General features: G+C 44.7%; 4 protein-coding genes across 8 annotated transcripts; 3 read left to right on the plus strand and 1 right to left on the minus strand.

The window, feature by feature from the left end:
• The first annotated feature begins 88603 nt into the window (after nucleotides 1-88603).
• ABTB3 (ankyrin repeat and BTB domain containing 3) lies at nucleotides 88604-395948 on the plus strand. Of its 2 annotated transcripts, XM_059936832.1 has the most exons (17): nucleotides 88604-90224; nucleotides 274960-275109; nucleotides 287408-287612; nucleotides 323647-323799; nucleotides 350252-350417; nucleotides 352538-352627; nucleotides 354625-354726; nucleotides 356713-356806; nucleotides 356923-357058; nucleotides 357723-357943; nucleotides 359398-359576; nucleotides 372492-372597; nucleotides 375972-376074; nucleotides 378182-378263; nucleotides 385266-385334; nucleotides 387198-387311; nucleotides 393809-395948. In XM_059936832.1, exons 1-17 carry the CDS (start codon nucleotides 89081-89083, stop codon nucleotides 394016-394018), a joined length of 3324 nt encoding a protein of 1107 aa, XP_059792815.1. In that variant the 5' UTR covers nucleotides 88604-89080; the 3' UTR covers nucleotides 394019-395948. The 2 variants fall into 2 exon arrangements, with proteins under 2 accessions (XP_059792815.1, XP_059792816.1); XM_059936833.1 differs by lacking the exons at nucleotides 356923-357058; nucleotides 357723-357943.
• Nucleotides 395949-415818: 19870 nt separating this feature from the next.
• PWP1 (PWP1 homolog, endonuclein) lies at nucleotides 415819-437740 on the plus strand. The gene is made up of 15 exons (XM_059936838.1): nucleotides 415819-416033; nucleotides 418100-418158; nucleotides 418295-418479; nucleotides 419820-419905; nucleotides 420006-420102; nucleotides 422574-422684; nucleotides 423857-423987; nucleotides 424621-424682; nucleotides 430396-430492; nucleotides 431159-431220; nucleotides 432436-432547; nucleotides 434279-434369; nucleotides 434462-434583; nucleotides 436032-436137; nucleotides 436970-437740. The coding sequence occupies exons 1-15, from the start codon at nucleotides 415962-415964 to the stop codon at nucleotides 437077-437079; spliced, it is 1503 nt and encodes a 500-aa protein (XP_059792821.1). The 5' UTR covers nucleotides 415819-415961; the 3' UTR covers nucleotides 437080-437740.
• On the minus strand, nucleotides 435677-481115 carry PRDM4 (PR/SET domain 4). Of its 4 annotated transcripts, none has more exons than XM_059936837.1 (12): nucleotides 480478-481054; nucleotides 477179-477312; nucleotides 473962-474147; nucleotides 471764-472558; nucleotides 469344-469493; nucleotides 468215-468333; nucleotides 467168-467253; nucleotides 465930-466057; nucleotides 464987-465301; nucleotides 462951-463119; nucleotides 454407-454550; nucleotides 435677-436258 (listed from the first exon to the last, which is right to left on the minus strand). In XM_059936837.1, the coding sequence occupies exons 1-12, from the start codon at nucleotides 480486-480488 to the stop codon at nucleotides 436249-436251; spliced, it is 2247 nt and encodes a 748-aa protein (XP_059792820.1). In that variant the 5' UTR covers nucleotides 480489-481054; the 3' UTR covers nucleotides 435677-436248. The 4 variants fall into 4 exon arrangements, with proteins under 4 accessions (XP_059792820.1, XP_059792819.1, XP_059792818.1 ...); XM_059936836.1 differs by lacking the exons at nucleotides 435677-436258; nucleotides 454407-454550 and adding exons at nucleotides 456163-457874; nucleotides 481066-481115 and having other exon boundaries at nucleotides 480478-480744; XM_059936835.1 differs by lacking the exons at nucleotides 435677-436258; nucleotides 454407-454550 and adding an exon at nucleotides 456163-457874 and having other exon boundaries at nucleotides 480478-480744; nucleotides 480992-481054.
• Nucleotides 481116-492395: 11280 nt separating this feature from the next.
• Nucleotides 492396-493204, plus strand: ASCL4 (achaete-scute family bHLH transcription factor 4). The gene has a single exon (XM_059934819.1). The coding sequence runs from the start codon at nucleotides 492618-492620 to the stop codon at nucleotides 493137-493139; it is 522 nt and encodes a 173-aa protein (XP_059790802.1). The 5' UTR covers nucleotides 492396-492617; the 3' UTR covers nucleotides 493140-493204.
• Nucleotides 493205-513776: the final 20572 nt, after the last annotated feature.

Consider the following 513776-nt stretch of genomic DNA (forward strand, 5'->3'; position numbering starts at 1 on the left):
CTATATGAAGTGCTTTACCTGGATTGTTTTATTTAAGCCTTTATGACATCCTTGTGGGGTAAAATTATTCGCATTTGATAGAAAAAGAAACTGAGGCACAGAGAGGTTAAATAATCTGCCCACACACAGCTAATAAGTATCAGGGCCAGAGTGCAAAACCTGGCAGTGTGAATCCAACCTGTAATTTAAATCAGTCCTGTGCACAAATCACGGGGGGATCCTGTTAAAAACGCAGTCTCTGATTCAGTAGATCTGGGGTGAGTCTGAGATTTTGAATTTCTCACAGTTCCCAGGTGATGCTGCTGGTCCACAGGCCACACTTTGAGTAGCAAGGCTTTCAACCACTCTGCTTGACTGCCCCCCAAGTGAGAGGAGATCGGAGGAACCAAGAGAGTTTAGCCTCCAGGCAGCTCAGTAGGTAGAGTTGAAGAAGGTCATGGCTGTCCTCAAGTATTTAAAGGACCTCTGTGTGAAAAGCAAATCAGACTTGATTTATAGAGCCCCAAGGGACAGAATGACACTGACATATCCCTGACCTTGCCCCTGAGCTTCAGACTTCCATATCTAACTGCCTGCAGGACCAGCTCCCTGGGTGTGTCCCTCAGGCAACTCAAACTCGATGTGTCCATGTACATCCATTGACTTTCCCCTGATTTTCCACCTCAGTCACCCACATCAGGAACTTGAACCATCCTAGACTACACTCAGTCACCCCAAATCCCATCAGCCATCAAGCCCATTTTACCTCCTATTTCTTCTTTTTTAATTTTTAAAATTGAGATATTATTGACATATAACATTATATTCGTTTTAGGTATACAACATAAGGATTTGACATACGTATATGATGATGATGTATGTATATATGTATTACAAAATGATTACTACAAGTTTAGTTAACATCACTACATATAGTTACAATTTTTTCTTCTCATGATGAGATCTTTTCAGATCTACTTTCTTAGCAGCTTTTAAATATAAAATAAAGTTTTGTTAACTACAGTCACCATGTTGTACATGACATCCCTAGGACTTACTTGTCTTAAAATTGGAAGTTTGTACCTTTGGATCCCTTTCACCCATTTTGTCCACCCCCGACCCCTGCCTCTGGTAACCATCAATCTGTTCTCTGTACCTATGAGTCAGAGTTTTCTGGGTTCCACATATACGTGATATCATACAGTGTTTGGCTTATTCACTTAGCACAATGCCTTCAAGGTCCCTCCTACCTTCTATTTCAACACATCCTCCCTCAGTTTCTTTGCCTCTATCTACTGTGTTCCTTGAGTCTCTTAGCATTTTTTACCTGAACTACTATTATAGCTTCTACACTGACCTCCAATCTGATTGCAACTCCTTTCTTCACACTTTGCCAGAATGATCTTTCTGAGGTCCACACCTCACCATAGATGTTCTTGGTTTAACACCTACCCATGGCCCCTCACTGTTCTCAGGATAAAACCCCACCTCCTTGGAATGGCCAAGACTCTTCTCGGCTTGTGCTCTGTGCACTGTTGCAAACTCATTTCCTTCCATGTCCTTGCACACTCACTGCTGTCATACCTGGTGCTTAGTGTTTTCCTCAACACCTCCCTAATTTTCCTGCTTCCAGGCCTCAGCCAGGCTAGTCCCACCCCCTGGAAAGATCTTCACCTGCCAGCCTTACAAATCCAAGCTTCATATAGCTATTTCTCCCTTAGGAAGCCCTTCCTACCCTTTTCCTGGGTTTCTAAGTATATTCATTTTAATATTTAGCCTATTTAATAGTCTTTAATGTTACTGTTTTTTAATCTTGAAAATAGAAACTTTTAAAACTTTTTTTTACAGGGTCTTTAATATATTAGACCCTAATATATAAAAATGATCTGGGAATGTGTCTGTCTCTTTCTGGGGAGTACATAAACCAACTTGTGTTTTATTCATAGGGTATCCCCACCATCTTACACGAATATTTGTTGACGTAAGGTTGCTTGTGGAATTATCTCTGACTCTCCTCTCACTTTCATACCCACATCTAATCCAACAAGTCCTGTTGGTTCCACCTTTGAAATACATTCAGAATCCAACCACTTCTAACCCATTTGCTGCCTGGACAACTAGAGCGACCTCTGCACTGGTCTCCCCTCCCTCCCTCTTCTTCACCCTTCTGTTCCCACACAGCAGCTGGGGCGATGCTTTGAAAACATCAATCAGCTCATGCCATTCCTCTGCTCAAAAGCCTCTGGCAGTTTCCCATGACTCTTAGCATGAAATCCAAAGTCCAAAGCGTGGCCTTCAAGGTCTTCATGCTCTGCCCTCACAATCTTCCCTCACCTCTTTCTCCTGCCTTTCTCTCCCATATTCACTACTGTCCAGTCATCCTGGCCTTCCTGCTTTCACTCAGATAGGCTGAGCAGGCTTCTGCCTCAGAACTTCGCCCTTGATGCTCCTCCATCTGGAATGTTCTTCCCTCAGACATTTATAAGACGCCCTCTCTCACTTCAGTCAGGCCTCCAGGGTCACCTCCCAGGGTGGCCTTCCCTGACCATCTTTTTAAAAATTGTACTGTCCTCACTCTCAATCTCCTTGCCTTGATTTATTTTCCTCATAGTTCTTAGTACTATCTGTTTTTATCTTTATATATAAACTGTGCATCTCTCCCACTAGAATCTAAGCTCCTTGGAAATAAGTCTTTATCTGTCTTGCTCTCTGTTGTGTCCCAGGACTTAGAACAACGCATGGCACATAGTAGGCCTTCGACAAAGACTTCATGAATATTTATTTCATGAATAAGACCAGTGAGTGGAAGACTTTGTGTCATGGGAGGCTGAAGATGGAAAGCACTGGCTCTGGATGGGATAAATCCCCTGTCATGAAGACCTTTCATTCAGAAAAGCTGGGCAACAACTGTCTCATGGGTTTGCATACAGGAGATTTAGAGCAGTTGGGGGGCTGGACGGGACGGTCTCTAGTACCCCTCAAGGCTTTGGCTGTATTCGGTTTCATGCACCAGCAAATGATCCTCAGGAAAGCCTGATGGGCACCCTTGAACTTGACTGAAGGAGCCGGGATGCCAAAAAAGTCACAGTTAAATGCTTTTCAACATAAAATTTATTTTTTCAGTTTTTCAAGGAAATATATGATCATTCAGTAAATTCAGAAGGAAGGGGAAGGAAGAAAACATATACACATAATCCCCCTGGAGATGATCACTGTTAATACTTTGGGGTATCTGCTTCTTGTTTTTCTTAATGTATTTTTTGCTGTTACTTTATATAGTTATATATTTTGTATACTTATATATTAGTTATCTATTGCTGAATAAGAAATCACACCAAAACTCAGTGCCATAAAACAGCAACAGTCATTTATTATCTGTGGGTCAGGAATTCAGGAGCAACTCACCTGGGACTTCTGGCTGGGGTCATTCATGAGGCTGCAGTTTGGCTGGGGCTGGGGTGAGACTCCTGTCAATGGCTTCTACATTCATGAGTCTGGTGCCTGGGCTTGAAGACTCAAGTAGCTGGGATTCTTCAGGCATCTTTCTCTCTTTGTGGTCTGGCCACATAGTCTTTCCAGCATGGGCTTGAGGGACAAGGCGGACATCTAGATGGCAGCTCAGGTTTCCAAAGGTACTTGTCTCAAGAGAGAGAACCAGGCAAAGTTCTTTAATGAGCTAGTTTTGGAAGTCAATAGCATTTCTGTCACTTTTACCGGTAGAGGCAGTTATAAAGTTCCACCAAGGGAGGAGGGTTAATGTAACATTGTGAAAAAAGTATCTATCCATCCATCCATCATCTAACTGTCTATCCATCCATTCTCTCTCTCTCCCTTCCCCCCACCCCAGCTTTGGAAAATCCAATGCCTATAAGTTATAATCATAAAATGTTTCCTATATTTAACAAATTTATTATAACATAAGCCTCCCCTCAAACTATAAACCCTTTTAAACATTTTAATTGCCAATAATATTTTGCTCTAATTAATTGTACCTGGTTTTGGACCTATATTTGGTTTCTAGTTTTTTTCCCTACTATAAACAATCATGCAATGAACATATTTATTAATTATGAAGCTTCTCCTTCTTTATCTCAACAATTGGGGATATGAAACTATTCTATAAAATTACTGGTTTAAAAAGTATGAACATAAAATCTATGTTTCCCTCTTCTAAATAGGATAGAAATGTTTCTTTTAATATTCTCACTACATATTACCAAATTGATTTCCCAAAGTGTTGTGCGGACCAATTTATATTCCTGCTACAATGTATGCAAGTGTCTGTTTCACCTAACCTTAGAAATTACCACTAAAATAAAATGGTTGCTAATTCTACAGGCCAAAAAAGTATCTTTCGTTACATTTCTTGAATTACTAGCAAGAGTGAGCATGTTTGCCTCTGTCTGATAGCCTGCAACATTCAAACATTCTCTTCTTAAAAAACATTTTATAATTGAAAACATAAAGCATTCAGAAAAGTAGAGAGAATATTGTAATGAACCTCCATGTACCCATCATCCAGCTTTATGACATCCAACCCATGGATGGATGGATTTCATCTATTACCTGCTTACTCTGCCTCCTACATTAGATTATTTTTAAGGAAATCCCAGACGTCATATCATTTTCCTTAGAAATATTTCAGAATGTACCTCTAAAAGATAGATATTTTTATAAAATATAACCATAAAACCATTATGACACCTAAAATATTATTATGTTAATACCAAAATATTCTTTAATGTTCAATATCCAGTCAATATTCAAGTTTCCCTGCTTGTCTCAGAATATTTTTTTAAACTGGAATTTGATTGATGTGTATCTTAAGTCTCTTTTAAATTTATAGATTTCTCCCCCTCTCTCTCTCTTTTTTTTTTTTAGTTTTTGCAATTTATTTTTTAAAGAAAACAGGTCACTTGTCCTACAGAATTTCCCATATTCTGAATTTTGCTAATTCCATCCCTCTGCTGTTCAACACGTTGCTCTGTCCTACGTATTTTCTGTGAATTAGTAATTAGATCGAGAGAATTGGTCTGGTTCAGGTTTGAGTTTTGGCAAACAGTAATTTACAGATGACATTGTACACTTCCATTAGGAGCCACGATGTCTAGTTCTCTCTTTTTGTGATGGTAGCTGCTGTTGATGACCATTGCCTGGAACCATTGTTTCCTACAGGGCTTTGCAAAATAGTTATTTAAAAAATGTTTTCATCCCTTCTTGATTTATTATATGGAAAATATCCATATAATATCCATATCCATATAACATAGTTTTCTTCATCAACTATTTGGTTACCTCGAGGTATATAGGAAAGGCAGGTTAAATGCTTGATTCTTTCCCTTTACTTACCAAATTTCAGAATTATGAGTTGATGTATTAGTTTGCTAGGGCTGCCACAACAAGTACCACAGACTGGGTGACTTAAAAAACAGAAATTAATTTTCTCACAGTTCTGGAGGCTGCAAGTCTGATACCAAGGTGTTGGCGGAGTTAGTTTCTTCTAAGCCTCTCTCCTTGGCTTGTAGGTGGCTGTCTTCTTGCTGTGTCTTCACGTGGTCATCCCTCTGTGTGTGTCTATGTCCTAATCTCCTTTTCTCATAAGGACAGCAGCCATATTGGATTAGGATCTACCCCAATGACGTTATTTAACCTTAATTACCTCTTTAAAGGTCCTGTCTCCAAAAACGGTCATGTTCTGAGATACTGTGTGTTAGGACTTCAACATATGGGACACAATTCAGCCCCTAACAGTTGATTCCCTATCATTCTCCAGAGGTGACCAGTGAGAATCCGCCCCCCTAGTATCATTATGAACTCAGGGATTTTAACGTATTTGATATACTTTAATTAACTGTGGTTATTATTCTAATTGGTGCTTAAATTGTCCCATCTTTGACTAGTGGAAGACTCTTAAAGTTGACTCCTGAGTCCTTTAGACATAGCACAATTGTCTTTGATAGATTTATTGTGTTCTGGCATAACAAAATTTTCCAGGTTCATCTATATATTTCTTGCCTCAGACAAAGAATCAGCCATTTCTCTAAGTAGCCTTGTTCCTTTTCGTGGGAAATGGCAATCAGGGCCCACAATACAGGTATAAGGGATGCTCAATACTACTGTGTTGGTTATGAAATATTAATATTTTTACAAGTAAAATGCCAAAATATTGATGGGAGGTGATGGGATTATACAGTAACCACAAAACCCAAACTCCTAGAAGGGTGGGAGACAGTCCTTTACTCACAGCAGATCTGCTTCACCGATTCACACTTTCATTGCTGTCAATGTCATTTGGCTTTACAAGTATGAACTGAGTGATCCCTAAGGGCAGGCCACCTGCAATGTGCTGGGGACCCAAAGATGAGTAAGGCATGGTTCCTCTTGGCAATTTGTTTTCAATCTAGTGGATGCACCCACATACCATTATTTTCTTTGGGTTGCTTCAGTGATGTTCAATTACTTCAATAATAGGTCTAACATTGATCGGGTGCTTCAAACCCTGGTTCTGTGAGTTGCTAACAGGTTTAAATGAATTAATCCATAAAAAGCACTCAGCCCAGTGCCTGGCTTATGGTGAGGGCTCAGTAATGTCAGTATTTGCTGGTTAACTGCCTGTTTGCACTCAGATTCCCCCCTGCCTTTCTCTTGCTCTGCTCTGTATTTCAGGGAACAACATTTTCTCAGTTCTTTGACCCTATAGCTCCCAGGGAGGTTCAGCCATGAAAGGTTTTGGTGGAAAACTGGAAGACAGGATTTGGGGAGAGGCTAGAGTATTTCTCCTCTTTCTGACTGCATCCTGTGGCATCTCCTCCATGGCTCCAGCTCAGACCCTGCTGTGGTTTCAGCCCCTGCAGGACAGCCTCCTACTGTCCCTCCAGCCCTAACAGTGTCCCACTATTTCTAATGTCTGAGTTGCTTTATGGGCATCCGTTTGGTGTCTCAGCTCTGTTGTCTCCTGGATCACTTATTTCCTGTATTAAATTCCGGTTGATTGAAAGACCTAGAGTGGTTCATGTTTCCTTGCTGGAAGAGTGAGATGCTAATGTTAATATTAGTATCTTATTTAACTGTATAATCACTCTATCAGGTGAATGCTATTATTATCCTCATTGTATAGGTGAGGAAACTGAGGCAGAGGGAGGTTAAGTCACTTGTCACTTGTCTAGTCAGATACTTAGTAAGTGGTGGAGCCAGTATATGAATCCAGAAGTATCTGTCTTTAGTCTGGTTTTTGACGTGCATGATTAGGTAAGACAACCATCTTCCCACTCACTGTGCTTTAAGAAACCTCTTCTTATGCTTTCTAGCCAGTTCCTAACCGGAGGAGGGGCACCTCTTGATATCTTGGGGTTATTTCTCTTCCGGGAGTTTTTCCAGGCCATTTTCTCATGAAGCTCCTCTCCCTGGGAACTCATGAATGAATAAAATGTCATGGTTCATTTCTGCATTGTTCTGTTTTAGTGATTTATTGATAATTTAGAAGGCTTTGCTATCTAACGTACAGGCATATAACTGAAAGTTGATTAAGCACAGGGTTTGTGGTTACGTCTATAAAACATGGAGTATCAGCCCTTGGAAGGAACGTAACTCCACATGGTAAGTGTTTCACTCAAGTACCTAGAATCAACTGACAATATCTTTTTCTAAAAATCCATCCATAATAGTCCCAGGAATGCCCGTGTTATTCAAAAAGACACTCAAAATTTAGAACAGCTGCCTTTGAGTGGGATGAAAAGTGAGAGAAAGCTTTACAAAGTGGAAAATTACTATTGTTCCCTAGAGCCCAGTATGAGAAATGGAACATCAGATTAATCTCACACACGACATAAAAAGTATTAAAAATCCCTATCGTCCCAGAAAGGCATTAAACATGGACACTGATGAAAGATTACTTTCTTTCAGAGAACTGGGGCTTTTTCCTTACAACTGATAGCATTGCTATAAGGAGGTATTTTACCACTTTAATCATGAATCTACTCTCAGATTTTGCCAGTTAGGCGGGGACTAAATTTGGGGTGAGCTGATCACTCAGGACTTTACGAGAGCCCATGTCACCTTGGCAAGTCTGGTTGAGCCGGTTGTGTAACAGGGTTGCTGGGTTTGTGGATTCTGCCTTCCTAGGCTCCAGCCATGAAAATCATTTCTACCCAGCACCTTGGGTGATTTGAAGATTGGTTACATCCTCCCTAGTTTGGTGTTTCTACTGTAAACAATGCTGGAATGAGAGTCTTTAATGAGGACTTTTGAAACAGGATCCAGTTACAACGGGATGCTAGAGAGGGTCAGGAGAAAGACACCCCATCTCGTACATCACACACCCCTGCTCCCTGCCCCAGGAAACTAGTGAATCCTTTCTTTATGGTCTTTTCCTGTTTCTCAATTCAAAGTATCCTCTGTTCACAATTATAATAAAGCTGATAGGGCTCAAGGCCACATTTAGATAGTATATTTAGAGAAACCATTCTGCAGTTTTAATTCTTTAGCATTTTCTTTTTCCTGACCACTATTCATGGTTGCCAGACACTGTAGCCAATTAATTTTCACTTTATCACTCACCTGATAATTCTGTTGGATCCTTTTCTGTGGTAATTCCAAAGGACCAAAGTCAGTTCAAGCCCAAGATGAGGCTCATTAAATCCCAAACTCACCAAATTGGAATCATGGGGCCAGGCGTGATGTACAAGCCCCTGCTCGAATGAGGCATTAGAGGCTGGCTCACTGTGCTGACCTTTCAGAGTCTCTGCCATCTTATCAATAATGCAAAGAGCAGCCCTCACAGCTTAGGGCAGGCACAGAACAGATAACGCCTAAGGATCAGAATACATCCCTACTGCTGTTCCAGAGAATAAATATGGAGAAGGGGGACCAGCATGTATTGAGAGAGCAGGCTGCAGTCAGCACCTTGACCAAGGGCCCAGGCTGACCCTGACAGTAGCTAATTAGTGAGGAACAGAAAGAAGTTATTAGCCTATTTGCATGTCACAGTATGACACCATCTCAGTGTTTAGCACAAGGCAGAGAACTTTTCTAACTTATGACCATCAAGCTCAGAAGAGAAGAATCTCCAGGCTTCCTGCTTCCAGTCCCATCACACCCAGTGAGCAGAGCTCTTGAGGCCACTGTGGGGATAAGACTTTGCTGTAATAGTCAGTGATTGCTAACAAATGTAAATCTCCTCCTTTCAAGAGACATTCAGAATGAACTAAAATCTTCTAGTCCCAATCCCAAACACCCAGGATATGGATTCTGATTTGTTCAGCATGAGTCATGTATTCATAATTGGTTCAATCAACTTTGAGTAGGGTGACAGAAGCCTCATAGAACACACATGGCTGCCTGGGCCCATCCCTGTAGGTGAGGGGCAAACTAGGATCCTTGTGAGCTGAGGAGAACATGCAAATAGTATATACTATGATTGTTTTGCAAGAAAGGTCTGGATAGCAATTCCTGTTCTTAGGATAGAACACCACTGCTCTAACACTATATCTTCTTTAAATTCTCCACTTTCTGATTTAATTGTACTTTCAGAATTCAGAGCATCTACTGTTAGATGGACACAATGCTAAGGATTCCAGATCCTAGTTTTTGAATTTTGCAACATGGCTGTACATTTTTCTAGGCTCAGTATTAGCTAGGTCCACCCACACGAGAGCCACATTAGATGAATAGCCAGACTGTAATGCTTAGGTGCCAAGGTATGCCAGATATTTTCAATCTCTCATCCTTTGTTCTTGCTGTCTTCTCAGCCTGGAATAGTCTTAAATAATCCAGCTATTGAAATCCTATTCATTATCCCTCGAGGCACAATTCAAATGCCAATTTCTCTCTGAAGTCTCCCTTGATCCTCCCAAGTTTAGAGTTGACAGATTTAGCAAATAAAAATATAGGATACCCAGTTAAATTTGAGTTTCAGATCCACAATGAATAATTTATAAGTATTTCTCAACTATTTCATAGGACATACATACACTAAAATTTTATTTGCTGTTTATCTGAAAATAAACTTTAACTGGGTATCCTATATTTTTATCTGGTAACTCAACTTCAATTGGATTTAGGTACAATCTCTTCTCACTCCCAACATTTAGCCTACACTCTTTTTTCACATTTATTTTATTCTGCTGTGGATTAGTTGATTGTTCCTGTTTCCTTCTTTCTCACTAAAGAAAGGTACTTGAGGGCAATATTCTTCCTTGTTTTTTAAACACTTTTTTAGAAGGGCAGTTTTAGGTTTACAATAAAATCGAGAGGAATGTACAGAGATTACCCATATAACCCCTTCCTCCCCGCCGTGCATAGTTTCTGCAATGTCAACGTCACTCATCAGATTGGTACTTTTTTTTTTTTTTACCAAGAATGAACCTACATTGACACATCATAACCACCCAAAGTCTATAGTTTACCTTAGGGTTCACTATTGGTGTTGTATACTCTATGACTTTGGACAAACGTATGATGACAATTATCCATCATCATAATATCACAGAGTATTTTTACTTGCCCTAAAAATCCTCTGTGCTCTACCTATTTATCACTACCCTCCCAGAACCACTGATCTTTTTATCATTTCCGTAGTTTTGCCTTCTCCAGAATGCCGTATAGTTGGAATCATGCCGTATAGTTGGAATCATACCGTATGTAGCCTTCTCTGATTGGCTATTTTACTTAGTTGTTAATATGCGTTTAAATTTCCTCCATGTCTTTTCATGGCTTAATAGCTCATTTGTTTTTAGCACTGAATAATATATTCCATTGTCTGGATGTACGACAGTTTACTTATCCATTCACCCACTGAAGGACATTTTGGTTGCTCCCAAATGTTGGCCAGAACTTAGGCACAGAGCCACATCTTGCTGCAAGAGAAGCTGGGGAATGTCGTCTTGTGGTTGTCCACATGCCCAGCTAAAGCTCAAGGGTTCTTTACAGGAGGGAAGAAGTGGAGAATGTGTTTTGGGCGCATCCAGCAGTCTCCGTGATAAGCGTCAGAGTAAAGGAGGCAGAGGAGCTGCTAGAGCATGAGACTATGAATTCAGGGAAATGGAGAGTCAGAGGGGTGAGAATATAGAGAAAATAAGGGAAGTCACAGGTGAATGGCTTAGTCAAAGGCTGTGCTGGATTTTCACATCTCCCTGAGCTCCCTGGAATCTACTGTGAAGGTGGGTGTAGTGGACGTTTGCCATTCTTTATGGCCACCCAATACCTTGAACATCCTTCCTATGCTTGAGAAATTCTATACTTAATGAGTCAACTTCCCCACCTTCATCCTAGGTTGAAGCCAGAAACTTGCTTTTGCAGCCTCCTTGGTAGCCAGGATACAGTCAATGGGAAGCACCTGCTCTAAATAGTAAACTGGAAACTAGTGAAGCAGAAAAGCAGTTTCTGGGGAGAATCCATTCTGATGAGAATGCTGGCAAACACCTCCGTTTACAAGAGGTGGTAGGGATAGAGGTTCCAGGAGTAGCATCTAGGGTCCAGCATTGGTGGTGTAAACTGAAGAGGGTGTGCCCATGGGTGGCAGCAGTGGGAGTATGATAGACCGGAAAACTGTCTCCACTCTTCACTGTCTCCCTATCATAGAATCCGTGCCTTTGGACCGGTAACTTGCAGTGCTTCCCATGACAGTAGACAAAGTCTACATTCCAGACCCATTCGCCTTGAGCTTGGCTGTATGACTTATTTTGAGCCATGGAAAGTAGATGAGAGGGATGGTGCCTTAATTCTATCTAGGCTGAGGGTTTTAGAAGCATGGTGAGTTTCCACTAGCCCACTGGAGCCTCCACCCTCACCATGAGAAAAGCATGCTCCATGTAGCCGTTGTCCCTTCAGCCTGGGTCCTAGGATGAAGATACCTGAAACAAACCTGAACCTGACCCGAAATCTGGACCCAAATCCCAACTAAGCTCAGCTGAGCCCAGCCAAGATGAGCCAAACCACAACTGATCCACTGAAGATAAAATAAAATGCTTGTTGTTGAGATTGGAGAATAATTTGTTATGTTGCATTATCATAGAAGAAACCTGACTAATACAATGTTCCTACTGGAATGTGTTCAAAGTATGATTTGGACAGGGCTGATATCCAGCGATTATGTTCCAGAACAGCTGTAGAGGTTATTTACCATGTTCCACTATTCTGATTAGTTGGAGCCTATGTCAGATGGTTGTCAAATATTTGACAATCATCCCTAGGTTCGGTTGTCCCTGGCTATGTGGCTTCTAAGCCTGGTTCTTTAGCCTTTCTGGACTTCTGTGATGTACCTAATATCCTTGAAGAAATTAAGTTTTCTGCTTAATAAAAGGAGTAAGCATGTGTTGATTTGCAACTTAAAACCTTGACTAAAAGAGATGAGAGTGCCAAGGTCAAGGCCATTGAGGGGGTCTCTCATGTCCCTCAGTGACCACAATACATTTTCAAATTTGTTTCATGAAAGCATTTCAGCACTTTCTATCTTTGGACTTTGGGTAAAAATGTCAACAACCTAAGAACTATGATTCCACATTTTACAAACTTGGCACCAGTACTCAAGACTCTTCTCTTTGGTGCCCCTGGGACAGATTTCCAGTCCAGTGGAAAGAAGACTTGGCCATGACCCAAGAAACCTAGGCTCCAATCCCAGTTGTGCTAGCAAAATCTGTGTGACCTTGAGAAAGTTACTTTACTTCTTTGGGTCATAGTTTCCCTGGATGCAGAATCCCAGGACATGAACATCTGCTTTCCTTTTTATGATGGTGGCCAGAGAAAAAGAAATGATGGGACTATGTCATGGAAAGTCACAAGATCTAAATATATGCAAAGTATATGGCATGCATCTCTGTTTAATATGAAGTCTGGCACTAATTATGTACAAATGTATGTATACGCATACATAAATAACAATCTGGAAGGAAATGTGCCAATATGCTATTTATGGTTTCCTCAGGGCTCTGAGATTATGGGTGATTTAAATATTCTTTCTTAAATGCTCCTGAATTTTCCACATTTTCTATAATGAGCATTTATTACTTTCGTAATGAGGAGATTATTTTTTAAATGAAAAGGAAGGCACTAATATACTATCTTAATGTAGGGCATTTATTATAAGTTCTCTTGAAAGTGCTTTGACTCAAAGTGGGACCTCTTTTCAAGTAAAAGTAAACATAAGGAAAGGCAGGGGAAATGGAAAGAGGGAACAAGAAATGGTAGCAGGGAGGGGCCCCCATTTCAGTCAGGGGACTGGCCCCTTGCAGGAAGGGAGATGAGGAGAGGGAATAAGGATCCCTCTTGTAAGTCCAGGGATCCCCCGCCCCCCTTAATGTGGCACTTTGAGTCGTGGAATCATTCATTAGCAGTTAAGCCATGACCACCAAATGTACAGGAAGTCAAGCAGAAACCTGACCGCCCAGCATTAAGCTATAGTGACTGTTATTCCTGTCCCCCAGCACAGGGCCATAAAGGATCTGGTTACACACATCCTCAGGAAATCCTCAGGAAATAATCTGGGCACATGACCCCCGTGAAGAGGGGCCAAAAACTTTCTCTTGGTCCTGGGTTTTTCGAGATGCCTGCAGCAGCCAACTTCCAAAAAGCTTTCCCATTGTAAATGCAATGGAGATGAGGGGAACTGAGGCTACAGGCTGAGAGTGGGCAGAGGCTGTAGAGTTTGGTTGCCACCTGACCCTTACTTTTTCATCCCAAGAAGACAACTCTGGCCCTACCAAAAAAAAAATGAGAGAGGAAAATCAGTTATGGTCATATTGCTTCTAAGCCTAAGGACAGCCCTCTCCTCCCCTCCCTCAATGCACGCTTCCTGAAAAGTTGCCAGATTCATCCCACAAACCTTTATGGAGCACATCCTGTGTTCCAGGTGCAGGGCAAGGCTAGGAGTACAAGGGGTGTGTCAAGATTACTGTCTGGTGAGAGAGATAAACAGACACACAGGTTTCAATACCAACTGGTGGGTTCTCTAAGAAAGAGTTAGTAATGATAATTGCTAATATTTAGTGAGGGTTCAGTATATACCAGGCGTGTGCTAGGTTCTTCACATGGGTTATCTCATTTAAGCTTCACACCAATACATGAAGTAGGTACTATCATCGACCCCATTTTACAGATGAGAAAACCACAGCTTGGGGAGTTTAAGTAACTGGCTGAGGCCACACAGTTTACTAGTAGAGGAGGAAATGTGTGAATCTAACTCAGCTGACTCCAAGCCCACTTGCCTAATCCCTCTGCTCTACAACACAGAGAGGGAAGACAGAGGAAGAGCAGTCCAACTGGCCTGGGGAAGGTCAGAGAAATCTTCATGGAGGAGGCGACTCTTGAGCTGGGTCTTGAAGGATGAGCAGGAGTTTGCTTGAGGACAAGGAGGCAAGAAGGACATACCAGGCAGGGGAGCAGAATATTGAGGCAAGGGGTGGAGAAGCAACTTGGCTTCTTCTGGAAATACCAAATATTCTGGTACAGCTGGAAGGTAGGGGGCCAGCAAAGGTAAGCTGTGTAGATGAGGAGCTTGCTGAGACCCTTGGCTCAGCCACTCCTTGCACCTGGTGGCTTCTCCTCGGAAGCCTCACCAATATGTGGCGATGCCAACAGGCAGGGTGTGAGCCAGCAGTGGCCCGTAGGGTCTGGCGCTCCCAGCCCAGTTGGGGCTCCTTTCCAAGGAGCTAAATTGGGTGTTTTCCAAGATGTTCCCTGGTGAACCTGAAGGCAGCCTGTCTGAGTGCCAGATACAGCAGTGGTATTGGAATGTGAGAGGGAAAGTTCTGGCAAGGAAAGGCAGGAGAACTCTTTCACCTGACTGCAGGCTTTGCCTACAGAATGGTGGCCTGGAAGCCCAGCTCCTCCATTTACCTACTCTGTGACCTTGAGCACGTCACCCAGCTGCTCTGCCCCTCCCTGTGGGCACCATCACACCAATTTCTTAGGCCATTTGTGAAGATTAAATGAAGCAATTCATATCAAGTACTTAGCCTAATGCCTTGCACAGAGTAAACACTCAGTTTATAGTGGTCTTTATTATAAGCAGTCATGGTTACTCATTCAACATTCATTCGGCAAAGATTTATTGAGTGTTTTCTCAGGGCTGCACTGGATTATGGCCATGAACAAGGAACACTAAGTCCTTGTCTTCCTGGAGCTTATGTTCTAGGGAGGGAGACAGACAATAAGCAATTAATATGTATAATAATTTCAGATAGTGATGAATGCTATGCAGATAGTAAAAGGATAAAGAGTGAAACGTGTATGTGTGTGTGCACGTGTGAGCTTTAGATAAGATAATCAGCTAAGGTCTCCTTGAGGAGGTGACATCTGAGCAAAGACCTGAATCAAAGGAGCTTATCTCATGAAAATGTAGAGCAAAAATGATGCAGGCAGAGGACACAGCAAATGTAAAGGCCCAGAGGCAGATAAGAACTTAACATATTCAAAGAATTACAAGAAAGCCAGTGGCCTGGTAGGGGGGAGAGTGATAGGAAGTGAGGGGGTAATGCTAATAGTAATAACAACAATAACAACAATGGTAATAATTTTATGGAACATTTGCACAGGGTTAGATGATTCATACTCATCTGCACAACCGCTCTGTGAGGACGGGGCTATTAGAGTTCCCGTTTTTAAATTGGGAAATTAAGGTTCATCAAAGCAAAGAAACTTGCCCAAGGTCACACAGCCCACACAGGACTGCAGAGCCAGGATTTGAGCCCAAAAGATGGCTCCAGAACCCATTCACAATCACTGCCCTATTCCACCTCCACTGGGAAGGCACTCAACTATGTATCCAGCCCTGTGTGTAGCAGAGGGATGTGCAAGTGTGTGTGTGTGTGCGTGTGTGTGTGTGTTTGCGCGTGTGAGTGTGTGTGTGCATGCACGTGGGATCAGAGGAGGAGGAGGACAGTGAGAATTACAGATGTGTCTGAGCTCTGAGTTGTGGAGGCGAGACTAACACGCCAGCCAGCATAGTGACTAATTCAAGACGAAATACTATTAGGTGACAAGTTTCCCCTAGTACCTTAGGAACTCTCTAGAGAAGGGGGAATTGATGAAGGGAGCAGAGGGAAGCAGTACAGTTTACTGATAAAAAGAAAGGACTCCAGACTCGATGGATAGGGCTCAAATCTCAAGTGCTCCACCTGTCAGCTTAACCTCTCTGCACCAGTCCTCATCTGTAAATTGGGAATAATAACAATATTGTGAGGATTAAGTGAATTAATGAAGTACTTAACATAGTGCTGAACAGAGAGTGTTTGCCATTAAGATTTTTTTTTTTTTTTGCTATTTGGTTCTAGATTTTTAAAAATCACTTCACCAATAAAACATATATTTTCATTAATAACCTCTTTACTTATAATTTATTAATTTATTTCTACTACCTCTCAGTGCTGCAGTTTCAATACGGATGATCCATCCCCCCTCCCCACCACCTGACACCTTGGTGTTTCAGTTCCTTGAACTTCTTTCCTCCAACAACCTTCTCCTTCACCCTCTGTCCGTCACTCTCATAGCCACATCCTGTAACTGCACTCCATCCCTAATCTTGATTTCTGTGTCTACTCTCTAACCACTATGGTCTTTCTCTAAAGCTCCCCAATGCCAACAACACTTTGTCCCCACTGGGACCTCCAGTTTATTGATCCTACCATGTCACTACCCATGGCCAACCATTATAGTACTATAGTATGTCATGTAGTATATAAATACCATATATATAGTATATACACACATATATGCTATATATTACATACTATTACATGTACTACCACCCTTATAGTATATAGTATATACTATATACAGTATATACTTATAGTATAGTACATATATATAGCATATATAGTATACTATAGTATATACTATATATACTATATAGTATATATAGTATATACTATAGTATACTATATATGCTATATAGTATATACTATAAGTATATACTTATAGTATAGTATATATACTATATATATAGCATATATAGTATAGTATATACTGTATACAGTATAGTATCAACTCCCTTGCCCCCTTTAGCTATGTCCTCCTTTCTGGGCAAAATGAAACCCTGGTTAAATCCAGCACCACTGACTCCATGTCCAAACCCACGCAGCTAAATGTGGCTGGAGAGAATTCACACAGACTTCTTGCTGGTTTCACTTTAAATTCATGACCACAAACTTCACATGATATTTCTCTAGTGAATTCATTCTCTCACCATGTAGATGAACTTTGGCTTCTATTTAAAGCCAGTCCCTCCTCCTGTACACAAAATCTCATCCCCTGTACCGAAGGGCATCATTTCAGCAGTTCTCTCCTTTCTCTCCTAGATTTTTCCCTCTACAAGATCATTTACAACAGCATACAAACCAGTTTTCTTTCTCTCTTCTTAATAAACCTTTATCTAGCCCCACTATATTAGTTATCTATTGCTGCTTACCAAATTACACCCCAAAATTCGCAGCTTAAGACAATAAACACTTATTATTTCACAGTTATTTTGGGTCAGGAATCCAGGCATGGCTTAGTTGGATGTCTCTGGCTCAAGGTCTCCCTCAAGGCTGCAATCAAGATGTCCACGTGGCTACAGTCATCTCAAGGCCGGAGAGGGGATGATCCGCTTCCAAGCACACACACTTGGCTGTTGGCAGGCCTCGGGTGCTTCTTGGCTGTTGGCTGGACCCATTAGTTTCTTGCCATGTGGACCTCTCCATAGGGCAGCTCACAATATGGCAGTTTGCTTCCCTCAGAGTCAGCAGACCAAGAGTGTGCCCAAGACAAGCCTTTTATAACCTAACGTTGGAGGTGACAGCCTGTTATTTCTGCCTTATTCTATTTGTTAGAAGCAAGTCAGTAAGTCAGCCTGGGAAAAATTGTGCACTGGGAATGTAAAATGGTGCAGCCATTGTGGAAAACAGAATGGTGGTTCCTCACAAAATTAAAAATAGAATGACCATATGATCCAGCAATTCCACTTCTGGTTATATACACAAAAGAATTGAAAGCAGGAACTCAAATACATATCTATAAACCCATGTTCAAACAGCATTACTCACAATACCTAAAAGGTACAAACAACCCAAATGCCCATTAATAAATGAACAGATAAACAAAATGTGGTATGTGCATACTACTGAAAATTTTTCAGCTTTAAGAAGGAATGAAATTCTAATATATGTTACAACATGGATGAACCTTGAAGACGTTATGCCAAGTGAAATAAGCCAGTCACAAGAGGACAAATACCGTATGATTCCATTCATATGAGGAATCTGGAATAGTCAAATTCATAAGGACAGAAAGAAAGTAGAACAGTGGTTACCAGGGGCTGGGGGAGAGGTGGGGAATGGTGAATAAGTGTTTAATGGGTACAGAGTTTCAGTTTGGGATGATGAGAAAGTTCTAGAGATGGATAGTGTTGATGGTTGCACAACAATGTGAATATACGTAATGCCACTCAACTGTACACTTAAAATGGTTAAAATGGTAAATTTTATGTTAAGTGTATTTTACCACATTTTTTTAACTGGTAGGGGAAAAAAGTCAGCCCACACTCAAGGGAGGGAATGAATAGGTGAACACAAGGTCATGAACACCAGAGAGCAGCTCTAGTTGGTGGGTGGTAAATGTTGGGGTTTATGTTGGTGGTAAATGTACATTCCCATCTGTTTCATCTGGTTTGGATGCCCCCAACCAGATGAAAGTTGATTCTTGGTGGGAGAGAGAAAAATCTGACTTATTTTTTATGTAAATATAAAGCACAGATATATACATAGTACCTAACCAGATGGACAGTATATCTGTATTATTGACATTTCATGGGAAAGCTATTAGAAAAAAATGTTTTCAAATGCTCCTTTGGGGAGGGCCATAATAACACTGGGTTAAGGCAGAAAGCTGGCCTCTTCCAGCCACAGTTTTGTGAGGTGGGGTTGTGGGAACCCAAAATCAATGATGAGAATCCCTTCTATTGATCTTACTCCATAGAATTTACCAAGGGCTCTTGAGTATGGCAGGTGTTCTTAACTCTAGATCTGTGGACTTTTAAGTGACAGTGGATGGGCTTTGGGTGGATAAATCTGTGACTTTCCTGAATTGTAGGCACAATCTAGGTACCCCTGTATGAGGAGCAGTGAAACATCGTCGTTAAATCACTGAGTTTGAGTCAGATGACCTGGGTTCAGATTCTGGCCTTGCTGCTTACTGTGTGACTTGGACATGTTACTTAAACTCTCTGAGTTAGTAACAAATCATAGGTTTGCTGTGATGATTAAATAACTGAAGCTGCTAGAACATAGTTAAGTATTTAGCAAATGTTAGCTATTATGTCCACACATGCTAATATTTCTGGGAAGAGAGTATACAGATTTCAGAAATTCTGAAAGGGATCCATGACTTCCAAAAGGTTAAGAATCTTGGAAATGCAAGAGTTATTCTCATCAGAAACCCATGAGGTAAATATACAATCCTCACCCTGCTTGTCCATAACCAAAGAACCACCATGTTCTGTCCATTCACCTACTGTATCATCCACTACCTTAGCTCAGTCACTCACCATCTCACTCCTGGACAATTTCAACAGCCACCTCCCCCAGTCCCTCACTCCTACCACCACTTCATCCCTTCATCTCCCATCTTGCCCTCTTTCAATCCTCTGGAATTGTTAATAGTTTATTGGTTGGGTTTTTTAAATCTTTCAAGTCCTAGCCACTCTCTCCCCTGCTGAAAATTCTTTGGTGGCTCACCATGACTTTTAGAATAAAGGCCCAACTCCTTTGCATGACATAGTCATGACCTGGCCCCATCCACTTCTCCCAGCTCATGGTGGCCACTCCCGGCTTCCTACACTATGCTGGAGCTGTCCTGAGCCTACTCCTCTCCACCCTTCATGCCTTTGCAGATGCTCTTCTCTGTCTAGAATGCCCTTATCTCTCTAGAAGCAGGTCTCAAGCTCAAAGCATTGCCTGATATCGCCTGCCAGACAGACTTCTGTGCTTTCTCTATACTCCCCTTGAATTTTAAAACAATTTTTCCATTGTTTTTTGGTCTTTTTATTTCTTTATTTTTTTGTCTCCCAAGAAGACAGGGATCAAATAGTTTCATCTTTCAGCCTCAGTGCCAAGTTCAGTGTCTAGCACTTAGTATATGCTCAATAAATACGTGTTAACTAAGTGAATGAGTGAATAAATGAAAGCATGAATAAAGTTTAATAACTTGCCCAGGCTCATATGTTAGTAAGTGGAACAGCTGAATCTAGAATTCAGTAAATTCAGACTCTTTTGGATCATAAGGGACAGCAAAACCCCAAGTCCGCATAGCTTAATTGAAAAGAGCAACAAGCCCCAAACCATGGGTTTCAGTCCAGGTGCAGCTGGGCCCTGGGGGTCCAGTGACAGCATCAGCATTCTGTCCCTCCCTCTCCACCCCTCAGCTCTGTTTTCTTCTCAGCTCTTCAGTCTTCCATAGGCTCTGTCCACTGCTGATGGCCTCTATCAGCAACAGGCATAGTTCATCCTTAGAGCTCCATGACTCTAGAATAAACAAAGCAATGCCCCCTGCTGGCCACCACAGATTGAATTACAGATCTTCCTTGATTTACAGTGGGGTTACATCCTGATAAACCCATCGTGAGTTGAAAACATTGTAAGTCAAAAATGCATTTAATACACCTCACCTACCGAACATCACGGCTTGGCCTAGCCCACCTTAAACCTTAAACGTGCCAGAACACTTACATTAGCCTATAGTTGGGCAAAATCATCTAACACAAAGCCTATTCTATAATAAAATGTTGACTATCTCATGTAATCTATTGAATATGGTACTGAACGTGAAAAACAGAATGGTTGTCTGGGTACAGAATGGTTCTAAGCGTATCTGGTTGTTTACCATCATGATCGCATGCTGACTCGGAGCTGCATTAGAGTATTGGACCACATATCCCTAGCCCAGGAAAAGATCAAATTCAAAATGTGAAGTATGGTTTCTACTGAATGTGTGTCGCATTAGCACCATCATAAAGTTGAAAAGTCGTTAGTCCAATCACCATAAGTCAGGGATTGTATGCACTTGGAGGAGCTCTGCTTGGGTCTTGTGTCCCCCCACCCCACCCCATTACAATGAATCACTGTAAGAAGGAGCTGGGGTTGGCCAAGCCTGAATCACAAGTCCATCCTTGTGGCCTCTGTCTGATGAGGTGCTCTGTGTAGAGGATATGGGTGGTTATCTAGGGGCAATATTGAGCCTCATCTTGATCCCCACTGCCCTGCTATCTGTAACCATCTCATCCCCTGCCAACGGCCCCTCACCTTGTGGGATATCCTTTCTCTTGACACCCTTGGACAGCCCACGTCTCCTACCCTTTCCTCTAACCCTTGCTGCCTGACAGGGCGTCTTGGGAGTCTCTGACTTCCTCTTTTACACTCTCAGATGGCTGCAGGAAACTGGGCTGGGGTAGAGGATACCCATTCTCTTCCTGTGCTCATTATCCATGGCCCCTTCTCTCTCAGCCATCACGGGCTACTCCAGCAAGCCTCTTTCCCTCAGAGATCTCCAGGCAAGAAACCCCTGGGTGCATGCCAGCCCCCCCGCCCCCCGAGAGCTTCCACTAAATACACACTCTGCCTTATGCAGACCGTAAAAGGGCACCCCATCTGAGTGGACAAATTACCAAAAAGTTTCCCTTTCCAATTGCTCCTCAGCCGCTATTCACTCCTTCAGCCAGGCATCCTAATGCAGGGCAAAAATGCACAATCCTATACTGCGGCCTTCCCAAATTCTGGGGGACACACACCAAGTTGTCCCAAGAATCCCCTCGCCCCTGATGGCAGCCCCCAGTTTGCCTACGGACTGCAGTTCCTCAAGCCTCCAGAGAGGGAGCCAGTCTCTACTTCTTGCATGCACCCCCTGCTCAGTGATTTTCTTGATGTTTCACCTTCTCTCAATTTGCTAGGACAGTGGTTTTTATAGTGTGGTCTGTGGACCCCTGGCGGTCTTCAAGACCCTTTCAAGGGGTCCACAAGGTCAAATTTATTTTAATAATAAAATATTATTGCCTTTTCACTGTGTTGACATTTGCACTAATAGTACAAAAATAATTGGTGTGTAAAACTTCTGGTCCCTTAGCATGAAGTAAGGCAGTGGCACCTGAATGTTCTAGTTGTCATTGGATTCTTCACCATCATGCATGGAGCAGTAGAAAAAATTCCAGTGTCACTTAAGAATGTCTTGATGAAGCAGTAAAAATGATTCAATTTAATCTCAGCCCTTGAGTATGTCTTTATAATAATATTTTGTGTGGCAGAATGGGAAGTACATGAAAAGCATTTCTGCTACATGCTGAAGTATGATGGTTGTCTTAAGAAATGGACACTTTTGCAACTGGGTTGTGGTCTGAACTAGCCTCTTCTTTCATGGAACACTATTTTTTACTTGAAAGAAAGACTGACATATAAACTATTGTTATCCTGACTTGGGTAGTTGGCAGTTATTTTCCTGAAAATGTACAGAGAGACCTTGTCAGTTCCAGAAAAAATAGTTGACAGTATTTGTCACCAGTGATAAAAGTTGAGTTTTCAAGCAGTAATTGGAATTTTGCAAAACTTGCATCTGAAACCATGAACTTGATAGCTTCCTGTACTTAAAAGACTTTTCTGATGTCACTGCTAGTGATGATAATGAATGTGGTTTTTTAACTAGTAGATGTAATGTTTTTATTTGAAAGATCTACATAACTCAATGAACTAATATTTTCAAATGACCAATCAATGAATGATGTTCCAAAAAATTGGTAAAAGCTCCATTCCTAGTAGAAGATAGACCAATGGATTAAAACAATTTTTTAAATTGAGATATAATGACATATAACATTATATTAGTTTCAGATGTGTAACACAATGATTTGATATTTGTATTTATTACACAATGGTCATCACAATATGCCTAGTTAACATCCATTACCACACGTAGTTTCAAAATTCTTTTGAATTTTGAAGATTACTCTGTTAGTGACTTTCAAATATATATTTGCTAAATGACTACCATGATAGGTTTAGTTAACATCCATACCACACATAGTTACAACTTTTTTCTTGTGACGAGAACTTTTAAGATCTTTTCTCTTAGCAACTTTCAAATATACAATACAGTATTGTTAACTATAGTCACCATGCTGTACATTTACATCCCCAGGACTTATTTGTCTTAAAACTGGAAATTTGTATCTTTTAGCCAACTTAACCATTTCACTCAGTGGATTTTAATATAACAAAGTACAAAAAGGATTGAAACGGTTTCAGATTCCACTTAAGAAATGACCACTTGTTGAGTTTTGGTGTAATATCAAAGGAGAATATCCACAGTTATATAGAAGGCTATGAAATATTACTCTTTTCCAACTGCATATCTGTATGAGGCCAGATTTTCTTCATATTCTTTAATCAAAGAAATATATTGCAATAGATCGAATGCAGAAGCAGACATGAAAACCCAGTTGTTTGCTATTAAACTAGACATTAAAGAGATTTTCAAAAATGTAAAACAATGGTACTCTTCTCATTAATTTTTTTCTTTTTTTATTGAAATATAGTTGATTTACAATATCATGTTAGTTTCAGGTATACAGCACCATGATATATATATATATATATATATTCCATATATATATATATATATATTATTTTTCAGATTCTTTTCCCTTATAGGTTATTACAAAATATTGAGTATAGTTCCCTGTGCTATACAGTAGGTCCTTGTTGGTTATCTATTTTATATATAGTAGTGTGTATATGTTAATCCCAAATTCCTTATTTATCCCTCCCCCCTGCTTTCCCCTTTGGTAATCCTAAGTTTGTTTTATATGTCTGTGAGTCTCTTTCTGTTTTGTAAATAAGTTCATTTGTGTCTTTTTTTTTCTTTTTTTAGATTCCACATATAAGCAATATCATTATATTTGTCTTGCTCTGTCTGGTTTACTTCACTTAGTATGATAATCTCTAGGTTCATCCATGTTGCTGCAAATGGCATTATTTCATTCTTTTTTATGGCTGAATAATATTCCATTGTGTGTGTGTATATATATATATATATATATATATATATATATATATATATATACCCCATCTTCTTTATCCATTCCTCTGTTGATGGACATTTAGGTTGCTTCCATGTCTTGGCTATTGTAAATAGTGCTGCAATGAACACTGGGGTGCACATATCTTTTTGAATTATGGTTTTCTCTGGATTTATGCCCAAGAGTGGAATTGCAGTCATTAATTTTTTATTTTTGGAAAATAAAATTATTTTTCACTAAAATGTTATTTATGTTAACATGTAATAGATTTACTATTTTTTTAATGAATTAATAAGTGTATAATTTAAAATTTTCTAGTTTTAATTTCTAATACTGTGAATATTCATAGATAGAATTCATGTAAACAAAAGCTCCTTAGGGTCATCAATCATTTTTAAGAGTATAAAGGAGTCTTTTTTTTTTTTTTCTGGAGCATCAAGTTTATTAACTAGAATTGGAAGAACCAAGGAGTTCTTGGAACAAGAACTATCCCCCTCCCCCACCAACACGGAAGACAGAAGAGTAGGGGAGGGGAGACGTGCCCCAGGAATGACAGTCCAGTCTCTCAAGTTTCACCCAGGTGGGGGTTGAGGGGCAGACCTGCAGCCACGGTGGCCTCGCTTTCGGTCGCCTGGGCTTCTCCGGACCATCCTCTGAGCTGGGCAGGGTCTTGGATACGATGCTTCTGAAGGCCGTGCAGGGAACACACTCCTCTTCCCCTGCACTGGGCCCCAGGGAGCACGGCGGCCTGACCTTCCTGCCTCGGTCATCCATGGGGTTCACATGGGCTCACTTTATTATGACGCCTCATGCTGGGCAGCTTGCAACAAAGATGTTTCAAAATAAAGTTCCAGATTCTCCCAGCCACCCCTTGCTTTTTCTGGCTCTGGCCAGAGAGAGTGGATGAGGACACACTCTCAGGCTGCCCAGCGTGGGAGGACCTTCCAGTGTTGGACACACCCAGGGGGCAGCTGCTTCCCTCTGGGGCTCCAATCCTGCTGCTGCTGGAGGTGGATGTCCCAGTGCCACACTGGGGGGCTGGGCTGGGGGTGGCAGTCCTCGCCTCCAGGCTGGGTGGGGGACAGGCAGACTCACCGGTCTTCTGCCCTGCCTGCTGGTCTTCCTGCAGCTGCACATTTTTTCTGTGGTAGAGCCACCTGGTTTGCAGGGAGGACACCACAGGGCTTGGAGAAGCCTCAAGTTCACTGCCACAGAGGTCCCCGCAAGAGAAGGGCTTCAGAGTTATGATGGAGACCTCCACCTTGGGTTTCTTGGAGCTCACACTGCCTGTCCCAGTGTCCTGGATCTGGTCGCAAGTCAAGCCCGGAGTCCTCACCATTGTCACCTCCAGGTCCTCTTCATAGGGTGGCTGGAGTCGCTCCTTCTGGCCCATGTTGACCCATGGATGACTCATGAGGTCAGGTAAGGTGCCTCTGTCACTGGGGTTGAGGGCAATCATTTTTTGTAACAGATCCCTTATCTTCAAAGACAGATAAGGTGGGATGGGGTATTGCCCTTGTAGGATTTGCTTCCGCAGCTCCTGGGAGTCTTTTCCCACAAAGGGCTGGCACCCAGTTACCATGGTGTACAGCACTACTCCCAAGCTCCACACGTCCACCGCAGGGCTGCTGTAGCTCTGCCCCAGGAAGAGTTCCGGGGCAGCATAAGGGTGTGTGCCACAGATCGTGTCCAGTTGGACAATGTCATCACACTTGTTGCTGAGGCCAAAGTCTGTAAGTTTGATATTCATGTTGGAATCAAAGAGGAGGCTCAGTGGCTTCAGGTCCCGATGCACGATGCCCCTCCGGTGGCAGTGCTGCAGGGCGGAGAGCAGCTGCCGGAACGGGCCTCGGGCCTCCGCCTCTGTCATACGGCCATGGGTCTTCAAATAGCGGTGCATGTCCCCCCCACTGAGGTACTCCATCACCAGGAAAAATGTCTCCTCTGTGTCAATCACCCCCAGCAGTTTTATAATATTGGGGTGATTCAGAGCCTTCAGACTGCACACTTCCTGGAAAAGTGCCTGGACACTTGAGAAGCTCTGACGCCTTTTCTTTATGACTTTCACAGCCACCTGTGTCCCGGTCAGAATGTGCCGGGCCAACTTCACTTTACCGAAGGTGCCTTCACCAATGGTGTGGAGGATCTCGAAATCATCAATATGAGCCGCCTTGCCAGCAGATTTGGCTGTGAGGCCCTGCATCCTGGTGATCTGCTAACTACACTGACTGACAGCACTACCTAGCAACGCTAAGTACGCTAACTAACAATGCTAACTGTACTAACAGGGCTAAGTATGCTGTCTCTACTAACAACGCTAACTACACTAACTGTACCAACAGCGCTAACTAGTACTAACTACACTAACTATGCTAATCAAGTATTAACTATACCAACAATACTCACTATGCTAACTGTAGAAAGAACAATGACACAAATAAAAAAGAGTAGAGAAAAGAGAAACGAAAATCAACAAAATGGCAGAAACAAGGAAAACACAAGCTAACTGTAGGTCCAAGGCCGTCAGGTCACCAAAAGCAGCTTCCTGGGCTCTAAGGACCAAAAACCTGGGCCCACCTTTCTCTTTCATAGGGCTTTGTGAAGTACATCACAATGGTGCACTCTGAGGTCAGAGCAAGAAATGGACCCATCACCGCTGGGGATACACCACAGTGGTTTTCTCACTTTTTGAGTTCAAGGCCCCTTTACACTTAGGAAAAAGGATCCCAAAGAAATTTTTCTTTACGTGTGTTATTAGATATTGGTATTCACTCTGTTATAAATAAAAATCTGCAGGATACTTCAGTGGCCTTTTTATTTCTAGTTTGAAAATGTGTAATAATTTTAGAGACCTCGTAATGTCTACACTTGAAATGTTCAATTCCTTTTCCTTAAATTCTGGTCTCAAAATAACGTTACAACTTAACTGACTTCACGATACTATACAAAATGTTCTGTTGCATAAGACATGATACGGTACATTATGAAAGTCTATGAAGCTGAGAGAAGGTTTGCCAGGAAGGTCATTGAGCAGATTTCTCATCAGGAGCCTCGGAGGCCAGATGGCATGACTCAATGTACTTGAAGTGTTGAAGGAAAGAAACCGTCAACCAAGAATCCTATATCTAGCAAAACTTTCCTTCGAAAATGAGGGAGAAATCAAGACATTCCCAGTTAATCAAGAGTTGAGAGAGTTCTTAACCACCAGACCCGCCTGCCACAGGGAGTTCTTCAGGTTGGAGTCAAGGACCCTGGACAGTAGCTCAAAGCCTTATGAAGAAATAAAGACCTCTGGTAAAAGTAGACAGACGGGCGACGAGAAAAGCTAGTACTGTTGTAACTTTGGTTTGTAGCTCCACTTTTTGTCTTCTTTTTGATTTAAGAGACTAATATATAATAAAACACACACATACAAATCAAAAAAAAAAAAAAGATCACCTCTTCACCTAGAAAAGTTACTTCACCCCCACTTTAGCCTAACTTTGGGAATTCCCATCAACAACATTCTTCTTTCCACTGTAGGAAGCAATGCTGCCAGAAGCTATGGCAAGCAGAGCCTCTTCTAAAATGCCTTTGATGACTGCAGCAACATGGATGCAACTAGAGATTATTAAGTGAAGTAAGTCAGAAAGAGAAAGACAAATACCATGTGATACCACTTACATGTGGAATCTAAAGTATGGCACAAATGAACCTATCTATGAAACAGCAACAGACTCACAGACATAGAGAACAGACTTGTGGTTGCCAAGGAGGAGGGGGGTGGGAGAGGGAAGGGCTGGGAGTGTGGCATTAGCAGATGTAAACTATTATATATAGGAGGGATAAACAACAAGGTCCTACTCTACAGCACAGGGAACTAGAGTCAATATCCTGTGATAAACTGTAATGGAAAAGAATATAAAAAAAGAATGTCTATATGTGTATAACTGAGTCACTTTGCCATACAGCAGATTGGCACAAGATTGTAAATCAACTATACGTCAATAAAAACAATAAAATAAAATAAAAAATGCCTCTGATGATGTACACAGCCCCTGCTCCTGCTGACTACCTCTCTGCAGCACCCAACACTGTGAAACCCCGCCCCCAGCTAAGGTCACTCCAGTCCTGTGTCTCCTTCCTTTGTCCTCTGTCTCCCACCAGTGTTTCTCTAACAGAAACACAAAGAACTGCTGTGTTTTCACTCAGTCTCACTGTTCACGTTCCCACGCTTGATTTGGGCATCAGACCTGCAAGAGTTCAAAACTTACTGGGTGGTAGAACTGCCATTTCTCTGCCTGTCTCTCATTATAAAGAACTTCTCTGAAATTCTGAATTCACTGGTCTGGTCATCCATTCACCAGCAAGTATCTAGGTACTGGGGTTAAGAGCTAGGAATGAGATACAGTTGTTAGTAAAGAAACAACAAACCCCAAATGGAGTCACTTGTGCTAAGTCCCACGTCAGCAAACCAAGACTTAATAGCTAACCTAATTGCAGTTTCAGCCTCTCTCAGGAATGGGACCTTTCACCAATAGATCTGGAATTACCTGGTCAGCACTAGAGGGGTGACCACCCACCTTCCCCCAAAAGGAAGGTGACCCTGCCTGAAACAATCCACTCTTAGCTAGAAACTTCCCTTTTCTGCCCCCTCCTGCCTGTAAAGTTCTTGCATTTTTTACAGCTCTGCAGAGCTCCTTTCTACTTGCTCAATGGGATGCTGCCCGATTCATAAATCATTGAATAAAGCCAATTCGATCTTCAAATTTACTCAGTTAGAATTTTATGTTTTTAATACAGTGATGAGCAAAACAAATAAAAAGAGAGGCATCAAACTCTTCGGAGAGTGTATCCCATTATCCCTCACACTCTTGGAAGCCTGGGTCAGCAGAAATGGAGGAGAGCCAGTGACAAGAAAAAGCCTCTTGAAAACCAAATCAGAGGTCCTGAAATACTACAGACTTACTTGTACAAGTGGGTGGGAACAAGCAGAGAGTAGCAGTTGTTTATTACTGTACACTGTAATCGAGGGAAACATTTGGAGTTCAAGAATAGAGATTTAAAGATGAGATGCTAAAATTCATAACTTGTCCAAAACGGGCCAGAAAACCTTAAGTTTTCGCCTTGTTTAAAAGAAGTCCTAAGTAAAGGGAAAACCAAATATTATGAAAAATTTTGGAGACATCTCACACACCAACCTTCCCTTTATTTGAATTACTTCATCATCATTACTTTAGAGTTATGTACACTCATAAAAGTTCATTTATTCTGAGTTGAGAAGTCCATTTTATCATCATGTGTATTGTGCTTACATTTTAAAATCAGAAACAACTTCCCCAAGATAAAACTGATTCTTCATCTCTTTTGGTTTTACTATTCCAAAATAGATTAGGTGACTTGGGGTATTATTTTTACCCTATGTTGATTTGCCTACCTTGTAAAGGAGCAAGGAACTTTTCCTTCAACCCTTATTTTCCTAGGGATTTGTTTAAAATGAAAGGTAAATATGTGTTTGTGGGCATATAAGTGTGTGTGTGTACAATCATTTTTATATAGAGATTTATTATCTCTCAATTTATTTTGTACAAGAGGTTTGTCTCAGAAAATCAGTGTCTTCTTTTTTTTTTTTTTTCACGATTCATATCTTTAATACTCTCTGAGAGGCAAGTGAAAAGCAACAATGGATTTTTAAAAGGACCATGTCTGACACATGTCTGACAACACTGAGAGTGGGGGAGGAGGGAAGTTAACCAGCTAGCACAGTGCCTTGCATGTAGTAAGCACTGCAACATTTGTTAAATTGCAATGACTTGAAGTTGAAGATCATGATTTTTTTTTTTTTTTTAGATTTTTAGAAATTTCATGTAATGTCTGAAACATTTATATTAACATATTTCCATACAAATAACCCAATGAAAGTTTAGTATTAGTTGTTTTGTTTGTTTGGTTTTTTATACTGCAGGTTCTTATTAGGCATCAATTTTATACACATCAGTGTATACATGTCAATCCCAATTGCCCAATTCAGCACACCACCATCCCCACCCCACCGCAGTTTTCCCCCCTTGGTGTCCATACGTCCATTCTCTACATCTGTGTCTCAACTTCTGCCCTGCAAACCGGCTCATCTGTACCATTTTTCTAGGTTCCACATACATGCATTAATATACGATATTTGTTTTTCTCTTTCTGACTTACTTCACTCTGTATGACAGTCTCTAGATCCCTCCACGTCGCAACAAATGACTCAATTTCGTTCCTTTTTATGGCTGAGTAATATTCCATTGTATATATGTACCACAACTTCTTTATCCATTCGTCTGTTGATGGGCATTTAGGTTGCTTCCATGACCTGGCTATTGTAAATAGTGCTGCAATGAACATTCGGGTGCATGTGTCTTTTTGAATTACGGTTTTCTCTGGGTATATGCCCAGTAGTGGGATTGCTGGGTCATATGGTAATTCTATTTTTAGTTTTTTAAGGAACCTCCATATTGTTCTCCATAGTGGCTGTATCAATTTACATTCCCACCAACAGTGCAAGAGGGTTCCCTTTTCTCCACACCCTCTCCAGCATTTGTTGTTTGTAGATTTTCTGATGATGCCCATTCTAACAGGAGTGAGGTGATCCCTCATTGTAGTTTTGATTTGCATTTCTCTAATAATTAGTGATGTTGAGCATCTTTTCATGTGCTTCGTGGCCGTCTGTATGTCTTCTTTGGAGAAATGTCTATTTAGGTCTTCTGCCCATTTTTGGATTGGGGTGTTTGTTTCTTTAATATTGAGCTGAATGAGCTGTTTATATATTTTGGAGATTAAACCTTTGTCCGTTGATTCGTTTGCAAATATTTTCTCCCATTCTGAGGGTTGTCTTTTCGTCTTGTTTATGGTTTCCTTTGCTGTGCAAAAGCTTTGAAGTTTCATTAGGTCCCATTTGTTTATTTTTGTTTTTATTTCCATTACTCTAGGAGGTGGATCAAAAAAGATCTTGCTGTGATTTATGTCAAAGAGTGTTCTTCCTATGTTTTCCTCTAAGAGTTTTATAGTGTCCAGTCTTATATTTAGGTCTCTAATCCATTTTGAGTTTATTTTTGTGTATGGTGTTAGAGAGTATTCTAATTTCATTCTTTTACATGTAGCTGTCCAGTTTTCCCAGCACCACTTATTGAAGAGACTGTCTTTACTCCACTGTATATCTTTGCCTCCTTTGTCATAGATTAGTTGACCATAGGTGCGTGGGTTAATCTCTGGGCTTTCTATCTTGTTCCATTGATCTATGTTTCTGTTTTTGTGCCAGTACCATATTGTCTTGATTACTGTAGCTTTGTAGTATAGTCTGAAGTCAGGGAGTCTGATTCCTCCAGCTCCATTTTTTTCCCTCAAGACTGCTTTGGCTATTCGGGGTCTTTTGTGTCTCCATACAAATTTTAAGATGATTTGTTCCAGCTCTGTAAAAAATCCCATTGGTAATTTGATAGGGATTGCATTGAATCTGTAGATTGCTTTGGGTAGTATACTCATTTTCACAATGTTGATTCTTCCAATCCAAGAACATGGTATATCTCTCCATCTGTTGGTATCATCTTTAATTTCTTTCATCAGTGTCTTATAGTTTTCTGCATACAGGTCTTTTGTCTCCCTAGGTAGGTTTATTCCTAGGTATTTTATTCTTTTTGTTGCAATGGTAAATGGGAGTGTTTCCATAATTTCTCTTTCAGATTTTTCATCATTAGTGTATAGGAATGCAAGAGATTTCTGTGCATTAATTTTGTATCCTGCAACGTTACCATATTCATTAATTAGCTCTAGCAGTTTTCTGGTGGCAGTTTTAGGATTCTCTATGTATAGTATCATGTCATCCGCAAACAGTGACAGTTTTACTTCTTCTTTTCCAATTTGTATTCCTTTTATTTCTTTTTCTTCTCTGATTGCCGTGGCTAGGACTTCCAGAACTATGTTGAATAATAGTGGTGAGAGTGGACATCCTTGTCTCGTTCCTGATCTTAGAGGAAATGCTTTCAGTTTTTCACCATTGAGAATGATGTTTGCTGTGGGTTTGTCATATATGGCCTTTATTATGTTGAGGTAGGTTCCCTCTATGCCCACTTTCTGGAGAGTTTTTATCAGAAATGGGTGTTGAATTTTGTCAAAAGCTTTTTCTGCATCTATTGAGATGATCATATGATTTTTCTTCTTCAATTTGTTAATATGGTGTATCACATTGATTGATTTGCGTATATTGAAGAATCCTTGCATCCCTGGGATAAATCCCACTTGATCGTGGTGTATGATCCTTTTAATGTGTTGTTGGATTCTGTTTGCTAGTATTTTGTTGAGGATTTTTGCATCTATATTCATCAGTGATATTGGTCTGTAATTTTCTTTTTTTGTAGTGTCTTTGTCTGGTTTTGGTATCAGGGTGATGGTGGCCTCATAGAATGAGTTTGCGAGTGTTCCTTCCTCTGCAATTTTTTGGAAGAGTTTGAGAAGGATAGGTGTTAGCTCTTCTCTAAATGTTTGATAGAATTCACCTGTGAAGCCATCTGGTCCTGGACTTTTGTTTGTTGGAAGATTTTTAATCACAGTTTCAATTTCATGACTTGTGATTGGTCTGTTCATATTTTCTGTTTCTTCCTGGTTCAGTCTTGGAAGGTTATACCTTTCTAAAAATTTGTCCATTTCTTCCAGGTTGTCCATTTTATTGGCATAAAGTTGCTTGTAGTAGTCTCTTAGGATGCTTTGTATTTCTGCGGTGTCTGTTGTAACTTCTCCTTTTTCATTTCTGATTTTATTGATTTGAGTCCTCTCCCTCTTTTTCTTGATGAGTCTGGCTAATGGCTTATCAATTTTGTTTATCGTCTCAAAGAACCAGCTTTTAGTTTTATTGATCTTTGCTATTGTTTTCTTTGTTTCTATTTCATTTATTTCTGCTCTGATCTTTATGATTTCTTTCCTTCTGCTAACTTTGGGTTTTGTTTGTTCTTCTTTCTCTAGTTTCTTTAGGTGTAAGGTTAGATTGTTTACTTGAGATTTTTCTTGTTTCTTTAGGTAGGCTTGTATAGCTATAAACTTCCCACTTAGAACTGCTTTCGCTGCATCCCATAGGTTTTGGGTTGTCGTGTTTTCATTGTCATTTGTCTCTAGGTATTTTTTTATTTCCTCTTTGATTTCTTCAGTGATCTCTTGGTTATTTAGTAACGTATTGTTTAGCCTCCATGTGTTTGTGTTTTTTACGTTTTTTTCCCTGTAATGGATTTCTAATCTCATAGTGTTGTGGTCAGAAAAGATGCTTGATATGATTTCAATTTTCTTAAATTTACTGAGGCTTGATTTGTGACCCAAGATGTGATCTATCCTGGAGAATGTTCCATGCGCACTTGAGAAGAACGTGTAATCTGCTGTTTTTGGATGGAATGTCCTATATATATCAATTAAATCTATCTGGTCTATTGTGTCATTTAAAGCTTCTGTTTCCTTATTTATTTTCATTTTGGATGATCTGTCCATTGGTGTAAGTGAGGTGTTAAAGTCCCCCACTATGATTGTGTTACTGTCAATTTCCTCTTTTATAGCTGTTAGCAGTTGCCTTATGTATTGAGGTGCTCCTATGTTGGGTGCATATATATTTATAATTGTTATATCTTCTTCTTGGATTGATCCCTTGATCATTATGTAGTGTCCTTCCTTGTCTCTTGTAACATTCTTTATTTTAAAGTCTATTTTATCTGATATGAGTATAGCTACTCCAGCTTTCTTTTGATTTCCATTTGCATGGAATATCTTTTTCCATCCCCTCACTTTCAGTCTGTATATGTCCCTAGGTCTAAAGTGGGTCTCTTGTAGACAGCATATATATGGGTCTTGTTTTTGTATGCATTCAGCCAGTCTACGTATTTTGGTTGGGGCATTTAATCCATTCACGTTTAAGGTAATTATCGATATGTATGTTCCTATGACCATTTTCTTAATTGTTTTGGGTTTGTTTTTGTAGGTCCTTTTCTTCTCTTGTGTTTCCCACTTAGAGAAGTTCCTTTAGCATTTGTTGTAGAGCTGGTTTGGTGGTGCTGAATTCTCGTAGCTTTTGCTTGTCTGTAAAGCTTTTGATTTCTCCATCAAATCTAAATGAGATCCTTGCCGGGTAGAGTAATCTTGGTTGTAGGTTCTTCCCTTTCATCACTTTAAATATATCATGCCACTCCCTTCTGGCTTGCAGAGTTTCTGCTGAGAAATCAGCTGTTAACCTTATGGGAGTTCCCTTGTATGTTATTTGTCGTTTTTCCCTTGCTGCTTTCAATAATTTTTCTTTGTCTTTAATTTTTGCCACTTTGATTACTATGTGTCTCGGCGTGTTTCTCCTTGGGTTTATCCTGTATGGGACTCTCTGCGCTTCCTGGACTTGGGTGGCTATTTCCATTCCCATGTTAGGGAAGTTTTCGACTATAATCTCTTCAAATATTTTCTCTGGTCCTTTCTCTCTCTCTTCACCTTCTGGGACCCCTATAATGCGAATGTTGTTGCGTTTAATGTTGTCCCAGAGGTCTCTTAGGCTGTCTTCATTTCTTTTCATTCTTTTTTCTTTAGTCTGTTCCGCAGCAGTGAATTCCACCATTCTGTCTTCCAGGTCACTTATCCGTTCTTCTGCCTCAGTTATTCTGCTATTGATTCCTTCTAGTGTAGTTTTCATTTCAGTTATTGTATTGTTCATCTCTGTTTGTTTGTTCTTTAATTCTTCTAGGTCTTTGTTAATCATTTCTTGCATCTTCTCAATCTTGGCCTCCATTCTTATTCCGAGGTCCTGGATCATCTTCACTATCATTATTCTGAATTCTTTTTCTGGAAGGTTGCCTATCTCCACTTCATTTAGTTGTTTTTCTGGGGTTTTTTCTTGTTCCTTCATCTGGTACATAGCCCTCTGCCTTTTCATCTTGTCTATCTTTCTGTAACTGTGGTTTTTGGTCCACAGGCTGCAGGATTGTAGTTTTTCTTGCTTCTTCTGTCTGCCCTCTGGCGGTTGAGGCTATCTAAGAGGCTTGATGGGAGGCTCTGGTGGTGGGTAGAGCTGACTGTTGCTGTGGCGGTCAGAGCTCAGTAAAACTTTAATCCACTTGACTGTTGATGGGTGGGGCTGGGTTCCCTCCCTGTTGGTTGTTTTGCCTGAGGCAACCCAACACTGGAGCCTACCTGGGCTCTTTGGTGGGGTTAATGGCAGACTCTGGGAGGGCTCACACCAAGGAGCACTTCCCAGAACCTCCGCTGCCAGAGTCCTTGTCCCCACAGTGAAACAGAGCCACCCTCCGCCTCTGCAGGAGACCCCCCAACACCAGCAGGTAGGTCTGGTTCAGTCTCCCCCAGGGTCATTGCTCCTTCCCCTGGGTCCCAATGCGCACACTACTTTGTGTGTGCCCTCCAAGAGCGGGGTCTCTGTTTCCCCCAGTCGTGTCGAAGTCCTGCAATCAATTCCCACTAGGCTTCAAAGTCTGATTCTCTAGGAATTCCTCCTCCTGTTGCCGGACCCCCAGGTTGGGAAGCCTGACGTGGGGCTCAGAACCTTCACTCCAGTGGGTGGACTTCTGTGGTATAAGTGTTCGCCAGTTTGTGAGTCACCCACCCAGCAGTTATGGGATTAGATTTTACTCTGATTGCGCCCCTCCTACCATCTCACTGTGGCTTCTCCTCTGTCCTTGGACGTGGGGTATCCTCCTTGGTGAAGTCCAGGGTCTTCCTGTCAATGATTGTCCAGCAGCCAGTTGTGATTCTGGTGCTCTCGCAAGAGGGAGAGAGAGCACGTCCTTCTACTCCGCCATCTTGGTTAATCCCCCTAAAGGAGTCTTAAGTCTAAAAAACTTGTTAACTTCTGTGCTAGGAAATGAGGAAGCACCCCTCCCATCCACTGTAGAAGAAAAATTCTCTGATCCCAAATCAGTAGGACCCACTAGGCCTGTGACTAACTACCCAAACCCCCCACAACTCCTCTCCTCCAGTATAGAACCAGTCCTTCTGCTGCTCTTATGAAGTCCTGGGTGGATAACTGGCCCAATTATTTGTGGCTCTATTTAGAAGGTTGGGTATGTGGAACCTTCATTCCATCTTAGTTATCAATTCCAGGAACTAAGAAGCTTCCTGCTTAATATCTTATTAAATAATCTTTAATAGTTGGACAGTATTTATTTTTGTTCCTTTGCGGGAGAATAGTTATTCTGTTGTAGTGTAGACTCACTCTCATTTAAAAATATTCATATTATTTGGTATGACAAGAAAGAGAAGTCAGAAGATAGGGTGGTGTTTTGAAAAGAGCATGGGCTTTAATTTAGAATCTCAGCTTCTCCATTTACAGAGTAACTGACCTTTCTAACTATATTTTTTTATCTGTAAAGTTAGGATAAAAATATACCTGCCTTTCAGGTTGCTTAGAGAGAATGCATATAAATTGTCTGACACATAATAGCCAATCAAATGAACTATCATCATCATCATCATTATCCTAGTACAGGAGTTGGGAAAGGGTTTCTGTTGGAATCCTCTGAGACAAGTATGATAAATCCTTTTTGGTGCCCTTGCTAATTTCCTAGTGGCCTGTTATTACTTTCTCACCGGAAACTCAGAGTTTCTCTCTGAATACTGGGGAACAGCAGATCGATTGGACAAGATGAATATCTGCCACCTTCTTCCACATTCTGTCTTGACAAAGAGGGATTGTTTCACCCTGATCGAAGGGTCATTCTCCCTAAGAGCCTTCTTACCTCTAGTGCCCCTCAAGGCAAACACCTTTCTCTGGGCTTCTCCCAAATTCTAGGCCTCGGTGTAAGCTAGAATGAACCAAAAAACCACCACTGAATGCCATGTTTGGCTGATAGTGGAAAAAATAAACAGCTGGGTGGATTTTATGGGGTAAGATTTGCTAAATAAAGAGTTATGTGAAGCTGCAGAGAATGTTCCCTTGAGTATTTTTTTTTTTTTTTTCTTAGATAAGGGCTCCAGGAGGGGAGTTTTTAATGGAATGATGCGTGGGAATGGTATGCTTCCTCATGCTGCTCAAATGGAAGCCCTGGGTTCCTTTCGTGGCTGAGGGAGGCAGATTAATGGGTTGGTGGGTGTGGCTGCTGCCTCCCAGCAGCTGACTCAATCACCTCTCCTGCTCAAGCTGGGCTGTCGGCCTTGGCACACAAGCCTGATGGAATTCTGACCTTGCTGGAGGACTTCGCTCCTTCACTGAAGCTGCCTGCTTCTAGCTTGAATATGTCCTTTACTTCTCATAGATAGGTTTGCTGGAAACATGGGTGTGAGGGAATTGTCCAGTGAGTTTCTTTTTTAAAAACAAGGAGAGTAAATGAGATCACAAGGATGTTAACAAATGAGAAGCTCTGGGAAGAAAAATTATATCTATTTGGGGAAAGGATCTTAGAACATTTTATTCTAATGAAGCATTTTGGTGGGAGAAGTGGCTTGTCCAAAGAGGTTGGTGAGAAATCATTTGATTGCAAGTGACAGAAACACACTCAGATTAACTCAAGTAAAACGTGGCTCTCATGTAAGGCATTAGGTACACCTCACGGATTCCAAATACAGAAAGAAGAACTGAGAATTAAGAGGTTTATAGTTCTATGGCTAAGTGTAGGTTTCTAACTCAAGTTGCCTGGCTTCAAATTCTGGATCTATCACTTACACTATATGGCTTTGAACAAGCTACTTCTCTCTCTATGCATCAGTTCTCTTCTCTGTAAAGTGAAGGAAAATAAGAATTTAAGAAATAAGAATTCTATTTTAGAATTGTGTTGAGGTTTAAATGAGTAGATACCCATGAAGTACATGGAGCAGTGCCTGGCACATGTTAAGCTCTTAATAAATGTTAGATAGAGGATTTCCATAATTGCTATCTTGTTTCACCAAAGACAATGAGAAAAGCTGAGTGAAAATTTCAAAAATCATTCCAACGATATTGGAAAACTACCAAGGCTGAGAGGACTGTAAGAGCCTAAGATCTCAGAAAGAAGGGAAACAGAGAACAATGAGCCTGAAATTCTGTGCTGCTTTTCCTCCAGGGCGTTTGCTAGTTGACAAGCATTACCTAAGATACTGAGATGCTGCACAGAAAAGACTGACAGGTGAAAAGCTGAGCATCACTTCTGGCAGTTTTATGGGGGTGGAGGAGACACCAATGACATTTAGGGCCTACCAAAGGGGAGGAACCATGGTGTTTACCCTATTCTTTCAGTTAGAACTCCCAAGGGTTATAATCCAGAAATATGGATGAACTATAAATACATCAACCCTCATGAAGACTGAAACCTGGTTCTGAATCTGTTCACTGATTTAATTAAAGTGGGCCCATCTTGCCAGAAGCAAAAATAATCTTCTCCAGAGGAAGATAACACCATCCAGAGCCTTATATATTATATCTCATATCCAATCCAAAATTACCAGACTCACCTGGAGGCAAGACAAAATGTCCAAAAACTATGAGGGAAAGAATATACGACAATATAAAGAAACCAACAGGAAATAAAAAATATTGGAGTTAACACAGACACTAAAACAGCTGTCATTAATGTAGTCAAGAAATTAGATGATAAAGTGGTAATTTTCAGCATAGATTAAGAAACTATTAAAAATGGCCAAATTAAAATACTAGAACTGAAAAATACAGTAGCCAAAATTAAAAAAAAAAAAAACTCAATATGTGGAGTTACTAGCAGGTTAGAAAGAGCTGAGGAAAGGTTAGTGAACTGAAGAATTTGACAGAAGAAAACATCTGGACTGAAGCATGGAGAGATGAAAGAATGAAAAATACAGAAATGAACCTAAGAAACATGGGACAGAGTGAAAAGTTGAACAAATAAGTGGTTAGAGTCACAGAAGAACAAGAGGGGTAGAATGGGGGAAAGCAATGTATGAAAAAGGGATAGTGGATGAAAATTTTCCAAAACTGATCAAATACATTGCACCACAGATTCAAGAACTTTTATGAACTCCAAGGAGGATAAGTAGAAAGGAAACCACACATAGGCACATCATAGTAAAACTACTCAGAATCAAGGATAAACATCTTAAAAGCAACCAGAGGAAAAAGGCATATTACCTTTAAAGAAGCAACAATAATCTGATAGATGACTTCTCACAAGAACAATGGAAGCTCCACAGTGGAAGAAGACAAGTGAATGGCATCTTCCAAGTGATGGAAGATAATAGTTGGCATCTAGACTTCTGAACCCACTGATAATAACTTTTAAAATAAAAGTGAAATTAAGGCATTTATAGACAAACAAAAATGAGAGAATTCGTCACCAGCAGACCCTCACTAAAGAAATACTAAAGGGTGTTCTTTAGGCAGAAGGTAAATGATATCACAGGGAAACATGGAAAAACAGGAAAGAATGAAGATTAATGGAAAGCAAAATATGAGTATATATCTAAATGAATGTTGAACATTTAAAACAATATCTTATATGTTTGAAAATAATTATAGAATTAAAGTATATGACAATAATAGCATTAAAGGTGGGAGGGTGGTGAATGGAATTAAAGTGTTCAAGTTCCTTGAATTTTTCAGGAAGGAGTAAAATCACTAATTTATACTGGACTTTGGTAAGTCTTTCTGTATAATTGTCTTCAGGACAAGCAGTGACAGAATAAAGAATAAATGTGTAAAACTATGCTAATGGATAGATGGAAAAATTAAAAATACATAATTTATCCAGAAAGGAAAAAACTGAAAAAGGAACATAAAACAGGTGAAACAGTGAAAACAAACTAATAGTCAAATTTAAAAATTAACCCAAATATGTAGGTAATTCCATGAAATACAAAAGACGTACTACTCTGATTAAAAGCCAAATGTTGTCAAACTAAAAAAGAAAATAAAGCCATATTCTTCTTATAACACACACTTTAAACACTAAGATGCAGAGAACTGAAAGCAAAATGTCAGGAAAAAAAGGTATACCATGTAATGCCAACCAAAAGAGAGCTGACATAGTTATACTAGTAGCAGACTAAGTAAGTAGACTTTAAGGCAAGAAGAATTACTAGAGATAAGAGGAGCACTTCAAAATGATAAAACAGTCCATCCACAGGAAGATGTAAATATTCTGTTTGTATGAACCCATTAACAACACCTCAAAAAATACGAAGCAATAATGACAGAACTAAAAGAAGTAGACAAATCTATAAGCATACTTGGAGATTTTAGCATTCATTTCTCAGTAACTGACAGAACAAGCAGACAAAAAGTTGACATGATTATAAAGCTTGGCTTAGTTGAAATATCTAGAAATCTACATCTAAAAACTGCAGAATACAGACTCTTTCCAAGTACACATGGACATTTACCAAAATTGGCCATGTGCTGAGCCTTAAAGCAATTCTCAACAAGTTTTAAAGGACTGAATTTTTAAAAAAATATATATTGTCTAGCCACAAAGGAATTGAGCTCAAAATAAATAACAATGGGCAACTAGAATATTGCCAAATATTTGGAAATTAAGCAACACACTTCTAAGTCATCCATAAATCAAAGATAAAAATCACACTGGAAATCAGAAAATATTTAGAATTGGATGGTTATGAAAATATGACATATCAAAACTTGTGGGCTACAACTAAAGAAGTGCTTAACAGGAAATATGTAACCTTAAGTGCATATATTGGAAAAGTTGAAAGGTTGAAATTCAATTATATATGTATCCATTTTGAGAAATTTTAAAATATCCAGCAAGTTAAACCCATAGAAAGTAGAAGGAAAGAAGTAATAAGTATAAGAGCAGAAATTAATAAAACTGAAAATAAATGTACAGGGACTTCCCTGGTGGTCCAGTGGTTAAGACTTCGCCTTCCAATGCAGTGAGTGTGGGTTCGATCCCTGGTCAGGGAGCTAAGATCCCACGTGCCTCCCGGCCAGAAAACCAAAACTTAGAACAGAAGCAATATTGTAACAAATTCAATAAAGACTTTAAAAATGGTCCACATCAAAAAAATCTTTAAAAAAAAAAAAAGGAAAGAAATGTAAAATAAAGGAAATCAAGAAAACCAAAAGTTATTTGAGAAGACTCATGAAATCAGTAAATCAGGTGAAGAAAGAAGAAGAAAAGAAAAAGAAAAGAAGAAAATAGGTACAGATTTCAGGAATAGAAAAGGAGATGTTACTACAGATTCTGTGAGTATTAAGAACATACTAAACAACTCAAGACTATTTGAAAACTTGGAGTTTTAAAGGAAATGAACAAATCCCTAGGAAAACAAAGCTTAATAAAATTGACACATAAGGGGCTTTCCTGGTGGCGCAGTGGTTGAGAATCTGCCTGCGAATGCAGAGGACACGGGTTCGAGCCCTGGTCTGGGAAGATCCCACATGTTGCGGAGCAACTGGGCCCATGAGCCACAACTACTGAGCCTGCGCGTCTGGAGCCTGTGCTCCGCAACAAGAGAGGCCGCGAGAATGAGAGGCCCGCGCACCGCGATGAAGAGTGGCCCCCGCTTGCCACAACTAGAGAAAGCCCTCGCACAGAAACGAAGACCCAACACGCCATAAATAAATAAATAAATAATTCTTTAAAAAAAAAAAATTGACATATAAGGAAATGAAAGATATGAACAGTATTATACCTATAAAAGAAATATAATTAATAATTTATAATTTTCCTACACTTTAACCTTCAGGCCCAGACAGTTTAATGTTGAGAGTGGTGGAAGAAATTTTCACATATTGAGGTATAGGGAAGTCATTCTTGCTTATACCTGATTTGGCTTGAACTTTATGCATTGTACATCTGCTTTAACCATTAAAGAAAAGAATGCATTTAAAAATCAAACTGGAGTAATTGTGGTTCAGACATTCAAAATGGAACCAGGTGGCCATTGTAGATGTGGTTTCAGACACGTTCCTGAATCACTGAGAACTTGAATTTTCTGAACTGTATCAAATTCAAGGATACCACCAGACGTTTTCTAAACAATATCTGCTAGCAGCTGCCAGCTGCACCTTTATGGTCTTAAGGTCTCCCCTTGTAACTATGCAACCATTTAGGACCCCAACCAATCCTTGCTTAACAAGCACGCTTACTTCTTGCCAGCTCCAATCCTAATTCTTGACAAACAACTTATGTAGCTTTGAGATTTTTGCATATATAAGCCTCCCTCATTTTGTAGTCTGGTGGAACACAATTCAGGTGCTTCTTCAATCTGTGTCTCTAGGACTATAGTCCTAAGTTTGACTTGAATAAAACTCTCTTCTATTCTTATTATAGATTGATGACTATTTGCATCGACAAGAGAATAGACAAAGTAGGAACACTTCTCAGCTTCTTTGTTACAAAAAAGAAAAATCACCAATGAATTTATCTAATAATTGTAGATCTAAAAAAATCCTAAGCTGGGACATTCCCAGTGGCGCAGTGGATAAGAATCTGCCTGCCAATGCAGGGGACATGGGTTCGATCCCTGGTCCAGGAAGATCCCACATGCCGTGGAGCGACTAAGCCCATGCACCACAACTACTGAGCTTGCGCTCTAGAGCCCACGTGCCGCAACTACCGAGTCCATGTGCCACAACTACTGAAGCCGGCGTGCCTAGAGCCCATGCTCTGCAACAAAAGAAGCCACCACAAGGAGAAGCCCGTGCGCTGCAACGAAGAGTAGCCCCCTCTCGCCGCAACTAGAGAAAGCCTGAGCGCAGCAACGAAAACCCAACACAGACAAAATTAAAAATAATATTAAATCTTTAAAAAAAATCCTAAGCTAAATATTAGCAAATCAAATTTAGCAACATATTAAAAGGATAATACATTACATCTAAGTTAGATTTACTCCAGGAATGCACAGTGGATTTAATAGTAGAGAGTAATCAATGTAATTCATTATATTCACAGAATAAAGGGGAAAAATCGTGAGCATGAAATAGTTACAGAGGAAATTTGCTAAAACATCCAGGAGCACATCAGGCTTTTGTAAGGCCTGAAGCTGGTACAATTTCTAATATTAATAAAAATGATACAAAATTACCAGCAAAAACCAAAAGACATGGAAGTGAAGGTTTATTTAGCATGAGAAAAGAAATCCCAACAAGTTACAAATAGTAAAAAGCTGACAAATGCCACAAGCATCACAGAGCCCGGAAAAATTTAAAAATACTTTGATTATTTAATTGTCTGACGTAACTCTATAATATTTTTCCTTACATTTTTTGGCTAAATAAATCTTTGGTCACTCCTTTTTATGATAATTATTTGTGCAATACTTTCTATAGAGAAAATAAAAAGATAACTTGGTCTTTTTTCTAGCATGATTTATTTTAAAATTTTTATTACTTATTTAGAAAAAATATATTTTATCTTTAAAGCTTGTTATCGGCAATGAAATGCAAATACCTAGGATTGTTGTCAATTTTGGGAAAATCTATCAAATTTCTCTCATATAAAATTTCTAACATTACAGGGCATATGAATTTTTCTTCTGTAGTGGTTATTCTAAAGAACTCTTTGAATTGATGACATTCATTAATCAATAGGCATATTCTCAGAAGTCATTCCTACAGTAGGACAGCAGCAATGACTCAACTATTCACAGATATGACTGAAAACTACATAAATATCCCATTAAACACTAAGTATATTCCAAACTCAATTGCTACCTTCCCTACATCCCCACAAATGCTCATGGCCACTTCAATGCTACCTGACATAAAGGGAAGTATAATGAGAGCAAGCTGGAATGGAAAAACACGGTGATCTTAACTGATTGTAGTGAGTATATCTTTTTCACATTTAACATAGTACATCTTCATGTAAACACATTGCTAGGGCCTTTCTCAGAGCCCTAAGGAAAAGATTAATAAATTGGTCTATATGAAAAAAATGAATTTTTGTTCATCTAAAGACACCATTAAGAGAGTGAAATGCGAGCCAAAGAGCAGGAGAAGATATCTACATTAGATGTAATCAGCAATGGACTTGTATCTGGAATACGTAAAGAACTACAAATCAAAAAGAAAAAAACAGAGAACCCAATTTTTAAAACTGATGGCTTACAAAAGGGGAGGATATTCAAATGTCTACCAAGTATATGAAAACATTATTATTATAACAATTTATTAATAATCATTAACATTATTCACAAAGGAAATGTCAATCAAAACCACAAAAAGATACCCATAAACACCCAACAAAATGCCTAAAATGAAAAAAAAAAAAACAAACCTGACTATATCAAGTAGTTGTTGAGGATATGGAGTATCTGGAACTCTCATACATTGCTGATAGGGATGGAAATTGGTACAACCTCTTGGGGAGACTTCCTGCAGCATCTACTAAAGCTGAATGTATCCATAAACTAAGACATCCGTAAACAACCCCACCCCTAGGAGCATATACTCAACGGAACGGAAATGAGTTTATATGGACACCAAAGGACACAAACAAGAATAGTCACAGCAGCATTACTCTTCGTAGCTCTAAGTAAAAACAATCCAAATGTCCACCAGTGATAGAATGAGTAAATGAGAGGTGGTATTTTCATTCACTGGGATACTAGAGAGAAATGAAATTGAGTGAACTAGTTCTACATGCAGTAACATGGGTGAACATCATAAAGATAATATTGAGGGGAAAAAGCCAGATGTAAAAGAATATATATGATATGATGCCATTTATATAAAGTTCAAAAATGGGCAAAATAAAGAGAATGTTGGCTACCTTTGGAAAGGATGGAGGGGGTAGTCATTGGAAGGGGGCATGGATGGGGTAATGTTCTACGTGTTTAGTTGCTTATTACATGGATGTGTTGATGATTGTGCACTTTTATGTATGTATCTTACACTTCACTAAGAGTTTTATGTATGTATGTTATGTTACAATAAGAATTTTATTTTTAAAAGGTTAGCTATTATCATCATCATTATTATTATAAGGGACTGGTGAGGAAAAGCAGCTTAGGGTTAATTCATACTGTATATGTTTCCTCAGACCCTCCCCTAACATTTGAGGGGCCTGGAATGAGGATACATCTAGAGCATACCCAAATACCATTTATATAAATATTTAAAAGTTATAGATCAGACTGAGACTGTTCACTAAAATATGCTCTATCTTCCTACTTGGAGAAATATGCCTTTATACTGCCCTGGAAGGCTGGGTGAGAATTTAGAATTCTCAGTTTCCTCCAAGTTCAGAGCTGTCAGTAACAGCCCAGGGAGAGGCAGCCCTCAGTCCCCAGCCCCCAGCCCACTCTGCCTCTCTTCCCATCTCTGACTCTCTTCAAGGAACCTCGTGCATTCCCGCGGACATGCCAGCCTGCACAGGCAAGCTCTTTCCACACTCCCAGCAAACAGCTGCCCCATGGCCACCCCTCAGGTCCAGGGATACATAAACCATCAGCGTGGCTCAGCTTTGGGAGGACAGATCTGAAGAAGCCTGCAAGGCCCTGGGGACAGACTCAGGGACATTGTGGCAGAGGATACAGAGTCAGGGATACCAAGAGCATGGTGTAGGAGGATGGCATGCAGCTTTTGAGTGGATGTATGTCCTTGGCCTCATGGACGCCTCTCTCGGTGTGCAGGTGCATGGGCAGAGGAAGGTCAGACAGGACCCTCCAAAATGTGGGCCAAGGGTAGAGTCTCTTGCCCACTTGTAAGGGAAATGGTGCATTTTCTTATAAAAAGCCAACTATGCATTTTCAACCATTAAAGAAATAGAGGGAGACAGAGATAAACACACATATAGAGAGAAACAGTGAGAGAGAGAGAGAGGCAGAAAAAGATTTCTAAGTAGAATGGGGAATATCACTCAATAAGCATATGTCCTGATACAAATCTCCCTTCAGGTTATCAATACCATAATATGGAGATTTGTGTTTCATTTTTCTCACTGCTATGTACACCCAGAGCCTGTGCCTGGTAGGACTCAATAAATATTTGACCAAAAAATGGATCTGCATTGCCCTCAGTTGTTATCAGATGCTTCGTGCTTCTAGCATGAGCATCTTGCTAATGCTAGTGTTTAAAGATACAGCACAAATATTTTGAACAACAGTGAAAAGTGGGTGAAGTCTGCTGGCCCCAGATTGAAGAGTTTGGGATTACAGACCTGAAAGATGGAAAGGCCCTTATTTGGCTTATCTTTAGGCAAGCATCTCAGGGGATCCAAGCACCCCAGAAGCTGGGTGCAAATCTGTGAGTGTGTACAAATGTTCATTCTTCTGGTGAGATGTCCAGAGCTTTCACATAATTTCTAAGGTGTCTGTGACTCCCAAAATGTCAAAAGCAGAGCTCTCAGTGAAAACTCTTGTTTCACAGATGGGAGGTGTGTAGCACAAAGAAGTGAAGTAATTCAAGTTCACTCAGAGCTCTACTTACATCTACTGATTCCTGAAGCTTCTTTTTATTGCCTCATAACAGAACTCACGTCCTCAGGTGGAATGGGGTAAGAGGCATTATTAAGCTCTCCTTTGCAAAGGTTCTCAAATGTAGCCACACATTAGAACCATAGGGATTTCAGGTGGGGAAGGTGCTTCCCACATGCAGCCTGGGTTGCGAATCACTAGGATAGAATATTTCCCTAAGAAGATCATTGTGGACATGGTGGGGTGAGATTTTAGTGCCAAATCCTGTTCCAGGAGTCTCCTCATCCCAGAATTTTGACTGTGAGAATCCAGAGTTTAGATAACAAGGAAAAAGACCTAAATGAAAAATAAAGTTCCACTCTATTAATGGATGAGCAGGTGCCCCATTACCCCACTGTCACTCCTGCAAGCTAGCCGTTTCTCTGGTAAACAGAGCCCAATAGCTGAACTTCCGCTGGGAAACCCAACTAGGACTTCCTATTTCTTTGCCCCTGAAAAGATAACATAGCCTACAGAGCACACCCCACCCAGCTGACCTACGTGGGTACAGGTGAAGAGGCTGGCACAGGGATGGGAGGATGGCGGGGCTGGCAGGGCAGGGCTGCCTGTTCTCTGTCGTACCCAAGGCTGCATATTCTCTTTCTTTACCAACTGTACAGAAGAGAAGAAGTGGAAGAAAAAGAAGGTTGACCAAGTTACCTCCCAGACCCTCTGTTGGTGGCAGGGGAAGCCCAGAAAAGTCCTGACCCTCTTCAGGAAGGATAAAGTTTTCTTGACCATGGCAACCTCACTCACTCATGAAATGTGGCCGAGTCAATATCTCAGGTGCATCAAATTAGCAATTACTTTCCCATTAGGTGGGGGATGGGAAAAGGTGGGAATTAGAAAAGAATGACCTGCATGGGAAGGAGAAGAACATCTCACCTCAACAGCAAAGAGTGATGAGAGTTAACGTCAGGTTTCATTGGGCCGTAGAGCAAAGAGCTACTGACCTGTGTGGGGCGGAGAGTGGAAGGCCAAGGGCGGCTTTATGGATGAAGTGCCTCTCTAGCCGGATTCTGAAGGAAGAATGCAAGTTTTCCAGATGAACAGGTGGCGGTAAATGAATTTTCACATGCATTATGGCATAGAGGGTGAGTAATATGGTATTTGAGAGGGCTGGAAGAGTTGAGTCTGAATAGAATGTAGAATGCGTGAAGGTGTATTTGTAATGGGTTATTAAAACCTAAGAATTAGGCGTGGCAACCACTCCATGAATATTGCTTAGGATGAATGAATTACTTAGCTGAAATTAAAGAGATTCTTTTAATCTTCTTGATTTGGAAAATGTCCACTAATTTTGATCAGCTTCTCTTTTTTCACTAGACTTTGAATAATTCTCTATGGACAAGACTGCTTTGAATTTGACCCAATATGAGTCACAAATAACAGTGCCTGACTTTTCATCAATTCTGAATTAGTGCATTTTAAATACACTTTCTAGGCCTGAACCTCCACAGGAGAATCTCACTCAGAATTACTGAAAGCTCTTGAATTGGCCCATGTATAAACAAAGCGTAATCCCCAGAGCGGAGATGTCTTGTGCAGGTTACAAAGAAAATGTTCTTGCGATCAGCTGTTGATTCCAACACTGACAAGGTCCCCTATGGGGGTGTGTGGTGAGGTAGAAGTCTTTGGAGCCAGACAGGCCTGGGTTTGAATCCCTGATCAACCATTTACTGGCTAAGAGCTTCAGCAGGTCACGTTGCCCCTCTAAGCTTTGGTATCCACATTAATAATGAGAAATAATACTTATCTCATTGAATTGTTGTGAGGATTAAGCTGGAAAAATGTTTGTGAACAGGCCATCCTGGCCAAGGCTCTTTTTATTGCAAGAACAGGAAACCACTGAAACTAGTTCAACTGAAATCAAGGAACAGGAAATAAAATAGTCCTTGGGGAGTAACCAAGAACTGGATTGCTGGAATCCAGTTACATGCTCTGTCTCCCAGGAGCCACAGAGTCTGCCTTATGGGGTCTCCATCTGTTCCTCTTTGCACATTCTCCCCTCTTTACTCTCCACAGACTGGTGTCCTCAGTTTTCCTCAGCTCCTTTCCACCTCTCACTCCTTCCCCCCTCTCTAGACCTTTCTACACCCCAGCCTTTCCACAGAAAGTCCTGTTCAGTTTTCTGGTGACCAATGCTATATTTCTGGGAGAAGAACTGGATCAACTGAGTTTAGGTCCAGTGTCCACCCCTGGTCCAATGATCTGTGACCAGGATGTGAGACTGTCACGTAGTATAAACATGGCCCTGGCTAGCCCACCCCTTCAGCTCTGTATGGGGGTGATTCTAGAGACAGGGCCTGCAGGAGTGCAGACACCAAAACATTTCAGCTGCATCTTGCACAACAAACATTATCCTCCATCTCTTTCCCCTCTCCTTACTCTACCAGAGCAGGTTTCCATAATGAGCCCCATACAAATTCATGATTAGCTTTAGGTTTTCACTTTTACTTGGACTATACCTCTCACTAAGGATATCCTACTCAATCCAACCATCCCTTCATCCGCCCGTCTCTTCATCCATTCATCCCTCCATCCACCCTTCCCTCCACCCACCCCTCCCTCCATCCACCCATCCCTCTATCCATCCATCCCTCTATCCATCCATCCCTCCATCCACCCATCCCTCTATCCATCCATCCCTCCATCCACCCATCCCTCCCTCCATCTATCCTTCCATCCACCCATCCCTCCCTCCATCTATCCTTCCATCCACCCATCCCTCCCTCCATCTATCCTTCCATCCACCCATCCCTCTCTCCATCTATCCTTCCATCCACCTACCCACCATCCCTCCATCCACCCATTCCTCTATCCATCCATACCTCCCTCCACCCATCCCTCTATCTATCCATCCCTCCATCCACCCGTCCCTCCCTCCATCTCTATCTTCCTTTTATCTTCTATGTCCTCTAGGGAATCTTCAATGATATCTTCAACCCCTCTTGATCCTCTTCATTTCTGACAATTCCTTATAGTCTGTAGCATAAACTTTCACACAAAATTATACAATGGTTTGGATTTTTCTCTCAATCACTTTTAAGGTGTTAGTCTTATAGTTTCAACTAGATTATAAATGCATTCAGAACAGAGAGTACCATGGGGCTAAGAACAGAGAGGAACAAAGAATGAATGTTCAATGAAAATTCCAGCACAGTAAAGATTCTATAGCTGGAAGGGATTTCAAAAATAATTTAGTCTAATCTCCTTGATTTCAGAAGAACTGAGATCAAAATAGAAGAAGTACTTTGGGCTGATTGAATATAAAGAATGAAATGGAGACTAAATGTTATATATGTAACAGAAGAATCCTCTGCGATCATACTATGGAGTAGCATCTGAAGAATCACAATACATTTGACCTGGAAGGGAACTTAGAGGTGTTCTAGGATGTGCTGTTCAGATTTATGGATGAGGAAAGTCTCTCCCAGGAAAAGGAAGTGATTTGTCCAAGCTCACCCACATATTCAGTGGCAGAGCTGGGATCAGGCTCTACATCTCCTGCTCACTCCTATGATTTTCCCTTGCCCTCCACTGTCACCAAATCCTTGCCAGTAGCATTAGGTATTCTCATTCCCTCCCTAAACCATGCACCTGACACCACGAAAGAGGTGAGCACCAGACTCATTTGCCCTTCACAGTCATTTTCTGTATTACCTGCCCTGACTCGTTCCTTGCACTATAGTCCTTTTTGGCCTCCTCTTCCTCCTGTCTGTTTTTACCTCCACTCTCTTTGTCACTTTTTGCCTTGCCTTGCCCTGTGGACTAAATGGTTGGTCCTGTCTCCTTGGCTATAACTGATTTTGCTCCTGACCTCTGGCTGGTGTAAATACCCTTCCCAGTTCAGCCTGGCCTCAGGAATGGGTATTGCCCACTATTGGCTAATTTGTGCATTGATTTAATACAAATGTACTGTGCATGTCCTCTGTGAAAGGTTCTGAATTCTGAGGGATTCAGAGATGAAGAACATTTAGTCCCCACCTCCGTAAGCTCACAGTCTGGTGGTGAAAGGTAGATATTTTAAGACAATGTGGCGTGTGTATTCATTTCAGAGCTTTATTCTTAAGGGAGCCCAAAACAGAGCCTGGAGTGGTGGAAAGGTGACCATCATGGAAGACTTCCTGGATGAGGTGTCCCTAAGATGAAGCATTAAGAACAGATAGGTGGATAAATGTTAGCAGATTGGGCAGTAGGGTGGAGGAGAGTGGATATGCAGTCAGAAGGAATAACACAAGCAAAGACATAAAAGTATGAAATAGCAAGGAACATGAAAGAAATTACAAGCATCCTGATGTCCTTGAAGGGTAAAAGGAGGGCAATGGGCAGTGTGAGATGAAGCTGATGAGGTGGGTAAACCAAATCGGAGGGCCTGTCTACAAGTAAGGTAATTCTACTGTTGGGACTTAGGGCACTAATAAATGGCACCCATGTTCCCTGCCCAAGTTCCTAATTAATTGAGAAAAACCCGAAGGAGTCATCGAGATGGAAATTTAAATGTCAGGTTTTTTGCTGATAAACAATAAACATGGCTTAGATCTGGCCAAATTGCTTGCTAACACTTCCCAGTACTGAACTTAATTCCCAAGCACAGGCCTCTCCTACAGGGACAGACCTGCTTAGAGCTGATGAGCATCTGGCCCCCAGAGAAAGAGAGAGATGAAACTGAGCATGCTCACCTCCTTGTCCTAAATTCGCCCATCAGATAAGGCACTCCTCATCTGGGAGAAGAGGGAAGAACTGTTACTTGAATGGTGGTCCCTCTACTTGGAAACAGGAAGCAAGGGGAAAGGAGGTTCCCACTTAAAATATATGCACCGTTTACTGAGCACCTACTGTGTGCTGCCATGGAGAATGCCCTGGTTCCACAAACTGGAACTGGACAGAATCAGAATTAGGTTGGGAAGATTCTCTAACAGAATGGGTAAAAGGACATGGAAATCTCCACCCTAGAATGTCAGGATTGAAAGAAACCCCAAAACTCATTGAATCTTGTTTTCCATCAATGCTTGAAAATATCTATAGCATCTTATCCCTGCAAAATGGCCATTCACCCTCTGCTTGGATGTGTCACTGACAGGAAACTCTCTATCTCCCATAGCACAGACATAGCAGAGTAAATGGCTGGGGTAAGGCTATCTACCTTAGATGGGGTAGGGCTCCGTAGAAGATAATGCTCATAGTCTTTGTTTTCACTTTCTACTTTGCTGAAATTTTCACAGTTTTATTTTACTGTGGAACAAATAGAAAACACTGCTTTATAGTTTCCATTTTTGCTTTTACGGACTTTTGACTGGTCTATGGACTATCCAGTTCTTACCATTTTTTTCCTTCTAGGACAGTCAGACATTATTTTGGGAGGTTGTAGGAAAGGCAGCCCCACCCCCACAGAGCTCCCGCCGCTGGGTTTATGTGGATCTACAACAGTCCATTCTATCAACAAACTGTTCTTGCTTTAAGAAAGTTCCTCCTGACTTTGAATCTCCATGGTCTCTTTGTAGCTCTCACTTTGGCCTTGGTTGCAGAGACTGAAGCATTGTGGGCTAGTTCTGGCATCCCCCTCTCCTCTGGCAGACCAAACTGGTCTTCGACATTCATCAGATGTTGAGAAATACAACGCGAGAGTTTGTCTCCTGAACCCAGCACTGACTGTCCAGTTACAACTCCCTAGAGGTCCACATGGAGACCAGACTAGATATGGATGGCACAGGCCTCTACGCTTGGACAGTGCTACAGCCAGAGTTCTATGACCTTGCATTAGAAACCTCCCTCAAAGGAGGGGCTGCAGCCCATTAATCAATATCCTATGGGCACAGTCATTTGGCCAGTTATACATCCACCTAATCCAACTACCATCCATACTCTACAGCTCTATCTAACCTCTAATACTCAAGGATATATCAAGAGACCCTGACAAATCCCTGTCTTAACTGCTTAAGCACAGCTACAGGAGACTAGGAACCAAATAATCTAGGTTTGGATTCTAATACCAACACTTACTTTCTGTTGTGTTTCATGCAAATGACTTAATGTCTTTCAGTCTCAGATTCCTTATCTGCAGATTGAAGATAAAAATATTTCCTACTTCCTAGGATTATTGTGAGCATTAAGTGTGGTAACATACCTAACTCACAGGGTTAGCAGAGCAGAGTGGTTACGCTTGCTGTTGGCTTCAGAGTCAGGTTACCTGGGCTCACAATCCAGTTCCACTGCTGACTTAATCCTGAGGGACAGAGGTGATGGTGTGCCCTTTTAAATGTATTTTTTTATGTTCGTGTTATGCGAAACCTTCCAAGGAGCAGGGCCCGGGGCAGAGGTCCCATCAGGCCAGATCTAACAGAAGCAGTGGAATCAAGAGTGGAGGGTGACGTGCAAGGGTGTGTAGCAATCTTTTCTTTTGTTTTATCTTGGTGAGAGAGCTTTGGTGTGATGATGTTTAGTACAGTGCCTGCCTGGTGGTAGGTGCTCAGTAGTAATAATAACAACAGCAAGGATAGCAGCCAATGTTTCTTGAGTGCCTACCAAGAGCCTGGCGTTGTTCTAAGTGCTTTATATAAGATTCTATCATTTAACCCTTGCAACAGCCTTATAAGGTAGAGAATATTAATTGCCTAATTTCATTAGAAGTTAAAACACAGAAAGGCTTTAATTTACTCAGAGTCATATATAGCCAGTAACTAGAAAAGATGGGAGACAAACCTATGCAGCTTCATGCTAGAGTCATACTCTTAAGCACTTTACTATTCTGCTCCAATCATTTTTGTGTTCTTATTGAATTACTGAGCAAGAAGAGTACTGGGGTGGGGTAGCTTACTCTGAGGATGGGGGACAGGGTGATGCCAGGATGCATGGGTTCGTTCCAAATTGACAAGTGAAGAAAAGTAGCTCTTTGATTTTCCTATAGAATCAATGTGGGTTGCCATAGGAGGGAAGAAGATGGGAGTACAGAAGAGAATTCTATTTGAGTGGTGCAGACTGTATTTTACTGGAGCTTCCATCTCCCCTATTCCATCGTGGGCATGTCCAATCAACTCTACCTCTGCAATGTTTCCCAAAGCCTTTTCCTCTTTAGTCTCTAGCCGCTGCCCTAGGTCAGGCTTTTATAATTTCTCACTTGGACTTTTGCTTTCATCTCTTAAATGTGATCCTTGCTTCCTGTCTCTGCACCTTCTAATCCATCCTCTGCTCAGCTACATATAAAACCTCTAACGTCTCCCCACTGCCTACAAGACAAGGTCAAATCCTGGCATGAAATTCAAGCTCCTTCGAGGACCTTCCCTAGTCCATCATATTTACCATTTCAGATTCCTCTTTAGATACTACTCGCATCTCCCTTGTAACCTGAAACCCAACCACAGAAACTTACGCTTTGTGCCCCTAATACACCACACTTCTGGGATTTTGCATAAGTCCCTCCCTCTTCTTTCAATGCCCTTTATCTCCCTTCTCTGCCTAGTAAAGTCCTACAGTAGCAGAGATGATTAGCTGGTCAACAGAAATGGCATAACCCTTCCATACTGCAGAGTTGCTGCCCATGGAGATGGGACATGCGACTAGCACCAATGGAATATAAGCAGAAATGTACGGCACTTCAGGCTGATGTGGTCTCTGTTTGGGGTTCACAATCCTTTGCACACTTTCTCTTCACTCAGTGGCCACTGGATTCAGAGTATCTGGAAAGGACTCTGAGGCCTCAGGGGACAGTGGGGCCACTAGATGGAAGAGCCTGCACCCCCTCAGTCACCAGGTGATGGAGAGGTACCCAGGAGAGCCTCCTGACCAGTTATGTCTGTATTCACTTCTGCGTGAGTGTGAAACTTCTGTTGTGCTAGTCCCCTGAGATTTGGGGATTTACTTGTTACCACAGCACAGCACACCCTATCCTGACTTACACTTACTCTCTTTTCGAGGTCCAGGCCAAAGGTCACCTCCTCTCTGAAGCTTCCCCTGACTTACCTGTGCGGGTGGCGTTAGCTACCACTCCCTGGATCATGCTCCTATTGTTCTATGAACCTACAGCTAAAACCCCATTCACCAGATTTATATTGTAACAATTTGTTTTTGTCTATCTTCTTCATTAACCTGAGAACTCCTTCTGTGCAGAAATCATCTCTTAGTATTTCTGTAATCTCACATTGCTTAGCACAATACCTGGCAATTCGTTGACTGGGTAAATGAATGAATAAACAACTTAATTAATGAATTAACTGATTAATTAATTAATATTTGTCTGTAACTAAGAGTTTGATAGGAAATATAAGGTGAGGCCCTTTGGGGTTCAGGTAAGCCTGCCTAATGGAGGTTAGGAGTATAGCAAGCATTGCTAGTTTCCTGTCTAATATTCATTCTCTGTCTTCCTTACTAAAGAACCCTGATTTTCTTCAGGGTAGCAACACACCCAGATGAAAACAGCTACATTCCTAGACTTCCTGCAGCTATATTTGGACATAGAATGTATAAACTTTTATTGGGAAAGCTTTTATATTTCTGATATAGATACCACCTCCTCCTGCTTCCCTCTGCTACTCCCTGGATGGAATGCAGAAGTCATGGCTAGAGTTATAGCAGCCATCTTGTGTCCATGAGAATAAAAGCTAATCATCTATGGATAGCAGAGCAGACAGGAAGATCCAGGATCCCTGATGGCACTGCAGTCTCCACACAGCCGGAATTGCCTTCTTCCAACATTCAGTTGTGCGACAAAGGTAAACCTCGTGTGCTTAAGCTACCACAACTTGGAATTTCTGTTGTTTAAGCTGATGCAAACCAATTGATATTAAAAGGAGAATTCTGAAGCACTGGTAATCCTACCCTCTACTTGGCCAAATTTAAATTAATGACAACCCCTTCAAAATAATGGATGGTGAGCTAGATCTAAATTCTTTGATTCTCTAAGGGAATTTGATAAATCTGAGTAAGGTAAGGATAGATTGAGTCCTTAGATAGCTGGGTAAACTGGAAAATCTTATGTTTCTCTGATGTATAATATATACATTTGGAACTGTCATTTTCTAAGCACCTAGAATACAGCAGGCTAAATGGTAAATGAGTTACAATAGGTTAAGTTGCACAACAACCTGATAATGTAGATATTTTAAACTTCTATTTGAAGGTATGAGGAAATTAGGCCTCAGCAAGTTTACTTACCCAATGCTACAGAGAGGTGAAGCCAGGATTTGAACACACAGTTTTGACTCCTAAACTGTACCCTTAATCATTATTATACTTGCTTGGACTAGTAGGCACTTGATAGATTTTCATTTAATGATCATATGAATAAGCGAATACAACTATCCCCTTCTGTTCTAATATCTGATATTGCTATAGATATGGGGGTCAAGAATATTTGACCAATCTGCGTTGGTCAAGAATATTTCCCTGCAAGTAACAGAAACTCAATTCAAACTAGTTTAAGAAAATTTTTAAAAAGCATGGGGTGAGGGAGGGATATGTAGTTTTTGGCCCTGAATAATCAAGGAGTTGTACAGGCTAGTCTCCAAGACATCTGCCCCAAGGAGGCTCAGATGCTATTATGTCTCTCTGCTTCTTGTTCTGCTGTCTCTCCTTGTATGGGCTCTATTCTCTTCTAGTGGGGCATCAAGCCACCAGCAGCTGCAGGTTCATCCGAATCTATGACCAGAATGAATGAAGCTGAAGGGCGATTGGTTCAGCTGAGGTCACATGCTCATCATTGAACCAATCACTATGACCAGAAGAAACTGGCCTTCTTATTGGTCCATCTTGTGTGACTGTGGCAACCCCAGAGGCCAGAGTATGGAACATGGCTAGTAGCCTCTGTCAAGGGGTGGTCCCTCAAAAAAGGGAGGAACATTTATCAGGTGAAAGAGGGGAACTGTGGAGACCTCCAAACGCCCATTAGTCGCCAACTACAGAACCCAGCCTCCAGTGTCTAAGTGTCTGTCATCCCTTCTAATTCTGAGGGTTCTTTCCTGCCACAGAGGAAATGGTTCAGAAAAGAAAAAGCCAGTGGGAAGCTAATTCTCTGTAGGAGCAGAAGTTGATACAATGCATATTAATACAGACTCAGAGAATATATGCTGGGGCCTGACTCAAAGAATCCAAAGCTGGGTGGAGAATTCTGAAGGAAGGCCATAGCTGAGTCAGCCTTGACAAAAAACCCAAGGAAAATGCCAGAAGGGAAGACAGTGAACCTGTTTAGCAAGAAGTTGGCAAGACCTGGCGGATGTGATTTTGCTTTTATTCACAAAACTCATCAAGTTCCAGTAAATAATCAGCTTGTGAGCAGGTTAAAGGGCAGTGGAGGTGACCTCTGGTTTCGCACCTGTGCAGGTTTTTAAGGTGTGCAAGTCTTTTCCTTGACTGCGTTCACCTCTGTCCAAATAAAAACGAAAGTCCCCTTTCAATCCTCTTTTGTAGTGAAAGTACAATTCCTTTCACTATCCTTTGCTTTTCTTTCATTGTGCTTGGACCAGTTAGGATGCTTTGAACAGAACAATCAGGATGTTCCTAGAACAGTTAGGTTGCAGTGAACAGAACACCTGACTAAATGTAACTTAAATAACAGCATTTTATGAGTCTCATGTAATAAGAGGTTTACAAGCAATGCTAGGGTTGGTGCAGTGGCTCAACTGTGTGGTTGGGATGAGGGACAGGTGCCTTGTGCCCCTTCCTGAAGTTTCCTTCCATTTGAAGGAAGCTTAATCACTGTAACTCTTGTTCTCTTTCTTCCCCTTTATTCTCTCTGTCCCTGGTGGGGAAAAGTGGCTTATCTGTTTGGTAAATTTGGTCAAGCTCCTCTTGGGACGGAACTTACCACACGCAGCCCTTGGTCTCTACTGCTCTGGGTGTGATCTCTAACTTGGTGCTAAGTCTGCCTAACCTGGGGGCTCAGACCCAACTGGTTCTTGCATTAAGTTACATCCTCATAGTTAGCATTTATCAGCAACCAAGGTGATATTTTCCCCTTCATCTCTGCCTCCATTATCCGATTTCTCAATTTGTTCAGAACTCAGAATGGGAAAAAGGGAGCTATTCACTGGGTTCCAACAGATGCTATCAAGAGCCAAGCTATGTTCAGTCTGCCTGCTCTGCCATCATCAGTCTGTCAACAATGTGTCCCCTTGGTGTCACAAGATGACTGCCACAGCTGCAAATATCACATTACCACATGACTGCATCCCAAGCAAGAAGGATAGAGAAAGGGGCAAAAGGGATTTTCTCTTGAAAATATTTCTTAGAAGCCCCCAGTAGACTCTCCTTTATAACCTATTGGTCAGAACTGGGTCATTCCAGACCAATGACTGGCAGAGAGAAATGGAAGTATCATGACAATTTAGTTCAATTCAACTAAATGATGTTGAGTCACTCAGAACTGGGGATATGGCCCTCAAACAAAGCAGGGTTCTGTTAGCAAAAGAAAGAAGGGAGCGATGATCTCAATAGGCAGCTACTAGTGTTTGTTGCATTAACTATTCACAATTTGTGGTTGAGTATTTATCGGTTTGACGATTCATTAATGATCTGACTATCCTTTCCAGCCTAAGTCCCAGGAGGCAAGATGGGTGGCTGTGTTGTTCATTGCTGTGTCCTCAGCACCTGCTATAATGCCTTCCACAAAGTCGGGGCTCAATAAATATTCATGGGAATGTATGAATAATTACATGCTCAGAATTGCTGGGCACTGTAGTGAATACCAAGAGAAATGTCAGACACACTCTTTGTTTCAAAAGACTTTATGGTACAGATGAGGCAAGACTAATATATTTAAATCCTTTTCTATCAACATGAGACAAGGTGTCTCCCTTCCTTCTTCCAAATAATACTTATCAGGTTTCTACTACGTGCAGACACAGTGATAGGTGCTGGGAATGTAAGCAAGACCTGGACCCTGTCCCCGATGGTGAAGGGTTAGTGAGGGAGATGAATGAGGAAACCACCATGATAAAGACAAGTAGGGTGGCTGGGGAAGCATAGGAGGGGAAGTTCTGTATTTCTTCATTGCCCCCAAATCCACAGGATCCAGCCCAGGGCCTGGTACCTCATAAGCACTCAAATAATAGTGGCTATTGATTGTTGCAGGGGAAAAAATACACACACACACACACACACACACACACCCCAACTTATCAAACATTTAGGGCAGGCATTGGTGATACACTTTGCAGATCAGGAAATTGAGACCCAGAGACACTAAATGACCTTCCACAAATAACAAGGGACGTAACCAGGAGGAGATCCCGGCTCTGCTGATGGCTTGCTCCTTGTTTCTGCTCCTCCTCTCTGCTTTCCTGGTGAGGTGACCAGCTGACATCAGATTCTTAGTCTCGGGAGTTGTTCTGTGTCTGGCGTCCTCATCTGACCCATGAACATCTAGACCCATCTTCTCACATGAAGTGCGGAAAGCAGCATTCATTTCCCTCCTGTCATTTCAGCTAGCAGCCCAGCATGAGCAAATGGAAACAGCCAGTGCTGGGAGACCAAGGTCTAAACGTGTAAGATTTATTTTTCTCCTTTTCTTTTAATGACGGTATGTCTTTTGTATTTAAGCACTAATTATAATTAGTCACTTCCTAGAAAGTGTGCAAACATCACAGCAGAGCTGGGAGCCTGCATAATTTAACCATGATTGTTCATTTAACTTCACAATCTGGGATTGTGTGGGTTTTACAAAAGATACCTCCAACCCAACCCTGGAAGGTGAGGAGGAAAGTCCTTTATTTTCTTATCAGCATCTTTCTCCTAGTGCTCTGCACAAGCCTTTGTATGGATTTATAAGATTTCACATGAAAATGCTAGCAATAAAAATATTTAAATACTATTATTACATTAAGCTTTCAAAGAGGCTTGGCTTGCCAATTCCCAGCTATAATTCTTATACTTTAACGGGTATGAATAACTGTTCTCTAACTTGGGTATACAGGAAATAGCATTTTTTAATTTCCTTTAAATCACCTTCATTATGGCACTAGACCCTTATTCCCCTGGGATGTGGAAATTTTAATCTCAGACTTTATTGGAACGCGTTCAAGTTCCAAGGCTTTAACAGGACCTGGGAGACTGAAGTGGTCAGACATCCTTACTGTCCAAGCTCGCGGGGGAGGGGGGGAACCTTGAGGTCCAGAAGTCCCTGTTTCTGGGCCAGTCATGGGGTTTGGGGATTTTTCCTGATGGGACCAGGGTCTCCCTGCCTCAGGCACACTGAACAGTCATCCTCTCTGAAGCTCTTTCATCTTCTCGACTAGGCCACAGAACAGTGCGTGGGGCTGCGTGCATGGAAGATCCACGTCAGTGCTCCCCTCCCTGGCTGGGCAAGTCATCCTCTTTCCAGAGTCTCTCTATCCTCCCTTCTCAGAGTCTCTCTGTCCTCCTTGGCGTTTTCTCTTCAAGTGACTGAGGCTTCAACAAAAGATTGGAAAAGCTCTCAGCTCCAGGTTGCTTCGGCTCTTCCACCCTGTAAGCAGGCACGCAAGTCCACCTGGCTCCCTGCTGTAACTGCAGGGAGGGAAAGGTTTAGGAAGAACAAACACAGATTAATCTCTTAATATATTATCCTGCCACATTAGGTATTCCTCACCAACCAGTAGTTTTTTTCTCAACCTAGAGAGATTAAGTTACTAAGAATACCCTATATATTTATTCAAGCAATATTTATTTAGCATCTCATGTGCAGTGCAGTGTGCTGTCTACTGCAGGCACAGCCATGTAATGCAGTGCATTATTGCTCCCAATTCTTCACCCATCCCTGTACCTGCGCCCTTTGCAATTGTCCCTACTAGAGGCAGAGTACGTTACTCCCCATGTTACTGAGGTCAGGCTTGGCCATGTGGCTCACTTTAGCCCATGGGGTGTGGACAGAAGTGACTGTTTGCCAATTCCAAGACTAGGTCTTGAGAGACATTTTTTGCTTTCACTGCCTCTTGCACTTCTGTCAGTGCCATGAGAAAAACACTCCAGTGGTTCTAAAGAATAAGAAGTACTGTCAGCTTGGAGTTAAGTTCAGTGGAGACCAGCCTAAATGTATCAAACTGCAGCCAACCTGTGGCTATATGAGTGAGAATAAATAATTGTTGTAAGTTACCATGTTAGGGCATTGTTTATTATGCAGCATTAGCTGACTGATACAAGTGGTGAATGAAAAAGATATGATCTCTGCCCTCATGGAATTTATAGTCCAGAGGGAGAGGCAGACATTAAACCAATTATTACAAAAGCAATTTTAAAAATTATAATTGTCATGAGTGTCATGAAGGAAGTACACTAGAATACATAGTGCTGAAAGAGTGTGTGACAGGAACATCTAGCCAAGTTTTTTTTTTTTTTCCCCCAGGGGGAAGATAGTTCTAGAAAGAGTAACACTGAGGTTTCCTATCTGTAGCTAAGTAATTATACTGTCAAATTCCTTCAGATAGTTGACATTGTTGCCTTTGTATGAACCTTTTAAGCTATCTTAACCCTAAGAAATTAAACAACTAAAATACACGAATAGATACTGATGATGTGTACATGTCTATGGCAGAGCTCTGGAGCATTCAGGTAGTATGAGATTTGATGTGCTCTCTAGCTACTGGGGTTGGGGGAAGCAATATGCAAACTTAACAATATGAAGTGGTATACTATTAGTCTCAGAATGTCCCAGGTAAACCTTGATGGACAGGTGAGCTACACATCACTTGTGGCCTGCTTCTTTTCTTTCCCTTTTCTATCCTAGCAGAAAGCAGTGTGTGCGCCCAAAGATTTGGGAGTTGAGAGCCTTTTTAGGCAAAATTCCATGGGGATATGCCAATAACATATTCTGCAGATGCAAGTGGTCTTATGGGCGTGCGTACTGCAAATTCATTAATGCCCACAGTACAAGATGGAATAGGAGATGCAAATAGAGCCAAGAGGGGCAGTGAATAAAACTGGATGTCAGTGCCAGACCAGCCTAGGTTTGAGGTGCCGCTTAGTAGTATATGATCTTAGGGAAGTGATGTAACTTCTCTGAGTCTCATTTTCCTCCTCTGGGAAATGGGAATGACGACTATGGCTGAGGCTGCTAGAGTTTACCAATATCTGCTTCTGCTCCTTCCTGGGCACACAGCCTGACTGTACTTGATTGAGTTCTGGTCACTAGAATATAAGTGGAGGTGATGTGAGCTCTTCCAGGACTGGTTGATAAAACTCTCCCATGTGCTGTCCTCATTCTCTCCCTTTCCCCATCTTTCAGCTGAATAGAGAGGATCCTGATACCCTAAAGGAGAGTCCATCCACAAGGTGGAAGGATCCTGGGTCCCTAAATGACTGCATTGAGCAGAGCTCCCCCTCTTAACCCAAATCACCTAACCCTTGTGAGGTGAGCAAGATATAAACTTTCATCATGTTCAACCACTGGAATTTTAGGGGTTGTCTTGTTATAGCCATAAACTTATCCTGATTAATCCAATCATCTACTTTGCATGATTGATGTGAGAAAGCTTGTGAAATGCCTAGCTTAGGTGTTCAATACATGGTCCCCTTGTTACTGTTAAGATTATTAATAAGTCCTATAAGAATGGTGCCAAACAAAGATCTGGGGCTTCAGGGGAGCATGGTGGTTTCCTGTCTGGCCCTCAGTTCCATGAGTGTGGGCCCTGTCAAGCCACTGAGATTATACGAAGTTTAAGAAGCTGGGAGACCTGGCCTCGGAGTTTTCTGCTACCTGCCCAGAGGCCAGCAGAGTGATTGCTCAGTGCAGGAGACAGAGGAAATGAGAACAGCCTCAGAAATCGATGTACTCAGAAAAAAGCAATGCCACTGTCTCCAGAATACAGGCAAACAGAGGGTTCCCATTCTCAGAAAGCTCTTCCCTCTTTTCCCTGATGATGATTGATGCCGGAAATGGGGAGCCTAGACATGGCAAAGCCACAAAGTGCCTTCTGAATCAACCCCAGAACCAGCCTTAAATGCATTGTAGGATGCTCTAATTCTCGGAGAGCCAGACATCTTTGACTGAGTATAAGTCTTGTATCTGGTAAGTCAATTAACTAGCATTTTTCACTTAAACAGAATACAGTATTCTCCAATCCCACACTTCCAACTTGCAGCCCAACTTTTAAAAATTGAGCTAGTTGCCAATTTTTAAAAACTGGAAGATTTCACATAAATATTTATATTTCTAGTATCGCTCTAATAATCAAATGACCTGGTAAGGCTGGGCCCACATTTCCAGCTGGCAGCATTTGGCTGCCGCTGAGTAGAAGCTGCCTCCATGAGATATGGCAGACATCATAGCATTGGCCACTGTACTTACCCAACCCTGTTTTACCATTTACACTACTTTCTTGGCCTTGATAGTCTCCTGAGTTTGCAACCCCTAGATTAACTTATGATAAACGTGACTTTAGTATGTGGTATAATTGTCGGCGATTATGACTTATGGTTATCATCTTTATGCCAATGGTATTTTAAATACACTCATTTATATGTTCAAGAAATGCTAATCGGGCAGTTATGTGCAATGCACAGTGCTGAGTATTGCAGTGATACAAAGATGCATTGTATTCTCAAGAAGTCCTAGTCCAATATGGGAGATATAATACGTACAAAAACTATACTAAAAGCTACAAAAGTATCCATTTCTAGGGAAGGAGAAGGGAAAGATTGCTTTCTCCTGAAAAGATAAAATAAGGCTTATGGAGGAGGAAGTATTTATGCTGGGCTTTGAAGATTTGGTATGATTTAGGTGTGTAGAAATTGCGGGGATGGACTGCTAGGAAGGGGGAACTGCATAAACAAAGGCACAGAGGTATTCAAGTACTCAGTATGCACAAGGAATAAAGAATAGTTAAGTTTGATGGGAGCATAGGACTCATGAATGAACGTGGTGGGAAATAAACTGGAAAGCAGGATGAGACCAAAGCATGAAGGTCTTCGAGATAATCTAGAGAATTCAAACTATTTCTGTGGACAGTGGGGAGCCACTGAGAGGTTTTGAGCAGGAGAAAGCCAGGCTCAGAACTGTGATTCAGAGAGAAGAGTTCAGAAATGATATGGAATGTAGATTAGTAAAGAAAGAGACCAGAGATTATTGCAACTTTCCAAAAAAAAAAAAAAAAAAGGATCAAAACCAAGGTCATAGACATCCAAACAACAAGACAATGGAAGTGAGAGATATTAAGGATGTAAAGTCTCTGGGCTTTTATAAACAGTTGGTTGTTGGGGACCAAGAAACAACTAGAATTGAATGCTTCTGAGAAGTGAAGGCAAACGTGGAGAGTTAGGAAGAAGTGGGACGTGTAGGCAACTCTCTGAAGAAGTGTTGCAGGAAAGGAAGGAGGGTGAGCGTGGCCCGGTGGAGAGATGGTTTTGTAATAGGGGTGCTTGGGCACATTTGGATGCAGGAAGAGGCAGGGGTTTAAGAGGCAAGAGGGAGGAATCAGTGAGGCAGGGCCTTGGAGGAAGCAGGAGGTGGGATCAGAGAACAGGAGGAGGAACAACCCTCAGATGCTGTCTGGCTGGTGAGAGTGACCCTTATCCAGATCAGCCACTGTTGGTCTCAGGACCATGTCTAACAGGTAGGACACCTTGACCATTTACTTCTGCTGAGTGGAGCACTGCTGGTTGATGCCTCCTTGTGCTGTTGTGGATGATGCCAGCCTGGGAGGCCACCTCTGGGGTGCTCGTAACACTGGCCTGACAGTTTCTTAGCTTCTGGCTATCCTTTTCAATCCATCACCTGAAAAGTGATTTCCAACCAAAGCACGTCATGCCCCATGGAACATGTTATGTTCTCTGGTTCTTCCCTACAACAGATGCAACTTACTAACCACAGCAGACTGTCAACACAAGGCTCTATAAAAGTTCTTATATATCCTCCCCAGGCCATGCTTTCCAGGCTGCTTCTATTTCCTTTTTGCTTTTATTCTCCATTCCCCATATAGGAATATGTTGGTGATTACAACTAAAAGCTGTAGAGAGAGTGTTTAACATCTACGAAGTGTTTTCTCATTTGATTCTTCTAACAACCTATGTGGTGGGTATAATCATTAAACCCATCCTACAGATAAGGAAACTGAGGCTCAGAGAATTGAAATATTTTGTGCAATCATTGACAGGTAATAAATTGCAGAGCTGGGATTTGAATACAAGATACAAGTTTCCAGAGTTCGTGTTGGAAGGAGCTAAACCATCCAGACACTCCATCTGAACAATTGATTTTGAGGTTTCAGGAGTTTAGATTGAAGCAGCTTCAGTTTGAAGTGTATGTCAGTTATCTATTGCCACTATAACGCTGTGTAACAAACAACCACAAAACCTCAATGACATGTGACAATAAACATTTATTAGCTAACAAGTCTGCACGGTCAAACTGTTCTGGGCTGAGCTGATCTTGGCTGGGCTCACTCACGTGCCTGTGATCAGTTGTGTTTTGACTAATCAGTTCTGCTATGCTCACTTCCAGGTATGGGAACTGGCTGGCTGTTGGCTGATCTAGGATGGCCTTAAATGAGATGACTGGGTCCCAGCTCTGATCCATGTCTTTCTCCTTCCAGCTAGGCCAGATATGTTTTATGATGACAGAGGAAGTAGAAACATGAAAGTGCTTTTCCAAGTCTCTGCTTGCATCACATTTGCTAACAGTCCTTTCAAGGTAAGTCATATGTCCAGCCCAGATTCTAGGTGAATCTTTATTGAGAAGAATTGGAAAGTCATATGAAAAGGCACATGGATATAGAGAGGGGTGAAGAATTGGGGTTATTAATTCATTCAGCCTACCATGAGATGAATGTCCAAATTGAGACTTTCACATTTCTACAGATTTACTATAACATCAAAATACAGCTAGAAAGCAATGCATTTCAAGTTCAGTGGCTTCCTGTGGCACTCAGAGTAAAACCCGGCTCCTTCCCATGACTACAAGGCCCTCCGTTAGCTGGCTGACAACCTCTGCAAACTCAGCTCTGACCACTCTCTTCGTCTCTCCCTATGCTCCAGCCACACTGGCCTCCTTAGCTCTCCAAACAGGCCCAACTTTCCTGTCTCAGGGCTTGGCACGTGCTGTTCCCTTTACCTTGGAACCTTCCCCACCCCCACTCCTCACCCTTTGTTTGCTGCCTCCTCTGCATCCTTTAGGACTAAGGCTTAAATGTCACCTCCTCAGAGGGGCCTCCCTGCAACTCCTGAACCAGAGTTACAGTCTCTATCTCAGCTTCCTATTTGGACTCCTACTTAATCCGCATCACCCTTTGCAGTCACGTGTTTTATTTGTATGCGCATCTTTTTGTCTGTCTTCCCCACTGGACTGCAAGGTCTAGGAGGACAGGAACCGCTTCTATCATGTTCACCATTGTATCCCTGCACCCAGCACAGCTCTTGATACATAGCAGACCCTCATCACACACTGGAATGAATGAATGAATGAATGAGTGAAGATCTTGAATAGAGTGTTTTCTTTCTGATAAACTCCTAAAAATAGAGACCAAGCTCTCTGGACTTGGAATTCAAGGTCCTGCATCCTTAGAGACACCCCTATGACCTTAGACAGAATTTCTAGATGCTTGGCTTATCAGGGAGAGCAACATTACAGAATGTCTTTCCTCTTGTGTGGTAGGGGGTAGGTGGTAGGGGTAGAGCAGGACCAGGGAAGCCATCCCAAACCCTTGGCCATGAGCAGGGGGGAGAGCCATGGAATCTGTGATGGGGGAGGTGTGAGTGCCACAGAGCACTAGAGATGGATTCAGGGAATTGGAGCTCTAGCCCTGCTCTGCCCCTGTCCTGCCATGTGTCCTTGGGTAAGTCCCTTGGAACCTGTGTGCCTCAGTTTCCTCATCTGTGAAAAGGGAATAAGAATCTCCAGCTTGCAGGATAGATGCGAGGGTGAAATACTCATGGCATAGGCACCTCTCTCCAAGGATCAAGTTCAGGGCCAGTTCAATGAGGATCAGGTCTCCATTATTTCTTCTTCCCCGCAAAGGTTCAGGGTGTTTCCCTTCCTTTTCATACCTTCTCTGGAGCACTCATCACTCTGGATCTATTTCCTAGCGGCACAGGGTTGCCAGACACTCTCATGTCAGACCAGGGAGCTGCACCTACTGCAGACAATTGAAGTCATTTCTGAGCAAGTGTAGGATGTTACTCAGCACCATCCCTAAGCCCGTGGACAGACTGGGGAAATGGTAGGAACGTTGGCAAACAAGGCCCTTAAAGTTGCCCTGCTGGTCCCTCCATGTTCAACAACTGGGTGTGGGGAAGAGAGTTAAACATATTGAGCACCCACTGGTGGCCTGACCCTCTGCTACACACATTCACACACATTTCCTAGTGCAAGTCTCACAATAATCATATTAGTATCATCCCCATTTTACAGATCAAGAAGCTGAGGCTTGGGGACATCAGGTGTCATAGTCACTGCCCAACTTTTATACAAATGACCTGCTGAAAATGTGTTAAGTTAAATGTCATAAGAGATGAAGGAGGGGAGGCTTCCTCCCAGTTGCAGAAACACAGTGGAAACACAGTCATGCATCATCTTTGATGATATGGCTCCCATACTTTTACGTGTTCTTTCATCTTATTCTTTTCCTTCACCAATGGATATGGTTGGCCAGCTTACATCAGTAAGCTTCAACATGAGGCTGAAAATCCACTGATTTGTCTTCTCCATGTTCTTCCTCTTGGTTCTTAATATTGTGTTACATTTCTGAGAGCCATGTTTCTTAGTACTAATACCAATGTTATCAATTTTCTATTTTCTACTCATTTTTGTAGAACAATGAGGGTAAAATGAAATAAAATAGCTAACATTCATTAAGCGCCTTACTGTTTTGTGCACTACCCGTAAAAAATGTGTAGTGCATTCACAGTCACGTATGCTGCATGATCAAGTATTTTCCTGGAAAGAGAGAAATTCTGGTTTGATTAGACATGGCTGAGAACCCAGTCCTGCACTAAGAAATTGACATGTCTGATGCTTTAAGGAATTTTCCGCAGACAGGGCAATGCCTTCCTACATTGTAAGCCTTGTTTCTCCCTGCCACCCACTTGCTTCCAGTGCCAGGCTCTGTAGGACAATTTCCTGGCACTGTGTCATCTTTAGCCCTACACCTTCAGGTTACGATGATGGACGACGAGTGCCACAGTGGGTCGTAGGAGTGCTCTGGAAGCCATTCCCACACTAGGTGGCAGGCAATAGCCTAACCACACACATATATGACTGTGAACCGCAAAAATATCCTCCTGGAACCAAACTAAATTGTTCCTCTTAGGCCAGACCCCCAAAATGCCCATGACCATTTCAATGCCTCCTGCATGAGGGGAAGTAGGAGGGAAAGGAGGTATTGTTAAAATATCTTTCTTATGCAAATTAAATATATCTATATCTGTATATATCTCCCTTTGCAATTCCACTGCTAGAGACCCACCTAGGGCCTTAGAAGAAGCCTGTACAAGTGCCCCGATGTAGCTGAAGCTTCAATAGCTTCACAGTGATCTTCCTGTGCTGTCACAACTGAACTGGAGTCATCTGGACTCTGTATGCCACCAGGAATGGGCATGGTTGTAGCAGGTGGTAGAAGCAATGGGAGAGCTAATAGGAGAAGCAAGTGAGTGATGACATAGTGCAGAGGTCAGCAGACTATATAACCCACAAACCAAGTCAGGCCCACTGCCTGTTTTTGCAAATAAAGTTTTATTGGAACACAGCTACACTCATTGTCATGGCGAGCTTTGCACTGCAATGGCAGAGCGGAATCATTGTATCAGAGACTTGTCCGTGAAGCTGAAAATATTTACTATCTGGCCTTTTATATTAAAAGTTTGGGGAAAATTAGGAAGGTCTTGAAATAGAAGAAAATGACGCAAGAAAAAGCTAGCGCTAGAGTCAAACTATTGAGATTTGATTCTGGCTCCATCATTTCATAACTATGTGACTTTGGGCAAGTTATTCAACTTTTATGAACCTCAATTTCCTAATCTGTAAAAGGGGATAACAGTTCTTCTATCACAAACTTTCTGTGAGGATTAAGCGAAACCCTGTGTGTAAAGTGCTAGCACAGTGCCTGACATAAACCCGGGGCTCAATACATGTCATTGGCTATTATTAGCTGACAGCCACCAAGATACCAGTTTTTATTGTTGGCCCAAGTAGAGGACTTTATGTGTGCCATGAAGGCCTATGGTTCAATGCCAGTGCTTTTTCCCTTGCAAAGTTCTCATTGCTGCATTCCATGGCGATACAGCAAGGATAGCCCAGAGTAGTTTTGATGTGATTTAAGTGCCATCCTGTTGTCTCTCCACCGATTCATTGCTCCATGTCACAACCAAAGTCTAGGTCATTTTCCTCTTCTTTAGGACCCTCACCATTTTCCCAGAGGCAAGTGAATTCTGCAACTCAATCATTCATTCACTTCATCTTAGAAGAATGGCTGGATTTTACAAGGAAACATCAGCTGTGCAGACCCAATTGTTCTGCAGTTACCACCTTGCCTCTCCTTTCTTTTCTTATCCCAGACCGATCTTCTTCATCTAATGCATAACAGAGAATGGGGTTGGCAGATGAAACCTTTTCAGAAATAAATCTGTATCAGTTAAAACACTTTGGGTTACAAATAAAAGAAAGCCCAACTAAATTTGGCTTACAGAATAAGAACATTTATTAGTTTGTTAGCTCTTATAACCCTAAATGCAGAGATAGGGTACTTCCAGAGTTGGAAACTCAGGTAGCTCAGAAACATCAACAAGCATGTGTTCCTTCCATTGTGTTGGCTCATTCTCTTGGGCTGGCTCCCCTCATGGTCCCAGGATAGCTGCCCCAGCTTCAGTCATCACATGTTGATGGCAACATCAAGAGCAGAGGCAGATTGCCATGAAACTAATGAAACTTAAGCTTCAGTGTCCCTCACTTTCATAGGCCCCTTCAAGGCTTAGCAATGTACTCAAATGGCCATATACTTTTGTGAAATTTTCAAAAATAAAAAGTATATGTATTCTTTTACATAAAGAAGGTGCTTCAAATTATATAAGCTTTATGCTCCACAAAATCTGGACCTATCCCTAGTGCTAAGGCAGAAAAAAAGTTGTCCTACCCTGAGTCCCTTTTCTAAAAACAAAGACAAGCTTCCTGGAAGCCGCTCCTCCCACCCAACTTCCCTTTGCATTGCATTGGCCAAAATTGTATCACATGCCCACACTTTAATTTTTACTTGGTGTGTTGGTTCAGGTTCTCTAAGAAGCAGATGCTGAGATAGGATTAAACAAGCTAGAAATTTATTAGGGAAATGCCTGTGAGAGAAAATGGGGAGGGAGCTGAAGAGTCTGGAAGACCCATCAGATAGCAATGCAGGTCTGACCCTGAGTGAGGAGGGGAGAGAAGCAAGGAAGGTTGGGTGAAAGCATCTTACCCTGCAGTGCAGCCTAAGGAAAGTTCGGCAAAACTTTTGGGGAGCACTCAAGGTGAAGTGACCTGCCGGAGAGTCCTGTGTCTCCCAGGAACAAGCCTGCCTTAATATCCCTGCCACATACTGTCATTGGCTGGGAGCAGCCCATGGGAAGCATGAGTCATGATCAAATCAATGACGGCTTTTCAAGCACAGCAGGTGGGCCGATGTCCAGTTATGCTCCCTGCATTAGGGGATCTAAGAGATGCATTCTCATGGCCACCACACTTACCAAGGAGAACAAGAACCCACAGCTGTCAAAGACCAATAAAGAGTCATCCCTGGGGTAGAGAAGGGCCCGGTCTGCACAGGGACTTGGCCATTCAGAGCAGAGAGGATAAAGGTGAGGATTCCTCTTAGTGGAAGGAAGGGAGGAGTGGTGATGGGAAGGCAACAAGAGTGTCTGCCCAGAGAGATCAGACTTGTGGTTGCCAAGCGGGAGGGGGTCAGGAGAGGGATGGACTGGGAGTTTGGGGTTGGTAGGTGCAAACTGTTACATTTAGAATGGATAAACAACAAGGTCCTACTGTATAGCACAGAGAACTGTATCCGATCTCCTGGGATAAATCATAATGGAAAAGAATATTAAAAAAAGAATGTCTATACATGTATAACTGAATCATTTTGCTGTACAGCAGAGATTGCCACAACATTGTAAATCAACTAGACTTCAATTTAAAAAAAAGAGTGTCTGCCAACCTCTTCCCCCGACTCCACTGCTCAACAAATCTCTGGTACCAATAGATGGCCATTGAGTACGTCTATCTCAGCCAGACCCTATCAGGTATGACTGCCGATTATCAGGAGACTTTCCTGACCCCAGGGCCAGCTTAATATGTGCAGTAGAAGGGGGGAAATATCTTTCCTTTTTGGCTATCCAAATCTCAATATTTGTGATGAACCCCTTCTATCATGAAGTCAACAAAAAGCCTTGGTCCCAGGTCTTCTCTGCAGATCACCTGAGTCTGGGGCTGGGCTGCTTTTGTTTTTGATTTTTGTAGGGGGTGTGAGCCTTGTTGTCCTGTGTCTATTCTAATTTGGCTAATTGCATGTTGTCTATTTAAAATCTCCCCCACTCTTTCAATTAGATAAAGACTTCTTCATATTCTGCTTGACAAGTCAGGTTGCAAAGCACTTGGGGTCCTCCCCTTTGGAGGGGAGGTGGGTATCATTAATTGTGCATGAGGTGTGGTGGGTTGAATAAATCACTTGAGTAACGTTATCATACTCTTGTCGATAATTTAGAAACCAAGGAAACATATTATGTGGCACAAACCTGGATTATTGCAGTTGTCTCCTAACTGGTCTCCAGGCTTTCACTCTTACCCCCCACTCTCTATTTTCTTTTTTTTTTTTTTAATAATCTTTTAATTACAAAAACTCCAACCATGTGCAAAATTAGGGAGAATAATATACCGCCAAACTTCTGTGTACTCATCATCCAGTTTCAGCAATTACCAATTCATGGCCAATCTTTTTAATCTATACTTCTTCCCTATAATAGTGGTCTTTAACCTTTTTTTTTTTTTTTAAAAATGATTTATAGATGTTTATTTTTTATTTTTTATTTTTTTTTTTTGCAGCAAGAATTTAATAAAACCAAACATCTAGGTAAATTTTGGAAGCTTTCTTACTAATCCTAACTGGTAGCAATCCTTATCCAATTTAGCCATCTCCTCTTCTGCCTAGATTTGAGCAAAAGGCTTCTTTCTATTCAGCCAGAACTTATCCTCAGCTTCAACACCCAGCTCAATTCACAACATCTCACCAACTTGGTTCAGATACAAATTTACATGTAACAGACCTTGGTGTCACAATGTACCTGAATGCATTCCACTCTCTATTTTCTATTCTCTACTCAACACCCAGAAGCGATCCTGGTAAGATGCAATTCAGATCATGTCACTCCTATGCTCCTACCAATCGCTAACCAATTACTTCTAGTAAAAGCCAAGGTCCTTATACTGATCTACAAGGCCCTGCATTAGATCAGCAAACTATGACCCTCCAGCCAAATCCAGCTGCCTGCTGCCTGCTTTCGTAAATAAAGTTTGGAAACATGGCCACGCCCATTTGTTTACTTAGTGTCTATGGCTGCTTTCTTGTAGAGTTGAGCTGTTGCAGCAAAGACAACGTGGGCTGCAAAGACTAAAATCAAATGGTCCTTTACAGCAAAGGCTTGCCAACCCCTGCCCTATATGATCGCCTCATCCATACTCCCCACGGTCACCTCTCAGACCCTTGTCCTCCCACCCTGCTCACTTTGCTCCATCCATGCACTCGGGTCTATGCTAGTCCCCTAACTTAGGACATATCTTTCCACCTCAGCCTTGAAAGGCTGGTCCACATCTGTGGGGATATTCTCCCCCTCAGTATCCTCATGACTTGCTCCCTAACTGCCTGCAGGTCTTGATTCAATGAGTCTTCTCACCAAAGACTTTCCCGGTCACCTCATTTAAATTGCAACCCTCCCTCTCCCAACAGCCTCTATCCTCCTTTCATGGTTTACTTTCCTCCTTAGAGCTGTGCACTAACATAATACATATTTCACTGCTTGTCTTGTTTTTACCCTTGATCCCAAAAGTAAGCTCCTTGAAGACAAGTATTTTTGTCTTTTTTGCTCTGCTCTATCCCCAGGGCTTAGAATAGTGCCTGGCACATAGTAGGCGCTCATTAAATGTTTGTCAAATGGATAAATATAACATCAAAGGCTCATAATTCTGCCGCCCAACAGAAGACCCAAACAATAGTGGCTTATTCAGTGATATCATATGACATTTGTCTTGCTCTGTCTGACTTACTTCACTCAGTATGACAATCTCTAGGTCCATCCATGTTGCTGCAAATGGCATTATTTCATTCTTTTTTATGGCTGAGTAATATTCCAATATATGTCTTTAATACAGTGGCTTATTCAGGTCGTAGGGTGGCTTCGCAATGCCATCAGGACCCCTGGCTCCTCCTCCACCTCCCCTCCCTGCCATCTTTGGTGGGTGGCTTTCTTTTCCCTATGGTGTCCTCTTTAACACAGGATGTTCACTCCACTCTGGCCTCCCCTTCATGTTCCAGACTGGTTAAAGTAGGAGGTGACAGGGAGGAGGAGGTGACACTTACATCAGGAAAGAAATCTTTCCCAGAAATGCCTAGCACACTCCTGCTGACATCTCTTAGGCCAGAACCAAGTCCCACAGCCACCCTCAGCTACAGGAGAGGTTAGGAAATGTGGTCTTACAGCAGGACACATGACTACCCTAAAGAACATATCAAGTTTCTAAGAGTAAGGAGAAAAGAGAAATGGATACTGGAGAGGTGACTTATAGCATTTGCTCATCTGCCTTTTGATCTTTTTTTCTCAGCTGGGAGAAATATAGAGGGTGGGACTTGGGAGAACTTCCAGGACTTTGGAAGTTCTGATTGCTGATTTTTATACAAGTTCAGCCCAAACTTTCCCTGTAGTATAGTCTCCTAGCTTGCTGAACGTCCCTTGTCATCCTACTTCTTGTGAGCTTTATGTCATGCTCACCACTAAGCATGTCCTCAGCAGTGTGTGTCACATGAGGTAGATGCTCAGGAACTATTTCTACATGAGTTAATAAATGAAGTGAAATGAATTCTGAGGAGTGTATACACACACATAGGTACATATATGTGGGTGTCTAAATGCCTATATTTCATTTATTGCATGTTTCCTATACACCGTCACATATATTCAATTCTGCCAACATCCTGGGAAACCAATAATAGCATCTCCATTTTTGTGGTGAGGTGTCTCTGTTCCAAGGCTCAGTAACCATCAGGAATGTGTACAGCAGCACACAGCTAATAAGTGTTAGAGGCAAGACTCAAACCCTAAGTCACTGAGTCTAAAGCTTATGTGCCCCTGATCACATTTATTCAGTGAAGGATTCAACAAATATATACTCACTGCTTCCTGCGTGCCAGGTACTGTTGTAATAATCATATTTCCTGTGTCAAGAAAATATTGCTCAAATCAGAAGACAAATTTTGGCAAGTGAAGTGCAGTACAAAGACATTAAAATATACATGCCCTATCTCTTTTTTATCTGTGTGTTTCTTCTGAACATTTCTAGGTAAAGAACCCACCCATGTGCCTTCAGGATCACATGACTTCTTTTAAATTTCTTAACTAGTTCCATTTAATTCTCAACTTGTATGCATATTATTTGTTTAAAGAGATTGTAGGTTACTTGAGATGAGGTGTGTCTTATTCAATACTGAGTTCCAACTTTAAGCTTCCCTGAAGTTAGGACAATGATGGGCACTCTGGGCTCAATAGACTCCTATTGCATGAAACAGAACTAACTAGTATTAGGCAGGGTTTGGGGCTGCAAGCAATGGAAACCTGCCCTGAGTGATTTATGCAGGAAAGGGATTTATTGGAAGGATATAGCTTGCAGGAAGGAAGTGAGTTTAGGTAGAAAAAAATACAGCCAAAATCATGGCTGGTTAAGCTACTACCACTGGCAGCACCACTGCTGGACACTCAATCTACCATTTGCTGGACACTGGATGCTGATGTTCACTGCTGGACTACTGTATCAGTGAGATTATGCTGCAGTGACAAACAGCCCCAACATCTCAATGGCTTAGATGACAAAGGTTCATTTCTCACTCCCATTATATGTCTACAATCATGGGCCCAGACCAGTGGACGCCTCACGCTTCCATGATCCCAGAAACTGGAAAAGGGAAAGGCATGAAGCCAATTGCAGCTAGCCAACTTAACAGCTCTTAAAGCTTCTTTCTGATGTAGCACATGCTACTTTCCCTCACATCTAACTGACCAAAGCAAGGCAGGCCTAATCTTTTACAGGATGAGAAAATTCAATTCTACTAAGCACCCAGAATGAGAATTTTTATATTTGTCATCAGCTTTGATGACTCTGACAGTTCCAATACCACTTCTACCATGAACGCTTGCTCACTAGCTTTGCATTTTATGTGACTCATTTAGAATTCAAAATCCTGGTGGGAGCATCCAAGGTAAGGTCATGTTCAGTGCTCCATCAAGAAGGCACATGAGGGGGAGGGCACATGCTAGTCAGTCAGAAGGCTACAACATGACAGAATCCTTCCCCATCTTTTTCGGTTGGAATTTGTACTGCTGATCAATTAAGCCTGCTTCTTCTAGGATGATGCATTCTCAAAGGGACTCCTCAAATATGAGCTAAACTCTGAGCTCTTCAAGGAGGCAGTGCTACACACTCAAAACATATATATATATATTTAAAAAGAATAAATTTAAAAATGAATTGTCTTATATATTCTTATGCCTTAGGACCTAGCACTCAATACATATTAGTTTTGCATGTTTCCTGAAGTGTTTTTCTAAGTTAAAAGCTATTACTTGAAAAAAGTTAGGAGGTCAAATAAGTATGGAAAATGCTGGGTTCTTTCAGTCATTCTTTGTGGTAGGCAGCCTCTAAGCTGGTCAGTGACCCCCATCTCCCAGTAATCACACCCTGTGTAAGCCTCTCCCCTGGGGTGTAGGTTGGATTTATTGACTCACATCTAACAAACAGAATATGACTGAAGTGATGGATGTCAATTCTGATGTTAGGTTATAAAAAGACTGTGGCTTCCATCCTGGGTACCTTGATCTTTTGCTCAGAGAGAAGCCAGCTGTCCTGTTGTGAGCTGCCCATGTGCAAAGAACTGAAGCCTCCAGCCAGTAGCCAGTTAGGACCTGCAGGCTTTCAACAGCTGTAACTAATCTTGAAAGTGGGTCCTCCCCAAATGAGGCTTGAGATGACTGCAGCCCAGCCAACACATTGATTGCAGCCTGGGAGACCCTGAGCTAAGGACCCATCTAAACTGTGCCTGGGTTCCTGATGCACAACTGTGAGCTAATAACTGTTTGTTGTTTTAAACCACTAAGTTTTGGGGGTAATTCTTTATCAGCAACAGATAAAGAATTCAATAAATATCTAACAACAGTATGTGAAGCTCTTGTGACACATTAATGAGCACAACAGACCTGACTTATGCCCTTATGGAGTTTAAATTAATTTAAATGTGTTTCTATGCTGCGGGAATAGACAGAGCCTTTAATATGCAAGTGTACACCATCAATCTCTAAGAGGGGGAGGATGGGTCTCTTACTTTTAAACTCTTTTTTTTTTGCTCTGCATTTCATAGGGCTAATGTTTTATGGAATACACACTGGAAAATTCTCTCATTAGCTAAATGAGTAAATGAATTAAAGTTGTAATTTTAAAGGTTTAAGCTCCCCTGCAAAAATTTCAGAGTATGCCACCCTTTGTTCATTATAGACTTAATAGCTATTCTTCGTTTCCTGGACCCCATGCACGCTTTCACTAATTTACTTAAGCAAACATTGACTGATTATCTACTGCAGGCACCGGATAGTTACTTGGGCGATGGGGCTGCTGTATTTCTCCTGAAGTGTATTTGGAAATTCACTAATTGTTTCATTTTGTGAGTAATGGTTTCAGCCACAATATTTGGACAAAGAGCCAAGGAGAGAAAGAATGGGATTGGTTAGTGTTAAAATCAAAGCTTTGCTGAAAACTGTAATGTGTATTGAAGCAAAGCATTGCGCTCACGGAGAGAAGACATAGTCGGTATTGAAACAGTGCCTGAAACACTTCATCGGACTGTATTTAAAATGTTTAAAGAACTCTTGGAACAAATAAAGCCCTGAAAAGGTCTTTCAAATTGAAATGAATTCTTGGCATGCTTTCCCCTCAACTACCACCGCTCTCCACACAATAGCCTGCTTCAGAGAAGCCTGTGGAAGCAGGGCTTTTGTCTTAATTGTCAAACATGTGTCAAGTGTTTCATATTTTAGGTGAAAAGCAGGAGGGAAGAAAGGTACCTCATTTATGAAACAGATTGAAATGGCAATCCTATTTTGTCTTTGGTGCACTCCTCCTTGGGATTGCACGTGACATTTCCAGATTTAATGAAGTAGGAGATGTCCCGGGACCAACCCCTCAGCAAACTGTGTCCCATTTCTATCCCTGGTAGGCGTGAGGCAATGCCGGTGTTGGCAAAGACACAGAGAAATGGAATGGGTTGAAGATTTAAAAGTAAAATGTGAAGATATAAGGTAGGATAATATTTATCCTCTTGAGAGGAAGGCAGACTTTTCTAACTTACCAACATTAAATAAAAGAATTGACAGTTTTAACTGTGAGAAAATTAAAATCTTATGCTAAACAAACAAATAAATAAATACAAAGGGCAAATGGCAAGCCATGGAGCATTACCTGCAGGGTATACGACAGAGAAAGAGTTAGTATTTTTATTCTGTAAGTGGTTCTTAAAAGTCATTAGGAAAAAGACAAATGTCTTAGGATGCCCCCTCCCCACTCCAAAAAAGAAATGACATAAACAGGGAATTCTTATGGGCAAAGATATAAAAGACAAGTGAAAAAATTCAACTTCTGGGGTGATTAAGTAAATATTAGACTCTATATTGAAAGGTAAGAGCATAAAGCAAATAATGGCACAGTCTTTGGATTCAGGCTGCCTGGGTTGCTGCCTCAGTTTCCTCATTGATATCATATAATTGTAATAGTGCCTGGCACACCGGGAGTGGTATATAAATGCTAGTTATTATTTCTCTTATTAAATTGATAAATACAAAAATGATAATAGCCAGTGGTATCAAAGGAGTGAGACAGGTACTCTTGTACACTGCTGGGGGGTATAAATTGGTACAATCTTCTTGGAGGGCAATTTAGCACTGTGCATTAAGCTCTTAGAATGCTACATTGCCTTGTGCCAAACTCCATGGTAGGAATTTTCCCCAAGGAAATGAGAGGTCAAATATATAAAGAAAAAGCTGTCAAGACTTTTCTTCAGATCTGGGTATAATTGTGCAATGCTGGAAAGAACTTAAATGTCTAACAATAGATTCATTGAACAAATTACTGGACATCCATTAGGTAGAATTCTATGTAGTCATCAAATGACATAAAGACCCACTAAAAGGGCATTTGGGGAACAATTGAAATATGACTTAGATAATGTTATTGTATCAGTGCCATTTCTTGAGTGTGATAATGGTCCTACAGCTCTTTGTAGGAAAATGTAGGATACATGCTGAAGTGCCATGATGCTTACAGCTTACTTTCAAATGGTTCAGGAAAAAAAGAACATAACACACCACATACACACACACACACACATACACACATTATATATATATCCATAAATATCTCACAGAGAGAGAAAATAATGGTGAATCTGGGTGAAGGGTAGATAGGATGTTTATTTTATCTATCAACCTTTCTGTCTGTTTGAAATTTTTCAAAATAAAAAGTTGGAAAAATGTAAGAAAACATTTAAGGACAGGAAGAAAGGATATATTTTAAGGAAAAAAGTAGTTTACAAATCAGTATATACAATATGATCTCAATTTTTTTTGTTGAAAGGTTAGGATTAGCTGGTATTTATTGGAGCCTTCCCACATGCCAGACACTGTGTTAAGTGTGCATTGTCTCACGTAGCTAAAACCCTATGAAGTTCTGAGACATATGATTTTCCCTACATAAAAGATTAACAGTTAGAAATTCAGAGATTAAAATCTTGCTAAAGAGGATTCCCTGGCAGTCCAGTGGTTAGGACTTGGTGCTTTCACTGCTGTGGCCTGGGTTCAATCCGTGGTCAGGGAACTAAGATCCTGCAAGCTGTGCTGCATAGCCAAAAAAAATTTAAAAAATAAATAAAAACTTACTAAAATCACATGGCCAGCCACTTGTACTCAAACATGGGTCTTTATGACCTCAAGTCTACACTCTTTTTTTTTTTATTGAATGAAAGATTCTTTAAATTCTATAGCGCTTTACAATTTTCAAAAGTTTCACACCCATGATTTCATATAATCCCATAACAACCCTTCTGTTCCCCTTACCCCTATCTTGCCCCTCCCCCCTTCCCTTTCCCCACTGGTAACCACTAGTTTGTTTTCTAAATCTGTGAGTCTGCTTCTTTTTTGTTTTATTCACTAGTTTGTTGTATTGTTTAGATTCCACGTGTAAGTGATATCGTGCAGTATTTGTCCTTCTGTGTCTGGCTTATTTTGCTCAAGCCCACACTCTTAACTACCATGCTATTGCACAAAGAGCAGGAGGCTGCCGTAGCTGCTGACCATGATATTGATAATGGCTAATAATTATTGATAAGGGCTGTAATGGAGGTACATAGTCAATGTTTTAAAGAAGCAAAAGCAAAGGGAGAGGCTAGTTCTATAGGGCAGGAGGACAGGAGGAGTGTAGTACTTACTACAGTAGTACCATTTGAGATGGGCTTTGAAGGATCCATAGGAGTACAATAGGGGGAACAGCATGAGTAAAGACACTGTATTTAAGAAAACCATAATTAGTTTGTAGGGAGTGTAGGGGCAGTTAACCAGGGAAGATGGCAACTAATAAGATTGGACAGGGACCAGCACTCCTCCCTTCTGATGGTGAGGGGAACTGCTTATGAAAAATGACCCAGGCAGCAGAGTAGTCTGGATGGGAAAATGAGACTGTCACTGGGGAGACCAAGTGAGGGGCTTTTGGGAACCGTCCCAATAGGAGGTGATGAACAATTCTACCAGAGTAAGTACAGTGGGAATGAAGAGGGGACAGAATCGAAGCTTCCTCCTCTGAAAGTTTGCAATATTACACGGGGACATGCCATAATAGATACGTGTCTTGAAATATCGTCTTATCTTCCTGAGTTGATCCTTTGCTTGTTTGCGCTCGTATCCATCTAGTCTGTATCACAGGAACTACCTTTCCCGGACTCCCTCACCCTTCAACTTCTTGGTGGGTTTGGCCAGCGGGAGGCCCTGGCAGAGGATGTGGGGCAGGAGGAGGGGTGAGCCCAGGGCTCTTCTGTTCCTCTCTGTCTGCTACGGGTCGTGTTCCTGGCAGCAGCTGTGTCTCATCCATGAGCCCGGATCCTGCTGGGCAGCCCCTCCCAACATGGACCTACCTCTCCTGCTTGGTCTCCACTGTAGCTCTAGATCCTAACAGACGGCTTGGCTTCTGGGCTCTGGTAACACCATCTTCTCTCCATCCCTCCAGCCCTGGGCATGGCAGAGGCCTCTTGCTGATGCTACTTGCCCCTTGTCTCCTTCCTGCCCCATTTAGCTCCTCAGCTCTCCCATCCTCTCTGGAACTGATTCCTTGCATTAGATTCCTTCAGATTGAAACACCTAGAGTATTTCTGTTTCCTGGCTAGACTCCCCACCCAGAGCAGAATTTCCTAATGGACAGGCACTGTATCTCTCCATTTTTATAATTCCACAAGGAGGAAGATAGAATTACTCAAGAAATATTTGACTGATACCTGGCTTTGGACCCCAACAGTAATCCTCATTGGCTCACTTGCGTGGGATCTGAAAAGAGAAGACACGAAAGAAATGAGTTCTAATTCCTTCTTCCAGGTGCTTAGCTTGGATTATGGTGTAGTTTCCACCCATTCATTGATTCTTCCAATCAACAAACATGTACTTGCCTAGCAAGTACTAGGCACTTTCCTGGGTGCCGGGGATATAGCAGTGATCCTTTCCTTGGGGAGTTTACATTTTAGTAGAGGACTTTAATGCACCAATAAGCCACTGGGGAGAAGGGGCTGGCTCATTTTTTCTAGAGTCACTGCCTGGAGATCCCCCATCAGATAATCTGGTTAGGAGCTGGAGACTTTCAGGTAGAAAATAAAAATAAGAGTAATATCATTTGGGGGGCAGATTCTGTGCTAAGACACCTATCCATCCAATCCAATAAGCATTTCTTGAGTACCCACTATGTAATAGGTGATGTGGTTTACAGAAGTGAGCAAGACAAATAGGTCCACACCCTCTTGGATCATATAGTCTAGTTGCGATGAAAGACATTAAGCAAATAGTAAGATGAATATATAATTAAAATTAGGGCACACGCTCTGAAGGAGAAGTAAATGTGCTATGAGAGCTGATAATAGGGGAACTTGACCTAGCCTAGGGGTACTGGTGGTCAGCTAAGGCCTCCCCAGGGAAGTCAAGTTTTGGCTAAGCCTTGAGAGCCCAGTGGGTTGGGTGGTGGAAAGTGTTCTGGAGCAGTTTTCATTTGCCATCTCATTTAACACTGACATCAGAGGGTCCAGAAACTCGAGAAGCAATTTCCTATTTTCTTACTGCTTTCTAAGTGCTTGTCACCAACATTCTCAGACTTTAACGGACCAGCTTGCTTGCAAATAATGAACTTGGAAAGATCAGCATCTCCTCCAGAGTCTGTCAATTAAACTGTCCTCCTATGGAATAACACTCCTAGTAGAGCAGAAGCTGCATTTGTGGTAGCCATTATGATTGTTCACAAATATTCCAGTTTCCTTTCTGGGTATGTGTGAGATTATGCTTTCAAGTTCCTTTGCAATTAGATGCAGTCATATGAATGGTGTTAGTCAATGAAACATGAGCGGAAGTGATGTGTGTGTAACTTCCAGATGAAAACTTTGAAAGTCAAGAGTGTTACTCTTATGTCCTCACCCCTTTTCCTGCCTCATCAATTTTGGAAGCATGTGTTGAGATGGTGCTTCCAGCAGCCTGGGTCCCTAAGTGAACACTATAAGTAGTGTAGCGAACCCTATCGACCCACATTGCACATTGGAGCCTGAGCAAGAAAGAAACCTTTGCTGTTTTAGCCTGCTGAGATTTGGGGACTGTTTGTTATTGAAGCATAATCTAGCATATCCTGACTGATACAGGATTGTTTGTATATTTTCTTTGCCTCTTCTTAGTGATGAGTGACCAGTTGCTCTCAAACAGACAAGCCAGGCACATTACGTACCTTATGTTAATGAACTCTCCTAACTCTAACAGTTTGAGGTAAGCATTATATTTCCCAGTTTTGCAGCTGGAAGTCAAGAGCCATCACAGATAGGGCTGCCACTGGGCTTTGCACACAGGACCCTACAGTGTCACCTGGCTCCTAAGGAAGAAGGGCGAGAGGTTTATGGAGCTGAGAAAAGGGAAAACCTTTGGCTTGGGTAAGGCCATTTACAGCTTTACCTAAAACCTCTGGGCTCTGATGGGCGTAAGGTGTATTGGTTCTGAATGATTGTGGCCCTGCCTTCCTTCTCATAGTTAATCTTGTAGGTCTACTGATTTTTGGATTTCAGGGAGGCAGGGCATATTGGCCAACTGTGGTCTGAAATTGGCTCAGGATTAAGTCCAAACTCCGTAAAATACCCTCTGAGCCTTTACGCTGGCCTGTGCCTTCCTTCTCCGTCTCATTTTACAAATCCCTTTTTCTACCTCTGAGCTCAGCAACACTGACCTTCTGCCAGTTCCTCCAAACGACTGAGTTCTCTTTTGCCCTGGGACCCTTGTATGTGCCATTTCTGCTTTTTGGGAATATTTCCCATACTGGGTAAGTTCCTACTCATCCTTAAAGTCTGACCATCTGTGTCACTTCTTCCAGAAAGCCATCTCTGACTCACCTACTGTGGGTTAGGATCCCCTCCTCAGGACTCCCTTGGCACACAAAATGTCCCCTATCACAGCCCCGTGGTACTGATTCAGGAAGTGGAATGGAGTTGGAATGTCTGGGTTAAAATTCTATGTCCACATTTCGTAGCTCTTTGACTTTGGGTAAGTTTGGGTAAGTTGCTCAGCTTCTTTGCACCTCAACTTTCTCATCTATAAAGTGGGGATTCTGTGGGGAAGGTACATGAACAGTGCGTAGAACAGTTGTCTGGCACAAAGTACATTCTCAATAAGGGTTAGAGTTTATAATGATTATCATATTAATTGACAATTAGGACAATTACAGGTGGAATCTTGGGGGTCAGTGAACCCCAGATATTGTATACCAGTTGAATACAAATAATGTTTATGCACACGCATGCAGCTCTACCCGTTTATCAAAGGATGCATGACCCTAAGACATGAAGACTCACTGCCATGAGGGCCATGCTTGCGCTGGGATCTGCTCTCAGAGCTGCCTTATATTAAGAGGTGCAACTATACCCCTTTCTTAAAAGTTACCTCTTTATATCTCCTTGAGTTGTGTGACCTATCTGCTCTGCAAATGAGCAAGCCATTATGTTGACTCTGCAATTCTTTCTTTCAGGAAAAAGTTCAGAAGAAGTAGGCACATACGTCCCTTTCTGATGCGGAGCAGATTGAAATTGGGTTGGATTCATCAGTAGTCTTCTACCTAGTGATAAAGAGTCTTCCACTCACAAAGACACTCACATGGAAAAGGGCTCATTGCAGAACTTTACACACACTGACTATACATCCAGGAAACAGCTGGTATTTGCCAGGGGCTTGCTCAGAAATGGTGCAGTGAAACATACACAATCTGTTAATTTGTGTGTGTAATTCTTGAACTTCCTCTTCCTGAAACTCATTGCACTTGCAGCTCTTATTAATATCTGTCTTTCAACTAAAAGCTCAACAAGGGCAGGACCCAGAAGGAAAGCTGAGTCCCCATTGCCCCCAACAACCAGCACTGTGCCTGACCCATAATAGAAGTAACCAACCCTAGTTGAGCATTTACAGTGCTGGCCAGACACTGTTCTAATGATCTCATTTAGTCCTCACAGCCAACCGGTCAAGGTATTGTTATTATCCCCAGTTAAAGATGAAGAACGGAGGCATGGAGAGGCACAGAGAGGCTAAGAAACTTGCTCAGGATTACATAGCTAGAAAGTAGTGAAGCCAGGCTTCAAACCCAAGCAGCCTTGTTTGCTCCTGCACAGTAGATGCATAGAAAGCACGTGACGAAGCTCTCAACACGTGTGACCCTAGCTGAATGAGGCTGGTTCACATTATGGTTGTTGGGTTGGTTGCTATGCTTGCTGCTTGGTTTCTAGAATGCTGAAGGACGAAAGATTGTATTAATACTTTGATTGACAGGTAGGCTTCAGAATAATGGGCAGAAAATTATTTAATTTTCTTTGGAAAATAGCTTTCTGGCTCTGGTAAAAAAAGATCCCTATTTATTGTAAAAAGTTCAGAAGTATGAAGAAGAAAGTTAAAAAAAGATCATAAGAAAACAAAAAAAAAAAAAAGGAAGAAAACATCAGGGATACAACTAGAATCAATAAAACTCCTTTAAAAAAAAATCACCAGAAATCCAAAAAACTAGTTATAGCTATTATTTCCACCCTTTCAGGCAAGTTTACATATTTATATATATATTTAGGTCTACATAAAGTATTTTACATAAATGAGATCATATTATATGTGCAATTCCAAAACCTATTTTCAAAAACTTCTTCACTCGCCAATATGCTGTGGAAATAAAGATCACCATCATTATTCTTTGCAACTGCTAAATATTTCCTTGTATGAATTAATATAATTCATTTCATCAGGCCTTATTGAAAGACATTTAGGTTGTTTCCCAATGTCCTGTGTTAAAGCAGCATTACAAAGAACATTCTGTATACTTTTGAAAAATTTACAAGGATCACCTTGGATAATATCAGAAGATATGACTTCCGGGAAGTCACAAGGAGTGCACACTGACATTTTGATGCATATTGACAAACTGCCCTCCCAAAAGATTGCTCCAATTTATGTCCCATCTTGACACACATTCATCACGACTGACTTTATAAATCTTTGCTAATCTGATAGGCAAAATAACCCCAGTAATTTATTTCTGTTTTCAAAAAATCTTTAGTATATGTTTATTTTTGATCTGCATTTCTCCAAGGATAACATAGATAAAACTTCTAGTTTTGAAGAAGAGAGTTATTTATGTACAAAGAGGTTCATCCCAGCATTACTTATACCAGTTAACAACCAAATAGGGAATCAACCTACCAGTTAAGGTATAAACATATGTTGGAATATTTCATAGTCACAAAAAAGAATGTTTTGGATGAATATTTACTAGCATGGGGAAATGATTATAGTATCAAGTTTGAGAAAACTTCTTAAGGAAAAAGTCAAAATGCAAAATGATTTACAGAATAATTCCAACTCTGTTAAAATATATGTGTTAAAAGAAAAAGATGGGAAAAAAATAGAAAGACTTGAAGGAGACACAAGTCATTAATGTTGATCTCTGTAAGATGGAATTTGGGATGATTTGAATTTTCTTCAGACTTTTTTGCAGATGCCAAATTTTCTCATAGTATGGGGCTAATGTTGAACACGTGGTTGGTGTGTTTATTATTCTCAGTGCTTGGGCTCACTCGCCCTCAGTCACATAGCATTATCATTAATGATCTATTTCAGTAAACTAAACAGACATACGCTTTGGTTGATCCATAAGACTAACTAAGAGACATGCTCGTTAGTACTGGAACTGTGTTGGGGGCAAGGCCCGGCTTTCAAGGAGTGTGACTTCTGAAAGGGGAGAGGAGCCATCTGCACATCTGTAGCATAACAGGCAACAGCATGTCTACTAAGATATGGCAAAGCCTCCTAGACAAGGTGGCATTTCAGCCCAGCCCTGAAGGATCGTTTGGATTTTATATGTAACATTTGTCATTTTTTTCTGACTCTATAAGAAATGTGTTTATTACAGAGAATAGGAAAATGTATAAGATAATAACAGACATGTATAGGGTTATTATCATGTGTGGAACACTGTGCTAAATCCTATATACGGAAAAATCTCATTTAACCCCCCAGCAACCCAAAAAGATGGGTGTGATTATTTGTGCATTTCAAAGGCAAAGGAAGAGAGTATAAAAGAGATTGAATGAGTGAACTTGGGATACATGATTGGAAAACTGGCAGAGGCAGTAATGGAACCCAAGTTGACCTGGTGCCATCAAAAAAATAAATCAATCAATGTTAAGCCCATTGCTTTCAGTCTCTTTTCTTCCCTGTGCATGAGCTTTTCTTGGGTTCTCTTGCTGCTTACACTCTGAGAGGTCATCACTCAAGCATCATCGGCACATAGGTGGGAACTGAAGGCATACAAGTGGACGAGATCACCAGGGAAACACACAGAGAAGAGAAAAGGCTCTGGGAACAAATCCCAAACAACAGAGATGGAGACACCCTCCCAGGTCTGGGCTGGGCGGACAGGAGACAACATCAGGGAACACTTCACTGTGGTGGTAATCTTGGAGCTGAATCTTAGAGGATGAGGTTTGCCAGGTTCAGAAGAGGAAGACAAGGTCTTTGAGCAAAGTGAGCAAAGGAAAGAGCATCTGCAAAGACTTATCGGATGCAAGGGACAACATGTTAACTTGGAAAACCAGCAAGTGATTTCAGTATGGCTAGAACATAGGTGTGTGTGTGTGTGTTCATGTGTGTACAGGTATCTGTGTGGGTGTGGGAGTGCATCTGTGTGTTTATGTGACTGTGAATATGTGTTCAGGAGGCTAGGGTGATGACGGAGAGCCTAGAGGGGGAAGCAGGGTTCAGATCATTAAAGACTGTGTATCCTTGTATTCGATGGTATATGAAAAATACATATAGAAAAAGATTTATTATGAGGAATTGGTTCATGTAATTATGGAGAATGAGAAGTCTCACGATCTGATGTCTGCAGGCTGGAGGCCCAGGAAAGCTGCTGGTATAATTCAGTCCAAGTCCAAAGACCTGAGAACCAGGGGAGCAGGTGATGTAAATTCCAGTCTGAGGGCTGGAGAAGATGAGATGTCCCAGCTCAGTCAGTGATGGGGGGTGGGGTGTGATGAATTCTTCCTTCCTCCACCTTTTGTTTTATTCAGTCCCTCAGCAGATTGGATGATGCTCAACCCCACTGGGGAGGGCAATTTACTGAGTCCATTGATTCAAATGCTAATCCCACCTGGAAACACCCTTGCAGACATACCCAGAAACTATGTTTAATCTGGGCACCTGTGGCCCATTCAAGTTGACACATAAAATTAACCATCACAATCCCTTTTAAAAGGTTTGGAATGTTATGGAAAAAGTCTGGGAACAAAGTGTGGCGATCCCTGAAGGCCACTAATCAGTATAAACTTTATTTATGTGGAAGGCAAATGGGAACCTTTGAATTTTTTTCAAGAGAGGAATGACAAGATGAGAATTGGGCTTTTGGAAGATTCTTAGACTGGATGGTTTGGAGAAGGAAGAGGCAGGAGAGGAGACCAGTTGGTAGAATATTATAATAGTCAATAGAGAGAGGTGATGAGCATATGCATTAGGACGATAGCTACAGGGTGACAGTATACTGGGGTGAAGGGATGGGTGATGGTGGATTTGGGCTGACAGATGAGAAACATCAGACAATCTACTGGGTTATCTGGCAAAATCCATTGTTGAACACAAACCAACAGTTCAAAAGCATGTCCTTCCTTCCTTCACCCATTTACAACAGATATTTACTGACTGACTACTCTGTGTCAGGCCTATGCATGGGGAACCCCTAATTCAGTGTGGAATCTAACAAGTAACCAGACTGTAGTAACCTAGTGTTACAAGGGGCCAGAAATCAACAGCCTCAGAAGTGGGGGAGGCAGCTGAAACACCCAAGACAGTATTGAGTGTTAACAAGATACCAGGCCCCAAATGGAGTCACTTATGCTAAGCTCCACTTCACCAAACTGAGACACTTAATTACAGTTTTGGCTCTCCCAGAAATGGAATCTTAAACTAGTCAATCAGGAATCACCTGATCAGCAGTAGTTAGGTAATCTGCCTTATAGACCCCTGCCATCTTCTAGAGGAAAGTAACCTTGCAATAAGCAACCTGCTTTTTCACCTAGTATAAATTCCTTGTTCCTTCTCCATTGTGTCTATGAAAGTCTTTCATTTTGTACAGCTCCTCCAAGCTCCTTTCTATCTTCTAGATTGGATACTGCCAGATTCGTGAATTGTTGAATAAAGCCAATAAGAGCTTTAAAATGTACTCAGTTGAATTTGTTTTTTAACATGAAGGATATGGGCTACCTTCCTGTAGGATGGCACTTCTAAGCTGGAAACTCAGAGGAGAGTCCCCTACAGGCAGAGACAGTGGGAGCTGGTGATCCCCAGGTGAATAAGATATGGTTTCTGCCCTGGTGGATGGGGACAAATAAACAAGACAATGCCACTGGACGTAAATGCAACTAAGTCATGCATATATACCATTCTTTATTCAAAAAAGAAAACTCTCCTCTGTGCAAATTTACCCTTTTTAAAGCTGAGCTCTCTGGACCATTACCCACCAGAACGTCAAAGTGGGACATAAACCTTGCCTCCAGTGTACCCCCAGGCATTTGAAGGATGGGCTCAGCGTCCTCCTTGCTACTGAAGGAATGTAGTTAATGAGTGCGGCTGGCAGACGGCTAACGTCCAGAGACTCAGCCTTCCAGTGATGTCCACTTCCCTGATCCCTCTGCTTGCCTGGTTTCTTATTTCCCTCCGCTCTGGGGCAAACTGGGGCTGAAAGAGGACCGCATTAATTGTTTTGGGGACCCGAAGGTGGGGGAGGCTGGAGAGGGAGAAAACACATGCTTTGTATACTAGAGAAAGAAAAAGGAAAGTGAAATCCGAAACGCAGGGGCAGAAAGCGACCCCAGGCAGACACTTTGTGAACCGCTGGGGGGAGCGCAACTCGGTGGGTGGGTGGGTGGGTCACATGCCCAGCCTACCATTCTCCTGTTCTGGTATCAAAGCCGAAGCCTCAAGGGCAGGGACAGCAGCAGAGGGGTGGGGTAGCATCTGCGTCTCTACACTCCCACAGGTCCCCCAATTCTCAGGCCCTGGCTCCCCACTTCATGGAGCCTCGGTCACGGGCCGGGGGCGTGTATGAGGGGCGGGGCTGCGTGGAGCTGAGGAATAAAAAAAGAGGTAATTAGCATCCTCCAACCCCATTGGCTCTCCGCCGGCCCTGCTTTACATACGCCCGCCCCCTCGGGCTGCCCGGGGCTTGCGGGGTTTTGTAGGGTTTGCAGCTGCTGCGGTCGCTGCTGCGCTTCAGTGCCGGGCGGGCGAGCGCCGAGCGAACCCCGGGCCGGGAACCGGGAGTCGGGGAGCCGAAAGCCGAGAGCCAGCTGCCGGCAGAGGTGCTGCCGCGGGCTTCTGGGTCGATTTCCGTCCTACGAACACCGAGGCCGGCGCCCAGTGGTTTCTGCGCCCAGCCCGGCCCGGCGGGGAGCGGGTCAGTTTTATTTTATTTTGGAAGAAAGGGACGAGTCCGGCGTGAGCTTCTCCCCCGGCCTCGCTCGCTCCTCAGCGTGTCCCAGCTCCGGCCCGGGCTCTGGAAGATGACTGTCTGCTCGGCCCTGCGTATTGCAGCGGCGACGGCTCGGGGAGGCATCCGAAAGTAGTAACAGTAGGTAGTAGCGGCTGGTGGAAAAGTGAGCCGAGGCGGCGCGGACTCGGTTCTTCCCGCGCCCCGGCGCCCGCTTTTCCTCGCTGCTGCTTCCCCTCGGCTCCCCGGCGGCCGCAGCATGAAGTGGCGCAGCGATGGCCAGGAGAGGTAAGAAGCCCGTGGTTCGGACGCTGGAGGATCTGACGCTGGACTCGGGTTATGGTGGCGCGGCGGACTCGGTGCGCTCCTCCAACTTGTCCCTGTGCTGTTCCGACTCGCACCCGGTGTCCCCGTATGGCGGGAGCTGCTGGCCGCCTCTAACTGACTCCATGCACAGCCGGCACAACAGCTTTGACACTGTCAACACTGCCCTGGTGGAAGACTCCGAGGGGCTAGACTGCGCCGGCCAGCATTGCTCGCGGCTGCTGCCGGACCTCGACGAGGTCCCCTGGACCCTCCAGGAGCTGGAGGCGCTGCTACTGCGCTCGCGGGATCCCCGGGCAGGCCCGGTGGCCCCCGGCGGCCTACCCAAAGACGCGCTGGCCAAGCTGTCGACGCTGGTGAGCCGGGCGCTGGTACGCATCGCCAAAGAGGCGCAGCGCCTGAGCCTGCGCTTCGCTAAGTGCACCAAGTACGAGATCCAGAGCGCCATGGAGATCGTGCTGTCCTGGGGCCTAGCGGCGCACTGCACGGCGGCCGCGCTGGCCGCGCTGTCCCTCTACAACATGAGCAGTGCCGGTGGCGACCGCCTGGGCCGCGGCAAATCGCCGCGCTGCGGCCTCACCTTCTCCGTGGGCCGCGTGTACCGCTGGATGGTGGACAGCCGCGTGGCGCTGCGCATCCACGAGCACGCAGCCATCTACCTGACGGCCTGCATGGAGAGCCTTTTCCGGGACATCTACGCGCGGGTCGTGGCCTCCGGGCTGCCCAGGAGCTGCAGCGGCCCGGGCCCGGGCTCCAGCTCCGGCCCGGGTCAGGGCTCGGGCCCCGGAGCAGCCCCCGTGGCGGATAAGGAGCGGGAGGCGCCGGGAGGGGGAGCGGCGAGCGGCGGCGCCTGCAGCGCAGCCAGCAGCGCCAGCGGGGGCAGCAGCTGTTGCGCCCCGCCGGCCGCCGCTGCCGCCGCCGCCGTCGCAGCCCCACCGGCAGCCGCCGCCAACCACCACCATCACCACCACCACGCGCTCCTCGAGGCGCCCAAGTTCACCGTGGAGACGCTGGAGCACACGGTCAACAACGACTCCGAGATCTGGGGCCTGCTGCAGCCCTACCAGCACCTCATCTGCGGGAAGAACGCCAGCGGTAAGTGGCTGCGCGGGTGTTGCCCCCTCCCACCCAACCCGGCCAACTCTCGTCGTAAGTTTGCCTCCCGGCCCCCTCCCTCGTCCTTCCGGCTGCCCGCTGCTGTCTTAAGCCTCCGAGGGAACCGCCGAGCTGGAGGCGCCTAGAAACAACACTGGACCCTCCTGCTTTCGGGATCCGCGTACTTTACGCCGCTGGTAGGGTCCCAAGTCCGAGAGGGCGCGGTTCTGCCCCGGATTCGGGGCGGGGCAGCGGCTGCCTAAGGCAGGCAGTGGGAAGAACCCAGCACCACATTGGAGGGACAGGTGTGCGATCATTTGCGCCTAGTACATCTTTCTGCCAGAGCCCTGTGTTTCGTTGTTATTGTTTTTTCATTTTAAAATTTTTATTTATTTAAATTTATTTTTGACCTTGAAGATGCCAAATACCGGGGCGCAGGAGCTTTGGCTCCCTGGAACTCGGGAGGAGGCGCATTCCGCCCTCCGCCGCCCGGTTAGCATACTTCCCCGCACCCTCGGGGACGCCGTCGGTGCGCGCAGGAAGGCAGGGCCCCGCGGCCGTAAAGGCGGAATGTTTGAGAGCTCGCTCGGCCTAGAAACAGTTGGGGAGAGGTGTGTGTGGGGAGAGGGTGGAGCGGGAAGGCTTATAGGTCCAGAGTTTTTTCCGGGGCAGTTTTTGAGGGCCAGAGCCCACAGCTGGTGGCTGCTGCGCAGTGGGCAGACCCCCCCAGATTCCGACCTCTTGCCGCTGTCCGTTGGCTGGGAGGTGCAGCCGTCACCACTTGGCTTAAGGAGCGCCACAAGGGACCCGGTCAGGATGGGAGTGGGGCGGGGTTCCGAAGGGACTGTCAGTTTAAGAGGTCGTTTCCAGCAGGTTCTGTCATTCCTTCCCGCATCCCCTGTTTTGAAGGCCGGAGCTGGGTGGGTTTGAACCTGCAGTTCTGGTGGCGGAGGGGTGGGGCCCGGGGCGCTTGTTTTGGAGAGCTGCAGCTGGCGGTCCTGCCTGTCTGCGAAAGCCGGAGTTAGACACTTCAAAGCTTCAATTTTCCACAGGAAATGGTAGAAGCGTAACTGGAGACTCCAAAAGCGAAATAAAACTTTGTTACATATTCGGCGGTTTGGCTGGAGGTTGCGTGGTTGGAGCTGAAATGCAGTCTTTCTGGGCAGATTTCATTCATGTTGCTGCCTGTCGTTTCCCCGGGGCTGAAGCAGAGATGCAGCGGGCGCGGCCCGGCCTCTTGGGGGTGCCAAGTGTGTGCATAGGAGTGTGCACGTATTTGGGAGAGACTGTGTGCGCGCGTCCGTGCGTGTGTATGTAAGTGTGCCTCTGAGTGTGCGCAGAAGCAAGCAGCTCCTGCAGAAGCCCTTCGGAAACAGAACCTCCAGTTGTCAATCCCCTCACCTGGCTTTGGTCATCGTTGGGGGAGGGGAACGAAGAAGCAAAGCGTGTGTGTGTGCGCGTGCGTGTGTGCGCGCGCGCGCTCGCTTGTGTGGTGGGAGCAGGATGGCGACTTCCGCGTTGATCGCCAAGACTCCTCCGGCCTCTTTGCCAGAGCCCTTCCCCCTCTGCTGCCAGTAGAGGGCTAAACCTCTAAAGGGAGGGTACCTGTGAGGCTCCCCGTGCCTGCCCACCTCCACCCGTGAACTCCTGATGAGATGGAAAACACCTGGGAGAAGGCATTGGTCTTTGTGTGTGCTTCTTCCGGAGGAGGAGGAGGATTCACCTGCAAAACCCAGGAGCTTTGGACAGGACAGTTCTTTGTTTGAAGCCCTACCCCAATAAAAAGTGCAGAGAGGCGTAATTTTCTTCCCTCCGCATGCGCCCACCACTCCTGTTCTTACCTCCCCATTACAATCTACTGGCCCCCCAGACTGTTACCTGCTGGAATCTCCTCCCACTCCTGTGTGTCCTTTGGGAAGAAGGAGCATTTCCCTTTGGGCTCCAGTTTGGGATGCTGGGTGCCCTGCTCCACCTCTGCCTTGGCCATTCTCTTGAAGTTATGACTGTGGGTCATAACTCACTTTTCTTCTCTGGGTCTCAGTCTCCTCATCTATAAAATAAGGGCCTAGATCTGTAATACACCCCCAGGTCCTCTTGTAGCTCTGTCTGTTTTTGTTAGTAGCCTCTGCATTTTTTCAAATTGGTTTTACTTTTATGATCTTTAACATCTTTTAAAGACAGATTTTGTGTTTATCCTTTTTGGAATAAGTATAATTTGAGGAAGGAGAAGACCGCACAGCTGGTTTGGGGCAGGGTGAATGTGTGGTGGTTAGGGTTTGCTGCCATCACAGCATTTCCCACACCACAGAGCTTAACTCCTAGGTTTCAGGGCCCCTTTGCCATCTCTTAGTATGAGATATACTGTAATTTCATTGTGATCTCTTCATCTCTTTTCCTTGGGCTTGTTAAAAATGGCAGGAAGCGGTAAGAAATGAACAGTTAATTTCTTAGGTATTTGAAACATACATTAAACATCAAACCTATTTCTTCAACTATTTTGCATGACATTCTTTCTGATATGCAAGCTTTATTAAGGAGCCCATGCCTTACATAATCTTTTTCCCCCTTTAACTCAGTAGCCTCACTTATTCATTCGTGAATTCCTTTGTTCGTCAATATTTATTGAGCAGTTACTAAATCTAGGGGCTGCACAAGTACTGAGGTACAAGCTAATAACAGCTAACATGCATCCAACACTGCTCTATATATTGACCCATTTACTCTTCAACATTCCCTTGAAAAAGTACTGCTATTATCCCCTTGATACAGAGGAGGAAACTGAGGCACAGGCAACTTAACTGTTTTGCTCTTTAGTGACAGATCAGTCCCCTGCCTTCAGGCCATCCTCCCTGCCCTTCATTACCTACACAGTTGAACCGAGGCCCTTGATTGCCTGACAGTCCTTCTGTTCTAACACACCATATGTTCCTATTAAAATGAACTGGGCAGTACTGGATTTCACGTTTTTATATCCTCTGTCAAGTCTGAGAGGGCCTGGTACACAGTTGGAGCTTATTAGATGCCTGTTGAGTTCAGCAATCTATTGTGTAATATTGTACAATGATATCCTGAAAGAAACTATTGAATTCTGAGTTCCTTGAATCATCTTTTCAAGTCTTTTTACCTTGGTTGCCCATTCTTACTGCCATCTCTGCACCTGTCCGCCTTTCTAATTTGCTGCTGCTACGGCTCGAGGAATGAGGAAACGGATCACATGGGACTCATGGGGTGATAGCAATGTCCCTTCTATCTATAGGGGTGTGGGTTCAGGGGTACTTGCATTTGTCAAAATGCATTGCATTGTAAATTTAAGATATGTGTGTTTCTCTGTATTGCGAATTACACTTGAGTAAAAAAAGGAAACAAAAAAGCCATAGGCATCCTTGGATGAAATTTTGTTTTAAAAACAGAAAGAATTTGAAGGGAAGACTGCAAGAGGCAGTGTGGTGTGATGAAAGGGAGAAGGGCTTTACACTTAGAAAGATCTAGCCTCAAATTTCGGCTCTGCCACTTTCTAGCAAGTGACTTAATTTTGCTGAATTTGTTTTTCTCATCTGCACAGTAAGGATTACAAAAGAAAAAAAGACATGAAAAAGGAAGAAAACCCAAACCTACCACATAGGGTGATTAAAAGGATTAAATCAGATCAGATATGTGAAAACAACTGTCACATAGTAGGCACTCGATAATAATGGCTCTTCCTTAAAAAACAGATTATTCAGGCTGGTGATAATAATAATAAGGGGATTTGGAATAATCTCTTTCATTGCTGGGATCCCCAATCACTTTATAAACTTTAATTAACATGAGCCCTCGCCTCACCGGCACTGGTTTGGTGGGTAAGTTGGTGTTCAGGTCTTTTGCTTTTCTGTTGTTCATAAACTAAATGCTTACTCAGCAGTTTTGCTGCCTGCCCCCCCGGCCCCGCCCATCACCCCGTCCACATCCCCGGAGCTTGTCGTGCTGTTCCATGGTACAGTGTTGCTGTGCTCGACCAAAGCATCACAGAAGAAACCCAGCTTTTTACAAAGAACTGCAAACTATCTTTTTACAAAGAACTGCAAAGAACTATCTCAGCAGCCAGCCATGTCAGTGTCTGTACTCACAGAGCATGCTTTTAATTAACTAGCTTAATGTAAATTAAAACTTGGAATTCGGGTCAGTGGAGGGTTATTTGGTTTTCTATTCAGATTTGCCAGTTCAGTGCTGGGGCATTTGTAAGTAGAATGTTTCCTGAAACACACCATAAAAATAACAACAAAATAAACAATGGCGGACCAACCTGGACATCTGGGGTCAGGGGTGGGGTGGCTAATGGCCTTTCAATAGAAGAATGACCTCTAATTCTGGGTCTGTTATTATTTGTGACCTTGAGCCAGACACCAAACTTACCTATAAAATGGATCTGATTATCATTTACTGAGAGGTAAATATAAAATAGTAATTGACTTTGGAGTCAGACACACCCATAACTTGCAGTTTCCCTGTCTGTAAAATGGGTATTGTAATAATAATAGCTACACGTGTATAGTGCTTATTATGTGCCAGGCACTGTTCGAAGAGTGCTATATGTTATAATTGTTGTCGTTACATTAGCTATTATAAAAGGCAACCCCCAAATCTTAGGAGCTTAACACAATAGAAAGTCCTTTCTTACTCACTAAAGTCTGATTGGGGGAGGTGTGTGGTGGGAGGGTGCTGGAGGGTCATTTAAGTACCAAGACTGATGGAGAGAGTGCTTTCTTTATCTTCAATATGTGGACTTTAGGGCCTTTCTTGGACATTTATCCAGCCAGTAGGTAGAGAAAGAAGGAGAGTATGGAGGATCTTAAGAAAGGTGTTATGGGCTAAGCCTGAAAGGAGCCTTCATCACTTTGCCCATATATCATTGGCCAGATGTGTCACTGGCCCCCTTGGCCACCAAATATCTATGTGCCTCCTTCTTCTCACACACAAAACATGCTTCCCTTCCCCTAAGGGAGGATATTCATGTTCTAGCCAATCAGTGCTTCCAACTTAAAGTTCAAGATCTTTGGGTGAATTCCTGTCCTATCCATGGGATTGAATATGGCTTCTCATGGTTCAGAGACCCATGAGCTAAAAGAGACTCATTATCTTCCCCTCTGTGCCCATATACCACATTGGAGGATAAAGGAAAAGGCAACAGTGGAAGACACACAGAAGTCACTGGCCCTTAGTAGTTATGAAATCTTGCCAAGCAGACACTGTGTGACCATGCCCTGGAAGTGGGTGAGGTTCCTTGCTTAAGCCCTGATTCTGCTCTCTGGAAGCAGTTTCCTGGTTCATTGTCCTCCATGGTCGTGGCTCTGCCCTGTGGCAGGATTTTCTTTGTCCATTATTCCTCTTGGCCACACTTGAAGTGGGTCTTGGGGAATATGACCTCCTTGAGGCTCTAAATCTTGTGTAACCTAGTTCCTGCCCTTGAACTTTAAGGGGCCCAAGGATTGTTTTAATGCTTTAACAGTAAAAGGTTTTTAAAATCCAAGCTTATAGATTTTGCCAAAGCAATTCCCACAACAACTTAGTAGGATTTTCATCTATGACGTCTAGTGTGCCAGCAGTCAAAGTTATTTCCTAGACCTAATTCTCAAGCCTGGATTATTTCTTGGCTTTCTTAACCCCATACCTCTATTCCTCACTCAACTTAATGACAGCTACCTTGAGGCCATCAGGCTTATGTGGTGGGAAGCTTATACACTTCATCTGATATTTATTTCACTTAGAAGTCTGCTCAGTCTTTACTCTTATTGTTTGGGATCTAGGAATATTGTCTTCTTCATGTCTCCACTATTCCTTTCCAGTTTTATTTGCAAACTGACTAATTCATGCCTGAGATCCTCTCTTTCCCTAATACCTTGCTAAACTCAGCCAGGAACAAGCAGCAAACTCTCTTACCATTATTTTTCAGTCCTTTTTCCTCTAGCGCTTACAGGCTCAGTAGGCATGAGTTCTGCCTTCTAAGTTATCATAGGTGACAGTTTAACCAAACCTTTTATTGCTGTATAACATGGCGCTCCAGTTTTCCAGCCTCAAACATCATAACCCACCATCTGACTTCTAAGCCAATGCCACATATGTAAGGAACCCACTTACGGTGTCAATTTCTTTATTAGTTAGGATAATGCAAGCTGTGGCATCAGAGAAACCCTAACATCTTAGTGGCTAAACACAATAGAAGTTGTTTTCTCATTCATGTTGAGTCTAGTTGAAGGTAGGGGAGGGAGGCGCTGTGTTCCATGGAATCTGATGGAGGGTCTGCCCTCTGGAACACGTGACTCCCAGGAGCTTCCTTGACTGGGGGCAACAGTGTGGAGGATGGGGATTTTTTATAGGAGTGTCTTGGATGTGGGTATATTAATTGCTTCCACATTCCAAACACCAGAATTTAGTCATGTGGCCTCAACTAGATATCAGAGGCTGGGAGTTATGGTCTCTGGCGAGGCAGCCATTCCCAGCCACAATCTGTACTGTTAGAGGGGCATCAATTTTTGGTAGAGTGCTGGACATCTCCACCATCATATATTAACTATTTGAATCCTCACCACAACTATATGAAATAGGTGCTATTATTATTATTGTTCCCATTTTACAGGTTAGGAAGTCAATTAGGAAGTAAAGTCAAGAATTTGACTAAGGTGACCCAGCTAGCAAGTGTTTGGGTCACATTTGAACCGGGGCAGTCTGGCTCTGGACTGCCTTATGGAATGTTTATGAAGATCAAAGTAATATTAAAATAATAATATGGTGGGTGCAAAGTGTTTTTCCCAGTGTCTCGTACGTGGTACATACTTAACTGTTATCCTTTATCTTTATTATTCTTGTTATTATCGTCCTGTTCTGGAAGTGGGATGCTATATGGATTAACAACGAATTGGTGTGAAGCTCTCAGGCATGGTTAAAATATGAATCCAAAAGAGTGGGTGCTCCAGGCAAATTGTACTACATGCCTGTCTTCTCCGCTCTGCCACCCCCTGCATTTCATCCTCTGGGGGAACTAACAGTTGCTGAGCTGGGTACTGTACGGGGCCTTTCACACACATTAGCTCATTTAATCTTCACACTGTTCTTGTGAGGTGAGTGTTTCTTATCCCCATTTTATGGGGGGAGGAAACTGAGCCTCGGACAGGTTCAGTGACCAGTCCGAGATGCCATAGCTACTAAAGGGTAGAGTTGGAATTTGGGGTCCAGAGCCTGTGCTCTGAACAGCTGTGGCACGGTGGTGAAATCCAGTTCAGATGAGACTCTGAGAGCATCCCAGATGGCCTCCAGGGCAGCCTGAGGAGCGTGTGCCGTGGAAGCAGGGCTTGCCCTGGCACTGGTGGTCATGCGTGATGATCCTCCTTCGTATAATACGTGGTCATAGGTCTTCTTTAGCCCCTGCTGGCTTCCTCCTCCCTGGCTGCCCCGTGAGTCACTGCCCAGGTGTCCATGACGTTGCTAAGTAGCCTCCTCAGCCGAGACCCCGGAGCAGCGAGTGGCTTTGTGGCCTCCAGGGGACAGCTCCTTCCATATCCTGTCTAGCTGGGTAGGCTCAGTGCCAGAAGGAGCTCAGGCCTTCTTACCAGAACTGAATGTAGAAATCTGAGGCTTGGTGGGGAATCTGTCCTCCCTGAGAATCACAGACTGGGTTTTCCCAGACTCTGGAATTAGGTGGACCAAGTCTCTACCACCCATAAGCCAGGTGACCATGGGCAAGCCAGTTCATCTTTCTGAGCCTCAGTTTCCTCATCTGTTAAATGAGGATAATGGTAGTGCTCCCCCCTCCACCACCGAGGGTCATTGGGAGCATCAGTTAATTTATGTAAAATCCTCAGAATAATATTGAACGTATCATAAAAACTCACTGTCTGTTAGCAATTATTATTATTATTAAGTGCTTAAGAAGTGCCAGCCTCCTTGCTTAAAGATCTGTTCCCTGCACCCTGCTTCATTTATTGAGTGAAAGGTTTTAAATAGTTTGCCAGTAACCAGACTTACATGATTTGACCACTCACTAGCTGTGTGATATTGGGCAAGTTACCTAACCTCTCTGTTACTCAGTCTTCTCTTTTGTTAAATGAGAAAAATAATAAAACCTAATTCTTAGAGCTTTTGGGAGGTGCCTGGCATGTAGAAATTGCTTAATAAATGTTGGCATTGTTGGATTTTATTATGTTCATTAAGACTTTTTCTACAGGCACTGTGTTAGATGTTAAGTAACATGGTCTCTGTCCTCATGGAGATTGCAGGCCTGTAGTGGACTTAGTTTTGTCATCAAACAATCATGCAGATGTAAATTTACAGCTGTGACAGTAGCTACAAAGGAGAGATGAATGGGGCTGTAAGAGTCTTTACTGAGGCTCTGGATGTAGTCAGGAGTGAGGAAAGGAAGCAAGGAAGAGTGAGGCTTGAGTGAGGTTGAAGAATGGTGTATTTGGTTGAAAAGGTAGAAGAGTACTCCATGAATGCAAACAGAATGTGCAAAGGGCCTGTGGCAGAAGGGAGTTCGTTAAGGAGGAGAGCAGCCAGTGTGGCTGGAATGGGAGAACCAAGTGAGTGGAGCTGGTTAGAGGTTGGACTAAGCATCTGCCAGATTAAGGAGTCTGTCTTTCCCAAGGACACTGGAGAGCCTTAGGAAGCTTTTAAGGAGGGAGATGCTGTGATCAGATTTGTGTTCTAAAAAGCTCATGTTGGCTGCAGTACAGAAAGCAGACAGGAAGGGAAGGGTGAATGTGGGAAAGCCAGTCAGGTATTGTTATCACCTCCATCTTACACAAGAAGAATCTGAAGCTATGAAACATTTAGTAACTTTCCCAGAGTTGCTAAGACAAGAAATGTCAGAGCAGGGATTTGAATTTGAGCCTGAGGGACTTCACATTCCACCTTCCTCCCACCCGAGCCACGCCTCATCCCAACGGAGCTTCTGGTTCAACTCTCACATTTTACAGATGGGAAAACTGAGGCCCAGAGCGAGATACTGCCTTGCCCAAGGTCACAAGGTCACATGGCACATCTGGACCAGTACCCCAGGTTTCTGGATTCTTAGCCCATCTCTTCTCCACTGTGATGCATTGTCTCCTCCAAACCAGATCACTCCTGGGAGGCAGAGTGGGGTGAGAGGCTGCTTTGACGACAGACAGCAGTTTTGGAGATTAATTTGCCACCTGGGTGTAACATTGCGGGTTTTACTATACGTACGTCTCACAGCAGAAGGGAATGCTAGTCTGGAAGCTTGCAGAGGTCTCCATTAGCTTGGGCCAAGGAAAGCAATTACTGTGCAGATCAGGTGTGCTGAAGGTAGAATCAAATTAGTGGTTCCCCAGTGCATTAACATCTGAAAGCAAATCAGAGAGGCAGCTCTACAGGGTGAGTGGAACCTTAAGGAGGCTGAGGTTGCTTGGATTCAGTGGGGGTTCTTGGGTAGCGTGTGCCATTGTTTCTTCCTAATCCCAGCTCACAGTGCCACCCAGGGGCTCAGGATGTGTGTGAGAAACGCGCACACACAGATCACCTCCTGCCTCCCTCTCTCTCTCTCTCTCCGTCTCCCTCTCTCTCTCTGTCTCTCTGTCTCTCTGTCTCTCGATACCTCTAAAATGTCAAGTACTGGGGAGCATACATGGATACATGGTTTTCCCCTCCCTCTGCCTCCTCCCTCAGCCCCTTCAGCCTTTTTCTGGCTGACTTTGAGGGTTAGGGCCTGGGTTCACCCTTGTGAGCAAAACTACACATGGTTCCTGCCCTCATGCAGCTTGCAGGCCTGAGGCACGTTTAGTTTATTCACAAAGAATCACCCAGATATAAAACTGTACCCATGGCAGGACCTACTTAGGAGTGGTTCATGGAGCCCGAGGACAAAGCCCCCTCCGATGCGGGCTGAGTCCAGCTGCCCCTCCCTTGTGCTTCCGGGCTGTCTGTGGCCAGCACGGGGAGACTAGACATTTGGGGCCCGGTGTGGGGTTGGGGTTAAGACTCAAAATTCTCCTCCCATGTTGGAGTTTGCCATCAGGGCCAGCAGGGGAGAAGGGCCAGGCATCTCCTCCGCGTGTCAGCGTCTCCGAATTCTGCATCTGTTCCTCTGTCTTTAGAAGCCTACCCTCACCCCCACTCCTGCTCGCTCCGTCCTGCAGCTGCCATTTTGGGGGCCAGTTTATGAGTCTCTCGATGCTTCATATTCAGATCCCTGGGGCAGGCTGGTGCAGATGTGGGAACAAAGGCTCAGTTCCAGGGGCCAGGGGTGGGGCCCCAGCCTCTCTGCATCCCGACCTCCTCCACGCCTCCCCACCTGCTTCCACTGCTGTTGCTGATTTGGTTGCTGCTCCGAGTCTTCCTTCCTCCCAGCACAAGAGCCGTGGATTAAGGAACAGACCAAGAGCAAGCTGGTGATTTCATGGCCTCTGATGGCCCCATCATGTGGAACCTCTGGGGGCTGCTGGGAGCCTGGTGGGGGAGGAGGGGGTACAGGAGGGGAGACGAGTCCTCCAGTGAGTGGGAAGACCTCGGCACAGGTGTAGCAGGGTGTACCCATGCTGTGCGACCTTGGACAGGCTGCGATCCCTCTGAACCTGTTTTCTCATGTAAGAATGGGAAATCATGATACTACCAGGTTCTGGTATTCATACAACGTTACAAGTGTCAAAAGAGGCACAACACTTTGGAAAACCATTACCAGCACTTAGTAATGGTAAAAGCTAATACTGATTGAGTGTTTACCCCTGTGTTAGGGTTCTTCAAAGAAACAGAGGTATAACAGGAATTGGCTCACGTGGTTATGGAGGCCAAGAAATCCCACAATTTGCCATCTGCGAGTCGGAGAACCAGGGTCCCAGGGGGGACTCTGGTATAGGTCCTGGAGTCTGAAGACCTGAAAACCAGGATTTGCTGCCCTCGGGTTTCCCAGTAGCCTGTGCAAAAAAGCCATCATGAGCAGATACTCAATTCAGTGTGATGGATGAGACAGAAATAAACTAGCTACTGTAGCTGTTCCTGGGGCTCAGGCCCGAAAGAAATTTCTCAGCAGGAGACTAGAAGCAGTTATTAAGTTGTACTTGTGACCTCACATTTCAGCCTCTGATTGGTAAGAAAGAACGAGAAGGACCTCTTCTTGATTTGCAGTGTCTCTCTCCCCTCCCTGCTGCCCACACCTCCTCCCTCATTCCTTACAGAATGTCCAGTTGTGGTGATAATGTGTGTTCACAGAAGGCTGGGGGTGGGCAGCGTATCAGTGTCCCTCCTGTATTTGGGAGGAGGGTCTTGGGGTTAGAATCTGGCCTTGGAAGCTGATGTCTATGTCACATGGTCCCTAGAAACCAGATATGAGTTCATTTGAGTAAAAGTGTACAAATGCTCCTCTGGGGGGTGGAGGGGAAAGCATCCTGTGTGCTGAGCCTGTAAATGCGGTCCCCAGCAAGCCAGGGTATGAGTTTGGGGAGGCAGGAGGGGCCTGGGCCTTGGAGAGATTGGCACCAGTGTGGTCAGATCAGATGCACTTGAGTGTTTAAGGACAGAAGAGGAGGGCATGAGACCCACTGTGGAACAAGCTGTGTGATCTCAGGCTAGCAATTTAGTCTCTCTGGGCTTGTTTTCTTATCTGAAAAAAACCAGTAGAGTTTTGAGGCTCAAATGAGTCCTCAGATGTGAAAGTGATCTGTAAGCTGCAAGATAATCATTCATTCATTCATTCATTCAAAAAATGTTTATTGAGAGCCTATTATGGAAGAGGCATGGTTCTGGGCACTTAGCGTACATCAGTGCACAAACAGACAAAAATTCTTGCCTTCATAGAACTTGCATTCTAGTGGAGGGAGACCCTAAACAGTCAACGTAAGTGAATACTATAGGATGTTAGAAGTTGATATCTACCATGGAAGAAATAAATCAGAGTAAGGGGGATCTGGAGGGCTGGTGATGGTGGGTTGTAATTATAGATAGTGTGATCAGGGTGGTCTCACTGACAATGTGATGTTGGTGCAGGGAGAGGTGAAGGAGGTGAGGGATTTACCATGTGAGTATCTGTGGGAAGAGTGTTCCAGGCAGAGAGAATAGCCAGTATAAAGGCTCTGAGGCAGGAATAGCAAAGAAGCCATTGTGATGGAGAGAAGTGAATGAGCCAAGAGGGATAAGACAGGAAAACAGAGAGTCCCTAGGAGCCAGCTTGGGTAGGTCCTCATAGGCTATTGTAGACTTTGGGTTTTGCTCTCAGTGAACTAGGAAGCCACTGCAGGATTTTGACTCAGGATTTGAAGGTCTGACTTAGGATTTAAAAAGAATCACTTTCGGGACTTCCCTGGTGGCACAGTGGTTAAGGACCCGCCTGCCAATTCAGGGGACACGGGTTTGAGCCTTGGTCCAGGAAGATCCCACATGCCAAGTAGCAACTAAGCCCACGCATCACAACTGCTGAAACCTGTGTGCCTAGATCCCGTGCTCCGCAACAAGAGAAGCCACCGCAATGAGAAGCCCGTGCACCACAATGAAGAGTAGCCCCCGCTCGCCACAACTAGAGAAAGCCCACGCGCAGCAAGGGAGACCAGCACAGGCAAAAATAAATAAATAAATAAAGAAGATACCATTCTTCCTTTAAAAATAAAATAAAATAAAAAGAATCACTTTGGCTGCTGGTCAAAAATAGACTCTAGAAGAGCAGGAGGGAAGGCAGGGAGACCAGTGTGTGGAGGCTCTTACAATAATCCAGACAGGAGATGATGGTGGCCTGGACCAGGGTGGTAGCAGTGCAGGTGTGCTAAGAAGTGATTGGATTTGGGTCATAATGGAAAGGAAGAGTCAGCAAGATATTTCCGCACTGGGTGTGGGGTGTGAGAGAACAAGAGGAGTCAAGGATGCCTCCAGGGACGGTGTGGAGAAAAGGGAACCTCCTACACTGTTGGTGGGAATGTAAATTGGTGCAGCCACTATGGAAAACTGTGGAGGTTCCTTAGAAAACTAAAATCAGAGTTACCATATGATCCATCAATCCCACTCCTGGGTATATATACGGAAAACTCTAATTCGAAAAGATACATGCACCCCAGTGTTCATAGTTGTACTGCTTATAATAGCCAAGACATGGAAGCACCCTAAGTCTCCATCAACAGATGAATGGATAAAGATGTGGTACACATATACAATGGAATATTGCTCAGCCATAAAAAAGAAATAATGCCACTTGCAGCAACATGGATGGACCTAGAGATGATCATACTAAGTGAAGTAAGCCAGACAGAGAAAGACAAATATATGACATCACTTATATGTGGACTCTAAAAAACAGTACAAATGAACTCATTTACCAAACAGAAGCAAACTCTCAGACATAGAAAACAAACTTATGGTTACCAAAGGGAGGGGGGGATAACTTGGAAAAAAAAAAAAGGATGTCTCCAGGGTTCAGTCTGAACAAAGGGAAGGGTGGAGTTGCCATAAACTAAGTGGGAAAGACCTTGGAAAGAGCAGGTTTGGAATAGTGGAAAGATCTGGAGTCCAGATCGGGATGTACTAAGTTTGAGGTGCCTTTCAGACATCCAGGTGGAGATGTCAGGTAGTAGTTGGATAGCCATGGCTGGTGTTCAGGAGAGAGGATGGTTTGGAGATACAAATTTGGGAGTTGGGAGCATGCGAGTTGTTTTTAAAGCCATGAGACAGGACAAGGTCACCTAAGGAGTGAATGTAGAAGAGACTGGAGGACCAAGGATGGAGCCCTTCCTTGACCTGGGCAGATGAGGAGAACCCAGCAAAGGACACTGAGAAGGAGCAGCCAGTAAGACGGAGAGCCAGAAATATCCTAAAAGTCAACAGAAGAAAATATCTAGGAGGAGGAAGTGATCAACTGTGTCATGTGACAAGCGAGGTAGTTCCCACCACTGCTCCCCGAGCTGTGGGAGTATTTCTGCCTGCTACCCCTGGGCACTGTTTGAGGCCCAGTGAACAAACATCATCGATGTGCTTAATGGGAATCACACTAACCATAGTGAACCAGAAGGATATTTGGGATGTTTTCTCAAAGAGATGGCCTCAGTATGTCATCTATAAATTGAGGGAATTAGGCCAAATTGGTGACTTCAGTCTGGGCTTTCTTGAGTCTTAGGTTCCTGTAAAGGGCCTTAGGGAGTCCTATAGGGGTCACATGGGGAGACTCCCCGCACACACACACATTTCGTCAGAGTTGCTACCCTTTCATCTGTTTTTATATCGGACTTTTGCATAAGATGCATTTGAAAAAGGGATTCTGTTGCCAGATCAAGTTTGAAAGGCACTGGCCTGGAGGATTAGCAAGTCCGTGCTGCTCTGACATCCCAGGAGGCTCAGGCTACCCAGGGAGCAGGGATCACACAATGTGCTTTGGCTTTGGCTGTGGAGACGAGCCAGGAGAGCGTGTCCCGCTGAGGCTCGGAGAAGCACTGAGCGAGGTGGGGTGGCGAGAGGGGAGAAAGCTAAGTGCTGTGCTTGGAATCTTGTAGAGCTCCTGGACCCAAAAGAGATGGAAAAGAGAAAAAGGGAATGAGGGGAACCAATACTGGGAAGAGGCAGAACTGGTAGAATGCAGGGTCCAATAACCAGATGTTTCAGAGTCGGACGTGACTCTCCTCTCCCCATCCTCACAATTATTTGCAGTTCTGCTCGCTGCCTGATGCAAAGCTCTTCTTTTTGTTCCTCCTCCGCTGACTGCTGCATCCTCACCTCCCAGGTGGCATTTCTGATGTGAGGGAGAAGAGGTAGAACTCTGCTATCAAAGCTGTCTTGGAACCCAAAATAACCCTGTCCAGCCAGACACATTCCAACTTTCCATGCCAAAGTGCTTGCTTTCATTTGTTGAAGTCGGCACATTCACCTGTGGTTTTCAAAGGTCTGAGGTTCAAACTGGCTTGCCTCTGTATTAAAGAAATATGTCTATTTTTTTCTAAGGGGTTTTGTGGCTAAACCAATTTTACATAAACAGAAAGGATCAGTCCTGAATTCCTAAACCCCAACGTAGAAGATTGTGACTTTAGGATATTGTGACTCACGGGGTATTAAGTTATTTACTCACCAAAATGTCTAATCTGCTTGATGCTTTGGAGAGCAGTCAACATGGTGTATCATGTCATGTAACCAAGGGTCTGAGGCCAGAAGCCTGGGTGCCCATCCCAGTGCCATCGCTTACTGGCTGTGCCACCTTGGACAAGGTCTTCTCTCTCAGCCTCAGTTTCCTCCTCTGTAAGAGTGGCCACCTCGTAGGAGTATTTTGGGGATAAAAAAATGAAGCGACATGACATTTATATGCACTGAGTTTGGGGTAGTGAGTGCTCAATGCACGTCAGCTGTTATTGTTGGGATTATCATTCCCCAGTCATCTGAAACCTCTATTATTATTGCACTCATCAGGTTATACTGAATAGTTCACTCACCTGTTAATCCTTACAAGTCAGACTATGTCTTCTTCATCTTTGCATCTCTGGTACCACATCTGGCACATAGTAGGCACTTAAACATATTTGTTCAATGAATGAAGGAGGCCATAGAATGTAAGCTCCATTCAAGCAGGGGAGCTTGTCTGATTCATTCACCACAATCACTTGGCATATAGTGGGCATAGAATATATATTTGTGGTCTGTGAAATGAACCATGAATCAATGGAACTTCACGGACAGGAAACCCAGTGCTAACCATTGGCTAACTGGCTGGGTGTCTTCCTCTGTTTCTGAATTCTCCGCACTGAAAATCTCTCCTTTTCAAAGCTTGCTTCTCTTTGAAGAACAGAAAAGAAATGATTGCTCATTATTCCTTTATACCCGGTTTCTTCCTGTGAGATGGCACCTTGCTCTAATTCAAAGTTGGAAGCTGTGTCTGCAGAGACTCTTGCATCTTAGAGTTGGAAGGAGCCTGCCCAGCTCTCCTGATGCAGCGTAGTCTGGGTATCAGGCGGATTTTGCAAAGCAGACACCTGAGAACCACAGGGATGAATAGACGTGTGTGAGGCCGCACAGCCACTGGCAGATGAGCGAGCTCAGTGGGTGAGACAAGGTCCCGAGCTTTAGAGGTAGAAAGTTCTGAGTTCATGGTGGGGCCAGCCTCAGCTCCCTGAACCCCCAGGTTGGTGTCTCTCCACGATGCCATGCTGCCCCAGGAACAAAAGAAACATGGCTTTGTTTTCTTTCCTTAGTTTTGATTAACCCCGGGTCCCGTTTATGGAGGTCTGCTGCGCCAGGATTTGTGCTGAGCAGTTTCCCGGTATTCTCTCATTAAGCCCTCCAACCCCGCCGTTGAGGTCAGTGTTGTTAGTTCCACCCCCCAGTCAGGGAAACCGACTCAGACAAGCTCAGGGACTCACTCCAGGCCACACACTGGGGGAGCAGGAACTGGGATTCCCACCCCAGTCACCTGATGCGTTATCCTCAGGCTTTCCCGTTAACCCTGTTGGCTGCTCTTTCTGTGCTTCCCAATACCACTCCATGAGCATTCTTGGCGCTCAAGTATTTTGAGAACTTGGATTGACTATCCCAAGGGGATGTGTGAAGAGTACACAGGGGCCCCATCTGAAGACTCATCAGGATGTAGAGATTACCTTTGGATCCCCCAGCCTTTGGATGTATGGAGTTATTCTCTCCCTCCCCTGCATCCTCTCAGGTCTCAGTGGAACCTTGAGTCTGACCCTGGCTCCCACCTTTCCATTTTCAGCCGTAGGAGGGACCACCCAGACCATTTTGATTTGGGCTTCAGATGCTGCTCCTTGAAGGTCAGTAAGTGTGTGGATTGTCCACTCAGAAAGAAGAGAGAAGGGGCCGTGGGAGGAGGTAACCTCTGGATTATCAGAGCTTCTGTGGGCTCTGCAGACTGCAGATGGACCCTTCACCAACTTCCCACTGGCCCCAAAGGAAGGGGCCTCCATCATGGGCTACTTGAGCCTCCCCCATAGTGGAACTTTCTAGAGAAACAGGTGGCCCAGCCTGAGCTCACTCTTGCTGAAGGAAAACACAAGTGTAGAGGCTCACAAAGCCCAGGGTGCTCAGCTCACCTGTAAAATCCATTCTGTCCCCACACCAAAGAGGTCTTTCCTGGGTACCTGGAAAGATGGGTGTGCCCTGTGGTAGACATGCTGCCGGCTAGGTCTTCAATTTGCCAAAAGTTTTCCATTGCAAGGACTGTCACAGTCAGAAATCCTTATGTATTCCATTCACAGGGTCTCTGTTACGGATCTTAATCACTCATCATGTTTGCCTTAAAGTAAAATGAGTTTTCTATGAAAAGAGAAGAGGGAGGTTATTGATCATGTGTTGTACATCAAGGAAAGTTTCAGTTTGTTTTCATTTGGATACAGTGAAGGGAAGTAGTTGTTACTGCAGCAGAGACCCGGGAAACAGGCAGCCACTGTGTGTGTGTGTGTGTGTGTGTGTGTGTACGCACGCACATGCACAAGTGCCTACATCAGCTCAGCAGAATTGTCAGAAATCAAACATTTGTCATATCTTCTGAGTTTTGATAGCTAAAATTTTGTAGACTGTCATATAGGTGGTTTTAACATCTTCCAAAACTCTAGCCACCCTATCTTTGCAGGGACCATCCCGTGTCACCCTCAAACATACCCCGTTAAGTGTGTGTTATGACTGGAAAAAAATTGTACTGGTTTTGCTTTGGGAATTATTTTGCTCTGTGTGTATCTTACCTGTTTTACTGTGGGCTCTGATTTCTCTCCCATCATCACGTGTCCTCAGGAATTCTCGCAAAATGAGAAAAACCTAGCCAGCTTCCCTACCCTCACCCCAACAGTAATGAGACTGTAATGAATATTGAAGTCAACAATTCATGATGTTGATTTCATGGTACGGATTTTAGCCACTTAATTACAGTTATTAATTATGGCTTTTCAGTTTTCTTTTCATTTTTTATAGCCGATAATTTTAACTTATAAGGCATCAGATATTTTTGTAGACCCAAGAAGAGACCCTAAAACTGAGTTGCCTAGTGGAAAGAAAAGGCCCTGTGTGGTGACATCAAGAAGCTGAGTTGAGATTGGCCTCAGAAAGGTCATTCTGAGAGTTTCACTGCCCAACTGAGGTATCTCACACACACACCCCCCCCGCACACACACACACGCTGTATAGTTGTTGAGGTCATTAGAATCTCATGCAAAGTCAGTAGTGAGTCCTCTCCTGCATCTCCCGCTCCCTGTGGGTGGTGCGGTGTGTCTTCTACAAATCTGGATAGGAAGTCTGGTGCTACAGGTGTTTGGGCTCTGAGACGTAGAATGAAAACACTGTTGGTGCCTGCAATGTGATTCCTTGTTTATGCAGTTCACCGGTCTCTTTTCCTACCACTACATGGAGCATTGATGCTGCCTTCAGGGGTTGATTAACGCCAACCTTCCCATTTTAGAGAGAAGAAGAGAAATGAGCACCAGGCAGGAGAAAAAAAAAAAAAACACTCCTGGGAGATTCACCAGAGATTTCCCAGGATGGAGAATTTTTCTAGCTTAGTCACTTTACCATCTGCACGTTCCCAACTGCATTTTCAAAGACGTGCCAAATGTTTGTAAAAGATCACGAATTTGGTGAAGAGAAGCAGAAAGGCAGTGCTGAGTGCCTGTTCTCAGCCAGGCTGGGTGCTGGAGAGACACGATGGATGTGATGCAGTTGGTGCCCTTGACGAGCTTGAACCATTACTCAAGCATAGGATGCCGTGAGCTGTAATGCAGGTTGGAGACAGTGGCGTGGGAAGGGCTGGGGCACAGACTCCAAGCCCTGCCATAGGTACCTGGGAACTCTGAGCAGAGGAGCCAAGGATGCCCTGTTAACCACATGCCCGAGCTCGGTCGCCTGCAATAACTGGGCGTGGCCCAGGCTTGAGTAACCGTGGCTCTGCCACTGTTGCACTGAAAGCCACCTCCAGCCCCTTTCAGTCATAGTTCTGTTTAGCAGATGCTTATGGAGCACCTACCTTGTGGTGGGTTTTGTGCCAGGAGCTGGGGGTCCAGCAGTGAATGGGAATAGCCTTGCCCCAAACTTGTGAGGCTGTCTAGGAAATGTAAATGTTAGCTGAGTCATTACAAGTTCAATGGGGGTGACAAAAAAGGGAGTGCAGCGTTCAGTGGGCTTCAGTGAGATGAGGGAGGGAGTTGGTTGTCGGTGGCTTTCAGACTTGGTAGTGACCCTTTGGTTTGGAATACAGCTTTTTGGGGAAACTCAGTACATGAAACAGGAAAAAGCAGAGTTGTTTTGCTTTGTGTATAGGGGACCCTACTGCTGTACTGAACCCAGTTTGAAAACTGGTGGGTGAGATGGTCCTTGAGGAGCCTTCCAGGAGCCCATGCTATTCTAGAATTCTGCGACTTCTTGATGACAGGTGAGGTCCCTTCCATTCCAAGTCATCACTATCTTGTGTCTGGAATCCTGAACTGTCAGTTGGAGCAGGGCTAGCATCTTTCTTTCTGTATGGATGCCAGACTCACACTCTTTATTTTTCCTTGGGGGACTGGAGGAGTGTGAATGTCAAAGCTTCCATCCAAGGAGCCTGCCTGCAGGGGAGGAGAAGAGGGGTGATGTGCAGTCAGTTTGCTCTGTCCCTCCAGCTGTCCAGAGTGACCCTCAGCCGGACAGACCGTGGTGGTACTGTTGCTCCTGTCATCCCATCTGCCACACTGGCCCCATCCCCACTCAGAATGTCCCAGGAGCCCACAGACCACAGTCAGCCTCCTTACTGGAGCCTCACCTTAGTCTTGTTTTCCACCTCCTCCTCGTCTCAGTCTATTCTTCCTGACACCCCCGATTAGCCTTGCTCTGATAGTATGGTTTCCCTCTTGGCTGCACGGTCAAGTCCAAGCTCCTCATCCTGACACCCACTAATCCTGCCTCAGTGGAACCTCTGTAGCCTCCAAGGCTACTCTCATCCTCCCCTGAACACTTTCGTTCCTTATTCTAAGCTTCTACTCAGGCTATTTGTCCACCTGGACTGGCTCCTTTCCTCCCCTCCTTTCAGTTACACTGCTCCAAGCCAAGCCCTTCATCTGTCCTGGGGCTGCCCCAGAACAAGCAGCTTTCCATTTCTTTGAAATCCCACAGCATTTGCTTACTGTCTGAAACACTTCGGCTGTGGATCATACAGGTCCTTATGCTGTTGGAAATCTTTTGCTGTGACTGTGACCTGCCTCTCCCATTAGACCATAAACTCGTTGAGGGAAGAGTCTGGATCTTCCAGTTCTTTTGTCCCCTTTTCTGCCCTATACTCAGTGAAGCTATTACTTGATCAGCTCGCCCTGAATCGGAGCACAAACCAATGTATTCAGTTAGAGCATTCTGATTGCTAAAGGTGACCAGAGGTGAAGGTGCCATCCTTGACCAATAAGAACACTTGATTTTAATTGGCCAATCTGATGTCAGATAGTATTTGACTGCTAGTGTCAGAGACCAAACTAACAGTGGCTTAAACAAGACCGCGAGGTGGTTTTCTCTTTTATAACAGTCCAAGGCAGGTAGGCAGTCCAAGATCGGGAAGGTGGTTCTACAACATCTCAGGATCCTTTGTCTTTCTTCTCTGCCATCCTTAGCATGTGGTTTGCATTCTTAAGGTACCCTCGTGGTCCCAAGATGGCTTCTACAGCTCCAGTCATCACTTCTACATCTTAAGCAGGATGAAGAGTGATGAAGGGTGGGGGAAAGGGTGCCTGCCAGTGGAGTCAGCCCTTCTTTTAAGGAACTTCACAGATGCCTCATGCAGTAATCCTGCTTTTATCTTTTTGGCCAACAATTAGCCCCCCAGCCACCATTTTTCCAAGGGAGGCTAATAAATTTAGTTCTTTAGCTGGACATATTTTTCTCAGCACCACTACTCAATCAGAGTTCTCCTAGGAAGGAAGAAGGCAGGGAGGAATATTGATTGGGTTGGCAGCCAGCTGTTGTTGCTGGTTAATGACAATGTTGTGTTTCAGGCTGAGTAGGTGTCTGTCAAAGAAGGCAACAGATTTTTCCAGTCCGTGCTTTGCAATTTTCTGCCAGTGAATCCAAGGACTTCAAAGGTTGGGTTTCTCCACAACCTCATCCACAGATGAGTGTTTCTTGAATGATTCACCCTGAGCCCCCAAAGTCACTGAACTGTAATTGCCCTCATAAAGGGGTGACGGCTGACACCCTTGTCACGGCCAGCTCAGCCTTTAGCACTGAGGAATGGTCCTGGTGTTCTGGATCACTTTAAAGATTTGCTAAAACCAGGCCACACCCTCTACATTAAATTCATTGTCCCTAGTACTTGATTATGAGCATAATCTTGATTACACACAAGTATGAGCTTCAACAAAGATTTACTTTAATATTTCTGTAGATTTTAATTTGACAACCTGATTAATAAGAGTAAATTTTGATTTTTAAAAATGATCGATTTGCTTTTAAAATCACTCTGGTGGGTAAAGGAACTCTAAAAGAAATTAGCATTGGACCAGAAAGCACCCCACCTCATGATTTTATGGTCAGACCTTGTTTATTTCCAAAGGAAGACAGTGATCTTCCAGCCTGTCATTCATCCCAGCTCACCGAATAAGCCTTCAGCTGGATCCCACCCCTGCTTTTACCATTGCTTATTATGTTCTCTGCCTGGAAGGAGAGTCCCTTTTTACCCATCTCTGTTTTCTGTTTGCAGGGCATTTAGTGTTGAGAGATGAGAGTGAAGTATCTTGTTTGTGGATTACCATGGTTTGTCTCAAGGTTGAAAAGATGGGCGAAATCAAGTGTGATGGAGGCAAGAGATCCTTTATAAACAAGCAGACACTTGGGTGGGCCTGAAAAATGTATCTGTGAGGCCACTTGTAAGAGAAGTAGATGCTTCATTCCCTGGTTTTAGAGCTCTCTGTGAAGGAAGAGTTCTATAGGATTTGTCCGGCAAAGAGAATTGGTTTTGTCCTTGGATAAAAAGGGCCTTGTGTCTTCGGATTCTTTAAGATGCGAGTGATGAAATATCCAACCCAAACATCCATGTAGGGGAGATACTGGCTCGTGTAAATGAGAGGTCCAGAGACGGGGCTGGTTCAGGGGCTGATTGAGGCTCCATCATGTCCTCGGGCCTCAGCTGCCCTTGGTACCTTTCAGCGGCACCTTCCTCCCTGTGTGGGTTTATCTTCAGCTCGTCTTCTCATGTGCTAGCCAGATGGCAGTCAATACCCCAGACCTGACTCCCTCATATTATATCAGGAGGAGAGAATGACCTTCCCCTTCCCAGACATCCTGATAAACATCTGGTATTCACTGGTTCTGACCGAGTATTGGTTGGGCCCATCCCTGACCCAGTCAGTGTGGTAGGGGGGTTACCCGTGCTGGAATGAGGTGTCCTCCAAAAGGAGGGTGGCCCCAGAGAGCTGGAGACCAAACAGTTCCAACATCCAGAAATCCCAGAAGATGGAACTGGGATCTAGAATGGCAAAGAAGGGAAGTTTTGTGGGGCCCCTGAGCCTGTAGCAAGAAAGCCGTTCCTTCAGGGTGTCGTGTGCTCTGTTCTCACCAGCGTGTTCATTCATTCAATTGTTTGTTCATTCACCGCCCCGCCCCACACAAATGCTGGGCCCCTGCTCAGGCCAGACCCTGTGCTAGGCTCTGGGACTATGAAGATGAAACATTCATTCCCTGACTCTGAGAACTTACAGCTAAGCGGAGGAGACAGGGCACCTGGGCAAGTGCGATAAGAGACTCGAAAGTATGGATTAGGAGCATGGAAAGGAGGGTTGGGAGGTGGTGGGTCGGGGGATGAAGGAAGTTCTGTATTAGACCAATCAGGCTTTGAGGAGGGAAGCAGAAGGGCAGGGGTGCCTTCTCCCTCCTAATTTGAACTGACATTGGGCAGGTATTGGGGGTGGGCCTCGGGGGGTGGGCAGAGTGCAGAGGGAGCTAAGCAGGAACACTGGGGAGAAGAAAATGAAGGGTGAACCGGAGAGGCTGCCCATAAGCGGGGAGATGGTCTCCCACTGCTGGTCTGTGCCATCTGTTCAGCCAGGGCATCTCCTTTCATGGAACATTTACTACCTTCTAAGCGTTCCACAAGACGTTATCTCACGCAGTCTTCACAGTAGTCCCCTGAGGTATGAGCTGTCCTTGGCCCCCCGTGGACCCAGTGAGGTCATGTGACTTGTCTCAGGTTCCATCGTCTGTAAGTAGCAGAATCGAGACTCACACCTGGGGCTGCTGAGATGGAGATTGTACCTGCTCCTTCTGCCGCCCAGCACACCAGAAGGGTCCGGTTGAAAAAGGCCGGGGCTCCTGAGCAAGGATTTGACCAGGCCCTGGCATAGGTGGCCCCGAGGTCCCTTTTGGTGCTGAGTTTATGATTTGGAGGAAGATGGAAGGTCTGGATTTGGGTGAGGCTGAACTGAGAGGACTTGGGAGGCATCCTGGTGCAGAGCATGGCCTTGTGATGGTCCAACAAAGGCATCCTATAGCCAGATCTCTCAGCTACAGGCGGTATCCCATGACAGGAAGCCCTTCAAATTGAGGCTGCTTCTAAATTTTTACCAATAAAAAGCAAATGCAGTTTTCCTGGAGGCAGACACTCTGACTTGCCAGACTCTGTCTCTGAATGCCTGGGAGTAAATAGCCAAGGCCATAGGACCACATCTCCATTCTGGTCCTGCAGGGAATGAAGAAATTGTCAGGGCTTCCTAGTACCATACACAAAAATGGGGTATTTTTATGAGATGTTTTTATAGTAACTGTCATAACCGGCAATATTCCTAAAACTTACTGGGGGTAATCATGGTTTTACTTCATCCCTACAAAAGTCTTTTGTTTAGAGCAGTGAATAATATCCTGTAAATCTCCATATAAATGCTACCCATTCATTTTTCACATGGGCCAGGTAGTAGCTTCAGCTGATTGCTGAGGACAGTTTAGCTTTATTTACTGAAGCAGTCCTCCTAACTTGGGGAAAATGTAACACTTCTTTACTTGTATTTAATGTTTTATATGTGTGTGGATGTGGATGTGGATGTGGCTATATATAAATACATGTGTATATTTACATAGGTGTATATAAATATATATATACATACACACATACCCATATAAGTCTGTGTGTATATATATATACATATATATATACATAAAATTTTTTTTACACCGAGACCTCCATTCAGTCTTTCACTCAGCAAACATGTCCTGAGCGCCTAATGTATGCCAGCCAGTGTTCTAGATGCTGAGGCTGTGGTGGTGAGGAAAACAAAAGCGGTGAACAAGAGGCTGTTGCTGGAGCTTATATGTTATGCGGGAGACCAGCAGTCAACAAATGGACGTTTCAATCCGTGATGTGATTTCGGGTAGTGCTGAGCCATAAGGTGGAGACCTTATCTGTTTTAGACAGAGCAGCTGGAAAGCCTCTCTTGGGAGGTGACACTTAAGCAAAAGTGGGAATGCTCTTGGGCAGAGAATTCCGGGCAGAGGGAACAACAGGGCCTGTGTGAACTGCTTCGGCACGTATTGTCCATCTCGCTCCCTGGTTCTCTCTGTAAACCTGCCTTGTTGCACCGTGGGCTCTCTGAGGTCACAGGCTAGAGCGAGGGGCGGGGGACCGCTGTCCGGGGCTCTGCTGCTCTGAGCCAGAGGAGGGGGGCAGCTGCAGGTGGCGGATGGTCAGCTTCCAGGCCTCGAGCTCCAGGGCGATGGCTTCCCAAGGTAGTGAGCAGCCTGTTCTGTCCAGACACCCCCGCCCCTACCCTGCCTCCCCCTGCTGTTCTGGCACCAGGAGATTTGTTTTCACTTAGGGAGAACCTGGCCTCATCTACAGCATCAGTGTTGTTCTCGGGAAGCTGGCCCTTTCCCAAGAGGAGGAATGTGGGGCAGGGTCATTGCGGTGAGCAATCTTGCTAATAAGGACGTGTGGCTGGGATTCCGGAGAGGGAGTGATGACTCAGAGCAAGGCACATAACAGGTTCCCTAGCTACTCATCTTCTGCAGGTGTGCATTCATTCATTCATTCATTCTCCAGACGTGTACCGAGCATGTAGATGGAAAGGTAGAGGTTCAAGTTCAGCTCTACCACCTACTAGCTGTGTAATCTCAGCAGGTTATTTAGCCTCTCTAAGCCTTTGTTTCTTTAACTATAAAATGGGTTTTATACCTATTTTTCAGAGCTGTGAGGATTAGATGAGAAGAAGCCCTGGGGATAAGATTGCCAGATTTAGCAAATAGAAAGGATAGGATGCCAATGAAATTTGAATGTCAGATAAACAAGGGGTATTTTTTAGTATAAGTTATGTCCCCAATATTGCATGCTTATCTGACGTTCAGTTTTAACTGTGCATCCAATATTTTAACCAGCAACCCTACCTGGGGATAAAGATGACGGAAAAAAAATGCCTGACTTTGAGGAGCCCGTGGTAGTGGTCGGACAGGCATGAAGAACGTCATTGCCGTGCTGGGTGATGTGAGTCATGTCAGAGGTACAGACAGAGTGCTGTGGAAACAGACATCCCCCTTTGGGCTCTTAAGAAGTCCAGACTCACTCACCCTTGCGGATTGCTACCTTGCTTGTTGAGCGCCCACAGTGACTGTAGGATTGACGCCATGAGAGCACAGGGCGTGAGCAATTAACTGAGACGGACAGTTGAAGTTTGCTTTTCTATCAAGTAATCGGGAAGATGAACTCTTCTTCCCTCTCAAAGCAAAGGGTGATCTTTGTTGATCAGGAAACAGACAATCCGTTACTTATACTCTTTTTCTATAAGCTATTTAGAAATAAAATGAAATTAATTTGGGGGGGTTGTTGCCCGACTTTATGGTCTGTGCATCTCTCAGATAAAATGCTGATAATTCATTATTCTGCGTCCCTGCAGATCTAGAGATAAATTTGCCACGCGCCATCCAGGGATCTAATAGGAGACACACAATTGGAGTCTGGCTCCAAACTACAGTCTACCCAAAGTCTCTCTCTGGGTAAAGCTGCAAGCATCAAAACGCTGGGAGGAGAGTTTGGGAATATTTTGCAGAAGGTGAAGCTGCCAGACACATTCTTGTCTCCCCTTGCAGATGCACCGCCTGGGCTGGAACGTCGTGGTCTGATCAGCATTACTGAAGGCTCCCTCTTCTTTCCCAGACGTGGCAGGGGATATTTTAGGTTTTTTTTTTTAACATCTTTAATGGAGTATAATTGCTTTACAATGGTGTATTAGTTTCTGCTGTATAACAAAGTGAATCAGCTATACATATACATATATCCCCATATCCCCTCCCTCTTGTGTCTCCCTCCCACCCTCCCTATCCCACCCCTCTAGGTGGTCACAAAGCACTGAGCTGATCTCCCTGTGCTATGCGGCTGCTTCCCACTAGCTATCTATTTTACATTTGGTAGTGTATATATGTCCATGCCACTCTCTCACTTCGTCCCAGCTTACCCTTCCCCCTCCCCGTGTCCTCAAGTCCATTTTCTACGTCTGCGTCTGTTTTCCTGTCCAGCAGGGGATATTTTAGATAGAGGGTTTTTTTTTTTTTTTTTTGAAAACCCTGGAATCCTCAAGGCCATTTTGGAGTCCCTCAGTTGCCTGCAGCTGCCCCCAGAAACCGAACCCCCTGTGAGGTTTGAGTTTTCCCCTGTACCACGGTGAGGGATGGGAGGGAGTCAATGGTAGGATTTGTGCTGATGGGATTGGCAAAGGGGAAAAAGCAGGGCCTGGGGTTGAGTCCGGGGTGGAGGGAGGGTGCATCATGGGGTTATAAAAAGCATTGTTCAGTTACAGGATTCACAGATAGTTTTAATTGACTAGTAAGTGCCCGACACTGTGCTAAGTGCTTTTCGTACAGCATCTCTTTGATCCCACTCATACCTGATGCAGTAGGTGCCTGGGTTCCATTTTACAGAGTGGAGACCCAGTGTTCAAATTAGCTGCCCAAGGAAACATGGCTAATAAGTAGCCCCGGGCTTTCTGATTGCAAAGCTCTTGTGCTTAACCACTGTGTTCTACTGCGTTTTGCCATCAGAGTTTCTCTAAAGGAGTGTTCCGTGTGCTTCAGGTACTTCTGCTGTCTCTGCCTGCCGTGGTAGGTGGAGGGTTGGCCTGGCTTCTAATGCCCTCTCCCAATGGACCGCACATGCGTGACCTGAGGAAAGACGTGGAACCTCCCTAAGGCGTCGGCCTCCTTCTCCATAAAATGAAGGGTCAGGCTGGGTTAGTAGGAGTCTTCTGATCCAAAATCCTGGTGTGTCCTACCAATGACAAGCAATTTTGTTTGATTCACTTACCTCTTCATTAGTTGATGAATTCATTTATTCTATAAATATCTCCCTTGTGCCAAGTATGTGCCCCAGATACAATGGTGAATTGGTGAATAAGCAGCTGGTTCCCGCCCTTGCAGAGCAGGGGGTCTGGGGGAGAGACAGCAGAGTAAACAGGCTATCGTGGTACTGGGTGAAAAGAGCTATAGGAGGGAGGTGCCAGGTGTCCTGGGGTCACCCATCTAGGACTTGGTGGGGTGAGGGGAGGCTCTAGTGAAGCGGGGGACATCTAAGGTAAGGGCTGAGGGATGTGCAGGCGTTGGCCGGGCTTGGAGAGAACAGTTTGTGCAAAGGGAGGGCACGCATGGAATGCTTGGGGGATGGAGAACTGTGCTGACTGTCTGGATGGAGGATGGAGTGCAGTGGGGAGGGAACAGACTGGGGGGGGAAGAGCATGCAGAAATAGACAGGGGTCACATTGTGCAGGACCGCAGGGTCCCCTGGGAGGAGTTGGGTGTTTGTTCTCAGACCAGTAGGCAGACACTGTAGGTCAGGGCCGCCCTGAGCGGTTTCCCAGGTTGTCTCCTGCACAAGGGTACCAGCTAAGGGGAGCCCCTCCACCCACCAGGCCATGGGCCCCAGTGTAGGGCCCACGTCTGCCTGGAGGAGGGCACCCGTTTCTCATTCTTATCAAGGAACCAAAAGGGTCGGTGCTTTCCCTGATATCAGGAGAATGTTGTGATCAGATTTGTGTTTTTGAGGCTTTTCTCTGGTTGCAGCATTTGCTGGATGACGGATCAGGAGGGAGGGGGAGAATGGTGGGGTGGGGGGAGGGGTGGGCATGGAAGAGATGGTGGCAGCCTGGGAGGCAGTTAGGATGGAGACAGGTGAATGGATCTGAGATGCAGAATAAGTCGTGGCCTGTACGAACCACCTGGTTCTCATTGCCTCCTATGACTTAACCAGGTGAGGACATTCTTTCTGGAGCAGAAATACTAAATCACGAAGGAACACAGCCTACAGGATTAGTGTTTTGCCCCCTGGCTCCTGAGAGAGCCAGAGTTAGGTGTGGTCCCCTGCTCTCCAGCTCACACTCAGGTATTTGATCCAACGGTAGGAGGCCCATCAGATGGTGACTGTGTGGTCTAGTGGCCAGACTCAAGGCCGAGTGCCAGGAGACCCCGGCATGGAGTTCATCGTAGCTCTTCTACATGTCTGAATGGCATTCTCCCTGCCTGTCTTTCGTTATCCCCTGGTTATACCCAAACATTCGTGCACTGCCTGCTAAGTGCCTGGCTGTGTGCCCAGCGCAGTGGGGGTACAGAGTCCAGAGGCACAGTCTGGGCCCTCAAGGGACTCACCAGTGGGGCACTAATGAGATGTCTGAGAGGTGCTCAAGGAATGTTCCAGATTATCAGTGTGCAGGCGGGCAGAGCACATGGGATCTGGAGTCAGAACTGAGTTCAGAATCTGGCTTTGAAAACATTTCCTAGTTGTGATCCTGGGCCAGTCACACAGCCTCTCTGAGCCTCAGTTTGCCCACCTGTAACATGGGGATAGTAATACTTCAGTGGTTTGAGGATTAAATAATTCGAGGCATATAAAGTACTTAGCAGAGTGTCTACTAGAGGGTAACCATTTTTAATACCGATTAGGTTAGGCTTTTTTTTTTTTGTATCTTTGGTGTACAGTTCTGAATTTTGACAAGTACATAGTCATGTAACCAGTACCACAAATAAGATACACATTATTCTACGACCTCCCTCCAGATTCCCTTGTCTTATCCCTTTGTAGTAAACCCTCCCCCTACTCTTTTTTTCTTTGTGATAATTTATTATCTCTTAGCTTTTGCAACAGCTTTCTTGAGATGTAATTCACACACTGTACAGTTCACTTATTTAAAGTGTACAGTTCTGTGGTTTTGCAGTACCTTCACAGAATTGTACAACCATCACCACAATTTTAGGACAGTTTCATCACTGCCACAAGAAACCCTGGACCCTTTAGCGGTCACAGTCCTTTCCTGTTAACTCCCCTCCTCCCCTGCCCCAGCCCCTGACAAACACTAACCTACTTTCTATGGATTTGCCTATTCTGGACACTTCGTATAAATGGAATCATACACTATCTGGTCTTCTGTGACTGGCTTCTTTCACTGAGCAGAATAGTTGTCAAGGTTCACCCATGTTGTAGCATGTATCAGGACTTCATTCCCTTTTACTGCTGAATAATATTCTATTTTATATGGATATACAGCATTTTGGTTATCTATTTGGGTTGTTTCTGCTTTTTGGCCGTTATAAATAATGCTGCTGTGAACATTAGTGTACAAATTTTTATGTGGACATATGTTTTCCTGTGGAATTGCTGGGTCATAGGGTAACTACGTATAACCTTTTTGAGGAACTGCCAGACTGTTTTCCACAGCAGCTGCAACATTTTACAGTCTCTCGAGCAGCGTATGAGGGCTCCAACCTCTCCACGTCCTTGCCAATACCTGTTGTTATCTGTATTTTTATCCTAGCCATCCTAGTGGTTGTGAAGTGGTGTCTCAGTGTATCATCTCCCCATACATACCCTTCTTCCCTGGCAACCACCGATTTACTCTCTGGCCCTCTCGTTTTGCCTTTTCCAGAAGGTGATAGCTGTAATCATACACGATGTAGCCTTTTGACTCTCCTTCTTCCCCCCAGCATAAGCCACTGGAGATCCATCCATGTGGTTGTGCTGCTTTTCATGGCTGAGTTGCATTCCTTCCCTCGCATGGGTGTACCACCATAGGAGCCCCTGCCCCTGTGCACAGTAGAGTTAGACGGACCCCTGGCCCAGGGAATCAAAGACTAAGCCTCCCTCCTTGCCAGGGCCTTTTATAGCTTGGGAGGCCTTTTCCCAGCCTCCCTGGGCTGTCAGCACTGCAGGACACCCAGGCTGTTCCTCTTAGAGGTCCCTCTGAGCTGCAGAGCTGAGTCCAGTGAGCTGGAGCCGCTAGGGAGCGGAGACCCACCCGGGATTAGAATTTCTGTACCGTGGCTCTGACATGCCATTCTTGGCACGAGGCCTCTGTGTGGGGGCTGCAGCCCAGTGAGACAGGTGGGGCCTCGACCACTGAGGCAGCTGCTGCTGCGGACCCTGGGCCTCCGCTGCCCAGCTGTCTCCCCTCTCATCAGGGAGCCCCGGAAGCTCCTTGGGCTCATAAATAAAGCCATTTTCTTGTTCCCTTATCTGTTTGCATGGCTGGTGCACAACTTGGAGCATTTGCCAGCCCCCTGCCCCAAGTGCCACAGTTTCCCAACTCTCTGCTATAGGCACAGGGAGAATATGATGTAATGATAATAAACTAATAATGAATTTGCACCTACCAGGTTTATTATCTACAGCAGAATCCACAAGGTAGACATAATCACTTTACGCAGGAAGAAATCAAGGTCCCAGGTGGGTGAATAACAAGTTCAAAGTCACCCTGCTGGTAAGCAGCAGGCTTGGGATTTGAACCCGCCATCTGTGCTTTCATCCACTCCCAGTGGGTTTCAGACCTCAGTCATCTGCATCCCACCTTTGTGAGTTCCTTCTACCACCTGCGCTCTAGTTATCTAACATTTTTATTATCATCAACTTCGCAAGAACAGTTTTTGTTCATCAAAAACAAGGCCAGTGCACAAATGCACATAACACAAAGGGTTTGATGTGCTAGTTGTGTTTTGGGGGGATTACGCATGAAAATAAACACATAACTCAAGATTAAAATGTTCATCCGTATATCACCTAAAGCCAGCTCACGTCTACCAGTGCTATGTGGATCACACTTTGGGGAAAGAAACACGTGATGTGCAGTGATTTGCTTACAGGTCTGTCTTTCCCCCTCGATGGGGAGTGACAAGTAGGCTGTGCCTGTGATTTATTCACCTCGGTATCTTCAGCATCCAGCACCGTAACAGACCCATTATAGGCGCTTGCTACATGAATAATGGGTACATCACAGAATGAATGGAGCAATCAAGAGGAAGGGGAAGAGTGAGTGGCGTTTCCCCTTCCTTATGGAGAACACCGGAAGAAAGCCTCTTTCCCTGGCTGATGATGAGATGGGGAGGCTGGCAGGGAGCTGGGACCTTAGCACCAGGGGTACAACAGTGCTTAGAAGCTACGATGCCTGTGGTCACCGTGGAGATGTTGGGAGGCTGACATCCTCCATGTGAAGTCCTTCCTGCTCTCTCAAGCTCTTGGTTTGTGGGACCGTGGATACTGTCATCTTCCTCCAATCCATCCAGCCGCTTTGATCTCTGGATGTGGAAGGATCAGCCTGCTTCTGGCTGTTTCTCTTGCCAAAAGAGTTCCCACCCTGTGTACCACTGGCGGCTTTCCTTCCTCCTCCAGCCTCTTCACAAAGTCTGACACTGCTCCAGGCAGATTCTGCACCATCTCCCCTAGCGGAAAATGCAGCAGCAACTATTTCAAGAGCTGGTGAGACCACAGAGTCCTGTTCGGTATCTGGATGAGTCAGAAGATCTGTCAGTGAACTCACCAGCCAACGTTTATTGAGGACCTACTGTGTGCCAAGCACTGGGCTAAGTGCCCCTAATTCTCTCCTACTTTAGAATCAGACCATCTAGGCATAGACGTTGAAGCCAGAACTTGATTTCTGAGTTTAAAAGGAAAAACTCAGCTCAACAAATATTTATTGAAGCCCAACTGAATGGGGGTGGGAAGGCTGAACTCAGACTTGAGAATACAAAGATAATAAGTACCCGCCCTCAAGGAGCTCAGAGGACCCTGAGGAATCTTGTTGACTTACAGCTTGGGAAGTTGCATGTGTGTTGGGCAGTGTCTTTTGAAATGTCATCATACTTGCACCCTTAGACAGCCAGCATATTATGGGCACATTCAACAGGCAAATGTCATTCATGAGTTCAACCAACACTTATGGGGCATCTTCTGGCAAGTGTATGGCTCACACGTGCTCCCATTGTCACCAACTGCCCCACAGTGGGGGTCCTGGAGGTGGCCTCTGCATCCTTTAGTACCCCAGGCATTCAGAGTTGGTATCTGAAGTGAAATCTACAGCCCTTTCTCTGATACTTGATCTGATCTGATACTTGAAAGGCACTGGGACTAAATGAAATGATGAATTTCTCTGATACTTGAAAGGCACTGGGACTAAATGAAATGATGAATTTCTTTAATGAAATGATGGTGCTTGGAACACTGCGTGTCCCCACACGTGCTGTGTATCGTCCAGTTCCTGGGGCACCATTCACTCAGGCTACCATGTGCCCAGCAGCCTCTGGTCCACCCTGTGGGGTCCTGAAGGGATAGGAGATGGCAATTGATGTTTCTGGGCTTTTAAAGCACTTACTTGGCAAAATAACAAAGTCAGTACCCACATTGTTGATCTGCAGCTATTACAAGAAGATTACTTGTCTGTGAAATTCCTTTCTTCCTTCTTTGCTTCCTTCTTCCCTTCTCACTCTTTTTCCCTCCTTCCTTCTCTTCCCTCTCTTCCTCCCTTCTCTGCATCCCTTTGCCCTTTTCTCTCTCCCTTCCACAAATGCTAGATTATCTACAATATACCAGATACTATTCTGGGATACAGCAGTAAATAAAATAGACAACCCCCCTTGCCCTCATGGAGCCCACATTCTGGTGGGGTGATACAAAAATAAATAAAATCGGGCTTCCCTGGTGGCGCAGTGGTTGAGAATCTGCCTGCCAATGCAGGGGACACGGGTTCGAGCCCTGGTCTGGGAAGATCCCACATGCCACGGAGCAACTGGGCCCGTGAGCCACAATTACTGAGCCTGCGCGTCTGGAGCCTGTGCTCCGCAACAAGAGAGGCCGCTATGGTGAGAGGCCCGCGCACCACGATGAAGAGTGGTCCCCACTTGCCGCAACTAGAGAAAGCCCTCACACAGAAACGAAGACTCAACACAGTCATAAATAAATAAATAAATAAATAAATAAAAGAACGTGAATTTCTAAAAAATAATAATAATAATAAATAAATAAATAAATAAAATCAATGATATAAAATATATAGTATGGGGACTTCTCTGGTGGTCCAGTGGTTAAGACTCCATGCTCCCAATACAGGGGACCTGGGTTCAATCCCTGGTCAGGGAACTAGATCCCGCATGCATGCCGCAACTTAGAGTCTGCATGCTGCAACTAAAGATCCCGCGTGCCACAACTAAGACATGGCACAGCCAAATAAATAAATAAATATAAAATAAAATAAATAGTATGTTATGTGGGGATAAGTGCTACAGAGAAAAACAAAGCAGGGAATGGGGATAGTAAATGTTGGGAGATGGTGATTGTAGATAGGGTGGCAGGGGAAAGCCTCATTGACAGAGTGACACTTTAGTAAAGACCTTTAAAGAGGTTACGGAATGAGCTATACAGGTAACTAAGGAAGGGCCCTCTAGGCAGTGGGACAGCACATGCAAAGGCCCCTGTGCCTGGCATATTTGAAGAATAGTGAGGAGGCTGGCTGGAGTGGGTGGAACAAGGGGAAAGTGTAGGAGACGACTTCACGCAGGTAATGAGGGATGAGGGCCAGACCTTGCAAGGGTTTGGGAATTCTATCCAAAATAATGGTTCTCAAAGTGTAGTCTCTGAACCACCCCAGATCCACTGAATCAGAAACTCTGGGGGTGGGGTCCACAATCTTTGTTTAAACAAACCCTCCAGGGGGTTTCTGATGCCCGCTAAAACATGAGAGCCACTGATAGTGAACATCTGGGCCACTTCTGACCATCCCCGCATGGTCTGCTGTTCCTTCCGGTGTGCGGTATAAAACAGAGGGGGTAATCATCACTGACCTAACCTCACCCCAAGAAATGCCATCATCTTAGTGTCTGGACGTTGACATTTAGACTTATAAAAATAGTCAGACTCTGCGCCTGTGCTCAAACAGGTCAGGCGAGTTCGAGGGACAGAAGGTAGGAAGAGAAGGCAGGGATGGGTGGCCCAGTGCCTCTGGGATGGGATCATTGCTTGTCAGGTTGGAGAGACCCTGAGGACATCCGGTCCTGTCTCCAAATTTGTCAGAAAGGACTGAGGCCTAGAAGGGGGAAAGGACTGCTAATTGGATACACGTTGGGTTCCTGAGGGCCCTCTGGACTTCTAGGCACCTGCTCCGTTTCAGATTGTTCCTGTAGGCTCAGAGCTTTGTGGCACCCAGACACCATTGCTGCTGGGTAGATGTAGGGGATGTCGGCAGTGTAGGTAGCTGTAGGGGGCATTAGTGGGGTAGGTAAGTGTAGGGGATGTGGGTGGTGTAGGATCAGAAAGAGGTGGAGGATCATGAGGAGAAGAAACACTTCATCAGGGGCTTTGAGGGACCGGTGTCTGGACCATTTGAGGGATGGCTAGAGTTTTGTGGAGCTGAGCCAGTGGGGTAAGGATGAGGGCCAGATCCAAAGGCCACGAATGTTGTGCTAAATGGTTGGGACTTTAACCTTTGGCAGTGAAGGCCCCAAAGTCCCAGGTGCCCATTTCCTGATAGTTGTTTCCAGGCTGTTCTAAGTCCCTGGCTTGGGTCACCACCTCCCCTACTTGGCCACTACTGACTATCCCACGGGGCTCCTACGGAACCCTGCCCCGACTTCTATCAGAACAGTCAGAGTAGCCAGACCTCAGCTGATAAGTCAGGGAGGACCCCAGACGATCCGAGCACAGTCCTGTTTACCTAATGGCTCTGTTTCCAAAACGAGGCCAGGTCCATCCGAGGCTGAGAAGTACAGGTTGAGCTCTCTGAAGGAGTTCTTGCCATTAGCCACTGCAAACTTGGCTTTTGAAAAATGAAAAATACGTTCTTTTCTTATTTTGAAGGAAACACATGTCCATTAGGGGAAAATGGAGCATTTACGTAAGCAATAAAAGAAAAAATTTAAATGACCCACCATCTCACCATCTAGAGAGAAAGTGTTAACAGCTTGTTGTATATCCTTTCCAAACGTTTTTACGCATTTCATGTTTTCCTTACAAAATAGAATCATCTTGTACATATTGTTCTGTACTTGCTTTTTTCACTTAGATTATGAACATCTTTACATGCTGTTACATACTGTTTGGTAGCATTGCTTTAAATGGCTGTATGATGTGCTATCTCACAGTCAGTTCCCTAATGTTGGACATTTAGGTTGTTTCCCATTTTTCGATTCTATAATCAGGTCTGTCGTGAATTGCCCTGTAATATAACTTTCACATGGGATTGCTTATATCCTAAGGTTAAATTTCTAAATGTGGGATTGCTGGATCTGACCAGCCAGCTCATAAAAGGCCTTGAATGCCCACCAGAAAGATTGCAGTGACCATAATCGAGGTTGGAGGCAATCCAATAAACAGCACTTCTTTCTCTACGCCAGTTCTCATATAACTGAGGTAGACACGGGAGAGATCAGGTAGACGGAGATGAAAATGTTGCTTTTATTATTAATAAAGACTAGTTAGGAGAACGTGGCTTAGATGTGCAGCTACGATTGGCTTTCTAATACTGGACCCTGCCACTCATCAGAGGTAAGCACCTACTCGTGGGCTGTGCTGGAAAACTGCAGACCTCACCCTGGAAAACTATGGCAGAGCAGGAGCTCAGAGGACCACTCCCTTCCTGTAGGCAGCTGGCTTCCCGGGAGAAGGTAGGAGGAGCTAAGCGAGGCCTGCCTAGCACCTCCTCCCACGCTCACTAACAGGATGAGTCATTCCACCTCCCCAGGGAAGGAGTAAGAGGGTAAAGAAAAGCCAAGACTGTTATACAAATGGATGTCCCTCCACATGGCAGGAAAAGAGCAAGGGAGGGCAATAACCGTTCTCTAGTAATAATTATAAAAATGATAGCTCATTTGTATTGAGTACTGTGCTAGGCTTTGTGCATGCATCTTCTCCTTTGATCCTTCTAACAATGAAATAGCCTTTCTGGCCATGTCTATCTTGTAAATGAGGAAACAGGCTTAGAGAATTAAGTAAGATGTCCCCAGTCTTCTAGCTGAGGGGGAGGAGGAGCTGGGATTTGAACCCGGGCAACGTGACTCCAGAGACCAGTCATTAGGAATCTGCTTCCCACCATCAGCATCACCTGACTTTTGAAAGGCTGACAACCCCTAAACTTAGAGGAAGAGTGAGCTAAGAGCCAGACCTGCCAGCTTGTGAGTGTCCCCAGGTTGAAAAGGCATGCCCCTCACTGACAGACCTTCTGACCAGCCCTGTTCCCATGGAATTCATTAATTGCTTTTGAGAGAACCACTTAACCAAGTGTCCTGAATTACGTACGACGAGCGGTGATTATGATGGACCGCACAGGACAAAGAGGACCTTGACAAGTGTCCTTTTTCACAGAGGACTCAGAGACACATTCAAGTTCACGATGTGAGGTTTCTGATGATTCCATTTTATCTTAAGGATCTCAGCAACTCATTAAGGATTTGCTTGGATTTAGGGAGAAAATAATCTGTTAAAGAAAAAATTTTTTCAATCAGAAAGAAAACATGTAATTTGGGGGGATGGGGTGAGAACACTAATTACACTTTTAATTGTATCTATTGCCCTTTAGGGTAAACTCTAAGGAATTGGGTAAAGAAAGAGAAACTGAATTTTTCTTTAAGTGGCTTACGATCTCTAGGCGATTCCCTAAAGAACAGTCACCTCTGTTGCAACCCATTTTTGGTTTTAATTGCTTTACAAGCAGAAGCTAGGCTTTTCTTCTTCTTCTTCTTTTTTAAAGCAAGCAATTTCGGTGCTTCTTTAATTATATGTTCTTATAATTCCTTTATTCTTTAAACATTGGCTAAGATTTACCAAGAAACTTTTAGACCTTGATCTTTGTGCATTAGTATAGCTGACTGGTAAAAATGTTAGTGAGGAAATGTAGGGTACTGATTAAGAACATAGATTCTGGAGTTTCCATTCTTGAGGTTCACAGTTGCTCTACCTTTTATTAGCTGTGTGAGCTTTGGCAAGTGACCTAACTTCTCTGTGCTTTAGTTTCTTGTCTATAAAATGGGCATAGCAACAGCACCCCCATCATAGTTGTTACAAGGATTCAAGATAGTCAAGATGGGCTAGGTTATGCTGCAGTAACAAATCCCCAATCTCAGAAGTTTGATGCTGCCAAAGTGTATTTCTCACTCCTGCAGAGTCCTCCAAAGATCTGGGTGATTCTCAGTGCAGCTGCTGTCCATGTGTTGGCTCAACATATTCTAGGCCGCTTCAGTTTTACAGCCCCTTCATATCAACATGCTTCCATGCTTGCTACAGCGGAGAAGACAGATGATGGGGAATTACGTACTGGCTCTCAAAGGTTTTGACAGGCAGTGACACAAATCATTTCTGCTTGTGTTTCATTGGGGAAAGCAAACTGCATGGTTATACATAAATTCAAGGTGGCAGAAAGGGCCTAGAAGCAGAGGGAAACCAGGGACGTGGGTGAGCAGCGGTATGTCCACCACCATGTGCATAGTGCTTGTTAGAAATAAGCATGAAATAAGAGTAAGCTATCACTGCTGTTGGCTAGCACTGCCAAAATATAATTTTAATTTTTATTGAGGCTGTTTTTTCTTTTTTTAATAAATAAATAAATAAATAAATTTATTTATTTATTTATTTATTTTCGGCTGCATTGGGTCTTTGTTGCTGCAGGCGGGCTTTCTCTAGTTGCAGTGAGCGGGGGCTACTCTTCGTTGCAGTGCATGGGCTTCTCATCGCGGTGGCTTCTCTTGTTGCGGAGCACGGGCTCTAGGTGTGCAGGCTTCAGTAGTTGTGGCATGCAGGCTCAGTAGTTGTGGCTCGCAGGCTCTAGAGAACAGGCTCAGTAGTTGTGGTGCACGGGCTTAGTTGCTCCGTGGCATGTGGGATCTTCCCAGACCAGGGCTCAAACCCGTGTCCCCTGCATTGGCAGGCAGATTCTTAACCACTGTACCACCAGGGAAGTCCCGAGGCTGTTTTTTCTTTCTTTTTAGATTTGGTCTAAGGAATAAATTCTACATACTCAAAGAGGCCCAAATAGACTCCCCTGGGAGGTAGTGGGTGTAGCTACTGTCACAGTGGTTGCTTTAGTGCCCTGTCATTTAGTAGGTGGCACATATTTGAAAGGTAGCATTAGTTGTGTTTGAGGACGTGGGCTTAGCGTCAGGTGGACTTGCATTTGAATCCCAGAACTAACGCCTACTGAATGTAATCTTGACAAGGTGATTTAACCTTTCCTGGACTCAGTGACTTCCCAGTTAAAATGGGGTCGTCTTTATAATTTTGTTATTCATTTTTCATTATGTCCTTTTTAATATCCCTCTTTTATTTTTCATTGATTTCTCATTGGTTTATTTTTCATTATTTTATCTTTTTTTTTTTTTAATTTTATTATTTATTTATTTATGGCTGTGTTGGGTCTTCGTTTCTGTGCGAGGGCTTTCTCTAGTTGCGGCAAGTGGGGGCCACTCTTCATCGCGGTGCGCGGGCCTCTCACTATCGTGGCCTCTCTTGTTGCGGAGCACAGGCTCCAGACGCGCAGGCTCAGTAGTTGTGGCTCACGGGCTTAGTTGCTCCGCGGCATGTGGGCTCTTCCCAGACCAGGGCTCGAACCCGTGTCCCCTGCATTGGCAGGCAGATTCTCAACCACTGCGCCACCAGGGAAGCCCATTATTTTATCTTTTATGGCAAAATTGCCTTACAGCCAATTAGTTATGCAGTGAAAATGTTGGTGGCAAAATGTTGGCAGCAAAGATGTTTACAGCAAAGAAGTTCACAGAGATAATACAGGACACAGATTAACAATTTCCTGAACCCTCAGCTTGCTCATCTGCAAAATGGGAATAATAACACTAACATTTTAGAGCTTTTTAGATCACATACGTGGACACTTAATACACAAAGTGAACACCAAAAAATGGTTTTTTTCCTCTTCTCTCCACCTGCTTCATAATTATGTCAGACTATGATCCTGATCTAGCTGTAGGAGAGCCATTTGGGACATCTTCAACTCTTCCCTGCCTCTCAAGGTTGCTGAGGGGTAAACGAGCTGATGTAAACATTTATCAGTGTGGGTGCATAGCAGCTGCTCAGTGGTTGTTGTTTTCCATCACTTTCCCCCGTCCCATCATGTCCTCTTACTACAGTGCTCTTCCCACAATGGGATGGAGTTGCAAACATCAGGGAGGGAGATGTTTCATGACACTGGGTGGGTCCAGCTTGGCACTGCACACATCTCACCAGACAACTGCCTGTTCCACCCGCTGCAGTGAATTGACCCAGCACAAAGTGAAAGGTTATATTTCACTCACAAATGGGCGGCATTCATGGAATTCGACTGCCTTTGAAAGAATACTGGCAGCCAGCAACCACCTCACACTAAGACTGACCAGTAGTTGGCTGAGGTGCCCACGGGTACCCATGGGAGCTGATGAAGCCAGAGTGAGGATAATGTATCGTGAGAACACACCACACATCCCTGATAACATTGCTACCACCAGCACCTTTCCATACTGTCTTCTAGAAGGCTTCTGAGAATGTGCCCCCACTTCTCTGAAGCCCTTTCCTCCCCTTCCCAGCCAGTCGGCCACTCCTTGCTTTTTGCCCTACTTGAACATCTGGTGATGTTCAGTGAGCCTTCTGGAGGGGAACTGGTGTTCAGTGAGCCATCAGTGAGCCTTCTGGAGGGGAACTGGATCTCATTCATCTTGGCACCCCAGACACTAGCACACAGTAGGCAGTTAACAGATGATTATTGAATGAATAATTACGAGAGGAAATCAGGGACCTTGAAAACAGCGATTTTCCAGAGAAAACATCTTATATAAGCTCTTTGGATATAATGAGTCTCCGGGGAAGAGAAGAGTGAATATTTTCCTTCTCATCTAATGTTTTTTTAAAAAAAAAGAAAGAAAAGAAAAGTAATAGAGGAAAAACTTACCACCAGGAAACTCTGCAGGGTACCATTTGAGGCTGCGGAAAAGGTTCAGTGATTGATTAGTCATGCCTGCTGGGGAGAGGGCAGGGAGGAGGGCAGCACTCATGCCTGACAGCTGCCATCTCTCTTAAACCTTTAACTAGTGACCAAATTAGTGAAAATGCAGCTTAAACAGTGAAGTATGGCCTTTCCTTCAATGTTTAATTGGGATATTTAACAAATGTGTTTTACTATTAAAACGAAAATGGGGTGGAAAAGAGACTTCATTTTATAATCCATTTTGAGTATATATTGGTACCCTATCAACAGAAAAGATTCTGAGAAGGAATACAGCCCCCTATATCTGAATGACTGATTATTCTTTCTGGCTAGAAAGGGATCTGATGATAGTCCTGGGGACAGGGAGGAGGAATGTTGCTTGTACACCAATAGCCACCTATAGGGGTGGGTCAGTATCCCACGTTATCCTTGGCCTTAAAATCAGAACACCTATGTTTTCCTCCCAACTTTTTTTTAATTGAAAAATTTCAAACCTACAGAAAAGTTGAAGGACTAGTACAGTAAATACCTGTATATCCCTTATCTTTAGCTTGATTCACAAACTGTTAGCATTTTTTCCCATTTGTATGCCCCCCTCACTTTCTCTCTCTTTACACATACACATGCACACACATTTCTCTTTTGCTGAACCATTTAAAAGTAAGTTTGAGGTATCATGACACTTTATCCCTCATCTTCACTGCAGATGCTTCAGCTGCTTTTCCTCACGACATGGATATTCTCCTACATAATTATAAGACCATTACCGCAATCAAGAGATTTAACATTAATACAATATTATCATGCCTCAGAAAATTAATATTCATTCAGTAATGTCATCTGCTATTCAGTCCTTATTTAATTTTCCTGAAATAGCCCAAGAATGATTTTTATAATTTTTAACAAATCTAGGAAGCAACGCATTACATTTGATTGTGAGATCTCTTTAAACCTAAAACAGCTCCCCTGCCATTTTATGTTTTCATGACACATTTTTTTTTTTTACTTTTTGGCCACACCACGCAGCATGTGGGACCTTAGTTCCTCGACCAGGGATTGAACCTGCGCTCCCTGCAGTGGAAGCGCAGAGTCTTAACCTCTGGACCTCCAGGGAAGTCCCTTCATGATGCTGTTTTTGAAGAAGAACAGACCGCGTGTCTTGTAGAAGGTCCCACATTCTGGATTTGTCTGATGGTTTCCTCGTGGTTATAGTAATGTGAAACACGTTTGGCAGGAATACCCACAGGTGTTGCTTTGTATTTGTTAATACATCCCTTTGGGAGCACATAACATCGGGCTGTCCCAGAGTTGGAGACATTAAGTTTGATTTCTTGGCTAAAGGTAGTGACAGCAAGAGCTCGCCACTGTAAAGACACGTTTCCCTTTGTAACTATTAATCTGTGAGTGATATTTTGAGAGCATGTGAATATCCTGTTCTCCAACAGTTTTCCTCCCAGAAGTCTTAGCCTCTGTTGATGATCCTGACCTGAGTCAATGATTATGCTGAAGATTGCAAAAGGGTGATTTTTCTAGTTCTATTATTCCTTCCACATTGATTAGCTTACATTCCAGAGAACTGTGGGTTGATTGCTTACCCTCTTTGAGCTTTACCCTACTTATCTATATAAAAAGCATAATAAAAGTGTTGATGTAAGGATTAATCTTGATAATGAAGAACCTTGTATCACATGTTTGACAATTGAAAGGAATTACTATTATTTACATTCTGTGGGTGGGTGCCTCAAATAAAATGAATGCATTTATCTAAGTTGGTGGTTTCTAAAAGAAAATGAATAAGAAGCATACAAACAGTTCAGTTCAATTCAGCAAATATTTATAAGCTTCTGCTGTGTGCCTGACACAGTGCTTGGCATAGAGATAAATAGCGCAATGTCCTGAGTTAATTGGATGCCTAGGGGGAAAGAAGATGTGTAAACTAGAGATCACTGGAAGAAAAATTAATTTGTTAATCAGTTAACTCATTTGCTCATTCATTACTTTATTCATTCAATAGACATTTGATGAGGTGTTAGGGATATTAAGTCAAATAATCCCTGGTCCCTGCCCCCGGAGAGCCAACAGTCTGGTACAGAGACTCACAGCTTCTTCCTGGGGCACCCCCTGAATTCAGACTCAGGTCTGCCTGACTCCAAGCTCAGTCCCTTTACAGTACTCCAAGGAAAGAAACGATGGCAGGGATCTTCTCCGGGGAACTGTTTGGGCGGAACTGTGTTTGTTGCACAGTCATTGCTGTAATGTGTCTACCTAGTGGATTTCCAAGCCAGCCTACTCCTGAACCCCACTTCCTCCTGGCACCCAGCAAATTCAGGCTGAAAGTCTTGCATCATCTCCTGCCGGTGCGCACCTGAGCATGACTTGCTGGCTCGCCCACTGGCTGACCATTTGTTCTCAGCTGAGATCCTCTCAGGAGCCGGGATCTCTCCCTACATGGGGGGATGGAGCCCATCAAAGCCATCGATTTGTGCCATTCAGGTCTTGCTTCTCCATTCCGCTTGTTTGCTGCTCTGTTCCCTCACAGGGGCGCCTTTCCTTAGATCACGGTGAAATGAGGTATTGGCAGTAGCTGCTGTGGCTGTAATCTTTGTACCAAGGAAGCATAGTAACTGTGGAGGTTGTGAAGTGAAAGTCTGTCTGGGTCAATTAAAACTTGGTGGGGAAAGGGAAACTCTGTGCTTACAGGTCTCATTGGCATGAAGACTGATCGGCATAAAATGCATACCGAAGTCAAATAAGGAAAGTTATGTACACCTCTTCCCCTTGCCTTTTCTCCTTTGATCTCAGATATAATGGAGAGTTGAGTAATTCATACTCATAAGTTTTTGGAAGTTTCATTTTGATCAATGCAAAGTTCTCTCTTGTTTTAGTTCTTAATTTTTTTGTCTTCATCTGTGATCCCCACTCCCCTATAGGTACCCATGTAAGGTGTCTAATATATGCACTCAAATGGGCGTGTGTCCGAAAAAATACAGTATTATTTTGTGTGTGTGTATTGATGATTTATAGAAAGGATATTGTGTCAAGGACCTTGTTTCTGTTCTTACCATTTTCACCCATGTTCTCACTATGGTTTTAAGATCTATCCATGTTGTTGGCTGTACATCTAGTTTATTGCTTCTAACAGCTGCATAGTTGTATCAATCAAGGTAGGCTACGTTATGGTACAGTAACAACACCAAATTCTTAATGGCTTAAAATGATAAAGGTTTACTGCTTGGCCATACTACATGTCCATCAGGTCAGCACGAACTTTGCTTCACATCTCACTCAGGTCATAGGCTGATGGAGCCTCCACCATTCACCATGGCAGGGCGAGGAGAAAGTGGCAAATAACACACTGGCTTGTAAAGGCTCTGTCCAGAAGGTAGCAAATAGCACACTGGTCCACAGGTGGCCAAAACAAGTCACATGGCCATTCCCAGTTTCATAAGGGATGGGAAGTATAATCCTATCATGAACCTAGAAGGAGGAAAACTGGAAATAATTGGTGAAAGGTGCTAATAACTACCACAAAGTAGGTGCCCACCATATTTTGCGTTTATCCATTCTTTAGCCATAGGCAACCAGTTGCTTCCAATTCCCCATCACCACGAGCGGTGCTATCACAAATATCCTTTGCTTGTTCCCTTATAAACCTGTGCAGGTATCTCTCTGAGCTCTATCCCCAAGTGTGTGTTTTTAGCCATAGGGTTTACACGCACTTGGTTTCAGTAATCACTGCCAAATGAGTCTCTAGAATGGCCACACCAATCTAGACCCCCACCAGTGGTGTGTGGGTTCCCATTTACCCATATCCTCTCCAACATTCAGTATTAAACATTCTAATTTTGCCAATCTGTTGGGTGTAATTAGGAATCTCGTCATTGCTTTCATTTTCATTTCTCTCATTACCACGAATCTGAGCATTTTCTATCTATCTGTTGAGCAAGCTAGCATTCTAGTTTCCACTTTTTTGAACTGCCTATTCATATTCACAGACCATTGTTCTGTTGTTTCCTGTTGATTTATTGGTGTTTCTTGGGTAGCTGAATGTTAATCATTTGTTGGGTTTAGATGTTGAAAAATCAATATCTTTTTATACTATGCCACTTCTCTGTTAACTTTGTCCATAGTGCCTTTTGTTGAACAGAAGCCCTTCATTTTGATGTAATCAAATCCATCTTTTTTTTTTTTTTTTTTTTTGCTTTATGGATTGTGCTTTGGGAATCTTATTTAAGAGGTCCCCCCATACCCTAAGTTCATGAATATAGTCTCTCACACTTTCTTCTATTAGCTTATAGATTTCTTTCTCCACATTTATGTTTTTTATTCATTTGGAGTCTACCTTTATATATGTGGGGTATGGGAGCTATCCAAATTCATTTAGTGAGTCAGTTTTCTCAACATTATTAAAGAGTCGGTCCTTTCTCCATTGATATAAGAAACAACCTTTATCATAAATCAGGTTCTTGTGTGCATGGGTTTGTTTCTGAGCTTTTTATTCTCTTCTGAGATCTCTGAACCTTACCATTTGAAAACTAAAGAAGGATGAGGTTTTTGTTTTGCACAATTTGTATGTTGTGTTCTGAGCAAGGGAGCCTTGATGATTTCCTGTAATGCTGAGAGGTGGTGAGGCATAACGAAAGGAGCAGGGTTCTTGGGGTCAGATAAACCTGCCCTCAGCCCTGGCTCCACGACTTCCCAGCTACGTGAACTTGGGCAACCCCTCTGAGCCTCCATTTCTTCATCTGTAAAACAGGGAGGATAATATGCACCTCCTAGGGTTATTGTAAGAATTAAAAGCTATAATGTATACGAATGCATAACACTCAATAAATGTCATTTCCCCTCAGATCATCATCATCAATGACTTAAAAATTTTTTTTTAATTGAAATATAGTTGATTTATAATGTTGTGTTAGTTTCAGGTGTACAGCAAAGTGATTTAGTTATATTATGTGTGTATATATATGTATAATATACATATATATACACATACATATATTCTTTTTCAGATTCTTTTCCATTATAGGTTATTACAAGATATTGAATATAGTTCCCTGTGCTATACAGTAGGTCCTTGTTGTTTATCTTATATACAGTAGTATCTGTTAATCCCAAACTCCTTAATTTATCCCTCCACCTGCTATCCCCTTTGGTAACTGTAAGTTTGTTTTCTATGTCTGTGGGTCTATTTCTGTTTTGTAAATAAGTTCATTTATATCATTTTTTTAGATTCCATGTATAAGCGATATCATATGGTATTTATCTTTCTCTGTAAGTGTTTAACTTACTTCACTTAGTACGATACTGTCTAGGTCCATCCATGTTGCTGCAAATGGCATTATTTCATTCTTTTTCATGGCTGAGTAGTATTCCATTGTATATATGTACTACATCTTCTTTATCCATTCATCTCAGACAATGCCTTTAAGGGTGCTCCGAGCTGTTTCCCCAGGCCTCACCAAGGTGTGGGTATAAATGGGGGAACATGTTACCCTTAATCCCCCCAACGTCATTGCCTCTTGCCCCCACCTGCTAATCCATGACTTCCACTCAATTATTTCTGGTGTCCCCATGTTGTCCCACGTGGACTCGTGAAAGCTTCTGCTGGCCTTTCCACCAGCACGTCTGTGGGCACGGCCGAGGTCTCCACAGAGCACCTGCTCTGTCCAGCCCCATGGGGCTCTGAGACGAGGGCCTGGCACATGGCAGATGCTTAGCTGGGCCTGTGGACTGAATCATCCGAATGCTCGTCTTGCCTGGCCATTTCTGCACGTGGGCTTCAGGAGCACGTAGTATTTCTGCTTGGCTCCCCTGCCCCTCTCAGCCTTTTCTCCTGAAATGAAAATAAAAATAGAAACAAAATAAAGCAGGGTCTCTGGGCCACATGTTTGAGAGCAGCACCTACGGCTTCACAGCCAGGCTCTGGGCTGCTCGGCCTGTGCCTCTGGAAATAGTTTGGTTTAAAGGTGGCACAGAGCTGGCTCTGTGAAGGCACTTTTTTTTGGCTGCCTTTCAAAACAGGACTTTTTGAAAAAACTTTTGTGATTTAAGCTTTTGATCCCTTGGTTGCGGCTCTGTTCTGTCCCCTTCTTTCCTGAGCTTTGGAGGGCTGTCCCTCTAGGTGAGAGGACACGTGGTTCCTCTTCACTTGGCGCACTGGCCAGCAAGGGCGACCGCCTCCTCCCAGCACGGCTGCCCTTGGGGGGCGAAGGGCGTGCCTCTGGGGGATCCCCCGGACCCTTCTCTCCCCTCTCTTCCCTTCCCATTGTGCTTTGAAGTACCGCTGGCACAGCAGAGCCAGAACACTCTCTTTCCCCTTTCACTTTGCGATATTAATAAAGCAATTCCATCTCTCTCTGGATCCTGAGACCTGTGTGCTGCCTTTGGCTCAGTCCCAGCTTGCCTAGCAAGTGGGAATATCATTCTGGAGCTTTGTTGTGTCAGAATCAGACTCAATCCCATCTCTGGGCTGCTGTTCTTGAAACAGCCTGAAAAAAGGGCAGTGGACAGAATCCCAGAGAAAGGAGACCTGGGAAGTTGGCCCCAAACCTGTTGCTGAGCAAGTTTGTGAAGGACCAGGCAGTAGCAGGGTATCTTGCTGTCTGTCCAGGCCCTGGGAGGGAAGGATCTGACTGGCAAATCCAGTTCTCAGAAGAGATTTCACTGCTTTCCTGCCAGACTCCTCAATACGGCCTCCTGTGGAGCTCTGGGGAGAGGAGGTGGGAGGGTGAGGTGTCTGGGGAGGGGTCCTCTGTCCAGAGCTCAGCCCCCTGATTTTAAGTGGTGACACCTTGGCTGAGTCTTAACTTGTAATTAATCATTTAGTAGCAGAGAATTCCTTGCTCTTTCTCTTATTTCTTAAATACTCCTAGAGTTGAAGAGGTAAATAAATGTACACTCAATGTTATGAAATTGAGTTTTTTACTGCTCCTCTATTTCCATTTCAATAGTGTAGCATATTAATTATATTTCTATGTTAATCATTAAAAGGAAGGACATAATTCACTTTTAAAGCTACATTTCCACTTATTTGGTCTCCACTTAAGCTTGGATGACAAAAAATACTTGGAATGTCTGCCACCTGGCTTCCTTATTCATAGCAGACCCAAGTAAATGAGCACAGCACTTTTTCTCACTGAGTTCATATAGGATATCAGAAGTCTTCTTAACACTGTTCTAGGCACCTCTGTTGATCAGTTGGCAAGTGAGATGAAAGCTTATGCTGTCCAGCCTCATATGTAGTCATCTGTTCTTCATAGTTCTTTGTTACTTCTCTTCAACTGGTACTTTGTACCTTATATTATTAATTAGATACACATTTTAACTTTTGTACTACCCCATAAGTTGCTGGAGAGAAGAATCTGTGCTTGATTCATTTTTGCATTACCCTAGCTCTGCCCTGTGGTTATCTCCAATAACTAACTACTTGTTGGATCAGTGAATAGATAAATACGTCTTCTCATTAGGACTAAGAGGACAGTGCAGAAATTCTATTCACAACCAGCTCTAGGGTTTGTGACTCCCTCCTCAGTGATACTTATCATTATATTCTCTCTCCTGAAATGAATGAAAGCCAACCAGCAATCACAAAATGAAAACTAACAGCACATTTAAACTCATTTCCTGCCCAAACCAGAACAAAGTAGGGGCAATTTGTCTTATGCAAATTTCATAATACAGGAAACTGCCTTCCCTGAGCCAAAATATAATTCAGCTTGGCGTCTTCCTCAGCTTGTTTCCAGCAAGTGTGTGGCACTGAGAGGTTGCATACAAGGGCATGACCTCTGTCCTCAAGGAGTGCACCACCCCTGGGGGCCAGAAGATATCCACACAACTAAATAAATTGCCCCAGGCACTTTCTGACCTCATGTCCGACCACTCACTCCCGGCTCACGGGCCTCCTGCTTCACCTGAGGAAGCTCGTGTGTCCTGCCCGGGGCTTTTGCCCATCACATCAGGCAGCTGTTGGTTCACTCCTCATTCCCCTCTGGTCTCTCCTCAATGTCCCCTTTGTCCCTGCTGACCGTGTCACTCTTCCCTCCTGTCCTACTGTGTTTTTCTCCTTAGCACTTTGTACCGACAGACCCCTTCCTGTTAACTTGTTATCTGTCCATTTTCTGTCCACTGTTCTGGGATGTGAGCTCCAGGAACACTGGCCTGTTTGGTGCACCACTGGGTCCCCAGGGCCTGGAGCAGAGTTTCTCAGCCTGGGCACTACTGACAGTTTGGACCAGATAATTCCCTGTTGTCGGGGGGCTGCCCTATGCTTTGTGAGATGTTGAGCAGCATCTCTGGCCTCTACCCACTAGATGCCAGTAGCACCGCCCCCTCCAAGTCATGACTTTGGATCCCAGGTGCCTGGGCTGTACGTCCTTGAGAGAGGGATGATCTTGTAACTCAGCATCCATCACAGCTCCCAGCCCAGCGCCTTATTCACGCTCAATAAATATTTGTGGAAGAATTGAGTGCACAACCCAGCAAATAAAAGGGGCAAAATCACCTCTGGTTGAGAACCACTGGCCTAGAAACATATCGCACATAGTAAACACGAGTATGTGTCTAGAGAATGAATTAATTCAGCGTTTATTCACACTCCTACCATTTACCAGGCACCGTGCAAGATCACTCCCATTTACCATTGCATCTGTGTGCAGGCGGAGCAATTCTCACTTTGTGGGGTGATGGTAAGGTTTAGGAATAATATCCATAAAGCAACTGAAACAGTTCTGGACACTTACTAGTAGGTGCTTAATAAATGGTAATTATGATGTTGTACAATGGCCCTGACCTGACCCCTATTTGCCCTTTAGGCTTACCACTCCATATCCCCATCTCCAAGCCCCTCCATTCTACAGAAAAAGAACTGAAATTGAGACAGCTGGAGGAATTTCTTCAAGGTCACACAGCTAGGAAGTCTTGGAGCTGGACTTTGGATCCCAGGTGCCTGGGCTGTATGTCCTTGAGAGAGGGATGACCTTGTAACTCAGCCTCCTTCACAGCCCCCAGCCCAGAGCCTTATGCATGCTCAGTAAATATTTGTGGAAGAATTGAGTGCACAACTCAGCAAATAAAAGTCAGACAGGATAAATGCTGGAGTGGAGTTCACGCAGGGAGCTCAGGATACGCGGGAGGGAGATATTCTGGCAGAGAGGACTTTTAGTGAATTATTAGTGAGTGTCCTGGGCAGCGGCCTGGCCTCGGGTCTCCGTGTGTCTCCGCGGTAGGAAGGGATGCTCGGCTCCGGTACCACTTAGCCCCGCCCCGGTGTCTGTGGGCGTGGGCAGGGGAGGGGCTGCGGGCAACGCTGCCTCCGCTCAACCTCCCCCCCCAGCACCCCTCCCCCCCCAGCACCCCTCCCCCGGCTTCATCAGAGCGATTCTTTATTCTTCCCCCTCCGCTCCTTTTCCAAATCAGAGGCTTTGAGTCCCGCTTGGTCCTTTGCGCATTCTACTTCCTGTCTCTTACGGCCCCTGCCTGACTTCCTGACAGACGAGCCCCAGCTTCAGAACTGCCCTAGATGCCTAACCTACATTTCCTTCCCCTGCTGCTCGCACCTGTCAGGCCCCTCCTGGAGCTGCGAATGATTTCTGCCCCGTCCTACAGTGCAGGGTAGATTCCGAGGCTTTGCTCACATCCTCACATCATTTCCCTGCTCCCCACCCTCCAGGGCTGGGACCCTCCCCACACTGAGCCCAAGACTGGGCTTTCAAACCTTTGCACGTTGGAGGGCCGGGCGGGGAGAGGCAGGTGTGTTGGCGGGTGGACTTTTCTTCGGTGCTCTCCTTCCTCCTGGCCTTCTCCAAAGGAGCTGCTGTGCTCCTGGTCCCCGACATGGTAGCCCCTCCCATTCTGTTGGGACAGGGATTCTCGGCTGCCCTGCTTGCAAGTGATGCTTGATGTACAGAAAGTGAACCTCAGGGGCGCATTTGCTTTCTGGGCCCTGGCAGAGTAAGATGCACTCAAACTAGCGGCTCCATGGCTTATGGCCTTGAATCTTCTCATGCTTTTTTCTGCAGGCACCACTCAGTTGGAACAGTTAGGAGCAGAGCCCCTCCGTGGTGAATTATCCGATCATTTCATACATTGGAGACTCTCTGGTAGCCACACTCACCTGAGAGTTGGGCTGTTTTCTCTCTTGGGTCCTGGGCTGGACCCACGGATGCAGGAAGCAGGCAGCTCTGGGGAAAGGTTAAGTCTTTTTGGCCTCCTCCCATGTTTGGAACAGAGAGTGTCTGGTCAGAGGCCACAGAGAAACCATTTAACTGGCACCTCAGCTGCTGTGACTGAGGAACCTCCCTGAAATGTTTCTTTTTACAACTTACGTTAGTGTTAGGGCTTGCCTTAGGACAGAACAGCAGCAGCAACAAAAACCAAAACCCGTTCGGTCCTCAGCGTGGGCTGGCTGGCGGAGCACTTCCAGAGGAGAAGAGAGGTCCTGGCCCCCGTTCTGCCTCTCACTGGCCGCAGAACCCTCAGCAGATCTCTTGACGTCTCTGGGCTCAGATTACTCCTCCACGACATGGCGATATTCATCCCTTAGTTGCTAGAAGGCAAGGAGCTGGGCCAGATGCTCTCAGGAGACTTCTTACTACTCTGGGATCTGGGATCCTCTCCTTTCTTCCTCCACTGACGGGCGATTTTTAGTTATGGGACTTCTCTTATGTCTTGGAATCCCATGCACCCCAGCAGGGTTCCTCTCCTGCTCAAAAACTTGCCAGGGTCTTCCTTCCCATCACCCTTGGAGGAGGATTCAGAGTTCTCACCTGGCCTGAGGCTCTGTGTGGTCCAGCCAGGCTGCCTCTTCAGCCCCAGGGCCCTCCCCCTTGTTTATGGTTTTCCAAGCCCCGGGGGCCCTTTTTGACATTCCCCGAATATGACAGGCAGCTCCCAACCACCAGGATGGCGTCTCCCAGACACCCTGCGGCTCCCTTCCTCACTTCCGTCTGGAGTTTGCTCACTGCCTGAGATGCTTCCCTGATCATTCTGTCCAAAACAGCCCTCCCCTTCCCCACCATTCCGCCCCCAGCCAGCCCCCTCTGTCCTCTTGCCTGGCTATGTGTTCCTTCTTAGGGCCTGTGTTACAAACATACAGTAAGTCCCCTACGTATGAACCTTCAAGTTGCGAACGTTCAAAGATGCGAACGTGCGTTCACACGTCCGATCACATTAGTTAGTTCACGTGTCTGGTGTACATTGTCACATGCTTGCATCCTCTACAAGTGGTTGTGCTTTTGTGTACTTTACTGTGCAGTATTGTATAGAGTACAGGAGTACAGTATCTTTATTTCAAGCCCAGGATGTCCAGAAGCAAGCGGAAAAGCAGCGGTGATGTAGCTGGTACTGCTAAGAAGCTCCAAGAGAGACAAGAGGAAGAAGAAGTAACTGAAGAACCGAAGAGTTCACAACGCAGGGAATGGCAAGGGGATTTTCTCTATTTGAGGAGGCACTGTTAGTTTTTGAGGCGCATGATCCGAACATAGAACGGTGCACGAAGGTTGCAGCAGCCGTTCAGAATGCAATCCAGTGCTACTGTGTCATCTATGACGAGAAAAAGAGCTACTACCCAGACATCACTGGGTCAGTTTTTCAAGAAGGTAGATAGAATTGAATCCAGCAAGGAACCAGAACCTGTGCCATCAACGTCAGGCATGAGTGAAACTGCAGCTTGCCCTCCGTCTCCCATTGCTGACGATCCTTCAGCTCTACTATCTCCCACGTCCTCTCCCTCCTCCAGTCAGTCACTCTCCTTGCCTGTTCACTCGATGCCAGCCCCCGTATGTCAGCTGTTGTACAGTACTACTGTACTTTTCAAGGGACTGTACTGTAAGATTAAAAATGTTTTCTTTATTTTTTGTGTTTGCTTGTTTTTTAATGTATTATTTGTGTGAAAGGTATTATTAACCTATTACAGTACAGGACTATATAGCTGTACAGTATACTACTATATAGTTGGGTACCTAGGCTAACATTGTTGGACTTACAAACTTGCTCTCGGAACGGAACTCGTTCACATGTAGGGGACTTACTGTATTGGTTCTTTTGTTCCACTCAACTCCACGAGGGCCAGGCTTTCTCCATGGATCACCACGGTACTCCTGGGACCTAGAATTTTTCCCCGTATATAATTGTAGGCCCTGAATAAATTTCTGATGGATTTGCGCATATGCTGCAGACCCTGTGAGACTAAGAAATACACGGCTGCTGTGCCCTGAAGTAAGCAGTGTCTGCCTCCATTGTGGGTTTGTAACAATGACCAGAGGTGCCTTTTATGGAGTGATTGCTGTATTCAGACACGTGTGTTGTCTTAGCCAGTCCTACAGCAGCTGAATGTGGAGATGTTATTAGTGGCCCCCCTTTTACAGGTGAGGGGCTTAGAGGTGTAAGGGGCAGGTTCTCCACTGGAACCCAAGCCTGTCTGATTCCAGAGCCCAGCATCTCAACCACTGCCCTGTTCTTCTGCTCTTCAATGGGGAAGAAGAGTCAGTGGCTGTCCCTAGGGCTCTCGGACCCAGAGGTGTGCTACTGGGGACCCCTTCAGGACTGAAGGCCACTCCTCGCTGTTTGAAGTGCTGCTGGTACAGCCCTAGGCTTGCAGCCATCTTCGGAAATTGCCTCTGTTCAGAAGAGTATCTGGGCCTGCATGGTATCACTTATATGTGGAATCTAAAAAATACAACAGACTGGTGAATAATACAAAAAAGAAGCAGACTCACAGGCAGAGAGAAAAAACTAGTGGTTACCAGTGGGGAGAGGGAAATGGGGAGGGGAAATATCAGGGTGGGGGAGAAAAGAGTTACTATGGGATTATGTGAAATCAGGCGTGTGAAACTTTCGACAACTGTAAAGCACTAAAGAATTTAAAGAACCTTTCATTCAATTAAAAAAAAAAAAGAAGAGTATCTAGGCCAAAGTCACGTCCCTTCTGTAGGCAGCCCTCACTCAGTGACAGTGAGTCTGCTTCTTTTTTGTTTTATGTCGGGGATATAAAACCTGGGCCGCCACTCACCAGCTCAGGACAGCTCTGAAGGGTCACCCCAGCTTCTGAGCACCCAGTGGGCTGGGCCGAGGCCTCCGCTGAGACTGCGTCGCAGCCCAACTTCTGTCACTGCCAAGTCTTGCTTCTCACCTTCCCTTACGCGGGGGCCGAGCCCAAGAGCACTCCTCTGTCTCTGTGTGCCTGAGCCCTATAGATACACCTCCACATGCTCGACTCCATCTGCTTTTCTGCTTCTCAGGGAACCCACCTTGCCACGTGACTCCCCCCTGCATCCCCTCAGAAGTGTCTTGAGTCTTGGAGGGCCAGCATGTGCTGGTTCAAGGCTTGGGACTGTTCATTGGTAGTGATGACCAGAGGGAGGGGACCGTCAAGTGTCAGACTCAGCATGGTTTCTCCTTGTGGTTCTGAGTTGTGATGGTCCACAGATGAGATGAATAACTCTTTGCTGTGAGCTACTGTGAGCCCATACTGTGGTCTTCTTAGGAAATGCCTGTTAAGAACTGGGAATAAGAGAGGCAGAAATGAAATTGCTCTTTTAAGATTTCACACACAGCCCGCACAGGAGAGGGAAAGACCTTATTTTGGGTGGGCAGTGGGATGTGGCCAAGTGTAATGCATAGGTCACCTTCTGGTTGTTCAATGCTTATGTCCGGTTGCTTCATTTTCAGCCCTGTCCCAGACTCCTTTTAATACTCTTCTAGTTTCCAGCAGGACCACAACATACAATAGATGCTCAAGAAGTGTGGGAAGAAGATCAGTGAATCAGCAGGGAGGGAAGTAATGGGAGACCAAGCCAAGGGAGAAAGTAGGGAATATAATCTCCTCATGGACTTTGGGAGACCCACCACTTGGACATTTCTCAAACCTCGGTGGAGTGCTCACTCTGCAAAGCTGATGTCAGGGGCTGGAATATCAGATGATTCAGCTGCAGTCCCTGCCCAGAAAATGCTGTGACTCAGTCTTGGGCATGTTCTTTAACGACGGTCTTTGCCTTGGCTGTATTCAGACGTGGTCTGTTAACCTCATGTCACTTAAAGCTTGGGGGGTGATGCCACTGCACCTTCTTACATCTCACCTACTCATGCCTTTGCCTCCCCTTACTTTACACACCAGTTACATGACTGGACCACCACCACTATTACTGGTTGAACACTCCCCATATGCCAGCTCCTGTGCTTGAAGCAGTTTATATACACTATTTAATCCTTATAACAACTCTGTAAGGTAGGTACTATTATTATCCCCATTTTATAGATGAGAGCCTGAAGCTCTGGGAGGTCCAAGGTCTCACAGCAAGTGAGTGGCCAATGGATGTAGCCCATTCTCTTGGTGCTTCTTCATCTGTTGAACCTTCTGGTTCCAGCTCCACACACTGGCTTGTCTTCCCTGTTTTTCCTTTCTCATCTGTGTCCTGACTGTTCATGCCCAAATCTACAACTGCGCTGGCTCCTTTTGCCTTTGGGAATGAGAGTGGATCTTCTGTCACTTGTGAAAATGTCCCCTGACAGGGCTTTGGCTGCACGCCCCACCCTGTAGACAGACATTGGGGTTTCCCAGGAGTATCCCAGGAGTCACCGAGATGCTGCCTCCACCTGATGTGAGAGCTGCTCCCACCCTTACAGCACAGAGTAGCAGAGGGTGCTGGAAAGAACTCAAGAAGCACGGTTTCTGCTCCCAGTGGCAGGCAGGGTGGGGTGGTGGTTAAGCATCGGAGCTGTCAGAGCTGACGTTCTGGGTTGACCACCTACCTGCTGAGTGACCTTGGGCAAGTTACTGAACCTCTCTGTGCCTCCATTTCCCCTTCCCCTTCTAAACAATGGGGATTGCAACAGTACCCTCCCCAGAGACTGCTGGAAAGAGTAGCAGAGACATTGCTTTTAAAGCACTGGTTGCTCCAGCTGATGTGAGGTGAGGGCTCTGTGAACAATTGTTTTTAGCACTGTTCTTAGTATCGGCAGACAAGACATAAATTGAATTTCCCTCTCTCATCTCCCTCCATCCCTTCCTCAATGTTAGTCACCTTCTCCTACCAGCAAAGCCTTGTGCTGGGGAGTGAGAGGCAGAGATGACAAAGACCAACCCAGCCTTGAGCTTACAGAGCCTTCCAAGGAGAATGAAGATTTGTGGGTCAGGCTGCCGGGAAGCCTTGGCCTTGAGTCTCGCCTCCACTCCTCGCTGTGTAACTCTGGGACAAGTTGATTTCTTGGAGCCCCAGGTTCCTGAACCTCACAATGGGCTTTACTCGCATCCACCCTAACCCCTCACAGTACTGTCTGGCCACAGTCCAGGGATCCAGCAAACCTCCACCATCTACATACTTTGCAGCAACAGAATTCCCAGGCCCCTGGCATCCCTGGCGTTGACGATGCTGAGATTCACCTGTGACACTTAAAGGACCTGCCCTTAACCCCAGCGGGTGTGCAGAACAACAGAACGGGTTCTCAGCGCCAGCAAATGTGCTCCGAACTCAGCGCCAATAAACGGACCTGGGATTTCTGAATGGGCGTCACTGGCCTGCTGTTTTGCGTTTTATCACCAAAGATTATGGAAGATTGGGAGCTCTTATTTCAGCGGATGCTTTATGGTTTTCATTACTCTCTTGAATCTCTGCATAATTCGCTGGGGTTAGAGATGGAGTGCCTTTGTTTCTTTGTTTGCATTTTTTTTGCTTTCTGTGTAAACCAGTAAAAATCAATAAAAGGCCAGCAAATGAAAGCCCCTCCCACACCAGAGCTTGGTTGAGTGTTGCTTCAGGACCAAGTGGGCCCCCTTCTAGGTCGGGGAACAGTGGTGTGGTTCAGGCTGAGGGAACCTGAGCCTGGGTCTCTGGGCCCTTGGGGATTTAGACCACACCCTGCGTTTACAGATGGGGAAACTGAGACCAAGAATTAGGAAATGACTGTCTGGGGCTGTCTTACCTAGCGTCTACTGAACCCCATTTCCTGAGTCACCTGACAGATTATTTTTGGGTGTCTGCTACGTGTAACTAGCCAGGATCAGGGAGTGGCCTTGTTACTTTGTTTGCAGTTTTCCTTTTTAACATTAAGCCGAGCTGACATTCTGGCACGGTGGTCTCTAAATCATGGTACACGCGTGCGTGTGCAGGATGATGCACCAGGAGGAAGGAGGAACGTTCCAGAACGCCTCTTCCTCGTCATTTTTTTCTCATCCTTGTGGTATTTCTGTATTTTATGTCTATTTTGTAATGAACTGTAGAACAGAGTAGTACAGCAGTGATTAGGATAGTCTATGATTAAATATGTATTCATATACTGGAGAGGTACCCTCAAGAATTATAGGGTAGATTCCATATGGACTTGAGGACGTGGGGAGGGGGAAGGGTAAGCTGGGAGGAAGTGAGAGAGTGGCACGGACATATATACACTACCAAACGTAAAATAGATTGCTAGTGGGAAGCAGCCGCATAACACAGGGAGATCAGCTCGGTGCTTTGTGTCCACCTGGAGGGGTGGGATACGGAGGGTGGGAGGGAGACATAAGAGGGAGGGGATATGGGGATATATGTGTACTTATAGCTGATTCACTTTGTTATACAGCAGAAATTAACACACCATTGTAAAGCAATTATACTCCAATAAAGGTGTTTAAAAAAAAGAAGAATTATAGGGTATATGATCAAAAAAATTTGGAGACCACTGGTTTAGTGAATGGATGGCCGTTCCCAACCATGCTAATATAGCCTCACCCCATTACTCTCTTTCCCTCTCCTCTGCCTTTGTCTCCATCATTCTCCCTGACATTATATTATATTTTTGTTTCTTTCTTATGCGTCTCCTGCATTAGAACGTCAGGTCTGCATGGTTGGAGATTTTGGTTTGCACGCTGCTGTCTCCCCAGCACCTGCAAGGCTGGGCATGTAGTAGGCATGCAGTAAATATCTGCTGAAACAGATGAATGGTTGGGGAGCCACTGCAGATGGGTGAACACACATGCCCACTAGAGTGGGCTACACACAGGGTTTGGGGGAGTGCAGGGTCCTAGGAGGACGCCAAGGGAACACCTGACCCAAGCCTTTGGGGAAGCTTGCTAAGCTGGAACCCTGAGCTGGAACCTGCAGCATAAGAAAGGAGTTGGTCAAGAAAGATGAGAGCTCCAGGTAGAGAACGGCAAAGGCAAATGGCAGAAACAACAAAGGACAGGGTCTTCCAGAAGTTTCCTCGGGACTGGAACTTAGTGTGTGCATCAGGGAATGGCCAGAATGAGGCTGGAAAGGAGATTAGATCTGATCACCAAAGGCTTCCTCATTGTGTCAAGGAGTTGAGGCTGCATCCTGAGGGCAAGTGAGAACTATTCGGACCTCTGTGTGGTGTGGAGCAAGGACTTAGCAGGCAGACTGCCTGGATTCTCATCCTGGCTCTGTCATTTAGGCAAGATATTTAACCCCTTCTGCCTCCACTCCCTCATCTGTAAAATGGGGATGATAATTAGGACCAGCTGCAGCAGGGTGATGTGAGGACTAAATGAGCTAATTCATGTTAATCACAGAGCTTGTTCCTGGCGTGGAATAACTGCTCTGCAAGTCTTACTTATTATAATTCATTCAACAAATATTAACTGCATATCCTACTGTTCTCCAGGCTGGGGTTACATCGTGACCAAATTATACATAAACCATCCTGGCATGGAGCTTGCATTCTAATTAGGGGAGAAAAATAATAAATGAATAAATAAACTAACAGGAACAAATCAGCCAGCAATAAGACTAAGGGGAGAATTAGAGCAGGGATATACAGAGGTGCAGGGGGCTCCCTTGGGTTTGGTGTCGAGGAAGGGCCTCCCGGAGGAGGTGACTTATCTGCAGTGAGATTGGGTATATGCGAGGGCCCAGAAGAATCAGTGTTGGAGATGAAGCAGGGGAGGGGGAGGGAGGCCAGGACCTGGTCTGTGAAGGTAAGGGGTTCGGGTAGAAATGTACTGGAGGGCTTAGGAGGTGATGGAATTTGGCTCCTTTTATTTTTTTTCCATTTTAGAAGTTATTTAATGAATAATTTGCATATGTATTCTCATGTAGAAATGAGTACAGGTTTCACATTTGACTTTATCAATTAATAGAGTCTAATATTAACATTGTCAGACTCTTCAGTACATTTTAAAATCACTAATCATGTCTTAAGTTGAAATTTAGCTGTAAAATAATATATATATTTTTTAAGTATGAAAACTTTACTACAAGGAAAATAGCACATATATTTTACAATAGCTATTAAATATCTCAGTTTAGTCAGTCCTCCCTACCCCCTTTTTTTTAAACATCTTTATTGGAGTATAATTGCTTTACAATGGTGTATTAGTTTCTGCTGTATAACAAAGTGAATTAGCTATACGTATACACATATCCCCATATCTCCTCCCTTTTGCGTCTCCCTCCCACCCTCCCTAACCCACCCCTCTAGGTGGTCACAAAGCACCGAGCTGATCTCCCTGTGTTATGCGGCTGCTTCCCACTAGCTATCTATTTTACATTTGGTAGTGTATATATGTCCATGCTCTCTCACTTCCTCCCAGCTTACCCTTTCCCCTCCCCGTGTCCTCAAGTCCATTCTCTACATCTGATTCTTTATTCCTGTCCTTTTGGCTCCTTTTAAAAAGACGCTTGTGGCTACTGCCTGAACTCATTGCAGAATGGGAAGCAAAGATGAGATGGAGGGAAAGATGTGTTTATCTGTGTCACTCTTGCGATGGCACTTGGCCTGCCATTGCTACCAGTGCCCGTGTGTTGTCTCCCTGACCCCGTGTCATGCTCTGATGCTCATTCAGGCAAAGATCTGAATGTCGGCAATAGCCTACTTAGTGGCTCTTGGTTTGGGGCAAGATGAGCCAGCAAGTGAAAGCCACATTTGGGGCACAGACCCACTCCTGAAGCTGGGGTCTGTAGGACTTTCCTGCTCCTGCATGTATAGTTGGTGTGAGACTGTCACCCTCTCTGGCATGTCTTCTATCCACAGCTCTGACTTTTGCATTTGTCCCTGGTGACACTTTGCATTTGTCCCTGGTGACACTTTGTCTCTTGGGTTTTGGGAGGCCACCAGCTGCAGGGAGTAAATGAGCAGTCCCCCGGGTCAGGGCCTGCTTCCACTCCTGCTGGCTGGGTGACCTCGGCAAATTCCTTAACCTCTCTAGACCTTAGTTGCCTCTGTAAAATGAGGATAACAATAGAAGTAACCACTTCACAGAGTTATCAGTGAGTTACAATTTATAAAGCCCTTGAAACAGGGCCCAGCGCAGAATAAGTGGTCGGTGAGTATTGTATTTGCTATTACTATCAGTATTATTTTCCTACCTATTCAAGGGGAGAAGTGCCTGTTCTCTGCCTACCGTTCAGAGATGGCTATAGGATTAATGAGATAATGATTGTTGACTGTCTGGAGTTTTGCAGAACAAAGGCACTGCATAAATACACATGATTATCATTGTCATCTTTATGCTTTGTGGGCAGGCCGATTGTGTGGTTCGTTGATTTATGGAAATGGCATGTCCCTAGTTGATCTGAATCAGTGAAAAGCAAATTTCAGACAGTTCAAATAACAGTATCTTCCATGTGCTCCGGGTCTTTCATTCTGAAAGCTTCTAGAAGGCTGGTGAAGAGGAACAGCAAGAGGACACCCATGCAAGCGTCGCTGCTAGCATTTAGGCGTCACTCCCAGCATCCAGGCATGCACACATCCGTTTACCATCGACCCAGTGATTAGCGTCAGGCTCAGGCTGTGGTGGGCTTGTTGGGCTGCACCCCTGCACACCTGCAGTCCCTCTAGGAGAGAAAAGACAAACATACACCTTGTAGAATTGGCCATAGCTAAGAGCTAATGTGTCTGGGGTGCTTGCAGTGTGACGGGCTGTGTCCTGAAGACTTCCTATGTATGGATGTGTGTGATCTTCAATGTCCCATGACAGAGGATTTCGTTTTACGAAGGAGAAGACAGAAAGGACTTAGGCGTAGGCTCATGTAGCCAGGAAGGGTGAAGCTGGGTTTTGAACTCAGGCAGCCTGGCTCAGAGGCAACTATGTCCTTAACTAGCCCGAGGCCACTTCTAGCCAAAAACAAAAAGCCCCCAGGTCTCAGTGGGCGGAGGAACAGAGTGCCTGGGAACCATGGCACTGACCCAAAATTGAGGTCCTGGTCGGGTTTCCTTGTTTTCCAAAGTGCATCTTGGGAGGTGTCTTAGGTTGGGTTTCCTGGAAAGGAGACTCTCGGATTTGCCTTCAGGAGGATGGGTGGAGCGTGCTCCTGGGATCATCAGGGGAAGCAGAAATGGACAGATGGGGAGGTGGAACTGCAATAGAGGTCTCTGCTGGTGCCCTGGGGAGCTCCAAAGCTGGAATGTCCCTTCAGGGCTGTCCCCAATTCAGGGAAGGGGACCAGGCCATTGTACCTCCACGTGGACCAATCATTAGACACAGCTGTCCTGTGCTGGGACATGATCGTGGGCGAGGCCCTTCCTTATGCTGAGCAGTTCCTGGAAAGGGTTTCAGCAGCTGTGGGCAGGGTGCCTTGAATCTGAAAAGGGTGCCTTGGGAGGAAGCCCTACAGACTCCATCTACTACATGAGGAATTACTGACTCTGACCAATTTTGTATCTTTTATTCACTATAGAGTCACTGCGGAATCAGGAGTCATAACCAGAAACCAAGAGAATAGCTTGGACTTTGTGTCTTTCTCAGCCCTGTGCTGCATCACCACGTCATGCCATTTCTCCTCGGGCACTTCCTTCCTTGCCTCCACTGCTCCCCATCACCATCCTTGGGCTGGGCTCAGCACTTCTCCCTGGACTGGATGTAGGCTCTGAAGCTTACTGGGCATTGGGAATAAGCCCAGCCTTTCAGGGGGTGATGCGCATTAGTGGGATAATGTATAAAGCTCTCCCAGCCCGGGGTCTGGCACGTGTACAAACTCCACACTAGTTATCTTCCTTCCTTGAAGGCAACCTTCCTTCCTTCCTCCCTCCCACCCTCCCTCCCTCCTTCCTTCCTTCCTTCCCTCCTTCCTTCCTTCCTTCCTTCCTTTCTCTTTCTTTTTATTGTTCACTCATTCCACAGCTATTTACAGAGTAAGTGCCAGGTTCTGGGATACAGCAGTGAGAAGGCAGGCAATATGGGCTGTCTTCATGGCGTTTACCTTCTCCTGGCAGACAAGTTAACACGTGGGATAATTTCCAGCCGTGATGAGAGCGGTGATGAAAATAAAGCAAGGTGTTGGGGGTAGTGACTGGACGGCCTCTCGGTGACAGAGACAAGTTTGTGGCTTACACATCTTTGCATTCCCTGCTGCCTAATGCAGTCTCCCCTTACATGATAAATATTCATTATCTGAGTGTAGCTGAATGACAGGCTGGCTTAACTGTCATTGTCAAGGTTGGGAAGCCTGTCTTCCCTTCCTGCTGGCTAGGGTGGGGTTCCACAGAGCTGCTCCGGGGGTGGGGTGCCTGCTGACTCGGCTGTCCTCTGCCTGGCAGGGCTGAGATGGTCCTTGGAAAACCTCCCACCTTGGTCCTTGCCCGAATACCCTAGAAGTGAGGATCAGAGCAGCTCTGCCGTGAAGACAGCTCCTGGGGCCTGATGGCTGCACATACCCTCCCTACCACCCTCCCCAAGGCCAAACACAAGTTGGGCAATCTTGTGAGAATGGGCGTTCTCTGCTGTTTCCTGCTTCTCCCTGGCCTGGAATGCCTTGTGAGAACAGCCCTGCCCCTACCCTCCTGCCATCCCCACCAGCACGCCCAACCTAGCCTGAGCCAGGACCATGGCAGACCCGGAAAAGGGATCCTGGGGGCTTTGAAGATTTCATGGAGTTTCACAAAACCAGGTTTTGAGTCAGAACTCTGAGTTCTGATTCTGATTCTGCTGTGTGGTTCTCTGGGTTTTAGCCCCTCATCTGTAAAATGGGGATAAGGTGAATACAGCCTTACCTGCCTCCCAAGGTGTTCTTTGCTGCCTCAGTGCCTTTGCACAGGCTCTTCTCTCTGCTAGAATGCCCTTCTTCACCCCTTTCCCTTTTACCTAATGGAGCCCATTCCTCCTTCAGGTCTCAGTCAATCATCACACCTGCCTAACCGGGTCAGTTCTCCATTGTCCACTCTCATGGGCCTACACAGAGCTGCATTCCTTCTCTTGGTCACTGATCAGTTGTCAGCTGGCATTTGTTTGTGGGATTCTTGGATCAGTGACATCCTTATTTGCCCCAGTGAAGGCAGGCACCTTGTTGTCTTGTCCGTGGCTATATCCCCAGCATGCAGCAGAGTGCTTGGCGTATAGTAGATGCCCAATAAATGTTTGTTGCCGAATGCCTCTTCAGATGAGATTATGTAGCTGACGACCTTTGTAAATGAAAAACACTAAACAAAAGGGAGGTGTGTTATCAACAGGATCGTAACATCGACCTGGGGGAAGCATCTCAGTATCTTCAGGGGTTTGGGTAATTCTTCTAGAACCTAAAAGAACACTTGTCCAACTCTGTCTTGTGTCAGCCTGTGCTCAGTGAGCTGACAGTACTGACCAATCATTCCTTGGCCCTTGTTGCAGACCAGGCGAGGGGAGGTGTTCCGAGGCCCTGGCAGATCGGCTTGCTCAGCCTCTCCCTGCTCCATCCTTTGACTGCAGCCGCCACACACAGTTTTCTAATTGTATCATGTCACAGTGATATCCTTGGTATGTCGCAGCAGCCTGGGCCTCCCGGGGTGGGAGGCTGAGAAGTCAAAGGAAATGGAAAGTGTGTGTGTGTGTGTGGTGTGGTGTGGTGTGGTGTGGATAAGACAGGCAGCTGCATTCCAAACCCACGTTAAACCTTCACATCTTCGCAAGCCCGATCCTGCAGACAGGGCTCTTCTGCCCCTCTTGATATTAGGCAGTCTCTGTCCCTAAGTCAGTGAGTATCAGTGAGTACTGTGTGTCAGGTGCCTGACTAGGTGTGGAGGACTCCCTGGTGACAACATAGGCAGGATTCTTGCCAGCTTGCAGGGGACTATTCAGTGAGAAGACAGATGTTAAAGGAATCACCAGATGTAGTTGTGATTCGGTATCAAGGTATCAAGCGTTCCAGGTGCTGCAAAGAAAGACGACAGGGTGGGTGCGTTGTTTTTAAGTTCATCCATTCATTTGTTCAACAGTCTCTTGAAGCACCCACTCTGCCAGGAAGTGTGTTAGATTAATAAGCACATTTCCTTCTGGAAGCTTCTAGACCACAAGGCCAGAGTAATAACTCCCTTTCCTCTGAATAGCCCACATCACCTGCATCTCCCATTTGAGACTTGGGAATTTTTGACTTATGCCAATTAGCACTGATTTAGCACTGATATAAGCATGCATATATATTGAGAACAGTCAACATATCAGGCCCTAAGTTCTGGGAGATGAAGATGTGTAAGAGCCTTTCCTGTCCTCCAGCATCTTGTACAAGAGCTTTGTTGCCTTTTTCGTGGGTTTGGTTTTTATTCCACCAAAGAGTTTGAGGATCCCTTCTTCCTTCTCTTCTTCTTCCCCCTTCTCCTCTTCCTCCCTCCTCCCCCTCTTTTTCTCCCCCTCCTCCTCCCTTCTGCTGGAGGCCTGGCCCAGCTGTTCTTGAGCCCTTGGAGGCCTCTGCTGGGGGCTGGGTGAGTGTCATCTGTGTAGCACCGAAGGATCTCCTTTGCTGAGTGTCCCTTATCTTCCCAACGTCCATTTCCTGGATGGCCCCAGGGCTCTATTAATAGATATAAAGTGCTTTGCTCAGTGTCTGGTGCATAGTCAGTACTGATCATGTTGGTGACTAGGGTGATGGTTATTAGGAACCAAGGTTTCCTCTTCAGTTCTTTCATGGATACGTTCATTTAACAAAGATCAAATAGGCTTCTCAGATCTTGTGTTCCTTGGGGGAAAAGCATTCAGTGTTTATGGTTTCCATGCTGGAGTGAATCAACATTAAACATCAGAGTTCAACTTTTTGGATTTCCTTTTTTGAAGAAACAGGCATGGGCTGCAGATGAGTATTAACCCATGGTAATTGGGGCTACACCTCTGTACCTTGGACATCACAAGCCAGCTCTGTTTGCATGCTTGGGGATGGAAAATGGAGCCAGAGGGTAATGGAATTGACCTCAATAAATTTGCAACAGCATTTGGGAAAATTTTTTAAATTAAACAAAGACTCTTCAAAGAAGCTGTATCATTCAAGCTGTAACTCCCTACTTCCTCCAGTCTTTTCCCCATAATAGCTAACAATTTTTATTTCTTAAGTACCAGGCATTTTACATCTTTTATCTCATTTACACTTCCAACAACCCTATTTTTCTGTTTTACAGGTAAGAAAACTGAGATATAAGCAGGAATTCTTCCCAAGGGTCACATAGCGTATAGATGACAGAGCCCAGACTCACACCCAGGCAGTCTGACACCTGAGTCTCCACACTTCCCCACAGTGACATTCTGCCCCCCAACAAGAACCTGTTAGCTTACAAATTCTGAAACTGGCATGGCAGTTGTCTCTCCTCAACTGGCAGTTGAGTTGGATCTCCTCCCATGGTCCTGTCCAGAGTGAATATTTTGGTTATCAATTGCTACATAACAAACTACGCAAACTATAGTGACTTAACAGTGTCTTATCTCTGGGAGTTCTCGGTGTTGGCTGGGCTCAACTGGGTGGATATTCTGCTTCAGTGATGTCAGCTGGGGCTGTGGTCAGCTGGGGGCTCTGCTGGACTGGCACCTCTAGGACAGCTCACTGATGTGTCCAGTATCTTAAATCTGAGGTCAAGTGGGATGCTGGGACACCTGGGGTGTGTGTCTGTCTGTTCCCCTCCCCTCATAGAGGCCTCTTCATGTGGCCTTTCCACATGGGCCCTCCACATGGTCTTTCTAGTACAGTAACTGACCTTCTTACATGGTGGTTCAAGGCTCCCAAAAGCTCAAAAGCAGAAGCTGCCAAGCCTTAGTCTATGGCCAAAGTCCTGTCTAATTCATTGTGGGAGGAGACTAAACAAGGGCATGACATTGGGAGGGATGGTCTTTTCGGGGCCACCTTTGGAGCCCAGCTAGCATGGTCAGGCTGGTTAGTGCTGACATGGTACTTCTGAGGATGGAGAGAGAGTCCAAGGACTGATGACCTCAGATGATGCTTCTTGGAGGCAGTGGGACTTACACTGGACCTTAAAAAGTGATCGGGATTTGGAAAGAAGTCTGAGTCCAGGGTGGTGATCATTGAACTTACATAACATGTGCTACATAGGGCACTCGTGGCTTTATATGAATTAATTCATTTAACCCTCAAACAACCCAAAGGACTGAGTGCCACCATTACTGCCACTTCTCAGATGAGGAAATTGGGGCACAGAGAAGTTGTAGCTTGGCCAAGTACATACAGCTCCTAACGTCATGGAGCTGGATTCAAACCCATTCAGGCACCCAAATCGGGATCCTAATCATCAGGCTTTACCGCCTTTCATAAGGGAGGCTGGCTTTAGAGGGAGGTCCTTGGGGGGGCAGGTCGTGGGTAAACCAGCTTGACCAAAATATTAAGTGCTTATAGGGGAGGAATGGGCAGAACCATACTCAGCACTTAAATAGTGTCCGATTAATTCCTGATTAATGCCTGTCTCCTCTGCAAGACTGTACACTCCCTGAGGGCAGGAGTCACATCCATTGATGAGCCAAGTCCAGCGTTGGTCACACAACAATAGGCACTTAATACATGTTTACTAGAGTGAATGGAAGTGTAAAGTATAGGTTGTGTTCACAGGGAAAAGGTCAGTCCTTTTTTCGGGTATCAGAAAGAGTTTCTCTGCTCCGGGGGAGGTCTTCCTCCCGGTAGGATCCCTATTACAGACTCACTGTGGACAGGTCACCAAAAGGCCCAAGGAAGATGGCAGATGGAAAACTGTGAGGTGGTTGGCTCTTTCTGGATTTGGCCTTCAGAACAAGAACCGTTGGTGAGGTGAAAGAGGAGGCAGGTGTGCAGGACGTGCCCATCCCAGGTCCCCGGTGGTGCCTCTGCAGCAGCCGTTGAGGAAGCTGGTGATTGGCATGTAGGTGACTCAGGAAATGCTTTCTTGAGGGACGCTGGGGGCAATTGGGCAGCCATGGGAGCTCCTGCTCTGCAGAATGCGATCATTATTCCTCGTCTTAAAAATAAATCTTCTGTGGTTTTCTAATGAGGTCACAGGAAGAATGCTCTGCACTTTCTAGTAGGAAGGGTGAGCAGGGCAGGGAAGACGATCTCTGAGTCTCATCTCACATCTCAGGCAGAGGCGCACAGGGGTGTGTAGGTGCCGGGGAGATGGAAATCCAGAGGCATCTAGAGCCTCCCCTCAACTCGTGCACTATGGAGCAACAGGGGCAGGAGACAAAGAGCTCTGAGTGATGACGGGGACCCTAGGCTCTAGCATTTACAGTAGTTTCCCCAACGGCACTGACTGTGGCCAGGCAAGGTGGGATGCCCTCCACGGAGGTGATGTCATTTAATCTTCGCTGCAGTCCACCCCACTTTACAAAGTCACACCTGTCGTGTGTCTGGGTCATAGTAGGTGCTCGGTAAATGCAGATGAATGAATGATAAAACCAAGGCGCAGAGAGGTGAATTCACTTCCTCAAGGTTGCACAGCCAGCAGGGTTCATATTCTCACCCAGGGCCGCCTGACTCCAAAGCCAGGGTTCTTAACCATGGCTCCATCACGCCCTTTATTGCAAAGAACTTCCGCACCGTTGCTTCTTGAAGCCCCACAAATAACCCCCCAAGCTGGGATTTCCCCAGGCAATTTGTACACATCATCTTATAAAATTCTTCCAGTAGTTGTTGGACAGGGCCCATACTGGCTCATTTTTTCAGATGGGAAAACTAAGGCTTAGAGAGGATCATCCACTTACCCAGGGTCACAGATTAATAGGTGATAGAATTCCAGAGTCGAACTAAGTATTATAAAGACATTTCGTTAGGGAAGTTTGCATCCTGTTAGCTTAGTTCTTCCTCCTGGACCAGAATTTCTGTCTGTTCTGACCCCAGCCAGCCAGGTAATGGTGGGTACAGCATCACTGCATTAAGACCACTTGAGGCTCGAATGAGGAAATGAATACCGATGTGCTTCTGTCAACACTCAAGTGCTGTTCAAATGTGAGCTGGTTTTTATAGCCTGACTGTCGGGGAAATGGGCTTTCGAGCCAAACCATGGAGTTCACATCCCAGCTCTGCGGCCAGCGGTGTTACTTAACCTGTCCGTGCCTCCATTTCTTCCTCTGCATGATAATACTACTTTCCTTGTGAGGCTGTTGAAGTTAGTTAATGCATGTGAAGCATTTAGAACAATGTCCGGCACAGAGCAAGCTCTCAGTAAGTGGCAGCTCTTGTCATCTTCACCATCATCATGATCAAGAACATTATTATCCCTCAAAATACAGGCGGGCCGGGGCTTCCCTTGGGGTAGCATGAAGGCTCCCAGCAGAGCCAGCGCAGCCCCGCGGTCAGCCCTGGAGGCCGCTCTGGGCAAAGGCCCGGGGCTGTTACCAGGGCTCTTGTTCTTACCATTATGTTTTACTCTCCTGGCCTTTCTGTGGAGCCCTGAGCTCCGCCCACCTGCACACCTGGCCCAGCCCAGTCTCTGACCTAGGTATTTGCCTTTGCAGCCCCCCCTGCCCCCCATCATCAGGTGGCACCTGGAAGTGCTCCTGTTGTCCTCACCTGTCGGAGTCCCAAACACCCATCTGCACTTGCATTGAGCTTTAGTCCCTGCCCCACTGGTTTACCTGTTCGTATGCTGCGGCTTCCTGGCTTGGCCTTTAGGTCACCTGCTAATGCTGTCTAGAGGTCTAGGTTATTTGCCTGTGGCCGTGACACCCCCTCCCATACACACACACCCCTGGGATTCACCCGTGCCGCTTGCGCGCCTAGCCAGTAGCTCCAAACTGGTTTGTTAAGTGTGTTTATTGAACACCTACTCGGTGTACTGTTTGAAGCCAACTGTCTGTGCCAACTGTGTCCAAGCATTTTCTCAATTGCAAGCATCCCCCTGCTCAGGTGGGTGCTGCCACCCACCCATCAGAGGATCTTTCTGTGTATGTCCATGGCCTCCCTAATCGGCCGTACTCCCAGGTGCCGTGGGGATGCCAACCACCCCCAGCAGGGCCAGCCCTAGTCACTCCCCTCACTCCAGGCCCATCCGTCCCCAGCTGCCTTTCCTCTCATACCCAGTGTCCTTTAAGTTCCCATTTTTTTCCCAGAAGGGAGCCAAGGCACAGAGAGTGTAAGTAATTCACAGAAGGCAGCACGGAAACCACGTGTGGGGCAAATGGATGGTGACCAGAGACACTCAGATCACGGTGTGATGGGCATCAGAGAGCTGGGCCGGGAAGGATGCTGGGAATGATAGGACCAGGCCCTGGGCACTCTCCCAAAGTGGGCAGGGAGCCGTGAAGGTACAGGCGTGGCCAGGGCAAGCAGGTGTTTCCTCTTAGCTCGCCACTCCAGCCGGACCTCATCCTGCCTAAAACCTGGGAGGCCCTGGGCCAAGCGTGCCCAGCCTTTGCATTTCAGACCCTTTACAACCCAACCCAACCTCTCTCTGCCTCTCCTCTTTGTCCTCTGCATGTTAATAATACTTTCCTCGTAGGGCTGTTGTCTTGTTTTAATAAGTTACTGCATGTGAAGAATTTAGAACAATGCCTGCAGCTCGTGTGCTCTGCCCCACCTTCTCCCCAGCCTCCTGCTTCTCGTGTAAGTGTATGCCCTGAACTTTGCCCACCCGTGTGGAGTTAGATCCAAGTTCAAAGTCGACTTGCCTTGTGGGCTTGGGCAAATCTCTTCACCTTCCCAAACCACAGCTTTCTCATCTGTACAATGGGGGCGCTTCTAAGACTGCTGTGAGGACCAAATGAGGTAATGCATTAAAAAGGTCCGTTCAGCCAGCGCCGCGGACTGTGGCCAGCATTCTGCGGAGCTCTGCATTTGTAGCAAAACACAAGGTCCCAAGCTCCGCCCTCCGGGGAGGTGGACCCGAACTAAATAGTGTGACATAGATGATTTTTTCACACGATGAATTTTAATTTTATTTGCTTTGGGATTAATGTTCTTTTCAGTAATTAACAACACAGAGTATATAAACCCCCCCCCCAATAGAATTAACAGTAGTTAATAATTTCTCGGGCTTCCCTGGTGGCGCAGTGGTTGAGAATCTGCCTGCCAATGCGGGGGACACGGGTTCGAGCCCTGGTCTGGGAGGATCCCACATGCCGCGGAGCAGCTAGGCCCGTGAGCCACAATTACTGAGCCTGCGCGTCTCGAGCCTGTGCTCCGCAACAAGAGAGGCCGCGATAGTGAGAGGCCCGCGCATCGCGATGAAGAGTGGCCCCCGCTTACCGCAACTGGAGAAGGCCCTCGCACAGAAACGAAGACCCAACACAGCCATAAATAAATAAATAAATAAATTTAAAATAAATGTGATTTGAATAAAATATAAAAAAAAAGTCTGGTAAAAAAAAATAATTTCTCATATTTGCATGATTTTCTCAGATAAAAGAAAGAATACATTTTAGTAAGAGCTGAAATCCCTTTTGTTAGCCACACCCCCAGTCCTTCCCCCTTCCCTAGAGGCAACTATGATCTTGAATTTGGGGCAAGTCTTCCAATCTGTCTTTATACTTTGCTCTCTCTCTCTGTGTGTTCATAAATCATGGATGGTCTTTTCTGTGTTATATTTACAATATATAACATCAAACTATGGGTGATATTCTGCAACTCAGTGTTTTCACCCAGTATTGTGTTTCAGATACATTCATGTTGAAACGTTGAGTTCGCTCATTCAATTGCTACATGCTGTTCCCTCAGTTCCCCACCTTTGCCCTCTCCCAGGGCTGTCAGTGATCAGGCAGGTGTGCCTCTCTTCTGGCTCCCATGGGAGGTATTCCTAGAGGTAAAATTGCTGAATCACAGGGCGTGCGCGTTTGCAGCTTGGCTGGCCAGTGCCAACTTGTTTTCCCAAGTGTTTGTACCAGTTTACTGTAGGAACATATGAGAGTTCTTGTTTCTCCACCTTCTCACCGGTGCTTGGTATTATTAGACTTTTTAATTCGTGCCAATCTGATCGGATGTGGAATGGCATCTCATCCTTGTCTTCATGGGCACATCTCTGATCACGAGCAAGTTGGACATGATTCTAAGCTTTCTGAATATTCGGGTCTCCTATTCAACAAAATACCTGTTCCTATTCTTTACCTACTTTTTTTTCCTGTGGGCGTTCCTGATACATCTTGGGGACTGATTCTTTATCTGTTGTGCATTTTGCAAATGCCTTTTCCCAGTGTATTGCTTATCGCTGAGCCTTATTCATTAGGCTTTTTGTCATGCAGAAGTTTTTAATTTTGTTATGGTCAAATTGATCAGTCTTTTAGGATTACAACTTTCTTGTCTTGATTAAGATCTAAGATTGTAAAGTTACTCTCCTATGTTTCCTCCTCATAATTTTGAAGTTTGTTGTTTTAGTTTCACGTATGGGTGGTTGATCCACTGGGAACTTATTTTCGTGTGTAGTGTGAGGTAGGGATCTAATTTAATTTTTCTCCCCTAAGGAAAGCCATTTGTCCCAGCCCTGTTCTGTAACACTACCTCTGTTCTATACTGAGTTGATATGTGTATGTGGTCTTTTTCTTGGCTCACTATTTTGTTCTCTCTATCTAGACGTAAAGTATTACTTAATCATAATTGTGGCAAATGCCATCATAGAAAAGCCCAGGATGCTATGAGAACATACAGCAGGGGGATTGGCAGGCCCTTCTTTCCTTTGCTCTATTCTGCTGCTTTCTTAGCTTTTATATGAGTTACGGACCTCTTCATTACACAGCCTAATCGTCTTATGTAAACTGTCTGCCCTGACATGGGGTTGGGGCTGGAGAGGGAGAAGAAAGCCTGACCCATTGAGCAGTGACAGATGCCTCACCACCCTGGGTGGCCGTGTGCAGGCAAGGTCCAAGTTTGTTTGCGGAAGCCTGGTGTTTATGCACACCTGTCCTCACTGCCATAGAGTAATTTTTCAGAGCAATTTAACCATGGCCACAGGCCTGTCCCCACAGAGACTGGATAATACAGACGCAGGACAGCACAAATTGGCTCCCACAGAAAAATTTAAGGTCTGTGAGCTCATTGGCAGGACAAGTGGGCATCTTCCGACTGAAAGAGGAGGCCAGAGGTAAATTCCCAGGATGGATTCTCCCATGGGCTCCCAGGAGCAGAGCCCATCAGTTGAAAAGCAAACACGCTGACTGCCCGGGCCGCTTGGAGGCTGCATTTCATGTGCCACATCCCTCCCTCAGCATTGGCCTTGGCCCCGGGGTGTCCAGAACCATCGCTTCATTTCCTGCTTCTGGTTCTTGCATCCACGGTGCTGCATCGCACGCAGTTCTCATGCTGCTCAATCTCACTTTACAATCCAGTACGTGCAATTTAGGAGACCACTAAATTGGGGCTGACGGGGACTTGGAGGGGCGAGGGAAGGTGATTATTTATATTTTACACTGAGGGTCTAAACTCACACGGGACTTACTTAGCAGGGAGTTCCAGGGAGCTCTGTACAATTCACAAGCCACAGTCTGGCTTCCTGGTACCTTCTAAGAATCAGTACAATCAGTAAAACATTAAGAGCCTGGACTCTGGAGAACAGACCAGGGTTGAGTTCTGTGTGATCCTAAACAAGCTACAGTCAAGTCCCATCTTGCATGGGGTGGGGGCAGGGGGATTATGTCTAACGTCAGTGCATTAAGTGAGAGTCTACACTATGCTGGAAAAATCCCTTACATTATCTACAGGGTGTGACGTATAGACATCCATTCTCAAAACAGGTCCACTGCAGCTAGTTTTTCCTCTGTTATTGGAACAGATCACCATTTCTTTGGTGGAGACCCAGATGAAGTAGGTGGCTAGTGTGCTTAGGGAAGGCATTTGAAAACTGTTAAAAATCTTTAAACAGAAGCATAGCTGGCTGGGGAGGAGGAGTGCAAAGAGTCCCACCAAGCATATTCTCTGAGAGTGACCCCTTTCTGATGATATTTAGTAACATGGCGGCATGATGGTTAAGACCAGGAAGAAAGGGGCAGTGTGGAAGTAGGACCCAAGAAGCTTCCCCAGCAGGGGCACAGCTCCCCATCCCCAAGCCTCTTCCCTCTAGTGTTAGAACCTGGCTCCGCCTCTGTCTTTGAACACGGGGCTGAACTCAGGGCCAGGAGGGGAGCCCATTCAGCGGGATGGGAGCTCTAGAGGAAGCAGAACACTCAAGACCCCCATCTCCCCTATACTCCGGGCACGAGCTTATCAATTAGAAGAGTGGGTGGAATCGCCTGCCCCCAAAATGATAATGAAATCATACCACTAATATTATTACAGCTAACGCTCTGTGTCCAGCCCTGTTGTAAATGGTCTCTCTGTATTAACTTAGTTAATAATATGTATGTAATAAACACTGCAGTGTGCTCCTTGATAAGATCGCCTGGGGTGCTCATTCACCAGACAGGTTGCCAGGCCTCTCTGCTGGGATTTCTGATTGAGTAGATCTGGGTCAGGGCCCAGAAATCTGTGTTTTTAAAAAGTACCCCAGGGAATGCTTGTATACAGGCTGGTTTCGGAAATGCAGAATTATTTGTCTCTGTCCGTTTGTTTGCTGAGCTGGCACGGTGAAGTTTGTGGCAGTTTCCATGCGTGTGCCTGTTCCCCTGAACTGAGCCTTTCTGAGCCTGTCTCCTCTTCTGTGAAATTCGAATGGTAACAGGATCTACTGCCCAGTAGATGATGAAGATGAAGTGATGAAGTAGAGATGAAGCATTCAAAGCGTGAGGTCTGGTACCTGGTAAGTGGCCAGCGCTACCATTGTTATTGCTGTTATTTAGAGACGTACAGAGCCCTAAGAGAGACTCACACGCCTGCACCAGTGTTACCAGTTGGAGTGGGCTTTCCCCAGTTTACTACCAGGATATGCCCAAGCTAATCTCCTTTCGCCGGTTCTCACATGTGGATCTGGCGCCCAGAGGAAAATGGATTGGCAGAGAGTTGATTACTTCCTAACTCCCTCAGCAGCCACGTTTCAAAAGGTCCCCGTCAAATTAAAATGCATTAACTGCGTTTGTCAAGGAGCCACCAGCCATCTGGGAAGGCCCGTGCCCCGCCTGCCTGTGCCAGGCCACCGACCATCCACGTTCACGTGCAGGACCACGCAGTTCCAGGACTTTTCCTGTGGCTGCATCCCGGCTCCCATGGAAACCTGGGGTTTGGTTCTGAGCCTGGAGACAAATGAGGTGGCTTTCTGTACCATGTTCCCAAATGGGTTCTCTTTCATGTCCAGCGTTTTCCCTGCCTATTGTAGAGGCTCAGCCTCAGAAAGCAAAAGCAAAAGCACAAAAAGGCCAAACGGAGAAATAGAGCAACGGAAAGGCAGCCAAGGAGAGATGATTACATAACCCGGCAGCTAGGCTGTCTGCAAGCCGTATGACTTATTTAGCTGTCTGTCTTTGCGGGATGTCAGACTCCATCCTTTCCAGCTGGCTCTCTGCTTCGGTGATTACATTAACACTCAGTAATTATAGGAACTAGACACCTCTCTAGTCACCAGCATTCCCAAGGCGGGATGGGGGAGATTCAAGACCAGGAATGCCTGATCGCTGGTCCGCACACTGGTCCCCTACCCAAGGTCTCGACCATCTGTGGCAAAATGAGACAGAAATAAGGGGAGAGTAGTGAGTTTGCCCCCCGAATACTGCAAAATATATACAGCTTAAAGGCTGGTGCTTGATCTTGAGCTGATGTCAGAATGTCCTTTAAGAAATCCAAAATGATGGTGATAATAATTAGTGGTTGCCTCTGTCATTTTGATATGACACAAAGTTGGTCCCTAATAATAGTTTCTACTTTGGGGAGAAATTCCTGATCTATGAAATCCTCAAGTCTGAGAATCACTGCTTTATATAGAAAGGAATAGTGTAATGTAATAAACCAAACGAAATAATGAGGTATAAAAGCAACCTCTCTCCTTTTTTAACCCACGTGCGTAGCATTTTTAGCCTTGACCTCTGCTCTTTACACAGTAGGTAAGGACCACATAGGGATTGATTCCTGCTGGCTCCTCCTGCTTTGTTTCCAACGGCCCCCAACGCTGCCTTACCCCACTGAAGACAGAATTTCTAGCTAATGACATCCTTGCACTTCTGCTAACCCCTAAATTCCTCCTCTTCCTGGGTTTACATCTCTGTGGCTGGCCCAGTGGGTTGGAAACCTGTGAGGCCAGCAGTTTCCAGGAGGGTAAGTGTAGCTCTTGGGTTTGTTCCCTTCCCAAGCTGTGCCGTTGGGAGTTGGGGAGGGGTGGTCCCCAGCCACAGCATACCTTAGGCACAGATCCTAGGTCCTTCTTCTCCCTGCTTTGCTGCATGTTGCGGAGAGGGCTCCTGCAGGCCTTGGGTCCAAGTCATGCATCTGTTTGCGTGGATGCCCTTTAATGTGGCACCTGTGATGCCTCAGACGTGGTCTGTAGATCACATATGTAAGTGAATTCTCCTGACTGCTTGTGAGGTGGGTCTCACTGGTTCCATTTGACAGACGAACACACCAAGGCCTGGCAAGGGCAGAGAGAGATGTGCATATCGCTCATAGCCCATTCATGACAGATCTGCCCTTGCACAGTCTAAATATCCCTGTGCCTCATATGACACAGGCCAGAAATGCAGTGGGTGTTTAACCAGGCTCCCTCAATTTCCAGAATCCATAAGAAAGCTTGGGGGATGGGTGGCCCCAGCTCCCTACTAGCCCCATCTGCCCAGGGTGTGCCTTCACCTCTCCAATGAGCCTTGGTTTTCTCATCCCTCAAGTGGGTCTACAGATGCCTAATAATACCTCCTAGGGCTGTAGGGAAAATAAAATGAGATTGTGTCTGCAAAGTGTTCACCAACAGCAGACATTTAATAAATGTTATTCTCCTTATTCTTGATAAAATCCTCCATCCTCCAGCAACATTCTTGTTTTAAAAAAAAAAAAATACAGCTCTCTGAGGGCACAGACTGGGTGGTCAGGGAGCCCTTTGCAATCACAGATCCCAGAGGGCAGAGGGAATGCCAGGCAAGGAATACACTTCTCTAAAGGCTGCCCGTTTACTCGAAACTCTGAGGATACCAGTGAGAGACCCTCCTTTCCAGGCCTCCTCCCCAAATCAGAAGTGCACAGTTAGAGGAGACCAGATAAAATGCCTGGAAGTCTTTGGAATTTATGGAGAAACCAAAGTCAATGGCAACCAGATTTTATTCTAATGATCCACATCCCATCTGTTGGAAAGAACTTGTTTCCACAAGTTCTTTCTGTGCTCTCCTGAGCAGGGTGAGAGGGGCCAATGAAATTGCAGTTTTGGGAATTGGCTGCATGAAGACACGGCCTCTGCTCCAGACAGGCAGTGTGGCGGCTGTGCTGTCTCCCCATTGCCTCTCACGAGCTCTCACTGCCTCCTGTCTCTTTAAAATGCGTAATCGAGACAGATCTGCTCAAGACTGCCTTTGAAAGCAGCTCCAGCATCTCACGTAGCACTGCAAAAGATGGAGTATTTTGTGAACTGCTTACTGGATTTGGCTCTCCTGGGACTTCCTCTGGCTTCTAGGAATGATGCGTACCCAGTTTTCCTACCTGCTTGGGGAGCACTGATTAATGGAGCTGTGGCGCTCACTGGAAGCAGGTGCTTTTTCACTGCTCAGCTGGCCCTGATGGATGGCACAGCCTCTTCCCTGGCTGGGGCGGCCTCAGTCGAGGCTCCCTCTCCGCATTCCAAGCTTTATTCATCACAGTAGCTACTATGGCCCAAATGCCGGCTGCATTGGAGGCACTGTTCCTGTGTCTGTGCTCCTGTAAACTTCATAATCACCCACAGGGAAAGCACTATTATTATGGTCTATTTTGTAGTTGAGGACAGTAAGGTCTGGTGAAGTTTAGGAACTCCCCCAGGCCTTGCATCCGTATAATGTGGCAGATCCACAATGCAAACTCAGGTTGGTACGAGCCCAGGGCCCTGCTATTTTGCTGCAACACTCTGCTTCGGTGAGCAGATCTTGGGAGTGATGTAGACAAAGTGCTGGTTTGATTTAGCTGCCTTAGGAGGCACCTCTGTCTGGGCCGTGGCATACAGTTGGCCAGGTTGTACACTGCACAACCACAGAGGGTATCAATCACAGTGTAGTTTTTTGTGAATAGCACCCTCTAGAATTGTGCAGTGCACAAGCTGCACAACCAAAATGGCGGCCCTGGAATTCTAGCTGTTTTCAGCTGTTTACTCATAGGTGGGCTCAGGAGAATGTACACCATCCCATCAGCTCTGGGTTGGACAGCTGGCTCTCTGCTTCCACTTGGGTGACCTAGGACAAGTTCCTTAACCCTTCTGTGCCTCAGTTTTCTCATCTATGAAATAGGGAATGAGAGCACTGTCTTTCTCCAGAGGTTGGTGTGATGATTACTTGAGTTCATCCATGTACAGTGATTGGGACAATCCTGGCCTACAGTAAACGCCCCATGAATGTTGGATGCTCATGTTTGCTGTTGTTTTTATAACCTGCACAACTTTACTTCCCACCGTCCCTTTCCCTACCCACCTTCTAGACAAATGAATTTCCTCACACATTCTTCTACTTTCCTACCTCAGTGCCTCTGTTCATGTTATTTGCCTCATGTAGAATGCCATTCCTCATTTTTACTGTGTCCAAATTCTACTGTCAAGGTCTTGCTCGGGTGCAGCCTCTTGCATGAAGCCTTCTCTGATCCCCCCTCCCCTGCTCTAAGCTTTCTTATCACATAACTTGCTTGTCTCTGACAGTGATCACATCACAGCTATGCCTCCTGTGTGAGGTGTCTCCCCCACCAGGCTTTGAGCTGGTTGAGGACATGACCAGTTGATCTGGCCATACGTCTTAGTCCCCACAGTACCTTTGCCCAGGGCTTAGCACATAGTAGATCTTTAATAAATGGTTTGCATTTTTAGTTGAATGAATAGATTAATATCCCCCTAATGGTAACCTAACAGCTGGAGTTTTGTATATGATGGGCACAACCATATATCTTTTCCTTTTTGTTTTAAAATATAAACAGCTGTCATTTATTTCACCTCATCTTATTTTTCTTTTTCAAATTCTTTTTAATTTTTTAAGTGTAGAATTCAGTTGTTCTTAGTATAGTCACAAAGTTTTCATAACCTCAGGAAGAAATCCCAGTCTCATGAGCAGTTCATCTTCATCTTCCCCTCCCCCCCAGCCCCTGGCAACTGCAATCTACTTCTGTCTCTAAGGATTCTCCTTTTCTGGACATTTCATATAAGTGGAATCATACAGTATGTCGCCTTTTGTGTTTGGCTTCTGTCACTTGGCAGTATGTCAAGGTTCATCCGTGTTGTAGCATGTATGAGAACTTCATTCCTTTTTATGGCTGGACAATATTCCATTGGATGGATAGGCCACATTTTGGTTATTCCTTCATTAGTTGATGGACATTTGGGTTGTTTCCACTTTTTGGTGATTGTCAATAATGCTGCTATGAATATTCACGTACAAGTTTCTGTGTGCCCTTTTCATACTTCCCCTGACACCGCTACATGTTCAGAAGAACAGTTTGAAAGGGACTGTTGCAGAGCGTGGTGAGAAGGAGGAAGTTTTGACTGAGATTGCCTCCCAAGTGCAGGCTCTGTGCTGGGTGGTAGGTATCAGCTGTCAGCTATCTCCTTTCATCTTCACAAAGCTCAGTGAGGGCCTCAGAGAGGCCGAGTGCCGTGCTTAAGGACATGTCATGGGTAGGATTCGAACCCACACTTCTGTGACTTTGAAGCTTCTGTCCAAGCCGCTGCCTGGCCATGGCTGCCTCTGTGAAGTGAGCAAATCCACTTAATGAAAGATGCCCCTTTCTTCTTCCCAGAGAACTCATGCCTTTCCAGCCTGGCCCCAAGCAATCTCAGATGGGGGTGCTCTTCCCTGTTTGTCCTGGGCCACCCCAGCCAGCATCCTGGGCCTCTCAGGCACGGGCCACCTAAAGCCCAACATTCAGGCTGCTACCTGCCAGTGTTCATAAGGATTGATGTGAGGTGGAAGAAACCAAGTATCTGTCCCAACCAGGAGTGCCAACTGTGACCCAGCAAGCAGTGAAGAAGCTCTGCCAGCCAGGAGCTCTGGGCAGGGAGAGCCCCCCATGCTCAGCAGACACCGTGACGACAAGTTTATATGGCCCAACCTTCTGAAGACGGACAGGGCTGCAGAGACCTCTGCTACGTGTGGCTTACTCTCTGTCTTGGCAAGTGGTGACATTAACTGAGCATCTGAAGGGGGCTCACTTTTCTCTTCTTTTTGAAGTAGGGGATACAGGGGCAGAGGCTGAGGGTTGGTAGCGTAGTGCAGTAAGTGCCATCAGGGTCCAGAGGAGGGCAAGGTGGGGTCTGGGCAAAATCGACAACCGTGTACATTGTCATGGAATGTCAGAGGCCCGTGCAAAAAGACACAGGCAGAGGACCTCACTGTGGCCAAATCTTCCACCAGGTGGGGAGGGCAGCAGGCCCCTTCCAGAACACTGATGATTCCTCCAGACCTAGCGCTGAGCTTCTTGGCCCAGGAAAAGCTTAGGATCACAGCTTCCAAAGGATCCATTTGAGGTTGTGAAGGGAAGGTGATCTGTTCCCTGGAGGGTGGGTGGACTGGCCCACGGGTGTGTGTGTGTGTGTGTGTGTGTGTGTGTGTGTGTGTGTGTATGTATGAGAGAGACAGACAAACGGATAGACCCTAAACCAACTGACGAATGCACATGGGCTTTATCTAGAGAAGGCTCAGCCTGCGGCTCAGAGGCCATCGTAACGGCTGACATTGGTTGGGCACCTACTGTGTAACGTGTCTCAGGAATGACCGCATCTCATTTATTCCCTACAAACAACCCTATGCGGTGTTAACATTCATTTTATTTTACAGCTGAGAAAATTGAGCACCTGGGAACAGCTCCTCTAAGGCAGCAGAAGCAGTGGTGCTGCGATCTGGACCCAGGCCATGGGGTGCCCCACCCCAGCCCCTTAGTCATTACCCCCTCCTCCCTCTGTGACCCTGGCCACGCCCAAGGATTTGCCAGCCTGCTTTTGGCCCGGCTGGCCAGGAGGCTGCCTGGGTCTGGCCCCAGCATGGTTACTCATTTGCTGTGTGACCTTGGGCAAATCACTTCCCCTCTCTGAGCCTTAGTTTTCTCATCTGTAAAGTGAGGGTTTGGCCCTGAGCAGTGGTTTTCAAAGTGGGTTCCCCAACCCCCAAGGATCCTATGGGGACTCAGAGACTGCTGACACTAGAGCACTGCCCGTGTGATTTGTTTTGTTTATCAGGTTTCTGAGGGAGACTTTAATTAAAGGCTTCTGGTAGCTATAAATAAACACATAAGTAAGCATTAAAAAACCTCCAAACTAGATACTAAGGAATTTCCCAGCTTTGACTACCTAAGATTCAGAGAAGCAGCCCTGAACTCCCCACTAGCAAGCTCCAGGGGAGACTGGACCTGTATGCTGGGCTGTCCCATTCAGACGGGCTGCATTGGTGTGAGGGTGGGGCATCCCCAAAGAGGCCAGCCATGAATGGGCTGGGACAGGACAGGTCTTAGGATGACCCTGAGGTGGTGGAGTCACCTGAGTGGCCACAACGAACCCAGGCAGTGTTTCCCCAGCTCGTTATTTGAGCACTAAGCCATGATTTTTGCTGCGTCTCCGGTACAAGAGGCAGTATATAGCCCGATGGTTAGCGGTCAGGCTCCCTGGGTCATCTACTTATTATCTGCTGCCTTGGGCAAGGTACTTAATCTCTCTGAGCCTCAGTTTCCTTCTCTGTGCAATGGGGATGATAGTAGGGCCTGTCCATGGTGTTGTCATGATTTAATACATGCAAAGCATTTGGCACAGTACCAGGCCCACTGTAAGTGCTGATTATTACTGAAGCGATGTGACCTTGGCTCTTTCCTTCTGTTTCCACATCTGTTAAATGGGGATAATGATGAAGGCAACCTATCAGGTCTTTGTCAGGATCGAATAGAAAGTCATCATTAAATGGTCGAAATGGTCGCTATTTTTCTTTACTTGTATTTTTCTTTAAATCTATGCATACCTTCTCCTTTGTTTAGCCTCATCCTTTCTTGAAGGCAACCACCATCTGAGCGGTGGGCACAGGTGAGTGGTCAGTGCTGGTGAGGGTGCCCAGGGCTGTCCTGCCAGACAACTGAAGGAGAGCCGTGGAACAGCAGACGCGGAAATCCTCAAGTCTGGGCCAGAGCCACAGCGGCCGCCTGACCCGCCAGCTCACGCTGGGAGGGGAAGCCAGTCCCTGGGGGGTGGGGGCTGTGCTATAGACAGACACAAGCCTGGCATGGACGCTGGCCAAGGAAGTCCTCCCTGCCTGGAGTTGGTGGAGTTGGCTCCTCTGTTTCCCTGCCTTCCCAGGGCCCATCGTCCGCATGTCCCGTGAAAGAGGGACTGAGCTGGGCCTTTAGAGATCCAGTGCAGGTCCCTTTCCTGCTCCTGACCAGCGCCCTGACTTGGGTGTGATGCTCCCACTCTCTGTCCTCAGTTTCCCCATCAGTAAGTGAGGGCGTGGTCCAGATGACCTTGGAAACTCTCTTCTTTCCCTGCTCTGGTTTGTTTGAGGGGCAGCATAGGGTAGTGGTTAAGTGGAGTGGAGTCATACATACTCCTGTGTTCTAATTCTGGTTTTGCTACTTCTTAGCTGGGGGACAGGTTACTTCACCTCTCTAGGTATCAGTCTCCTCGTCTGTAAAATGGGTTGGTGGTGGGGTTGTGATAGTACCTATCCCAGGGGCTTGTTGTGAGGATTATGAGGGTGCTTAGAATGATGCCTGACACCAGCAGCGCTCCACCATTGGAGCTAGTTACTTACCAGGCTGCTCCTTAAAGATCCCCTGGTTTTCCTACTTGAAGAGTTAGTCTGACCGTCCCAGGCCTCAGGATCTAGTTGCTGTTAAGTCCAGGAATCGCCAGCCTTAAGTCAGCTCAGTATGCTGGGGGTGGTCTCATGCAATCCACGGACCTTATTCACCAGGTACTCTTTTATTCATTCGTTCAGGGCTGCCTAGTGAGCACCTGGGGTGTGCCAGGCCCTGTTCTAGGCACTGGAGATGTGTCTGTGACCAGAACAGGCAGAAATACCTGTTCTTATGGAGCCTGCAGTCTCGTGGGGGACGACAGACACCCAACAAATAAGCAAGTAGAATATAAGCAGGAATCTCCATGCGTTGCTTTGGAAAAACCGTAGGTGACTTTCTGATTCCTACCATCCCCATCACCAGTTGAGACTCATTGATCTCGAAGCCCCTACTGTATTCCTCTGGGAGTTCCGAGCCACTCTCCTCCAAACTAGGCTCTCATTCCATTATTCCTCCTGAGCTTGGGCTCTGGAGTTGGACGGCCTGGGCTTTGAGTCCTGGTTCTGCCAATCCCTGGCTGCTTGACCTTGGGCAAGTCACTTGACCTTTCCATTCCTGTTTCCTCATCTTTAAAATAACATCGCCCACATCCTAGGACTGTCAGGAGGATTCAGGGGGTTAATACATGTAAAGCATTTAGAACACTGCTTGGCCCTGTATGACCTTGGGCAAGTTACTCTTGAAGCCTCAGTTTGCTCATCTGTAAAAATGGGTGTAAATAATTCCTAACTCACAGTGGAAGCCCGAGATGTGATAATGTATGTAAAACACTTGGCTTAGCACAGAATGGTGGTTTTTCCTCCTCTCCTGTATTGATTAATTATCGCTGCATAACAAATCACCCTGAAATGGGGTGGCTCATAACAACTATTTATAATTGTTCACATACCTGTGGGTGAGATAAGGCAGCTGAATTATTCTAGGCTAGACTGGACTGCTGTGCTTTAAAGCACAGATCCAGCAGGACTTGGCTCCTCGCTGGGGTTTGGGCTCAGATCTGCTCCACGTGTGGTCCATCTTGGGGTTTGTCTCAGAGAACAGTAGCTACCCAGAGAATATGCTTCTCATTGCAATGCAAAGGTAAAAGAGGGCAAACATGCAAGGCCCCTGAAGGCTCGGGCTGGGACAGTACTGTCCCTTGCACTTCATTCTGCCTGTAAAAGCAATCACATGGTCAAACCCAATGTCAGGAGGTAGAGAAATAGATTCCAGTCTTTTAGTGGAAGGAACTGCAGTCACATGGCAGGGGGTGTGAAGACTCTCAGGGACATTAATGGGATCTGCTGGGCCTCCCAAGAACCCCCAGGAGAGGACCAGTGTAAGAACTGCCAGCGAGGGGCAGTGATTTGGGGAGTCCTTTATATTTTCAATTGTACATGGGGACAATAGCCCTGAAACACTCACTGGATCATCGCTCCAGAAAATTGCTCCCATCTTGCACCCAGGTTGCCTGGGGTTGTAGCCTGGGATTTATTTCCCAGGAATGTTGTGCAGAAGTGGAGGATGGGTACAGGGAAGCTGGACTGCAAAGCCCTGGGATGCCACCCCCTGACCCCCCTCCCCATCAAACCTGTCTTTGCCACAAAATGAATAAAACTGTCAGCTGGAAAAATGAGGGGCCAGCCGACCAAAGATGATAAACTGTCTCTTGCTGTGTATTGCACTCTCCACGATAAAACCCCAAGCAGATGCTAAAAATGTATGCAGCTAAAAAAAAAAAAAAAAAAAAAAAATGTATGCAGCTTTGTGAGGAGACAAGCATGCTCTGTGTGGCCGAGATTTCTGAGAAAGGTAATTTAACTGCAACACGCATAAAGGAAAGAAATGCATAGAGCGGTAATTTGGAAATTGTACATCAGGTGCTTTTAAAAGATTGATATTGTTGGTTATTTTTCTTTTATTAAAACCCGTAGTCCTGCAGACCGCTGTCCCAACCTTATCTAGCTCATTGGAGGTGCATGTTGACATTTCTAATTTGCACATTTAAAGATTGTCAGGAAATGGTTTAAACACGTTGGGGAGCTCTGTTAGTGAGGAGAATATCTCTGGGAAGATGGTTGGGTACAGGGGGGAGAGCTGGGCTGGATTTCGGGAGACTTGGGAAGAGCTAACACTTACTGAGCACTTAGTGTCAGACATTACTCTATGTGTTCTACACATATATTTTATTTTACATTAAACCTGTGATTTCCATTTTGCAGATAAGGGCGATGAGGCACTGGAAGGTTAAATAGCCTGCCCAAGGTCACGCAGCTCCTAAGTGGCAGAGCTGGCGTTGGAACCAGGCATTCCAGTCATTTCGCTGCCTGAGCATTAGTTTTCTCCTCTGTGTAGATATTAATGCCTACCTCGTGCGTGGATTAATTGCGTTAAATGCCATAATATGTGTAAGGCACCTGGTACATGCCTGGCCATCCTTAAACGCTGCCTGAGTGAATGTGGGATATTCACTCGGTAGACACTCAATAAACATTAGCATCCCCTTCTTTCTTACTTTCCTTCGGAGCCTCCAACTGGCAAGCTCTGTTGCCTTGGTGAGTCTTGTTACCCCTCTGGTCCTCACTTTCCCCATCCGTGGGAGGACTATCAGCCTCTGGGCCACCATCTCTGATCCTGTGGTCCATCAGCTACAGGGTCCTATGGAGCTGGACAGATTTATGCCCGTGGCTTCCCCTCACCTCATCCCTCAGCCCTGCAGGACTGACTGACCAGTGGTACCCAGCGGGGTGCGTTTTAGCTGCACTGACGAGTGGGTGGCGTGGTTTCTAATCTGAGCTCCATCTAGCCCTGCTCAACCGGTGGTTCTGGCGGCTGAGAGCGTGCGAGTCCCCTTGTGGCCTGTAGCCCTGGGAGCCACGGAGCAGTGACTCACTTTGTGTTGGGAGTGTTTGCTCCTGTGTCAAGAATGCCAGGGCCCCAGCAAACCCTGACTCAGCAGGAGAGACGAGCAGCTTCAGTGTCATTTAGGAATTGTGGGCCTTATGACAGCCATCGACAATGTTTAGAGGGCGGCCCTCTATTACTCTACCTCACTGCCACCATCAACAGCAGACATTTATTGAGCTCCTCATGTTTGCCAGGCATTCTGCTAACCCTCTGTATACAACCCCTCTCGTTGTATTCCTGCAACAGCCTGTTTGGTGTGCATAACACACTTTTCTCTATTTCGTAGATGAGGAAGCTGAGGTTTGGCAAGTTCAAGTTACCTGCTCCAGGCCACACAGCTCGTGGTCTGAGCCTGGCTCAGATGCCTGAGCCGGCATTCTTCCTGTTGGATGTTATTCATCCAAGCAGGACACATCAGTCTTACAAGGTTGAAAGAGGCAGTGGAGAGGAGCCATTTGTGCTTAGCATCTTCCAAGGGGTGATGCATTCGTGAAAATGCATTAACAGAGGAACGCAGAGATGTAGGAGGTTGGAACAGGACCTCAGAAATCCTTTTGTTACTTTGCGAATGAGAAAACCGAGGCCCAGGTTGATGAAGGGCTGTGAGGTGATATACACAGATTAATGAAGATGCATCCTTCCCTGACCACGGTCAAACTCGAAGCCTAGTTTCCCGCTCAGTTATGGTGCTCCTGCTGGGGGCAGCAGCATGGGGTTGAGGTGGTAGGAAGGTCAGAGGCCCCCATATTAGAGAAGCTCTGAGTTGAGGGACTTCGCCTTCACTCGGTGGCCTCCATCCTCCACCCTACCCATCTGGTGCCTGAATTATCTAGATGGATGGCCCCCAAACTCATGGGTCATCGGAATCACCTGGCAGACCTGTTACAACTGCAGACTCCCAGGCGACGGCCCTAGAGCTCCAGATGCGGTGTGTCTGGGCTTGCATCTGGGAAATGGAGCTCCTTTAAAGGCCCCGCTGATTCTAACATGCAGTCAGATTTGGAAACTGCTGCTGCCTTAGTCCAGCATTCCCCAGAATGTGCTCCACAGAACACCAGCTCAGCTCAGTTCCATGGGGAGATGAATAAGTATGTGTAAAACAAACAAACAAACAAATTTCCGGGCAAGTAAGTTTGGAAACTGTTGAGTGAAAGGAGTGATTCCCAACTGTAGCTGCACATTGGAACTACCGGGGAAGCTTTGACATCTGCTCCTGTTCAGGCTACACCCCTGAGTCCCTCTTTAGAGGGGGGACTCAGGCATGAGGATTTTATAAGGCTCCCCAGCCACTAGGTTAGACAAAGTTAGACAGGTTTGTTTTTTTTTTTAACTGCAGAACTGCTCAGGGCCTCTAATACCCAATGTGCACTGTGGATCTCCAAAAAGAGAAATAAACAGATGATTTTCTGATCTGGTGATCAGGGGCACAGGAGAGAAAAGAAGGCGTGGCTGGAAAAGGAAGGACCCTTTTAAATATGGAGAGAGTGTGTGTTAGTAGGAGGAGGTGATGGTAGGCCATGTGAAACTTAAGAGGCTAGTAGAATTTTTGAACTCAAATGAGCATGAATGTTTTTTGTTAGACTGTTTTGTGTAATGGGGATAATTTGGTAATTGGTAATAGTTCTAATACATTTTAGGCTATACAGACAGCTTTTCTGTAAGCGATAAGCACAGTGTTACCTGTATCATCTTGCTGGGGGCTCCAGACACACTGGGTGGGTCTTACGGGCGGGGCAATTTGCTGCATTCTGTAAGGAGTGATGCTTTAAATTTTAAAGTTTAAAAATATCAACCCGCTCCTCTCATTCTCCCATTTAAAACTCGTGGAAGGCTCACTCTCCCACTCCTCACTCTTTTTCACGAAGTTCTACATTAGCGATGTCTAAAGTGTTTTTACATACCCCGCCCCCAAAATCTGAACATGCACCTTCATTATATGCCTATTCATTTAGAACTTAAATACCTGTACTACCAGCAATAATATAGTGAAATTGGTTGAGTTTAATTTCCTTCTTAGACTGTTAGATCCGCAAATCAATGTAGCCGGAAGTTCTCATTTTTTCCTGTACCGAGTCATCATAGCATGCACCCCAGTTTGGAACCCTCACGTGATTTGGTCCCTTCCTTTCTCCAGCATCACCTTTCCCCACCTTATCCCTCGCCCACTATACTCCAGCCCCACAACTCCTATCCGAATTCTCCAGTGTGGCTCAGCCTTTGGGCCTTTACACTAGCCGTTCCCCCTTCTTGGAATGCTTCTCCTCCTGCTTTCTGTGTAACTGGCTGCATCTTGTCCCTCGGATCTTATTTTCAATGTTACCTCCTCCGAGGGGCCACCACTCCATCTAAAGCTGCAGTCCAGCCACTGTGCCCGCCCCTGCCCATTTTAATTCTCTGAATAGCACTTATCGCCATCTGGGATTTTTCTTGTTGTTTGTTTATGGCCTGGCTCCTTCAGCAGAAAGGAGCAGTGCTGGCCACAGGGTGAGAGCTCAGTAGCTATTGAATAAACACACAGACTGAGACTCAGAGGTTAGAACACTGGTCTAGGCCATGCTGTCAGTAAACGGTGGGGCTAGGCTTTGAACTCCAACCTGTGTGCCCCCAAGTTCAAGGTTCTTTGCGTCACACCAAGCTGCCTCTTGTCCTTCAGAGGCTGGCTGAGCGTTGTTTGAGCCCAGATTCTGACAGTTTGAGTCTGAAATCTGTTATGATGTCAGACGACTATGGAATGTGAAAGAGAGAGAGAAAAAAAAAAATGACTGGCATTTTACGCTCTGTTTCACAACCAGCCAGTAATGGGAATTTGGAAAAAATTCCAGAGTCTGAAAGAATTCAGGCAGGCCCAGCAGCAAACTGGAAAGACTGTGCTCAGGAACCGCAGTAGGTAAATGCAGCCTGAAGAAATGCCTGGTCCGCGTGTCATACGAAGCCCAGAATGGGAGGAGAGGCACCGGGGTCCACGTGTTTGTTGCAGTGAGAAGAAAGTCCCTCCATCTTCCCTTCTGTTTCTTGTGCAGTTTTGAAGTGTGATGTCAAGAACTGAGCCCTAGATAAAGAGGTATTGGACGTCCACTTCCTTCTTGAGCACTGCAGCTTGAGAACATGTACCAGGTTCTGGAAATCCAGCTGGCCGGCCCTTCCTCTAACTGGAAGCCACCACACCCATCCCTTAGGCCTGGGGAAGGAGACAGTAGAAAAGAGGATGAACTCCTGAGGCCCTTGACCTTTGGAAGAATAAATGGTTCCTTGTGATGCCTAGTTAGGTATGCTTGTTAAGAAACCCCGTCACTTCTTTGCATGACCTCTTTCTCTCCTTCCAGGTGTGACCCGCTCACATTTGAGCTGAAAAGCAGTTGGTTGCCTGACTCAGGCTGGTGTTCATCTTATTTCACTTCATGGCCTCTTCATGCAAAACCTGCTGTTCCCTTCTTCCCTTTCTGTTGAGCACAGGTACCCTAGTGGTGAATGAACAGGCAGAATTAAGAGTGTTAAATTTGACACCTGAAGGCAAAGAAGTGCAAATGAATTTTTTTTTTTGGCTTGGATCTCCCTCCTTTCTATCCTGTCACTGAAACAATATAGATCTTCTGCCGTAGTGAGGTTTCCTCATTCATTCCTTCATTCATTCATTCGTCGAACCGTGGATTCATTCATTCATGGTTAAAAGCACAGCATTTGGGGTCAAACGGACCCACCTCTGCCACCCACTAGTTTTGTGACCTGCATCAGTGTCCTAGGGCTGCTGTGACAAATTACCGCAATCTTGGTGCCTTAAAACAATAGAAATTTATTCTCCCAGTTCTGGAGGCTAGACATCCAAAATCAAGGTGTCGCCACAGGGCTGCACTCCCTCTGAAGGCTCTGGGGGAGAATCCTTCCTCGCCTCTTCCAGCTTCTGGCAACTCCAGGTGTTCCTTGGCTTGTAGCCGCACTTCTCCAAGCTCTCCCTCTGTCTTCTCATGGCCTCCTCCTCTCTGTCTTCTCTTCTGTCTCTTATAAGGACACTTGTCATTGGATTTTGCGCCCTCCCAGAAAATCCAGAATGATCTCAAAATCCTTACCTAATTACCTCTGCAAAGACTCTTTTTTCCAAATAAGGTCACATTCGCAGGTCCCACCATTCAACCCACTGTTCAACCTTAGGTAGGTTATTCACCCTTCCTGAGCCTCAATAACTTTAGCTGTGAAACGGAGGTGCCCCTGCTATATACCTCATAGGAATAATGTGTGGAAAGCTTTCTCGGTGCCCATTCATAGCTCACACTCCATCAATGGCAATTACTGTTACTTACTGAGTGTCCGTTGTATGCTGAGATATTGTGCTGGGCTCACACGGTCTCCCCTGATACCCCTTTCTGTTACAGTCTGAAGAACCTGTGTTTAATTCCTGTGTGCACCCAAGGTCTTCCCAGTTAGTGAGTGCCCAGAAGTTCTGCAAAACCCAGTTTTCCTGTATACGTGTGGAATGATCCACGGCCCCACCTGTAGGGACAGTTCAAGAGAATTCCTCAACTTATCGTAGGATACCTTTCTGGGGATTGTCAGGACAGAGGAAACCAATGCTTGGCTTTTGGAAGTCATTCCAGCCCTGCATCCTGTCCCCTCACCCTAGCCCCGAGGGTCTTTTCTTAGTGTTTGGAATCGATGGGGACACTTCTCATCCACCACCTGGTGGGTATGGCACAGATGACAGGGCTGTGAACACTCTGAGAGCAGGAGTGGCATGTTGTAGCCTAGAAACTGGACAGCCGAGAAGGAGTTGGCCTGATGGAGAGCTGGCAAGAGTGTTCAGCCTGCTCTGCGATTTCCTTGTATGACCTTGGGCAAGATTCTGAACTTCTAAGGCCCAGATATTCAGCTGGAGGTGCACTGGGGCTGCCTTAGAGCTGAAGTTCTCCTGCTTTTTAAAAAAGCAGTAAAGCTGCTTTAAAAGCTTTCCCAGAATCCCATTTTGTATAACCAGATGTCCACTCAGGGCTCCCTGGCCTCAGTCCTACCCCCTGTAAGAGTCCACTGGTTTCCCCATGATTTTTTTCAAGTGTCCGCACTTGCTTCCTCATTTGCAAGTACCTTCCTTGATATCAGAATGCAGAACTCACCTCCCTTCCTCTCTGGCAAGAACTCCCCTCACTCTGAGAATTTCTGTGGACTTTACTGAAGGTGAAAGAGGGCCATGAGAAGGGGTCACATCCTGGCCCGAGCTGAACTGGCACCCTCCATGTGCCTCACCCTTACCCTTTTCCTCTCTCTACTGTCTGTCTTAATGCCCCGTCATCACCCCCGTCTCAACATCCCCTCACCATCCCCACTCCCAACCTGCACCACCACTACCAAGGGAACTGCCACATTCCTTCCATGGTCTCCCACAGGGCGGTTCTACCCCTGCACCATCCCTGCCAACAGGCCCAGAGCAGACATGACTAATCCATCACAGCACTTCTTCCCGCAGACCCTGAGTGTGGTGACCACGACCCTCCAGGTGGTCCTGGAGCCGGCCCTTCAGATGAAACCTCTCTGCCCTCCCATTCATGAATGGGAGAATGGGGACGGGTGTGGGGCAGACACACTGCAGGGCTGCAAGTTGGCCTCTGCAGCTTGACAGGAGCAGGATTTCTCCTTGTTATGGGCCGTGATCCCCAAGTTATGGGTTTTGGGGTTCCTTGTGCTTTACCTCCTTTCTTCCCATTTTTCTTTCACACTGCTTTCACTACCACCACGAGAGTTATCTTTCTCAAGTACAGATCTGATCAGCTCACTGCCCTACCTTATCGGGCTTAAAAATCTCCTGGCACTCCCTAGTGCCCACAGAGATATTCCCAAGTTGCAGACATGGCATCAAAGGCCTAGAACCCCCAGCCCCAAATACTTTTCAGTGTCACCTCCAGCCAATCTCTGCGTGTACGCTATGGCCAAGCCCCCTCTTGGTTTTCTAAACCCAACTGTGCCTTTTAGGCCTCTGTGCCTCTGTGTGTGCTGTTCCTCCTGCCTGGGAATGCCCTTCCCTACTGTATTAGTTTCCTATTGCTGCTGTAACACATCATCACAAACTCAGTGGCTTAAAATAACACAGATTTAGTATCTTACAGTTCTGGGGCTGAGAAGTCCAAGGTGGGTCTCACTGGGCTAAAATGAAGGTGTCATCAAGGCTGTGTTCCTTTTGGAGACTCTTGGGGAGACCCTGTTTCTTGCCTTTTCCAGGTTTAAGAGGATCCTGCATTTCTTGACTGGTGGCCCCTACCTCCATCTTCAAAGCCAGCACAGGCCCATCTAGTCTTTCTTACATGACATCACTCTGACTTCACATCTCTTTCTCTGACTCTGACCCTCCTGTCTTCCTCTTATAAGGACCTTTAGGATTACACTGAATTCACCCAGATAACCCAGGATGATCTCCCCATCACAAGATCCTCAGTTTAATCACACCTGCAAAGTCCATTTTGCCCTGTAAGGGAACATAATCCCAGGTTCCTGGGCTTAGGGCATGGACATCCTTGTAGGGCCATTATTCTACTATTCCACCCACCTTTTTCTGTCTGTTGAATTAGCCCTTTAGGGGCATTTCAAGTGTTCTCTCCTGTCTATAGCAGCCCCTGTTTCCTCGACAGGATTACTCTTTCATCTTTTTTTTCAGTCCGTGGCATTTGAGCATCATTCTGTTAGACCATGTACTGCCTGCTATTATGGTTCCTTGTATACAGTCTTGCTCCCTTGGCAGACTGTGAGCCCACTGGAGGCAGAATCCTGAGAACATCATCTTTGGGACTCAGTGTTGTCCATAGGCAAATATTTAAGGAATTCGTTGCATTTGTCTTTCCTTCAAGAGGCATCTCATGTGCCACCTCCCCCGCTATGCTCTTCCATTCCCTTTAAAATGAACTTTCCCCTCTTATGAATCCCAGCACTAACCACATCCTGCTGCAGAGCCAAGGCCCAATGGATCCGGAAGAGCTGACAACCTCTTCTAGCCTCTGATTACACAGTGGAGCCGCACCTCACCCAGGCATTGTGTTTGAAAGTGGTGTCACAGTCAAAATTACCCTTGACACGGCAGAATCACACCCAGGATCTAAGATGCTCCCCTTCTGCTGAGCCCGTGGAAACCCCAGGTTCCTGTCTCCCATCTCTCCCGTATTCCCCGGCAGCTGCACGTCAACTGGGATTGTGGATAAATCTGCCCACACTCTCTGGATTAGTTTTTTCTCTCCCTCCCTGCGTTGCTGGGTGGGAGTGGTTGGATTTGCATAAGGAGAATACCTGTAGGAGGAAACACCGTGGACATCCACTTACCCCAACTCAGGCTGCGTCCCCGCTCCTCTGTTCCCAGGTAGCAGATGACCTGCTAACTTAATGCCATTATAGGGAGCAGGTCACTGAAATTTAATTAAAAAACAAAAACGCTTTGAGAATGCCTGTTCTCAGAGACAAGTGTGAGGACAGGGTGAGCAGGGTCACTGGGCTGCCCAGTCCCAGGGGCTGCATTCACAGCAGAGCCCAGGTGGACAGCCCCCCACAATGTGGTGTGGAGCGTGGCCTACGTGGCTATGTGCAGTGGCCTGCAATGGAGGGAAAGATGTTTGTTCTGAGACCTTTTCCTCTCCCATCCCACTCCTCAGGGCACGACCTGCTTGGTCTCCTAGTAGGCCAATGGGACGCTTAGAATAAAATCCAGATCCTTTTTAATGGCCTAAGAAGTCTGGTCCCTGCCTGCGTCTCCAGACCCTCCTAGTACCAGTCTCCCTTTGCTCACTACACTTCTGTTTCTCTAACATGTGGGATGATTTCGTGTCACAGGACCTTTGCACTTGCTGTTCCCTCTGCCTGGATTGTTTTTCCCCAGATATTCCCGTGACCACCCCACACTCCTCGTTTAGATCTCAGCTGAAATGTTACCTCCTCTCAGAGGGCTGCCTGGAGTGCTCTATTTTTGCTGCTCCCTATATTAGTCAGTTTAGGCTGCCCTAACAAAATACCATAGACCTGGTGGCTTAAAGAGCAGAAATGCATTTTCTCACAGTTCTAGGAGGCTGGAAGTCCAAGATCAAGGTTGTGGCTGATCAGTTTCTGGTAGGAACTCTCTTCCTAGCTTACAGATAGCTGTCTTCTTGCTGGGTCCTCACATGGCAGGAGGGAGAGAAAAGGGGGGGGGGGAAGCACTCTGGTATATCTTCTTTTTTTTTTTTTTTTTTTTTTAAATAAATTTATTTATTTATTTTTATTTTTGGCTGCGCTGGGTCTTTGTTGCTGCATGCAGGCTTTCTCTAGTTGCGGCGTGCGGGGGCTACTCTTCGTTGCGGTGTGTGGGCTTCTCATTGCAGTGGCTTCTCTTGTTGAGGAGCACGGGCTCTAGGCACACGGGCTTCAGTAGTTGTGGCACATGGGCTCAGTAGTTGTGGCTCGCGGGCTCTAGAGTGCAGGCTCAGTAGTTGTGGCGCACAGGCTTAGTGCTCTGCAGCATGTGGGATCTTCCTGGACCAGGGCTCGAACCCGTGTCCCCTGCATTGGCAGGCAGATTCTTAACCACTGTGCCACCAGGGAAGTCCGGTATATCTTCTTATAAGGACACTAATCCTATCAGATCAGGGCCCCACCCGTATAACCTTATTTAACCTTAATTACTTCCTTATAGGCCCTATCTCCAAATATAGTCACTTTGGGATTAGGGTTCCAACATATGAATTTTAGGGGTACACACACATTCAGTCCATAATACCCCCCATTACCACCCTGTCACTCTCTATCCTGTTACCCTCAGCTACTTAACTCCCCTGTGCCTTGTCTTCTCACCTATGAATTAGTGACACCTTACCACCCAGGATGGTTATAAGGATTGAATGAGTTACTACATGATGAACACTTAGACCAGTCTAGCACAGAATGGGTATTTCATAGTGTTAGTTAATTTCATTGTCACTCTCATCATTATTTCCAGTCCAGACTTACCCTGACTTATGGCTTCAAAGAACGCTTTTTTGCACACATGCTGCAAGAACAAGAGTACTAATGAAGGTACAGGAGTGAAGTGAGGAGTTGGGGGAAGGGCCTGCCTGACAGAGGGAAGAGCATGAGCAAAGGCAAGACGCAGCATCGTGAGCTGAGAGAGCCCAGTGAGTGGTATTAATAAAGTGGAGTGTTTGAGGAGGGAGGAGGGAGACGAGGGTGGGGGAGTCACAGAAGCCCCTGTCGGCCAAGTTGGGAGGTTGGCCGTGGGGAACCAGTGAAGGGTTTTCAGCAGGGGAAGTTGTGGCCAGATTTGCGTGTGGAATGATGGCCCTGCATTTTCCCCACATGAGGATGAAACCCAAGACAAGGGTCCCCATTACTTCACTGCTCTCTCAGGGACCCCAGTTTGCTAATCCAGCGGTGGGTTTTCAGTGATGTCCTTCTTGATCTTTCTGCCACACATGATAGTTGACCACGCCGTTCCTCCCAAGCCTTCCACATCCTTGGCATCCCTGGCCTTTTACTAGGTTTCCTGGGAGGTAGTGCAGTGTGCTGGAGAGAATTCTGACCTTGGTCCTGAGTTGGAATCACGGCCCCATCCCTGTCTCTGCTGTGGGACTCAGGCAAACCCTCTACCTGTCTCCTTCAGAAGCTCCTTCGTTCTCTGGAAATGAAAAGAACTGCCTGGGGATTGACATGAAGTAAGTAGAAGTCATTCCCCAGCCCCCCTTTTCTTCCATCTCCGGCATTCCTTTCTCCTCAGGCCACCAAATGCAGGTATTCTCCAAGGGAGCTGCCTGAATCAATACTGTTCAAATTACATAAGCCTTGGTTCCCAATTTTGCTTGTCTTCTCTGCCAACTTTTTGAGCTATTGTAAAAGAGGAGTGAGGTCTCAGAGCCCCTTTCCTGGGAGAAGGCCACTGAAGGGTTATTGCCTGATGTTCACAAGGTTAACAAGGTTATCGCCTTGTTTTTCTTTTTTTTTTTTCATGTGCTCAATATGCTGAGTCTATGGAGGAAAATTTTGCCTCAAAGAGAAGGTGCAAGAATAGGCAAGAAGCACAGTCCTACTGAGAGGCTTTTTAATTAGCCTCATACATGGATCGATTTTCTCTTCCTGTTTAAACTTAACGTCTCTGCAGTTTTAGAGAAATTTGCCAATTTCTCTAAATTGCATGCGGTAAAAGAAAAAGGAAAGATTATTTTGCCCAGTAAGGAGGAGGGAAGGGATTTCCTTTAAACACCCAAAACACAGGGACCTCTCTGCTGGGACCTTCCATGGCAGAGGGAGTTGGTTGATATTATATTAATATGCCAGATAATATATTGGCACCAGAAGCCAGTAACCCCTCTGTGCTACTTTAATGAGGAGAAAGAGAATCTGCTTAGACTTTCTCAGAATTTAAGGCAAAGAGAAAAAGCCTGCAAAGCTTTTCTGCTAAGAGAAAATGTAAAAGGTGCTGAAATGACTTAGAGAAATGGGAACTGTGGACTTGCAGGCCCAGCACTGAAGTCATCCAGACCGTCTCAGCCACCTCGTAACAGCGGTACACTTTTGTTTCTTCTGTGGAACCCAATATGTAAAAATAAAAATTGAGGGGCTCAGTCGAAGCAGGGAGGCGGCCCCAGAGTGCCCCCCAACCCCACTCAGTCTAAAAGTGAACTATACTTTGAAAACCATAGATCTCATCTGATCTCTTCCTTCACACATGGAAAAATGAATGGACCAGAGAGGCTGCTAATTGCCCAAGGTCATTCAGCACACGTTCAGCACTTACTCAGGCTCCTGACAAAGACTTATTGAGCACCTGTGGTGTGCCAGGCACTGTTCTGGGCCCCGGGCTACAGCAGTGCGCAGGACCGACCAAGGCCCTGTCCTATGGAACCTACACTCCAGTGGGGAAGACAAGCAGTATACAAATGGAAAACTGGATTATGTCAGATAGTAGAAAGTGCTACGGAATAAAGTAATGTAAGGCAAGGGAGTAGGAGTGAGGGGGGCTAATTTGGATGAGATGGTCAAGGAAGTCCTCCAGGAGATGAAATTTGAGCAAAGAGAGGGAGGCAGGAAAATATGGGGAGAAGAGGGTTGCAGACAGAGGAAGGAGCAGGTGCAAAGTCCGAAGGTGAAAATGTACAAACGCGGAACAGCAGGGAGGCCAGCCTGGAGGACGAGGATGGGAGACAGGTCAAAGAGGAAGCTGGGCTAGCTCTGCCTGGGTTTCCAGGTCGTGATAAAGTCCTACAGGTGGTAGAAGGCCTTTGGATTTTATCCAAAGTGGGATGGCAGCCATTGAATGGTTCTGGGCAGAAGAGTGACGTGGTCTGAGTTAGATTTTAAAAGACTCTTTCTGCCTGCCTGCGAAGTGGAGAATAGTCTGTAGAGAGATAAGAAGGAAAACTGCGAGACCCAGTGGGAGACTCACGGTAGTTTAGGTAAGAGATATTGGTGGCTTGGACCTTGATGGTAGCAACAGAGGTGATGAGAAGTGATAAAATTTGGGATACATTTTGAAGACAGATCCAGCATGATTTGCTAATAGAATGAATGAAGACATAACTTCTTACACTTCCTTTGTGCAAAGCACTGTAGTATGTTATATGGGTCGGGACTCTTGCTTCGTAAGAGCAGAAAACCGGCTCAAACTGACTCCAATCACTGAAGCTGTAGATGGGCTTCAGGTATGGCTGGATCCAGGAGCACAAATGATATCTTCAGGATTTAGTCACTTCTCTCTTTTCATATCTTAGTTTGGCTTCATTTCTCACATGGTGGCCCCCAGCAGCTCCAGGCTGACATGAACCTTACAGATAACAATTGCTGTGGGAAAGGGGTATTTTTTTGCTCAATGGTTTCAATAGAATTGACAATTCAGCCACCTTAAGTCATTTGCACATCAATCTGTCCAAGGAAATAAAACACACTGATTGGTGCCCTGTGTCTTGTGCTCAACCTGGAATCAGGGCTGGTGGCAGAGAAGAACACTCTCCTTTCCCCCAGAAAATAATTGTGCATCAGTAGGAGAAGGGAAAATGGATGCTGTGTAGGCAAAAATAACCCTAGCCCTAACCCTAGCCCTAGCCCTAACCCTAACCCTAACCCTAACCCTAACCCTAACCCTAACCCAGGCATAATGAGATTTTTTTTTTAAATAAATGAGAATTCTGCCTTCTCGTTTTTCTTGGGCCACAGAATATGCTTTCCCAGAGACACAGAAAGTAATTGTAGCAATGAGAACTACAATATGCTGGATTCCAGTTTTCAAAGAACCTCCCCACACATGATCCAGCTGCAGAGCATGACAGCTCCATGCCAAGAGAGGAGCTTGAGCCTGAAAGACTGATGGTCACATGTTCTGTAGCCACCTGATGAGCCCAGTGAGAGCAGAAAGAAGCACAGTATTTCCTGCATTCTGAAGGGATAGAACACTGTATTGTATAAGGAGAGTGGAGAATCATAATAGCAATGGGGGGGCGGCGCGGGGCAGGAGAGGAGCTGGCTCAGACAGCAGGGGAGACCATTGCACAGAGGTCCGGATCTGTAGCCTGTGATGCCTAATGACCCCTGGACATCAGGTTCTCTGTTTAAAAAAAAAAATGGCTGAGTCACTTTGAATTATTCAAATGCAAGTTCAGTGATAACCTGATACCGTTCCAAGCCTGGCCCTCGGTGGCCTGGGCTGTTTGGCCTTGAGAATGCAAGCTGGACTCATTTAAAGAAACATTCCGAGAAGGTGCTGTTTTTGCTTCATTAAAATAACGGTTCCTCCACTGCCTCTCTTGCTTTGCATGATACCTGATCACGTCCCCAAGTTGCCTTCTTTGGGTAGTTTTGCTCTTGCCTAGGTTTTGTTTGCTTCTGGGGCTGCTTTATTCGTGCCAGTTAAGAAGCTCCCCAAAGCTCCAAATTTGCCCATGAAATTGTTAACTTGCATCTTCCTCCCCACCATGGCACCATAAGCTGAGCCACGTGACAGGGGGAGGGAATCAGCTAACACCATTACCTTGAGAGGCCAGAGTGGGCACTTAAGTGGTGTAAAAGACAAACATAGTACTGACTCTCCAGCCTGGGGACGTCTGCCTGGTTACCTTATCTGAGACTGCTTTGTCCTTGTGACTCTGGGGTCTGATTCAGGTTCAGCAGCATCTCCAGTGCATCCCGGCAAATTTTAAGTGTTTACTGGGAAAACTGGTTTTCCTCCCCATTGTCTTTCCTTTCTCCACCACCACGCCCCCACTACTGCACTTGAACATCAAGATGGCAAAATTGCTGCTCTGTGGTATGGTCAGGCCCATATTCCATCTCCCATGGATGTGCTGAGTGGATTTAGAGCTTGGGGAAAGGAGTGGAAGCTGCCAGGAAAGGATTGAAAGGCAGCTGGACTTAACGGAAAGTTCAGAGGCTTTCGAATCAGCCAAATATGGGTTCACACCCCAGCTCTGCTATGTGAAAAAAGCCGAATCTCACTTCTTAGCTCTGTGGCCTTGGGTATGTGGCTTAATCTCTCTGAGTCTCTGTTTTCCCATCTGTAGAATGGGAATCCCATCCATTCTGTAATGCAGACTTCTGTAAGGAATCAATGGAGCAAGATTCATAAACGTTTCTCTTCAGCCCAGACTCCTCTCCTGACCCAGACCCAGGTGCCACCCAACTGCTGCAGGAAGGGTCCACCTGGACGACCCACAGAACCCTGAAACCCAACTCGCCCACTGCAGATCACCTCAGCTCCTCTCACTTCCACCCTCAGGGCATCTCCTCCTAGAACTCATCTGAGACTCCTGCATCTCACGGTCCAAGGTGGATGGGCCAAGTCTGCTAGGTTCGCCTGCCTAACACACCTGCAGCCGGTCCTGCCTCTGTGTCCCCACAGCTCCTGCCTTAGTCCTGGCCCCATCACCTCCCAGGAGCCACCCAACTGGTCTCCCCGCATCAGTGGTCCATGCCGCAGCCGGTACTTCTTTTCTAAAATGCAAACCTGGTCATGTCACAGCCTGGTTTGCCTTCCATGGCCCCTGTTATCCAAGCAGAGAGCCCCTTAGCTCGCTCGGCCCTGCCTACCTTCCAAGCCTCGTCGTTTGCTGCACATCACCCCTCCAGCCATCCTGACCTCCGTGCGGTCCCCGGAGGATACCCCGCTGTTTCATGCCTCCATGCCTTTGCCGGTATCCCCTCCTCCACCGTGAATGGCCGCCCCCCCTTGGTCTCCCTGGCTCGCTCACACCTACTCATTTTTCAAGATCGGCTCAAGAATCAGAATCACCTCCTCTATTATTCACGCATGAAAAGGAGTGAAGTATTGATACATTTTACAACATGGATGAACCTTGAAAACATTATACCGAGTGGAAAAAGTCAGACACAAAAGGTCACCATTGTCTGATTCTATTTACAGAAATGACCAGAAAAGGTAAAAAAATACATAGAGACAGAAAGCAGATGGGTGGCTGCCAGTGGCTGGAGGTGGGGGGAATGGGAACTGTTTAATGGGTATAGGGTTTCCTTTGGGGGGTGATGGAAATGTTTTAGAGCTACATAGAGGTGGTGGTTGTACAACATTATGAATGTACTAAATGCCATTGAATCGTTCCCTTTAAAATGGTTCATTTTATGTTTGTGTGAACTTCACCTCCATTAAACAAACAAAAAGAATCTCCTATAAAGACTCTCTGAACCACCCAGGTGAAGCGGACTCGTCTTTCCAGGGTGGCCCCTAGGCCCACCATATGCCGTCTAGATTTTTATCAGATCCCCTCCCCCCAGGACTTCACTGCACTCATTTATTTCCACATCTGTGTCCCCGGCGGCCTGTGAGCATCTTGAGGGCGTCCATCCAGCTCCATCCAGCCTGCATCCTCTGCTTTAGCACAGGGCCAGGCACCAGCTGATGCTCAGATGTTGACCTTCCCACCCCACCTTGTCTCCCTAGGAGGTTGTAACCTTTCAAGTCCTCCTGTTCTGGAGAGAGGAGGCGCCCTCTGCCCGCTTGGGTCGGACCATCCATCACAGCCTCAGGAGATGCCCAGAATAAAGGCTTCCAAGGATCTCTCCTGCACTGAGAAGGCATTTGCATCTCCCACACGGGCTTCCAGACCCATCTCCCTCCCACCCTCTAGCAGGGGGATTCACAGAGCTCTGGCCTAGTTGCATAAATGCTGGCATCTCCTTTTCGCCTCCTCTCCCAGGTGTTTCCTTTTTATTTACTATTCTCTCCAATTTTGTGCCATCAGCACTTCACAGCAGAGCTCCCTCCCACTTTTTGGAGCAGTTTAGACTGATTAAGGACAGAACTAGGGCCAAGTAGTGGCCCGCTGGCCCCGTTGTGTCTGGGCAGGCTGAAGGTGGATGGATGGGGACAAGGGAGGGGTGACTCCGCGCTTGTGGTGGGCACTGTGAGCCTGCTGTGAGCCAGTGCAGACCCTCCGGACCGCCTTCCCCATCCCTGCTGGGACGCAGCCTGCGAAGCGACGCGTGGACCGATTCCAGCTAGAGGTCTGTAGTGGGCTCCCAGCCTGCTGTGCAGGGTCAGCTCCAAAGCTCGGGTCCAGGGGCACTGCTGGCCTCTCTTCCTGCTCTCCCAACCCAAATCCTCTCCCCTTCCGTCCTGAAGGTCACCCAGCAACATCCAGATGTTGTTCCTGCAGCCTCCCACTAGGGTGTCTTGCACAGCTTGACTGGGTTGGTTTTCTGGATTAGCTCCCTGGCATGCAGTGGCCTTGCTGAGGGTCAGGGTGCAGAGAAAGGCAGCCGTTATGGAGAGGGGGGGTCAGCAGTGCCTCGACCCCTGGGGGCAAGAGGGCTGGAACTTGGGTCTCCCCCAGGTAGACCTCAGCCTTCTCTTCCTCCCACCATCCTCTGCTCCCTCACCCAAACCAGAAACCTGGGCATAACTTTGCCTCCACCATCCCCCTACTCTCCCACCTCTGCCAAGCCCTGGGGGTCCTGTCCTCATAATTCCTTTCCAGTCACCCACTCCCCCATGCCCCTATGGCTTCACCCTTAGGTCACCATCCCCTGAGACCCGGCAGCAGCCCCCTTACTCTCCCGCTCTTTTCTCAATTTCATCCGTTTTCCCCACTGCCCCCAGAGCCTTTGTATCAGTTTTCTTGTTGCTGTTGTAATGAATTACCATAAACTTTGTGGCTTAAAGCAACACAGACGTATTCTCTTATAGTTATGGAAGTCAGAAGTCCAAAATGAGTCTATGGGCCCAAAGTCAAGGTGTCAGCAGTACTGGTTCCTCCTGGAGATTCTCCAGGGGAGAATCCGTCCCTTGCCTCTTCCAGTTTCTAGAGGCTGTCGACATTCCTTGGCTTGTGGCTACATCACTCCATCCTCTGCTTCCATCATCACATTGCCTTCTCCTCTCTGACCTCTGACCCTCCTGTATCCCTCTTATAAGGACCCTTGTGATTACACTGGGCCCACCGAGATAATCCAGGATAACCTCCCCCATTTCAAGATTCTGAATTGAATCACATCTGCAAAGTTCCTTTTACCGTGTAAGGTAACATATTCACAGGTTGCAGAGATTAGGTCGGGGGTGCCCTTGGAGGCAGCGGGGCGGGGGTCATTATTCAGCCCATCACAGCTATCTTCCTAAAATACTCACCATTCTCCCTTTAGAAATCTGTGCGGGCTCTCAGTTGCTTACAGATCAAAATCTAATTCTGACAGCCGGGTGGATGGAGTGTTCACCGTGTGCCCAGTGTGTCCCCAGCACATTAGCTCCTCCTCACAAGAGTCAGAATCCTCCAGAACAGCCTTAAGCCCCTTGCCCTCCTTGTCTCCACCTCATTTTTTCATGTGTCCCAGGTCCAGCCAGGCTAAACCACTTGTCCCTCTTCCACACCATGGGGGCTTCTCCTCTTAGTCTTTGCTGAGCTGGGCCCTCTGCGTGGTATGCCTTTCCCTCTCTTCTCTGCGTTTTAAAACCCACCTCCTTCCTCTTTGACTCTCTCAGTGTGTCTGGCACAGCAGTCAGTAGGTAGGTCCTCATTAGGTGCTTGTGAATGGGTGGATGAAAGATACAAGAAATGAACAAACATATGAATGGAATAAGGAAGACCAGCTTACCTGGCTAAGCCCTGAAATGGCTTGCAAATTTCAGCATGATTGACATCCAGGGATCGCATTGGCCAACACCACCTCTCCCACTGTAACAGGTGCTGTCAGTGTCCCACCTGTGTCCTCAGCTCCCTCCTGAGTACTCCTGCATGTCTGCCCTGTGTGTCCTCTGGCCACTGGGGCGTGTTCAGTCTGGCAGGAAGTAGGGGAGTTAACACCCCAGGAGTGACCCTCCATCGATGAAGGATGGGAATTGGTGGATAACCCTCCGGCGTCGTCACCCTCTTGGTGGGACAGTTCTGGGTGCATTCACACATCTCAGAGAGTCCCCAGCAAGGCTGAGCCCCAGTTCCCTATAGTGTAACCCTCTCATTAAAGCGACCTTGGGCTTTCCTCTCTACTCTCTTACCTCCCAGAATGACCTCCCAAGTCAATGACTCACACAGAAACCCCTGCCTCAGGGTCTGCTTTGGGGGACTCCAAACAGAAACACCACACACTGCGAAGAGGCAGCGTCAGGTTAAAATAATAAAATCTAACGTCACATGCCAGGCACTGTGATTAGCCACCAGCACACATATCGTGTGATCCTCACAGCGACCCTGCGAGATGGCTGCTGTTGTCAGTCCTGTTGTTGTTTTTTTTTTAATTTTTATTCGAGTATAGTTGATTTGCACTGTTGTGTTAGTTTCTGCGGTACAGCAAAGTGAATCAGTAACACATATACATATATGAACTCTTTTTTAGATTCTTTTCCCATATAAGTTATTACAGAGTATTGAATAGAGTTTCTTGTGCTATACAGTAGGTCCTTATTAGTAGTCCTCTTTTATAGATGAGAAAATGGAGGCTGAGAGAGGTGATGAGACTTGTTCAAAGTCACGTAGCTGTCATATATTGCTTCACCAAGCCTCCAGTCCCAGCATCCAGGGCAGGGAGGTCCAGAGGAATGGGGTGGCGGTGGGAGGGAACATCCTTCAAGGAGGACTTGTTGCCAGGGGGAAGGGGGTGTGGGGTTGTTTTTCTGGTTTAAAGCACAGAAAGTGCTGGTCTTCTCTTACCATCAGCTGGCAGGTGTCCACTCCTTCCGTCTCTGCTCTGCTTGAGTTGAGTCAGCCTGCCCCAGCCTGGGCGGTGCCTATGGAAGGTGATGGGACCAGCTGACCCTTGGCTGACCCCCTCCCAGGGCTCGCACTCCCCTCCCCTCCCTTCAGCCTTGGAAGCCCAGGTCAGTAGCCCTCTGGGTCTCTTCCTTGCTCTGGACTTGAGATGAGAACCTCTCTGCTGTCTGCCTGGTCGACTATACTTCTCAGCCCACACCATTTAAAATTTTTCGTTCTCTATTTTATATACAGTAGTGTGTATATACACACTACTGTATATAAAATAGATAACTAGTAAGAACCTGCTGTATAGCACAGGGAACTCTACTCAATACTCTGTAATAGCCTATATGGGCAAAGAATCTAAAAAAAAAAAAAAACAAAGAATGGATACATGTATATGTATAACTGATTCACTTTGCTGTACACCTGAAACTAACGCAACATTGTAAATCAACTATACTCCAATAAAAATTTAAAATAAAATAAAATAAAATAAATTTTTTCATTCTCTTGCCTGGTCTGCCCTCTTCACTGGGAGGCAGGGAAGTGAAGTGTGCAGTGAATCACAGCTGTCTCATCCTCTCACCCGGGCCAAACGGTTCATCACCCTGCGGGCTTGGGCTCTCAGAAGTTCTGGCATTTGTCCTCACCTGCCAGGTTCAAATTGCAAGATCAGCTCCATGGAAACTGCTGATTTCTTGGAACTCCACAAGCTGCCCCTGGGTGAATGGCGATTTATGAGAGATTTGGTCATTGGGTTAGGTTTTCTTCAAGGCTCAGCACACAAGACAGTCTGTTTTATGATTGTGTAGATCTGGTTTTTCTTCATAGATATATAGGGCCTGAGTCAGCCATAATGCAGAAAAGGCTGTTGGCCTCACTGGCCACGGACAGGGGTTGCCATGTCTGGCATTGGGTTCCCATTGTGGGTGTGACCTTCTGAGACAGAGCATGGCAGGCTACTTATTTCTTAGATAGCATGTTTTGTTCTCTAATTACTTACTAATAAGCACAAAGAAAAGGTAAACAAAACCACGGAGATAATCAGTTTTCACACTTTCCTGGGAGTCTTTTCTAGTCTGTTTTCTATGCTTATAGCTGTAATTTACAAAATCGGATTATCTTAAGCATACCATTTATATTGTGCCTTTTTCATTTAGTGATGTATCATGACCTCTTTCTTGCAATAAGTATTGCTCTCCTAAAATATAATTTTAAAGTACTGTTTTATATTCTATCTATCTCCTAGGGAAATCATAATTTATTTACCCAGTCCCCTTTTGCTGGAAATTTGAGTTCTTCCTGCTTTTTTACTTTTATAAATAGCATAATGTTGTACATCTTTGAACATAAATATACCCAGGCAGCTCAGATTTTTTCTCCTGAAGAAAAATTTCTAGATTAAAAGGTCCGAAAAAGGCTTTTGCTTTTAATGTTTGTTGTTTCAGTATTATATTTGAAAATTAAGAGTACCCATTACCCACACTTTTGGCTTTCTAAGTCAGCCATCACCATACCTGCATATATTCACGACTTGGGCCCCTACTTTCTAATATTTGTCTTTCTTCCATCTATCCTTCCATCCATCCTTTCCTCAATGTATTAGCTACAATTTCTAAAATAATCTTTAAAAGTTACAGTGAAGGGTCTCTTATTCTTGTTTCTGAATTTAGTGGGAATCTCTAGTGTTTCACCGTTAAGTATGTTGTTGATTATTAGTTACAGAGACATTCCCCATAACTGTAAAAAAAAATATTTTCTGTGCTCTTAGTTTTTCAAATCTTAAAGCAGATTATGAAATACCTTTTATCATCCACAGAGAAAATCCTTTGTTTATCTCTTTGGATCAGTCGGTGTGATTGAACCATATTATTTCCCTAACATGAAACCACATTTTATTATTGGGATAAACATTTCTTAGTCAAGACTTATTATGATTTTTAGAACATACCACTGCGTATGTTCTTAAGGTGATGTTCAATTCAATTAACTTTATAAAATAAATGGAAAAGCTTCCTGGCTGTCCAGTCTCAGAGACACTCACCAGAAGCACATGAACATGTGCTGTGCTCCTTCTGGATATTTCCAGTAAATGAATCAGGGTCTACCTGACCTGGATGAGTAGCAGGTGAAGCCTGGCAGACCCAGGGAGAAGGGGGTCTTGTTCTGTGCTGAAAAAATGACTCACTCAATTTGATTCCTGTTCCTGTTCCTGGCTGACCAGTGGGTGGCAGTGCACAAAGGATTGCACAAATGCTGATTCTGTCCCATAAGCAGGCTTTGTTTAGTCACCTCTGCACCCCTGGGAGTTCTGGCACATAGTAGGTGCTTTTAAAAAGTCAACCCAAAGAATTATAAATGGTGACTTTTTTTCTGGGCAACAAGTAGGTAAGTTAGATCCCTGTGTTCAGACACATCTAGGTTGCATTGCCTCCCTCCTACCCGATTTTCCCTCCCTTGTGTAGCCAGATGTGGTCCTGAGGATGGAAAGCCCTAGAAGTCAGAAGTCACTCTGAGGCTTGAGGGGACTGACGGGGGGTTGGGAGAGAAGGAAAGAGCCGTTTTTGTTTGTGAGAGTAGGATAAAGTGTGTGAAGAAAGTGGGTTATGAGCTGATTTTGTGAATAAGACCCTCTGGTACATTTTAACGTCTTGGAGTCTCCATAAAACTATTGAGTTCTCAGCGAGGCAGGCCCCCAAACTCCTTTCTTTACCCTGGGAAGGTCCTGGCAGCCCTTGAGTCTTCATTGAGGACCTCCTGTGTGTTTAATGCTGGTTCCCAATGTGTTGAAAGGGGCAGATATGGATCCTGTTCTCATTTGGCAAACATACGGTAGTCGCAGTGCACAGCTTTGTGGCTGGGACAGAGGAGGTGTGCAATGAGAGATGTTGGATGGATGAGTGGATGGGAGTTTACACTGATCCAGGCGGTGGACCAGTGAACACTGGTGCCCAGAAAGAACAAAGGGACCATGTTTCTTCAAGTGTGTCCTGGGGGGGGGGGGGGTGTCCCCTGCTTCAGAATCCCTTGGGAAAATTGCTAAAATGCAAATTACTGGGCTCCATCCAGATGTTCTGTATCAGAATTTCTACAGAGGGACCCGGGAATATGCATTTATAATAAGCTTACACTGGGAGGTTCTGATACACCCTTCGATTTGAGATCCATTGTCTAGGTGATCTTCCTTAATGAGATTATGTTGTGGAAAGCTTCCTGTTCACAGCCCACTCATTAACAAGCACACCTCTTTGCATGCCTCTTTTTCACAGTAGAACGCGGTTAACACATTCAAGACAAGAGGAGGAATAGAGGTTTGTCAGAGGCAGCTCTAATGGATTTATCCAAATCATGAAGATGAGTTATAATTAGAATCTGTAATTACCCATCAGCTGCTGGGGAAATAGTAGAGCATGACATGGGCATCCCAGGAAGGCTTTGTGGGGCTCAACGGACAAGATGGTGAGGGGAACAGATAGAACTAAGGGTGGCAGCGGTCCCCATGGAAGGGACGTCTGATTTGCTGAGTGCCTACTGTGTGCCACTCTGGGTGTGTGATGTCTGTTCTCTCCTCTGAATGCTCATAACTGCCTTACATAAGGTAGGTTTCTAACCTAACCTTGTCTTAGATTGGGTTTCCCCCAGAAACAGATCATAAGTGAGGATTTGAGTGCTAGAGATTCATATGGGAGGTGAAAGTAAAGGAGTGGAGGCTGAATCAAGGAAGGGAAGACCACCACTAAAGGGTGTGTTAGCAAGCCAGCTACCACAGTTGGCGCCTGGGACTTATTCCCACCAGGGAAACTGGCAGCCATATATCTCAGAATTATCCTCCCTGCAGGGCAAGGCAGCTGGGGTATTTATACACCAGCTTCTGTCAGTCGCAGCTGCTCCATCCAAATAGTTAAAGCAGACCCAGGAGACAGATGCTAACTATAATTCAGTGTCCAAGAACCAAATCTGTGTTAGCAATAAAGGCTGATGGGAACATGGAAGAGAAAATAATTCATTCTGCTCAGGACGGGTAGCCTAGGAAGTGGCAAGTTGGCTCCGGAATGTGACCAGCGCCACCCCTAGATGGCCACCATGTGCCCCATGAACATGTCAGCGTGGCCCTAATTTTGGAGCCCTTTATACTCAGCTGAAGTTTCTTCTTTGAAACTATGAACTTCAACAGCATTGCAAAAACACAGACCAAAACCATGCTTGCCAAATGTTAATTAAACATAAGCACCTCCGGGGACTTCCCTGGTGGCGCAACGGTTAAGAATCCGCCTGCCAATGCAGGGGACATGGGTTTGATCCCTGGCCCAGGAAGATCCCACATGCCGCGGAGCAACTAAGCCCATGCGCCACAACTACTTAAGCCCATGCTCCTAGAGCCCATGCTCCGCAACAAGAGAAGCCACCTCAATGAGAAGCCCACACACCGCAATGAAGACCCAACGCAGCCAAAAATAAATAAATAAAATTTTAAAAACTTAAAAAACAAAAAAACATAAGCGCCTCTGAATTCTCTTGCCGTGTTGTTGCTGCGTGCACACGTGTTTCTCTGGAAATTTAATTGTCGCATACTGGCCGTTTCTCCTGCTGCTTACACGTGACAGTGTGTGCACATATTCCCAGGCCCTGACTGTAATCCACATTCTCCGAGAGAAGCCACTGCATCCTCACAGGGTGAGGGAAGCGATACACATGAGAACCCTTTATAAATAGCACCTTCCCCCCAGCAGCCCCCGTCACTCTCTGTGGCTTCAAGCTTTTTATTTCTTTGATGTACTTAATACATTTTTAAATAATCTTCTTGATTCATTCATTGACTTGTTTGTCATCTGGCTCTCCTGCTCTGGAATAAAAAGACCACAAGGACAGAGATCTTCTCTGCCTTGTTTGGCACCTACCTCCTGCACTTGACACAGGGTCCGGTGCACAGTAGGTCCTCAATAAAATATTTGTTGAATGACTGAACAGATACAAATATGAGGGTCATTATTGTTTTCTTCATGTTAATACAGTTTGCTTAGCCAGTGTCCTATGTGGAAGCATTTGGGATGTTTCCAATTTTCCCTTGTTTTAGATGGTGCCCTCTGTCAACCCTCAGAATGGGAGAAAATATTTGCAAATGAATCAACGGACAAAAGATTAATCTCCAAAATATATAAACAGCTCATGCAGCTCAATATCAAGAAAACAAACAACACAATCCAAAAATTGGCAGAAGACCTAAATAGACATTTCTCCAAAGAAGACGTACAGATGGCCAAGAGGCACATGAAAAGCTGCTCAACATCACTAATTATTAGAGAAATGCAAATCAAAACTACAATGAGGTATCACCTTACACCGGTCAGAATAGCCACCATCAGAAAATCTACAAACAACAAATGCTGGAGAGGGCGTGGAGAAAAGGGAACCCTCTTGCACTGTTGGGGGGAATGTAAATTGATACAGCCACTGTGCAGAACAGTATGGAGGTTCCTTAAAAAAACTAAAAATAGAATTACCATATGATCCAGCAATCCCACTACTGGGCATATACCCAGAGAAAACCATAATTCAAATAGACACATGCACCCGAATGTTCATTGCAGCACTATTTACAATAGCCAGGTCATGGAAGCATCCTAAATGCCCATCGACAGACGAATGGATAAAGAAGATGTGGTACATATATACAATGAACTATTACTCAGCCATAAAAAGGAACAAAATTGGGTCATTTGTAGAGACGTGGATGGACCTAGAGACTGTCATACAGAGTGAAGGAAGTCAGAAAGAGAAAAACAAATATCGTATATTAACATATATATGGAATCTAGAAAAATGGTACAGATGAACTGGTTTGCAAGGCAGAAATAGAGACACAGATGTAGAGAACAAACATATGGACACCAAGGGGAGAAAGTGTGGATGGGGATGAATTGGGAGATTGGGATTGACCTATATCCACTAATAAGTATAAAATAGATAACTAATAAGAACCTGCTGTATTAAAAAAAAAAAAAAAAAGATGGTGCCCTCTGTACAGGATACTTTGCTCTTCCTGTATTGTTTCCCCAGGATGTAATTCCTGAAGTGGAATTATGGTGCCAGAGGGCATAGCCCTGCTCTGTCCAATAGCACTTTCTGCTCTGACGGGAATGTTCTATAGCTGTGCTGTTCAATGCAACTGCCTTTTGCCCCATGTGGCTATTAAGTACTTAAAGGTGTGGCTAGTGTGACTGAGAAATTGAATTTTTACCTTTTTAAAATTTTAATTAATTTAAACCTAACTAGCCCATGTGGGTGCCACATTGGACAGTGAAAGTATAGTCTGTTTTCAACTCTTTCTCTGCATTTCCAGGGCATTCTCCTCAAAAAAGCAGCCAAGGCACTGTGCCACCAGCACTGTCCATGTGTATCCACATCCCCACATCTGCCCACGTGGAGTTTTTATGGTTCATCTTAAGCCAAGATGGAAGGAATGGCAACAGGGACAAGTTCACTGGCTCATTTCTTCATTCAGGAAACATCTACTGAATACTCTCCGAGGTGCCAGATATGGTCCTGGGAGATGAGAATTCAGAACTGACACTCAACCCCTCCCTCAAGCAGCTTATCAATGAGTAACCCTGTTCCTTTTAGGAATGATGTGACAGACACAAAAGAGGCCTAATTAAAGGCCGATGCGAATACTGAAGAGGGAGGGACAAACTGGGCTTGGGGATCTGAGTGTGGCCCCCAGTTAGCTCTGGGATTGTGTTTTCTACCCCAGAATTGGGTCACATGGTCTAAACAAGGATTAGGGACTACTTCTGGGCGAGACAGGCAGTCGGGAGTATGGTCGCCCTATTGGAGTTTCTGGAGGCTTGTAAGGGTGTGAAGGCTTTTACCTGGTAACATAGTCAAGGCTATCACTGACTCAGAGCATCCGGGAGGCTTATCCTGCCTGCCACACTCTTCCAGATGCAATGAGCAGTCAAGCCGTAAAGGGATTTTTGGCAGAAAATCCAGTTGTTGGACTCTCTCTGTGTCTGTATTTTCCCAGCGTGTAGTGGGAAATCTATCAGCTCTGCTTATTTAGTGCACAGCTGCACACCTGGCACATTAGGTGCTCTATTAAGTCTTTGCAGGATGACTTCTAGAAGAAGTGAGTGAATAAATGATGAGCTCTGTGACCCTGCACAGCTCTGGGCTTTCAGGGAGATCTGTGGTGTTTGGTAATTTCTGGGGTCCTGGTCCCATTTGAGAATCTGATGAAAACTGTGGACACTTTCCCCTCAAAAATGCACGACTGTTTAGTCACACAGAATATGTATATGATTTCAGGGTAGAAAGCCATCCCTGAGCTCCTAGGCGTCCATGGATCCTTCTTGGGAAAGCTTGGGCTGTAGATCGTGCTAAGCTCCTTTGGGTAATGTCCTCTGGTTGTGTGTATTAGTTTCCTGTAGCTGATGTAACACCTTACCACAAACTGGGTGGCTTAAAACAGTAGAAATTTGTTCTCTCACAAAATTCTGGAGACCGAAAGTTCAAAATCGAGGTGTCAGCAGGGCAGCACTCATTTGGGGTTCTAGGGGGAGAATCAGTTCTTTGCCCCCTCCAGCTTCTGGTGGCTGCCGGCATTCTTTCTCTTGTGGCTGCATGGCTCCAGTTTCTGCTTCCCCGGTCACATTACCTCTTTCTCCTCTGTCTGTCTCCAATCTCCCTCTGCTTTTCTCTTATCAGGACACTTGTCATTGGATTCAGGGCCCGCCTGGATAATCCAGGAGGATTCCTCATCTCAAGATCCTTAATTTAATTACATCTGCAAAGAACCTTTCCCCAAAGAAGGTCACATCCACAGGTTCTGGGAATTAGGATGTGGACATATCTGTTTGGGGCACCACCGTTCAGCCTGCTCCAGTGAGGATGGGGGCTTGTTTGCCTTTCCTTACTGTTGTCCCAGGGCTACCTCCAAACAGCCTTGACCTTGATTGGAACTGTTCAGTCAGAAACCACAGACACTGGTTTGCATTTTTCCTGTTTCCTCTGGTCCCAGCTGGTCTCTCCTGAGGATATTCTCTCATGGGGAGGCCATTCAGAGGTGACACAGAGACCCTGAGCTGGGTTAGGCTCAGCTCTAAGGTGATACAGCCAGGCCCAAGGCACTGAGTTACTCCTGTATCCCCGATTCTGCTCTGGGTTACCGTCACTGTGAACCCTCTATGTGATGTTATTTTCTGGAAATGTGAAGGGGGATTGAGTTGGGGGGCTCACATAGCACACCCTTTTCGTGCATTGGCAAGCATAGATGAGACTGCCTGTAAGCCATTCTCCTGAGGATGGGGAGTCATCAAGTCCTACCTTTCCAGGCCACAGAAACAAGATTGCCTTGTAAAAGTCGTCTTAGATCAACTCTGCAGAACCTTTCGATGGATTCCTTTAGCGGGGGTATGGCGTTTAACTCAAATGGAGCTGTGTGAATGAATCAGTTCTCAGAAGAAGGCTGCACTTTTCCTGCTTCGCTGCTCTGTCAGAAACTTGAGTGCTGCAGCCTTGAGAGACGTTGGAATATTCTTTACATGCTTAATGCTTTGTCCTCAGGAAATGCAAGTATCCGTGCTTTCTGGAAACACATCTTCCAGCAGATAAAAGGCAGCAGCCCTCTAAGAACGTCTCCCTCTCTTTCTCCCTCTTTTTTTTTTTTTTTTTTAAACCAATAAACTGCTATGATTGTCCCTACTCCCCCTCTGAATTCTTGGAGCCATTCCACTTAGTGACCCCCAAGTTCTCACCAAAGATGGAACAAAATGACACATTAGCACCAGATCCTTTGTAGTGATTATCTTGGTGGAAAAATAAATTCTAGCCTCAGAAGGCTACAGCTGCTTGCCTCTCAGAAAGCAGTTGCTCCAGGTGAAATAACTTTGAATGCCAAGCAACGGCACCATCTTTCCAAAAAGTCTTATTTAATATCTGTTTAGCTGAAGAAATCACCCGTTTGTGCCAATATTAGGCAATTAGCAAATGGGAATGCGTTTTGCAAACATAAGGCATCCCCCGTTTTATTTTATTCTTGTGGTTGTTAACAGCCATGGAAGCGTGGCTAATATTTGTCTCTGGAAGAACAAACCATTTGTTTGTGGCTTGAACATAAAGACCGTCACCCACGCACGTGAAGTGCTAATAATTGCGCATCTTTAATGGTGCTGTAATTTGTAGATAACAGCACTTCAAATGTCTATGTTTTTTAATTCTTCCAGGATTTAACCTTAGCTAGACATGCCTGGCTTAATAATAAGGTCGACTGTCTCGTTTTGACACGAGCTGGGTCTGAACTTTGGCTGGGGAAATGTTCGGAATGAATAAGGAAGCATTCAGATCACTTAGCCTCTCCCTTCTCACCTTAGGCCTCTTACTCCCGGGGAGGGATCTGCAGGTCAGAAATCTCACCTCCACCTGTCTGTTCGCTTGCTGGCTGGGATGCTCAGGCCACACAGTGCCCTCTGCTGAGCCCTTGTGGGTGCCCGGGAGCCCATCGGTGGGGTGGGCTCCAGTGCACCTTGGGTACCCCACAGGCAGGGCTGAGACTACCCAATAGCCCCACCTCTCCTCCTCCACTGCCCCCTCTCTGGCCCCCCCCCCCATCTCTCCTGGACCAGCACAGAGGCCTCCTCCCTGCTTCCCCTCCCCCTCTTGCCCCTGCTGTTCATCTGCACACAGCAACCAGAGTGGGCTTTTAAAAATGTCCTCCTGCTGGTGTCATTCCCCTGTTGCTTTGCCCATCCGTGGCTTCCTGTCGTGTCTGGAATAAAATCTAAATGCCTTCGTATGACTTATTTGACAGCTTGATACTCAGCTGGTGTTCGTTGTTAAGGTGATACCGGTTGTTAGAAGTCTTATCTGGCTCATTACCTAGGGACCCCTCCACCCTCCCACAGCTCTGCATAATCCATCAGTGAAGGGTTAACACCTGGTGCCTTTGGGGCCTCCAGGCCCTGCTTCCGAACTGTGGTCAGCATCCCTTCTGATGCTGTGGAGACCTGATGAATATTCCGCCCATCACGCAGCTTTTAAGGCTCTGCACCAGCTCCCCGCTCCAGGTTCATACCCTTGCCTTCTCCATCCGGCCACACTGACCTCTTTCAGCTCTCCAAACACCCCAAGCTCACGCCTGCTTTCCTGAGCATTTGCCCCTGCTGTTCCCTCTGCCTGGAAGGTTCTCATCTTCAAGACCTTCTTATCATTCCAGCCTCCGTTTGGCTGTTGTTGCCTCTTCAAAAAGGCCTTCCTTTACCATGCGTCCTCCTTAGGGTTCCTCTCTCATTCTCTGTCTCTGTGCCACCTTTATTTCATTCGTAGAAGTTAGCCCAGCCTTGGTTATTTTGTGTGTTCACTGTTATAAGCTCTTCCCCATGAGGATGTATGTTCTACCGGGCCTGGAACCTTGTCTGTGATGACCACCCTTGAACTCCCCAACTACCTAACGCAGCGCCAGAAAGCCACAAGTCACAGGATGAGTCTCTCAAGTGGAAGAAGTAAAGAAGGGCGACAGGGAAAGGAAGGAGGAGGAGAAAGAGACAGTGCAAGTGAGTGGAAGGGGTGGGACCCCACCAGACGGAATTCAAGAAGGTGACAGCTGCGCTGAGTGAACGCTTGCACCACGCTGGACCCTGAGTCAAGGGCGTGACGGACACACCCCTTAGATGCTCACAGTGACCTTTGCAAGTTTTTAGTACTTCTCCCATTTTATGGATGAGGAGAACGAGCCTCCAAATTGGAAGTGGCTTGCCCAAAGCCACAGCTAGGCGGTGCCGAGGTTAGGGGTCAGTCCCAAGCCGGCCTGCTGCTTTCCCCCTGAGCTGGGCACTGGAGGAAGGGACAGAGCCAGGCTCAGCCACGGCGGGCCAGTGGTTCTCACACATTAAGTTCAGCTTCTTAAGTGCTTCAGAATTACCTGTAGTGTTTACTTAAAATGCAGACTTCCGATTTCACCCCAGAAGTTCTGATTTCAGTAGGTCTGGGATGGGGGCCCTAGAATCACTTTTTTTTTTTTTTTTTTGACATCCTTGGTGTACAGCCTTTTCTTTTCTTACTCTTGAGGACAGCGAGGGCTCATCCTACCTTTGCATTTCCAGGGTCCAGCATGGGGTATGTAGCTGGTGTTCAGTAAGCATTAGCTCAATGAATAGATGAGTGAATGAATGAATAAGTAAATGTTTTCATTTTGGATCCTTTTTTCCCCCAGTTAAGTCAGAAATTTTGAAAATAATTCAGGTCCTGTTGGAATTTAATAGGGTGTTAGCTCTAATCACTTTCCTCCTCTCTAGGCTGTAACCTAATTTATGTTTGAAAAGTAGAGAAAACTGTAGATTTCATTTCCTTCTTTGCCCATTGGAAGCCAAACACCTTTTGGTTGCTGTTTAATTGTGTCCTGCTAACGGTGGAGGATTGATTTTGAAGGCTTTTTTGATATTATTTATTTGGCCAAATAGCCTAACATCTGCTAGCTTTTCTTCAGGAGGCTGCAAAATTTTAGGAAAAAGAGTAGCAAATAAAGAGGTCTATGGGGGATATTTTTCCTTCCTTTCTCTTCCTCCCAGCCAGTCATAGTTCCAGGATAGGTGACAAGGGACTCATGAAAAGCTTAAAGCATGTAAATCCTGGGAGATAACCGTGCTTTGTGGAGGCCCAGGAGGACCCTTAGGCAAAGAGCATGGAGGAGGGGCGGGACACTTCGCAGACTCACCATCCTGGATCTTCTCTCCTTGACTTGGTGTACACGATCCCCAGGGCAGCCACACTGCTCTTAAAACTCTGCAAAGGATTGGGATGCATTTGGTCAGAAGGAGTTGGAGAAAATGACATGGCATGGCTTGTTTTCTTAGGTTTCTCAAGAGCAAAGGAGAAACTTGGGAGGACCAGGCAGTGGGCAGGGTGGAGGGACCGGGATGGCCCACACTGCCCATCAGGGAAGCCAGAAACTAGAGGAGCCACCGTGGGAAGCCTGTGACCAGGAGGATAAGCACTCACTCATTCACTCGTTCGTTCATTCATTCATTCCACAGCTATTTATTCCATTCTGTTATGCTTTGTTCGTTGCTGTAGCCTCAGTGCCTAGAAAAGGATACAGCCATGGACATAACAAAGCCCCTGCCCTCAATGAGCTTATATTCTAGTGGGGGAGACAGAATATATGTAAGTAAATAAGCTTTTAAAAAATTAAATAAATAAATAAATTGCAGACTGTTGGATGGTGATAAGTTCTATGTAGAGAAAGCAAGAAGTCGGGGAGGCAGAGAGTTTCTGGGGCAGAGGAAGTGGACATTTTAATAGGGCAATCCGGAAAAGTCTCCTTGAGAAGGTGACATTTGAGCAAAGACCTTGTAGGAGGTTAGATTCCCGGAAAGCCAACTCTGAGACTCGTGGAGAATGGTCACAAATTTCGTGATTTTAGATAACATAAAAGTATTACTTTACAGTTCTGGACATCAGAAGCCCTAAAGTCAAGGTATCGGTAGAGCTTTGTAACTTCTGGAGGCCTTAGGGAGGACCTACTCCCTCCCCTTTTCCGGTCTCTAGAGACCACCTGCATTCCTTGATTTGCGGCCCCTAACTCCACCTTTAAGATCAGTAGCATAGCATCTTCAAAATCTCTCTCTCTCTGACCTCTGCTTCTGTCATCCCCTTTCCTTCTCTGTCTCTGACCCTCCTGCCTCCCTCTTATAAGGACCCTTGTAATCACATTGGATCCACCCAGATAATCCAGGATAATCTCCCCATCTCAAGGTCCTTCATGTAATCATATCTGCAAAGTCCCTTTTGCCCTGTAAGGGGACATATTCACAGGTTCTGGCCCCATCTTCAGGGGCTATAATTCTGCCTACCACAGATGGGAGGGCATTTCAGACAGGAGAAACTGCTTAAACAAAGGCATAATAAACATAGTGCCAAGTGCTATGTGAATGCATGGGAAGAAAAATTAGAGCATTTCGGGGCCTCCTCTTAGGTGAGAAGTGGTTTTTGGCTCTGAGTTCTGTGATAGGAGGGGCTGGGGGGTTAGTCTAGGTAGAACGGTGGGCCAGGGGATGTGTTCTGAAGCTACCATATTGTGTGCCAAGCACGCTGTCTTTACTTAAATGGTGTGTTTATTTGTGGTGGCTTGTGGGGGGAGGGGTGGTTTGTAGATTAAGAAGGGCCTAATGCCATGCAGACTGGGAGGGAGAGTGGGTACATCTATGTCAGGTTTTATAAGCTATAGAGACTGGAAATCCACTGTGTGCTAGAGCATGGACACAATAAGTGAGACACCAAGGAAGCCAGGATCGTTTCCTCCTGTGTCCCCCACCATATGGGCAGGGAGGCAAACCCCAGGTGACCATGAGGAGATCAGAGCAGCTCCTGGGTCCCTCCTGGGGTCGGCAGAGCTGCAGCCCAGGCTCCAGCTGCCTCTGTGTCTGTCCCCAGAGTGACCACTGATGCCAACAAAGTCCTTAATCCCAGAGAAAAGAATTGCCTCTGTTAAATGGAGTATCTAGTAGACATGAGGTCCCAGGAAGAGGCTGCACCCAAATTCTGAAGATTTGTGCAGATTCCAGCTGTCTTGCTGGCAGACGAAGCAGGCCTGGGCATTATTTAACCTCTCAGAGTCTCAATTTCGTCATCTAGAAAGTATGGATAATAACTTCTACTCCACTGGGCTGTTGGGAAGATTTGATAATGTAATGCTTTGGAAAGTGCCTTCCAAATAAAAGCTTTATAATTTTTTTTTTAATTAATTAATTATTTATTTTTATTTTTGGCTGTGTTGGGTCTTCGTTTCTGTGCGAGGGCTTTCTCCAGTTGCGGCAAGCGGGGGCCACTCTTCATCGCAGTGCGCGGGCCTCTCACCATCGTGGCCTCTCTTGTTGCGGAGCACAGGCTCCAGACGCGCAGGCTCAGTAGTTGTGGCTCACGGGCCCAGTTGCTCCACGGCACGTGGGATCTTCCCAGACCAGGGCTCGAACCCGTGTCTCCTGCATTGGCAGGCAGACTCTCAACCACTGCGCCACCAGAGAAGCCCTATAATTTTTTTAAGTGTAGAGTTTTTGGAAGTGGATTGGAAGGTGTTCATCCTCTTAGGATCCCATAGCCCCTCTCAGTTAACCAGAACACTTTGTTTTCCAGAGCAGTCTGTTCCAGAACATTATGGGGGGACAGAATATATGGTCCTAGGCATCTGCCCCCTGGCTAAGAAGAGGAGGCGGAGGCCCTTAAGGTTGACTTTTTCTCCCCCTCTCTGAGCCCTGCCTGGTTCTTCATATTCGAGGTTACCTGAGAATCCAGGTCCTCCACACCTGCACCCCAAGCCAGTGGTTGGGGGGTCCAGGAAGTGAGACAGTGAAGTGTACCCTCTCCTGCACACGGGGATGCTTCCAGCAGCTTTGCCATATTTGAAATTCAAATAGCTGCAGCACTTCCTGCACTGTATTAACTTTCACGATTACCAGGGAGAGAGGCTCCCGACAGAACTCGCAGGTCCACAATGTAATGGTTTTGTCCCCATGAATGATGGAGTCCGCCCCAGGTCCCCTCTGCTGAGAGACGGGGAAATCAGGGGAGCCAGGCACAGCCTCTTCGTTAAGGCGTCCTGCAAGCTAAAAACGCGATTTGGAGCTTGCTTATTCAAGCCCAGAGAGAACTTGAGCCTCGACCTCTGACCCACGGCCAGGTGGGCCCAGTGTTCTTGGCCAGGGCAGGTCTCAGGGGCCCCATGCTCAGCCCAGGCTTGGGATATCGTCCTCTCCTCCCAAATAATTTATGAAGGAATTGATGGGCCAAGCATGGGCTAAGGGCCTCTCCGTAACTGTCTTCAGTGCACTTCAGAGCAACCCTGTGAAAGCAAGTTCTGTCATCCCCATTTCAGAGATTGGAAGAACGAGGCCCAGATGGACATGGAATCATACTGACCTGAGTTAGAAATCCATCTCCCAAACCAGGCTCCATCTCTCAGGATAAGCGAGCGACTTGCACTGATCCTGGTCCTCTCAGCTTCGGTTTATTCACCTGCAAAACTGGGGATCATTTACTGCCTTGAGGGGTTGCTGTGAGAAATAAATGAATGAAGGTGTGTAATTACGGTGGGAACTCCATGAGCGGCAGCTGTGTGATTGACCTGCCTGAATCTCGTGGTTCTGTGGAGCCCCCATCTTGGACCACTAGTTCCATGCTCTGCCCCCAGGGGGCGTCATTCAGAGTCTGCGTTCTAACACCCACTCCTGTCTCCGTAAAAGGCACCCAGAAAGAAAGGAGGGCAGTTTCCAAAGAAATTAGAAGAGATGGGAACAAAATAATTTAAACTTAAAGCAAAAGTCCAAACTGAACCCAAAGCAAGGCCTTCAAAGCACCCACCATCTGCTACATCTGCAAGGAGCACCTGGGCTGGGGAAGAGCCTACAGTTTGTTTATCGTAGGGCGTTAGGACCTCACAGGATAGGAGCTCAGTGGTGGGTTCTCGAATGAATGAATGAATGAATGAACCCAAGCAGTATCTGGAGGAGCATGAGAAAGCCCAGTACTGAGAAGTAAGAGGCATTAAGAAGGAGGCCTTGGCCAGGTGACCCTGGGCCACCCTTGTGCTGCCACCTGCCAGTCACGTGACCTCGGGTGAGGCAGTCATGTGCCTGGGCCCTTAGGTTTCCTGCTTGTAAAATTGCAGCTGGGGGCAGTCTAGACTCCAGCACTTTTGGACCCACTGTCTGCGTCCAGGAAGCCCAGACAGCACCATAGGGAGAGCCTCTGCCGTGGGATTTCGTTTTGTCCTGTGGTGGGTCTGTTTCCCAGAGCAGGGACAGGCTACACTGCTCTGATGAAGCAGAACTCTTAAATCTGAACTGCTCATGTCAGCATCTTATCTCCAGATGGCATGTGGGACCAGTAACAAATGGACATCCCAAAATGTAGAAATGTAAGGCTGCAGGGAACCTCTCCTCCCCTTCTCATTTCACTGCCTATATCTTCCTTCCCAGCCCAGGAGACGCTGAGGTACGGGAATGAGGGGCCCCACCTTCCACTTCGTTGGGATCCCTCCAAGTAGCACACTGTGTTGGCCATGGAGCATAATAACATCCACAGTCCTGTACAGTCTGCGTACGTAAGCCACATCACCTCATTTTCAGGCCTCTGTTTTCACATCTGAAGATAAGAGTTCTTCATTTCTGAAGGAAAGACACGAGGTTTAACTGAATTGATGTTTAGCACAGTGCCTGGTATGCAGTAGGTGCTCAATAAATGTCAATGCTCTTCTTCTCTTAATAGTAAATCTTCACTGTCCAAATGATTTAATGTGTGGTTGCTGGAATTCTGACTCATGAACAGCCCAAGGGATTTCTTGGGGGTCACTTGTCTCTGGTCTACCTTATTCTCACTGATTCTCTCTCTCTCTCTCTTTCTCTTTCTCCCTCCCTCCCTCTTTCTTTCCTCCTTTCTTTCCCCCTTCCTTCCTCCCTCCCTCCCTCCCTTCATTCCTTTCCATTTTCTTCTCTTCCCATAATAGGGGGGAAGAAAATTCTAATTCCCCCTCTGGATTAAGATATGTTTTCTAAAAAGTAGGGGGTCATGTGAAATATTTCTACAGTTTCTCACATCAAGGAATTCAATATTGGAAATGGTGCCCTTTCACAGAGCAGATGGACCCCATATAGCAGCCCCCGAGATATTATGCAACGTCATGTACAGCGTGCTTTGCTTTGATAGGTTTGAAAGAAGTGACATTAAAGAAAGAAATCTACGGCACCAGAGAGGATGGATTTTCTTCCTCTTGCTCACGACATAATCCGAGACGAGACTGGTGAGCTTTGATAGCTCTCTTTGCTCTCTTCCTTGCAATGTGCGAGGTGGAAACCTCACTTCTTTTTCAGCGGGGGGCTGAGACTCCGAAGGTGAGCCTGGTTAGAGCATGTGGAAGGCAGGGCTGTCTGCGATGCCTGCCGCCCTCCCGCCGCCTCACGTGGTCCTGAACGCTCCTAAGGGTTGCGCGAAATGGATGCGTGTGCTCCCCGGAGCTCGTAAATAACTGTCTTCGCCTGCCCCCTTCTAATTCATCCTCCACACAACCGCCACAGCACACTGTTAAACACAGATCCTGTCTTGCTTTAAATTCTCCGTAGGTTTCCCACTGCCCTCAAAGTCCGGGCCCCTTTAGCGTGGCTGACAAGGCCTTTGGGATCTGACCCCTGCCGCCTTCCCCGGCCCCATCCCTTGCTGCTGTCCCTCTACCCACCCAGGGCTCCTTCCAGATAGCCGGACACACGTGCTCCTTCCTGCCTCCCTGCTTTCTACTCATTCATTCATTCATTCACTCAGCAAACAAGTATTGAGCACCAAACATGTGCCAGGCACTGTATTTGCTAGCAGGGTCAAGAATGACACAGAGAGAGATCAAAAGGTCTCTGCCCTCATGGAGCTTACAGTCTCCAGGGGTGGACCATGGAGGGGAGATTCTTAAATCTTTAGAAAGATGTATCAATAAAATAATCACCAATTGTGATAAGTGATGGATTAAAACAAAAAAACCAAGATGTGATACGGGATAACGGGGCAGGGCTGAAACACCCTTAGACAGAGTGGTCAGGGAAGGCTTCTCTGAGGCTGTGACATTTCTGTCCAGAAAGGACCAGCTTATATGGAACAGCAAGGGGAACATAACCCAGGTCTAAGGAACAGCATGGGAAAAAAACCCTGAGATGCAAAACAGTTTGATGTACTCAGAGAATTGAAAGGAGGCCAGGTTGTCTGGATAGACATGAGCAAGGGAGGTTGGAAGACCAGATCCTGAGGCTCTGAGGCCAAGGTTAGGAGCTGAGATTTTTTGCCACAGGCAAGAGAAGGTGATTAGAGGGCTTTAAACAAGGGAGTGATATCTTATTTTCATTTTAATTCCTCTGGTAGGAAAGAATGATTGGGCTGGGGCAAGAATGGAAGTGGGACCCCCCAGATAAGAGAGGATGTGGCCTGGAGGAGGGGTACTAGTGGGGATAGAGAGACTGGAGATGGGAGCTAAATTTGGATGGTAAAACCCACAGGAGTTGCTACTGTTCTGCAAGGGGGGCAGGGGGGTAGAGTCCAGATGACTTTTGGCTTTCCAACTGGAGAGACTGGGAGGATGGTGGCACCACTTACTGAGCGGGAGAGGTACAGGGCCAGGAAGAAGGGAGCAGGTTTAAGGGACATCAGGAGTGCACTTGGGGTGTGCAAATTTCTTGAAACACCAAGTTCTTTGTGTTATTCATTATGCATACCCCAGCTCTTAGCTCTGTACCCAGCACACAGTAGGTGCTCATAAATGCTTGTTGAATGAATAGACACCCATGTCTACCTAACCAGTGAGGCTACAGCTTTGGTCCCTGCTGATGCAGATCTGTCTGCGGGTACCCAGAGGACCCACACTTGCATAGGCCCGAGGAGGACAGTCTGCACGGTTCCCAGGGCCCACTGCCACATGAGAATGCAGGCCCCTTGTTCGAAATTGTTAAGAAATCCAAGATGGTGACAGGAGAGCATTACACCAAGCAGGAGGTGCTGTGTGACTGCACAGGCCTTGCTCGTAGGTAGGAAGCCGCGAACTCTTGAGGACAAATGTGGGTTCATCCAGGGTTTCTGAGATAAAGTCTGATGTAGAACTTTCTGAGAGGCAGCAGAAGGAGCCCAGATGTTCAAGGAGCCCAGTGGGGACAGACTGTGTGCAGCCTGCAAGTCCTGGGGAGCGGTTCAGCCATGCATGTCTCTGCATTTTCACTCCTTTCCTTTAGTCTCTTTTTCCCTGTAAAATGTGTATCTCTGTTAAATTAGGTTGCTTTGAATTATAATTATTCATTATTATAAATAATAATAACAAATGGCTTCTAATTATTCAGCTCTTGGTATGTGTCACCTTATCTGCAGGTCATTCAGCAAGTGAGGGGAAAAAAAGAAAAAAAACTAGTGAGGGGTTTGAACCCCTGTCTCTCTGATTCCAGAGCTGGGGCACGGTGCCACATTGCTGGGAGATGATCTGTACCACCTCTTAACTCTGTGGTTTGAGGCAAGTCTCCTAATTTCTGAAAAATCTTACCACCTAAGTTGTTGAGATGATTACGTGACTCCATTTAAAGTGCCGAGCTCTTGTGTTGACACAGAGAAGGTCATTTGGTACTTGTTTTTCCTCCCTATTCCTTCACTGTTGAGGTATGGGATGCTCAGATCCCCTGCTCATTGGAGAATGGCAATAGGTGGGAGAGAGATACTTTTATGCCTCTGTGCCTTTGCCCCTGCTGGTCTTTCTGCCTGGAATGCCCCTTCTCCTTGGGAGGGATCCTTCAAGGCCCAGTTATGATGGGATTATTTTTTTTGGTGGTGTTTCCCCGACTTGATAGCAGACTCCTGAAGGTGTGAGCAACAACTTATTCAACACTGTTTCCTCTGTGTCTACTACAGCTCTCAGTAGGTAGTTGGTCCTGTATCAGTTAGGTATTGCTGTGTAACAAACCATTCCCAAACTCCAAATGACTTAAACAAAAGCATTTATTGATACTCACAAGTCTGGGGACAGCTGGATGGTTCTTCTGGTCTCACACATCCTCAGAGCCAGCTGTCATTTGGTACATCAGCTCTGCTTTCTGGGCTGGACTGTCTCACAGGTTTGGGAGTTGGCTGGCTGCAGGCAGGTCTAGGATGGCTCAGATGGCACATCTGATGGCCCAGAGCCTCATCTAAGCCCTCCTCACAGTCACTTCTCCTGCAGCAGGCTAGCCTAGGTTCATTCACTTGGCTACGCTGGGGCTCCAAGAGAGGGAGTGGAATTGAACAATATTTCTTTAGATCTAGGCTCAGAACTGGAGCACCGTCACATCTACTGCATTCTCTAATGAAGTCACAAGGTCTGGCTCAGAATCAGTAGGGAAGGGCACTCCCAGAGAGTATGGATCAGAGATATGAAAAATTAGAGGCCTAATGCACAATAAATGTTTATTAAGTAAATGGATATGCCCTTATGGGGACCATTTTAAGCCTTTTCCATTGCTATAGGCTGAATGTTTGTGTCCCCCCTAAAATTTATATGTTGAAGCCTAAACTCCCAATGTGATGATGTTTGGAGGTGGGGCCTTTGGAAGGCGCTTAGGTCATGAGGGTGGAGCCCTTGTGAATGGGATTAGTGCTCTTATAAAAGAGACCCAGGAAAGCTCCCCTACACCTTCTGCCATGTGAGGTTATGGCAGAAAGGTGGCCCTTTATGAACCAGGAAGCGGGTCCTCGCCAGACACTGGATCTGCCAGTGCCTTGATCTTCCAGCCGCCAGAACTGTGAGATTTAAATTTCTGTTTCTATGCCACCCAGTCTATGGTATTTTGTTTTACGGCCCAAATGGATTAAGACATCCATATTAACACATTTGATCATGACAACAACCCCCTGAAGTAGTTACTAAATTTTATCCCTTCTTTATAAGTGAAGAAACTGAAACATGGAGGGGTTATGTAACTGGCCCAATGTCACACAGCTAGGAGGCGGTAGAACCTGGATTTGAACTTGGGCAGTTAGTTGGCACCAGGGACCATGTATGTGGCCACTAAGGTAGTCTTACTGCCTCTCCATAATCCTGGGTAGCCCTTAGTATTGTTCACAACCACTTAGGTTAGCCTGGAGTAATTGTTTGACAAGCTCGTTTTTGATGGCGGTGGTTGTTTTTAATCCGAGGGTGTGGAACTTTGAGATATGGCACTCACGGCTCATTTAAATACAAACTGCTTCAAAGGCTGTCCCAAATTTTACTGCCTGGCAGCAGAGCTGGCTTGCCAAAAGACTCCGAAGTTTTATTAACTGTCACCGTGGCAATTTCAAAGACATTGGTTATGCCGAAAGATTTCCTGACACTTCTTATTCATAATGGCGCTGGCAGGTCCCAGGCAGGCTGATCTATAGCTTTTAATCAACTAATGGATAGGATCTCCAGGTACAGACTCACAGCATTCAATCCTGTTAGAGCAGAAAGAATTCTGCAAGCTTAGAGCCGTCCCAGCTCCCAACCCAGAGCTAGAGTCTTCAGGGGCAGACAGTGGTAACATGGCCCTCTTCAGCCCGATAAAAAGCAGCAGTGTCACCTGCAGCCCCGGAAGCACGGCCTCAGCTGCCTGTTGTGTGCCAAGCCTCATGCCCTGTCCCTCCTTCTGTACCTTCTGCTTAGCCATGCGGACCAAGAGAACCAGTGGCTCAAGTGTTCACCCCATGAGAGGCAATGAGGACGTGACAGTTACGACAAAGTCTTTGGCAACAGAAAAAATGATGTTGGGGTCCTGCCACGTCCATTAGTGGCTATGTGACCTTGGGCAGCTTGCTTGACCTTGCCGAGCCTCAGTTTCTTCCTCTGTAAAATGGGAACAATAGTGCTGTGAAGATTGAAATGCGTGATACATTTAACTTTGCAAAAGGTTCTCTGCTGCTGTCTTCATTCACTTCTTCCTCCTCATCACTGCTGAGGCCGTCTATTCCTCCCAGGCTGGATAAGAAGGGGAGTAATATGTACTGAGTCCCTACTGTGTGCCAGGCACTGTTGTGAGTGTTTCATGCAGGCTCTTTTATTTCACTGTCATAGTTCCCTGTGGGATATAGGGGTTTTATTGTGGTTTGACAGGCAAAGAGAGTGGGATCAGAGAAGTTAAGTGACTTTTGTCAGGTCACTCAGCAAGCAGGAGCAGAGCTGGGACTGGAGCCCAGTCCATGCTGAGACCAAGGTCCACATCCTCTGGGCAGTTGGCAGTAGGATTGGACCCAGATCAGCAACCTCATCAGTACTTGTTTAATGAGACAGGACAGAATCTGGTGGGATGGGTCTCCTCCTGAAAGTCTTCAAGGTGGAAACTCAGCATGGTTGGGTCAATGGAGACCACCAAGGACCCGAGAGTGTCACAGCTAGAAGGGGCTCTACTGCCTCACACTGCTGATGGGGACACTGAGACCCAGAATGGTCAAGGGACTTGTCCCAGAGACATGCAACCAGCTGGGGGCAGGGCCAGGACTTAAACCGAGATGTCCCAGGGAGCTTCTGTAGCCAGGAGGGCTCTGTAGGGAAAGGGAGAGCCCACGGACAACCTACTCCATCTGGACACACCCTCTCCAACTCCCCTCACCACCCAGTTATCTGCTGCCTCCCAAGGATGAGGCCATGGAACACAGAACCATCCTCTGTCAGGGATCCTGGGATGATGCACTTCTGTTTATTCATCTGCCACTTCCTCCACGCCCACTCTGTGCCAGGCACTGGGATAGATGATGGCAGCTTGGTGGATGCCTGGATGCTCTAATGTCCCTGAGGGTGGGGGGCATGTCTCCCTTTCCTCATCCTCTCCTGCAAAACTTTGCAATGTTCTACCCCAAATGGTAATAAAAATCCAGTAGTAATAAAAAAATAGCTGATATATATCTGGGGGGTTGGCAGTGTACCAGGCACTTCAGTTTCATCTCGTTGATCCTCCTCACAACGCTATGGGGTAGCAATATTATTATCCCCTTTTTACAGATGAGCAAACTGAGGCCCAGAGACAGTAAGTGATTTGCTCAGGTCCCATGCCAGGCAGTGAGGAGTTAGATTCAATTTCTAGAGAATCTGAATCCAGAGCCTCTTGTTGCTGCACTGAATCCTGTCGTAAGTGCTTTTATCCGTGTGTTGATTTATTTAACAAATATTTATTGAGTGCCAGGGAATATGACAGACACTAGAGATTCAACGGTGCATAAAATGGACAAAAATCCCTGCTCTCATGGACCTGCCAATCTGGAGGGATAGACCGTAAACAAAATTTAAAACTAAAATACATAAGATGTTAAGAGAAAAATGCAGGGAGGGAGCTAGGGAGTGCTGGGGGTGCAATTTTAAGAAGGCTGGTCAGAGATGGCCTCCAAGATGCGGTGATTTTCAGCAGGGCCTTGAATCAAGTGAGGAAGTGCCCATATGCCTGTCTAGGGGAAAAGTATTCCAGGCAGAGGGAACAGCAGATGCAGCAAACCACAAGGCAGGTGGGGGCAAAGAGGCCAGTTATCAAGCTCTAGCCTATTAGCCATTCATTAAACCACAGGATTATGCCTGCTCTGCCTTCAGAGGGAAACCCGGGCTTGCTGGCTGGCACTCGTGGCCCTTTGTGGTCCAGCCTGGGTGATGCAGTGTTGAAGGGATGCGGCCAGACCCCAGAGCACCCCCTGCAGGCTGGCTGGCTGAGCAAGATCCTCCCACCCTCCAGGCGCACATCAGCCCCTCACTTTCATCGCTCAGTAGATTTTTAAGCTGCCCTGGGGGAATAAAAAGAGTTAGCATAATGAACCTGCAGCAGGATTTTGAGGAGAGCTAATCTGAGAGATCTATGGGAAAGGGGACCCAGCAACGTGTGGCTTCTCTTGATTTTCTTCTTTCTTTTTTTAAAGTTTTCAGAAATTGTTTATTCATAAATTCTTTTTTTTAAAACATCTTTATTGGAGTATAATTGCTTTACAATGTTGTGTTAGTTTCTGCTTTATAACAAAGTGAATCAGCTATATGTATACGCATATCCCCATATCTCCTCCCTCTTGCGTCTCCCTCCCACCCTCCCTAACCCACCCCTCTAGGTGGTCACAAAACACAGAGCTGATCTCCCTGTGCTATGCGGCTTCTTCCCACCAGCTATCTATTTTACATTTGGTAGTGTATATATGTCCATGCCACTCTCTCACTTCGTCCCAGCTTACCCTTCCCCCTTCCTGTGTCCTCAAATCCATTCTCTACGTCTGCATATTTATTCCTGTCCTACCCCTAAATTCTTCAGAACCATTTTTTCCCTTAGATTCCATATATATGTGTTAGCATGCGGTATCTGTTTTTCTATTTCTGATTTATTTCACTCTGTATGACAGACTCTAGGTCCATCCACCTCACTACAAATAACTCAACTGCATTCCTTTTCATGGCTGAGTAATATTCCATTGTGTATAGGTGCCACATTAAGGGAAGACAGCCTGGCTCCCTGTATCCTGCCAGTGCTCTGCCACTGTGTCTGGAAAGTGGCTAGTGTCTCAAGAGGCAATTTCTCCCCAGACCCCCAACAGGTTTCCAAGCCATCTGTTTTCTGTTACGAACTCACCAGCCCTGTTCTTTCCTTGGTAAGAAAATGGGGAAAGAGAAGGAGCCTTGGACTGGGGAGAGAAGGCCTGGGTTCTAGGCCCAGTTCTCCACATAGCAGCTGTGTGACCTTAGGCAAGTGGCCTAACCTCTCTGAGCTGTTTCCTCATTGGATGATGAGAAAGTCCACTCTCCCTCTATGGTCATTATGAGGTTATACTGGTGTACTAGCTGGGGGAAATTGTTTGAAAACTCCCAAGTTCTCCCTCAGAGGGGCCACAGCATTGCTTCTGTTGCTAACTTGACATCTCCTTTTGCCATCTTACATTGGGGGGCTGGAGACTGTGCAAGGCACTCAGAGAGGGTCCCAGTGTGGGCAAGGTACTAAATAATTTGTTTAAATTCTTGCCCCCTCTACTGGGTTGAATAGTATCCCCCCCAAATTAATGTCTACCCGGAACCTCAGAATGTGACCTTGTTTGGAAATTGGGCCATTGCAGATGTCATGAGTTAAGATGAGGTCATACTGGACTAGGGTGGGCCTCTAATCCAATATGATTGGTGTCCTTATAAGAAGAGTGGACACACAGACAGGCACAGATGGGAGAAGGCCATGTGAAGACGGAGGCAGAGATGGGAAAAATGCAGCTACCAGCCAAGGAATGAACACCAAGGCTGCTGGGAACCCCCAGAAGCTGGGAGGGGCCTGGGACAGATTCTCCCTCAGAGGCTCGGAAAGGGACCAACCCTGCTGACACCTTGATTTCAGACTTCTGGCCTCCAGACTAGGAAAGAATGGATTTCTGTTATTGAAACCTCCCAGTTGGTGGCAATTTGTGACGGCAGCCCTGGGGAGCAGACAGCCCAGCTCTCCTTGTTTTTCAAATCCTTGATTCTGTGGCTTCTGAATAATCAACTTTCTACTTGAGACTTCTCTGGCAGATTTGCACAGCAAAAGAAAGACAGTTTTGCAAGTGGAGAAGTTGGGGAGAAGAAGGGCATGGATTAGCCTGGAGTAAGAAACCCAAACTTCAGAGATTCACAGCAGCCCCACAGCTTCCAGAGAAAGAAAATAAATCAGGCCTGGAGCTGGGAATCTTGAGTCTGGCGCTCCTGGCATAATCAAGGGATCCCCCCTGGTGAGATTCCAAAGTCAGCTAGACTTAAAAGTGTGCTAATGAATAAATAAGGAGAGCCAACAGGAACCAAGGTTTCTCTGGAGAGTTCCATTGATTTTGCGTCGTGGGTGGGGACAGAGAAAAGGGCGTCCCAGGAGAAGTTGTCTGCATGGGGAGAAGAGACTGAGCCCTTCCTGATTGATTGTTTCCCTTTGGGCCCCCGGGGAGAATCCTGAGATTGAAATCTGCCTCAGTTTAGAAATCTCTTCAGTAGAGGACAGAGTGGGGCTTTGCAGCCCTGGGAATCTTTTTGCACTGACTTTATTTGCAGAAAATTTAAAGTCTTATTTTTATTAATGCCTTTAAAAAGAGGTGAGATTTTAATATTGATTTAATATTCAATGAATAAAACTATCTTGAGTGGATCTTTCAGCCTTCCTGTGATTTCTCTTATCTTTGGAACAGTTTTGTTTTGTTTTGTTTTGAGTGTTGAGAAATCCTCTAAGCAAATGTTTGGGGAGAAGCAAAAGCTTCCCTGGGAATCAATGGGCGGGGACTTGAAAGTCAGTCAACAAGTAGATTTGTGGAGCCCTTCACTGTGCTGGATTTCATGTCAAGTTGGAATGATGAGAATGGTGATAATGGTGATAATGGGAATGATGATGATGATGATAGTGATGATGATGATGATGACAGTGATAGGGTTGATGCGCTGATGATGAAGATGGCGATAATAGTGATGATGATGGTGGTGGTGATAATGGTGATTGGGATGATGGGGATGGGGATGATGGTGACGGTGATGATGATGGTCATGGTCATGGTCATGATGATGATGGTGATCATAACCTTTAATGACTGGCCATTGTCCTGGCCACCCTGCTAAGCACTTTGCCCACATGATCTCCTTTCATCCTTACAAGCTCCCTATGAGGTAGGTTCTAGGATTTACCCCTATTTTATGCGTGAGATAACTGAGGCACAGAGAGGTTAACTTGCCCAGAATCACACAGCCAATAATCAACAGCTGAGTGAACCAAGACACTCAGACTCCAAAGCCTGTACCTAAACCACATAAACTTGGTGTGAGACAAGTGCTTGCAACAATGATGACGACACCAGCAATAACAAATGTGATCTGTTAAGCTCCTACTTTGTACCAGGCATGTGCTGGGCTCTTCATAAACATTCCCATTTAATCTCAACAACCCCTCAAAGGACTTCTGTCCCCATTTATCAGATCAAGAGCTTTCCCTAATGCTGTGCTAAGGGACCTCAACCAGCCTCTCTTTCACGTTTGCCTCTAGAGACCGCCATTCCTGCCTGGGATCAGAGAAGATGGGGATTCTGGTCCCTGGACTGCCACCAACTCTCTGTAGGACTGTGGGAAAATCTGCCCCGTCTCTGGGCCTCTTGTCATTTCATCTGAAAACGAGGGGGAGACACAGATGATCTCCATGGCTTGTCTGATTCGGTCCAGGGAGGGGAAGCGCAGTGGGGCCCCACTGGAGCCATGTTTGGGGGCAGCTGCAGCCTGGCTTTGCACTTGGCTATGCATCGGACCCTCAGCCTTCTGAGTCAGGACAGCTCTAACTCTGGTCAGATGTAGATGAGCTACAGGGTGGAGGGTGAAAAGGAGCTTGAGAGCCATGAAATGTGTATGGGGTGTGTGTGTGTGTGTGTGTGTGTGTGTGTGTGTGTGTGTGTGCGTTGCATGCTGCAGTGGTCAGAAGCCTCTCTGAGGAGGTGGTGACATTTGAGCAGAGGGACTGAGCCAACCTGGTTATCTAGGGGAAGAGCATCCCAGGTAGAGGGAACTGCAGGTGCTAAGACCCTGGGGTCTGTGTAGGCTTATTTATTTGAGAAACAGCAGGGAAATCAGAATGTCTAGAGCAGTGATTCTCAACTTGGGTCCTTTTTACCTGCCCAGGGGATGTTTGGCAATACCTGGAAACATATTTGGATGACACAGCTTGCGGGGGTGGGGGGGCATTGTTGGTGATGCTACTGGATTTAGAGGCCAAGGATGCTACTAAACATCCTACAGTGCACAGGACAGCCCCACCCCCAGCCCCAAGCGCACACCACCCAAGTTTGTCTCTAATCCCAAACGCCAGTCACGTTCAGGTTGAGAAACCCCAGTCTAGAGCGAGTGGGGTGGGGAGAGAGTGTTAAGAGCTGAGGTCAGAGAGGGGCTAGATCACTGGCGCCTCAGGGGCCACAGCAACAACTGCCATAGCATTTGTCCCAGGGTAATACTAATTACTTTTATCATTAGTTGCAGTAGTATATGAAACTCATGCAGAACGTGCTGCAAACCACACAGTGTTCTGAAGACTTGATACATAGTCACTTGTTTGAAACTCACAAGGGCCCCCTGAGGTAGGCATCATTACTAGGCACATATTAGGATCAAAGGACCTGAAGCACAGAGGTAAAATGATTTTTGCAACATCATGCATTTAGGGGATGGAGTGTCAACTGAAAAAATGCACAACTTAAAAGTTGAAAATTATGTTTTCTTTGGAGGACTTACCGAGGACTTAAGCCTGGGACGCAGCCTCTCAGGTAGCTCTGAGGGATTGTTCAGAAGAAGTAAGGGAGGAGCCAGCACATATAGGAGTTTTTGCAAAAACAAAAACAGAAACAAAACACCCAGGTAGTATGAACATCAAAAGATTACTGCTAATTAAAGAAAACCAGACATTTCATGTTAATGAATTTAGCAGGTTTCTGTGTATGGGAAAGATGCAAGAATCTGGGCTCGTTGAAATCATTCCTTTGGTATGCACTTTAACTATCTAGGGCCAGGATCCTGTTTTTCTCTGTCCTGAATCCCCTCAAGGTGCACCATCAGGGGCGGCTGTAGTGGAGGATGGCTCAGTGGCTGCAACATCCTTTACCAATGCGACAGGTGACATTCTTTGTCCACACCAGCATCTTACTAGGCAACCTGGCTCCAGGGCACAAGTTCATGGCCACTAGGCTGCACTCTCTCTGTTAGGATCATTTGTTTTTGTCTGGGTTCCCCTAACCCCCAATTGTAAGCCCCTTGATGCCTTTGTATTCCCAGGACCCGGCATGGGAGTGCTCAATAATGGCTTTTTGGATGCAAATGGGCATGCAGCTCTTAAATTTAAAAACAAAGGCAGAGTCCCATCATCTGAAAAGTGTAGGCATCCCTCTAAGGGGAAAGGGGTGCTGGAGGACAGACTTACCTCATGATGCTCTGTCCTCATCTACATACCAGAGTGGAAAAAGTCACAACCAGGACCACTGCCCTGGGGTCAGGCTCACCACTGGTGTCCCTTGATCACTAGGCCACCTTCTTTGGCTCAGACCTCAGGTGCTAGGCTTGCCCACCTGATCTCATGGGCCTGGCTTGTCTCGTCTCTTCCTACCTCACATATTTCCAGGCCTGACATCCATGACCCCCACTTCCAGAACACACACACACACACACACACACACACACACACACACACACAGAGTCTTCTATGTCTTTTATGCTCTTGTACGAAATAAATCTTCTCTGCATTTTGTTTTGCCTCTCAGAGCTATTCTTCATTTATCATTAATTCATTCACTTCACAATCACTTATTGAAGCCCTACTATGTGTCCAGCATTTGCTAGAGACTGAGGACACTGAGCTGAGCAAAACAGACCAGCGCAGGGAAGACAGACAAGTAAACAACTGTAATAAGCTAACCATATTTATAATTTTAGCTGCTGCCTTCAGCATCCCCCGGGCGGGTGCTGATCACTTTGAGGAAAAGCCTCGATGAGCTGCTTGTGATAGAAGGTAGAGCCTGAGGCCCAGGGGATGGGGTGGGAGGGTATTAGGAGGGTCTAGAAAAGGAAAAGCTGGTCAGTTTCCTCTGCAAGGAGGAAACAGGAGTTGGTCCTTCTCCTAAGAGGGTGGAGCAGGGACGAGAAGGCAGAGTAGAGGGGAGGGGAGGGGAGGGGAGAGGAGAGGAGGGGAAGGACCAGTGAGATAAGGAGGCTTGAGACCCGGGGTGGGGGGAGGACCAGAAAATTGTCCTGTGGGGACATTTAAGAACAGGACCCCACATTCAGCTTGAGGTTGGTTGTATTCCTACAGTGTGACTATCCCCTCTGCTCTGCCCACCCCAACGGCAAATGTCCAGCAAAGGCTTCTCTTCTCACATATGCTTTGTGGAGTGGGTTCAGGTGGGCATCACAGAAAGGGCTGGTTATCATGTGAATGAGACCACTCAGAGGAAGAGGAGCTGGAGGCTGCAGTGATCACAGATGAGACCCACACCTGGGAATCTTGCAGACAACTTGAGGGAATGTCTTCTGAGTGGTGTGGAATTGGGCCTTGGTGCCTGGCTTGTCCAGATTCCAAAGAGCAGACAGGGTCCCCTGGCATCTGGTTAATGCTCAGCAGAAAGTGTTTCTGGCGAATTAACAGGGAGCCATCCAGGTCTGAGCAGGGCCAAGAAGGATATAGCAGTTCATTCTGGGCCAAGTGAAATGAGCATGTGCCTCACCGAGGAAGGGCTATTTGAGTGGCTTTTGAAGGATGAATAGGAGTTGGCCAAACAGTGAAAGAAGTTGGGGGCATTCAAGGCAGTAGGAAGAGTATTTGCAAAAGACTAAAGGAGCGAAAGATTCTGGTGTGTTCAGAAACCTAGGGTAGGAAAAGAAGTGTATGAAAAACAGTCTGCTGGGGAGATATGCTGGGAGCAGAACCTGCAGGCCTTTGCATCTCTGAAGGTAATTTTTTAAAAGTTCTCACATATACATGAGGGAGACCATGCAGTGTGCGGGGCTGAGAGCCCAGATCCAGAGCCAGTTGGCCTGTGTGTGAAGCTGGCCCCTACGCTCACCAGCTTCACCTCTCACATTTCACTATGCTCTGCAAACAGGGCTTCATATTCCATTATCTGCAAATGCAAAACCCCCAAAGCTCTGGAAACCAGAGATTTTTTTCATAAACTTGGCACGAATTCATTTGGCAGCTGAACCTGGCCCAGGGGACATGAGGCTGTCTGTAGCCTTCTTGTTCCAAGTGGGGAGAGTCCTACGAGTGGCTGCAGGAGCGTTAAGGTGATGGATCCTCTGAGTGTTAGTAATCTACAGCACATCCGCAATATCATCTTTCTAAAATTCAAAAAGTTCTCAATTCCAAAACGCATCTGGGCCCCAGGGCCGTGGAAAAGGGATTGTGTATCTGTAGCATCTATCTCATGGGGTTGCCGAGGGGGATAAAAATCAGTTTATTCAAGTGAAGCGCTGAGAACAGCGCCCGACAGCACGTGGGTGACAGTAGACGGGAGCTGCCTGTGTCATTAGTTGGATGAACTATCAAACTCTAACATCCTTTGGTGCCAGAGCCCACTGTCTGCCGAGCTGGGGTGCAGCCAACAGCCAGGTAGGGAAGGAGAGCCAACTGCACAGGCGGTTGGCCTCAGCTTCGAGGGGACCACATGAAAGCAGGCCTTTGTGCAGTGCTGTTTCAGAGACCAGCAGGCAGGCCCACTTCTGGCCAGCGCTCCCAGTGGGTGTCCTGTGCCTGCAGCAGGCCCGGCCTGGCCTGGCGTGTGGCAGACAGCCTGCGAGCTCCTGGCAGCCCCAGGCTGTCTTGTCACTCTCTTGTCCTCAGCACCAGCTGGGACATTCAATAATTGTTCACTGAATTGAATCCATCTATTGACTCTAGAAGCAACTAAGTCGAGGCCTGCTTGGAATGCTACATTATTCTCCAGCCCAAGATGCATGCACGCAGGCACGGACACACACACACACGCACGCACACACACACACGCATCAAGACCCAACCTATATTGTGACCCACTCAGGGCTCCAGAGAAACCAGTTTCTTGAAGCGACACTCCTTTTCCTCCTGCTTTTCTTTATCAGAGACTTTTAGAGAAAGGACCATGCTTTGTTTTACATCAAAGGTCATGCCCTCCTTTGGTTTACGGTAACTGTTTCCTTGCACACTTGCCCTTTCTGGAGCCGCTTCACTGCCTGCTGCCCACCAGTTACAAAGAGCAGAGGCGTGGCTGGCTACAGAGGCTCCAGAAGCGGCCACCAACCACCCCTCCAGATGGGATCCTCCCGACCAGGCCAGAAGTGGCCCCCCTCACCGTGTGCAAAAGCAAAAGGAGGTGCCTGCGGAGACCCTTTCCCCTCTTGTCTTTGCCTTGATTTGAAAGATTCTTGGGCTTTGCTAAAACTCGTCCAGACTTTTTACAACCAGGACATGCCAAATCCATCCTCTGCCCCTGGATTTTTGCATATGAGCCCTTCCTGCAGGAGCTGAGGTCAGCTGCGTTAAAAGCAAATACGTGCCCCTCAGAAGACTGAGCAGCAGGGAATTGGCATTCTATTAATCAAGCAAAAAAGGGGAAAATCTGAAGAGCAAGCGCTCCCTGGCAGCAGTGAAGGTGAAGCTGGAGCCAGCCAGCATGGGCTGTTTATTTTTCACTTCTGTGGACCTGGCAAGGGGAAGGCGCTCCTTCCCTGATTCGCTGGGAGAGAGGGAAGCTGGCCAGACAGTGACCTCGTGAGTGGGTTGAGTTTAAGGGGGCTCTGGCTTCTGGTAGAGGACCCCCAGGGCCACAGGGATTGCAGACAGCCAGGAAAGCGAGTGTGAGCAACGTGCTGTGGGGGGAGCTATGGGCCGGGACAGGGAGCCTTGGAGGGTGACCTTGAAAACAAGCAGCACCTCTTCAAAGACCCACTGTGGATGAGGCTGGATGGGAAGGGATGATCTATAAGATGAGCTTCTCTGGACTATGGATTGTGAGCTGAGTGATCCTTCATACTCGCTGAAGGGAAGGGCGTGGTCGTTTATTAATATACCATGAGTATTTATTGAGCAGCTACTATGTGCTAGGCACTCTTTTAGATAACGCGGGTAGAGAGATGAACAAAAGGCCCTGCTTTGTGGGGCTTACATCTTGGTGGGAGGAAAATAATAAGTAAGTAAAGAAATCCATAAATACTACATGTGCTATGGCAAAAATAGAGCGGGGTGGGGGCGGTCGAAGGAGGGGTAGATGTTCTTCCTGTTTCTGTCTCTCTGATATTTAACATTAATGGACTATTTGCATCAAACAGTTTTCCAGGAGTCTTGAAACTAGGATGTATAACATCTAACCCTCACAGCCACTCTGTGATCTGAATGTTGTCGTTCTGTGTCATCTTCGGGACCCTGGCCCTGGGCCCTGAGGACGGCCCTGCCACCCGGCAGTGCTGTGGTGCCTGAACAGCAGGTGTGAGAAGTGCAGTCACAGGAAGCAGTGTGAATGCAACCCTTGGCAGAACTGGACGCTCCCAATTTGTCACTCGGAGCCGAGCAGGCAGCCACCTGCGGGTCACCCTGGGGCCGCAGGGCCCTGCGGGTCACTTAGCGCGTCTGCTAATTAAAGGCAAGATTAACCGACCCTGGTCTGGTGGCACCTCTCCCGGTGCCTGGCTCTAGCTGGCTAGGCCCCAGCTGGGAGAGGCTGCCTCTGCTGCTTGGGATGGTGGCCAGAGAGGAGGAAACCCACCCAGAATGGAGGCTCGGGGGAGAAAGCACCGAGCCATCTGGGAAGCTGTGGATAGCCCGATGCCTCACTGGCCACCTGGGTGAAATGAGATCTTGGTCTAAAACGGGAGTGACAGGGGAGGGAGGCTGGCATGTGGGCATCTTATTCCCATTCGTATCTCCAGCACCTTAGAACAGTTGTTGGGAATTGTTGCTGTCAGAGAGAACAGATGTGAAGTACCGACTGTGCCAGGCACGGAGGAGGCATTTCATAAATAATAAGTTGTTGAATGGCTTGATGCATGGGTGGTGGGGCTATAGGTACACAGCCGGTCCTCTGTGTTTTCTGTGTAAATTATAACAGCAAACCCTTATCTGGCGCTTTGAGTCAGGTGTTAAACTAAGCATTTATTTGTTTGTTTACTTACATGCTTACTCACTCAATAGATTCTCACAAGAACTCTATGGAAGATATTATTACCCCATTTTACAGCTGAGGAAACTAAGGCAGAGAGAAGTTAAGTAGCCAGCATAAAGTCACTCAACTAAGAAGTATTAGGGATAAGAGAGGGATCACAAGATTTGGGGATCTAGAAGGATTGTCTGGGTGAACTTAATCTTCTTCCAGAATCTGCTTTTCATTTACCTGGAATCTTAGGACTGGGAACAGAAGTAGGGGCTCCCACTGCAATTCAAGGGGAGCAAAAAAAAAAAAAGAGTGTAGAGGAGAGGAAGTAGCTGGATTAAAAAAAAGTACCTAGGAGTTACTGAGCCTTTTCTGTGTGCCGAGTTCTATACTGAGCCCTTGAGCTGGCTCATCTTATTTAATCCTTAGAGCAGCAATACTTTTGAGTTGGTGTGAATTTTGCCCCCATGTGTAGTGTAGCTTTTACAAATGGGACACATGGCAAATGGCCCTGGAGACCCTGGAAAGGAGATACAGCAGCAGCTTCTCCCTCTGCTATCCAGAAGGTCAGGCTTTAAGGTGGCCCCCTGGGGCTCCCTGGGCTCATCCATCCTGACACCACTGTGGGTGAGTTCTCTAGGCCTCAGTATCTTCATCTATGAGATGGGACTAAGAATGCCTCCCTCACAAAGCTGTGAGGCTCAGTGGCATAGTAAAGAGTTGATTCCCTTGCCTTAAAGCTTTCCATACAATTGCAGATTGACCCCAGCCATTGAGGCTCCTGGACTGTCCTGGTGGACCTGGTTATAACCCCGCCCCCTGCAGTAGACAGAGCAGACACAATCTCCCCACTTTTCAGGTGCAGAAACTGAGACTCAGGGGGTGACTGGAACCCAGCACTCCTCAACACCTCTTGAACCTAAAGACAAAATAGCTGGCCATTACCAGGAGGGATGTTGGGACCGAAGAGGAAACACCGAGGGGCCCTTGAACGTGTGTCGTGTGACAGAGCCTAGAATACAGCCTCTCCATCCATTCCTGTCATTTCTGCAGCAGAGACAGAGCAAGGACTTAAACAATGAAGGGCTCTGAGCAGCTGCCATGGATGTGGACCGGTAAACCTTAAAGGCCTCTTCAGTCTAGGAGGATAAAGGCCAAGAGGGGCAATGATGGACGCCTATACAAGGTGGGAGGGAAAGTGTGGATGGAGCAAACAGGACAGTAGATGCCCTGGCCTTGCCAGTGGCTGGGACAAATCAAAGCCCAACCAGCTTTAGGGAGAGGGTAAAACACATGGGCTCTGGAGCCAGACTCCCTCAGTTTGAAACCCCACCCTGACATTTACTAGCTGCGTGAGCTTAGGCAGTGCAGTCAGCCCCTCTGTTCTTCAGTTCACGAGTGTAAAATGAGCTGGTAGATGAAACCTGCCTGGAAAGGGCTTAGAACAGTGCCTGGCACAAACACAGGAAGGGTTGTATGTGCGTGGGCTGTTGCTGTGACTGTTACTGCACCTAGTGGGAACATCAGCAGTTCAGGTTCAACACAAGTTTATCTGATCCTATACTTAGAGCTGGGCCCTCACGGTGCACAGAGGAACGAACGCTCCTCGGAGGGACTCACAGGCTGGTGGGATAAGACATAAAGACAAAATTGAGCATCAGGAAGCCCATAAGGCTTAGCTGACTCCAGGGATGTTCTGTGGAGCTGTCAGAGGATGTCAGAGGTCTCTGGGGTGTGACCTTGACCTTTTGACCTCCCTTAGCACCATCAGCAGAGACAGTCCCCACCAGACTACAGAGGTCCTCCCATCCCAGTGCCTCTGCCCTGTAGATGAAGGATGACACTCAGGCCCTGGGAGCCCTAGGGACCGAGGGGAGGCCACAGCAAGCCAGTAGCTAAGAGGGGACAGAGGAGTACCACGTGGAAGTTTTTTGGATCCTTTATACCTTTTTTTTTCATTCATGAACATCTCGAGTGAGATGTCTTTCACTTGAAGTGTAATAGACACACAGAAAATACACACATCCAAAGTGTAGAGCTCAGTGCATTTTCACCACCAGAGCAGACCTGTATGATGCTGTCCCGACTCCTACAGCATAGATTAGTCTCACCGCTTTGTGATTCCATAAATGGAATCACACAATATGTACTCTTTTGTGTCTGGCTTCTTTCGTTCAGTATTATGTTTATTTGACTCACCCATGTTGTTGGGTGTAGCTGTGTTTGATTGCATGGGATGAGGAAACCACACTTTGGTTTATCCATTCTACTGTTGACGGACATCAGGTGGTTTCATATTGGGGCTCCCATGGGTGGTAATGCTGTGAACATTCTAGAACATGTTTCTAGTGCCAGTTTGCCTGCTGTCCTGCTGGGTATATTCCTGGAAGTGGGATGGCTGAGCCCTCTGTGCTTGACCTCTAGCATGGGACTCAAGAAGAGCCCCTCAGCCCACATTTATTGGACACAGATTCTAAGCTAAATCCTGTGCAGAGCTCCCATCCATCCACTGCATCTGAGAGCCACCTCAGCTCACTGTTTCTTTAATGAGGGTGTGACCCTGAGTCAGACCCCCGGGACGGGGCAGCATGGAAGGTTTATAACGAGATACTGACACACTTAAGGGAGACACTTCCTCCAAACAGCAGGCCCTTTTCAAATGATTAAAAGCTCTGGGCAGCAGGGATACTTGAGCAAAGATATCAGAGCCTGTTTTCTTAAATGGCTCAGCCCTGGGGCAAACAGGATGGGACCGTGGACCTGTAGCTGGACCAGTGATGTTGGGAAGGAGAGTGGTCAGCCATTCAGGAGAGGCGGGGCATTCAAGAGAAATCCAGAAAGGTTAAAGGTTAGGATGCCCTTGGCCCTAGAGGGACAGGTAAGAAGGGGATGGCCAAACATAAAATGAATTAGAGAGACTAATATGATGAACCTCCACTTGTTACCACCATTTTACCAACCCTCCACTCAGTGCTTGGTACCCAGCCTCCCACAGCAGCAGAAGTCCCTTCCCCACCCACCCCAGAGTTGAGGTTAATACAGACATCTGGTCCACCACTTCCCACTGAATCATATTCTCCCAGGCTAGGGCCAGAGATGCAATAATTTTTTTTATAAATTTATTTATTTATTTATTTTTGGCTCTGTTTATTTTTGGGTCTTCGTTTCTGTGCGAGGGCTTTCTCCAGTTGCGGCGAGCGGGGGCCACTCTTCATCGCGGTGCGCGGGCCTCTTACTGTCGCGGCCTCTGGTTGCGGAGCACGGCTCCAGACGCGCAGGCTCAGTAGTTGTGGCTCATGGGCCCAGTTGCTCCACGGCATGTGGGATCTTTCCGGACCAGGGCTCGAACCCGTGTCCCCTGCATCGGCAGGCAGACTCTCAACCACTGCGCCTTTGTACAAGTCCCAGTAGTCATTCTGATTCTAGATCTGGATACTACTGTTTTAAGATACCAGTCTCTTTGGCCCACACTGGGCCCCATCACAAAGGGACTCAGCTTTCCCAACTCACAGCCTCAGCTCACTTCCCGATTTTCTCAGCTCTCCTGACACCGAGTTTACCCTTCACTTTCAGGATCTCTTTACCTTGTGCCCTATCTGACTGCAGCTTTAGTGCAACTCTGCAATGAAACTCCATCCCAGCTTAGCTTCTTGAGGCTGTTTTTTTCCCAATTGTAACAAAAGTTCATTCTTGTTTTATTGAGTGATATTTGATTGTCTGATTATACCACAATTTTTTTTACTGAGATATAGTTGATGTATAATATTATATGTTTCAGGTATACAACATAGTGCTTCACAATTTTTAAAGGTTATATTTCATTTATAGTTATTATAAAATATTGGCTATATTCCCTGTGCAGTACAATATATCCTTGCAGCTTATTTATTTTATACAGAGTAGTTTGTACCTCTTAATCCCTTACCCCTATCTTGCCCCTCTCTCCTTCCCACTCCCCACTGGTAACCACTAGTTTGTTCTCTATATATATGAGTCTGTTTCTTTTTGTTATATTCACTGGTTTGTTGTTTTCAGATTCTACATATAAGTGATATCAAACAGTATTTGTCTTTTGCTGACTTATTTCACTTAGTGTAATACCCTCCAAGTCCATCCATGTTGTTGCAGATAGCAAAATTTCATTCTTTTTTATGGCTGAGTAGTATTCCATTTTATATGTATATGTATATGTATGTGTATATATATATGTCTCCTTTATCCATTCATCTGTTGATGGACACTTAGGTTGCTTCCATATCTTGACAATTGTAAATAATCCCGCTATGAACATTGAGATGCAGGTATGTTTTCAAATTAGTGTTTTTGTTTTGGGGGGATAAATACTCTGGAGTGGAATTTCTGGGTCATATGGTAGTTCTACTTTTAGTTTTTTGAGAAACCTCCATGCTGTTTTCCATAGTGGCTGCACTTTTATGTAACAACACCCCTTCATGTTGACTTCCCTCAGGTACCTTTTAAGGGACAGTATCTCCCTGGGTGCAAGGTCAGGAATCAGTATCTGCGTGCGACTGGGTTCGTAATGGAAGTCTGACTTGACCTAGATCTTCTTTGGCCTCAGTTTCCTCACCTGTAGAGAAAAAAGACCTATATCAGCAAGTTGTCATGATTTCCAAAGGATACAGTGGACATTAGTTGCCAAGCGTGGTTTATCTGATCAGTTAGGTACTCGGAGCAGCCAGGAGCAGACAGAACCCAAGGGTGCGTGTAAGCCATTTCCTGTCTCACCAGCCTCCTGCTCAGTAGCCCTGTGTCCAGTTTTGTCCCTTCTGGTCCTCCTCCACACAGCTCCCAGTGAGATCCTCGTAGAACCCAGATCTGAGCCAGACCCCTCCTGCACCGCAGCCCCTCAGGAGCAAGAGAACTAGGGTGAATCCTACAGCATCCACATGCCAGACCCTGTGGTGTAGGGACTTTACATGGGTTATTGCATTTCCTCTTCAGAGCAAACCTCTCCAGACAATATTATTGTTCTCTTCGTTTTTAAAAATGAGGAAACTGAGACACAAAGAGGTCAGCAATAAAGCTAGGCCTTGCACCCAAGACTTCTGACACCAAAACCCATGTTCTTGCCTTTGTGCGGATTGGTTCTCTGGCCTTCCCTGGATACCCAGGCCACAGTGGGTGAAAGTTAACAGCAGCACATGCCACGCCAGCTGAAGGTTACAGAATGTCTCAGGATAGGACCACCTGGCCTGGCCAGAGAACATTCTTACAGCCCCCAGGTCACTGGAGCCCACCGTGTTGGCGCCCGAGCTGTTGGTTCTAGATGGCTGGGGATTAAAGCCATAGATGGCATTTCTGCAGGAGGGGGCAAGATGCAAACATTCTCCCAGCAGCTGCAGCCCTGATCTGCCTACTTTGCAGTGTCAAACCACCACTTCCTTCAGTAGGCTAGGGAGAGAGACAAGCAAAGGGGAGGACCTGGCTGGGTGAGAGCTAGGGCAGCCTCACTGGCTGGCCAATGAGGGCCCCTGGCTGGCCCAGGCCCAGCAGACGGTGCTCAGGGCTGACTCAGGATGCTGGGCCCATTGCCTGCCCCTCCCTGAAGGGGCTTCCAGGCATGGTGAGATGTCAGATGTGAGCAGGGAGCTACCCAGCTGGGTCTCCACCACCCCCAAAACCTCCTTCTAAATTGTGATCTGAGACTTCGGTTTCCTGAAAAAAATCACAGAACCAAAAGTTCTGGCCAAAGCCAAAGGTGAGTACCTTGGAAACCGTCTACTCATTGAATCCCTCATTTTAACCTTTCAGTGTTAGGAGGCCTGGATTCAGTCCCAGTTCCTCCTTTGCCTGGAGGTGAAACCTGGACGTGTCAGACAATCTCCTAGGATCTCAGTTTTGCCGTCTGCAAAATGGAGATGATAATAGTTCCCAGTTCGTAAGGCTCTTGTAGATAAGAATTAAATAAGATAATATGTGAAAAGCATTTAACACCATGCCTGACTCACAGTATCAAAAACGATAGTTCTGGTACAATGTTGCTAGGGAAACAGCAACATCATTCATTCACTCACTCATTTATCCACTCACTCATTCACTCCTTCATTCTGCAGATATTTATTAAGTGTAACTTGCATGTCAGATGTACCCCATAACATCAGTAAACTGTCACCAGACCCACACGACACCTGACCTGCTTGGGAGGAGACTTGGCGGAGGTATCAGAACAGGCTTCCCAGGAGGAATGAGGCGTAAGCTACATTCTAGAGTCTCTGTAGAAACTAGTGGAATATAGAGAGCCAGGATTGTAGGCGGGTGTCTATCCCCCTACCCCCAACTGGATGGTGAGCTCCTTGAAGGCAGGGGAATGTGTGTAGGTATGAGGGAATGCACGAAGTGTGCGTGCATGGATTTACTCGCTAGCTTGCTTATTTGTGCATGCACAAACACACATCTGTACTCCTTGTTCATTTCATGTCTGTATGCTTGTGTCTAATAGGATGTTCACATAGTAGGTGCTCAAGAAATATTTGTTGAATTGAGCTACAGAAAAGCAGCTTTGTTTTCCAGTTGGGGATCGGCTTTTGGAAGAAATCCACATCAGCTGTGTCCGCAGGACTGCTGGTGCTCGGTGCTGGCAACTCAGGGGCATTTAAATAAAACTGTGCCCTGTGTCTGAATATGCTGGGCCTTTGTGCTTAAAAACGGAGGCGCTGGTGCTCATGCCTTGAAAGATTGCAAAAGGCCACTTGTGTCTCTCACCTCTGACCAAAGGATGGTCAAGGGGGGCCTGTGGCCTCTCTCCTGCTGTTTCTGACTACCTCTTAATGCTTGTTAGTGGGAAAATGGTGTTGAAAGCTATTTTTTCTTGGGCTGGGAAGGTCATGTGGGCAAGCAGACACACTGGCACTAAAACTTGCTCCTGCCAAATGCATCAGTTGAGATGGGAATGTTAACCTATCAGCATTGATGGGCCTTTGGAAAGAAGATGCTAGAATATATTCTGTATTGTAGTGTGAATTCCAGAGGTTAGGGTTAGGGTAGACCAGGAATTTTTCAAAATTTCAAACTCAAAACCGTTATTTTATTTTATTCTACTTTATGCTATTTCATTCCATTCCACTTCACTCCATTTTACGTACCATCATGCTCCGAAAAGGACTAAAGTTTGCTTTCAAGGTTATATAATGTATGGCAGGATAAAGTAAATGTGAACTTAATGACAGAGGTAAAAGGAAAACAAGGATGAAGACACCAAAAGGTACCAGGAATGAGCTGAATTTTAACATGAACATTCTACCACACTATATGCTTGCTCTGCTGAGCTATAAACAGGGCTCTGAGCTTCCAAGAAGGCATTGTGAAAAGGGAAATGCAGTCAATTACATTGTCCCAGTGATGATCAAACAAACCTGTTGCTCAGGACAAGCAAAACTCTGTCTGATACTGAGACCCGAGGGGATCTCCTCTGAGCCCTTTGTGGCGAAGACCCAGTGTGGTGAAGAACAGCCCCCTAGAAAAATCCCTACAGAGAGCCTGACGTTGCACTAAATAGCTCTCCTGTGGTAATGCGCAGCCTTGACCTTCCTCAGAGCACAGTTCAGAGGGATATGTTATGGTCCAGATGCCCAACTCTGCCGCTCCTGCTAAATTACTTGGACTGGTTTAGCACAGGTATTCTTGTCCCAAAGCTGAAACTATTGGTGTTTAGTTATATGTCATACATGTTTTAAAGGAGACACGATCTTCTTTGAATTTCGAAAGTTGTAACTTTTGGATGGAGAGGAGTTAGAAGGGGATATAGAGCTAGGAGCCCATCAAACCAGACCACATGGTCAGGCCCACGAAGCTCAGGGCCACATGGGTCCAGTGTACTGCTGTGCCTCCCATGCCTAGTCTGCCATGGGACACATAGTAGGTGCTCATAGTAGGTGTTTGTAGAATGAGCGGGTGGAGACATGGCTTGAATAAACAAATGAGTAACTGTCTAAAGAGAAGAATTAATTAATCCAGTCACATTAAGACAGTCAGAGTAGACAACTGCTGAACGCTTTTTCTTTTCCATCATTTGAGGAGTCTGAATAAAGGGACAATGACTTAAACTTAGGAAGGATTGTATCTCAGAAACTAATCGAGTCTCATCCCTCCCCCCATTTTTATATATTATATAACTAATATATTCATGAAGTGGGCTTGAAACCCCTCTCATCTCACCTCTTGAAGAAGGGACTCTAGGGACTTCCCTGGCGGTCCAGTGGTAAAGAATCTGCCTTCCAATGCAGGGGATGCAGGTTCGATCCCTGGTCGGGGAACTAAGATCCCACATGCCGCGGGACAACTAAGCCTGCGTGCCACAACTGCTGAGCTCGCGCGCCTCAACTAGAGAGCCTGCGTGCTGCAAACTACAGAGCCCACGCGCCCTGGAGCCCGCGCCACAGCTAGAGAAGAGAAAACCCGCATGCCACAACTAGAGAGAAGCCTGCGTGCTGCAACGAAAGATCCTGCATGCCTCAAAAAAGATCCCGCGTGCCACAACTAAGACCCAATGCAGACAAAAATAAATAAGTAAATTTTAAAAAAAAGAAGGGACTCTATGTGCATCGTCATCTGGAATCCCAGAGTAGTTTCCTGCCTTGGCAGCCCTGGATTCCCACCTTCTCAGCCTCTGACCCCTCAGAATGGCGTTGAGCTCAACCAACTTCTAGGTTTGCCCTAAGACACACTGAACCAGGAGCAACCTTTGAACTGCCTGGTCCTCCAGAACTTTGAAACTAACAGGGGAAACGAGAGTTGTTTGAGATTCTTCCCGAAGATGTTCTTTGTAACTCTGCTCCACACCCTCCTTCTTCCTCCTTCCTACAAAGTATTTAAAATGCTTTGAGAACCAACAAGTTTTGAAAATTGTGCATACATTTACTTGGCCCAGGGAGTGATGGACACATCTGGGCTCCAGATGTTTTCCAGCCCTGCAGAGTGGTAGCTGATCGCAGGTGGTTGTGGACAGAGCTTAGACTAAACAGTGGATAGCCCTGCATAAAGGCATCTTTCAGATTCCTGTATGGCCTTTGCTACTGCCTTCTCCAGTTCTGGGATGCCCCTGAAGAACCTCCCAAGGTCTCTGTCCCAAGAGACATCACAAATGCACCCTGTTAGGACGCAAGTGTGAAGGGGCTCAAGAGCCACGTGACCTGGGATTGAATCCCAGCTCAGCTGTGTGATCTCAGGTGAGTTATTTGCCCTCTCTGTGTTTCAGTGTTCACATCTCCAAAAGAGAGCTAACGGTCTCTACCTTATAGGGCCGTGGTGAGAATTATGGAGTAAATGCATATAAAATGCTTAGGACAGTGCCTCACCCATACTCAGCACAAAGTAGGTGTTTGCTGTTATTATTTCTAATTTCCTTCTTCTCTGGGGGCCACTGAGGAAGTTGGCCCATGTCCTCTAATTGATCGTTATCACCTTAGCCCTGTGGAACGGTCTTTTTTCCTAATCTCTCCCCAGGGCCTGATAATGATGACTATGATTGTATTGAAATTTATTGAGTACTTCCTCTGTGCCAGGCACTGTGATATAAGCATTTTGTATATACTTACTTGACATATATATCCTATATGAGATCCTATACCTTGGCTCAGTGCCTGACACAGAGTTTAATGCATACAATAATTCTGTGCAGTAGGCACTGTTATTACCTCCGTTTTTCAACTGTGGAAAAGAAGGGTGATTGAGGAACTGAGGAAGCAGGTGGTATCCAGGACTTGATCCAGGATAGTCAACGCCAGATCCCATGTTCTCAGCCACTATGCAGAGGGGGATACTTAGGTAAGAAGCATTGGTGTGGGATACAGGCAGAACAAGTGATGCCAAGTGCTATAGGAACTTGGGGGAGGAATAAGCTGTGTCTACCTCCAGAGGAGGTGGCCTTAAAAAGGATGGGTAGAGAAAAGAATTCCCAGTGGAGGAAGCAGCAGGAACAAAGACATAAAAGTAAAAACCCCAGCAAATGCTTAAGCAGAAATAGTTAGCTTTAGCTAGAATTTAGGCAAGTGGAAAGCTAACACACAACCTGATTGTGGAGGGCATTGGATGAAAAAAAGGATGTTAGCCTCTAGGAAGTAGCAAGCCATGGAGTGCTTTTGAGCAGAGGAGAATATGCCCACAGCTGTGCTCTAGGAAGATTAACCTGGAAGAGGAATGTCAAGTGGAATGAAAGGTGGAGAGAATGGACACTGGGAGATCATTGGATTTGATGGTGCCTGTTTTTCCTTGTAGCCCTAAAGCAATGAGGCATTCCCAGTTTCCTAGAACTGAGGTCAGATGACTTGTCCAAAGTCACATATCTAATTAAGTAGTAGAGCCCAAACTCCAGCCAGGTCTTCTGACTGTAAATTCTGTGTTTATTCTGCTGCATCAGGCAAAGACATGGCTGAGTCTGTTAGGTCTGAAAGGGTTAAGTCCCCTGAACTCTGGAGGGTCATGGCTCTTGCAATAAGGGGTTTGAGGACTACCTGACATCGTAGGCAGAATGGTGTGTGTGTGTGTTTGTCCTGGGAATGTGCACACAGGTGGCATTTGACTCGGGAGATGGTCCATTGCATCAGCTTCGTAGAAGAATCCATGATCCATGACCACAAAAACAGTGTTGACCTGCTGGGACGCATCACTGATCACAGCCAAAGGTGGAGCCCGAGATTCTGCAGGAACAATTCCTGGAATCCAAAAGCGAGGATAAAGAGAATAGAGATAGATAGATAGGTAGATAGATAGATAGATAGATAGATAGATAGATAGATAGATAGGTTTTGGAAGGAAGAAGGAAGGTTAGAGGTGAAATGAACACTCCAGGCTTAGGAACCAAGAGTTGTCTTCTGGTCTGTCAACATGTTTTAGAGCAGTGATTCTCTACCAGGGGTGACTTTGCCCCCCCCACCAGGGGACATGTGGCAATGTCTGAAGACATTTTGGGCTGTCACAACTAGGGGAGATTGTGCTATTGGTATGTCATGGTTAGAGATCTGAGATGATGCTGAACATCCTAAAATGCACAGAACAGCCACCAACAACAAAGACTTATCCAACCCATATCAACAGCGCTGAGGATGAGAAACGCTGCTTTAGAGAAAAAAGAAGTCTCTCCTTTTAAATATGCACAGAGGCTCAGCAGGACCACTGGGTTCATGCCTTCTACTGTAAGTTTCCAGAAGAGGCTGAGGGCTAATTGACCTCCTCTGGGGTGACAGACTTATATCAGAAGCAGGTACCTGGAAGGCTTTGTGTTATCCATTAACCCTCTGTAAAAAGGGGACCATGCAGCACCCAGGCCTGGTTCCCTCTGGACACCAGCTCACATCTCCCCCTCGTCGTTGGGAATTCAGGACTTGAGCCGATAGTGGTGGCCCTTTGCACAGACCCATAGGGCAGAACTGGAGGGGAGCTGGGAGGTCATCAGGTTCCCCTCACCGCACCCAATCTTGAGAGAGGAAGGCACTGAATCCCGGGGAGGCGGACTGACTCGCCCTAGCCTGTGGCTGTGCATCCACGTGGACTCCTCTGGCACAGAGGAATCCTGCTCGGACTGGATTAATTCAGGCGTCTTCATTCAATAACCAGAACATTCAGGGTTCCAGCTTCAGACACAGCTGGATCCAGGAACCCTGACAATGTCACTAGATCCCACCTCTGACCACCTCTTGGCTCTGCCTTCCTGTCCTCAGCTCTGCTCTCTCCCGGGACATTCTGAGTCTTGCCCTTCTGGGCGGCAAGATAGTGGCTGGGTTTACAGGCTATACCTTCACAGCTCCCAGTGAGGAGGAAATCAAGTGCCTCTCTCTCAGCAGTCCCTAAGTGTACCTTTCGGCTCTGAATTAGCGAACACATCCATCCCTGATCCAACCCCTGTTGCTGGAGGGAAAGGATACTCTGAACGTCCAGTCAGAGCAAACGGGATGGCCACAGTGCCTGCACGGGGGGTGGGAGAGGGGAGCTCCTCCAGAGGACGTTTGGGGATGCTGCTACCAGAAGCAGTAGGAGTGGACGCTGGTGGACCGAAGTGACACATGGGCACCACCCCCAGCCAGTAAGTGGCCGAGTGGGCACTCAGCCCAGGTGTCCTGTTATCTGCCTGGTCTTTCATCTCTGCCATGGCCTCCTAAGGCAGAGCTGCTGCCTCCTAAGGTCCCACCCACGGTGCTGACGCTTGGCCCAGGGGAGCGGAGGTGGAGGAGAGGGTGAGAGGGTGGTCCAGGGCTGGGAGCTCAGCCCAGTGGAGTCCGAGGTCTGGCCCCGCTCTCTTCCAGGCTCGGACTGGGGCTAAGGGAATAGGGGCAGGTGGCTGTGATTAGGCAGTGACTCGGGGAGACAGAGGACCAGAAGGGCCTGGGTCCTGGACTTGGGAAATGACTTCACGGTCATTTACGGCCTTACTCCCAGTAAATACAAACTGCACTCATACTGTCTGCTCCCTTATCTTCCCCTCCGGCTGAGGGTCCAGTGCAGGATATCTCCCCCTCTTCCCGGCCCCTCTGGAGTTCTCCTTGATGCTCACTTTAATCCCCTTTCATGTGTAAGGCAAGTCAGAGGGGACGGCTCCCACCTGTGGTTTCCTTGGCCCCTGCTCTTCCCAGGACCTGTGGGTGGTCAGACCCTCTGGCATTACAGATACTTCCCGCCCATTCCCGGGCCCCGCTGCCAGGTGCCAGGCCCCCCAGCCTCTGTCCTGCAGCCTCTTCCCCTTCCCCAACAGACCCCTGGCAGCTCCCTGACTGGCATCAACTAGAAGCAGAACAAACTTGTTTGCTCTGATTCCAAAATGCCTGCCTGAAGCTCCTTCCTGATGTAGAGGAGATGGTATTGATGAGATGGGTCCAGGTTGTTTGCTTATAATCCAATACAAACAGACATATCAAGGGTGCTTCCACCTCATAAAGAAACATCTGTAAGTCCTTCCATGGGTGTCCATTGAGTCTTTACTCTGTGCCGTACATCATTTTAGGCTCTGGGGATGGTGATGGGAATACGAGACATCCCTCCCTGCCTTCGTGGAGCTGCCCATGAACATGTAAGATGTCAGGTAGATAGCATGTCAGATCAGAAAGGCTCAGTGGAGAAAAACAAAGTGGGTTGAGAATGGAAGATAAAGAAACAGAAGCTGCAACTTCAGACAGGGAGTTCCAGAGCCTGTGAGAAGGTCACGTTTGCACACACACCTGAAGGAGGGGACGGAGAGAGCCGTGTGATGTCTGGGGAGAGGCTCCAGGCAGAGTGATGAGCCCACGTCACTGCCTGAGGGTGAGTTCGGGAGGTGGCAGCCGAGCCCCAGAGATGAATGAACCCTCTTCCCAAAGGAATTGTAAGGACTTCAGCCTTTACCCCAGTGGGATGGCAGCCACTGCAGGGTTTTGAGCAGAGGAGGGACCTGGTCTGATTTTTTTTTTTTTTGTCGGAATCACTCTGGCTACCATGTTGAGAATAAACCTGGGTGAGTGTGGGGACAAGGATGGAAGCAGGGAGACCACTCCTGATGGTACAGCTGTAACCCCAGTCAGAGATGGGATGGCAGGACTGGGGACAGCAGTGGGGGTGTTGAGAAGCAATAGGATTCTGAGGAAAGAGGCCACAGGATTTGCTGATGGACTCGATGTGGAGTAGAAGAGAATGGCGGAGTCAAGGCTGACTCCCAGGTCTTTGTCCCAAGCATCGAAGGATGGAGTGTTTGTTTACTGAGATGGAGAAGCAGGTTGGGGGATGGGCATTGATCAACGGTCAGTGTGGGATGTGTTACATGTGAGACGCCCTTGAACATCAAGGGATGATGTCCGGTCGGCATCCACCAAGATGGAGAAGGCTACAGGAGGCATACTCTATGGCTTACAAAAAGACCTTCATACATGTTCTTTCCTTTAATGCGGATAAGAATCGTGGGCTGGTAGATCAGTTTATACCCATTTTAGAGATGAGTAAACTGAGGATCATAGGGGTAAATAACTAGTCAGAGGTCATAGGATGCCTATGTGGCAAAACAGGCCAAGCCCCTCTGATTTCAAATCCATTTCCTTTTTCCTTTCTGTCATTCTGCTCCCTCCAGATTTCCAGGAGATTTTAAAAATTGGTGGGGAAAAGCGTAACCAGTGAATGTCATCATTGTCTCCAGCTAAGAGAGAAGAACCCCCAGCTGCACCTCAAGACCCCAGTCCTCCCTTGCTGCTGCCATGTCTGGTGCAGTCTGGGCTGTGGGTGACAAGGGCACAGGCACCACTCCCGAGATCAGAGTAATGGGGCTGTTTGGTTCACATGGATGCTCTTCCTTTAATGCCTCTTTCTTCTGGCTCTCTGCCACTTGCTTCTTGACAAGGAAGTTCTTTTTGGGGACCCTGAGCTATGTCTGTCTGTGTCTCTGTATCTGTTTTTGTACATTGTAGGCTAGAACAGTGAAAATAGCAGAATGCTTGAACTTGGGAAACGAATAACCCAACCTTGCAAATAAATCAACTATTCTACCAGCCCAAGAGGGATTACACCTGTAGGGCAAGAAATGAGATCATTGTTTTCTTCTTATTATTTCTTTTTTTTTTTCATATTCTCTTGACATACAATATAACTTTTTCTGGAAGGCAATGTTTCCAGGACTGAAACATGAAAGAAAATATGTTGCCTCTATGGTTAACCTGAAGAAATGACTGCATGTATCTATCTTACTCTCTTAAATGCTTCTCTGAGCATGCTGGGGTGGCAGGGATTTTTCTGATTCCAAGTTCCTAATAACAGAATACTTGAGCCATGGAGGGCAGATACCCGAGTCTGGAGCAGGAAAATAACTGGTTGGAAGGTGTATACGGAGAGCATAAAGATAACCGACATCCTCAGATTTTCAATAATGTGTTTGACATTGTTACTTGGTATCCATTACCTCATTAAATTCTCATAACAACCCATTTTACAGGTAAGAAAATGAGGCTCAGGGAAGCCCTAGATCACTTACCTAGGAAATGGCAGAGCTGGAATTTGAATCTGGCTCCAAAGCCTATGATTTTTCTACTGCACTGCATTTATAAATCCCATCCAGGCTCCATGGATGACATTGGAAAATTCTACCCAGGTGTGGAGTCAGGGGACACAGTGAGTGGCTCTGACGCTGGGGGACACACACATTATCCCCCAGGCCCAGCCTTTCCATGTAGCAGCTCTGCGGGGTCCCACGACCGGCTGGGCCATGAAGGGGTTTTCTCAGCAGAGGCTACGGAACACCTGTGTCCTGCCTCCCTCCTCAAGAGGGTGTGTACTGAGGACTTCTGGAAGAGGTGGCCTTCATGCCATACACAGCTACCATTTTGAAATCCATGGCTCCCAGGAATGATGTGAGTTAGGAAGGAAAGATGTTGGGGTGTTTTCCCTGGCACGGCCAGGGATGCAGGTCTCTCTCTCTCTCTGTCTCTCTGTCTGTCTCTGTCTCTCTCTCTCATACACACACACAGAGCACAGGATGTTTATCTGAGCGTTAATTTCCCCTCTAGTTGGTTTTAAGAATTTTGAAAGAAACGTTTACAACTCAACTGTGGAAAAGAGCCATGCCTGAGGATCAGTTCTGCAAAAAACACCATTAACCTCAGTGGGCATGGCCAGGTCTAGTACTGCCATAAATCTGGATTTGTGTCCCATTAGTCCTCTAATTCAGGGATTGGCAAACTATGGCCCAAGGGCCTATTTTTGTAAATCAAGTGTTTTTGGAACACAGCCACTCCTATTCAACAGCAGAATTGAGTAGTTATCCAAAAAGCTGAAAATATTTACTGTCTGGCCTTTTATAGGGCGAGTTGGATAACATTTGCTCTAATCCAGTACACAGTACACACACACACACACACAAATTTTATCTAGCAAACTCCTATGCATCCTACAAGGCCCAACTTGTAGTATTTTCTCTACTGAGAAGCTTCTGTAGCCACCCAAGCCCAAAACAAAGCTAACCACATCCTCCTCAGGCCCCCAAGGGACTTTGAATAGCAAATAATCACTGATGTTCATAGAACACCGTGTGCCAGCCACTGTTCTAAGCATGTCACATGGACTAACTTAACTTTCATAGCAATTCTAAGTAGTAGGTACCTTCATTATCACCTTTTTACAGATGAGGAAACCAAAGCACAGAGAGGTTAAGTAACTTTCGCACAGTCACACAGCTGGTAAAAAGGCGAGCTGGAGTTTGAACCCAGGAAGTCTGTCTCCAGAGGCCAGTTTGTTCACCATTTTGTCATAGATGTTGTTATTATCCCCATCTTACAGATGTAAACAAAAACTATTACACAGCACATATTCCATTGTGTTATAATAACGTGCATCCTCATCTGCATCTTCCCAGTTTTCCCTCGAGGTCAGAGTAACGCTCTTTCTCACCCCAGACCCTAGTGCCTGGCACACAGCAGGTGCTCAGTGGGTAAAGGCTTAGATGGGGTCACTTTCTGGACTGTAAGCCCCTCAGACCCAGGGAGGTCATGTCATTTATCACCAGATCCCCAGTGCCCAGCACTGTGCCTTCCTCAGAGGAGTGGGCTCAGCAAAAGGACAAGGAAGAAAGGAATTTTTCCAGGAATAGGAAGCCCTCTTATTTGGCTGCCTGTATTCTTCCTTTTCTTCATTCTTTTCAGCTCATCATTTCTAGACGGTGTTGGCCATTGAGACTTGAGGCCTTTACCTTTCAGGCTGACTGCTGTTAGGAAGAGGTCAGCCACCCCTCTGTGCCAGAGTCTGTTTAACTTGGCTGGGAGCATCCTCAGAGAAGGAAAGGATGTTACTTGCCACGTTCACTGGTGTTTAATGTGATCTGGCCACCTTCTCACTGATTGCACTTAAGGAATAAGTCAGCATAAATTCTGCTGGCACCAGGAAATATTTCAGCAAAAATTTTAAAAATTTACCCCCTTTCATTCCAGTGAGATTGATCTTTGAGGAAACGAGTTGATTGACAAAGACCCCAGGTACAATTTTGCGTTCACAAAACCACAGGCATTTTCAGAAAAACCCTCAGGGATCATCTGGTCCATTGGAGGGAAGGGACAGTTTTTAAAAAATCGCCTAAATACAAACAGTATTTGATCACCATCAATTGAGTATTTATTTGAGCAGCGAGCAAAGGGTGACACAGATAACAAGGTGGTGGACATCCAGGGGAGAGGTGGCCTGCCCTTGGGTTGGCTGGGGCAGGACAGAAAGACTTCCTAGAAGAGAAAGATTAAAGCCAGGCTCCCAGGGCGGAGTAGGACTAGGTCAAGCTGGAGGAGGGACGCCATTCTGGTGTGGGAAGCAACGTTTACAAAGGTGCAGAGTGGCGGGTAGAAGGTGTGGTTCAGGTACAAGGGGCTGGCTTCAGGGGGACACATCCAAGGAGGTGCAGCTGGAAGGTGGTGGGAGATTTGGGGGGATAGAGTGGCTAAGAGTTTGGTTTGGAATCAGACCTGGGTTCCGTTCTCAACCGGTTCCTTTGCAAGCTGCATCCCCTTAGCTGGCAACTTCAATCTTTGTGCTTGGGGATGATAGAAATGGAATATGACTTTGTTACCAAAAGTGTGGTCCGGCTGCTCGCCGCTCTAAAACCCATACTAGAGAGGCAAGGTTGGTGGAAAGGAAAGTTTGCTTCATTTCAGAGGCTGGCAACTGGGGAGAGAGCAGACTCGTGTCCAAAGGCCAATTCCCCCACTGACAATCAGTGGGCAAGAGCTTTTAAACTTTTTTTTTTTTTTTTTTTTAATTTATTTTTGGCTGTGTTGGGTCTTTGTTTCTGTGCGAGGGCTTTCTCTAGTTGCAGCGAGCGGGGGCCACTCTTCATCGCGGTGCGCGGGCCTCTCACTATCGTGGACTCTCTTGTTGCGGCGCACAGGCTCCAGACGCGCAGGCTCAGTAGTTGTGGCTCACGGGCCCAGTTGCTCCGCGGCATGTGGGATCTTCCCAGACCAGGGCTCGAACCCGTGTCCCCTGCATTGGCAGGCGGATTCTCAACCACTGTGCCACCAGGGAAGCCCAGGCAAGAGCTTTTAAAGGGGGGTTTCAGGTGTGTATAGGCGGAGGGAGGGGGCTACGTGCAGAAACAGCACAGTCAGCTCTGATAATTATCTCGAAATTGGTTGTGCGGTGGTCTGATCAGCGTCATCTTGTTTTAAGTACAGTTAGTCTTTAGTGCCAGGATCGATTCGTTCCCATTTCTCTGAGGCCAGTTCTCGGAACTGTGGCCGCTTATGTCATGGCTACAGTCTGGTCATCATGTAGTTCACTTCTTCCACCTGGTGAGGGTTTCAGTATCTACAAAACAGCTCACAGGATACGGCTCAGAATATTGTCTATAGCCCTTGAAGAGGAACTAAACGTCCTTGACTTTGCTTAATGACTAAACTATTATTATTTTGTTCTGTTTGACTGTTTTCCCTTGCTTCTGCATTTTCTCATTTCTCTGATTAAACTTATTCTTTGGCTAAAGTTTTTCTACAGACAAAAGGCAGGCAGAGGTAATTGGCGGTGGGGAACATAGGGTCCTGCTCAGTTTCAACTTGATCGGAGTCTTACTTGCATAGGTTGTACATTTGTCGAAACTCATCAAGCTGTGCATTTAAAATGGACATTTTATTATACATGAATTACACCACAAGAAAGTTGATTTTAAATGGAAAAAAATCTGTGCCCTGATTTCTTCATCTGAACAGGGGAATAACAATAATATCTACTTCATCAGATTGGGGTGAGGGTTGACAAGCCAATGCCTATAAATTGCTCAACCCAGCATTGGCTCACATAAGGTTGCTGTGTTATAATCGCAGAGAATCTTAAAAGCCCAGGCTGCACACTTTGAACTGTGTCTGGTAGGCCCAGGGAGTCACTGAAGATTTCTGAGCAGGGAAACAATCCAAAGTTTTTTTTTTTAAATTGTGGTAAAATATACATAACATAAAATTTACCATTTTGACCATTTAAAAAGCATACAGATTAGTGGCATTAAGTACATTCACATTATTGTGCAGCCATCACCACCATCCAAAACTTTGCTTTTAAGAAAGGAGTTGGGCAGGAAAACCCAGAGGAGAGAGAAACTCAAGCGAGACCCTCGGCAAGGTTGTTAGAGCAGTGCATACGGGAGATGTTTCGGGCCTGACCTAGGCATGAACTTACAGGAATGGAAAAAATACACAAGAAATTTTAGGAAGAAGAAACCATAAGATTTAGTAAATGATTGAAGTTGGATATAAGAAAGAAAGAAGAATCAAAGATGGCTGTGATTTCCAAGAAGAAAGAAGAAGACATCTCAATTTCTCTTTGTGATACTTCTATTCACGACATATTACTTGGCTATGATCTTGGCAGCCCTAATAACACTTAATGCTGGGAAAGGTGTGGTGAAATTGGCACTTATGGACGTTACTTGGGGCACAACCTTTAGACAACTAATTTGGCAACACATGTCAGAGGCCATTTAAAACATGATTCTCACTCTGATCCGGTACTTCGACTTCTGAGGAATCATCCTCAGAATAACACAGATTTCACAGGACTGTGTGTGTGTTGATATCCATGAACCTCAGCTGTTGTTGTTGTTTGTAATAGCTCCCAAGTGGAAGCAACCTGAGTGTCCCCGATTAATTGAATAGTTCAAAAAAGCATGGCATTGAATCTTAAAAAAAAAAAAATGTTTTTTAAAGATTTATTGCAGGTAGCAGGGCTCTGTTCCATTAGGAGATGCACTGAGGCATTTAAAATATTATTTGACAAAAATTATATTTATATACAATAGTTAGGGAATAATAGGCCCATTGCAAACATGAAAGCCACTCATAGGTGGATCTCTGTTCATCAACTCTTTAATCATACCTTGCTCCAGGCACCCTGACATGACTGGGAGAGTAACCGCCAAATTCCAGTGAATGCTCGGGCAGCTGTTCGTTAGCTGTCCTCCACTTTCCTAGGTTTATTGCCGAAAAACGGGGCCGCTTAAGGAGACTGTGGGTTTGCACTGTGGGTGCGTATTCCCAATCCCCATCCCAAGGTCAGCCAGGGCTCCCGAGAGGGAGTATGTCACAGGCAAGTGGTAGATGGTGACAACCCTGTCCTGGGTGAAAGTCTAACCATCATCACTGAGACTGGAAATAACCCCTGCAGTGGACTGAAGAGGGCATCTTCTACCCACTTTGATAAGAATATTATTCCATCTGGACTGGGGGAATTGGCAGAGATGGTGACCTCTGGATTTCTTGGGCTATAGGAACAGAAATGATAGTGTCCCGGAGAGAGGGATATGGATATTCACCACGATGAAGCCCACCCAGCAAGCTCGCTCTAATGCCCTTAGTAATTGAACTGGAACAAATGGCGGTTGGAGTTAACCACAAAATAAAAACAACCCCTTTCGGTGCATTTATGCTTACAAAGCACTTTCATTTTCTTTTTTGTAAACAATTTTTTTATTGAAGTATAGTTGATTTACAATGTTATATTCATTTCTGCTGTACAGCAAAGTGATTCAGTTATACGTATACTATATACATTCTTTTCTTAATACTCTTTTCCATTATGGTTTATCATAGGATACTGAATATAGTTCTCTGTGCTATACAGTAGGACCTTGTTGTTTATCCATCCTGCATATAAAAGCTCACATCTGCTCACCCCAACCTCCCACTCCATCCCTCCTCCAGCCCCCTCCCTCTTGGCAACCACCAGTCTGTTCTCTATGTCAGTGATTCTGTTTCTGTTTCATAGGTAGGTTCATTTGTGTCATATTTTAGATTCCACATATAAGTGATATCATATGGTATTTGTCTTTCTCTTTCTGACTTACTTCGCTTAGTATGATAATCTCTAGTTGCATCCATGTTGCTGCAAATGGCATTATTTCATTCTCTTGTTATGGCTGAGTAGTATTCCATTGTATATATGTACCACCATCTTCTTTATCCATTCATCTGTCAATGGACATTTAGGTTGTTTCTATGTCTTGGCTATTGTGAATAGTGAGTGCTGCTATGAACATAGGGGTACATGTATCTTTTTGGATTAGAGTTTTGTCTAGATATATGCCCAGGAGTGGGATTGCTGGATCATATGGTAATTCTATTTTTAGTTTTCTGAGGAAACTCCATATGGTTTTCCACAGTAGCTGCACCAGTTTACATTCCCACCAACAGAGTAGGAGGATTCCCTTCTCTCTACACCCTTTCTAGCATTTGTTATTGTATTTGTAGAGTATTTTTTTTTTTTTTTAACTTTGGGTTTATTTATTTATTTATTTATGGCTGTGTTGGGTCTTTGTTTCTGTGCGAGGGCTTTCTCTAGTTGTGGCAAGTGGGGGCTACTCTTCATCGCGGTGCACGGGCCTCTCACTATCGCGGCCTCTCTTGTTGCGGAGCACAGGCTCCAGACGCGCAGGCTCAGTAATTGTGGCTCACGGGCCTAGTTGCTCCGCGGCATGTGGGATCTTCCCAGACCAGGGCTCGAACCTGTGTCCCCTGCATTGGCAGGCAGATTCTCAACCACTGCACCACCAGGGAAGCCCCTGTAGAGTTTTTAATAATGGCCATTCTGACCATTATTCAATGAGGTGGTACCTCATTGTAGTTTTGATTTGCATTTCTCTAATAATTAGCGATGTTGAGCATTTTTTCATGTGCCTGTTGGCCATTTGTATTTCTTCTTTGGAGAAATAGCACTTTCATTTTCTTCATCTCATTACAACAGTCCTGTGAGGGAGGCTGGGCAGATATCATTGACCCCACTTCACAGAGGGAGAAACAGAGGCATGGTTGGGCAAAGCAATTTGCTTCTCGACCTACAATAAGGATTAGGGGAGAAAGGGTGCTCTTGTGTGTTGACCACATTCAGTGTTTCCAGGGCTGTGCTGGGAACTTTGAAATAATTGTCTCACTTAATTCACTCTTCACAACCACCCTGAGCTCTCGATAGCCCCTTGTGTAGGTAAGGAAAGAGGCTCAGAGGTTGAATCACTGGACAAGACCACACAGCTTGTGAGAGGCAGAGTCAGGATTAGAAGCCAGATCTGCCGGATTCCAAAGCCTGCTGGGACCACACCTTTATGTCATCGTCACATAATAACAACTGTACATCTGAGTAGGTGGGCCTCTGTGGCCGAGGAATCATCCTGCCTTCAAGACCAAGATAAGGAGAGGAACAGCTTTCCACGCTTCATTCATTCATCACCCAAGTGACTAGCTGCTGGGCTACATGCCCCAGCATCTTGGTTGCCCTGTTGATGAGAGCAGGTCCGCACACCTTGTCACACTCTGCTTTTCGGGTCTGCTGACAACATTAATAAATAGGAGGGACCATGGTACCAGAAGTGTGCAGTTTCCTTTTATGATTTTTTATTTTTTGGCCACAGCACATGGCTTGTGGGATCTTAGTTCCCCGACCAGGGATCGAATCCAGGCCCTGGGCAGTGAAAGAGCAGATTCCTAACCACTGGACCACCAGGGAATTCCCTGTAGTTTCCTTTTAAATGCATTTATTCTTTCCTTTGCTCATTCATTCATTTATTCATCCAACAAACACCAGCCAGACATTCCCTTTGTACTAGACCTTGAGCTCAGAACCAGCACTGCCAGTGAATGCAGCCCAACCCTTCCCCCACAGAGCACAGTCCGGTGGGTGGGATGGAGGAGTTAGCAGTGATAAGCCATTTCATTTAAGAACTGGGTTGAGTCATGGCTTGGGCTTTGGCGAGACGGTTATAAAATGGAGCAATTCTCAGAGGAGACTTTATCAAATTATGTTTCTGAAGCCCTTGGATGAGAATTTAGATTTTGAGAGTGAAAAGAAGCCCCTCCCACTTTGCCCCTTTCCTGTTCTGCTGCATTCTCACCTGCAGGGATGGACGCCTCCTAATAATTTGCTGACCATTTTCTCACCTGAGGAATGGGGGTGATGCTGCCGACCCCGGGATGTTGCCCCATCCGTGTGCAGTATGTGCTGTCCTCGCCCCACCTTCAGATGGGGAAGCGGAGGGTCAGAGTCCCTGGAGGGCCTTGCTCAGGGCGCCCCCTGGAAAGCCAGAGAAAGGATGTGCGCTTGGCTTTTCCCGGCTCCAAGGCTGGACCCTTTCCCGCCACACCACAGGACCCTCGTAAAGCCAGTGGCCCAGGTGCTGTCGTCCAAGCCTGCACCCCCTCCCACTCCGGTGTCCTGTGCCCCAGGCCCTCCGACCGCCCCCTGCCTGCTCTCTCTCCCATCTTCATCCCCCCTCCATCGTAGGCATTCCCCCACACCCTGCACCACCCCCTAGGACTCTTTCAGACCCTCTAGAGGAGGCCGACCAACCACACTCAGCACAACCAGAGAAAGCAGTGTCACAGTTCAAGCCAGCACATGCGGGGACCGCCACGGGGAAGAACCTGTGCTGACCCCTCTGCTTATTTATTAGCTTTGTGCCCTTGGGCAGCTGCTCGCCTTCCCAGAGATAACCTGGTGGGCAGATGCCGTGCAGAATGAACAGAGGGCCTGGAAGGAACTTTGTGCTAATAAGTGCCACCCGGCATCAGTGTTTAGTAGTTATTGTTTTCGCGATACTGCTGTTAGGATCAGAATGACATTAGACGAACAGGAAGCACGGTAACCCCCAGGGCTGGAGAAATGAGCTAAGCTTCCCCAGGGCCAAGCCGCAGAGAAAAGAATTCTCTTCCATCATAGAAAATAGAGGGAAAAGGCCAGGCTCCAGCCCAGAGGAGTCACCTGGGGACTGAGGTAACTCTTGGGGCCTCCCAACTTAGGGTCCCTGCAGGGAAGGATGAGCAAGAAAGATGCAGAGTGGGTTGGCCTCTCCCTGCCAAGCCTTGGCCCTCTCCCTACACTGTCCCAGGCGGCGGGAGCCATTGTGCAGAAGATACCCTCTGTGTGGGATAGGGAGGCACTCTCTGGGGCAGGACGTCCCTGGTGGGTAAGTCGGCCTGGAGCACGAAGGTAGAACTCTGATGGCACTTGCAGGCAGCAGCAAGCAGAGCCTGCCTCCATCAGCAAAGCAACCCCAGAGTTCTGGAGCCTTCTCTCAGCCTCTGAGGCCAGCTCCTCTTTCATGGGAGAAGGAAAAGGGTCTGGCATTTTTTGAGAATCCATCCTATGCTTGGTATCTTTATGTATGTGTTATGGTTTGAATTGTGTCCTCCCAAAAGTCTTAACACCCAGCACTTCGGAATGTGACTTTATTTGGAAATAAGTTCATTGCAGATGTAGTTAGTTAAGATGAAGTCATACTGGAGTAGGATGGGCCCCTAATCCAATATGACTGATGCCCTTATAGAAAAGGCAAATTTGGACACAGGCATACATGCACACAGAGAGAACACCATGTGACAATGAAAGCCCAGATTAGGGTGATGCTTCTTCATGCCGAGGAATGCCAAGGATGACCAGCAAACCACCAGAATGTAGGGGAGAGGCATGGGACAGATTCTCTGTCACAGCCCTTAGAAGGAACCAGCCCTGCCAACACTTTGATCTCAGATGTCTAGCCTCTAGAACTGTGAGATAATAAATGTCTTTAGTTTAAGCCACTGAGTTTGTGGTACTTTGTTATGACAGTCCTAGCAAACTAGAACGGTATGTTACCTTCTTAGACCTCACAACAAGCCTGCAAAGGGAGATATTATTATCTACACTTTACAGACATAGGAACTGAGGCTCAGAGAGGTCAAGTGACTTGTCCAAAGCCACACAGTAAGTAAGAAAAGAGGACAGGTATGAGCCTAGCTCTGTTCAGCTCCAAGCACACATACAGCATAGGACCCACTTGAACATTGAATCCTGGGTCTTGGTTGGAAGCAAAGGAGATCTGAGAAGCACTTCGAGATTCCTAGGATCTCATTCAACAGCCTGGAATTCCTGGCCTACAAAATGAGTCCTGCCAAGACCTCCCCCTCCCACAATAAGTGGGGCTGGGACAGAAAAGTCAGGACGAGCCCAGAGCGTATGGAGCTGAGTCGCTGATGAGTGGTCTGGGAAAGTCAGGGGTAAGGAGCTGACCAGAAAGTAGAAGGAGACCCTCAGCCAGCTGTCTGAAGGCCAAGGGCTTCCTCGGCCCAGGACAGGTGTGGCCAGGGAGCCGAGGGGCCCCAGCTATAAGGCTCGGCTTTGCAGGGACCAGGAGCCAAGAGGTCATCGGGGTGTCCTAAGGAAATCTGCCTCTCGCTGTCTTTAATATTCTTCTTCAGGCTTTCAAAGCCTGGGCCTTTCCCGCTGTTCTAAAACACCAAGTTATAACCCAAAGGCCTCCCTCTTCCCCGTGTCACCTCCCTCGGGCTCAAGCAGCTGTCCCCAGGCAGCACCTCCCTTCCCCGCTGAGGGCCAGGCTCTGTGACGCCCCTCCATTTCCTGTATCCCTGTCAGAAGAGCTCATCCTCTCCCCCAGCAGGGCCCTGGGATCATTCTTAATCAAGGCACGGAAAGATGGCATCTCAGTCCCCCTGGAGCCTGCAAAATAGGCCCTTTAAGCTCTGTCTCCTGGGAGGGAACCGTGGGGGCCACAGGGGAGCTGTCACTGAAGAGCCAGGGGAATGCAGAGACAGGGTGCAGGCTGACTGTCGCTTCTCAGGACCCGGGGTAAGGCAGGGTGTAGCCAGAACCCCCAGCTGCCCGAGGGCCCCCTCCCAGGCATTTCCGGATGGAGGCTGTCTGCACCTCCAGCTGTCCACGGGAGCCCCACCCCCTCTCCCTTGGTAACTGGGGAGCGGGAGTAGGAGGGGGATGTGACATGTTTTACAGGGCGCAGAGCCAAATTGCAGTTGTGGTAATTACATTTTGCCTTAGCCATTGCCTCCTGCTGGACCACTTGGCCAGCGTCCAGCCTGGGCGGGGTGCGGGGCAGAGCCAGGCCCACTTACACTGGCGCAGCCGTGCTGTGGCGTGAACGGTCCTCTGTCCACGTGCTCTGCAGGTAGACCGGACTCGAGGCAAGCAGCAGAGGGGCTCAGAGACCCAGCCCGACGCCTCAACCTCGGGGAGATGGCCAGGCAGGCCAGCCCCAGCTGGTGGGAGGCCTGCAGAGGGGGGGCTTCCTGGCTACCCATACGTGCTCATCCTAGCCCTGGCCTGCGTTTGACGAGAGCGGGGCACAGCTATCCCAGGACTCCATCTCTCATGGAGGCCAGAGGGGCATCAGAGAGGCTGGGACTGGTTGCCCCCATCAATTACCACCTCCAAGGCTCAGCCAGGACCCCACAATCACATCTAAGGGGCTCCCCTCCCTGAGTGCTCCCTGAACTTTGGGGAAGCCCTTCCTATCTTCAGCTGGTACTGCTGAAGGTACCAGGGCCTCTTAAGGTATCAGTTCCGATGTCCATTTCCCACAGGGTCAGCCAGGGCAGCTCCTCACTGGGCCTAATATAGTCTTTTACAAGCATCCAGGTCCTGGGTCTCTGGGTTCCAATTGCAGCTTTGCCCAAGTCACATAACTCTATCCTGCCTCTGTGTTCTCATCTGTAAAATGGGGATGATAATAGTAACTACCTCATATGGTTACTGTGAGGATTAAGTGTGATAAGACTCAAAAGTATTTAGAATGGCACATAGTAAGTACTAAATGAAAGTAACTGTAAGAAAGATGGTGATGATGATGATGATGATGATGTCTGAGTTTCCACAATGCTGCTGCTATTACTCCTACTACTATGATTGCTGCTGTGACTATTAATGCCATTATTCCTACAACTACCTTTTGTAGTGGTACTAATGCCACCACTAAGATAATGGTGGTACTAATGCCACCCTCCAGGATATGCATAACCATTATGGGTTTATAAAGCTTTGGAAATTTTAATGGCTCCCACTGAACCTGTAAAATGTTAATGTGCTGGTCAAGGGTTTTCATCCTATAGTTCTGCCTCCTGCCCCCTGGGCTCCTGCCTTATCCCCAGGCACTGCCTGCTGCCTGGCATTTCCCCAGGAATCACCTCTCTCCTCTACTCTCCCCCTCTAGCCAGACCAGCTCCTTCTTCCTTTTTTATTAACTCCCTCTCTTTTTAAAATTACATATTCCTATTACTCAGCCATAAAAAGAAACGAAATTGAGTTATTTGTAGTGAGGTGGATGGACCTAGTGAGTGAAGTAAGTCAGAAAGAGAAAAACAAATACAGTATGCTAACACATATATATGGAATCTAAAAAAAAAAAAAAATGGTCATGAAGAACCTAGGGGCAAGATGGGAATAAAGACACAGACCTACTAGAGAATGGACTTGAGGATATGGGGAGGGGGAAGGGTAAGCTGTGACAAAGTGAGAGAGTGGCATGGACATATATACACTACCAAAGGTAAAATAGATAGCTAGTGGGAAGCAGCCGCATAGCACAGGGAGATCAGCTCGGTGCTTTGTGACCACCTAGAGGGGTGGGATAGGGAGGGTGGGAGGGAGGGAGATGCAAGAGGAAAGAGATATCGGAACATATGCATATGTATAACTGATTCACTTTGTTATAAAGCAGAAACTAACACACCATTGTAAAGCAATTATACTCCAATAAAGATGTTAAAAAAAAAAAATGACACATTCCTAAAGACTCAGCTCGGATGTCATCTGTCTGCTGAAGTCTTCCTTGGCTGGGGAGAGATAAAGATGCAAAATAGGAAATCAGGTGTGGGGATTTTATTGTCCAGAATGGCAGCAAGAATAGAGGCAACAAAGACTCCTAATTAGATTCTGAGAACTGGTTTAGGAGAGAAGCCAAATTAGGAACCTGAAGCAACCAAATCTGCCTTCGAGTGGCTTAGATGAATTCTGCTGAGCATCTTGTAATAACAAGAAACCAGTTACTGAGCATCTGCTGTGTGCCAGATACCGTTCAGCTATGGATACATACAAAACAACCCTCTGAGGTAAATGCTATTCTGATCATCCCCACTTTACAAATGAGGAAACTGAGGCACAGAGAGGTTCATTAATTTGGCTGGAGAGTTAATAGAAAACAGACATAGATTTAAACCCAGGCAGTCTGGCTCTGGAGCCCATGTGCCACTACTCTGTCTTTTTCTATCACAATTACTGTTTCTATTTCTATTTCCCCTCTCCCATCTCCCCTTCATTCTGTGAGGTGGTAGGGACCAAGTCATTCTCTATTCATTAATTCAGCAAATATTTCATGCCCACCACCTGAAGATATAAAACATGTGAGTATATGAAAAGTACTTAGTGCCTGGCACATAGTGGGTGTTAGCTGCAGTCATCACCATCATCAGCATCATTACCATCACCAGCATCTTCATCATCTATACCCCCTGCACAAAACCTGGCACTAAGAAGGTTTTCAGTGAATATTTTATTGAATGCTGGATGACGAGGCATTTCTCACAATCACGCACATTCCCAGGAGGGAACAGCTTTTCAGTGTCAGAAAAATCAATGCTCTTATTCTCTGAGTCCCCAGAGGAGCCATTTGCCACCATCTCCCTCCCTTGAAGTGGTGGATGCATCCTTCCTTCTCCTGGAAGGGGCTCGGTCCCACCTCAACTCTCTGACCCTAGTGGGCAGGAGTGATTCCCGCTTCTCCTGCCAGAACACAGAGCCTGGCCCCGCTCTGTAAGCCCCTCTATCTTCCCTCCCCATTAGGAGGACCTTGAATCATAAGCACATCCCCAAAGCAGAAGACAGTCTCCAAACAGAAACTAAAAAATGAAAGGAGGCTGGGGGCCATGGGGAGAGCAGCACTAGCCCTCAAGGTCACTTCTTCAATGGGCTGCAGGGGATAAACGCCAAGAGCATCTCTGAAAATAAATGCCAGAGGCAGTGATCTAAAAGCAGAGAGAGAAGTGTCTGGAAGAACAGAGGAAGAAAGTTACGAAAAATGGCATTCTTTGGTCATCTCTATTTCTGCATTAAATGCTGGAATTTACCCAGAGGAGAAAAAGACAAAGGCAGAGAAGGTATTCAGACTGAAAATAGATAGTACTAAGTTTTAAAGTGAAATTAGATGTCTGGACTTGTAGAAAGATGATGTTCATTTCAGAATGGTTCTGTCAGGTGCCCAGCACCCTGAGGAGTTTTGTAAGGCTCAGCCTAATTATAGGGAGCTTTGGTCTCCTATGTCTGCTGTAACAAATTACTACAAGCTGAGTGACCTAAAACAGCATAAATTTCTTCTCTTACAGTTTGGGAGGTCAGGGTCCAAAATGAGTCTCACTGAGCCAAAACTAAGATGTCAGCTGGGCTGTGTTCCTTTCCAGAGGAAAGGGAAAACCCCTTTCCTTGCCTTTTCCAGCTTCTAGGGTTGCCCACGTTCCTTGGCTCTTGGCCTCCTTCCATCTTCAAGACCAGCTGTAGCTGGTCCAGTCTTTCTCACACTGCATCTCTCTGACACTGACTCTTCTGCCTCCTTCTTCTCCATTTGAAGGACCCTTGTGATTACACTGGACCCACCCAGATAATCCAGAATAGTCTCCTAATCTTAAAATCACTTGATTAGCAACCTTAATTCTATCTGCTACCTTAATTCCTTCCACCCTTGCTATGTAACTTAACTTATTCACAGGTTCAAGGGATTAGGAAGTGGACATCTTTGGGGACCATGATGTTGCCTACCACATGGTATTATGACTATAGAATTATATGCTAATTCTTTCAAAACTGGTAATTCATCTGGAATATTTCTCACCCATAAAAAAGAATGAAATAATGCCATTTGCAGCAACATGGATGGACCTAGAGATTATCATACTAAGTGAAGTAAGTCAGAGAGAGAAAGACAAATATCATATGATATCACTTATATGCGGAATCTAAAAAAATGATACAAATGAACTTATTTACAAAACAGAGACTCACAAACATAGAAAACAAACTTATGTTTACCAAAGGGGAAAGGGGGTAGGGTTAAATTAGGAGTTTGAGATTAACAGATACACACTACTATATATAAAATAGATGAATAAAGTCCTACTGTGTAGCACAGGGAACTATATTCAATATCTTGTAATAACCTATAGTGGAAAAGAATCTGAAAAAGAATATATATATATGTATATGAATATGTATATGAATATGTATATATATATACACACATATATAGGATATGTATATACATATAGAAAGAAAACTGAATCACTTTGCTGTACACCTGAAACTAACACATTGTAAATAAACTGTATTTCAATTTAAAAAAATTTTTTAATTGGTAATTCATCTCTGGAACTGAAAGTGGGTTTTCATTATCCATAAATGGAATTAAACCAAGTTAGTGTGACCTCAGGAGAGTTACTTAACCTCTCTGGATAAACCTGTGTTTTCTCATCTCTAAAATAAAGAGTTTAGCGGTAAGCTCTGGTAATGAGCAACTATGGCTTCACTATCTCATGCCCAGGGCCCAGCACACAGTAGGCACTCAGAAAACATTTGTGCTGACTTGGGGAAGCTGGATTTAGTGGTGTCTGAGGCTTCCCAGCTTTCAAGGTCTGTGGTTTCTTGACTCATGGTTCTAAATAACAGACCAGAACACAGATTTTCAAAATGGATATTCACATCTGTCAGGAAACTCCTCCCGAGCAGGAGGTGTGTCATTTTTCTCTGTGGCACAAATCTTTGTACAAGAAGGCACCTGATCACACACACACACACACACACACACACACACACACACACACACAATAAACAGAAGGATGGACAACTGTGAATGTGTGTGTTTATATATACGTATACATGTATATATACATACACACACAGAGGGGGAGAGGGGAGAGAGAGAGAGAGACAGAGTTGTGTGTGTGTGTTTGTGTGTGGTGCTCAGTTTTGTCATCTGTAAGCTAAGAACAAGAATAATAATACCAACTGCAGAAGGATGTTGTACAGATTAAACTAGTAGTTAATAGGGAGCTCCCTGGCGGTCCAGTGGTTAGGACTCTGCGCTTTCACTGCCGAGGGCCCGGGTTCAGTCCCTTGTTGGGAACTAAGATCCCACAAGCCGTGCGGTGCGGCCAAATAAATAAATAAATAATAAAATAGTTCATTCATGTAATGCGTGCCTGGCTCGTAGCAAGTACCATATAAAACCTGAACTACTGTTTCTCATCAATATCATGATTCTCCTGCCACAGCACTGAATGCATGTGGACGTTCCATGCGTCACCCTGCTGTGGGAAGAGGCGGGGGTCCCAGCCACTTGGGGAGATCTGGGGCAGCTGCTGAAGGAAGTGGCGTTTACGTTGTGCGTTGAGGAAAGGGGGACGCGCTCCCTGTCGAAAGCCGAGGGCAGGGCGTTCTGGATGGGAGGAGCCATGGGGGCACGCGTGGAGGTGGAGAGTCGTACTGAGGAGAGTGAGTGCCTTTGTCACTTTGGGAGTGATATGAAATTCAGTTGGACAGCTAAGTTAGGTAAAGGTCGCAGGGGTGTCTAAATGCCTGGTGAAGAAGTTTCCATCTTATCCTCTAGGAAGTGGGGAGCCATTGAAGGTTGTTCGAGTGGAGAGGGTGGCCACGGGCTTAAGACTTTGCTCTAGGCAGTACGAAACATTTAAAATCACAGAGAAATCAGTTAGTCCTAAGGCTGCCGTAACAAATTACCGCAAACGGGGTGGTTTAATACAACTGTGAGAGAAATGTATTCTCTCACAGTTCTGGAGGTCAGAAATCTGAAATCAAGGCGTTGGCAGGGTGAGTTCCTACTGCAGGCTCTGAGGGTGAATCTGTGCTGTGCCTTGCTCCCAGCTCCTGGTGGCTGCTGGCCGCTGGCCATCCTTGGTCTTCCTTGGCTTGTAGACACATTACTTTAGTCTGTCTCCATCTTCACATGGCCTTCTCCCCTCTGTCTCTGTGTCTCGAGGGGCCCTCTGCCTTTATCTTATTAAGGACACGTCATTGGATTCAGAGCCCAGCCTAAATCCAGGATGATCTCATCTTGAGATCCTGAATTACATCGGCAAGACCCTCTTAACAAATAAAAGATGTCCCGGGGTTAGGACTCAGACTTCTCTCTTGAGGGCCATCATTCAACTTACTACAGATGATTAAAACAATTGTCATATACACACTGTTATATATGAAATAGGTAACCAACAAGGAGCTACTGTACAGCAAAGGGAACTATAGTCAATATTTTGTAATAACCTATAAGGGAAAAGAATCTGAAAAAATAGATATATATGTATGTATAACTGAATCACTTTGCTGTACACCTGAAACTAATACAACGTTGTAAATCAACTATACTTCAATTTATAAAAAGAGAAAAAACAAAAAAATAATGTATAATGTAAAAAAACACACACACACACAATTGTCCAGCACATGTCTACACATAAGTATACATTCCTGCCATCAGCAGGATAGAGCTGTCAGAAGTATGGAAGTGCCATGGAGCCCTGAGTCGTTTGGTTTTTTCCTGTGGTTCTTCTTATCTGTAAAAGTCAATGTGGTGTGAGAGGGCAGGCCTGGTGAGGGGGATGGAGGGAGCAACTGTGATTTGGGTTCACTCAGAGGTTCTCCACCTGGATGCACATGAGAGTCACTGGGGAGAACACTGAAAAAATACCAGTGCCTGGGCCCTGCCCCCCTAGGGGTTCTGATTTCATTGCTCTGGCGTGGGGACTGGGTGTCAGTACTTTTTAATACTCTCTGAGTTATCCTCACGTGCAGTGCAGTTTGGTTCACTATGGGTATTTCAGTGAGGACACTATAGAGCCAAGGGAGTGACAATTGGTTCTTGGGAGGCAAAAAAGCCCTTAGGATTACAATGGTTTGTGACCCTCCAAAGGGCCCCAGCACATAAACAGATACACAGTGTATCGATGCTATTAAAATTCCATGGGGTGGGATGTTTTACAATATAGTATATTAATAGAAAATCTGAGGTACAGGGAGGCCAATGGATCGGGAGACAATTGCCATTGAAAAGGTAGTCTGTTACTCTCAGCTCCCAAGAGGAGGGGGCATGCCACACCCAGATGGGAGGGGGGATGGGTGGACACAGGGAAGCACCGGGGTGGGTCAGCAGGCAGAGGAAGAGGGGGGAACGTGGGCAAGACCCTTTATTGTGGTCTTCAAGCAAAGGAACTGGCGAGGCAGGGTAAACAGATTTAGGATTGGCTAGTTTCAGTGGGCTCAGAGGCAGAGGGGTGTCCCTAATTGTTCTGGTACCTGCTGGCGGGGGGGCGGGGGGGGACCGGGGGTGGTGATTAGGGTGGGTGGATAGTGGTCTGGAGCATGAGAGCGGTTTAAGGAGGTGATTGTGAGTGTGGGCTCTGGATTGGTTGCTTTGCATATGAAAAGCACATTCACTAGCAAGTTGTTTGCTATCTCTAGGAGCTGGCTAGCCCTGGGAAGGATGGACCCTCCAGGGTCAGCAAGGGCCCAGATGTCAAAGCATCAGAATATAGAAATAAGAGACATGGTGAATATAGTGGAGGTGTGGGTGGGGGACAGAAAAAAATGTCCAAAAAGACTTCTTGGGCAGAGGGAACCATAATAAAAAAAGGTTGAGAAACACTGAGTTGTATCTGGGCTACATCATAGATTTCTTGATAGAACTCCCAGAACAGGTGCTAGGAGGAAGCATCTCCCTGGAAGCATCCTTATCCAGATGTACAGCTGGATAGGGCCCCTCTTCGCCAGCAAGGACCATGAGCTTTCTTCCCCAGGGGCCCATGGCCTTGTCAAAAGTGCAGTACCTTTTAGCAGCAGCGACAAATGAGAATTTAGAGTCCTCTTGAGGTTGATTTTGCTCTGTAATCAGCTGCTGAGTTTTTGGCCTAATGTAATTCTAATGTTTTTAAAAGCCAATTTAGTATTCTTTGTATTTTCAACGGATTGTGAAAGCCCTATTAGTTACTTATATTCACTGTACACATGCATGCCTGCAAATGGCAGATTTATGCTTTTATGTGCCATTAACATCTACACTATGTTAACAGCAGCATTTAGCCAGCTCTCAGAATGTTGGCCTAATCTCCTCTCTGCCTGTAGACACACACACACACATACACACACACACCTCTGTCATTCTGTGTGGTCAGCCATAGGGTATTTCAACTTGTTAAAGATCCTAGTGAATAGTTCCTCACTACATCATATCAAGTAAGTGATAAGTCTATAGTCACCAGGCTATTTAATTAAAGATAGTCAGTCTTTGAAGACTTAGAATACAGTTAAATATACTTAACACTAAAGCGTGGTTGAACATGATTTAATCTTTCTTGGATGATTCAGGATCTTACAGGCCTTGGAGGACTTTGTTATGAATATAAACGATCTTCATGCTCTTACTCTGCAGAAGTTCCATTGGAAAGAAATTTCCAGTTGAAATCCTGCCAAATACACAGACTTTCACTGTAGAAGGTACCCTCGCAATTACCTGGAAATGGTTTCTAGAAATCCCGGGGATGACAAATCTGTGAATATTTGTCCTTGGCATAAAATGTTCTGACTGCTTCTGTGAAATCCATTTTCCAGCCCCCTTTTCTTTCTCTATCAGGGAGAAATCCTCAGTGGGGTGCTAATGTATCATTAACACCATTCTTTAAAATGTACTAATCTTTCTTTTCCATCAAGAACTCTACCCAGGACTCATTCATTAATTCAACTTGTGTTTAGTAAGGAAGTCTCAGTGAGACACAGTAGAATTGAAGAGTTGGCAGCAGAGAAGGGTACAGCTAAATTTGTTTCAGGGCACATACTGTATATTCAAATAATTAATCCAGAAAGTCTCTTAAATGGATATATACCTCCTTACCACTCCTCCTGCCTATCATTTCCTTCCTTCTTTTTCTAGTGTGATCACCTTCACTAGTTGAACCATATTCAAATACTTAATGATTCAGAATTTAAATTAATCTGGGAAAGAAACAGCTAAAAATAGCCTCAAAATACGTTGTAAAAAGAAAAGGCAAAAACTGATAGAACTGCATGGAGAAACAGATAAATCCACTCTAATTGTTGGAGACTTTAACACCCCTCTATCAGAAATGGACAGATCCAACTGGTAGAAAATCATTAAGGACATAGTCAAACTCAGCACCGTCAAACAACTGGATACAATGGACATCTATAGACTACTTCATCCAACAACAACAGAATACACATTCTTCTCAAGTTCACATGGAACATTCACCAAGATAGACCACATTCTGGGACATGAAACACACCTTAACAACTTTAAAAGAATAGAAATCATACAATGTCTGTTTCTCAGACCACAGTGAAATTAAACTAGAAATCAATAACAGAGGATAGCTGGAAAATCCCAAATACTTGGAGGTTAGACAACACACTTCTGAATAACACATGGGTCAAAGAAAAAAAAAATCTCAAAAGAAGTTTTAAAAATATTTTGAACTAAGTGAAAACATAACATAAAAATCTGTGGGATGCAGAAAAAGCAGTGCTTAGAGGGAAATTTATAGCAGTAAATTCATGTATTAATAAAGAAGAAAGATGTAAAATCAAGAATCTAAGTTTTTGCATTAGGAAACTAGAAAGAGAAGAGCAAATTAAATCAAAAGTAAGCAAATGAAAAGAAGTGATAAGAATTAGAGCAGAAATCAATTAAAAACAGGAAATGAATAGAGAAAATTGATGAAACCAAAAGCTGGTTCTTTGAAAAGATTGATAAAATTGATGAGCCTCTAGCCAGGCTAACTAAGAAAAAAAGAGAAATTACTAATATCAGAAATGAAAGAGGGGATATCACTATAGATCCCATGGACATTAAAAGAATAATAAAGAAATACTATGGACAACTCTGTGCTCACAAATTTGATAACTTAGGTGAAAGGTACCAATTCCTTGAGAGACCCAATCTACCAAGACTCACACAAGAAGAAATAGACGATCTAAATAGGCCTATATCTATTAAAGAAATTGAATCAACAGTTAATAACCTTCCAAAACAGAAAGCATCAGGCCCAGATAGTGAATGCTACCAAACATTTAAGGAAGAAATTATACCAATTCTCTACAACCTCTTTCAGAAGATAAAAGCAGAGGGAATACTTCCTAACTCATTCTATGAATCTAGTATTACACTAATACCAAAACCAGACAACAATATTACAAGAAAACTACAGTTGAATATCTCTTGTGAACATAGATGCAAAAATCCTGAACAAAATGTTAGTAAACCAAATCCAATAACGTATAAAAAGAACTTATCAGAGTCCTTCAATGCACGAGGAGTTTTCTTGCCTCTGTGCCTTGGCTTTTGCTGCTCCCTCTGGTTTGCCCTTTCCTATACCCTTCTCTTCCCCACCCCCTACCCAATTCACCTAGTGAACATCAGCTCATCTTTTATTTTTTTTTAATAAATTTATTTATTTATTATTTATTTTTGGCTGTGTTGGGTCTTCGTTTCTGTGCGAGGGCTTTCTCTAGTTGCGGCAAGCGGGGGCCACTCTTCATCGCGGGGCGCGGGCCAGCTCATCTTTTAGTACTGATCCTAGAAGAGTTCATCTATGAATCCTTTCCTGACACACCACTCAGGTGGAATATCCAATTTTGTCTGTGCTATTAGTGTAGCATGTATGAGCTTCTCTTACAGCACTGGTGACACTCATGAGCATGTGTACTTATCCCATTAGATTATGAATTTCTTAAGGAGAGGGTCTGTGTCTTACTTTTCATTATAGTCCCAGTCTGGCACCTTATATGGGATTGATGGATGGAGGAATGGATGGATGGATGGAAGGAAGGGTAGGTGGAGGGATAATTAGATAGATGAATGGAAGTTAACTTCCATGAGAGCAGATGCTCTGTATTGTCTTCTGCTGTATCTCCACTATTTAGCAAAATGTGTAGCACACAGCAGATGCTCAAAAATTAATTAATTACCCTCTAATTAATTAAAGGATGATCCAATTTAAAAGTGGAAGTTTGGTCCTTCTCAAACTCTTCCAAAATATAGCAGAGGGAGGAACATTCCCAAACTCATTCTACGAGACCACCATCACTCTGATACCAAAACCAGACAAAGATGTCACAAAGAAAGAAAACTACAGGCCAATATCTCTGATGAACATAGACGCAAAAATCCTCAACAAAATACTAGCAAACAGAATCCAACAGCACGTTAAAAGGATCATACACTATGATCAATTGGGGTTTATCCCAGGAATGCAAGGATTCTTCAATATATGCAAAGCAATCAATGTGATAAACCATATTAACAAATTGAAGGAGAAAAACCATATGATCATCTCAATAGATGCAGAGAAAGCTTTCAACAAAATTCAACACCCATTTATGATAAAAACCCTCCAGAAAGTAGGCATAGAGGGAACTTACCTCAACATAATAAAGGCCATATATGACAAACCCACAGCCAACATCGTCCTCAATGGTGAAAAACTGAAACCATTTCCACTAAGATCAGGAACAAGACAAGGTTGCCCACACTCAGCACTATTATTGAACATAGTTTTGGAAGTTTTAGCCACAGCAATAAGAGAAGAAAAAGAAATAAAAGGAATCCAAATCGGAAAAGAAGAAGTAAAGCTGTCACTGTTTGCAGATGACATGATACTATACATAGAGAGTCCTAAAGATGCTACCAGAAAACTACTAGAGCTAATCAATGAATTTGGTGAAGTAGAAGGATACAACATTAATGCACGGAAATCTCTTGCATTCCTATACACTAATGATGAAAAATCTGAAAGTGAAATTAATAAAACACTCCCATTTACCATTGCAACAAAAAGAATAAAATATCTAGGAATAAACCTACCTAAAGAGACAAAAGACCTGTATGCAGAAAATTATAAGACACTGATGAAAGAAATTAAAGATGATACAAATAGATGGAGAGATATACCATGTTCTTGGATTGGAAGAATCAATATTGTGAAAATGACTCTACTATGCAAAGCAATCTACAGATTCAATGCAATCCCTATCAAACTACCACTGGCATTTTTCACAGAACTAGAACAAAAAACTTCACAATTTGTATGGAAACACAAAAGGCCCCGAATAGCCAAAGCAATCTTGAGAAAGAAAAACGGAGCTGGAGGAATCAGACTCCCTGACTTCAGACTATACTACAAAGCTACAGTAATCAAGACAGTATGGTACTGGCACAAAAACAGAAATATAGATCAATGGAACAGGATAGAAAGCCCAGAGATAAACCCATGCACATATGGTCACTTTATCTTTGATAAAGGAGGCAAGAATATACAGTGGAGAAAAGACAGCCTCTTCAATAAGTGGTGCTGGGAAAACTGGACAGCTCCATGTAAAAGAATGAAATTAGAACATTCCCTAACACCATACACAAAAATAAACTCAAAATGGATTAAAGACCTAAATGTAAGGCCAGACACCATCAAACTCTTAGAGGAAAACATAGGCAGAACACTGTATGACATAAATCACAGCAAGATTCTTTTTGACCCACCTCTTAGAGAAATGGAAATAAAAACAAAAATAAACAAATGGGACCTAATGAAACTTAAAAGCTTTTGCACAGCAAAGGAAACCATAAACAAGACGAAAAGACAACCCTCAGAATGGGAGAAAATATTTGCAAATGAAGCAACTGACAAAGGATTAATCTCCAAAACATACAAGCAACTCATGCAGCTCAATATCAAAAAAACAAACAACCCAATCAAAAAATGGGCAAAAGACCTAAATAGACATTTCTCCAAAGAAGATATACAGATTGCCAACAAACACATGAAAGAATGCTCAACATCATTAAGCATTAGAGAAATGCAAATCAAAACTACAATGAGATATCATCTCACACCGGTCAGAATGGCCATCATCAAAAAATCTACAAACAAAAAATGCTGGAGAGGGTGTGGAGAAACGGGAACCCTCTTGCACTGTTGGTGGGAATGTAAATTGATAGAGCCACTATGGAGAACAGTATGGAGGTTCCTTAAAAAACTAAGAATAGACCTACCATACGACCCAGCAATCCCACTACTGGTCATATACCCTGAGAAAACCATAATTCAAAAAGAGTCATGTACCAAAATGTTCATTGCATCTCTATTTACAATAGCCAGGACATGGAAGCAACCTAAGTGTCCATCGACAGATGAATGGATCAAGAAGATGTGGCACATATATAGAATGGAATATTACTCAGCCATAAAGAGGAACGAAACTGAATTATTTGTGGTGAGGTGGATGGACCTAGATACTGTCATATAGAGTGAAATAAGTCAGAAAGAGAAAAACAAATACCGTATGCTAAGACATATATATGGAGTCTAAAAAAAAAAAAAAGAAAGAAAAAAAATGGTCAGAAAAACCTAGGGGCAAGACGGGAATAAAGATGCAGACCTACTAGAGAATGGCCTTGAGGATACGGGGAGGGGGAAGGGTAAGCTGGGACAAAGTGAGAGAGTGGCATGGACATATATGCACTACCAAACATAAAATAGATAGCTAGTGGGAAGCAGCTGCATAGCAGCGGGAGATCAGCTCCGTGCTTTGTGACCACCTAGAGGGTTGGGATAGGGAGGGTGGGAGGGAGGGAGATGCAAGAGGGAAGAGATATGGGGATATATGTATATGTATAACTGATTCACTTTGTTATAAAGCAGAAACTAACACACCATTGTAAAGCAATTATACTCTAATAAAGATGTTAAAAAAATAAAAAAAATAAAAGTGGAAGTTCGGATGGATGGATAAATGAATGATGGAATGGATGAACTGATTAATGCATTTAAATTATAAGTATTCAAGAAGAAGATGCATGGCCACCTTGATGTAGAGCAAGAAAGTCTCCATCGTCCAAAAAGCTGTCTCCTCATTCTTTTACTCTGGCCTGTTGCCATGTGTTAATTGAAATGTCAAAGACTAGTTTTTCACTCAAAATACTCTAACACACAGCTTCCCTGTCAGTAGCACCCGGTGCTGAGTTTTATCACCACCACATGAAACTATGCCCACGAGTGTCACTGCTATATAACACTGGTAAACAAGGGAGACAGATGCTTTTCAGAGAACTCCCAAATGGCCACAGTCCATGGTCCTGGGAGCCAGATGATCTTCAAAATCTGATCAACCTCTGACATTTCCACAGCTACCCAAGACCTAGCTGGAGGTGGAAAATACCTCTTAGGAGAAGTCAGGGACTGAAGCAGAAACTCACAAGCCCTGCAGAGCCCCAGGTGCACTTCACTGCAGAGATTAGAAAACTGGGAAATTGAGTCTTTCTCTCTCCTCTTAAGCCCCTGCGAGATGGATGTAGCTCAGAACTCTATGGGGAAATTTGCAAGGATAATGCAATAAAGACAGAACGCTGGGAGAGGAGGGAGGGCACAGGAAGTAACCAACAATCTTGTAAGGATATTTAACTGTGCTTGCTAGTGACAGGGAAGAGGAAAGAGAGGGGGGAAAGCACAAACCACAGTGGGGCTTACATGACGAGGCTTTACATCATGGGAGGTCAGGAGAGAGAGCAGGAAAGCCTGTACAGCATCTCCATGTGGGTGTCCAGTGGGTGTCTCAAGTTAAACATAAGCAGAGCTGAACTCCTGATCTTTACCCCAAACTTGACCCTCCTGCAAGGTTCCCTATTTCAGTAAATGGTAAACCCCTCCTTTCAATCATGTAAGTCAAAAACCTTGGACTTGTTCTTGCCTCTTTTTCTTACACCTTACACCCAATTGGCAACTCCATCAGCTTTTCCTTCACTTCTCCTTTTTTTTTTTTAAGATTTTTTTTTTGATGTGGACCATTTTTTAAGTCTTTATTGAATTTGTTACAATACTGCTTCTGTTTTATGTTTTGGTATTTTTGGCCGCAAGGCATGTGGGATCTTAGCTCCCCGACCAGGGATTGAACCTGCACCCCCTGCGTTGGAAGGCTGAAGTCTCAACCACTGGACCGCCAGGGAACTCCCCTCCTTCACTTTCTAGCATCTCCACCATAACTACTCTGGTTCTGCCCTGGCCACTCCCTACAGTCTGTTCTCAACCCACCAGCTGGAGTGACCCTCAGAAAAGGTCAGGTCACATCCCTCCTCAACTCCAAACCCTCCAGTGGCTCCCATCTTGCTCAGAGTAAAAGCTGAAGTCCAGAGTCGCCTACGAGACTGCACCCAGTCTGCCTTCATCACTTCTCTGGCCTTATCGCCTACTGCTTTCCCCTCACTTTCTCTGTTCCTTCCTCCAAGCCAAACCCACCCCCTCAGACCTTTGCCCTCACATCCCCCCTGCTCTTCCCCCAAGATATCAGCCCTGCTCCCAGGCTCACTTCCTTCAAGTCTCTCTTTGAATGTCCCCTTCTCCATGTGACCCCGCTACCCCACCCAGCACTCCCCATCCTCCTTTCCTGCTCTGTTTTTCTCCATGGCACTTACCACCCAGCTGGCTACATATTCTAATTATGTATTTGGAACACACATACCAAGATGGCAAGGATTTCCAGTATTTTGCTACTGGATCCTCAGTACCTAGAACCGTACCTAGCACCTAGTAGGCGCTCAGCTAATCCTCACTGAATGAATGAATGAACAGAGTATTTTCCCTTTGTTTTTTCTGCAGCTTTTCTTATTTATGCCATCAGTGTTAGAGCCGCACCATCGCCCCAGTGTCCCTGTGTGCCACGCACCATGTACAATGCCTTAATAACATCATGGCTGCCTCTGTGCCCTGCTCTAAAGGCTGACACTCCCTGACCTAGACTTTAATTAGTCCCCTTCACTCCTGAGCTGACTGCGAGGGAAAGCTGGCTGTATCTGGCTCACGTGGGGAGGGCCGCGTGTGGGGTCACCTTGGACTACTTCCTCCTTCGTGACCGGCCCCCCCATCCCCACCTTGTCCCTGCCTCTCTGCCTCAGTGCCCAGCATGCACACCGGGTACAGTTTTCTTACTGTCTCAGGATTTCCTCTCTGGACTGAGAGCTTCCTAAGAACAGGAACTTCTTTGAGTCTTGAGATCTCAAAAGTGGCATTTGAGTTGGGCCTTGAAGGATGAACATGAACTTGCTGGGCACCCGTCAGAAATGGAGATAATAGGTATAGAGATGAGGGAGAGGAAGAAATGGACATCGTGGGTGTCAACCACTCTTTTTAGAATTTCAGCTGAGAAAAGGGAAGAGAGAGAAACAGGGTAGCTGGAAGGTAAAGGTTTAGTTTTCAAGTCCAAACTTGTTTTGGCCCAATGCCCTCAATGGTCCACCCCTGCCTCCCGGTCCAGCCCCTTCTCCCAACTTCTGCACCCTCTTGTACCCTCTGTTCCAGCCACTATTATATGCAAAGCACATACCTCTGGGCCTTTGCTTTTCCTTGGAATGTCCTTCTCTAATTATCATCATCTTTATAATCATGATCACATTTGTTGAGCTATTTATAGGGTCCAAGATTTACATATATTAACTCATTTGATCTTCCAGTGGCCTTATAAGGATTGTACAATGACCATTCCCGTATTATTCACAAGGAAACGGAGGTCCAGGGAGGCTAAATAGCATCCCTGGGCACCATTGCTGTGAAGTAGCTCAGATGCAATTCAACCTGAACGTTCATTCAGGCTCCAGAATCCACACTCTTTCAACTCTGCTGTAAGGCATCCCCAGGTCCCCTAAGCTCCCCTGGGAAGCTGCCCTGAAGCTCCCAGGCCAACTTGTGTTCACCCCCTGCACTCCACGGGGACTTCATGCACACCTCTGCTCTGGCGTTTCTCCCGCAGTGGTTCAGCTGGTGGGGGCTCTGTCTCCCCTGCCAACCGGGAGTCTTTGAGAACAGAAATGTGTCCTACTGTCTTCATGGTGCTCAGTATTGGTGGTTGAATGAATGAATGGTCCATAGATATCTTCATATTCTTTTAAGGTTGGCATGCTTATTCCCCCTGTGTACGTCAGCCTCCACGGATGGGCATGTTATTGAACCCATTCCTGAAAATTCTCCATCTTTGTGTTTTCTACCTCTTATTTCTTTTGATGGTTTGGCTTCAGACTTCCTAAGAACTTTCCCTTTGAACATAATTCATTATGGGGCGGGGCACGGAAATGAACCATGGTCTGGATGTATCCTAATTGGAGTACGGCATGCCTCTCACAGATGAATGTGGTTGCCAAGCCAGTCCTGAATTTGTTTCCCACTGCCAAGTCTCTTAAAATAAAAAGGAATTTCCAAGCTGCTTGTACAAACATTTTAAAAAATCTGATAACTTCCTATCTTGTTTCTTAATAAACTGAACAGTAAAAGAAAACACTCTGGCACCGTGTTATTGAATTTCTAAATCTTTACCTTCAAAGAACTTCACTTGGATTATTAGCAAACATTTATCGACCCCCTTTTTTGTGACAGGTTGTCCATGCAGATTATCCCCTTACAGCCTCCCAACCATGCTAGGAGGTAGATAGTATCAAACATGTTACAGAGGGAGAAACAGAGGCTCAGAGAGCCAAGTCGCAAGCCCCAGGCCACACAGCTGGGAGACGGCAAGGCGGGAATCTGAACCCAGCCAGGTCTGTCCGGTGCCAGTTCGAGGGCTGGTCTGCTGCATCCCAGCTGCTTCCTTCCCATTTCTTAAAGCTGGGACTGGTGCCAGGACGCTCCACTTTAAATTCTGGGGATAACTTAGCAGAAAACAAAGCCTAGCCTGGCAAGCAGGACGTAGGAGAGTCTGTTCCCTTCTCACAGCCAGACACAGGCAAGGCAGAAGCCCAGCCTGGGTCCAGGGTGCCAAGACCTACGTAGCCTCCTCCTCCTCCATCACCACCATCAACATCAAGGGGAGAATGGATGAGTGCTGATGGCTGTCTTATTTGGTTTTCTCTCGGTGGGTAAATAGCATCCTAGTCCAGTGATAGCATGGAGACACAGAGAAAAGCTGAGAGGAGAAAAAGGATGGTGTGGTTATATTTGCCAAGGAGCCATCCAATCGTATAGGAAGGTGGGCATTCAGGGAGGCAGAATTGCCCTGATCGCCCCATCGGAGACAGAATGCCAGATGTGGTTGGTCCAGGGGCCCACCCAGAGGAGCGGTTTTCATATTTTCTGTTCTAAATGCCCTAACCAAAAAGTTGTCTGTCTCCAGTCGCACAAGGTTTTGGAAAGATGATCTGCAAGACTATTTGAATCCAGACATTAAATAAACAAAACTGCACATTTGTGGGAACAGGCCATTTAGTAGACGCTTACTATAGGCTGGAGGCCTTAAATATTTATCTGGTTTAATCACTGCAATAAACTGATGCAGTAGATATTTTAACCCCTCTTTGCAGACACAGAAGCTGACTGGGAATCTGGGAAGTGCTTTGTCCAGGTTGCCCATGGGACTGGGGCAGGATTGGAGCCTGGCTCTTTCAAGAGCCCATGGTCATGCCTGGTCCCTCTGTCCCACCTACAGCCAGTCAGTCCCAGGTTGGTTATGGCTGGAAATGTGGACATTCAAAGGCATTGGTTCATCCTCTTTTAGCACTGGCCAACCCCTTTGAAAATGTGAATGGATTTTCCCTTAGACAATGTACAACCCATCCCAAAGTAATAGATTTCAGTAAGGCCATGACCCCTTCAACATAGTGGACCCTCCCCTGTGATCACCTGCTCTCCAGGGGAATTATTTCCTTTAGGTCCAAGGTCATATTTGAACCTTAGGTTCCCCCTGTTTTTAAACTTGAGTCTTAATCACCAGGCTGTGGCTGTCCTTGGCTCCAGTAATGGAAATTGATGAGTGGTCCAAAACGGAGGCCTGCAGCTAACACTAAAATATGATACTGGGATCTTCTTAATGACCTAGTTGATTTTTATACAAAAAAAAAATGACTCTAGTTTATGTGTGTACCCCATATAAAGTCCTCAAAACAAAAGAAAAGAAAAAAAAGGAAAACCCTGGTATATAACCTTTGCATAATAGGTTCATTATAGATTTCCCAAATCATAGTGCTCTAGCTTTCAAAGCTTCTTGGAATAATTATATTTTCACATTTAAATTTCATAACCCTCTAAAAGAAGGAGGAATAATTCTGAGGGAAATTATTTATTCTTATGATGAAGCATAAAGTAGTCCAAAGCTGGGCTTATACACAGTAACTGACTTTCATCTCAGTTAACATATGTCAAGCACATACTATTGCTCAGCACATGCAAAGTAAGTTCTTTAGTACACATTGTCTCACTTCATCCCCACCCGCAGCAGCGCCGTGAGGGAGGCAAGGCCATTCCTATCATTCCCATTTCACAGAAGAGGAAACTGAGGTCCAGAGAGGCTCTGTGACCTGCCCAAGGTTAAACATGGGTGGGAAGTGGCAGAGCCAGGACTGAAGCTCTGGGTTCCAGACTCCAAGACCCGTTTGCTTGTGCCTCAACCAACATGTGAAGCAATGTCTCAGATACAAGCCTGGGATAAGAACTTGCTGCACATAATACAATTACCGAGAAAGCAATCCTGTGAGCACATGTCAGGGCCATTTGTACTTCATCCTCCCTGACATTCAGGGCTCACTCGCAGGTCTCCTTTGCTGTGAAGCCCCTGATCACCACCCCGTCCCCCAGCGGAGGCCCTCATCCCCTGAACGTTGGGTCACTTGTCACACTGGGTCGTGGTCATCTGGTGTCATTTGCCGTGAGCACTGTTAAGGGTAGTAAATCTCTGAATTAAGAGTCAGGAACGTCAGAGGCCTCAGATGAGGGATTGGCCCAACATTCATTGCCATGGCAACGGCTACTTGCCTTGGCCTCTGACCAGATGTCTGGGCAGGTGAGCAAGCAGGAGGAAACAAAGATGACTCAGGGCGTCCCTGCCTGGGGTAATCGGGGGTGATGACTCAGCTGTTAAGAGAAAAGGACAGGCAGGAGACCAGCCTTGGATGGTGGGCATTTCTGTGAAGGTCTTGTCTTTCCTGAAAAGCTGAGGGTTCCTGAAGTGCAGAGATCGCCTCTCAGCCATCTCTGCGTCCCGTGTGGAGCCTGGCCCAGAGCTAAGTAGTGTCCAGTAAATCGTCAATCTGTATTGTCCAATTAATGCCAACTTGTGAACTGGCCCAGCCCACAGTGTTTTTCAAACTGCCAGTCATGACCCACTAGTGGACCATGAAATCACTTTTGGTGCTGCAGACAGCATTTTTTATTGATAAGATAGAAAAGAAGTGAAGAGTGAAAAGAATAAAAATTGAGAGTGCCTCATACATAGTAAGGATCAGTGTTATTTTTCATGAACTTTTTTCACGGAAAACATGAAAAGTGTGTGTAGTAGTGGTGGTGGCGATGGTGTATGTGTGTGTGTACTGGGTCATGATGTAAAATACATTCTTTTTTTTGTAGTTTTTAAAAATTTTTATTGGAGTATAGTTGCTTTGCAGTGTTGTGTTAGTTTCTACTGTACAGCAAAGTGAATCCACTATATGTATACATATATCCCCTCTTTTTTGGATTTCCTTCCCATTTAGGTCACCACAGAGCACTGAGTAGAGTTCCCTGTGCTATACAGTAGGTTCTGATTAGTTATCTATTTTATGCATAGTGTCAGAAGTGTATATACTGTATCAATAGTGTATATACTATATCAATCCCAATCTCCCAATTCATCCCACCACCACCCCTTTCCCCCTTGGTATCCATACATTTGTTCTCTACGTCTGTGTCTCTATTTCTGCTTTGTAAATAAGATTGTCTATACCAATTTTTTCAGATTCCACATATATACGTTAATATACGATATTTATTTTTCTCTTTCTGACTTACTTCACTTTGTATGACAGTCTCTAGGTCCATCTACGTCTCTACAAATGACCCAATTTCGTTCCTTTTTATGACTGAGTAATATTCCATTGTATATGTGTACCACATCTTCTTTATCCATTCCTCTGTTGATGGACATTTAGGTTGTTTCCATGTCCTGGCTATTGTAAATAGTGCTGCAATGAACATTGGGGTGCATGTGTTTTTGAATTACGGTTTTCTCAGGGTATATGCCCAGTAGTCAGATTGCTGTGTCATATGGTAATTCTATTTTTAGATTTTTAAGGAACCTCCATACTGTTCTCCATAGTGGCTGTACCAATTTACATTCCCACCAACAGTGCAAGAGGGTTCCCTTTTCTACACACCCACTCCAGCATTTATTGTTTGTAGATTTTGTGATGATGGCCTTTCTGACCAGGGTGAGGTGATATCTCATTGTAGTTTTAATTTGCATTTCTCTAATAATTAGTGATATTGAGCATCTTTTCATATCCTTGTTGACCATCTGTATGTCTTCTTTGGAGAAATGTCTATTTAGGTCTTCTGCCCATTTTTGGATTGGGCTGTTTGTTTTTTTGATATTGAGCAGCATGAGCTGTTTGTATATTTTAGAGATTAATCCTTTGTCAGTTGCTTCGTTTGCAAATGTTTTCTCCCATTCTGAGGGGAGAAAACATTTGCATTTTCTCCCATTTTTGTCTTGTGTATGGTTTCCTTTGCTGTGCAAAAGCTTTTAAGTTTAATTAGTAAAATACATTCTTATTGAGTCTAAAATTTTTGAAAAACAATGGTTAGAGAACAATCTCAGTAACTTGACCAGCTTCCTGATTATAGGAACATTAAAATCTAATGGTCATTTGCATTTTTCATCCATTTATTCATTATTCATTAAAAAAAATCTACTATGGTTGCCTTCTCCACTGTGTCAGCCTGTTAGGTGTGAAGGTGAAACATTCAGAACAAGTGACTGGTTCAGTGTGGCTGGAGCCACTAATTAGACAGCAGGGGCCAGAGGAGGTGTGTGATGGGTGCCATCTCACGCCTGTCCATCTTCAAAGGAGAAGCCCTTGGTTTTTTTTTTTTTTACCATCTTTATTGGAGTATAATTGCTTTCCAATGGTGTGTTAGTTTCTGCTGTATAACAAAGTGATTCAGCTATAAGTACACATATATCCCCATATCCCCTCCCTCTTACGTCTCCCTCCCACCCTCCCTATCCCACCCCTTTAGGTGGACACAAAGCACCGAGCTGAGCTCCCTGTGTTATGCAGCTGCTTCCCACTAGCTATCTATTTTACATTTGGTAGTGTATACATGTCAGTGCTACTCTCTCACTCCGTCCCAGAGGAGACTTTGTTTGCTGAGCTTTTGTGTTTCGAGCAGGGTGAGAAGTGGACTTGAATTTTTTTTTTTTAAACATCTTTATTGGAGTATAATTGCTTTACAATGGTGTGTTAGTTTCTGCTTTATTACAAAGTGAATCAGTTATACATATATATATATCCCCATATCTCTTCCCTCTTGCGTCTCCCTCCCTCCCACCCTCCCTATCCCACCCCTCTAGGTGGTCACATAGCACTACCAAATGTAAAATAGATAGCTAGTGGGAAGCAGCCGCATAGCACAGGGAGATCAGCTCTGTGCTTTGTGGACTTGAATTTTGACCTTTGCGTTCTGTCTTTCCCCTCACCCTGACAGTTGGCTTAAATAATTCAGCACCTGTATATTGATACTGCTTTATTGTACCCCAGTTGTTTTGTCACTGGCAGTCTTGTTTCTCCAGTGAGTTTATCCTTGAATACGTCTTCTGCTTCTTTTCCATCTCCTAGCAGGATTGGGAATACTGTAGGCACTCAATAAGTGCTTCCTACTTATTGACAGCTACTTTTGTTCAGGTCCCTACTAAGATATCCCTTTATTCCTCATCTTCTCCTACCATAGAGCATGTGTCATTTGGCTTTGTGGTTATGTGTGTAACAGTCCATCTCCTTCACTTAGACTGTGAGCCCATTGAGAACAGGGAGTATGTGTATTCTGTCCATCACTGTTATCCTCAGCCCCTAACTTAGCACAATGCCTGCCTTGTTCATTGTCTCCTCAGTGATTGACACTTGGTAGGTGTATCTGTTAGTTATCACCACAATAATGCTGAGTAGCAAATAACCCCAGTGACATATTAAATTAGCATTTGCTTTTGTGGGGCGGCTCTAAGCTGCAGATTGTTACTGGATTGGCTCTGTCTCTCACCTTTCTTAGACCAGCAGGCTAACCAGGGTGTGTTTTTCTCATAACAAGGGCAAAAACACGAAAGAACAAGTTCAGCCACACAGGTGCTTTTCAGGCCTTTGGTTCCATCATGTCTCTTACTATACCTTTGGTCAAAGTTCGTCAAGCCCAAAGTCAAGGAGCAAGAAAGCACACTCTGCCTATGGAGGCTGGGGAGGATATGGGAACAGTGATTATTTCTGAATAATCAGCCAAAGTAAGTTCTCAGGTTCTCGCTAAATGTTCGTGGAATGGAAAGGACGGGATGAAAATCATTGGATTCCAGGGATTTCCCATAAGTATTCACCATACAAGTTACAAAAGTCCATGGGGACTTTTCACCTCCTGACGTATGGCTCTACGGAGAAAGCCAGGGCCTTGTCTAACAGATAACAGCCCAGCCACCCAGAGTTAAATTTGCTGGGCACGTAAAGCAAGCTCTCAGAAGAATCCCTGCAGAGACTTCCTCCAGGGCGCTCGGGGCGGCAGCTGCCTCTGGGACAGAGAGTGGGACAGTGACCGCTGGATTCTCTGCGTGGAAGGAATCCCTGCCAGGTCTGAGGAAATGATTTTCTTTTGTGTCCTTTGGAAATGTGTGCATACAGACGAATGCCACCATGTTTGTTAAAATCAGCAAAAGACCTTTTAAAAGAGCTAGACATCGTTTCTAAGAGGATTCAGAGCCTTGGTTCCCATGTTGGCTTTGCGATACCAGCCCTGGTGCGGTTTGAGGCTGTGCAAGGTTTTGCGCCCCTCCTTTGGTTAACTGAACAATAACAATCTATTTTCCTTTCACTCTCTCTCCCCACCAACCACAGGGGTACTCTGCCTGCCAGACAGCCTGAACCTTCACCGAGACCCGCAGCGGACCAGCAAACCGGGAGAGCTGCCCATGTTCAGCCAGTCCGAGCTGAGGACCATCGAGCAATCCTTGTTGGCCACCCGCGTGGGCAGCATCGCGGAACTGAGTAAGTGGACGCTGGTTCTCTCACCCTCTCTGTTCCCAAGCGACCGGCTGCCCTTAGGGCAGTGCTTTGTAACCAGCCAGGGGATTCCTTTTATTGAGCACCTGCTGTGTACACACACCTGTGCTGATGGCCGTGGCGAAGACAGCAGCTCTGGAATCAGGCAGACTGGTAAAGTTCCTGGCTCGGCCTCTGATGTCAAGTTCCTACCCTTTTCTGAGCCTCAATTTCCTTTTCTATAAAATAGAGAAAATGATAATACTCAATAGTTGTGGCGATTTAGCAAGCTAATGCCCATAAAGGGGTTCATCACGGTGCCTGGCACACAGTAAATCCTGCAAATGCTATTAATTTCTACAGTGGGATCACATCTCTCCTCTATTCAGAATCCTCCACTGGCTCCGCATCTGATCCATAGGAAAGGCCAAAGTCCTCAGAATTACGTCCAGGCTCGCCCACCTGTGTTCCTCAGACATCTTCCACTCTCTCCCAAGGCCCGCTTAACTCAGCCACAATGGCCCCTGTTGTTCCTTGGACATAGCAGGCATACCTTAGGGCCTTTGAACGTACTGTTCCTTCTTCCTGAACCACCCTCATCCTCCAGATATCCACATAGCTTGCTCCCTCGTTATCTTCAAGTCTCACCCAAATGTTACCCCTTAATGAAGCTTTCCCTAACCACCCTATTTTAAATTATAGCACCCTGAGGACCCTAATCCCTCTTCACTGCTTTACCTTTCTTCCCAGCTGTTACCCTATGACATACTCTATTTTTTTTTGTTTGTTTTTCAATAACAGCTCCACTGAGGTAGAATTCATATCCAGTTCACCTACTTAAAGTATATCATCATTCAGTGGCTTTTAGTATATTTACCAAGCTATACAAACATAACCACAGTCAATTTTAGAACATTTTCATCACCCCAACAAGAAACCTGATAACCATTAGCAATCATTCCCCTCCCTCCTTCCCCTAGTCACACTCTATAGTTTACTCATTAATTTTTTTTAATTGTCTGTTTCCCGCTACTAGAATATTTTTTCATGGAGAGTACACATATTTGTTTTGTTTGTTGTTGTAACCTCAACACCAAGAATGCTGCTTGACACATAGTAGGCCCTCAGGAAATATGAAGAAGAAAAGAGAGAGAGACAGAGACAGAGAGAGAGAGACAGCGAGACATGGGGAGAGGGAGAGAGAGAGAGAGAGAGAGAGAAAGGGGCAGAAAGGTGGAGAGAAGAAGGCTGGGGTGTCCCAAGTTTGAGCAATGATTGCTGTGCTTGTATATCCCCTAATTCGGGACTGTGCTTTCTGAGTCTGGCCAACCAGAGGAAAATCAAACTATTTACTTATGATCCAGTTGATTGTCAAATGACATAGCCGTGTGTTAGTTCTGGATGGAACTGGAGCATTGATCTCAGAAATGCTAGAGTATGTTAAATTATGAGTTGGTGTGATATTCTAGAAAATTCTGAACTATAAAAGAATTCAGGACCCATAAAGCAACTTGTGCCTCTTCCCCAAAATTCCCTGTACACCCGGGACAAGCATCCACCCTTGAGTATACGACATGCACCTCTGAAAAGGGAAGCAGTAGCCGATTCAAGCCATGGGGTGTCCTTATGGTCACTAGAGTTACTTCCCTGGCCCCTGAACTTGGAAACTGTGCTTGCATTCCCATCAAACCCCTGAAGTCATAAGATGCCTCCGATTACAGGGTCTTCCAGCCACTGGTCAGTTGTATGATTGTTCTTAAACTTTTGCCATGGACCCCTTTGGCAATCTGATGAAGCTTATGGACCCTGCCTCAGAATAATTTTTTTTTAATTTATTAATTAATTAATTTATTTTTGGCTGTGTTGGGTCTTCGTTTCTGTGCGAGGGCTTTCTCTAGTTGTGGCAAGCGGGGGCCGCTCTTCATCGCGGTGCGCGGGCCTCTCACTATCGCGGCCTCTCTTGTTGCGGAGCACAGGCTCCAGACGCGCAGGCTCAGTAGTTGTGGCTCACGGGCCTAGTTGCTCCACGGCATGTGGGATCTTCCCAGACCAGGGTTCGAACCCGTGTCCCCTGCATTAGCAGGCAGATTCTCAACCACTGCGCCACCAGGGAAGCCCCCAGAATAATATTTTTAAATGCAAAAAATAAAGTGTATAAGTTTATAAAGGAAGCTAATTATATTAAAATATAGTTATCAATATATTTTTACCTAAACTGTGATACAGTAATTCTATGCCTTTTTTATTAGAACATTATAAAACAAGATCTAGCAGCAGCTCTGATGACCCATTATTTTGAGGTGGTGATGTGTGTGAAGGATATTTTGAGATATCTGCAACAATTGGAACGGGATAAGGAAAAGTCTGCATTTTAACAGCTCCCCAGGGATTCAGATGTAGGCGGTCCAAGCAGCTCCCTTGGGGAAACATCTCAAAGAAGAAATGCCATACTGTTTGGGACTCTGCAAATTTCCAAGACATGCCCGTGACCTTGGAAAGGCCGAATCTGGCTACAGGGTTGGTTCATGTCTGTGTGGGCGCAACCTAGGAAGAGGTCCCCACGCATTCTTCGCTGGGGTCTCAAAAGTTTGTCCTGCGATATTTTAAGGGCCCCTCCTAGCACCTGGGCTGGGGCCCTGCTCAAATCCAGTTCTTCTCTTGGAGGAAAGGATTTGCTAAACAAATCTGCACTTCACCTAAGCAGGCAGCATGCAGGAGTGGCTTGCCACGTAAATTGTCTCTAAGGACAGTTTGCTCTGTAAATTAAATGCTGTCATTTTCGTTGAATGTTGACTTTCACATATGAATTGTTGGCACACAGATGGGTGCTGCTAATTACGAATAGGTTCCCTACGTTCATTAAGTCAGCCCTGTAGAACGTGTGCGCAGTAGCACGTTGATCAGCCACATCGGCGACAGAAGGTAATAAAATTGCCTTCTTTTCTGATCTGACTATAATTTAGACTGGCTTGCTCTGTGGTCTGAATCAATACAGCCTTGTTCTCTCTGTGTACATAGAGAGCTGTTCTTCATATTCAAAGGTTACTCTGCCAGTGTGGATTCCAGAAACCACTGTTGTTGCAGCAAAGGCTAGATGGAAAGAGTTCGTTCCCAGCCATCCCTGCTCTTCTTGAACCAGGCTGTTCAGGGTTGAGGGCAGAGCCCCTGACTATGGCCTTCTTCATAGCCAACAATAATAATAGCAGCCCCTGATGCTGTTGACCTGGTGATCTATGAAAAATCTACATGAGCTATTTCCAATGTAACCATTATTATCCACATAGATGTGGGCATGGAGGCAGGAAGGGGACAAACAACTTGTCTAAGATCAACCACACCTGTGAGCTGACGGCTGCAATTGAGTCCAGCTCTCAAGGCAGAGCTTCCACCACTAGGCGTGACTCCCTGTCTCTGGGGGAAGCCCAGGTGTTTCTACATGATACAGGTGGAATGAGAGCCCGCCTCTGTAAGATCATCATGTTTGTCAGATCTGTGTTCCTTCCAGGTCTGAGGATCGCAGCTTGCTCTGTAGGATGTATTGGGGATGCTCTCCTCAAAACTAAACTGGAGACGTGAGAATTCACAAAGGTTACCTAGTATTTCACCAGCACCTAGATGGCAGGACCCCCCTGCCCGCTGAGACTTCTGCCTGTATACCCCCTGCTTCTATCCTCAGGGCATCTTATTAGAATCCAGAACTGTCTTGCTCAGTGGTGATGTCCAGAGCACTTTCTTTGTCCAGCCTGTTATGGCTTGGGGTGAAAATATATCCGCTACTTCCGGACCACCTACTGCATGCCAAGTGCTTTAAATATATTAAAGGTATTTTTATTCTCATTTCATAGATAAGAAAACTAAGACCTGGAAGGATAAATGTTTTGCCCAGAGCCACACAGCTAGGAAGTGGCAGAGTCACATTTCAAACCGTTTTTCTTTTTCTACTTTTCTGCATCCAGTTCAGCTTTGCATTCTAAGCACCTAACACATCGCCTGTAGCTTAGGAAATATCTGTTGAATGTCAAATAAATACATGAATGACCCACAGTGAACTAGTCTGTGAAACAAAAGCTGAAGAAAATGCTACAGGGGAGGGGAACTCTTAATGAAACTCTTATCAAATATTAAATACTCTATTGAACTGAATTTTGAACTCAGAGAACTAGAGCTGAATCTCTGTATGTCAAATTATTTGAATGAGAAGCTAAATCAGGAGACCACAAAGGTCCACAAACTGACACAGGCCTGGTGATTCTTAACTGTGAGCCCGAGGAAATTCGCAAGGCAATGCTTAGAGTCTGGTGGGCAGACCGGGTCTTCTTACCTGAACCAGGTCAGGAGTAGGTCTGGGGGAAGCTGGTCTGTCCCGTCTCCTCCATTGAGGCCATAAGGAAAGCAGAGGCTCTGGCTATTCTCATTTCTTTTTTGAGAGAACAGAAGTTAAGGCTACTTTATTTTATTTTATTGGTTTTCTTTTTTTTTTTTTTAATTTTTATCAGGGTATAGTTGATTTACCATGTTGTGTTAGTTTCATTTGTACAGCAAAGTGAATCAGTTATACATATACATACATCCACTCTTTTTTTTTTAGGTTCGTCCCCCATATAGGCCATTACAGAATATTGAGTAGAGTTCCCTGTTCTATACAACAAGTTCTTATTAGTTATCTATTTCATATACAGTAGTGTGTGTAAGTCAGTCCCAATCTCCCAATTTATCCCTCCCCTCCTTATCCCCTGGTAACCATAAGTTTGTTTTCTACATCTGTGACTCTACTTCTGTTTGGTAAATAAGTTCATTTGTACCCTTTTTTTTAGATTCCACATATAAGCAACTTCATATGATATTTGTCTTTCTCCGTCTGACTTACTTCACTTAATATGACAATCTCTAGGTCCATCCATGTTGCTGCAGATGGCATTATTTTGTTCTTTTTTATGGCTGAGTAATATATACCACTGTATATATGTACCACATCTTCTTTACCCATTCCTCTGTACCAACTCGACTCTGCATTTGGTCCCATCAATCCCACATTTGTGTCCTCCAAGATCTTGTTGCAGCCCTTCTGCCTGACATTCCCTGCCTTGCCCCCAAGCTCCCAATTAAAACTGCATTGGACAGTCATTAATTAGAGTAATTACTTTCTGCTGTTTAAAGGGGAAAAAATGAGGGCTTCATTGAAAAATGCCTCTTTCTGTTTTCTTTTCACACTAAACTGTGAACTTGTTGTTCCCACTCAATGAGTTCATCAAAATGGGGCCATTAATTTACAACTGTGCATAAAAAGGTTTCTGGGTTGTCTCCGCTTGGTGTCACCAGAAAGAAAAACAGCCCTTATTGCTTGGACAAGGGGGTCTCTCGAATGCAAATGGGATCTTTTCAGAAGGTCTGCTGCCTCCAGCCCCTAGAATGCACTTGTGACCTTTACAGGTGGTCAAGTGGGCCACTGGCCTCTTGGTATTTCTCAAATGTTCCACTCCACAACAGGGCCTTTGCACTTGCTCCTCCTTCTGCCTAGAAAGCTTTTCCCTTGATTTTTACAGAGCTCCTCCCTCATTTCATTCAGGCCTCTGCTTAAATATCACCTCCTCAGAGAGGACCTCCCTGAGCCCCACTCACTTAACCCTCCCTGCATCACTGCTTTCTATACACACTTCCTGCTTTAATTTTCTTCATAGCACTTAGCAGCACCTGACATACTATATATTTGTTTATTTTCTGTCCACCTCACCAAGCCTGTAAACCCCATAAGAGCTCAGACTTTTTTTTAACATCATTGACTGTATCCCCAGTGCCTAGAACAATGTCTGGCACATAGTAGGATGCAATAAATATTTGATGAATGAGTGAATGCATGAATGGTAAGTTTCCTGCTGGACCCAGAGTTCAGTCTTCCCTTGTCCATCCCTGTTTCTCCAGCTCTCCTTCTCCTTTAAAACAAATCTCCTCTCATTACTTTGTACTGGGCTATACATGGTCTTTCTTTTTTTCAAGGGGAGGAGTTTCAGTGAGGCAAGTTAAACCACAGTTTATGATGCTGGAGAGTGCCTTGGCTTCCTTATCTTTGCTGTGTGACCTAGGGCAAGTGACGTGATCACTCGGATCCCCAGGGATCTGTGAAAAGAGGGTGATCATACCTCCTACCCCAGGGTTGTGTGAGGTTTTGAAAACGTACTATATATAGTAAGTGGTCTTTGACCGAGGATGAAGAGCGGGGAAGGAATTGAAGGTGCTGTCACAGCATAGGTTTTGGCAGAAGGAGCCCATGTTGGAATGTGCAGCCCTTTGTCTCAGGGGGATCACACTGGCATGCAGGAAGATGGCTTAGAGGGAGCTACACTGATAGCTTGAGTCTGGCAGGTTAGAGCAGCGTTTCCCGAAGGGTTGCATGGGAGATGATTGTAGGTGATACGCAAAACACTTTCTATTTTTAATTGCTATGAATTTTTCACGGGTACTAGAAAAATATTGGTTTTCCTTTTATGGCACTGATATGAAGTTTCCTTTTAAAATGAATTTATTGTGTGAAAGAATGAGCCAATTTAAAGAAAAATATTAAGTAAATAAATTGTACCTGCGGCACACAGATATGTGAGAATTCATGATGCTGATTCTCAAATGGCTGACATTTGGAAAACCTGGTTATAAGCGGGTTCTCAAGTAGGTTCCTAGAACCAAACTCCAGACACCCAAACTCAGTGCAACTAGTGACAAGTGGATTTGTTGTTTTGGGTTCATGAAGCTGACAGGTGAAGCAGCAGATAGCACATACATAGAGTGGGATTTAAAATGGAGCTTGTGATTACAGAATCCCCTTGCCAATTCCGTCTCCTGTGGCCAGCCCTCATCAGAGACATCCTTTCGGCCTCTGATCCAGAGACTCGGCTGATAACGATGATGATGATGATGATAATGATGTGATGATGATGAAGATAGAAATGATGGTGATGATGATGATGATAATGAAAGTGATGATGATGGTGGTCATGATGATGGAAAAGATGTTGATGATGAAGATGATGATGGTGGTCATGATGATGATGTGATGATACAAAGTAAAAGATAGTGCTGAATACTTATTATACACTTAGGATGTGCCAGACCCTATTCCAGGTGCTTTAAGTGATTTATGATTGCTTCATTTCATACTATGCATTAGGCACTATTATTATCTCCATTTTTCAAATGAAGAAACCAGTGCTGGGTACTTTATACATGTTATCAATCTAATCCACACAACAAATTCACAAAGGTCATAATCATCCCCATATATGAAGAAGTTAACTCACGCAAGATCATACAGCTAGTCAGTGGCAGGTTGGAGACTCAGACAGTCTAACTCCAGAGAGCTTGTCCCTAACCACTACACTACACTGCTCCTCCAAGAACAGGACAATGAATGAGTCATGTCTCTGCCTGTGAAGCTCAGTAGGGGAAGTAGATGTGTGGGCACTTAAAACACGTCTGAATTAAACAAGTAACATGTTAGACTTTATTAGCAGGTGTTGTGTGTACACAGGGGAATGGGAAGTTGATTCTGATCTGTGGCATCCTGGAGGGCTCCAGGGAAGAAGTGGCATTTGATCACAGCCTTGAAGGTCGTCAGTAGTTGAGAGGATGAAGCGGGGGAGGGGGGCACTCTAAGATGAGAAAACAACAAGAGCAAAAGCAAAAGCAGGGAACCTGGAAGCGCAGCGTGAGCTGAACGATGCTCTAAGGAGATGGTTAGCCCAATCAAGGCCAAAGCCTTCCCAGGGTCTTGGGGAACTTGAGGGGTGATGCACTGCCCAAAACATGGATCCTCTTCTCATCTCCACTCCATTTTGATTTTTCTTATTTTGAGCTTTTTTATGAGTGCTTTCAAGAAAGACAGAGGGGGACTTCCCTGGTGGTCCAGTGGTTAAGACTTCGCCTTCCAATGCAGGGGGTGCAGGTTCAATCCCTGGTTGGGGAGCTAATATCCCACATGCCTCCCGGCCAAAAAACTAAAACATAAAACAGAGGCAATATTGGAACAGATTAAGTGTACCCCAACCTGACCCTAGACGGAAGGTACAAGAAATTTAAACACCACCTTGGTAAGCTTATTATTCTGATAATACCAAATAGCACATGCCATAATTCAAAATTCAGAAATGACAGAAAAGTTGGAAGGGAATGTCACCCACAGTCCCACTAGGCAGAGAAATCCTTGGTCAACATTTTGCTTTTTTTTTCCTCCTGGTATTTACTCAGAACATATTTTTTAATAACATAATCCTGATCACACTGTACACAGTTTTGAATTTCACTTTTTTCCCCACTTACCATTTTAACACAAAGCTTTTCATCATTTATTGCCACTCTATGTAAACATTTTTAGTAACTGCATAAGTTTTATCACATACCAGAGTTTATTTAACCACGCTCTGATTTTCAAACATTTGTTTCTTTGTCAAATTTTGGACCCTGTAAATAAGGTTTGGGTGAAAATCCTTGTGCATGAAGATTTTGCTGCATTTTGGATTCTAACATTGGGACAGAGTCCCAGAAATGGAATTACTGAATCAAAGGAAAGGAGCATACATTAACACCTTGGCTACATAATGCCAAATGGCCTCATCATAGACTTGGAGCTGGCCACAGATGCAGCGGGATGTCTCTGAAAGAAGGACTCAGGTCAGTGTAGGGTGATGAGCACAGACATTAGAGTCAGACAGACCCGGGTTGGAATCTTATCTCTGCCTTGTGACCTTGAGCCTCAGTTTCCTAATCTGTAAAACAGGATTTCTCAACCTGGGCATTATTGACATTTGGGCTAAATTCTTTCTTGTGGGGACTGATCTGTGCATTGTAAGATGTTTAAGAACATTTCTTCCCTCTACCCATTAGATGCAGTAACAGCCCCCCGGACATGGCACCAGAAATATCTCCAGATATTGCCAAACATCCCCTGGGAGGCAAAATCACCCTGGTTGCAGATCACTGCTCTAAAGCTAAAATAATATAAACATACCCTATAGAGCCTTGTGAGGATTATAAATAATGCATGTGAGGTGCTTTTTCACAGTGCCTGGTATAGGGTAGGCGCTCAATGAATGGCAGCTGGGACTGTTGTTCATGTAGAGCCATGTTTCTCCACATTTTCCATCTGCAGGTCCCCTGGGGATCTTCCCTGCCCACCTGCCACTAAAAGAGAATTTCCTTCTCTGATTCTTTTTTGAGGTTCTTGCATATATTTTCCTGCTGTGGCAAATGGAGAGAAGGAGGGTCAGACTCTAGGTTAGGCTTGATAAGAGGCAGAGGGGTGTAGGGAAGCAAACCTTCCCCCCACCCCACCCCACTGCTATCTGTTTAACTCCTGCATCACTGTTCAGATATTAAGCTTAGTGGATTGTACTCTGGTTAGGTCGTCTTGATGAGGCCTTAGGACTCTGGCAACATAGAAGTTTCCTTTCCTCTGACAACTCCTATCAGAAATAGTGGTCACGGGGCTTCCCTGGTGGCGCAGTGGTTGAGAATCTGCCTGCCAATGCAGGGGACACGGGTTCGAGCCCTGGTCTGGGAAGATCCCACATGCCGCGGAGCAACTAGGCCCGTGAGCCACAACTACTGAGCCTGCGCGTCTGGAGCCTGTGCTCCGCAACAAGAGAGGCCGCGATAGTGAGAGGCCCGCGCACCGCGATGAAGAGTGGCCCCCACTTGCCACAACTAGAGAAAGCCCTCGCACAGAAACGAAGACCCAACACAGCCAAAAATAAATAATAAATAAATAATAATAAATAAATTAAAAAAAAAAAAAAAGAAATAGTGGTCACTTGGAATCTTGCCTCAAGAAGGATTTTTAAGGCTGCATCTACACTTAGTGGATAAGGGCTCTGTGATTGACTAAGCATGTCTGCCATGGGCATGGAAGAGAAAGGGGAATATTTGCCATTTCCACCCTCAGCTGAGACCTCATCTCCATAGTCTCACTCCCACAGAGGGGGTGAATGGTCCTCTTTTCAATCTTCTTTTGAAGAAGTGGCCCTTTTCCTCAGATAGGAAATGGGAACCTAGAAGGCAGGTCCTGGGCCTTCAGAGGAGAAACTCCTGCCTCTCACTGAGCCTCACTTTCTTGGGTTTGGATTTTAGGTATAAAGTGTCATGTTAAAAAGTACAGCTGGGGCTTCCCTGGTGGCGCAGTGGTTGAGAATCTACCTGCCAATGCAGGGGACACGGGTTCGAGCCCTGGTCTGGGAAGATCCCACATGCCGCGGAGCAACTGGGCCCATGAGCCACAACTACTGAGCCTGTGAGTCTGGAGCCGGTGCTCTGCAACAAGAGAGGCCGTGATAGTGAGAGGCCCGCGCATCGCGATGAAGAGTGGCCCCCGCTTGCCGCAACTAGAGAAAGCCCTTGCACAGAAACGAAGACCCAACACAGCCAAAAAAAAAAAAAGTACAGCTGGATGGCAGAGAACTGGTGGGCTGTGCAGGCTTGGTTTCAGCTGGGCAATGAAGGACTGGGAATGGGGGCTTTAAACTCCAGTAGGAGTTGATGTTTCAGTCATGAGTCTGAAGGCAGAATTCCTACCTCTTCAAGGTCCTCTATCTTTTCTCCTAAGGCCTTCCTTGAACTGACTGGATGAGGCCCACCCACATTATGGAGGGTAATCTGCTTTACTGAAAATCTACTGATTTAAATGTTGATCCCATGTGAAAAATAGCTTCACAGCAATATCTAGTCTAGTGTTTGACCAGCCAACTGGGCACCGTAGCCTAGCCCAGTTGCCACATAAAATTCACCATCACAGATATCTTAGAGGAGTGTCTCCCCAAGTGTGCAACACCTCCCACTGTGCATGAGATGATTTCCAGTGGGACAGGGGCAGTGCCTTAAATAACATTGGTCATGGGAGTGACTCTTTTAAATTCTATTTTAATTCTAATTGCTTTCAGAAGAAAGGCTCCACTTGATATGAGCCCCTAACAACTCTCTCACTTATTATTTATAACAGTAGAAAGCAGGACCAGAATTCAGCTATAAATTAATTACACTGTTTCCTTTTCATCAAGTTAGCTTTCACAATGACCTTCTGTTTATGGCAGGTGATACTGATTTTCCGTTTATGGCAGTGGCATAATGTTTCCTTTTTAGATATATGTATTTTAAAAAACAAAAGGAGTCCATTGAAGATTAAGTAAATAATGGTACCGGTGGTGTTTGGATACAGCTACACTTATGAAGGTCGCTTACAAGCAATCCAAGTTTGAGAAACACCATCTTAGCCAAGAAAAGTCAGGGCTTCAGGCCCAGCCAGCATCCCACAGGAGGATCTTCCCTCCATGGCCAGCCTGGGAGCATGCAGCTTTGGTGTGATTAAGGAGAAGGCTGGTTTCCTTCTGAGAAAGCGTGAGAAAGACCAGAGTGTTCTCAGGGTTTGCCAGTGCTGAGAAAAGTAAAACATGCCCCTCAAGGAGCACAGTTAAGTGCATGGATTCTGGAGCCAGACTGCTGGGGTCACATCCTCCCTCTGCTGCTCATAGCTGTGCACCCCTGAGAAGTTATTTAACCTCTTTGAGCCTCTGTTTCCTCATCTGTAAAATGGGTTTATAAAGGTACCTAATTATAGGGTATTGTGAGAATCAAATGAATTAGTGCTCAGAATTGTGCTATCGCATAATAAGTGTCATTTAGGACTGAGTCGCTGTTGTTGGGAACAACTGACAAAGAAAAAGAATATTGTGACACAGTGCTCTAAATGCTGTACCCAAGAAAGTACAGTGTGATATGAGACACAGGGGAGTGAGGGAGATTCCAGGATGGCTTCCTGGAGAAATTAATATATAAGCCGATACCTGGATAATCAGTAAGAGTTAGCCTGGAAAAGAGGAGAGAGAGAATGTTCTGGATAGAGGGAATAGTGTATGCCCAGGCTTAAAGGCAAGTGACAGTTCTTGTGACTGCAAAGAAGGCAGTGCTGGTTACAGCAGAGGATGTGACAGAGGGTGTGTCCCAAGGTGAGGGAGGCCAGAAGCAGACACATACAAAGGGCTTTCTGTGACTTGTTAGAAACAATGGGTCCCAGAAGGGCAGGACTGGAGTTATCTTAGCAGCCCTCTGTGCTTGAAACAGCACCCCAGACCTGGTAAGCCCTTGACATTCGTGTGGTGAATGAACAAATGCTTTCCTCTCTGCTTGATGTGTGGCCTGGAGGTCTCATGGGACCACTCCCATTGAATGAGGGAATCTCAGGATGGAAATCTCTGCCGAGATCTCCAGGCACATCTTCTCTGCAAGTCTTGGCTGCCTGAAGGATCTGAAATCTAACTTCTGTCCACAGGTGACCTGGTGTCCCGAGCAATGCATCACTTGCAGCCCCTCAACGCCAAGCACCATGGCAATGGCACCCCCCTGCACCACAAGCAGGGGGCGCTCTACTGGGAACCCGAGGCCCTGTACACCCTTTGCTATTTCATGCACTGCCCGCAGATGGAATGGGAAAATCCCAACGTGGAGCCCTCCAAAGTCAACCTCCAGGTGGAAAGGTAAGACTTGTGTTGGCTTTGGATGGCCAAAGAGAGGGGCTCCCTTCTGGCCAACACCACCTTATGGTGAGTAGGTATTGCCTCCAGGGTGGTACAGGAGTGGGGGAGGAGAGGGATGCTGGGGGTCAGAACTGCCCAGTTTCCAGAAACTCACCGGAGGGGTCTAGATGACCTTGAGGGGTTATCAGAGACCTGGGTGGAATCTTTGAAATGGGTTTGCATGGGGCTGGTCCAGTTTGGGATAAAAGTGGCCTGGGTCAGAAGAGAGGGTTTGCAAATCTGGAGGGATGAGGCCTCTGCAGTGCAAGGGGGCTTCCTTGTGAAGGCAGCTTAGGGGGATACCAGCTCCTTGGGTGGGAGATGTTTTATCTTCATTTCATCCTGTCTGCCCTGGGGATTCCAGGGGGAAACCATAACACTTGCTCAGCCAGAAGTGGGCCTCTCATGTGAGCAGGAGACAGCATAGCAGTTCCCATGAAGCAGAATCCTCATGGCAGAGAAGGAAGGGAGGGCTTCCTGGAAGAGGAAGCTCCCTCTGACCTGGCTTCTGCTGCTCCCCAGCGCCATCCGCCCACTTGCCCATGCCTCAGCCTCCGCACCTGTAAACGAGCAGCTGCACTAAGCGCTTTCCCGGTTGCCGTCTACCTGGAAAATCCCAAGATTTTCTGAGGATGGTTTCACCCTCTCAGAGGCAAGGCATCCAAACCACCATCAGGAAAGGAGGCTGCCTGTAGGCGTCCCCTCTTCCCCTGGGAACAGGTCCACAGAGATGTGTTCCTAAGGGAACATCTGTTCCTAAGGGAACATCTCCCCCCAGCATCTCACAAATCAGGCCCCTCCTCCTGTGTACACAGGCTTGTTCACTCTAACTACTGCAGTAGTGATGCTGTTTATCGAGTCATTAAAGAACAGGCTCTGTGATCCGGACTTCTGGGTTCAAATCCAGGCTCTTCCAATTAAAAGCCAGGGTGTCTTGGAAAAGTGCCTTTAGCCTCCCTGTGCCTCAGTTTCTTCATCTACAAAACAGGGGTCCTAAGAATAAATCCTTCATAAGGCTGTTTGAAGATTGAATGCATTGAACAGTGCCCAACATGTAGTAAGTGCTCAATAAATGTTCCCTTTTATTATTGTTGTTGGAGATCTTATCCACAAATAGCTGAACAACTCCCAGTTTGGGCTCAATGCACTTTCCTCTGTTAAATGGTTCCAAGTGGTTTTGAAACGCTCACTGGATGCTCTGTTTCTGCCAGGATGGATCGGGCTTAATTGGGCTCCTAAACCATGTCTCTTGGCTTTCAGTTTAGAGTAGAGGATGCAGGATGAGTGAGACAGAAGTTGACTCTTTTTTTTTTTTTTTTTAATCCCAAGTTAGCATCAATATTTCAATCCAGTCTGGAATTAACTTAATCAGAGGATTACTCATGTCTCCCGCCATCCAGGCCAAATCAGTGGGTGCCGTGTGCATATTTTCATGTGCCAAATATGACCAAAGTGGAGAGGTGGCAACGTGCCCGTGGTCCCTGGGCAGAAAACAACCTCAGTCAGACACACCAAGACGTTGCTTTCTATGAGTATGAATCGTGATGGCTGGGAGGATGGAAACTATTGGCCTTGGCCTTTGGGGTACCTAGTTCTTCAGCCCCCATCCCTACCCCAGCAGCCTGTAGAATAGGGCGGTTTCTCTGACTCACCTACCCCGCCACTCTTCAATTCCCGCCTCTATGCAGATGACACCCCCTCCATCTCCAGCCAGATGTCACCACCTCTGAGCTCCAGAACCTGATCCAGCTCAGCCTTCCAGTTTCCACTGTCAAGTCTCACACTCTCAGGCTGGTTCTTCTCAGGGCACCTTATTCTTTTCTGCCCAACACAGCAAATGTGTGTGTGTGTGTTTGTTGCCTGTGAGCTTCGTAAGGGCACAGAACACATCTGTTTTGGTTGTCACGCCACACCTAATGCCAAGCTCAACATCTGGTATATATCACAAAGTCAGTAAATATTTGTAGGATGAAAGAAGGGACAAATCCATTGATCCAGCCGCCTATGGAACATTTCCATCATGGGTGCTCACAACCACCTCAAAACTAAAGCCAACATCTTTCCCCCAAACCGACTGTTCCTCCTTCCCCCCCCACCCCCACCCAGTCTCTAAGAATGGCATCACCATCAACCTGGTCACCTCGGTCAGAAAACTGGGACTCGCCCCACACTCCTTCCTCTCCTTCCCTCCTTCCTACAGCCAACTGGTCAGTAGGTCTCACTGATGCTACGTCTGTGCCATCTCCCATTCCTCTAATCCTTCCTCCCCAGATTGCTGCCTCACTGCATGGTTCAGGCCCTCGTTTCCTCTTACTGCTATTACTGCATTTGATTTCTAAATGGTCTCCCTGGACGGGAGGCTTAATATTCTCCGACCAGCTCCATCCTCATGGCCACCAGACTGAAACTTCTAAAATATACATCTCATCGTGTGACATACCCCCTGCCCCCAACTCAACACAGTTTCGTGGCTCCCGTTATATTTTCTGTTATGTAGTTTCCATCTTCCCTTCCGGAATCTATTTCAGGATTCAGAGTGTCGTTGAAGTGGCTGTATGTCTAGGGAGACCATCTAAGGATTCCAAACTTTCTGGGACAAGTTTTAAAGAGGCATGAACTGCAAGGGGGAGCTGAGCAAAGAGAACATGTCCTAGAATTTGTCAGAGTCAATTATCTCGGTCTTTGTATTCCTCCTTGGCTGAATTTTCAGGGGACGACACAAAACAGAAAGAACTTGTCATTTTTTGAGTTCTGTTCACTTTGGTCCTCTGGAAAGAGTATGGATTTGGGAGTCAGATCGCCCTTTGGGTTTGGATCCCGGCTCTGCTTCTTGTAGTTCTGGGACCTTGAATGAGTCATTTCACCCCTATTGAAACTCTTCTCCTCAACTGTGAAATGAGAACAAAACCAGCCTCTTGGGACCGGTGTAAGCAATGAATTCGATACTGTAGCTAAGACATCCAGTGCCATGCCTGGCACAAGGGGAGCTCCCCTCACCCCCCTCCCCAAAAAAAGGAGCTGATATTATACATCTTCTTTTTCTTTTTCTTTTTTGGCTCTAAAATGTTATTATCGTTGTCCCAAAAGAAGCCTGGGTATGATTCCTTCCAGACGAAAAGCTGTTTCTTCCCGTTCCATGATAGGCTGGGTGTTGATATTTATTAGCGTCTGAAAACACACAGGGAAGGGCTTCAGAGGAGAGGGGACTCTGTTTCCAGCCAAGTGTTTACAGCAGCTTCATACCAAAACTTACAAACAAGACGTTTCCAGTGGGAGGTAGGATTCTAACTTGGAGCTGTTTTTTTTCTCCCTTTCTGTCTTCTTTTTCCCCCCCAAATCAAACAACATTTCCTTGACTCTCTATCTCTGTTCTGGCAAAGTCAAGTAAGGCCATGGTGTTTATATGGTTTTCCATAGACTCTTCAAGAACAGGAGCTGAATATTATGTGCTTTTTGTCCACGCCGAGCAAAAGGCCTGGAACATATTTGTTGACTGAAATACAGATTGTTTTGTGCCCCAAACCATCTCTGCTTGTCAGAAGAGCCTTTCTTGGCTGCAGTACTTGGAACTAGGCCTCTGTATACCATTTGACTCTTTCATGTGGGCATAGCTTTCCAGTTGCTACATTGGTTTTGGATAGCTTCATTTTTCATTGTGGGGTTTTGAAGAAGCTCAGTACCAGTATAAAATTTCTGTAGTTTAAATTGTTCCAGAACTTTGGCTACTATTTTTTGAGCTTCTGAAATCTTTCAGTCCCTCAGATACTTTATTTAGGAAAAAAAAAAAAAAAAAACTCAGATAAATTTTGTACGATTATGATTAGGCTATATTTATTTTCCAAATAGTAACGATAAATGTAAACACCTCAGTTTTGAGGATAGGGGTCATGTGAAGCTACTACTATTTTTTAATAGAATCATCTTAAATCTATGACAAAATTTCCCTGCCCCAAATCATTACTGGAAATACTAGTGATTCCTAGATGTGTTTGGCCATGAATGATTTCAGTAATTTGTCACCATAAAATTAAAAAGAATAGGATAAATAGGAGTGTTTTGTTGCTTGGAGTAACTGGTAATGCCCGAGAGGAACAGAGATCAGCTTCACCTAGAAGACTAGACAATTAGGTAGTTTTACTCTCCCCGAGTCTCATGGGAAACAAACCAGAATTTACATCTAGGCAGTGGCAGCTTTCACCCCTTTTGTAAGCAGAGCTGTGTAAACAGATGTGGCAGACATCTGTTTCCCTGTGTCTACCAGGGAAATCTCAACCACAAACATAAGTATACAATCACCAGTCACCAACTATTTGAGGAAAATGAATGGAAGAAACAGAACAGTCTTAACAAATGGAAGAATTTACACTTGAGGAAATAGAGTTAATAAAGCAAACATACCAGATATTAGAAGTTAATGGTACCCAAATACATCTTCTAAGAAACCCTCCCAAAAGATCACCCCAGCACATCAATATGTGACAGGTGATATCCAAATTTTAACATACTCCAACAGACATACCCAGGGTTATGCAAAATTTCCAGCCTTCTAATTATAACCCTTCCCCATTCTTTCCCATCAAGGAATGTATATCAGAACACAAGTGAGCAGAGGTATCCTTGATACAAGCAGCACTACTAGTAGGAATGCTTAGTTGCAAGAGTTGAACCTGCTTAGCAGAAAGAAAACCTCTGGGAGGCCCAGGTAGGCAGAGGGTTAACAAATCCTTTCCCCTCCTGCATGAGAATTTGACGTTGGGTTAATTTTCTAGCTCTGTTCCCCTGGAAACGTGATAAAAATTACAATATCAACTGTGTTACTAAGCAACATTGCTAATGGTCAGAATGACCCTAGGGTGGTACCTTAGATCTGGCCTTGTAGAACTATAGATACTTGGTATAAATACCAAGTATCTATAGTACTTGGTATAGTACTTCCAGAGCTTTGGGCTTCCTTGAATTCACTGATCCTTATAACTGGCAACGTCCCTTGCAGGGACCTTGGAAGCTACTTCTGTGGAGTTGTTACAAGAGATATTGGGGTTCATAAAGCAGGGCAGTTCTCACAACCACCCAATTGGATCTTATCTCCTTGCACCTGAGTGTCACCAGGGCAGAAGATAGCTCTGAGATGGCTGGGTGAATCGTTATAAAGACTCCCAGTAAAAGGAACGTCTGATGTTGTCATGCAGGACAAGTGTAGCCTATGATGGTCCCATGAGTCTACATGTTTAGTAGCGCTTAAGAAGACTTCTGGAGGGCATTGAAGCTAGAGAAGCAGGCTTTGAGCCCACACAACCTGGAGCAGTGCCCAAGTTGCACCCCAGGATTGCTCAGAGCCATAGACACTGGACTTTACACCACTGAGGCTGGACTTTGGCCACTCCCAGCAGAACCTCTGTCACCATTACCCCTGAAAGCTGAATGTCTCTGCTACCACTCTTGTCATGTTCCATCTCTGTCATACCACTTGCTTCTAAATCAGTGGAGCCTGGGTCCCATCCCTGCACCCTAGTAGCAGGGGTGTCTGGAAAGGTGAATTTCTACCTTGTTGAAGTATGGAATAATAATATGGGAAATTCTCCAAATGGTAAGGTCATCAGTGGTTCCAAGCACCCAAAAAAGTTGACAAAGGTTCACTACACTCTTCTACTTTACTTTTTTTTAAAATAAATAACACACAAATGAATCATTTGCACAGTTCAGTACTTTTGACCATTATTAGCCACACAGCTCACAACTGATTGGCTTACACACCACAGTAAATACTCCCCAACATAAACACTGCTTGGGCTGACACCCTAGGAACCTCAACAGCAAGAAGGAGGAGACAGGAGGACTGTTTTTTCCTGACATCTTAAGCAGCAGTGCAGAACGCCTTTCCCCAGAGGAAGAATGCTACTTTCTCACCTTCTTGAGGGCAGTGGTCACATCTGGCACAAAAGTCCCCTAAAATGTCCACCCACTGCTAGTGGGTCCTGGAGAAATTCATAGTCAGTGGATGAATGGGGACAACCCAGAGTGGGAGAACCTGTTTTATATATTAGACCTGTTTTCTGCAGGGCTATGTGTGGGCTTTTGTGGGCTCGCCTGGAATTCCAACCATTATATAAATGGTTCTAATGAAAAACAAATGCATGTTGAATTCTAAATAATTAACTTAAGAAACAAAGTTTTAAAACATGATCTATTTGTGACATGAGCGTTGCTGCAATTTATTTCATCTGGCCAGGGTAAAAGCAACTCTAATCCCAATATTTTTCAAACTGTAGGTTACAGCCCATTAATGGGCCATTAAACCAACGCAGTGCAGAGATTGGCAAACAATACCCCACAGGCCAAGCCTGGCCTACCGTCTGTTTTTATAAAGTTTTATTGGAACACAGCCATACCCACTTGTTTACATATTATTTATGGCTGCTTTTGCACTTGTGGTTAGTTGTGACAGAGACCAAATGGCCCACAAGGCTGAAAATACTATTTAGCCCTTTCCCCTGATGCTGTGGGTTATAACCTGCATTTTAAAAAAATTAAGTAGAATTGAATAAAAAAAAAAAATCAAAGTAGCTTGCATTGAGGGAAGGTAACTATGTTTCTTGAAAGTTTGTTGGTTTTTTGTTTTTTTTTTTTGGTTACATTAACTTAACTGGAGTTGATTAACTTGCCAAGGTCATGCAGCTAACGTTGCAGAATTAGTGTCTGAACTCCCGGCATCAGGCCCTGCTCTGTGCTTGTCTTCCCTAGTCTGTCTTGCTGTCCATGGACTATGGTTTTAAAGAAATAATATTTGAAAGCCTCATCCCTAATCTCTAGAATCTTTTTGTAATCTTTATGAATGTTTACAGGATATAAAACTAATACACTTATTACATAAAATATAAGTACACAAAAACTTTAAAGAAGAAACTTTGAGTCACCCATAGTCTCTGCATCCAGGAATAAGCACTGAGACCATATGGGGTATTTCCTTCCAATCTTAGTTTTCTGTGTATATTCAAAAGGTGTTTGGTTGTTTCACAAAATAAGGACTGTTCCATCATTGGATACGGAATTTAAAGTCAAGAGAAAGCTGAGAACAGGCGTGTCAAACATGCTTCATTCCAGTCAAAGATGATAAAACTGAGGCCTAGAGGGATGAGTGGACTTTTCTGGAGTCATAAGCATATTTTCAGTGGATTTGCAAGGCAGTGCCACAGTGCCTTGCACATGCTTTGCCCTCTTCTTGGACCACTGCCTCCCCTCTGCTCCGTCATCTCACTACCCCCATCAGTTCAGCCTTCAAGACTCATTTGAGGCATCACCTCCTCCAAGAACCCTTTCCTACCACCTCAGGATGCACCGAGTGTCCAGGGCCTAGCTCAGTGGATAGCATATAGTAAGTGCTTAATAAATGCTTGCGGAACTGAACAGAGCTGGGTCTGAAACCTATATGTTCTCTCTCAGCCCAAAGAGCCATGTTGCCAGTGTCAACTCAGACAGCCCTTAGATTGCCACTGGCTCTACTGATCACATGCTTCAGGCCTCAGTTTTCTTAGCTGTACACAAAAAATAATCATTCCTACTTCATGGAGCTGTTTCAATGACTAATGAACTAACTTATGTAACTGCCACACACAATCACTGACACTTAGCAGGTGATCCATCACTGGCAGGGATTATTATTTACTTTCTTAAACCAGGTTGACTTCCTCTTAGATATTATAAGAGATTTTGATCAACACTTAGTATGTGGCAGGTCCTGCTCTATACTTCGTGTGTATTAACTAATTCAATCATCACAGTACCCCTTGAGGCAGGAGCTGGCCTCACTTCTCCCCATTTCACAGATGAGGAAACTGAGGTGCAGTGAGGTTAAGTAAGTTGCACACTTGGGCAGGTCTGGGAGTATCAAAAACATCAAATGAATGCTGCATGGCTATAGGGAAGGAAGCTCTCTGCTAAGGGAACAGAATGCATACCATGGAGGGCAGGAAGGTGAGAAAACAGAAAGCGAGACCTTGTTCTGAAGAGGTGTTGGGTAGAGCAACAAATTAGACAGGAAAGAAGGTTGAGAGACCCTCCAAGGTGTCAGGACTTTCTCCTATAAGCAGTGAGGAGCTGGAAAGGATTCTAAGAAGGGAGGTGAAGAGACCAGAACTGCGTCTGATTCCTTGTAAGCCCTCCCTTGATGGAGGCATAAGGATGCCTGAAGGAAGGTAATGAACATCTGATGCACCTACTATGTGCCATGTGCTATGTGAGCTACTTTACTTTCAGAGTTTAATTTAATCCTTACACTCAACTTTGTGAGGTAGAAATGCCTTCATCTACAGAAGAGACGATTAAGTCTAGTTGCTACTAGTAGGAAAATGCTGTTTGGAAGCTATTTAGGTAAAGCTAAGGACCTTCACAGCACATTAATTTTATCTCTGGATATTTTTTATTCTGGAGCCAGAGTTTATATCTTGGTTCTAACACTTACTAGCTCTGTGACCTTGAACAAGTTACTTAACCACTCTGAGCCTCAGTTTTCTTATCTGTAAAATGGGAGCTATCATAGAATCTGCTTCAGAGGGCTGTTGTGAAGCTATTATGTGTTAATATATAGAAAGCACTAAAAATCCAGCATGCATTAGTCTCTTTATAGATAATGGCCATTATTATTCTCACTGTCATGGTGCTTATAACCTAGATGTATACTATAGCGGGCCTTCTCAAATTTTCATGTACATTTGAATCTCCTGGGACCTCATTAAAATGCTGATTCTATTCATTAGGTCTGGGGCGGGGCCTGAGATGCTTCATTTCTAATAAGCTCCCAGGTGGTGCTGATGCTGCTGGTCCCTGGAGCATCACGTGAATACTGTGATAACAAGATACTGTGCTGTCATTCATTTCCCCAACCTACTCCAACCCCCATTTTCAGTTATGCAAGGGCAAGAAATAAGCCTTTTGTTGATTTTTGTCTCTCTGGTAGAGCTGAACACATAATAGGTGCCTAAGAAATATTTCTCAGGCTTTGGGGGCTGGATTGAGCCTTGCAGGGCCGCTACTCTTACCTCATGAGATGCTGGATCCCTCTGCAATTTGCTGAAATGAATGGATTTCAGAAGTCAGATGTGACCAGCCTGTGGAACTCTCAGGCTTTGGAGCAACAGCCAAGGGAAGGTGCTGAGCATCCAAATATAATGATCATCTTCCACTTAACAAGGTGGCCGGCTCCTCTCAAGAGGCTTGGGAATAGCAAATTAGCCACAAGTGTGCAGGAGAAAGGTGAGGCAGGATTTGACAGGTGTCCTCCCCGGGGAGAGGCAGCAGGGCAAATCCTAAACCACACCAGCTAAAGGGCTGTTAAACACGTCCAGCCCTCAGGGCTTGTCAAACTGTTTACACGCAGTTGCCCAGGAGTTTTTTCCCAGCCAAAGAGGGTGCAGTTGCTCCTGACCACAGGTAATAAGCTGGGAGCTCAAGTTTAAAAACAGCCCCCTCTCCCAATATGGGGGGTTAGTCTGATCAAATGCATGTGCTTCACTTGTTCATTTCAATATCCAGGTCTTTTCTGAATCCCAGTTAACTGGCTGCCACAGCAGTCTGGTCTGGTCTGACACCAGCTTCTCTTTATTTAAGGGAAAAAGAAGGAAAACCTTACCTTTATGATACAAAGATTAAGGAACTAGTTACTATCCAGTATAGTAACCACTAGCCATGCAAAGCTGTTTAAATTTAAATGAATTTAAATTGAATAAAACTAGAGCTTCAGTTCCTTAGTATCACTCGCCTCTTTTCAAATACTCAATAGCTAGATGTGGCTAGTGGTTCCTGTATTGGATTCTGCAGAGATAGGACATTTCCAACATCACAGAAACTTCTATTGGACGTCGCTGAACTAGACACTCAGTGCACATAGTGTCCCCATTGCAGGAAAAAGAGCCCGTGATAATCCCACTCCTGAAGCAATAAGGTAGGAAGTGTAGGGACCAGGGACCAGCTCCCCTACCGAGGCATTTTGCGTGTTTCCGTGTTTTGATCATCTTAGTTTTTCAAAGCGGCCATCATCATCATCACAACCAAATTTTACCAAGTCCTTACAACATGCTAACCTCTCTTCTAAGTGCATTAGTCATTGGGTCCTCACGAGAATCCTGCAAGTGTAGTAGCATATCCTACACTATCGCAATCTCTTATCTTCTCCTGAGTAACTTCAGGCTCAGAGAGGTTGTGTAGCTTGCCCAGGTCACACAGCTAATTGGAGCAGAACTGAGATGCAAAGGTAGGAAGCTTGAGTCCAGAGTTTACTCTGTCAACGGGGTGCTGTGCCACGGGGATGGGAAGGATGTCGGATGTGAGGGGGAGGGCATACGATTCCCTGCAAAGGTTAAAAGTCTGAAAATCTCCCAACAGGTACATTCTTGTTTTAATATGCTTCCTCCACCTCTATCCTTTTCCTTCTAAGATTTTCCCTGGCTTAGGCTTCAATAAATATCACTAATATAAGTGGAATAATGATAATCAAATCATTTCATCTGATTAGACAACAGTTAAAAACCTTTGAGAAACATGTTAACCTCCTGAAACAAATTGCTGGATATGTATATATAGACCCTGCCTCTTAAATCTTTACCTCATTGCTACTTGAGCTTTTCATTTCTTATTATACTTTTCAATATTGTTAATTACTTGTTTTATTTACTACTGGACTTTTTATTCAGTTGTTCATTCTTCATTCATTCATTGAACACGCATTGAGTGCCTGCCCTAAGCATAGTAAAAGGAAGAGCTGGTCTTTATCAGAGTCTTATGTGTGCCAGGCACCATTATAAGCACTTTACATGAATTAACTCATTTATCCCTCATGATAACTCCAGGAGGGAGGAATTGTTATTGTCATACCCAGTTTATAGATGTGGAAAGTGAGGCAGAGAGGATAAGCAACTTGCCCAAGTTCACAGGGCTCAGAAGTGGCCCCGTGCTGGGGAGGCGGAGCCCAGGGACCTCTCAGGACTCCTGCCCTGAGCAGCTCATTTATCATCAAAGATAGAAAGTGCCAAGGTTCAGAAGGGAGGTGCAGATAAACTGCTGAGGGACTCAGGGATGATGGTTTTTGAGTCAGGCTTTGAAAGATGAATAAGATCAGGCATTCTAAGTGGGAGGAGCAGCCGGCAAAGGCTCCAAGGTAGGAAATTGCAAGGTACATGGGGGGAAGCATGTACCATAGACCAGCTGAGTTGGACCAGAGGCCAGACTGACCTTCGGCTGGTTTGCAAATGTGCAGATGGTTAGCCAGTTGTTAAAATGCTAAAATACTTCTCTATGAGTTGGTAAAACGCTGCTGCCCCAAATGTCCCCTCCACCACCCTCATCCCCCGCCTCATGTCCTGCAGCTGCCCCATAAGAGGTCCTGTCTGCAGCAAGACCATAGGAGTTAGGTGGTACCTGGGCCTTCCCCATAGTCAAGTATTTAGAAAATCCTCGCTGAGTTGAAAATCTATGGGAGAAATATACATCCTGCAGGTGTTGATGGGCCTCTGTTCCTTCCACAGTGGGGTTAGGGTGAAGGTTTGAACAAAGGAAGAAGCATAAGCAAAGTACAAATGCCTGCTCAACTGCATCCTCACCTGTGCTGTGAAAATTTGTGCCCCTCACCCCCAGTCCCCATGAAGCCCTCTGTGAATAATTATAACAACTCTTGAGTGCCAATGTGAGCCAGACCCTATGATGAGCTTTTCTAGATTATCCCACTGAAATGTCCCAATCACCCTCTGAGATACTATAACTCTGCCTATTTTACAGATGAGGAAAGCAAGGCTTAGAGAAGTCCAAGGATTGGACCAAGGTCACATAGCTAAGCTAGTAAGTGGCTGGGCTGGAGGCTGAGATTCCAGAGCCTGTGTCTTCTTGACCCCCTACCATGTGGCCCCAGTCATCACTCTGGCTTCCAAATGGCACTCATTTGCTTCCAAATGTCTGTCTTTGCTGCCAGACTTTGAGCTCCTCGCCAGCAGGGACTGGACTTTGATCATCTCTTGCTCTCTCTGGCAGCCAGCCAGGCCTGGCACAGAGTGGATGGGGATATAAAGATCAATCTGAGTGCATGGCAGCAGGAGGATGTAGCAGGGGATGATGTAGGGACCAGTTAGAAGGTTCCTGCAAAAGTCCCAAGAGAGATGACAAGTGCATGGCTTGGCGGAGTGCCAACCTCTCTGTCCCCCAGCGAGGGATGTCACCAGTGGCCTCCTCCTTTTGCTGAATGGTCCGGAGGAAAGCTACGTTAGCCTTCTTGGATTTTTGGTTCTTTCTCATTTGCCTAGAACCGGCAGTCCTTTGCTTGCCCTGTGTCTGGGGTCTCGGGCACCGTATGTGAATGTTCTGAACGTGCAGGAAAATTCTTTTTGAAGAACATTAAAAGGGCGAAAATTAGCCCTTGAAGCTGCCTAGTGTAAATTGAGGGCTGGCCCAGTATGGCAAAGGCAAACGAGAGCCAGAGTGCGTGGGACCAGAAAGGCCTGCAGAGAGAGGGAGAAAGAGAGAGAGAGAGGAAGAGCATTCTCTGAGCTCAGCCCGCTTTCAAACCATCTGCCCCTGTGCCAAGTTTTCACTCTTTTTCATCCTTTCAGAAATAGTGATATTGACAGCTGCCAGCACATAGCTGGGTTTCACATGTTATGGTTTCCCAGGCAGTAAATCTGGTCATTTGCCCTGAGCAGCAGAGCATCTGAGTTGCCCTTTCATTCTTCAAAGTCTGACTTCCCAAACGAAGCCTATACATGTCTCTGTGTATCCTAGGCTACAGTTTTCCTAGGTTTCTTGATTTAATCACATTCTCCCCTCCATCCATTTTGCTCTCCTCATGGACTGCATATGTTTACAACTACAATACAGGTGCTACAAATACAAATTTTTATATGATGGTATCTTTTTACTGAAAAGCTATATATACTCTTTTTTTTTTAATTTTGGAAAATACAGAAAAATGTAAGAAAGAAAATTAAAATTATCTACAATTCTACTGCCCAGAGGTAGCCAGAATGATTATTTAGTCTATTTTCTTATCTCTTTTTTTTAAGACAAATTAGGCTTTTTAAAATAATTGTACTGTGTATATATAATTTTATATCTTTTTTATTTCACTTACTAGTACACCATAAGCATTATCCTGGCACTACTCCAGAACATTCCTAAACATCATTTTTAATGACTGCAAAATATTCCGTCTTGTGAAGGCATCATAATTTGCCTAACGGTTCCCAGGTTGCCAGGTATTTGGTATGTTTCCAATGTGTGAATTGCTGTTCTTTTCAAACTGCCCATAGTGGCATGACTAAAACACCAATGTTGAGGGAATGGATATAAAAAGAGTAGTCTGTCTGGAGCAGAGCAACTGAGGGATTAATTTATGAGGCCTCTGATATCCCGGGTGAGGGAGAAGTTGCAGAAGAAGCAGAGCACCAGGAGGTGGGCTTCCCCAGCCCCATCCCGTGCCACTTCTTTTTCCAGGAAGAAATGCCTTGTGGGAAACATCAGGAGTGGCCCCATCCAGCCTGTAAGGTTTCCAGCCACAGTCATTATCAAATCTCCTGGAGTGAGTGCTTCACGGTTTCCCGGGGTCTTCCACCCTTGCAGTCTCCCTGGATTCCGGAAGTGGGAAGACCAGTCGCAGTTGCTTTTCACAACTTAAGAGACTGAAAGAGAAGTCTAGAAAAGTCGTGAGCTTTGCCCAAAGCCATGCAGTGGAGTGGTCAAATTGAAACCAGAGGGCTGCTCTAGGGATCCCTGGAAATCCCCACCTTCCTTCCCGCATTGCTTCTAGAATGGAGAAGAGCATTCCAGCATTATCAAAAAGCAAGTTTTGAGTCTGACCATGTACAGAGTTCATTGCACATGTACTTGGCCGTGTCTATAGATATGGAAGTTTCCACGATTCCAGGAACTGTTGTTTGTTGGTTGGTTGGTTGGTTGGTCGGTCATGTTTGTAATTCTGGATTTAAAGTTTTTGCTCTGTTTTTAGGTTTTCCTGCAGATAAGAAACATTCCCTGGGAAGGCTTCCTCAGTTCTTTCAAATTGGTGTGAGGAGTTCAGTCAAGATTCAGTAGGTCAGTTTCAGGCCTGCTCAGGAATTTAGGCAGAACATGCTGTCAAAAGAAGGTGCCTATTTTCCCAGGCTTTGTTCTCACTGAAAAGTTCAAACTCCAAGGCTGGAGCTAGCCCTTTTGGCAGTCCTTTGTCACACTGCTCTCTACGAATTCCTTACACAGAATCCCACCCATCACATGGTCATTCTCCAATCCGTTATGGCAGCAGGGTGTGGAAACAACATTTTTATGAAGAAAAAAGGAAACCAGGAAAGTATTATCAAAGTCAAGGACCAACCTGTTGAAAACACTAACATTGACTGCAGATTCCACTGCCTCCAAAATCCATCCCCGGAGGCACTGTCCTTCTTCAGACCCCAGGGCACTTTACAAGAGCATCCCACAAGACACTTCTCATGGTCAGCCTTGCATCATAGTTATCTGCCCTTCCTTCTTTGATGGCCACTTTACGCTCCAATCCACCAATCAGAAATCATGGTCTAACAAGTATACAAGGATAATTAAGGGCAAACAGACATTGCAATTGGAGCTGCCCTGGGAAACTGGGGATGTGTGGCTTGAACTCCCTTGCTAGGTTGAACATCAGGGTCCAGGTTTTAAATTCTTGCATCTTCCCCAAAACTCAGCATGGACCCCTGCTCCAAGGAGATAGTCAATAAATAGGGAACAAGTTAAATGACTGGCCTGCTCCATGAATGGCCCTCCCTGTTCATGCCTTTGTCATCCCCCAGGTTCATCGGCCACCATGCCTCCCATCCTCTTATCCCTTCAGCCACTCCAGTCCCCACAGAGTCCCCTGACCTTGCTCTGCATTTCCTCATCTGATTTCCTCTGCCTGGATTCTTCTTCCGAGCCCTTCTAGCTCTCCCCCTTCCAGGCTCAGGATGGCATTTTACAACATGCTCTTAGCCCCTTCAGCTCCAGCTGATTTTGATTCATTCTCCCGTAAGACTTTGTACATTTCTTTACCAAAAGACTCTTCAGATAAGCTTCTTTTCTCATGTTTTTCACATTAGACCATGAGTTTGTTGAGGGCTAGAATCTTTGCAGTATCACCTAGAAGCTGGTACATAGTAGGTGCTCATTTTATTCATTCATCTAGTCGACATATATTTACAGCAAATCTATTCTATGCCAGGCAAAATACCTGTCTTCATGGAGCTTATCTTTTACTAGGGGCTGCAGATGAGGAACAAATGCATAAATAATAAAATATCAGGCACAGATAACTGACATAAAGAAAAACAAAACTGGGTACTTGAACCAGGTACAGGTGATGAGAGGTGTTATTTTAGCGACGATGGTCAGGGAAGTTTTCTCTAGGGAAATAGAATTTGAGCAGAGAAATAAAGGAATTGAGGCAGTAAGCTATGTGGATATCTGACCAAAGATCTTGCCAGGAAAAGAGAGCAGTAAGTGAAAGGCCCTGGGACAGGAACATTCTTGGAACATGCAAGGAACAGCAAGGAGTCCAGTGAGGCTGGAACAGAATGAGTGAGCATGGTGGGAGATGAAGTCCCAGGTGGGCAGGGTTAGATCTTGCAGAACGTTTTGAGCATATGGAAGAGTTTGGTTTCTAGTCCACGTTTTTGAGAAGCTCAGGAAATGTTTGTTAATCTGAATTATTTGAGTCAGGTTGAATTGAACTGACCTGAATTGGGTTTCGCTGAACTGAACAGAATTGGGTCTTATCTTGGTATATAGACTGCATACAATTTTTGAAACATGCAAAATCCCAAGTCTGCCCTTATTACCTACAAATGGTAAAGCACTATGAATAGTCCCATTTAGCAGTTTTAAAACCTGTTAGTGTGTGAGTTCACCTGTTCTGGAACTGGCACAGCCTTGTAGATTGTTCCAAAAGTCTGTGGCCAGTGACACGTTTGCCAGCCCCTCCTACATGCACTAGTTTCATTGTGGTGGCAGATCGGGCACAGGGAACATCTCAACTCAAGAGGAATGTGGTCCTAATGCCTGCTCATCATTTATGTTTCATTTCTGACTTTCCCAGAGTCTGAAGTCTTTGATGATCACTGGGATTTATTTGGGGCACTTGGCCAAGGTCTTGAACCTAACTTTTAACAGAGTTTTTACCCAAGCCTGGTTCTCACTGAATTTTTTTTTAATAGATCTTTATTGGAGTATAATTGCTTCACAATACTATGTTAGTTTCTGTTGTACAACAAAGCGAATCAGCCATATGCATACACATGTCCCCATATCCCCTCCCTCTTGAGCCTCCCTCCCATCCTCCCTATCCCACCCGATAGGTCATCGCAAAGCACATCGCAAAGCGCATCGAGCCGATCTCCCTGTGCTATGCTGCTGCTTCCCACCAGCCAACTATTTTACATTCAGTAGTGTATATATGTCGATGCTACTCTCACTTCACCCCAGCTTTGCCCTCCTAACCCATGTCCTCAAGTCCATTCTCTATATCTACCTCTTTATTCCTGCCCTGCAAGTAGGTTTATCAGTACCATTATTTTTTTTAGATTCCATATATATGTGTTAGCATACGGTATTTGTTTTTCTCTTTCTGACTTACTTCACTCTGTATGACAGACTCTAGGTCCATCCACCTCGCTACAAATAACTCAATTTTGTTTCTTTTTATGGCTGAGTAATATTCCATTGTATATATGTGCCACATTGAATTTTAATTATGTGGATTCCTACCCTTAACACAACTGAAAATAAACTACATTTAACTATTTTTATCATTTTACTTAGTCTTTATAAAACCATCCCAGTGACCTGTCACCCAGAGTAAAGTCAGAAACCCACCAGAATTTAAGCTAAGCAGATTCACAGGATTCAATTGTACATTCATTGATTCATTTAACAAACATTCATTCATCCATTCACTCAAAGAATATTGGTTGAGGACCTAAGCAAATTCACAGGATTCAGTCGTACATTCGTTGATTCATTTAACAAACATTCGTTCATTCATTCACTCAGAGAATGTTGGTTGAGGACCTGTGATGTACCAGGCACCACACTAAGTGCTGAGGATAAAGCAGAGCACAGGATAAGTCCCTGCTCTCATGAAGCTGATAGTTTAGTGGAGGAGACAGAACAAACCAGGAAGGGACTTCCCTGGTGGTCCAGTGGTTAGGGCTCCACGCTCTCACTACCGAGGGTGTGGGTTCAATCCCTGGTCGGGGAACTCAGATCCCACAAGCAGCCAAAAAACAAACAAGCAAACCAACAAACAAAACAGAACAAACCAGGACACTAACATAAAATGTCATCCTGAGTGGCAAGGGCTACAATATGCAAGTTTGGGGTATATAAAGATGAATAGTTCATGCCCCTATGGTTAGCTGGGATGGTAGTAAAGACATAAATGATAACAATAAAATGATGTAAATGGTATTATGGAATTATGTACAAAATGCATATTGAGTTAGAAGGAAACAAAGGACTAACTATATTGCGGGTATGGGGGTGGAGGGCTCTTGGGGAATAGTTCCCAGAGGAGGTGCTATTTGATTGGTGTCTTAAAGATGCGTAGGACTTAACTGGATGGAGAGGATAGAAAGAGAGAGGGAACAACAGCAGGAGCAATGCAGGGAGATATGAGCAGACACCTGTGATCCAGAAATGGCTGGCCGTTTGGTGTGGCTGGAGCACACTGGTGCTGGACAGGCATGGAAGGGGCACGGGAGAGTGAAGATGTGGGTTAAGGCCAGTTAACAAATGGGCAGGCTGAGGAATTTATACTTTTATCAGACGACCACATTTCCATGTTAGCACATTCATCATGGCAGCAATGTGAAAAGATTGAAGAGAAAAACCAGAACCCGGAAATTATTATGAAAATAATGCAATAGTCCAATCCTAGGAATAGTCTTGTATCAGTGGCCAATCAGTTAAATGTGGAGTGTTAGACTCTTAGGGTGGGGAGGGACTCCAAAAAGTCATCTAGTCTAACCACCCATTCGATGTTTAAATCCCCTTCCTAAGGTCCTCCCCAAGGGACTGCCCAACCCAGGCACCAGCCCTTGAGGCTTTCTTCCCATCCCAGCTCTAGAGAGCTGAGACTCCTCTGAGGTCTTACTTAAGTGAGCCGAGATCTGCTCCCTGGAGCTACCACCACCACTCCTTCTTTTGCTCCTTGGGGCTTCCAGATCCAACCAGTCCAATTTCTAACCCAGATGCAACTTTTCACCATTCAAAAACAGTTGTAATTTACTGAGCACCTTCTGTGTGCCGGGCAAGCGTGCAGGGTGTGTATTTCCCCATTTCCCAATTGGACCCTGGGGCTCGTTGGCCATGTTGACTTGCTGAAATTTGGTCACTGACCCAGGTAAGTGACAGCACCAGGATCAAAACTCACAGCTGTCTGACACCTGCACCCTTAGAAATAGCTATCAGTTTAACTTGACAAACATTTTTTTAGCACCTATTCCTTTGAATCCCCTGTCCTGGGTATCACAGAAGGGGAAAACGTAAGGTGACTAAGGATGGTTAATGAAGTCCAGCACTCCCCACTCTAGTGATTTGGACAGTGGAGTCAATACCCAAGCATTGTGATCATGTATGCTTGACTTTGGCCTGCCATCTGGCTATTCCAGAAGAAAAGTGATTCATGTTTGACCCATTTCATGGGCCTGGTTCCTGCTGGTAGCACTGAGGCAAGCCCAGTGCAGGAGCTGTGTCTGGGAAAGAAGATCTCTATCCCGGGAGGACGCAGGAGGGGGGGATGTACCTAGAAAGGTGGAAGGCATGAGACCGATGTTTATAATCACATTTGGGTAAAGCAAAGCTTCAACTTGGACGTGTCCCAGTGATAGGCGAAGAGGAATACAGCAAGACGGAGAGGCTGGAAATCTGGAAGCAGAATGAGAACAGGTGTGAGGAACTGATAGGAAAAGCCAGGAGAACCCAGCCTATGTGCTGAGCATGTGTACAGGAGCTCCCCCTAGGCAGTTTGTAGCATTGCTACAGTTGTAGCTGGAAAACCCTGACAAGATAAGGTGCTGGTTAGCAGAACTACCTTCCTCTTGTGTTTTTCTTCATCTGATGTTTAAGTAGGTAGCAACTTAGACTAGATGTGTTAGATGCCTGGTGTACATGAAGACGCCTGAATGTAAACCTTTCATGTAACTGTAGTTCTGTACCTGTTACCTCATCTTCTCAGTGGCCCTGTAAAGAAGGACCAATGGACGTTATCCTCAGTCTTTAGGTGAGAGAGGAATCTAAGGGTTAGGTAGCATCTTTACCTTATCCACTCACCACGCACCCAGCTTCCATTCAGAACCAACACCCGCACCCCAGACAAATATGAACACACACACACACACACACACACACCCGTACCCCCCTCCCCCCACCCCCCCCAACCTCTTTGCCAGCCCTTCCCTCCATCTCAGAGAAGTGCTACTCCTGACTTGGCCAGGCCTCCCCTCCCCGGTCTGGACTCATCCCTGGTTAGGATTTGCTTTGGTTACTCTCCCTCCCCTGGGGCTGGCCCCAGAACGTGACCCCTTCACTCGATGATTGGGCGAGAGAGGCTGCAGGAATTCTCCTAAGAGGATTGGATAGGTCATGGTGTGTGGGTAGGGGACACACCCAGACCCCTTTCCATCTCATCAGATAATCAGCCCTGAATATTTTGCCTGTGTAGATGGAGAGGGTCGCCCTGGAGTACTGACCTAGACAAGGAATACTTTCCTAGATAGCACCAAAGTCCAGCTTAACAAATAGCCCTTTTGGTTTTCCTTTAATTAAAATCACAAGCTTCCTTCCTGGTTTCTGTCATCTTTCACTTCCAGATTCAGTGAAATGTAAAATTGGTAACATTTAATCCAAGAAGTAAATTATGCACATGTTTTCTTCTCACGCATATGGAGATTCCATAAATCTGCTAAATGGCCAAATGGTTGTTTTGTGTAGGCACCAAAACTGCCTCCCTTCCTCCTCTAGTCTCTTCCTTGATTTTTTTTTTAAATATACGTTTTGCAGCTGTATTTTATTTATTTGCTTATTTATTTATTTATCTATCTATCTATCTATTTAGTCTGCGCCAGGTCTTAGTTGTGACATGCGGACTCTCAGTTGTGGCATGCAGACTCCTCAGTTGCAGCATGCAGACTCTTAGTTGCAGCATGCATGCGGGATCTAGTTCCCTAATCAGGGATCGAACCTGGGCCCTCTGCATTGGGAGCACAGTCTTACACACTGGACAACCATGAAAGTCCCTCTTCCTTGATTTTTTAGGCTCTCTGGGGATTTCTCTTTTCTTTTCTGCCTTTCTCCATGTTCCTTTTTTATTTTTCTTTTTACTGGGAAGTTCTATCCCATTTCTATCCCCCACATTTTCAAAGGACCCCCCCCTCATTCTACATGGTGACATTCTCTTTTTTATTTTATTATCCCAGTTAATCTTGGGGCTTTGGCACAATCTGAGACAGATGATGTTTATCCACTCATCATTTATAATGAATCTAACTCTGAAAAAGATTAGAACTAGACTCACAGTATGAGTTAGATATAACAGAACCACAAAGCAAGGATAACAATACAAAAACATGTCATTAACACTAAGGAAGACCACCATACCAGAAAAATCTCTCCTAAGGTTTACTATTGCAATTGAACACAAAATTTAGCTTTGAGTGTCCTGGCCTCCAAGGCAAAAAGAGAAACATGCATTATAAAGCTCTCATTATCTTATTTAAAAAGGATCTTTTCTGACTTTAGCAAGTTCAGTCCAGGACTAGTACTCTTAGATCATTCTGGTGATCTGAATCACCTGGGGAGTTTTTAAAAACAATGTATAACCAAGTCCAGGGTCACACTGAGGGAAATCATTGAACTGTGCTGAGAGCAGTCAGGTACTTTTGGAGTCACATGGTCACATCTGTAAACAATAGCATTCATTATATAAAAGTGGCCCCCTGGGTGAGGGGTGGGGGTGGAGTTTAAGAATCATGACTTTTTCCTATGTGAGTGGATCTTAGAGTTCATATGGCTCAGTTTCCTCCTCCACAGACGAGGAACTGAAGCTTCTCAAGGTCCCATGACTCAGCCAGTGGCACACTGGTCTTTGGAGAAGCCATATAAGAATGGCTAAGCATGTGGACTTTGGATTCTGGCAGACTTGGGATCAAATCCCAGGTCTGCACCAATACCTGTGGTACCTTATAGTTACTGAATCTTGCAAAGCCTCAGTTTGCTCATCTGTAAAAAGGGATGATAATAATAATAACCTTCCAAGGTTGTTACTATAATTAAATGAAATAATATACATTTAAGCTTTTTGCACCGAGCCTGAAACATTGTAAGCCCTTGAGTAGATGCTATAAAATCCTGATAACGATGGTGGTGATGTAGATCATGATAATGGAAACAAAACGGAGTCAAAAATTAGGTTGCCTAATAACTACTGTAGCCCTTTTTCCACTTCCACCAGGATTCCTGTCTGGAATTATACTGACCTGAAGGACGTTCCTTAAAACTGCACCATCCAGTAGGGTGGGCGCTAACCACATGTGACTATTTAAAGTTAAATTAATGAAAACTGAATAAAATTAGAATTTAGCTACTCAGTGGCACCAGCCACATTTCAGGGGTTCAGTAGCCACAGTGGCTTGTGGCTCTTGTATTAGACAGCACAGATTCAGAACATTTCCATCATAGCAGAAATTTCTATTGGAAACTGCCTTCATGGCTTTTTTCCCCCCCAACTTCCTCGTGGCAGTATGTTATTTCTTTCTTTATTTCAAAATATTATACTATTATTCTAAGCTAGAAGGGAAGGTTCTCTGGTCTCTTAACTCTACTGTGAGTATACTCGAGGCCCACAAAGCCTCAAGACACACAAGTCACATGGCTAGTTAGTGGCAGAGCCTGCTCCAAAACATGCTTCTAACTCAATGCATGAGTCATTCCGTGGAGGCCCGGGGAACCAGCTGTCTTAAGTCTGTGTTTTGATAAGTAGGGTTCTGATTGATCAGTGCTGGAGTATGAATTTAATCCATCCTGTCAGACTGCCAAATGCGGGGTAATGTGAGTTCAAGGGGTTTATTACAAGAGAACTAGAATATCATTTTCTCAAAGCCACAGCCCAGTGGCAAAGACACCAAGGGCATGTAGGGGGACCTCTAGACTACGCCAGGCCTCACTTTTTCTCCTCTTTTTTTGTGTGAAGGAAGAGATTCTGCATGGTGTTTTAATTGATCTGTTAATGGAATATTATTCAGCCAAGAGAAAAAGAAAGAAAATCCTGCCATTTGTGACAATGTGGATGGAACTTGAGGGCATTGTGCTAAGTGAAATAAGTCAGAAAGACAAATACTGTATGATCTCACTTATAAGTGGAATCTAAAAAAGCTGAACTCAAAGAAACAGAGAGTAGAATGGTGGTTGCCAGGGGCTGGGGGTGGGGGAATTGGGGAGATGTTGGTCAAAGGGTATAAACTTCCAGTTATAAGAGGAATAAATTCTCCAGATCTAATGTACAGCTTGGTGACTATAGCTAACTATATTGTATTATATACTCGAAAATTGCTAAGAGAGTAGATTTTAAATGTTCTCACCACAAAAACAAAATGGTAATTATGTGAGGTGATGGAGGTGTTAACTAACCCTACTGTGGTAATCATAAAATATGTGTATCAAAGCATCACACTGTACACTTAATAGTTATACTCTGGTATGTGTCAACTCTATCTCAATAAAGTTGAGGAAAAATAGTTAACATAAGCTAAAATTCCTTACAAGAGAACTTTTGCAAGCATAAAGACTTTGAGATATGTTTCTGTCTCCAAGAGTATCTATATTGTGATTTATTGGGTTAATTTTGACAAGCTCAAAACCATTGTCAGTAAAATTTCACAAGGTTGATGAACAAAATCAACTTCCTATGACATAGTTTACACCTTTAAATGAACAAACAATTCACTGTAACAAATATTTTAATAAATGTAGTTTCTGGGAACAAAAACAATCTCAAGGTTAAAATTCATAGTCTTTAGAAGATAACTACTGAAAAGAAATGTTTCTGTCTTTTTTTGCTAAACAGAAAGAAACTCAAATCCATGGTGACACAGTAAAGGAACAATAGAGATTTAATGTAAATGTTATGGGAACTGATATGAGTGTCACTTAGAATTAGATTTAGCTATCAGTGACAGAAAACTCAAATAGCAGGTGTTTACAGAAGATAGAAGCTTATTTCTCATATAAACTAAGTCTGGAATTAAAAATCCAGGGCAGGTATGGCCACTTAACCAATCATCCTTCTTCTATCTTTTTGCTCTGCTGTCATCACATGTGGTTTCCACCTCATGGTTCACTTTGGCTGCTTGAGCAGCAGCCATTATGTCTACATTCTTGTCAGCAGAATGGAAAAAGACCAGAGAAAGTTGGGCCTCCTCTATTTAGGGACTTTCCTAAGAGTCTCACAAGAAACTTCTGCTTATATCTTTGTAAGAACCAGTCTCCTACCTGCAAGGGAGGCTGGAAAATGTAAGCTGGGTAGTCCTGAGCCCAGCTGAAGATTGGGGGTTTTATTACTAAGGAAGAAGAGGACACATGTAAAGGGACCCAAGCAGTCTCAGCCTGAGTATAAAGAATTCTCCACTAACTTTCTAAACAAACAGTTGTGGTGAACCCATTGTTTTGCATTCTCAGAGGTATTTTTGTCAACCCATTTTTTATTTATTTATTTATTTATTTATTTTTGGCTGAGTTGGGTCTTTGTTGCTGCGTGCAGGCTTTCTCTAGTTGCGTCAAGCGGGGGCTACTCTTCGTTGTGGTGCAGGGGCTTCTCATTGCGGTGGCTTCTCTTGTTGCGGAGCACCGGCTCTAGGTGTGCGGGCTTCAGTAGTTGAGGCTCATGGGCTCTAGAGTGCAGGCTCAGTAATTGTGGCACACGGGCTTAGTTGCTCTGCAACATGTGGGATCTTCCCAGACCAGGGCTCGAACCCGTGTCCCCTGCATTGGCAGGTGGATTCTTAACCACTGCGCCACCAGGGAAGCCCTGTCAACCCATTTTTGATGTTTCTTTTCAAATGTTTTTCTGATTTTGTGTTTTTCAACTGCAATTCTCAGGGAAAATTAAAGTATTAGGAGTTTACGGTTTTATTGCAGGAGTTACAGGGCCCTGTGTGGTTCTCCTCCTGTCTCTCTCCAGTGTTGCCTCCTACCTCTCCTACCTCCTACCTCCCTCCACCACTATCTCCCCTCCATCTCAGCTCCAGCCACACCCAACCTGCGTACACTGTAGCCTCTGCCTGGAAATGACAGGGTTACTGGCCCCAGCGCTGGGTCCACCTGCCTGCATGCGTATCCCAGTACTGCCGCTTATAACTGCTTGCCCTTAGACATGTTACATAACCTCTCTGTGCTTCCTTTCATTATCTGTAGAATGAAGATCATAACGGTACTTACTTTATGGTTCTAGTCATTATCTAATGAACCAATGAAATAAAACCGCTCAGAACCATGCCTAGCATGTAATGAGCCCTCAATAATAGCTCCCTTTGTTGAGCATTTACTATGTGCTAAGCACCTTACAGGGATGCTCTCATTTAATATGCCCAACAACCCTGTGGGGTAGCCTTACTATTTCTCTCATTTTATGTATGAGGAAACTGGGGCACAGAGAAGTTCAGTAACTTGCCCAAGGTCCCACAGCAAATGATAGAGCCTGGGCTCAAATGTAGGGCCTTCTGTCTTCAGGCTGTGTGTCCGTTCCACCACACCAGCATTAGATTCAAAGGGGCAGTGGGTTTCTTTGTTAGGCTGTGCACTGCCTTTTGGAGACTTTTATAATAATCCTCTTGGAGGCAGGGGCAGGCTCAGATGACCCTGGGAGCCCATCTCTGGCTTTTGCCTCTCGGCCTTGATGTGGCCAGGCCCTGCCTTTTTAGGTTTCTTGAGCCTCTGCTGCTAGGATATGAAGCTGTGCAGCCTTTGCCACCTCCCGGATGTTTATCTTTTGTGCCCAAGGCTGCGAGGAAGGTTCTGCAGCAGCCTCAAACAGAGCCTATGGCTTCCCCACTTCTGAAGCCACGGCTCCCCTCCCAGGGCCATTTATATCCCCTCTAGGCCCCATCATCATTCTACACACTTGAGATCAGGTTCCCACCACAGAGGCCTCTGCACCCCTAAGCCAGGCTCGGCTGTGCTGTAGCCAACAGCCTACAGAGGAGAGGTGCAGGCTGGTCTCTGGGCCCTGCATGATGTGTGAGGAAGGGCTTCGGGCTTGCCAAGCATCCCTCAGCTCAGAGCTGGCATTCTCTAGACCTGAGAGTCTCGGCCTCAGGTAGTCATCAGAAACCCCTGCAGAGAATGGACTAGATGCAGGTAGATGCCAAGTGTAGTAGACCGAACAGTGGCCCCCAAAGAAAACAGGTCCTAATCCCCTGCAACCAATAGATGTTATTTTATAAAGAAAAAGGGTCTTTGCAGATGCAGTTCAGTCAAGGATCTTGACATGGGGAGATTATCCTGCATTATCTGGGTAGGCCCTAAAGCCAATCACAAGTGTCCTTATAAGAAAAGGGAGATTTGACGCACACAGACAAGGAAGAAGTGATATAAACACAGAGGCAGAGATTAGAGTAATGTAGCCACAAGCTAAGGAATGCTAGCAACCACCAAAAGCTGGAAGAGGCAAGGAATGGGCTCTCCCCTAGGTCCTCTGGAGGGAGCACAGCCCTGGGGACACCTTGATTTTGGACTTCTGGCCTCCAGCACTCTGCGAGAATAAATGTCTGTTGTTTTAAGCCACCAAGTTTGCGGTAGTTTGTTACAGCAGCAACAGGAAACTAACACACCCAGCAAATGGCAGGAACTCAGGACTATGCATTTCAATCAGTTCCCCGGGTGATTTTGAGCTCCCCCTGCCGAAGATGGAAAACTAGACGGAGTACCTAGACTGAAATTCCAGGAGGACTGTGAATTCTTACTCTCCATCAGTTTTGCTCCTCTCCAATTCAAATTGTGAGAGATGGGAGCATATTGAGTGTTTAAATGCTGATGGGAAAGTCCAGAGAGGAAGTGGAGGTTGAGTTATGGGACCGCCGGGAGAGCAGTGATGGGGCCACGTGCCCAGGGAAGCGGGGTTGGGGGGGGGGGAGGGGGGGAGGAGGAGACCTTCCTCTCCAGGGTGGGAGGGAAGATGAAGGCTGGGGGATGTGCAGCTGTTTGTCCGCAGCAAGGAGACTGTTACCATTTGTATATCATTTTTGCTCTGCTTGCACCTCCGCGCTCCATTCACGGACCCCGCAGCCCTCTAAATCACCTTCTTCAGAATGTGTGACAGGAAAGCCAAAGAAGGTTGGGTGGTCAGTCATATGCACCTGCTGGCACTATTAGGGGCAATCACCTCCTCACCAGTACCCCTTGGCACTTGTCCCATTTCAGGGGATTTATATAATCACCCGTTGGTGGGGTGGACTTCCACACAGCAAGGGACTTGTCCTTTGGTATAGCATGGCTTACCCTTCCCTAAAAGCATGGACCCTACCCTACCCATGATGCCTTTGTCTCAGTTCCCAAGGGATGTGTCTGCACACTTGGGATACTGGGAAGTGGTCCTCTGTGTGATCCAGCCCCCAGGCTTCCTCCCTGCCCCTGCCAATTGTGCGTGATGCGGAAGTAGGTGGGATCATCGTAGAAAGAGGAGGCTGCATCACTGCAAACAATTAAGTCCCGTGGCAGGTGTGTATTAGGTAGGGTTTTCCAGAGAAACAGAACCACTAGGTTGTGTGTATGACCCAGGAAAGAGTCAACGTTGCAGCTCAGATCTGAAGGCAGTGAGCTGGCAGTTTCCCTGTTTTTCGGAGGAGACCAGTCTTTTTTTCTCTTCAGGCCTTTAATTGATTGGATGAGCCCTACCCACCTTATGGAGGACAAATTGCTTTACTCAAAGTCCACTGATTTAATTGTTAATCTCATCTAAAAAATACTTTCAACACCCAGCAACATCCGGACTACATATCTGGGTAATATATGTTTGACCATATATCTGGGTAGCTGTGGCCTAACCAAGTTGACACATAAAATTAACTATCACAAAGTGTATTTTTTAAGCATTTACATTCCCGGAATGATGCTAAACACTGTCATGAATACAAAACACCTATCAGACAATGGGATGGGAGCTTAGTACAGAACAAGCTCCCTAAGACTGGGAGATGATGTTTCATAAGGTTACTGGAAAACTAAAGGAGAATCCTGGTGGGAGGGAGAACCCACCTCCCCCGATCAAAGTTGAAATCACCAAACACTTGTTCTCCCAGCCTCCCCTACAGCTTGGTGCAGTCTTGTGACCTAGGTTCAGCCAATCCGACAGAGCCCCCAGGTTTAATCAGGAGATCCAGGTACAAACAAGCTCCTTCTTCCCTTCTGTTGTCTCCTGGGCCTCTCACCCCTCTTGCAGCTCTCTCCCTCCTTGCCTCACCTTCTCCCCCTTAAACATGATAACCGAATTCACTGTCCCTGGTTTCTGGCTTGAGCCATAATACTTCCTAGGGCCTCATTATTTAAATGTGGTCAATAGATTGGCAGCTGCATCATTGCCAGGGAGTTTGATAGAAATGCGGAGTCTCGGGCCCTACCCCAGACCCACTGAATCAGAATCTGCATTTTAAAAAGATTCCAGACTATTCATACGCACGCACATTAATATTCGGGAAGCGCTGACCTAGCCCACACCGTTAGCTCCTCCTACTCCGGACTGTCTGCAGGAACCACCCCCTCAGGCAAGCCCACCATACTTTGCACAGTTGGGCTGTCACTATAGTAACCAGCCATGGCCACCTCTGACCTCTGCCATCATCTTCCTAGCTTTAGTCTCACAACTACAGTGAGATTACAACGACTATTGCTATAGAAACCAGCACTGGATATTGTCTACTATCAATGCTGCTGCTCGTCCTTCACTCCCCGTTTCTGTGAAATTATGAGCCTCCCAAACCACAGTCAAATATCTAAATTCCTTGCCAGCCTAAGAAAGACTCAACAAATAACAAACACGAAAAGTCGGAGCCACACAATTCATAAAGGAAAGGCATAGCAACTGCAGAGATTTGCTTTGATTTGAAAAGGGAAGACGGAAGCGTCGCTCTGTGTAGCAAGGCCTTTTCTTCCATCTGGCAGAGAGAAGGTTGACTGATGCTAAAAACAACGTTGGTGATGATCATGATGACAGCTACCGCTTATGAGCACTTTCCTGGTACCAGGCACCAGGCTACGTGTACATCATCCCATCCAGTTCCTACAACAACCCTCTGTGTTAGTTTCCCATGGCTGCTGTAGGAAACTGCCACAGGGACTTCCCTGGCGGTCCAGCGGGTTAAGACTTCACCTTCCAATGCAGAGGGTGCGGGTTCAATCCCTGGTCGGGGAGCTAAGATCCCACATGCCTCGTGGCCAAAATACCAAAACATAAAACAGAAGCAATATTGTAACAAATTCAATAAAGACTTAAAAAAATTTTTTTTAATTAAAAAAAAAACCTGCCACAAACATGCAGGCTCAAGACAACACAAACTGATTATCTTACAGTCTGGGGGTCACAAGTATGAAATCAATTTCACTAGGCTAAAGTTAAAGTGTCGGCAGGGCTGGTTCCTTCTGGAGGCTCCAGAGGAGAATCTATTTCCTTGCCTTTTCCAGCGTCTGGAGGCCACCTGTGTGCCTTGGCTCCTGGCCCCTTTCCTGCATTAGTCCAACTTCTTGCTTCTGTTGTCACATCTACTCCCTCCTTTGACCTTCTTGCCTCCCTCTGCTAACTTGGCTTGTGGTTTCATTTGGGGCCCACCTGGATAATTCAAGACAGTCTTCCCTACTCAAAATCCTTAACTTAATCACATGTGCAAACTCTGTTTCATCAGATAACATTGACAGGTTCTGGGGATTAGGATGTGGACATTTTGGGGGGCCATTACACACCCTCTGACATAGGTACTGTGTCAGCCACACCCTCTGACATAGGTACTGTTATTATCCCCATTTTCCCGGTGAGAGAAGTGAGGCATGACCATCGGAATACAGTCGTCCTCCATACCCGTGGGGTCCACATCCACAGATGGTTGAATCTGCAGATGCAGAACCTGCAAATACAGAGCACCAACTGTACCATGCCATTTTACGTAAGGGACTTGAGCATTTTGGTACCCGTGGAGGTCCTGGAACCAATTCCATGGATACCAAGGGACAACTGTACTTTGTTCAAGGTCACACAGCTTGAAGGTGGAGCTGGAATCCAGCTCTTAGTCAGCCTGTCTCCAAAGCCCAAACTTCTGACTTCTGCATGGTACAGCTTTCAAATGGCTTTAACTCATACACTGTTGTCACTAGGAAATGAACAGAAAACCATCACACTCCAAAGAGTGCGAGCTTTCAATAGCAGCTCCTCTACCACAGACTAAAACCTCAAGGGCAGGGCAAAATTTAAGTCAAACCACAGGCATATTAGTCTGCTGGGGCTTCCATAATAAAAAAGGCGGCGTGTACAAAAGAAATTTATTTTCTCACAGTGCTGGAGGCTGGAAGTCCAAGATCCAAGTGTCAGCAAGTTTGGTGTTTTCTGAGGCCTCTCTCCTTGGCTTACAGACTGCTGCCCTCTTGCTGCATCTTTTACATGGTTGCCCCTCTGTGTCTCTTTGTGTGTCCCAGTCTCCCTTCTTATAAGGACACCAATCACACTGAATTAGGGCCCACCCTAATGGCCTCATTTTAATACAGTTACATTCTGATGTTCTGGGGGTTAGGGCTTCAACATATGAATTTGGGGTGGACACAGTTCAGCCCATATCAACAAGTAATGCTTGGACCTCAGGAACAAGGCAGTTTAGGCATCCGAGATGAATTCCAGAGCCCTGTGAATGCCCTCATTCCCAGCTTTAACACTTGATTCACATTCTCCACCCCCATGTCTCCAACCTCACCTGCAGCGACCCTGTCAATACCCTGGCTTAGTCTCCTGTGGCTGCTGTGACAAATGGCCACAGACTTGGTGGGTTAAAACAACACACATTTATTCTCATACAGTTCTAGAGGTCAGTAGTCCAAAGTCAGTTTCACCAGGCCAAAATCAGGGTGTCAGCAAGGCTGTTTTCTTCTGGAGGTTCTGAGGGAAGAATCCATTTCCTCATCTTTTCCAGCTTCTAAATCTGCATTCCTTGCATTCCTTGGCTTGTGGCCCCTTCTTTCATCTTCAACCCAGCAGCAGAGCATCTTGCTTCCATATCACCTGTGTTGAATCTCCCTCTGTTTCCCTCTTATAAGGACCCCTGTGATTGCATTTACGGCCTACCTGGATAATCCAGGCTAATCTTCTCAAGATCCTTAGCTGTACCATATCTGCAGACTTTCTTTTGCTATCAGTATTCATAGGGAATCGACCAGATATCTTTGGGGGCCATTATCCAGCCAACCACAGTGATCCTTCCTCACACATGTCCTGGCCGCCCCATCTGTCCTGGAGGGCTAACTAGGACATGATGTGTGTGAAAGCCCTTGGTTGAACTGTAAAGGTCTTTTCTGCCTCAGGGCCTTTGCACAGTCTGTTACTGCCACCTAGAACATCCATCTTTATACACGCACATTCACATATGGCCAATTCCTTCACATATTCAAGGTTTTGTCACCTCCTCAGAGAGGCCTTCCCACGAACCTACATCAACCCTGTTTATTCTCTATCCCAGCACCCTGGCACTGATCACAGTTTGTAATTGCTTTATTACTTGTTAGTTTATGGGTTTCTTATCTGTCTCCCTGTTAGACTGTTAGCTCTATGAGAACATAGGTGCATCCTGTTCTCCACTTCATCTCCAGCTCCTGGAAGCATGCCTGCAATATGGGTGTTCCCTAAAGGATTGTTGGATGAATAAATGCTATTAATAGATGACATTTTATCAGTTACACACCCATGGCCAGGTTTGGGTTTTATCCTTGAAGGTTCTGCCTCTGAGTATGCCTGTGGCTCAATATTCCCCAAATCCAACCATGACCTGTTTTTGGAAGGGTCCTATTTTCTAATCTCTCCAAAGCTTTCTGTGCCCATCACTAGGACCTTCATGTGCTTCTTCCCATCTTCCCTGATCTGCACACTAGACTCACCCTAAGCCCCCAGGCAGCTGGCTATTTCGATAGAATCGAAGAATTTTAGAGTAGGAAGGAATCAAACAGACCCAGGGTTGGCCAACTGTGATCCACCGTCTGATTTCGTGAATCAAGTTTTCTTGGAACACAGCCAGCTCTGTCATGTATGTGTTGTCTGTGCTTGCTTACTCACTGCAATGGCAGAGTTGAGTGGTTGCAACAGAAATTGTATGGCCCATAAAGCCTATTTACTACCTGGCCCTTTACAGAAAAGGTTTGCCAGCCAACCCCTGAAATAGACCCTCAGATCCAAACCCACCCACTTTACAGATGAAGACACTGAGAGCCAGAACTTTACAGACCAGAACCAGGGTCCTGCTGTGAGCTCTTGGCAGATTCAGGACTAGAATTCAGTTCCTCAGAATCCTGAACAAACTAGGCTCTCCCAAATACCCCACCATCCTCTTTAGCACCCAGCCCTTCCCCCACGAGACTCCCTTTCCACCTCTGGGTGGTCACCCTCATCACCAGCTCTCTCTTCAGCATTTCAGAAAGGCCCCACCCATGTATGTCCTTCTTGAATCTGGGCCCAACAACCTTCCTGAGCTGACTTGCTCTCTTGACCCTGCAAGAAACCCATCTAGGCTTTCTTTTCCCTTCTAGAACCTCTGGTCCCACTCCCACAAACCTTCTCTTCAAAAGCCTTAGCGACAATTATTTTTTTAGGGTTTACTTCTTTTTAATTTTTTATTGAAATATAGTTGATTTACAATGTTGTGCCAGTCCTAGGCTCACAGCCAAGTAATTCTTTTTCAGATTCCCTCCCTACTACAGTCTACTACAAGATATTGAGTAGAGTTCCCTGCTATACCGTAGGACCTTGTTGGTTATCTGTTTTATATATAGTAGTGTGTAATTTTAATCCTAAACCCCTAATTTATCCCTTCCCCCCTTTCCCCTTTGGTAATCATAAGTTTGCTTGCTATGTCTGTTAGTCTATTTCTGTTTTATAAGTTCATTTGTATCTTTTTTTAGGTTTCACATATAAGTGATATGATATGATATTTGTCCTTGTCTGACTTATTTCATTCAGTATGATAATCTCTAGGTCCATCCATGTTGCTGCAAATTGCAATATTTCATTCTTTCTATGGCTGAGTAGTAGTCCATTGTGTATATGTACCACATCTTCTTTATCCATTCATCTGTCAACAGACATTGAGGTTGTTTTCATGTCTTGACTATCATAAATAGTGCTGCTGTGAACATTGGGGTGCATGTATCTTTTCGAATTATAGTTTTCTCCAGATATATGCCCAGGAGTGGGATCACTGGATCATATGGTAACTCTATTTTTAGTTTTTTAAGACCATAGCAACAATTTTAATGGCCACTGGTCTGTTGAATGGACCATGTCTCCCCTCTGTTCACCTCAGGCCACCTGCTCAGGGGTTATTAAACCTGGCTTGCTCCCAAATTCCCAGAGGAGCTTATTTAGAATACAGATTCTCAGGCCCCATCCCAGGCCTGTTGAACCAAAACTCTGGGGGTCAAATTGAGGCCTTGGCAATTTTCACACCCCCCTCTTCCTAACCTCCCCCAACCCCGTGATTCTGAGGTTGAATCCACTTCACTAAGCCATGAGCTTCTTGGTTTTCCTCTAAGTTTTAGTTACTACAGACAACTTCAGAACAAAGTCCGTAGCCAGTGGAACATAGTTGTCTTAAAAAATATATCAGGAGAATACAGTCTTTTTTCCCTCAGTGTTCTCCACCCTCTCCTTAACTCAAGACGCTAGCATTCTTTCCCATCTCCAACTCCTCCAAAAGAAACATCACAAATAATACTATTTTTCTTTCCTTCTGAGTAGCCAAGATAAGAAGATTTTTAGATGAGTTGCTGGCAAAGAATTCATGAGCTTATAAACTATTGAGGTCAGAGTGACAAAAAGAAGGCAATGATGAAAGGGAAAAATAGGTACATAGAAAATTCCAGAAGAGGCTGCAATCCTGGGGTTCAAGGTTTCTTACTCTGGTGCTCGCCGGCTGTCTTGGTAAAGGTGTTATTTTGAAGGCAGTAGAGCCTCTTTTTCTCCTCTTTGGTATTCATCAGAAGTTGGCTGTGTGCCCTGGGCCTCAGCATCTAACATGAAAGGCAGCCGCTGAAGGGCAGTCTGTGCTAGAGACACAGCGCCCCCAGGGACCGGGAGTTGTGGGCTATGCTTTGGGGGGCACTGAGCAAAGGAAAGGCAGACCAGGGCTTCGGGGAGCTGCCTCTGAAAATACAACCCAGAGGAGCATTCTCTGAGTACCCGGGGCTGGTTTTAGCAGTCATGGAGACATGGTGACAAAAATAAGTCCCCTCACCTGAGACTGTAGAATCCAATTCAATTTCAAGTCAGTGTGTTTATTGAGTGCCTGATTCAGTTTAGGTGATGGAGAGACTGAGAGAATTAGGATGACAGCCTAAGCAGCAGGCTGATCTGGGCAGAAATTCCCTGGGATCCTGCCCCACAGGTCCATGGGTCCAGAAACTCGATTTCATCTGTTTCACCCAGTAAGGAATTGATAAATCTTAGTCCATTTCATGAGTACATTATTTATTAAGTGCTCACAGCCTGCCAGGTACTGCCCTGGGAGTAGGGATGGGGCTGGATCGGTGAACCCAGCAGTTCCAGGTCCCTGCCCCATGGAGCTTACATTCTAATTCGGAATCTGCAAGGCCGGTGGGTAAGGCCACTGGGCTGAGGGCTACTATGGGAGGGGTCTATGCTGGGAGGAGTCCTCAGGAGAAATGTTGAGGGAGAGGTGGGATTCGAACTGTGGTTTGAAGGTTAAGTGGGGTGTGGCTTTTTAAAGGGCTGGAGGCCTTACAGGGGATTGAGCTGCATGAGCAGGGATGAAAATGGCATGCCATCAAAGGTCCAAGACCAGATCGGCTTCCCCTGGTGCTGGGAAGGAAGTTGGACAAGAGAACATGGATGGGTACCACATGGGGTTATAGCACATAGGCTATGTAGTCAAATGTCTTGGGTCTGACTCCCAGCTCTCGTACTTGCTAACCTTGTGATCCAGGGCATGTTACTTAACCTCAATAAACTTCATTCTCCTGATCTAGAAAATAGGCATAATCATAACTAGCTTGTAGGTTGGTCGTAAGCATTTAGATGAGATCATGAATGGGATTAACTGAGATGAATGTAAAAGCTGTTTAATCTTAACATTGGATAAATAGGTTGCTTTCTAAGAAAACTGGAACCTGCCACCAAAACTGGGTGGGAAGCTCGTGACATCTGCATACTGGGAGGGGGTTGCTGCCTTGGGTAAATAAACCCTTTATTTACCAACCTTTTCTCCCTCCCGTGGCAGCCATGCTGGACTGAATGGCAGCACCGGGGCTAGGGTGAGGCAAGAGAGCTGCTAGAACATATTTACTTGATCTGACCCTCTTAAGTTTTGCACCCAGGCGCCCCATGTGCCTCACCCTGGTCATAACCATGTTGAATGGTAGGACACCTGTTTGGTCTACACCATGCGTTTCTCAAAGTGTGGCCCTTGGTCTACCTAAATCAATATCATATGGGCTGCTTATTAAAATTATATTCGTGGACCCTATGCAATCAGCATCGCTGGAGATAAGGCCAGGGAATCTGTATCCCCCACCACTCACACACTCACACACACACACTCACACACACTCAAAACCAGGTGATTCTCAGGCCCTATACCATACCTTAGAGCAGAAGTTCTTCGAGTTTGCCCCTCCAGCCCTGCAGCATTAGCATGGCCCCAGAACTCATTAGAAGGGTAAATTCTTGGCCACCTCCCCTGATCTACTGAGTCAGACCCTCTGGGGGTGGAGCCCAGCAATCTGCATTTTAACAAGCCCTCCGGAGAATTCTGATGCGCGTTAAGGTCACCTGGGGGATGTTTTAAGCACTACCAATGTCCAGCCCCATCCTAGATAAATTAAATCAGAATCCCTGGGATAGGACGCAGGTATCAGTATTTTCCAAAAGCTCCCCTGCCCTCAATCCTAATGTGAGGATGGAGTTTATAATAATCACCGGAAGAAATAAGAAGATGGCACAAATGCATTACACTTAGAAAGTTATAGTTCAGCCTTAAGCATTATCTCGGTGAATTCTGGCGGCGAGTTGGACCCCTGCTGTGATCCCTTTAGCCTGTGGGGAGCATGAGACTTCCCAAAGCTTCAGGGGTGTGGCCAAGGCCCCGAAGCGCCGCCCCTTCCTTCCCCGCAGTTTGCCGGCAGTTCTGGGCTGCCTGGTCAGGCTCTCCGGGAAGGCTCCCCGTTTCCAGACGCTAAAGCCTGCTGGCGGCTTGGTGCTTGGGCAGAGCTGAGGCCTGGGAGAGCTCCAGAAGGATGACAGGGAGCAGCTAGGGGTGGGAAGAGAGAGTTGGAGGACGATTCACGATTGGGCTCACCATGGGGAGCCCCAAGTCCTAAAAACCCCAGGAGTTGATTGGATTTTCTACTAAGCACCCAACTCTGTGCGTGGTGCTTTAAGGGAGTCATCTCCTTTATGTTCACATGATCGCCGAGGAAGATGACACTCACAGAAGAGTCACATCGTGGCCTTTCAGTCACATTATCCCCGTTTTGCAGATGAGGAAACTGAGCCCCAAAGACTCAGGAGAGCCTGCCCCGAGGTCACCAGTGCGGTCCGGATGTCTCCAAAGGTTCTCCCACTTTGAATTGAGAGACAGGGTCTCCCGGGAAAAGGGGGTGGGGATAGGGAAGTGGGGGTCGGGGGTCGGCGATGAGCGGTGGGGGTGGGTCTGAGCCGGCGCTCCCACCGCGGCCCCCCTAACGCGTCTCGGTCCCTCCCCCGCCGCAGGCCCTTCCTCGTGCTGCCGCCACTGATGGAGTGGATCCGGGTGGCCGTGGCGCACGCCGGCCACCGCCGCAGCTTCTCCATGGACAGCGACGACGTCCGCCAGGCCGCCCGGCTGCTGCTTCCCGGCGTGGACTGCGAGCCGCGCCAGCTCAGGTAGGGCGGCGGGCGGGAGATCGGGGGCGGCGGGGCGCAGGGAGGGCGCCCTTCCCCGCACACCCAGCCCGCGTCCGGGTGCAGGGAGGGCGGCCGCAGCCCGTGGGGCTCGGGGCTGGTTGCGCCCGGGGCGGTGTGCGCCGGCGGCCTTGCCGTCGCTGAGATCGGGGCTTCGCTGGTTTAAAGGACAGACGCCGGCTTAACAATGACCAGGTCCCTCGAGCTGCAGGGATGGAGGAGGACAAGGAGCAAGGCTCTGCGGGAATGCTCCTGATTCTTCGATTGCAAGATATCGGTGTGCCTTGATTCTATTCATATTCTTTCTTTTCTATTCTCTCGCCTTCTTCCTCTCTCTCTCCCAGCCCTTCACTCCCTCTCTTCTTCCTCCTTCCCTCTCTCTCCCTCCCTCTCCCCCTCCCTCCCTCTTCTTCCCTCTCTCCCTCTCTCCACTAGAAGTAAATTATTGTCTTCCTGTAGTTTTCTGGCAAAACCTTGCAGAGTAGAATTTCTGGCTGGGTCAGAGCCCGCCTGTGCTTTTTCACTTGCACGGGGATGGAGCGACTCTCCCTCCATCTCTCACGCCTGCATCCAGGTCTCTCCTGCATCAGGGTGGGAATTATTCGCGGGCTGCTCAGGGACCCCATGCCGAGGGGCTCACATTTATCCAAAGTGAAAGAAAGGAAACAACTCGCTCAGTTGAGTCAAAACCTGGTTCTAAATGCAGAAAATACAGACACTCAGACGTAGGTGTGTGTGCACATGTGGGGTACTTTCTTGACTCCCTGCACTGTTGTCCAGGTCGTCATTGTCACCATTTTCAAATCCCCATTGCCCACCAGATGAGACACTGTCCTTCCTCTAAAGTTCATCTAGCCTGTGATGTGGCCGGGCTGCAGAGATGTCCACCCTTCCAGGATATGATTGGAGGTCTTCAAGGAAAGGGAGGGTTTGCAGTATGAAGTATAGCCCATTGAAGGCCCAGAGATGCCCCGCAGCCCAGGAACATGCAGGGGCCTGATGGAAGTCAGCAAGCATTTACTGAATGCTTACCATAAGCTGAGCACTGTTCTAAGTGCTTTACACAGATTAATTAATCTTGAATATTCTCCAACCTGTATGAAGTGGGCATTATTATTATGCCCACTTTACAAGTAAGGAAACTGAGGCACAGATAGGTTAAGTTACATGCCCAAGGTCACAGGACTTGTAAGTGGTGGAGCCAGGATATGAATTCAGGCAGCCCAGACCCCCAGGCCCCCATAGTTCTAACCACTGAGTTGTACTTTCCTCAGGTTTCTGTCTAGACAGAATCTGTCTGTGCCACCATCCCTTACATCTTGTCACCTAGAATAACAGCAGGTCTCAGGGAGAGACACAAGGGAGCAGCCATTTATTGAACACCTACTATGTGCCGGTTAATAATTGCAACAAGAGATTTGCATTCATTACTTGTCTCCTTTGAGCCCTGAAGCAGCCTCCTGAGGTTAGTATAAGCTTCCCATTTTAACAGATTGGGAAGCTGTTGCTGGGACAGCTTATAGGTGGAGATATCAGGGATGCGATCCTTGTAGCTCATATTCCAAAGCCCATCCTCGCCCACCAGACTCTCCTGCCTCCTGTTTCATGGGCATGGCTACGCTACCTGCAGGCTCACTCCCACTGCCCCTGCTCACCGTCCCCAGCTCCGACCTGAGATGACCTTCAGACTACAGCTCTCTTCTTGCAGCAAACCTGAGACTGCTGGGTGGCAGGGAAAGTAAGATGCTTCCTTAGCTCTTGCCGACAAAGCACTTCTTGTTTGTCATGCTCTCAGGAAACCCCACAGCCTAAAGGTCAGGAGCCTGGGCTCCAGAGTCCTGTTGCCTGGGTCCAAATCTCACCACCATGGCTAATTAGCTGTGCAACCTTGGACAAGCTCGTTAACCTCTCTGGACCTTTTTCCCCACCCATAACATGAACATAATAACAGCAGCTCCCTCGGAGATTGGTGCAAGCACAAAGGAGGGTCATGAACATGAAGGACCCACACAGACAATGCCTAAAAGGAAGTGAACATTACCCTAAACCTCTACTATCCCTGCAGTAATAATGGAGTCTCATACCTAGGTATTGCTTTATCTTTTTCTTTTAATTGATTTATTTATTTATTTATTTATTTATGGCTGTGTTGGGTCTTCGTTGCTGCGCGGGCTTTCTCTAGTTGCGGTGAGTGGGGGCTACTCTTCGTTGTGGTGTGCAGGCTTCTCATTGTGGTGGCTTCTCCTGTTGCGGAGCACAGGCTCTAAGCGCGCGGGCTTCAGTAGTTGTGGCACGTGGGCTCAGTAGTTGTAGCACATGGACTTAGTTGCTCTGCGGCATGTGGGATCTTCCCTGACCAGCGATCGAACCCATGTCCCCTACACTGGTAGGGGGATTCTTAACCACTGCGCCACCAGGGAAGTCCTGGTATTGCTTTATCTTAGCACTTTCTCATGTGAGCCTCAAAACAAACACTCTTGCTATCTGGGAAGGTAGTGCTTCCCCATTTTACAAAGGAAGAAATCAAGGCCAACAAGATTAAGTAACTCTTCCAACGTCACACAGATACTAAGTGACAGAGTTAGGAGCCGAATATAACCAACTTTTCTGGTCCTCACCCTAGACCTAGAGTCAGCCCTCTTGGTGGATGCTGATAACCTTCTTCCAGACGCTTCTATTTCATATACTAATTCCATAGACTGAACAGGAGCTCCAAGGGCTGCTGTCATCTCTATGCTCTTTCCCCAACACAGAGCTTTTGCTACATGGTCTAGTGACCAGCTATGTGCCGTTCTGACAGTCACACCAAGGATTTCCATTTCAATGTCTGTCCAGTTTGAGGCATCAGCCCTACCATTCGGGATGTGATTGTGATCACCTGGCAGGCCAAGATGCACACAGTTAGAGCAGGGAAACCAAGGAAGTCAGTTCCACTTGAGTCTCTAGGCTATTTTTAGTGATTTACCTCTCAATTCTTGACTCATTTGTCTCCAGGATGATGATTTGTTTGTAGAAACTATACGAATTGATTGTTCCAGCCAAATTTTCATTGCTTGGAAATCATATTCCAAGAGAAAACTAAAGTATAGTGTTTCATTATAAATTTTCCTAAATCTTAAGTGTAAGACAAGTTCCATTAACTAGACCAAATTCAGTACATGATACAATGAGCCAGGTTTTTTTTTGTTTTTTTTTTTAAAGAGTACCTATTTTTCAGTCTGGTCAACATACAGATACATCTATACATATATCTCCCAATCATATTTAGTGTGAAGTGAAGTGGGAATTACTGTCTCCATTTTTCAGGGGATGGGATCAAAGAAGTCTTGTTCATTCATATAGCCAACAAATAGGTATTGGACACCTACCTTGCACTAACAGTCTTCATGGTGTGCCATCCCCAACAATTCCGCAAGGCAGACTTTATTATCCCATTTTACAGATAGGAACACTGAGGCTAGTTGCGGTTATGGGACTTGTCCAACGTCACACAGCTACTGTGAGGCAGATGAGGTGTAGGATGGAGGACTTGGCAAGTGGACTTGTCTTTCTACCGTCCCAGACGTTCATCTTCAAAGTTGCCAGGCAGGCTCCTAGTTCTGACTCATTTGGAGCCGAACATACCTCTCTAAGTAATCAGCCTTAGAAAAGTGTGGGTAGTTTGGTGTTCTAACAGATGCGGGAACTTGGGACGTGGTGCTGGCGGCTGGAGTGTCAGTGACTATTAGCACATGTAATTACCTACCAGCTGGCTGAGGCTTCCTGGGGGGGAGGCAGCCTGGACACCAGCTGGGACAGAGCAAGCAGAGTCAAGGAGTTCCAGGTCTGACGCTAGTGCTGCATTGGTTTTCACAGTGGCCTTGGTCAGCCCTATGGGAGCTCTGCTTTTGTCTTTATTCTGCTACAGTAAAGCCTCACCATGGCTATCGGGTTTATACCAAAGGGACACCATTTAATGCAGCTGCAGATTGTAAGCTGACAGAGGTGACCCATTTATTCTTCCTTAATTAAAGTATCAGATCATTGAAACCTGGGAATTTGGGCCCTTTCTTTTCTTTTTCATGTCCTTTGGGAGGTGGGGGAGGAGGGAAGTAAGAATAAAGGAAAGAACAAATAATACATCCTGGGGCAGTTTGTACATTTTCTTATTAGGCTTTGTACATTTTCTTATTAATAATTGGTTTTGAACTATTTCAGAAATACAAAGAGTGAATACTGTTGTTTTCCCCATATTTTTAAGGGGCAGTTTTTCTGCACCAGAGTGAGGCTGTGTTAAAATAATGATAGTAAGGTGTGTTCTCAAATCCTATCTTAGCTGATAAACGGCACCTACCAACAAGAATTGGGGGTTGCTGGAACGATGAGCTCACTCCAGGAAATGGTTCATCTTTTTGCAAGTGTTTCTTAAATTCAAACCAGGTTTTGAGCAGTCCAGAATGGATGTTTGGGGTGATAGGATGCTAAGAGTATCAGGACGGAGACCTGGGTCATTATGTTCTTTCCTTTGCTCTTCTGCTACATTTTTTTTGAGCACCTAAGGCCAAACCCCACACTAGATGCTCTCATCTGGGTCTGTTGCTTTCTAACGGGTCACCTTTGGCAGGTCACCTTGCCCATATCACAGGGCCAAGTTCATCCCCTGTAAAGACGGGGGTGACAACTGCTTCGTGGGGTGGGGAACCTCAGTAAGAGGTCACATATGAATTTTAAAAATTGCACCACTGCTTGGGCTGCCCCTTTTAACCCTTCCCAGGTCTCCTTGGCACCTCTTGAGGTTAAGAGGTTTTGTTATTTGTCTGGTTTGGGTCAAGGTAGGTTCTAAGGCGAAGTTTATGCCACAGCAGCACCTGAAGTGAAATTCTGGTGCCTCTGACACAGCCCTATAAGGACAGCTGGAAGTTCGGGTTCATTTGCCAAACATGGGCCGAAAATGTATTGGGTGCTGATGGCCCACCAGAACCTGTGTGGGACCCAGGGACACGAAGTCAGGGAAACCCCAGCTGCTGCCCATCACATAGGAAGCAGGCCTGGTGCTGCTGCAGCCACTGGTCCTCGTTCCTGCAAGCATCCGTGGCCCTTTAAGAAGAGGATCGCCCAGATGAGGGGGATTCCAGCCCTTGGTGTCAGAAGGAAAGATGCTCTCCACCCGTTCCTTGCCTTGCCCCGTCCGTATGGAGCCAGGTCTTGTTCTGGGCTCAGAGGAGACGGAGTCCCTGGGAGTTACATGCTGCTGGGGAGACGCCAGTAATAGACAGTAGCCAACGGATTAGCAAAATAATCTCACAGAGTCTGAGTACTACAAAGAAAGTGAAACAGAGTCTGGGGTAGAGAGGAGTTGAGGAAAAAAGAACAGGGCAGGGCTTCCCTGGTGGCGCAGTGGTTAAGAATCCGCCTGCCAATGCAGGGGACACGGGTTCAAGCCCTGGTCTGGGAAGATCCCACATGCCACAGAGCAACTAAGCCCATGTGTCACAACTACTGAGCCTGCATGCCACAACTACTGAAGCCCATGCGCCTAGAGCCCGAGCTCCGCAACAAGAGGAGCCACTGCAATGAGAAGCCCGATCTCCACAACTAGAGAAAGCCCGCGCGCAGCAATGAAGACCCAATGCAGCCATAAATAAATTAATTAATTAATTAATTAAAAAAAAAAAAAAAAAAAAAAAGAACAGGGCACCTTGGGACCTCGGAGAGGAAGGGACGGTGTCACGTGCCTGCTGTAAAGGAATACTTGGTATCCTGGCCAGGGGCTTATGGAGAAAACTGGGGAACGGGGCGGGGAGAGCTGGAGCCACACCCACGCCAGCCATTTCCCTTGGTCAAGTCCACAACGACCCCTGAATTCAGACCTGGGACTCCCTGTTCTCTCCCTCAAAAGGTCACCTGCAGAGGCCGAGCACCTGGGCCCTGCACGCGGCTCTGTGGGGACCCTGGAAGGCTCCCCGGCCTCTCAGAGCCGGACCCACGCTCTCCTCTCCCCTGGAGAGCCCTTGTCCTTGCTGCTCCCCAGCCACTCCGGCTTGAAGTGCAGCCTCGCGATGCCAGCTCCTTCACCTCCAGCGGGCATGAAGCCTGTGCTGCCGGCCCCCCAGTGACCCCGTTGGAACCACTGCTGCCCCTGCACTGATGTCAGTGCATTAGCGCCTCCTGCAAGACAGGAAGCTGCCCTCCCCCTGACCCCAGGAGGGCTGCTCTTGGGCTCAGCTGTCCTCCCCAACAGTGTCAGGGACAGGCCACAGCACAGCTCCAGGAGCCAAGTTGGCGAGGCCGCCCTGCACTCAGCAGACACAGGCCAAGTACCCGCTGTGCACCTGGCCTATTGTGAGTTAGACTGGAGGTGGTGGGCAGAGAGGTCGAAGGAATTACAGAAAAATCTGGTAAACGCTCTAATAGAAGGCAGTAAAGATCTAGGTCTGGGAGAGCTCGAAATGCAAGAGGTACCGTTTGATCTGAATCCTGAAGAACAAACAGATTTATCGGTAGAGAAGGTGAAGCTAGGAGAGGATGGAGAAAGGGCATTAGAAAAAATAAGTCCACACAGAGGGAACCATGTATGTAAAGGCCAAGGTGAGAATGTGTGTTGGAGGAAACAAGGAATTCAAACTGAGAACACAATGTTCAACCAGCACTGCTCTGAGCACCTCCTGTGGGCCAGGCCCTGGACCAGGCATTGGCTACAGCGCAGAAAGCCGGGCTGAATTCCGCCCAGGGAGCGTCTTGTATGCCACGCCGAAGACTTTTGACTGTATCCTGCAGGAGGTAGGAGCCGTCACAGATGATTAAGTATGGGACTGACAGCAGAGTTGTATTTGAGAAAGGGGGGCTGGTGGTGGCAGGGAAGATGGGCAGAGGTGGACAGGGGCCTGGAGTCAAGAAGTTCTTGCAGGGATCCAGGTGATAGATGCTGATAGCCGGAGTGACGCAGAAGCAGTGGGGATGGAGAGATGGGGAAAGATGCTAGAGAAACAGAGAAGATAGAAGCAGCAGGACTTGGGGGCACATGTGGTGGGGGAGGGACTGAGCAGTGTTAGAGATGGCCCTGGTGGGCTGGGAGGGGAGAGGGTCCTGGGGAGTTAGTGTTTCATGGGTACCGAGTTCCAGTTTGGGAAGATGAAAAGTTCTGCAGATGGATGGTGGTGATGATTGGACAACAATGTGAATGTACTTAATGCCACAGAACACTTAAAATGTTAAAACGGTCAATTTTTATGTTATGTATACTTTACCACAATTTAAAAAATTAGTCCTGGTGTGTTATCAAGTGAAAAGGGTCATAAAGAATAGTGTATGACATGTCACCCTGTGTGAAATATATACATGAGTATTTGCTCTCCGTGCTCAGACTGTGTCTGAGAGGGTAGGTATGAAACCAATAACCAGAGTCATAGCCAAGGAGGGGAATTAGAAAACTGGATATATCGGTTTTCTATGGCTGCTGTAACAAAGTACCACAGACTGGGTGGCTTAAAACAGTAGTCATTTACTGTCTCACAGTTCTGAAGGATAGAGTCCAAAATCAAGGTGTTGGCAGGGCCTTGCTCCCTCAGAAGTGTCTGGAGGCGGATCCTTCCTTTTCCTTCCAGCTTCTGGTAGCCCCCCATGGTCCTTGGCTTGTGCTAGCATCACTCTGATCCCTGCCTCTTTCTTCACATGGCTGTCTTCTCTCTGTTTCTCTGTCCAAATTTCCATCTTCCTGTAAAGGACACCAGTCATGCTGGATTAGGGGCCACCTTAATGACCTCATCTAGTTTGATTGCATCTGCAAAGACTCTGTTACTTCACAGATGCAGGGTAGGGCGGTTAGGACTTCAGCATATCTTTTGGGGAGTACATAATTCAACCCATTACACAGGAGTACAGAGATGGGAGGGAAACTTACTTGACTGTTGGACTTTGTAGCATGTACATGTGATACCTCTTCCCCTCACCAAACTTCTATGTTAAAAATTGACTCTGAGGACAGTGTGTAGCTGGGGATGCTTTTAACAAATACAGGACAAGGATAATGTCAGAGAAGTAATAATGGGGTCAGTTTTGAAAATGTTGAGTGCCAGGTGCCGCCCCCTTGGTTGTCCATGGACATGAGAGTCTGTGTCAGGCACCTCCATCGGAGGAAGGTTGCCAGGGAATTAAGTGCTTGTGTTACCATCTAATTAGAGAAGAAGCAGAGCAGAGTGGCTAGGAGTACAGGCCCTGCAGCCTGACTGCCTGGGTTCCAATCCTGGCTCAACTGCTTACTCTCTGTGTGACCTTAGGCAAGTTACTCACCTCTCTGGGCCTCAGTTTCTGTATCTATACAATAGGAACAATAGTATGCCCACCTCATAAGGTTATAGGAAGAATTAAGTAAAATAATATATATAAACCATTTAACACCCATGTAGCATGAAAACCATGTAGCATACTTGTGTCATAGTAAATGCACATTAAATATTAGTGATTATCCTTACTGCCCTACTCTGGACTAAGAAGGTCAGCTCCTCTCGATTGCCAAAAACAATCGCCTCAACTTCCTCTGAGAGAGAGGAGAAATAAATATCTTGAAGAGATGTGCTAGTCTACCGTCAGGAATATGGTTTGTAGCCCAGGCTGCAGTCAGGTGTGTCTTGGCCCTTCTGCCACTGCTGGTGGCTCAGTCCCCGCAGAGTGCAGGAACACAATCAACCGGTGCTGACTGGCTTGGGGGCCACTGTCCCTACTCCAGTGACTTTAGAGTTCCTCTGGATACTCAAGTTTTATATTTTCTCTGACGTGTGAGATTTTTGAAAGCCATCATTGGCTGGAGTCCTGAACCTTGTCCAAAGCAGTTGATCATACATCACCAGCTGCATTTGCAATCTTGGATGAGGTCACTAGCAGGAAGAGATAAAAGAAGGGAAGAAAGACATGTAGACAACAAATATGGTCCCTCATTGGTGGGGTCTTGTCTCAAGTGAGCAGAGGTCAGGGGAGGGGGGCATAGAATATTTCAGAAGAAAGAGTCACAGCTTGGACTTTACCTCAGAGAGTAGCCTCCTTCTCTCTTTAGGGCTGGGCCAGAAATCAGTTTCCTTGATTGGGGTGCCTACCACAGGGCCTGGCACATAGCTGGGGCCCAGTAAATACTTGTCGAATGAATGAATGATGCAAAGGGCTGTTATCAAGTGTGTTGGTGATACTAGAAGTGACAGACTAAGACGTCCTGGACTAATTCAGATGCAAAAAGGTTGCAACACGGAAACAGTGGTAGGTAGGTGAGATTCAGGCGTGGAACTCAGAAGAGAGTCTTAACTAAAGAGACTTTTGCGGGGTACGCTGGCAGACTAGTGGCCACTGAAGTCATGGGTGGGGCCGAAGCCCAGGAAAAGGACCAACGAAGAGGCGTCATCATGAGACGAAGGAAGAGGACTCCCAGGTCCAAGAACAGCCTGAAGGAAGCAAGGTAGCAGACTTAGGAAACTAAGATGGGGAGAGGTCACCAGGATCCAAGGCTGCCCACAGGCAGAGAAAATGCAGACAAAAGGAGGCCACAGGGCTTGGCAGTGCAGGAGCCGCCGGCTCCCTTAACAGCAGTTTCGACAGCCCGGTGTGGGCAGAAACCAGACTGCGGCAGCAGACAGTTTGCCAACGCTTGGAATTTGTTTGGAGTTTCCAAGTGTTAAAAGCAAAACAGAAACACATTTGGTGCTTACAGCAACACAGAGAACTACATCTTAAATGGCATTTGGGGCTCACTTCCAAACTGGGGCTTCAGATTCAGGCTGGCAGCTTGAGAGTATATAGTTTGCCATATGGGATTTGGCTTCCTGGGAACAGGGATCTGGGGCGGGTGGTGGTGGGGGTTCCCCTGTTGAGTCTGTTAAATTGCTGTCAAAGATGCTTATTGACTCATCTGTGAGCAAATCTCCCAAACTCTAGGTTAAAATATTAGTTACACAAGAGCATTATCTTCCCTTAGCAATTAGCCAGCCAACCAGTGCTTACTAAAAAGCCATGTCCTTATACAAAGTCCTTCATATAAGGTCATGACAATGGTGTTTTGGGTAACAATGAAAGAGTGGGTCCCATCCTTCAGAAAGTTTGCAGTCATCACAACATTTGGAGCATATGTGCCATTTATCCAAAGTGAACTAGCCTCTCATCAGCTCATTAAATCACCCTATGAAAGGTTAAGAACCACCAGACTGGTTGATCTCCAAAGTCCTTTCTAACTCTGAAGATTATTCAGTTTTGTGGTCTGACGTTCTGTGTGCAAATGGCGGTGACACTTTTCCCTGTGCAGGAAACTGAGGCATGCAGAGGGTGAAGGAAATGAGTGGAGCTTCAGCTCACGTCTCTCCCATATCTCACAGGATAACAGAGGGAACAATGATTGCGAGTCGTGGGCCAGACACTGTCCTGGGTGCTTTTTGCACTGCGTTCAGTTTCCCCCAACTGCACGCGAGACTTTATTTTCCTCTTCACACCTGGGGAAACCGGGGCTCTGGGAGGTTGGGAAACCTGCCCACCATCACATGTAGAAAGAGCTCCATCTTGGATTTGAACCAAGTCTGTCTGACTCCAAAGCCCAAGTTCTCGCCACTAAAAAAGTAACTCCAATCAAAGAATTGGCATTGGGAAATGGGAAAGTAACTTTTGAGTGAGGCCCACTGGTTCACCTTGGAAGGATTAGCTTCCAGCCTTAGTTTCCCTCAGGAATTTGGATGCCCGTCTGTCTCTTGTGTCAGCCTACACTGTCAGCATCGTCCGAGGCCAAGGATCCCTGTGAAGAATTAACGTAGAAATAGTCCAAGAAATGTATGAAAAAGGCTCAACCTCACTAGTAATCCTAGAAATGCAATTCAAAACCACACCCTATTATGCATTTCATAACCGTTAGATTGGCAAAAAAAATTAAAGTCTGACGATATCAGATTTGAGAAAAGATATAGAAGCGTGAGAACTCTTAAACATCACCGGAGGGGACTCTGAATCCACTTTCAAGTAAACTTGAAAACACATACCTAAACACATATCTAAGTCCATACCCTATAGAAGCTCTCCCATATGTACAAAGATGTTCATAGACGCAGTGTTGGTAATAGCAAAATACAGAAAAAGAGAAAGGAACAAGCTTTCTACAGGAGAACGGATGAATAAATGGTGGTATGTTCATTCATGGGAATACCAAGTAGCTATGAAAATAAATGAACTAGAGCTACATGTTATTATATAACTAAATCCCAGAAACATAATATTGTGCAAAAAAAGCAAGTTGAGGCAGGATTTGGATACAGTGCTAACATTTACATAAAGCTTACCAACATGCAAAACAGTCTATATATTATTAGGAATTCATAAAAGTAGTAGAAAGTATAAAGCATGACAGTGATTATAAATGTCAAATTCAGGGGAGATGGTAATCTCAGGAAGGTAGAAGAGATGATGGAATCAAGAAGAGTGCGCAGAGGCCTTTGTACTTGTAATATTTTATTTTTTCAGCTGGGTTAGGTGGTGAACATGTAGGCATCATTGTACTACTCTATATTTTATGTATGCCTAAAATAACCTATTAACAATAAAAGTTACTTAGCTGGTGTTTGCAACAGCACATTCAGAAGGCCAATTCTGGGATATTTATAAGCATTATTTTAAAAGTTGTAAGTGGTTCAATAAATTTGGGAAACACTGGCTTAAATAAAGTTAAACAGGCTTTTTAAAAAATTCTCAGTGTTTTTTTTTGTTTGTTTGTTTTACGTTGTGTATTTTATTTTATTTATTTATTTATTTATTTATTTATTTATTGGCTGCGTTGGGTCTTTGTTGCTGCGCGCGGGCTTTCTCTAGTTGCGGCGAGCGGGGGCTACTCTTCGTTGCAGTGCACTGGCTTCTCATTGCAGTGGCTTCTCTTGTTGCAGAGCACGGGCTCAAGGTGCTCCGGCTTCACTAGTTGCAGCACACAGGCTCAGTACTTGAGGCATGCAGGCTCTAGAGCACGTGGGCTTCAGTAGTTGTGGCACAGGGGCTTAGTTGCTCCACCGCACATGGGGTCGTCCCGGACCAGGGATCGAACCCGTGTCTCCTGCATTGGCAGGCATATTCTTAACCATTGTGCCACCAGGGAAATCCCTCTCAGTGCTTTTAACATCCTGTCTTTCTTGTAAATCCCCAAAAGAAGGTTATCCTATTAAATTATTTTACCATAGATGAGGAGCCAGCAAACTAGAGCTGCCTGCCACCTATTTTTGTAAAAGAAGTTGTATGGGGAAATAGCCACGCCCCTTTATTTAGCATTGTTTACTCACCACCGTAGCACAGCTGAGTAGTTATGGCAGAGACCACATGGCCCACGAAGCCCAAGATGTTTACTTTGGCCCTTTACAGAAATAATGTGCAGATCTGTCATAGAGCAGTTTTGGAACTGATGTTACTGGGAATTAATTTTGGGATTGTAACACTAGAACTTTGCCCTTACACCTCAGGAACTGGTATGTTTATTTGTGAAAATTGTTATAAAGAAGACTATCCATTCTTTCTAGAATTCCTTGGAAGATGGTGTTTCATCTTTGAATCTCCAGCACCTAGTGCAATAGCCCGCATATATTTAGTGCTTCCTGTGTGCTTCATTGAATTGATTTAAATTAAAGAACCATTTGTGGAATGGATTAATTAGGATATAGATTCATTAGCTGTAACAGACGTGCAAAGTACCTGTGGCTTGGATAAGAGAGGAGCTTAAAATTTTCCTCATCTAACAATCCAGGCATAGGCAGTCTGGGCTGTTATGGCAACTCCAGGTCAGGGTCCCAGGCACCTTCCCTCTTGTTGCTCTGTGGTCCCTTAGGTGATACCTTTCTCTGCATGACCCAACATGGCTGGCCCCACCCACCAGAACTACGTCTATCTAGTGGGAAGAGGGAATGTAGGATAGGGCATGCCCCAGAGATTGTATACCATCACTTCCCTATTGACCAGCACTTACTCCCTATTGACCAGCACTTACTCCCTATTGACCAGCACTTAGTCAGGTGGCCATGTCTAGCTGCAAGGGAACCTGGGAAATGTAGTCTTTATCTGGGCAGCCACGTGCCCAGCTAAAAACTCAGGTCCTACAACACATAAAGGAGGTAAAGGATTCTGGAGGAGAGCAATGAGTCTCTGCCAAAAAGGGATACATTAAGGGCTGCCAAAATCAAAGGTGACTCCTTTCTGTAGGGATAGGCCTTATTTTCAACTCTTTTAAAATAAGCCCTGATGCCAGAGCAAGAGACATGTAATTCTGCTTCATTATTTTCTACTCAAAGTAACATGACAGCACGTTGAGATATAACACGCTAGTTTCGTTCTCCTAGCCCTTGCGTTTGAGATGTCTTTTTCACGTATTTGAACAGACCCAGAATTTCTTTTTTGGTGAGGAGGTAAACAAAGTGGGTTTTGCCACTAACTGAGCATTTACTTCTAAGAAGGAGAAAGCTTCCAGGTCCCTTGCTATATCTCACGAGGCAGAAAAGATTGGCTGGGAGGAGGACGTGGAGTCACACTTTTGTTACATTATCCAAGAAAGGTTTAATGAGCTGGCTCTTTTCTGTACTTTAGTAGCAGCATTAAACAGCAAGCGGGCACCATTGTTGGACAAAGATTTCTCCTAGGAACTTTGCAAGCATTGCATGTTCCAGTTGCAACAATCATATAATTTTCTTACAAAGGTGCACGGAGATCTCTGTGTGACTTACTTCAGTACAAAGCGGTCTCAATTTGTTCATCTTTTTGCTACCCAGAAGAGAAGGAAAAACTGATCACTGGGGGACTTGAAGGCTCTGAAAAGGAATTTGGCTTCCTTGGGAAAATGTGTTGAAGAGGGGGGCCAGGGGCCTCTATCCAAGTGAGGCCTATAGTCCTCTGATTTTCCATTTCACGATTCATTTCTGAAGGTTCCATTTTATTGTCACGGTTACAGAATCCTGTAATGGGAACTGCCCACTACATAAGAGATGATGCAAAAAAATTGTATTTCCCTCCACCAGGGTTTCTCAACCTCAGCACTATTGACATCTTGGGCTGGATCATTCTTTGTAGTGGGGGATATCCTGTGCATTATAAGATGTTTAGCAGAATATTTTGCCTCTACCTACTAGACGCCAGTAACAGGTCCCTAGTTGTCACAGCCAAAAATGTCTCCAGACATTGCCAAATGTCCCCTGGGAGACAAAATCACCCCCGTTTGAGAATCACTGCCCTGCAAAACCTAAAGGTATCCTTCCATAGAGAGACTTGCTAAATGACCTTAAAAGAAGACATGAATTCTGCTCCTAAATACATCTGGGTTAATTAGTTAACCCTTAGTTAATTAGTTAACTAATTAACTAATTAGTTAATTAGTTAACCCTTCTCAGGCTTCCAGTTTCCTGATCTTAAGAAGGTAAAGAGTTGATCTGAGTGCTGTCCTTCAGCACTGACCTTCTGGGATTCTGCAGGTCAGAAGCTGTGATCTGGGACTTGGGTCTAGAATACAACTTGAAGGAAAGCAGGATTCGGGGGAGAGGATTTGCAGTGAGGGACACACCATGCATGCAGGCAAGAAAGCGGTAGGGAAATGTGTATATGAAGTGGGAAGAGGCCCTGTGGCTGGAATGGTGAGAAAGAAGAAATGGTTGAGAGATGGGGAACTTTCCAGAGGGGCAACTGCAAGACAGCCTTGAATTTGAAGCTTGTGGTTGAGAATTTAGATTTCTTTGGCACCCAACTCAGAACCAGGAATCTAGTAGTTACCCACGCAGCATTTGAACAGAATCTAAGTGAACATGGAAGGCCTTTGGTAACACAGAGAGGCAGGGGAATGGGGCAGTAAGAGCAGGGCTCCAGCAACAGTCTGCCTGGTTCAAATCTCAGTTCTACTTATTACTTTCAGGCTCTGTGACCTGGGGCAAGTTTCTTAGCCTCTCTGTGCTGCAGTTTCTTCTTCTGAGCAATGAAGATAAATTTTCTAGGGTTAAAGTAAGGATTGGATAAGTTCACATATATGAATGAGTATGTGGGTGTGTGTGGGTGTCTGTGTGTGTGTGTGTGTGTGTATATATATATATATATATATATATATATATATATATATATACACACACACACACATAATAAAATTAGAACAGTTTCTAGTATACAATAAGTACTAATGTGTTTGTAATTATTATTACTAGTATTACTATTATTTGAGAACCAATAAAATACTTTTAGTATGCCTTGCATACTGCTTGACATATAATAGGTGATCAGAATGAATTAATGAAGATTTCTTAAAACATTAGCTCCTTAATACCCATCTATGATACTAGAACTTATCCCATATCACCCTTCCCTAGTCCACCGTCCAAAACTCAGATGCCCCAGAGCCAGACAGGGAACACCAATGAGTGGACCCAGCTGGAAGTGAGATAAGAAAACTGCAGTGGGGTGGGGATGGTGGTGTGCTGAATTGGGCGATTGGGATTGACATGTATACAGTGATGTGTATAAAATTGATGCCTAATAAGAACCTGCAGTATAAAAAACAAACAAACAAAACAACTAAAAAAAAAAAAAAAAAAAGAAGAACTAGGCATACGTATGCCCCACATCAAAGTTTTCCAACTGTTTTCAAACCCTGTGCCGGTCAGCAGCATAGGTGCTAGGACGGCACTGGCCTAGAGTTTGCCCTTCTGCTCCCAGGCCCAGCACCTCTCCCTCCTTCCTGAAATTCTCTTCCAGGCAGACTCCTGTGCTTCACAGCAGGGACAGAGTGTGGCTTTCTTTGTTGTGCTTTGAGAACCACTGGGCTGCTTTTAAATGAAAGTGTAAACTGGCAAATTCTTGGCCTTGTTTCTCCTCAAGCTGACCTCATCCAGGTGCCCAGTAAGCTGGGAAACTAGACGCATTTCTTTCCCAGGTGATCCTCTTGGCTACAGTAATAAGTGTTTGCATGAAATTAGAGCAAAAACCAAGAAGCTAAAATGTCAAGATGGAGTCAGGGAGAAAAGCTGTTGCACAGTAAAGAGTGGTACCTGAACACCAGAAAACATGTGATAAACTCAGAGAATGTCCATGCTTGGAGGCACCCAAGAGCTTGACTAGCCCAACACCCCCCTTTTATAGAGAAGGATACTGAAGCTGTCAGTGGAAATGGGATGTATCCAAGGTCACAGCTAATGGGTGGTACAGCCACAACTTAAACCATTGGCCCTATTCCTGCCTTACCAGTTGCTTTCAGAACCATTATGTAGGCCCCTGTTCTGTAGGGTTCCTCTTTCTTGGCTAAATCTGGTCATGGCCTCAGAATCCTGCTTAACACCTTTACTCTAATCATCCAAGGAATCAGAGTTTGCCCAAAATGAACCCCGTTCCATCCCTAGTTTAGGTGTTGTTTCACAGCCAACACAACATTACCCTGAATTCCTAAAGAGGTAGTGGGAGTGCTGACTCCTTGTAATGCTTCTCCTGCATTTCCGATGACTGACAAAGGCCCACCCACATCTTCTAGAAATTCAGAGTCTGTGTCACACATCCCACATCTCCAGTTACGTATCTGCATTCAAACAGTACCTCCAGCATAGCAAGAATAGATTCGTATGCACCCTCTCACTGATTTCCTCACAAAAACCTTGACACGTATGTACTGCTCTCCCATTTCATGAATAGTATTTTCTGCCACCCTTAGGTGAGTTCCTGGGTCGGCAGATAAATGAAATCAGCATCGTCGTCTGCTCCTGGATGTCAGAAATCTCCATGCCCACAGAGAAATATGAAGGGATGGCGACTTGATCCGCAGTTACTATTTTGAGTTAGTGTTGCACTCTCAACCCTAGGCAACTCCATTTCCAGTTACATAGTCACCTATGTAGCCAAACATCTTGCTTAATATCCTTCTCCATGACAACCTGGGAGGGCAGGGCCCGTGTCTGGTCCACTTGCTGCTGGACCCCAGCACCTAACCCAGCGCCTGGCCTGTAGCTGGTGCTCAATATGTGGAATGAATGAATCATGGCAGTTCGCTTAGCCTCCGAGGTTCTCTGGGGCTGAAATCTCATCCTATTGGCCCGTCTGTATTCCCAGGCTGTGGCTCGTGGCATTCGATAGTGTTGGATTCTGAGGAGTTGGGCTGGGACCAGGTGTGGGACTCCTCACCAACCCAAGTCTTACTTAGGCCTAACTTTGTGACGAGACGGGTCTGGTGACTTGGAGATAGAAGAGCCAAGTGACTTTGGGGCAGGTTACTTAACGCCTCTCGGTCTCTGTTTCCTCATCTGTGAAATGGGCATGTGGAAACCTGCCTTTTGGGTTTAAGGGTTTTGGCAAGAAGTGAGCATGGGCTCAGGAGTCAGACCACCTGGGTTGAACCAGGCCTTGCCACCTACAAGCTGTATGGCCTTGGGCAGGTAACATAACCTCCATGCCTCTGTTTTTCCATCTGTAAAATGAAAAGAACAGTGCCCAGTTTTGAGGGCTATGTTGAGGATGAGGTGGGTTATTACATGTGAAATGCTTAGCACATGGAAAGCTATCTATAAATGTCAGTTAGTAGTAGTAGTAGTATATTAACTATAGTGTGTTGGGAAACTGTAAATATTTACTATTTCTCTGATTATCGCTAACACCTTTACTCTGTTCCAAGGCAACTAATCTGGCCGCTAGCCTTGGGGAGCCAAACTGTAAACCAAATTACGGTCACAGAGCCCAGGCAGCAGAGGGGGCAGGGCACAGCGGCTCCTCCCCTCACATGGCCCCCAGGCTGACCCCAAGCCACTGCCTCTGAGAGGGGTCTCGAAAGTTGCTCTGTCTCAGGTTGCCAGCCTGCTGGCGAGACCTTGATGAACAAGAATAGAAACACAGGGAAAGGGAAGTGAGAAGCCATGAGAGAAATCGCAGAGCTTTCACAAGGCCCAGCAAACATGAGGCTGCAGCGAGGGCTGGGCTCCGGGGGGGCCCCGGCTCTGGGACAGCTGGAAATCGCCTCGGGGGCAAGGAAAGACCTGCCCTGGGACTGGGCAGGATTGTGTGGTTGGAGGATGGGGGAGGGGGAAGGGGGAAAGGGGAGATTCCAGATGGCCTGATTAAATCCCTAGAAAGAGGACCTGCAATTATAAAATAATAGTATCGTAATAAATATGCATCCCATGTATCAGGCAATTATGATCACACACTGTGCTGAGTGGTTCGAAAGTATCACCTCCTTTAATCCTCATTGCAGATATAGACATTAAGTACTGTTTTGTCATCCCTGCCTTGCAGATAGAGAGACAGAGGCTTAGAGAGGTTAAGCTACCTGCCCAAGATAGCAAGTAAGAAGCCAAACAAGGATGTGGACTCTGGTGCTGGGGCCTGGGCTCTGCCTGCTGCGTAGGTGCACAGGCTTTGGTGTCAGACACTCAAACCTGGGCTTCAGCTTCCAGCAGTTCCTTCAAGGAGAGAATCCATTGAAGTGGTGGGAACCGAGCACTTTGTACAGCGCTTGGCATATAATGAGCATGCAGTGAAGGGTAGCTTTTTTTTATTACTGATGAGGAAGTCATGGTTATGGGAACTGCTTAGGCCTTTTGGGGTTCAGATCCCAGGGTCATGAGGAGTCCCTTTGGAAGCCCAGTGGTTGCCAGCACATCACTAAGAACTGAGCAGTACGGACTAGTCAGTGGGACTGACCCCGGATCCAGACTGTCTCAGTTCACATCCTGACTCCTCCTTATTAGCTGTGTGACAATGAGCAAATTAATTAACCTCTCTGTGCCTCATTTTCCTTATCTGTAAAATAGGTTAGTAATAATAATGCTTTCCTCATAGGGATATCATGGGAGTTAAACAAGTCAATATTTGTAAAAAAAACTTACAATATGCCTGGTCCATGGTCATTGCTTTCTAAGTCTTTGTTGGATAAGTAAAACATGTAATGTTAGTGTCCCTGTTTTACAGAGGAGAAAAATAAAGGAGATTGAGTAACCTGTGCAGCATTACCCAGTGAGTGAGGGCAGAGCCAAGCAGTGAACCCAGGCAGTCTGGCTTCTGAGCGCACACTCTGGAGGACGGGCTTAGCAGAGTTCCACTGGAGCTCAGGGATCCTGGGAGCTGCAGGGTACCTTCTCGTACCAGCAGGGTCAGGATTGGTCCTGGTGGTGGAGGAGGAAAGAGGGTCTGGGAGCCTGGCTGGGCAGGCCCAGAGGCTCTGCCTTTTCTTGCTGTTGAACTGTTCCAGAAACTGTGCTTTCCTCAAGTGTGACTCCCATCCCCCCTCCCTCCCCAACCTCTGTCGTCACTTACAGTTTGCTTGCAGAAGCATACAGGACAGGAATGACAGCCCTTCCGGGGGCATGGTTTCCCCACTAGGAAAAGGACCGCCTTTATTCTGGTGGAATTTGTTAAATACAGTATCTAATCTGAGACCTTAAGAAGCGCTATTCCTAAAACGTTCTTTAGTCTCTGTGTCTCTGCATTTGCTTCTTTGAAATACAGTGTATTTTCTCCAGTCTGCACCTTGCTTTGTGATTTGTAATAATGATTATGGTATGAGATCTATAACATTTAATGAGAGCTGTGTGCCAAGCTCTGTTCTCTTCCACACACTGTACGTGGATTATCTCATTTAATCCGCACCCAAAATCCTACAAGGAAGGTATTATTACTAAAAGCTCATTTTACAGATGAGAAAACTGAATAACACAGAGGTTAAATAACTTGCCCCAAGATCACATAGCTGCTAAGCAGTAGAGCTGGGAAAACCAGAGTTCATGCTTGTAACTTCTGTGCTAGCTTTTAAAATTCATAAATGAATAAAATGTGTCTGAGGCCTCACCAGCTTGTATTTGTCACTTGGACTGCATCAAGATATCAGCAGAATGTATCAGTTCTCACCTCAATGCCACCTCCTTCCCAGGGGAGAAAAGGCAATGCAATCACTGCTGTCCTCAGGCCTGCAGGCCTCCTGGAAAACATCTTTCTGAAGTCATGTTCCTGAAGTAGTGGGAAATATTGAACCAGTCTCTTGGGGCCGGGGTCCTTGAGAAATCAGAGAAATTGATGACCTTGGTAGCTGACCACTCTTACTTAAATTGATCAGAATTTTTTATGGCATCATTGAAAGCCACTCAGAGGGAAAAACCACAAAGTTGATCACCTTCTAGTGAAGCCCCAGGTGACCAGCTTTATAGATTTCTACATAAATAAGTCCTGCACTTAGGCAGGCATGCTCATTTGTCCAGGCCACGGGGAACCTGCTGGTCTTCCGGGGCAGATCCCTCAGATAATTTCCAGAAAGAGTAAATGGAGCTCTGAGTCGTGTCTGCAGGAATGCTGCAGGAATTAAGACTTTGCAGAGTTAAATTTTCTAACAAACCCAGTTGAACAGAAAGCCACATTTTCACATACCGCTATGGAAAATGTTTCTTACCTGTTTCAGTTTGCTTTCCTGCGTTGGCTGGCAGAATTCAGTAACCAGAACCATTACTTAACTTTGTATGGCCAAGGGATTCTTGATGAACAGACGTTTCCTGGGGTCTGCTCTCAAGAATGAACGGTGGGTTGTGCATGGATCACACATCTGTTAATGCCATTATGCTTCAGGCACTGTTGGGGATACAACAGACAATAAGGTAGATGTGGTCCTGCCCCCAGGAGGCTGACATTCTCATGGAAAAAAAAACAAAAAACAGAAAACCAAGCTTTTTACAAGCGAAAAAATAAATTAATAAAATAGTCACAGACTTTGAAAGGTGCCAAGAAGGAGACAGATGAAATTGACCTGGAGCCAAGGTGTACAAAGATAGGGGAGAAAATAGGGGAGAAACTTACCTCCTTTAGATGGACAGAGAAGACATCCTTTGGACATGACCTCCAAGCTCACACTTGAGGGGAGAGAAGGAGTCAGCCCTGCAAAGAGCCAGGGGAAGGGCATTCTAGCCAGGGGGGAACAGCAGGAGTAAAGTCCTCCGGGCAGGACAGACGTTGGCCAGCTGAAGGTACAGAAGAGAGAGGAGAATTGCTGGTACAGAGTGAAGGAGGCAGGGAAGTGCTGGAGAGCGGGGCAGGGCCGGTACCCCAGAGCCCGGCAGGACATGCGTGGAGAGCTGGATTCTATTCTCAGTACATGGGAAGACATTGAAAGGTGTTAAGCAGAGGCAGAACATGGTCCTATAAACTTTTTTTTCCTTGGCCATGCTCCATGGCTTGTGGGATCTTAGTTCCCCGACCAGGGATTGAACCTGGGCCCTCGGCAGTGAGAGCGCAGAGTCCTAACCACTGGACCGCCAGGGAATTCCCGTTATAGACGTTTTAAGCTCACTCTCACCTTGTGTAAGAGACTGGTTTGGATAGAGAGAAGAGTGAAATCACATGGAAAACTTTTTTAAAATTTATTTTATTTATTTATTTTTTGGCTGCGTTGGGTCTTCGTGCCTGCGCGCGGGCTTTCTCTAGTTGTGGCGAGCGGGGGCTACTCTTAGTTGTGGTGCATGGGCTTCTCAATGCGGTGGCTTTTCTTGTTGGAGAGCATGGGCTCTAGGTGCATGGGCTTCAGTAGTTGTGGCATGCGGGCTCAGTAGTTGTGGCACACGGGCTTAGTTGCTCCACAGCATGTGGGATCTTCCCAGCCCAGGGATTGAACCCGTGTCCCCTGCGTTGGCAGGCGGATTCTTAACCACTGTGCCACCAGGGAAGTCCCTCACACAGAAAACTTTTATTAAAACATTTCAAAATACAACTTTCCAATATATAAAAGTCTAAACAACTGTCCCTTCCCAACCCTCCCCTGCTAATGACCCAAGCCAAAGCACTGTCATAAGAATTTGTCATAACAAATTCTTATGCCTATGCTTGGTGCAAGGCAGTCCTTGTTTGTCAGCAGCTGTCTAGGATATCACAGGCCTAAGAATTAAAATATGCCCAGACCTGAAAGACTCTGCATTACGAGCACTTTAATAGGACTGAAATTACGACCTCTAGGCAAGAGATGCTGGTGTTGTATGGACACCAAGGGGGGGAAGCAGGGGTGGGGGGATGGGATGAATTGGGAGATTGAGATTGACATATACACACTAATATGTATAAAAGAGATAACTAATAAGAACCTGCTGTATAGCCCAGGGGACTCCACTTCGCTGTATGGTAGAAACTAACACAACGTTGTAAAACAACTATGCCCCAATTAAAAAAAAAAGATGCTGGTGTTTAGAACCAGGGTACGGGTGGTGGAGGTGGAGAGAAGTGGGCGGATTTGGGATTTGGGTGGGAACATTAACAGCTGATGGAATGAATATGGGCATGAGAGAAGGTTCTGGCCTGAGCGCCTGGGTGGACGGTGGTCCCATTTACGGAGATGGGATGACCGGAAGACAAGGATGGAGGGTGGGGATGGACATAAAAAGCTCCATGCTGGACAGGCCCAATGTGAGGGTCTGAGAGCCATCCAAGCAGTTTGGCCCAGTAGACGGTTGTATGTGTGGGCATGCCAGCATGATGGAGAAGTGCCAGGGTCAGGCTGGGGTCTCAGATCAGCCAGGTCAAATCCTGGCTCGCCACTTACCAGCTCTGTGACTTGGGCAGTTTCCTCATCTCTGGAACGGGGCTCCCAACATCACTTACATTGTGGGCTTGTTGTACTGATCGTATGAGTTAATACATGGGAAGAGCTTGGATGTCAATAGTAAGTATTCAATAAACGTTGGATTCCTATAATAACAATTACCATCATCATCGTCTTAGCGACAGTAATTTTCTTGCCATTTCTCTCTTTCTAATTAAAATCAAGGACCTTTGTAGCTGGTAAACACTTCTCCTGATGTTCCAGGAATTATCGCTTTACCAGTCTGGGAGCTCCGTGAACACGGGGTAGGGTCTGCGTCTCTCCTCCTTAACCTCCCCTCCTGGTGCCCACACACAGGACGTGCCGCAGCAACCCTCATCCAGTCACGTGGAATTTAGCGTGATTCCGGAAAAGATGCTTATTTGAGAGAGTCAGTCAGGCATTGAAGAGAGCAGGAGGGGCTTGGACACAGACAGGAGAGAGGAAATTGCAAATTCAGTGACGGTGACGATTCACAGCATCTTTGCTCCCCAAGAAGGAGGCTCTTGATTTCACAAAGCAACCTCTTCCAGAATTAGATAGTGGTCTGTTAGAAGAAAGGTTTCCCTTACAATTAGTCAAATCAGATACCTCCCCGAGATTTGCACACACACACCCCCATCAAGGCTCCAGACACCTCGGTATGACACCTGCAGGCCCCCATCTCTCCCTCTCCGGAAGCCTCTGTGATGTGTGCCCCAGGATCTCACCCTGTTGCTCTCACCCTCTTCTCTCTGTCGTGTTCATTTTGCCTGAAGCATCTGCCTTAACCAGTTTTTGGGGAACATGGGTCCCTTAGATGAAACCCACTGCCACACCAAGCACCTCCCCTCTTCCCCTGGAGATGGGTGCTGTCTACACTTCAGTGGGATCCATGATCTCACCGTGTGTTCTTTTCAAATCATGGCACGTGGCTCTGCCCTTTCCCAGATTTTTTTTTTAAAGTTAAATTTCAATTTCAGATAAACAGTGAATAATGTTCTAGTATAAGTTTCACTCAATATTTGCTAAAGCATATTTATTTGCTAAATCATATTTATTTGCTAAATCTGGCCACACCGTAGCTGTAAGAATCCCAAGTCCAAATTCCCATGAACTGGACCAAGAAGCCCTAGGGCACAGCCCCATTACGTGCCCTTAGAAGTTCACATCTTGGGTGCTGATGCCATGGTCTAAAGCCAGACCCGGAGTCTTCAGCCATCCCCTACCCACACCTGGAGAGCTCTCAGGCTTCCCTGGAGAGTCTTCCAACTGAGGTAATCTTGGCTCCCCGACCTGCCATGAAAAGGTCTTAATCCTGGAGTCCAGGGTCCAGGTCCAAGTCTCCTAAATACCTTTCTTAGTTCCTCCCAGGGCTGTCCTACAAACAAGCCCTCGGAGCGCCTGGCCTGACACGCAGTTCCTTAGGCATGTATGCAGATTAGACCCCACGTCAACACCAACCTTCCTCTTTCTCTGGATTCCATCGTCACTGCATCAGTGCCCTCTGGTCCTCTAAGAGCCCTAACATCTCCTGTGACTGCGTTCCTATTTCGAGACAGCCTTCCTCCAAGCCTCCTTTGCCAGCTGAGATGAATGATAGATCAGGAACCCAGTGAAGGGTCAAGGCCATCCCACTTGATTCCTAAGGCTCCCTCTGTTCTTCATCCCTCAGGTCCTCTGCCCCAGATCCTAGCCGTACTGAGGAGCCTTAGTGCCATAAACTTTCAGAACAATAGTCTGTCTCATTTCCTTCAAGGATTAAAAAGAAGCTAGTTCCCTGGCAAACTTAACCCTTCCTCACACCAGAAAGTGGGTTATTTAGAGGCAGGAGTGGAACCAGGAATTCTGGATCCCTGGCTCCTCTCCTGAGTATCCATGCCCGGCATTAGCAACGAGCAGGAATATGAAGGGGTCCGGGACAGCACAGACTCCTGACGATGCAGGGCGTGTAGTTCACCAGCCTGAGGACAAGGGCCATCACCTGAGAAATGGGCACCTGCTCGCAGAAAAGACGGAATCCTCGTCCTCTGCTCCGTCCCAGCACCCACCGCCTTCACTCAGCCCCTTGTCACTTCACACTTGGGCCGTGACTTCTTTCCGTTTGGCTGTTTCTTTTAGCACCAACATCTCCCCACCTCTAGGGTCAGCTCCCCTCAGATCCATCCTCCACGCTCTCCCAGAGTTGGCCATCCAACCGTATCACTCCCCTGCCTGCTTAGAAACCTTCAGTGGCTCTTACGCATAAAGTCTTAGGATTAAGTAAAGCTCCCCACCCTCAGCTTCTGGCCCTCTGCCTGGAAGTTTATGCCCCAGAAACACTAAAACCTCCATAGTTAGCTCTCAGAGCCCGCCACGTCTCGTGTCCATACCTTTGCTCATGCAAGCCCTGCTCCAAGTTCTCCTACCCTCTGTCCCTCTCTCTCCTTACTTAAGACACAGTTCAGTCTGTCATACAGAGTGAAGTAAGTCAGGAAGAGAAAAACAAATACCGTATGCTAACGCACATATATGGAATCTAAAAAAATACGGTACTGATGAACCTAGTGGCAAGGCAGGAATAAAGACGCAGACGTAGAGAACGGACTTGAGGACACAGGGGGGGAAGGGGAAGCTGGGATGAAGTAAGAGAGTAACACTGACATATATACACTACCAAATGTAAAATGGATGGCTAGTGGGAAGCAGCCACATAGCACAGGGAGATCAGCTCGGTGCTTTGTGACCACCTAGAGGGGTGGGATAGGGAGGGTGGGAGGGAGACACAAGAGGGAGGAGATATGGGGATATATGTATATGTACAGCTGTTTCACTTTGTTATAAAGCAGAAACTAACACACCATTGTAAAGCCATTATAGTCCAATAAAGATATATATTAAAAAAAAGACAAAGCTCAGGGGTCACCTTCCCCAGGAAGCCTTGCTGGATCCCCTAGACTCTGTTTGGTGTGTGTCTCTGAACACCTCAATCACTGCAATTACCACATGGCATTATGGTTACCAGGGCCTGTGCCCTCTCCCCTTCCAGGCATTGTGAGCCTCTTGCAAACAGGTGCTCAGTAAATGCTTGGTGGTTTGATTTGACAATTCACCATAAGAAGGAAGTAACATCCTTTACAAGAGTTGTTTGTATCCCCTTCTTGAATTCCTTGATTCTCCTCCCCACCCTTCCCTAACCTGGCTCACTTCGCCCAACTGGCTCAGTTAGTTTCCAAAGCATCTCACCACTAGTACTCTTATTTCATCTTGCCAGGTCTCCGCCCTGCTTCCACTTTGAAAGTAGAGACTCCAGCCATTCTGTGTTCACTTGGCTAACGTTTTTTAACACCTCCATGTGCTGGGTGCTGTCTGGATTGTGATGCAGAGACTTGCTGGACAAGGTCCCTGCTCTCAGAAGTCCCCAGCCTGGAGGGGAAGTCAGACAAGGAAAGAGGCAAATAGTATATGCTGTGATGGGGGGACAGGGGGACACAGTAGATACCCAGGTCAGCTCTCCTCAGACTGCCTTGGGCTCACATCCCAGCTCACTGCTTTTTGGCTGCGTGGCCTTGGGCAAGTCCCTTATCTGTGTCTGTTTCCCATGGTTAAAAGAGAGGGTAATGACAGTACTTACCTCTTAGGGTTATGTGGGGAGTAAACGAATTAACTCATGTAAAGAGTTTAACCATAGTGAACAGTCAGTAAATATTAGCCATTATTATTCTTAGCTCAATATGCTGTGGGAGCAGAGGAGAGATAAGACAGATAAGCAGCAGTTATAAAGGACAAGGATGAAGAGATATCCATATTCTAACTGGAGCCCAGAAACAAGCATTTGACATGAAAAGCAAATGGAAAGTCTCCTTGGTGCTTCCTAACTCTTGTGGCCCCCGAGAACCAGTCCCGGCGAAGCTGCTGCACCCAACTGACCATCTCTCCCTTCCTTAGGGCCGACGACTGCTTTTGCGCTTCTCGGAAGCTGGACGCAGTGGCCATCGAAGCCAAGTTTAAGCAGGACCTGGGTTTCCGGATGCTGAACTGTGGGCGGACGGACCTGGTGAAGCAGGCAGTGTCTCTCCTGGGGCCCGATGGGATCAACACCATGAGCGAACAGGTACAGGGGTCCTCCGAGTGTCTGAACAGGCACCCCACCTCCACCATGTGCCCTGCCCCAGGGCAGGATGGAAACAGCAGGCACTGGACAGAGGCTCCCCCTTCTGGTGACGTAGGGTGATTGTGTTGTTGTTGTTTTCTTTTTTTTTTTTAAGTTTTTAAAATATCTTATAAAAATATCCTTGTTCATCTGTACAGAAGTTGCACGTGATCCTTGCAGCTGAAATGGAAAATAGAGAAAAATAGACCTATTCCAGAAAGGAAATCATGCCATCATCATCCACCATCATTTATATTTAGCTTGTGTCCTTCGAGCCCTTTTTCCAGCATGGTTAAAATTAGTTCTCTGCATCACAGAACAAATCCAAGCAGATTTTCACCAAACTTTCAGGGTGTGTTTAAGATACACAAAGGTCATTCTGAGGGACCCCAGGAGACACCTCAGAGACAGGCAGCCGTCCCCCAAACCACTGAAACTGAGGTACAGTGAGAGGCTTGTGTGTCTATCAGGGAGACACCCCGGGTGGGTGAAGATGTCACGGATGGAGAAAACAAACAGCAGCTTTCAATGTGAGCCCCAGATGCGAAGTCACAAAGGACAAATGGAGTTGCTTCTCACATGGGCAGCTCATCCAGCAAGTTCCAGGGAAGGGATAACAGCTAACAATTTTCTTGAGCAACACAAAGGAGCCCTAATACACACACACACACACACACACACACAAACACACACACACATTATTTTTTAAGAACAAAGATTTATTATCTTTCTGGTTTTGGTATTTTGTATTAAAGATACTTTGCAGTATCATTAAATATTCTTTTTTTAAATCACTCTTAATGGCTACATAAAATGGTCATATTTATTTGTTCAGTGAACCATACCTCAGTTGTTGAATACTTAGATTGTTTCTAATTACTTATATCAGTAATGCTGAGCTACATATACTTACACAAATCTTTGTTCAAATCTCTGATTATTTCATTAGGGAAATTTTTTTAAAGTGGAAATAGTCACTCAAATGCATCAACTTATCTTAAAGTTTTGGATCTCAAATTACTTTCCCAGAGACTGTTTCCTTGTACACACTCTCCAACTATTTATGTGTACCCTATTAATCTTTTACTTAATTTAATTAATCTTTTGCCTGTTTTTCATTAGAGCTTAAGTGTTTTTCTTCTTTATTTCAAAGAGCTCTTTACATATTAGACATATAACCCTGTGTTATAATATGACAAATATGTCTCAATTTATTGTTTACCTCTTAATTTTGTTTATGTTTTCAATCGCATGTCCTCAACGCTGTAATGATTTTCTTTTGTGATTTCTTCCATTACTTTTATGCCTAGAAACGGATCCAGTTAGATGTCTTTTATGGTTTTAATTTTTTTCTCTATATCTCTAATCAAACTGGAAATGATTTTGGTGTATAGTGTGAGATAAGGCTCTAACCTGAACATTTTCCCAAATAGCCGCCTTCACAACACTGTTTATTGAAAAATCCATCCCTTACTTCTGTTGGTGTGGTACTTTGTAATAAGTAGGAATCATGGGCAGATATGGAATTCCTGAAAGTCATTCCTCATTCGCTTGCCTTTTGCTTGTAAATGATAATGTCAAAGCTGACGTTGTGCTGGGGTCATACTCAGAGGCACCAATTTCCCTTGACACTGACCAGCAGCTCACATAGAGCAAAGATGACACTTATATTGTGAAAGAGAAAATGTCAAGGAAACAGTGTTTACCAATTAGATAGCTTAGGGCTGATATTGCAGAATCCAGAAAGTTCCTAAGAGCTTTCAGTTGAAACCAACCACTTGTTTTAGCAAACACTCTTAGATCTGTTGCAGCCTAAAACAAACAAAAAATCCTCTGACTTAAGCCAAGATAAATGCAAAAAAAAAAAAAAAAAAAAGGCAATGTATGTTTCCCTTCTTGCTTCCATTTTGGTTTTCAAAATATGGAGGATTATGACCTTATAGGGCTGTACATTTACTTTAAAATACTGGATTTTGAGTACAATTATAGCCTCCTTCACACAAGTAAGATTTTCCGTTTGTTTTGTCAAGTGACACAGCCACCTGGTAAACCTCTATTCTCTGGTTTTTAACTCACCGCAGGGCATGACCCCCCTGATGTACGCCTGCGTCCGCGGGGACGAGGCAATGGTTCAGATGCTGCTGGATGCCGGAGCTGACCTGAATGTGGAGGTGAGGGTGCAGAGGGCTGCAGGGCCCCTGGGCCTGGCAGTCCCCGGGGAAGGCGAGCAAAAAGAGGGGGGCTTTATCTCCCAAAGAGCCACCGCTGACGGTGCTCAGTCCAGCAAATAGGTCAGACCAGCTGTTGGATTTCCTCCGTCCTGAGGCCCCAGCCCAACCAAACTCCAAGGAGCTGCCCCAAAACATTTTTCATTTAAAAACAACCCATGAGGCCACAAGGAGCCCTAGCTTTTCCCTCAGTTCAGCTGTACCCAATCTCTGATTCTTCTTGCCGATCCATTCAGAGAGAGAGAGAGCTGTCCTGAGCCATCAGCCCTTTCCTCTGCCAAATACAAAGCTGGTCCACGTACCCTGAGCTAAGGTGTAGCTCCCCCAGGTCTTCCACCCTCCCCCACCGAATCCCGATTGGCTCACCCAGTTGGCCGGTTTAAACCACAGGTCTTAAAGCTAATTGCAAAGCTTCCTTGAGGCAGTGTGGTATAGTGGAAAGCGCACCCTCACAGGCTTTAGAATTTGACACGTGGGTTCAAATTCTGAAACTGCTGTGTCTTAGTAACTTGCTTTTCTGCTTGGGCAAATAGTTTAACCTTCCTGAGCCTCGGTGTTCCCCTTTGCAAAATGGGAGAATAATCGCACCCATCTCAGAGAGTTGTTGGAAGAAATAAATACAGAGTAGCATCAATTTGGGACTCAGTTATTATTGGTTCCTGCCCCCCGCCCCCACCAAGGCTTATAATAGGTGAAATTACACTTTTTGACCATGTTCTATGCTGACTTAAGACCCCCTCTCACAAAAAAAAAAAAAAAAAAAAAAAGACCCACTCTCTTCCGGCAGCCTAATATTGGCAGTCTCAGAGGCTGGGAAGATCGATTGACATGCTGCACTCCTAACTCAGCCACCCCAGGAAACTTTTTTTAGTTCAAAATTAGATGCTCTTGTAGTCTTCGTACTGTGGTTTAAAAAAGAAAAAATTAGCATGCTTTATATTCATCTGAGGAAAGCAGGCAATAGACATGGTTTTGGATCCAGAACCATTTTGGATCTTATAAATTTCAAGTATTGGAGATTTTTTTTTCCTGCTACGAATCCCCAAGCACTGCGCACATCTCTGCAAGGGCTCGTCAACTTTGGGTCCTGGTGGGGTTCTCTGGTCCTCTAGCCCATCCCACAGCTCCCAGCTCAAGGTCCTCCCCCCGCCGGTGATTAGTGAAATCAACTGCTCTGAAAGCAGCAGGCATCGCGGCTATTATGGCCCCAGGAGTGTTTGGAAGAAAAGCCATGCGTAGGTGGCAATCCTGCAGAACCCTAACCTTTAGCTGTCCTGCAGCCTCTCTCTTGGCCTGGGGTGTTTTGAGGTCCCCATATGGGAAGGCCAATATCAGATTGCTCATTCGTGGTGTGCCCAGGGAAGGTTTGTGCCTAGGTTTCCAGTAGCATGAGGGTCCTTGTCAACCAGGAAGCCAGCAGAAGAATGAAATGAGGACAGTGTGGGGTGAGCTGTGACCAGATGGTGATGTTCCTCCATCAGATGGCTGGTGGTATTGCTTGGCTTGAAAGCTCGAAGCAGACCTCCCCTTGCACGGGGTTTGCCGCTGCCAATAATTTCCCCTAGAGATGTGGATGTGATGGTAGCGGCCTCACACCACCTGACATCCTGTAGCTCTCAGAAGCAGCACCCTCCCTTAAGCAGGAAGAGGAGACAGGCAGGGGAGCAGGCTCGTTGTAGCCACCGTTACAGCTTCTCCAAGGCTCCTTAGAGGTGGTCAGAAATCATCCATTCATCTCTTTTCAGATGAGAAGCAAAGGAGTCCTCATTGTGACGGAGGATATAAAGTCACTACCCCACATCTCCAGTGTTTCCCGAGGCACCTTCTAGGACGTCCTTTTGTACATATCTAGCCCACATGCCCAGCCACAGATAGGTCAGATTTGCTGGTCTAAGTATTGTGAAGGTCACATTTTGAAAATAACTTCAATTTGTTTATAGGTTGTCAGTACTCCTCATAAATATCCATCCGTCCACCCTGAGACCCGCCATTGGACGGCTCTGACTTTTGCTGTGTTGCATGGACATATTCCTGTAGTTCAGGTATTAACGTATTTCCCTATCCACATCTGACCTTTAATTTTACCTCTTTCATTACGCAAATTTGTACCTCTCCCAGCATGCCTATTCCCTAAGAGATTCATATTGGTTAATTGCAGTTAAATATAGCACATTCATATCATATGAATGAAAATATTATATGTAATGCTCTATATGGCCTGGCTCTAACCAATATGAACTTAACACATACCCACATGCAGCCTCACACGCAGAGTGGCAAACTTACCAAGTTGTTCCCAGTTGCTCGGGGGTGGGGCCTGAGCTGTGATTTTGTGGATTTGTTCATTTTTGCTTGTTGTAACATGAACATAAGACCTGGCTGGTGTGAGACCTTAGAACCTTCCCTTAGGTGTGACCCCAGTGTTTGCATAGAGTCTAGTGGTTTCCAACCACTGGAAAGAAGCATCCAAGTCGCCAAGGGAGCGGTTCCAAAAGATACTTGCTTGGATCCCACTTATGGAGAATCCCATCCAAGAGGTCTAGAGTAGGGTCTTCACATGTGTCTTCTGAAACAGCTCCCCGAGTATGGAGAGATGTCCTCGTCTGAGGTCCTTTGGGCACGTAAGTGTGTTTTGCTTGCACCCTTTCTGGCTGTTGTAGAGTTGGTGTTCAATGAATAGCCATCTAGTATATTCTAGATCTTAAGCTCGGTTTATTCCAGATCTTAAAACTTTACTTCATTGGAAAAAAGATATCAGCATCCAGGTCCCTGACCACATCTGACATCCTAATAAATGCTGAGCTTTGGGTACATCAGGAACTCACCTCCTTTTATGTGGTCCAAGCCTCTTAGAATTATGCAGAGCAGAAAATAGTGTGCTAGGGACCCCTAGGCAATGTTGGAGTGCCACAGGAATCCTTTGTTGTTTCCTAGGTCGTGGGAATCCTTAAGACAGATGTGAAGTCATGTTTCAGGAGGTTGAGTGCGTGACATGTCACACCAAGAGCTGGCTTCTGCCTGTAGAACGTCATGACCAGCCCACTCCTAGCGGAGGGATCTAAGAAAGGAGGGGTCAGAGGGTGGCCTAGTGGACACAAATGCCATCCCTTAACATGCAGTGGCATCCCCAGCCTTTAAATCAGGAATAGGAGCAGTGGGTAGCCAAGCAAAGCCAAACAGAAGTCAGGTCACCTCTCCGCAGCAGGTGCACACACCATGGAATGACAGGTAGGCAGCCCCTTCCTGACTGTGCCCTCAGGTAGCCCTGAGCAGGTAAGACAGATGTTTCCCCCTCATTTTACATCAGCTGTGCTGACAGCACGTTCACTGTGAGATCCAGCATGGACGGCATCTCTGTTTTTAGGAAGCCCAGATCTCTTAGAGAATGCGCAGAATGGATTCATGTTCAACAGCACTCTTGGAAGCTCGCTCTGCCACTTTACTCACTGATCTTGCTGGCCAGGAAACTCAGCATTTGCTGAGCTGTCCTCAGAGCCCTCCAGGATGTTCTAGAAGCGATTCTTGCCCTGGTTGGCCCTGGGGGTCCCCAAAGAGTTCTTCAGAACTCTTGAGTTGCTATGGTTCGAAGAGACCCCACTAATACTCTCCGAGGCTTTGTGTCTCCGACCCCGAAAGGAAGTCCTCCGACACACTGGTGCCACGAGCTTCTAGCTCAGTGCTTCTAGAAACTTTTAATGTACATATAAATCACCTGGAGAACTTGGTGAAGTGCAGATTCCCATCATTCGGTCTGGGGTGGAGCCTCAGAGCCAGCATTTCAAACAAGCTCCCAGGGGATGCTGATGCTGCTGTCCGTGGACCACAACTTGAGTGATCTGAGGCTCTAGAAGATACGAGAGGCTCTCGGTTTTTCCTCTGAGGTGCAACTGCCCTCCCCCTGTGCACATGCTCACAGACCCAGAGGGAGGGCAGGAACACTGGCGTCACACTGATTTCCACCACCTTCTCCTGACGTCCCCTCACATGCATGTCCTTTAAACATCTCAATGGCCACTCTTCCTCCGCAGCTCCTCCTGGACGCTGGGGCCAAGGTGGAGGGCTCTGTGGAGCATGGCGAGGAGAACTATTCAGAAACACCCCTGCAGCTTGCAGCCGCCGTAGGTAAGAGTTGCTGATGCTCACGCCGGCCAAGGGGCTCCAGCGCGCTGGCCCTTGATGTGTCTGTGACTGTGTGTTTGCTTGATTCTCTTATAAAACCCCCTTCTCTGGGCTTGCAGGAAATTTTGAGCTGGTTAGTTTGCTGTTGGAGCGTGGCGCGGACCCCCTGATAGGAACCATGTACAGGAATGGAATTTCTACCACCCCCCAGGGTGATATGAACTCTTTCAGCCAGGCCGCAGCCCACGGACACAGGTAGGCTAGGATGGCCCAAAGCCACGAGGTCCCAAGTGGTGCTTGTTAAAAATGCAGATTCCCAAGCCTACCCCAGACCCACTGTATCTCTGGATGTGGGACCCAGAGGCAGATCAGGCCTGGCCAGCTTCATGCAGCACACGCCCACTCAGACTGGCTTGTCTGGTCCTTCCCCAACCGGCTTTCCTCTCACAGAGACGTCACTCTTTGCCAGGGTTGGTCAGCACTCATCCTATCACCTGTCGTGAAGTGAGAAGAATCCCTTTTAAAGAATCGTAAAACCCCTCATGTTTGGTTACTTCCTGTCTACATTTCCTTCAGGATTTACCCCATCAGATTTTACTACACGTAACCCAAAGTGAAGCAAATTCATTGTGGGGGGGGTGAGAACTGCAGGCAGATGGTTCTAGAACCTTCTAGATATTTGGGGAATGCACTTAGCTCCAAGTTGTCCTCAAGGAAACACAGCCACACCTGAACCACCATCTCCTCCATCCACCAAACGTAGCACCCGTGGTCAGGCCTCTGAAACCGCCACCCCGGAGTTGGTCCCGTCCTTCCCTTATCCCAAGTGAGAGGTCTCCCCACTTCCCCTGCCTAGTCCCTGCCCTGGCACAGCCCTTCCATCTCTGAGTGTCTTCATCTCTGGGTTTATGATTGACAGGAATGTGTTCCGCAAACTGCTCGCTCAGCCAGAGAAGGAGAAGAGTGATATCCTGTCCCTGGAGGAGATTCTGGCCGAGGGGACTGACCTGGGGGAGACAGCCCCGTCCCCGCTGTGTGCCAGCCGCAACAGCAAGGCCAAACTCAGAGCCCTGAGGGAGGCCATGTATCACAGCGCTGAGCATGGCTACGTGGATGTCACAATTGATATCAGGAGCATAGGTCAGTCTGGGGACCCTCCAAGGCTGGGCACAGAGCCTTGCCCAGCTCCAGGTCACACACACACACACACACACACACACACACACACACCCACACCCCACGCAGCCCAGGGAGCTTCTCATTTGCTGGTTGGAGCACTTCCAGGCTAAGTGCCCACACCATCCCCACAGACAGCAGCGTCCTGCCAGCCCCGAAGTCCCATCCTCAGGTCACCCTTCCACGATTCCCAAACTCTGGACCCTGAGTGAGAAATCTGAATCACCTGGGGAGCTTGTCTGAATACAGATTGCCAGGCCCTACACCCAGAGGCTCTGCTGCCGAGGGTCTGGATGGATAAAGGCTGGAAATCTTTATATTTAACAATCATCCCAGGTGGTTCCCAGTGGTTGGGGAATCGCTGCCTGAGAGCACCCAAATCCATGAAGCGGCCGCCGGCACCAGCTAGGATGAGGGCATCTCTTCCCTAGCAAGGCTGCACCCACTTCAGGGGCAAAGCCACTCTCGGGAAGAGTTAGGGGTGGCTCTCCCTTGAGTGAGCTGTGCCAGAGCCATCTCCTCCATGCGTCTGGGGAACAGGCTAGCCTGGCCTTCACCCCTGTAATGGCACTAGCCCCAGCCCAGAAACAGCAGGATGGAGCACGGGCTGTAAACACAGGCTGTGGCAGGTCAGGGTAGGCTGAGGCCCCAAGGAGGGGCCCCCGGTGCTGTTCTGGAAACTGGTCTCTCTTGGAGGGTGGCTGTTTAGTGTGGCGGACGTTTATGCCATTGCCCTGGGAGCCTGTGACGCTTGATTCTGAAGCTCGAGATCCTGAATCGTGTGCTTGTTATAAACAGTAGCGAGTGCCTCAGTCTCACAGTGAGGGGGGAGAAGCAAATCACAGCAATCAGCTGCTGGAGAGGCTTCTATCAAGGGAGAAAGACCTGATGAAGTGCCTGCAGATGGAAATGTTGTTCTGCACATGGGAGCGGCAGCAGTATCCTCCTGTGTCTTCATATTCAGATGGAAATATCTGCCCTGACCAGAGCAGCGGATGGTGAGGTCCACCCGTGGGTTTCACCACCTCTAAGCTCTGGGCACGGATGTAGAGGGGATGGAGATGAAGGAAGTCAGGACTCAGAAGGACGCAATCTGCATAAAGAGTGTGCATTATAATTCCAGTATTCTACACAAGGATTATACCTTGTAAAATGCAGCCCCTAATAATATGAGTAGCGTGCAGGACTAAACACCCATAGTTAAGGGAATCGAATTACGACCTTTAATTGCAACTTCTGCGAGTCTTCGGGGGAAAAAAAAAGCAACACTGGCTCTATTCATTGAAAGGCAGGCTCTTGGTCTCATGATGTGGTAATGTCCCCGGGAAAGGCCAGCTTCCAGATAAAAACACGCCTTCTCCTCTGGTTGTTTTCTGCCCTCCCCTCCCCTCCCCCACCCCCGCCCGCCCCCTTTCCAGGTGTCCCGTGGACCCTGCACACCTGGCTGGAGTCTTTGCGGATCGCCTTCCAGCAGCACCGCCGGCCTCTCATTCAGTGCCTGTTGAAGGAGTTTAAGACCATTCAGGAGGAAGAGTACACGGAGGAGCTCGTCACCCAGGGCCTGCCCCTCATGTTCGAGATCTTGAAAGCCAGCAAGGTACGGGGGCTTAACGCCGTTGTGCTCGTGGGCAGAGAGAAAGGCCGGGGGCTCTGATCTCCGTGCTCCCTGAGCCTGACCCTGTCCCACGGGTGGGCTCCCTGCAGTCACAGCGCTGGTGCAAATGTACCCCAGCTGGTTACAGCTATTTGTACAGCCTTTCATGGGGCAGCTGCTTTATTGAACACCTGTTATGTCCCAAGGCACTTGGGCACGTGGGACAAAGTAAAAGCTATCTTCCAGCCTGGGGAATTTGCCTGAAGGCTGGGGAGCTAAAGCCCACCCATGGGCCCCAAGGACATCTGAGGTGGTTTGTGAAACAATGTTAAATTGGGTGGCACAGGCTCTGAGGGGTGTGAGATGCTCAGGGAAGGTGTCACTGAGGTGCCGAGACCAGGGCAGGCCTGGCTGGACGTTAGGAATCCAGCAGGAAGAGAGAAATGGGTGTAGCTCTCTAGGTCGACGGGATGCAGACCCTGCCAAGGTCCCTGGAAAGCCAGGCCCTGAGAAGCCTTTTCAGGTCTGAGGATCGTCTGAGCCTGGTGCTTGAGGCTCACCCCTTCCTCGAGGGCCTCTGAATTCCTGCTGACACTATGTTCCCAGCAGCAGGGAAATGCCGCAACCCCTTCACAGCAGGCTTTGCAGGACCCTGGGGTCCTAAGATAGTGGGAGCCTGTGAAGTGTCAGGGAAGTAGGCCTCTGAACCAGAAGGGCAGCGTGGGTTCCCCTGCCGGGCTTGGCCAGGGAGCTGTCAAGACTGGAGGGGGGAGCAACCTTCTCCAGGCGGCAGGGATGGCCCCGCAGCAAAGCAGCAGCACACCCAGCTGCTTCCTGAGCCTTGGAGCACCTGGCCTGGGGTCCAGAGCCGGTCCCATGAGGTATTCTCATTAGCACCAGAGTCTCAGCCTCTGTGGGCTGGATTTGTGCTTGATGTCAGGCCCCACTGAGACCCCAAATGGGAGGAGGTGTGCCGGTCCTCGGGTAATGAGCCTCAGTGATTCCACAAAGAGCAAAACCTGCTGGAAGTATTTCCAAACCAAACTCTCCCTGCCCCTCACCCCTCACCCTGCAACTTGAAAAATAAATAAATAAGGCCTGAAACTACCTAAGAAACCACCGTAGTGAAAAATCATTGCTGGGTCTGTTCCCAGGGTCTTGGTGTTCTAATTGGTTTCTGGTTTTGTTTTTTGTTTTTTTTCTTCTACGGGCTGTAGTGGGAGTTCCAGAAATGACTAAGGCACCCTATGTATTAAGGAAACCTAATCTATGGATTTTTAAAGTAAACTTTACTTTGAAGAATGAGATACATCAGAAAAGTGCCCAGATCGTAACTATAGAGCCTAATGAATTTTCACAAGGTAAACTTACCTGTGTGGTCGGCACCCAGACTGAGAAATGGAACATTGCTAGCACCCCAGCAGGCCCCTTATACCCCACTCAGCCACGACCCTGAAAGGGCAGCCAACAGCAGCTGAAAGCGGCAGCTGGAGGCCTGGAAGAAGGCAGGGGCCTTTGGCAGATGTGGACTAGAGCCTGCTCCCTGTCAGCTGTACTGATCTTGGAGGGTGGAGGGAGCCAGGGATGGGGCAGGAGCAGCTCGTGGTCAGGACAGGGGTGGGGGGGGGGGCAAGTCTGGAGAAAAGGGTGCTTTCAAGAGTCAAGTTTGCCCTTATAGGGAGTCAATGGCAACCCCTACTGGTGAGATGTGGTATTACATCATAGTGTACACTGACCACAGGGGGCAAAGAGGTGATCAATTTCCCGTGGCTGCCGGGGCAAGTCAAGCAGTCCCCAAACACGGTGATGTTCCTGAGGTCAAAAGATGTCTGGAGAGAGATGGTGGCAGAGAAGTTCAGAGAGTTGAGAAAGTGCTGCAAAACTCTGCCTTCAGAAAGTGTCCTATTGGAGGAAAGGAGAAGCCATGCATCACACAACTAGCTAGCATTGTCCCTTCTCCCTCCACTAACGGATTCCTGTTCGCATCATGTCTGCTGTTCTGTGGGCGCAAATACCTGGTTCTATCAGAGTAGTGGGTAAGAATATAGAATTCCTGTAAATAAATCCACTTTACGGTCAACTCACAGAAACACAGCCATCCTGTAAAGTGAAGCGATGCCTTCTCCCCATGGGTGACTCGTGCTCGGTCATACGTTACTTGAAATCTAGTTGCAAATGTGCTTTTTTGCCCCCAGTTATAAATTTTATCTTTAAAAGGGTTCAGTGTCTCTAGAGTTCCCCAGGAGTAGAACAATACAGTCATTTTTAAAAATACATCTGTTTAAAGAGAGCTCCTGGCCCGTTTCTCCCACACATAACTCCTCTGGGCATTTATTCATTCTGTAGTCATGAGTGCCCACTAGGCTACAGGGTGACAGGGCCTTCTTTACCTTCTTTATGGAACTTACTGTGGCCAGGGGAGGGGCAGACACATAATACGCAAGGAAATACATCAGCAAAAGAGAGTGAGAGCATGATAAATGCTATGAAAATAATGAACTTGGACAACGATGTAGTCTCTGGTGGGTGGAGCACACAAGGTCTAATTTAGAGAGGATGGTAAGAAAAGTCTCCCAGAGGAGGTAGCATGTGAACAACCACCTAAGTGAGGAAAAGCTTCCAGCCACGCAGAGGTCTGGAGGGAAAGCATTCCAAGTGGGGGAACTGCAGGAGCTCAGGCTCCAGGTGGGAACGTGCTTGATGTGCTGGGGCAGCAGGAAGCAGTGGGACACAGGAGAAAGTGTAGGAGATGAAATCTAATGGCACGGAGACTTTCTCCATGGTGGACATTGGGGTTTCTCTCCGTGTGAACTGAATAGAACACCACTGGAGGCTTTAGCCAAGGGTGAGACATGAGCTATGTGTTTTTTTTCTTCCTTGTGGTTTATGCACGTTTTTAGGGGTTTTTTCCACTGTTTTAAAATTGAGTTTTGTAAATTAAACTTTTTATTTTGAGACAATTGTAGAGTCCCATGCAGTTGTAAGAAAACATACAGAGAGATACTTTGTTTCCCCCATTGGCAATATCTTGCAAAATGACAGTTAAATATCACAACCAAGATATTGACATGATACAGTAAACATGCAGAAAACTCCCATCACCATAAGGATCCCCCATGTTGCCCTTTTACAGCCACACCCATATCTCTTCTGCCTTCACTCCCTCCTTATGCCCCGGTAACCACTAATCCGGTCTCCATTTCTCTAATTTTGTCATTTCAAGAATGTGATTTAAATGGAATCATACAGTATGTAACTTTTTAGGATTGGATTTTCTCACTCAGCATAATTCTCTGAAGATTCTTCCAGGTCGTTGCATGTGTTGATAGTTTGATTCTTTCTATTGCTGACTAGTACTCTGTGGTATGGACGGATCACAGTTTATTAACCACTCACCACTGAAGGACATCTGAGTTGTTTCCAGTTCTGAGCTATTACAAATAAAGCTGTTATAAACATTCCTGCACAGGTTTTTGATATGAATATAAGTCTTCATTTCTCTGGGATAAATGCTCAGGAGTGCAACTGCTGGTTTGTATAGAAGGTGCATGTTTAGTTTTTAAAGAAACTGCTAAACTGTTCTTGAGAGTGGCTGCACCATTTTATATTCCCACCAGCGAAGTATGGGTAATGAAGTTTCTCCACATCCTCCCTGTTTGGTGCTATTGCTATTTTTTATTTTAGCCATTCTGGTAGATGTATAAGTGGTATCTCATTGTGGTTTTAATTTGCATTTCTCTAAATGGCTAATGATGTTGAACATATTTTCATGTGTTTATTTGCCATCTGTATATCCTCTTCAGTGAAATGTCTCTTTGTGTCTTTTGCCCGTGTTCTAATTAAATTGTTTGGTTTTTCACTGTTGAATTTTTAATTAATTAGTTTATTTATTTATTTATGGCTGCATTGTGTCTCCGTTGCTGCGCGAGGGCTTTCTCTAGTTGTGGTGAGTGGGGGCTGCTCTTCGTTGCGGTGCGCAGGCTTCTCGTCACGGTGGCTTCTCTTGTTGCAGAGCACGGGCCCTAGGCGCGCGGGCTTCAGTAGTTGCGGCATGTAGGCTCAGTAGTTGCAGCTCACGGGCTCTAGAGTACAGGCTCAGGAGTTGTGTTGCACAGGCTTAGTCGCTCCGCAGCATGTGGGATCTTTCCAGACCAGGGCTCAAACCCATGTCCCCTGCATTGACAGGCAGACTCTTAACCACTGCACCACCAGGGAAGTCCCTCCCTGTTGAATTTTGAGAGTTCTTTGTAAATTCTAGAAAATAATCTTTTGTCAGATACATGGTTTGCAAATACTTTCTCCCACTCTGTAGCTTGTCTTCTTATCCTCTTAACAGGGTCTTTCACAGAGCTTCCATTTCGAGGAAGTCCAGTTTAAGTTTTTCCTTTTATGGAGCTTATGCTTTTGGTGTCAAGTATTAGAATGCTTTGCCTAGCCCTAAATCATGAAGATTTCCTCCTGCATTTTTTCCCTAGAATTTTTATAGTTTTCTGTTATATGGTGAAGTCTGTGATTCATTTTCATTTTGAGTTAATTTTTGTATGAAGTGCGGGACTCAGAGCAAAGTTGTTTTGTTTTTGTTTTTGTTTTGCCAGTGGATGTTCAATTGCTCCAACACCATTTGTTGAAAAGACTATCTCTCTTTCATCAAATTACTTTTGCAATTTTGTCAAGTCAGTTGGGCATATTTGTGTGGGTCTGTTTCTGGGTTTTCCATTCTGTTCCATTGATCTATGTGTCTGTCCCTCCACCATTACCACACAGTCTTAATTACTATAGCTATAAAATAAATCTTGAAATTGGGTAAATTGGTTCCTTCCATTTCATTCTTCTTTCACAAAATGAATTTAGCTATGTTAGTTCTTTGCCTTTCCATATAAATTTTGGAACAAATTTGCTATATGAACAACAACAGAAATCTTGCTGAGACTGATAGGAATTGTGTTAAACCTCTATATCAGTTTAGGGAGAATTGACATCTTTTCTATGTTAAGTCTTTCAGTCCATGAACATGTTAGTCTCTTGGTGTCTTTAGATCTTCTTTGATTTCTTTCATCAATATTGTGAGTTTTCAGGGTACAAGTCCTGGACATGTTTTATTAGATTTACACATAACTATTTCTCTTTTTTTAACAATTGTAAATGATGTTATATTTTTAATTTTTTGTCCATGTGTTCATTGCTAGCATATGGAAATACAGTTGATTTTTGTATGTTTATCTCGTATCCTGTGACCTTGCTGAACTCATTTATTAGTTCTAGGAGTATTTTGCAGATTTATTGTGATTTTTCTACTTAGATAATCATGTCATCTGCAAGTAGAGATGGTTTCATTTCTTCCTTTTCAATTTGGTCTTGCAGATTTCTTTAAGGGGAGTTTTTTAAATTACAAATTCAATTTCTTTAATAGTTACAGAGCTATTCAAATTATCTACTTAATATTGAGTGAGGTGAGGTACTTTGTGTTTTTCAGGGAATTGGTCCATTTCATCTACGTTGTCAAATGTATGTGTGTAGAGTTGCTCATCATATTCCCTTATTACCCTTCTGATGTCTACAGAGTCTGTAGTGATAGCCCCTGTTTCATTCTTGATTTTGTTAATTTGTGTCTTCTCTCTCTACTACTCTTCTGTTTTAAGTTACATTGATCGCTGCTCTTATCTTTATTATTTGCTTGCTTTGGGCTTATTTTGTTTTTCTTTTTTTTTCTTTTTTTTTTTTCTTATTTTGTTTTTCTTTTTCCAGGTTCTTTAGGTAGAAGCTTAGAATATTAATTTGAGACTTTTCGTCTTTTCTTATATATGCATATCTTTCTCAGCACTACTCTGGCTGTGTACCACAAAATTTGATACCTTTTATTCTCACTTTCATTCAGTTCAGTGTGTTTTTTATTTCCCTTGGAACTTCCTTTTTGACTTATGAATTATTTAGAAATGTGTTGTTTAGTTTCCAAGTATCTGTAGATTTTCCTGTTATCTTTCTGTTATTGATTTCTAGGTTGATTCCATTGTAGTCAGAGAACACAGTCTGTATTATTTCAATCCTTTTAAAATTTTGAGGTTGGTTTTATGGCCCAGGATATGGTCTATCTTGGTTTCATGGGCACTTAAAAAGATTGTTTTCAGAAATTCCCTGGTGGTCCAGTGGTTAGGACTCAGTGCTTTCACTGCCGGGAGCCTGGGTTCGATCCCTGGTCTGGGAACTAAAATCCCACAAGCCATGCAATGTGGCCAAAAAAAAGAAAAGACTGTTTTCTGCCATTGTTGAGTGGAGTGTTTCCATAACTGTCGATAAGACCCTGTCGGTTGATGGTATTATTGAGTTCTTCCATATCCTACAGATTTTCTGTCTAGTTATTCTCTCAGTTGAGAAAGGGATATTAAATTCTCCAACTGTAATTGTGGGTTTGTCTGTTTCTTCTTTTGGTTCTGTCAGTTTTTGATTCACATATTTTGCAGATCTGTTGTTTGGTGCATACATATTTAGGACTGCAATATCTTCTTGGTGAATTAACCCTTTTATCATTATATAATGCCCCTCTCTGCTTCTGCTAATTTTCTTTGCTCTGAAATCTACTTTATCTAATACTTAGATAGCCACTCCTGCTTTCCTTTGATTAATGTTCATGTGATATATTTTTTCCATCCTTTACTCTCACCTTGCCTGTTTTATTAGATTTGAAGTGACTTTCTTGTAAAAAGCATATAATTGGGCTTTTCATCCACTCTGCCAATCTCTGTTTTTTAATTGGTATATTGAGACCATTTATATTTTACTCAGTTATTGCTACTTGAGGGCTTAAGTCTGCCATCTTATTTTTGGTTTTCTGTTTGGTCTCTCTGTCTTTTTTCTCTTTTCTTTTTCTGCCTTCTTGTGGACTACTTGAACACTTTTTAAATTCCATTTTTATATGTCTGTAGTGTTTTTGAGTGTATCCCTTTGTATAGTTTTTCTAGTGGTTGCTTGCAGTATTATAGTGTGTGTGTGTGTATAACATCATAGACTACTGGTGTCTTCATTTTACCAATTCAAGTAAAGTACAGAAACCTTACTTCCCTTTATGTCCCTTTACCCTCCCCCATCTATGACATAATTGTCTTTAAATATTTCATCTACATACATTTAGAACCACATCAGACACTTATAATTTTTGCATCAACCATCAAACATAATTAGGAAACTCAAGAGAAGAAAGAAAACTTATTATGTTTATCCATATTTTCGTTTACCATGTTCTTTCTTCCTGATGTCCCAAGATTCCTTCCTCTATCCTTTCTGTTTAGAGAACTTTCTTCAGCTATTCTTTTAGGGTAGGTCTCCTGGTGACAAATTCTTTTAGTTTTCCTTCATCTGATAATGTCTGATTTCCCTTTCATTCCTCAAGGGTATTTCCACTGATATTTTTCTTTAAATCAATTTGCCTTCCATTAAATGTATTTAGAAAGGAAACATTGTATTACTACCATAAATTGAAAACCTTCATCACTTGCGGTGAATAAAAGGTACATATCAAAACACATGGATGACTATTTAAAAGCACTTGAGTTCATTGTGTGTTCAGTTTCGTCTTGTGCACAACTCCAGTGGGGCCACATGCTGACCTCGCAGAATCCTCTGGAGGTGGGGACCCTTCCCACCTCCACCTTTCCCAGGCGTGTGGCAGCGCAGAGCAGCTCACTGCTCACAGGTCAGCCCAGTGCATCCCGCAAGGGAGGGGCCCCTGCAGGGAAGAGTCAATCGCTGTTGACAGTGGATTGAGGCAGAGAACTCACTGCCAGTGTCCCCAGATAGTAACAGTAATTCCGCATTCTCTTGATTCTGAGACACAGCTTTTTCCACCTTCCAGCATTTCTCAAGTTAAATGGATCTTAAAAATGAGTGTGTGTGTTTAATGTGGTGAGTTTCTTTTTCCTCTTCCTAAAAGCTGCCATTAATTTTATGACATTTTAGGATCTAGAAAAATAGGGATTCGTCTGAATTATGGGAAATTGCTGATTTGGGGGTTCAAAATGGTCAAATCTCAGCCCTTTCCTTTGGTTCAGCGGTATATTGGGATGTGTTATCCTTTTTAGCTCTCATAGCCACCTCACCAAGCAGGTAGTTTTAATCCACTTTGGAAGAGCACACCAAAACCCAGAGAGGCTGACTCACTTTCCTAAGGTCACAGAGCTAGTGAGTGAGGAGCCAGGACTGGGGCCCATTCCCATCTGGCCCCCTTGTCCATGTTTTTACCGCTGTGTAGAACCCCCGCCTAAGCCACCTGAAAAGGACCTTTGGGATCAATCCTAGCACTCCTTTGTGAAGAAGAGAAAGTGTTTCAGTATCTTTTTAGGAGAGGAGTGAGGGGTTAGAGGAGGAGAGGAAGGACGTCAGCCCCCAAGTCCACAGGAATCCATCTCAGGGGAGTCTCCTGGTAACCGTGCTGTTAGGAACGTGGCTTCATTCCTGTCTAGTTTTATGTAGCCGCACAGTTCCGAGTCCCGAGGACCCAAGTTCACCCCACGAGCACACGTACCCAGCATTTTCCGCGAGAAACCTGAATTCCAGGTACCCAGCGGCACGCCAGTGACAACCGCTAACCGGCTGCCATGTACGTGAACCTGGCCAGACCTACCTCTCCCAGCCCAGGCTTCCCAGGTCAGAGCCTGCATGCGGAGGCTGGCCCGCTGCCCCTGGGGTTGAGCCTTGTGGCCCTTTGAGCTAAAAGCACCGTGCTTAAATGTGTCTCTCAGAGGAGAGTGTCAGCATCTGTCCCAGCACAGCCACCCAACCCACGCCCACCCCCAGAACAGAGTGAGCCTCAAGCTCGGTTAATTCCAGCCACTGTCTTCAGGTTCGGGTCCAGAACTAACCAAATCCATAGGGTAGACCAACCCCACAAGAGTTGTTAACTTATACGAATTACAGCGTGCCAGGGAAGCAGAGTGAATTATGCCAACAATCCCACAGTCTGGAGGAAGTGCACAGAAAAGGGCACAGAGCAGACACCTCGACAAACACAGATGAGTTCAAGGACACAGTGGGGAGTCTTCTCTTAGGGTTCTCATCTCTGGAGGAGAAGCGGCCAGAAAGCCTTGGCAATGGCAGCATCTTTGGTGCTGTCATCGGACTCGTCAACATCGTCCTTCACACAGTGTCCAGCCCTCAGGGTCTAGCCAGTGCCTGGCACTTAGCAGATGCTCAATAAATATTTGAAGAAAGAATTCATGAATGGATGAAAGCATAGCTTAGTGCATGAGGGAAAGTTTACATTCAAGAAACCTTTGGGGGATGAATGAGTCAAGCCTAGGGAACTGTTGATGACCCGTCTTCTTTCCCTTTCTCTCCTGAACTTCTAGTGCTTTCATCATAATTTTCCTATTTCCTCATTGGGCAGCTTTTCTTTTAATAATAGACTTCATTTTTTGGAATGACTTTAGATTTACAGAAAAATGGAGAAGATAGCACAGAGAGTTCCCCTACAGCCCCTCACCTGCTTCCCCCATTATTAACATCATGCATTAGTATGGTACATTTGTTATAATCAGTGAACCAACATGGATACGTTATTGTTAGCTAAATACTTTATTCCTGTTTCCTCGGTTTTTATCTAGTGTCTTTTTCTGCTCCAGGACACCACGTTACCTTTAGTTGTCATGCCTCCTTAAGCTCCTCTTGGCTGAGACAGTTTCTCAGACTTTCCTTGTTTTTGATGACCATGACAGTTTTTGAGGAGTACTGGTCACATATTTTGTAGGCTGCCCCTCTAGTGGAGTATGCAGTATTTGTCTCACGATTTAGACTGAGATTGTGGGTTTGGGAAGGATGACCACCGAGGTAAAGTGCCTTTCTCATCACATCAGGTGTACATACTATCAGTATGACTCATCACTGGTGATGATGACCTTGACCACCTGGCTGAGATTGTGTTCGTCAGGTTTCTCCACAGCAAACTTACTGTTGCCTCCCCCTCACTTTCCAGACTGTGCTCTTTGCAATCAAGTCACTATATGCAACCCTCACTTAGGAGTGGGGAGTTAACGTGCCCCCCCAGATAATTTTTAAGTGCTTGAGGATTGTCCCTTTGGAACAGACAGCCCTTGTCTTTACTTTTCAGGTGATACAACACATAGTGAAGTTAGGAAGTGAGGCCAAGCTGTGAGTTCCTGGAGAGACGGGATCTTGATCTACTGCCTTTGTTGCCCCCAATATGGCTCCTTTCACAGTGCTGGTCACCTCTTAGATGCTGAATAAGTACCTATTGAATTGAATTAAACAACTACCACCACCACCACCAAAAGAAAAAAAAAAAAAAAAAAGCCCCACGAAGAGTCCACCGGTTGCTCAGGCTTCTCTTACGGGTCACGAAATCCAGGAAATGGATCTCCATTCCTTCCCCCGAGTTGATGAGATGGGCTGACTCACCAGCAAGGCTCCCAAGACAACCCCAGGTGCAGCTAGTGAGACCAGCACCATTCATCACCCAGTCTGCACAGAGCATCTTGCAGGTCACAGGTCTCATCTTTCTTGTGATCTGCAAGTATTCACTGTGCATCCACAGTGTGTTGGGCACGCTGGGGTCAGAAGCATGACGAAATAGGCAAACTCTAGATGAGCTGTATTAGTTTCTATTGCTGCAGTAACAAATGAGCACAATTTAGAGGCTGAAGACAACAGCCATTTACTATCTCATGGTTTCCATTGGTCAGAAGTCCAGGCACAAGGTCTCGGCTGGCTCTCTACTTAGGGTCTCACAGGACCAAAATCAGGGGTATCAATCAGCAGGGCTGAGTTCCTTTCTAGAGACCCGGGAAGAATCCACTTGCAAGCTCATTCAGGTTTGGGTAGAATTCGGTTCCTTGTGGCTGTAGGACTGAGGCCCCATTTCCTTCCTGGGGGTCAGCTGGGGGGTCACATTTTGTTCCTAGTGTTGGGGCCTGCATCCCCTCTCAAGCTCACCATGTGGCCCCCGCCTTCTCCAAGCAACAGTGCATCGAGTCCGTCTCAGGCCTCCAGTCCCTCTGACTTCCACTTCTCCCCCATCCCTTCTGAATTCCTCTTCTGCCTCTAATTTTAAAGGCTCATGTGATTACAGTGGGCCCACCCAGATAATCCAAAGTAATCGCCCCCTTTTAAGGTCAACTAGTTAGTGACCTAAATTACTCCTGCCAAGTCCCTTTTGCTCTGAAAGAGAACATATTCACAAGCGTGGTATCTCATGATATCACAGTCCCAGGGATTAGGGCACGGCAGTCCTCTAGGGGCCACAGTACTGCCAACCACCCGGTGCTTCTCCAACATTAGTATGCATGGGAATCACCTGCAGAGCGTGTTAATGCGGATTCTGATTCAGTGGGCCTAGGGTGAGAGTCTGCATTTCTCGCAAGCTCCCAGGCAATACTACTGCTGCTGGTCGATGGAGCGCATTTGTGTGGCAAGGCTTTAGACCAAAGGAAACAAATTTACAGTCCCCAGCCCAGGTCAAACCCAAGACAGAATTTTAATACATGAAACTTGTGGTTCTCAAACCAAAGGGAGCATCCGAATCATCAGAAAACTTGTTAAAATATTGACTGGTGGGCCCCACCCCCAGCCCACCTGAGGCTGAAGTCTGTGGTCCAGGGACCACACTTTGAGAACCACTGCTGCAGCCATGAGACAGTCACTCTGTGAGTGTTAAGTGAGAGGAGCAGGTAACACCTTTTGGTCATAAGGCATCATCTTTGAAAGCAGAATCCCTTTTTCTGTCCAATATGATTGCATCTCCTTAGGCACCTCTGTGGACCCCCTCGAGGTAACATGGTGCCTTGCAGGATCAAAGGATTGGGTTTTCTTTCCATATGTTGAACTGTAATCCCTCTCTTTCAGGAACACAGTGAAGTAGATTCAAGAATAAGAACTGCTAACATCATTAGTAGTCTCAAACCTATCTTTTAAGATTAAAAATAACATTTATTGTTTTTGTGACCAAAGCAACACTTGTTTATTATAGAAAATATAGATTAAAAAAAAAGGGAAGACATCATCATCCCACCCAACGGTAGCTACTCTTTTTCCAGACCTTTCTTTATACATCCAAAGATATATGTAGCATTTTACTTCCAAAAATACATGGTACAAATTGTGTTGTAACCTACTTTTCTTAATATACTGTAAATGTCTAGCTATCTACCTCTGTTTTTAGCCCCTAGTTTCAACCCCCTTCACCCAGTAAAAAGCATCCAAAAAAATGCTCTGATCCCTGGCTTCCTTCCTACACACCTGCAGTTGGAGGGAGATTAATGAACAGCATGGGCCCCAACAGGAAAGGAGGAAAGAACATGAAGGGCAAAGGGCGATCAGAAACAGGCTCCCTGAGCAACTGGGGCAGCTGTAGTTTTGCATCACAGAACTATTCCCCTCACACACACATACTTTTTTTTGGAGAAAGTGATTCAGTTGAGCACTCCTGGATCTGGAAATGCCTCAGCACCAGAATCAAATTCAGAAGGAAGCCGAATCAGGAGGGTTTGTATCTTGGTCACGGAGAGCACAAGCACAGGACCCAAAGGGCTTCCTGCTGTGATTTTCGGGATAATTACCTGCTGCCAGAATTTTGGCGTATTAATAAAGGTGTGTTTAGGGTGTAAAACTTATTTTCCATCCTGTGAGTTACAAAACTTGTTTTCTAATGGATAGTAAAGAAATGATTGGAGCAAGAAAGGATTTAATTACAAATTAAACTTCCACCAATGAACCTGCTAGACATAGTGGACAAACAAAGCAAGCAAATCCAGGGCCTGTCGGGCAAAGTGAACATGTGATGTCGGGGGAATTTCTCTCAGAATCTGCAGTAAGTCTGTGGGCTCCTCTCGCCTGGGGGGAGGAACCCATTGCTACACCACAGCTTGGATGAGTGCACGGCCCCCAGCAGCGTGAGCTGTTCTTTCCTTTCCGCAGAACGAAGTGATCAGCCAGCAGCTGTGTGTCATCTTCACTCACTGCTACGGGCCCTACCCCATCCCCAAGCTCACAGAGATCAAACGGAAACAGACCTCGCGCCTGGGTGAGTAAGTGCTTCCCGGGTCCTGCCCTACGCTGTTGCTTTGTGATTTGAGGGCAGGGAGTAAGCAAACGCCATAAAAGAAGGTGGGAGCGTTGGAGGGCAAACGAGGTGGATACTGGAGTGAGGTAGGTGGAGGTCGGGATGTCACCTTTGTTATGGGATTAAACTGTGTGGAGAACATACCTTGGGGGTGTGGACAAGGGAACTCGCCAAAATCTCATCCCTCCGTTGAGTGCCTTTCTACTGCAAGTCACCGACAGTGACGGGCTGCCCAAGACCTGCTAAGCCCACGCACTCCCAGCCGCCAGGTGAAGTCCCAGGGAAGGCTGAGCTGTGCATGGCTGCTCTCCCCCAGCCTCCCCTCTAAGAAGTCCCTCCTCCCTGAGATGGAACAAGCTGGGGACAGTGGCAGTACGGCAGTGTCCTCCTAATAGAAGTCCTGCAGGGAACTGGGAGGAGAGGTGAGGAAGCGTTGCCCGCTTCCCGTGCCGCGTGCACACACACACAAGAGGGGAACAGAGCCGAGCTGAGGAGACAGGACACCCTGAACTTCCATCAGGGTAGCAGTAATCACTTTTCACCCTTCTTTGACCCTGGCATTGAGCTGGCCACAGCAAAGCCCCTGACCTACTCTCTCTCAAGCAATCCCCGGGCCACCCCAGGAGGCACACAGTGTCATCCTGGTCAAAGCTGAGGAAGGAGAGGCTCTCAGAGGCTGCAGCATCAGTTCAGGTGGAACTGGAGCTTGAACCCAGGTCCCCCCAGAGCCACAATTCCATCATTCTCCAGTCCGGCTTCTGGGGTTTTCCAGAAGAAACCTTTGCATCAGGCACTGATTTCATTCGGAAGATCCTTGCAAACTGGTTGATCAGCCTGGCAAGAAGGCAAACACCCAGCTGCCTTGAATCCTGAAACGTGAACCTTCTGTTGCAAGGGCCTGTCTCTCACTGCCTAGGGGGTTATAAAATATTAAAGATAAAGGACTCCCTTTGCCATGAAGGTTGGGGACTTTCCTACTTCCTGTTTCCTCTTCCTATAAAGACCAGGAAACTTTGGAGAAATGGAAGCATCTGAAAAATTCTACCCTTTAGCAAAACCCCTACTTTTGAAACAGGTGAGCTAGTTTAAATTCGTGAAAAGGCTAAATTCATGAAACTGTTTTAAAGTGTTTTTATTCCTGTCATGAATAACCTGTTAATTTAAATGATACAACTTTTATGCTAAAATGAAAAACTTAGCAGTTGAATCAAAATTGTCTGGTTTTATTTATGCCCATTCATGTAGGCAAACCAGAATGTACTAAAACTGCAAGTAGTTCTACCTTGTAGAAAACAGGTGTTAATTAAAATATTATCAGGGCAACAAATTATAAAGATCAATCAAATTAACAGACTTTAGAGATTGAAGGTTACATTGCCAGGACATAGCAATAATCTCTGACAGCTGGTGCCTTACAAGACACCCTTGTTAGAGCAAACATTTGCAAGGGCTGTTTCACTGATGCAGCATAAAATCTGCTTTCCTGTAGCTATAGGAGAGGAGGGAATATTTTTTTTCCTCCTGAACTTGCTGAGATTTCTTTCACCAGCAATTAAAAGGGCCTGGTTCTCAGCCCCAGCATTGGAATCCCAAGGGTTATTAGCACCAAGAGAATAAAGGCAGGCCTGAGAGGCTCAAAGCTCACAAGATGAAAGAAAAAGGACATAATTACTAGTAAGTGGAATATGGAACATATAGTGTTTTGCATCTTCAAAACAGCATTTCAAGCTCAGATAATTGAAGGTGGCCAAATAATAGTTCCTTAGGAATCTACTTGAAAGGAAAGATAAGAGTAGTGACAAAGGTTCCAAACTGGCATCTCTGTAGGGCCGGGCAGGTCATAAAAATGATTGAAATGAGTTTGGTGTAAGACAATAGGGAGTGGTGGGGACTATGGCAAACTGGAGAGCACATGCCTTATTTTTTATAGTACATTGTCCTCTTGCCCTCCCAGTGAATTCTGGGAGAGAATGGTAAAAAGAGCTAAAGGTAGGAGATATTAGCAATTTGGGAAGCAGGAGTGGGGGCTAGTTGGAAGTGGACAGTGGGAGTGAGAGAGACCCAGAAGAGGGAGGCATGTGGCTGAGAAGAGGGAGAAAGTCACTCCAACCTGTTAACAGTCTTTAAAGCAAGTGGAGAAGTGTTAGTCAACTCTGGGGCCTTCCCCTGTAGCCTCTCTTCCCTTTACCTGGAGAGATTTAGAAGTTTGGGTTTTGTTGTATTTTTTTAATAAAAAAAATTTTTTAAGATAGTGGAATTATAGGTGATTTTGACTTTCTTATGCTTTTTTTTGATATGTTTTAAATTAAAACTTTTTTATTGGGAAGAGGTGAGGTGGCTATAGGGACTGACAGAGAAATATAAGTGGAGGACATCCAGGACCACCACCTGGGGCGAATCAGCCAGGAAGGCAAATTCTGGGTCCAAGTTACAGCAGGGCCTGGGCAAAATGGGGCCAGGCCAGGGGTCTGACTTAGAAGCCAGGTGGGGTGGAGCCGTGTAGGGGTGTACGGGAGTGTTGGTGGATTCTCCCAGTGAGGCAGAAGTGCTGAGCTGAGGACAGACTGGCACCTTCTGTAGCCCGAGGAAAAATGGCCAAAATGACAGGCAAATCGGAGGATCCCGGTGCTTAGCAATGCAGGCCCTGGAGTCAGAATGTCTGGGTTCACATCCTGGCCTCTCCACCTGCCATTTGCTTGACCAAGTCACTGTGACTCCTGGCCTGTGTCCCCAGCTGCACACCTGACAGCCGTCCCTTTCTCCCAGGACTGAATGAGTTTACACGTGTAAGTGCCAGCTCACACGGTGCCTGGCATATCGTGAGTGCTCAGTAAGTACTAGAGTACTCGTTGTACAACTAGTTATACAACTTCTTTATTCTTGGAGTTGAGGGCAGGGGCCTGGCTCGCTTGCCTCTGACCCTGAGAAAAGGGCTTGGATTTCGAATCACCTGGAACACAGCGGCAAGGGGACAGCTCTTCAGAACCACTTCTATCCGGCGGGCGGGCGCTGAGCTAGAGAAGGAGGAGCGAGATGGGGTGGGTGGATGGTCACCTTCCACACCTGACAGTCATCTGAACTCAGGCTGGGGGCGAGTCTTCTAAGGGGAAATGCTACTTTTATTCGCGAGTAAGCTATGAAGATTTCCTGCGAGAAACTGAATTTCGTGACTTGAGTGTTCCTTTAACTGATTCTGTCTCCTGTTTGGTCACTTTCTCTCCAATGAGTATTTTATCGCCATGGCCTCCCTGTCAGTTCTTATGGGCACTTTTCCAAAAGAGGAATCCAAACCTCACCCTTCTCTAAAGCTACCCTCTCTCCCTTTCCTGTTCCAGATCCTCATTTCCTTAACAATAAAGAAATGTCAGATGTTACCTTTCTGGTAGAAGGAAGACCATTTTATGCTCACAAAGTGCTGTTATTTACAGCCTCTCCAAGGTACGTGTCATCAATTTTGAAAACACTGAATTACGAGGGTGGCTATTACTATTCTCTGAAATTCAATGTGGGTGGTATCGTCACTGAACTGGCAGATTTTCTTCTCAAAATCAAGGATCCAAGAGTACAGGGCATTTGTACACCGTGTTCAGGCAGCATGATTCACAAAGACAAAAGGGGGAGGCCACCCAGGAGTCCATCAGTGGAGGAATGAATAAAAAAATACGTAGTGTATACGTACGTTATTCAGCCTTAAAAAGGAAGGCAGTTCTGACACATGCTACAATATGAATGAACTTGGGGACATTATATGAAGTGAAATACGCTCGTCACAAAAAGACAAATACTGTATGATTCCATTTATATGAACCTAGAGTAATCAACTTCATAGAGACAGCAAGTAGAAGGGTAGGGATGGTGGGGCTGGAGAGGGGAATGGGGAGTTGTTTAACGGGGACAGGGTAAGTCCTGGAGACTGATTGCACAGCGATGCGAGCACACTTCACGTGAACATTACACTTAACAATGGTTAAGACAGTAAATTTTATGTTACATGTTTTTTAACCACAATTTGGAAGAAGAGTACAGGGCCGACACTAGCATAAGCAGCAGCCTGATTATGTGGCTTAGACAGGGCACCATTCCTCTAGGCAGACAGGGCACATGTCGGGCACAGAGCTTCGTGAGCAGAGCGTGGATTGGATTGTAGCTCCCTCAGCCAGGTGTCCTTGTGCAGCCTGAAAGCTCCTACACGGCAGCCTCGAAAGGCCTGCTCTCCAAATGTCAGGGAACTTTGACATAAGCCACCCAAAACACAGAGGTCCTGAACCTTACTTTTCCCTGACTCTGGAGTGACAGTAGTATAACACCGTCCCTGCTAGCTCTGCTACAGCCCTTCCTTCTCCTTTTGATTTGAGTAGAGGTGGAGTTGACCATTTAGAACTGCATTATCCCGGGACCTGAACAGGGATCGGTGAAGGTGGGCAGAGAAGAAAGTGATGCTGAATGAGGAGAAGGCAGGCTGCCAGGGGGTGAGCAGAGGGTAAGGACCCTGGGATCCAGAAATGGAACCCACTTCCAGGTCACTAATGAAGCTGTGTGGCCAACACTCCCTGGGTTCCTAAAAGCCTCCTGGCATCTCCAGTGTTCCCCCCCAAAACCTAATACCCCAAATGTCTGCTTTGCCACTGCAAGAAAAATACACAGTCCCTTGCAAGGTTCTCGGTTGTGACACCATAGAAGAACTAGATCAGTATTGTACCAATGTTAATTTCTTAGTTTCAACAAAGGTACCATGGCTGTGTAGGATGTAACATCGGGGGAAGCTGGGTGAAGGGCATCCTAGAACTCTCTGTATGATGTTTGCAACTCTTCTGTAAATCTAAAATTATTTCATATTTAAAGTTTAACTGATAAAAAGAGACACAGCTTAGCTTATTTCTAAATGTATTGAGTATCCATGTGTTCCATTGACTGAGTCTCTACCCACAAGGAGCTTAGTTTAGTCAGTGGCAGGAAAATGCACCTAAAACCCCAGACAGATGATCACCCTCATAGGGAGATGGTTAGGTCATCCACAGATGTTGATTAAATACCTACAGTGCGTCAGGTCCAGCCTGGCATAGGCTCTGAGGAGGCAGCAGAGGCAGAAATGGCAGAAGTCCCTGCCCTCTTGGAGCAAAGGTTGTGTGGGAGGGGGGGGAAGAGGGAGGTGTAGAGCTCCGTGGGCGGCTGAGGAGCTTGAGGCCTGAATCAGGAAGGACTCCAGGAGCTTGAGGCCTGAATCAGGAAGGCAGGCTTTGTGATGGGCCCTACAAGGTGGACAGGGCTTTAAAAGGCATTTGTTCTTTTCCAATCGCCTGTTTGAGAAATAATTTAACAGTTCCAAACACTGTTTTTAACTTTAGAGTTTTAACTTCAGATTGGATTATGGTATCATATCAGAAGGGGGAGCATTATGTTAAACAATCTATGGATATGTCATTGTATCTCAGAGTGGGAGGGGATACAAGACATTACATGTTTCTATCGTCAGAGAGCTGAGTCTCTTGCAAGCTGTTGATGTCTTTTTGAGTCTTTTTATCTCCCTTTTTATGTTCCTGCTCAGGTTCAAAGCGCTGCTCTCTAGCAAACCAACAAATGACAACACCTGCATAGAGATCGGATACGTGAAGTACCCCATCTTTCAGGTTAGCCCCTGCTGTGGCCTGGAACCCTGCTGGTAGGTGCGGGGCACCGGTGGGTCCCTCCAGCCCTCCACCTGTGGATCAGCCACTGTACTGAGTCATCAGCTCCTGCACTCTTGGCCCCTGTCCTCACACTGCCCCTCCCACTTACCGTCCATTCATGCCCACAGCATTAACTGAGCACCTACTATGTGCCTGACACTGTGTTGGGACCTGGAGACACAAGGATAAAGGACATTCTTCTCCTGGGGACTCACAGTCCAGAGGGGGTAAATCTGAGTCACAGTATAAAGTGGGGTGTGCGTGAGAGAGGGGTGAACCAACAAGCTACGGCGACTCAGACCAGGGAGACTGGGGAAGGCCCCTGGATGAGGTGTCGCTGAAATATTGCAGGCTGAGGAGAAGCTGGCAAACCATGGGGAGGCTTAGGGCTTAAGAAAGGGAGTTGGAACATTCCAGGCAGAGAACAGCAGGTATGAAGTCCCCAAAGGCAGTTGAGCCCAGTATGATCAGGAACCAGTGGACTTCAGGGAATCCAGTGTCATCTTAACATTTGTCTGAACCTAATGTAAATAGGAAAGGAAGGTTTGTCAGAGGCCAGATGACATTGCCGTATCTCCCTCCATTTGAAATCAATACCATTTGGTTTATGGGGCACTTCTAAGGGGGCACAGCATCTTTCTTCCCTTTTCCTCCATTCTTCATGCCTGATTCATTTTTTTTCTTTTTTTTGGTAGTGTCTTTGTCTGGTTTTGGTATCAGGGTAATGGTGGCTTCATAGAATGTCTTTGGGAGTGTTCCTTCCTCTTCAATCTTTTGGAAGAGTTTGAGAAGGATCGGTATAAGTTCTTCTCTGTACGTTTGGTAGAATTTGCCTGTGAAGCCATCTGGCCCTGGATTTCATGCCTGATTCATAAATCCAGCCTTGCAATGACATTCTCGCCGCTAGGAGAAATTCACACCCCCAGCTGGCCTCGCAGCCCTATCTCTGAAGCTCCGAGTCTCATCGGGGGCATGGAGGCTGGTGGGCTGCTTACGTCCATCAGGGGCCCTACAGGGGAGACTGTGGCCCCTCCATGCTGTCTTCCCACAGCCAGGGTTAGTCGGCCAATGTGGGTGATCTGGGGATGGAGTTTATAGGATTCTGAACAGGACCTGTTTCCTCTGGTTCAGTTCTGGAAGGACAGCCCTGGGAAAAGGTGGGTAAGACTCAGGCTGGCCCTCGGGAGGCTCACATTCCAAGAGGGTTGAGGAGACCACTCAAACATAAGCAGGCGGCAAGCATGGCCGTAACCAGGGTCATAGGGCAGGGGTCCTGATCTGGGCTTTGAAGGACAGAGCTGCATTTCAGGATCTAAATGCTACCTTCCCCAGTTTAAACAGCTGCATTCCCCTGTTTAAAATGATTGTCCCTCATGTGACCTTGAACAACTTGCCCAGCCTATCTGAGCCTCAGCTTCCTCATCTGGTGAATAGGAGAGAGAGGGTATTCCAGAGGGAGAAACAGCATAACAAAGGCACAAAAGTGGGAAATCGTGGTGTGTATTTGAGGGAAAGTGATAATAGTCCATTTGGCTGTGTCTTAAGGTATACTGGAGACTGAAAAGATGCATTGGAACCACATACTGTAAGCCAAGTGTGGCTGGCCAGATGATGGTTCTTCCCTCCACTGGTGATTGACCCTGGTCCCCCAGATCCTGTGATTCAGAGGGCTGCCAGGAAGCCACCATGCCCTCACACTAAAGCCCTAAAGCCCACTGAGGTGTCAGTATTTCCACCATTAGAGATGCATTCCTTTGGCTATGTTTAAACTTCAAAATAAAGAATCCTTATGGAATAAGGATTATTCCTTATGGAATAACCATGCACAGGCTCTTCTCTGAGCCTCATTTTCCCCATTTTTAACTCCAAGTGTGAATGAGGCACTGACCTTTGCTTGCATGTGGTTATCTGGATTAATCTTGCCACTTTTAGAGGTGGGGAAACTGAGACCCAGAGAACTTAGTGCTGGTGAGTGACAGAGCCATTATTTGAACCCAGTCTGGTCCAAAGAGGAACAATAATAAGAGCAGCTCCCATTTCATGTGCTCCAGCTACATGCAGGGCTCGAAACCAGTGGTTCTCAACCTCAGCTTAGCAGTGGAATCATTTGAGGAACTTTGACGATTCCCAGTGTCCAGGCTGTAAATCAGAATCTGGGCTGCGGCCCAGGCATCAGCATTTTGAAGTCTCCACCCTCTGCCATCATCCAGAGGCATGTGCAGCCAAGGTGGAGAACCAGTGCTCTAAGTTACAGTGGTTCTCAAAATTTAGGAGGCCTCAGAAACTCCAGGGGAAGCTCTGGGGGGTGAAGGGAGTTGCTTGTTAAGATGCAGAAAACTTGCTAAGATGCAGATTCCTGGGCTCCGCCCCCCAGAGTTCCTGATTCTGTAGGCCTGGGGTGGGGCCCGAGAATTCATGTTTCTTACAAGAACCCAGGTAATGCTGATGCCGCTGGACCAGGGACCCCCTCTGAGCACCACGGCCCCACATCATCTCATCCAGTCCTCCCAGCTCCCCCTCCAGGTGGCTCTTCTCCCTCCCAACAGACAAGGTAGAGGAAGTGGCCCGAGCTCCCACTGCTCATCACAGCCAAGCTGAGCTTCAGACCCAGGCCTGGCTGACTCCCAGACCTGACCTCTTAACTGCCTCCCTGCTATGGGGCCTTCGGTCCTCCCTAAAAATCGTCCAGCCTGGAGGAAAGGCCCATTAGCATTTGGAGCATGAGCCAGATGCTGGAAACCACACCCCCACCCCACCCCCAGCTCTCCAAGTGCCCATGGAGAGAGCACTTACGCCATCAAGCCTGGGACTAACTGGGGAGGTTCTTGTCATCAGAACCTGGCTTGTAGTAGGCACTCAATAAATGTGTGCTGTGGGAGCTGGTTAAATGAGACACCTACGTGGAAAGGCACAGCCCCAGAGGAATCATAAGCCTGTAATTGCTTTTAGCTGGATTAGGCTTCCCGGCCACATTAGCCTCCAGTTACTGTAATGGGCAGAGAAGATTGAGCAGGCCCTGGGGACTTTCCCATGTGCCTGCCCCTTCCCCATAAAAGAAGAAAAGCCTCATTTGTGGCTCAAAATAGGCCAAGTAGGGCTGAATCTGACCCAGAAGGAGGCTCCCAGGGGCCTGCTCACTTCACTTCCATGCTGAACAGAAGAATTTTAGTAAATGAGACAGCTTTGAGTTTCCTCCCTGCAAGAATGTTTAACATCATACACAGGCAAGAGCCCCATGCAGCTGAGGCTGCACCTGGGAGCAGGGCCTCCACGAGGCTGTGGACGCCGTTTACATCCTGCTTCATGCAGGCTGACAGCTGCCAAGAAAAACAACTCCATAAACAGGCCCTTTGGCCTAATAAGGGTCCATTTCGCCCCTTTGCAGAAAAGGCTTGTGCTGGCTGAGTCTGAAGGTGGCATGGCTCAGCCCAGTTTAAATTCCATTAGCCCCAGGTTCTCCATCCATGCTCTTGAAAGCAGCATTTCAAGTCAACAACCCAACCGTGAGGAAATGAGATAACATGCTTTGTAACTGGAGCGGCCCTGTGTTCAGGACAGTTATTATTATGGCTCTTACCATTATTATTGTTGGTTTGGCCTTTATAAAAGAGAGGTGCTAGGGGAATAAATGGATTTTAATAAAGCAAATATCCCAGCATTCGCCGATGTGATGTTTTAGATGCTTATGACCCATCAGGTTTGGGGGCGGGGGCGGGTAAATAATGCTACGATATCATTTCACAAAGCCTCAGCCATCACCATTAAAACACCGCCATCTCTGCAACAGGCAGGTGGCCAGCGCATAGGAGACTCAAATGCAAAAGAGGAAGGGCAGGCACTGGGGGGGCAGAGATGGACGAGACCCAGTCTGTGCCCTCAGACTCCAGCGGGAAGTAACACTGCAGTCATGTGCGATGGGCTGCCCTGCACGGGGTGGGAGGCCGCTGAGAGATCTGAGCAGATCTGAGGCTTCACAGAGGTGACCACTGAGCTAGATCCCGAAGGAGGGGCCGGAGATCAACAGGTGGAGAAGAAGGGAAGGGCATCCAAGCAGAGGGAACAGCGTGGGCAAAAGCAGAGGAGTGAAAGAGACGGTGGTAGGTTCTGATCAAGGCAAATGGTTGGGAGCGGTCAGAGTGAAAAAGGCAGATGTTACCAAGGTTGGGAGGAGAGAAGGGCAGAGTGGCAGGTGAGATCTGAAAAAGTAAATTGAGCCATAGTAGCCGTATTCATAACAGCAAAAAAAGTGGAAGCAACCCAAATGTCCATCGGCTGATGAATGGATACACAAAATGTGGTACATCCACACAACGGGGTATTGTTCAGCAATAGAAAAGAGGTGAAAGAGTGATATATGTGACAGCAGGGTGAACCTTGAAAACATCACACTAAGTGAAAGAAGCCAGACACAAAAGAGCACATGCTGTATGATTGCATCTGTATGAAATGTCCAGAACAGGCAAATCACAGTGGGTGTCAGCACACGTAGGAAACGGGAGAGACTGCTGACGGGCATGGGGTTTTTCCTGGGGGTGTTGAAAATGTTCTAAAATTAGATTGTGGTGATGGTTGCACAACATTGTGAATATTCTAAAAACCATTGAACTGTATACTTTAAATCAAAACATTTTGTGTCATATGAACTCTATTTCAATACAACTGTAAATAATATATACATATACATATTTTTTGAACAATTTTTTTTTACTGAAGTATAGTTGATTTACAATGTTGTGTTTGTTTCTGGTGTACAACAAAGTGATTCAGTTATACATATATATACATATTCTTTTTCATATTCTTTTCTGTTATGGTTTATTACAGGATATTGAATATAGTTCCCTGTGCTATACAGTAGGACCTTGTTGTTTATCTATTTTATATATAGTAGTGTGTATATGTTGATCCCAAGCTCCTAATTTATCCCTCCCCCTCCCCGTTCCCCTTCCCCCTTTGGTAACCATAAGTTTGTTTTCTGTGTCTGCGAGTCTGCTTCTGTTTCGTAAATAAGTTCATTTGTGTCATTTTAGATTCCACTTAAAAGTGATATATGGTATTTGTCTTTCTCTGACTTACTTCACTTAGTATGATAATCTCTAGGCCCACCCATGTTGCTGCAAATGGCATTATTTCATTCTTTTTGTGGCTGAGTAATATACATCTTCTTTGTCCATTCATCTGCCAGTGGACATTTAGGTTGTTTCCATGTCTTGGCTATGTAAATAGTGCTGCTGTGAGCATTGGGGTGCATGTATCTTCTCGAATTACAGTTTTCTCTGGATATATGCCCAGGAGTGGGATTGCTGGATCATATGGCAACTCTATTTTTAGTTTTTTAAGGAACCTCCATACTGTTCTCCATAGTGCCTCCACCAATTTACATTCCCACCAACAGTGTAGGAGGGTTCCCTTTTCTCCACACCCTCTCCAGCATTTCTTATTTGTAGATTTTTTAATAATGGCCACTCTGACCTGTGTGAGGTGATACCTCATTATAGTTTTGATTTGCATTTCTCTAATATTTAGCAGTATTGAGCATCTTTGCATGTGCCTATTGGCCATCTGTATGTCTTCTTTGGAGAAATGTCTGTTTTAGTCTTCTGCCCAGTTTTTGGTTGGGTTGTCTTTTTTTGTTATTGAGTTGTATGAGCTGAAAAATGATTACTTTAAACACACATGCAAAAAGTAGATTGAGATCAGTCGCAAAGGATGTTAAATGGCCTGAGTAAGAAAGTGGCAGCACATGGCAGAAGCACTACTAGAAGAAGATTTTTCAACCTCAGAGAAAATTGAAGAGCTAACATTTATTGAGTTCTTGCCATGCACCTGCCAGGCCCCTGTTAGGCCTGTTACATATATTAACTCATTTAATCCTCATCATAACTCCATGAGGTAGGTCATATTATCCCCACTTTACAGATGATGAAACTGAGGCACAGAGAGCCTAACTTAATTCAGGTCACCCAGCTTTTAAGTGGCAGAGCCAGATCAGAAACTGAGGCAGCCCAGCTCCAGGTTCCTTGCTCCTAACCACTGTTCTGTATTAGTCACAGACTCTCAGAGCCTGAAGGGACCATAGAGGGCAGCCCAGTCCAAGCACCTCATTTTACAGGTGCCCCAAAATGGAATGTAACAGTCTACAGATTTTTCCAACACACCGTTATTAAGGCCAGGCAGGTAAAGTCAGTGTGTCATATAGGCAGGCAGAAGACATTAGAGAGTAGTGGAGACAGTAGCCAACTGGGAAGGATACACACCACCTAAAAAATTTATACTCAGCTCCATGGGAGGTGGTGACAGCCAATACTAACACATCCTTAGGCTTCATTCTACTTGGGGGACACGAGTTTGCAAAGCTCTGGGACTCTGCACACCATCCGGCATCCTGAGTCACATGTACAAAGCCTGGCTTGGACAGTTCACACCATCAATGAAACGCTGAAACCCTGGACCCCTGATGGCTTCATCTTGGATCTTGTCAAGTTATAATAGGGAGCAGGTGATTTCACCATGGCTCAGTCACCCTCTGGAAATTAAACAAGAGGTTTCTAGTCAAACTGGGCCATGTTCCCAGGGGGACTGCCGCTGGTGTAGGGTCTTTAAGCCACACCACGTGTGCTGCAGTTCTGGGCAGCTCGGTGGGGTGGGAGGTAGGAGGACAACCCGTGATTATCACTCATAGATGGGGGAAAACCATCCTGGGGAGCAGAGCTTAGAATTGTTTAATTTGACGCTGAGGATGAACCACAGGGAGACAGATTGCAGCATGGTGTAAGGAAAAATATCCAGCCTATAAAACTTTTAAAGGGAACTTCTCCTGAAAGGCAGTGATCCAGTGGGAATGGCCACCCTTAAAAAGGGGTGTCATACAGGGACTCAGAACCAGCCTGAGGGTTTGAGTGGATGGCTTTAAGATGTGTCTGTGTGCCATTGACACTTTGCTTACTGTGTTCTGTCTTCCAGCTGGTCATGCAGTATCTCTACTACGGTGGCCCAGAGTCGCTTCTCATTAAAAACAACGAGATCATGGAGGTAAGGAATCCGCTGTGTCATTGGGTGGGTAGCACGCACGGGCGGTGTCTGGGGGGAGGCTGTGTTGGGTTTTCATTTGGATGCAGGCTTTGGGGTCCTGCCTGCCTCCTTAGATCTCCCAAGGGCTTCTCATCAGAGCCCCTCCCCTGGAAGGCTGGGGTGCTGGGTGCGCTAGTCTGATCCCTTTCAATAGCAACTGAGTGAAGCCCAATTTTAACTGGCTTTGGCGGGTGGAGGAAAGGAAATTTACTGAAGAGTCTGAGGCTAGCGCTAGCTTCAGGCACAGCTGGGGCTCAAATAGCATCATCAGGAACTATCTTTGATGACTTCTCCCTTGTCATTTGTAAGAGAAATATATGGTCTGAAAGCATTCTTCAAATCTCAGCATGTCCACTGAGGCAGAAGCCAAGAGCCAGTTACAAAGCTCTCCTGGCCTCACTCAGGCCCCTCAGTCCTGCAGCTCCTTGGCTCTCCCTGTCTCCTGTCCACCTCTCGTAACTCTGCCTCTTCTCCCCTCCCTGCTCCTTCCTAGAAGTGGAACTCGTGTCAAAGCTGGTAGCTTTGAACCAGAAGCCAAAATCACTTTGATATTCCTGAGCGAAAGAGCCAGGAGCCTGTTCAGGTGCCTGAAGTCCAGGGTGGCTGATGAGAGATGTCAGAACACCATGAGTTGTTCAAGAGGTGACACCACACGGTGGTTCAGACATGGGCTCTGGGCCAGACTGGGTTCAGATCCAGGCTCTACCCCTTCTGAGCTGTGTGATCTTGGAGCAGTAATTTAACCTCTCTGATCCTCAGTTTCCCAACCTGTAGAATGGGGATAACAATATCTACCCCATTGGGTTTTGAAGATCTTAAGAGTTTCTATTTGTAAGGTGCTTACTACAGAGCCTGGCATATGTCACAGGGGCTGTGTGTTCACTGGGGGCCATTTATCCTTTTGTTCTTACTCTGTGAAACCTTCTGTGGTCACTCGCCCGCCCCCCAAAGTTACTCTCCTGTCTCTCTGGACGGCTCCTCTGACACGTCACAACCTCAGGACTAAACTACACTCTGAGGACTCAGACTCTTTTGTAAACCTTTTTAAAAATTATTTTCAAATTGAAATAATGAACATACATTTCAGTCATGTAGATAATACAGAAGGGCTTTATAGTACATAAAAAGCACCTCACCCAGCCACCCCCCACCCCCCACCCCATCGTCCCAGTCCTTTCCCCAAAGGCAATCCCTTTGAACTCTTGCTTCAGCCCTTTCTTCCCCTCCCCAGAGCCTCTGTTCAGCATCTTCCACGGCCAGGTGCCGTGCTCAGGGCTGGAATACAGCAGCGATGCCAAGGGACAGAGATCCCTGCCCTCCTGGTCTCTGGAGAGGGCGACAGGCATGACATCATGTCTGGTGTGAGAAGGGCTGTGAGGAAAACTCAGACAGGGTAAGGGGGCCAGATGGTGATGGAGGGAGTAGTCCTGAGGTGACATCTGTGTGGAGACATGGATAAATGGAGGGAGTGAGCCACACTGATACCCACCTTGCTAAATAAGAGCGTCACCCTTATTTCTGGATGTAACAATTTTAGGCATTTTTGCTTGACCTCTTGCTGTAATAAATGTAAATTTGATTCACTTCGACCCCACCCCTCCCCCCTGCCATCTTCCCCTGCAGTTGAATTCTGTCGCTGGATCTTACTCCTCTAATGCCAGCAACAGCTCTAGTGTAACCTTCCAGCTTTAGAGTGATGTCTGACACTTTATTCCAGGTGCCTTCACCTTGGGTACCGCTGTGGGAGGTGAAGAGTTTTCTCACCGTGGGCGTTGCTTTCCTTCCACCTCCCAACCTCTAACAGGCTCTTTTCATGGTTTTTAGCTTCTGTCTGCTGCTAAATTTTTCCAGCTGGAGGCTCTGCAGCGACACTGTGAGATTATCTGTGCAAAGAGCATCAATACCGACAACTGTGTGGATATTTACAACCACGCCAAGGTAATCAATCCCATTCTCGCTTCTCGAGCACCCCCCGTGCCCTGACGCGGGAGAGGCTTTCTTTGCAGACACTCTGAGTCCGGGTAGAGCACGGATGCTGGGCCTGTGCATTTAGGCCAAGCCGTCATCGCTCCTACCAAGGTCTGCTTCCTGCTTAGAAGAGATGTCTTTCCCTTCATCTGCCCCTCCAGAACACAATGAAAGCAAGCAAGCAGAAGTTTCAAAAGCAGAGTCATTCTCAAACTGTAGCACGCGTATGAGTCACATGGCAGACTCTGATTCAGCAGGCTCTGGGGTGGGCGCCGGTCCTGCGTTTCTAACAGGCTCCCAGGTGAAGCCTCTGCAGCTGGTCTAGGCCACACCTTGAGCAGCAAGGTTCTGGAGCAGTGGTTCTCCAAGTGTCGTCTCCAATCCAGCAGCATCAGTATCAACCAGAAACTTGTCAGGAATGTATATTGTAGACCCCACCCAGACCTACTGAATCAGAAATTTTGTGAGTGAGGTCTGGCCGTCTATGGCTTCCCAGCCCCTCCAGGTGAGTCTGGGGTGTTCACAGGTGAGAACCATTATGCTAGAACTGAGGTTCCCAATGCTGGCTGCACGGTAGAATCACCTGGGCACCCACTTAAAATCCCTATGCCTGGGACCTATCACAGACCAATTCATCAATCTCTGGGGGTGGAGCCTGGAAAAAAGGTATTTTTTTCATAGCTTCCTGGGTGATTCTCAGATGTGCCAAGTTTGAGAACAGGCTGTCAACACTAGAGAGGTCCAAGGAGTCCTCCTAGTCAGGTGGCCCCAACACCTGGGGAGACATTTGGAATCTCGGTGTGGCCCTTCACCCCAAAGATCTCTGCGGGGAAGCCCAGGAATCTGTATTTTTAACAGGCTCCCAGGGCAACCTTTGTGATTTCAGCCCTAAGGCCAGTCTTCACTCCAGTTTTTGGAGTAAAATCACTGAACCACCAATTTCATCCAATTCACTTCACAAGTGGGGATACCGGGACCAAGAGAATTAAAATCATGTGTCCAGGTGCCACTTCATTTTGGTTCATGTGCTCAGGACAGGGGGATTAGCATCTGCTGGGAAGAAACAATGAAATAAATTAAGATCAGGAGTTAATTTAAAACAAAGCGCTCTTCTTTGGTATAACTGGAGCTCAGCACACATGCCTCCCACATCCACGGTTGTAGAGTGACAACTGATGTGAATAATGGTTACTCTGCTCGTTGTGAAAACACAGGGTGCGTTTGAGATGTTATTTTCTGTTTTACACCAACATTCCCTGAGTCCTTTCCAGGTGCAGGCCTCTATGCTTAAAGCTTTGTTGCATTACCTTTTTAAATCCTCACCACAACCCTTTCATTAGTCCCATGTTATAATAAGGAAACTGAGGCACAGAGAGGTGAAGTAACTTGCTTAAGGTCACACAGCTATTACAGAGATTTTTTTCATTGTGGTAAAACATACGTAATGTGAAACTTACCATTTTAACCATTTCTAAGTGTACACTTCAGCGGTATTACGTACATTCGCATTGTTGTGCAACCATCACTGCCATCCATCTCCAGAATTTTTCATCTTCCCAAACTGAAATTCTATGCCCATTAAACACTAACTCCCCATTCCCCCCTCCTCCCCAGCCCTTGCAGCCATCATTCTACTTTCTGTCTCTGTGAGTTTGACTGCTCTAGGTACTTCATATAAATGGAATCATATGGTATTTGTCTGGCTTATTTTTGTGGCTGGCTTCTTTCGGTTAGCACAGTGTCCTCCGGGTTCATCCATGTTGCGGTGTGTGTCAGAATTTCATTTCTTTTTCAGGCTGAATAATATTCCATTGTATGTATGTACCACATTGTGTTTATCCATTCATCCATCAGTGGATACCTGGGTTGCTTCCCCCTTTTGGCTCTTGTGAATAATGCTGCTATGAACAGGGGTGTGCAAATATCTGTTCCAGTCCCTTCTTTCAGTTCTTTGGGATATTTGCCCAGAATGTAAACCTAGATTTGCCTCACTCCAAAGCACAGGTTCTTCCTTGTGTTTATTGTCTGACCCAATAAATGTTCGAAATATTTGCAATAATCCTTGCAATAATACTCAAAAAAAGATTTTCTGATTGGTCATCAGTAAATCAAAAGGTTCAGTCAGGCTACTTTCTACCCACCCACACTGGATGTTTTGGTTAAGTAAGGGTTTTACCAAAATCTGGTTTCTTGGGACACAGCAAAAAAAAATTTTTTTTTTAAATCTTGAACTGGTTACTTTGCAAAAAAGCATCCAGAGAAACTCTCTACCCAGGAAGAGGGCCCAGTTAGTCTCATGGTCCTCTGACCCCTCCCCTGGCCATTGGACACCCATATTGCCCTGTGAACCCCACATCCACAGTGGCTTTGCTGTGGCCTATCTCCTTGGCAGCAAGGCCTGCGTTCCACAGTCCCATTTTAATAACTTCAGGTTCCTTGGCAGGCAGCTTCTGTAGCTCTCTTTTTATTTAATAACACACCCGATGCAACGTGAGCCCGGGCTGGGAATACATTAGTGCTACAGGCTTGGAACACCTATGGCAAAGAACTGCCTCTTTCATTGATGTGCCTCTGCAGCCAGAGCTTGGTCAGACGCCAGCCTCTGTCTACCCTCCCAGGCCTCATCCTGGAATGTTTCCAAGGTCAATGCCTGCCCTTCGTGATACTTGCATGGAGAACGGGGCAATGCCAGCACCCCTTGCCCTTTCTATGTGCTGCTTCCCCTGTGCTGTGGATCCTGCAGCTCCCACTAATGATAACCTGCCACGTGGATTCTATTACTGCCAGATTGTGCTGCATACTGAGGCTAGTTTAGTAAAAGAGGCAGAAAAGAAACCAATACTCGGTTTGGAACCCCAGGAAATACAGACATTGAGATACTAACAACCATACTTCAAATGTCAACAAGTTCTTGGCAACATTACCTCTCTTCTGCACCTAACCATTGGAGAGAGCTGTGGAGTTTTCCAGCCCAGAGGAGAAGCCTAGCTCATAAATGCACGGCTTCCTCATCTTTTTTTTCCTAGCAAAGCTGTCCCGAACTATTCAGTCATGAAGAAGAGGCCCTGGAGCTTCTGATGGCCCTTTCAGGGTGTCTTTCAACTTGAGAATAAGAAGAAGCTGGTTCATCAAATTGAATCTAAGCTAACGCAGTAAGCTCAACGGGGCACTGTGATGGGAAGAACATATGTTTGGAAACCAAGAGATTCATTCCCTAGTGTTTATTGTGAGCCCACTGTTTACCAGGAGGTGTATATACATCTGAATAAGAAATTAGTAAGATATGGCCTCTGCACTTGAAAAAGGTACTGTCTAGGACAGGGGTCAGCAAACTTCTGTGAAGGTCCAGATAAATATTTTCACAGAGGCCATGCTGTCACTTTGATCCTACTCAATTCCGCCATTGTAGTGAAATGCAGCCAGAGACAATACGTAAATGAATGGGTGTGGCTGTCTCCCAACAAAACTTTATTTACAAAAACAGGTGGTGGGCCAGATTTGGCTCACAGGCCTGTAGTTTGTCAACCGTTGGTCTAGAAGGTGAGAGGTCTGGTCCCAGTTCTGTCTGTAATTAGCTGTGTAAAGGTAGGCAAGCATCTGATATATACTGACCATTCAATAAATATCACCAAATATAAATGTAAGTACTTATTGTGCTTATTCTTCTCCAATTACACTAACTTGTGATGAGAGACACCCCTATACAAAGCAAGTGGCTAGGTGTGGTAAGGGGAGAGGGTCTCTCTGTGTCCACAGAATCAGAGATAGGCAACTCTGAGCCTCAGTTTCCCCACATGTACAATGAGGCCTTTTCTCTATGACTCTAAAAGGAGGGTTCATGTTGAAAGAATGAAAGCGTTCCTAAGAACTCTTCCAGCTCCAGGATGCTATGCATCTCTGTGAACATTTGTGTGATAACAAGCCTGCTCACCTGATAAAGCTCACCAGGCCCCCTAAGCCTCTCCAAGATCACGGAATCACCTGGCGTGTCCGTGTCCTAAATGCACAGAGCATGGTACCCTCCAGTCCACGCCCCCTCATTTTGTAGCTTGGGAAACTGAGGCCCAGAGAAGTGATTTGACTCGCCCAAAGTTGCACATGATTTTTATGAAGATAGGTCATTGGCTCAGTGAATTAGCATATGGTGTCAGTGAGTTCAAGGTACAGGCTTGAGGGAGTTCCCTAGTGGCCTAGTGGTTAGGATTCCAGGCTTTCACTGCCGTGGCCTGGATTCAGTCCCTAGTTGGAGAACTGAGATCCTGCAAGCCATGTGATGCAGCCAAAAAAATAATAATAATAGTTTAAAAAAAAAAAAAAAAGGTTACAGGTTTGGTCCTTCTATGGGCCCCTTAGCTGAACTAGGTTCCATAGATACAGTCAACTCCCCTTATTCCAACCTAGGCACCTACTTTGTCCACGTGGGTCCCTGGATTTAAATGAGTGAGATGAGAGTAATAATGATGAATAGTTTACATTCAGCATGACAGCTAACACTGACTGAGCACTGACTACAGTCAGCCAGTGTTCTGAATGTGCCGTGTATTATCTCATTTAATGCCAGCAACAGCTTATTAGGTAGGTATTATTATCTTCCCCCATTTTAGGGACAGGAATATGGAGGCACAGAGAGATTAAATAACTCGCCCAGCAGCAGGTGGCTGGAAGTGGCAAAGTCTGGATTAAAAACTCACGCAGATTCCAGAGCCCCCTGCCTTAGCTCCCTTCCTAACCTGCCTCCCCTACGTGTGACAGATGACAGTCCTGCCATCAGTTATGTTCTATTCAATCCCCCCAACAGGTCTAGGATGCAAGTGACTTAGTTCCCATTTTGAAAATGAGGAGCCTAAAGCCAGAGGCCAAGTGACCCAGCCCTGGTCACATATTCAGAAAAGGGGGGGGGAGCCCCAACGTGAATCCAGGTGTCCCGCTCATTCCACCGTCACCCTGTTGGCGCTGCCTCATCGTAATTCCACCATTCCACGTGGAGCAGCTTAACGTGCATCTCTGGCTTAAGGGCAGCGTATTAGGGAGTTCAGAAGGATAAATTCCACATTTAGATAATTTAGCATCTAAATAAAGCAGCAGGATATCATCTCAGGGAGCACTTAACTTCTGAGCATCCAGCCCATTGCAATAGAGAGACTTACAAGCTTTGAAAACTGTAGAAAAGGTCTGAATACGGACACAGCCGACCCTCGTCTGCACACTTGCTCCTGCATCTCCAACAGGAATTCCTCCACCCAGCACGCGTCCGAGGTTGAATGGTATCAGGCCGGAGGCAGTGCATTCTAATGATTAAACCCTTCAGGACTTGAGTTACCAGGGTTCAGCTCCTGGTTCTGTCCTTGACATGTCGTGTGAATTTTTGTCAGCTACTCTCTTGTCTCACTTTCCTCATCTATAACTCGAAGGTGGTAATAGTACCTGCCTCAAGGAAATTTGAGGACTGTGAGATGATACACGTGAAGCGCCTAGCACGGTGCCCAGCACACGATATGCTGTCAATAAATGTTTGCTGCTGGTGTCACTACTCTGAGAATTAACTGTTCATTCATGCATTCAACAAATCCATGTTGTGTCTACTGTCTGCCAAGCCTTCTTCTTGGGCTTGTAAAGTGAGGCAGGTCAATGTCATCCCTTCCGTATCAGTTTAGTCTGTCAGGAACCATGTCTCTTGATCAGTTTCTCAACCTTGGCACTACTGACAATGTGAGCTGCATAATTCTCTGCTGGGAGGTCTGTCCTCTGCATGGTGGGGTATTTAGTGGCATCCCTGGCTTCTACCCACTAGATGCCAGTAGTAGAACTGTGTCTGCAACTCCATCAGTGCACCAGTTATCTGCAGTGGAGCAAAGAGACTCAAAACCCAGTGTTTAAATAGTGAGTGCTTGTTTAGTACGTGAGTCGACAGCATGGCTGGGCTCTTCTGGTCTCAGCCAGCCTTGCTTCTGAGGTCAGCTGGCCGGTCGGCTACGGCTGGCTGTGCTGATCCTGGCTGGGCTCTTCTTGTCTCAGCCAGCCTTGCTTCTGAGGTCAGCTGGCCGGTCGGCTACGGCTGGCTGTGCTGATCCTGGCTGGGCTCTGTCGCCGTCGGGTCAGTTTCATGTGGGTGTTCAAGCTGCAAGCAGGCTAGCTCAGGCTTGTTTCTGAGGCAGAGGCAGGGTTCTGAGAGAGAGCATGGAAGCACACACGGCCACTTGAAGCCAGCTCAGAACTGGCAACTCTCACTTCAACCACGTTCTCTTGGCCTGAGCAACTCACAAGGCCAAGGCGGGGAGAAATGGACTCAGCCCTTTGATGGCAGGAGCTGCAAAGTCACGTCCCCTGGGTGTGAATACAGCAAAGGATGCAGAATCAGGGCCACTGTCGCAGTCAGTCTACCTTAACAGGTGTTCGCCATCAACACATGTGAAAACAGGTGCTTTCAGAAACATAACCATCTCCTGCTTCTTCTCCACTCTCCACAGTTTCTTGGAGTCATGGAGCTCTCAGCATATTGTGAAGGCTACTTTCTCAAAAACATGATGGTCCTCATCGAAAACGAAGCATTCAAGCAGCTCCTATATGACAAAAATGGCGAAGGGACGGGCCAGGATGTGCTCCAGGACTTACAGAGGACGTTGGCCATCAGGATTCAGTCAATCCACTTGTCATCCTCCAAAGGTTCTGTTGTATGAAACGTCCAGTCCAAGGAATGGTCCCCGGGGACTTGCCAGTTCTGCTGCTGCACTGGCTTCACACGAACATACAAGTCTCACGTGGCGTCTGTTTTTGGCTGGGCCAAGGAGCTGCCTCTACTGCCTCAGCTGCTCTTGAATAAGCAAATGCAGCTCCCATGAGCTCCTGTTGAGAAACAAAGGACATGCCACTGGCCTGCAGGTCAGATTGCAGCTGGATCCAGAGCTAGAAGGCCAACGTGGGGCAGCCGAGCTGACCTCATCTGAAAGCACCCCTGGGGCAGTTGAACACTCCTTGCCAGGGACCGCTGTCTAGCAGATAGACTGAGAACTAAAGGTCGTTCAGGTTCCAGGTTGACAGTTGGAGAACTTCACTGTACCGGCCCTGAAAATCATTATATTTATTACACATTACCTTAGTAGCTGCAATTCCGCAAGAGTTAAACCATGGTAGCAAATTGGTGAGGCTGTTCGCAATGACGAAGACATCATTTGGCATATTTTTAGGGGTGGGAACTTTTTAAAATGTTCATTAAAAAAGCCCCCCAAAACAGGGCAGCCTTGTAGTTTAAAATATATTTCTAAAAGCTTAACAGTTCATTTTCAACTGAATTGTGTTTAGGGATCTGTGTTTTGAGATTTCTTTTTTTAAAAAAAAAAAAAACAGCTGCAGGTCTACACTGTATAAACATGCATCTGAGAAGATATTGCTGATATTCTACACAAGGTGAAATAATAACCTTGCCTTAGTGATCATGGTTACACAAAAGAGGTGCACTGCCAATAATTAACTCAATAGCTGAAAAAAACCTGCATGCTAATCGTGATTTCGGGGTGAGATAAAATCCCCCCACATAAAAAAAAAAAACACATGCATTTGCATGGGCCTGAACCTGTAGAATGTTATGTTTGTGCTTCATTTTTGCCAAGGTAAAAATGTCCCATCACTTCTTGCTAAAGGTCCATTTGGTGAAACTAACATATCCATTTCCTTTCCTAGTTACGATTGATGCTGGGATGCTTTTGCAGAAATGTGTTCATAGATGATGCTGCATAGGGGATTGGGGGGGGGCACGTCAGAGAATTTACTATTAATCCCAGAGTTTCCTCTGTATTCTCAGAAGATGTTAATAGTTTGTTACTAGCCAGAGAATATGACTATGTTAGATTATTTTTAAAGATGAAACATGTATGATAGGATGGATTCTTTCTGTATTCTGAGAGTGTACAGTATAGGGTTATCTATAATGAAAGTTTATATCGACAGGGCTCTGTTTGCTTTGCCATATATTATAAGCAAAAGAGATTAGTGAAGTGCCACAATATTCAAAATAATTTTTGAGTTGCTGCCTTTTTTTTCTTGTCCTTTCATTTGAAACCTAGATAACATGCAGTAAAAACTAGGAGAATGACTCTTACCCTTTGGGATGGCAAAGTTTCATTGACAAAACTATTTCCTAGCATGCCTTTGGGAACTTGTGCGCAGACCTCAGAGTCTAAAGGAGCTGCTGTTCAAACGTTGTACTAGCTCCCTGAGCCACTGTTCAGAGGACCAATGTCAAGTCCTATTTCATGGGTATGTCCCAATGGAGTACCCGGGCCACATCTGTCTACAGCATTGGTTCTTCTGTGATGCTGATACACAAGGCCTCTCTTCCACTTGGTCATTTGCAAACCTCCCCAGACCCTACCATCCGATGAGGAAGGGGGAAAAAAAACTGCCTACAGAGGAGTCCAAGTTACAGATACACAGCACATCCTGAGTCATTGTTGTCTCTCGCCTCCTCCTGTCCGAGATGCTGCGTGGATATTTCCTTAACCGTGACTGACTTCCCTGTGAATGTCTGATGCTAGCTCTGGGCCTCTGGGCATTGATTTGTACAGTGGCAACTCCTGACGGGCTTCTGTCATAGTTCGGTGTGCTTTCTCTGTCATTAAAAGAAATGATTTTCCCAAGCCGCGCATTGTTTGTATGGTACCAGTGAGCTCTTACCCCACAGTTGGAGCCTGAGAACTTCACTCAGTTAAGGCATCGGAAAATGTGACCCTGCAGAAAAAAAAATCAAGGGAAATGAAGATGCTAGATAAAAGATGGGCGCTCGTGTCGCTGACTGCCTTCCACTCTGCCAACTAGAACTTGGCTAACCAAGCTCTAGTCCCCTGGGTCTGCAGACACCTCTGGGTGCCACCCTTGGATTTCCTTCCCATCAGGCAGAGGACATACAGGTGCCGCCTGTAATTGCCTCTTGCCTCCTGCAGCTAACTCGCCTGCAGAGGATGGAGTTCTGACTGTCATTTGTGTGCCTCGATGAAGCTTTTGGGGAGTGGGGGAATGGAGAAAAACAGGTTATCTCAACCTGGCATGCCCCGCCCCCAAGGGCAGCATGAAGTGATATTTGTGGATGGTGGCAGCATTCTGGGATTGGGGGTGAGGGTCACGGAGGGACAAGCAGCTCTCCCCTTGGGGGTCAAACCAAGTCCCCAGCTGGTCCCCTCTGGCTCCTGACCCAGCCTGGGCCCAACCCAGGTCTGGTGGAGATGAATACCTCTGGCCTATCCACAGAGGCCTACAGGAAGCCAGGCAGAGGTCCAGGCAGCCCCTGGAGCCCTGGGCCAGTGAGGCCTGGTCAACAGCTGACATCACAAGCACCTCTGGCAAAGACTGATCACCCCTGCTTAGCAGTCGAGGTCTGTTTCTTCTTTAGGAAGCAACCCAAGCAACTGAGTGCCAGGGGCCAGAACTCTGAGTCAGGCCAGGAGAACAGAAGGTCAATTTATTTTTGACTGTGCATCACCCCCTGTGTAGCCTCGGGGTGAATAAGGCATCTGATGTGTTCCTTTTGGAAAGATAAAGTGTGTGCTGTGGCATTTGCCTTTTACTTGTCGGATAGGGGGCTTTGTCCCTCGGTTCTTAGCGACTGCACAAGGGCCCCTTAGCATGGGGGGGGGTAGGCGTAGGCGGGGAAGCCTACCTGCCTGCCACGTAGCTCCCTTGCGCCCCTTCCGTTCGCCGTGAAAAACCAGAAGGCTCGTGTGCCTGCAGTCCCGGGAATCAACATGAAGGGCTTGACTTGGCTTCTGCTACCCGCTCTCCAACTCAACGTGTGAAGGGTCTTATATATACCATGCTTGGGTGCCATCCGTTCTCCCCAAAAGAAGGAGGATTCTCCGGCCAAACTAGAGATCAAGGTGTGCGCTCCCAACACAAGAGGGGCCCAGGCAGAAGCTGGAGGAAAGTGCAGTCAGGCCTCTGGTAGGGCTGGATAGAGGGCCTCTACCAGTCTCCCCACCCGAGACTCTGGAGTTCTGTGACTCTTGTAGCTTGTGTTTCTTTCCTGAGAAGCCCCAGGCAGAAGTGTTACTCCAGCTGGGTGATATGTCATCCAGAGTTGTCTCATCAAAGCTGTTATCACACTGTGCTTTCTAACCTCACGCCTCGTGCTCTCAGGGTGGGTGAAAGGTAAGGATCCTAGGCAATTCTTTGAGGAAAATCTCTTTCACCCACCTTGGGCTCCCAGCCTTCTTCAGAATCCAGTGCTCAGCTCCCCCGACCCCTCGCCCTTCGTTCGCCAGCTTGAGTCACATATGAGTGGTCAGAGAAGTGTTCACATCCTCCCACTCCTACCTCCCCTTCCCACCCGCCCCGACGTGGACACCCTCCCCCGCTAGCAGACCGTTTCCTGAGCTTGTCGGCTTCAGCGTTCAAGTCGGGGAGGAATTCACCCAGTCCTTCTGCGCAGCGCCCACTGCTGGACGTCAGGCTCCAGTGCAGGCCTGAAACCTTCCCTTTCCCAGCTGATTCAGCCCCTGACTCTCTTTGAAAACAGTGGACAAGTTATTATGCCATCTAGTTTTCATTTTCCTCTTTTGAGAAATTGGGTTTAAAAATAACTAGTGAACAGGGTTGTTGGGAGGATTAGAGGAGGTATTTTGTACAGGGCCTCTGCTTGTAGTAGCAGAGAAAAAGCGTTCCGAATTTCTAAGACTGAGCAGACAGGAGAACGTGATGACTCACACAAGGAAAGGAAGGTTAATGATTTTACCATTCATTTCTAGAACTTTTTTTTTTTTTAATTTTTTGGCTGCGTTGGGTCTTCGTTGCTGCTCGCGGGCTTTCTCTAGTTGCGGCAAGCGGGGGCTGCTCTTTGTTGTAGGCTTCTCATTGCAGTGGCTTCTCTTGTTGCGGAGCATGGGCTCTAGGCGTGCGGGCTTCAGTAGTTGTGGCACATAGGCTCAGTAGTTGTGGCTCGCAGGCTCTAGAGCGCAAGCTCAGTAGTTGTGGCGCATGGGCTGAGTTGCTCCACAGCATGTGGGATCTTCCCGGGCCAGATATTGAACCCGTGTCCCCTGCACGGCAGATTCTTAACCACTGGGCCACCAGGGAAGTCACTTTCTAGAACTTTCTACTGCAGAGTTTCCCATGGTGGTTTGTGATTCTCTTACTTTTGCTGCTCTTCCAGGCAAAGTGGGGAAATTGCCCAAAAACAATTCTATTTCCAACCTCGTTCCTAGTACAGTGCCTTAACACAAAGTCGGTGATCAAGAAATGTGTAACTTAATGGAAGCCAAGTTCAACCGGATTTCCTTTCAAATAAATACTCGATTTCCTAAGTACTAGAGTTGCAGGGGTTTGCTCTCCCAAACTCCTCATCAACTCAAGAATGTGAGACTCACGTTTGTGACTCATATGACACAAGGCCCCAAAAATGACCGGACAGGGAACAGACTCTTTGGGGCCGACTCTCAGTCCAGGGCTGGGGACCAACGCTCTTTGGGGAGGAAGCGGGAGTCATAAATTCCCAAATGAAACAAACTGCTGGATGTCACCACCAAAAAAACCCTGGATCTCTGTCCTCACCAAATCAACAGCTAAGCTCAGGTCCTTTGCTGCCAATTGAGTGTGTGGACACTCATCCCCAATCCCTCCACCAGGAAATCTCCCTGGTAAGACTTCACGCCACCCCTGTTCCTCCCCAGCTGGCCAATGCCTTGAATAAAGCAGCACGTGCCTTTGGACAGGGCCGTTACAGAAGCTGGTAGGATGCCTATTTTTTCACCATCTTTAAAAATAACCCAGCACATTTTAAACTTCCTGCTTCACAGGAAAAAAAAAATAGAACTCGAACTCAGCAATCACATTGCACATTAGTTCCCATTCCTGATGAGGCAGTCAGATAACGAGAACCCTGCAAAAGGACACATCTCCAAGATTAGCTCTGAATATGAAAAGTCAATCTGTCCGCATGAATAGGCAACTAAAAGAGATGCCCTGATGTCACTGATACGTTCTTTGGATGTTGCTTTTCAGAGTTAACCTTTGGATGAGTTCTGCATTTTAATGCCATCTCAAACCTCTGGGACTAAGCTGCAGGTGGTATAACAGAGGGGCTCTGGGCTGGGTACCAGACATCACCTGTGGGCCCACTGCTGCCATCAGCTACTTGGGTAACCTTGACTGGGCCTCTTCTCCACTCTGGACCCGTTTCCTCAACTCTAAATGGGAGTCCTTGTGAGCTGATATTCTGTCACCTAGACTGGGACATATCACACACGCTCCTTTTACTACATATATATATTATATATTACATGTATTAGAATGGTGGTGACGCTGTTTAGTGTGATGGAACATTCTGGATTGCATCCAGGATGACTTCAGAAAAGGGACCTCAGTGTATGATGATGTCTTCGGTAAAACAGGTGGGAAACCAAGTAAAAGCCCTACAACCAGGCTCCAAGGACATTTTACTCTGAGGATGCATCTCACCAGATCATGGCCTCATGACTACCATCTCCTTTTGTTTTGTTTTTCTCACTTTTTGTTTTTAAATAATTATAGATTCACAGGAAGTCACAAAGAGACTACAGAGAGGTCCTGTGTACCCTTCACCCAGTTTCCCCCAATGGTAACATCTCAAGTATCTCTAGTATAACATCAAACCAGGAAGTGGACATTGACACAATGTGAGTTCATACCTCTATGCCATTTTATGACATGTGTAGATCTGTTTAACCACCACCACAATCACTATTCCATCACCACAAAGATCTCCTTCGTGCTACCCCTTTATAGTCACTCCTACCCCCTCCCTCCACACATAACATCCATAAGCCCTAGCAACCACTAATCTGTTTTCCATCTCTATAGTGTTGTCATTTTGAGAATGTTATATAAATGGAACCATACAGGAAGTGGCTTTCTTCACTCAGCACAGTGCCCTTGAGATCCATCCAAGGATGTCGCATGTATCAAGAGTCTGTTCCTTTTTTATTGCTGAGCGGTATTCCCCGGTGTCTCATCTCCTTTTTACCTAATGCTCCAGCATGTCAGGAAGTATGGCAGTGAGACAGCTTGGCCCTGGCAGCTGCCTCTCTGGTCAGAGATCCCAGAAAACAATTATGTGTCCTGAGAGCTGGACATGACTACCTCACCCTGCAGCATCGAGGAGAGACTGTCCCATGATGTTAGTCCTACAATTCAGTGTTGGTGATGGATCACGGAGGTCCACTGCTCTCACTTGGGCTCACCTGGGTCTTTCAGCTCTGCGGTAAGGTCCTTCTATGATTGAGTGACTTTTCCGAACATCTCACTGATGGTATTGGGAAAGGCTTCTCACACTCACTCTGTATACATATCACTGGGGATCTCGTTGATATGCAGGTTCTGACTCAGTGGGGCTGGCTCGGGCTTGAGAGTCGGCATTTTGAACAAGCATCCAGGTGATGCTGATGCCTCTGGTCCAGGGACCACACTTTGAGTAGCAAAGGTGTAGAGCGTGGAGATTCATCTCAAAGACCTTCTCCTGCCAGACCAATCTGTGGCTTTTGTCCTATCACCTGGCCTTTCTGGAATTTCAATCTTGTGGATTATTATGAGCCTTTCTTTCTGACCCAGACCGTGAAGACATTTTAGCACTATATCTGGGGGAATCATTTCAAATTATGTTTTTCTAGGCGGTTCTGAATTATGCCTAAGGAATTATTCGCACAGAACTCCACACTACCCTCACTTTTTCCTGGTCTGCTTTGGGTCTAAATCAAATGTATTTATCGCACAGGTGTTTACTGATGTCGTAAGATGCATAAGGGACCCTCCTCTCTGCCATCAAGTACCCAAACTCTGCCCCTTTTCTTTTCCCTTTTTCCTTCAGGGATGGCAGTAGAAGGAAAGGAGAAAATTCTTGTTTATTTTAAGGCTGTTTTATGAGGCTTCTTTCTGCACTCAAGAGACACCCTGGGAGCATTAGGGACCCAGGAGGATCAAGAAGGGAACAATCAAAGACAGCTGTCCCTTCTATGGTCGCTTGAAAACTCTTTGATAGTGGAGAGGGATGAGTGACACATCTGGTTCAAATGGCTGCTGGGTGACCTTGAGACTTGACAGCATGTGCTTCAGGGGAAGGAGGGGGCAGGATTTCATCCTTAATTACTCCTCTTTCCTTTCCTTGTCAAGGGAATGAGTGCATGTTTTCAACACTTCAAAGGAATCAGTCTTATACACTAAATATTGTGATTGGAGGTGGGGGGAAAGCTCAGACACCGTTTTCTGTTGAACAAGTAGTAAGAAAGTACATAAGCTTCTGTTTTCCTAGAAATTCCTTGGACCAGGGAGTGACTCCCTGCCCTAGAAGTGTGAGGGCTTCAGTTAACCGTTAAATTGAATGTAAGTCAGGTGTGTGATGTGGTCACTTAGGAGAGTTAATTTGGCTGTAGGCTACATCAGTCGAAGCAGGATCACTGGAATGATGGTTCTCTCTGCTCCAGAGAGATCCCCACTGGAACTGTGCGTCCAGTTCAGGGCCTGGATGCATCAGGGTTCCCAGCAGCAAGCAACTCTCTGACTAATTTGAGACAAAAGGGGATTTATTCAAAGATATTAGATGATTCATACAATTGTTGAGAGGGCTAGAGAAACCATTTTAAAGGCGGGGCTTTTAGGAATAACATAAACTGTGACACAGAAAAGCCCCGATGAGATCATTGCTGTCACTGCCACCACCAGATACAACGAAGGCAGAAATTAATAATGGCAGGTCTGCAGTTACCAGGAGCTTGATTTCCATGACTGCTACGGCCGTGAGCACCAATACCGTTCCTGCATCAGGAACTCAGCCTGCTCGAGAAGCTCAATGCTTTTACCTCCACCTGTAAGAACAGAGTTTCACCTCAGTGCATCCCACTGGCAGAACCTGGGTCATGTGACTGTGTCAGACACAGAGGAGGCTGGGAATTTCAGTTCTTACTGCTGCATTAGGGAGACAGGACCTACACCATGGGATTTCTACAAATATAGAAAGATGATGGGTAGCCATGAACATGACACATGTCCCCTTCATTTAATGAAGGTCGCAGAGAAACTGCAGCCTCATCAGAAAGTGAAAGAACAGCTGAAGAAAATGGGATGTTTGGCCCGTAGAAGAGAAGACTTGGGTGACCATGATGGTTGCCTTTAAATAGAGGGAGAGATTTCACAGATAAGAGGAATTAGCCTCATTCAGTATGGCCACAGGGATTAGAGCTGTCCCAATGATGGACTCTTCAAGGATTCAGACTTCATCTAAGCATAAACAAGAAGTTTTAAAAGTCAGATCAAAGCCTTCCCAAGACTGAATGACTTCTCTCAGGGGATAGTGAGTTCCCCATCACAGGAAGCATTCAAGAAAATGCTGGTCAACCGCAAGCAATAAAGCAGGGTAGAATTTAAAGGTCTCTTACAAGTCAGGGATTTTGTCATTATGAGTTCTCTCCTTCTGATAGTAATCATCCACTTGGCCTCAGAAAAGAAATCAGTGTTGATAGATCTTATGTAGAATTTGTAATGACCTCCCAGCCTTTGCTTTTTGCCAGGGCTGCATTGTATTAAAATCTGCCACCCTATTTATCCTCATCCAGTTAGTGAGGCAGCAGATCTATTCATTATTATTACTTATCTTATACAGAAGGAAGAGAAATGTTCTATAAAACCTCACCAGCTGGCAAGAAAAGAAGTAGCTAGAAGTGATTCAGTCACTGAAAAATGGGACTTCTTTTAATAAAGGGGGAAAAAGTGGATTTCAGTAAAGCAGTCAAGTTAGGGAGGGCCATTTTTGAGAGCAGAAAGAAATCCAAGTATGTGAAATTGCATGTGTCAACACCACCCCCTGTTAATGCGTTTTTAAAGCCAGACTCAACAGAGAAAAACCATGAGTGGTGCATTAGTTTGGCCACAAGTGCCTGGTGAGTGAGTTCCCCTGCCAGCCTCAGTCTTCCCACCTGCAGAATGGGAATGCCACTGCATTGACAAAGCCAGAGGTGGAGAGGCACTCTTGCAGTAGTGGGGGGGAGAGGGGGAGGGGGGTTCTGTCAAAATTGCAGAACGCGGTGTTCACCAAGGGCTGGACAAGCAGAGAGCAGCAAGAGGGAAACTAGGGTTTGTCCCTACCCTGGAGCTGGCTACCTCCAGTCTTATCGCTGATTGGTTAAATCCACCTCCCCCGCAGCCTCGGGTCCCCAAAGGCCAGCAGTTGCTCTGTCAGCCATCCAGCCCGGGACAGCCTGACAGCCCCCCTCTTACTACACTATTGAGTTTGAGGAGTCACCCGCTAGATTCCAGTTTGATTCATGACACCCTCTTGACAGCCTCATTCCCCGGAGTCCCCAGGGACTTCTGCTCTGAGCTCTCAGGTAGGGAATCTTACTCTGAGACTGTGAGCCGCTGTCACATTTCATCCCAGAGGCGATGGAAGCAATACCTGAATACGGTGCCCCTGTGTGCTGCTTCCATGTGACTGAAATATCATTTTCAATGCACAAGAGAGTGGTGTGTTTCCCATTCCTTTATATTTCGCGTTCCTCTTTTATACCTTTGCAGAAATTGGCATGACAGGACAGGGCTGGTTTTAGAGAATGACTTCTTGACAGGTAAAGGACCACCACAGGGCAATCGTATACATTCCTACCATGGAAATATACTCTGCAATATATATATATATATATGAGAACAAGTAAAACCCAGCATTGTTCTGACTTGGACAGAATAGTGAGATCTAACATTTATGGAGCTTTTATCATGTGGCAGATCCTGTACCAAGTACTTTACATGCACTGTCTCAGTCCTCACCCTGAATCCTACCTGATAAGGATCTGTATTTCCATTTTACAGATAGGGAAACTGAGGTGCAGAGAGCAAGGCTAAAAGGTAAGTGCAGAGAGGGGCTGTGGATCTGGGCTGGTCTGACTTCTAAGCAAGCCCAGTCCTCTTGGTTTATTGCGTCCTGTAAAGAGAGGTGGGGAAAATATGATGCTTCTCTCTTGTCCACTGCTTGAAAAATGGCCATTCAGATAACTATTCAGAAGAGGAAGATAAAGCCTTATGGGCTAAGACAAAGGTTAATTGTCTGACCTATGGTGAGCTATTAGGCCGAGGTCAGCTGCCTCTGGATGTAGTTTTGTTGTGAGTTTTGTTTGGGGCAGAAAGGATTGTTGAGTGCTGTAAGGGTTCCATTCAGATCAGCCAATATTTAACGGGTATTGATTTCACTGGGGACAGAGATGAGGACGATGCATCCCTCAAAGGTGCTCCCTGACACACAGACACAGCCTAGGTACTGAGTTGCTGCCAGGCTGACTCGGTGCAAAGTGAGGTGGTGGGGGGTTGTCAGACAGCCTCCGAAGACCCACCACCCTGTCCAAGGACCCACCACCCTCCACGCCTCGTTGACAGATGGGTCACCAATTATCATCATTCTCAGCCAGGCGATGGGTCAAACAGGAGACGTGATTGGTCCCCTATGCCTCTGAGCCCGCCCCTTTCCCAACTCAGATTTTTGGCTTTTGTTGGGCCAGGGTCCCACTGACCTGAGTTCTCAGCCTTGTTGACAAATAGAGAAAGCAGTGGGGGAATTTCCCTAAAGGCTGACTTCACCCCCAAACAGTGACTCAGTGATGGGCATCACTTGCCCAGGGGCATACCCCTAAGGGGCATCTCCTGGCCTCCAAGACTCTGCTACCTCGGGGTGCGGGGAGCAGAGTATGGTTGTGTTAACTCAAAGCAGGACGTAGTCCCCTTTCCAGGCACGGGGAACAACCTGAATTTGGGAGGTTTGGGTTTTGACTAAAACCAAACTGTTGTTAGAGCAGAGAAAGACTTCAAAGGCTCAGCTGCTTCTTAGAGCTTTATAAACGAGGAAAGGCGCACAGAGCCAGCACACGAAGGGCCCTTTATTGCCTCTGAGGCTGCAGAAGAAGGCACGCCCCGTGGCCGGTTCCTGCAGTGCAGCAGCCGGGCTGCTTATTTAGACTTCCACGTGGAGGACAAGAGACTTGTTTGCTTTCTGTTGCTGAGACGGCCCTAACCACAAATTTTGCTTTCAGTTGCAGCCTTTCAGAAGCACCTCAAGAATAAGCCACCAGAAACTCCTCACGCTTACACAGGCATTCTAATTTTTTCCTGGTTTGTGTTTGTTTCGTTGGGTTTTTTTTTTAGTAGATCAGCTTGAGCTGAAACACAGTTCTGTTTCTGCCATTTTCTACTGTACATACAGCATCTTCATCTTCAATACATTCTGTATTCAGGGGAACAAGAGTGGATTGAGAAAGCCCAGGAGGTACTTTTTTCTTTTCTTTTTTTTTTTTTTTTAAGCAAAATCGGGAAGTAAGTAAATAGCTGTGACGTCCAGGCAGTGGAAAATCAGGACATTGAACAGCTTTGGTTCAGCGGTTCAGGGCTGAGCTGTAGGCAGGTGTCCTCAGTGCCAGCCTGGGGTTAGACGGACCGGCCTTTGTTGCTGACTTAGTGTGTAGGGGTCACTTCAGTACTCAGCGCTCGATTGTGTTAAAGGAGGGTAGTGGACGGCAGGCAGGCTGCAGCATGAGCTGAGGATGTGCATCACTGGGTAAAACCCACTAACTGTCCAACGGGGAAACAATCCAGCTGCTGCGTCTTCTGCTGCCGCTTCTACTTGGAAAGAGGAAGACAGCACAGGAGAGACGTGGACACCGCCAGCTCAGGAGCCGACAGCGCCAGCCCCACACTTCACTCACTCTGTTTTTGGCAACTTTGGGCAAGTCATAGACTCTGCTTTACCCCTGCTTCTCCACCTGTGCACGTGTACACAGCTCTCCCTAAAAGAAGTGCTCTACTCCCCTGCTTCTCTGAGTGGGCTCCACAGACAGTAGCATTAGCCTCATTGGAAGTTTGTGGGAAATGTAGAATCCCACCCCCCGACCCCAGACCTACGGCCCTGGACTCTGCATTTTAACTGGAGGCCCAGGTGACTGCTGAGCACACTGGGGTCTGAGATGCCGCTCGGCATCTCCCAAGCTGCTGTGACTGCATCAGGCACCTCGCAAAGGATACCCCAAAACACGCCTGAAAAGACCATCTACAAATGGTCAGAACTTGGGGTGCAGCAATGAAGACCCAACGCAGGTAAAAATGAAAAAAAAAAAATTAAAACAAACACCCCCCCAAAAAAAGACCCAAAGCAGCCAAATAACTAAATATATATTTTGAATTTTTTTAATGTTTTATTTGTTCAGCTGTAATAAGTCTTTTTTTAAAATAAATTTATTCATTTATTTATTTTTGGCTGCGTTGGGTCTTTGTTGCTGAGCGCAGGCTTTTCTCTAATTGCGGCGAGCGGGGGCTACTCTTCGTTGCGGAGCACAGGCTCTGGGCGCGCGGGCTTCAGTAGTTGTGGCGTGTGGGCTCAGTAGTTGTGGCTCGCGGGCTATAGAGTGCAAGCTCAGTAGTTGTGGCGCACGGGCTTAGTTGCTCCGCGGCATGTAGGATCTTCCCGGACCGGGGCTCAAACCCATGTCCCCTGCATTGGCAGGCAGATTTTCAACCACTGCGCCACCAGGGAAGTCCTGTAATAAGTCATTTTAAGACCTCTGTGTTCTCAGAGACGTTTTCTTTCTTTTTTTATTTATTTATTTTGGCTTCATTGAGTCTTTGTTGCTGCACGCTGGCTTTCTCTAGTTGCAGCGAGCGGGGGCTACTCTTCGTTGCGGTGCACGGGCTTCTCATTGCAGTGGCTTCTCTTGTTGCGGAGCACGGGCTCTGGGCACGTGGGCTTCAGTAGTTGTGGCATGTGGGCTCAGTAGTTGTGGCTCGCGGGTTCTAGAGTGCAGGTTCAGTAGTTGTGGCACATGGGCTTAGTTGCTCCGCCGCTTGTGGGATCTTCCCTGGCTGGGAATCGAACCCATGTCCTCTGCATTGGCAGGTGGATTCTTAACCACCGCACCACCAGGGAAGTCCCTCAGAGATGTTTTCTGATAGTCATTTGTGCATCCTTTTACTGCCAGTCACTTCTCCCCTGACTAGAGGTGTGAGATGTTTTTCAAGTCCGCTGCGGAATGTCTGGTAAATTACCTTCCCTGCTGAGTGACTTCTTTCCTGCTGTCTCTCACCAGGGGCACATTGTGAAGAAAGCTTTGGAACACCATATATATATGCAATCATCCTTTCCAGCCACCTGTTTCTGCTGACAACTTTAGGAATTACCAAGCATTAGGTATGAATCACTCCATTCTGGGGAGAGATGACACAGAAAGCTAAGGGGGTTTTATAAAACCACATATGCATGCTTGAGATTTGCCAAAAGCAGCTTGTGTTCCACGTGGGACAGACAAGCCACTCAAGGGGCAGGAGCAGAGAAGGGAATTGAAGGGAGGGAAGTGTGATGGCTTAAAAGAGGATGTTTCAATGGTACATGGGCAGGAGGGGGTGGGGCTGACAATCTGAAACACCTTCCTTAGAAATGTCCTTTGAGAGCATAAAAGTTAAAACAAGAAACTATGATGTTTACAGAATGCCCTAAACTCCTAGAATTTCAGCCTTTAGATTATGTCTCTACATACATGTTAATGAAACATGATCTTTTTGCTTTTTGCAAAATTGTTTTGTAAAAGCAATTCTTTTCACCCAAAGGAGATCAAGGCCTTGCCTACAATGCAGCCTAGAGAAGGAGTACTGATTAATTATCCAGATAAGCCACAGCCAACCTCCCCCGGCCCAACTACCTCTGTACACAAACCATCATCATGGACTTTTCCAAAAATATCTGACCAGAGGCACTAACCACGTGATTGGGACTTGGTTTAGCACAGGGGTCCCCAACTCCCGGGGCCGCGGTCCGGTATCAGCCCTCAGCCTGTTAGGAACCGGGCCGCACAGCAGGAGGTGAGCGGGCGGGCGAGCGAGCAAAGCTTCCTCTGCCGCTGCCCATCGCTCCCCATCGCTCACATTACCGCCTGAACCATCGCCGCCCGCCCCCGCCCCGTCCGTGGAAAAATTGTCTTCCATGAAACCGGTCCCTGGTGCCAGAAAGGTTGGGGAGCGCTGGTTTAGCAAACTGCCTGCCTTGTGACTCCCTCCATTTACTCTATGCTGGTGGTTCTCAACGAGGGGAGGGGGCTGTGAGGTTACCCCCGGGGCATTTGCCAAGGTCTGGAGACATTTTTGGTGTCACGAGAGAGAGGGTGCTGCTGACATCTAGTGGCAGAGCCGGGAGGCTGCTAAACATTCTGCAATGCACAAGACAGGCTCCATTGCGGAATTATCCGGCCCCGAGGGTCAGTAGCGATGAGGCTGAGAAGCTTTGTTCTGGGGAGATGGGTTTGAGTCTCCATTCACTGCTCAGCACGGTGGTATTGAAGGAATGTGGGTCAGAACTTCCTCCCCGTAGTTTCTTGGATCACAGGCAAGTCAGCATGAACAGACTCAAGGGATGAGCCCAGGTTGCTTCGCACCCCAGGGCCAGGTCCTGGCCACTCAGCTGTGTCACCACACGGCCTCCTTGGAGGGCAGAGCCCCCTCATTTATATTTTAGTCTCCAAAGGGATTTCTGGGGTTTAGCTTCTTCCAACGCTGGTACCTTGGCATAGATCGGGGCCTCTGGGAGGTCAAGAGAAACCCAGGTCATGTCCATTTTAGAAGCTCCAGGTATAAAAATGAAGAAAGGCAAAAACAAGATGACAAAAATATCAATTAATTTTAAATATTTGCATATAAGGAATTAATATTTCTACCCTGGAATAATAGAATACAATATACTTGTGCTATTAAAACATCTATAAAATTCATATATTATTTCATAGTACCCTACAGACAAGGTTGTCCCATAGTGGGATACAACCTTATAGGTGCACAGTGAAAGTTTTCTTCTCTTCAGTCTAGTGTGTCTCTGTAGCTATAAATATACTTTACTTGGAAAAATATTAAAGATCTAAATTTACAGCTCTTTGAAGCTATGTCATTAGGAGCAGCAAAAGTTCAAAGGCCGAAAATAATAGTTAAAACATATAAAGACTTACATATGTATATATGCATATGGCTAACTATATATTTATAGTTAAAACATATAAATACTGGGTATCCTGGGTAGTATTCTGAGTTAACTAAGTAATAAATAAATATCCTTCATTGTTGTCAATCCTATTTTACAGATGGGAAAACTGAAATGGAGTGAAATCAAGTGATTTGCCAAAGGTCACATACTTTACAAGTAGGTATGTTCATAGAATCAGGTATGTAAGTAAAATTAGGATTCAAACTGAGGGAGGTTGTCTCCAGGGGCCACACCCTTAAGTCTTTTGATATACAGCCTCTCAAAAGGAGAGACACAGGTTCAAGAAGATGTGCAGAACCATGGAATGGCTTTAGAAAGCATCAGTGCAATGCCAGCAGCATAGGCACTGGAGTCAGACAGATCTGAATTCAAATCCTGATTCTCACCCTTGTTAGCTGTGAGGCCTTGGGCTCCTCACTTAATCTAAAGCAGATTTCCTCTGCTGTAACATGGGCAAGGTGGGCCCCACATGTCCAGTGAGGCTGTGCCAGTATCTGAAGATTAGCGCAGAGGTACAAGGGGTACACAGCTGTGTGATGATAAAACTGAAGCTCAGGGAGAGCAAGTCAGTTGCCCAAGGCCACACAGCAAACTAGTGACAGTCCTCTGGACACCTGGTCCAGGGTTCTGGGCACAACTTCAGCTGCTCTAAGCCATTTCATATAGCTGGTCCCCTCCATCCCCTAACAGCATCTTTCTCAAATTGCTCATTTCAGGGCTGCATATAGGCTCTGCTCACCTGCAGGGCTAGACTGCCATACATGGTGGTCCGTGCCAAACTGGGTGAAGTAGGGACAAGTAATTAGAGAAGCTACAGTTCAGGAACAAGTGGGGGCAAAATGTTCAAGCTCCAGGCACAATCCTCAAGTATCCACTAGGTGGAGCCACACTTCTACTGATACATTCAGGGGGTTCTCAAACTGTTTCCAGAGGACAGCATGAATTTGGCCCGTAAGTGAGGGATTGAGGAGGCTCCCTCATTCACTCACTCATCCTTTCATTCAATAAATATTTACTGAGCACCTACTCTGTGCTAAGCATGGTGATACAGCAATGAACACTGTACTTACAAACCCTGTAAGGATCTGACGACTCTGCTTCTGGAAGGTCTCATAGCCAGGCAACAACTACATCATTCTACTCACTCCATCCTTAACAGAGGTCCAGAGATATCATTCTTCCATTTCTTATTCAAATATTCATTTGGCATGTATTCTCCACCAAGCTCTGGGAATCCTAAGAGGGAACAGGCACAGTCTGGTGGACAAGAAAAACACGTGAGTTCAGCTTGACCGGTGTGATGACTGATGCTTGCCAAAAGCTGGCCAGAGGAGCCCAGAACTTGACTTGACTTTAAAGGTCTCCTGGACCCTTTAAAGTCAAGTCATTTCTCTGTTGGCACCCTGAAGTGGGGAGATCAAAACCTTTGCCCCGCCCATCCTTTCTTTGCTTCTTGTGAACAACTGGATCCATTTCCCAATCCCTGTTCTCATGAAAGTGGAAATAAAGTTCTGTCTCCTCAGAAATCTCTGTTAATGCCACTAGGTGGGGCTTGAGATGGCAGGGATGTGACTGATTTCTTTCATCTGGGGCTTTGGTGAAGCTTCGCTCTTCCCCGGGCACACATTTCTGCCTTCTCTTCCAGAAGGGGCTGTGTGGGTGTGGAGGGAGCCACATAAGACTGAAGTTGGAAGACTCAGGCTCTGACCCCCATCTTGACCCATATGTGGTGTGTGGTCTTGGATCAGTCTTATCCTTTTTCTGGGCCTCAGTCTTCTCATCTGTGGTAAATTAAATACAGCCACCAATTCTTTACAGACCCTCCCATCAGGAGATGGGGACTTGCCCCACTTCCCTCCATCCCACAGTCAGCCATGCTCTAGTCCGTGTGGCATCATCTCCCCCTAGATTAGCCATACAGTAATGGTCCTAATGGTTCTCCCCACATTCACTCAGCTCCCCCCCATCACACATTCTACACACAGGACATCGAATGGCATGAAAACATAAGTTAGATGTGCCCTTTGTCTCTCCTATGCCCCCTACTCACAGCCTCCAGCGTCCCTCACCATGAACTGCAAGATTGTCACCATCTGGCTGCCCACCACCTCTCCACCTGTCTCCTCCTTGTTCATTCTGCTCCAGCCTCATGTCTGGGACTGGGACCCCGATACCACACAGCTGGTCACCTGGAGAGAAATTGGAGCAGAAAACCAAGGTAGAACTGGAGTTAGAAACCTTATGGTATTGAAGTTTCAATTTAAGACAAATACTGAAGTGTTACCCAGAACTACTCCTTGAACCTGGGGAAAGGTTTTTTTTTCTAAGAGGTGGAGATGGTGGTGGCATAAAGGAGGAAGGGTTTGGGGAAATGCAGAGTTTCTGGTGGAAGCTAAGGGGTCAGAAACCTCAGCTGTCACTTAGCATCTGGACGGGGAACAGGGTGAGTGAGTCAGCCATCAGGTTGCTGCAACCACATGTGCTTGCACATCTTAGTTTTCCCTTGACTTTACACCTCTGGTCCTCCGTTAGAGTATAAACTCCTCTCAGGAGAAGGACTATGGCATATTCATCTGTGTAGCTCCCTGTCTCTCAAACAGAGCTCTGCACAAAGATGGCAGAGAAAACGTTTGATGAATGTCCTGAGCATCGGTTCTTCCTGCCAGCCCACTGATGAGAGCAGCGTCCCAATTCTCTTCTAAAGAACTCTCCTTTCCCCACTCCCTCTGACGTCCGCCATGTGACAGCTGACTCCTTCCCTGGCTCCAGAGCTGGACACATGCTCAGCCCCAGCCAAGCAAAATATCACCTTCTCCTGACCACAGTGACTGCTTCAAGAATGGGCAAGTGACCATTCCAGAACCAAAGAGACAAATAAGGCAGAGAGAGGCAGGGATAAAGGCAAGTGCTTTTCTGCTAGGACTGCAAGTAGTAAGGATACTGCCAGCTGGAAGCTGCTGAAGGCCTGAAATTAGCCAAGGCATTGGAAGATGGAGACAGAAGATGGGAGAGAGGTCAAATCCTGATGCCATGGGTTAAGCCCCTGGATCCAGCTGAGTCTGAAGCCATTTATGTCATTGCATTCTTGAGTCACCCGAGCACATAAATTCCATTTCTTGCCTAAGGCAATTAGAATTGGGTTATCTGTCACTTGCATCCAAAAGAGTCCTGATAGGCAAATGAATGAATGAATGAAAGAATGAATGCATCTACCGGAAAACTTGAGGCATAGAGGAAAGGATTCTGTGCTAAAAGTCAGCACGGTATGTTGCCATTTACTGTGTGACACTAGGCAAGTTGCCCGATGTCTCTGGACTTCAGTTTAGAACTCTGATATCATTAATTTATTCAACAAATATTTACAGTATTTATTGTGCCAGGCACCATGCTAGGTGTTGGCTCTGCTGTACTAACAAAACCCTCATGGTTCCTATTTTCATGAAAATGGAAAAAAAGTTCAGTTCTAGAAAAATAAATGTGATTGTGTCACTGTAAAATCTGTTTGCGGTAGAAGTCTCTAGCACTTAGTAACTGGTAGCTGTCATTATTCCTTCCACTCCTTATCAGCTAATATTGCAGGATTAGCTATAGGAGGGGCAAGAAATAGAGCCTAGTGTAATGGGGGAGGGAGTACCACACACTTCACTCCCTTCCCTGGCTCAGGGCCAATCTGAAATCATGTTTAGGAGCCTAATTATACCCAGCACTGAGCTAGAGGGTGTAGTGAGAGCCTTGCATGGGCCTGGGTCCAATCCTCTGGGACCTTAAGCTATAAGAATAGTCAACATGCTACCAAGTACATTTTTTCTGGCCTCTGGCAAAGAGACTTTTCTGAGTTAAATATGCTCATCAGTGTGCCTAAGAATCAGGTTTAGAAATGGAACTACTTAAGCTCAATCTCTTTCTATTCTTGTTATAAGGAACTAATGATGCCAACTGCAGTTGGATTTTCAATTCTAAAGGGAATTCACAGCTTGGGTTGAAGTGGCAGAATGTCAGATCTAAGCCCAGTAAAAGAGTGTAAGTTTAGTAGCCCAAAGTAACCACAGCCCCGCTGCACCTTCTATTATTTAATTTATTCATCCATTTTAACAAATATTTATCAAGTACCCACTCTGCACCAGGCACCATCATGCGGCAGCAGCTGGCTCTTAAGAAGGCAGCCCCCAGAGAAAACAGATCTAGAGGCAAATACTCAAATATGATCCCACTCCTGCGTACCAGGTGTGCACACCTGACTAAGCCCAGCCAGGTGTTAATAAATCAGCCTTTACTAATATATCAGCTCATGTGCTCTGTTCTAAATATAGCCCAGGTTCTTGCCTGTTCCAGGTATTATTGCTGCATTTTAAAATGACCTCAAAATAAAACAAAATTACCTCAAAACTTAGTGGTTTGGTACTTAATGCCACTGACTTATACACTTAAAAATGATTAAAATGGTAAATCTAATCATTAGATTATATTATGTATATTTTACCACAATAAAGAATTATGGAAGGATAAAAAAAAATGTAATGGTTTGAAACAACCATTTAACTATGCTCACAGATTTGGGGGGGTCAAAATTGGGGGCAGGGCACAGTGGGGAGGATTCATCTCTGCCCCACAGTGTCTGGGCCTCAGGTGGAAAAACTCAAAGGCTGGGGGTGAGGGATTTAGTGTCTGGTTGCTGGAATCATCTGAAGGCTCTTGCGTTAACGTGTCTGGGTTGACTCAAAAACTAGGACTGTCTACTGGAGCACCCACATGTGGCCTCTCCACGTGGTTTCGCTTCCTCACAATATAGTGGCCTCAGGGTAGTCAAACTTTTTATATGGCAGCTCAGAGTACCAAACATGAGTATTTCAGGGAGGAAAAAAAAGGCAAAACCTGCATCCCATTTATGACCTAACCTTGGAATGTCTGTCATATTCTATATTGGTCAAAACAGTCATAAGCCTATCCAAACTCGAGGTTGGGGGTGGATAGAATTACACTCCATGTTTTGATGGGACAGCATCAAGAGCACATTGTGGAAGAACATGTCTGAAGGAAAGATGTTGTTGCAGCCGCTTCTGAAAAATAGAACCCGTCGTACCACCTTTCAAAATGGGCCGAAAGCAAAGAAGCTACAGAGGAATCAGTTCAGAGGAACAGAGCCCTGGAAGAGCTGAACACAGTCCGCAACCCTAAGGATTAGCAGTTCACACCTGAGAAGATCCCTTCTCAGGCTGGGCAAGTGCCAAGGGCATCCATCTGAGTGTACAGAGTTGCCGGTGTCTAGTTGTAGTTCTGGCAGTCCCTAACTGTGTGTGATCTCACAGTAGTAAGGCTTTTCATCCCTGAACTTCCTCACCTTTAAAATGGAGGTAAGGCTTGATCATGTTTCACCAGTATTGTTGCAAGAACCAAGCAAAATATTGTATGTAAGAAAAATGTGTTGCGAAAGTGCCCACAAATTGACCCCACAGGTGGGCAGCCCACTTGGACAATGCATCTGGGGCAAACCACATGCTGTGGGTTCACCTTTGCCACCACTCTCTCTCCATAGCAGCCACCCTCCTGTTCTTGCTTGCCTGTCTCAGAGGTAGGAGAGAGAGATGGAAGCTCAGAGAGGGCAAATGACCTGGAAGGGTCACACAGCGAAGAAAAAGATCTAAACCTAGACCTTTATGCAATGCTAAGGCTTTCCATTCTAAAGTCTCCAGCCACTGACATTTTCTAGTAGGTGACTCTGACCTTAGCTGAGAAGCCTGACACAGATTATAGCCAGCATGTAGAGTCACACCGCCTGGGTTCATATCCTAGCTACTTAATAGCTGTGTGACCTTGGGAAAGATAATGTTTCCCCATATGTAAAATGGGAGTAAGACCTCCCACACAGGGTTAAGAAGTAACCAAGGTAATATAAGGCACTTGAAACGCTATCAAGCACTTTGTGTTTGCTACTGCTACAACCACTACTGTATACTCAGTATATAAGTAACATCCAAGAACGTAATGAAACATAAAGGGCGGAAGTATCTCCTTGAAATGATAAATTCATTTCGGGGGAATTCCCTAGTGGTCCTATGGTTAGGACTCAGCGCTTTCACTGCCAGAGCGGGTTCGATCCTCGGTTGGGGAACTAAGATCCCGCAAACCGCGCGCCTCGGCCAGAAAAGAAAAAAAGATAATTCATTTTGGAGAAAGCTTAAAAAATAAACCTAAAACCTCTACCATTTGTCAGCTTTTAGTCTATGGAGGCAAAATAAAGGTCGGTGGAAATTTGCCTCTGACCCCTACAGTTCCATTTTCACTTATTTAGTCATTGCTTCCACGAAGCCTGCAGACACCGTCACAGGTGTCCTGTAGAGCCCATTCACATCATCCCACACAGCACAGTCCAGCCCACGTGGATTCCTCGCCCAGCTGCTTCACCTTCCAACCCTTTCTCCACCCCTTTCCCGTTTAGGCGCCTTCGAATGACGTCAGAAGCGGGCGCCGACGCCACAGGAACCAGCGCCCCACGCCTGCGCTCTGCCGAGGCGCCGCCTGGAACCGGTCGGGGAGCGTGGGGACCGGAGCGCGGCGGGGCTTCGAGACCCGCTGGGGCCAAGTCTTTAGCTTGAGGCGTTGCTGCGCCGAGGACGATGAACCGCAGCCGCCAGGTGACGTGCGTGGCCTGGGTCCGCTGCGGCGTGGCCAAAGAGACGCCAGACAAGGTGAGGCCTGGTCGCTCCGAGGTAGGGGGAGCGGCCTCTTTGCAGCATCCTGAGTCAGCCCCACCTGGGGACCTGGACCCGGAACGCGCGGCCCTGGCGCGGCTGGTGGGACTGACGGGGTGAGGCCGGCTGTGGCCTGTTTGTCGTGACTACGGCCGCGGCTCCGAGGGTCTGGGACTCCTGGGCCTGGCATCGGGGGCCCCGCCTCCTCACTGTCCTTCCCCCAAGCCCAGCCCCACCCCCAATTCGCACACACGTGGACCTCACGGGCTGGAGGGGGGCGGGCTGTTGCTCGGAAGGGGGGCTCCCCCAGAGCCTTCCTGACGACACCACGTCGTCTCCCACCACCCCAGTGCGTTTCCAGGCATAACGGGAAGAGGGGGCACATATGTGAAACTCCACTTTCCACTCCTCCGCTCGGCGTTTAGAGGAATAAACTGGATGAAAGCTGTGGTGTAGAAAAGCTGGTGTGGAGACTACGGTGTCGTGAGACTGGGAGTTGAATTAGGAATTTCTCGCAGTAGTCCAAGTGAGATGTTGATGTGGCAGTGGGGATGCGAGGTAAACGCGACACGTCATGAAGGGAAAGCCTACAGGAGTGAGAGACTGAGCCTGTAGTAGAGGAGAAGATTACTTAAGTTATTCAACGGATACTTACGAAGCGCTTTCTCTGTACTAGGCATTGTTCAGGGTCCTGGGATAGGTATGAACAAAACAGGAAAAGTCCCTGCCTTTATGGAGTTGATACGTGCATATATAATACTATGTCAGTGGGAATAAATGCTATGAAAGAAGCAGGGGCGGGGGAGTGTGTGTTTCAATGTTATTGAGCCAATTTCACCAGGGCACAGACTGTTTTATTCACCAGTTTCTCCAGTGTTTGGCTCACAGTAGGCATTCAATGCGGCATATGTAGAAGAGGAACAGGAAACCATCTCATATTAAAAATTATTGAAGGAGGTAAGAGTTGTTGTTTAAAAGGAACATACAGCCTTTCAAATACTTGAAGATAGTGATTTCCAAACGTGTCTACACATTGGAACCACTTGGGGAGCTTAAAAAAATACCATCTCCCAAGTGTTGTGATTTAATTAGCCTGGAGTAGAGCCTGAAATTGTTAAAAGATTCCCCCATGTGATTCTAATGTGCAGACAAATTTGGAACCATTGCTTGAAGAGTTTATAGGAAGAAGAGATTGAATTTATTCTACAAAGTCCCAGAAAGGAAAACTCAAATCAATAAGAGAAATTAGAAAAATAAGTATCTTTTGATTAAACTTAAGAACCTTTAGTTTCTGGAGCTAACAGTAGAATGTCATCACCCAAGAGGATTTCCATATTATTAAAGGCCTTTTAGTACAAACTGCGTGATTGTTTGATTCGTCATCTATCATCAGGTATCCCTGCCATGGGCAGAACGCACAGTGACAAGGAGCTTACAGTTTAGCAGTGATAGGGGCGTTTTTAAAAGGTACTGAAGCATTGATTAGGTGAGGGAATGCCAGTTTTTAAGTAAAGAGAATGACTTCAGTTTTGAACAGTATGTCCAAGTGGAGAGTCTTATAGGCAATTGGAAAAATGGAACTACAGTATATAGGGCTAGAGAAGGGAAAGTTTGGAGTAATCTGTTCAGAGATGGTGGTTTTAGTCTTGAGAATGAATGAGATTTGCAAGGAAGTGACAGCGTAATGAGTGAATACTTGGCAGGGATACCAGGGGAAAGAGCAGAGGACCAAGGCAAGGGTGGTTTGTTTAGGAATATCCACAGGAAAAATGGGGAGAAGCGGCCAAGGAGTTGGGGTAATTGGAAATGAGATGGGGTTTCATAGAAGCCAGTTTATACAAGTCCGTCTTTTTTGAAAAAGACTGGAGAGGTAGACCGAACATGATTTTTTTAACAGTTTTAGGTGAGAAGGATCTTAATTTGTAAGGACGTGTGAAAACTCCATTTGACTTTTGATGTCTTTTGAAGCTATGTTTTATATTAGTTTGTAAACTTCTTTTTAATTCAAAGGCTTATAATGATTTCCTTAAATATGTCATAATGAAATGTTTGGTCTTTTATAGGTAGAGCTTAGTAAAGAAGAAGTGAAACGTCTCATTGCTGAAGCAAAGGAAAAATTACAGTAAGTTTTGGGATGTTGACGCCTGTAGTAAAGTCCAGATGAAATGTAAATCTTAAACGATGGCGACAAGGTGGTCTTGTTATTGAATGGTGCCTTTTCGGTGATCTATTTACTTTTTATTTTTTCATTGGCATAGAGAAGAAGGTGGCAGTGATGAAGAGGAGACAGGCGATCCTTCAGAAGATGGCATGCAGAGTGCCCGCACCCAGGCCCGACCTCGGGAGCCCCTGGAGGATGGCGACCCAGAGGATGACAGGACACTGGATGATGATGAGCTGGCCGAGTACGCCTTAGATAAATATGATGAGGAAGGTGACCCAGGTTAGAATTCACCCACTTCTACTGGTTTTTAATCACAAACTCAATGCGTTAGATCATGCTTCTAGTGTTCCACCAAAGCTTTACTCTGAGAATCTGTTGTCCTTAATGTCAGTCAAATAATCGGGCTCAAGGAAGACAGCATGTTTCCTAAACTGATTTAAAAAATCAGTTCAACCCTCTAAGATCTAAAAAACAAAAAAAATGTTAGTATTGTATGTTTTATTGCAAGTAGTGGTTATGATAATCTGTAATTCATTTTTCTTTACCTGCAATGAGAGAGGAATGATTACCTCCATTTTACAGAAGAGAAAACAGGCTTACAGAGATGAAATAACTTTGCCAGTATCATGCAGCTGGTGATTAATGGAGCTGAGGTTTGAACATTCTCTGGCTCTAAAGCCTTCATGCTTTTCAGTGTACTTCACTAGATGCAGGGGATAGTTTTTTCCATTGGACTCGGTTGTGGGCCCCTCTGGGTTGGCTTCCATCCTACTAGGACAGAGTGCCATGGGAATACAGAGAAAGAAGAGCTAACCAGCCTGGAAAAAAGCCATTCAGACACTGCTCCCTAATACTCTCTATACCCTGCAGAGTATTGAGTCTGTCTTTCTCATCCAGTAGAAATTCCCATCTCTGTTGCCTGTCAGATGTTTAAGACGTATTAGCCCTGCCTCCTTAAAGTAGCTTCCCCTGAAAATTAAGAGTATCTTCCTTCTCCTGAGTTTTATGTTACTCGGGGTCTACTCTATGTCACCTTTGCGGACATGCCATAAAAGAATGCCATTTTGAGGTAAGTTTGGGGAAAAGGGCGTGTAGTATCCCCCCTTTCAGATTCATTAGGCAAGTTAGCATATCAGTGGTTATGAGACATCTTGCAATAAAGAAACCCATTTAACTTTATGAGACTCATCATTTTTCAATTTTATTTGACCAGGCAACCCTAATTTATTGTGTTGATACCAGTGTTTTAGGGACCTATTTATTTCCAGGTCTGTGAGGCCACCTCTCTGTAGCACTTTTGAATAATGATTACAAGGAGCAAACTAGAGGATCTGAGTAGAGTTCTAATATTTTCTAAAAGGGAGTTTCTTGGTTTGATTTGATTCTTTTAATGGAAGATTGTGTATTCCAAGACTATCAGATGTGCATTCCAGCGCCAAATATAAATGGCTTTTAAACTTCTATTTATTATCATCCACTATTTCCTTTGCCAATTGTGGATGATCCAGTGTTAGTTATGAAATAGATGGTTGGATCTAAGTCTAAAGATGGGGTGCCTTAGGAAAAATGCTTTTGTCAAAATGACTGTTTTATTCATTTTGTTTTATGAATTCTTACAGATACTGAAACTCTTGGTGAATCTCTTTTGGGTCTTACAGTCTATGGGAGTAATGATCAAGATCCTTATGTTACTCTGAAAGATACGGTAAATATCTATATGGCTTTTCTAACTATGCTCCTTAAGTGTTTGAAAAACCTTCCCAAATATGTGATTCTAGTCAATGACTTTTTCTCTCTCCACTTAGGAGCAGTACGAACGTGAAGATTTCTTGATTAAGCCCAATGACAATCTCATAGTTTGTGGCAGAGCTGAACAGGACCAGTGCAATTTAGAGGTACATGGTAAGTGGGATACATCCCTTACTAAAAAGTTTTCTACTGAAGTGATACTAAAATAACCATCATAGTAACTATTATGGATTTCTAAGCACCAGATCCTTCTGTATTTCATTTAAGTTGGTTACCTAGTTAAATCAGACTTCCTGGTTATTGTGCCTGGGCATGTGTAGTCCGATGTGTTAGTTTGGTACTTGACTTTACTTATGGAAATAGGTTACCTGGAAGGTTCTAACTGGGTTTTTTTAATCTTTTGTTTAAACATTTTTGCCAGTTTTTAACTTTTTCCCCTCAATGGAGAAAACCTGGAAGTAAAACTATTTTAAAATGCAAGAAAAAATAATAATCTCATTACCCTGAGGTAACTTTTTACCCTGGCTCTTTACTCCAGTTTGCTTTCTGGCTGCTTTTTCTTTATGTGGCAAAGGTTACTCAATATAATTTATCCTGCTTTTTTTCAGAGTCATTTCAAATAGATCCCCTTTTGCAAAACATTTTATTCTTTTCATAAAAATTCAGTGTAAAGGCCCACATTTTTCTTCAGAGACCAAAACATTTTGGTCACCTTTCTCAGTGCAGAGAATGTTTGCACTAAAGCCAGAGGTGAATACAGTTGAACCTTGAACAACACGGGGTTGAACTGCATAGATCCACTTATATGCAGACTTTTGTTAATAGTAAGTACTACAGTACTACACGATGTGAGTTTGGTTGGGATACAGAGGGTGAACTGTAAGTTATACAGGGCTTTTCTACTGTGCAGAGGGTCAGCGTCCCTAACTTCTGCATTGTTCAAGGGTCAGCTGTACTTTGAATCGGAAGTAGGCAATGATTTGAGTTTTTCTTTTTTATTGGAATTCTTAAATCAGATATTTCTTAATGTTGATATTTATTAATTCAACAAACATTAATGACTATTTTCTTAAAATAGACCTTTAAGATGTCTGGAATATTCTGCCTCCATATTTTCCCTTTTTTTTGCCCCTTCCTCTGTGCACACGTCCTCGGACAGGTGCATTCGTGCCCAGATACTCTCCTTCCCCAACACTCTGCTATTCATCTGTCTTAAAATTTTGAAGCTTTAAAGAGATTAATAGGCTAATGCCTTTTCTTATAGGAAACACAGTTACACAGTTTGAAAATTAAAACCCTTGGGTTTAATGTTTTACTCTTACTCCATTTTTTAGCTTGGATTTCTTCCCAGTCTTTAAGACTGCCTGCAGGAAGCCTGTCAGTCAGGCCATTTTTATTCCATGGCCCATTGTGATCTATTTATAAAGTCAAAAAAGCTTTAAATAGCAAATACGTCAATATGAAGTTATTCTCCTAATTATCTTTGAACTATTTACATATTTCAAATGTAAACCATGTTGATGGAATTTTTAAAAGACCAATTCTAATTTCAAAAAATTGCAACTATTACGGTTTGTCATCGTTGATTTTTATGCATTCTTATTTGAGAATTTACTGTAGTCATTCCTTTGAATCTCGTGAGCATTAGACAGGAGCTGAGAAGTTGAAGTAAAGCAGTTGTATTCCTGCGTTGTTCTAGGTTAGGTCATTAACGATATATTTTATTTGGATTTGGTGTGAATCTCCAGATTACCTAGTGTATCTCTGTTCAAGAATAATTTCAAAATTGCACTCTAAATCAAATCTGAATAATAATCTGACATGGTTAAAAGAAGATTATTTTAAGGTGTCATCATCATTTTTATTTAAAATGTAAGCTGAGTACCTTGACCATAGTTGAGGTTCTTGCAGGGCCACAGCCTAATCATTTTGAACACATTCTTATCATAAAGTGATGTGATAGAGCATTACATGGAATCTGCTGATCCCAAGATCTGTCCCAGATGCAGTGGTCTGAAGAATTTTTTTAAAATCCTTAGCTTATCTTAACATTGCTTCTTTCTAGTAAAAAACATATTGGGGGAAATTTTTGACTACTTGGGTTCTATTTTTGTCAGTGTTTCATTATATAATTTTTAAAAGACTTCTTATTGATTTTAACAATAAATATTAAAGAAGCAATTTTTGACAGGCATTTAGACTTCTAAATATGAGTTATTTCTCTCCAGTGCTGATTTGTTCTTCTTTACTTATGGCCAGATAGACCTTTAAAAGATAAAATAATAATGAAGTATTTCTTATGGAGACCTCGTTTGTTTTCTGTAATTGGTGAACCAGAAGGTAGGACCATTTTAGCTGGGGAACATGCAGATGGAGTATTCAGGCAGAATCAATTCTCTGTCAGTGTTCCTGCTCCCCTTTGGGGCACACCAGGTGCTGGGAATATATTAGACATGAAAAATTTTTGCCTAGCAGTAAATACTTTGGAATGTCTTTAATGTCATAAAATGTGTCTCACTTTAAGCAAGTGTCTCCCATAGGTTTAAAAGGGAGAATCTTTTCTTTTGAGTGGGATATGATTTCTTATTCTGATGTAATAAAGTCTCTTTTCTCAATCTTCTCAGTTTATAATCAAGAAGAAGATTCTTTTTATGTCCACCATGATATCCTGTTGTCTGCATACCCTTTGAGTGTGGAATGGCTGAATTTTGATCCTAGCCCAGATGATTCAACTGGTAATTAGAAAACCTGAGATTGCTCAATGGTTCTACTCCTATGTGTTTTTCCTAGCCACATAAGTTACCTATTTTGTATGAATGTTTTCATAATTATTGATGTTTTATGAAGTTATATAGTTCTCCAAACACAATCACTTGATTGTTTTGGGTCTGTGTGTCTCCAGACTTTGGACAGGCTAAGGAGGTTGCTGCTCCACTGTAGGCAGAAGGACAGGGCCTGGAAGCTTTGGGTCTGCAGAACTGTGTGAAGGTCTCCTGCGAACCCAAACCTGTAAACTGGCACGGCGTGTCTGATGTTACCAGCTAGAGTTTAGTGCATGACCCTTTTCAGAAAACATCAAGGTAAACCAAAATGAAGAAAGAATTGGGCTCTCGTGTTAGTCCCTTTGGCCATAGCTGCACAGTACTAGTTGCCCCTGCATACTTCTTTTTTTTTTTTTTTTTTTTTTTTTTTTAAATTATTTATTTATTTATTTATGGCTGTGTTGGGTCCTCGCCTCTGTGCGAGGGCTTTCTCTAGTTGTGGCGAGTCGGGGCCACTCTTCATCGCGGTGCGCGGGCCTCTCACTATCGCGGCCTCTCTTGTTGCGGAGCACAGGCTCCAGACGCGCAGGCTCAGTAGCTGTGGCTCACGGGCCTAGTTGCTCCGCGGCATATGGGATCCTCCCAGACCAGGGCTCGAACCCGTGTCCCCTGCATGGGCAGGCAGACTCTCAACCACTGAGCCACCAGGGAAGCCCCTGCATACTTCTTAACAAGGATAAAAACTGTTAATACTCATACCTTACATCTTGTTTGCAAAGCTTGTTCACATTCATGATCTAATCAAATCCTCATCGTCACAACAGTCTACAAAGGTAGGAAGGGTTTTCTCATTACATAAGTGAGGACCCTGGGACAGGGAGACTGAGCCCTTGTTACTCAAATTGTGGTCCGAGGACCGGCAGCACAGCGTTGCCATCACCTGGGAGCCAGTTAGAAACGCAGTTGTGGGGCCCCACCCAAGACCTCCTGAAACTGAATCTGCATTTTAACAGCATTCAGGTGGTGTACACACATATGAAAGTTTGAGAGAAACTGCTCTAAGCCACGACTCAGTTAATCGGAAGTGTAATGTATTTCATTAGGAGTTGTATTTTAAATCATAAGTATATCGTTTCCTCCTGTAGGAAATTACATTGCTGTGGGAAACATGACCCCCGTTATTGAAGTGTGGGACCTTGATATAGTGGACTCTTTGGAGCCAGTCTTTACACTTGGAAGTAAGCTATCAAAAAAGAAGAAAAAGAAAGGAAAGAAGGTAAACAAGCTAATAGATATTTAAACTCTGATGACAAACAGAGAGAGGTTTGTGGGGATGGGGGATGGGAACATGCACTTTTTCAATTAGACACTTTTGGTGAAATAGGACAGGTAATTATGAAGTTACTCTAGTTTCTAGTTTTGAAAAGCCCATCCAAAGAAAAATTGACTTCTGATTATATAAAACCTCCACTGGCACGTTATTCATCCTTACACAAAACAAATTACTCTTAAGGTTATGATCTTCCTTCCTATAGAGTAGCTATTCACACTAATATGCTATTTTTGAACTTTTAAAATATTTATATTTAGCCTTGAGTTTGTTGAATTCTAAATATCCATGTATTAGTTCCTGTAGCTTTTAAAACTGTCAGGTTTTTGGTGGGGGAGAGATGGGTGGGGTGGGGATTGATTTGTAGAATTATAGCACCTAGATTAAGAACTACTATAGTTTCTTCCCTGTAAAGAACATTTATCACGTCTCTCAAGTAAGAGGAGGAAAAGGTGTTTCTTTCCCTAGATATTTGGGCAAGTTTACTTAAAATAAGGTTTAAAGAATCTTTCAAATTAATATACCAATTTTATTTGGGGGTGTACTTTAATACCAAAAGTAATTAAACAATTATTACAGAATTCCTCAGCAGATGGGCATACCGATGCTGTCCTTGACCTTTCTTGGAATAAGCTGATCAGGTAAAAAATACCATTTGCAGGATAGTTAAAGATGGTAACCCTCGTGATTTTACCTCTTGTCTACACTTATCTCTCTACATTGTGAGTTTCGCATCTTTGTGTCCATGTTTTATTTTCTTTTCCTGCAGTACAAGCTGCTGGTAGGCAGGAGCTCTGCTGTCTGTATCCTTGCACCCCCCCAGCTTCACCTGCCAGCTCTTCACTTAGTAGATGCTCATTACATATTTGGGGACCAAGTGCCCTCCTCTCCAACACCACTGGGAAAAAACAGTATGTACTGCAGTGCCAGTGGTGCAGTAGAATTGTTTCTTCCGGGAAGACGTTTTTCTCACTTCATTTAGTTTTCACAACATCTCATCCATGTGTTCTTTATATATATATATATTTTTAACTGTGGTAAAATATATGTAACGTTACCATTTTAACCACGTTTAGGTGTACAGTTCATTGGACATTTTTGCACGTTGTTGTGCAAAACAGTTACCACCATTCAACTCCAGAACCTTTTCATCTTCCAGAACTGAAACTAGATGCCCATTAAACAATAACTCCCCATTTCCTGCTCCCCCCAGGCCCTAGTAACTACCATTCTACTTTCTGTCAACTATGAGTTGACTCCTCCAGGTACCTCTTTTTTTTTTTTTTTTAACATCTTTATTGGAGTATAATTGCTTTACAATGGTGTGTTAGTTTCTGCTGTATAACAAAGTGAATCAGCTATACATATATCCCTATATCTCCTCCCTCTTGCGTCTCCTTCTTATAAGTGGAATCATAACAGTGTTTGTCCTCTTGTGACTGGCTTACTTCACTTAGCAAAAGTTGTAGTATGTGGCAGTATTTCCTTTCTTTTTAAGGCTGAATAATATTCCATTGTACATATGTGCCATATTTTGTTTATCCATCTGTTGATGGACACCTGGGTTGCTTCCACCTCTTGGCTCTTGTGAATAATGCTGCTGTTATTGACACATATAAATAACATGGGTTTACGTGTATCTGTTAGAGTCCCTGCTTTCAGTTCTTTTGAATATATAGCCAAAAGTGGAATTGCTGGATCTAATGGTAGTTCTATGTTTACCTTTTTGAGGAGCCACCATACTGTTTTCTACAGCAATTGCACCATTTACCTCCCCTCCAGCAGTGCACAAGGGTTCCAGTTTTTCCACATCCTCTCCATCACTTGATACCTTCTGTTTTTGTTATTGTTGTTTTCATAATAGCCATCCAAACAGGTGTGATGCGGTATCTCATTAAAGTTTTGATTTGCATTTCCCTAATGATTAGTGCTGTTGATCATCTTTTCCAATACTTATTGGCCATTTTTATATATTCTTTGGAGAAATGTCTATCCAAGTCTTTTTGTCCATTTTTTAATTGGGTTGTTTGGTTTTTTGTTGTTGTGTGAGTTCTTTATATATTCTGAATGTTAATCTCTTATGAGATTTATGATTTGCCAATATTTTCCCATCATTCGATTGGTTGCCTTTAACTCTGTTGAAGTGTCCTTTGATGCACAGAAGTTTTTCATTTTGATGTAGTACAGTTCATTTTTACTTTAGTTGCCTGTGCTTTTAGTATTATAGCCAAGAAATCATTGCCAAATCCATTGTCATGAAGATTTTCCCCTAAAAGTTTTATAGTTTTAGCTCTTAAGTTTAACTCTTTGATCCATTTTGAGTTAATTTTTCTATACTGTGTAAGGTAAGGGTTCACCTTAATTCTTTTGCATGTCATCCACATATTTTTCATACTTATCCTTAAACAACAATTACTGCAAAGGGGCCATTTTCCTAATAGTGTAGTTGGTTTGAGGGGCTGCTAAGGCAAGGGAGGTAAGCATTAGGTTGGGTACAGCTTACTTAAGGGGGGTAAGAACAAACTGGATTACCCAGGGCACTTTTTTTTAAAGCATTTCTATTACACTGGACACTTTATAATTGTGAGCATTCTAAGGAAGATCCCAGAGTGCTGGCTTACTGAAGGATATCCTATCTTCTTGTTTGTGTTCAGACCTCTTCAGAGTTACAACTATTTGGGGAAATGGACCTGAGAAAGTTGTTTAGGTTAGTATTTCCCAAACATAGCTGCAAATCAGAAACTTCTGGGTAGCCCTTTAAAGTACAAGTTCCTAGTCTCTAATCCCCCAAGATTGAGTCAGTCGTTCTGGAGCAGGCGCCCAAGAATCTGTTGGTGTTTTTGTTTTTATTTTCAAAGCTTCCCCAGATGAATCTCTTGCTGCCGGGCTACAGGCAGTTGTTCGGGTTTTGCTTGAATTGGCCCTGATCCTGACGAATGGGCAGATAAATAAGAGATCTAATCATGAGTGTACCATGCTTTTAGAAACCCAATTTTATTTATAAATTCTTATATAGCAACTGTTACTTTGAGCAACTGAAAGTTCTTTCTAATGGAACAACCTCTCATCAGTATTCCAACTGACTCATCAATTCCTTTCCCCAGCCACAATTCCCTAGTTCCATTTAGACCCTTATCAGCACCTGTACTCCCCTCCTTCCCCATCTGCACTCACATCTCTTTGACTTCAGTGCCACACATTTCTTTGCTCCTTCGCTCTCCTTTCTCAATCTTATTTTAGATCTTGGTTCTCCTTTCCCCTTTCTTTACTGAAAAGGTACAGCACGCTTTAAAATATGTCCCATACTCTGGTGCACAGAGGTTAGGATTATGGTGAGGAATAACATGTTGACCTTGTTACTGGTGGGGCCCTTGGTTTCCAGTAAAATCCTCCCAGGAAAAAAAAATGCATGTTCTCTGGTAATTCATACTCTTGTTGGAGTGCTCTTCTTGCAGTTGTAGTGTTCAGAAGTTTTGTTTTTGTTTTTTTAGCCTCATACAATAAGAACTTTAATGAGGGAGGAATCTCAGATATTTTTGGAATGACTGGGATGAAAAATGTACTGTGGAATTTTAACTTTTTGCTATTGGGAGACATATAAATAAACTAGTTACTGGGAATTTAATATTTAATTTATAAAATGCTAAGGACTTAAAACATTGTGACCTGTATGTGGGACTTAATGGTAGAAAAAAGCTAGCATGACCTGAATATACATGATCCTCCTAAGAGACCTTGCATATATCACTGAAATGTGAGTTACAAAACTGAAAGTAGTTTGTATAATGGAAGTAATTTCCTGAGGAAATAATATCTGAAAACGAGTCCATCAGCATTTTATTTCAACAGTATATTGGTTTTCTGAACAAAAACATATACTATCACTAATGACCTAATTTTGTGTTGAGCCATGTTAAAGCTCAATGTTGAAGAATGAGCTTTCAATTTCAGGAGTATCTGTATTTTTAGGAGGCAGCTAACATTTATCAAGGGCCTGCTATGTCCCAGTTACTCAGCCAGGTTCTTGCATAGCAGCTCTTTGAGGCTGGTTGTTTTATTCTCATTGGCAGGCAAATGGCAGCACCAAGACTCCATTTCAGGTTTTCTGGGCCCTAAAGCCTGTGTTCCGCTGTAGAACTACATTATTAGCGCTTGATCCCTAAGAGGTAGACATATTGGGTTTTTTCTGTTCATAGCATTTAATGCTCTTTTTTAAGGAAGAAAAAAAAAACAGTTGAGATGTAATTCATACTATATGACCTAGCAAGTACACATGTCATAAAATCCACTCTTTTAAAGTATATAATTCAGTAGTTTTCAGTATGTTCACAAAGTTATGCCGCCACTGCCACTGTCTAATTCCATAACATTTTCATCAATCCAAAAACCATGCCATTAGCAGTCACTCCTCGTTCTCCTGTGCCTCCAGCCCCTGGTAGCTACTCATATGCTTTCTGTCTCTGTGGATTTGCCTTTTCTGGACATTTCCTAGAAATGGAATCATATAATACGTGGCCATATGTATCTGGCTTCTGTCACTTAGCATAACGTTTTCAAGGTCCATCCATGTTGCAGCATATATCAGTACATCATTTTCTATTGCTGAATAATATTCTCTTGTATGGATATACCACATTTTGCGTATCCATTCACCAGTTAATGGACATTTAGTTTGTTTTTGCCTATTATGAATAATGCTGCTGTGAACATTGATGAACAAGTTTTTGCATGGACATATGTTTTCATTTTCTTGGATACATACCTAAGAGTTTAATTGCTAGGTCACATGGTAGTGTCTCTACCATTTACATTCCCACCAGCAATGTAGGGGGGTTCCAGTTTCTCTACATCTTGCTAGCCCTTGTCTATCTTTGTCATTATAGCCATCCTGTGAGTATGAGGTGGTATCCCATTTTTTTGATTTTCACTTCCCTAATGACTAATGGTGTTGAGCATCTTTTCAATGCTCATTGGCCATTTGTATATCTTCTTTGGAGAAATGTCTGTTCAGATCGTTTGCCCATCTTCTGATTGGGTTTGTCTTTTTATTATTTGGTTGAGAGTTTTTTATGTATTCCAGATACAAGCCCTTTATCACATATATGATTTACAAATATCTTCTCCTGTTCTGTGGGTTGTTTTTTCACTTTCTTGGTAGTCTTATTTGCAACACAAAAGTTTTTCATGCTGATGATATCCAGTTTATTTATTTCTTTTGTTGTTTTTGCTTTTGGTGTCATATCTAAGAAACCATTGCCTAACCCATTGTCATGAAGATTTATACCTGGGGTTTTTTGTTGGTTTTTTTTTTGAGCACTTTATAGTTTTAGCTGTTATGTTTAGTAGACCTGTGATCTATTTTGAATCACTTTTTGTGTATAGTGTGAGGTAGGGCTCTATCTTCATTTCTTTGCTGTAGAATATCCGGTTGACCCTGAGTCATTTGTTGAAGATACTGGTTTTTTCCCCATTGAACAAAGAATGAATACTCTTGGCACCCTTGTCAAAAACCAGTGAACATAAGAACATAAATTTGAGGGTTTAATTCTGGACTCTTCTATTCTGTATGTCTGTCCTATGCCAGTACCACATTATTACGATTACTGTTGTTTTTCAGTCAGTATTGAAATCAGGAACTGTGAACTTTTCAACTTGCTCTCCTTTTTTCAAGATTATTTTGACTAGTCTGGGTCCCTTGCATTTCCATATCAATTTTAAAACCAGCATTCAGTTTTCTGCAAAAGGGTCAGCTGGGATTGTGGTTGAATCTATAAATCAATCTGTAGTTGGCAATATTTTTTTTTTTTAAAGGAGTTCCTTTTATTTATTTTTATTTATTTATTTATTTATTTTTGGCTGTGTTGGGTCTTCATTTCTGTGCAAGGGCTTTCTCTAGTTGCGGCAAGTGGGGGCCACTCTTCATTGCGGTGCGTGGGCCTCTCACTATCGCGGCCTCTCTTGTGGAGCACAAGCTCCAGACGCACAGGCTCAGTAGTTGTGGCTCACAGGCCCAGTTGCTGTGCAGCATGTGGGATCTTCCCAGACCAGGGCTCGAACCCGTGTCCCCTGCATCGGCAGGCAGATTCTCAACCACTGCGCCACCAGGGAAGCCCAATATTTCTGTCTTAATGTTAAGCCTTCCAGTCCGTGAACATGAGATGACTTTCCATTAATTTAGATACTCTTTAATTTCTTTCAACAATCTTTTATTGTTTTCAGTATATTAAAAATCTTGCTTTTCTTTTGTTAAATTTATTCCTAAGTATTCTTTTTGATGGTATTGTAAATGGAATTCTTACATGTAATCCTCTTGATTTTTAAAAGATTACCCGATTTGTTTCCTCCCTTTCTCAGAAATGTGCTGGCCAGTGCATCAGCTGATAACACTGTTATTCTGTGGGATATGTCTTTGGGGAAACCAGCAGCCAGCCTTGCCGTACATACAGACAAGGTATGGTGATTTAAGGATAAAAGGGGTTCTAAAAAATCTGAGACATATATTGACTACAAATAATCCCAAACATTTATATATGGTTTTTTGTGAATTACAAAGTGCTTAGACATGCTATCTCACTGGCTCCTCACAGAGCCCTTTGTGATAGTTATAATTACCCACCTGAGAGATGCAAAAATGGGTGCAGAAAGGTGAAGTGACTGGGAACATTAGTGCTTTGCAGCATTTTTACAGAGGCTCCTAAAAAGGGATGAAGGGGTATCAGTCACCAAATGGGGTTAAAGAATTTAACAGATGTTACTACAGAACCCAGGGATCTAATGTGCTAATGTACATTGTGAAACTTCCGGAACGTGTGGAGTTGCCCAGTAAGTTTGACAGCTCCCCTTTTTTCTTCTGATTATACTTTAGCATTTGAGGGACATATGTATACTGCCAAGCACAATTTGGGAAATGCTGCATTGTGTCTTTTAAGTGTTAGCCTTTATTCGGAAGTACGTTTTGTCCTTTTGATTATGCAGTACATTTACATTTCTTTAAATAGTACTACATTTCAAAGGGAAAAATCTGTAGAAACTGCCAAATTGAGTCTCACCAAGTATAAGACAGTTTTACCAAACCAAAACAAACATTGATCTATTCATTTATGTTTCTTCCTTTTAGGTCCAGACTCTCCAGTTTCATCCATTTGAAGCACAGACTCTGATTTCTGGATCATATGATAAGTAAGAAAGCATTTCAGGAATTATTGCTGTCGTTTTTATCCTCTTGAACTAATTCAGAAAGTGTCACTTGATGCTCAGGTAGAATTTATCACTGAGGCTTCTATGTGTTTAAATTTGTAGGAGTACTTATGTCCTTTCAATTTGATCCTTTCAATCTGCAAGGGAATATGGTTCTGTTATAATGTAGTTCCTAACTAGCAACTACTTTGATTTTTTTAGAGGGTGTATGAGTTAGACATTGCTGTGAAATAAGCCATCCCAAAATTCAGTGACTTAAAGCAGTGAACATTTATTTCTTACCCCCTGCAGGGTTGAGCTAATCAAGGCTAGATTCAACTGGTAGCTCTGCTAATCTTGGCTTGTTTAGGCTGGGCCCAGAGACCTGGCTCTCCTCCTCGTGTTTCACATCTTCCTGGGACCAGCAGGCTGGCCCACACGTGTTGCCATAGCAAGGTCAGGAGTACAAGCAGAGACACCAAGGCCTCTTAAGACCTGGGCTCAGACCTAATACATGTCTGTCTTACTCTTGGCCAAAATAGACATCACATGGAGTGGGAAATGAACTCTGCCTTTAGGGGAGGAACTGTCAGATCACTGATAGAGGGCATGGATGTAGGGAGAGGTGAAGAATTGGGACCACTATGGTCAACCACAGGGGGGTTTCCAGTCATGTGTGCTTTTTACAGATTGGGTCTGAAGGTAGGAGAGGTAGCTAGTAGAAACAGAAACCAACTTGCAGTCTTTATTTTGATTCCTTACCCTTTTGAAGAGTCCTATATTTACATTTTTTAGTTGGGATTCATGCAAAAATTACAAAAGTCTATCAGTTCCCCCAACACAGTAGCCTGCTTGTAAAGAGTAAATGTGGCTGAGATGTGAGTTATCTGGCTCCGAGCACTACTGGGGAAGGGGAAATTGTCCCGTTCTTTTGGAAATAGGATTCATCTTGGAAGTAGAGGATTCAGTCTGGGGGAGGTCAAGGCCACTGTGACATCCAGAGCTACCAGTGTCTTCAAGTGACAGGACCAGAGTCCACCAATTAGTAAAAATCAACTCTTCTACTTTTAGATGAGTTGATTTTTCTACTTAAAATAGGCTTTAAATAATTGGATCTTGATTTCATGGTGTTGTTTTATTACCATTTCGTTAAAAATAAACTAAAACACATAGGAAAATTGAACTCTTAAAACCCTAACTTTGCCTGAACACGTCCAGGTCGGTGGCTTTGTATGACTGCCGAAGTCCAGAGGAAGGCCATCGAATGTGGCGATTCAGTGGGCAGATCGAGAGAGTGACTTGGAATCACTTTTCACCTTGTCATTTTTTGGTAAGAGTGTGCATATTACTGTTCGTTTATCAGGTTATTAATGACTTCTTTTCTTCCATTGTAGAGAGAATCTCTGAAAAGCTTTTTCTGTATTAACAGCGTGAAGTATTTGGGTTTGGGTTTTCTTTAAAAAAAAAAAAAAAAGATATTTTTAATAAGAGAACAATGGATTTGCCACAAAAAAACAGTAAACATGTAAATGATTTTGCTAATTTCCAATCATTCCAAAGTGTGTCACATTTTATTAGTTGTAATTAGTTGATCATTTTAAAATTACTTTGAAATACTAAGCATGACTAATATTCTTTTTATGTTTTTTAATGGTTAAAGCAGTCCAAAAAAATATTCCTTTATTTATATATTAGTACTTAAATGGAGCTCCAGTGATGCAAATGCTACCCTATTTAATTAATATAGCACTTAATATACCACCATCTCCCAGATAGAAAGTTTACGATCATTTTGTAAATACCCTTAATATCTGTAGGATAACAGTTTTCCATGTAGGATCCAAAGATGCCACTGACATTTCAATCCATGGAAAAATAAAATCCCAGCTTTTATCCAGAAGGGAAGATTAATTAGAGAAATTGTGATACATCCATATATTGCCTAATTTTCCTAAAGCAAATATGTAGTGCTTTGTAAATGAGGAAAAGAATTCTTTAAAAAACAGCTTTCTTAAAATATGTGAATGATTTTAATAAGTTTCCTGCACTTGTGGGAACATTTAATCTCCTCTGCGCGGAGTTGCATGCAGTTCCCAGCTGAGCTCCCTTAAGCCAGATTTCATCTTACAGTTACCAGGAGTGAAGTCCCAGTTATATTTGAATGTTGTACTGTACTTTGGATCTCGGCAGGCAGGCACACATATTTCCTGAGGTTATTTGCTTACAAATGGTTATCAGTACTAAAATCACAAATATTTAGGAAAATGGAAAGTAATCAAAATAAAATGGTTTACCTCTTTCCCTCCAGTCTCAAAGGGATGGGATCTCCCTCTTCTTCTGTTTTTATGCCCATCTGCAGCTCCACCTTCAAGACTGCATCAGTTGTCCTTTTTTCCCCTCCCTTTTTCCTGTCCTGGCTGTTGCCTTTGGCCTGTATATAGGCTCAAGTTTCTGTCTCCCGTCCTTGACTAGGTCTCTTAATTCCTTCAAAATTTTTTCTTCCTTTCTTGAAAGTGGAACTGTAATCTGCCTTTCAGTCCTTATCTGATTAAATCTCTTTGCCAAAATATTGACAGCATTGTCACTCCTTTCTTTAGAACCCCTCTTTCCTTGGCTTCTTTAACATTCTTTGTTACTCCCTCCTCCCTCTTTGATTCTTAACTTGTGTGAGCTCCTCGACAGCCTCTACCTTAAGTGGCTGTGCTCTCCAGGTCTCTGTCCTCAACACAGTGCTCTTAATTATACACTCCTGGGGTGTATCCCCTCTCTTCTCAACGGATGTAACTTCTACCTCTGTGCTTCCATATCTCTGCAGCCTGTATCACTACCACAGCTTCACACTCATATCCAACTGCCTAATAGACATGTCAGCTAAACTAGCCCTTGTAAGAACCAACTCGACTTACCCACAAGTAAATTCTTTATGTCCATGTTAATTTGTAATAAGCTCTTCAGGTAAGTCAGGTACATAGCTGATTTTCACAATGATATATACGATTTACCCATTGCTAAATTTTATTGTCATGTTAACATTACCTTGCCCATCTTTTACTCTTTCCAGGCCAGTACAGATGATGGCTTCGTATATAATTTGGATGCACGTTCAGATAAGCCAATTTTTACACTTAATGCACACAATGATGAAATTTCTGGTGAGCAAGAATACTGTTTCTTTCATCTCTATTAACCTATGATGAAGTAAATTTATTTCAAAGTGAGAGTCTCTAAACTAATCTTCCTCTAGGTCTTGATCTAAGCAGTCAAATCAAGGGCTGTCTTGTGACTGCATCAGCGGACAAGTATGTGAAGATCTGGGACATATTAGGAGATAGGCCAAGCCTAGTTCACTCTAGGGACATGAAAATGGTAAGAATATCCCTGAGCATCTTGGTTTTTTTCTGTTTCTGATCTGTTTGTCTGTCTTTCTCTAGGAATCATTGCACTAAAGAATATGGATCTGCTGGGAGGTTAATTTGGGGCTTAGTCAAATTTGTGGAAGTTTTATAACTTAGGACAGTTTGGGGAGAAATCAGTGACTAGCTGGTTCCTTTTCCAGCTCACGTGATTAACAGTTGCTGGGGAAGACAAGGATGATGAGGGGGTGGTGTTCAAGGACACAAGTGGAATGACCACATTTTTTTTTTTAACTTTTTATTTTATATTGGAGTACATTTGAGTAACAATGTTAGTTTCAGGTATACAGTAAAGTGATTCAGTTATACATACACATGTATCTGTTCTTTTTCAAATTCTTTTCCCATTTAGGTTGTTACATAATACTGAGCAGAGTTCCCTGTGCTATACAGTAGGTTCTTGTTGGTTATCCATATTAAATATTAGCACTGTGTACATGTCAACCCAAATTCCCTAACTATCCCTCCCCTACCTTCCCCCCAGGTAACCATAAGTTCCACAATTTTTTAACCTTAAAATCAGGACCATCCCAGGAAATCTTGAACCTTTATAGGGCACCATAGTTGTTGAGGTCAGTTTATCACCTACTTCTTTGTATAACTAGTTCTTACTACACTGAAATTGATTACTACATAGTAGCAAGAGTTTTAGAAATAACTGGAATTCAATAATTCATTCATCAAATATTTATTGAGCATATACTGTATGCTAGGCACTAAATTATAAAAATTAAATTGCAGACATAGAACACTGCACACGGCTGTTTAAAAGTCTATATCTGTATGTATGTATATAAATATTTGTAGAAAGGCAGGTTACAGAGCAGTTTTTATAGCATCATTCCATGCATATATTTAAATACTTAAGTCTTTGAATGCTTATATTTAAATCTAGAAGACCCTGTCCCAAAACATGAACAGCTGGTTATCTCAGAGTGATTTTTATACTTTTTTACATTTTCTATGATATATGTGTGTTATCTAGTAATAAAGTAAAAAACAAAAAAACAAAAAATTTTAAATGATTGAATAATGACATCTGGTATCAGCATCATTACTTAAAAAGGAGAATTAAAGTTTCTGGGAATATTTAGCAGATTAGCTTAATTAGGAAATCCCTATTAGAATGATAATGGGGATGAGAGACCTGAGTGGTCAGAGCATACACCTGTCCTCACAGAATGTCCATCGTGCTGAACTTGTCCAGCTTTGTATTGTAGAGATAGTCCTTCCAACTTGACTGTGAACTATCTTTGCAAGCGCCTTGAAAGAGATTCTGGTGAGTTGGTTTTGAGTAACCATTCCAATCAATCATAGGTTCTTGTAGACAGGAGTAGGGATCAAGATTAGAGCTTTCTGGAAAGACTGAACTCACTGACTGACTTTGTATTCTCTTCTCAGGGAGTTCTCTTCTGTTCTTCCTGTTGCCCTGATTTGCCATTTATTTATGCTTTTGGAGGTCAGAAAGAAGGGCTTCGGGTCTGGGATATAAGCACAATCTCTTCAGGTAAGAATCTTAATTTCCTGCTTTTTCTGGATGAGTTCTCTAAGAGCTAAAGTAGAATGTGTGGCTTGAATACATTAAGGAGATAACGAAGGTGGATCCAGTGTTCATCCTCTAGTACAATCTGCTTAGGAAACAGACAAGATCAAATTGTAATTTTGAAATGTTCATGTTTGCAAATAAGTTTGTCTTCACACTTTAAATGTGGATAATTTTTAAATATCTTTATGACAAAATTTGAATTTTAAAAACGAAAGATTTTATTGGGAAACTGGAAGGATATATAGTGTGGTCTCAAAGAATGGCCCTCCTCTTCCCACTGTGAATAAATTTGCCTTTTTTCAACTACTTCGTAGAAAATCCAGCTTTCCTGAAGGGGCCACTCTGTTCCCTTCTATTAGTTCCTGAATCTTCCCTCCACTGGGGTCCTAAATCCAAAAAAGTTCTATTCTGATCATGATACAGAGAAAGATGAAGGTAGGAAACAATCAGAAGTACAATAAGGGAAGGATAGAGTCACTGTTATGAGGGCTTGGACATTTGTTATCAAGGTGGATTTGATAAATCCAGGACAAGGCAAAGAAAGTAAAGTATTAAAAAAAGGAGGACCAATTTAAAACATAGTTAAAAACCTCATTCAGGACATTATCTTGGACTTTTGAGTTGGTTACTTTCCCATTTATAAAGTGCTAAATACATATTTTTCAAAACAAAATCTCCACCACAGGGTAGAGAACCTCATTGCTCATGTCTACATTTTTAGTCTCTTTTTATATTATAGGTTCTTAGTTTTCTGATCTGGTAGCTTCTTAACAACCATTTATTTATGTTTTAGTAAATGAAGCATTTGGAAGACGAGAGAGGCTTGTTCTCGGCAATACAAGAAATTCATCTATTAGTGGCCCTTTTGGGAGCAGGAGCTCAGAAACACCAATGGAGTCTTAATGAAGATCATACAATTTCCTGTTTTATTTACCCTAACTCAGTTTTTAAAAGCTGGCCTAAAGATGTTCCCTGCTGCAGCCATCAAAATGACAGAAACAAAATTGCCTGACAGACATTCCTCTCTGCAGCTATGGTGGCAGCACAAACAGGGCTGGTCTTTGTGCTAACCTTTCAAGCATGCAGTATATAGGGCTCCACCTGCATTTCTTGAAAGGGATAATAAAAAAGGTTTTTTAAAAATAATTCCTTAAGTATGCCATCTGTCACAGGTAGTCTAGGTTTATAAAATAAGTAGTACTTACCTCATAGAATTTTAAAAGAGGAAAATCCTCTAATCTTAAAAGATGGGTAAACCCAGGCCTGGAAAAGTGGTAATTAGGCCAAGATTGGACAGTAGACCATGAGCAGAGGCAGGTCCCTCTGGGACTACACTTTCCTGACCAGCTGTTCTCCAATTAATGCTCATGACTTAGAAGTGTTCTTAGTGCTACTCTTTCAAAAGTGGCATGCCTTTTTTGTCCATAGCATAGTATTCAGTGTTACCAAACAAAAGAGGCATTACATAATGATAGTCCAACAAGAGGATATAACATTTGTAAATAAATATTTAGGTAACCTTATGTTGCGTGAATAAATAAAGCAAATGGTAAAAGAGCTAAAAGGAGAAGTAGTAATACAATTACTAGTAGGAGACTTTAGTACCCTACTTTCACCAATGGGTAGCTCATTCAGACAGAAAATAAGGAAACATCGGCCTTAAATGACACATTAGACCAGATGGACTCAGCAGACAACATATATAGACTGTTCCACCCAAAGCAAGAGAATGAATACACATTCTTCTCAAGCACACATGGAATATTCTCCAGGATAGATCATACGTTACACCACAAATATGAGTCTCAATAAATTTAAGAAGACTAAAATCATATAAAGCATCTTTCCTGACTACAATGTTATGAAACTAGACATGTTACAAGAAGAAAATTGGAAAATTTCACAAATATGTGAAGATTAAACAACATGCTATTGAACAACTAATGTGTCAAAGAAGAAATCAAAAGAACAATGAAAATGGAAATACAACATACCATAATTTATGGGATGCAGCAAGGGTAGTTCTAAGAGGAAAGTCCTTAGCAATAAATGCCTACCATCAAGAAACAAAAGTTTCAAACAAACGACCTCACTTTACACCTCAAGGAACTAGAAAAAGAACAAAGTCCAAAATTAGTAGACAAGGAAAAAGATCAGCGTGGAAATAAATGGAATAGAGGCTAAAAAGACAATAGAAAAGATCAATGAAACCAAGAGCTACTTTTTGAAAAGATAAAACTGACAAACCTTTTGCTTGACTCAGTAAGGGAAAAAAGAGAGATGAGGACTTAAAATCAGAACTGAAAGGTGAAATGTTATAATACCTCAATACCCCAGAAATACAAAGGATCATAAGAGACTGCTATGAGCACTGTACATCAACAAATTGACAACTACCAAGACTGAATCATGAAGAAACAGAAAATCTGAACACACTGATTACTAGTTAGAATGTTGAGTCAGTAATCAAAAACCTCCCACTAAAGTCCAGGACCAGATGGCTTCACTGGTGAATTATACCAAAATTAATACCAATCCTCAAACTCTTCCAAAAAATATAAGTGGAGGGAATACTTCCAAACTCGTTTTAGAAGGCCAGCATTACCCTGACACCAAAACGAGATAAGGATGCCACAAGAAAATTAAAGGCCAATATCCCTGATTAATATAGATGTGAAAATCCACAAAATATCAATATTAGCAAACTGGATTCAACAGTACCTTAAAAGGATCATACACCATGACCGAGTCAGATTTACCCCAAGGATGCAAGAATGGTTCAACATCTGCAAATCAATATGATACACCACATTAACAAAAAAGATAAAACTCATAGGATCATCTCAGATGCAAAAAAGCACACTTGACATATTCAACATCAATTTATGGTAAAAACAAAGTGGGTATAGAGGGAATGTACCTCAACATAATAAAGGACATATATGACAAGCCCACAGCTAACATCATATTCAGTGGTGAAAAGCTGAAAGCTTTTCCTCTAAGATCAGGAACAAGACAAGGATGCCACCACTCACCACTTTTATTCAACATAGTATTGGAAGCCCTAGCCAGGGCAATTAGGAAAAATAAAAATCCAAATCAGAAAGCAGTAAAATTGTCACTGTTTGTGGATGACATAATATGTATAGAAAACTCTAAAAAGACTCTTAAAAAATTTAGAACTAATAAATTCAGTAAAGTCACAGGATACAAAATCAATACATAGAAATCTGTTGCATTTCTATACACCAATAACCAACTATCAGAAAAAGAAGAAAGCAATGCCATTTACAATTGCATCAAAAAGAATAAACTACCTAGGAATAAATTTAACCAAGGAGGTGAAAGACCTATACATTGCAAAGTAAGACATTGATGAGAGAAACTGAAGACACAAGTGGAAAGATATTCAGTGCTTGTGGAGTAGATGAATACTATTAAAATGCAGGAACTAACCAAAGCAATCTACATCTTCAATGCAACCTCTATTAAAATTCAAATGGCATTTTTCACAAAAATTGAATAAATAATCCTGTAATCTGTGGGGAACCACAAGAGATCCTGAATAGCCAAAGAAATCTTGAGAAAGAACAAAGCTAAAAGCACATGCGTCTTGATTTCAAACTATATTACAAAGCTATAGTAATCAAAACAGTATGATACTGGCATAAAAACAGATGCACAGATCAGTGGAATAAAGAGCCCGGAAATAAATCCACACATATGGTTAATTTACAACACAGGACCAAGAACATACAATGGGAAAAGGGCAGTCTCTCTTCAATAAATGGTGTTGGGAAACTGGACCACTATCTCACACCATACACAAAAATTAGATTAAAGACTTGACAAATAGACCTGAGACCATAAAACTCTTAGAAGAAAACATACACAGTAATTTCCTTGACTTTGGTCTTAGCAATAATTTTTTTGGATCTGACAGAAAAAGCAAAGGAAACAAAAGTAAAAATAAACAAGTGGGGCTACATCAAACGAAAAAGCACCTACACAGCAAAAGAAACCAACAAAATGAAATGAAGAGGTAATCTACAGAATGGGAATAAATATTTGCAGATTATGTATCTGATAAGGGGTTAAGATCCAAAATGTATAAAGAACTCATATAACTCAACAGCAAAAACAACCCAGTTTAAATACGGATAGAGGATATGAAAAGACATTTTTCCAAAGAAGACATACAGAAGCCACAAGTACATGAAAAGGTATTCAACATTACTAATGATCAGGCAAATGCAAGTCAAAACTACATCAGATGTCACCTCACACCTGCTGGAATGGCTATTAATCAAAAACACAAGAAATAATGTGTTGGCAAAGATCTGGAAAGAAGGGAACCCTTGTGCACTGTTAGTGGGAGTGTAAATTGGTCCAGCTACTATGGAAAATGGATGGATGTTCCTCAGAAAATTAAAAACAGCACTAACATATGATCCAGCAGTTCTACTTCTAGGTATTCATTTGAAGGAAATGAAAACACTAACTCAAACAGATACATGAACCACCAGTGTTCACTGCAGCATTACTTAAACAGCCAAGACATGGAAACAACCTAAGTGTCTGTCAATGGATGAATAAAGAAAATGTGGGGACTTCGCTGGTGGCGCAGTGGTTAAGAATCCGCCTGCCAATGCAGGGGACACGGATTTGAGCTCTGGTCTGGGAAGATCCCACATGCCACGGAGCAACTAAGCCCGTGCGCCACAACTACTCAGCCCGCAAGCCACAACTACTGAGCCTGCATGCCACAACTACTGAAGCCCACATGCCTAGAGCCCATGCTCCGCAACAAGAGAAGCCACCGCAGTGAGAAGCCCACGCACCAAAACGAAGAGTAGCCCCTGCTTGCCGCAACTAGAGAAAGACCACGCGCAACTAGAGAAAGACCACGCACAGCAACAAGGACCCAACGCAGCCAAAAATAAAAACAAATAAAAAAAGAAAATGCGGTACACACACACACACACACACACACACACAGACACACGAGTCATAATAAAGAAGGAACTCTTGCCATTTGTGACAGCATGGATATACCTTGAGGGCATTATGCTAAGTAAGTCAGAGAAAGACAAATATTGAACTGTATGATCTCACTTCTGTGTGGAATCCAAAAAAAAAAAAACCCCTACCACCCAAGCTCATAGCTATAGAGAACAGACTGGTGGTTGCCAGAGGTGGGGAGAGTGGGTGAAATGGGTAAAGGGGGTCAAAAGGTATAAACTTCCAACTATAAAATTAAGTCCTGGGGATGTAATGTATAGCATGGTGACTATAGTTAATAATACTGTATTATGTATTTGAAAGTTGCAAAGAGTAAATTTTTAAAGTTCTCATCACAAAAATTTGTGTGGAGTGATGTTAACTAGACTTATTGTAATCATTTCACAATATATACAAAATCTAGTCATTATGTTGTACACCTGAAACTAATGTTATATGTCAATTATATCTCAATTTTTTAAAAAAAGGAGAGAATGTAAAACAAAAAGTAAAGATGTGCCCCCTCAGGCAAAAGACAAAGACAAAATATATCTTAATTGCCTCTGTCATAGCCAAAGTATATCACATCTGCCAAATGTTCTATTTCTCCTAACACAACTTCCTCTCCTTCAGAATGAGTTAAATATAACAAAAAGAAATATTATGACTATATTAAAAGCAAAGTAGTGACCCATAAATATGGTTTCCTAGAACTCTGTGGTAGGTTAATTGGGAGTACTCTCTGAAACAAGACCTGTAAGGAAAGAGGGATGCAGAATTATGTGGAGGGATAAGTTGAACTGATAGGAACTTTCCACAGATGTCCCATTCAGATCTCTAGCCCTAAAGCTGAAATGACCCTCCACAGAAGTCCTAAACTGAGGCACTGTCACTGAGCCTTTACCTGTACACCAACCAGTCATTTGGTTTAGACTGCCTGCAGGAATGAGCAGGCATTGTCTCCCTGGGCGAGGCAACTGCCATTAAGCTGAGAGCCATCTCCAGAGAAAAATTCAGCTGTGAGCAGTCATAGGCTAGCACCTCTGGAAAGAGCTTGTTATTTGTGAAAGGGATTCTAGGTGGTACATCCCAGCATCCACTACACAGTTCAACATCTATTTCCACAAATGCCAGACTAAGAAATACAGATCACAGAAAATCCCAAGGAACTAAGTCATTGAGGAAATATTGCAGCAATAGCCAAGAGAAAACAAAGTTGTACCCGATTTTGGGACTATTTTTTTTCTCGAGGAACATGTGTGGATTACAGAAAGGTAGCTAAAGGCCTGAGAAGCCAAGCATAGATTTTTTTTTTTTCCTTTTTTAACAGTGAAGTGCTAGTGGGAAACAACTGGTATTGAGAGGCATCAAGTAGGTAGGTGGTGCTTGAATAACCTCCCAAGGCTTTGAGTTGACCTAGAAGTAATGACCAACCAGAAACTGTTCCTCCCACAAACAGATTGAAAGCCAGTTTTGAATCATCTGAATTATAATTCATTAATGTAATCCAGGATTGCTAATACCCTTACCTGCCTACCAAAATGACAAATCATTTGGAAGACAGAGGAAGATAGCATCATATTGGGCCACACATTTTCATTATAGTTTGATATGTAATAATCAGGGCATAAAAATAACCAGGTACAGAAGGAAACAAAACATAACTGAAAACTGGAAAAAAAAATAACAACCAGACAATAAAACACACAAGAGATCCAAATAAAGGAGTTATTGGAAACAGATTTTGCAATAACTATCTTTAACATGGTCAAGGAAACTTAAAAATGGAGAATTTTGGCCAAGAACTAGAAATTATATTTAAAATATAGAACCTAGAACTGAAAGACATAATAATAGAAATGACAAACTCCATAAATGGCCTTAACAACAGATTAGATGTAACTGAAAAGAGATTCTCTAGAAGTAGAGGAGAAAAAGAAGAGAAAAATGGGACAGAAGCAATATATGCAAAATTATTGGCTAAAAGTTTTCCAAGAATAATTAATGACACCAAATTAATGACTTATCAAATGACAGATATGAAGGCACCAGTAACCCCATGCAGAATATACCCAAAAAAACTGTATCTAAGCACATTACGGTAAAGTGCTGAAAACTATAGCAAAGGCTAAGGCACAACATAGTGAGGCAGGGAGGAGAATTTATCTTTAAAGGAGCAACAGCTCACCTTACAGATGAATTCGTAACAAAAATAATGGAAGCTGGAGGATAATAGAAGTATATAGTCCAGGTACTGAAAGAAAATAGCAGCCAAATCTGAATTCTACACCTAGCAGAATGATTCTTCAAGAACAAGAGTGAAAGTTATTTTCAAATAAAAAACCCAGAGAACTTCCTGTCAGGAGGCCCACACTAGAATAAATGGAAGAGGCAAATATTAAAATACACAAAAGATAAATAATTCTGTGACAAAAAGAAATTGAATCTAAAGAATGAAAGTGCCTGGAAAGTATTGGTCAACATGTTTTTATTATAATTTTTGATATGAATAATCAGGGCATAAAAATAATCAGATAAAGAAACAAAAAAACATAATTGAAAACTGAAAAAAAAAATAGGAAGTGCTAAAAGAAGATAGTAGCCAAACTTGAATTCTATACCTAGCAAAAATGTCCTTCAAGAACTGTAAGGTGTTTCCTGATCACTATAACCTAAAATGGGGGTTGGTGAGTTTTCCAAAAAATAGCCAGATAGTAAACATTCTGGATAGTTAGCTAGCTGCGTCTGTCACAACACTCAACTCAGTTGTAGCACAAAAGTAGCCATAGACAATACATAAATGGACATTAAAAAGTGAGAGAGAGAAAAGGGAGACTGTTCCTTCATTTTCAAATACTGAATGCCTATTCTGTATCTAGTGCCATTCAGGCATGGGGAGATTCAGTGTGAATAAGAAGTCTTTGCTCTCCACCTAATGGGACAATTCTAATTACAGATTTTCTTCCTATTAAAAGTGAATTTTAGCAAGCAGTAAAAATTAGTTTGATTTATGAGACCCAATCCTAACTTGATAGAATAAAAGAGCTATCAGTTCATGAACCATTAATATTTCCTGTTTAATTCATGAATATGACTTCAATCATTTTAGTGTGAATCCTGCAGAATATCACTCCAAGTCAGACACTGGTATAAAGGTACAGCAACTTGGGTTCACCAAAATCTCTCTAGAAAGGACAACAGGCTGAAGGATGGAGTAACTATTTTGGTTTTCTTTGTTTTGATTTGGTTTTATTTTATTTTTTTTTAAAGGTTGGGGATCCTTTTGCTTTTTTTTAAATTAATTAATTAATTTATTTATTTTTGGCTGTGTTGGGTCTTCGTTTCTGTGCGAGGGCTTTCTCTAGTTGCGGCAAGCAGGGGCCACTCTTCATCGCAGTGCGTGGGCCTCTCACTATCATGGCCTCTCTTGTTGTGGAGCACAGGCTCCAGACGCACAGGCTCAGTAGTTGTGGCTCACGGGCCTAGTTGCTCCGTGGCATGTGGGATCTTCCCAGACCAGGGCTCGAACCCATGTCCCCTACATTGGCAGGCAGATTCTCAGCCACTGCGCCACCAGGGAAGCCCCCGGATCTGCATTTCTAACAAGCTCCCAGGTGATGCTGATGCTGCTGGTCCAGGGACCACACTTTGAGAACCATTGCTGCAGCCATGAGACAGTCACTCTGTAAGTGTTAAGTGAGAGGTGCAGGTAACACCTTTTGCTCATAAGGCATCATCTTTGAAAGCAGAATCCCTTTTTCTGTCCAATATGACACAGCTAGAGAAAGCCCGCACGCAGCAATGAAGACCCAACGCAGCCAAAAAAAAAAAAAAGTAAAGAAATTTCACTGTTTTATATAGACATATGGCTCTGCTTAAATATACATATAACTCATATTATTATACATATTAATATGTATAAGAATTCATATTTAACACATTTTTGACTGGAGATGTATTACAGCCACAGGCATTAGCTTCTGCAAAAATCCACCAGTCAATAATTTGTTAATACATATAAAAATTTTAAATGGTAAAATAAGGGTGACATTCCTATTTCCAACTTGGAAAGTACTAGGTCTGATGAATGCTAAAGCAAGGAGGTGCATTCAGAGCCAAGAGAATGTGCCTCTGAAGCTATTCCTTAGAGTAGATCTGGACACCTGGGGTCAAAGAACTGGCCTAGGCTTCCAGTTGCTGCCAAAAGCCAGCACAGGCAGTGGGTGAGACATCTGAGCAGACAGGCAACAGAGGCAGTCAAACCCAGGAGACTGGGGAACATGGGGATTCAAAGACAAGTCAGGATTGTAGATTTAAAAGGAAGCTCAAAAAAAAAAAAAAAAAGGAAGCTCAACTGTGCCATGTGGACTGAGAAAAGAGTTCCAATTGTTTCCCACCATAGGGATATACCACTCTTAAGTGTGGATAGATCTGAGCCCAAAGATTAGTGGCCTAGAGAGAGTGCCTATCTGGAATGGAAAGTGGGAAAACAAGATGTAGCATTATTTTCATCATTGGTGGTTTGTTGGTGATTGGTGTTTTCATTAGGTAGTATGTGGAAATGCTATGGGGTTGATCCTGTCTGTCAAAGTGAAAAATCAATACTAACTTTAAAAAAAAAAAACCAACCTAGATATAGGTAGGCTCCAGCTAATTATATATCAGAATTCAAATTCACCGAGACCAATTATTTTAAAAGCAGAATCAACTAATTTTGCTGGGGGGACACATTACACAGGAGTAATGATCAGGCCTTAACTGTTCAGGACAACCCCAACAGTACGTTATAAAGTTCATTACATCTTAAAGCTCATGTCATAAACATGACATCTTAAAGGTAGTACACACTTTTTTTTTCTGGTCTTTTCAAGACAAGTAAATTAACAAAACAGAAAAAAATATAATGTCAGAGCAAACATCCAGAATGTGGGTTCAAAAATAACTTTCTACGTTTCCATTTCTAGCTATGACAAATTAGCTTGTTATGCTCTTCCACTGAAAACAAGAAAGGCTGAGCAGAATGCATGCAACATCTATGTGAAGTCATTGGAGAGTTTATATGGCCCCCGAGACTTGAGGGGCAAAGATCCTGGGAAAAGAGACCTGTAGAGAAGCAACCTAGGCTGGTTTTCTTCTCACGCATTTACTAATTTTTATGTTGTGTGAGGTGAGAAACTAAAAGGGAAAAAAATGTAGGTGAAAAGTACAGCAGAGCATTCAGCAGTCTCACAATGCTAAAAAAAAAACAAAAATTGAACTTAAGGACCTCAAGGAGGGAGGTTTCCAAACACTTCATTCAGGCTCTTATTGTGACCCCTAGACTAGAAGTTGAGGTGAACCAGACGCAGAGCCAGCTTTATAAAATCAGAAGCCCAGCCTTGAATAAGATCAGTTCTTGACTGGATTGAGATGTTCCTGCTCTAGTTGTTTGCTAGAGAATATGGTGAATCCTCTCTGGAAGAGGATAATTTCATCCACAGCTTCCAGTTTTTCCATACACAATCTCCAGCATCCCATCAAAAATTACCAAGCATAGGGACTTCCCTGGTGGTCCAGTGGTTAAGTCTCCATGCTTCCACTGCAGGGGGCACAGGTTTGATCCCTGGTCGGGGAACTAACATCCCGCATGCCGCTCAGTGTGGCCAAAAAAAAAAATAATAATAACAAGCATATTAGGAAATAGGACCAAAAGAGAAATGGACCTGAAAGGAATTCACACAATTGACTTCTACTGGACATAGACTTTGAAACAGCCAAGATTGATACATCCAAGGAAAGAGAAAACAAGACTATGTCACCAGAAAACTGAAATCTGTAAAGAATTAAATGAGAATTCTAGAACTGATATATTAAATAGGGAATTTTATGTATGGGATTAATGAAAAATTAGACACAGGTGAGGAACGATTAGTGAACTTGAGGGTAGGTCAACAGTAAATATCCAGGCTAAGTACAAAGAGAAAAAAGTATTTTAAAAAAATCATAAGATACATATTGGACATGGTACAAAAGTCTAAACTACATGTAATTGGAATCTGAGAATGAAATGAGAGAGAGTGATATTCAAAGAGATTATAGCTGAGAATTTTTCCCAAACTGATGAAAAGGCATCAAGCCAATAAGCACTTGCGGAAAAATGCTCAACATCACTGGCCATGAGGGAAATACAAAAGAAAAACACAGTAAGATACCTCTTCATGCCCACTAGAAAGGCTATAATTAAAAATACAAGTGTTGGGCTTCCCTGGTGGTGCAGTGGTTGAGAATCTGCCTGCCAATGCAAGGGACACGGGTTCGAGCCCTGGTCTGGGAAGATCCCACATGCCGCGGAGCAACTAGGCCAGTGAGCCACAATTACTGAGCCTGCGCATCTGGAGCCTGTGCTCCGCAACAGGAGCGGCCGCAATAGAGGCCCGCGCACCACGATGAAGAAGAGTGGCCCCCATTTGCCGCAATTAGAGAAAGCCCTCGCACAGAAACGAAGACCCAACACGGCCATAAATAAATAAGTAAATAAAATAAAATAAATAAAAATTTTTTTAAAAAATACAAGCGTTGGTGAGGATATGGAGAAGCTGAAACCTTTATATATAACTAGTAGGAATGTAAAGTGATGCAGCCACTTTGGGAAACAGTTTGGCAGTTTCTTAAAAAGTTAAACATAAATTTACCATGCAAACCTCCTAGGTATATAAAAATATATCTACACAAAGACTTGTATGCAAATGTTCAGCAGCATTATTCATAATAGCCAAAAAGTGGAAATAATCCAAATGTCTATCAACTGGTGAATGAATAGACAAGATGTGGTATATCCGTACAATAGAATTCTATTCTGTGATAAACAAGAATGAACTACTGACACATGCTGCAGCACGAGTGGGCCTTTAAAACACACTAAATGAAAGAAGCCAGACACAAGGGACCACATATTGTATGAATTCCATTTACATTATCAGAAAAGGCAAAGCTACAGAGACAGTGGAATAATGATTTCCTGGGACTAGGGGGTGAGAATGGGAATGACTGCAAATGGACACAACGGATCTTTCTGGGGTGATGGAAATATTTTAAAATGGGATTGTGGTAATGGTTGCACACCTCTGAACATACTAGAAACCATTAAATTGTACATTTTAAATGGATGTATTTTATGGTAAGTAGATTATCCTCAATAAAGCTGTTTTTTAAAAAGATGAAATAAAGACATTTTAAGACAGAATGTCTTAAAACTGGGAAAATTCATTATCTTTAGACCTACATTAAACTTAAAAATGAAAAATGATCTCAGATGGGAACATGGAAATGCAAGAAAGAATAATGATCAATACAGGTAAATTTAAATAAATATTATTTTATAAAACAACAATAATCTTGTGTAGAATGTAAGATGTCTGTAAAATTAAAATGCCTGACAAAAACATAAAAGGCTGGAAAGAGACAGAGTAAGGTATTCTACAATACCAACATTCTTTTAAAAGCGATAAAGTACTAATTGATATTACACTCTAATAAGTTAAAGATGCATGTTGTAATTTCCAGGCTAACTACTAAAAGAATAAAGAACATACAGAGCCAAAAGGGGGGAGGAGGAATGAATAATAAATACTTGGTTAATCCAAAAGAAGGAGAGAAAAAGGAATACAGAATGGAATAAATAGAAAACAAATTGTAAGATGGAAGATTTAAACCCAAATATATCCAGAAGTATAATATATATAAATGGTCTAAGTAATTAAAGGCAGATTATCTGAATATGTAAAAAACAAAACATAACTGTATGCCACTTACAAGAGCCACACTTAAACATAAGGATACAGAAAGTCAGGGGCTTCCCTGGTGGTGCAGTGGTTGAGAATCTGCCTGCCAATGCAGGGGACGCGAGTTCGAGCCCTGGTCTGGGAAGATCCCACATGCCGCGGAGCAACTAGGCCCGTGAGCCACAACTACTGAGCCTGCCTGCGGGTCTGGAGCCTGTGCTCCACGACAAGAGAGGCCGCGATAGTGAGAGGCCCGCGCACCGCAATGAAGAGTGGCCCCCGCTTGCTGCAACTGGAGAAAGCCCTCGCACAGAAACTAAGACCCAACACAGCCATAAATTAATTAATTAATTAATTAATTAATTTAAAAAAAGAAAGTCAAAAGTCCTCAAAGAGTGGAAAAATATACACTATGCAAATATCAAGATTAATGTGATGCAGCTATTTTAATATCAAAATAGACTTTAAGGAAAGCTATTATAAAGACAGTGTCCTTTTTACAACGATAGAAGGATCAATCCAACACAAAAATACATTTCTAAATTTTTAAACATCCAGAAACATAGCTCCAAAATACATAAAGCAAAAATGATGACTAAAAGGAGAAATGGACAAATCTATAATCAGAGTGAAAATGTTTAATATACCTTTCTCAGTAACTGATACAACAAGCAGACAAAAAATTCAGTATGAGGCCTCGTTAACATGATTATCGAGTTGACTTGTTATTCACAGAACACTGTACCCAAGAAAAGCAGAACATATATTCTTTTCATATGGAACATTTTCCAAAACTGACCACATGCAGGGCCCTGAAGCAAGTTTCAACAAATTTTAAAGAACTGAAATTATTCAGTGTGTTCTCTGATCATCATGGAATTAAGCTAGAAATCAATTAGAAAAGATCAACAAGAAAATTCCTGAAAATTTGGAAATTAAGCCATTCAATTATAAATGATCCATGGGTCAAAGGAGAAAGCACAACAGAAATTAGCAAGTATTTTTAACAATGAAAAACAATGAGAGTCTAACATAAATTTTATAGGATGTAACTAAAGCTATATTGAGAAGATGATTTATAGCCTTAAAAGCATATTAGAAAAGAAATAAAATCAGTTATTCAAGCAGCCATCTTAAGAAGAAAAAGAATAGCAATTTAAACCTGAAAATGTGGACAGAAGGAAGTAAGAGTAGGAAGTAACGTCACAGAGACAGACATACAATACAGAAAATCATTAAAGCAAAAAACTGGTTCTTTAGAATACTAAGAAAGCTGATAAACCCAGGAGCAATACTGATAACAAAAGACACACACAAGTTATCAACAAAAAAGGGGACATTGTTACAGATCCTAGAGACAAATAGTTAATAAGATGTGAACTTTATGTGACTAAATTTACACATGTATTTAAGATGGAAAACTTCCTAGAAAAACATAACTTACCAGAACTGATACAAGAAAAAAGAGAAAATATGAATACTGAAACACACTTAATATTCATATCCAACTGCCTGATAGACACATAAGCCAAGTCAGAGAACCACGGAGTTATCCCTGACTGCCCTGAAAGAATTTCTTCCCTCTTGTAGCCGTAAGGCTGATACAGTGATAGACCAGAAGCAGTCTGATCCTGCAGGTTACTGACTTAACAACACAGGTTGAATTCATAGTTCCAGCAGATTTCTTAAGTGAAAATTACAGTATTTGGGGGTAAAAGTGCAAAACTGAAAAGCAGAAGGGTAATACTTGAGAGGATTCTAAGAACTCCAATCACCCCCAAACCCCAAAGATTTCCCTGGCCAACAGCAGCAGCTCCTCCTCCACTACCTAATGAGAATGGTTTGGACTTTCTTGAATACCCTGCAATGACCACACCAAAATAAAACTCCAATTCCCCTCATTTACCAGTCCTACTACCTCCTACTGCCTCTAACCTATGACTAAGACAAACCCTCAACTTCTGTATAATTCCAAAGACAAACCTTGGAAAAGAAAGCTTATATATTAACAGAATTACAAGAATTTCCTAACTCCTGAGGAAAATGTGTCCAAAGGACTCTGAGGATGCTGGACTGGGAAGGAGAAACATAATTTAGATGAAACTGAATTTACTGCTTCGGGCACATTTCAATGCAAGTGGTCACAGGTGATGATCGAACTCATGTTCCAACCATGGGGGCCAGGTACAATTTTGTACCCATCCTCTAACAGTGGCTGGATCCTCAGTGCCTTGAAACCCAGCTAGGTCAGACAACTAATCCAAGATCCCATTTCCTTGTGGATCTATTTCCTGTAATATTTCTGGATACCAATTACTTGATCAGCATTCTTATTTTCAGAACACAGAATCCCCTCAAGCTAGTTTAAGCAAAAAGAATTTATTATGCAGTATAGATAGCTCATAGAATCACTGAAAAGGTTTCAGATGGAGTCCAGGCTGAATTCTAGGAATGACTCCTAATCCCATACCACGGAAGTGAGCTTGCAAGGTACAGTGCTGCTTCTACAATCAAGAAGCTACCTGCCACACCAGAAAGCCTCCATCCACATAGCCACCAGCTCCAAAACCGCATCACCCTTGGTAAGACCCAAGCCTGCATAATAAATAGACGCCTCAGGCCCTGCTTCTGTCCCCACATAACTCACTTCTGAATCAAAGTCTCACACAAGTGCATCTGATCAGAGAAACTTTGGTTTTGTTTGGAATCTTAGCTCTAAAGGAGTCTGGGAAGCAGGCATCCTTTTTCATAACAACATTGTATTGCTTAGTATGAATGTGTCATAATTTATTCAACATTTCCTTTCTGGAAGACACTTAGGTTTCTTCTGTCTTTGCTGTTAAAAACACTGATGTCTACCTTTATCCTAACTACACACCTGTAAGAAAGGACTGTGATCCTGAATATATCTTCTTTCTTTGCATGTGTGTATGCTTCTGGGCTTAAAACTGAATTTCCTGGTCATGAGCCACCGTTTTTCCATCTCCCTCCCCTACACTTTATCTCCCTCCTCGACCCCCCTTAAAGTCTAACATGTTCCTTTCCCAAAGAGAACAAATATATACTGAACGAATGGATCATCCTGCTTTTCTTTTGCCTCAAAATACTACTTGCATTTGGGAATTTCAGATGCAAAATAGCCTGGCTCACTTTCTTTTTGCTACAGCATATCTGGGTCAGGCATCTTGAAAAAGTCCCTAACAGAATATTATGTCATCTGCCATGCTTTTGACTAATTCATTTTTCATAGCTGAGTGCCAGTTGTCTCTAACCAATTAAGAGCAATGGCCCATAATAGTGCTCTCTGCTTATAAAAATGCGTTTCACAACCCCAGCACAAATATGCAACTAGTAGAGCTAGCAGGGTGATGCAGCCTGAAATGAGGTGTCAGAACAGCAGCATGTGGATTCACATGCAAGAGAACCCTGGAGGAGAAATATTTACATACATTTTAAAATGGACTTTTTAAAAAGTGCTCCCAGGCAGCAAAGTACTGAATATGGAATGTGCAACATCTTTATTTTTCTGAACTTCATTTTCAATAACCATAAAATGGGGATAAAATCTACTTTTATAATGCTCTACGAGGATTAAACAACTGTTAAACTAAAATATACTACTGCTGTTACAAACGATATCTGCAAATAAATGTGTCACACATGTCCTAGAACATGTTAGCTAAGAAGGGCTGGAAGTTGTCTACTGACCAGTGATAGATCAGTCAAGAAGTAAATTTTCCCAAAGTTAGTACCCTTCTCCCTAAGTGATTTTCTCTCCTCATTCTGGCCATTAACAGATCTTGATGTTTGTCCTACCCCAAAGCCCAACTCTAGCCTGTGCCTCAGCAAGTAGGCAGCAGCATGAAGGGGGTGGAGGGTGGAGAGAGCTGCTGCAGCAGAGGAGAAAACAAAAACCAAAGCATGCTTTCCACGAGCTCCCTAATTCGTGTATATAAATATGTTTTGTCTAAATGGAATAATTTAAATGTTCTGTGTGACTGCCTTCAAAGACTTGTAGCCTGCCTATATGCCATGGTGAGATCCCAATTTTAGCCAGGCCACTATTGAAGAATCGATAAAGCTCGGTAGGCTAGGCGCAGACTGCCACTTACCAGCCATGTAACTGTGTGCCAATTACTTAACCTCTCTTGCACCTCTGTTTCTTCTTTATACTAGGGATCATCACAAGTCTACTGTGCAGGTTAAATGTGTTATTTAGAAAACATTTAGAACAATGCCTGCCACAAGTAAACACTACCAATGCAATTAAAAATAATCAAAAAGCAGCTATTGATTTGGTAAACCAGTCACTCTAAAATTTTTAGCCCTGGGACTTCCCTGGTGGTCCAGTGGTTAAGAATTCGCCTTCCTTGGGGACTTCCCTGGCGGTCCAGTGATTAAGACTGTGCTTTCCAATGCAGGGGACGTGGGTTTGATCCCTGGTCGGGGAACTAAAATCCCACATGCTCCGGGGAAACTAAGCCCACGTGCTCTAGAGCCCGCGCGTCACAACTAGAAAGAAGCCTGCATGCCACAACGAAGATCCTGCACGCCCGCAACTAAGACCCAATGCAGCCAAATATTTTTAAAAATAAATAAATAAAAATAAAATTTTTAGCCCTGTTATCTCAAATGTATTGCCCCAGCCTTATTTTACTACACCACAGATCCAGGATTGTTTTATCCACTTTTCTTTACTATCCTTCTCTTAGTATGACATTTTCACTCCTGCTCCTAGATTTTACTACTTCTTGTACCTGTAACACTTGCCATGGTCTGGCTTGCCTTGGGTATAGGTGTCTGCATCTGCATCTCGTGGGGTCTCCAACGTTTAAGACTCCTGTGGACTGCTTCAGGATCACCTGGGGACCCCAGGAGGCTCATCAGTAGGCCTGAGGCTGACCTGGACACCTGACTTTTCTCATTTCCTCAGGTAATCCAGCTGTGCATTCAGATCTCTGCAAAATTTTGAGTTTCCAGAGGACAAGAGCATAAATTCTAACATTTTCTGTTCCTTTACAATGCCTTAATCTGTGCCAGCACTCAAATGTTTTGGGGGGTTTTTTGGTTTTGTTTTTTGTTTTTGCCAATAAATGGTTTTTGAAAGAAAGTTGTCCTTGTCTGAGGATGACATAGGCCTGTGGGCTTCATGACTGTCAAGTGTGTATATGCAAGAAACGCAAAGGAACAAAAACATAGCTGAGGAGCAATTCTATCCTTTCAGCAGTCCAGAAATCTGCCAGTGGCAAAACACACGACTACAGATTGTTACTGCCATTATGTTGCTCACGATTTGTAAAACTGAGGTTAAACTGTAATCACTACTCTGGAAGCTGCTCCTCTATGAAGCAATCATCATAAAGATGGTCTATTCGGTTGGACAGTATTTAGTTTGCCAGGGCTGTCACAACAAAGTACCACAGACGGGCGGGGGCGGGGGGCTTAAACAAGAGAAATTAATTTTCTCACAGTTCTGGAGGCCAGAAGTCCGAGGTCAAGGGGTCAGCAGAGTTGTTTCTTCCAAGGCCTCTCTCCTTGGCTTGCAGATAGCAATCTTCTCCCCGGGTCTTCACATGATCTTCCCCCTGGGTCTCTCCGTTCAAATTTCCTCTTCTATAAGGAGACCAGTCATACAGGATTAAGGTATGCCCTCAGGACCTCATTTTAGCTTAATCACTCCTTTGAAGACCTTATCTCCAAACATACTCACATTCTGAGGTACTGGGGTTAGAATTTCAATATATGAATTTTGAAGGAACACAATTCTGCCCATAACAGATGATATCATTTATATACCTGAAGTTATGTTTTTGACTCTAAGATGCAGCTTGGTGATCAGGTAATACAAGTTTACATACTTAATAAAGGGCTGATAGCTCTGGCAATGTTCCTCAAGACACACTAGGAAGTGTGAATATAGGTCAATAGGCTGAAAAGGCTGAAGCAGACTAGATCCTGTCACCTCTTTGCCCTCTGATGTACGGAGGAACTCAGCACACATGCAAGATTGCAACTCGCCTTTTAAGGAAGGAAACAGCAAACATACATATACTGATCTACAAGAAGACTGCAAACTAAATAGTTTCTAGGCTTTGGCCTTGAAAACTCAAGTCGTGCCAGTTTGACTTGTCTTACTAAAATCTAGGACTTCTTGGGTCATGAACAGCCATGTTTTAAGGATAGAAATCTGTGCTGGGATAATCTAAAACTAAAGAATATTAGCCAGTGCTCACTGTGTGTTGAGCACTGTGCCAGCCCTCTACATGAATTAACATCAAACAATACTATGAAATGGGAGCTCTTAGTAGTAGTCTCTGCTTACAGTTAAGTAAAAAGAGGCACAGAGAGGTTACATAACTTGACTAAGCTTTCCAAACCATCGTGCAGCAAAGCCCAGATTGGAGAACATTCAGCAGGGCTACAGAGCCCACATTCATAATATCCTGCCTCTGAATGTGACCGTTTACCCAACAGCAGACTGATCCCAGCAGCAGCAACAGATGAGGCCACCTGCAATGGGCAAGGAAGGCTCAGAGTAAAATCTTGTCAAAGGTTACTAATTTACTCATCTTGTGAGAATGACTTATAATGTGTCACTTAAGTCTAAGAGGTTAAAAAAAATGGAAGACACAGTTGTAAGCAACAACAGCTACATTTTCACTTTAACTACTTCCCAGAATTCCTCTTCTATTGTTTTACATAAGGTTTAACTATCTTGGGCAGCACTTCAACTAGCACCTGGAAATGAAGAAATTTAACCCAGCGTGAGCCAGAGTTAAAGGGAGAAAGGGTGCTTGTAGTTCTAGCACCGGTGGTTTCCTGGGGACAGGACGCCTTTACCAGCTCAAAAGGCTGAGCTTAGAGTTGCCTCAGTCCCACCGGAGCTCCCTGATGACGCCTTCACGACCCAGTGTTGACAGCCACCGCTAACCACCATACCTCACCAACTCCCTCAACTGCAGACCTGTAGCTCTCCAAGGAGACAGCAAAGTAAAGGCACTACCTTAGGAAGGAAGAGGGCAGGGATGAGAGCTGGAAACGCAGGGAGCATAGTTTATTTAAGCACTGTTATGCAGAAGCACGCAAAAATATTAACTTCAAAGCTACAGTACTTAGGAAATACTTTCTCCACTTCTGACCTTAAGAAAAACTCAAGTTGTACCTCATTTTCCCCTAAAAAGACTCATTCCTCTCCCTCCACAAAATGAGATTACAAGAGGAATCGTATTTTTTAAAAAGTTTTTATTTTAATCCTTCCCAGAGGAATACAGATTTGAATGAAATACATTCATTCCATAAATACATTAGCAGCAAAACCTTCCCACCAAGGTTCTCTCTACTCCAGCCCAGAGGTCGTGCCTTAGAGCAGGAGAGCATGTTCCATCAACCGTCAACTTCAAGATGTGTTTGCTTCTTGCTGAAAGCAGGAGATGCATGAGAGAGACAAGGTGAAAGATTAGATGGGTAGATGAATTAAGCTGGGACCCTGAAAACACACCCTCGTGGTGACCATTTAACCTTCTGCACTTCCCAAATCCTTTGGCATCCACCGTGCTTAACTGATGAGGTCCTTCATTGCAGACAAGTGGGAAGGCCTAACCTTGCAAATGCACCAACGTGTCATCTGTCACTCTGAGTTGGCAACATTTTAATGGTGTCTTGATCCTTTTCATAGGGTAAGCCAGATAGGAAGGATCATTCCCTCCTTCCTTCCATGGGCCAAGGTACCACTTTGCCAGCTGAGTCCACATGTCCTTGTTATCAGGAGACAACGCAGCACGCATTACTTGGCTTGCTACACCCCCAGATCCCCTTTGTCTGGGTGCTGGAGGCTTCACTGGAGACAGAGACATGTCTAAACCTACAAAGACCTCTAAGAAACCACCACCAGATCTCTTACCCCAGCTTCCATCAAAGCTAGTTTCTTGGACAACGGCCCAGGCATCTCTCCGTTTCTTCTCTCCATCAGTGCCTACTGCCTGGTTGCTCCCTCTTTTATCTGCCCTCTAGGTACCTGCTGGAATTCTGGGAAGCAAGAGCTACCCTAAATTCCCAAGCAGCCAGGAGAGATTAAGGTAGGTGGTGCTTTAAACTTGTTAGCTGCAGTCAAGAGTAACAAGCTTAACGTTGTTATATTCCAATCCATTCTGGGATGAGCTTAAGTCACAAGTCTGCATAAAACAAAACACCAGAACCATAATCAGGACGACTGTAAGGCAGGGACCAAGTTTAGAGTGCTACCAAATCAGTGGGTTGGGAGAAAAATGGAATAATGAAAGAATTTAAAATAAATCTGATTTGTTTGGGCAGAGAGCAGCTCTGACTAAGGCATAAATGTATCACCCAATTATGTAAATAAAGAATAGATCTCAAAAGTTGACACTTTCCCCTCCCCATATGCCACTTAAAAACAGGATACATGCTCTTTTCTCAATCTTTCTTAAAGTGTTTTCATTAGGATACTCTTCTATAAGTGCTTTATCCGTTCCCATTTAGTCTGTTTTGACTGTTGGCTGGAAGGAAATCAGAAATTATTTTACATAAAAACCACTGTAGTGGATAACTGGTTATGTGTGTTTTTCCCTTTTGTATTTTCCATCCAAAGTAGCTGGCTTCTTTTTCTTTTATTTATGTGTAGACAGAGATTCCTCTGCTGGATACACAGTACTGTTAATCCGACAGTCTTCTGCCCCCACAGAGTCTGCTAGCTCCTCCTCCTCCGAGTCATCTTCCTCCTCCTCCTCCTGTGCTGATGAACTGGAGGTGGGCCCTTTGCAGGTTTTCAGGTGTCGGGTGAGATGATATTTGGTTAGATAAGCCTTTGTACATTTTTCACAGACATAATCCCGTTTTCCTTCATGTGAATTGAGATGCTTCTTTAAGTGATTTGTTCTCAAGAACAGCTTATCACACTTGGGGCACTTGATCTGGCGTTCTCTAAGAGGAACACAAGAAAAAAACATTTGATTTGGGGTAACAAATGACAACTGAGGCACACACTTATTCTGCACAACCTCAGACCTTTGTCAGAGAAGCTCTACCCAAGTAGAATCAATTTTTTTTTTACAGGAGATATATCATATAGAAGAGTCATAAAACATTTGTAGTTTAAACACCACAGACTGATTTTGTTTTAGAATTCTATGTAAATGGAATTGTACTGTATGTATCTCTCCTTTGTTTTGCTTCTTTCACTCAATATGATGTTTCTGAATTTCAAGCAAGTTGCTGTATCAGTAGTTCGCTCCCTTCCATGGCTGTAAGCTACTTACAAATATACCACAACTTATCTGTGGCACTGGCTCTGTCTGTTGTTAATGGGTATTCTAGTGGTTTCCAGTTTTTTATCACCACAGGCAAGACTGCTATGAACATTTCTACACTAGTGTGTGGATTTGCATACGCATCAGTTCCTCTAGGGCAGGGGTCTGCAGCCTGTTAGGAACCGGGCCGCACAGCAGAGGTGAGCAAGAGAAGCTTCATCGGCCGCTCCCCATCGCTTGCATTACCGCCTGAACCATCCCCGTCCCCCATCCGTGGAAAAACCGTCTTCCGTGAAACCGGTCCCTGGTGCCAAAAAGGTTGGGGACCGCTGCTCTAGGGCATATACTCAGGAGAGGCATAGCTGGATCAAAGGATATGTACATCTTCAATTTTACTAGATAATGCTAAGCTGTTTTCCAACATGGCTGTATCGATATACGCATCCATCAACAGCCATTTGAGAGTTCCCGTTGCCCCACATTCTTACCAATTGGAAAACTCAAATTTGAAAACATTTGCCAATTGACCAATACACAATGGTATCTAACTATGGTGTTACGGTAGCCCCTACAACAAAAAATTATCCGGCTCAAGATGTCACTAGTGTCAAGGGTGGAGTAAACCTGGCCTAGACATTTAGAGCTGAAAAGAAACTTAGGGATCACACAGAGCAGGAATTTTTAAACTTTTTTTTTGAGCAGCTGAAGCCTATGTCTTAATGAAAGTCCAACATGTGAAACAAATAAAAGGGGGTTAAAATCCTTGATGGAGTGTGGGGGTGCAGTGGAAAGTTCTGAAGCCTGGTCTCCTTAGCATTTCTACCACCTTCTCCCAGCAGGACATGGCAGAGAAGAAGTCTGTGGAGCTACAGGACAGGGAAAACTCAGTCCCTGCCTTCATGGAGCTTACATTCTAGTGGAGGACTCACACCATAAACAAATTAAAAATATATAATGTGATATCAGATAGTAATAAATACTATTAAAAAAAAATGAAGCCAGGTAAGAGTGACAGAGTCCTGTTTTAGATAAGATAATCAAGGAAGGCCATTCTGAGGAAATGACGAACTTAAGCAGAAACCTGAATGAAGTGAGGGAGGAAGACAGGGAGATATCCAGAGGGAGAAGTTTCTAGGCAGAGGCAGTACAGTGCAAAGGCCCTGAGACTGTGTTCAGTATGCTGAAGTAGTAGCAAGGGGAGGGCCAATGTGGGTAAAATAGAACAGTATGAGAAAAGCAATAAAAGATGGAGTGGGACACGTAGCCAAGTACCACTACCACATCATGAAGGGACTTCTAGTCAATGAAGAATCACGACTGGAGATGTGCACAATCTGACTTATGTTTTAAATGTATCACTCTGGCCACTATGGACGAATACAGTATGTGTGTGTGACACCTGTGTGTATATCTGTGTTGGGGAATGGATGAGGAGAGAGAAGAGCAGCAGGGAAGTCAGCTGGGACACTACTGAAGTTGTCCATAAAAAAGATGCTGGTGGTTTCAACCAGGCAAGAGCTGAATGAAGGAAAGAATGGAAGACTTGAGTTGAGGATGACTCCAAGGTGTTTGGCTTGAGCCACTGGGATGAATGGTGGTATCATTTTCTGAGCCGGTGAACACTGGGGAAAATCAAGTCTGTTGGGTTAATACGAAGAGTTGAGGTTTGGACTTATCAGGTTTGAGCTGCCTAGCGGACATCCAGAGCTCAGAGATGCTGAGTGAATGGTTAGTTATATAGGGCTGGAGATATAAATCACAAAGCCACGGGACTAAGATGACGGCCTAGGGAACAAGCGCCCCCACTCTTGCTCTCAAGTTCCTTTCCTAGAAGAAGGGCAAAGTCCCATGCCTTATACTCCCAGGGGAACACTGGGAGAGGAACTCCTCCTACATTTGGCTTTAGCGGCTATAGTTCTTCTCTAAGCAGATAAATAGAATGAATTCCAATACTAACATATGCATTTTGAAATGCCTAAAAGTAAAGATACAAACATCTGAAAATTTTACCAATGATCTCTATAGGAAGTGTCATTCAAAAATATTGGTTGGGGAATTGTCCGGCAGTCCAGTGGTTAGGACGTTCACTGCCGAGGGCCTGGGTTCAATCCCTGGTTGGGGAACTAAGATCCTGCAAGCCGTGTGGCGCAGCCAAAATGTATGTATGTATGTATGTATGTATGTATGTATGTATGTGTGTGTGTATATATATATATATATTTTTTTTTGGGTGAACAGTGCTTCTTTTATGAATGACTTATACTTGCATAAAGTCTTGACAGCCCGAAAACAATTTTTATACCATGGGAATTTGGCAGAGGCTTATTATATTTTGTCATCATGAGAGTGTCCAGATTCACATTTAAGAATATTGCTTTCATTGGTCAATATCTGATAAAGCCAATTTCCAACCCAAAAGGAGATAAACAGTTATGACTAATCTCAAAATAATTTCTATTTCATCATGCTGTGAAATGGCTACCATAAAAGCAAGTGCAAATTTAAGTATCACTTGAAAGAACAGAAAGTCAAGGTCAAGGAAGAGAATAACTCCTCTTTATGTGTGGTTTTCAAGAAGTAACAATATAGCCACTTGCCAGAGATACTGTGAAACAAGTCTTTCATTTGGATCAACTCAGTAGCACTCAACACTGACTGGACACTAGACTCACTTGGGGAGATTTTTAAAAATACCAAGGCCAGGGCTCTACCCTTGACCAACTAAATTAGGATCCCTGGAGCTGGGGCCCTGGCACCAATCACTGTTTTTCACATTTCCCAGCTGATTATCACGAGCAGTGTTATCGGTTGGATATTTGTCATCCCCCCACCCCGACTCCTAAATTGGTATGTTGAAGCTCTAACTCATAACGTGATGGTATTTGGAGGTGGGGGCCTGTGGGAGGTAATCAGGTTTAGATGAGGTCATAAGGATGGGACCCCCATGATGGGATTAGTGTCCTTATAAGAAGAGGAAGAGAGACCAGAGCTTGCTCACTCTCTCCACCATGTGAGGACACAAGAAGGCAGCCATGTGCAAGCCAGGAAGAAGGCCCTCATCAAAACCCAACCATGCTGGCAGCCTGATCTCGACTTCCAGCCTCCAGAAGTTTAAGAATATAAATTTCTTTTGTTTAAGCCACCACCCAGTCTATGGTATTTTGTTATGGCAGCTCAAGCTGACTAATATAAGCAGCTAGACAAAATGATCCCAGAGATCTCTTTCAGCTCTAATTATGTACAATCATATCTAATATTTGATAATTAGTGTGTCTAATTTCTAAAATTTCACACTAAAAATGAAACCACTTAATGAAGACTTTGTTTTAAAAGGTCATTTTGAGAGTTAGGAATGTAGATCCAGATTCCTTGGATGTTTTAGTGTTTCAGGTTGCACTGTGGCTATGAATCAGATAAAAGAGCTGATATGAAAGCAAAATATTTATCTAAAACCCATAATAAGAATATAAAGTTTCCATTTTTTATGGATTTCTAAATAATAATTCAAGCTAATGTTTTCTCCTTCTTCTAACATTTGCTAAAAGCTCAGAACCACAAAATCTGTTCTCTTCTCTCTACTACTACTGTAACCAACACAGGCTGGGCAATTAATTACACTTGGATCCATGCAATAAAATCCTAATAGGTCTCCCAATACTTGGCCTTCAACTCCTTCAATCACCCTTTCCTGGCTGCCAGAGTAATCTTTATAAAATGGACATCTCACCATGACATTCTTTCCCTTAAAATCCTTCAATGCCTGTGCAAGAAGGTGAATACACTTAACATTACTGAACTATATACTTAAAAATGGTTAAGACAGTAAAATTTGTGTTTTATGCCATAATTAAAATACACACATGCACGCACACAAAGCACGGAATAGTTCCTGGTACATAGGTAGGAAAAAATGCTTCGGTGACTCCATTATTTCCAGAATGAAATTTAATTTTCTTAGTTGGATAAAAGGCTCTTCATGATTTGGCTGCTGCCTCTCTCTCCCTCGCTCTCACATACACCCAATGCTCTAACTATAAAGAACCACTAGCAGGACCTCCCTGGTGGTCCAGTGATCACGGCTCTGTGCTTCCACTGCAGGAGCACAGGTTCGATCCCTGGTCAAGGAACTAAGATCCTGCATGCCGCACAGCGCAGCCAAAAAAAAAAAAGAAAAGAACCACTCGCATTTCACAGTCCTTTTCGCATACTCTGTTTCATCTGTCTAGAACACTATTCTCATCCCTTACCCTTCACTGTCTCCCTGAATAACCCTAATTTATCTCCTTTAATACTTGCTCAAACTACCAGGACACTTTCCCAGGACACTGCAGGCTGGGCTGGGGCCTCCTCTCTGGTCTCTCAGGACCCAGCGCTTACCCTGACATCTGCAACACAGTACAGCAATTACTCTTCTGTCTCTTAATGCTCTCCGAGCTCTTTAAATCCAAGGAACAACTCATCTGTGTATTTTCACCACTTAGCACAGTGCTGGGCATCAAGGAGATACTTAGGAATTTGTTAAATTAATGAAATGATGTTTTGAAAATATGAAAAAAAAGGAAATACAGAGAGTAGAGGTAAAAAATAAAAAAACAAACAAGTGAAATCTTCCAGGATAAACCAAAACGTTAGTTTTCCAACCTCTGCTTGGCTATGCGGAACACAGGAGGCACAGACGGGTGCCAAGGCAGGAGACAGATGACAAGCCTCGTTCCCCCCCCCGAGGGGCGTCGGGCTGCAGGCGACTCACTGTGTGTGGATGAGCACGTGCTGCTTGAGGTCCTGCCTCCGCATGAACAGCTTGTCACAGTAATCACACTTGAGGTTCTTCTCGCCCGTGTGGATAACCATGTGGGACTCCAGGTGAGCCTTCTGGGTGAAAGACTTGTCACACAAAGTGCACCTGTAGTTCTTCTGACCTGCACATCAACCCGAATTACCACACCGTGAATAAAACTGCCACGAGCATTCTCAGGATGAAGAGGCACATTGTATGGGTATGTGGCAGAGGCAGGAATAAAACAGAATTGACTGTGAACTGGAACTTCACTTTCTGGGACTGTCTACCCAGAGCCACTCAGAGCCACTGAATTTATATTCTGCAACTAAAGCTAGTGAAGCTAACAAATCTGACCTCCTAGGACTGCTTACCTACACACACAACACACACACACACACACACACACACACACTTTTCAATGTTTAGAGCTAACACATGATATAAACTCTGGAAAAAAAATCACTTATAACCCCAGTGCCCAACTTAATTCAATTATTTTTTTTAAAAAAACTCATGAAATCTAGTACTTGCCTATAAGCAAACATATTTTTACAACCTATATTTCAGTTTTCTTTTTTAAAACATATAATATGACCTCATAAACCAGGGATGAAATAAAATCCTTTTAAGAATGCAGAAATAGGGCTTCCCTGGTGGCGCAGTGGTTGAGAATCTGCCTGCCAATGCAGGGGACACGGGTTCGAGCCCTGGTCTGGGAAGATCCCACATGCCACGGAGCAACTGGGCCCGTGAGCCACAACTACTGAGCCTGCGTGTCTGGAGCCTGTGCTCCGCAATAAGAGAGGCCGCGATAGTGAGAGGCCTGCGCACCGCGATGAAGAGTGGCCCCCGCCTGCCACAACTAGTGAAAGCCCTCACACAGAAACGAAGACCCAACACAGCCATAAATAAATAAATTAATTAATTAATTAATTAATTAATTAATTAAAAAAAAAAAAGGAATGCAGAAATAGGGACTTCCCTGGTGGCTCAGTGGTTAAGAATCCGCCTGCCAATGCAGGGGACACAGGTTCAAGCCCTGGCCCAGGAAGATCCCACATGCTGCAGAGCAATGAAGTCCGTGCACCACAACTACTGAGCCTGCACTCTAGAGCCCGCGAGCCACAACTACTGAGCCCACGCGCCGCAACTACTGAAGCCTGTGCACCTAGAGCCCGTGCTCCGCAACAAGAGAAGCCACCGCACCACAACCAAGAGTAGCCCCCGCTCGCCGCAACTAGAGAAAAGCCCACACGCAGCAACGAAGACCCAATGCAGCCAAAAATAAATAAATAAATTTATATTAAAAAAAAAAAAAAAAAAGAAATTAAGTTACTCTAAGTCAGGGGTTAGCAAACCTTTCCTTACAGGCCGGTCAGAATCTTAAGCCCTGTGGGCCATATGGTCTCTGCTGCGACTACTAAGTCTTAATGGAAAAGAATGAGGAAGAGTTTTCCTTTCAAAGATTTGGAGAATGAATGACCCAGCCAAGAAAACGAAACTAAAAGTTACTTTATAGTAAAGTAAAAAAGTAAGTGAAAAAAATAAGTGCTAAGAGAAAGGGGTTGGTTTGTATGGAGTTTAGAAAATAGAAACTCAACAAATTTTGGCGGTGTTTACTGAGCAATATTCAAAGGAAAGAAACTGGCTGTGGCTGGTGACCAGGGGTGAGCTCTAATGGGAGGCTCAGGCTGTTTCTGTAGAATTCCCTTTAGGTCCAAACACATACATCAACTTCCTGATTATTAACTGCATTTTCCCAGTCACCTTCAAACTATGGTGGGGGCACCTGGAAAGTGAAGCATCTTAATAACTAGAAGTAATACTCTCTGAGGAGGCACAGTTATCCCACCAAGATTTATGACCCAACGAAGTCCTACTGACAGCCAGCTGGATTCATTCTCTAACATCTGATCTCAACTCTACCTGCAAGACTATCTTGCTGCCAAGGCCTTACTAATTTCTAATTTTGCAAAATTCCACTCTGATGGTCCAACACAACTTACCCGTATGTATCTTGAGGTGGGTCCGCAGGTTGCTGGGATCACTAAAAGCCTTGCTACAGAAATCACACTTGTGGGGCTTCATACCCATGTGACCCATAAAGTGAACATGAAGTTTGGAAGGAGAGATAAAAGCTTGGGGGCACATGGAGCACTTCCACTTCCTTTCTTTGCTGTGGCTTGGCCCATGGCTGCTGCTGTGGCCCTGGCTAGGAAGATGGTTATGGATGTGGCTGGTCAGGTGGGCTTTGAACTCTGTATAGGAACTGCACTCCTTGCCACAGTTACAGAGGTGCACATCTGGGTGTTCAGGAACACCTTAAGAGAAAGATTATTCAATGTCTCCTGATACTTAAATTTTAAAACTTGTTGACATTAGTAATTGTTGCTTATAATTCTCCCTTCTACCAAACTTTCCAGCTTGTACACTACCTGTAAAATTAAAACATCTTGTTCAATGCTCTAGTCCCAGCATCTCAAATAGCGTGTCAGGCACATACATAGGGAACACCTGGTAAAAACTGGATTATAAGGCACCTTTCCAAGGCAAAAAACTTAAGATTTTGTAGTATACACAAACTCCTAAACATCACTTGTCATCAGGACACAGTGCAAGAAAAAGCCTATGAAGGTTAAACCAACTCAAGAAGCTTTGCTGTCCCTTATGAAATTAAATTGTAATGGTTCAAAAGGAACCTAGGAACTTCAAATTCCCCAAATGAAAGTCCTAACACAAAAGTTCATAATGCCTGGTCAGTAACAATTAGCTTATGAAGAATCTCACGGATTTTAACACTTTTAACATGGGGTAATATCCTGCTTTTACATACACAAAGGTATGTGATTTGTTTCAGCTTACATGTGAATCATTACCAAAACTTTACTACTGGTCCTTGGTGCTTTTACTATGCTAGATTCATAGCAAACAAGTCTTACATAAACTTACCAATCTGCTGAGCATAATCCCGGCTGTAATAAAAAAGCAGTTCATTTTCAGGAGGGATATCTTGTGAGGTGCAGAAATAGATTTTTCCATCATGGGGGTAAGCCACCAAATTCTGCTCTTCCCGATTCCTAAGTTATCACATTTAACAGATCAAGCATATTAAATTTATTTTATTAATTTAAAAAAATCTGGGCTTCCCTGGTGGCGCAGTGGTTGAGAATCTGCCTGCTAACGCAGGGGACACGGGTTCGAGCCCTGGTCTGGGAAGATCCCACATGCCGCGGAGCAACTAGGCCCATGAGCCACAACTACTGAGCCTGCGTGTCTGGAGCCTGTGCTCCGCAACGAGAGGCTGCGACAGTGAGAGGCCCGCGCACCGCGATGAAGAGTGGCCCCCGCTTGCCACAACTAGAGAAAGCCCTCGCACAGAAACGAAGACCCAACACAGCCATAAATAAATAAATAAATAAATAAAGTAACAAATGTTCAAGTACAATTGGTATCTTTAAAAAAAAAAAAAAAAAAAAATTTTTTTGGCTGCGCCACACGGCTTGCAGGGTCTCAGTTTCCCGACCAAGGATTAAACCCAGGCCACAGCAATGAAAGCCCAGAATGCTAACCACTAGGTCACCAGGGAACTCCCATCAAGCATATTAATTTTGAAATATATACTAAACACATCATATCCCTACAGCAAAATCCTATATGAAAACTTAGATGTACTATTTCTCTGGGTCATTTCTCTAATTCCCTATACTACCTATCAGGAGTAACTTGCACAGAAACAGAATTCTTACTTCAATATTGCCCTTTATAGTCAGAAATACTACAGTCCGTTACTGGAAGAAAAATAAATAAAGTCTTAAAACAATATGACAAAGACAAAGAAATAGATACCTGAACAAGAATTAACCACAAAAGCAGCCTAAGGGGTTGACTAATAGCTAATATAAAGAAAAGGTACCCACTTGCAAGGTCAATGGTAATTGTACCATTCCTTACTGCATTAGTTAAGTTGAATAAACTGTTCATAAAAAAAGGACAGTTTCTTATATTTTGATTTATAATAACCCTTAGTCAACAACTACTGGGGTGAAGAAGGTGAAAAGCCTTAGCTTTAAGGTATGTTCAGATATCACTGTCATTTGGATTCTTCGATTCTTCCCTATTTTATTCAAAGCTTCCTACTGAAAAACAGCCGAATCGTAACTATTCCTTTCATCCAAGTCTACTCTTACCTGGCTTTGCGCACAAACATCATCCAATTACATTCATTTTCGTCTGTTGTAATGATGCAGAATTCTAGGACACCACTGTGGTATATCTGCCAACAAAAGGCAAACATACACATCAGATGAACTGACAAGTGATACACAATGCTACTAAGTTTAGTCTAGCAATAATCTCATTTACTTTGCAGTAGGTACCAGCTTTCCTAGTCAGTGTGAAAATATATGGTTGTCTTCTCACATGTTTGTCATTTCACCAGTCTCCCTATTTCCAGCAATACAATAAAGACCACTAGAGACCTACAGTTAGTGCTCAGCATATAGAATCATGTTGCTCTTGATTATTCACATTTTGGCTTGACTGGAAAAGACATAAAAAACACTCTACTTGTCTTCATCACCTACCACATGAATGGACATTAAGGTCAGAGAACCACCTCTTCTCATTATTTCTCCAATGCACATAGCATTCCTCTATGTTTACTTCTGGATACCACAATTAAAGTCCCCAATGCCAGTGGCACTCTACCTTTCCAACTATCACAAGACCCATTTCCCCCTTACTTCAATTTTTGCAGGTATCATTCTCAACCTATGGACTAAGATTCTATATAAACATGTTATAAGAAAAGCTGTTTATATCAAAAACTTAACTTTCTAGCCCCTTCCATTAGAAAACTAGAGAAATAATCTTAGCTTCCAATTCTAGAATTGTTTCCCAAGCTAAATATTTGAGGAATGTTTTAGTTGATTACAAAATAAGACTTTCAACATATAAACAAAGTCCACGGCCTCAGCTGCCACAATAAAAATGAATAATCATTGGGTTATCTAACAAAATGGAGACTAAAACAGTTTATCTTCCATATTCAATACCTGATGTTTTGCTATGTATAATAAGTTGGCTACCAAGAACAGAAAGAATGTACTGTTAAATGACTGATAAGTGAAAGGCACTGTATGAATCTTGGCTAAGTTTGACTTTTACATTGCTTTTAACTACCTCATTACAGTAAAGGCATCCAAAAGTCACAGAAAAGTTTCATAAACACTGACCTTCCAGATATGATTAACCGCCTTGTCTGTCCATTCTGCTACTTCCATGGAGTGACTTTGCTGGCCAATAAGAGGCCCAAAGCAAGTCCGCACAGGAATGGTTTCTCCAGTCCATACACCTATCAGTGGAAGGACATGAACTACACAATCAATGATTTAAACATCTAATCAGAGAAGAGAGTAGCTTAACTCATGCAAAGAATCTTATTTTCAATGAACCTAAGTACTACTGATATTCTAGCACTCCTGAGAGATAGATAAGTCTTATGGGTTCTATCCTGTAAATAAGGAAAAAGTAATAAACAGATTAGATAGAGGCTCAGAAGAAATAAGCAGAGTAAGAAGCAGTATCAGAAATTCCTGAACCCATTTTTATACACAAGGAACCAAACCATGTCCCTCCAAATACATTATTTTGGAGTTGATACATAAAAAAGACTAGAGAACATTATTCTATCATAAAAAAGTAAAGCAATTACTACAAAATAAATCAAACTTCTAAGATCACTTGTGCTTAAAGCAGTGCTCTTTATTATCTAAGCTGTTTAATGTTTTCAATTGACCCATGCCTAAGTTACACCTGAAAGAATAACAAACCTAGTATTGTATTTTCAAAGAAGGGCACAGGGATTCAGATACCATGTGAAATTCCAGTATGAATAAGCATACTTTGGCAGTCTACATTTCTTATTACCTTTACCTAAGGAGTATTAGGCAATTTACAAACATCTAATGTAAATATCTTTAGTGATAAAAAAAAGTTACCAATGGTGAATTTTCAATGTTTTATAAAAGAAACTAAGTTTCAAGGATTGCTTTGTCATGATTATTGATAGTGGATGATACAGGTGAAAATAAAAGTCAAGTCTTCAAAGACTCAGGCTAGGATTCTCTCCTCTATTCAATTCTGACTCTAAGAAAGGGGAACTTTCCCAATAAAGTTTTCAACTTGATGTACTGCTGTCACCACTGGACAAGACAAATATTCCGTAAAAGGATAAATCTTCAGCTACAAATTGACTTCTGGATCAACCAAATAATCACTAAATTATAACCATCCACTTTTACAACTCTACCCTACAAAGGAAGAGGAACCTCTGATGGGTTTTTGTGGTTCCAAGGGTCTTACCAACATCTGCTCCCACAATTGACTGGCGGAGAACAAGCTGTTTTGGGAGAGAAAGCCTCGCTCTGCTCTCTATTGGAGTGTCAGGAACAAAAGTCACTGGTCCGTGATCTGGGCAGTCTGAGGGATAGGCTCGGTCACAGAGAGTGCACCCTGCAGATGGGAAATTTGAGACATAAATGGGGTCAGTTCTAGCAGGCAAATGAATGACCACCTGCTTTTTTATTTAAATACAAATTATTAAAATATAACCAGTACGAAGCAAGGTTCTAGTAGAAATTCTCTGATCAAAGAACCACTTTCTTACACTAAAATATATATCCACTGTTATATCTCTCTTCAGCAAGATCTGATATTTTTCTTTTGATCCAACCGGACAAGTTTTCTATTCAGTGCGTAAGAGAAAGACTGATCAAAAAATAACACTACATTACTTCAAGAATCAAGTATATTATTCCTTACATTAAGTAGATAAGTAATACCTTCAGATATGATGTTCTGAAGTCCAAAAGATTCCAATTCTACCAAACTATAAGAGGAAACTGAGTTGAAATGCTGTAGCGATGCAAAGCCAAAACAGAGATGACAGTACAGCACAACAGAGTCAGAGCCAGCTGCACCACTGCTCTCTTTTGCTTCACTATTAACAAACTGGCTGATCACGCTTTGATGACAAGCTCTTAAGACAAAAAAAATATGCAACCTGCTCTTTGGGACAGCAGGTGAATCATATTCTTCCAGACATATTTGCTTAACATTCTTAATTCTTAATTGTTCATGCAGTCTTTTTGCACTGTCAGAAAAAATGCTGAATTCATATACTGTTTTCTGTGCTTACTGTAACTTTACTTTTACAAGCTCAGGAGCGTCCTCCTTCTCTATAAATCTTTTGTTCTATTCTTTTACTTTCCTTTCTCACTGTTACCTTAACAGTAGTATTCATGACCCTATTTAGTCAATGATTGTGTTCAAACTTTCCAAATTCATTCACAAAATAGTTGTAAATACATAAACCTTAGAATCACAACCTTCTAGGTGCCTTTTTCTCCTAAGCAATCCATTAGAAATTACCACTTAAATGGCATAAAATATCAGTAAGTTTTCATATTTAGCCAAAGCAGTAATAATGTATTACTTCTTCGAGTACTACTTGATTAAAAATTCTTTGAATATCAGATTAGAGATCCCCTACACTCTATGAGAACTTATTCTCCAATGCTCTTAATAAGAAACCATGTTAACTCTTCAAACAAAGGAGATTCAGACTTCATACTGCAAAAAATGCTTACAGGTTTCCTTCAAAGAATACAAATGGCCAATAAGTACACATAAGATGTTCAACATCATTAGTCATTAAGGAAATGCAAATTAAAACCACAATGAGATGCCACTTCACACCCACTACAATGGCCATTTAAAAAAAAAAAAAGTCTTGGCAAACATGTAGAGAAAATGGAACCCTCATACACAGATGCTGGGAATGTAAAATGGTGCAGTCACTTTGGAAAACAGTCTGGCAATTCCTCAAAAAGAGGAATTCCACTCCTAATACATATCCAAGAAAATTAAAAACATATGTTCATACAAAAACTTGTACATGAATGTTCCTACCAGCATTGAATACAATGGTCAAAAAGGAGAAACAACAAAATATTCATAAAAGATAAATGGATAAACAAAAATGCGGTATATGCATACAATGGAATATTATTCTTCTAAAAAAGGAATAAAGTACTAATACATGCTATAACATGGATGAGCCATCACAACATTATACTAAGGGAAAGAAGCCAGACACAGCCACATAATGTATGATTCCATTTATATGAAATATCTAATAGTTGAATCCAGAGAAAGTAGATTAGTGGTTGCCTGAGAATGGGGGGCAGGGGTGAGAGTGACTGCTAATGGGGTTTCTTTATGGGGCAATAAAAACTTTGGAATTACACAGTGGTGATGGTTGTACAACCTTGTCAATATACTAAAAACCACTAAATTGTACACTTTAAAATGCATATGTGAATTATATTACACATGATCTAATAAATTTGTCTTATGTTGAAAAAGCAAATGGCATGTCACACAGAATACCTTACTGAAATTTACTTCTATAATTAACTGTCTGTGAAATCTTGGGAAATACCTTAAGTATTATTAGGCTAAGCTTACCTGTAAAATACAGAAATGACTGTTTCCTTACTTCAGGAAGATGCTATAAGAACCAACAAAATGTCTATATACTGTTTGGCTTACCTGAGGAAAAGGCACCACATTAATACAAAGGATAATACAAAGGCAAATAAAAGTTCCAAAGTCTAGTTATTTTCTATACTCCCTTAACACCTGACTTTGTGACTAAACCTGTTAAGGATGATGGCCCTTTCTATCAACATCTCCAAAAGAAAAAGGCTAAGCACACTCACAAATTGTAAACAAGGTTGCCATATTTTCCTTGTTTGAATTGGAGTCTTCCATTTGCAGTGAAGGTGGTACAAAAGAAAGACTGTCTGAAGACACATCTACATGACCTGTCCCCATAGCAACCTCCTGGGTGATGGAGGAGACAGCCACAGGTTCTAGGCTTAGGCCAACTTCATGGAGGGAAACAGATTCTAGGGAGGCGAGGTTGTGTGAGGTAGAGAGTGCCACGCTTACAGAGTTGGTGCTCATGGCCACGGTGTGGATGGAGTCACTGAGGGCACTGTCAGACATCCCGTTGACCCGACTTGCAATGTGGTCTGTCTCCATGACCACAGGGAGCTCCAGGCCATTCCCATGAATGGGTATCACACCACCATGTCCTACAGTTTCTGCTGCAAGGCTGTTGCTCACAGAATCCACAGACAGAGGTTCATGACTTCTGGAGCCATTTGGGATTTGGGTATGCTCGCCTGCAACACCATCCATGGTAAGCTCTTCTGCCATTCCATCTGTAGAGATTGGGCTGGTGACCCTAGAGACGTTCTCCATAGTGATTGTTGTGTCCAAGGCCACCTCATGGCCATCAGTGGGATGAAGACTTTGGGCACCATGTGTGTTCACAGAGCGAGAGTCTATTGAAACAATACCTGGTTCTAATCCAACATTTCCATTGGACTGATAGGGATCTAGCGCTGAAGGGTTATTGGTGATAGATAATGCTGTATTACCATCAACATTTATAGAGTTAGGGTGGATATACTGAGGAGGTGGTCTGTCAGCTAAATAAGATAAAATGCCTGAGAAAAGGAAAAGATGAGATATCAGGAATTTTTCAGTATATTGTTAAATATAAAGAATTCCAAATTCCTTACAAATGTAACTAAATGAAAATAATCTCCTACCTATTTCTTTGGTTTGATATCTATATACTTTATAAATAGCAACATACATATACCACAATTCAGTTTTTCCTGTGAAACTCAGAAATCATAAAAAATTAACTATGTTCCTTTGAAGTCACTAGAAATTAATCACTTATAAATGCTGCCTTTAATATATACATGGCTGGAGTTCCTGAATCTTAAGATGCTGAAATCTGCTCTATAAGAGTTAAAAGGTATAATCATTTAAAAGCAGATTTTCCATGTGAAAAATAAAAATTAAATATAATTTTTAACTTATTAAACTATCATAAAACATTAGGCTCTATTCAAAACAAGTCACAATTATACCTGCTTTATTAAAACAGAAAAAAATATTTGAACACTCGTGCTTATGAGGATGTGGTGAAATGGTACTTGCTGCATTGCCACTAGGAGCCTAAATTTCTAAATCCTCTTTGGAAAGTATCTATAATAATAACCTCAAAAATGTTCATACCCTCTTGCACAAGAAATTCCACTTATGGTAATCTCCCCTAAATGCATTTTGTAAATATTATACACAAAGACATTCATGTATGGTAATTAAAAAAACTGGAAAAAACTGTCCAACAATAAAGATTGATATAATAAACCATGGACTATCCACTCAGTAGAATATAATGCGTCATTAAAAAGGATAATTATGAAAACCACATAGCAGTTGGGAAAAATAACTATGTAAAAATAGAGAAAAATATTAAGTAAAAAAAGGGTACACAGTTGTATAGAAAGTACTATATAGTCTTAATTATGAAAAACAGTAAAAACCTATACATAAAAATAAAAGACAGGAAAGAAGTACACCAAAAAGATGGATGATGGGACTATGAATGATTCCTCTTCCTCCTTATTTGCTAAATTTTTTGAAATGAGTATATAATACTTTTAGAATAAAAATTCAATAAACTTTAATTTATAATAAGCAATGACACTGTAAGCAGGACATGTGGTTGATAGGAATTACAACTGCAGAATTATAAAAACTGAACCAAGGAGATGCCAGAGACGAGAAAAACTGTTTATGTGTCATTAAGAAATTAAGCTTAGTCAAATTGCTATGTTAATATGTTATCTATATGTTCTAAGAGGAAAAGTAAAACATACGTTCATACAAAAACTTGTACATGAATGTTCCTACCAAAGGAACAATTTTTTCCCACATAGATTAATATCTAATAGTGACAAACAGAAAAAAGTGTTATTCAAGTCTTCAAGAACTGAAGTTAAGAGTTGGCTGAATTCTTTCTTCTAAATTCCTGAATAACTATAACACTTACCAGGTAGAATGGTTCTGAAGTAACTGCTCTCAAGGTGGGGGTAAGGTGGTGGAGGTAGGGTGTAGTTTCTTTCAGGTAACCCACACATCACCCCTCGATCCCCAATACCCATTGGGAGCATGAGAGACAAAGCAGAAGGCAGAGAGCTCAGGGAGGGACCCAGGTTTGGAATCGCCACTGGCAGCCCTACAAAAAAAATGGTTTTTTCTCCATTAAAAGTAAATATCTTAGGGCTTCCCTGGTGGCGCAGTGGTTAAGAACCCACCTGCCAGTGCAGGGGATATGGGTTCGATCCCTGGTCAGGGACGATCCCACATGCCACGGGAGCAACTAAGCCCGTGCGCCACAACTACTGAGCCAGCGCTCTAGAGCCCGTGAGCCACAACTACTGAGCCCGTGCGCCACAACTACTGAGCCAGCGCTCTAGAGCCCACGTGCCACAACTACTGAGCCCGTGCGCCTAGAGCCCGTGCTCCGCAACAAGAGAAGCCACCGCAATGAGAAGCCCGCGCACCGCAACGGAGAGTAGCCCCCGCTCTCCGCAACTAGAGAAAGCCCACTCGCAGCAATGAAGACCCAACACAGCCATAAATTAATTAATTAATTCAAAAAAAAAAAAAGTAAGTACTTTAAAATTCTGTAATCACTAGCTAAACTCTTAGGAGGGTTTTTGCAATGCGCAAAAATCTCACCTAGCAGCCCTTTACATCCCCAGATAGGTAGTGTTGTGCAGACATCCACAAACAAGTCCTAAATTTAGTCGAGTTAGTTTTAAAATGCCAACTTGATCATCCAGTTGTCTATTGTTCTTAAGTATCAAAACATTTAATTACAATTAAAAACCTAGTTTAAATACAATTTAAGAAAACAAATTATTTAGAGATAAAAAGAATGGGAAGAAACATACCAAAGTTCAAAGAAATATATCAAAGTTCAGAGTGGTCTCTGAGTAGTGATAGAACAGTTGTTTGTTTGTTTTTTTTAGAATTTTATTCATTTATTTATTTATTTATTTGGGTCTTCGTTGCTGCACGCAAGGCTTTCTCTAGTTGTGGCGAGCGGGGGTCACACTTCGTTGCGGTGCGCGGCTTCTCATTGCGGTGGCTTCTCGTTGCGGAGCACAGGCTTCAGTAGTTGTAGAATGCAGGCTCAGCAGTTGTGGCGTGCAGGCTCAGTAGTTGTGGCGCAGCACAGGCTTAGCTGCTCCACAGCACGTGGGATCTTCCCGGACCAGGGCTCAAACCCATATCCCCTGCACTGGCAGGCGGATTCTTAACCACTGTGCCACCAGGGAAGTCCCCAGAGTTCTTTATTTTTTCACTTTATTATATTTTCCATTTTATATGGTGAGAACGTTTCACTTAAAAAAAGATATGCTTCTGGGCTTCCCTGGTGATGCAGTGGTTAAGAATCCGCCTGCCAATACAGGGGACACGGGTTAGAATCCCAGTCCGGGAAGATCCCACATGCCACGGAGCAACAAAGCTCATGCGCCACAACTACTGAGCCTGCGCTCTAGAGCCCGCAAGCCACAACTACTGAGCCCACGTGGCACAAGTACTGAAGCCCTTGTGCCTAGAGCCCGTGCTCTGCAATAAGAGAAGCCACTGCAATGAGAAGCCCGTGCACCACAACAAAGAGTAGCCCCTGCTCGCCGCAACTGAAGAAGGCCTAGGCGCAGCAACAAAGACCCAATGCAGCCAAGAAAATAAACTAATTAATTAATTTAAAAAAAAATACTTCTACTTGGAAATTAATGTAAAGCTAAATGTAAAACTGTACATACATATTTTCATATAATCTTTTGTATATATGCTGTACTTCATGATTTTTAAAAATTTACACTTTATATTTACCTTGGACTATATCTATCTGCAAGTGCTAAAGTGACCCTGTGCCTACGTATCATAATGAACAATCACCAACTTGGGCAGTGCTGATTCGCATTATTTTTGCCAGTGGCAGTATTTTTTAATAGGTTTTTCCTCCTCAATAAGAGTGTCCACTAAATTGAATGCCTAAGAGATACTCAAATGAGTTAAGAAGTAATAAATATCTGGGGCTTCCCTGGTGGCGCAGTGGTTGAGAATCTGCCTGCCAATGCAGGGGACACGGGTTCGAGCCCTGGTCTGGGAAGATCCCACATGCCGCGGAGCAACTGGGCCCGTGAGCCACAACTACTGAGCCTGAGTGTCTGGAGCCTGTGCTCCGCAACAAGAGAGGCCGCGATAGTGAGAGGCCCGTGCACCGCGATGAAGAGTGGCCCCCGCTTGCTGCAACTAGAGAAAGCCCTTGCACAGAAACGAAGATCCAACACACCCAAAAATAAAAAATAAATTAATTAATTTAAAAAAAAAAAAGAAGTAATAAATTTTTTTAAAACTTTCTTTTGTGGACACTAAAAGAAATGTGAAGAGACACTAGTTTAGACAAACCTTATTTAATGGCTGCATATTAGTAATTAAGCAGGTAATTCTCTATAGAGAACTAAACAACTTATAGATTTAAAATACTCTTAAACATTAACTCTTACTTTGATAAAATCCAATACATTACAATGTCAAAGACCGAAGAATCACTATCTTGCCACTGTAAGACTCAATGGCTTACTTGTTTCGTTTCCATTTCAACAGAAAGAAAAAATTGAACTAGCCAGATAAAAAGGTTTTAAAAGTACAGTGATGGGGAAAAATGAGCTTTTCCTATACTATTATTCTGTCCCAGTATTGAGGCTCAGGGGGAGTTCTATGTAGGAGCTCCATCTCTGAAACCTCCTCTTTGACCATAATTCTAGGTCTGGCGCGTTTGCGGTTGTTGCCAGTTTCAGGTATCATAGAAAATAAAGCTGAATTTCCCATGTGTTCTAGGAATAGTTATTACAGTAACTTTGATTCTCTCCTAATAACCCAGGGACAGAATGCCAAGGTGGAAAACAGATGAATGGGTAACGCTAGATAAAATGCCAAATCAACTACAGCTCTAGACAAAAGGCCACTAAACCAAGAAGAGAACAACCAGAAAAAAACCGCTACTCTTATTCTATTCACTAGGACTTCAGAACTCTAGAAAAATTGCTGCCACATGTGGAACCACCAATTTAGACCTGCTGGGCTTCTCCCTTCCACTCTTACAGGGGCTTTGACCCCCCTATAGGCTCCATTTAGAACTGATAATGCAATTAAGTGCTGAAATTCAGTCACTCTCCCTTACCACTCACCTGGGGCCGGGATGGCATTGTGAGTGGGTGAGGCAGCCAACCCCAGGTGACTCCCTGAGACTGGCAAGGCATTGCTCACAGAGGATGAAGTCAGCTGCTCCATCCCCACTGGGCTCAGGTTCATTTCATTCATCCTAAGAAAGAGCAGACACAACCAGTTATGCAAAAAATTACCTCACTGACTCTGTTTAAGGTACAGAAGAACCTGAAACAATGGAGGTGGGGAAATGGGACTTAACCAACTATGACTTCATTTTTATGTTCACAGCTCCCTGATAACTAGTGTTATTGGGATTCAGAGATGTTAACTCAGCCGTCATATAGCAGAAACAGGATTAACAGGATTTAACTCAGGTGTGCCTTGCTCCAAACCCTAAGCACACTATCTAAAGCAAAGTTTGCAATCCTTAGAGCACACTGGCAACGAGGGTTTGTTTTTTTTTAAATTCACCTAAGTTTTTTCCTTCACAGTATTTAGTTTCTCCGACTGGCTTATTACTTCAAACCAGGAGTTTTATAGACAGTTTGCTTTAACTTACTCAAAGAATTTTTACTAATTCCTTTTACCAGGAGTTAAAGTGATACTGGGTCTGAATTAGATTACCAATCGTGTAAAGAAGCACCATAGCTTCTCCATGGATCAGCATTTTCTTAAAATTCTGTATAGATATCCTAATAATTAATCAATAATTTTAGTAATATCCTCCACATATCAAGGTTCATTAGGTAAGCTTTGCTAGATACTTTATAAAAAATTACTTCATATTTGCTCACCAATTCTTCAAAATAAGGTAACCAAGGAATTAGGCTCAAAGAGGGCTTGTCATATGCCCCAAATCACACAGCAATGAAATGAAAGAACACAGATCATGCTGCAAAATACTGTCAAAAAGTTTTTCAATACACCAAACCTTTTTTATCTAGAGACCATTTTTGGCTGAAGAATCTGAGAATTGCTTTTTCCATAAAATCCATCTTGTAGTGCCATTAACAAAGTCATTAGAATAAGAGTATACTGATTTGAATAAGACACTACTATAGATTGTTATCAGTAAGTATTAGTTCCCCTGTCAGAATTTAGAGACTGCCATATTATAAACAACTTCAAGAGGCCAGCCAACAGGCTATCCAAAGGAGGTCACCAGTGACCTCCAATGCTTATACTGAGTTATCACAGTGATGCAAGTTCGTGTGTGTGCACCTATGTACATGGGAGGGGTGAAGAACAGGAAGGGGAATCAAATCGGTCTACACACTCCTTAGCAGTGAAGGCAAAACTTAATAGGTTTTTAATCTGAAAAATGGCAATGTCAGCTACCAATCAACATGAAAATAATAATAACTAACACTTATTACTCCCTTACTTTAGGTGTTAGGCACTGGGCTACGTGATAACATGTAATTACCTCACCTAATCCTTATAACTACTGTGATGTAGGTATTATTCTTAATCCCATTTTAGAGATGACGAAATTGAGACTCAGGCTAAGAAACTTAACCCAAAATTACATTAACTAGTAAGTGGCAGAGTCGGGATTTAAATCCAGGTCTGCCTAATTTAAGAAACTAGTAAGTCACAGAACTGGCATTTAAGTCCAGGTCTGCCTAATTTAAGAAATCTGAACTCTTAACTATGACTAGAAAAAGACAATTACAATAAAAAAACTTTTTGCCTTTTACAGTTCCAACACTTATGATCTGTGTATTTATATTGTGGAGTACGTTTAAAGTCCCACATAGACCTATTCCTGAATTATTCTCTATCCATAAGCTTCAACCTTACCCCGGGCTAGGTATCTCATAAAACTAGGCTCCCAGACGTTAATAAAGTGTACAAAGCTGAGGGCGATACCCTATATAGAGTAGGCACTCTGAAATATGTATTTGATTTGGATGAAGCAATGCAAACTCATCTTTACTAGAAAGACAACTAGCAACACATGGCAAATGAGGTACACCTTATGAAAGACAGCACATTAATAACAGTAATCATGCGATAAAAGAATGCAAAAATCCTTATAGCCTAAAGTAAAGAAACGATAGCTAACAATTTTGAAGGTTTCTGGGTTTGGGGTGGTTTAAAACAGACTTTTCCTGTGACTTTTTATAGCTACAAACATTAACTAAAACTTGACAACCACTGGAGCAGTAATGACCTACAAAAAACTGGTTACGATAACTTTTTTAAGTACAATTAAAAGTCTGTAGCTTCAAATTCCATGCTGAAAATTTCTGAGTATTAATCTGTGCACCTAATCTCAAGATAAAAATCAAAACGGTGTTTCTAGGTTGACTCTTAGGCCTTCTCAAACCAGTTCAAACCGGAGTTTAATGTGAGAGGCTCAGCAGATTTCTGCTTTGTTGTGAGTCACTAAAATGTGATGATCTCAGCAGCCATAAACCAAAGGTAACTAGTATCCCACAGAGAGAAAGCAGATGAAGGGAATTTACAGTATGAGCCTCAAAAGACTCCCTCATTCCAAAGTGCAATTCTATTCTAGCTCCTTTTCTCATATGGGATGCCACGAAGCAATCTTGGGGGAAGGGCCAGAATCAAGATACTAACTAAGCTCGCTCTTCTTCCCTATGCATTCATTGTAGAATCATATCCTTCACCTTCTCTAGTTTATGTGACCTATGTATGAACCATTTGTTGATCTTACGACTTTTCCTTAAAATGACATATAAGAAGCTAACTGAAATGCAGCCACTTTGCAAATGCAATGGACAGTTTCAGTAATTTGAATGAATTTTTTTTTATCTTCCTTATCCTCAACATACAGCCTATGAAAGGGCTCATAAAGAATGGCCAAACGTAACTATTTCTCTGGCACACTTCTGTGCTGTAGTGGCATGGTACCACGAAGTACTTTCAACATTAACATGAAGCCTGCAGAATTAATAACTTAATTTCTCTACATTACCAGCCAAGCCAGACGGTAACCACCAAAATTCAAGGTGAAACATGGTGATGAACTAGAAACACACTTCGAAATCCAGATAAAAATATTCTTAAACGCGCAAATAACTCAAAGGCAAGGATAAAGATGTCCAACGAGCCAACAATCGACTTAATGGCTATTCGGAACAACTACTCACTTTTGGAGTAAATCAAGTTTAATGAGAGTATATTCAACCCAATACTGGTTTCTGGATGATTTGTTCCCTTTGGGACAAACCCACTTGCCAATCGCACCTGTAACCTGACCAATGGCACCAAAAACAAAGGCACTCTTAAGTCGTATTTGCCAAATGTTTTCCAAAGATGTCACCAACGCTGAGCCCACCAAGCTACTCACCTGTGATGCATCTGCTGGGAGCCAAGTGTCAGAGAAAAGCGCACACGGGTGGCGGAGAACCGGCATCAGGGTTTGCGTTCCAGGGTCACGTGCTACCGCATCTTGCTTACAACCGCTGCACAAACGCGGCCATTCGTCCCCGGGGCCGCCCGGGGCAGCCCAACTTCTCCCGAGGGCCGGCGGCCGCGCACCCCGCCGCGAGATAAGGCATGCCGGGGGACACCCGGGGCCTTTCCTCCAGAAGCTTCGGGAGGGGGGCTACCTAACCTGAGGGGGAGGACAAGGGCGGTCACCAAAACACGGGAAGGATGCAGCCCCCGTCCCCTCGCCGCCAGAGAGCCCGGGCCTGCTGACACTGCCTCCCAAGGGGGGCCAAGTCGCCCGCTCGCCGGCATGGGGCCCGCAGGCCGCCCTCGCCCCGCCCCGGCCGCGCGGGGGGCGCGCACGCCTGCCCCACCGCTTTGTTCCTCATCCGGGCAAAGCTCGCCTCGGGGCCCTCCCCGCCAGCACGAACCTCCACCCCGGGGGCCGCTCGCCTAATGTTTCCCGCCCGGCCCGGCCCAACCCGCAGTGTCCTCAGGGCCGCACCCTCCAAGGCGCGTTTCCGGCTCCTCAACCACTCTCGGCGCCCGCCGCCCCGCCCCTTGTGCGTGCGCCCCTCCCCGCCGCGGCCCGCAAGCGGCGACCGCGCACCTACTCCCCCTCCCCCAACCCACCCCGTTCCGCGCTTGCGCGGCGCGGGGACCCGGGCCGGAGTGGGCGGGCCGTGAGAGGCTCGGCCCGGAACACCTTGTCTCAGTCCGGCCGGGTCGAGTCGAGCGCCGAGCGATCGATCCCGTTGCTAAGTAACCAGGGCTGACGTGCGCGCAGGGAGTGAGTTCTGAGTCTTATAAATCCACCAGACTTAGGATTTCGGTCTTCCTGGCATTCTCCTAGTAGGAAAGCGTGGGTCCACGCAAGCCCACAAGATTTGAAATAAGGGACTTAACCCAGAGGTGTTGGCGGTGTTGCCCAGAAGGAGTTGAATATCCCGAATATTTGTCGTCATACGTTACATCTGAAGGTTGCTCAGCTTCCTTGCTTGAAGTCATAAAGGGTGGAGTTTGGGATTTTGTACAAATTTCCTTCCCCTTCTCTCTTTGCCGTTCGTCCCCTACTGCATGTCAGGCACCGTGCTAAGCCCTAGGGATACTGAGATGGCTTTAAAGGAAAGTGGTCCAAGTTCATGAGGACTGGACATTGAAACTACAACACACACTACCTAGTAGCTTCCATTCACCAGCAGAACAGCAGAGACCCAGGAATTCCTCCTTTCATTCAGAAGACACTTACTGAATTACATCTCAAACATAGGATACAAAATAACACGCAAGTCTTGACTTTCAACAGCTTGCAGTGTAGTAGGGACCGGTGAGTTTTGAAAGTTCAGTCTCATGTGAAAGAGGCACATACAATGTTTTGGACGAGAGCCTGGAGTGGTGTCAACTCACATGTCTCCCTTCCTTTACTTCTCAGAAGGAGAAAGAACATTCCAAGTTGAGGGAACTATTCACTGAACACTGGCAGGTCACTTTGGTTTTGCTCTCTTGTTGACAACAGATATCAATAGAAACCTAAATCAAGAAAGTCATCATATCACAACTAAGTGAGAAACAATATTGCCTAAAATGTCACATCAAACCTGGGGCCTAGGGAACGATGATGTCTTACAAAGGCTAAATAATTTCATTCTGGTTTTCCATGCCTATTCTTTTTGAACAATTTTATTAATTTCAGAAGTGTATGTAAAAATCAGGTCAGATAAATGTAAGAGCTAAAACTATAATACAGAAGAAAATACAGGAGAAAATCTTTGTAATCTTGATAGTATACAAAAATCAGGAACCACTAAAAATTTGACAAATTGAACTTCATCAAAATTAAAACTTTCTGTCTTGAAAAGACACTGTTGACAAAATGAAACGTCAAGCCAGAGATGGGGAGAAAATATTTGCAAAACAAATATCCGACAAAGGACTTTTATTGGAATGTATATAAACCCCTTTAAACTAAATAATAAGAAGGCAAACAATCCAACTTTTTTAAATGGGCAAAATGTTTGAACAGCCACTTCACCAAAGAAGATATATGGATGGCAATTAAGCACACAAATAGATGAGCAATTATTATTGATTAGGGAAATGCAAATCACAACACAATGAGGTAACATTACACACATCCTAGAGTGGCCAAAATTTAAAAGACCAACTACAACAAGTGTTGGTGCAGATACAAAACAACTGCAACCCTCACACTTTGCTGGTGGGAATGCAAAATGCTGTAGCCATTTTAGAAAACAACTTAGCAATTTTTATACCATATGATTCAGTAATTAACACTTCTAGGTGTTTACCCAAGAGAAAATGCAAACATATGTACAAAGACGTGTACACAAATGTGCATAGAAGCTTTATTTATAATAACCTCAAACTGGAAATAACCCAAATGTCCATCCACTGGTGAATGAATAAACAAATTAGAGTATATCTACGTAGCGGAATACTATTCAACAATAAAAAGGAAAAAGCTATTCATAGGTGAATCTCAACAGCATTAAGCTAAGTAAAAGAAATCATACACAAAAGACTACATAATATGTGTATCCATTTATATGAGATTTTAAAAAGCAAAACTGTAGTAATAAAAAGCAGGTAAGTGTCGGGAGTTGAGGATGAATGGGAGGAATGAGACTGCCTGCAAAGGGGCATGAGGGGACTTCTAAGGGTGATGTAATTATGTTGATTGTGGGAGTGGGTATATGACTGCATACATTTGTCAAAATTCATCAAATAGTACACTTGAGATTGGTGAGTTTTATTGTATGTAAAAATACCTCGAGGAAACAGTTCTCAGAGCTTTCTGAGATAGATGCTCTTCCTGGGTTATAATCCTCAAATTTGGCTTGAATAAAAGTTTCCATTTCTTTCTTTTAAGAAAAAAACACTCAAAAAGTTGCTTTAAAAAGAAAATGATGTCAGGGTCATCAAAAATTGAAGCATCCTAACCCCATTCCCCAGACCAGATTAGGTCCACCGTATGTTCTCTCATCGTCCTTATCTTCATTGTAATTAATTGTTTAATTTTCTGTCTTGCCAAGTAGATTTTAAGTTTTGGGGACAAGACCCATGTCTATCTTACTTGCTATATGACATAGCACAATTTTCAGCATATATTAGGTTCTCAATAAATATTTGTTGAATGAATGGAAGTCAAACCGGCATAAATCAAAGCTATGCTTATTGACTCAAATATCTACTTACTTGGAGACCTACAGTAAAATGGATGCCCACAGTTTGTCTAAGGAGCTGATTTAGGGTGACTTACCACTTAGGAGACACTAAGGTGCCACTGAGACAATAAAAACAATAGGAGAATTACTGACCAATTAGACAAGTAGAAATGAAGAGCATAGCTGTTCTTTTGGAACCCAAGTGTTAGAAAGACTGTGGAACAAAGATGTAGGGTTGCAATCAAAGGTAAACCTTAGAGATAATTGTGTATAAGACAAACCAGATAGCAAGTATTAATATTTTGCTGGATGGCAAAGACAGAAACAGAGAGCAAATTACTTTTTTTTTTTTTTTTTTGTCTGCGTTGGGTTTTCGTTGCTGTGCGCGGGCTTTTCTCTGGTTGAGGTGAGCAGGGGCTACTGTTCGTTGTGGTGCGCGGGCTTCTCATTGCGGTGGCTTCTCTTGTAGCAGAGCACAGGCTCTAGGCGCGTGGGATTCAGTAGTTGTGCTGCAACGGCTTAGTTGCTCCGCGGCATGTGGGATCTTCCCGGACCAGGGCTCGAACCCGTGTCCCATGCATTGGCAGGCAGATTCCCAACCACTGCGCCACCAGGGAAGCCGTGCAAATTACCTTTAAACGTTATCTTCTAGCCCTAAAGACAAGGACAGTAATGGGTAAATTTGGGCCTGGACTGAGCTTCTTAGGGTATCTTTCTTTCAATTAACTCTAATTAAGGTTTCAAATCCTGCTTCTATCGCTCATGTAAGGGAGGGTCTGGAAATATGACTTTTTACGTGGGTAAACCTGTTCTTTGGAATTCTTGGGATTCTCATGCATAAGCCTGATTTATTGTAAATCAATAAACCTGATTTATTGTAAATCAGACTTATGATTTACAATCTGATATAATAAATTATAATTATCAAATATAACTCTAACTGACTTATTTCTTTATTTAGTATTTGCAGAAAGGCATGGAAAGGCTAGAGTTTGTTCAACAAATATGTGTTGAGTGCCCACTATTGCTCTAGGCACTGGGGAGACAACAGTGAACTAAACGGGCAAGAGATACCAGCTTTTATGGAGCTTATATTATAGTGGAGAAAGATAATAAACAAATAATTAAAATATAAAATACACGAGATAGCAATAAATACCATTAAAAATATGGCAAGGAATATAGATAGTGCTCAGGGATAGGAGCTGCAATTTTAAACAGGGTAGACAGGGAAGTCATCATTGAAAATGTGACATTTGAAACAAATGAGATGAGGGAGTGACCCATGTGCACATCTGGAAGAGTGTTTCACTCAGAGGGAATGGCAAGTGCAAAGGCCCCGAGGCAGGAGAATCCCTGACAGGTTTGAGGAATTGCAAGGAGGCCAGTGACACTAGCAGTGGACGGTCTAATATGGGAGCCACTAGGCACGTGTGGTTATTGAGTCCCTGAAATGTCCCTAGTTCAAATTGTGTAATTATTTTAGAGTGATTGTGTTACTGGCCCCAGTTCTTCACTCCTCTTGTAACCATGCCCTTTACAAGGGGACTTCATAGCTCATCCTAGGAAAAGAAAAAAAAAAGTTTTTTATGCCCCTTGATTCTGAGTTTGCCATGTTAGACATATACTAGAATTCAGCCTAAATCATTGCCCCTCAGGCTCAAGAACTAAATAAATGCTTATTTTCTTAAGCTACTGAGTCTTGGGGAGGTTTATTTGATGGCCATTCTGAGAGGCTGCCTTCCTTTTCTTGGATACCACTGATTTTCTGCTTTGACCTTTGGAAACTGTTACATGGGTATAAAAGATTAACCACTGGTATTTGGAACATTATTTCTCTTGGGTTAAGTTCCAAGTATTTGGTTTAACTTCTCTAAGGGCTGCAGAATGGCTTGTTTTCTAAATGGAGTGTGTATGGGACTAGAACTGGGATAATCTTGTGTGTTCTATGGACTTAAAAAGCAGAAAACATGTGGTGATAAACTAATTCAATTCCTCAGATTTGAAGAGACTACACGAATTTCAGTAGACGATCACCTAGGCTAGAACTGCTGAAGGAACCCTGACTTTGCTCAGACTGGGCAGTATGACCCCTCTATTTGAGACTGAGCAGAATCAGAGACTGGGGGGGAATGATCTGTGGAGTTTAACCAAAGAAATTTTGATGTTGATATCTTTGAATTTAAACCTATAAGGTAAGGTTATTTAAACTTTGGGTTTTAATTTATCCTTAGCAATTTGATAATGGGTGCTTTTTAAAATCTGAAGTATTGGGGACTTCCCTGGTGGTCCAGTGGTTGAGAATCTGCCTTCCAATGCAGGGGATGTGGGTTCAATCTCTGGTCGGGGAACTAAGATCCCACATGCCACAGGGCAACTAAGCTCACACGCCCTGGAGCCCACATGTGCGCGCCAGAACTAGAGAGAAGCCCGCGCTGCAAAGAAGAGCCCTCACGCCGCAACGAAAGATCCCGCATGCCACAACAAAGATCCCGTGTGCCGCAACTAAGACCGGATGCAGCCAAATAAATAAATAAATATTTTTTAAAAATCTGAAGTATTACTCTACTGATAATTTGATTGCATAATCTCTGGCCAGCTATATTGAAATGGTTTTCATTAGAGAAAGGAAAAGAATGAGTTTTTGGCCAAGGGACCACCAGGCTTTGAGGTTAATTTAACAAATGTATTGTTCTGATCTACTTTAGAGATTTTAATGGGGCAAAAGCTAAACTGGTGCAACATTAGATGCTTTCCCATAAAAAAGTACAAGGATGCTAGTATTGGACTAGAGATCTTAGGCAATGAAATTCAATAAGAAAAAATAAATGAGTTATACTAGAAAAGAAGAAACAAAACTATCATTACTTGTAGACGATCTGATTACAGTTTAAGAAATTGTAGAAAACTATCTTTTAAAAATAACTATTGGGGGACTTCCCTGGTGGTCCAGTGGATAAGACTCTGCGCTTCCAAGGCAGGGGGCACAGGTTCGATCCCTGGGGAACTGGGATTCCACATGCTTTGCGGCGCGGCCAAAAAAACAAAAAACAAACAAAAACTATTGGCAATTCCCTGGCGGTCCAGTGGTTAGGGCTCCAAGCTCTCACTGCCGAGGACCCAGGTTCGAACCCTGGTCCGGGAACTAGAATTCCACAAGCTGCACGGTGTGGCCCCGGAAAAACCTATTAGAACTATCTTGAGGGCTTCCCTGGTGGCGCAGTGGTTGAGAATCTGCCTGCCAATGCAGGGGACACGGGTTCGAGCCCTGGTCTGGGAAGATCCCACATGCCACGGAGCAGCTGGGCCCGTGAGCCACAACTACTGAGCCTGCGCGTCTGGAGCCTGTGCCCCGCGACGGGAGGGGCCGCGATAGTGAAAGGCCCGCGCACCGTGATGAAGAGCGGTCCCTGCACCGCGATGAAGAGTGGCCCCCACTTGCCTCAACTAGAGAAAGCCCTCGCATGAACCGAAGACCCAACACAGCCAAAAATAAAATAAAATAAATAAATAAAGTAGCTAAAAAAAAAAAAAAAAAAAGTGCTTTTAAAAAAAAAAAAAAAAAGAACTATCTTGAGTGGGGTGTTGTTTCACAAGTGTATACATATATCAAAACTCATTGAATGATGTATTTAATATATGAACGTTTAACTATATGTAGATTTTCTCTCATTTAAAAATCATTAGAACTAGTAAGAGAGATCATGAGATGACTGGATTAAAAATTAACATGAAATAAGTCAATAGCTTTGAAAAAATTCTCTTCACAGCAGCAATCACACCTGTAAAACATCCTGAGATAACCATAACAAGAAGCATGTAAGATCTACATGAAGAAACATATGAAACTTTATTAAAGGGCAAAAAGAAGGCCTGAATAAATGAGTTCTACTATGTTCATATAGGAGAGATTCAATGTTAAAAAAAAAAAAGTAAATTCTCTCCAAATTAATCTGTATATTTAACACAATCCCAATTAGAATCCCAAAGTTTTCCTCTCTCACAGATATTAAAAGTGCATGTTGGGTTTCCCTAGTGGCACAGTGGTTAAGAATCCTCCTGCCAATGCAGGAGACACGGGTTTGAGACACGGGTTTCCTGGTCTGGGAAGATCCCACATGCCGCGAAGCAACTAAGCCCGCGAGCCACAACTACTGAGCCTGCGAGCCACAACTACTGAAGCCCGCGTGCCTAGAGCCCACGCTCTGCAACAAGAGAAGCCACCGCACTGAGAAGCCCGTGCACCGCAACGAAGAGTAGCCCCCGCTCGCCACAACTAGAGAAAAGCCCGCGCCCAGCAACGAAGACCCAATGCAGCCAAAAATGAATGAATAAATAAATAAATTTTTTAAAACGTGCATGTTACTTTCCTCTTCTTTTCCAAATTTGGGCATCCTTGCTCAATAGTTCTTTCAGAGAAATTGCAAAGTCAGCCATCCATTCTCCAAGCCTTGAATGTGGTACATTTTTCTGATTCACACCAAGATGCCACATAGACAAGGAAAGGCCTTGTAAATGTGTGGTAGGAGAAGGTAGCCTTAAGCAAGAGAGAAAAGACAAAAACCACAAGGGAAGGATTAATGGATGTGACTACATCAAAGTTTTAGATTTCTATTCAATAAAAGACTGCATAGACAAGGTTAAAATGCAAATAGTGTTTGAGAAGTTCAGAAAAAAAAAACAGTAATAAATTGTACCTAAATATTTGTGGTTCTTTAAATCTTGCTGTAAATTATATTATCTTTAAAATAGAATGTAACGGTGTGGGTAAAGGATTAATAAAACTTTTCCTCTTCTTGCACAACAATTTGACCTTCAGTTAACTTGCTGTTATCTGTTTCTCTGAAACCTAACAAAGATCGAATGTCAGCTATGTTGTTAGGCAGCCTGACATATTAAAGCCATTACCTAATTGTTAGATTGCATCTGGGTTGCCACAACTATAGCTGGTGGGGGAGCATAGCTTTGGGCTTTCCTGAGTGTGAAGACTCTAATTGGGCCCGTGGTGAGGTCCCTGGAAGCTATGCCTATGGGGTCTTTACAAGACATACTGGCTCCTGAGGGGTACCAGACTTCTAAGGGCAGCTGCCACACTGGTCTGATGTGAGTGGTCTTGCCTTGCACCTGAGCTGTCACTTGGCCGCAGGTGGGTTAAGGGGGAGCAGCTATGTAGATTTCTGCATAGATTACTGCAAGGACTCCCAGGGAGGTGGAACACCTAATTCTGCCCTGCTCAGAGCTATTGCTCCTGACCTAAATCCTTCCAAATGAATCTGATGCTAAATGTGGCCCATGGTAGTCTTAGTGAATCTTGAAGTTTAGTTGTGCCTGAGAAGACTCCTGGTGAATGCTGCACATGGTAATACAAACAGTTTATACTTGGGCTATATAGAAAAGAACTAATTGGATAGAATTGTGTTAGATCATCAATTTGAGATTTATGTAACTACACCTGTGATAAATCTTACTTGGATCACGAGGTAATATATATGTTTCACTGGTCCCCCATCAGTGGCAGCTGATGCAAATTGCAGGTACGGGGCCAGCGGGTATGCAGCCCTCTGTGCCATGGGTTTAGAATACCAAAATCTACAATGTGATATCAAATACTTCACAAGAAGAGCCAATCTAAGTCTCTTTATCTCACATGTTTCAAGAAAGTGATGAGGGACCTGTCTGAGTTTTAGGGGTGGAAGTTTTCCTTGGCCTTAGAGATACCTTAAAATCTCCTGAGCCTGACCTTTGGTGAATCCCATTCCCCCTTTTATAAGCAGATCTAAGTAAGACTACACAAACCTAGTCCCACACTCTCTTGGCTCTTGGCGGTTTTGCCTATCTGTAACTTGATCTAGCCAGTCTTAAGAAAGACGTCTTTAAAGTTGGCGAGAACATTTGTCTGGATGAAAACTGACTGGGGAGTGATGGGGAGTCAGAATCTCCTCTTTTGATCTCTTATATAAGAAAGAAGGCAGCCCCTCCCCCCATGCTCCCCCCCCCCCCCCCACATACACACTCACGCACATCGTGCAAGTAAAATGATGCTTCTCTCACTGGAAAAACCACTTATTTCCAACGCACATGCACCTTCAAAAAGTGTAAGAAAGAGTATCAGCATTCTTTGTGACCATATAGATCATGTAGTAATCATAACGTTACTTGGACCCTCTAAAAAGACCACTATAGGATCAGGGTCTGGCCATTGTTGACTGTGGTATTAGTAGTGGGAAAAAAAATCCTGTAGATATTTATTCCTCAGAGACAGAATTTATAAGAAGCCAGAAAACTTGGCCCAAGAACTTTAAATTATAATGATAAATCTGTTTGTTTAGGTCAGACCAGGGTATCATTTGAGTTTTCTATATATTTTATCTTAGTATTTTAAAGTTCACTAGATCAGAGAAAAGCAAAAGTAATATTTGTTCTTTGTAATACTTTCAATAGTAGAAATATCCATAAAGAAAAGTGAACCACTCCCCCATCCCCAATGCCACCTTTTTTAGGCAACCAATGACAAGTTTAGAATGTGTCTTTCTACTTTTTTCTCTGTGCTCATGTAAAGACATCGTGCAGAATAGTTTGTTTTAAGTTCATGCTGCATATGTTACCCCACCATTTGCTTTTTTCCCTTAACGTGTTATGGGCATCTCTGCAAGTTCTTACATATAGATCTAACTCATTATTTTTAATAACACAATATGCTAAAAGGATTAGCCCTTTCCCTATTGATGGACATTCGAGCTATTTCCATTTATTCTATTGTTTTAATCACTACAAACAATGCTGCAATAAATATTACTGTACATATAAATCCATACTGGTGCATTTATTTTTGCAGGATAAAATTGTAGAGAACTCTGGGTCAAAGGATATGTGATGTACACTATTAATTTTAATATTTTCCCAAAAGCTTGTAGCAATTTATGCTTCTGCCCTTCCCCCCAATCCTTGTTAGCAATCTTTTAAATTTTTGCCAATCTATGAAAAATGGTATCTTAACTATTTTCTTTTTTGTTCCCCTCCAATCTATTCTGCATTCTGCAGTGATCTTTTAGAAAAACAAATCTTACCACGTCACCTCTCTGCTCAAAACACCTCATTTATTTCCCATCACTCTTAGAGTAATGGCCAACATCTTTGACATGGCCAAAAAGCTCCTTGTGGTCTAATTGTCTGCCTCTCTGGTGGGCTTTTCGCCCAATAGGGCTTCCTCCTGATAGGTCTCAACTCTACTGAGAAATCAAGATGACATATGTTTGTCTGCTGGTACAAGCCTCAGAGGGATCTACGCCTTTTAAAATGTGACTAACTTATGCCTGAAAGGAATAATTGTTTCTATTTTATTTGCCTTGATGGAAGTGTTTTTCCAATTGCTTCAGGCAGATCATTAGAGTAAACAGGGAAGCTTAGGACTTGTCAAAAAAAACATGTTAGGGCGACATCTTGGCTCCCGAGGAATAGGCAGAAAGTCTGATTGAAAACATAGGGCGTTTTTGCTTCTCTTGTTTTTAAGTCAGACTTTTAAAGTAGAAGCTGCCTTTAATGTGCTGGTTTGCAGAACAGGAAATCTGATTTTCAGTGTGATAACACATTCTTTGACATTAACCAGTACAGTTGGATTTTTAATGACACTTTCATCTTCAAAGTCCTTCACCAACAAGGTGGATTAATTATTCATTTTTTGGTTGTGTGTTAAAAAGACAAATCTTCAAAGCCATCATCCTTTCTCCTTGGAACTGGGGCTCTCCACCTTTCAAATGTTGCTTTCTTACCCCCAAGGGAGAAAATAAATGACATCTTTTTTTTTAAGACAAAAAGAATACACTAGAAATATACTCTTTACACTATGGAAAGCTGATGTCCTTATATCCTGGGTGGGATCAGAAGAGGTCGGGAAGCAGTGTTTAAGCTGTGTTTACAGCAAGCACTGTGAGAAATAACTCTGGCTAAAAGCGTTTGTTACTGCTCAGTCTTTTGATGTGCTCTTAAAAAGTAGCACAAATACACCACGGCCCCGTGTTCAACATAATAATATGCAGACCCTTATATTTGTTGCTAAAGTATATTTCTTTTCTGTTCTCTTCAAAAAATGTCTACTTGGGTTTTTAAAAGTTTTGGTTTTGGAGAAGAAAACCCTCAAGCCTTCCCTGGGGTCCTCCTTAACTTGACACATTTTATAACCACAAGGGAGCAGTCTTCCCCTTGATGAGGTCTTCTCTCCACCTCTCCAGAAATGAAAGAGCAAGTGTAAGTTTGCAAACAGCCTAAAAGCTCTTTCCATTAGCCCTGGACGCCGGAAACCACAAAGGGCAGTCAAGTCTTGATTTTCAAGGAGAAAGCCTCTGGTAAACTTTCGCTCAGCCGCCAGGAGATCTGTTGGTTCCTGGGAGGAGCTCTTCTGAAACCTTGAGGATTCCTATGTTCATGAAGACACAGAGCGGTGGATTACAGTAATTGAAAAGCTTTGGTGGCTTTGGAAGATTACTATATGTTTGGTGTGCACTCACATTTCCAGGCTAGGGGACCGAGTAGAGGAACCCCTTTTGTTATCTTTTGAAATAAGATCAGAAGGGAAGACGGGGTTTGAAGTGTGGATTGGGGGGGGGGGGGCGGGGGAGGTCCTAAATCTTTGCCTATCACCTCCGCCTGGATCATTATAAAAAGATCGAGGAGTACAATGAACTTACGGAATCATGCAACGTTTCCGTGAAGCCTGTTCTGGAACCTAGCTTCCGGATCCAGAAACTTCTCCAGAAGCAGACCAGCTGTGCTAGGCAGTCTGAATGGACCAGCAACTCCGCTTTGAAGATTTATTTTCAGTCTTATCTTCTGCTGAGAGATTCACCTCTGGGGTGATTGGTTCGCTTTTCGGCGGATGATGGAGAAACGTAAACAGGCCGGACTGCTGACCCTGCCGTACCACCTGCTCCCGGGGCCCATGGGCGTGCCTGCGTCCCTGCCCCGCCTTCCCCTGCGGGACCCCTTCAGGGTCTCCTTGCGCCTGGACGCCGCGTGCTGGGAGTGGGAGCGGGGCGGCTGCGCCCCGCGCCGGCCGTACTTGCCCCTGCCGCTGGACGGCGCCTTCGAGCCCGCCTTCCTCCGCAAGCGCAACGAACGCGAGCGGCAGCGGGTGCGCTGCGTGAACGAGGGCTACGCGCGCCTCCGAGCTCACCTGCCCCGCGAGCCGGCGGACAAGCGCCTCAGCAAAGTGGAGACGCTCCGCGCCGCCATCCGTTACATCAAGCACCTCCAGGAGCTGCTGGAGCGCCACGCGCGGGGGCAGGAGGGCGCGGCCGGCGCCGGCCCCTCGCTCAGGGCCGAATGCAACAGCGACGGCGAGTCCAAGGCCTCGTCGGCGCATTCGCCCAGCAGCGAGCCCGAGGAGGGGGCCTGTTAGCGAGCGCTGGGCCGGCCCGGACCCCTCCCGCTGCGCCGCGCGCTTTTGGAGTCTGCTCTAAGGTTCCCTCCGGAGGTGGTTTGCATTTGCAATCTGTTTTTTTTTTTTTTCCTCCAGAACTAAATCTTAGGAAAAAGAAATGAGTGCTTTAGGGGGAAAAAAAGATTTTGACATTCTAGTTGTTTCCACCCCTTCCACCCCCCCCCCCCATTGGTTATGTGCCTGCAACTGAAAGATGCTTATGAAACTCTTCCTGTACTTCTCAAAGACAAACTGTACCAGACTCTGAACTCCTCAAAGGGCGAAAACAACGAGGATTTGCCACAGTCAGCGGGGTGGGTAAATTAGGGACATAAATACTGAAACAAATCCAACCTTAACCGAAGAAGAACTTTCCAAAACTAGCTAACTAACTAAATAACAGCCCTTAAGATGAGCGGAAGGTTTTTCCTGCATTCCTTCATTTGGGAATCGATGAGAAATGTAATTGACACCGTGCTTTGGAGGAAGGTGGCCCTAAGCTGACACCTGGGAACACGTTTGCCAGAGCGCGCGGCCAGGTCAGCCTGTGCTGTTGACTAAGCGTATGAATGGCGGTGCTAGAAAGGACATTCCATATTGGAAACATCCTGTTTTATCAAAAAAGTGGTCGTGTGGGAACTTCATAGCATCTAGCAGATAGTAACGTGTCAGTGGCAATGATCTTTTTGGAAGAGAACTCAGATTTGTATGAAAACTTACTATTCCTCTCAGGTGTCTTGTGCGTCGTGTTTTCATTTTCCTTCTCTTTGCACCCCTCACCTCCACCCCCTTGTTCTCACTCCATCTAACTTTCGGTTAAAGTGACACTGTGGCCTTAAAAAAAAAAAAGGAAATGCTTAGACGGTTGAATGGGAGGGATTGAGGTTGGGACATTCTCATACTTTTATCACCTTGAGGGCTTCCAGGTATCCTGAAATTGTCTAGTGACTCTGGAAGTCTTTTTAAAATATTTAATTCTGGTCTTTTTTTTTTTTTTTTTTCTGAGAAACAATTATAAATTCAATAGGTAAGTCAAATACTTGCTGACATATGAAGGTAAGCTTCCTATCTCTAAAGTTTTCTAATATGCTGACTTTCCCTTTTCCTGGAGACAGCTTTGCTCTGGGGGTGAGGGGGCTTGGGGTGGGGGGCCGAGAAGAGGACAAAGAGAGAAAACTAACAGTGCTGAGCCCTTTCCAGGTATTATTTCATTAAGTCCCACACTGAGGTAGGTTTTATTACCCCCTTTCTGCAGATGTGTGAACAGAGGGAAGCAAATAAACAATAAACATCTTTTATGTGCCAGCAGTTTTGTTGTGTGGTTTTCACATTTTGTCCTATTTATTCTTATAAATCTGTGAAGTGGGTATTATACATATTTGCAGTTAAAAAGAAAAAAAAAAAAAAAGAGGCTGGGAGAGGTTACATGCCTTGCTCAGGTTAGTGTTGCTAGAATTAATTGAGCTGAGATCCAGTCCTAAGTCTGCCTGACCCTGAAGCCCAGGCTTGCTTTCTGCCTGACCGTGCTCTCCCTTGCCCTGTCATTTGCTAGCTAGGTGACCAGCAAATGCTTCTTAACCTCTCTGCAACTCAGTTTCCTCCTCCTCATCCTACTACTTCACAGAAGCATAGATTACAGACCTTGGTAATCTGCAAACTACAATCAGATGATTAAATTAGTAGTGTTAGTGTTATTGTTTGGAGAAAGTACTATTTATTAGCTCTACGGAGAGTAAGCCTGGTTAAAAATGATGTCTAGATGGACTGAGTGTGATTTCTTCAGTGTTCAAAAGGAGGATGGAGTAAACCACACTTTATTAGGATTCTATCTTCTATTGTAAGGTTCTAGGGGACATGACTGGTGGAATGCTGAATCCATGTTGAAATGTATTACTCCTAATATTTATGACAATGAATTATTATGGGGTTCTATTGTTTCTGACTGCTCAGATAAATGCTGTGCAATGATTTACTACCAAACTACTTTTTCTTTAGAAGCAGAGCTTTGTGGTTTGAATGAGCAAGATGGAACAGCTATTTTCTCTTACCCATTACTTAGTTACATTCTGACAAACTCCTATAATGTATCCATTTTTTCTCCAGGCTGGTTCTTATTCCAGTGCCAGTTTCAGTGAAGCAAGTATAAGTAAGATATATTTGCTAATTAGGGGGAAAAAGAAAAGAAAAAAAAAAAGGGAAAGCACTCATGTTACCTTCCTGGCTGTGTTGGAGAAGAGGCTAATTAATCAAGTTGTTAACTGGAGAACCTTGAGAGACTTTTTTAGGGGTATTCGTTGGACGGTAATAACACTCCTTATTCCTTTTTTCTGCTCCAGCTAATGGGTGAGAACCTTGACATAATCTTTTCTAAAGTAGGAATAATAATAAAAGAGTATATTTTGTTTAATCTATACAGGTTATGTGGTTGCTCTTAATGCAGGAAAAAAGAAATAAAGATTTCTTCATTTACTTCTTCAAAATATGTGTATAAAATGTGCGAATAAATATAATATACTTGGCTGACATGAGTGGTTTATAAAGAGAAGGACAAGGGCAGTTTTAAAAGAGAACTTTTTTTCTGGATAAAATTTCTTGAGAGACTTCTAATGAGACTTTTGTTTAAAGTCCTATTGAAAAAAAATTTTTTTAATTAAAAAAAATTAAGTCCTATTGAGACTAAAGCAATGATTTTGAGAAACCTTTTGGAAAAAATAAAATAAAATCCTATCTCAATCATGTAACTTTTTTTAGAGAAAAAAAAAAATCAGGCAGTTTCTCTGGAACTTTCCTAATGGCTTACAGGAGGAGCACCAATCCAGGAATGAGACCTTTTAAAATGTTCAGTCTTCCCTTTTTCTGTGACTGAACACTTAATTAACCATAGAACAATTTGACTCTCGGGAACTCCTTGGCAGTCCAGTGGTTAGGACTCCATGCTTTCACTGCCGGGGGCTCGGGTTTATTCAGGGAACTAGGATCCCGCAGGCCTCGTGGAGTCAATGGAGTGGAGAGGAGTTTTATGGAAATGATGCATTCATGAAAGGAGAAACATTGCAAGTCCTTCAAGATCTTCCCTATTTCTTTGGACACTCAGCCCAGACATATCCATTGATTACATTGTATTGCTTTTAGAATATTCATAACACTGATGAATAACTGTGACACCTCACCCCCATCCCTCGGGTGCAAAGAAGGAGGGGCTGTAGAGGGGTGTGGGAGAGTGTGCCCTCAGGCTTGGCCTTTCACTGATCTGGTGACCTTGGGCGAGTCCCTAACTTTAGTGATCTCAGTTCCCTATGCTAGGGCACGTGAAGATTGGACTGCATGATCTTTTAGGCCTTCCAGCTAGAAAATGCCATTCTTCTGACATGTGCAAAGTCCTAGACTAGGGGAAACAAATGGCGGTAAGACATGCCCGCTTCCTGCCACACAGTGTAGTGGCTCTATGCTTCTGTATCATCTCCTCCCTCTAGAAAGATCCAGTCCCAGAGCTGCAGTTTACACTTTGAGTCTAGTTGCTGTTACAATGCTTAATTTTAAAAAAGACAAACTTCATAATCTTTTGTGGAGTGGACTTTGAAGAATCTTACAATCTGGAGGAAAAATGAGCCCATTTCACCTCAATATGAGGTAAAAAGGTGTAAGTGTTACAACTGGGATCCAAACTGAAAAATGCTATGAGGATACAGAGAAAGGAGGGATTTGTTCTAACTTCAAGTGAGCAGAGGACTAGGAGGGAAGGCTTTGGGGGATACAGCATTGGGCAGGTGAAAATGGAATGAGAATTACAGGCACAGAATCCAAGGGGAACAATTACAAGCAGAGCATCTAGGGGGGGAATCGACTGGATTCCTACCTAGAAGCAAGGAACTGTTTGGAGAATAGAAGCTGAGTAATAGGAGATTAGAAATGATGGCTGAGACTAGGTTCTAGGAGGCATTGAAAGCCCAGCTAAAATAACTTGAACTTTATTTTTAAGACAATGGGGAACTATTGAATACAAACTTTTTTTTTGGCTTGCAGAGAGGGTGAACTGTTCAGCGCTGTGGCTGAGGATCACTCTGGTGGCAGGAAGCAGCAGACTGATGGGGTATTGCAATAATGAAGGAAGAGGAAGTGAGGGCTTAAATGAAGGCAGTGGCGGTGGGGATGGGAAGGAAGGGATGGATTAGGAGGTGACGTGGGTGTAGCACTAATAGGTCTTGGCTACTCAGAGGATGGGGCTGGGGATGAAGAAGAGGAAGAAGTTAGAGACAACTCTAGTGAGTTCCCACTAACTGAAGTTGGGAATGCAGAAAGAGAAGCAGATTGAAAAGGTACCTGTCTTGATTTGGAGATGCTGGGTTTAAAATATTAATAGGTTACTCCTGTCCACAAGCAGTTGGAAATGCCGACAATGTGGTCAGGAGGGAAGTCAAGGACAGCTGTAGATTGAGAGGCATAAACATATAGGCAGCAGCAGGAGTAGATGAGATCTCCCAGGGAGAGAAGAAAGCCGGGCAGGCCTACACTGAAGGAGTGGCAGAAGAAAAAATGTCTTTGAAGAGGACTGAGGAGTTGGAAGGAGAACCAGGCTGGTGGGAGATCATGACAATTAAATGAAGATGTCATTTTGTAAGAAGGAGGCAGTGGACAGCATCAAGTGAGTCAGAGGTGTCAGGGAGTTTAAGTGTGAGAGGGATGCACTGGATTTAGCCATTGAAAGATCACTAGAGGGACTTCCCTGGTGGCTCAGTGGTTAAGAATTCGCCTGCCAACGCAGGAGACACAGGTTCGAGCCCTGGTCCGGGAAGATCCCACATGCCGTGGAGCAACTAAGCCCGTGCACCACGACTACTGAGCCTGCACTCTAGAGCCTGCGAGCCACAGCTACTGAGCCCACATGCTGAAGAGCCCATGCTCCACAACAAGAGAAGCCACCGCAATGAGAAGCCCGCGCACTGCAATGAAGAGTAGCCTCCGCTTACCGCAACTAGAGAAAGCCTGCACGCAGCAACAAAGACCCAACACAGACAAAAATAAATTAATTTAAAAAGTAATAAATAAATTAAAAAAAAAAGATAACTAGAGACCTTTGTAAAAGGATGGGGTGAGAAAGCAGAGGTAAGGTTGAAGACTGTCCTTTCAAGATGCTTCACAGCAAACAGAGAAGGAGAGCCGGGATGACATAAATGGAAACCAGACGGAGGAGAAGATGGCACATCAAAGAGAGTTCTGAGCCTGAGGTCTTACAGGTGAAACAGCTCTAGTTGATGCAGAGGCTCACGGGTGACAGGGCTTCAAGTAGTCTGAAGTCAGGTGGAGGTGAAGGTCCTAGGAATTGGCAATATTAAAGAACTGGGAAGCCAGCGGGTTGGAAGGTAACCAGTTAAGACTAAAGTGGGTGTTTAAGTCACTGAAGAAGATGGAGCAGGGTCTCCCATTTTCAGACAACGGTGATGACAATGAGAAGAGGGCTGTATGAAAAGTATGACTGTATGGGTTCCTTAGGTACTGAGGCCACATGCCAAAGAGCCCGTGCTCCGCAACAAGAGAAGCCACCGCAATGAGAAGCCCACGCACCGCAATGAAGAGTAGTCCCCGCTCGCCGCAACTAGAGAAAGCCCGCACGCAGCAACGAAGACCCAACACAGCCAAAAATAAATAAATAAATAAATAAATTAATTAATTAAAAAAAAATTCTTCTCACATAGAATAGCATTTACAGAACAACCGGTATAAAGTAACTGCAGTCGGTCAAGGGCTGATGAGAAAGAAGAAAACAGTATCTTATTTTCTTCCCTTTGTGGAATTATTTCTGGAGACAAGAAGAAGAATAAAATAATCTAGGAAAAAGGAAAAGGGTTTGGAGGCGAGTAGAATTGAGATGCCCTTCAGTTATCTAGATCTGAAGAGATGGGGTCTGCTCCTTTGGCCTACCCGTTTGTGATTTTTGGGTAACATAACTTCAACTCAGGACACTTGAATTTAACTCTCATCCTCCTGACTCCAGGTGCTATAAGCCTTAATTGACTTTGAGAGCAAAGTCCCATCAGACTGGGGAAGGCGTTTCCTAGGATGAGTCAGCGTTACCCAGCTATAGCCAACCACGGTTTCAGATGGTGCATTTCAAAAGCTTTCTGAGCTGTTTCTGCTCAGAAACCTCTGAAGGTTTTTTTCAACACTCCCAAAGTTATCATTGTCTTCTCCCCAGATGGATAACAATCCCACTTGTCGCCCTGGGAATGAGACTTTTGATGGAAATGTGGCTCAGAGGACTCCTTCTCTGCAGAACGATCACGTCTCCACCCTTCTCTTTCAGCCATCACCGGCCCTTTTATCTCCATGTGAGGCGGACAGGCTGCTGGAAGAGGGCAGAGGGCCTGAAATTGCTTTATATTTTCTTTATTGGTCCATGAAACCATAGAACCATTCCCAGCTCTTTGATTATCATCGCTGAGTTGTGTATGCGTTTTACACGCAGGCTCTCTGGGTGGTGAGATTGGTCTTTAATCCTTTCATAGCTATTTAGCTGCATCCTTTGCTGAAAACCTGTTAGCGGCCTTTTCATGTTGGGTTACTCACTGTCATTAACCAAAATGAAACTGCAGTTGTGGCAGAAGGAAGTGTGTCCAGACGATGAAACTCTCCAAACTGGTTTTTGCCTGCAGAGCAAGCCTTGAGGGGGCCACTGCAGAAGACATTTCTCATTTCCCTGACAGTGGAAACATCTCTGAAGAAGGAATCCTATCTCAGAGTCACAGGACTAGAAAGGGCCTTGAGAAATGACCTGATTCAACCCCAGGGGTTTTAGTGAAATGAAGGATTAAACCATGCAGGGCAGAAGCATATCTGCTCTCTCTTAAAAGACCTCTAATGACAGAAATTCTCCACCAGTTGACATTTCCTGAGGACCTACCAGACAGGAGGCTAGCCCTTTTATGTATTATTCTCATCTGATCTTCACAACCATCCTACAAGGTATGTATATCACTTCCATTTTAAAGATGAGGAAGTGAAGCTGAGAGAGGTTAAGTAGCATATCATACAGATCAGTGGTAGTAAACTGTCTCTGGTTGGTCTTCATCCATCCATCTGTCCATCCATCCATTCATCAATCAGTAAGTATTTACTGGTTGCCTACATGGAGCTTAATTTTAGGAGAGGAAGAAAGTCAGTAAACAAGCATAAATATGCTTCAGGTGGTGATAATGGCCAAGAAAAATAAAGCAAGGGTTTTTGTAATTCAATTACTTTTCACTCTAATTTTCAACCAACATCTCTTCTCCTTCTACTGTTCTAAAGCAGCCCTGTGCAGATTCAAATGACTAGACAACTTTCAATCAGACCAGCGTATCTGAAGACTGACATTAAGTTCCCCTGTAAGCTCTTCTTGTTTGAGAGCCATGGTTACCACACTCAGCTCAATATCCATGTAAAAAAACGAGGGACAAATGGAATAAAGTGGGGTCCTACTTGATAAGGGGATCCCCATCAATCCCCTTTCACATTCACAGCAACCAAAGTTGATTCAGAACATTAGAACACTTCCTGATGTAATTTCAGTTTGACATCTGCAGGTAATCCAAGCGTTCCCCACAGAGGCCCATGACACTAGCTGCACCTTGACGGAGTAGAAAGGACCTGTATTCCAGTCCTGACTTCAGCACTTATTGGTTATGTTTCCTTGGGCAAGTGACATGACTGCTCTGAACCTATTTTTCTCATCTGTAAAATTAAGGATAGTAACTCCTATTCCATCTCACAGGGTTGTGGTAAAGGTGAAATGAGGCTACATAAGTAAAATATCTCGCTAAAAAGTGCTATTATCACTATTAACCCATACGCAAATCAATTCTCCAATGGAAGTTAGGGATCGCTTTGCAGAGAAATACAACTACTCTATCCAATTTGAGGAAAATTCTATTCAGCATAAAGTCAGTTGATATTGATTAAATTCTCAAGTATGAGGATGGAAATAAAAACATACTAGGTTTTCTAATGTGTAAGAAGTCACTCTAAAATTTACAACAGCAATTTATTGTTTCTCACAATTGAGACTGTGCGGGTGGTTCATCTGCTGGTCTCCCTTGAGGAGAAGAGAGGAGAGGAAGATTCTTTTATAAAGGAGAGGGGAAAGTTGGGAGGGGCTGTTATAAACAAAGAATCCTCTGGAGGAAACTGGGAGTTCCAAGTAAAGTAGCTTTTCATTAGCTGTGCCGTGACTGTCTCTCATTGGCTGGGCTGTCACTGGGTCGGGAGAAATTCTTCCTTCCTCCTGCTGGGTAGTAAAGTAGTAACCTTCTTGCTGTTGGGTCTGCAATTGATGGCAAGTGGTGGGCGTGAGAGCTCCCTCTTCTGGCCTCCTGACTCCATTTTAAATGAGGTTTCTGTTTTCTTATTTTTTTTTTAACATCTTTATTGGAGTATAATTGCTTTCCAATGTTGTGTTAATTTCTGCTGTATAACAAAGTGAATTAGCTATATGTATACATATATCCCCTCCCTCTTGCGTCTCCCTCCCACCCCTCTGGGTGGTCACAAAGCACCGAGCTGATCTCCCTGTGCTATGTGGCTGCTTCCCACTAGCTATCTATTTCACATTTGGTAGTGTATATATGTCCATGCCACTCTCTCACTTCGTCCCAGCTTACCTTTCCCCCTCCCCGTGTCCTCAAGCCCATTCTCTACGTCTGTCTGCATCTTTATTCCTCTCCTGCCCCTAGGTTCTTCAGAACCTTTTTTTTTTAGATTCTATATATATGTGTTAGCATAAGGCATTTTTTTTTCTCTTTCTGACTTACTTCACTCTGTATGACAGACTCTAGGTCCGTCCACCTCACTACAAATAACTCAATTTCGTTTCTTTTTATGGCTGAGTAATATTCCATTGTATATATGTGCCACATCTTCTTTATCCGTTCATCTGTCAGTGGACACTTAGGTTGCTTCCATGTCCTGGCTATTGTAAATAGTGCTGCAGTGAACACTGTGGTACATGACTCTTTTTGAATTATGGTTTTCTCAGGGTATATGCCCAGTAGTGGGATTGCTGGGTTGTATGGTAGTTCTATTTTTAGTTTTTTAAGGAACCTCCATACTGTTCTCCTTAGTGGCTGTACCAGTTTACATTCCCACCAACAGTGCGAGAGGGTTCCCTTTTCTCCACACCGTCTCCAGCATTTATTGTTTGTAGATTTTTTGATGATGGCCATTCTGAACGGTGTGAGGTGATACTTCATTGTAGTTTTTTTTTGTTGTTGTTGTTTAATTTTATTTTTATTTATTGGTTGTGCTGGGTCTTCATTGACCCACATGGGCTTTCTCTAGTTGGATTGAGTGGGGGCTACTCTTCGTTGCGGCGTGTGGGCTTCTCATTGCAGTGGTTTCTCTTGTTGCAGAGCTCAGGCTTTAGGCGTGTGGGCTTCAGTAGTTGTGGCACATGGGCTCAGTAGTTGCAGCTCGCAGGCTCTAGAACGCAGGCTCAGTAATGCGGCGCATGGGCTTAGTTGCTCCGTGGCATGTGGGATCTTCCCGGACCAGGGCTCGACCCCTGTCCCCTGCATTGGCAGGTGGATTCTTAACCACTGCACCACGAGGGAAGTCCCTCTGGAGGGTTTTTATCATAAATGGGTGTTGAATTTTGTTGAAAGCTTTTTCTGCATCTATTGAGATTATCATATGGTTTTTATCCTTCAATTTGTTAATATGTTGTTTCACATTGATTGATTTGTGTATATTGAAGAATCCTTGCATTCCTGGGATAAACCCCACTTGATCATGGTGTATGATCCTTTTAATGTGCTGCTGGATTGTTTGCTAGTATTTTGTTGAGAACTTTTGCATCTATGTTCATCAGTGATATTGGCCTATAGTTTTCTTTTTTTGTGACATCTTCGTCTGCTTTTGGTATCAGGATGATGGTGGCCTCATAGAATGAGTTTGGGAGTGTTCCTCCCTATGCTATATTTTGGAAGAGTTTGAGAAGGATAGGTGTTAGCTTTTCACTAAATGTTTGATAGAATTCACCTGTGAAGCCATCTGGTCCTGGGCTTTTGTTTGTTGGAAGATTTTTAATCACAGTTTCAATTTCAGTACTTGTGACTGGTCTGTTTATATTTTCTATTCCTTCATGGTTCAGCCTCAGAATGTTGTGCTTTTCTAAGAATTTGTCCATTTCTTCCAGGTTGTCCGTTTTATTGGCATATAGTTGCTTGTAATAATCTCTCCTGATCCTTTGTATTTCTGCAGTGTCAGTTGTTACTTCTCCTTTTTCATTTCTAATTCTGTTGATTTGAGTCTTCTCCCTTTTTTCTTGATGAGTCTGGCTAATGGTTTATCAATTTTGTTTATCTTCTCAAAGAACCAGCTTTTAGTTTTATTGATCTTTGTTATCGTCTCCTTCATTTCTTTTTCATTTATTTCTGATCTGATCTTTACAATTTCTTTCCTTCTGCTAACTTTGGGGTTTTTTTTTGTCTTTCTCTAATTGCTGTAGGTGTAAGGTTAGGTTATTTGAGATTTTTCTTGTTTCTTTTTTTTAAAAAATTAATTAATTTATTTATTTTATTTATTTTTGGCTGTGTTGGGTCTTCGTTTCTGTGCGAGGGCTTTCTCTAGTTGTGGTGAGCGGGGGCCACTCTTCATCGCGGTGCACGAGCCTCTCACTGTTGCGGCCTCTCTTGTTGCAGAGCACAGCCTCCAGACACACAGGCTCAGTAGTTGTGGCTCACGGGCCCAGTTGCTCCGCGGCATGTGGGAACTTCCCAGACCAGGGCTCGAACCCGTGTCCCCTGCATTGGCAGGCAGATTCTCAACCACTGCACCACCAGGGAAGCCCCTTTTCTTGTTTCTTGAGGTAGGATTGTATTGCTATAAACTTCCCTCTTAGAACTGCTTTTGCTGCATCCCATAGGTTTTGGGTCGTGTTTTCATTGTCATTTGCTTCTAGGTATTTTTTGATTTCCTCTTTGATTTCTTCAGTAATCAAATTATTTAGTAGTGCATTGTTTAGCTTCCATGTGTTTGTATGCTTTAGTTTTTTTTCCTGTAATTGGTACCTAGTCTCATAGCGTTGTGGTTGGAAAAGATGCTTGATACGATTTCAATTTTCTTAAATTTACCAAGGCTTGATTTGTGACCCAAGATGTGATCTATCCTGGAGAATGTTCCATGAGCACTTGAGAAGAAAGTGTATTCTGTTATTTTTGGATGGAGTGTCATATAAATATCAATTAAGTCCATCTTGTTTAATGTGTCATTTAAAGCTTGTGTTTCCTTATTTATTTTCATTTTGGATGATCTGTCCATTGGTGAAAGTGGGGTGTTAAAGTCCCCTACTCTGATTGTGTTACTGTCGATTTCCCCTTTTATGGCTGCTAGCATTTGCCTTATGTATTGAGGTGCTCCTATGTTGGGTGCATAAATATTTACAATTGTTATATCTTCTTCTTGGATCAATCCCTTGATCATTATGTAGTGTCTTTCTTTGTCTCTTGTAATAGTCTTTATTTTAAAGTCTATTTTGTCTGATATGAGAATTGCTACTCCAGCTTTCTTTTGATTTCCATTTGCATGGAATATCTTTTTCCATCCCCTCACTTTCAGTCTGTATGTGTCCCTAGGTCTGAAGTGGGTCTCTCGTAGACAGCATATATACAGGTCTTGTTTTTGTATCCATTCAGTCAGTCTATGTCTTTTGGTTGGAGCATTTAATCCACTTACATTTAAGGTAATTATCGAAATGTATGTTCCTCTTACCATTTTCTTAATTGTTTTGGGTTTGTTATTGTAGGTCTTTTCCTTCTCTTGTGTTTCCTGTCTAGAGAAGTTCCTTTAGCATTTGTTGTAAAGCTGGTTTGGTGGTGCTGAATTCTCTTATCTTTTGCTTGTCTGTAAAGGTTTTAATTCCTCCATCGAATCTGAATGAGATCTTTGCTGGGTAGAGCAATCTTGGTTGTAGGTTTTTCCCTTTCCTCACTTAAAATATGTCCTGCCACTCCCTTCTGGCTTGCAGAGTTTCTGCTGAAGGATCAGCTGTTAACCTTATGGGGATTCCCTTGTATGTTATTTGTTGCTTTTCCCTTGCTGCTTTTAATATTTTTTCTTTGTATTTAATTTTTGATGGTTTGATTAATATGTGTCTTGGTGTGTTTCTCTTTGGATTTATCCTGTGTGGGACCCTCTGTGCTTCCTGGACTTGATTGACTATTTCCTTTCCCATATTAAGGAAGTTTTCAACTATAATCTCTTCAAATATTTTCTCAAACCCTTTCTTTTTCTCCTCTTCTTCTGGGACCCCTATAATTCGAATGTTGGTGCATTCAATGTTGTCCCAGAGGTTTCTGAGACTGTCCTCAGTTCTTTTCATTCTTTTTTCTTCTGCTCTGCAGTAGTTATTTCCACTATTTTATCTTCCAGGTCACTTATCCGTTCTTCTGCCTCAGTTATTCTGCTATTGATCCCTTCTAGAGAATTTTTAATTTCATTTATTGTGTTGCTCATCATTGTTTGTTTGCTCTTTAGTTCTTCTAAGTCCTTGTTAAACGTTTCTTATATTTTCTCCATTCTATTTCCAAGATTTTGGATCATCTTTACTATCATTACTCTGAATTCTTTTTCGGGTACACTGCCTATTTTCTCTTCATTTGTTTGGTCTGGTGGGTTTTTACCTTGCTCCTTCACCTGCTGTATGTTTCTCTGTCTTCTCATTTTGCTTAACTTACTGTGTTTGGGGTCTCCTTTTTGCAGACTGCAGGTTCGTAGTTCCCATTGTTTTTGGTGTCTGCCCCCAGTGGGTAAGGTTGGTTCAGTGGGTTGTGTAGGCTTCCTGGTGGAGGGCACTGGTGCCTGTGTTCTGGTGGATGAGGCTGGATCTTGTCTTTTTGGTGGCAGGACTGCATCTGGTGGTGTGTTTTGGGGTGTCTGTGAACTTATTATGATTTTAGGCAGCCTCTCTGCTAATGGGTGGGGCTTTGTTCCTGTCCTGCTAGCTGTTTGGCGTGGGGTGTCCAGCACTGGAGCTTGCTGGTTGTTGAGTGGAGTTGGGTCTTAGCGTTGAGATGGAGATCTCTGGGAGAGCTCTCGCCGATTGATGTTACGTGGGGCCGGGAGGTCTGTGGTGGTTCAATATCCTGAACTCGGCTCTCCCACCTCAGAGGGTCACGCCTGACACCCAGCCGGAGCACCAAGACCCTGTCAGTCACACGGCTCGGGCTGCCATCCTGTCATGGAGTCACCTGAGGGTCGGACATCCTGTCGGGGGCTCCTCTTCTCGGGCCCCGGAGACTCCTGAGGGGCAGCCTCCTGTCAGGGGCTTCCTGGTCAGGTGCAGTTGCCTGAGGGACGGGCGTCGGGTCTGAGTCATGCGGGGTGTTGGGCACTTGCCTTCTCTGCTCCAGAGTGTAGCGTCGGGGGGTTTCGCCGGCTTCTGAGCTCTGTTAATTTTCATTCACACTCCCAAACAAGGTCGAGGTCTGTGTTTTCCAACACCACCAAGCAATTCTCTAATTCTCAGTGGACACTGGTTGTCCTACAAATATAACTCAATCCTGACACTATGTACCTGGAGACAGCATCAGATCCCACAGGTTAGGGGCTCTGTCCACAGGCCTTCCCCCGCTTCAAATGCCAGTCACAAGTCCGGGTTGTCACCTGTGCTTCTGACCCACTGGCTATAAATCAGATGTTCTCATGACCCCCTTCCTTGGGTTTGATTAATTTACTAGGGCGGTTCACATAACCCAGGAAACCAGTTTACTTACTAGATTACTGGTTTGTTACAAAGAATATTAAAGGGTCCAAATGAACAGCCAGATGAGGAGATACAAAGGGAGAGGTCCAGAAAGGTCCTGAACACAGGAGCTTCTGTCCTCGTGGAGTTTTGGGTGTGCTACCCTATTGGCACATGGATGTGTTCTGTTTCACCAACGTGGAAGCTCTCTGAACCCCTTTTGGGTCTTTATGGAGGCTTCATTACATAGGTATGATTGATTAAACTACTGGCCATTGGTGACTGAAGTCCATCTCCAGCCCCTCACGTTTCCCTGGAGGTCCAGGGTTGGGGCTGAAAGTTCCAACCCTCTAATCACATGGTTGGCTCCCCTGGCAACCAGCCCCCCTCCTTAGGGGTTTTCCAAAAGTTATCTCATTGATATAAACTCTGATGTGGTTGAAAGGGGCTTGTTATGAATAACAAGGCACCTTTATCACTCATCACTTAGGAAATTCCAAGGGTTTAGGAGCTCTGTGCCAAAAGCCAGGGGTGAAGACCAAATTTATATTAGTTATTATAGATCACAATATCACACAAAGACACCACCCTGCATAACCACTGAATCAAGAAATCAACGTTGGTATATCCCTACTGGCCAATTTACAGATTTTATTCAAATTTCACCAACTGTCCCAACAATGTCAGTGTTTCCTTTTTGGTCCAGGATCCTATCCAGGAATATACATTGCCTTTAGTTGTTATGTCTTTTCAGACTCGTCCGTCTGGAACAGTTTGTCAGCCTCTCCCTGTCTTTCATTTCCTTGACAGTTTTGAGTGCATAGGCCTTCGTTCTGTAGGATGACCTTCAACCTGGGTCCTTTCAATGTTTGCTCATGACCAGATTTAGGCCCTGCGTTCTCAACAGGAACATCTCAGAGATGGTGCTGTGTTCCTCTCTGCCTCACACCAGGAGATGTGAGTCAGCCCACCATTGGCCATGTTAACCTTGATCAATCTGCCAGGTTTCTCTACCTTAAATTCACCTGTGTAATTGATTAGTCTTTGAGGGAGGGAGAGGTATTCTGATATTATGCCAATATCCTGTTCATCAAACTTCCACCAACTCACCTTCATGTTTATTGACAACTCCTATCTGCATCAGTCACCTCCATAGTGGTTGCCAAATGTTGATTCTCTATCTCCATTAGTCCTTCCATATTTATTAGTTGGCCTTCTCCTATAAGGAAGAGCTTTCCCTACTTTCTCAATTAATTTATTCATTTATTTTTATCAGTATCGACTCATTCAGTAGGTTGTCACCTATTAATATTATTTTTGATAAATACTGTTCCTGAGTGTTCATATTGTTTCTAACTTGACTGGGGGTGGAGAAACCCCTTCAAGCTGGTTCCTTTTACATGTCCCCATTATTCATTGAGCTTTTCCTTATTTTCTGGCACAAAGAGATGTTCCAGTCTTTATCCCTCTCTCTCTCTCTCGCACACACATCCATGTGATTTAACAAAGATAACCTCGGTAAACCCTATGAGTTACATGCAAACTTTTGTGTGATTGATTGTACATTTTTCTGGGGAGAGGTCTAGCTTAGCTTTTATTGGATTCTCAAAGAACGTCCCTGACCTCCACAAGTTTAAGGACCACAACTAACATCTCAAGAAATGCCTATTGAGTCTTTCAGATCTACCATTTTTCAGGTTCCTTATTATTGGACAGCTTGGAGGGGTGTTATTTCCTCTTGCTATCTCAATTACGTCCGTCCTAAAACCATCTCCAGCTTATAGGAAATGCTCAATAAATCTTAGCTATTAAGATTATTAGGGAGGATTCTCATGCTCTGGTGCTAGATTTCCTCAGAGTCTGAGTCCTGAAAAATCTCATTTTCTCTGAAATCTAACAATCCGTTTAGAGTCTCTCTTCTCAGCCCCTGTAATACATCTTCAGTTGCCTCCTCCATGGTCTGAAGCACCTTAAATTCAACGTGTCTAATGCCAAACTCACGACCCTCTTGAAATCAGTTTTCCTCAGCAATCTCTGTTTCTGAGAGGGGAGCCATCCTTCTTTCAGTACCTCAGGTACGAAACTGTGGATTCAGCTGACTCTTCTCTTCCTGCCTATTTCCATCATCACATCACTGTGCCAGCCAGGAATCTTATGGTTGTAAGAAAATTCAACTCAAACTGACCTAAGCACAAAGGTACACTTTTTTCCTCTCACATAACTGAGAAGTCCAAGGGTATCCTGCTTTTGGGCACGGATAAGTCCAGTTCAAATCTTCTGCTTTTTCAGCTCTGCTTTCCTTTATGTGGGTCCCATTTCTCAGGCAAGTTTGCTCAAATGGCAAGATGACCAGCAAGAGGCCCAGGCCTACATCATATCCTCTTAGCAACACCAGGGGAGAAAGGGCACCTTGCTCTTGGGTAACAGAAAAAACTCCCAGGGTTAGCTTTTATTCTAACTGGATCATGTGCTAATTCCTCAACCAGTTCCTGGGGCTGGGGACTTGGGGTGGAGGAAGTGATGCAGGTACCCAGGTGTGAGTCTAGGGGTGGAGTCAGTCCACCCAACAAACCACATGAACTGAGAATGGAGGCGGAATGGTTCGCTAAGAAACATATGGGTTCTATTACCGGAAGAAAAGAGGACTTATGCGGGGCAGGCTACCAGCTAATGCGTAGTCTCAGAGATGGCAGATAAGGATCTGAACAGGTAAGTGATGTAGGCACTGAAAATGAAGAGAGGCAAGCATTTTAGAGATAGCCAAGCGTTAGAATTGACAAGACTTGAAAGAAGGTAAGAGAGGTGAGAATCAAAGAAGACACTAATTTCTGGCTTAAGTGATCGGCCGGTGGTAGTGTCTTCCCTGAGACTGGGAACAGATCTTGAAAGAAGGAAAAATGATGAGTTGAATTTACGTGTTGATTTTGAGATGTCTATGGGATCTTTAGGTGGAGCTGTCCAGCAGGTGTGGGTTGGAGAGGTGAACGTGGGGTCACCAGCCATGGGAGTGGGTGACAATGAGCCATGAAGTATATGCACAGTGGGAAAAGGGCCAGGATGTAGCCCAGTGAGAACACTTTTTGTTTTTTTAAAAAATTTAAAAAATTTTTGGCTGCACTGTGGCTTGTGGGATCTTAGTTCCCTGACCAGGGATCAAACCCGTGCCTCCTGCAATGGAAGTGCAGAGTCCTAACCACTGGACTGCCAGGGAATTCACCCAGTGAAAACGTCTTAAGGGAGTGTTCCAAGAGTGATTAATAGTACCAAACACTACACAAGGCAAATACAAACAAAAATTGGTCCATCAAACTAGCAACCACAAGGTAACTGGTGACGTTGGTGAGTAGTTTCCTTGGAGTGGTAAGGGCACAGCCAGGATTAAGAAGAATCAAGGACAGCATGGGAAGTGAGGAAGTGGAGGCTTAGAGCACACACACCCCTCTGAAGTAGCGTGGCTGTGCACAACGATGGGCTGGAATTGTGTCTTTTCCCTACAACACGTATTCTTCACACTTATCAGTCAATGCTTAAATTGCTTTGAGTTGCTTTTGTTTGAAAAGTATGCACATCTGTTCCACATTCTCAACTAGACTCTAAGTTCTTGAAGGTAGACTATGACAATCTTTGCGAACTTCCCTAGGATCTAGCACAGTGCTCTGCTCACAGTTAAGGATAAAGCTATTGTTGATTAATAAAATACTGATTTAGAATCTAGAGCAAAGGGGTCTCCTTCCCCCAGTAACTTGGGCAAGTGTCTTGGTGCCTGATTATACACAATTTTTCTCCAATTCTGGGAAAGAAAACATGTAGCAACAGAGGTGAGGCAAACTCCAGAAGTCTTTCTCATGCTAACACTCTGAAGTGGGGCAAATGTTTACAGGGTCCTGGGGTCCCTGGAGATGCTGTGTTTTGAGGGCTACCTGACATTTACTGATTTGTGGGCTAGGACACAAAGCAAAAGGAGAGGCCTGTTTTATACACATTCATCAAGCAGAATAGAACCTTTATAGTTCACACAGAATCATTAACGGTGGTCAAGATCTCTGACCTGCCTCAACAAGGCCAAGCAAGAAGACTAATCCCATTTAAAAGAAATTTCTGTGAGTGCTCCATGTTAAAAGTTCCAGACTGCTCTTGGCTGGTTCTTGTACTGATTAGAAAAAGCAGCACAAAGTGGTTAAATGAGGCAGTGTGACATCAAGAAAACAGGGGCAATTCCCTCACAGTCCAGTGGTTAAGACTCCGCATTTCCCCCGCAGGGGGCACGGGTTTGATCCCTGGTTGGGGAACTAAGATCTCACATGCTGCGTGGTGTGGCCAGAAATTAAAAAAAAAAAAAGAAAAAAAATTAAACATGGGAGTCAAAACACCTGGCTCTCTATGCCTGGCTTTGTCATTAGTTGGTGCCCTTGGGCAAGCTGTTTGATTTTTTTAAAGTTTTATTTATTTTTGGCTGGGTTGGGTCCTCTCTAGTTACGGCGAGCGGGGGCTACTCTTTGTTGCAGTGTGTGGGCTTCTCATTGTGATGGCTTCTCTTGTTGCAGAGCACTGGCTCTAGTCATGCAGGCTTCAGTAGTTGTGGCACACGGGCTCAGTAGCTGTGGCGCATGGACTTAGTTGCTCCATGGCATGTGGGCTCTTCCTGGACCAGGGATCAAACCCGTGTCCCCTGCATTGGCAGACGGATTCTTAACCACTGCACCACCAGGGAAGTCCCCAAGCTGCTTGATCTTTGAGGCTACATTCTAATTTGTAATGATGCGATAATACCTATCTTGCCAACTTCATTAAATTCCAGTGAATGGCTCACACAATCCTCCCTCCCTCCTTTTAGATAAGAAGTGAACTTATTTAGAGATACACATTCCACATACAGAATGCAGTTCGTCTCAAAAGGCGAGAGGCCCTGGAATATGGGGTTGTTAGTTTTTATGGGTTGGGTAATTTCATAGGCTAATGAGTGGGAGGATTATTCCAACTATTTTGGAGAAGGGGCAGAGATTTCCAGAAATTGGGGCACCACTCACTTTTTGACTTTGATGGTCGGCCTAGGAACTGTCATGGCACCTGTGGGTGTCATGTCATTTAGCATATGCTAATGTATTACAATGAGCATATAATGAGGCTCAAGGTCCACTGGAAGTTGAATCTTCCGCCATCTTGGATCTAGTTGGTTCTAACTAGTTTTTGTCATGTCCTATGGCTATGTCATTCTTTTAAAGGTTGTGCCTTGACCCCTCCCCTCCTGTTTCATCCCCCCCTCAGAGATTTTACTCCCACATTCTTATGGGAAGCAGAGGGGCAACGGTCAGTCTTCTGTAACTGCTTCAAGGCTGAGTAGGGGCGTCGACCCTGCCTGTCAGTCCTCCCTCATTTATTAAGGACTAAAACCATATGTAAAAATGTTGGGTAAACTGCAAAGCAGGAATGGTGATTTTTAATGTGTTAAGCACCTACTATATGCTTGGCACTTTGTTCATTTACAACATGTCTGTCTGCAAGGTACAACTTCAATCACCACTCAGTTCTCTATGACATGTTCCCCTTATAACATTATCTTCTCTTCGGATCACTGGTGTTTCAGATATTAGTTTTAAAGCAAGATCTTTTAAAGATCAGAATCTATCATAACAACTTCGCATACTCCAAGGTGCTTGATTAATAATTAACAGCATCTTCGAACTCAACTGGTCCAGATGGACCCAAATCATGCTCTCTGGACAACATGAAAATCCCACATAGTCAAGCAATGGAGCAGATGTAACAATAAGGACACAGGTGAAAAGTACAGACAGAGAGGCTATGTGAGTTGTGTATTGGAATAGCAGGCACAGAGAGATGCAAACACTTCAGCAATATAGGTGATGCTTAAAAGCAATTTTCAGAAATAGGAGAAAGAAACTTTAAAATGAACATGAGGGGAAAAAAGCAGTCTTACGCAGAACAAAATAGGAAAACCTAAAAAAAACTTCAGTTCCTGAATCTTCAGTTCGTTGTTGCTCCACAAAATATTCACAAAATTAGAAAATTAGTGAATGTTCATATTTTGTTTATATCTCATGAACTGGTTTTCCCAACCATATGCTGATGATAGGAATGATACAGCCCATCATCAATGTGTGAATGGCAGTGCTTTTGAAAATATTAATGATAAACCTACTGACTTCAGAGGCCTGAAAAAGGGACCAATATGTGCATAGTAAGAAGACTCATCTTCATGCCTGAGAAAACCAGACAGTGCCTTATCAAAGGGCTTTCCCAGCTGCGTCCATGTGCCCAGGCATGGGGTTCTTTTACTCAGGGCAATAAAAACAGTCCGTTACATCAGCTTCATTTGAACATTCACTTTTAAGTGGCTTTTTGCCTCAAATGGGAAAATAACATCTTTAGAACAAGGAAAACAATGTTTGTAGTTTTCTTTTTGAACTCAAAATATTAACCATTGCTTTCCAAGGTCATTAATAGGGTCAAGTTTGGCAGAAATGCTACATATAAGAAAAGCTTATAATACAGAAATGCCATGGCACAAACCATCCTTCTCTATCTCTCCTCCTCACCTGCTCCCCTCTTCCCTTCTTCTCCTCCTCACCTGCTCCCCTCTTCCCTTCCCAAAGAGTGACTTTCAAAGCATCCAATAAAACGTAACATACATATTTAAGATGATCTGCAGTATTTCTTGCACTGCCATCAGTTAGTTTTGGGAGAGGACTTTGCTATGAATCAGTTTCAAACAACGTCACTGGGAAAGCCCAGTTAGAGGGCGTCCACTCAGACACTCAGTGTTGCCTCATCTCTAGAGAATCTAGCACTTGCCAGAAGCCTGTTTCTCATCTTTAAATGCCCTCCAGCATTCACAGGTAACCTGCATCCTTAAGTCATCTGTGTACACCAGTTGCTGGTCCAAT

This window comes from Balaenoptera ricei, chromosome 10, assembly GCF_028023285.1.
Source record: "Balaenoptera ricei isolate mBalRic1 chromosome 10, mBalRic1.hap2, whole genome shotgun sequence".
Taxonomy (NCBI): domain Eukaryota; kingdom Metazoa; phylum Chordata; class Mammalia; order Artiodactyla; family Balaenopteridae; genus Balaenoptera; species Balaenoptera ricei.

What these genes read in the sequence shown, in the direction of transcription:
- ABTB3 (XM_059936832.1), top strand. Translation starts at nt 89,081, where the DNA reads ATGGCCAGGAGAGGTAAGAAGCCCGTGGTTCGGACGCTGGAGGATCTG. An exon ending in GAGCTGACCTGAATGTGGAG is followed by an intron (nt 352,628 to 354,624) that starts GTGAGGGTGCAG and finishes ATTTGTTTATAG; the next exon opens with GTTGTCAGTACTCCTCATAA. An exon ending in AATTGATATCAGGAGCATAG is followed by an intron (nt 357,944 to 359,397) that starts GTCAGTCTGGGG and finishes CCCCCTTTCCAG; the next exon opens with GTGTCCCGTGGACCCTGCAC.
- PRDM4 (XM_059936836.1), bottom strand. An exon ending in GGCAACCTTGTTTACAATTT is followed by an intron (nt 469,494 to 471,763) that starts GTGAGTGTGCTT and finishes TCCCATCTGCAG; the next exon opens with GGTGCACTCTCTGTGACCGA. An exon ending in CACGTGCTCATCCACACACA is followed by an intron (nt 457,875 to 462,950) that starts GTGAGTCGCCTG and finishes TGTTCCTCTTAG; the next exon opens with AGAACGCCAGATCAAGTGCC.
- PWP1 (XM_059936838.1), top strand. Translation starts at nt 415,962, where the DNA reads ATGAACCGCAGCCGCCAGGTGACGTGCGTGGCCTGGGTCCGCTGCGGC. An exon ending in ACACAATGATGAAATTTCTG is followed by an intron (nt 434,370 to 434,461) that starts GTGAGCAAGAAT and finishes ATCTTCCTCTAG; the next exon opens with GTCTTGATCTAAGCAGTCAA. An exon ending in ACTCTAGGGACATGAAAATG is followed by an intron (nt 434,584 to 436,031) that starts GTAAGAATATCC and finishes TTCTCTTCTCAG; the next exon opens with GGAGTTCTCTTCTGTTCTTC.
- ASCL4 (XM_059934819.1), top strand. Translation starts at nt 492,618, where the DNA reads ATGATGGAGAAACGTAAACAGGCCGGACTGCTGACCCTGCCGTACCAC.